Below are 406,586 nucleotides of genomic sequence, written 5' to 3' on the forward strand. Positions count from 1 at the left end.
ACACTCACACTAATGGAAACAGAGATACTGCTCTCGATTCAATTCATGAGGCTGGAATAACTAACCTACCTAACAACACTAGAAAAAGAGAATATAAGAAAGGAGAATTATAGAACAGCCTCACTTAAAAGCATAAATGCAAAAATCTAAGTAAAATATTGGCCACTCTGATATCATTAGCCACATTAAAAAGATTAAAGAAGAAAAATCATATGATCATCTGAAGAGAAGTAGAAAGATCATTTAATAAAATTAAACATCAGTTTATATAAAACATTTAGCCTTGGAAGAAAAGAAACTTTCTCATCCAAGTTGAAGTGTATCTACCAAAAACTACAGTAAACATCTTATTTAATAAAGAAACTTCAGAAGCATTCTTTTTAAACCCAACAAGACAAAGATGCCAACAATCTCCACTTCTATCCCAAAAAGTACTGGAAGTACTAGATAGTAAAGTAGGACAAGAAAAAGTGACAAAACTTTCAGATTTAATCAATGATTTTCATACGTTAACACTTTTAAAATTAAGATCCTTCTATCAAAATATCTTAAATTTGATGAAATACAGTAAAAGAATTAGAAAGGAATGCAAAGCTCTCCGATAGGAGACCCAACAGACAAATTAACAGAATAAATTTTCTTAGACTTCATCAGCAACAAACAGAAAATTTATTTTTAAAAAGATGCCATTTATAATACCAGCAAAAATATAAGATACACAGGAATAAATCTAAGACAATACATGTAAGAGCCTTATGAAGAAAGTTATAGAGCTGTATTAAAAAACATTAAGGAAGACCCAAATAAATGGACAGATGAATAAAGTTCAAGGACTGAAAGATCCAGTATTATAAAGTTGGCAATTTTTTCCCAATTAACCTAAATATTCAATGCAACTCCAACAAGAATCTCAAGAGGATTCTTTGACAAGCTCACTTAAAATTCCCGTGGAAAAACAAAGAACCAAGAATAGCCAGTGTACTTGTGAAAAAGAAGAACAAGGTAGAGAGACTTGTTCTCCTGGATGTCAAGATTGTCAAGATTGTCACAAGTCTCTATTTATGCACTTGTGTGATAATGGGCACAAATAGACAAACAGATCGATGGAGCAGAATAAAGTACCCAGAAATGAATCCCCACCCCACCCCCCTCCCTGTGGAAACTTGACTTATGACAGGGGCCAGGTTTGTGCTGCAAAACACTAAAGGTGCTGGGACAATTGGTCACTCTGTGGGAGGGGGAAGGATAAATTGAATCCTGACCTCATGCCACAGATAAAAATAAATTCCAAGTGGACTTATAACCCATCTTGACAAAATGCTCAAAACCCTAATTACCATTTAATACCTATCATTTTTTTTTTGAGATGGAGTCTCCCTCTGTTGCCAGGCTGGAGTGCAGTGGCACGATCTTGGCTCACTGCAACCTCTGCCTCCTGAGTTCAAGTGATTCTCCTGCCTTAGCCTCTCGAGTAGCTGGGACTACGGGTGCGTGCCAACACACCCAGCTAATTTTTGTATTTTTAGTAGAGATGGGGTTTCGCCATGTTGGCCAGGATATTCTTGATCTCTTGACCTCCTGATCTGCCTGCCTCAGCCTCCCAAACTGCTGGGATTACAGGCGTGGGCCACTGCACCCGGCTTTTTTTTTTTTTTTTTTTTTTCAAGACGGAGTCTTGCTCTGTCATTCAGGCTGGAGGGCAGCAGAGCAATCTCAGCTCACTGTAACCTCTGTCTCCTGGGTTCAAGTGATTATCTTGCTTCAGCCTCCCAAGTAGCTGGGATTACAGGTGTGTGCCACCACACCCAGCTAACTTTTGTATTATTAGTGGAGATGGATTTTCAGCATGTTGTCCAGGCTGGTCTCGAACTCCTGACCTCAAGTGATCCGCTCTCTTTGGCCTCCCAAAGTGCTGGGATTACAGGCTTGAGCCACCGCACCTGGCTAATACCTATCATTTTGGCAAAAACCAAAAAAGCCTGATAAGACCAGGCTTTGGCAAGGATATGGCTGAACAGGACTATGCAGACACTGATCTTGAGAATTGAAACTGGCATAATCTTTCTGGAAAGCATGGAAATCAGGGCTAATTGCCAAAGATTAGACATTCCTCTCTTCTCCCTTGTTTACCAAGGCTCAGTTTATAAATCATGTCTGGTTTAAGCAAGTCATATCCATCCCATTCTCTCTTACCAGATATTTGCTTTCTCATTTCCTTGACACCAAGGCATGACAATGCAATCTCATCCTAACCAATGAGGCATTAAGGGAAATCTGAGTAGAACTTCTGGTTGTTAAGACATGAAAGGCTCCGAGGGAGAGGTGGAGGGAACCTCTCTATTCTTCAGCCACATCCTTATCCTAGGTCAGAAGTGGCCTATCCTTGAAGCATAGGAAGGGTTTTCCCTCCTGAAAAGAAAGAAAACTCATTCCGCCCCCCTCCTTTTTTTTTTTAAATAATTTCAACTTTTATTTTAGATTCAGAGGTACATCTGCAGGTTTGTTACATAGGTATACTGCAAGATGTTGAGGTTTGGGGTACAAATGATCCCATCACCAAGGTACTGAGCGTGGTACTCAAAGGGCAGTTTTCAGCCCTTGTCCCCTCCCTCCATCCAGCCTCTAGTAGTCCCCAGTGTCTGTTGTTCTCATCTTTATGTCCATGTGTACTCATAGCTCCCACTTGTGAGTTAGAACATGTGGTATTTGGTTTTCTGTTCCTGTATGAATTCACTTAGGATATCAGGCTCCTGTTGCATCTATGTTGCTGCATAGGACATGATTTCATTCTTTTTTTGTTTTTGAGACGGAATTTCACTCTTTTTGCCCAGGCTGGAGTGCAATGGTGCAATCTCGGCTCACTGCAACCTCCGCTTCCCGGGTTCAAGCAATTCTCCTGCCTCAGCCTCCCAAGTAGCTGGGATTACAGGCGCCTGCCACTACACCTGGCTAATTTTTGTATTTTTAGTAGAGACAAGGTTTCACCATGTTGGCCAGGATGGTCTCGATCTCTTGACCTTGTGATCCACCCGCCTGGGCCTCCCAAAGTGCTGGGATTACAGGCGTGAGACACCGCGCCTGGCCAATTTCATTCTTTTTATGGCTGCATAGCATTCCATGTGTATATGTGCCACATTTTCTTTATCCAATCCATTGTTGATGGGCACCTAGGCTGATTCTATGCCTTTGCTACTGTGAATAGTGCTGCGATGAACATACGAGTGCATGTGTCTTGGAAACTCCTTTTTCATACATCTTTTCTTTTGTTTGGGACACTGGACTGAGACTGTGATGCCTGGAATTTTGAAAAACATATTGTGATCATGAGGTGGCAAGCAAGAGGACCAAAGTCAACACATTAAAGGTAGCAGAATGGAAGGAGGGAAAGAGGCTGGATCCTTTGTTGACAATGTTAGGTAATTAAATCTTTATTGCCTAAACAACTATTAGCTATTCTGTAACCTGCAGCCAAAAGCCTTCCTGATTAGAGATAACAGTTGTCTAGTAAAGTTAAAAAAAAAGCTTAAGACCCAGAAATTCTACTCATAGGCACAAACCCTAAATAATCCACAAATATTGATAAATGTTTAGTTTTGATATTTTCTTTATTACAAACACTCTTTGTAATCAAGTGAGAAATAGCAAACAGAATAACCCCAATGCATTAGAGACTTCCAGGGTAGCTTCCATTGGTATCAAAATAACTCAGAGAGCCACTTTCCTTTTTGATGCTGGTTACCATCATTTACAAAGTGCACCGATGTGCACAACCCTGGATTCAAGGTTTATATAAGTATCACTCCTAACAATTCTCTATTTCTCACAATCCTTAATTTTCAAAGATAGGTTACAAGATTGTAATATTTTCGCCCTATTCTCAGAAAGGGTGTGTGTTTCAAAACCACAAACCTTTCCCAAGTTCAGATATCAAGGCATATAGGAAACTACAAGGTAACTCAAGTTTTTAAAAAGAAAGGAGATGGGCGAGAGCGCTGGTTGTATAGGCAATCAAAACAGCCTTCCCTCTAAATCTAGGGCCAGAGAAAGATTGGATATAATTAATTTTTTCCTTCTTCAGGAAGGATTTCTCCAGTGTCTTTTTTTTTTTTTTTTTTTTTTTGAGATGGAGTCTTGCTCTGTCACCCAGGCTGGAGTGCAGTGGCGCCATCTCGGCTCACTGCAAGCTCCGCCTCCCGGGTTCACGCCATTCTCCTGCCTCAGCCTCAGGAGTAGCTGGGACTACAGGTGCCTGCCACTGCGCCCGGCTAACTTTTTGTATTTTTAGTAGAGACGGGGTTTCACCGTGTTCTCGATCTCCTAACCTCGTGATCCGCCCGCGTCGGCCTCCCAAAGTGCTGGGATTACAGGCGTGAGCCACCGTGCCCAGCCTTCTCCAGTGTCTTAAAAGTAACATTTCTTACATAGACTTCAAAGTGAAAATTACAAAACCTTTTTGGATCTCTGTGCTAAAGGAATTATGTAGAAAAGTGTTAATGCTGGAAAACAATATTCACTGAAAACTTGGATTTCTTTCCAGAAATTGTTTTATCTTAATTACTTTTGCAGTGGGATCTCACTTAGTGAAGTCTTAATTGACAAAGCTCATGAATTTTCCTTAGGGAAATGACTTGTGGCCAATAAAAAGAAGCAATATGTAATAAGCATCGTGCCCCAGCATTCGGCTCAGGTACTAACTATGAGAACAGTAACTCAAGCAAGCATCACTGTGAGGCTTTATTGAGTCACAGCTAGATGCTTCCAAAGGGGAAGCTAAACATTCTTCAAAACCTATAAAGCCTTGATTAAATATATGGTCTGCATTGTATTTGGAGGCTGAATATTGTAGTATAATATAGCATACCACTGTGGTATAATGCTGTAGTATATAGTATAGTATACTATCTAGTAGTAATAAGGGGTAAAAATGTAATGTGTTCTGAATTAGCATGGATTTTTATCTTTGATTTTGGATCTTTTGCTCTGAATAGCAAAAATCAAGGGTGTTCTATTATGGTTTTAAATGGCTTTTATACCTCCTAAAATGTGATCCCATTATTTTAGGGTTTCACATCTAAAATAGGCCTCTTTCTCTTGCAGTTTACTCAGACACTCCTATCTTTCGAATTTTTTAAATTACACTTGGAATCTGGAAATAATGTCTAGCCCCTTTTAGAATGAATTCCAGTTTAAAATAAATGATTACACTCAAGAGAAAGAAATCTGTTGAGCAATGACAATGAATTTGTTTTGCGCTGCAGTCAGGTGCCCAGTATTTTGACAAATGCTGGTTCATAGAACACAGCTTCCCGTGCATGGAGAGTTCCTGTTTCTGGCCATGCAGAGGGATCTGTGGTGGTGTCACTCACTGAAGAAACACTAAAGGAAGAACAGATTTGGGGGTAAAATTCACAAGCTTCAAAAGTATTGAGGTTGAATAGTCTTTTTTATATCCTTGTAGAGACTCCAGTAGGCAGGTTAGTAACCAGGTTGGAGTAGAGAGATGTCTGGGAGAACTATTTACACTGGAAGTTTCCCATATCCCAGGCAGAATGGATCATACCTTCTCCTGTGCTCCCATATCTTTTTTCATCCAAATGGTATTGGTTGGCCTCTGCCATTGTAAGTTTTCCTTTCTCTGTCTTTTATTCTATGTATTAGTCCAGAATCTATAAGGAACTTAAACAAATCAACAAGTAAAAAACAAATCTCCCATAAAATTCGGCAAAGGGCATAAACAGACACTTCTCAAAAGAAGACATACAAGCAGCCAACAAACATATGAAAAAATGCTCATTGTCACTCATCATCAAAAAATGCAAATCAAAACCACAATGACACAATGAGATACCATCTCACACCAGTCAGAATGGCTTTTATTAATAAGTCAAAAAAAAGAACATATACTAGCAAGGCTGCGGAGAAAAGAGAAGGCTTATTCACTGTTGGTGGGAATGTAAATTAGTTCAGCCACTACAGAAAGCAGCTTGGAGATTTCTTAAAGAACTTAAAACAGAGATACCATTTGACCTAGCAATCCCATTACTGTGTATACCCAAAGGAATATAGATCATTGTACCAAAAAGACACATGAACTCGTATATTCATTGCTGTTCTATTCACAATAAAAAAGGCATGGAATCAACTAGGTGCCCATCAATAGTGGATTGGATAAAGAAAATGCGGTACATATACACCATGAAATACTATGCAGATGGAAAAAAGAATGAAATGATGTCCTTTGCAGGAACGTGGATGGAGCTGGAGGCCATTATCCTAAGCAAATTAACATAGGAACAGAAAACCAAATACTACATGTCCTCACTTGTAACTGGGAGTGAAACATTGAGCACACATGGACATAAACATGGGAACAATAGACACTGTGGACTATTAGAGGCACGAGGGAGGGAGAGGGGCGTGGATTGAAAAACTACTGTTGGGTGCTATGCTCATTACCTGGGTCCAATATCCCCATGTAACAGTCCTACACTGGTACCCCCCATATCTAAAATTAAAGCTGAAATTTTAAAACAAAAAAACAACCAAATTACCACAAATTCAGTAGCTTAAATCAACACTATTTATGTTATAGTTCTGGAGGTCAGAAGTCCACAATGGGGCAACAGTCTGGTTCCTTGTGAAGACTTCAGGGACAATCTGTTTCTCTGTCTTTTCTAGTTTCTAGAGGCCGCCTCTATCCCTTGGTTTATGTCCCCTTATCACGTCGACCTCTGTCTCTGTCATCACATCTCCTTCTCTGACTTGGGCCCTTCTGCCTTTCCTCTGTAAAGACCCTTGTGAATATATTAGGCCCATGCAGATAATTCAGGAAAAATCTCATCATCTCAAATTCCTTGATTTAATTGCATCTGCAAAGTTGCTTTTGCTATGCAAAGAAACATAGTCACAGGTTCTGGGAACTAAGATGTGGACATCCTTTAGGGGCCATTGTTCTGCCTCCCACACCTTATCTACTTGGTTATTTGTAAGTCTAGATAAGCTTCCCTGCTCTGGGGTCCTAACTGACTCAGTTTGCATCCTCCCTCTGTGTTCAACATAGTACATGGTAGGCACTCCGCACATATTATTGGAACTTACTAAAGAGCCCAGGTATGGGGTGAGGCGCTAGACTAGAATGATAGTGTTAGGGGGAAAGGAGGCTAGAGAGGACGTTTGTGGCATCTGAAGGAACCAGCGATAAGACCCTCTCTGTGCCAAGAATCAGTGATGAAAGACTGAGCTGACTGGAGGACTGTGTCCTGTCTCGATGACGGGGATGGGACTAGGAGCAGGCATGAACCAAGGTAGTTGAATGAAATGCTTTAGAAAGTACTTGCCCTCCTGATGTGCCTCATGTGTGCCTCAATGTGTAAAACCCATTTTACAAAAGATTGTAAAATGTTTTAAATAGGAGAATTTTGGTGAAATACTAGGCAACCACTGTATGATCCCACTTGGGAATATCCTATCCTAGGTGAACACATTCAGTAAGGCAACCAAGCAATTCCAAAGCTCTATGTTAGGCCAACAAGAAGGGGGCCAGCAGATTTTTAGATAAATGAGAACTGGCCAATCTGCAGACGCTCTCAGTTGAGAGTTCAAGAAGCAGAGGATCAAAGAAATAAAGTACTCATCCCCTGCCAGTGGTTGGAGCTGCTGGGAAGATAACCTTGCCCAGGCCCGGAGGTCCCAGAACTAGCAGCTCCGCTCAGCCTCTTCCATGGTGTTTAACTCCAACTATCTAGCAATTATTTGACAGGTAACATCCCTTAGAAAGGCTGATTCTAGTGTACTGATTGTATTCCTAGTTAAAAGGACCACACACCTTCAAAGCTTGGACCTGAAAAACACCATCCCTTGTATCAAGATGGTAGGAACCGGAAGGTTATGCCATATTTCAGTTCGACTGTGGCACCCTCGCCATAAGCATCTGCTGTGAGAGCTGATTGTCCACAGTGGGCCTGATAAAGTGACAGTGGAATATCCATAAGAATGGTCCAGGAGGCTGTTCAAGCTAAGGAATCAGAACGTAGGTGCATGGCAGGGCTGGAGATGGTGTTTTCAGAGCCATCAGAACATAGTGAATAAAGAAGGTGGGAACGCTCTAAGGAGGGAGAATCTACAGAGAAAAACAGATGAAGTTAGAGTGAAGAGAGATAATCTAGAAAGATAAAGGAGGCCAAACAAAGAGGTTGAGTGAGATGATAAGGAATATAACGTACAGAAACCAAACAAAAAGGTAGGTTCCGGTGGGAAGGATCAGATGTCACAATTCCCACTGGCGTCTTGCTGAACAGGGCTTTGATCACCCTGTCACCCTAAGATCCAGAGCATTCGCCTCCAGCTCCAAAGCCCTCTGGCCCTACAGCTAGAGTGAAGGGGCTCTTTGTTGCCGTCCCATCTACAGCCCCTCTCTGCCCCCGCACTCCCCATTGCACATAACTGCTGTGACGAGACTCCCTCTTGTATCTAGTTGCATAACTTTGGGTGCTGACTTATCCCAATGCCTGTGTGGTCTCTAGTGAGTCTGAGCGTTCAACTTTCTTTTCTTTCTTTTTTTTCCTTGATACATGATCTCACTCTGTCACCCAGGCTGGAGTGCAGTGGCATGACCACAGCTCACAGCATAGCAGCCTCAAACTCCCAGGCTCAAGTGATTCTTCCACCTCAGCCTCCTCAGTAGCAGGGACTACAGGCATGTGCCAGCATGCCCAGCTAAGTTTTCATTTTTTGTTAGAGACAGGGTCTCACCACCTTGCCCAGGTTGGTCTCAAACTCCTGGGCTCAAGCAATCCACCTGCCTCAGCCTCCCAAAGTGCTGGGATTACAGGCATGAGCCATCACACAGGCCTCCAACTTTCGATTCAGGGTTTCCAGTTTCAGGATTCCAGCAATCTGACTGCCTGGCCCTGAAGCCGACCACTGACCTTGGTATTCTCACTAAAGGCCAGCATTCTGCTCTTCCCATTTGGAAAAGAGCTTTCAGGCAAATGCTTTGAAGTTCCACCTGCATTGTAAAGTAAGACAGGGATCAGCACAGTCAAATGGAGCAGAAATGCCAAAGAGAAAGAATGCGGTTGGAGAAAACACCAAGGGGATGTTTGACTGAGCTGTTTAAAGAGCACAACCTTGAGAGTCTAAAAGGAAGGGAGGGACAGTAAAGGATGAAGGTGAGTAGGAAAGCAAAGGATTGCCACGAGAAGCAGGTGCCATCTTGATGGCTGAGGCGGTTTTCTGACCCAACTCTAGTTGTCTTCATTATTCTCTTACCCCACAGGGAACTAGTCTCTGAATGAGGGCAGTGGAAACTTTCAGAGGAAGGCAACTGGAAACTGCTGGTTTAGGTGACATATGATAGAAGAAAGCATTTCCTTCCAGCAGCTTCTGAAACAAACACGGTTTCAGCCGTGTCGGCTTACTGCTCCTTCAAAGGAAAGCACTAGCTGCCCTACTGAGTTCTAAGCTTTCAGCATCTGTCTTTTCTTGCCCTTGGTAAACAGAGGAAGAAAGAAAAGGAAGCTGAGCATCCAGTTCTGCAAGTAGTGTTCCTATGATGATCTTTCTCAATCTGGTTTGGGCAGTCAACTTGCTTGCTCAACTTCCTCCTCTTGGCCTTTGCATCTCAGTTTGAAACAAAAGCTATTTGGACTGTGCAGTTTTCCCCTCTATATGTGCATTAAAGCGTTTTAGGCAGCATCTAAGATATTTGAATAATATTCTGTGTTTAAGAAGGACCCCATAATCTACCCCATAATAAAACAGGTAAATTAGCATGGATTCTTCACATTGCCAAAGTAATTGCTTATATTAAAATTACCATAGGGTCACTTTAAGACTTACGGAAAACAGGTTTTCCTTTATTATTAGTTGACCCACTCCCTGACCAAACATAGTGTTTATTTTGAGATGATTATAGCCATTCTTTCTTTCTTTCTTTTCTTTTTTTTTTTTTTTTTTTTTTGAGACAGAGTCTCACTCTTTTGCCCAGGCTGGAGTGCAGTGGCAGGATCTCGGCTCACTGCAACTTCCACCTCCCAGGTTCAAGTGATTCTTGTGCCTCAGCCTTCCGAGTAGCTGGGATTACAGGTGTGAGCTATCATACTTGGTTAATTTTTGTATTTTTAGTAGAGATGGTGTTTCACCATGTTGGCCAGGCTGGTCTTGAACTCCTGACCTCAAGTGATCTGCCCGCCTTGGCCTCCCGAATTGTTGGGATTACAGGCATGAGCCACCACACCTGGTCTGATTATAACCATTATTTTCTTCTAATAGTCACATGGGTATTCATTTTTAAATAAAAATTAGATTTATATATTTTTATATATTTTTTCTCTCAGTCTGAATTTGGCATCACATTTGGGTTTGGAGAAAAGATTGAGTCATAAGTTTAAGTTGGCAAGAATTTCATAGAGTGTAAAGAGAAGCTCCTGTCCTAAATTATATAGAGTTCAAATTGTTGGAGTTGCTTTTTCCTGAGGAAAAAAACAAATGATTAAGAGTAAAGACACTTACCCTTAATCATTTCATGAAACTCTTGTAAATGTATTATCGCATGTTCTCTGTTCTTTCATCTGGGTCCTGCACATCTGTTCCTTGGTGATTCCTATCAGTGTCAGAGAGCATGTAGGCAAACTTTGTGTTATTTTCATCCCTTTCAGCAAATGAATCTTGATTATCTGATTTGTGTCAAGTACCATTCAAGAGACTTGCAAGGAGGGGTAAAGAACATGTGCAAAGATTTATCAGACCTTGGAGCCTTCCTAGGAGTAAAAGCTTGGTAGGAGTGATGAACTGCCATGAAACTGCTCTTGCTGTGCGTCAATTCAATTTCCCTTGTGTTTTTAAAGTGCCCTCTGGGAATGGCAGCAGCTAATAGACCATGTGTTTAATGGAAAGAACCAGGGCTTGAGGGTCCAATAACAGCAGGCCTGATTCTCAGCCCCATCAAATATTAGCTGTAATCTTGGGCCAATTAACTCCAGTCCTGTGTCACTGAGAAATGCATCATTAGGTGATTTCATCATTGTGCAAACATCATAAAGTGTACTTACAAAACCTAGATGGTATAGCCTACTACACACTCTTAACACTTTCACTAAAAAGGAGTCCCATTTAAAAGAGAAAGAGACTTCATTTCAGCAAGCAGTTTGCAAAGAAGGAGACACGCCTTTGGTATAAAACAAAGGTGCACTCCACCAGAGCAGAGAGGCTGTCATATATGGGGAACGTTCCCACCCAAGTTCCCACTCCAGTCCACTATGCAAATGAATGATGCAAGCTTGTTCAGTTAAAATTGGTTGATGTTAAAACTGATCACCAGACTAAGTTCATTGGTCAGGTCCAGTTGGCAGAATGGAGCCTTCCAGTGGCAATTGATTCTGGAGGCACAAACGGGAACAGACAGCTTTGAAAGCCCCAAAGTTTATCTACTGTTCAGCTGGCACAAGGTATGTGTGTAACCTTCAGTTAGCAATTGGCTCTCAGCTCCACTCAGAATTTAGACCCAGTTAGCCACTCAGGATCCATCTCAAAGTGTTAGCTTTTTCAGGGTTCACAACACCTGGGATATATGATATTGCTGTGGTATCTATGGTAAAACCCATTGCTCCTAGGCTACAAACCTGTACAGCATGTTACTGTACTGAATACTGTCCACAATTGTGATACAATGGCAAGCAATTAGGTATCTAAACCTATCTAAATATATAAAAGGTACAGAAAAAACATAGTATAATAGATATAAATGGTACACCTGTATAGGGCACTTACCCTGAAGAGCTTGCACAACTGAACGTTTCTCTGGGTGAGTCAGTGAGTGAGTGGTGAGTGAATGAGAAGGTCTAGGACATTACTGTGCACTACTTTAGATTTTATAAACATGGTACATTTAGACTACACTAAATTTATTTTAAAATTTTTCTTTCTTCAATAATAAGTTGAAGTTAATCTTCACTTATGGTAACTTATTTATTTGATAAACTTTAAATTGTTTTAACTTTTGACTTAAAACATGTAGCTTAACACACACTGTACAGCTGTTCAAAAATATTTTCTTTTTTCATATCCTTATCCTATAAGCCTTTATCTACTTAATTTTTTTTTTTTTTTTTTTTTTTTTTACTTTTTAAACTTTTTTGTTAAAAACTAAGACACACACACAGTAGCCTAAGCTTATTCAGGGTCAAGATCATCAATATCGCTGTCTTCCACCTCCACGTTTTGTCCCACTGGAAAGTCTTCAGGGGCAATAACATGCATGGAGCTGTCATCTCCTACGATAACAATGCCTTCTTCTGGAATTCCTCCTGAAGAACCCGTTTAAGGCTGTTCTACAGTCAGTTTGTTAGTTAGTTTGTTTGTTTTGTTTTTTTTGAGACAGAGTCTCACTCTGTCACCCAGGCTGGAGCACAGTGCCACGATCTCGGCTCACTGCAACCTCTGCCTCCTGGGTTCAAACAATTCTTCTGCCTTAGCCTCCCAAGTAGCTGGGATTACAAGAGCCCGCCACCACACCCAGCTAATTTTTTTGTATTTTTAGTAGAGATGGGGTTTCACCATGTTGGCCAGGCTGGTCTCGAACTACTGACCTCAGGTGATTCACCCACCTCAACCTTCCAAAGTGCTGGGATTACAGGCATGAGCCACCGCACCTGGCCTACAGTTAATTTTTTTAATAAGTAGAAGTACATGCCAAAATACAGATAAAAAATATAAACCAGTAACATAGTCATTTATTATCATTATCAAGTATTGTGTATGCTACATAATTTTATGTGCTATAGTTTTAGGCAATGGGCAGTGCAGTACACGTTACTTTACACCAGCGTCACCACAGATCCGTAGGAAATGCACAGTGCTACAGTGTGAAGATGGCTAGGACACCACTAGGCTATAGAAATGTTTCAGCTCCGTTATAATCTTATGGGGCCACCGTCATATACATGGTCTGCCTTTGACCACGTTATGCACATTATGTGGTGCATGAATGTATTCTAAACTCCAGTCTTCTCATCTGTAAAATACAGGTAAAAATGTTTTACCTTATAGAGGTTTTACATGAATTAAACCAGGAAAGTTGAATCCAGTAAGTGCACCTGGGGTCAGACTACTTAGGATTCAAATTCTGGCTCAACCATTTACTCGCTGTGTGACTCTGGGCAAGCTGCTTAATGTCTTCAAGTCTCAGTTTTCTCTCTCTCTATAATATTCATAAAAATCATTCTCTGTTTCTCTGGTGGTTGTGATGAGCAAATGAAATTAGAAAAGATTTCCATAGTGCCGGGAATGTAGTAAATGTTCAGATGCATGTTAGCTGTTGTTATTGAAAGCACCATGCACAATACATGTTATTTCCCGTTCTCTTAACTAGGTTGCAGATTAATAGATAATTGTGCTAAAAGTGCCCAAAGGCAGATTCTTCTCTTTACAAAGAATTCCTTTCTCTTTTCTTTTTCTCCTTTCAAGAATGTTCTGGTACACATTAGCAAAACACCTTGAGGCAGAGAATCCTAGAAAGCCTTTAATACGTGTATTTCCTTCACCACTAAATTCTTGTGCTTTTAGAAAAAGCAGGCTCCTAAAAGGGGTCAGTTTGAGTAGGAGTCTAAGGTTGTAAATAAAGTATAAAAGAAGAGACTTTGTCAGCCCAATTAAACATAGATCATTATTACTATTAATTAATATGTTCATTACAGTGTTTTCTATATATGCTTTTTTTAAAGTATGTATCTAAAGATTGAATTTTATTCAAGGGATCATTGGGTAGGTGTTTCAAATTACAGAAAAATGTCCCTTTGGGTACTAATTAAATGTTTTCCTTTGGAATAATGTTCAGAGTTCAGATGATGATTGCCATACATTTTTTGGTTGGGAGCATGGCCTTGCCCCTGCTCCTGACCCCAGACAGGCCCCCACACCTCCCAGCTTGCCTGGGCTCCTTCTGAGCCCCTGCTCCTGACCCCAGACAGGCCCCTACACCTCCCAGCTTGCCTGGACTCCTTCTGAGCCCCTGCTCCTGACCCCAGACAGGCCCCTACACCTCCCAGCTTGCCTGGGCTCCTTCTGAGCCCCTGTTCCTGACCCCAGACAGGCCCCTACACCTCCCAGCTTGCCTGGGCTCCTTCTGGGTTCATAGGGGATTCCTCAACATTCTCACTTTGTCCAATACAGCCACCACTCATGTGGGAGCTTTTGTGCGCTCAGCAAACACATCTTGCTCCCAGTGCATCGGAGCACTCCAGATCGCTGCGCAATTCTGATGCTCACCGTGTTAAGACAAGACAGACAGGTTTATGATTTTCACTAGAACAACTCTTGCAGAGTTTTACTATTTTTCATATAACAACTCTGCCACTTTTCCTTTTCGTATGGTGACTTTCTCATGCCAGGACACACTAAATGAATACATTTATAAAGGTGGTATTGTATGGTTACCAGGGGTTGCATGTTGGGGTAATCGGGTGTTATTATTTAACAGCTAAAAAGTTTCTGATTGAGATAATGAAAACATTCTGGAAATGGATAGTGGTGATGGTTACACAACACTGGGAATTCACTTAATGCTCATGAACTACACTCTTAAAAATGATCAAAATGGTAAATTTTATGCTATGCATATTTTACCACAATTTTTTAAAGTAACATTTTGACATTATGGTTTCATCAGTTTAAACAGACTTCTAGGCAGGGGGTATCCGACGGCCCGAGTCTTGATCACTTGCCATTTGGAATGGAAGCCCATAATAAAAATGCTGCCTTCCAGAGACTGCAGGGACCTTACCCATGTGACCAGAATGCTGTGCTTCCTCATTAGCCTATTAATTAATTGCATAGAATTTGATGCTTGGACAGTACTTGAAGGTTTGCTATTTTTGGAAGCTCTACACATCTTCCTTTCAGTGTCATCTACCCTTTTCAACAGCATCCGTAAATCCAGTTTCCAGCCCAAGTGTTGATGCATCTCATCATATGTTGTAAATGCCATAAATGGAGGAAGCAAGTGTCTCTCAGGAAAACACTCAGCACCTAGGGAGCTGACTACATGGAGTGGAACACACAGGAACTTTTCCCATTAAAAATAATGGAAACAGCTGCCATTGAGCAATGTTTCACTTAGGAGCAGAGTTTTCAAGAATGACTTACTTGTCAAGTGAAGGGTAGGGGTAAAAGTCACACTTTCCCACTCCTGGTGAGTCAATTCTTGGCCTTTCCATCCCAGTCAATGTGAGATTTTTAACTGGCACTATCCAATCCTGGGATTTGTTGGGACATTTATATTTTAAAAGCAACTAATCCTCACGGAAAAGCATAAACACATTTTAAAGGTTCTGATGTTTGAATAATATTAGTACAATAATCTCCTGAGACTAGAATGGATTATTTGCTATTCTTCAGAGGGGGTGACTGTATAAAAATGAGGAAAGATGACCTTTTATACCTTAGCATGATTGCAGGAAGAATCGTGCCTTTGGAATGGAGATTGTCTTCTCTCCCTCTCACTCTCCAAGCTTCTTTCTTCTCTCTTTCCTCTGTCTTTGAGTATTTACCTCTGCCTCTTTTTCTGTCTTTCTCACATAGGCACAGTGCTATAATAATTGTACTTTGTATTTGTCTAGTATTATCCATTATTTTCCATTATTATCCATTATTATTCCATTTCATCCTTGAAATATCCCTGTAAGAGGATAATTAGGGCAAATATTATTATCATTGCCATTTTATAGATTTTTAGAAATGAGAAGATACATAAGGGTTAAGTGACACATCGCAAGGTATGGGAAGATCCAGCCCTGAAACCCATGCCTTGTGACTTGGGTCTAATACTGCTTCTACAGCTGCAGCCATTTCTGGGGATCATACAGTCCTTGAAGGGAATATAGCACTACCAGACATATGTCACTACCCAGTGACGGACAAGTGGCAGGTGTGGTCCTTAGTAGAGTTCATCATCAAGTTCTTCTGAATATGCTCCCTGGAGCTGTCATCCTGCCTGCTGAGCAGCCTCTGTCCATTCAACCACCCATCCATCCATCCAGAATAAAGAAAATGAAGGAGATGCTCAGTTGGAGGAGGTCAAGAGATACATCTGCCCTCTGGATCCTGGAGACTGCAATGCTAAGCGCTTCTTAAAGTCAAAATTGACAAATGAATTCAGCCACTTTTAGTACAGATAGCTGCAAAAACATCACAACAAAATTATTTTTCTTTTGTTGTTGTTGGTTTTTTTGTTTTGTTTTGTTTTGTTTTGTTTTGTTTTTGAGACAGAGTCTTGCTCTGTCGCCCAGGCTGGAGTGCAGTGGCACAATCTTGGCTCACTGCAACCTCCATCTCCCAGGTTCAAGCAATTCTCCTGCCTCAGCCTCCCAAGTAGCTGGGATTACAGGCATATGCCACCATGCTCGGCTAATTTTTTTTTTTTTTTTTTTTTTTTTTTTTTTGTATTTTTAGTAGAGATGGTGTTTTACCATGTTGGCCAGGCTGGTCTTGAACTCCTGACCTCAGGTGATCCACTTGCCTTGGCCTCCCAAAGTGCTAGGATTACAGGCATGAGCCACCATGCCGGGCCTTAAAATTATTTTTCAAAAGATAAATTCAGTTGTCATACTGAATTTTTATCCAGTTAATTCTAGCTATGCAGATACTGGATTTGGGTAACTTAATTTAAAAATATGTTTCCATTTCCCTTCTCCCTCAAAGGATTGACTTAGTTATGTAAATATGCAAAAGATTAGCAAAAACACCTTAATATTTTGGTTAATTGATATCTGTCATGCTGGATTGCCATAATTTAAGAACTCTTCACCAGTTTCTTAAATCGTCTGTATTTTCCCTTTTTATTATATTTTAAAAAAATCTCTCTCTTAAAAGCCTAAAAAAAACCTTTCAATGTGCACAAAAAAACAGTTTCTAGTTTTTATTCTCCATTGCTATTTGCAATTACTCAGAGAGGAAAAGTATTTTGGAAAAAAACTCACCCAGAATCAGGTGACAACTCACATTCTCTTTCTTAGATGTCTAACAGTAACAAGCAAAAGCCAATTCAAAGATAGATCTTTGGGGCACCCTCTGGTGGCTGAAAAGAGTCATGAAATCAGTGCCCATGTGTATCAAAAGGCCAGTAATCTTTGCGACTTATTTTAAAGGGCCATCACCAACTTTTCCATACAACATTGAAAATGTAGCCAGATCAGGAATGTGGGAAGGACTGAAAAGAATTTGGAACCACAAGAACTGGACTTGAGTCAGAGCTCTCATCTATTAGCTATGTGAACCTGCATTTGGTTGGCAGGTCAGTTTCCACAGAGCTGACGCCGAATCTGGAATTTCTCACTGGAGATAAGAGGCAGTGTCAAAACTAGAGGAGTATATGATTCCATTTATCTGATATGCCCAGAAAAGGTAACTCTATAGAAGGTAGATCAGTGATTGCCTGGGGCTGGGGAGGGCATGGGGATTAACTGTAAATGGGCATGAAGGACTTTATTGCGGTGACAAAAATGTTCTAAAACCAGACTGTACCTGTTGCACAACTGAGTAAATTTTGTAAAACATCACTGCAGTATGGATTTTAAAGGCGTGAATTTTATGGTATGGTATGTAAATTATACCTCAGTAAAGTTATTTTTTTTTTAAGCCAGGAGGGAAAAGCAGAGTGGATAACCCCTAGAGACATCTTGGTACAGAGCCAGGAAACCTGTAGCCAGCAATTGTGTGGGAGGAAAGGAAACTGTGGGGTAAGGTAGGGGTGAGCAGGAAGAATGCCTAGAAGAGGTGCTGACTTTTGGAACTTCATTTTGCACACAGGTGTGCCCTTAGCTCACACCTCAGTGGGTTGCCTGAGGTTAGCATGCTAGAGGCTGAAAGAAACCCCCTCCCAACTCAGCCTCCCATGGCAGGTATTTAGGGGCATTTCTGACGGAGTAAGACTATTAAAGCAGCCAACTAGATGCAATTCCATCAAAATGACCATTTTGAAATGTAAAACCAATGTTTTATTTATTACTTTTCTCAGTAACAGGTAACTCAGTGTGGTTTGAGAACTAGATGAGATTAAGAAGTGCACTGATGAGAGAATGTCTATTTTTTACACTGTTTACTAACAGAAAATGTGAAAGTGAGGATTTATAAAAGTACCAGAAGAAAACTCAGATGAATATCTCTATAAACTAAGGGTAGAGAGAAACTGGTAAGGAGTAACATCTAAACCAGAATCTCTAAAAGAGACAAGAGATGGATTTAATGGATTTTTTTCAAAAAATAATAGATAAAAGAAAAGAAAAAGAAAAAATTAAGACACAAACTATGCATTAGGAAATAATACTGTATCATATATACCAGACAGATTTATTAACCTCAATATAACAGATACTTGCAAACCAGAGAAAAATGTGCAAAGGGTGAGTAGAGATAATTCACAAAGGGAAAAATAAATGAAAAATTACAATCTGTCAAGATATGAAACAGCTTTAACCTAACATCTCATTAATGAATGCTATTAAGAAAACAATGTGGGCCGGGTGCAGTGGCTCACACCTGTAATCCCAGTACTTTGGGAAGGCAAGGTGGGTGAATCACTTGAGGTCAGGAGTTTGACACCAGCCTGGCCAACATGCTGAAACCCCGTCTCTACTAAAAATACAAAAATTAGCCGGGCATGGTGGTGCATGCCTGTAATCTCAGCTACTTGGGAGGCTGAGGCAGGAGAATCGCTTGAACCCAGGAAGTGAAGGTTGCAGTGAGCCAAGATTGCGCCACTGCACTCCAGCCTGGGTGACAGAACGAGGCTCTGTCTCAAAAAAAAAAAAAAAAAAAAAAAAAAAAGATTGATGTGGCTTACCCTCAGTGCTCTGGTAGGCTGGTGCAGCTTTCTGGGAGGTAATTTAGCATTATACCTCAAAATGTAAAAATGCAAACCTTTTGGCTCAGCAATTCCACTTGGGGGAATTATTTTATGGCAATAATTACACATGTGTGAAAAGATACAAACATTAGTATGTTCATGATCAAGTTATTTGTAGAGACAAAAATTAGGAAGGTTCTCAGATGCCCATCAACAGGTATTTGATGAAGTATTGTACAACTCAATAGAATATCTGCAGTAATTAAAAATGAATGGGATGTATATTTTGGGTCATGGGAAAATGTTTACACTATGTTGCTAAGCAAAAAATGTCAGTGTCATAAGAGCATAGATAATATGATCATATTTTTGTTTAAAGCTATATATATGGCGTGTATGTGTGTGCGTGTGTGTGCGTGCATGGAGGGTAGGGTAGATGAAACATACCCAGATCTCCCTTCAAAGAAGGACATTTTGCCCTAGCTGTCCCTTCAAGGACTGCCTCAGCTGCAGAGTCACCTCTCCTGAGCAGGTAGGGTGGGCACATCCTGATGGAGGTAGGAGTATAAGGCCAGGCCACTTCAGCCCAACACAGAACAACTCTGATGCGCCATTTACACTGTACAGTCCTCGTGGGGAAGGCTAAGTCTGTTGTCACGCCTATGATTAGCTGGAGTTCTCGCTCCATCCAATTTTGTTTTATTTCTCTTCTTTCCATAGGTGTTAACCCCAAGGACAATTCTTCAACGAGATGCTATACAGCAAACTCTGTCTCAGAATCTGTTTCCCAGAAAATCCAACCAGCAATTTTTATGCCTATGCAATGAACAATTCTGGGGGAAAAATACCCATCAAGTATTTTGTATTGGATGGCTTTTATTTTATTTTATTTAGGCACCGGTGCAAAATTTCTGGCACTGTCAGGTTCTTTCAAAGTGGGTATTTGTTAGTTTTGTTATCAGATAAAAATATTAAAGCAGTTTTTATTTGGGAAAATAAAAATCCAGTGGTTTGGTTTTAGTCTGGTCAAAATAGCTACCTCAAAGTCTGTATCAAAATGGCAGCATCTGACCCATCTAGCGTGCATCCTTCTTAACGGGAAGGTAAGCTTTGCAAACACCCCTCTTGTTCATACCCTTCCCACTACTCTAGGCATTCAACCTTGTGGAAGTTTTGGTACTTCTTCTACAAGGTTGTTGGAGCGTTGTTGAGGTTGACTGTGAAGTGTAAGATGAAGAGCAATTTTGTGGGGACTGTGAGGAACCACTAAAGTTGGTGTGCAGCACCTGGATGGAAATAGATGGGAGCAGATGCTACATGCTGATAAATCTCAAACTTTGAGTAGTTCTAGGTACTCTCTCCTTTTTCATCATGAATAGGTGGAACACATGTGTTAGGAGGAAAGCCAAATGCTGTTTGCCACCCAGATTCCTTAGCTTAGATCCTTGAATTGTTTAGCAAAAGCCTTATACTGCCTGTACCAGAAGGATCTGTCTTTTACTTCCCCTTTGAGTGTTCTGTAGCTTTTCCAGATTTCAGCTACATCTCGCGGTCGCGTTCTGAGATGTAGGGGAAACTGTAGGGTTAAAAGCCATTCCTACTGAGAACAAATTATTTTTTGGCCAACATAATCTTGGGGAATATTGAATTAGCTGTAATTTGTAGCAGAGACTATGAGTTATTCCCAAAATCCATCCTCCCCTTCTTCATTTAGTAAATACAAAACACAAGCTTTTGGTGGCACATGGCCATCCAGCTAAAGACCACATTTCCCAGCCTCCCTGGCAGCTAGATGTGATTAAATGATATATTCTATGAGCAGAATTGAAGTTCCAGGCTACTTCCTTAAAGGAAGTACCTTTCTCTCTCCCCCTACTCCCTTGCTAGTTGGCATACAGACCCAGCAGATGTGGTGGTGAGTTATTTGTGCAGAACACCCTAAGGGATGAATGGGCAACAAGACAGAAGGAACCTGGATCCCCATCACCGTGGAACCACCATAGCATCCCTTGGCTACTTACACTTGAACCGTTACATAAAAGAGAAACAAACTGCTTTCTTGTTTAGGCCACTAGATTCTGGGAAGGGGGAAGTGCAAAATAATCATTGTTTTATATTATACTCTTACAACTCTATTATAGTGTTTATTATACTCATGTAATTATTTGTTTACTTGTCTGTCTAGCTCTCTAGAATATTTCTTTCTTTCTGAACTACGAGCAGATAGAAGGCATTCCTTAAGTGTTTTTAAAACGTATAAGTCATTGAATGGTGGGAAAATTTGCAAAAAAGGGAAGCTAGGGAACTAAATACAAATTTCAATTTCACAATTTGGTATAGCTAAAGTTTCCCTTGGCCTCTCTAGCCTCGGGGTGGGGAATGACTAGATTCCTATGAACAATACATCAGGACAATGATGAATGCACACGGATTCCCAGCTTTCCCTTCCCATAACCCCAGAGGAAAATTCTGGTGCTTCTTGCTCAGCGTTCTGTGCCACTTCACCCCCATCCTGATCTTAACTCACAGTCATCTTTCAGATCAGGTTCATTGTGGAAGGTCTGTGTCAGAAAAGGCAGGGAAAGGAAACAGGAATGGTGGGTGGAGGTGGATCCTGAGGAAGCTACAGGGCATGAGAGAGTGGGAGCCTGGAGGAAGAGGGACTGGAGATTATAAACCATATTTCCATTTGAATGTCACTCGAGAGATACAGGTAAAGACTCAAATTAATTTGCCCTTTTTTGTTTTCTTTTATTTATTTATTTTTTTGAGACGGAGTCTCTCTCTGTCACCCAGGCTGGAGTGCAGTGGCGTGATCTCGGCTCACTACAATCTCTCTGCCTCCTGCATTCAACCGATTCTCCTGCTTCAGCCTCCTGAACAGTTGGGATGACATGTGTACACCACCACATCTGGCTAATTTTTGTGTTTTTAATAGAGACGGGGGTTTTGCCATATTGGCCAGGCTAGTCTACAAATCCTGACCTCAAGTGATCCTCCCACCTCAGCCTCCCAAAGTGCTGGGATTACAGGTGTGAGCCACTGCACCCAGCCTAATTTGCTTTTGATTTTTGGTCTGTGTTCTCTGAAAGTGACATCATAGAAAAAGATTGGGCAAGGGGACGCTGTCACTTTTTTTCTTTCTACAGCATTAATTGCTAAAGTTTCACTGGATTTTAACCCACCTCTTTGGGAAAGGGTTCAGCCCCTTCCCCAGTTCACAAATTACATGTGCAAGTCCCTGGAGGTTGTTTCTCTGTGGAAAGGAATTCTGACTCTCACTGTGATGCTGGCTGCTCGTGAAGTCACAGAAAGGCCACCCCACGCCTCCATAACCATCACTGGTGTCCTGCGGAGGCTGATGTCTCTGCCCAAAGCATGGTCTTCCCAGGCACCAAAAACCTTCTATCCCAAGTATTGTTTTTTTCTAGAATCTTAACTCTGCCAGAGTCATGCTATGATCCTCACAGAAGTGGAAGAATATTCTTTTTCTCCATCCCTGACCTTGCATTGATTTCACCTGCTGCATTCAACCCCTTTCTCCAGAGAGTGCAGACATGAGTCTATAGCCCAGGGTTGGCAAACCGCCCAGGGGCAGATTGTAAATATTTTAGGCTTTACAGGTCACACGACATCTCTATCTCATATTATTCTTTGTTGTTTTTTCTTCTTCACAAACTTTAAAAAGTACAAAAACTATTACTAACTTGCAGACAGTACAAAAACAGGCCCTGAGCTTGATTTGGCCCTGTGAACCATAGTTTGCAGACCCCTGGTCTCCAGGAATTGCCCAAGGAACTGGTATCTGTGATATAAGTCTTCCTCATATTAATTTTTCTCTCAAATGCATATAAAAAAGTTTAAAATAAAGATTTCCAGCCGGGCGTGGTGTCTCTCATGCCTGTAATTCCAGCACTTTGGGAGGCCGAGGTGGGTGGATCACCTGAGATCAGGTGTTCGAAACCAGCCTGGACAACATGGTGAAACTCCATCTCTACTAAAAATACAAAAATAGTCAGATAAGGTGGGACGCGCCTGTAACTTGAGAGGCTGAGACAGGAGAACTGCTTGAACCCGGGAAGCACAGGTTGTAGTGAGCAGAGATCGCGCCACTGCGCTCCAGCCTGGGCGACAGAGCAAGACTCTGTCTCAAAAAAAATAAAATAAAATAAAATAAAAATAAATAAAAGATTTTTTCTTCTCTTCTAGAACTGAAAAGCCATCATGCAGTGCTGTTCCCCAATTCAAAACACAAGTTCGAATCATCTTAGGCTCAAACTGAGAACTGGCATTAGTCCAGTTAAATTAATCTGCAAGTTGCTCCGAAGTGGGGAAGCGGGGCAGGATGGCTTACATCTTAAATGGACAAGTGTTGGACAGCAGAGTCCATCTCCCTGGAGTTTATCTTTGATAACAGATTTCTTCTGAAGAATAGCCAAGTTTGTGATTTTGTTTTTCAAAACTCTACTTCAGCAACATGTGAAGAAAAGAAGAGGCTATGGAAACACATCTGATTCCAGATATGATCATGGAAGACAGCCACCAGGAAACCCTCTGGGGAAAACAGGTCAAATCAATCATCTGCATCTCCCCAGTCCTCCCCCAAAGGCTGGTGGATGAGGAAGGTAAATATCTACTCTAAGAAATAGACAACTGGACATGCACATTCACAGTAGAGAGAAACCACCAAGGAGCGGAGGGCTGACCATGCTGGACAAGTAGATGAATGCATACATCTAAACAAGGATTGCTCTGGGTCTTCACAGATTAATGAGATCATGCTGGGAATTCCCTTTGCAGGGAACTGGCTAACTGGCATGCAGTTCTATAAATGCACATCTGTCTCATTATCTTTTTTAATATACTTTACTGAAGTATTCATATAGTTCTAATAAGTAAATATTTTTAGCTTGCAAAACTGACTCCTCATCTTTATATAATTAAGTTACAAAAAACTCTGAATCTGAAGATGATAAAAGCCTATGTATTCAGTACTGTTAGTGTCCGTGCCACCTTTTTCAGCTTTTGAAATATTGTTCATTGTTAATTTGTTCTCATTTATAACTAAGTCACATTGTATTTTTTAAAATTAAAAACAAAATAATCTGCAGCAGATATAACCAAGCTTGAGATTATGTTCAGCTCTTCAGTTGCAGACTAAACAATCTGTGGGTGAACACACCTGAGCTGGGGTGTGGGGAAGCCACACAAAACCAACAGTTGCCTTGGACTTCAGGGTCCAAATGCATCTTTAAGAGGGTTGGCAAACTCACTTTTGTTATTTCTCAGTCTGCTGGATTCACAGTATGAAGACATAGCTGACAATTCTGAGCTTTATCAAATTTACAATTTCTGAGCTTTATCAAGCATTATTCATTTGTTTAAATGATCCAGAAATCTACAGCCAGATTACTGAATATTTAATATTTAGGAAGTTGAGTTGATTATAGACAAGACGACTGACTTGCAAAAATGTACTTTGCTCTTGTTATTTGACAAATATAATTGGCTTCTCCTGGCTGGTAAGGAAATGGTCCGTTGTGAATGTGGAAAGCGGTGACATTTGTGTAAGATGGGCTCTCAGGGCAGCAACCAGATGGCTCATTTCTGCTGACAAGTGAGATCCTTGCTAGACTGTGTGTGAAGATATGCACGTGTTACTGGAATTTTTGTTTTACCAGAGAGAATTAGGAAATATTTACCAAATGGATTTTCTGTGTATTTATATTTATTAGCACAGAGTGTATAAGGTCATAAAATCAGTCATTCATTCAGTAAATATTCTGTGTGAGGCCCTGTGCTGTACTGATACCAAAACATTTAAGCATAGTGAATACATCTGCTTAATAAAAAATTATGACTCATCCTAAAGACAGAATATTTAAAATAACTGTCCTATTGTGTGGTCACCTTATGTAGAGGACATAAATCCTATAGTTATCTGCAGCTCCCAGTATTGCAAAGTCTATGCAAAAATGCAAAGTAAAACACACACACACACACACACACACACACACGCTTTATGGGAAAGGAAAAGGAAGCTAGGTCTCCCTCTTTAATTAAAGAATATATTCTCTAACCTTGTAGCTATTTGAAAGCTAATTTAAGCTCTGAAAGCAAAAAAAAAAGGAAGACTCATCTATTAAGTGATCACTGCCATGCCCCAAGGCAACTGTAGATCCCAAATGTAATCATTTAAATGTCAGCATTTTCCTTCCCCTTTTCTGCAGTGATACAGAGAGCTCCATTGTCTATTCTCTCAGGCAGCTCATGCTGGCAGATTCCACCTGCAATCACACAGTGCAATTCTCCTTACTTGGGAATGGGAGTCTCGGGGGAGGACAACTTGGCTCTGCCAGTTAGTTCAGCTCACACAGCTCTAGCCTGCTAGGAGGAGAATGGGCTCAGCTCGGGGCCCAGCACTGAGTGGGAGGAGGTCTCAAGCCTGAGGTCCGGCCCTCATTGGGATCAGAGCCCACTGACCCACACTGCTGACCTTGGCACTGGGCGGAGGCAGGGCTCCCAAACATCACTAGGGGATTTCCCTAGGACAACCAGGCCCCTGTCTCTGTGTGCTGAAAATCCATACTAGAGGGGCTCCTCCGGGATGACATCTACAGATGATCAAAGGAAACTGAGTCCTAAACAAACAGAATTTGTATGGAAGGAAAGAGTTGTCTCCGGGTGTGTGTGTGTGTGTGTGTGTGCGTGTGTGTTGGGTGTGTCATGGGTTGGGGGTGGGGAGTTGTAAGGGGATGGAGAAGGAACGTTGTCATTTCTTGGGAGCTTGAGAAAGATCCCATTAGATTTTTATCTCATAAGTTGCAACAACAAAAACAAAAAAGTTTCTGATGAATTATATAAGAAAAAATAAAGAGATTATGGGCAGATCTGAGAATGATTTAGGAGAATCAACAGCTCTTGTGGCTGATTAGATATGTAAAGCAAGGGAGAAGGAAGGGTTAGGACAGATTTCTGGCAACCATGGGCCCCATGTGCCCTTCTCTCAGATGTGGAGACAGCGTGTACATTGCCTGAATTACCCACTCACCCCTGACTTCTGCTGCTCTCCCACCAAACTCTCAAACAAGGCAGGCCCTGGATTCTTCACTATAACAATCGCTGCATTTTGCCTGCATATAATGAATATATTTTTGAACTAAAAACTTGGGACACACAGATTCCTCTTTGGTCTGACAATGAGACAGGGCTGTGTCTCCAGTGAGGGTGTAAGGTCCTCAAGATGGTTTTGCTTTTAGGACTCTGATGGCGTGCTGCAAGGTGGGACTGGAAAGGCTGGAAGCCCTCTGGTGGTGTGTGTCCTAGCTCCTCTGGTCATTAGAACCATAGCTGACCTCATAAAGGCATATGAGTGAGGAGATTGATCTGGATAAATCTCAGGATTCCATAAACCTCAAGTGTAGCCTCTGAAAGAATTCTATTTTCCAAATCATTTTAATCTCATAACGAAGCCCAAAGAAAGTCAAACATGAACAATGTTTCTTATTTCTTCCCTTTTCATTAAAAAAAAAATCCCTAACCCATTTCTTTATTAAATTGCATGAAGAAGGCCGGGCGCGGTGGCTCACGCCTGTAATCCCAGCACTTTGGGAGGCCGAGGCGGGCGGATCACGAGGTCAGGAGATCGAGACCACGGTGAAACCCCGTCTCTACTAAAAATACAAAAAAAATTAGCCGGGCGCGGTGGCGGGTGCCTGTAGTCCCAGCTACTCGGGAGGCTGAGGCAGGAGAATGGCGTGAACCCGGGAGGCGGAGCTTGCAGTGAGCCGAGATCGCGCCACTGCACTCCAGCCTGGGCGACAGAGCAAGACTCCGTCTCAAAAAAAAAAAAAAATGCATGAAGAAGACATCACTTCAGGGCCTTTCGCAAAGACGGAGCAGGAGGTGCCTTGTCCCATTCACCACTGAAGCGCTGTGATTAGGTACAGGCAGCAGCTTTCAAACTAGCATATAACACAGCAATAATAGGCTTTCCCTATAGTCTCTGGCAAACATAGGAGCTGTTATTTAAGATTTGATGGGGGTTTATCAACTTCTTGATTAAAGAAATAAAAACTTTAAGGCATCTTCTCTAATCGCAGTGCTTTCTTTTGAATTCTGCCTCTGGCTGTGTCTTACTTGGTTGGAAAGCAATTGTCTGTGGTGTTTCAACACACCTGATGCAGACTGCCTTTTCCAAGATATTTGTATACAAAACAACAGTGGAAGATAGGCAGAGGGCAGGTCTGTTTCCTTGCAGGGATAATAAAGATAATGTCCCTCTCCAGGAGAAAGATTGGGCAGGCTTGTTAATAGTCCCCTTGGAAGACTGGGAATATCTTAAGCTCCAGGTTCCTTGGCTGTGACATAATGCACTGCGTGCACAGCAGCCACCTGGGCCCACCTCTGCATCACCCCCATGGGACTTGGGGCTCCCAGGGAACCCATGGGAACACGAAGCTCACGCTGCCAGCTGTGCTGTCATGAGGTCTTTTGTTGCTGACTGGGAGTCTCATGTCTTCTGCTAGCATCAATGGAGCTGCGACTGGCTCACTTGTGAGCTTCCAAGCAGGGCAAAAATCTCAGATCCTTCATAGTTGTTGACATTGTTCTCTCTTATCATCCTTTTGGCTCATTATTTGATTTAAATGTTGAGGAAGATTAGAGAGAAGTTGTGATAAAGATAAAGGCACATCATGTGGCTAATGTGAGATTAATGCTGTTCTCTTCAGGGTCCTGCCAGCTTCCTGGTTATCTTTACTTTTCCCCTGCCCCCCATCTGAGCAAGCATCAAGTCAGTGCATTGCAGACACAAACCTAGTTATCATTAGTGCTAGCTTCTGGCCAGGTGTGTTGGCTCACGCCTGTAATCGCAGCACTTTGGGAGGTTAAGGAGGGAGGACTGCTTCAGCTCAGGAGTTCGAGACCAGCCTGGGCAACATAGTGAGACCCCCATCTCTACAAAAATTTTAAAAAATTATCCAGGCATGGTGGTGTGAATGAATGTATGGTCCTAGCTACTCAGAAGACTGAGTTCGGAGGACCACTTGAGCTCTGGAGGTCGAGGCTAAAGTGAGCTGTGATTGCACCACTGCACCCCAGCCTAGATGACAGAGCCAGACCCTGTCTCAATAATAATAATTGTTCTGCCATGTACTGAGTGCCTGGTATCAGCCATTCCTCATTCCATGATCTCTGTTTCTTCCAATAGTTTTGAAAGCTTAGTATTATTACCAACCTGAAGCTAGGAAGGGCTAAGAAACTTTGCCATATCACAGAGCCTCATGATGCGGCAGGATTCTTACGTGTATTTATCTCGTAGCAAAGCTCATGTTCCTTCCACTGCAACCTCATGCTACCTCAGCTATTAGAAGAGGATTTCAGAGGAAAACAAGGAACATGTTAATGGTGATGTTGGCTGGTTTGCATAGCTTCCTCTCCCCAGTGCCTACACCTACCCCATTTCCTGATTTGCTGCCCTATTTTACTTGACCCCATTACTTCCAATCCACAGCTGTTCCTCAACCCTTTTCCCATTAGCATCTCTTCTTTTTATTATTTTTTAAAAGTTAGCATCTCTTCTTAAATGCAGAGATATTCATAGTATTTTTTCACAGCTGATTAGAAATCTGTGCATGAGGAGATGGGCTAAGAGATACAGGGTTATGCATGATGTAAGAGAATAATGACAGGAAGCACATGATGAACTGGCACTCAGCAGCAGTGAGAGAGTAATCCATGACCTCAGCTTCCAGCCCGTGGGGCTTCATACATGTCCACCGGAAACCTAAGTTAGGAGTGCACTCTCCAAGTCTTCCCCATGGGGGCTCATTTGAGGGATGGCTGCCATCCAGCCTATATTTCCAGGAAATGGGACTTCGATTACTTGTAGTGTTAACTTTAAAGGAAAGAGATTTTGATGATTCTTTAAAGGGAAAGGACATTTGAAGAAATGTTGAATGAAAATATAGAACAATCCACAACTCGGCTGGGCGCGATGGCTCACACCTGTAATCCCAGAACTTTGGGAGGCTGAGGCGAGCAGATCACAAGGCCAGGAGATCAAGACCAGCCTGGCCAACATGCTGAAACCCCATCTCTACTGAAAATACAAAAATTAGCCAGGTGTGGTGACATGTACCTGTAGTGCCAGCTACTCAGGAGGCTGAGGCAGGAGAATCACTTGAACCCGGGAGGCAGAGGTTGCAGTGAGCCAAGATTGCACCACGGCACTCCAGCCTGGTGACAGAACAAGACTCCATCTCAAAAAAAAAAAAAAAAAGAAAAAGAAAAAAAAAAAGAGAGAGAGAAGAAAAATTGACAACTCACTTTCATTTCCAGTCGCGTGGCCCTTGCTGCCACATGTGCACCAGCTATGAAATTCCCTGTGGTCTGTGAGCAGGTGGTGGAACACCTGCTAAATGAGCTACTCACTTACACATATCCAAGCACCTCTATTTTCCCACAATTCACCAAACCCCTCGGCCCTGTTGGTGCCTTGGGTTGTGGAAGATTTGAAAACAAAAGTGTATTTACAAATTCATCCTCACCATTACATGGTATAATACTATATTTTCCCAGCAGAATTTTTATTCATTGCTGCCTTCAAGAGTGTAGGCACATGCTAAAATATATGAGTTCAATAGCTTAATGTTGGTTTCGTCTATCATTAGAGCTGAGTTGGTAAAAATTATATAGTTGAGAAGCCATTTGGAAAGGCAGAGATGCAAGAAGACCAGAGTCAGAGGAAAGGGTAGAGAATGGAAAATATCGGTTCATGAAATGACGGAATTGATCCAAGTCACTGTGGCTAATCAAGAAGGCCCAGTGAAGGGTGAGAAATCTGCAAATCTTCCTTTACTGGTGTATTTCTTCTTATTCAGCTGACCTCATTCTGTTCAGGTCACATCGCCCAGGCCTCTTGAACTGTACAGGAGGGAAATAAAGAGACCAGTGATGAGACCAAGGGAAGGAACTGGGCTTGGCCTTGGAGAGTGCACCCACAGAGGTTCCCAAAAGGAAAGAAGACACAGTTTACAGTTTTCAATCTGTTTACTAGCAGTCTCTGGCATCTTCTACACACAGTCAAACCAACCACAGCTTGCCCTCCCGTCAGCCCAGGCAGCTGCGGACCGCTTTCTGATTGATGTGAATCCTCCTCACTGCACGTCTCCTCATTCTTACTGATTTGGCCAAGCCATACTGCGGTTTTATTGACAGACAAGATTCATTATCCAAAAGCATCAGGTTTGTGTTGGTTTGGTGGCTTGTAGAACAAGGTTTACTTCTTGTTGATGTGATTTTGGTGTTTTTGTTTTTGGTGTGAAAAATGTGACAGGTTTTTTTTTTTTTTTTTTTTTTTGTTTTTTTTTTTGAGACAGAGTCTGGCTGGGTTGCCCAGGCTGGAGTGCAGTGGCACAATCTCGGCTTACTGCAACCTCTGCCTCCTGGATTCAAGCAATTCTCTGCCCATCCTTTTCTTTCCATTCATTTATTGAAAGTTGGATTGAGTGCCAGCCACTGTCTATTGTCTCTAAAAATGTTAAAATTCCCCTACATCATGTCGATCCTATGTTAGTCTACACAGTATGTTTAGCCCCTCTGAGCTCATAAGAAATGAGCTGGTAAAATGAGAGCACGAGCTCCTGGGTATAGAGAGAAAGGAGACTAAAACGTCTGTGAAAATGAAACATTTAATTAAGCTGACTGATTTTAAACTTTTTCAAACATGAAACATATGGCTCTATAAAGCATGGAACAGGAAGCCAAAAAGTGACAAGCTGGTCAAAGTTTGATTTTCTTTCAAATCTACAAACAAGGCATTTAAATGTTAAAATGATTCAGACCCACGACTGGGATGTTCCCTAATTTATTTTTCTCTTTAAATGGTCAGAATACAGGCCAAGTATGGTGGCTCACTCCTGTAATCCCAGAATTTTGGGAGGCTGAGGCAGGCAGATCACTTGAGGCCAGGAGTTCAAGACCAGCCTGACCAACATATGGAAACCCCATCTCTACTAAAAATACAAAATATTAGCTGGGTGTGGTGGCACAAGCCTGTAGTCCCAGCTACGCGGGAGGCTGAAGCAGGAGAATCACTTGAACCTGGGAGGGTGCACTGAGCCAAGATGGCACCACTGCCCTCCAGCCTGGGTGACAGAGTCAGAATGTCTCAAAAAAATAAAATAAAAGGCCAGAATACAGACCTCTTCAGGGCCTCAGGCCATAAGCACTTTCAGAATCCTAAACACAATAAAGCCTCCAGAGCCAGCACTTCACCACCTTGCATGTAGAAGGTACTAAACACACGAGTTGAAATTTATTTAAAAAAAAATGCTGGACATTGTTTTTCCCTGGAATACATGATCACACTTTTTAAGACTCTCTGAATTGCCTATAATTACCGGAAGGCCTCATGTTTCACACTAATAATTCCAGCATTAGTGGGAAGCTCAGAAGACATAAGGAAAGACAGAATTCATTATTAATGAAAGTACTGCCGCCCTCGGAGGAAACATGTGTGTCTAATGCCCAACTGACTTCATCTTTTCGTCAATAAGTCCATGCTCTCTCATCATTGATGGCATCTATTGGTCGGCTCACTGGAGAGGACCACAGCTAATTAACAAACACACTTTGGCCTTAATGAAGCTGCTGTTTCCGGTCTATGATACTACTTCAAGGGTACTACATCAATATAAATTCAGACTTTTCCTGCTTTCTTGATTTTACTCTTATTATAGAACTAAATTCCGATTATTTCTTTTAAAAGATGATTCAATTAAGCTCCCCATATCTAATGAAATGCACACATTCTCACATATTTTATATTTTAACATGAGATGAATTCACTTAAAAGAGTAATTTGTTTTTTGCCTCCTCCTCCTGCTTCTTCTTAACTGGGGGTCTGTGAATGAATTCGTTTTCTAGGCCTGCCATAATAAAGTACTACAGCCTGGGAAGCTTCACCTCCAGAAATTCATTTTCTCACGGGCTGGGACGCTAGAAGTCTGAGATCAAGGTGTTGGCAGGGATCACTCCTTTTGAGGGCTGCGAGGGAAAGAGCTGCTCTAGGCCCCTCGCCTTGGCTTACAATTGCTGTCTTCTTCCTGTGTCTTCGCATTGTGTATTAGTCTGTTCTCACATGCCTAATAAAGACATACCCAAGACTGGGTGATTATAAAGGAAAGAGGTTTAATTGACTCACAGTTTCACATTGCTGGGGAGGCCTCACAATCACGGCAGAGGGCAAGGAGGAGCAAGTTACATCTTACTTGGCAGCAGGGAACAGAGAACTTGTGCAGGGGAGCTCCTCTTTATAAAACCATCACATCTCATAAGACTTATTCACCATCAAGAGAACAGCACAGGAAAGACCGCCCCCATGATTCAATTACCTCCCACTGGGTCCATCCCACATCACATGGGAATTGTGGGAGCTACAGTTCAAGGTGAGATTTGGGTGGGGACACAGCCAAACCATACCACATAGTCTTTCCTCTGTAGGTGTCTGTGCCAAATCTCCTATTCTCATAAAGACACCAGTCATATTAGATCAGGGCCCACCCTAATGACCTCACTTTAATTCCTCTGTAAAGACCCTATCTCCAAATGCAGTCACATTCTGAGGTACTGGGGGTTAGGACTTCAATGTATTAATTTAGGGAAGTGGCGGGGAAGGAGGGAGTTGTTAGACCATTCTTGCATTGCTATAAAGGAATACATGAGGCTGGGTAATTTATAAAGAAAAGAGAGTTAATTGGCTCACAGTTCTGCGGGCTGTTTAGGAAGCATGGCACAGGCATCTGCTTGGCTTCTGGGGAAGCCTCAGGGAGCTTTCATTCATGGCAGAGGTGAAGCAGCATGCCACATGGGGAGAGCAAGGGGAGGGAGGAGCCACACGCTTTTCAACAATCAGATCTCATGATAACTCACCATCGTGGGGACAGCACCAAGCCACAAGGAATCTGCCCCCATGACCCAAACACCTTCCACCAGGCCCCACCTCCAACACTGGGGATTACAATCCAACATGAGATCTGGGTGGGACAAACATCCCAACTATAGCAGGGGGACAAAATTCATTGCATAATGATGAAGAGGAGGTGAGATTTCCAAGGAGAGACAATGGAATGCATCGTTAGGGGCACCTTCTCTGGAGTCAGATCATATGTGTCAGACCCTAACCCGCTTCTCACCTATGTAATCTTGGGCAAGTTTTCTTTTCTGCCCTTCGGTTCCCCTTTCTTTAAAATGGGTTCATAATGATACCTTCTGCAGGGAGCTTTTGTGAAGATCAAATAAATGCTTTTTACACGAAAGCCCTCTGTTTATTACAATAATTTCAAGCTTTTCCCTTAAAATGCTTAAAGGGTGCTTATGCATTCCCCTCATAAGGGAAGTGAATAGTGTGTTGACACGCCATAAAAATGTAAAACGTATCTTTATATGTGTGGTGAGGTGAATTGAGATGTCTATTTTAAAATTGTATTTTATAATCACAATTTTCTTTTTTTCTTTTTTGGTGAGACAGAGATTTACTCTTGTTGCCCAGGCTGGAGTGCAATGGCGTGATCTCGGCTCACCGCATCCTCTGCCTCCCAGTTTCAAGCGATTCTCCTGCCTCAGCCTCCCAAGTAGCTGGGATTACAGGCATGTGTCACCAAGCCCGGCTAATTTTGTATTTTTAGTAGAGACAGGGTTTCACCATGTTGCCCAGGCTGATCTTGAACTCCTGACCTCAGGTAATCCGCCCGCCTCGGCCTCCCAAAGTGTTGGGATTACAGGTGTGAGCCATTGCGCCCGGCCCATAATTTTCTTTTATACTCAAAACTTATAATACCCCTTGTGTTAGGGCATGAAATGGATTGTGGGCCATACGTGGCAGATTTCAGTCGAGACTCTACCCTGCCAGCCTTCTCAGCCAACCCCTACCTCTTCTCCCCCATCTGAACCAGAGGCAGCTTTCAATTGTGGGCCTAGTTCTTTCTGAGCAAACCTGGTCCAAGATCAGGTTCTCCAAATTCAGATGCCTGCCTTTATTTTTACAATGAAAACCTAATTCTGGACCAGCGTTATTCTGTACTGGTATATACTAGTAGCTGAGTATTTCTGGAGAAAATCTGATAATCATGTAGGCAGTTTCCATAAAGATATCACAGCATTTAGCCTCTCCTGAGCCCTCTGCACCACTGAATCTTTCTTCATATCCCTGGTCCACACCACATCCCAGACTCATAGGCAGCTCTTCCCAATCTCGACCTCTGCACACAAGCCCTGTACTCAGAGCCTACTACTCATGACAACTCCCTTATCCTTCACCAGGAACATGGTGGTTCTAGCAGCACAAAACTGCTTAATCCCACACACGCTGTAATGGTTAATACTGAGCGTCAACCTGATTGGATTCAAGGATACAAAGTTTTTATCCTGGGCGTGTCTGTGAGGGTGTTGCCAAAGGAGATTAACATTTGAGTCAGTGGGCTAGGAAAGGCAGACCCATCCTTAATCTGGGTGAGCACAATCTAATCAGCTGCTAGCATGGCTAGAATAAAAAGCAGGCAGAAAAATGTGAAGAGAGAGACTGGTCTAGCTTCCCAGCGTACATCTTTCTCCCGTGCTGGATGCCCCCTGCCCTAGAACACTGGACTCCGTGTTCTTCAGTGTTGGGACTCAGACTGGCTCTCCTTGCTCCTCAGCCTGCAGATGGCCTATTGTGGGACCTTGTGATCATGTGAGTTAATACTTAATAAACTCCCCTTTATTTTTATATATATATATATATATATATATTCCATTAGTTCTGTCCCTCTAAAGAACCCTGACCAATACACACACCATGCTGAATCTCTCCTTCAGGCCTTTGCTCTTGCACAGGGAAATACCTCCTCTTTCTCTGGGCTCCTCTGCTTTTGTCTAATATACTTTTACACTTCTTTCAAGACTCAACTCAAGCATCACGTCCCTCTCTCCAAAGCCTTGCTCATTCAGTGTCTGCTATAGTTTGAATGTTTATGTCTCTCCAAAATTCATGTTGAAACCTAGTACCCAATGTGATAGTATTCAGAGGTGAGACCTTTTGGGAAGTGATTAAGTTACGAAAGCTCTGCCCTCACAAATGGGATTAATGTCCTTATAAAGGAGGCTTCAGAGAGCTGCCTGGCACTTTCTCCCCTTCCACTCTCTGCCACATGAGGACACAGCATTTGTTCCTTTCTCCATATGAAGAGGCAGGAAGAAGGTGCCATTTTGGAAGCAGCAAGCAAGCCCTCTCTAGACACTGAATCTGCTGGAGCCTTGATCTTGGACTTCCCAGGCTCCAGAACTATGAGAAATACATTTCAATTATTTATAAATTACCCAGTCTGTGAATGCTTTGGTATAGCAGCAAGAACAAACTAGAAAACATCTCTGTCTTAGCTAAACAGGTATGTATTCCTCCTTGGTGACCCCATCATACCCTCCACACATCTCTAGCACTTTTTCTAATGGAATTGCTATATCATTGATTCATCTCTCCTAACACACTGAGTTCCCTGGGGGCAGAAGCCTCATGTGTTCATTTCTGAACCTCACTGTCCGGCGTAGTACATGCTAACATAGTAGATGCTTCAAGGGGCTTGTCTTCTCCCCAATTATATAGACTACTGAAGTCATTTGTGTGCCCAGCTCCTGAAGAACAAGGCACCAAAGTCATAATAATTTTTGATTTCATCTCCAACAGGATTCTTGGTGTCAAGGAACAAAACCCATCTGTGTTGATTTGAGTATAAAAGGATTTTGCTAAAAGCAATTTGGTAGCTCATTGAATCGGTAAGAAGATCAGAAAGTTGGACTTGACCAGGAGTGACAGCTCACACCTGTAATCCCAGCACTTTGGGAGGTTGAGGTGGGCGGATCACCTGAGGTCAGGAGTTCACGACCAGCCTGGCCAACATGGCAAAACCTTGTCTCTACTAAAAATACGAAAATTAGCCGGGCACGGTGGCGCGCACCTGTAGTCCCAGCTACTCAGGAGGCTGAGGCGGGAGAATTGCTTGAACCTGGGAAGCGAAGGTTGTAGAGCTAAAATCGCACCACTGCACTCCAGCCTGGATGACAGAGCAAGACTCTATCTCAAAAAAAGAAAGAAAGGAAGAAAATTGCACTTAAAAATAGGTATAAAAAAGGTAAACAAAAGGCAGCCTGGGCCACAGTCAAAATCATACTATCAAACCACGCCACTTGATGTCCAGCATGCACTGCCATCCATGGCATCACCAGCTGTTCCTGGAAACTAGAGTTCATTGGGACACCTACCATAACCCTCCCACTGGGCAGACTATCCACCCTTCCTGGACTCCCTGCTCCCAAGTCCAAATGGGGTGTGGAACCTTAGTTGAAGTGCTGATACTCTCAGTTCAAGGGGAAGCTGGGAAGGTGGGTAGCTGGTGTTTTCAACCTGGCCAGAGAAGGTATAGGACTTCCTCAGTGAAGATGGATCAGATAATGGTGGACAGAAAAATTAAAAATATCAATTATAGATCCCTTAGGTCTAGCATAGGCTGGCAAATAGTAAGTGCTAAGTAAAGGCAGATAAAAAAATAAAGTATGAATAAATATCCTCTGAATGTGTTTCCAGGAGCCCACTTTGCCAAGGGGAATCTTAATCTGGCCCTACAATAACATATTTTAGATGAGGAGACAAAGAGAAAAGAGGATTGGAGAAAAACCCAACATGTATTAAGTGTCTGTGACATGCCAGGTGCTGTGCAGGCACATTAAATATTTTCCTGCAGGCAGGCCATACAATCCTCACTGGGGGATTGGTGGAGCCAAGATGGCCGAATAGGAACAGCTCCAGTCTAGAGCTCCCAGCGTGAGCGAGGCAGAAGACGGGTGATTTCTGCATTTCCAACTGAGGTACCGGGCTCACCTCACTGGGGAGTGTCGGAAAGTGGGTGCAGGACAGTGGGTGCAGCGCACCCAGTGTGAGCCGAGGCAGGGCGAGGCACGGCCTCACCCAGGAAGCGCAAGGGGTCAGGGAATTCCCTTTCCTAGTCAAAGAAAGGGGTGACAGACAGCACCTGGAAAATCCGGTCACTCCCACCCTAATACTGCACTTTTCCAACAGTCTTAGCAAACGGCACACCAGAAGATTATATCCTGCGCCTGGCTCAGAGAGTCCTACACCCACGGAGCCTTGCTCATTGCTAGCACAGCAGTCTGAGATCAAACTGCAAGGCCGCAGCGAGGCTGGGGGAGGGGCACCTGCCATTGCCAAGGCTTGAGTAGGTAAACAAAGCAGCCAGGAAGCTCGAACTGGGTGGAGCCCACCGCAGCTTGAGGAGGCCTGCGTATCTCTGTAGACTCCACCTCTGGGGGCAGCAAATAGCCAAACAAAAGGCAGCAGAATCCTCTGCAGACTTAAATGAATAGAGACACAAAAAACCCTTCAAAAAATCAACGAATCCAGGAGCTGGTTTTTTGAAAAGATCAACAAAATTGATAGACTGCTAGCAAGACTAATAAAAAAGAAAAGAGAGAAGAATCAAATAGATGCAATAAAAAATGATAAAGGGGATGTCACCACCGATCCCACAGAAATACAAACTACCATCAGAGAATACTACAAACACCTCTATGCAAATAAACTAGAAAATCTAGAAGAAATGGATAAATTACTTGATACATACACCCTCCCAAGACCAAACCAGGAAGAAGTTGAATCTCTGAATAGACCAATAACAAGCTCTGAAATTGAGGCAATAATTAATAGCTTACCAACCAAAAAAAGTCCAGGACCAGATGGATTCACAGCCGAATTCTACCAGAGGTACAAAGAGGAGCTGGTACCATTCCTTCTGAAACTATTCCAATCAATAGAAAAAGAGGGAATCCTCCCTAACTCATTTTATGAGGCCAGCATCATCCTGATACCAAAGCCTGGCAGAGACACAACAAAAAAAGAGAATTTTAGACCAATACCCCTGATGAACATCGATGCAAAAATACTCAATAAAATACTGGCAAACCGAATCCAGCAGCACATCAAAAAGCTTATCCACCATGATCAAGTAGGCTTCAACCCTGCGATGCAAGGCTGGCTCAACATATGCAAATCAATAAACGTAATCCAGCATATAAACAGAAACAACGACAAAAACCATGATTATCTCAATAGATGCAGAAAAGGCCTTTGACAAAAATCAACAACGCTTCATGCTAAAAACTCTCAATAAATTAGGTATTGATGGGACGTGTCTTAAAATAATAAGAGCTATCTATGACAAACCCACAGCCAATATCATACTGAATGGGCAAAAATTGGAAGCATTCCCTTTGAAAACTGGCACAAGACAGGGATGCCCTCTCTCACCACTCCTATTCAACATAGTGTTGGAAGTTCTGGCCAGGGCAATTAGGCAGGAGAAGGAAATAAAGGGCATTCAATTAGGAAAAGAGGAAGTCAAATTGTCCCTGTTTGCAGATGACATGATTGTATATCTAGAAAACCCCATCATCTCAGCCCAAAATCTCCTCAAGCTGATAGGCAACTTCAGCAAAGTCTCAGGATACAAAATCAATGTGCAAAAATCACAAGCATTCTTATACACCAATAACAAACAGACAGCCAAATCATGAGTGACCTCCCATTCACAACTGCTTCAAAGACAATAAAATACCTAGGAATCCAACTTACAAGGGACGTGAAGGACCTCTTCAAGGAGAACTACAAACCACTGCTCAGTGAAATAAAAGAGGATACAAACAAATGGAAGAACATTCCATGCTCATGGGTTGGAAGAATCAATATCATGAAAATGGCCATACTGCCCAAGGTAATTTATAGATTCAATGCCATCCCCATCAAGCTACCAATGACTTGCTTCACAGAATTGGAAAAAACTACTTTAAAGTTCAAATGGAACCAAAAAAGAGCCTGCATTGCCAAGTCAATCCTAAGCCAAAAGAAGAAAGGTGGAGGCATCACGCCACCTGACTATGCTACAAGGCTACAGTAACCAAAACAGCATGGCACTGGTACCACAACAGAGATATAGACCAATGGAACAGAACAGAGCCCTCAGAAATAATGCTGCATATCTACAACCATTTGATCTTCGACAAACCTGAGAAAAACAAGCAATGGGGAAAGGATTCCCTATTTAATAAATGGTGCTGGGAAAACTGGCTAGCCATATGTAGAAAGCTGAAACTGGATCCCTTCCTTACACCTTACACAAAAATTAATTCAAGATGGATTAAAGACTTAAATGTTAGACCTAAAACCATAAAAACCCTAGAAGAAAACCTAGGCAATACCATTCAGGACATAGGCATGGGCAAGGACTTCATGTCTAACACACCAAAAGCAATGGCAACAAAAGTCAAAATTGACAAATGGGATCTAATTAAACTAAAGAGCTTCTGCACAGCAAAAGAAACTACCATTAGGGTGAACAGGCAACCTACAGAATGGGAGAAAATTTTTGCAATCTACTCATCTGACAAAGGGCTAATATCCAGAATCTACAAAGAACTCAAACAAATTTACAAGAGAAAAACAAACAACCCCATCAAAAAGTGGGCGAAGGATATGAACAGACACTTCTCAAAAGAAGACATTTATGCAGCCAAAAGACACATGAAAAAATGCTCATCATCACTGGCCATCAGAGAAACACAAATCAAAACCACAATGAGATACCATCTCACACCACTTAGAATGGTGATCATTAAAAAGTCAGGAAACAACAGGTGCTGGAGAGGATGTGGAGAAATAGGAACACTTTTACACTGTTGGTGGGACTGTAAACGAGTTCAACCATTGTGGAAGTCAGTGTGGCGATTCCTCAGGGATCTAGAACTAGAAATACCATTTGACCCAGCAATCCCATTACTGGGTATATACCCAAAGCATTATAAAACATACTGCTATAAAGACACATGCACACATATGTTTATTGCAGCACTATTCACAATAGCAAAGACTTGGAACCAACCCAAATGTCCAACAGTGATAGACTGGATTGAGAAAATGTGGCACATATACACCATGGAATACTATGCAGCCATAAAAAATGATGAGTTCATGTCCTTTGTAGGGACATGGATGAAGCTGGAAACCATCATTCTCAGCAAACTATCACAAGGACAAAAAACCAAACACCGCACGTTCTCACTCATAGGTGGGAATTGAACAATGAGAACACATGGACACAGGAAGGGGAACATCACACACCAGGGCCTGTTGTGGGGTGGGGGGAAGGGGGAGGGATAGCATTAGGAGATATACCTAATGTTAAATGACGAGTTAATGGGTGCAGCACACCAACATGGCACATGTATACATATGTAACTAACCTGCATGTTGTGCACATGTACCCTAAAACTTAAAGTATAATAATAATAATAATAATAATAATAATAATAATAATAAATCCTCACTGGGATGTCATGTTCACAAGGCAGGGACCAACCGTGCCTATCTTATCATTCATCATCTCCCCAGTGCCTAGCACAGTGCCTGGCATACAGTAGGGGCTGGATAAATGCTTGTTGTTGATGCTGCAATCCGACAAAGGAGATATTGTGCTGCTTTGCTGGTGTACAGCAGCTTAGGTTTTGGCGGTCACAAAACTAGTGAGTAGCAGCAGCCAGGCACCCAATCCAGTGCTCTCTCCATCCTCACACCTGTATGGATGCTAAACTGTGCATCGCTCTGTGCAGTCTATCACTTGTGTGGGATTCTGGGATTTTTTTTAAAAAAAGCTTCTGATGAACAATATCCCTTTGAGGACCTGTGGATTTGGAATCTGAGTGCCTGCTCCCCACCTCCCAAAAGAATCACATTATTAAATGTATATTCTTTCAGATTACAGGTTTCTATAAAATGGACCTTGACCTCATGGCTCAGGGGGTTTCAAAGCCCTGTCGCAGCCTTGCTCTCTAGGTATGCATTTTCAAAGTCTTCAGAAGATAGAGCGGTTTTTCCAAAATGATCAAAGGACACGCCTCCTGAGGCGCCCTCCCCTTCTCCTGGCCCACTCCTCAGCTGGCCTCTGCGTCTGCCAGAAGTGCTCAAATGAGGCTGATTTCTGAAGAAATGTTTTCATCATAAGAATTGCAAGCAGGCAAGCCTCCGGCTTTTGCTTGTCAATGCACGCGTTTCCAGCCTTTTTAGTTCCTTTATCAGATACTTCCTGCCCCCTAGTGGTGGGAAGCAGCAAAAAGGACAGGCTGACCTAGATACTGTTTCCAGAGCTGACTATTCAGCCGTTAGAGCAATCATTGTTCGAAGCAAGCAAGAGCAGGAAATAAACAAAAACCCTTTCACGGTGGTGCTCCAGGGTCTAGTTGTTAATTTTTGAGCGAGGAAAAGTTGTTCATGAAAAAATATATAGTATTTGAGCACATTTGATGGAAAATAAAAAGGAATCTTTTGCAGGGCCACACCTCGCCATCCTCCAGGGTTGTCATTCTCAATGTGCTCTACGTGGACGGCTCTGCCCTGCGTCGCCAGGTGCTGCCACCCTGCAATGTCACTGTATTTCTTAGATGCTGAACCAAGCCCAAGGCAAGGACTCCCCTGCTCTGGAATGTGTGAGCAGCTGCTGAGGTCTGCATGTAGAGGAATAATTACCACTTTCTGTGGAACGAATACTCAACTTAGGACCAAATAATAGCAATCTAGGAAATTTAGAAATAGTAAAGATTTTTGGTTTATATGTAATGGATGTTGCTGCTGTTCCAACCTTACAAAGTAAAGCTGTCTGCTTCCCAAATTCCAAAAATTAAAATACTCCTCCACCTCATCCTACCAACCAGTGCCCTTTGGCTCACTCTCATCTCGACACAGGTGCTGTAGCTTAGTACACATCAGGAAAGGGCTGCCCTACACTTTTCTTTCCGGAAGCAAACAGTGAGTGAATGGGAGATGCACCAAGAAACCTTATGACTTCGGCTACCTGGTCATGCCCTGCCTTTGCTCTGACGGTCACATTTCTTTTGGGAGCTGTCCTAAGATGGTTGATGGAACACGGGCTTTGGAACCAAACAGTTCCAGCTCCACTGCAATCCATGTATTAGCTGTGTGACCTAGAAAATTCACTGAGCCCCTCTGATCCTGTTTTCATCCGTAAAGCAGGGCTAATGATACTTTCCTCACAGAATTGCTATGAGAACTAAATAAATATCTCTCTGTATATCTTGTATCTATTATACATACACAGTCATGTGTCACTTAGCGTTGGGGATGCATTTTGAAAAATGCATCATTAGGCAATTTCATCTTTGTGCAAACATCATAGAGTGCACTTACACAAACCTAGATGTATAGCCTACTACACACCTAGGCTTTATGGTGTAGTCTATTGCTCCTAGGCTACATACCTGTACAGCATGTTACTGCACTGAATACTGTAGGCAATTGTAACACAAATAAGTATTTGTGTCTCTAAATATACCTAAACACAGAAAAGGTACAGTAAAAATACCATAAAAAGACAAAAATGGCACACTTGTATAGGGCACTTACCATGAAAGGAGCCTGTAGGATTAAAAGTTGCTCTCAGTGAGTGAGTAGGTGACGGCTGAGTGAATGTCGACTTAGGACATTACCATACACTACCGTGACTTTATAAACACTGTGTACTTAGGCTACACTACATTTGTTTTAAAAATATTTTTCTGGGCCAGATGTAGTGGATCATGCCTGTAATCCCAATACTTTGGAGGATCATTTTAAGCCAGGAATTTGACCAGCCTGGGCAACATAGTTAGATCCCATTCCTACAAATAAATTAAAAATCAGACAGGTGTGGTGCCATGTGCCTTTAGTCTTAGCTACTTGGGAGGGAGGAGGATTGCTTTAGCCCAGGAGTTCGAGGCTACAGTGAGCTATGGTCACACCACTGCACTCCAGCCTGGCAACAGAGCAAGATCCTGTCTCAAAAAAATTATATATATATATATTCATTCAACAATAAATTTTAGCTTATTGTAAATTTTTTCCTTTCTAAACTTTAAAATTTTTTGACTCTTTTATAATAACATTAGCTTAAAACACACATTGTAGACCTGTATAAAATTACTTTTCCTTATATCTTTATTCCAAAAGCTGTTTACTTTTTAACTTTTTAAGCTGTTTTGTTAAAAACAAAGAAACAAAAACACATTAGCCCAGGCCTATACAGGGTCAGGATCATCAAGACATCACTAAGTGACAGGAAATTTTCAGCTCTGTTACAATCTTATGGGAGCACCATGGTAAATGTGCTCCATTGTTGAGAGAAACACTGTTGTACGGCACATAACTATTGTGTGTGTGTGTACACAAAGTGTCTAATATGATGCCTAGCACACAGCAGGTGCTCAGTCCCAGTCACTTCCTCCACCCTCCCACATCTTCACCATCATGGACTCCCCCAGGTCTCTCCAAGCCTGGGAGGACTGCGGTCCTTACACTCCACGAGGCCCAGCAACACCCTAGCAGTCTTCGTATTCTGCTCTTGCTCCGGAGAGGGGCAAGACTACTCAGCTCACCGGATTCTGAGATTTCTCAGGTCCAGCTAATTTTTGTATTTTTAGTAGAGACAGGGTTTTGCCATGTTGACCAGGCTGGTCTTGAACTCCTGACCTCAGGTGATCCGCCCACCTCCACCTCCCAAAGTGCTGGGATTACAGGGGTGAGCCACCACGCCCAGTCCCAAGTTCCTTTCATTGGCTTAAAAAACAAGTTAGAATTGGCTCTGGGTGCAAGGAAGGTAGGATATGGTGACAATAGGCTCCCCCAGTAGGGAGAGAACTTACTGGATTCAGTGCCTGGCAGCTCCGGCCACATCCTCTTCCAGCATCATGTGCCAAAATGCTGCCAGCTACCCCGGAAGATGCTCTATCTACTAACCTCTGCCTTCGAGCTTCCCTCAGGGTTCCCCTCCATCCCACTGAAACAGGGAGCATGGTGGGGGGGTGGGCGGCAGCGGAGGGGACACCTGCTGACCATTACTCTTCCCACTCTGTACCATGGCTTTCTGTTCCACTTTTGGTCCTGGAATTCTAAACCCATCTATACTTGGGGGCAGGGTGATTTTTGAGCATTTTAAAAAACTCTTACTTCATAATTATATAAGCTGACAAGAGTTAATACAATGAAGCACACTACATATATCCATTAAATCTGACAATGAAATCAATTAAGAAGGTATCATTAGGCCAGGTATGGTGGCTTATGCCTGTCATCCTAGCACTTTGGAAGGCCAAGGTGAGAGGATTGCTTGAGGCTAGCAGTTCAAGACTAGCCTGGACAACATACTGAGAGCCTGTCTCTACAATAAACATTTTTTAAACGAGCCAGACATGGTAGCGTGCATCTCTTGCTTCAGTCTCCCAAGTCCTACCTATTTGGGAGGCTGAGGTGGGAGGATCACTTGAGCCCAGGACTTCAAAACTGTAGTAAGCTATGATTGTGACACTGCACTCCAGCCTGGGAGACAGGACAAGACCCTGTCTCTAAAATAAAAAAAGAAAAAATATTTTTAAACATTCACACCTCACAATTGCCCTTTATAGTGAACTGCATCCTATTTTGGCCAGATATTTTCCCTAAGTCACACATGGCTCCCCCTCAAGTCTGACTCTAATGTGAAAACAGCCTCTTGTGTTCAGTCAACATTAGTGGGAAAAGCTGGGAGAAAGAAAGAGATGAGAAATGAGAAATGTAGCTGAATGGTAATTCTTCCCTCAAATATTTTAAATGTCTCATTCAACAAATATTTATCGGACACTTACTATGCCCAGACACACCACTAATCATTGGGGGTACATCAGTGAGCAAAGCAGGCAAAAGCCCCGCCCTCATGCAGCCTGAGAAGACATGCCATGCTAGGCCACATCAGCGCCCAAAGGCAAAAGGAGAAATCAGGAACACTGATCTTGTCTATTATTTAAAAATCCGATAATCTGTCATGAATTTTTGTTTTGATTTTTTAAAATATTGTGCCAAAATATTTATCTGGATTACTGAATGTTTTGTGTCCCCTTAAATTCTGTGCCTGAGGCAAGTGCCCCACTCCTCTTACCCCAGTCTTGGCCTGAGACAGACGGGAGTAGATGCTGAGGTGCACTGCCCACATTTCCAGTTGAAGATTGATGAGCCCACTTTTTCCAGCTGCTGAGAGTGTTGGCAGCTGACAGCTCACAGCTGAAGCCCCCTCCAGAGACTGCCTTCAGCTGCAGACAGTCCCAGCCCAAAGCCATGCCCCCTTCCCCAGGGCAGCCCACAGCTAATGATTGGTCAATATGGAGACAAAAGGTCCCAGAATAAAACAGAGGCCAGGTGACAATGCTTAAGTGTCAGGTGCAAGGTAGAAGCAAATGTTTCAGTAAGCCGCAAGGTCAGAGTGGCAGGTAGGGCAATGGACTCACAGAGATCTATAGAAATGGCTAGAATCCCTAGAGGCAAGACAGAAGGGAAGTCAACAAGGGTATTGCAGAATCTGTGCCAGTGGTCTCGAAATGCAGTTCCCTACCAGCAGCATCAGCACTACCTGAGAAATTGATAGAAATATCAGTTCTCAGGCCCCAGTCCAGAGCTACTGGATTAGAAACTCCAGGGGTAGGGCCAGCAATCTGTGTTTTTTTAACAAGACCCCTAATCAATACAGCCAGAAGAAAGGAGGTGGCTGAAGGCAGCTGTGCCACTAAAAAGTCACAATTCTTCCAGCCTGGCCAACATGGTGAAACACCGTCCCTACCAAAAAAAAAAAAATAATAATAAATTAGCTGGGTACGGTGGTGCGGGCCTGTAGTCTCAGCTACTCCGGAAGCTGAGGCATGAGAATCGCTTGAACCCGGGAGGTGGAGATTGCAGTGAGCCAAGATCATGCCACTGCACTCCAGCCTGGGTGACAGAGTGAGACTCTGTCTCAAAAAAAAAAAAAAAAAAAAAAGTCACAATTTTTTAACCAGCTTCTGTACCTGAACCAGTTTTTGGACTCAGAGCCCACTGACTGGAGGAAAGGCCATGGTTATGTCCCTGGTCCTTGAAAGTATAACTGAAATGGACAATAGGTGGAGTGGGCAGAACACTCACATGCTCACATTGGCTCTTTGGCCTGTGGCAAAAGCTATCACGGTGGGAAAGGATTCTCAAGCTGCCTCCACACATCCCTCTGGGCAAGACTGCAAATTAAAAACTTCCTGGGGCAAATGGCAGAAGTTAGTGCCACCCTTAAAAACCTAAAGGAAGCAGAGTGGTAGTCCCCAGCAAATGTAAGTCATTATGTCTGGCCCCTACACAAATCAGATAGATTCTGGAAGACGTTAGTAGAGTACCCCAAGTTCCACCAACCAGCAGTGCCAATTGCAGGTACTGTGCCAGATGTGGCATGAGCCACAGCCTCCACCACGGCAGCTGATCTGGAAGGAGCAATTGATGTCATCTCTTTCCTCTACTATCCATTCTCAATTTCCCTCATCCTTGGTTAGTACCTAGAACAATAAAATAATAACTTTTATATGAGATGGTAAAGATGCTATGATAAATTGGATAAGAGGAAGAATGTTTTGCAATTTTCAATAGGTTAGGCATCACTGAGAGATGACATTTTCATAAAGTCTTTTTTTTTTTAAAGAGTCTTGCTCTGTTGCCCAGGCTAGAGCTCGATCTCAGCTCACTGCAACCTCCGCCTCCCAGGTTCAAGCGATTCTCTTGCCTCAGCCTCCTGAGTAGTAGGGATTACAAGTGTGCACCACCATGCCTGGCTAATTTTTGTATTTTTGGTAGAGATGGGGTTTCACCATGTTGGTCAGGCTGGTCTTGAACTCCTGACCTCAAGTGATCCACCCGTCTCAGCCTCCCAAAGTGCTGGGATTACAGGCATTAGACACCATGCCCCGCCATTTTCACAAAGTCTTGATGAATATGAGTGTGATTCCCTGATAATTCAGGGGAACAGAGTCTACACAGATGGAACAGCAAGTAAAATGGCCCTGAGGCTGGATCATGTCTGGAATATTACAGCACCAGCAAGGAGGCTGGTGTGCAATGTCAGAGGTAGTAGGTGGCCAGACAAGTAGGGCCTTAGAGATCATTATAAAGACTTTGGCTTTTACCCAGAGTGAGATGGGCTGATAGAAGGTTTGAGGTAAGTAACATGACCTGACTTTACCTATGAACAGGATCACTGACTACTGTGCTGGGAATGGCCTGTAGGGAGGTGGAGTGGCAGAGCAAGAGATAATGGTGGCTTGAACGGGTGTGATACAGTAACTGTGGAAGAAGTGATCGGCTCCTGGATATATTTTTAATAGAGATGCCATGGAATTTTCTAACAGACTGAATGTGAGGTGCAACAGAAAGTAAATTGTCAAAGATGACAAGTTTTTGGCCTAAGCAACTGGAAGGATCAAGTCTCCATTTAATTTACCACGATGGACCAGCCTGGGAAAGGAGCAAGTTCAGGGGAATGAGAGCAGGAGTACAATTTGGAATAGGTTGAGTTGAGATGGCCTTTAGATACTTAAGTAGAAATATTGAATAGAAGTTAGATATAGGAGTCTGGAGTTCAGGAAAGAAACCATCACGTAAGATGGGTGCTGAGGGCCTGAAGATTGAAAGAGAATACCAAGGGCGTGGGTGGGAATAGAAAAGGGCCCTGGGTCACTCAAACATTCAAGATCCGAGAGACGTGGAGAAAACTGGGTAAGGAGTGGAAAAGCTGGGGAGACTAGAAGACATTAGCAAGGAAAATCACAGGCATATAATGTCCTGTAAACCAAGTGACATAGGATTTCGGGGAGGGGGAAGTAATCAACTGTGTAGAATTAAGTAAGATAAGGACTGCAAATCGAGCATTGAAGGTCAGTGATGACCCTAATAGGAGTTTCCATGCAGTGGTAATGGCAAAAACCCACTGGAGTGGGTTCAGGAGAGAAGAATTAGAGACAAGGGGAATAGCCAACTCCTCTAAAGTTTTGCTAAAAGACGGAAGTAGGGTCGAGAGAGGTGTGTTTAAGATGGGACAGATATCAAGATGTTTGTATGCTGGTGGAAGGGGTACACTGATAAAGCAGGAGTGCAGAGAAAATTGCTGGAGCTATGTCCCAGAGGAATGAGGGGCAAAGGGGATGGGATCTAGTAGGCAGGTGGAAGGCTTTCTTTGGCTAGAGCATGGATAACCCATGTCTTGTAATGGGGAGAAGGCAGGACACATGGTGCAGACTGCAGCAGAGGTGATGTGTGGCAGTGGGAAGTGGATGAAGAGCAGGGCAAAGTGAAGTTCCTTGTAGGTAATATTTTCCTCTCACTTTATGAATTAACATAGGTGTCACATCACTGGCTAGTAATGTAACTTTGATCAAGCTATTTAGTGTCTCTAAGATGCAATTACCTAATCTGTAAAATGAGGATAATGTTACCTATGCCATAGATTGTTGTGAGGATTAAATGAGTTAATACTTGAAAAATGCTAGGCGAATAACTAGCACATAGCAAACAACCAAAATAGATAACTTTTACCCTTTATGAATAGATATTATTTTCAATGGAGCAATAAGGAGGGAAGGAGTTAAGAAACATATGTTCCAGAACTTCATCTTCTTTCAAGTAAAAAGACATTTTTAGAAAAATCATTTAAACATTGGAGCTTTTCTCTCATTTGTAAAATAGGGTATCACCTGATCTATAAATAGTACTAGTTGTGTGAATATTAATGTTGTCATATATTAAATATGTCTTGAAAACCTTAAGTACTAATCTTATGATGATTGATATTACTGTTATGTTGTAACTAAAATTTCACTGGGGGCAAATAAGTACTTAAAATCAAAATTTCATTGCTTTTGTAACCTTTATGAAGAAGTAATGATTAGTGGGAAGAAAAACAACTGGACAGTGTCTGGCAGGGACCTTTTCATTCAGGATGGATCACGTTGTACAATTTTCTTTCCACTGTTACTAGTTCTTAGGGGCAAAGTCTACAAACAAGGGAGTCTCTCCAGGGATGTACTGTGCCCCAGGCTACAGCATCATTCCCCCATTCACAGAGTCCCCTCAAAGGCAGCAAGATCCCTCAAAATAGCTTTAATTCTCCTGCTGAAAAAGCAACTTCATTTCCCAGAGTGATTAAATAAGATCATTAGAGGTCAAAATTGCATTACTCCTCAGTTTAAAATTATTCTTGACTATCATTCCTCTACAATTTTAAACAGGATTAAAGCAGGCCTAAGACACTTTCGCATTTTCCTCTCCTCATATTGGATCTAGTCCCTGTTTTATTGGCAATTGTAAAGTTGAAAATCTGGAAAATAATATATGTATCTCTTAACCACAGAGATTATTCCTAAACATATTTCAGAGTAATACTCTTTACATACTCCCATCTACTTTGACTTTCATTTAAGTATTTTTAACAGCTATGCTGTAGTTATGGTGAGCAATATATACACAGGAAAACGGAAGTTTGATAACTAGTGACACAATAAGTAGCTCCCTCTGTGGCCTGTGGCCTAAGCTGCACTTCTCGTATAGCCAAAAGTGGTTTGCAATCCCTGTAAGGTACCTAGCTGCTATCAGGTCAGGAATTTACCTAGCTCCTTGGGAAAGATGACCCAAGTGCCTTAAAGCTCTCTTAATTCAGTAATTATAATAGAATCAATAGAAGTGGTATAATTATAGAACCTTAAACCAAAAGCTCCAGGGAGATAGAGATGCGGTAGACTGGCCAATCACTGCCTCCCACCCCACACTCTCTGAGACTGTCTCCACCCAGAGCTCAAGCAGCTGTGTCTATACCAGGTGGCCACTCTCCTCATCCTCTACTCCCTTTCAAGCCAAGATGAACCCACCAAGAATCTGAACTAAAAAGCTTGAATCAGAAAGATGTAGGTAGGGCATCATCTGGCAAGGTCAGAGAAAGTCACAGCTGGAGCCAGGCCCCAAAGTAGTTCAAAAGCCAGAGGGTAGCTGGAGCAGATAAGCCTTGAGTGAGCACAGAACGTGGGGCTGCTGGGAGGAACAGGAAACTGGAGCACACTCATTGAGAGAGGCAACAACACGGGACCTTGAGGATCCAGGAGAGGCTGAGGGAACAGTTTCAGTCCTGACTTTCCAGTTCTGGGCCCATGTGGCCTGGTGAGACTTTGTTGCCTGTCCTTAATGAGACTCCCTGCTGTATCCCTACAGCAAACTTGCCTTTATTTCAGCTAGCTTCTGAGGGTTTCCTTTTCTGTAACTCAGCAATATGTAATAGATAGGCCTGATCCTCAGCCTTTATGGACAAGACCGCTGAAGACGGCGAAGCCACACTGTTGGCTAGTTCTAGAACCCAATTTGCCTTGTTCTTAGTTTTGTTCTATTACCCAGTCTATGTTGTTTTTTTTTTTAAATTTGAGACGGAGTCTCACTCTGTCATCCAGGCTGGAGAGCGGTGACACAATCTCAGCTCAGTGCAACCTCCACCTACCGGGTTCAAGCGATTTTCCTGCCTCAGCCTCCCAAGTAGCTGGGTCTACAGAAGCGTACCACCTCACCCCACTAATTATTGTATTTTTAGTAGAGGCGGGGTTTCACTATATTGGCCAGGCTGGTGTTGAACTCCTGACCTCAAGTAATCTGCCCACCTCGCACTCTATGTATTATTGAGCACTGAAAAAGTTAGATCTCAAAATAGTAAGCAATATTCCAGCATTGGTTTTGCTTATCATGAAAACTGTAAGTTAAACCAAGTTTGTTCCCACATAAAAACACACCTGATACAAATGCTTGCTTTCTGTCGGTTCACCTCTACCAAGGAATTGCAATTCCAACTAAACATAAAGAAGAGTGGCCTAAAAATAATTTGCATTCACAAGATATAGAAATTACTCATTTCTCGGTAAGTCCTGGCCCAGTATGTATATCCCATTTCCTCCCTTAAACTGTATCTTGCACCGGACTATTCACAGACACAATTTTTTAAAATTTAGTTTAATATCTGTCAAGTTCACTTTTATTACAAATATTACCCTTAGATGCATTTTCAAGCCTTTAAGGAAGAGATGTGGCAGTGGAACAGATACAAGAACTACTGAGTGTGTCATAAGGGGCGGTTGCCACCACTTCCTGTGCATGTCCTCTGAGTGACAGTGAAGAGGATGTGTGTGGGTAATGGCTCCCCGTATACCTGGGGGGCTATGTCACATGCAAGACAGAACACTGACAGGAACACCCCAATTGGAGTGGGTACTAATGTGAGCCAGGGCGCTTTTATCTTTCTTGAATGTTAATAAGGAAAGCAAGCTCAGAGGATGGTTTTGAACACTGAGGAAGAAGCACTGGCTTAGCTTCCTACATTGTGATGTTAATAGGTTTGGAAACTGGTTGTTTGGTAAGTTGCATCTGAAAGGTTCACCAGGTCCCAGGAAGTCTCTAGTGACCTAGAATTCAAGGTTGGATAGTTTCTGAACTCCTAAATATTGTGAACTGGCTAAAGGCAAGCTCTCTGAGTTAACCTAGGATTTTCTCTAGCATTCCACCCGTTAAGCAGAAGGTTTAGCACATGGAGAAGGAACAGAAATCAAGTATGCCTACAGAATGTGTAAGTTTGTTAGAATTAAAATTTGTCAACCAAGAATAAATGTTTAATGTTTTGGTATACCTTCAAAAAAGTTTAAAATTTGCATTAAGCCACAGAGTTAAAGATATCAGAATAATATGTTTGTTTTGCTCATATTTCTATAAGACACCAAAAATTACAATAAAATTCCTATTATACATTTTAGAATACTACATATGCACTGAAGATTAATCTTTTACAGTATCAGAAAATTCCATTATCTCATATAGTTACAATAGAATTTAAATTCTGGTTTAGCCCTCTCACAGATAAAATTAAGTATAGTTTTTATTGTGTTTAGATAATTTTACATTATTAAAATGTTTTCAAGAAGTACACTGGGACTGAAATCAAAATATTTTGGCAACTTGATTCAGAATTAAAGGTTTTTTGTTTGTTTGTTTGTGAGACAGGGTCTTACTCTGTCACCCAGGCTGGAGTGCAGTGGCATGATCTTGGCTCACTGCAACCTCCGCCTCCCAGGTTCAAGTGATTCTCCTGCCTCAGCCTCCCGAGTAGCTGGGATTACAGGCGCCTACCACCACACCCAGCTAATTTTTGTATTTTTAGTAGAGACGGGGTTTCACCATGTTGGCCAGACTGGTCTTGAACTCCTTACCTCAAGTGATCCACCCACCTCAGCTTCCCAAACTGCAGGGATTACAGGTGTGAGCCACCGCACCCGGCCAAAGGTTATTTTTTACACCTCTCTTTATTGAACAGAAATGTGACCTGTGAGACTGTTCATATTCCCCCAAGACAATCCATGTGCTTCCTTGATACACACATTAAAGACCATACAAGAGAAAGTTTTAGTCATCATGAAATCACGTCTATAACAAAAGTAGGACACAGCAGGATAAAACATGACCTCAGGACATCAAAACACTTTCCAGCTCTGAACCTACTAAACTTGACCCAACAGCAGTGGAAGAACTTTTGCCCATTAGTGACTCTCCTGAACAGGTGACCCTGAGGCCTAGAGTTTGGTCTCTAACACTACTGACCTTCAAAGGAAACAGAGTACCTTGGGGATAGCTGACTCCATGACATGGAGCATGAAGAAATCAAAATGGGTATGGAACATCCTGTTGTTTTCGGATAGCATGGATGCTTTTATAGAAGCATCAGAATGATGAAAGGACATTCAGGTCAACATAAAGGGACTCTGACCAAGCTGTGAGACTGAGCATTAAATATAAGCACAATGAGGCAGTTATAACACATAACAGTCTGTGATAGAAGTTTAACATTTTAGTAAGAAGGATGTTTATACAGGTTGAATATCCCTAATCGAAAAATCCCAAATCCAAAACTTTGTGAGTACTGACATGATGCTCAAAGGAAATGCTCACTGGGGCATTCTGGATTTTGGATTTTCAGATTTGGGATGCTCAACCAGTAAGTATAGGTATAGTGCAAATATTCCAAAATCCAAAAAAATCCAAAATCCAAAACATTTCCAGGCCTAACCATTTCAGATAAGGGATATTCAATATGTATTGGGTATTTTATTTCTTCTAATAATTATGTCTGTTTAAAATATTTAGGTATGTAGTTATTTCTATCTGGGTAAGTACCAAAGAATAAACATATGGAAGTGGTAATTTGGCCAAATCTTGACAGAAGGTACTAAAATGGAAAGTGGATTGATTAGCACAAAATAATAGGATGCATGGTGGGCACAAATTATAACCAGGTAGAAGGTGGCATTGGCAGTCATACACAATGACCAAGGAAGAAAGACAATTCAACATGTAATTTAAAATATGAATTACTCAGTGTCCTAAAGAGACAAGGTAACTATGAAAATTAAATCTCTCATTACTAAAAATGAAACCTCTAAAACCAAAAGTCCCAATAAAGAATACAAATATTTTAAATAACATAACAGATCAAAATACCCTAATGACATGCCAATAGGTTAGGTACTGTCAGCCATGCAAAACCTAATACATAATTACTGCAAAAGATACCAAGTTTCAAAGACAAAAATTCATAAGACATGGACTTAAAAATTTACCATTAAAAAAAGTCAGCTCCACACTGTGGCTTAGGTTTGAGTCATCCTCATCTAAATAATCAGACCACGCCCAGATCAAGATTCAGCTGGTCAAAAACCCACTTCCATTCCTTTTCCTTTAGTTCTGGTAAGAACACTGAAACCCAGGAAAGCAATAAAACTGAAAGATTAGGAATATATTAAGAATCATAGTATACTGGTAAATTATTAAACAGGTACAGAAATAATAAATTTTATAATCATTGTTTATATATGTCTTTTATCAGCTGTTTAAGGTGTTTCAAACTTCAGAGAATGGTACTCATTATGGCCAATCATTTCAAGACTCAGCCACACTAAATTTGTACTCACAGTTTAAATTTTTTCAGAAAATTTTATTAGTGAATTTTAGAACGTTTAAATGCTTAAGAAAAATTGGATTTTCTAAATTTGTTTTCAATGCGTGAATTGAATGAAGTGAAAATTAAACAAAATACATATAGTTTTGAGTATTCTATGTCCAAAAGTCCCTCTGACAATTAAACAATCAGTTTACAAATTCACACTTCAGAAGAGAAAGTCCATAATTACTGAATCCTAATAACCCTTATTAGAATCCAAAGGAATAAGTGATTTTAAAAGCACATAGAAAGACAAAGCTTGAGGTTATCTATTCTGACCAAAAACAGTATATAATTTCCTTGGTTTTAAAGACAAGTGAATCACAACTTAGTAGGAATCACATTTCCATATTAACCAGCTGGGTAGATGAGACATGATGTTTGATTGAGACTACCACATAGTCTCTCTTCTTCATTTATTTTATTTTTAGAGACAGGATCTCACTCTGTCACCCAGGCTGGAATACAGTGGTGTGACCACAGCTCACTGTAACCCCGAACTCCTGGGCTTAAGCAATCATCCTGCCTCAGCCTCCCCGAGTAGCTAGGACTACAGGAGTGAGTCACTGTGCCTGGCTCATACTCTCTCTTCTTCTAATCACAGTATTTTACTTGGTTGAAGGTAGGCCCCCAAGAGAAAAAAGAATCTGAAGTACAAAATGTTGGCTCAAGAAAGAAAGGACAACTCAGAAGGTCAGTACTTCAGAAAGGTACTGTTTGACCAGTGGCCAGATCTCTAAGAACATCATGGAATTGTAAGGATACCTCTCAAAGAAAGAAAAGCATTAGTCACATTTAACCTGATCCACACAAATCAATACAAAAATAATACTAGAAAAATAGTCTGATTTTGGCAAATCATCCAAGTGATTATATTCACTGTACTTAGCCCATTCCAGGTGAAAATACAAAAAAAAAAAAAAAAAGTAGAAAAGAGTTCATCTGCCTTGTTAGATTTATGAGTGCTACCTTCTTGACATTTGTTCCTGAGTGAATGAAAGAAGAAATTAATCTAGGGAAGAACCTCTCCCCCTTAAAAACAAAACAAAACAAAAAACAGAAACAGCTTCAGGAACAGGAATACAAGTACTCCATTTGTAAAATTAAGCACAACATAATTAATTCAGCTCAGCTGCTGGTATCACACTGACCTCAACTGATTATACAACTTTTTAAGTCATGAAGATTAACCTGAAATTAGAAAGCCTTAAGGGGGAGCCAGTATTCAGAGTGATCCTCAATATGGCCAATTGTTCTATACATTTATAAATACCATATTGATATCCTGAAGGTCCTCTGTGGAGTTGAAGAAGGTGAGATTTGACCAGAAAGCTTTTCCCAACTATGACTTTTTTCTCATCTCTTCATCCCAGTCACAATCAAATGCTTCATCACCTAGTTCTGGTAAAGTGAAGAGGGATTCTTTGGAAACAATCAGTTTCTCGGTGGACCCACGGAGCTGAAAAGATTTCCTTTTACTGACACGCATTGGAGCTGTGGTTGTAGGAGGGGAGCTTGGGCCTCTCTCACCTCGGTTCTTCCTTTCAGGAGGAGGGGATTTTGATTTGGATTCCGATGGGGGAGTAAAGCAGAAGTTTGCCAATCTGGCTAATGTGCAGGCATGAACCTTGCCGCTTTTATTACTGCCTGAAACCTCTTCCTTTTTGTCTCCCTCACAAGTAAGATGAGCACACCCAGTCTCGTTCCCAAGCTCTAATTCAGGCTGAATAATCCTCTTCTCAGGGGCACACATCACCTTCTCTCTTGGTCCGTGTTTCTCTGGTGGCTGCTGCGACACCTCCTTTGTCTCACCCTGTGGCTGACTGGAGATCTGGTTTCCTGGGGTAGATGTTAACTTTCCTGGACGCTTCACCGGCAAGGCTGCGTCTCTTCTTGTTCTACGCTGGGAAATTTTAGGACTATGAACTGCTATTTTAGTTGCACCAGGTGACACATGGCTGTGATCTTCAAAGGAGTGGATCAGTTTTGACTTCTGCTTGAAAGTAAATTTTGCCAGTTTGGCCACAGGGGAACCTGGAGGCTTAACATTTTCAATTGCAGGCTCTTCCACTTGCGCAAGGGATTTCGGTCTCTTTCTTTTGGGTGAGTCCAGCATTCTGTCTGGGCTATGTACAGGAGTGGACTGAGGATGGGAAGGGACTGTGCACTGTGCAGGCACCCTGGTGCTATTTCTGCACAACTTCTGGGCCCTCTCTTTGCACAGCTTCTGCAGGTTCCTGGGGACATGATGAGTCAGTACTGAGTCTGGTTTATCAGCAGAGACTGCTGCTTCAGAATCTAGTGCTAGCCTTTTTTTCTTGTTACTTTCCACATTGTCTGCCCTCCATGGAACACCTGTCTCTCCTGGTGATGGAAGCAACCCAATGTCCACTTTGCTCCTTTGGCCTGGCTCACTCTTCTCCTTACCCTGAGATGTGCTGTTAGAGATCTTCGAAGCCATATTTTCTCCAGATGTTTTGGGATGAGGAGACACAACAACAGTGTTTTTAGGTTCACTCTGATGAGTTGCCATGAAATCAAACCAATCTAAACTGTCATCTCTGTTATTTTTGTGCTGAGCTGAATGTTTCCTACTTGTTGATCTATTAGGCTCCAGATGCGGTGGGGGATCTAGAACTGGGCTTCCCTCGGGGCTGCCTCCAGGAGAGAAGATATGTGTGCTATAGTTGATTTCCTGCTGTGATGAAGTTCTGAAGTTTGATTCTTCCCCTGGACCATTTCTCAAGGATCCTGGAGTAGTCTCTACCTCCAATACCCGTGGTTGGGATTGGTGCACACTCTGATTCTGTAACCTGTAGCAAAGACAAATAAATAAAACATGTCTTGAAGGGAAGAGAATTTGTGCTAACCTATTCATTTCTTTAGTCTCTGAGATACCATCTTAAAGATTTAAGTCCCACATAATTCCAAGTTAATATCAAATACAACCTCCTAGAGCAGCAGAATGAAATAATCCTTTTTTAAATCAATATACAATTTACATACTCAGATAAACACTAATTTAACCTAAAATTGTAGTAAAATAAAGAAAATGAAATCGGAGATTTGTCTACATTTTTAGATCTCTCCAAAAGTCCAATTCATTCATTTAAGATTGTTTGAAGATCAGTGTAAAATCCTCAGCTTTATCTCTCATGTTAAATGTTCAAATACAAGACAGACCTGTTGCTACCCACACAGTAGCTGATTGCTGACCAAGTAGGTTGTTGGCTAACTTGCTTAGTAGTCAGTTTGCAGATCAAGGAACCAAAGTGAAAGACTGGGGATTATGAGGTCTCACATCTCTTTACCCAGTTGAGGTACTGAGTGCATCTGAGCAGTCACCTTCCTCAGGAGTCAAGAGTCTGTGATACTTCTGTACTGGTGCTCACACTGCCGCCTCCTGTACTCCCATTCATGGCAGACCTCCCCAGGCAACTGTGACAATCTTTCCTGCAAAGCCCAGGCATGTTTAAACATATTTACTGGGCAGCTACTCTTTTATCAATTTGATACAGAATTAAAATCTATTTACTTTCTACGAATGAAAGATCTGTTCAGTGATAATCATTTTAAATGATTTTAAATCATTTTAAATATCTTGGGCATATTAGAAACTGAAATATTGCCAGAAGGACAACTTTCTTGTTTTTTTTTACTTTAAGTTCTGGGATACATTTGCAGAACATGCAGGTTTGTTACATAGGTATACATGTGCCATGGTGGTTTGCTGCACCTATCAACCCATCATTTAGGTTTTAAGCCCCACACGCATTAGGTATTTGTCCTAATGCTCTCCCTCCCCTTGTACCCCACCCCCCAAAAGGCCCCAGTGTGTGACATTCTCCTCCCTGTGTCCATGTGTTCTCATTGTTCAATTCCCACTTATGAGTGAGAACATGTGGTGTTTGGTTTTCTGTTCCTGTGTTAGTTTGCTGAGAATGATGGTTTCCAGCTTCATCCATGTCCCTGCAAAGGATATGAACTCATCCTTTTTTATGTCTGCATAGTACTCCATGGTGTATATGTGCCACATTTTCTTTATCCAGTGTATCATTGATGGGCACTTGGGATGGTTCCCAGTCTTTGCTATTGTAAATAGAGCTGCAATAAACATACGTGTGCATGTGTCTTTACAGTAGAATGATTTATAATCCTTTGGGTGTATACTCAGTAATGGGATTGCTGGTTCAAATGGTATTTCTGGTTCTAGATCCTTGAGGAATCGCCACACTGTCTTCCACAATGGCTGAACTAATTTACACTCCCACCAACAACGTAGAAGCATTCCTATTTCTCCACAGCCTAGCCACCATCTGTTGTTTCCTGACTTTCTAATGATCACCATTCTAACTGGTGTAAGATGGTATCTCATTGTGGTTTTGATTTGCATTTCTTTAATGACCAGTGATGATGAGCTTTTTTTCATGTTTGTTGGCTGCATGAATGTCTTCTTTTGGGAAGTGTCTGTTCATATCCTTCACCCAGTTTTGATGGCTTTTTTTCTTGTATATTTTTTTAAGTTCCTTGTAGATTCTGGATATTAGCCCTTTGTCAGATGGATAGATTGTAAAAATTTTCTCACATTCTATAAGTTGCCTGTTCACTCTGATGATAGTTTATTTGGCTGAGCTGAAGCTCTTTGGTTTGATTAGATCCCATTTGTCAATTTTAGCTTTTGTTGCAATTGCTTTTGGTATTTTAGTCATGAAGTCTTTGCCCATGCCTATGTCCTGAATGGTACTGCCTAGGTTTTCTTCTAGGGTTTTTATGGTTTTAGGTTTAAAATTCAAGTCTTTAATCCAACTTGAGTTAATTTTTGTATAAGGTGTAAGGAGCAGGTCCAGTTTCTGTTTTCTGCATATGGCTAACCAGTTTTCCCAGCATCATTTATTAAATAGGGAATCCTTTCCCCCTTGCTTATTTTTGTGAGGTCTGTGGAAGATCAGATGGTTGTAGATGTGTGGTGTTATTTCTGAGGCCTCTGTTCTGTTTCATTGGTCTATATATCTGTTTTGGTACCAGCACCATGCTGTTTTGGTTACTGTAGCCTGCAGTATAGTTTGAAGTCAGGTAGCGTGATGCCTCCAGCTTTGTTCTTTTTGCTTAGGATTATCATGGCTATACCGGCTCTATTTTGGTTCCATATGAAATTTAAAGTAGTTTTTCCTAGTTCTGTGAAGAAAGTCAACGGTAGCTTGATGGGAATAGCATTGAATCTATAAATTACTTTAAGCAGTACAGCTATTTTCACAATATTGATTCACCCTATCCATGAGCATGGAATGTTTTTCCATTTGTTTGTATCCTCTCTTATTTCCTTGAGCAGTGGTTTGTAGTTCTCCTTGAAGAGGTCTTTCACATCCCATGTAAGTTGTATTCCTAGGTATTTTATTTTCTTTGTAGCAATTGTGAATGGAAGTTCACTGATGATTCAGCTCTCTATTATTGGTGTATAGAAATGCTTGTGATTGGTGCACATTGATTTTGTATCTTGAAACTTTGCTGAAGTTGTTTATCAGCTTAAGGAGTTTTGGGGTGAGATGATGGGGTTTTCTAAATATACAATCATGTCATCTGCAAACAGAGACAATTTAGCTTCCTCTCTTCCTATATGAATATCCTTTATTTCTTTCTCTTGCCTGATTGCTCTGGCCAGAACTTCCAATACTATGTTGACTAGGAGTGGTGAGAGAGGGCATCCTTGTCTTGTGCCAGTTTTCAAGGGGAATGCTTCCAGCTTTTGCCCATTCAGTATGATATTGGCTGTAGGTTTGTCATAAATAGCTCTTATTATTTTGAGATACTTTCCATCAACACCTAGCTTATTGAGAGTTTTTAGCACGAAGGGGTGTTGAATTTTATTGAAGGCATTTTCTGCATCTATTGAGATAATCATGTGGTTTTTGTCACTGGTTCTGTTTATGTGATGGATTACGTTTGTTGATTTGTGTATGTTGAACCAGCCTTGCATCCCAGAGATGAAGCTGACTTGAACATGGTGGATAAGCTTTTTGATGTGCTGCTGTATTCAGTTTGCCAGTATTTTATTGAGGATTTTCACATCAATGTTCATCAGGGATACTGGCCCGAAATTTTCTTTTTTTATTGTCTCTCTGCCAGGTTTTGGAATCAGGATGATGCTGGCCTCATAAAATGACTTAGTGGGGAGTCCCTCTTTTTCTATTGTTTGAAATAGTTTCAGAAGGAATGATACCAGCTCCTCTTTGTACCTCTGGTAGAATTTGGCTGTGAATCTGTCTGGTCCTGGACTTTTTTTGGTTGGTAGGCTATTAATTACTGCCTCACTTTCAGAACTTGTTATTGGTATATTCAGGGATTCAACTTCTTCCTGGTTTAGTCTTGGGAGGGTTTATGTGTCCAGAAATTTATCCATTTCTTCTAGATTTTCTAACTTATCTGCATAGAGTTGTTTACAGTATTCTCTAATGGTAGTTTGTATTTCTGTGGGATCAGTTGTGGTATCCCCTTTATCATTTTTTTATTGTGTCTATTTGATTCTTCTCTCTTTTCTGCTTCATTAGTATGGCTAGCGGTCTATCTATTTTGTTAATCTTTTCAAAAAACCAGCTCCTGGATTCACTGATTTTTTGAAGGGTTTTTCGTGTCTCTATCTCCTTCAGTTCTGCTCTGATCTTAGTTATTTCTTGTCTTCTGCTAGCTTTTGAATTTGTTTGTTCTTGCTTCTCTAGTTCTTTTAATTGTGATGTTAGGGTGTCAATTTTAGTTCTTTCCCTCTTTCTCCTGAGGGCGTTTAGTGCTATAAATTTCCCTCTGAACACTGCTTTAGCTGTGTCCCAGAGATTCTGGTATGTTTTGTCTTTGTTTTCATTGGTTTCAAAGAACTTATTTATTTCTGCCTTAATTTCATTATTTACCCAGTAGTCATTTGGGAGCAGGCTGTTCAGTTTCCATGTAGTTGTGCAGTTTTGAGTGAGTTTCTTAATCCTGAGTTCTAATTTGATTGCACTGTGGTCTGAGAAACTGTTTGTGATGATTTCCAATCTTTTGCATTTCCTGAGGAGTGTTTTACTTCCAATTCTGTGGTCAATTTTAGAATAAGTGCTATGTGGTGCTGAGAAGAATGTATATTCTGTTCATTTGGGGTAGAGAGTTCTGTAGATGTCTATTAGGTCCACTTTGTCTACAGCTGAGTTCAAGTCCTGAATATCCTTGTAAATTTTCTGCCTCATGGATCTATCTAATACTGACAGTGGGGAGTTAAAGTCTCCCACTATTATTGTGTGGGAGTCTAAGTTTCTTTGAAGGTCTCTAAGGACTTCTTTTATGAATCTGGGTGCTCCTGTATTGGGTGCATATATATTTAGGATAGTTAGCTCTTCTTGTTGCATTGATCCCTTTACCATTATGTAGTACCCTTCTTTGTCTTTTTTGATCTTTGTTGGTTTAAAGTCTGTTTCATCAGAGACTAGGATTGCAACCCCTGCTTTTTTTTTGCTTTCCATTTGCTTGGTAAATATTCCTCCATTCCTTTATTTTGAGCCTATGTGTGTATTTGCTCGTGAGATGGGTCTCCTGAATACAGCACACTGATGGGTCTTGACTCTTTATCCAATTTGCCAGTCTGTGTCTTTTAATTGGAGCATTTAGCCCATTTACATTTAAGGTTAATATTGTTATGTATGAAGTTGATCCTGTTATCATGATGCTATCTGGTCAATTTGCACATTAGTTGATGCAGTTTCTTCATAGCATCAACGGTCTTTACAATTTGGTATGTTTTTGTAGTGGCTGGTACCAGTTTTTCCTTTCCATATTTAGTGCTTCCTTCAGGAGCTCTTGTAAGGCAGGCCTGCTGGTTACAAAATATTTCAGCATTTGCATGTCTGTAAAGGATTTTATTTCTCCTTCACTTATGAAGCTTAGTTTGGCTGGATGTGAAATTCTGGGTTGAAAATTCTTTTTAAGAATTTTGAATATTGGCCCCCACTGTCTTCTGGCTTGTAGGGTTTCTGCCGAGAGATCTGCGGTTAGTCTGATGGGCTTCCCTTTGTAGGTAACCTGACCTTTCTCTCTGGCTGCCCTTAACATTTTTTCCTTCATTTCAACCTTGGTGAATCAGATGAGTATATGTCTTGGAGTTGCCCTTCTCGAAGAGTATCTTAGTGGTGTTCTCTGTATTTCCTGAATTTGAATGTTGGCTTGTCTTGCTAAGTTGGGGAAGTTCTCCTGGAAAATATCCAAGTGTGTTTTCCAACTTGGTTCCATTCTCCCCATCATTTTCAGGTATACCAATCAATCTTAGGTATGGTCTTTTCACACAGTCCCATATTTCTTGGAGGTTTTATTCATTCCTTTTCATTCTTTTTTCTTTTCCTAATCTCATCTTCATGCCTTATTTCAGTAAGTTGATCTTCAATCTCTGATATCCTTTCTCACGCTTGATTGATTTGAGTACTGATACTTGTGTATGCTTCATGAAGTTCTCGTGCTGTGTTTTTCAGCTCCATCAGGTAATTTACGCTTCTTTCTAAACTGGTTATTCCAGTTAGCAGTTCCTGTAATCTTTTATCAAGGTTCTTAGCTTCCTTGCATTGGGTTAGAACATGCTCCTTTAGCTTGGAGGAGTTTGTTATTACCCACCTTCTGAAGCCTACTTCTGTCAATTCGTCAATCTCATTCTCTGTCCAGTTTTGTGCCCTTGCTGGAGAGGAGTTGCAATCATTTGAAGAGGCATTCTGGTTTTTGGAATTTTCAGCATTTTTGTGCTGGTTTTTCCTCATCTTCGTGCATTTATCTACCTTTGATCTTTGAGCTGATGACCTTAGGATGGGGTTTTTGTGTGGGGGCCCTTTTTGTTGATGTTGTTGTTTTTGCTTTCTGTTTGCTAGTTTTTCTTCTAATAGGCCCCTCTTCCACAAGTCTGCTGCAGTTTGCTAGAGGTCCACTCCAGACCCTGTTTGCCTGGGGTATCACCAGTGGAGGGTGCAGAACAGCAAAGATTGCTGCCTGCTCCTTCCTCTGGAAGCTTTGTCCCAGAGGGGCACCAGCCTGATGCCAGCAGAGCTCTCCTACATGAAGTGTCTGCTGAACCCTGCTGGGTGGTCTCTCTCAGTCAGGAGGCACAGGGGTCAGGGACCAACCTGAGGAAGCAGTCTGTCCCTTAGCAGAGTGTGCTGCTAGAATCCTCCTAGTTAGGATCAGCTGCTCTCTTCAGAGCTGGCAGGCAGGAAAGTTTTAGTCTGCTGAAGCAACACCCACAGCTTCCCCTTCCCCCAGGTGCTCTGTCCCAGGGAGTTTTATCTGCAAGCCCCTGACTGGGGCTCCTTTCTTTCAGAGATGCCCTGCCCAGTGAAGAGGAATCTAGAGAAGGTATCTGGCCACAGCCAATTCGCCACACTGTGGTGGATTCCACCCAGTCCAAACCTCCTGGCCTCCTTAGCACTGTCAGAGGAAAACCGCCTACTCAAGCCTCAGTAACGGGGGACACTCCTCCCCCTACAAGCTCGATCATCCCAAGTCGACTTCAGAATGGTGTGCTGGCAGCAAGAATTTCAAGCCAGTGGTTCTTGGCTTGCTAGACTCCATGGGAGTGGGACCCACTGAGACCATTCAGCTCCCTGCCATCAGCCCCCTTTCCAGGGGAGTGAATGGTTCTGTCTCGCTGGGGTTCCAGGTGCCACTGGGGTATGAAAAAAAACTCCTGAAGCTAGCTCAGTGTCTGCCCAAATTGCCACCCAGTTTTGTGCTTGAAACCCAGGGCCCTGGTGGTGTAGGCTCATGAGGGAATCTTCTGATCCGTGGATTGCAAAAACCATGGGAAAAGCGTAGTATCCAGGCCAGGTAGCACAGTCCCTCACTGCTTTCCTTGGCTGGGGGAGGGAAGTCCTCCGGGTCCTTGTAAGTCCAGGGTGAGGTGATGCCCCACCCTGCTTCTGCTCACCTTCTGTGGGCTGCACCCACTGCCTAACCAGTAGTCCCAATGCGATGAACTGGGTACCTCAGCTGGAAACGCAGAAATCACCTGCCTTCTGCATTGGTCTTGCTGGGAGCTGCAGACCACAGCTGTTCCTATTTGGCCATCTTGCCAGATCTCATATTTTCATTTCAAATTTCCCTTTGGTCATGAGGGAGGATGACTTCCTAATAAGGATTGTAGTTCCCTAGAAGTAGGTCCTTTAGAAAGCCTTTCCTGACAACCTAGAAATGCCTTTTTCTTATAAAGTACAATATGATCCCTCTTCTACGTGCTTACTTTGAAAAGATATTATACCAGAAAGCAGATGAGTAAGTTATTCTAAAATTCATGTATAATCATAGAAAATATAAGGAAATACCTTATATTTAAATATATTTAAATACATTAAAATGTTAATGGTATATATCTCTGGGAAATAAGACTACATGTGATTTTTTTGTTTTCTAATTAATTCATCACTGCTACTTTTAAAAATACAAAATAAAAACATGCATTACCTTTATAATCAGAAAAAAAGCCCCCAAAATTATTGTAAACATATTGGGTTACATTCATTCACAGTAGGTTTGAAAATATCAATAAGCAAACCCACCTTTTTTTTTTTTTTTTTTTTTTTTTTTTTTTTTTTAGACAGAGTCTCTCTCTGTCACCCAGGCTGGAGTGCAGTGGCACGATCACGGCTCACTGAAACCTCTGCCCCCCGGGGCAAACCCATGTTCATTTTTACTAATTTGAGTTACAACCAAACAAAAAAGCAAATAGCTTTCAAAATTACTACTACCTAGCATACTTTTCAGCATCAAATTGAGGTCAGGGATACTGATAATTGTTAAAGTTCTGCAAAAATCTCCTAAAAGATGAGAATAAGTTAGGGTAGACTAAGCCCTATTATTTTAGTCTTTCTTTTTTTTTCAGATGGAGTTTCACTCAATCTTGGCTCACTGCAACCTCCACCTCTTGGGTTCAGGCAATTCTCCTGCCTCAGCCTCCCGAGTAGCTGGAATTACAGGCGCCCGCCAACACACCCAGCTAATTTTTGTATTTTTAGTAGAGACAGTGTTTCACCATGTTGGCCAGGCTGGTCTTGAACTCCTGACCTCAAGTGATCTGCCCACCTTGGCCTCACAAAGTGCTGGGATTACAGGTGTGAGCCACCGTGCCCCGCCTGCACTCTGTTTTGAGGCACATAGAATGGCCGAGTCAGACTGTCACCAGTATAAAGCATTTTCTGGAAGTAAAGCATGATAAAACTATAAATGGTTTCATTATAATTATCTCCTTAAGGAACAGAGAACTCTTTCCAAAACAGTAAAAACTCATATGCTGGTTGGGTTTTTTCTCACTTGATAAGATTAGCATTAGATTGTGCCTTGGAGGTAATTCACTTTCATTTGCATAGTACCTGGTTTTGTTGCTTTCAGGAGGATCAACACCAGAACATGCCTCTACATTATAAATAAATACCAGTAGAAAAAAACATTTTAAGGTAGAATCCTGTCTTTTAGATTGTCAAATACTCTTTCGTTTTTCCTTTCTTTCCCTCCAGGAGGGTCATTTTAAATTTGGGAAGTCTAATTGCCATCTTTCTAATTCATAACAATGATTCTGGGCCTCACTTTTTCTCCTTTCCCGAATCCAGCATATGTCAGTTTCTGGTAGCTTGGATCAGTCAAAATGAGCAGCCTCTCCAAAAGCAAAGCCAAGCCCAGGAGCGGCTTGAAAAGAATCAGCTACATCAAATCATAAACAACCCAAAGGAATAACTTTGATCTTGGCACCATGTTCTGGATCATAAAATGAGCCAGGAGACCAAAAGAAAGAGGGGCGAATTTTATACAAAGTGCAAGTTTACTGCAGTCTGGCACCTGGCTATTAACAGGATAATGCCCATCCCCGCACTTCCCCAGGAAGGCTGTGCTGAAGTTTCAAAAACTAGAAAGAGAAGGATGCTGTGAGAAGGAAGAATTCTCAAGGATTTTTTTTTAACGTAGTCAACAGTCTCAATGTGGTCCCCAAATTCTTTGCAGCTGTTCCACTTTTTCATGTACTTCATTCACCAGACCCCGGCTTTGAGACCAACACCAGTAAGAGCTGCAGGTCAATTATTAAGCCATTCACACTGATCATGAAGACACCAAAAATGGATAAACTTGCCATTCCTCACTCCTATTTCTCAGGCTTACACGCAAAACCTAGGTTTTTAGAAGTCCACATATTTCGGGAGTATGCGAACATTAATAGTTTGGGCAAAATTTTTTTGGTAGAGTCCACATTCACACTAAGGCATGTGACATGTTTCTTCCCATGTATCCTCCTTGTCTATTATTCACATTTTAATGAGTCATTAGAAAGGTAAGTTTTGAAATGTTGCTTCTGTCATTGCTGAGTTGTTATCTCAGCCAACACAATGTGGAGCAAAGACAAGCTATCCCCACCGAGCCTGCCTGAATGTCTGATACCCAGAAAAGTGAACACTAAAATGCTGGTGGGGGTGGTGTTCGCAGTCACTGAGTTTTGGAGCAGTTGATTATACAGCAGTAGAAAACTGAAACAGTCTCCTATAGATAGTATCTGCCTGTCCTAAGAACTTACTGACCCAACACCTGATAGATAGATTTTTCCACTTAATGCACACTTGCTTTGTTTCACTAAATGCCAAACAAGGATTTTCCATTGTATGCCTTTCTGGGTTTTCATTCCTCACCTTTCAAGTCTTCTAAGCTCTTCACTCAAGAGGCTCTGCAGCTCTAGCTTTTCCAGAATAAGTTCACACTGTCTCTGGTACTGCTCTCCAGGGTTTTCAGGAAAGGAAGTGTGGAGGGCATTCACACCTCCTAGCAGTGCACCTCCCTGAAGGGGTGAGAAAATACCAGGAGAGTCACCAGGCCAGCCTGCATAGCGGTAAGTACACTCTAGGGACCAGCAATCCCCGGGGGCTAAGACCGCCGTTTACACCCCTATACTGGGTATGAAAATCACTTGGGAGGCTTTTTCAACTTTCTATAGTTCACTCCCCCAGTTCTTGGTGGCAATCATTGCTCTAGGAAGCTATACTGTCACTGGTGGGCTATGAACATCTCTCAGGTGTGTTGAGGAAAAAAACGATCGAAGCGCACTACTTTACATCAATAGGCAAAAGCAATGCCACCCATGCAGCAAATATCTCCAGGACACTGTTTCCTCTTCATTTAATCGGTTACCTTTGGATATATTTCCAGGAATTACTAAGTCTAGAATATGAGCATTTTAATAACTTTTGATATGTTAATAAAGTGTCCTTTTTTAAAAAAAAGAAAGTTTGTAATTAGGATAAAAATTAGGTACACAAAATATCCTTACCTGCATTGAGGACTCCATGACTGACACCACCGTAATAGCGTCTTCCAGAGTTACAGTATCACGAAACATCAGGCGAGCATGAGCTAAGAAAACAAAACACATTTGTTTTTTAGGAATATTTGAGGTGAGAAATGTAATTCTCTAACTTCCTCCTCCTCACCATTTGTATTTTATGAATGAGCTATTAATAACAACATAATTTTACTAGAACAAGCACAAAAGTCAACATTCAACTAGCTTTAAGGATGTTTCTATAATGAGCCTAATCCTTCTGTGTAGCCCACACAATCTTGTATATTTATATGAAAAAGTACTCTGGGCTCTAGCAAAAAAACGGGCTATATAAACATACATTTAATATTCAGCAACTTTAGTCCTCATTTTCTAGTCTTTTATAAAACTACACAAAATTAAAACTCATTTTTCATTTCTGGCACTCCTCTTTATGATCTATGAGCTTTTCAAAGCTACCAAACAAGCAATTCTAAATTCTGAGTATTTCTTGCCCTAATATTAGCTATAAATCCTTGAAAAAAGAAAGTCCATTTGTTTTACAGTATTTTTTATTAAGCTTGTATTATTTTATTTTATTATTCAGTTCATGTGAATTCTTTTTTTAGATTTAAACAAAAGCTAAAATGTAAAAGCCAATGTTAGAAGAAAAGAATTAAGATACATGTTAGCTATATGTATATATGTAATGGGGCAGGGCATGGCATTGTCAAGTTGGTTGCTATAATGACAGGGGTGGACTGCAACTGGCAATTAATGAGCAAGAACTAGTGATGCTATATGGGAAACAATTCCAAACAAGAAACTGTCCTACTCAAAATGCTAACAGAGCTACCACTGAGAAACAAAATATCAGAAGTAAGGCTTTCTAAGTGAATGGTATATTAAGTTCTAGGAGGTCCCGAGATGGCACAAAGATTCCTCTTTCTTAATGACACCACATTCCAGTCAATACTCATAATCTGTCCTCAGAGGAGCAGAGATCTTCTGGCTCAGAGCCTTTATTTTTAAGTGACTATGAGCACCTTAGAGTGGGAGTTATTCTCATTCAACTTTGAATCCATGGTGCCAAGCCCCATGCCTTGCACACACGCAGCATTCAATACAAGCATCATTCGCTGAATGAAATAGACCTTCTGCTAATCGTATCAAGCTTTCCAACAGCCGAATGGTGGTCCGGGCAGCGTTCCGGCAATCACTCTGCCTTTGCATCTGGTAGTACCGGAGAAGAACCTGATTGCCCACATCAGACAGTGTGGGCTGCAGATTCCTTATGAGGCAGAAATAGGTTTTCATCTTTTCCATGCTCCAGAGCTTCTCTGATTTGCTTGGGTAACCTGTATGTATCAGGTGTTGGGTCAGTAAGTTCTTAGGACAGGCAAACATCTCATTTTAAGGATTTTTATAAAGTTCTGGTACTCATTTGTTAAAAGATAACCTTCATGTTTTGTGGTTATTGAAATCTAGACTTGTCTGCATAGCATACAATCAGCATCTTATGATCTAAGCTTAATAAAGGTAAGCTTCCTGCCTTTATTAAAAATTATTCAGAATAATTCTGGTCTGCCCAGTAATCAATAATATTCAAATACATCTATTTTTTTTTTTTTGAGATGGAGTCTCACTCTGTCACCCAGGCTGGAGCGCAGTAGCACGATCTCTGTTCACTGCAACCTCTACCTCCTGGGATCAAGCAATTCTCCTGCCTCAGCCTCTGCAGCAGCTGGGATTACAGGTGTGCACCACCACGCCCAGCTGATTTTTGAATTTTAGTAGCGATGGGGTTTCATCATGCTGGCTAGGCTGGTCTTGAACTCCTGACCTCAGGTGATCCACCTGTCTCAGCCTCCCAAAGTGCTGGGATTACAGGCGTGAGCCACCACGCCCGGCCTGAGTAAATCTGATTTAAAGAGAAGCCTACATTTAGAGATTTGTTTCACAATTCATTCTGGTTTTATATGCAAGAGGTGAGCGTTAATTCTGTATCATAAGGTTGTCCCCTTTCATCATAAGGCACATATTTATAACAACTTTAGTCTCATTAGTGGCAGGTAGAGAAAGGCCCTTTTCCTTCAACTCAGTATTCTGAGGCCCCGTAAGTGGCTCCTCTCACTGCTTTCTGTCTAAGCTTTTCTCTATTGCCTGGTACTACATAGCCTATCTTGGGTATTTATTTAATTTTCTTGAAAGGGAATTTCTTTTAGTTACAGCTAATCTCTCTGTTATTTTGAATGCTTTGTTTGTCTTCACGTACCTTTATTTTCTAAGATAAAGGAGGAAATGATACGATCCCAGTCTTCATTCTTGGTATCAAGCAAAACCAGGATCAGGTCAAATCGACTTAAGAGTGGGCTGCCGAGGGCAATGTTCACAGACACGGACTCCTGGGGGTCGTACTGGCCTTTGGGGTTCGTTGCTGCCAGGATGGTGGTCCTTGTGTTCAGCTTGCACACGAGGCTGCCAGGAGAGACAGTACAATTCACTGATTGTGAGGTTCAGATAAAATGCAAGATTACAGCTGTTAATAAAATGGGGCTGCTCTTGCACCTTGAAAATCTACGAACTCCTATGAAAGAAAATGTAGAATGACAGAAGGAGATATCACAAACATCAACTTCCAACAAAGTATACTGAAACTATTCTATCTTAAAGAGAAGTAACCGTTCAATAAACACTTTTTATGCCCCTGCTATGAGGAGACCCCTTTGCTAAGTGCTAAGAAGTATCCAAAATTAAACCAAACTCTTCTTAAGGGGCTTGCAATCTACTAGCTATAATGTAACACAAGGCAGAATATGGTTAAGTTCTAAAAGAATAAAGTTCCCAGGGGAAATAGGGATGATGTATATTCATCTATGTGGATAGAAAAGATGAACACAGAAGCAAACACTGTGAAGCAGCTTTTGAACTGAACCTTTCAAGACCTCTGGACATTTTTAGGTGGAGAAAGACAGGCATTTGCAGAGGGGGTGAGGGTAGAGAGTGAGGATGACTCTGGAGAATAGTGAGTGGTTGAGGCAAAAACTTTCTGTGTATTCACTCATTTTGTTTTGATTTTTTTTCTAAACACGAAAGAAACAAAAAAGAGAGAAAGAGGGAGGGAAAGGAAATCAGAAAATATGATTGATTTGGCATTGAGTTTTTGAGGAGCCATTGTGAAGGGAAGTCTGATGAGGACTGGGTTGGTGAGTGGGTTGGACAGGAAAGGACTGTGGACAGGATGCAGGGTAGGGGCTCTAGTACAATGGTCCAGTAGAGGGACAAGGTAGTCCTAAATGGAGCGTGGCAGGATAGGGATGGATGTGACATAACTTAGATATTGTTTTTAAACTAATTAATGATGGGCTAGTTCTCAAAATAATGTGACATATTCATTGGCAATAACAAATGTAAAAATTTGAATCTGTAAATTTGTATGCTGTGCACTTGATGCCCATTTTTAGTTATAGTGGGATGTCTGCCTCCCAAGTCACAGCCCTATGACATCAGCAACATGTATTACATTTGTTAATCCCTGATCTATTTCTAGCTAGCAGCTACTTCATTCCCTGAGGCTGAAAATGTTTGAGAATCTTTATTTGTGGCAAGTGGCACAAGAAGACACTGATTAAATAAATAAGAGAAAGATAAACAAGGCATTTTTACCAAAAACTAAATTCCCTTTTAAAAAATTAGTGACAAGGAAAAATTCTGGACAGTCCACATCTTATAATTTATGTGTCAAAATGGCTTTTGTAAAGACAGTTGTTTAGAACTTGGAATATAATTTGCCATAGAACAATGTAATAAGCGGTTCCTAAGTAACCCACAAAAGCACATTTAACCCACACTGAAGACGGACTATTTGTATTTCTTATTTAAAAATGTCCACAACACTGGCAATGAAACAAAATACAATTGCATATGACATAATTTTTATAAAATTATTTTTAATGCTAGGTCAAATGAATTGTTCATTCATCCTCTCTCTGACCAACCAATATTTATAGACCATTTCCTTTGTGCAAAAAGCTGTACTGAGAATCCAAAAAGGTACATATCTGATCTCTGCTGCCAATTAGTTTACAACAGAACTGCTGGGGAAAGAAGAGGTGGAGCAGAGTGCCTGCCAGATCGTAAGTGTGCAAGGAGTGCTGGTGTCAGTATCAGCATTAGTATCAGCAGGGAGAAACTTCGGTGGGGACACCTGGAGATCTATAGGGGATATAATTGGAGAGTTTTCCAATGTATGAGAAGAAAAATGAACACAGAAAGAAGGTGGTAAATTATGCCTAAGGTAACTGGGGGAATTAATTTTTCCATTAGAAAAGCTTAAGCTTAAGAATCATGCTGGTGGATCGCCAGAGCTCAGGAGTTTGAAACCAGCCTAGTCAACATGGTGAAACCCCATCCCTACTAAAAATACAAAAAATAGCCGGCACGGTGGTACACACCTGTGGTTCCAGCTGCTTGGGAGGCTGAGTTGGGAGAATCACTTGAGCCTGGGCGGTGGAGGCTGCAGTGAGCCGAGCTTGTGCCATTGCACTCACAAAGCAAGAGACCATCTCAAAAAAAAAAAAAAAAAAAAAGTTGGGGGTGGGGAGAACTAACAAAAATTTGTATGCAAAGAAAAAAGGCTGTCTGAGGTGAAGTCAGCAGAAATAGGAGCAAGGAAAATACGGGAGTGGGCAGAGGAAGAGGAGATTATGAGAGATAAGTCAGGCAGATCCCTGTAGCAAAGAGGGAGGATGAAGACAGTGCCAGGACAGACAGGGTGGTCTCTGGGCATTTGAAAGTGGGGAAGACCATATGTAAACCTGGTGGGTACAGACCTGTGATACAAACATTTTTTAAAAAAACTAAATGGGGCTTTAGAAAACAAACACAAATACATACATACAATCTAATCCTAAGTATACAGTGCGTAGTAGTGGCTCACTAAATACTAAATGAATGAATTCATAGACTGTAAGGTAACTCATTTTTCTATCCCATATGAACTCTACCTTCAACAATATTAATAAAAATAACTACATTTTTAATATCAAGCAAGCACTGCATTAGGTTTACAAAGATCATCCCTAATCACAGCAACCTGAAGGGTAGGTGCTATTATCACAAACTTAGAAATAAGGAAACTAGAAGTTCAGGAATATTAACTTCCCCAAGGTTACACTGAGAGGAGCAGAGCTGAGATTCAAACCTAGATCTGCTGGGCTCCAAAATCAATGCGCTTTTACTTCCAGACTGCCGATTCTGCCTGGGATTTTCGGCATCAACTTATTTGCCTTACTTATTTTTTTTAAAAGACATGGTCTCACTCTGTTCCCCAGGCTGTAGTGCAGTGGAGCAATTACAGCTCACTACAACCTCAAACTCCTGGGCTCAAGTGATCCTTCTGTCTCTGCCTATCAAGTAGCTAGCATTACAGGTGTACATCACCATGCCCAGCTGATTTTCAGAAAATTTTTTGTGGAGATGGAATCTTGCTATGTTGCCCAGGCTGGTCTTGAACTCCTGGCCCCAAGAATCCTCCCGCCTTGGCCTCCCAAAGGGCTGGGATTACAAGTGTGAGCCACCTTGCCCAGCCTATTTTTGTCCTACTAAATGTGGTCTTCCTTGAGAGATTGTGATTTATTGTTATAATCCTCACACTGCCTGGTACATAGTAAATGCTTAATAAATGTACATAATTTAAACGACAAATAAAAATAAATCTTTACTTAGTTCAGTATTTCTGAACTTCAGCATTATTTTACATTTACAGGCTTTGTCATAAAAGGATGCTGATACATATTTCTTTTGTATTAAACTTCAAGAAGTAAAGACATTCCAATTTCTGAAAAAACTACTTTTACATTTATTTAATGCACACATTTAAACGTCCTACAAACACAGTAGTAACTGTTCTACTAATAACTTGTGTAACCTAACATTGTAAAGTTATTTTTACCAGTAAAGACCCTTAAGAAAGTGCCCTTGTTTTTGTGAAGGTCTCCCATTACTCCCTTTACGGGATGATCCTCATCTTTACTTATGGCTTTGATCACCACCTATATGCTGGTACTTCCAAATTTATCTCCAGCCTGTGGCACCAGGTGCTATATGTTCACCTAACCTTGTTTTCTTTCCATCCTGGGAATAGAGCAAGATTGTATTTCCTATTCCCATTACAGTGAAGTAGGGCTATGATACCAAGTCTGGACAATGAAGTAAAGATAGAAGAACATAAACCACTTTTAGGTCTGGCCCCTAAAAGCCTTCCTGTGCAATCTTTTTCTCTCTCTTTACTAGTGGAGTACAGAAGAGGATAAAGCCCTGGAGTCAGAGAGCCACATGAGAGAAGGAGCTTGGGCCCGGAATCATTGTCGGAGCAGAGCACACCACCCTCAATCCACATCAGACTGACACGAACAAGAAAAACTTCCTTCGGCAAAGCATTGCAGGCACGTGGTGAGCACAGGAAAAAACTGACCAATCTTCAAAGAGAAATGAAAAGCAATGAAGACATCTCAGAAATTTGAGGTTTTGAAGTGTTAGGGAAAAAAAATTGCTTCTAGACCCCAGACAGTAAGAAGCAAAATTGAAAAAAGCTTGAACAAAGGCCCAGTAAATTTTCTCAGTTGTATAAAGTCACTTAGATTGAGCATGAAATCTGCTTTAGATGGTGGTAAGGTAGCCACTGTTAAGTAATGAAGCCCACACCCATGTTCTCAGCAGCACTACACACACAACAGCTGAGAGGCGGAGAAAATCCAGGCGTACATAGATAAAGGAATGGATAAGGAAAACGCGGTCTATACACACAATGGAAAATTGTTCAGTCTTAAAAAGAAAGAAAATGCAAACACATACTACAACATGGAAGAACCTTAACTATATCATGCTAAGTGAAATAAGCCAGTTACGAAAGATCAATACTGTATGATTCCACTTACCTGTGAAATACCTAGAGTAGTCAAATCCATAGAAACGGAAAGTAGAATGGTGGTTGCTAGGGGCTGGGAGGAGGAGGAAATGGGAGTTTTTTTAAACAGGTATAGAGTTTCAGTTTGCAAGACGGAAAGAGTCCTGGTGATTGCTTGTACAACGTGACTTATACTTTTTAAAAATTATTATTATACCTTAAGTTCTGGGATATATGTGCAGAATGTGCAGGTTTGTTACATAGGTATACATGTGAAACGGTGGTGTGCTGCACCCATCAACCCATCATCTACATTAGGTATTTCTCCTAATGTTATCCCTCCCCTAGCCCCCCACCCAGTGTGTGATGTTCCCCTCCCCGTGTCCATGTTTTCTCATTGTTCAACTCCCACTTATAAGTGAGAACATGCAGTGTTTGGTTTTCTGTTCCTGTGTTAGTTTGCTGAGAATGACGGTTTCCAGCTTCACTCATGTCCCTGCAAAGGACACGAATTCATCCTTTATGGCTGCATAGTATTCCGTGGTATATATGTGCCACATTTTCTTTATCCAGTCTATCATTGATGGGCATTTGGGTTACTTCCAAGTCTTTGCTATTGTGAACACTGCTGCAATAAACATACGTGTGTATGTGTCTTTATAGTAGAATGATTCATAATCCTTTGGGTGTATACCCAGTAATGGGATTACTGGGTCAAATGGTATGTCGGTTATAGATCCTTGAGGAAATCGCCACACTGTCTTCCACAATGGTTGAACTAATTTACACACCCACCAACAGTGTAAAACAGTTCCTATTTCTCCACATCCTCTCCAGCATCTGTTTCCTGACTGTTTAATGATCACCATTCTAAATGGTGTGACATAGTACCTAATTGTGGTTTTGATTTGCACTTCTCTAATGACTACTGATGATGAGCTTTTTTTCACGTTTGTTGGCCATATAAATGTCTTCATTCCAAAAGTGCCTGTTCATATCCTTCACCCACTTTTTGATGTGGTTTTTTTTTTTCTTATAAATTTGTTTAAGTTCTTTGTAGATTCTGGATATTAGACCTTTGGCAGATGGACAGATTGCAAAAATTTTCTCACATTCTGTAGGTTGCCTGTTCACTCTGATGATAGTTTCTTTTGCTGTGCAGAAGCTCTTTAGTTTAATCAAATCCCATTTGTCAATTCTGGCTTTTGTTGCCATTGCTTTTGGTGTTTTAGTCATGAAGTCTTTGCCCATCCCTATGTCCTGAATGCTATCACCTAGGTTTTCTTCTAGGGTTTTTATGGTTTTAGGTCTTACGTTTAAGCCTTTAATCCATCTTAATTTTTGTATAAGGTGTAAGGAAGGGGTCCAGTATCAGTTTTCTGCATATGGCTAGCCAGTTTTCCCAACACCATTTATTACATGAGGAATAATTTCCCCATTGCTTGTTTTTGTCAGGTTTGTCAAAGATCAGATGGTTGTAGATGTGTGGGATTATTTCTGAGGTCTCTGTTCTGTTCCATTGGTCTATATATCTGTTTTTGGTACCAGTATCATGCTGTTTTGGTTACTGTAGCCTTGTAGTCTAGTTTGAAGTCAGGTAGTGTGATGCCTCCAGCTTTGTTCTTTTTGCTTAGGATTGTCTTGTCTATATGGGCTCTTTTTTGGTTCCATATGAAATTTAAAATAGTTTTTTCTAATTCTGTGAAGAAAGTCAATGGTAGCTTGATGGGGATAGAATTGAATCTATAAATTACTTTGAGCAGTATGGCCATTTTCACAATATTGATTCTTCCTATCCATGAACATGGAATGTTTTTCCATTTGTTTCTGTCCTCTCTTATTTCCTTGAGCAGTGGTTTGTAGTTCTCCTTGAAGAGATGTTTCACATCCCTTGTAAGTTGTATTCCTAGGTATTTTATTCTCTTTGTAGCAATTGTGAATGGGAGTTCACTCATGATTTGGCTCTCTGCTTGTCTATTACTGGTGTATAGCAATGCTTGTGAATTTTTCATATTGATTTTGTATCCTGAGACTTTGCTAAAGTTGCTTATCAGTTTAAGGAGATTTTGGGTGAGACAATGGGGTTTTCCAAATATACAATCATGTCATCTGCAGACAGAAACAATTTGACTTCCTCCCTTCCTATTTGTACCCATTATTTCTTTCTCTAGCCTGATTGTCCTGGCCAGAACTTCCAATACTATGTTGACTAGGAGTGGTGAGAGAGGGCATCCTTGTCTTGTGCCAGTTTTCAAGGGGAATGCTTCCAGCTTTTGCCCATTCAGTATGATATCGGCTGTGGGTTTGTCATAAATAGCTCTTATTATTTTGAGATATGTTCCATCAATACCTAGTTTATTGAGAGTTTTTAGCATGAAAGGGTATTGAATTTTATTGAAGGCCTTTTCTGCATCTATTGGGATAATCAAGTGGTTTTTGTCATTGGTTCTGTTTAAGTGATGGATTACGTTTATTGATTTGCATATGTTGAACCAGCCTTGCATCCCAGGGATGAAGCCAACTTGATCGTGGTGGACAGGCTTTTTGATGTGCTTCTGGATTCAGTTTGCCAGTATTTTATGGAGGATTTTCTCATCGATGTTCATCAGAGATATTGGCCTGAAATTTTCTTTTCTTGTTGTCTCTGCCAGGTTTTGATAGCAGAATGATGCTGGCCTCATAAAATGAGTTGGGGGGAGCCCCTCTTTTTCTATGGTTTGTAATAGTTTCAGAAGGAATAGTACCAGCTCCTCTTTGTACCTCTGGTAGAATCTGGCTGTGAATCCGCCTGGTACTGGGCTTTTTTGGGTTGGTAGGCTATTAATTACTGCCTCAATTTCAAAACTTGTTATTGGTCTATTCAGGTATTCGACTTCTTCCTGGTTTAGTCTTGGGAGGGTGTATGAGTCTAGGTATTTATCCATTTCTTCTAGATTTTCTAGTTTGTTTCTGTAGAAGTATTTATAGTATTCTCTGATAGTAGTATGTATTTCTGTGGGATCAGTGGTGATATCCCCTTTATCATTTTTTATTGTGTCTATGTGATTCTTCTCTCTTTTCTTCTTCATTAGTCTGGCTAGCAGTCTATTTTATTCATCTTTTCAAAAATGAGCTCCTCGATTCACTGATTTTTTGAAGGGTTTTTCGTGTCTCTACCTCCTTCAGTTTTGCTCTGATCTTAGTTATTTCTTGTCTTCTGCTAGCTTTTGAATTTGTTTGCTCTTGCTTCTCTAGTTCTTTTAATTGTGACATAATTGCTTCTCTAGTTCTTTCAATTGTGATGTTGGGGTGCTGAATTTAGATCTTTCCCACTTTCTGATGTGGGCATTTAGTGCTATAAATTTCCCTCTGAACACTGCTTTAGCTGTGTCCCAGAGATTCTGGTACGTTGTGACTTTGTTCTCATTGGTTTCAAAGAACTTATTTATTTCTGCCTTAATTTCGTTATTTACCCAGTAGTCATTCAGGAGCAGTTTCCATGTAGTTGTGCAGTTTTGAATGAGTTTCTTAATCCTGAGTTCTAATTTGATTGCACTGTGGTCTGAGAGACTGTTTGTTATGATTTTCACTCTTTTGCATTTGCTGAGGAGTGTTTTACTTCCAATTAATTATGTAGTCAATTTTAGAATAAGTGCTATGTGGTGCTGAGAAGAATGTATATTCTGTTCATTTGGGCTGGAGAGTTCTGTAGATGTCTATTAGGTCCGCTTGGTCCAGAGCTGAGTTCAAGTCCTGAATATCCTTGTTAATTTTCTGTCTCGTTGATCTGTCTAATATTGACAGTGGGGTGTTCAAGTCTCCCACTATTATTGTGTGGGAGTCTAAGTGTTTCTGTAGGTCTCTAAGAACTTGCTTTATGAATCTGGGTGCTCCTGTATTGGTTGCATATATATTCAGGATAGTTAGGTCTTCTTGTTGCATTGATCCCTTTACCATTATGTAGTACCCTTCTTTGCCTTTTTTTATCTTAGTTGGTTTAAAGTCAGAGACTAGGATTGTAACCCCTGCTTTTTTTTGCTTTCCATTTGCTTGGTAAATATTTCTCCATTCCTTTATTTTGAGCCTATGTGTGTATTTGCACGTGAGATGGGTCTCCTGAATACAGCACACTGATGGATCTTGACTCTTTATCCAATTTGCCAGTCTGTGTCTTTTAATTGGGACATTTAGCCTGTTTACATTTAAGGTTAAAATTGTTATGTGTGAATTTGATCCTGTTATTATGATGCTAGCTGGTTATTTTGCCCATTAGTTGATGCAGTTTCTTCATAGCATCGATGGTCTTTACAATTTCAAATGTTTTTGCAGTGGCTGGTACCAGTTTTTCCTTTCCATATGTAGTGCTTCCTTCAGGAGCTCTTGTAAGGCAGGCCTGGTGGTGACAAAATCCCTCAGCATTTGCTTGTCTATAAAGGATTTTATTTCTCCTTAGGTTATGAAGCTTAGCTTGCCTACATGTTAAATTTTGGGTTGAAAATTCTTTTTTTTTTTTTTTTTTTGAGACGGAGTCTCACCCTGTCACCCAGGTTGTGAGTGCAGTGGCAGCGATCTCGGCTCACTTCAAGCTTCGCCTCCCAGGTTCACGCCATTCTCCTGACTCAGCCTCCTGAGTAGATGGGACTACAGGCACCCGCCACCACGCCTGGCTTTTTTGTATCTTTATTAGAGACTGGGTTTCACCATGTTAGCCAGGATGGTCTTGATCTCCTGACCTTGTGATTCTCCTGCCTCAGCCTCCTGAGTAGCTGGGACTACAGGCACCTGCCACCACGCCCGGCTTTTTTGTATTTTTATTAGAGACTGGGTTTCACCATGTTAGCTAGGATGGTCTTGATCTCCTGACCTCATGATTCTCCTGCCTCAGCCCCCTGAGTAGCTGGGACTACAGGCACCCGCCACCACACCTGGCTTTTTTGTATTTTTATTAGAAACAGGGTTTCACCATGTTAGCCAGGATGGTCTTGATCTCCTGACCTCGTGATCCGCCCGCCGCAGCCTCCCAAAGTGCTGGGATTAGAGGCGTGAGCCACTGTGCCCGGCCGAAAATTCTTTTCTTTAAGAATGTTGAATATCGGCCCCCACTCTCTTCTGGTTTGTAGGGTTTCTGTAGAGAGATCCACTGTTAGTCTGATGGGTTTCCCTTTGTGGGTAACCCGGCCTTTCTCTCTGGCTGCCCTTAACATTTTTCCCTTCATTTCAACCTTGGTGAATCTGACAATTATGTGTTTCAGGGTTGTTCTTCTCGAGGAGTATCTTTGTGGTATTCTCTGTATTTCCTGAATTTGAATGTTGGCCTGTCCTGCTAGGTAGTTTTCCTGGATAATATCCTGAAGTGTGTTTTCCAACTTGGTTCCATTCTCCCTGTCACTTTCAGGTACACCAATCAATCGTAGGTTTGGTCTTTTCATATAGTCCCATATTTCTTGGAGACTTTGTTCGTTCCTTTTCATTCTTTTTTCTCTAATCTCATCTTCACGCTTTATTTCATTAAGTTGATCTTCAATCTCTGATATCCTTTCTTCTGCTTGATCAATTCAGCCATTGATACTTCCGTATGCTTCATGAAGTTCTTATGCTATGTTTTTCAGCTCCGTCAGGTCATTTATGTTCTTCTCTAAACTGGTTATTCTAGTTAGCAATACCTCTAACCTTTTTTCAAGGTTCTTATCTTCCTTGCACTGGGTTAGAACATGCTCCTTTAGCTCAGAGGAGTTTGTTATTTCCCACATTCTGAAGCCTACTTCTGTCAATTTATCAAACTCATTCTCCATCCAGTTTTGTTCCCTTGCTGGTGAGGAATTGTGGAGGAGAATTTGAAGAGGCGTTCTGGTTTTTGGAATGTTCAGCCTTTTTGTGTTGGTTTTTCCTCATCTTTGTGGATTTATCTACCTACAGTCTTTGATGTTGGTGACCTTCGGATGGGGTTTATGTGTGGACGTCCTTTTTGTTGATGTTGATGCTATTCCTTTCTGTTTGTTATCTCTCCTTCTAACAGGCCCCTCTGCTGCAGGTCTGCTGGCGTTTGCTGGAGGTCCACTCCAGACCCTGTTTGCCTGGGTATCACCAGCAGAGACTGCAGAACAGCAAAGATTGCTGCCTGTTCCTTCCTCTGGAAGCTTTGTCCCAGAGGGGCACCCGCCAGATGCCAACCAGAGCTGTCCTGTATGAGGTGTCTGTCGACCCCTGCTTGGAGGTGTCTCCCAGTCAGGAGGCACGGGAGTCAGGGACCCACTTGAGGAGGCCTTCTGTCCTAGCAGAGCTCGAGCGCTGTGCTGGGAGATCTGCTGCACTCTTCAGAGCTGGCAGGCAGGAAAGTTTAAGCCTGCTGAAGCTGTGCCCACAGCTGCCCCTTCCCCCAGGTGCTCTGTCCCAGGAAGATGGGAATTTTATCTATAAGCCCCTGACTGGGGCTGCTGCCTTTCTTTCTGAGATGCCCTGTCCAGAGAGTGACTTAATACTACTGAACTGTAGATGGTAGATTTTTATGTTATTTTTTTTTTTTTCTCCACACACACAAAAGAATAGAAGCTGTTCTGGAGTGAATGTTTGTGTCCCCTCCACTTCATATGCTGAAGCCCTAACACCCAGTGTTATGGTATTGGGAGGTGGGGCCTTTGGGAGGTGATTTGGTTTAATGAAATTATAAGGATGGGACTCTCTGAGTGTCCCTCACATACATGAGCAAAAAATAACCTTTCATTCTGTTAAGTCACTGTTTGCTATAGCAGTTAGCCTACTCTGGCTCATATGTAGCATAATCTCTCCAGCAAGCTCCAGTTCCTTTGGCTACGGCAAAACCTATCCCAACAATGTTTGAGTGGTCTTCTCATCAAAGGAATCAGGCCAGAGAACAGCCCACGCAGCAACAGTGACATATTACTTTGTAGACTGTCTGACATTTCTATATTGACAGGCCTTGATTTTTAAAAATTGTTTAGCATTTTTTTTAAAAAACCCAATAAAACTGCAAAATAAAACTATACTAATGGTATTCTCACAATCCATTATATATATTTGGTAACCTTAAAATGCTAGGTACATATATTCTCTCCTCCCCCCCCCCTTTTTTTTTTTTTGAGACAGGGTCTTGCTCTGTCACCCAGGCTGGAGTACAGTGGTGCAATCACAGCCCACTGCAGCTTCCACCTCCTGGGCTCAAGCAAACCTCCCATCTCAGCCTCCTGTGTAGCTGAGACTACAGGCATGAGCTACCATGCCTGGATAATTGTACTTTCTGTAGAGTCAGTGTTTTGCTATGTTGCCCAGGCTGGTCTTGAACTCCTAGGCTTAAGCAATCCTCCCCATCCCTGCCCCTGCCTTGGCCTCCCAAAACGCTGGGATTACAGGAGTGAGCCACTGCGCTTGGCTCCTCCTCAACTTTTTAACAAGGTTGATAAAGTTGACAAAATACTTTTCACATCTACACTGGTATAATGAACAGTAATGGGATTTACAAGCAAGGGGAATAGGAAAGAGGAAAAGGTAAAAGTATTGACCATATAAATAATCTAGAAAGAACAGTAAACTCTCAAAGTACATGGTTTGAACTTATATTTTTCACATCCTGGTGGCACACTTGGATACCTCCAAGGATCACTTCATCTGTTTCACAGCCCATGCAGCCCCCTAGGGGTCAGGGACCACCCAGTAGGGTTGGCTGGACAGAAGGACTTTCCCTCTTCTCCCTGCCTCTCTCTCCTCTGGCCCCCCCTTAACCAGAGACTAGACTGTGAAGACTACCACCACAGATACAGCTTCATAAGATCCTGGAAAGCAGAGGCAAACAGGGTGCTTGGGTACTGAGCAAGCACCCTGTACAATAGCAGTGGTTCCTAAGCCAGGCAGATCAACAAGACCCAAAGTAGGTTTTGACAATGCAGATTCCCAGGTCCCACTTTACAGATTCTAATTAAGTAGGCTTGCACCAGAAAACTGATGACTAGTCAAGTTAGATCTGTGCCCTGGCCCTTCTAGGGCTGTTAGAATCACAGTATACAATAAACGTTTACTTGCCTGTCTTGTTACACGGTTGTGAATGTCTTGAGAACAAAGGCCTTATCTTTTCGTCTTTAAGGTGCCAGCAGCTAGCAGAAAGCATGACATTGTTTAGTGCTCAAAAAGATACGTCTACTGAGCAAAACAAGAGCTATCTTGCCTTTTTTTTTTTTTTTTTGACACGGAGTCTCGCTCTGTCGCCTAGGCTGGAGGGCAGTGGCGTGATCCCAGCTCACTGCAGCCTCCGCCTCCCGGGTTCAAGCGATTCTCCTGCCTCAGCCTCCAGAGTAGCTGGGACTACAGGCACATGCCACCACGCCCAGGTACTTTTTGTATTTTTAGTAGAGATGGGGTTTCGCCATATTGGCTAGGCTGGTCTCAAACTCCTGACCTTGTGATCCACCCGCCTCTGCCTCACAAAGTGCTGGCATTACAGGCGTGAGACACCGTGCCCGGCCTATCTTGCCATTTTTAATTTTCAGGTTGTACTTCCTATCTAGGCATGTGAGTATAATTCAGTAGACATTACATATATCATAGAAATGTTAAGTTTTCTCCTAAAATGTGTCTTCAACAAATATTGAGGATGTCCTTGATTATTTAAAAATCTAGTGATACCCTGCTTTTGATGAGATGCTATCCTGCTTAAGTTTGAAAAGAACCTTGAAAATAATGAAACATTATCTTTCCCAAATTATGATTTATTTAGCATCCTACAGCCTTAAAGCTCATCATCATATCAAGTTATTCAAATGACTACACACTGTCATGTGGCACTGTGCTGCCATTCACTAGGCACAGGCACTGATTTGCACAGTTTAAAAAAAGCAGATTTTAATACTGACACCCTTTCTGCCCCCAGAGGCAGAGAGTTTCACTCTGTCGCCCAGGCTGGAGTGCAGTGGTCCAATCATAGCTCACTGCAGCCTCAACCTCCTAGGCTCAAGTGATCCTCCAGCCTCAGACTCCTGAGTATCTGGGACCACAGGCATGCATCACCACGCTTTGCTATTTTTAAAATTTTTTGAAGAAAAGGGGTCTCATTATGTTGCCCAGGTTGGTCTTGAACTACGAGCCTCAAGTGATCCTCTGCCTCAGCCTCCCAAAGTGCTGGGATTACAAGTGTGAGCCACCACTCCCGAGCCCCCTTTTTTAAAAAAAACTCACGTTGCATCATTTGCTTCCTGGTTTCATCTTACTTCTATTTCATTAAGCAGCCAGGACAAAATTTAAGTAATTAAATTCCCAAACTTTAAAAATGTTTCCAGATTTAAGTAACATAAAGAACAACAAAATTATTGGTCTTCACAAGCATGTATTGATTCAAGAAGACCTATATTTTGGTTACTGACATAAGTCACATTTAGTAGGCTCTAGGCATCCTAAGTGTTTTACCATTTTTTCTATTTTGACTATAACAAGCTTTTGCAGTGCAGAAATCATATTGGCCTCTCCCAGTTGCTTAAGCATCTGAATAGTAGGGATTATGATATGCCCTTGTAGGTAAGGTATGTGCCACCCACAGGAAAACACTGCATAAAGTTTGACCTCAACTTAAAAGAGCAATTTGTGAAATCACAGTTAAATGAGACACTTAAGTGTGCTTATTTTCAAAAAAAGAACTAACTCTCTGCAGTGCATATAAGTGACACATTAAAAAAAAAAAATCTCTGGCTGGGTGCAGTGGCTCACACCTGTAATCCCAGCACTTTGGGAGGCTGAGACAGGCAGATCATCTGAGGTCGGGAGTTCGAGACCAGCCTCACCAACATGGCGAAACCCTGTCTCTACTAAAAATACAAAATTAGCCGGGTGTGGTGACGCATGCCTGTAATCCCAGCTACTCAGAAGGCTGAGACAGGAGACTTGCTTGAACCCGGGAGGTGGAGGTTGCAGTGAGCCAAGATTGCGCCACTGCACTCAACAAGAGTGAAATTCTGTCTCAAAAAAACAAAACAAAACAAAACATATATATATATATGTGTATATATATATGTATGTATATATATATGTGTATATATATATATATGTATGTATATATATATGTATATATATATATATATATATGAGAAATTTCATGTAGCCTTGGAGACCAGTCAGATATTCTGATCCGGCGGTTTGCATTAAAGGGAAATGATAATTCAAATCAAAACTGCTTCACAAATCAGCCAAACTTTAGTCACTTGAGACAGGAGAAAGAGAAAAAGAGAAAGAAAGCAAAAGCAGACATATTCAAGAGTTTCTGAAAATGATGTGGCAAGGTACCAAATGTCTCAAAGGAAAACCTGAAGTGGTTAGAAAGGCAGGGCCCCAGAATATCTAGATGATGATGACTCAGTGAAGGATTCCTATTGTAGGTGGAGAAGTAGATAAGGTTTTTCTTAATAGATTCAGAGTATTTTATTTTGGTAGAATTCATAATTAAAGTGTTCCCTTTGCACACTTAACCCTCTTATCTGCTATTAATTAACTTCACGGCATGCTATAAGTCTCTAGAGACATTTTCTCAAGAGTTTTGCATTTGGCAGTTAACTGTACACTTTGCATCAGGAAGATTAACTGGCCTCTAATTAGGGGTAATGAACTTAAGATTCTGAAAACTGGTAGCCAAAAAAGTTGGATGAACTACTGTGGAGGCTCATCCAACTTGTTCTTAAATTGTAGAGTGAGACAGAGTGAGTGTTATGAAAAATGAACACATGAGTTAACGTGGAACTTTTAGAGTGTTTTCACTGGTTCCCACCACCAAACAGATGATAGATATACAATTGTAACTAGGGGTACATACAAACAACCCCAAAAAAGCCAACATGTACTATTCTTGTACCTTTCTGTAAGTGATATTATGTCAAAAGCAAAGTTAAAAAATACAAAAAAAAAAAATTAAAAGGACAACTTAAATGGAAGAAAACAGATCACGTAATTGGTGACAGCTATGATCTTGGCAGAAACTGTAAAAACTATTACAGAGCCTGAACTAGAGTCTTCATCTCAATAGGTACAGAAGACTAAGTACTGTCTTTAAACCCTCGCCATCCTTTTTGCCTGTCTCTTTGAAACCCGCTGAACTCAAGACTTTTCTCATGAAGAGTTACCTCCTATACACACTGATTGTCCAGACTGTTCTGTCTGTCTAAACAATTGTTTCCCAGCGCTGACAAACAGACTCTTGTTTTATCACCTGTTCTTTAGTATATTTCTTAAGTGATTCTTTGTCTTCATTACAGTTCTGGACAGGCCAAACACTGGAAAGTACCCCAAGCACATAACCCCACAATTCCTTCTGTGTAAACAGCCATACAGGAACAGCTGCCCACAGCAGTGATTGGCACCTGACCCAAGAGCAGCCAATCAATGAACTAGCCAGGAGTCTAGAGTTGGTCTTGCATAAATCTTTAAATATGGATGACTGTATTTAACTGGGTCTCTCTAGAGGGCATTTGAAACGGAGACAGGAAGGAGAACTCATCTACTAAGAACAGCTGAATAAGCCTAAAAGACCCACAAACACACACAAAAAAATCAGCAACAGAAAGTACCTGAGTCATAATAACGAAGAGAATAGGTTTGAAGATGAATAAACTTCTGATGCTGTGGTGGCGATGAGATAATACAGCTGCTAATATATATACATCTACTTTAAATAAACTCCCTTTCCCCCAAATTATGTTACAGTAGAACAGTAGTTACGGAGAGTTCAGTAATGTGCTCAGCTAGCAAGTTGTGAAGCTGGAACCGCCATATAGCCCAGACTAGCTCTGGACTCTCTGCCCTCAATTATTACAGTAATTCTGTCTATGCCCAGTGTATTTTTGCAGTCACTAAAAAAGCGGGGAGCTCTTTTAAAAAAATTTTTTTGTTGGTTGTTTTTTACTTTATTTTTTCAATTCCACTGGAGAAGAGGGAGAGCTCTTGATGTTTCCTGAACTTTTTCCATATCTAGCACAGGATGTTCAATGTTTTGTAATAAAATATAAAACCATATTTTATGTACATAGTCTACAATAAACCATCCTACAGCTGAATTTGTAGGCCAGCTCATGATCTGCAGCCTGTCATAGGTGGCAAAGGTTAACCCTAAAGGTTATCTATTTACTCACTGGATAACTGAATTTTTTATAGAAATTTTTTCTAGTCTAAACCTGAAGGCCTCTATAACCCTAGAGGCAACCTACCTGATCTTTAGGCAGCGCTAACCATTAATAAGTCTTCCTTGTACTAATTTTAAATATGCTTCCCTGAACCTTCCAGCCATTGATTCTAAAGGATATGAACAAATCTCATTCCATTTCTATATTTGAGCTCTTCAAAATAATTGTAGACAACCACTTCTCCAATTACTTTTCCTATATGTGGTTCAGAAATGAGTAATATACTAAAAATATATAAAATATACAGTAAAAGTCAACATTTAAGAGTTAAATAATATAAGAAAGAATAACTTTAAAAAATGAAATGTTGATTTCTAGGTTCCCATATGATAATGGCAGCTACTTATAGCCATACTTCAACATATCCTCCAAAGACCTTACGGATAAACAAAGCAAGCAAATAAACCCATAAAACAAAACTCATCAAACTAAAAACTAACAAAGAAAGTGGAAGAATACTACAAACTTCAGTTTATATATAAATAGAGAAATAAACACCAGAAACCAGCAAAGCTAACTCTAGAGCCCTTACTGGAGTGGAAAGATCAGTGGAGACTAAGTGAAAGGAGGAGAAAGTAATGGGGGCCTCATGCTGGAGAACACAGATAAAATGCCAGGAGGAGGAGAGAATCCCATGTAGAGTGGGGAAATATTGAGAACAGGTTTCAGACCTTGTGAATCAAAGTCATTGACTACTGGAGAATAGACAGAGGGGCCTGAAAGTTCCGGGGACCAGAGCTGGCAGTCATGGGAAGGATCCCGGAGTAGATAGAGGAGACCGGCAAGGGGCAAGAGTCGCCTGGAGTCTTGGTGATCAGGTGAAGAAGGAGGCAAGCAGTGGATATTAAACATCCTATAGAAACAAATAAGAACCACAAAACAGACAAATCAACCATCCCCTTATGGAAAACACTATTAAGTAAAATGCACTTAACTGAGATTCCTCTGAACTAAAAATTAGTATACCATCCAACCTCACCATCACCTTAATAGAATACCTACTAATAATGATTCAGAAAAACATAAGACATTTTAAAATGAATGGAAATAACATGCAGCTCCATAAAACTACTACAAGAATAAAAATACTTCCGTTGATAAAACCCTCATCTCCCTACCCTGCCCCAAAAAAACCCCACAAAGCAAAGGAAATCTGTAACACAGTGCCCTGACTTGAATATCCTTAAGCAAACATTTGCAAATAGGAAAAACCATTCCAAATCAGAAATTCAAAAATTCACAATATAAAAGCACCAAAAAGCAGAAGATGTATATCCAGAGATGATAAAACTGAAGAAAGAAATGGATGTAAAGGGAGGAAGAGGAAATACTCTCAGAAATGAACATCTAATTAAGGCAGAAACAGAGAATCGAACACTGCATGTTCTCACTTTTAAGTGGGAGCTAAACAACGGGTAGACATGTTCATAAAGATGGAAACAACAAACACTGAGGACTCCAAAACTGGGGAGCAAAGGACATGGACAAGGGTTGAAAAACTACCTCCTGGGGACTGTGTTCACTATTTGGGCGATGGGCCCTACCATTATGTAATATACCCATGTAACAAACATGCTCATGTGCCCCATGAATCTTCAAAAAAAAAAAAAAAAAAGAAATTAACATTTGAATCTAAGGTGTCTAAGAAAGGACCGACAGGACTGAAAATATAATAAAGGGTGCTAAGGAGAGGAATAAAAATAGCCAAGAGAATAAAACAAAATACAGATGAGCTAAGAAGTTTAAGAAAAAAAAATGGTTGCTGCAGAGCCTAGGAAAAATTCTAACAAATAAATAATTACAGCTTCTGAAAAATAAAAACAAAACAAAGAACTGAACTAGAGTGTCAAACAATCATTCAATAAAAATTTCCAGGGATAAAAGAATACATGTCAAAAGCTCACTGATATCTAGAAAAACTGACCAGGAATAATCAACTGAGACATAGTCTAGTAAAAATATTATACTTTAAAGATAAAGGAAAAAACCCTCTGGGACTTCAGGCAAAAAAACTAAATCACCTTTAGAGCAAGTGATATCAGAATGGCATCAGATTTGTCAATAGCAACATAGAAAGCAAGACTTTAGGAAAGAAAGTATAAGCCAAGGTCTTTATATCCAGCCAAGCTATCTTTCATTTTTCAAGTGTCAATGCTATGAAAAATGATTTGAAACATGGAAAAATTCAAGACAATAATCAGGAGCCCCTCCTAAGGCATCTGCTAGAGGATGGGCTTCATTCAACCAAGAGATGATGATGATGCCCTGGCCCTCCCAAAAAGACCAATGGTGAAGCACTTCATTTTAGATAGACCAAAGCAAAAGAAAGCATAAAAGTGGAAGAATAGTAAGTAAATGCTATTTGTTCTGACAAAGTACAAATAATACAACTATTTATTTAAGTGAAGAGAAGAAGGGAGAAAGGGGAAAGTAAAATAGGCTCACTGATTACTACATGGCTAACAGACTGGAGTCATATGATATTATTTAAAGTTCCCAAGTGAGGAGAAATGAGGCTGTAGGCATTATAAAAGGTATTATAAAACGTAAGCCCTAGAATAGGGGTTGTCAAACTACAGTCCAAATGCAGCCCACAATCTGTTACAATAAATAAAAATTTATTGGAACACAGCCACTCCCATCTGTTTACATATTATGGCTTCTCTTGTTTACATCACAGACATATTGATACAGTTATACCGTCTACATCAGCAGAGATGAGTAGTTCCAACAGTTTGGCCCACAAAGTCTAAAATACTTGCTATCCTAATCTCCACAGAAAAAGTTTGCCAACCCCTAACCTATAATAAAAATGCAGCCAGGCGCAGTGGCTCACTCCTGTAATCCTAGCACTTTGGGAGGCTGAGGCAGGCAGATTGCCTGAGCTCAGGAGTTTGAGACCAGACTGTGCAACATGGTGAAACCCCATCTCTACTAAAACACAAAAAAGTAGCCAGGCATGGTAGCGTGTGTCTGTAGTCCCAGCTTCAGGAGGCTGAGACAGGAGAACTGCTTGAACCTGGGAGGAGCAGGTTGCAGTGAGCTGAGATTGTGCCACTGCACTCCAGCCTGGGTGACAGAGCAAGACTTTGTTTCCAAAAAAAAAAGCAAACCTTCCTAAATGCACAGAAAAATAAACACAGTAAGTTTTAAAAAAATAAAACCGTTGACACCAAGCATATTGATTATACCAATAAATGTAAGTGTGCTTACCTAACACATTAAAAGATTTTTCGATTGTTCATAAAGCTAAGCCCAATTCTACGCTGCATACAAAAGAACAGATTGAAATCAAAAGGCTAAACATAAAGAAATGAGCAAAGATATATTAGACAAATATAAATATTATGAAATCCAGAGTTGTGATCCTGATATAGGCAAGGTAAAATTCAGGCCACAAAGCATTTAAGACAAGGAAGTACAAATGTTAAAGGCCACAACAACTACCTTCATAAAGCAGAAATTACAAGAGATGCAAAGAGAAACAAACAAAAACCCAGTAATAAGAGACTTTAACACACCACTCTTGGTCTAAAATGCATCAAACAAACAAAAGGTAAGTAAGGATATAGAAGACCTAAATAACATCATTTATAAGGTACAGTTTGTGTGTGTGTGTGTGTGTGTGTATAATATATATACATTATATTCTCATTATACAGAATATAATTCCTGAAGCATAAAAGGGCCAGTATTAAATTGACCTTATATTAGGCTGCAAAGATAAAAACCTCATGAAGTTCCTTAAAGAAACAACACAAACAACATTCTCTGACCACAATGGGATAAAACTAGAAATTATTCACATCAAAAAGTGGTCCTTCTACTTAGAGACTAAAAACTCTCTAAGCAACTCTTGGGAGAAAGGGGATACAAAACAAAACTGCAGAATTTCTAAAACACGATGATAATAAGAATACTACATATAATCGTCTATGGGATACCACTGAAGCAGTGCCAAGGAGTATATGCAGTTTGCTATCTTTTGGATAAGAAAGAGGGGAGATGCATAAACAGGCACACATACCTATCCCCATGGGTTTTGCTTATTTTTCCAAAAAAAAGAAACATAGGAAGGACAAATCAGAAACCAATGAATATCTATCAGGGATGGAAGAAAACAGAATGGAAAGGGTAGGGATACGAATGTGATTTCTTTTGCATGTCTTTTTATATAGGTTTGACTTTGTTAAAACAAGCTATATTTTGCAAATTTGGAAAATACAATTAAATAAAAAAGGTAAAAACAGCAAATGTTATAAGTGAATGAAAACAGAAGTTTCAAAGACAACTTCTTAACTGTATATCGAATAAATAATATAACTACACAAAGAAAAGCATTCAAACTACTTTTGAACATGCACTTTAACAACATATAACCTCAGTGGTATATCTAAGCACAATAAAGGACTGCAAAGAGAGCTTGAATATTAGTTTTTTGTGATTATTGGTAATGGTGTTGATATAATATTTCTGAAACTATTTTGGAGATGTAAATGCATTCAGAAATACAGAGAATCCTATAAACACCTTTATATACATATGAAATAAAATAATTTTGAAGAGTCATAAGTATCTTCTGACCCAGGCCTAAGTTGACATACATGAACTCTATTTGAGAATATCCCTGTAAGAAGGGTGTTATTTTTGTATCAGAGACGACAGTTATCACCCACAATATTAAAAAAGTAGTAACAGTGGCTGGAATTTATTCTAGGTCTCTCCGACCCCAAAGCTCTTTAACTGAATTATTTTTAACAAAATTATCAACAATTTAATTTTGCTTTGCTTTAAATGAAGGGATATTCACTGTTGTTATTGTTGGTATTTGTTGTCCTGAGTGGCAACGGTGGCAGTTTAAAGTAGTGTTTGATCTATTGGAAGCATCTGCTCCGCCTGGGGGTTCTTGTTTCAGGCCACATTCTCTGTATGGAAAACACAGAACCGAATAATCCAAGACAGAAGAGACTCAAATCCAGGTTGTATGCTCTGTTTTTAAATAAAATTTTAATTCTTTTTAAAGAGATGTCACTTTGTTGCCCAGCCTGGAATGCAGTGGCGTGATCATAGCTCATTGCAGCCTTGACCTCCTGGGTTCAAGGGCCTCCTCAGCCTCTTGAGTAGCTGGGACTACAGGCGCACACCACTGTACTTGGCTGTTTTTTTGTTTTTTGTATCGAGATGGGGGTCTTGCCATCTTGCTCAGTCTGGTCTTGAACTCCTGGGCTCAAGGGATCCTCCTCTCTCAGTCTCTCAAAGTGCTGGGATTACAGGCATGAGCCACTGTACCCAGCCTAAATTATTGAACCATGTGAGAAATGTGAAGTCTGGTTGAAATTTTCAGGCCAGCATGTATTAGAAACATTTCATTTCAAATCAAAAGCAGCTACTAGTAGATGCCAGTGAGCACATGGTGGTCCTGTCATCCCTGGGAATAGGCTACAAATGAACTGTTCAGTAAGATCAGAGGAGACCATAAGAACCCAAGCTCTGTTACTATAAGGTAATTAGAAAATGTCTTCACTAAATTGATCAAGAAAAAAGAAACCTTTTCAAGATGGAGAAATAAAAGGTACAAACCACTGAATAGAGTTATCATAATTACATGGTTATGTAATATTTAGGAACTAAATATCTTTTAAAATGCATGATAATAAAATTGTACAAATGTCTTTATGAACCCAGAAATTAGTTATGTGGGGTGAGGAACAAAATAGAATGCTAGTTTTACAATAATAACTAGAGGAGAACAAAGATCCTGTAATTCCTTTAATGCATTAAATAATTATAGTAATCTTTAAATGAAATCTATGTGTTAAAATGCTCAGAAAAGTAAAAATTCTTACGTAAATGTAAAGAAATTGCAAGGCTAAAATACTGGTTGTGATCCATGTCATAGTTCAAGGAGGTATTAAATTCTAGATAGTGGCTAAGACAAAACAGAAACAAGGAAAGAACCTTATCTTGAAACTATAATAATACACATTTTTGCACAGTAATACCACAATAACAATGCCTACCACAGTGCGGTGGTCTAAAAAAGCAGCTCTTGAGAAATCTACATTAAGTCAAAATACTCAAAGTACTTCTCAGGCAAAACTCCTTTCAATATACAGTTATAGGTTGCTTAACAAGAGGCTATGTTCTGAGCAATGCATCATAAGGCGATCTGTTCTGTTGCAAGCATCATAGAGTGTACTTAGACAAACCTGGAGAGTACAGCCTACTATACACCTAGGCTATATGGTATAGCCTATTGCTCCGAGGCTACAAGCCTACACAGCACGTTACTGTACTGAATACCATAGGCAACTGTAACACAAAGGCATGTATTTGTGCATCTAAACATATCTAAACACAGCAAAAATAAGGTATTCTAATCTTATGAGACCACCATCATATATGTGGTCCATCACTGGCAAAAATGTTATGTGGCGTATAACTATATATTACATGTTTGACAGATGGTTTAAAGGAGAAATAATGAAAACTTGACTATAAATATGAGTAGCAAAATAATTAAAGTTCAAATCTCTCACCTTCTAGCTTTACAGCTTTATGTCTTCTCCTTTCCAACAGACAAAAAAAAAAAATCCAATCTAAAGATTTATCCTTCAAATTATTTCCTTTGGAAGATGTCACTCCAATTAAAAAAGGATTTTACTGATCATAAATGGTATCGCCTCCCCAGGCACTATTATTACTTTACATAACCTTCCAAATGTAGGTATACTGTCCTGACCCCAAGCTTCAGCTGTGAACTTGCCACTCATACACTGTTACCAAGCAGGGAAGAGATGAGTATGGGAAGAGTAAGTGTTTGGAAACTTCAATAGCAACTGGGCAGAGTGAATTCATGTCTGTTGAATCTACAAATAAAATATATGCATTTTTATATTTTTAAAATTAACGGTTATGTGGCATAATTTACATATAGTAAAAGTCATCTTTTAAAAAAATGCCCTTCTATAGTCATTCTCTTCCTCTAACCCCCTAGCAGAAATTTCTGATTTTTCTCCTTACAGTTTAGCCTTTTGTAGCATTTCATATAAATGGAATAACAAACTATATAGCCTTTTGTACCTGTCATCTTTCACTTCACATAAGGGTTTTAAGATTCATCCACGTTGTTGATTCATGTGTGTATCAGCAGTTTGTTCCTTTATATTGCTAGTAGTATTCCATGGTATGGGTCCATCAAGATTTACCTATCCATTTATCAGTCGATAAACTTCTGGGTTGTTTATATAATTTTGGGTGAATATGAACAAAGCTGCTATAAACCATTTGGGTATAGGTCTTTGTAGGTGGGAAAACATATGGATAGTCAAGTGTTCTAGCACAATTAAAAAAAAACTATCCTTTCTCTGTTGAATTATTTGACATCGTTCTTGAATATCAATTGACATTATCTGTGGGTCTATTTCTGGACCTTTATTCTCTTCCATTGAAGAGTCTATCCAATGTCACAATGTTTTGATAATTACAGCTTTATAGCAAATCTTAAAACAACGTAAGTCCTCCAAATTTGTTCTGTTTCAAAGTCACTTTGGCTATTCTGTGCTTTTCTATATAAACTTTAAAACCAGCCTGCCGATTTCTACAAAAAAGCTTGTTGGGATTTTTTTTTTTGTTAATTTCAATAGGTTTTTGGGGAACAGGTGGTGTTTGGGATTTTGATTAGAATTGCACTGGGCTGGGCATGGTGGCTCATGCCTGTAATCAGTGCTCTGAAAGGCCGAGGCAAGTGGAACATTTGAGCCCAAGAATTTGAGACCAGCCTGGGCAACATAGCAAGACCCCACCTCTACAGAAAATAAAATTTAAAAAATAGCCAGGCATAGTGGTGCGTCCCCGTAAGTCCCAGCTACTCAGGGGTGGGTGAATGGCTTGAGCCCAGGAGTTCAAGGCTGCAGTGAGCTATGATCGGGCCTCTGTACTCTAACTTGGGCAACAAAGTGAGACTCTGTCTCAAAAACAAATTTTTTTTTAAATGCAGTGATTCTACAGATCGCTTTGGGGAGAACTTGCATCTTAACAATATTAAGTCTGATAGATGAAACTAGGTATCTATCTCTCCATTTAAGTCCTTTTTAATTTTCTTAATGTTTTGCAGTTTTTAATGTATAAATGTAGAATAGATTTTGCTAAATTTATCCTGAAATACTTCCTATTTGGAGATGCTATTATAAATGTATATTTTATTTCAATTTCCAGTTGTTCACTGCTAGCAAACAGAAATTAATATTTATACATTGACCTTTTAAGATTCACTTATAAGTTCTAGTAGCTTTTCTTAAATTCTTTTTGTTTTTCTATGTAGACAATCATGCCACATAGAATACAAGCAGTTTTGACTTCTTCCTTTCTATTCTGAATGTCTTTTATTTCTTTTTCTTACTAAACTGACCATACTTCTAGTACAATATTGACCAGAAATGAGAAGAGCTGACATCCTTAATTTGCTCCTAATCTTAAGTGGAAAACACTGTCTTTCACCATGAAGTATGAGACGCAGGTGTTTTTTGTTGTTGTTGTTGTTTTTAGACAGAGGTCACTCTGTCGCCCAGGCTGGAGCACAGTGGAGTACGATCTTGGCTTACTGCAACCTCCTCCTCCCAGGTTCAAGCGATTCTCCTGCCTCAGCCTCCCGAGTTGCTGGGATTACAGGCATGTGCCACTATGCCCAACTAATTTTTGTATTTTTAGTAGAGAGGGGGTTTCACCATGTTGGCCAGGCTGGTCTCCAATCCCCGACCTCAGGTGATCCACCTGCCTTGGCCTCCCAGAGTGCTGGGATTACAGGCGTGAGCCATTGTGCCCAGCCTCATGTAGGTTTTCATAGATAGCATTTAAACAGGGAAAGAAACTTCTAGTTTGCTGAGAACTTTTATTATGAATGAGTATTTAATTTCATCAAATACATTTTCTGCATCTATTGGGATATGCTTTTTGTTTTTTAGTCTAATACATTGATTGATTTTCAAATGTTACACCAACCTTTCATTTCTGGGATAAGACCCACTTGGTTATAATGTATAACCCTTTTTATATAGTATTGGATTTAATTTACTGAAATATTTGTATGTCATTGCTTTTTCATTTCACATTTTTAATAATTATTTTTTCTTGTATTTTATAACAATATTTCTCAGTGATGGAGTAAAAAATAAGTCAAAACCAGTCCTTTACCACATAGAGTGGAAAAAGCATTTTTCCAGTGCACAAAGTAGCTGTGGTTATGACAAACTGCCTGGCCTTTTGGTGCAATAACTGAACAGAATCAGCTACAGAATGCTGATTTTGGAACTTACAACATACTTACAGATAGCACAAAAAGCTCATTAAATGGAGATATAATGAGAAAAGAAACCAGCCTCTGAAGACACTTAATAAACTATACTTCTGATTTCCTCAATCAAAGAGTTTAGAAGCAATAATTAAAGTATATTTTCTTATAACACTTCTATTGTGGACTTATCGCTTTGCTGTCATTTTTATCTATCTTTTCTAATAAAACCGTGAATACCTGAAGGACAATGTTCTATTCATCTTTGTACTTCTTAGCATCTAGCACAATGCCTGAAACATAGCAGGTCTTTAATGAGTATATATATTTAGTGAACGAACAAATGAATAGGTCTAATAGTTCTTTCTTGTATCTTTTCTGGTGGGCTATATCCTACTCTCCCCCCCTCCCTCTACCTCACTCCTCCATTAATTTTTTGCTGGAGTATACAAATAGATCTCATAGAATCTCTATATACCAGTGTCTGCCTGGCTCCCAAGTACTCATAACTATTAGAAGACACTGCTGGCAGCCCTACCTGTCTGATCAGTTGGCTTCACATCCATAATAGCAGCATTAAGACGGAAACAGTTCTAGCCCTGTTACTGCTTGAATGACCTGGCAGCCTGTTTGGTGGCCAGCCTTTGTAGCCAGGTAAGTTTCCTATAACCATTTCAGTGCCTGTGTGAGATTTCTGTCTGAACCTGGCTTATTTTTTTCCTCCACTTTATGTGTAGCCAGGGACTCACACAGCTCAATCCTGAGCCTCTTTGAATCACAAAAGGCATTTCATCTTATGCTTACATTATTTACTATTTAGTATTCCATATGCTGTAATCAACCTTCCATGAGGATTTATAAGGAGAATGCTGGAAACTATGATTTCTTTTTTCTTTTTGAACTTTTCAAAATTCCTAACACAGAAATATGCCCAGAGTACACATACAATGTTTACTGAATGAAAAAGAGAATGAGTTGAATCCTGCATTGAAAGCTCTTCAAAAATCCCTTCCACTAGTTTAGTCAACCACATTTATACTTTACTTTTCCTTTTCTCTTTCCCAATAGCTCATTTTTATTTCCTCACACACTTCTGTGGTCTAATAAGGAAAAACTCTAATGTGTGTCTTGAAGGGTGGTAACTGATCATCCCAAAGAGGACCAAACATACCTTATAGCTCAACAAGGTTCACATTTTCCCCTAAGCATATATTAAATAATCTCATTATTCCCATAGATTTTAAAGAAACTCTTACCCAGCCTTAGCAACACTTATGGTTTGTTGCTCCATTGCTTCATGGATACTGGTCCTATCATGCTCTTTGAGGCTATTGAACTCATCAATACAGCAAAGGCCCGCATCTGCAAGAACTAATGCCCCAGCCTCCAAATTCCATTCTCCTGAGTCTTTTACAGCAGTTACCGTCAGACCTGAGGAAACAAGCAAGCCATATCAACTTTTATTTTCAAAAGCATTATCTTGACTGGGCGCAGTGGCTCACACCTGTAATTCCAGCAGTTTAGGAGGCTGAGGTGAGAAGATTTCTTGAACACAGGAGTTCGAGGCCTGCCTGGACAACATGGCAAAACCTTGTCTCTACAAATAATTTAAAAATTTGCTGGGCACAGTGGTGTGTGCACCTGTAATTTCAGCTACTCAGAAGGCTGAGGCGGGAGGATCGCTTGAGCCCAGGAGGTCAAGGCTGTAGTGAGCCATATTAGAGCCACTACACTCCAGCCTGGGTGACAGAGCAAGATCTTGTCTTAAAAAAACAAAAAAGGCATATCTTAACCTATGAAAGGAAAGAAATGCCTACATTTTAAAGAGAAGGGCATAAAGACTTTTATTTGCAGTTAACCAAGAATGGATGGCATCAGGACAATTGCTTCACATATCTAGTCACTGGAAGGCCTCATAAGCTCCTATGTTCTAAAAATGTAAGGTGTGTTCTCCAGTATTTTGTAGCAACCAGAAGTTCTCAAATTTTCTGTCTCTCCTTGTAGGTCCTCTGGTCGAGTGGTCTAAACTTTTGGAAGGGGCAAACAGATCTCCAGAGACCTTATGACAGAGGGTGTGTACTATACGCTGTTTACAGAAAAGGGTCCAGTGATAGAGAATAGTAATTATTACATTCCAATGATGAAAATGAAAAGTTTGCTTCCAGTTACAATATGAGGGAAGGGATTCTCTTCATATGTCTTGTTGATTTTTATTTGTCCTGTATACCAGTCAATAAAGCAGAATGGTCAGAAGAAAAGGCTTTGGAGTCAACAAGACTTGATTTGAATCCTAGAGCTGTCATTCTAGCTGTTGAATTATAGGCAAGTTTCCTAATATATACAAGCCTGACTTTATTAATCTGCAAAAGAGGATAACAATAGAAAGTATCTTAGAGATTCTTGGATATTTAAATAAAATATAACTAAAGCTCATTAAAAGGTATATGAAACATGAGTACGTTAAGAATAACTATTGTTGATAAAAATGGATAAACTTCTGTCCAGACTGACCAAAAAAAAAAAAAAAAAAAAAAAGAGGAGACACAAGTTACAAATATCAGGAATGAAAGAGGGGGCATAACTATAGATCCTATAATGAACTAATAATAAGGAAATACTATGAATAACTCTATGCCATACATTTGATAACTTAACAAAATAGTCAAATTTTTTTGAAATATGCAAAGTTTATCTAAAAAGGAACAGATAACTTCCATAATCCTTTATTTGTTTTGAAAATTAAATATTTAAAAACCTTCCAACACAGAAATCTGCAGGCTGAGATGGCTTCATAGTGAATTCTACCAAATATTTGAGAAATAATGTCAATGCAACACAAATTTTTCAATAATAGAGAAGAGTAAACACTTCCCAACTCATTTAATGAACTCAGAATTATCATACTAATTGTCATAACTGAATTGTCATACTAAACTAGGCAAAGACATATTATAAGAAACCTATAGACTAGTACCTCTAATATGGATGCGAAAATCCTCATAAATGCAAGTGAATCAAATCCAACAATACATAAAAGGATAACAGATTATAGCCAAGTGAGGATTATCCCAGGAATGCAAGGTGAAGTTAACATTCGAAAATTAATCAGTGTAATTCGCCATATCAATAAGCTAAGGAAGAAAGAGCATACAATTGCTTCAATAGATACAGAAAATACATTTCACAAAACTCAACAATCATTTGTGATAAAACTCTCAAAAAATTAGGAACGGAAGAGAACTTCTTCAACTTGATAAAGGGTATTTACAATAATCCTATATTTAACATACTTAGTGATAAAAGACTGAATGTTTCCTCATCTCCTACAAAGATCAGAAAAAAGCAAGATTTTTTTCTTATCACTGTTAATCAAAATCATGCTAGAGGTTCTAGCCACTGAAATAAGGCAAGGAAAAGAAATAATTAACATACAGACTGAAAAATAAATAAATAAAACTGTTTAAATTTGCAGACAATATGATTAGATAGAAAATCCCAAATAATCTACTAAAAACCAACTAGAACTAGTAAACGAGTGTGGCAAGGCTGGAGGACACAAGTCAACATATGGAATATCTGGGTATAAGTCTTATAAAATACATGCAAGAATCTCTATGCAAAACTACAAAACACTGACAGAGGAAATCATGACAACCAAATTGAGAGACGAAATAAACTCTATATTCAAGATGTCAATTCTTAAAAATTGGAAAACTCTATTTTCAAGATGTCAATTCTCCCCAAACTGTTCTGTAGTTAAATGCAATTACAAGCAAAATCCTAGCATGATTTTTTAAAAAATAAATAAAGTGACAAGGTGATTCTATGATTTATATAGAGAAGCAAAGGAGATAGAAGAGCCAAACCAAAAAACAAGCTTGGAGGTCTCACATGACATACTACAAAGCTACAGTAATCAAATCAGTGTGGTACTGGAAAAAGGTTAGGCAGATAGAACACTGGAACAGAACAGAATCCAAAAGTTGTCCCACACATAGAAGGTCAAGTGATTTTTTATAGAAAATAAAAAGGCAATTCAATGGAGAAAAGATAATCTGTTCAACAAATGGTGCTGGAGTAACTGAATATCTTCATGCAAGAAGAAAAAATGAATCTTGATCATACCTCACATGTAATATAAAAATTAATCCAAAATTAATTCAATACCTAAATGTAAAGTGTAAAACTATAAAGAAAGAAAGGAAACACAGGAGAAAATAGCTGTGAATTCTTTTGGTTTCCAGTCTAGCACACAAGGAGCTTACAAGTCACTACTTCAACCTAACAAGTAAAAAGCTAAACAAAAAAATCAGTAACTTCTTAGACCCATCAGAGAAATGAGATCAGAGGACAAATTACTGCCCCAAAACTGAAGATGGTCAGGCAGATACAGAGAACCACAACTTAGCTGAGCAGAAATTCATGAGCATAAACTTTTATGTAAGAAAAACAGGCAAGAAAATTTGAACTATTATTAGCAAATTGCTAATGGCTCACAGTGGAAAAATCAAGAAGGACCCCATCATAGGGAAACCCCTAGATTTTCTGCGAGTTTTACCACTGAGAGCTCTACCAGCAACTCACAGTGAAGATGAGAGTAAAATCTACTCTTGCTTCTGGCAGAGAGAGGGAAAAGGAACCATTTAGAAATACGCCAGAACTTCCTGTTCTTAACAATGCCTGTCCTCAAAAGGAACTATTTTACCAGAGCCTTATCTACCTGGAAGAAGGGCAATATCCACCTCCAACCCCTTCCAGTCATCTGGTACCACCCAAGGGGGTGAATATGCAAAAAACTGAGAAGCACGTGTGAAGTTCACAGCCCAGGGACACAAGCTCACTAAAAGGCTGAGACCTAATCACAGGACTATAGAATCCTTTCCCTTCCCCAACACCTTATCACTGCAATACTAAAGGCATATTAACCACAATTTTCCTTGTTCCTAGTACATCATGTCTACCTTTCAACAAAAAAATTGCAAGGCATACTAAAAGGCAGAAAATACAGTTTGAAGAGATAGAACAAGCATCAAAATCGGATCTAGATATGGCGGGGACATTGAAATAATCAAACTGAATTTAAAACAACTATGATTAATATGCTAAGAGATCTAATGGAAAGAGTAGACAATATGAAAGAACAGATGGATAAAGTTAACAAATAGAAATTCTGAGATACAATAAAAAAGAAATACTAGAGATCAAAAACACTCTAACAAAGATAAAGAATGCCTTTAATGGGTTTATTAGCAGGCTGGACACATCTGAAGAAAGAATCTCTGAACTTGAAAATACGTCAATTAAAACTTCCAAAACAAAAAAGAAGAGAATATCCAAGAACTGTGGGACAACTACAAAAGGTGTAACATACATGTGATGGGAATAAAAGAATAACAATAAAGAGAGAAAGGGACAGAGGCAATAGGTGAAGCAATATTGTGTAACATTTCATTGAAATACTGTCAGACAATAAATTAGAAATCCAGGGTGCTCAGAGAACACCAGCAAAATGAATGCCCAAGAAAACCCTACACTCAAGCACATTCCATTCAAACTTCAGAAAATCAAAGATTAAAAAAAAATCATAAAAGAAGCCAGAGGAAGAAAAACAGCTTACCTATAGAGCAGTGGTCCCCAGCCTTTCTGGCACCAGAGGCTGGTTTCGTGGAGAAAATTTTTCCACAGACCAGAGTGGGGATGGTTTAGGGATGATTCAAGTGCATTATATTTGTTGTGCACTTTATTTCTATTATCACATCATGTCACAGGATCCTTAGGATGTCGCTTTGCCAGCTGGAAACCTCTGTGGTTGGAGGTGCCGCTGCATGAGTTTTACTCACATCTGCTGGGCTTGTTCCACCCATTCAGCCCAGCAGGCTGCGCTTGGCTCACACTACTACCGGCCCAGATCTCATGTCTGCCAATGGCAAGCCAGGCATGGGACGGCCACAGGTGTGTCAGTGAATGAGTGTGGTGTCCAGCCACTGTGCACAGCCAGGCATGCCAGCTGTGGTGGAGCGGGCAGCTCCAGGTACCGGTTCCATGTGAGGCTGCAGCTGGACCAGACGTACCATAAGCAGCTTCTACTGCAGGCACCAGCATCTGAACAAAGGGAACACGATGGTGCCCAAAAACTCGGAGACACCAGGAACTGCAGAGCCCCAAAGAGGGTGTTAAAGCATGTCACAGCCCTGGCTCAGGGAGCCCCAATGTTTGGGCAGCTAAAAGGGCTGCAGCTCTTCACTCCTTCTCGTCACCCACAATGTGGTGAGTGAGGGACGTGTTTCAGCCCTGTTTGTGTTACAGCTCTTTCAGTCCCATCATTCAACAGGTCCTGCATTCTTGTCTCATCTCCAGGAAGCATGAGGTACTTGGACAACTGGAGGGTGAGCAAGGTGGAGAGGAGCTTCATGAGTTACAGAACAGCTCTCAGGAGACCCGAAGTGGGTAGCTGCTTTCCGCAGGCAGGTTGTACTGACAAGTGTCCAGCACTCAGCAGAGAGGAGACCTATAGTGGGTAGCTCCTTTCTGCAGGCAGGTTGACCTGATGAGTGTGTGCATCTGGCTGGGTCTGGGGTTTTTGTGGGCTCAGAAGGGAGGAAGTGCATGCTGACTGGTCCACGGGTGGACCTGGAAAAAGCACCATAAGTTCTCACTTCAGGTTGTGGACTCCATCCAGAACCGGCAGCCTAGCCCTCAGGCTTCAGGCTGTCCCTGGCTTGAAGGTGGGGCTTCACCAGTGACCCACCCCTTCCTGCCTAGGAATGAATCTGCCTGCTTCCTGCCACCATCAACATGCCATCCATGTTGCCCAGGCTGTTCAGGATGAGGGAGGCCTGTAGGCCCATGCTGAGCTACCTTCAGCCCCCCGACATCCTCCCTCCCTGAGCTTGTCAGCACCCACAGTTTCAGAAGGAGCCAAGGCAGTGGGGTGGCACCCCTGGCCAGGTCACAAGAGTGTTCAGGCTTGGCTTCAACTTTGCTCTGAAATTGGAGTGACAGTCAGGAGTGGGGAAAGGCCAGGGAGCAGGAAAAGGTACTTCCAAGCCTTCAGGGGAAGGGGGGCTTCCTGGGCCCCCAAGAGTGCAGGGATGCCTAGGTCCAGAGCCATGGCTGGGTGGCTGTAGCTTCACCTGGGTGTGTGGGGAGCCAACTTGGTAGCAGGCAGGGCTCTCACCTGTTCCTGGCCCCTGCCAGCTCCATGGAGCGTACAGCCCTGGCCACACCTCCCACACTGCAGCTGGCATCCCCTCAGCAGTTGCTCCAAATGGGCTGATGCCACCATCAATTGTAACATATAATGAAATAATTATACAACTCACCCTAATGTAGAATCAGTGGGAGCCCTGACCTTATTTTCCTGCACCTAGACAGTCCCATCTGGGGATGATGGGAGACAGTGACAGATCATCAGGCATTAGATTCTCATAAGGAGTGCACAACCTAGATCCCTCACATGCACAGTTCACCATAGGGTTCATGCTCCTATGAGAGTCTCATGCTGCCACTGATCTGACAGGAGGCAGAGCTCAGGTGGTAATGCGAGCAATGGGGAGCAGCTATAAATAGAGACATAGCTTCGATTACTTGCCTGCCGCTTACCTCCTACTGTGCAGCCCGGTTCCTAACAGGCCATGGTTGGGAACCCTGCTATACAGGACCAAACATAAGAAGTACATCTGACATCTCCTCAGAAACCATGCAAGCAAGAAGACAGTAAAGTGAAATATTTAAAGTGCTAAAAGAGAAAAATCCCAACACAGAATTTTGTACCCTGAAAAATTATCCTTTCAAAGTAAAAGAGAAATAAAGACTTTCTCAAAGATTGAAGAAATTTATTACTAGTAGACCTGCCTTGCAAGGAATGTTAAAAGAAGTTCTTCAGAGAAAAGGAAAATGACATAGGTCAGAAACTCAGATCTATACAGAGAAAAGTAGAGCATTAGACAAAAAAAACCTGAAAGATAAAAACTTTTATTTTCTTATTCTTAATTGATCTAATAGACAACAGTTTGTCTAAAATATTAATAGAAACAACGTATTTAATTGTATATGCATAGGTATATATACATGTTTAATTATGCTTATGTATAAGTGAAATGAATGAGATGAAAGATCTAAGGACAAGGAGAAATTAGGAATATTCTGTCATTACGAGGTACTTACACTACCTGTGAACAGGTATAGTGTTATTTTAAAATGGACTTAGAATAGTTGTAAATGCATATGCAAACTCTAGGGCAACCACTTTAAAAAAAGTTTTTAAAAAGGCATATAATTGATATGCTAAGTGAGGAGAGAAAATGGAATCATAAAAACTGCTCAAAACCATAAAAGGCATAAAAAGCATCAAAGACAAAAATAGGGACAAAGAACAAGGGCAACAAATAAAAATAGTAACAAATATGGCACATGTTATGGTCTGAATGTTTGTCCCCCTGGCCCTAAAGCTCATATTAAATCTTAATCCCCATCATAACAGTATTAAGAGGGTGGGAAATCCAACTATGGTATTTGAGAGGTGGGACCTTTGAAAGGTAATTAGGATTAGATGAGATCATGAGGATGGGGCATTAGTGGCTTTAAAAGAGAAGTAAGAGTTAACACACTCAGGCCCCTTGCCATGTAATGTCTTCTACCACCTCAGAACTCTGCAGAGAGTCCTCATCAGCAAGAAGGCCTTTACCAAATGTGCCACCTCTACATTGTACTTCCTAGCATCCAGCACTCTAAGAAATAAATCCCTTTTTTTTATAAACTACCCAGTCTTAGGTATTTAGTTATAACAACAGAAAACAAACTAACTAAATATTAATCCACCTCTATCAATAATCACCTTAAACATCAATGTTCTAAATATATCAATTAAGACAGAGATTGTCAGAATTGATTTAAAAAAAAAAAAAGACCCAACTATAAGATGTTTACACAAAACCCATATTTCATTTTATTTTTTATTTCAATAGTTTTTGGGGTACAGGTGGTATTTTGGTTATGTGGATGAGTTCTTTAGTGCTGATTTCTGAGATTTTGGTGCCCCCATCATCTGAGCACTACACACTGTACCCAATAAGCAGTCTTTTGTCCCTCACCCCACTCCCACCATTCCCCGAGTCCCCAAAGTCCATTATATCATTCTCATGCTTTTGCGTCCTCACAGCTTAGCTTCTACTTGTAAGTGAGAACAAACAATATTTGAAAACCCATACTTTAAATATAAAGACACGTACAGATTAAAAGTGAAAGGACAGAGAAAGATTTATCACTCCAACAATAATCATTAAAAAGCAGGAGGTAAGAGGTAGTGATGCCAGCAACATGGCAGAACAGGAAGCTCCTGACTCTCCCTCCACCCACAAAAGCACCAAATAAACATCTATTCACGAATCAGTTCCCTCCGAGAGAAAGTCAGGGACCAGCTGAGAGACTCCTACACACTGGGCGACTAAGAAAATTTCCACATCAAATGGGAAGGAAAAGCTGAGGCATAGGACCCTGCCTTAGACACTGCTCCACATTATCTGGAAAGGACTCCCTAATATCAAGCTTCTTCCTGTGGAGAAGAGGATTTGTACTCACATGTAGAACCCTAACTCTAAGGTTTCCCATGGTCTGGTTCTTAATTCACCGGCTCTGAGAACAAAGAGGATTAAACACCCAAGACTCTCTAGACCACAATAAAATTGTGGTGGTTTGCTATGGGCACTCGAGTACTTCTGGGGCTTCATCCCCCAAGAGCAGTGCAGAGAAGGGGCCTAAAATATGCAGCCCCTTCTTTCTGCCTGGAAGGAATCTATAACACACTCTTCTGGTGGCTACATGCCTGCTTGTCTTCTAACGAACTTGCTTCAGGAAGTTAAAGAGGCAGACAAATATAGCTTGGCTGACAGCCTAAGAAGTGGACCGGCACTTCTTGAGTCTTCTCCCCTGGCTCATGCCAGAGGTAACTCCAGGTTTATTAATCTCTCATGGAAGAGAGTCTGACTGTATATTGAGCACCCACAATTTTACAGCTCCCACTCAACGGACTGTGTCCTAAACTTCCTATCTCTGAAACCAGAGGGAACAAAGTATATGTGAGTCTATCTGCACCACAGAAAAAAGTGCCAGTTTTATATGGGCATGTAGGCATTTCAGGGACGTCATACCATAGGGGCAGTGCAGAGAAGGGGCTTTAAAAACAGCTATTTCTCCTCAAATGGGGTTTATGCCACATATCAAGTGCTCCAACTTTTATAGCACCTCCCTAAATATTCCCTCTCTAAACTACTCTTAGCTCTGACAGCAGAAGATAGTAGGCATATGTGAGTCTCCTTAGATCACAGAACAAAGGGGTGGTCTTGAACAAGTGTGCAAACACTTCTAACGGCTACATCCCCTTGGAAAAGTCCCAAAAAGGGGTGAAAACATGTAGCTTCCATCTTCTCTCCAGAAGGGGCTTATAACATACTTCAAGTGGTCATTTGACAAGCTGGCTTCTAATGGACTTGCACTGGGGAGCTAACAGGGCAAACAAATAGCTCTGCAGCAGCCAAAACAGAGCTTGACACTTCATGATCCTTTCCTTTGGCTTACCCCTATGATAAATCTAGGCCTCCCCCATTCTACGTGAAAAAAGTCTGATTACACAGCAAGTGCCATAACTTCTATAACTTCCACCCAAGGTAATGTCTTCTTAACAAACTAGCTCTGGGAGTTGATGGGACTTTGCATTCTTGAGTGGTCCTAGATCCAAGAAAAAAAGAGGTGGACATACAATGGGCCCACATCCAGCAGCTATCTCCCCAGGATCTGAGGGCACAGCCTAAACATGAGTTCAGACATTTGCCATAGATCCTCTACCTGGCTTAGCACAGAAAGAGTGGGAAATAGACACCCACATTCAGCTTCACCATGAAGATGGAAGTAATTGAAACACATAGCCAACACCCCAATCTTTCCAGCTACATCTAAGATAATCTGGCTCCTAACTTCCCTGTCTTGAGGTACTGGCAGAACATGGCACATCTTAAGCTCCACAGTGCAACCCTAAACAGAGACAACAGTCTGGATGAACTCGAATATTTGAGAGGCACCTTAAAATCTTTGGCCAGACAGATTAGTGAGAACTTTCTCCTACATGAGACAAGTCTGACAAGACTGGGAGAGGTAGTTGTCTTATCTAATACACAGAAACCAAAATAGAGAGTCATGGAAAATGAAGAAACAAGGAAATACATTCCAAAGAAAAGAATATGGTAAATCTCTAGAAACTAACTGAAGTGAAGTGGAGATATGTGATGTACCTGAGAGAAAATTCAAAATAATGGTCAAAAAGATGCTCACCAGGGTCAACAGAGCAATGCAAGAAAAAAATGAGAACATCAACAAAGAGAAAGCATAAAATTATCAATTGAAAATCATATATCTGAAGAGTACTATAACTTAACTGAAAAATTCAAGAGAGGGGTTTAAGAGTAGGTAAGATCCAGTAGAAGAATAGATTGGTTAACTTGAGACAGGTTACTGGAAATCATCCAGTCTGAGGAGAAAAAAGAAAAGAAAAAGTGAAGGTAGCTCAAGCAATTTATGGGGCACCATCAGGTAAAACAACTTACGTATTATTGGCATGCCAGAAGGAGAAGAGAAAGGGATAGAAAACACATCCAAAGAAGTAATGGCAGAAAACTTCCCAAGCCTGGGTAAGAAGATAGAAAGCCAGAGACAGGAAGCCCAAACAATACCAAATAAGATGAATCCAAAGAAACCTATGCCAAGACAATCACAATAAAATTATAAAAAGTTAAAACACAGAGTGTTGAAAGCAGTAAAGTAAAAGCAAATCATCACATACAAAAGAACCTTCTCATAAGACTATCAGTGGATTTCTCAAGAGCAACCTTGCAGGTCAGAAGAGAGTGAGATGATACATTCAACATCCTAAAAGGAAAAAAAAAAACCCCATCAACCAATAACTCTATACTCAGCAATTCAGTCTTTTAAAAAAAGGGGGTGATAAAGACTTTCTCAAACAAAAAGTTTAAGCATTTGCCACCATTAGACCTCTTTTACAAAAAAAACGCTAAAGGGAGTTTTTCATGCTGAAGGAAGAAGACACTATTAGTAACATGAAGACATAAGAGAGTATAGTCATGTGCTACATAATGACATCAACAGTGGTCCCATAAAATTATAATGGAGCTGAAAAACTCATATTGCCTAGTGATGGTGATGTCCATTATAACGCTGTAACACAAAGCATTACTTGTGTTTGTGGTGATGCTGGTGTAAACAAATGTACTGCTCCGTTAGTCATATAAAAGTGTACAGTAATGTTCTAAGCCCTTATATTCACTCACTACTCACTCACTGACTAATCCAGCGCAACTTCCAGTCCTGGAAGCTTCATTCACAATAAGTACCCTATGCAATTTTATACGGCAATTTTACTGTATATTTTATATATTTAGATATGTTTAGATACACAATTACTTATCATTGTGTCACAAACTGCCTATAGTATTCCATACAGTAACATGCTGTACAGGTTTGTAGCCTAAGAGCAAAAGAGTATACCATGTAGACTAGGTGTATAGTAGATTATACCATCTAGGGTTGTGTAAATACACTCAATGATGTTCATACAATGACAAAATCACCTAATAATGCATTTCTCAGAATGTATCCCCATTGTAAAGTGATATATGACTGTATATTGTCAAATCCAAAATACTCTAGTAATACAATGGGGTTGGGTAAATTAATTATATTTCTTTTTTCTTTTTCTTTTTCTTTTTTTTTGAGATGAAGTCTCACTCTGGTGCCCAGGCTGGAATGCAATGGTGTGATCTCAGCTCACTGCAACCTCCACCTCCTGGGTTCAAGCAATTCTCCTTCCTCAGCCTCCAGAGTAGTTGGGACTACAGGCACGTGCCACCACGTCTGGCTAATTTTTGTATTTTTAGTAGAGACGGGGTTTCACCATGTTGGCCAGGCTCGTCTTGAACTCCTGACCTTGTGATCCACCCACCTCGGCCTCCCAAAGTGCTGGGATTACAGGTGTGAGCCACTGCACTCAGCCAATTAATTATATTTCTAATAAAAAGGTTAAACTGTTAAAAGAACTAAAGCTACAATAATTTTTAAGGAATGCAAATTATAAAAAGACAAAGTATGACATCAAAAATACAAAATGTGTGAGGAGGAAAAATAAAAGTGTAGACTTTGTGTATGTGATAAAAATTAAGGTGTCATCCATAGGCATGGGCAAGGACTTCATGACTTAAATACCAAAAGCAATGGCAACGAAAGCCAAAATAGACAAATGGGATCTAATTAAACTAAAGAGCTTCTGCGTGGCAAAAGAAACTACCCTCAGAGTGAACAGGCAACCTACAGAATGGGAGAAAATTTTTGCAATCTACCCATCTGACAAAGGGCTAATATCCAGAATCTACAAAGAACTCAAACAAATTTAAAAGAAAAAAAAACCCCATCAAAAAGCGGGCAAAGGATATGAACAGACACTTCTCAAAAGAAGACATCTATGCAGCCAACAGATACATGAAAAAATGCTCATCATCACTGGTCATTAGAGAAATGCAAATGAAAACCACAATGAGATACCATCTCACGCCAGCTAGAATGGCAATCATTAAAAAGTCAGGAAATAACAGATGCTGGAGAGGATGTGGAGAAATAGGAATGCTTTTACACTGTTTGTGGGTGTATAAATTAGTTCAATCATTGTGGAAGACAGTGTGGTGATTCCTCAAGGATCTAGAACTAGGATTATCATTTGACCCAGCAATCCCATTACTGGGTATATACCCAAAGGATTACAAATCATGCTACTATAAAGATACACACACGTATGTTTATGGCAGCATTATTCACAATAGCAAAGACTTGGAACCAACCCAAATGTCCATCAATGATAGACTGGATTAAGAAAATGTGGCACATATACACCATGGAATACTATGCAGCCATAAAAAAGGATGAGTTCACGTCCTTTGCAGGGACATGAAGCTGGAAACCATCATTCTCAGCAAACTATCAGAAGGACAGAAAACCAAACACCACATGTTCTCACTCATAGGTGGGAACTGAACAATGAGAACACTTGGACACAAGGTGGGGAACATCACACACCTGGGCCTATCTGGGGGTGGGGAACTGGGGGAAGGATAGCATTAGGAGAAATACCCAATGTAAATGATGAGTTGATGGGTGCAGCAAACCAACATGGTACATGTATACCTATGAATCAAACCTGCACGTTGTGCACATGTACCCTAGAACTTAAAGTATAATAATAAAAAAAATTAAGGTGTCATCAACTTAAAATGGCCTATTGTAAGTATATTTTCTGTAAGCCTCAGGGTAAACACAGAACAAACGCCTATAACAGATACACAAAAGAGAAAAGATCCAAAGCATACCAATATAGAAAGTCATCAAACCACAAAGAAGGCAAGAGAGGAAAAAGAAACAAAGGATTTACAAAAAAAAAAAAAAAAAAAAGAAGCCAATTTAAAAAATGGCACTAGGAAGTCCTTACTTGTCAGTAATTACTTTCAATGTAAATGATTAAATTATCCAATCAAAAGGTATAGAGTGGCTGAATGGATAAAAAAGACCTAACATAGGATGCCTACAAGAGACTCACTTTAACTTTAGGACTCTCAGACTGAAAGTGAAGGGATGGAGAAAGACATCCCATGCAAATGGAAACAAAAAAAGTCTAGGGTAGCTACATTTATTTCAGACAAAACAGACTTTAAGGAAAAAAACTGCAAAAAGAGACAAAGAACATCATTATATAGTAAGAACGGTATCCATCCATCAAGAGGGTAAAACAACTGTAAATATATATGCACCCAACACCACAGCACCTAACATATAAAGCAAACTTTAAAAAGTCTAAAAGGAGACATAGCCTGCAACACAATAATAGTAAGTTATTTCAACATCCCATTTTCAACACTGGACAGATCATTTAGACAGAAAATCAATATGAAAACACTGGACTTGAACTATACTTTAGACCAAATGGACTTACCAGACATATACAGAACATTCCACTCAACAGCAGTAGAATACACATTCTTCTCAGGAATACACAAAATATTCTCCAAGACGCATCACATGTTAGACCACAAAACAAGTCTTCAATTTGAGACAACTGAATTCATATCAAGTATCTTTTCCAACCACAATGATATGAAACTTGCTTCAATAACAGAAAGGACCATGGAAAATTAACACAGTGGAAATTAAGCAATATGCTTCTGAACAACTATTGGGTCAAAGAAGAAATTAATGGGTTTTTTTTTTTATCTTGAGACAAAATGAAAACACAACATGACAAAACTTATGGAATGCAGCCAAAACAGTTCTAAGAGGGAAGTTTATAACAATACATGTCTACATCAAAAAAGAAGAAATATTGCAAATAATCTAACATCACAACTTAAGGGACTAGAAAAAGAATAATAACCCGAGCTCAATGTTAGCAGAAGGAAGAGAATAACAAATATCAGAGCAGAAATAGAGACTAGAAAAACAATAGAAAAGATAAACAAAACTAAGGGTTGACTTTTAAAAAATAAAATTGACAAACTCTTAGCTACACGAGGAAAAAGAGAGAAGACTCAAAATCAGAAATGAAAAGGACATTATAACTGATAATACAGAAATATGAAGGATTATAAGAGACTACTCTGAACAATTACATGCCAACAAATTTGACCACCTAGAAGAATTAGGCAAATTTCTAGAAATATATAATCTACCAAGACTGAACCAAAAAATTATTGAAAATCTGCATGGATGAATGAGTAAAGAAGTTGAATCAATAATTAAAAGTCTCTCATCAAAGAAAAGCCCAGGACCAGAAGGCTTCATGGCTGAATTTTACCAAACATATAAAGAAGAATTAATACCAATCCTACTCAACTCTTCCAAAAACTAGAGAGAAAGAGAATTCCGAACTCATCTTTTGAGGCCAATATCACACTAATACCAAAGCCAGAAAAAGACACTACAAAAAAAATTTACAGGCCAATATCACTGATTAACAGAGATACAAAAATCTCAACAAAGTAATAACAAAACATATTCAACAATATATTAAAAGAATCACTCACCATATTCAACAATACACTGAAAGAATCATTCACCATAATCAGGTAGTATTTATCCACAGGTTACAAGGTTGGTTCCACATATGCTAATCAGTAAATATGATTCCCCATATTAACAAAATGAAGGACAAAAACCATAAAATCATTTCAATAGATGTACAAAAAACATTTGACAAAAGTAAACATCCTTTCAGGATAAAAATTCTCAACAAGTTAGGGGTAGAAGGATGTTCCTCAACACAATAAAGGCCATCTATCACAAACCCAGGGCCAACATTACATACAATGGTGAAAAGTTGAAGGCTTTTCCTCTAAGATCACAAACAAGATAAGGGTGCCCACTCTCGTCACTCCTGTTCAACATAGTATTACAATAGCATCAAAAATAAAGAAGGCCAGGCACGGTGGCTCACGCCTGTAATCCCAACACACTGGGAGGCCAAGGCGGGCAGATCACGAGGTCAGGAGATAGACACCATTCTGGCTAACATGGTGAAACCCCGTCTCTACAAAAAATTAGCCAGGTGTGGTGTTGGGCCCCTGTAGTCCCAGCTACTCAGGAGGCTGAGGCAGGAGAATGGTTTGAGCCTGGGAGGCAAAGGTTGCAGTCAGCAGAGATCGCACCACCGAATTCCAGCCTGGCGACAGAAGGAGACTCCGTCTCAAAAACAAAACAAACAAACAAACAAAAGACCACATTCTGGACTACAGCATACCTTAACAAATCTTAAAGGATGGAAATCATACAATGTCTGTGTTTGCATCACAAGGAAATTAAACTAGAAAATAATAAAGGCCGGGCGCGGTGGCTCAAGCCTGTAATCCCAGCACTTTGGGAGGCCAAGGCGGGTGGATCACGAGGTCAGGAGACTAAGACCATCCTGGCTAACACGGTGAAACCCTGTATCTACTAAAAGTACAAAAAAAATTAGCCACGCGTGGTGGTGGGCGCCTGTAGTCCCATTTACTCAGGAGGCTGAGGCAGGAGAATGGAGTGAGCCCGGGAGGCGGAGCTTGCAGTGAGCCGAGATTGTGCCACTGCACTCCAGCCTGGGCGATGGAGCAAGACTCCATCTCAAAAAAAAAAAGAAAATAGTAACAAAAAGACAGCTGGAAAATCCCAAAATATCTGAAGACTGAACAAAACAGTTCTAAATAACACATGGTTCAAAGAAGAAATTTCAAGAGAAATTTAAAAACATTTTCAACTAAATGCAAATAAAAACATGACTTGATGGCACACACCTGTAATCTCAGCTACTCAGGAGGCTGAGTCAGCAGGATCACTTGAGGCCAGGAGTTCAAGGCTGTAGTGCACAATGATTGTGCCTGGAGGATAGCAACTATACTCCAGCCTGAACAATACATCAAGATGCAATCTACCTCTACAGAAAAAAAAGTTTTTAAATAATTTTAAAAACCTAAAAAAAAACACACACACAACTTATCAAAAGTTGTAGGATACAGCAAAAGCACTTAGAGCGACATTAGTGCTACTGAATGAATTCACCAGAAAAGAAGGAAGATACAAAAATCAATAATCTAAGTTCTCATCTTAGGGAAAAAAAGGAAGGCCAAATGAAATACAAAGTAAGCAGAAAAAAAAATTTAATCAGAAGAGAAATCAGTGAAATTGAAAACCAGAGGCCAAGTGGAATGATTCACGCCTGTAATCTCAGCATTTTGCAGAGCTGAGGTGAGAGGATCTCTTGAGCTCGGAAGTTAGAGACCAGCCTGAGCAACAAAGTGAGACACCATCTCTACCAAAATTATTTTAAAAATTAGTCAGGTATGGTGGCACACACCTGTAGTGTCAGCTACTCAGGAGGCTGAGGTGAGAGGACCACTTGGGCCTGAGAGGTGCAGACTGCAATGAGCTGTGACTGCACCACTGAACTCCAGCCTAGGTAACACAGTGAGACAGGAAGGGAAGAAGGGAGGGGAGGGGAGAGGAGGGGAGGGGAGGGGAGGGAAAGGGAAAGGGAAGGGGAAAGGGAAAGGGAAGGGGAAAGGGAAGGGGAAAAGAGGAAGAAAAGAAAAGAAGAGAAAAGAGAAGAGAAGAAAGGAAGTCTACACAGAAAGCAATGACAATCAACAAAACCAAAAGCTGGTTTTTAGAAAAGATCAATAAAATTCATCGGCCTCTGGACAGGATAATGAAGACAAAAATAGAAGAGACATAAATTACAAATATTAGAAATGAAAGAACCTCACTACAGATCCCACGAACATTACAGCATAATAAAGAACATATAAACAAACAACTCTGCCCATAAACTTGATAACCTGGATGAAATGGACCAATTCTTAAAAAATGCAATCTGCCAAAACTTCAACCAGGAGAAGCAATCTGAATAGGCTTATATCTACTAATGATGTTGAATCAGTAATTAATAACCTTCCAAAACACAAAACACCAGGACCAGATGGGTTCACTGGTAAATTTTACCAAATATTTAAGGAAGAAATGACATGAATTCTCTACAATCTCTTTCATAATACAGAGGCAGAGGGAATGATTCCTAGCTCATTGTATGAGGCCAACATTACCTTAATACCACACCAGATAAAGACATTACAAGAAAACTGCAGTCCATATCTTTCATGAACATAGATGCCAGTATCTTTAACAAAATATTAGTAAATCTAGTCCACAATGCATAAAAAGAATTGTACACCATGAACAAGTGTGATTTATCCTAGGTATAATCACGTTAAAAAAATCAATTAAGGCTGGGGGTGGTGGCTCATGCCTATAATCCCAGCATTTTGGGAGCAAAGGTGGGCGGATTGCTTGAGCCCAGAAGTTCAAAGACCAGCCTGGGCAACATGGTGAAACCCCATCTCTACAAAAAATACAAAAATTAGATGGGCATGGTGGTGCATGCCTGTAGTCCTAGCTACTCAGGAGGCTGAGGTGGGAGGATCACTTGAACCTGGAAGGCAGAGGTTGCAGCGAGCCAAGACTGAGTCACTGCACTCCAGCCTGCACAACAGAATGAGACCCTGTCTCAAAAAAATAAAATAAAAAATCAATTAATATAATCATCAGGCCGTTGATAAAACGGCCTAACAAAGAAAAATCACAATATCAATAGATGCAGAAAAAGCATCTGACAAAATCCGACAGCCACTCATGATTAAACAACAACACAAAAAACTCTCAGAAAACTAAGAATAGAGGAGCAACTTCCTCAACTTTATAAAGACTCTCTACAAAAAATCTGCAGCTAACATCAAAGGTAATGGTAAGAAACTTGAAGCTTTCCCACCAAAATCAGGAACAAGGTAAAGATGTCCTTTCTCATCACTGCTTTTCAACTTTGTACTCCAAGTCTTAGCTAATACAATAAGATGAGAAAAGGAACAAAAAGTATACCGACTGGGAAGGAAAAAATAAAATGCTCTTTGTTCGCAGATAATATAATCATCTATGTAGGATGTCTGAACAAACTGAGAAAAAAATACTCATGGAACTAATAAGTGATTATAGCAAGGTTGCAGGTTAATATGTAAAAGTCAATTGCTTTCCTATATATCAAGAATGAACAAGGTGATTTGAAATTAAAAATACATTACCTATTACCATTGGCCGGGCACAGTGGCTCACGCCTGTAATCCCAGCACTCTGGGAGGCTGAGGCGGGTGGATCACCTGAGGTCAGGAGTTCGAGACCAGCCTGGCCAACATAGTGAAACCCCGTTTCTATTAAAAATACAAAACCAGCTGGGCATGGTGGCAGGCACCTGTAATCCCAGCTTCTTGGGAGGCTGAGACAGGAGAATCGCTTGAACCCAGGAGGCAGAGGTTGCAGTGAGCCAAGATCGCGCCATTGCACTCCAGCCTGGGTGACAAGAGTGAAACTCCGTTTCAAAAACAAACAAACAAACAAAATTACCATTTACATTAGTCCCCCTCAAAATGAAATGGGTATAAATGAATGAAATACCTACAAGATTTACAAGAGGAAAAGTCTGATGTTATCAAAGAAGAACTACATAAATGAAAAGATATTCCATTTTCATGAATAGGAAGACTTCATATTGTCAAGATGTCAGTTCTTCTTAACTTGTTCTACAGATTCAACCCAAGCTAATCAAACTTCCAGCAAAAGCTGGGCGCAGTGGCTCACATCTGTAATCCTAGCATTTTGGGAAGCCAAAGCAGGCATATTGCTTGAGCAATATGTGTTTCAATAGTAGCCCAGAAACACAGGGAGACCCTGTCTCTACAAAATACCCAAAACTAGCCAGGCATGGTGGCATGTGTCTATGGTCCCAGCTACTCAAGAGACTGAGGTGGGAGCATCACTTGAGCCCAGGAGGTCAAGGCTGCAGTGAGCCATGTTCATACCACTGCACTCCAGCCTGGGCAACAGAGTGAGACCCTGTCTCAAAAAAATAATAATAATAATTAAAATAATAATAATAATAATAATAATGACATCTTTACACATCTTAGAATGACTGTAATCCAAAGAACTGACAACACCAAGTGATGGTGAGGATGTGGAGCAACAGGAATTGTCATTTATTGCTTCTGGGAATGCAAAATGGACAGCCACTTTGGAAGACAATTTGGCAGTTTCTAACAAAAGCAAACAGATCGTTACCATACAACCCAGCAGCTGTGCTCCATGGTGTTTACATAAGGCACTGGAAAGTTATATGCACATAAAAACCTGCTCACAGGTGTTTACAGAAGCTTTATTCATAATTGCCGAAACTTGGGGGCAACCATCTTGTCCTTCAGTAGGTAAATGGATAAACTGTAATACATCAGACAATAAAATATCATTCATTGTTAAACACAAATGAGCTATCAGAGCATGAAAAGACATGGAGTAACCTTAATAGCATATGTTAGTAAGTAAAAGAGGCCAATCTGAAAATACTACATACTGTATGATTCCAACTATATTACATTCTCGAAAAAGTAAAGCTATGGAGATATTTAAAAGATCAGTGGTTGCCAGGGGTTGAAGGGAAAGAGGGATGAGGGATGAACAGGCAGATCACAGAGGATTTGGGGGCAGTAAAACTATTTTGTACAATACCATAATGGTGGATATGTGTCATTATACATTTGCCAAAGCCCATGGAATGTACAACACTGAGTGAATCCTAATGTAAATAATAGAATTTGGGTAGCAATGATGTGTCATTGTTGGTTTATCGGTTGTAATGAATGTACCACTCTGAAACTAGCTGACACTAGAGAAGGTTGTATGCATGGCAGGGAGGGAGAATATAGGAACTATAGTTTCTGTTCAGCTTTGTTGTAAACCTAAAACTACTCTAAAAAACAAATTTTATTAATTAATAAGCAAAAACTGTTGTGACCCTGAGTTGGGCAAAGATTTCTTACATATGACATCAAAGGCACAGTACTCAAAGAAAAATTATAAGTTGATCCTCGCTGAAGTTAAAAATGTTTGTTCTTCTACAATGTTAAGAAAATGTGAAAGATAAGCAACAGATTGGGAGAACGTATTTGCAAATCCTTTATCTGATAAAGGACTTGTACACAGAATATATAAAGAATTTGCAAAACTCAGTAAGAAGTAAACAAAACCTCACTGAAAAACTGAGCAAAAAAGTTTGAACAGTCCTTTCATAAAAGAAAATATACACATGGCAAATAAGCACATGAAAATATGTTCAATATATCCCCTCCCCTTGAATCAGGGCAGAGCTTTGTGACTGCCTTGACCCATACAGTATGGTGAAAACAATGCCATGTCATTTTCAAGGCTAGATTGTTAAAATGCTAGACATTTCTGACTTGTTTTCTTGGAATGCTAGATTTTAGAGCCCAGCCACTATGTTGTAAAGAAGCCTAAGCAACCTACAGAGAGGCCTGTGTGGACAGAAAGTGAGGACCAAGGACCCACAGCCCAGGGTGAGCACCCAACCTACAGTCAGCACCAATGTGCCAAGCATATGAGTAGCTATCTTGAAAGTGGATCCTCCAGCCCCCAGTTGAGCTGCCACAGCTGATGCACATGGAACAGAAAAAACCTGCCCAAATTGCAGATCTGTAAACAAAATAAGCTGCTAAGTTTTGAAGTGGTCTCTTACTCAGTACTACATAACCTAGCCAAGACCACTAAGAGAAAGACAGACAACCTAATGGAAAAATGGAGAATGGACTTAAAATAGGTATTTCATGAAAGAGAAAGTCAATAAACACATGAAAAGGTGCTCAACCTCATAAATAATAAGGAAAATTCAAATTAAAACTACAGTGTAATGCCATTACACACCCACAAGTATGGTTAAGTATTTAAAAATCTGACAGTGCAAGTACTGGCAAGGTTGTGAGGCAAAGTCAACTCTCATGTGCTACTAATGGGAATAATAACGGATACAACTATTTTGGAAAAGAGTTTGGCAATATCTACAAAAGTTTCAGTTATACATACTCATGTACTCAGAAACTTCACTGCTAAGTCTGTTCCATACAGAGATTGTGACCATCTGCACCAGGAGGGAGATAGGTAAAAGAGGGCTCATCATAAAATTCTTCATAATAGTTAAACCTGGAAACAACTGAAAAGGCTATCAACAGAACAGATGAATAAATTGTGGTATATTCAGACCGTGGAATAATGCATAACAATTAAAAAACAAAGTACTAGGCCTGGTGTGGTGGCTCTCACCTGTAATCTCAACACTTTAGGAGGCTGAGATGAGGGATCACTTGAGGCCAGGAGTTCAAGACAAGCCTGGGCAACAGAGTGAGAGTTCATCTCTACAAAAATTTAAAAAATTAGCAAGGCATGGTGGTGCATGACTGTAATCCTAGCCATTTGGGAGACTAAGACAAGAAGACTGCTTGAGCCCAGGAGTTCCAGGCTGCAGTGAGCTATGATAACACTACTGCACTCCAGCCTGGGTGACAGAGCGAGACCCTGCCTCAAAACAGAAAAACAAAAACAAGATAAAGTATTGTACAGCTAAACACAATATGGAGAGAATATTAAAAGATAATACTGATCAAAAAATACATAGTCTACAATTTAATTAATGTAAAGTTAAAAAAAAGCAAAAACAAATTAATGCTAATAGACCTATAAGAAATACTACAGGAGTCTTTCAGGCTGAAATGAAAAAACACTAAGATGGTAATTCAACCCTACATGAAGAAATAAAATGCACCAATAAAGATAACTATATAGGTAAAAAATGAAAGACAGCATAACTGTAACTTTGTAACTTTTTTTCTTTTATCTGATTTAAAAGAAAATTGTATAAGCACAAATTATAAAATGTGTTGAGTGGCTTATAACATATGAAGATATAATTTGTATGACAATAATAGCACAAAGAAAAGGGAATAGAATTACATTGTAACAAATTTTTACACACTATGAAAATTGAATTGGCATTAATCTGAACTAAACTGCTTTAAATTAAAAAGTTGGTAATAACCCCCAAGGCAACTATTAATATCTTTAAATATATAAGAAACAAGAAGGGTATTAAAATAATACATTAGAAAATATATATTTAATATATTTAATGCCAAAGAGGCTGGGCACAGTGGCTTACACCTGTAATCCCAGCACTTTGGGAGGCTGAGGTGGGTGGATTGCTTGAGCTCAGACGTTCAAGACCAGCCTGGGCAACATGACAAAACCCCGTCTCTACTAAAAATACAAAAATTAGCTGGGCAGGTGGCACACACCTGTAGTCCTGGCTACTTGGGTGGTTGAGTTAGGAGAATCATTTAAGCCCAAGAGGTGGAGGCTGCAGTGAGCCAAGATCATACCACTGCATTCCAGCCTGGGCAACAGAGGAAGACCCTGTCTCAAAAACAAAACAAAACAGACAAAAAATACAAAAGAAGGCAGAAATGGAGGAATGTAAGAACAAAGAAGACATAAGACATGTAGAAAACAAAGAGGAGCATAGTATACATGAATCCTGCCTTGTGAGTAATTACATTAAATGGAAACAGATGAACTACTTCATGAAAAGGCAAAGGTTGTTAGAATGGAGGGGGAAAAAAAAAAAAAACCCATGATCCAACTATGTGCTGTCTACAAGAGACACACTTTAGACTTAAAGGCACAAATAGGTTAAAAGTGAAAGGATGGAGAAAGATATTTTGTTCAAACAATAACCAAAACAGAATTGAGGAAGCTATACTAATATCAGTCAAAATATCTGAATATGATCTTAAAAATGCATTAACACAAGAATAGCATTCACAAGTGTAGATATCTGTTAGACAACTTCTAGAGGATCTATGCACAAAATGTGGCCTAGCTACCTGTTTTTGGAAATATAATTTTATTGGAATACAGTCATGCTAATTTGTTTACATACTGTCTATGGCTGCTTTCATATTATAATGGCAGAGGTAAGTAGTTGTGATAGACATTATACTGCCATCAGAATAAAAAATACTAGTATGTGGCCTTTTACAGAAAAAGGATGCCAATTCTTGATCTAGTGTTTTAATGTCCATGTTGGGACATCAAATTAAAAAAAAAAAAAACTAATAGAAAGACTAGGCGGGGTGCAGTGGCTAATGCCTGTAATCCCAGCACTTTGGGAGGCTGAGGTAGGTGGATCACTTGAGGTCAGGAGTTTGAGACCAGCCTGGCCAACATGGTGAAACCCTGTCTCTATTAATAATACAAAAATTAACCAGGCGTGGTGGTGGGTCCCTGTAATCCCAGCCACTTGGGAGGCAAGGCAAGGAGAATCACTTGAACCTGGGAGGTGGAGCCGAGCTCATGCACTGCACTCCAGCCTGGGCGACAGAGTGAGAGTGCACAAAACAAACAAACAAACAACAACAAAAAAAAAACACCAAAGAAAAGAAAAAGAAAGAATAAAAAGGGCAATGAAATAATGAAGGACATGCAAATAATACCATTTAAAGAATGGTTTGTAACATTGGGTCTGTTTAGCCTAATTAAAAAAAAAAATACAGGGAATCGAAATTTTTATATCCTCTGAAAACTCTCCTATGGAAGAGGAATTAGATAAATTTGTAGCAGCTTCAAAAGAAATTAACTGAGACTAACATGTAGAAGTTTACAAGGAACTGTTGGAAACTCGAGGTGTTTGAAGAGGAATGAGCTGCCTTACAAAATAGTGAACTTTTCATCAAAGTAAGTCAAAGTAGAATGTCCACTTGTCAGGATAGTATAAAAAGGTATTTATGCAATGAGTAGGTAACTGCCTAAAGGACTAAAGGTTCTAAAAATCCCTTCTAAATCTGTCTCTTAGCAATACAGAAAGGACTTTCAGCCATTTCCTGAAATCTGTGGCAAAGGTAATTAAAAACTAAGACAGCTAAGTATTTCTTCCCACTTTTGTTAATTCCTTGAATGCAAAAGACAGAAGGAAAACAAAGTTGTCTCTTTGTCTCTGTCTTATGAGAGGCAAGAAGAGGGAAATAAATAGTACTTCTAATGATTAAAAGGTGATTATATTTAAGATGTCTTTCCTTTCAAACTTTGGGTTTTTAGTACTGGAATAGGGAAGTTAGTAGAAGGCAGCCAGGGGACAAAGGGATGAGTACCAATTCATTCTCTCTTCTTGTAGAGGATTCCTGTGTTCAACAATTCAGCAAACATTTATTGTTAATATCAAAGCATAGTAGTCTCTCCTTATCCACAGGGGATACGTTCCAAGACCCCCAGTGCATGCCTGAAAGTGTGGCTAGTACTGAACCCTATACACACTATGTTTTTCCTACACATACAAACCTAAGATAAGGTAATTTATAAATTAGGCACAGAGATTAACAAAAAATAATAATAGAACAATTATAACAATATACTGCAATAAAAGTTATGTGAACGTGGTCTTTCTCAAAATATCTTACTGTAATGAACTCATCTATTTTCAGACAGTGATTGACTATGGGAAATTGAAATCATGCAAAGCAAAACCCCGGATGAACTACTGCATGCACTAAAGTAAGCATAATGCACTGAAGTACTATGTCAGCCAAGGATTACGTATAATTTTATAATAATGTTTAATTTATACACCCTAACTTTCCTGAGCCCCACCTTTTTCAATCCTGACTCCCTCCGCATCTAGATAAGAACGTTTCCTTCCTCCTTGAAACTTTCCATTTCCCAACTAGTACCTCCAGTCAATACATATTTATACACACCCTTCCAAAAAACAGCACTCATCTTCCTGTTGACTTGTAGTTTGTTTGTATCCTATGGTAAAATTCAGTGAGCGAGTCAATGTGCGGAATTTATTGTATAAGTATTACATTTTCTCTATGAGGACATGGAACTAGTGACCAAATAAAGCTTCATTAAAAACACCAAGGGAGGAAAAATGGCACCAGAAATTACTAGCAAACCAGGAATAATGACTGCACTTAGAAAAACTGAACAGTGAAAACAGCGTTAAAAACATCACTTCAGAGGTTTCACTTCTGCAATGGCAGTGTGAGGAGCTCCATGGACATCCTCCTCACTGAAGCAAGTATAACTGGTGAAAATTATTTTTTAAAATCCAACCATTTATACAGACTATGGAAAATCTAAGGGCATACAGTAAATGAAGAAACATTTATTCATTGAAATCTAAAACTTCATAAGAATAGTGAGAGTCTAAGACACTTAAATCATGACCTGCTTCCTGCCTCTCCCCTTCTCTTCTTGCTTAGCTGGATGGAGGCTTCACTACAGGTGAATGTGGTCAAGAAGAGGAGCTCCCTATGAGCTCTTAATCAAGGGATAAGATATCGTACCAGGAGGGGTAGAAAGCATTTCTTATCCCCTCCACGTGTGAGGTACAGAAGCTAAATTCCTGGTGACTGTGGCCAAAAGGTCACGATCTTCCTTCCTCCACCCAATCCCAACGCACAGAGTAGAGGATCTACCCTAGGTGTGACAGGCAAAGAATCCTCGGCACCCCAAATGCCTTCAATCCAGCTGACTCATAAGGTAAAGGTTCCACCTGGAAAGACAAAGCCAATAAGGGCAGAGGCTACCATTTCCGCCCCCTGGCTGGAGCAGTAGCTCAGAGAGTTTGACCAGGGGGAGAGAGAGTCCACAAAAACAGGGAAAGGAAAATCTGAATCTTCCCCCACAAGAAACTGACTTTATTTGGAACACAGTGCAGGGAAATTCAAGCCTAATGGAGATTTTGGTAGCAAGTAATAAAAAGGCTGGTAGCTCTATTACAGCTGTATGCTAAACCATAGGCCAGCTAGTTTACCATAGAGAACCAGGGAAACAGCCAACAAGAGCACTTCTGGGGTCAGAACAAACCTCAAGTACTGGATTCAAAAAGTATCCCTGACCAAATTTAATTGAACCAGAGTGCTGAGCAACTTATCCCCAGGGCATTGCCAAAAAGAACAGAGCAATCAACAACTAGAGCCTACCAGCCGAGTATGATACCAAACAGCACAGATAGCTTAACAGAGATCAAGGAGAGAGTCAAGGAAAGGTTGGTTAAAATTATCATCCTAAGAGTGACTGTACACACACGTAAAGGCTGTTGCCTCTGAGGAGTAACATCAGCGACTTCACACTGTGAGGAGACACAGACTTCAAGAAATGAACCTAGCCAAGTTACTAAACAAGCAAACAACAATAAAAAAAAGGATAAAAAACGAGGCCTGGAGGAGAATTAATATAAAGAACTGGTATAATACATTAAATTAAAATATCCGGTTTTTAACAAAGAAGTATAAGATGTGCAAAAAAACAGGAAAATGTGGCCCACACACAGGGAGAAAAAGCAGACAACAGAAGCTGCCTGTGAGAGGATCCAGATTTCAAATGTAGTGGGCAAAGCCTTCAAAGTAGCCATTTTACATGTGCTCAAAGATGCAAAAAAAAAAAAAAAAAAAGGGATGATGACAATGTCTCAACAAATAGAGAATATCAATAAGAGATAAAAAGGATTTTTAAAAACCAAGTAAGAATTCTGGATTTGAAATGTACAATAACTGAAACAAAAAATTCACTAGATAGCTCAAGAGTAAACCTGAAATTGCAGAAGAAAAAGTCAGCAAACTTTAAGAGAGATCAGTTGAAATTATGCAATCCAAAGAACAGAGGTAAAGGGCAAGATAAAAAATGAGCAGAGTGTCAAAGAAATGTTGTACACCTTTAATCAGAATAATATATATATATTGGGAGTACCAGAAGGAGGGGAACTAAAAGGAGTAGAAAAAAAGTTAGAAAAAAATGACTGAAAACTCTCCAAATTTGATGAAAAACAATGGACTATACATTCAAGAAGCTCAACAAAATCCAAGTAGGATATATGTTTTAAAAAATCCACACCCATAAATCATAGCAGAAATGCTGAAAACTGAAGATAAAGAGAAAATTTTAAATCAATAAGAGAACAACTCTTCATTTAAAAGGGAGCCACAATAAAATTAAGAGCTGACTTCTAATCAGAAACAGTGGAGGCCAGAGGCAGTGGGATTACATATTCAAAGTGCTGAAAGAAAAAAAAAAATCGAACCCGGAGTCTGATATCCAGCAAAACTATCTTTCAAAAATTATGGAAAAATAAAGACATTCCCAGATAAACAAAAACTGGGAGCATCAGTAGCTAGCAGACATGCCTTAAAAGAATTACTAAAGGAGGTTCTTTAAGCCAAAAGCAAATCTCTCTGGGTGATAACTCAAATTGAAAAAAGAATGAGCACTGGCAAAGGTAATTATGTAACTAGAAAAAACAGTTTAGAGACACATATCTTTTCTAAACTGATTTTAAAAGCAATTGTATAAAAAAGTATATAATTGTATTGTTGGGCCTATAACATATAGAAATGCAATATATTTGGCAGTAACAGCAAAAGAATGCAGGTGGAAAGAAAGCTATATTGGATTAAGGAAATGACTCCAGATGGTAACTCAAATCTACAAGAACAAATGAAGAGAGCCAGAAATAGTAATTAAGAAAGTTAATATAACAAACTCTTGCTCTTCCTTCTTTTCTGAGCTTCTTCAAAAGGTATAAAATTACATAAAACAATAATTATACCAATGTATTTTTGTGTTTGTAACATATACAGATGAAATATGTGTAACAATTACAGCATAAAAAGGGGAAAATGGTATAGAATTGACAACATTTCTGTATCTCAGTGAAATAAAATAAGTCTACATCTGAAACACTGATACATTAAGTAAGCCCTATAACAACCACTAAGGAAATCATAACAAAAATAGAGAAAAATCATTAAAGAAATAAAAAATGCTATACTAGAAAATATTCATTTGATACAAAGGAAAGCAGTAAAAAAGGAATTTAAAAAAAAACAAAACAACTTGAGACATATAGAAGACAAAATATAAAATGGCAGATAGGAATGCAACCGTATCAGTAACATTAAATGTGAATGGACTGAATAATCCAATCAAAAGGCATATATTGACAGCATGGATACAAAAAAGAAAAACCAACTATATGCTATCTACAAGAGGTATTTTAGATTCAAAGAAAGAAATGGGTTGAAAGTAAAAGGATGGAAAAACATACGTATGTAAATATCAATGAGAAAGCCGGAGTATTTATACTAATACCAGACAAAAGATTTTTAAATTTAAAAAATTATTAGCAATTAAAATGGGCATTTTAAAAGGATAAAATCATCAACTCATAAGGATAATAAAACTAGGCAGATCAACAAAGAACCCTAAGATTAAAACAATAGCCAGCTGGGCGCAGTGGCTCACACCTGTAATCCCAGCACTTTAGGAGGTCGAGGTGGGTGGATTACAAGGTCAGGAGATCGAGACCATCCTGGCTAACATGGTGAAACCCCATCTCTACTAAAAATACAAAAAATTAGCCAGGCGTGGTGGTGGGCGCCTGTAGTCCCAGCTACTCAGGAGGCTGAGGCAGGAGAACGGGGTGAACCCGGGAGGCGGAGCTTACAGTGAGCTGAGATTGCGCCGCTGCACTCCAGCATGGGAGACAGAGCACTCCAGCCTGGGAGACAGAGTGAGACTCCATCTCAAAAATGAATAAATAAATAAAAATAAAATAAAAAAGAAGATCTCAAATCAGTAATCTAAGCTTCTACGTTAAGACACTGGAAAAAAGAAGAGTAAACTAAACTATTGGCAAGCACAGGAAGGAAATAATAAATATTAAAGCAGAAATTACTGGAATAGAGAATAAAAATAGAGAAAATTAATGAAACTAAAAGTTGACAATCCTTTAGTTAGGGTGACCAAACAAAAAAGAAAGAATCAAATTAGTAAAGTCAGGAATCAAAGATGGGCATTATTATTGACTTTACAGAAGTCAAAAGGATTGTAAGGGAACAGTGTAAACAATTTTACATCAACCAATTAAGTAACTTAGATGAAACTGACAAATCCCTAGAATGATACCAACTACTGAAACTAACTCAAGGAGAAAAAACAACCTGAATAGACTATAAACACAGAGGCAATATTAGTAATAATAGTTTTTAAAACCACCCATAAAGAAAAACAACACAGATAACTTCATTAGTGAATTCCACCGAAAATTTAAAGAATCAAACACCAAATTTTCACAAACTCTTCTATAGAGAGAAAAGAGGGAGAAGCACTTCCTAATTCATTCTATAGGCAGTATTGCCCACAGACCAAAAATCAGACACAGACATCACCAGAATACTAAAGATCAATATCACTTACGAATACAGATGCAAAAATCCTCAACAAAATACTAGCAAACTAAATCTAGCATTATGTAGAAAGGATTATACACCATGACCAAGTGGAATTCACTCCAGGAATGCAAGGTTCATTTAACACCTGAAAAATCAATCAATATGGTATTCTCGTTAGTAGAATAAGGGACCAAAAAAAAAAAACAAAAAACAAAAACATGATCATCTCAATAGAAGCAGGAAAAGCATTTGACAAAATTCAATACCCTTTCATGATAAAAACATTCAACAAACTAAGAACAAAAAGGAATTTCCTCAACCTGACAAGAAGCATCTAAAAAAACCTCACAGCTAGTATCATTTTTAGTGATAAAGGACTGAAAATTTTCCCATTAAGATCAGGAACAAGACAGAGATGTTTGCTGTCACTATATCTATTCAACATTGTACTGCAGGTTATAGACAGAGAAATTGGGCCAAAAAGAAAAAAGAGAGAGAGAGAGAGAAAGAAAAAGAAACAATAGGCATCCAGAAGGAAAAGGGAGAAATAAAACTATCTCTATTTACAGATGACATGATCTTGTATACACAAAATCCTAAGAAATCCACTAGAAATTTATTGGAACTAATAAATGACCTCAGCTAGACTGACAGATACCAAAAAAAAAAATCAATTCTATGTCTACACACTTGGCAAAGAAGAATCTGAATTTAGAAAAATATTTCCATTACAATAGCATCAAAAAGAATAAAATATGTAGGAATAAATTTAATCAAGAATGTACAAAGCTTATACTATGAAAACAACAGGCCAGGTGTAGTGGCTCACGCTGTAATCTCAGCACTTCAAGAGGCTGAAGTGGGAGGGTGGCTTGAGGCCAGGAGTTTGAGACCAGCTTGGGCGACACAGTGAGACCCTAGTCTCTATGAAAAATTTCAAAAAATTAGCCGGATGTGGTGGCACACACACACACACCTGTAGTCCTAGCTACTCTGGAGGCTGACGTTGGGGGATCGCCTGAGCCCAGAAGTTCAAGGCTGCAGTGAGCTATCATTGTGCCACTGTGCTCCAGCCTAAAAAACAGAGCAAGATCCTATCTCAAAAAAAGAAAGAAGGAAAACTACAAAACATTACTCAAAGAAATTAAAGGCGAACTCATGTTTACTGATTGGAAGGCAGCATCATGAAGATGGCAGTACTCCCCAAAGGGATGTATAGATTCAATGCAATCCCTATCACAATCCCAGGTGGCTTCTTTGCAGAATTGATAGAGTGATCCTAAAATTCATATGAAAATTCAAGGGATGCAAAATAGCCAATATTGAAAAAAAAGAACAAGGTTGGAGGACTCACACTTCCTGCTTTCAAAACATACTACACAAACCTAAGGTCATCAAGACAATGTAGCAGTAGTATAAGGACACAGATCAACAGAACAGAATTGATTGTCCAGAAATAGACCCATACATTTAAGGTCAATTCATTCTGAGAAAGGTTCCAAGCCAATTCATTAGGAAAATAGTCTTTTCAACAGATGCTGCTGGGAAACTGGACAAGCACATGCAAAAGTATGAATTTGGACCCCTTCACACCATATACAAAAATTAATTCAAACTTGATCAAAGACCCAAATGTAAGGTGCTAAAAGAATAAAACTCTTAGAAGAAAACTCAGGTGTAAATCCTCATGACGCTGGATTAGGCAATGGTTTTTGAGAAATGACATCAAAAGCACAATCCAACATAACGAAAATAGATTAAATGGGCATCATCAAAATTAAAAGCTTTTACACTGCAAAGGACACCACCAAGAAAATTAAAAGATAATCCAAACAACTAGAGAAACTTCTTGCAAATCATGTGTTTGACAAAAGACCTGTATGTAGAACACATAAGGAACTCTTACAACTCAATGATAAAAAGACAGATGACCCAATTTTCAAAATAGGCAAAGAGCTGGCATGGTGGCATGCTCCTGTAGTTCCATCTACTCAGGAGGTTGAGGTGGGAAGATCACTTGAGCCCAGGAGTTCAAGTCCAGCCAGGGCAACAGAGTGAGACTCCGTCTGTATTTTTTAAAAAAGGGGTGAAGGGAGTGGTTAAGGATCTGAATGGACAGTTCTCCACAGAAGATATACATAGGGCCAATAAGCATATGAAAGATGCTTAACATCTTTAGCCATCAGGGAAATATAGACCAAAACCACAATGAGATACTATGTCACACACCACCATGGCTATAATCAAAAAGACAGAACAGCAAGTGTTGGTGGGAATGTGGAGAAATTAGAATGCTGGTGGGAATGTAAAATGGTACACCTGCTTTAAAAAACAGTCTGGTGGCCGGGCATGGTGGCTCATGCCTGTAATCCCAGCACTTTGGGAGGCAGAGGTGGGCGGATCACAAGGTCAGTAGATCGAGACCATCCTGGCTAACACCGTAAAACCCCGTCTCTACTAAAAATACAAAAAAATTAGCCGGGTGTGGTGGCGGGCGCCTGTAGTCCCAGCTACTCGGGAGGCTAAGGCAGGAGAATGGTGTGAACCTGGGAGGCAGAGCTTGCAGTGAGCCGAGATCACGCCACTGCACTCCAGCCTGGGTGACAGAGTGAGACTCGTCTCAAAACAAACAGACAAACAAACAGAAAACCAGTCTGGTAGCTCCTAAAAAGGAGTTACAATATCTTACCCAGCAATTCCACTCCTAAGCATAAACCTAGAAAAATGAAAACATTTGTCCCATCCCATGCAAAAATTTGTACACATATGTTAATAGCAGCATTTTGTGTAATAGCCAAAAAGTAGAAACCACCTAGATGTCCATCAACTGACAGATAAATAAAACGTGGTATACCTATACAATGGAAAATTATTGGGTAATAAAAAGGAATAAAGCATCAATATATAACACAACATGAAAGAAGCATCAAAAACATTATGCTTCAAAGATGCTGGTCATAAAAGACTACATATTATAAGATTCCGTTTATATGAAATGTCTAGAATAGGCAAAACTATAGAGACAAAAAGTAATTCAGTGCTTGCCTACTGCTTGGGGGATATGCTGGGGAGGGGGATGTGCTAAAGGCTACAAAGCTTCTTTTTGAGATCATGAAAATACTCTAAAATTGATTGTGATGATGGTTGCACACCTCTGAATATTCTAAAAACTATTGACTCAGATGCTTCAAATGAGTGAATTACATGTTATGTGAATTCTATCTCAACAAAGCTGTTACCTGAAAAATATTACTGTGTAATCATACCAGGGGGTACTTAGAGGTGGATTCTTTGCATGCCGGATTCAAAGCCTTATCAGGCACAAATTCTACCAACCAAATTTCTACCAATTAATTACCTATTAGCTCATTTGTGAAGCATTTCCCCTCCCTATCCTTTCTGGTTTTTGACTCTTTCTAAATGACCATGCATATGAGGCCTCCAATCTCACAAAGCCTACATGCCTAGCTTCTGCCAAGCGTCACTCCATCTAATGTCATTTGTCTCTATAGTAACCAACTAGAAAAGCTGCTATGCTTAGTAATGGCTTTGTACGAGCAGTGGTCTAGCCTAGAGATGTTTTAAAGATTTGAGTCCTCTCTACCGATTACTGTTTTTTTTCCTGGTATTAAAAAGTGAACCTCTGATGAATGAGAGCAGTAGAGGGTTAGAGAGAAAAGGATGGAATATATTATAAAACATGAAGGAAGATGGACTGCAAGTAGAGACTTGAGTTCAAGAGGAAACGAGTTTAGAAAGACCTTGATTGATAAGAGGACTAAGAAGACACAGACAAAAAACTAGGTATAAGAAACAGAAAATAATTATTAGGCATTTCCCTTCAAAATGGTCAAAAACAACATAATGATATACACACCAAGAAACTGTCAATAAATGTAATTACAGTGCTTCAGAAAGCTGACTGATGTAACCTATGGCTATGCAAAAGGTGTTTTACAGTATAGTCCAGCTATGGATAAGGGATCAGATATAGCTTATACCTTCAACAAACTTCTAACACAATGATGGGTAGAAAAGAACACAAAACAGTGAAACTTTTATTAATGACGTGGAGCAGAGAAGGGGAGAGGGTACGCTATGTAACAGACATGGAAACCTTATAAAAAGTATAAGGATGCATTCCAGGATGTGTAGCTCCATCCCCCACACCTTCCAAGGGATGCCTTTTTCAACAGGAGGCTTGACATCTGTAGTACCCCGTGGGGAGCCTCCCCCAGCTTTGCCTTGGCTGGGTCTCCTTCTCTCTCCCAGTATACACCTGGACCAACCTCATTAATGGAGCTTTGTTCCTCAAGAGTTCATTAATCAAGTCATTACTGGAGTGTCCGCCAGCCTGTGGGTTCTTCCAGAAAATGATACCAATCTATTTTTTCTACATACAAAGCCCACTTTAAAATTTACTTGACATGGTAGAGAGTACAAAGGTACTAGGACAGCCATCAGAGGAATGGGTTTCTGAGCAGCAGCATCCTCATTTGTTATATGGGATGATATCTTACCCTCCTGCCATTCCTGTTTGTGAGGCTCAAAAACAGGTATTTTAAAGTTTTTTACAAATTGTCAAGAAAACATTTTTTCTTTTGCCTATTTTAACATAACTGGTTACAGGTGCATCTAACACTTTCTATTTCGCATCATACTTATTTGATTAGTTACCTTTCCTACTGAACCATAAGGTCTTTGTATGTCTTATCTTTGACTATTTCTCACAGAGCCTAGCATAAAAATTTCACATAACAAATGCTCTCTGTATGTATGTAATGAATTATTATTGAAATCATTATTGTACAATTTACTCCATTTAGAAATGTCTATGAACTCCATCAAATCTCTAGTCTATATTTATACAGAAAATTTTATTTAAAACTATCATTAAATTTTGACATCCTATTTCTAATAAATAAAAAGGAGCCTCTTAAACTAACTAAAGACCATATTAAAACAAGCCTTACATGAGGAATTTTTTTAAGTTGGTAATAATACAAATGAGAAGACAATTCAACACAGTGATTACCCGAGGTGGAAATCTAGATTTGAACAAAAGCTAGAGGTTAGTACTTCCATTCCTATGATAACTTTTGCAGTAGACACGGGCTGACACTCAATTTAATTCCTAGTTCTAATGTATTTTAATTTGGCACATTTTGATTTAATTCAATTTTAGTATATTTGAATTCGCTCTTTCATCTTGTTTTGTGTATGACCTCAATTTGACTTCAAGTTTCACTTCTCTGTAGAGGAGTCTTGAATCCATGCAAGTAAGCTGCATCTTGTGTCTTCAGAATTCAAGCTATATGCCCAGTGGTATATACTTCCTCTGAAGAATGGCAACAGCACACCACTCCACATACGCCACACCCTTACTGGCATGGCTAAAGGACCACATCATTTCACCCACAGGAAGTGCTTGGGAACTGACCAATATTTGGATTCAGTAAGATTAGATGCTCAAATAAGCTTAATTCTGAGGGGAAAAATATCTTATAGCTATATTAGGTTGTTAGAGCTGCCATAACAAAATATCACTCACTGGGTGGCTTAAACAATAGAAATTTACTTTCTCACAGTTCTGGAAGCTAGAAATCCAAGATCAAGGTGTTGGCAGGTTTGGTTTATTCTAAAGCCTCTTTGCTTGGCTTGCAAATGGCCACCTTTTTGCTGTGTTTCCTCTGTGTGCGTGTGACCCTTGTGCTTCTCTGTAAATCTAAATTTCCCCTTGTGAGGACGCCAGCTAGATTAGATTAGGGCCCACCCCAATCACCTCATTTAACTTAATCTCCAAATACAGTCACATTCTGAGGTACTAGGGATTAGTGCTTCAACATACGAATTTGGGGGAGACATAATTCAGTCTAAAACAACAACTAACTAGTTTCATGTATTTCTGCCCTAAGCACTAGTTTAGGCTTTGTTCTGTTCATCTTAGAGCCGATAAAATCTCTCTCAGCCATCCTTCCCCCAAGTAACCCATAGTGAGAAGTGATTGGGGGATTACATTCCATGCAGCCCTCCAAACATTATGTGGGACCCCCTTGGGTACTTAATAAAGACATTCACAGTGACCCATCTGTTGTACAATTAGATGTTTGGGAGTCACCAAAGTTGTTCAGCAACAAGTCCTACTGATTGCCTCTGAAACCAGAGAGAGGCTTTCACAATTCTTTTTTTCCTACAGCATACCAGTTAAATTAGAAATATGCCAGGACATATCTGAGGAATCCTTTCGGTCTCTCCTGGAGTAAGGTAGTATCAATGGTGAGGAAACTATTGAACAAAGTGCTCAACGACCCTTTAGTATTTCTGACAAGCAATAATACAAGAGTTAAGACAGGAGAAGCCTGGAGCTAATTCTTGCAGCTTCCAGTGAAATGTTGGGGAGTTTTTTCTTCTTAAATACTGTTGCATATGATGTGTTAAACAAAAAATTTTAAAGAAAATAAGCCAAATTAGTGGCATTCAGGTAGATCTTCTCAGTCCTTCATGCTGCACATCCACCAAAAGTGAGTTTTACAACTAGTCTCATTGTAACACTTACGGTCAGACTGCAAAATGCACGTGATTTTAACAAGCATAAAATGTCGTTTTCATGAGACTGACTAGACTCTCCTCTTAAGAGTACCTGTAATAATCAGACAACTGCATACACCAGTCTCACAGGAGTTTTAATCTTCAAATGGTCATTTTATCTTACATATACAGAGTGTCTTACAGCATACAGCAATTTCCACTTTATCTGCTAGTGTTAGGACCAGCACTAATAAGAATGAAGAGTATGTTGTTTATCAGCCACAAAAATCTGTGTCTATCACCATGGTTTGACTCTTAATACTCTAATGTCACAAACAACTGGCTTGAAGAAGTGTTTTTTGGTAGGTCCTATATCTAACTGTTCAATCCACTGACAAAAAAAGGGAACTCTTCCCCACTCTAACCGGTTTTCCTAAATGTACGAGGGGTTGACATTAGCTGTCTCACATTAACTTTCAAAAGACCATCAGATGAAAACGTTTCATCAAAAGCCACCTACTTAAGTATGAACAATGACCAAAGAATGACAAATCAAAATTCTGGGCACTATACTAAGAGAAAACTCTTCCAGAACACATACTTAAGAATTAATTTTCTCTCTGAATTTGGCCAAGTTTGGTGGTTTCATTCACAACATTTAAGGAAAAAAATGATGGTTTATGGCTAGCAGATAATAAAACAAACCTTTATACCACTTACTAAATAGAAACGGTTTAGGCTCACAAATATGTTAAAGCTTTCTCTTTCCCCGCAATGGTAGCCAAGCAGCATAAACGAATCAACATTTCCTCAGTTCAGACCTCAACTGGTTACAGGCAAGCAAGGGCTCCTCAGAATTTGCTTTACTAACGGTTTAGGTCAGAAATTTTTTTGAAGATCAAATGTCTTGCTATGTCTTTGTGTTCTTTTTCCCATCTCTATTACGTTTGTTGCCCTGTTGGTCTCCTAACACTTCCATTTTCTCCTTTTATGTTCCTGCTATGCTCTCCAAATGGCAGTAACCTGAAGTATAACTGATCACACCTCTTGTGATTTTTTTTTATTCTAGGACTTCCCAGATCTGGACTCCGAAGAAGACGCCCAGGTGCAAGCCCAAAGGTTACCTATTTAAATTTTCCAAGCACAGTGTGTAGAAAATCATTCCTCGCCCTTCATTTTGTGTTGCTTAACGGCGCTGTCGTGCCTAAACGTAGATACTGGCCAAGAGCTAGATTTCCAAAATGGCTTTGCTCCTTTCGAGCTGACATCGGTCTATAACATGCAATTTATTTCCCCTGCAGCCAATCTTTCTCTCTACTCCAAATACTACCCGATACGCAGAAAGCTGAACCTAACCCAGTGTAAACACCGACTCTCATCTGCTAAATTCAGCAAGGCCGGCAAAGCTGTTGCACTGATGTAAAAAGAGCGTTAAATCAAAAAACCAAAAAAACAAAAAAAAAAACAAAAAAACGCCAAAACACCCACACGAAGCCAACTGGAGGGGCGGGCGTCGGCCGGATCGCGCCCTCCCGCCGCAGCCACGCCTCCCCGCCGCGGCCACGCCCCCTCCGCCCCTCTCCGCGCCGCCGCCGGCGGCCTCCGCGCGGGCCTCCCAGCCCTTATTCCACTCACTTTGTTCTCCGCCTTTGTCCTAATCCACACCAGCAGGTGGAGCCGCAGTTAAAGTTTCCGAGTCCATTCCGGGAGCGGGAGCCCATCTTGCTGGCTGCCGAGGCCCTCGCTGGAGGAGGAGGGTCAGAACTCGGGTGCAGCCAATCGAGGGCAACGCTGCTACTTATCAGAGCAGAATGGGCTGTAGTTTAGTGAAATAGGAAAGCTGCAAAACACTGTGGAGTGCTCCCGTGTAAATAAAAAGAGGAAAAAAGTTTCTCAAGTCGCCGCTGCACGACGTCTGGCCGGCGCTGGAGCGGGGGTCTGCGCTCTCCCGAGCGGCCGCGCGCTGGACTTTATTGTGCCGCAACCAGCCCCAGTTCCCATTGTTTGTGTTTTTTTCAAAATATGGCAAAGGTTCAGGTGAACAATGTAGTGGTGCTGGATAACCCTTCTCCTTTCTACAACCCGTTCCAGTTCGAGATCACCTTCGAGTGCATCGAGGACCTGTCTGAAGGTGAGTGCGGCGCCCGTGCGCCCGGGCTGTCAGTTGCGGGCTGCAGACGTTGAAAGTTTCCCGGGCCGGGCCTCGCGCTGGGCGGCTGTGTTCGGCGCCTGGCGGCCGCGGGCTGCTCTGCGGAGGGAAACTTGAAGTTGATGGACGACGGCCGCCGAGGCGCGCGCGGCTTTCCGCCGCAGCCCAGGCGCCTGCCGGGCTCAACTTGCGAGGAACTTGTTTGAGCGGAGGAGCGGAGGTAGCCATGTTGTCAGCTTTGTCTGCGGGCGGGCAGCTCGGAGACCCGCACTCGCTCCCGCTGCGCCGCCTGAGGTCGCGCCGGGCTGGCTCCGCGCCGCCAACAGCCTCCGCGACCCTCCGGGCCCGAGCACGGAGGCTGGGAAGGGAGAGGCTGTGCGTGTGGTCGCGCCGGCGAGTTCGGAGCGGAGCCATCTTACCCCGAGTCGAGAATTGGGCCAGCGACCCCGGCGCACGGCGCCTCCTCTTGCCCCGCCGCCCGCCTGCCCCCGGCGAAAGGCAGGCAGGCACTCTCGAGAGCTCACGGTGGAGTCGCCGCACTCTCCGGGCTGGCCATGCCTGGCCGCTTCGGGGAGGAGAGCGAGGCTGTCCTCGCGCTGATTTCTGGCTTCCTCGACCAACCAGCGGGGGAGGCGGGCGCAGGCTCGGCCCCTCCGCGCCGCGGGCTGGGCGCCGGCGCTCCCCGGGGGCCGTGGGTCCTGTTCGGCCGGTCCTCCTCGGCCGGCGCCCGGGATGCGCCGGGATGCTGGCGCGCAGGCTCCCCAACCAACGTGGACTCCTTTCCCCTAATGACGAAAAGCTAATTTCAGGAAGAGAAATAGAGCTGAGGTAGGAAGTTACATTTAACCTAAAAGCAGAAATAAGATACTTAAATAATTTCCAGGACTTAATCTCTGCCTTATAAATAGTCTGAAGGAAGACTTTCTTCAAGACCGTGTTGAAATCTAAAATAACTCCACATCCAAATACAGAACACACCCTAAACATAAAACACAAACGTAGGCTAGGAAATTAAGGTCAACTCCTCATGTCAGTCCAAGAATTCTTGGTATTTTTTCTACATATATTTTAAGGTCTTAAAAATACGTATTTTTAATATCTTTAGTAATAAATATTTAGAAAGCTAAAACGACAATTATCTTTGCTTTAATTATCTTTTACTAAAGTAATTCAGTGCTTCATTTGCCAGTTTTGAAGGGGAAATAGTTTAACTTCATCGATGAGGGACATACTTTGAACTAGAAGTATATGTAAAAAATGCATTGAAGATGATTTAGGTAATCGTGGCATGTAAAACTTTTCATTTTAAAAACTAGTTTTTAATCTCTAAAATGTATATATCATATGTAAGGTTAATTTTAATTATAAAACAATATATATTCATTGTAATAAACTTTTAGAAAGTTGTACAGGCATATATAAAGTTAACAGTTCTCTGTACTCAGTGCCTTGCCCTATCTCCTTTCGGTAATCACAATTATTACTTTAACATGTGCCCCCGTTTTTTTTTTTTTTTTAAACCTATATAGAGCATAAATGCACATACATATATAGGGCAAATTTTGAAAGATGATTCATTTATTAAAATAATTTCAAATAGGCCATTGATAACACTAAGGGGTATTTTTCTTATTACTCTGAAGTCATTTGATTACTCTCCTATGATACTACTATTAATATAAGCATTGCAGCTACCAGGCCCATTTTTCACACCCAACAGTAATTTTTTTTTTATTGCCAACTGCATATAAAAATAGACAAAAGAAAAACCATTGATCGGTCCATTCCAACTTATACCACACTGTTTTTCAGATATACCACCAGAAGTTCTTCAAATTACAGGTATTTCTCAAGTGTTGCCTTCCATTTTAGGAGTCAGCTCTGAACAAAGAAGATAGATGACTCAGGATGTCGTTACAGGGCTTTTACATTGCATAGATGAAACCAGCCATTCATAAAGCCAAAACGTTCCATTTTTAACTGGGATCCATTCAGAACCCAGCTGAATCACATCAGGGATTTACAGTACTGGTGTCAAAAACATACTTATTTCCAATGGTATATTTCACTTCCTAGGCACCATTACTGAGCATTTATTTAGTATTTTAAAAAATATTTTAAGCTGAGTCATACTGAAGCTGCAAAGGAATCTTTCAAAAAGGTGCCATGCCTGTATACTCCACCTAGAGGCTATGTGGATTAAGGAAATTTTTACTTAGCAAAGGCTTCTAATAGGTTCCATACTTTTATATTACAGTTCTTTTAAAAATTCTGTTCTTAAAATTAAACTATAGAATTTTTTTTTTTTTAAATGAGACAGTGTTGCTCTGGCACTCAGGCTGGATGGAGTACAGTGGTGCAAACACAGCTGCTCCCTGCAGCCTCAACCTGGGCTTAAGCAATCCTCCCACCTTAGCCTCCTGAATAGCTGGGACCATAGTCGATGTGCCACCACATTGGGCTAATTTTTTAATTTTTTGTAGAGACGGAGTTTTGCCATGTTGCCCAAGCTGGTCTCGAACCCCTGGGCTCAAGCAGTCCTCCCACCCCTGCCTCCCATAGTGTTGTGATTATAGTGAGCCCACTGCACCCAGCCCAAACTATAGAATATTTTGAAAAGAATTTTCTTAATAAGTTATTTTGCCTCAAGTCTCAAAGCAGAGTTTGGCCACCGTTTTTCATACTTTCATCAGTAGCCCCAAACGTTCACTTTCCTTTAAGAGCTGCCCTGTAGCTTTGCTTCAGAAAAAGCCTTGAGGAATATTTGGTCTTAAGATAATTTGGTTCTTTCTAATATAGGGCTTATATCAAGGGTTAAGACAGCCTGAGACCCTGGCTGGATGTGCTTGATGGTCACCAAGACTGTACAAGTTTTGATTGACCATCCTGCCATTCTTAAATTTATATATATATATATCTTAATTACAGCTACTGTCAATTGAATACTTATAATATACCAGAATTGAGCATGGTGCTTCATACTTTCCAACTTCAGCTTGTTCTAATTCCAAAGCCTACATACTTTCCACTAGACCACAGGTCTTCCCAAGTAGTGTAATTAGCTAAAAATTCTCTTGATGACTTCCCTCATTCACTCACTCTTTCACCACAAATGTAAATACTTTCAGGCTGGGTAAATCATTTAATCATGATTACTGTGATTAAATAAAAGTTAACTTTAAAATAAATGAACAAATTTCTTCACCTGAGAACTTATGTAAAACATCTGACCTTACCCTTCCTCCCTCAAATACAGGGGGCAGAGGAATTAAATGAAAGCTGGGTTAAAAAAAAAAACAACAAAAAAACTGATGCCAATGTATAAAAGGGTATTGAGCATGTAAAACTCAGCAACTGTAGCAAGCATCCCATAAACATAAAAATCAATGTACAAGTGTTCCCTGAGTTGCAGCCTGTTCTTGTTAAGGCTAGATTCTCTCTCCATCTCCTCTGCTCTCACTTCCCCTGCAAATAAATTCCCTTATTCCACTGCTAATTTCAGAGCTAGAAAGAATTTATCTTCCCAGTTAGGTTTTCAGAAGAAGCCCGGGGTTTGTAGTTACAGAGGCATAGCTTGGATTCTGATTCTTTGATGTACAAATTATGAATTTGTGTAGATTACTTAACCTCTCAGAGTCTCAAGTTATTTGCATAATGGGGATAATTTGATCTACATGATGAAGCTGTTGAGGTTTAAACAATAGGTATGAAGTAGAACTAATGCCCAGTATATAGTAGGTATTTTCTAAAATAGGTTTATAAATTATGGCTATGTTCCTATGCCAGTCCACAAATGCGAATTTATACCACTTAGGATCAAGGGCATTATATGTAGTGATACAATTATATATGAAATTAAAATTCATGAAAACCTTTATGTAATAATTTTTTTTTTTTTTTTTTGGAGACAATCTCGTTCCATTGCCCAGGCTGGAGTGCAGTGGCGCGATCTCGGCTCACTGCAACCTCCGCCTCCAGGGTTCAGGCGATTCTTGTGCCTCAGCCTCCCGAGTAGCTGGGACCACAGGCATGTGCCACCCCTAATTTTTGTACTTTTAGTAGAGATGGGGTTTCACCATGTTTGCCAGGCTGGTCTCGAACTCCTGACCTCAAGCCATCCAGCCACCTTAGCCTCCCACAATGCTGGGATTACAGGCGTGAGCCACTGCGCCCAGCCACTCTATGTGATAATTCTTAGTCTTATCCTCACTTGGCTAGTTTAGTACCTTTCACATCACTTTCTTAAAACAGTTTCTTCACTTGGCTTTTGGGTCACCTACCTCATTTGCCACTTGTTTTGTAACTTAATTTGTCCTCTTATCTTTGGAGGGCTCAAATCTCACTCCCTAGAGCAAGCCCATGTATTTTTATGGCTTTACATATCATTGACAGGTTCCAAATTTTTATCCTGCCTATTCAGTATCTCTGCTTAGAAGCAGACATCTCAAATATGTCTAAAATGAACTCCTGATTGCTCCCCTACCCCACATCACCTCCCTGCAAAAGTGGCTCCTGCTGCTTTCATCTTCAGGATTTTATCCAGAATATAACTGTTGCACAGCCCCATGGCCACACGAGGTCCATGCCACCATAATTTCTTGCCTCAATTATTGAAATATTGTTTCTTCCCTTGTCCTCTTACACTCTATATTGAACACAGCAATCAAAGCATTCCTTTTAAAATGAAAGTTGGCTCCTGTTACTGCTCTGCTCAAAACCCTTCGATGGCTTCCCATGCCACGCAGTGTGAAAGCCAGAGTCCTTATGATGGCCTTCAAAACCGCATGATCTGGCTGTTCCCCTCATCCTCAATCATAGGGTTTGGTGCTTTCCTCCTTCCTTTCATTCTGCTCCAGCCCTAGCCTCCTTGCTTTTTCTTGCCAAGTGTGCCCTACCCCTGGGCCTTTGTATTTGCTGTTCCCTCTGGCGAGATACTTATATTGCCTACTTCCTCTCTATCTCCATCAACAGATGATCTCAGGAGATGTCAGATGCAGCACCCTGCATCTGGAAGTGTGCTGGAAGCTGGAAATAGAAATGGTTTAGTTCTAGGACAGAGCCATGACATAATAGGTCCTCAGAAAATGATTGCTGACTTAATAAGAGAAAATAAAAAAGGAGCTTTCAGTTGATTGTAGTTTACAATACAATATAAATAAGCAGTACGTTACTATTTCTATTATCAATTTAGGGAACAAAAATATCTACAGTTACACAAAAATGGCCACACATGGTGGCACTAACTAGATTGTCATGAGTGACCCAGAAACTCACCCTTTGGGAGTGCTTGTGTAACAGTGTGTTGAATGCAAGAGGCAGGCCACACAGTGCAAAATACCCAAAGAAGATGAAGAGGTCTCTCAGAGATGGTTTGTATTACAAAGTTATCTTCTTCCTCAGCTAAACAGGAGACTCCTCCAAAGAGTTCTACTCATCTCTGGGTTCACTTCACAGAACACATTGTAAAACATGCTCAGTAAAATCCGCTATATTGAATTACATATAACGCCTTGAATTGCACCTGAATGTCTTTTCCTCCTGCCTATCTCCACTGTGTATACTCTATTGTATCACGTGGTGTAAAGATCTTGGTTTCCTCTGCCCAATTTAAAGAATGTATGACACAGGGGGGTGCCGTAAGGGAAAAACCCTACCATTGTTCGTTGACAGTTGATGAGCTGAAGCCACTTACTTCTGAGCCATGAGGGAGGTTTTACTAATAATTTTTCTACTTTGGAGCTCTGTGATTATTTGGATCTCTGCAGCGTAGTATAGGGCTGCCCTTCCAAAGTGTGTTGAGAAGGGCCTTAAAAGATGATATACAAAAAAAGGGGGATTCCATAGCCAAATAAATTTGGGAAGTGCTGGATTAATGTTACTGGTGTTCTTTACTGAAGGATATCTCAGAAAACTTACTGTGCCAGCATGCTTTATGAATCCTCAAGACAAGGTTTACAGCATTTCCCAAGTGTTTGGCTATGTTATCTTGTTTGTGAGGCACTGTCCAGGAACTAGTGTTTCACAAAAGAGTATTTTGAGAAACTCTGATCAAAGTGTGAACTCTGGTAGGAACTTTATAAGGAGCATTTCACTGCCTTTCTGGATTGCTATGAGAAGCCAATTTTAAAGCCAGTAAGTGGCTAAGTGGACATTAAAAGGGTCTTTGATGTCATCTGGTAATGTAATTACTGAATATGAAATAATGCTTTGGTTTTTTAACCCTAGACTTGGAATGGAAAATTATCTATGTGGGCTCTGCAGAAAGTGAAGAATACGATCAAGTTTTAGACTCTGTTTTAGTGGGTCCTGTTCCCGCAGGAAGGCATATGTTTGTATTTCAGGTAAGATTAATCTTGGTAAATGTGTATGCCAAATATGTTTCGAAGTAGACTATATTATCTATTATCTTATAACCCTTATCCCTTTCCTTTTGGGTTAAAGAACTGCTTCTGCTGCATTCACTTTAAATCTGTTTCCATCATGTTTTAGGCAGTCTCTGTGTCACAGAGGAACTCTTACTTCCTGGTTTTATATGCTGAGAGATGTTAATGTGACGTTTACTTTAGAGAGATGAACAACCTACAGTAAATTTTATACTGTATCATGGCACACAGGGTGGTGAATTTGGGGCTCTTCCTGTGAATAGCACCTCAGTATCAGACTTCCAAGGTGGCTGTCTAGCAACCCAAAACATGGATTCAAAATATCTAAAACTAACTGGCATTGTTAGTAATATGCATCTTCAGTTTATGGTTTCAGCCACTGGAACTGATGGTGATGTAACAAAAACAACTTTATTTCAGCATAATCAGTAGTTGAGCTAGGTTAACAGATACGTTTAGTGGATAGAGATGTGTGGTCTTGGGTCATTGGAATGACATTCCAGAGTTTACTAAAGCATCTTATAATCTACATTATCTTATAAGAGGACTACTTTTGCAAATTTACTACCCCACTAGGTATTTGTGAAGAGAATTTCTAGTAATAAAAATTTTGTTCTTAGATACCACTGAGAGTATTTGGATCTATACCAAGGCTTCAGACATTGTCTTCTATATTCAAAAGTGTTATTTCTTTTAATCCATGTTAAATTGCTATATGGAACCATTCAGTTATTCCTCAATTATGCATGCTTATTTATAAGGGAGATGTTTGTAATAGACCAAAGAGTAACTAGCCATAGGTTTTTTAAAACTACTATTAATTTCTGTTACAAGTATTTCAACCCAGCAATGTCCCATCAGTTAAGTGGAACTCACTGAAAAGACTTAATCCAGAAAGAAAATCTAACTCTTCCTATGCCTGACCTCTGTTTTCTCACTTCACAGATGGGACCAATTTAAATGAATACCATTGGTCAAATAATCCCATCAGAAACTGGCAAAGAATCACTTAGACACATGCCATCTCTAGAGCTGCTACCTTTCCCTCCCCTGTCCTAAATACAGAATTTAGAATCTTGGTTTCCTAGCCTTAGTACTTTTGATTAAAAAGCAACAAATAATTTACTGTATCTAAAGAAATAGCTAAGAAAAGCTCAAATATACTAATCAAATATATGAATTAAAAGTGCTGTTAATCAAAGTTGTGTGAGTGCATAACCATGTAAAAGACATGGGTAACAGAATGCCCTGTTCTGTAGAAGGAAGCACTGCAGTTATAGATATAGGTCAAATCCCGACACCTCTGTATTAGCCATGTGTGGCTTTACCTCTCTAACCTCCTCCCTTAGTCATTCCAGTCTTCTATAAAATGTGGATAATATTCTATCTCATTAAAATGTTATGGGGAATAAAACAGTATAATCAGTCACTCATAAAGAGTGCCCTATTCCTAAAATTAGAACTACATTTTTATTCTCTTAACTTCTTGAAATTGTTATATAAAAAAGCAGGACTTGCTCTGACCCACAGGCCTAAGGAACCCATACTTTACTGATAATTCATGATACAGTAAAAGAAACCTGGGTTGACAGGTACTGATAATACTTTTTTTTTTTTTTTTTTGGCTACTATAAGAACTTACAAATAAATGCCTTGTTATTGAAACAAACCCTTGAAAATCTTTTGTGTTTGTTATTAAGCATACTCCTAAGCTTTTGGCTGAAAGTGCTGTAGCAAAAAAAATGTATTCAAAAGTATTTCCTGCTGGTGATCTTCACGTAGTTTTACCTTGGTGTCAGTGTACATGTTGCCAAAAAGAACAGAGGAGGTACAATGTATATTCAGCCTAAAGGTTTTACAGAATTCACCATTATCAACAGAAAGAGACTAAATTACAGCTTTTGTTTTGTATTTTAAAACTACTATAGTAATCTCTTGGTCTGCCATGATTTTGCCTCTCTAAATAGTTAAACATGTCTTTCTTCTGAGTGAGTCAAAGGCTAGCAGGAAGATGTCCAGACATCTGCCTAGTATTGCCAGCTAGAGTCAAAACAAAGATCTCTGCTCATTACTTCTGCATCCTAAATTATTTGAAAGGCCTGTAAGCTTCTCTACTTAAATTTGCTCAAACTGAATCTTTTTCAAATTGTAAAATGCTTTTTAAAAGATGTTTTATATTTACAACAGATTTTAAAACAGAAACATGCCTAGAACCAATTTACTGAAGGGAACCAATTTACTGAAGGGAAGGGGAAGAGTTCTCATAGCAGTACTGAACTATTATATATTTCCCATCTCCACCCACTTCAGGTATATTAGAATCCGTTTGGGTACACTGAAAGTAATCTAACCCCTCTGTGCAGGGGTGTGTAGAATCTCTAAGACAAACAGCATATTCTCCAGGACAAGGCTGGCTGTCCCCTATCCTGGTGTCTTGCCAAGAGATCATAAACCCCTTCAGGGCAGGAACTGATTTACAAATGAATTCCAAAATACTAAGTGCTCAGAGCTGAGCCACACGAGATTATAAAGATGAACTGGATGGGACTCCTGCCCTGGATAAAGCATAGCATCTAGAAGAGAAGACTGAAAAATAAACATGTTTAGATCACAGGGCATACGTTCTTAGATAATTTGTGACAAGAAATATCAGCACATAAAAAAGGAATCTATTGATTCTACCTTCTGAGTTAGAAAGGGCGTCACTGAGAATACACTCGATGTAAGCTCCAAAAAAGATTAAAAGATGAATTTTTCAGGATGTGAGCGAAGGACCTTTCAGGCCAAGGGAACAGTATGTTAGAAGCACAGGGGGTGAAGTATTTCTTTTTTAAATTTGTTTTTGTAGAGATGGGGTTTCGCCATGTGGCCCAGGATAATCTCAAATTCCTGGGCTCAAGTGATCCACCCACCTTAGCCTCCCAAAGTGCTAGGATTACAGGCGTGAGCCACCGTGCTCAGAGCGTGAAAAGATTATCACCACGTTTTAAAGAACCTGTGTGATTCATATCTCTAGAACAATGGTGGAGTTAAAGGAGGTATGAATGGAGATATTGGCTGGAGACAAACTGAGAAGGGCCTTGTCAATGAAGTTAAAGAACTGAGATTTTATCCCTTAGAAAAGGGAATACTCTTCTGAGGGTTTTAATAATCTGAGGTTTTAAAACCAAAGAGAAAGAACATATCTGTGTTAATGCTGGTAGCAGTGCAAATGATAGGCTAGAGCTGGGGAGATCAGTTAGAAAATTCTAAGCAATATTCCAGATAGGAGATGACATGAATTCAGCCTCCAGAAATGAAAAAAATGTTGAGACTGACTAGATGTAGGAGATAAGGGAGTGAAGCTGACTGAGGTTTTTAGCCTAGGACACTAGGTAGCGATTTTATGCCTTTTTGTATCATCTACCTGTGTTAGGCATACAGTAAACAACAGTCTTCAATTTTCACAAGCTAAGGCATTGGCTAAAGTGCTCATCTAGGCCCAGGAATATTCCTTGGTGCCCTGGCAACAGGTAAGCTAATTTGCTGGGACTTGATCCATTTACCACCCAGAATGGCTGCCTCAGATGCCTCAGCCATCACTGCCTGTGTTCCCCAGTCTGGCTCCTTCCATCCGGTCGTCTCATTACTACCTGCACCCTACCACGGATGGGGCCCTGCCCTTCGCTCATGCTCTTAGTCTAGTCTAACTCAGTTTACTTTCTGCATTCCTCAAGGTTCACCTTACAATAGCTTGATTTAAAACAAGGTCTTTGACATCTGCCTAAAGCAATCCTTACCTTCACTGGTTTCCACATTATGTGTGGTTTAAAGAGCATACTATATTGTAGAGTCTAGCAAAGTAACTATTCATAATAGAGGATTATTAATATTTTTTGAAAATCTGCTATGTAGCTATTTCCATCTCATTTTCAGTTTTGTTTTGTTTTGTTTGAGACGGAGTCTCACTCTGTCGCCAGGCTGGAGTGCAGTAGTGCGATCTCAGCTCACTGCAACTTCCACCTCCTCGGTTCAAGTGATTCTCCTGCCTCAGCCTCCCAAGTAGCTGGGACTACAGGCACCCGCCACCATGCCCAGCTAATTTTTGTGTTTTTAATAGAGATGGGGTTTCATCATGTTGGCCAGGATGGTCTCAATCTCTTGACCTCATGATCCACCCACCTTGGCCTCCCAAAGTGCTGGGATTACAAGTGTAAGCAACCACACCCAACCTCATTTTCAGTTTTATACTAATTTACTATTAGAATACCTGTGGGGGTGGTTGAGTGGGTATGAGAATATAAGTATCCTGGGTTGAAGAGGGAAACTGGTATAATAAACATTTGTGGCCAACAGTCTATGAGGAGATCATTTAATACTTACTAATTTAGGTCTGAAAATTATGACTGAAAAGGTTAAAATCAATTGCTGACTATAAAGGTTTTATAATGAATAGTGTATAATCCTTTCATGAACCACCATGCAGTGTAGCCAGAATTTCTTCCTTTTACAAGTGTAGTCATGCTTTCAAGTATCAAGGGTCCTTACATATATTGTGGCAAAACATGAACTGTCTTTTCCAGCTTATTATAAGTCAGTCAGAAATGAGCATTTTCCTTCCCAGTATGATTTCCAAGTTTTTCTTGTTGCATCCTCAACTGATGGTTCTAGGTAACTGAAACTCCAGTCTTGCCTGCCACTAACAGCCTTTTGTGTGTGTGTGTTTCTTTTCTTTTTAATTTATTCTAGGCTGATGCACCTAATCCAGGACTCATTCCAGATGCAGATGCAGTAGGCGTAACTGTTGTGCTAATTACTTGTACCTATCGAGGACAAGAATTTATTAGAGTTGGCTATTATGTAAATAATGAATATACTGAGACAGAATTAAGGGAAAATCCACCAGTAAAACCAGACTTTTCTAAGGTAATGTTCTTACTATTCCTTTTTAACTACTTTTACTATGCAATTTTTAAAGCAGTTGCTATTGCAATTTCATAGTATACTATTAAAATGGCTTTGAGATAAAATAAATATGAGGTCCTTATGCCAACTGGGCAAACTAATTATTGTTCCATTACCATGGATGACTTCAAACCCTACCTTCAGATGAGTCATTAGTAATTAATGTAGGCAGACACCTTGAGCATTTCTGGTTTAGAAAAATGAAAGTACCTCTTTTTTTTCTGAGATGGTTTCCTGCTCTGTTGCTCAGGCTGGAGCGCAGTGGCATGATCTCGGCTCACTGCAACCTCTGCCTCCTAGGTTCAAGCGATTCTCCTGTCTCAGCCTCCCAAGTAGCTGGGACTACAGGTGTATACCAACACGCCCAGATAATTTTTGTATTTTTAGTAGAGGTGGAGTTTCACCATGTTGGCCAGGGTAGTCTCCAACTCCTGACCTCAAGTGATCTGCCTACCTTGACCTCCCAAAGTGCTGGGATTACAGGTGTGAGCCACCACGCCCAGAGAAAGTACTTCTTGTAAGACAGGCCTTTGTTTATGGCTTTCTTTATAGCATTTCCCATATTGATTATTCCCATCATGATTCTGTTCATTTCAACCTTTAGGACAAACAAATGCATTTTTGTTGTACTAATTATTCAATGATGATATTTTTGTGTGTAACTCTTCCCAAAATTATGAAAGTTTTATGTTTGTTTTTCCTATGAATACGGTTATCTCAAAACACCTATACGCTTTATCTGCTATTCTTAGAAGTTAAACTAACAGTCTTAAATATTTCTGGTACTGAAAACAGCTTAAATTCTGAGTGAGAAGCTGAAATCTAGGATTCAGCATTCTTAAAGATACTTAGTATTTTCTGATTTTTCACTGGGAACTATAACAGTTTGGTAACTGGTGATTTTGTGAGAGTGCAGAGTAAATGAAGTTGAACCATGCAAGAAAAATTACATGACAATAGAATAGAATGTTCTCATGTTCTTTCTGATAATAAGGCCGGACTATTTTTCACCCTTGTTGTACCTTCCATTGATCCAATTTGTTATCCCTGAAGCACCTTATATAGCACAAAAGAAACAGGACTGTTTCTAAGAATGAGCCATCTTTAAAAGGTGTAGGAAACCATTAATAATAAGTTGTATTTGACAATTTTTCATTTTCCTTTGAAAACATACCAATCTAAACAACATAGTAGCTTGTTAAATAAAGCATCTTCTGAAGCATTCATTTTCAAAAATGAGGAGATTCTTTCTTTTAGAAAACAGAAGTATAGGAGTTAAATAGTTAAAAAGCCAGATGAATCCCCTCAGATTCTCCGTATCTTGTTTCTGTTAATCTAAAATAACTTCTTTGCTACAGCCCTAGTCGTTACATCTTATTAGTTATATTTAAGGTACTTAACTTGAATTATACCTTTGTATATGAACTTAGCCCTTTAGGAGTACTAACATGAACCATTTTATTAAGCTTCTATTTGTATATGGTGATTTAACTTTCTTAGTGTTTACCATTTGTATGTTTCCTTTTTCCTCTAGCTTCAAAGGAATATTTTGGCATCTAATCCCAGGGTCACAAGATTCCACATTAATTGGGAAGATAACACAGAAAAACTGGAAGATGCAGAGAGCAGTAATCCAAATCTACAGTCACTTCTTTCAACAGATGCATTACCTTCAGCATCAAAGGGATGGTCCACATCAGAAAACTCACTAAATGTCATGTTAGAATCCCACATGGACTGCATGTGACCACCTACCATCCCTTTAGTACAAATTAAGCTATTAAAAATACACAGAACTATTTCCCTGAAATTCCGTAAGTACATAGTCAAAACACAATGTGAAGAATTTGTTTAAAAACATCCTGTAGAAAGTTTATAAGAAAACCAGTATTTGAACAAATTGTGGAATATAAATACAACTATTTTTAAGTAATTTTTTTCTCTAATGTGTTATTTTATTTGTTCTGAAACTAATCTGATTAAAGCATATATATTATTTTCTTCTCCTTTATATGTAATGAAAGCACTTATAAAGAAACAGGAATCATTAGACCAGGTTGTAAAGATGTCTTGGCCTCCCAGACAGTCTTTGGACCACTATTTTACTGGCCTTTGAAAGAACAAAGTTTACTTCAACTAAAATGTTTCTTCCTGTGAAGACATATGGTATCATTTTAATTTAAGGGGCAGATTTCCATTCTTTTTTGGCATGTCCTTAAAAAGAGGATTTGAAATCAACTATATGCTACCAAGAACTTTAGGATCCAATTTTCCAAGCCACCGTGAAGCCTCTTATGGCTACTATTATAGTTCATGAGATGTTGGACAGCATTTGGTTTGTTTGGTAAGAGAAGAACAAATATGGCTAATTGTTAATAAGGTCCCCTGGCTATGGTTTTTGTTCTTATAACAGAGTTTAGAATATCAGAGCATTTCTTGAATCATACATCATTATTGTCCAGTGAATTCAAGACCAAATACAATATCGGGAGAAAATACAAACTCCCTGTGTTTAAGAATAGGGGATTACAATGGCTCAAATTGGTTCATTTGATTTCTAAAAATACCATGACCTTTAAAAATTCTTTTAATAGATCATGTTATTGGCAGTATTTATATAAAAACCATGGATTTAGAAAGGTATATTTAGCTTTATTATAATAGATACGTTACTATTTTGGAAATATATATATTTTCACACCTGTAGTACTCTTCCCCATTTCCTCTGACACTCATGCAGAATGAGATCAGGCATATTTGTGGTTGACATACTCTAGATAGCTTTTCCAACAAATCTTTGAAAAGCAATCTTGGAAAGGAATTCATTAACTAAATGGGGTAAAAGGTTTCTTTTTCTTTGAGAGTTAAGTCCTTCCTCAAAAAATTTTCTTATGCTCCATAAAATTGAGGTAGAATATTTTCATTATTCTTGCAGCTAAGCAAGACAGCCATATGATGCAGGTTATGCAGTGCCTTCATATCTAAAACTTTTATACTGCACTTTTTAAAGCTTTTATGTTGAGGAAAGGAAAAGGGCATTTGTCTAAACATGGATTCTGAGTTGTATATATTTCCTATCATTCTAAAAAAGTGAATTTGTGAAGCAAAGTTTTGCCAGATGTTAAACTTTGAATTTAATATACCAGATTATTAAAATATTGTCCATTAACTAGTTCATAGATTTTAAAAGTAAAATACTTCTGACTGTTAAAACTATATAAAGAAAATCTCATTTGTCTAATTGCAATTAAAAGAAAAATGTTAAAATATTAAAATGAAAATAAAAGCATTACTTTCCAACAAAGAGCTCAGTGGTTAATATAATAGGAACAACATATGTGCTTATTAGAAATAAAGCATATACAGCCAAATCACCAAATAAAGCCATTTACTGCTGAGTTTTTATTCTGACTAATTATAACAATCTATTTGTAGTGACATCAAAGGGTTAGGTTTTTGTATCAAGTTGTAAATGGACAACCAATTTTCACTTAAGCTTGGGACATGCGAACCATTACCTTTTGTTATCTTAAATTTTATCACTCTAAGAATTTTTTTAATGACTGAAAATAGATTTAGACTTCAAACATTAGAAACGTAAGAAACTGTAGCACATAAGTTTTTTTTCCACCCGGTCTAGCGTCATTTGCCAATACTGTATCTGAAGAACTATTTTCCACCCTTTTGCTCATAGTAAATAGCTGTGTCCTAAGAATATAAACATGAACCAATGACTTATGCCACTAAGATGGAGGCATTAAGGGTATTATTTGGGCTGAGAAAACATTCCAGAGGTCTGAAGAAGTATGCATGCATTTATTTGCCCATTCATAACCTTATACAACTTTAGGCTCCCATATAACTATACCCTCTAATTTTAGGATTTGGGGTTTCTAGCTTTCCCAAGAATGTCTATGGCAGCAGTTATCAAAACTTTTTACCATAATCCATGGTATAAAAAACTTAGGGCCGGGCGCAGTGGCTCACGCCTGTAATCCCAGCACTTGGGGAGGCTGAGGCGGGTGGATCATTTGAGGTCAGGAGTTCAAGACCAGCCTGGCCAACATGGTGAAACCCTGTCTCTACTAAAAATACAAAAATTAGCCAGGTGCGGTGGTGCACATCTGTAATCCCAGTTACTCAGGAGGCTGAGGCAGGAGAATCACTTGAACCCAGGAAGCAGAGGTTGCAGTGAGCTGAGATTGCATCACTGCACTCCAGCCTGGGCGACAGCACTAGACTCTATCTCAAAAAAAAAAAAAAAAAAAGACTCCATAACAAGTTTATATTTATGTTAAAAAATTTCATGAAAACACATCCTTAGTGCACCTTTACTATGCAGTATTTTGGTTTTTTTTTAATTGTATTTTACTTTGAAAGTGCTGGTTTTGACCCACTGAATTGACTTTTATGACTCTAATGGGTTGCAGTACACAATCTGAAGAAAGGCTAGCGTGGCCCTTTGGGTAGACCAGAAGTAGCAATAACTATTCTATAACCGTAAAATTTATATTCCCTATACTTGTTCTCTCATATTTGGATTATGATCTTTGCATTAAAAAGGAGGAAATGTGCTAATATACTTTTATACTAATTCACTAATCCAGTGAATCAGCAGCAATTCACTTTCAAACTGCCCAAATACTCTGAAATTACCAGTCATCCACTTAGATGGCTTGGACTCATTTCTTGACACTCTACATAATTACTTAGGAAACATTCCACATAATTACTTGGGAAGCATCTTTATTTGTTGTTGGTATCATTTTATACAGAACTCTAGAACACTGGGTCATACGGATTTAAAACGCATGGGAAATATTCTTTATATATTCTTGCCTAGTATCCTGAAGTTTGTCTACCCTTCTCAATTCCAAAAATCCATTCTTGTCAATGGTTAATATACTGTTGAGTTATATTTCAAAACCTGAGACCTCCTTAACAGTTTTCCACTTATACAGGACCATTAATTGGCCATTTTCTGTTGTATGATAAATTTTAAAGTGTTAGTTTCTCATTAGAAATTTGAGCATTCATTAGCCCAATGGAAGTTAATCTGACTCCCTTAACAAGTAGCAAACATTTTTAAAATGTGTGAAGCCAAGGGTCTGTTTTCAGAAGAACAGAAACATTACCCAATCAAAACTGTAAAAATACAAAATAGCATCAAACATATTTTTTAAAATAATTTTTTTCTAAATTCCCTGGGTCACTTTATTTATAATCAAATCTTGACATTCTACCTGCAAAGGCTTTTAAGTGTACTTGCTAAAGAATCATTACAACTTATGAATGAAGCTCCACATTGCAATGATGGAAGTATATTTTCCAAATATTAATAAACATTCCCTACCTAAGAAATTTCAGTAGGAGCTACTGTTGCCTATCAGATTTATGAGCATGAAAATGCCTTAAGCTCTATACCATCTATCTACTTGGTAAAGTGAAATATCCCCCTCTTTAGTTTAACATTCCAGTTGCTGAGTCTTGATAAAATGCCAGATGATACGGACTTTTTCCTGCATAAAAGTATGAAGGTAATCACTAGAGAATGAGAAAATTGAATAGGATTGTTCAAAACTAAGATGCAAAGTGAAGGTGGAGCTTGCAAGATATTTTCTTAGAGCTACCAAAATAACATTGCATATTTCCTTCCATTTTTAGTGGTAACTCAAAAATTAGCTTGAAATTTATCCTATTATAGGTAGTTTTTCATTAGAAAAAACCATTGTGTTAACTTCTGAAGTAATGTTAAATTACTTGAAATTGTCACATACAATACCTGCACTAGTAGATCCAATTCCTGTGGTCAGCACAGATCTTGGTGTAATCTTTGCTGCATATTTGAGGAACTGAGATTTCCCTGTGCCAGGATCCCCAACCAATAAAAGATGAGATTCTCCTAGGAAAAAGCAAATACATGAAGTTTTAAATTTCTATAAAAGGGTCCATTTGGAATGCCAACAAAATATTACATAGTGTTTTTACTGTGTACTTTTACATAGGGTCGTTTGAGAAAGGATTTAACTAGAAAATCTTCAGAAAGTTAACTGTCATAAACAGTCCTTAATTGATTACTCAATGTGACATAGAATCTAAATTCTATTAATAAATTATGTGCTATTTCCAGATGTTCAGGCCTATGTTTAACATTTTAAAAAATATCTGGGGCCAGGTGCGGTGGCTCACACTTGTAATCCCAGCATTTGGGAGGCCAAGGCAGGAGGGTCACTTGAGCCCGGAAATGTGAGACCAGCCTGGGCAAGACTCCATGTCTACAAAAACAAACAAAAAATTTTTGGCTTATAAAGTTTCTGATTTACTCTATTTTTAAATATCAAACTACTATGATTAAATCCTTGCATACAAGTCATATAAGTATTTTATTCTATTTTTATTTAAGCACTTAGAAGTATTAGGGATTTTACAAGTACTTTACAAATATCAAATTATGATTCTAACAGTTAAGTGAAGACCTTTTCATTTATGAAAATTTTAGTAACTTAGTGAAATATGTATCTTAAAATAAGTACTCATTTTGCAAATGTAACATAAATAACGTGCATATCCTATGGTACATATGATTTCACTGACCAAGTTTCTTCAGCAATTCTCAAGTGTTTCCTAAATACATTAATAGGAAACCCCTATTTAAGCTCAACATTTGGCAGAGTGCCTTGCAAAACAGTAGGTGATCAAAACATATAAGGACGCCTTATACTTACTATTCTATACTGTACTATATGGTTTTCGAGTCCCTACTAACAGCCTGATTTATAACAATGCCCTTTTAGTCTTTTGGTTTAATTTTTGGTTATTATGGCCCACGTACAGGGCCGTAATAACCCGTATGCCAGACTCTGGTTAAGTGTGTTAGCTGCAAAAGAGCTTTCTGCCATCTGGACATAATTATACACTTAAGAGTAATCTTTTCTTGAAGGTGTGACCTGCAGCAGCACCCCATGGCAGATGGCACATTTGCTATCTACCAGCAGAAGGAGAATCAGCAGGCAGATGACTGAAAGCAGCAGTCTAAGAGAAACACAGTGACAGCCACAGATGGAGAGACGCTGACTGGAGACATTAAAATACACTATTTCTAATCTTTTTCCTTTTGAAAACAGACCGGGGATCCAACAAAAAACACAGTAATAGAAACAAAGATTTTATTTTGTGGCATCCTTATAGGCTATAGCAAAAGTATATGCCATAGAAAAATGTAACTTCTTTCAGTCTTTCTGGAACTCTAGAAAGTAGCTTCTGATATACAGATGCTAGACTAAGTATAAGATATTCAGACAACTGTCAGTTTTATAAGATTACAATTGGAAAATAAAACCCAACGAGCAGTTTTTATTTGGGAAAGAAAAAGTTCTAGCTTCCATCCATGTGTCAATATTACTCAAAATTTCTAAATAGGTACTAACCTCTGACCCGTGTTCCTGTAGCATCAGTCCTTTGAATCCCACCAGCCAGCACCATGGCCACAGCAAGCTTTACTAGATACATTCCAAACACTTGAGGGCACAAGCTAGCCAATATTACATTCCTTCCTAGGAAAAGCAGAAAGATCAGAAATCAGCAATAATTTTCAAGAAACCCCAACTGAAATTTCCCTTCCTTTCCTATCTGACCATCCTCATTTAAATATACTCTACTATGTGAAGTGATCAGGAGGTCCAATTCCAAATGACCAACAGGATTAAAGGAGGAAATAACTTTGTTTTGGTTCAAAATGTCCTGTTTTTTTGAGACAGGGTCTCACTCTGTCACCTAGGCTGGAGTGCAGTGGCGTGATCATAGCTCATTGCAGCCTCAAACTCCTGGGCTCAAGCAATCCTTCTGCCTCAGCCTCCTGAGTAGTTGGGACAGCAGGTGTGCAGCACCACGCCCAGCTAATGTTTTTTTTCTTTTTTGGAGCAACGTGGTCTCACTATGTTGCCCAGGCTGGTCTCACTCCTGGGCTCAAGCAATCCTTTCATATCAGCCTCCCAAAGTGCTGGGATTACCACCCAGCACTCATGAGTGGTATGAGCCACCGTATGTACTTTCTATGTGACAATTTCAGTAAAATTACTCCACTGCCTAAATAAAAGGAAGGTATTCAATCTCAGAAATAATGAGTCAGATCATACAAGTCAGTAATCTTTAAATACAGAGGTAGCTGGAGCTCATGAAGCTGCTCCAAAGGTATAAGAAATAAGTAAAAAATCCACCCTCCAAGTCAATTCAGCATTTGCTCTGAGCAGTCTGGTAAATTCTGTTTTCTCTGGAACAAAGTTACAGGGGCATCAAGGCATTAAGAAGATCACTGCACACCACAACCCTAGCAGTGTAAGTATGAGATCTCGAATTCTTCTGATCATGTGCTTTAAATAAAAGAACATCACTGTTTGGGGTTCTGTTTTCAGAAATAACGCACCAAATCTGAGAATCTGCCTATCTCTTCCATGAATAAAGCAGGTATTTCATTCAGTCATTGGCCTAACCAACCTATGGAATTCCAACAAGCCATTCCTGAGCCTTTCCACGACTTATGGCCCTATACACAAAGGCTACTTTTTGTAATGAATCAACATTGATTCAGTGGCAACTAATCTATGATGATGTGGCCTGCGATGGCAGAAATGGTGAAGAAAGAAAATCTTTTAGTAAAAAAGGAACCAGAAGATTTAGTAAATCCAGGAAGTTCATTACTTGCTGAAGGAATCCCTCCCTGTTTGGAGTTAGAAAGCCTGGAGAAAAGGTCAGGAATCCAAGCAGATAAGACTTGACAGCAGGTAGGTAAATTGTGACCAGAATCTAGTGATTACATGTGGAAGGAAAGAAGAAACAGCCCCAACAAACAGGTTCAAGAGTAGGCAAATTGATCTGGGAATTACATAAGCCAAAACTTAGAGCCAATTTTACTGAGTAACATGCTGATGGGAAGCATATCCCTGTGGTAAGAGGACAGGCTCTGGTGTCATGTTTGGATTCAAATCCCAGTGCTATTAATTACCAACTGTCTGACCTTAGGCAAGTTTCTTAACCTCTGCCTCCATTTCTTGTCTGCAAAATGGAGATTATAATGGTATCAAGACAGAATTGTTGAGAATCAAGGGAGTTAGTAAGTATACAACACATTAAATAATAACTGGCATATAGTGGGAACTACTTAACTGTAACTGTTAGCTATTTTATTACCTGTATTATTTGTGCATCTTTCTGATCTAAAGATTTCCTCACACTGTGGTCAACACAAAAGACTACAAAGGTAGGACTGGGGTCCCAGAGAGAAGCAAAAAGGAAGGGCCAAATGTGTTGTCTAAGTTGAAAAGCTTGATTCCTTAGATCATGGCAGCAGAAGATCTCATGGCTATATCATGGAAGAAAATGCATTAGCACCAGTACTACCCCCATCCTCACCTCCCTCCCAAATTTCTAGTTCTAGACCATGTCAATAGTGTGGCAAAGGCCTAGTTATCTACTCTTGTGTGGCCCTCAGTTATCTCAATGAAGAGAACTTAGTAGGCCCTTAGTAATCTCAGAATTAAGATAAGTCAGTGACCCCCAAAGAGGGTTCAGATGGCCCAAAACACTCCAACCCTTACATCTGGGTTTCTAACATCTAAGCACCAGGGTCAAGGAATCCCTCAGGTGACAGCAGATCAGAATAAGGCCCCTAGGTTCATCCTAGCCAGTACCCACAGGATCAGGTCTTAAGCAAGTCAACCTCCAAGTGCTGATCAGTGAAGCATTCTCCAGCTTTAGACCAGCAAAATGAAGATGTTCTGTTGGATACAGCTTCCCAACTTCACCTCTCCTCCCTCCAACACACTCACCAACACTCTGAAATGGAGGAATACCAGTACACTGGTGCTGGTCCATAGGAAACTGAGAATCCATTCATACTAACAAGAGAAACACTGCCTTATTTTCTTGCTATCTTCCTACTTATATTTCTCACAAGACTATTATATTTACTTCTGCCTTTTATCCAATAAATGGCTCATGCAACAGTAGCCTAATTAAAACAAGACAGATTCTTTAATTGCCAGCACAAAGCACGTCTGAAGATCTAGTTAGAGTACCATATGATGGCCTTCCCTTCATTGTTAAGAGGTAGAACTGAGCTGTGACACTGTAATAAATAAATAAATAACAGTGGTCCAAGGAAGAGTTACAAATTTTTATAAGGATAGAATCCTAAGAAACCATTTTCAGGCTGTTCAGGCTGGGCACAGTGTAATCTCAGCACTTTGGGAGACGGAAGTGTGAGGATCGCTTGAGCCTAGGAGTTCAAGACCAGCCTGGGAAACATAGCATAGTGAGAACCCTGTCTACTTTAAAAAAAAAAAAAGAAACCATTTTAATTTTAAAAATCATTTAAAAATGTATGATTCTTAAAGTGCCTGCTTCATAAATCTATAATGTAGAGAACTTTTGCTTCTTTCAATACAGATCAGAAAAAAGAAAGATCAGGAACTACTAATGTGCTATACATTTACACACACACACAAAAAAAAAAGAAAAAAGAAAAAATCCCATAAAATAAAACTATCCCTATTTAGGGAAATGGAAGCATTATTATTATTATTATTATTATTATTATTATTATTATTATTATGAGACAGAGTCTCACTCTGTCGCCCAGGCTGGTCTGCAGTGGCGCGATCTTGGCTCATTGCAACCTCTGCCTCCCGGGCTCAAGTGATTCTCCTGTCTCACCCTCACAAGTTGCTGGGACTACAGGTGCACGCCACCACACCTGGCTAATTTTTGTATTTTTAATAGAGACAACGCCACCACACCTGGCTAATTTTTGTATTTTTAATAGAGACAGGGTTTCACCATGTTGGCCAGGCTGGTTTCAAACTCCTGACCTCAAGTGACCCACCCACCTTGGCCTCTCCAAGTGCTGGGATTACAGGCGTGAGCCACCATGCCCAGCTAGAAGCCTTATTTTTTAAAATAATATCTATCTAATTTAGCATGTGATTTAAGAATAAAGTAATCAATATCTCTTAGATTTGAGGGGAGTGTTATTAGAAACGTCTATTACTGGCTTCAGTTTATTTTTCTCAAAAGATGTCTCCATGGAGAAATGAAAACAGGCACTTGAAGATTTAATTGGTGCTTTACACACTTGAGATTTTTTAATAAAATACACTACAAACCCAATGGCTGTGATGTTTTATTCTATGTAATTACACCTGAATGTCACAGTCAAAATTTTTGCTTGTGATGACAAAGCTTATCGTCTGCATCTTCTCTCATCTTTTTCCTAGTTATTCCCTGTTTTAAAATCTTCAGCCAAAATAGTGTAGAGTTAGATCTTTATTATTGAAAATACATCAAAGAAAAACAATGGCTTTAATAGGATGAGGGTTCATAAAAGGATGAGTTTTGCCTTTTTAAAGAACTATATTTTTAATTGATATGATAGGAAACTCTGAAATTGTTTTGGCAGTGTATAAGGTGTTTAAAATAATAGTTAGAAATGAAATATCTCCAGGCAGGTTGCTAAATAGAAGAGTATGGCAGAAAAAGGCTTCAAAGGGAGACTATAGCTAGAGGTAATGACTAATCCTACCCTTTAAACTCAGTCATTGAGTTATGCGGCATATAAGACTGTCAAATCACAGACATCATATTTAACCACTGAATGTAATACCATTAATAATAATCAGTTTTAGCCCTTAAACACAAACCTGCAAAGGGATCGCTCTTATAGTATTCCCAAAAATCTTCGAATTCCTTTTGGACCTCCTCATCCATGATGATCCCTGAGGACTGCTCATTATTTACTTGGATGTAATTTGCTTTCAGGACTATCTCCACTTCACAGCGCACATCTTGCTGAAAGGGCTTCCACCGTTGCATTACAATCCCGTAAATAGTGAGGTCATCACCTAGGAAAAAGCATCAAGTGAGTCCAGCAGTAGCATCCTGCATGCTGAGCACAGACTCAAAATGACAAAGGACCAGAAATTAGAAATAAACCACTCCCTTACTAGAGTTTACAATATGTACACTCATCCAGAAAACAATTCAGGGGCAGAATAGCACCCCAGATTCTTGACTGTTGTCCCCCACAGTCATGTATCTGTAAAGTGAAAAGCTGAAGTCAGTATTTCCTATTTTTCATAACCTGCTACATGATAATCCTACAAAATTATTACTTTTCACTGGGAAAATAGTTTACTGGATGATTCATTCATCACAGTTACATTGGATGAAATGTTCATCCTCTGAGTCTCTAACCATTTAGCTCTCATTTAGAGAAGAGATGTGGGAACTGCAGCCAGAAGGTTAAACTATAATTTGGAGTCAGGAAAAGAGATAACCTTGTGATGACTGGCAGGTAGTTTGGGTTTCTTACATGTTCATTTTTACTTAACTCATTTGCTAATATTTTACTCACTGCCCCCCCACATCTTTTTTAGTGAACCAAAGAAACAATGAACTAAGAAATGAATAAATGCCTGTTATGCTTCAAAGTTCCTTCCCACAAAATATAAAAGCACAAGATACAATCCTGCTTGTTCCTTGCTGATGGTTCTCTCCTACCTGAGGAAACCCTCCCACCATTCCTGGTAGGCAGAAGCAACTTTTATAGATTTTCCTAAGAGGCCCTGGGTAGTTTATAGGCACACTCGCCAAACACTGCCATCTGTACTTGTTACGACATACAATGCAATGCATCAGTTAACAAGTATATACAAATGTTTGGCCTTCCATATTTTGGTACTGGAGAAAGTGGGCCAAAAACAAACATGAAAAAAATCATAATCCTGGTCCCCCCAAATTTTAATCTTGTTGAACACAGGGTGTTGGATGTGCCCCAACCCCAATTCTGGTATTTATATTTTGCATAATAAACACTGTCTCAGAACTAACAGGCAATTCTTCATTTCCAAGCCTTTGTGCCAATTATATGATATGTGCTGATGAAAAATGCCTTTCACTCTCTAAATTTCAATGAGTAATCTGCATAGCTTTTGATTTCCTAAAGGAAAATGCTAAATTCATGGAACTGGTGGTGCCAATCCACAGAATAGAAGGCACATTTCTAGTTTAAGGCAACTTCATACTACATAGTTACAAACACATTAAGTAAGTGCTTTACAAGTTTCCAAGATCTTTCCTAAGCCACTACTTAATGATTTTCAAACCCAATCAGGAATGATGATCATTTACTATATTGTCTGACCCCAAATTTCTAGGTAAAAATGATTGGGGGCAACTTTACATAAGGACATGGAACAATTCTCTATTATGGTCATTTTAATGGATTATGTTTAGGTTGTTTCTAAACTAGTTAAATGAGGAACTTAATGTTTAGATATATGACCCGTAAGTAATAATCTAATGTCAATAAGCAGTGATTATGTGGAAAATACAGAGCACTGAAGCATGGCCAAGAGTACTGACCTCATCAGATTTGGATTTAAATCCCAGCTCCACTGCCCATAGGCTACGTGACCTTGGGCAAATTACCTACCTTTCCTAAGCCTGTTTCTTGAACTACAAAATGTGAATGATTATATTTACATCACAGTACTATAATGAGAATTAGATCGGATAATGTACGTAAATTACTTAATGCAGTATCTAGAAGACGGCAAGTGCTCAGTAAATATTAGCTCTTCTTATACTAAACCTACCTTACATTTGTAAAGTAATTAATACCTTTAAAAGCCCTTCAATATATACGTGTTTTCTTTACTCAAATAATTACTGAATGGCAGATTCATATAATCACCAGAACAATTGTGAGGTATACATGATAGTCCAAGACAACAGATATTCACCTTAAACTTCTGTATTTTTCAAAACTAATGTTATAAGCAATGTTATTTTCAGGAAGCTAAAATTCTTACTTTTCTACAATCCAGTCTCTCTGTGCCCCTATATCATCTGCGGCATCTTTACTACTGTAGCCATTGCCAGTCAGACCCATCTCTCGGATCTCCTGTGGCACTGACATTTACCAGCACACACCCTCCAACTTCATTACTCTGCATGTGCCAAAGTGGGGTTCCTAACTAGATCGTAAATTCCTGAAGGGCAAGGATTATATACTATTTGTCTTTTGATTCCCACAGAGGTTTATAGCTAATGATACATGAAAAAATAGCTGTTGATAGATTGCTTCTATCCATCCTTCATTATTAATGACATTTGAAAGAAAAACAACTTAAGACTTATTTCCAGTACAGAAAGAATTCAGTTTAGATGAACTGCATGAAAAGATCTTATTCTCAATTGATGGATATTTTCATGTTCAGGCTGAGCTTATATAAGAACTGCATTGCTGAGACAGATATTACAGATTTAGGTTAAAATCTAGTCCTATATGAGCAAGGTATTTTGACATATTCTGGGGTTGCTTAGCAGGCAATCCATAATCAAAGCTGTTATCTCATTAGTATACTATTTACACAACTGTACGTTAATATACGTCGGCTATCTGAAACCTAGAAGAGGTCCCTCACCAGAATCCGAAGACACTGGCATCCTGATCTCCAACCTCCAGCCTCCAAAACTGTGAGAAATAAATATTTGTTGTTGAACCCACCTAGTCTATGGTGATTTGTTAGAGCAGCCTGATATAGTTTGGATAATTGTCCCCATTCAAATCTCATGTTGAGATATAATCCCTAGTATTGGAGGAGATGCCTGGTAGGAGGTGTCTGGATCATGCAGGTGGATCCCTCATGAATGGCTTGGGCCACCCTTTTGGTGATAAAGGAGCTCTCACTCTGAGTTTGAATGAGCTCTGTTCATTTAAATGTGTGTGGCACCTCCTCCCTCCCCACTCTTGCTCCTGCTTTTACCATGTCATGTGCCTGCTCCCCCTCTCCCTTCTGCCATGATTGTAAACTTCCTGATGCCTCAGAAGAAGCTGAGCCTATGTCTGCACCATGCTTCCTGTACAGCCTGTGGAACTGTGAGCCAATTAAACCTCTTTTCTTTATAAATTGCCCCGTCCCAGGTATTTCTTTATAGCAACGCAAGAATGGACTAACAGCCCAAAATGACTAAAACATCACCCTTCCACAAATACTTTTAAGTTTGATTTCTTCTTAGTCTCCCCAGTGAGGAGAGGGAACATGATGAGTTGACAGGGACAAAGGAGAACTCAGGACCAGTCTGGTTAGCCTAAAGAGTAAAGCATAAGCTCAGAATGACACTGGAACAATCAGGCTTTCGGAACTCTCAGATTTCCAGAACAGTTCTGAGGCTCAGAAAGTCTTTAAATTGCCTGGAACATTGCAGATTATTATCCAGATCAACTGCCACTGTAGGGCCTAAATCCCTAACAATGTACTGTATATGCTGTGCTTGATTGTCTATGAGAAAAAGAACTCATCACCATCTAAGGCCCATGTTAGACACCTCTAATTATTAGGTATTGAGTCAAAATCTACCTCCTTGTGGCTTACCCCACTGAAACCCAACAGCAACTTCTGTAATTACAATTCTATTTCTATGTGACAGTCTTCTAACTATTGAAAGTTGGCTGTCATGTCCTTCCTCAGGGTTCTCCATGCTAACCATGTATAGTTCTTCATTGAGTATGGGTTTCAAGTACCCTCCCAATTCAGGTATCGGCCAATGAAAACATTGAGGACCCTCAGAAGACAGCAGACTACAATCAGTGACTCCAATCACGGTGTCACCAGCACAGAGCAGAGAGGAATGATGTCCTTTCTTCTAGGCACCAATAAGACACGCAGCAGCATTTAACAGAGTCACATTCTCTAATTCATTTTATAAAAATACCCATTAAATTCACTACATTTTTTAAAGTTCCTGCTGTTAAGCTATAGTGCACTGAAAAGAGCCTTAAATTAGACATCAGTGGTTCTGGATTCATGTTCCAGTTATGCCACTTAACTCTCTAAGTGACCTTAGACAAGTCAGGTTCTTCATTCATAAAACAAGCACCTGGACTAGCTGCTGTTGTATAGATCTAGCCCAGCTCTCTTCCTGCTATCACTTCCCACCTGCCAGTTTCTAATCTCAAGGTGAGCAATTACAGCTCTACATTTCCCTTGCCAGTGATCTTGGGAAAATAAAAAGTGGCTTTTCCTAATCAATACTTTAGGACTACCTACACAAGCTAAAAAAAAATTCCCCTCTTCTTACCAGATTTGCAACTATCCACTAAGTCATCTTCCAGAATAACCTTCATAGATCGTGGAATACTTCCAACAGATAGCCTTTGAACCTAGCAAAGAAAAGAAAACAGATTCTGAGTATGCTTAAATACATGTTAAGTATCCAGAAGTCTAGCAGTACTTGAAATTACTATTTTTATTTCTCTGGTATATCATACGATTTAATTATAATGGGGATTTAAGTAATTTTTCTTGAAAACTATGTCTACTATCAATTTAAGAATTCACTAAATAAAATACACATATGGAAAATATCTCCAAATATGATCTATATAATCTACCTTGCGGGTGGTCAAAGTAAACGTATGCTCCAACTACTAAATTTAATAACAAAGTTAACTTTATCTAGAAAAGAGGGGTATTTCTTTCCTGATCGCTAATCAAAAGACCTGGGACAAATCACCCAGTCCCTATGATTACTCCTTAGTAACAGAACCCTAGTTTTATTCCATGTGGACATGCGCCTAATACAAAGACTGTATTTCCCAGGCTCCCTTGAACATTGAACATAGGTATGGTCATATGATAGAACTCTGACCAATGAGATATCATAAGCAGACAATGCAAGAGACTTCTTAAGTGGAGAATTGGTTAGGTGGTAGGCACTTTTGCCTATTGTTCTCTGACTACAACACACATGTGATGGAGTTGTAGCCAGCATCCTGGCCCACAGCCAATCATCAGAAGAGAAGCCATGTATTAAGAATGGTTGAGGCCGGGTGTGGTGGCTCACATCTGTAATCCCAGCACTTTGGGAGGCCGAGGTGGGTGGATCACCTGAGGTTAGAGGGTTTGAGACCAGTCTGACCAACATCGTGAAACCCTGTCTCTACTAAAAATACAGAATTAGCCAGGCGAGGTGGCACACGCCCGTAATCCCAGCTACTCGGGAGGCTAAGACAGGAGAAATGCTTGAACCCAGGAGGTAGAGGTTACAGTGAGTCAAGATCACACCATTGCACTCCAGCCTGGGCAACAGTGAAACTCCATCTCAAAAAAAAAAAAAAAAAAAAAAAGCAAAGAAAAGAATGGTTGAATAGAAAGACAGGAGTCTGAGTTCTCAACAGTGAACTAGCCTTGAACTGCCTATCTCTTAATTATTTTAGGTAAGAATAAACCTTTGTGTTTAAGCTGCGAGCAAATGAAAATCAGGCTCACTCTTACTTGTTAAAGAGTGTTTACAAATACTTCATTTAGCACAGCAAATAAGAGTGGGTCCAAACTCCATATCTTGTTCACTCCAATGTGATTTTTTTTTTTTTTCAGAGACAGGGTCTCGCTCTGTCAACCAGGCTAGAATGCAGATGCATGATCCATAGCTCACTGCCACCCAGAACTCCTTGGTTCAAGTGATCTTCCTGCCTCAGCTTCCTGAGTAGCTGCGATTATAAGCACAAGCCACCATGCCTGGCCACTCCAATGTTTAACCATTTAAGCATTAATTAATCTTCTATCCCTTAGCTAAGAACATTAATTTTCTTCTATTCTTCAGTTAAGAACAGCTAGGGTGGACTTCTTAAATATTCACTTCTTTAATTTTAATATAATTAAGTCATTTCACTACTTTCTTGTCAATGTTCCACCTAAAAAGGATGATTGCATGGTTTCTAAAGACTATATTCAGATATATGTGGAACAGTTTCGAGCTTGATCTTCCACAAAGTGACAACACAAGTACATTTGTATCCATTCTGTGTTCCCTAATCCTCCCAATGTGCCCATAGCTGAAAAACACTTCTTCAAATTTATTTATCTCGTTTATGTGATTATTTACCTGTTCCTGAATTTTGATTTCCTGGTAATCTCTACACCTGGTTGGAGACGAAGACAAGCCTGAGAGGCAAGTGAATTTAGAGGAATCACAGCTCTCCAAGCTGGGACACGAGGATGGCCGGCAAAAGGTGTAATACTGCTCAAAGTCAGCCTTGATCACAAACACATGCTTGCATTTGTTACACATGTAATCCCGCTCAAACTCCAGAACCTTCACCAGACTTGTTCGAATCACTGTCCCAGTGACAGATAAAAAGTGTCCCACATCCTTGGTTTTAGGTATGTGTTCCCTCACCAGCTCAGGACAGACAGGCAAACCTGATGGAGAAAACAAAAAAACAGCATCAACTTCAATCTTGAGATTTGACTCCAAGGGATATATTCTTCTCCTATTTCCTGAAAGATAAATTTTAATTTCAGGGGGAAAAAAAAGATTGTGTTTTACTAAGAAAAAATCAGATCATCAACTCTATTAAGAAAATATAAAGAATTATTGCAAATAACAGTTATCAGTAGAGTTTTTTTTTAATCCAGATACTGCACAATGAGTAGACCATGTTTTAAAGCAAATAGCTAGAAGTTATAATAACCAGGATTTTAAAAAGGACTTATTCTCACAAGAGGGCTATCTCAGTAGGATCTAAAGTATATAATTTTAACGGCATTTAACAAAAAATATATTGCCACTTGCCACAGATAAAATCAACTGATGATTATTTTAGTAAATCACGCAGCAGACCGATAAAGAGATGGTAGCATGACGACCACAGAGTTCCACAGCGCTAGAAAGTTACTTTTTCAGTCAGACTCAGAATTTATTAATACATAAATATGACAGTGTTTTTGAGCCCTGACTTACCTAGCGGTTTACCCGCAGCATCACCTTATCCTATAAAAGCCTTGTGTTTTTCAACATTAAAAAACAGGCAACAGAAAAGGTGCAAAATGCCAAAGAAAATTCTTACTCAGGCTGGGCACCGTGGCTCACACTTGGGAAGCCAAGGTAGGAGAACCGCTGGGGCCCAGGAGTTCAAGACTAGCCTGGGCAACATAGTGGGACCCCATCCCTATAAAAAATTAAAAAATCAGCTGGGCATGGTGGTGCATGCCTATAGCCCCAGCAACTCGGTAGGGCTGAAGTGGGAGGATCTCTTGAGCCCAGGGGGTCAAGGCTACAGTAACCATGGTCACTCCACTGAACTCCAGTTTGGGGAACAGAGGAAGACCCTGTCCAAAAAAAAAGAAAGACAGGGAGGGAGGAAGGAAGGAGGGAAGGAGAAAGAGAAAAAGAGGGGGAAAAGGGGAGAGGAGGGGAGGAGGAAAATCTTATGTGGAAATTCCCTTTTTCTCATGTTTGGCTACAATGCACCATTGGGGTGGAAAGATGCTGGCTATAAAGGCTAATTCCTAACAGGTTTATTGAAATAGCAACTGTTATGCCGGTTCATGTCTCCTGTCTTGTCCTCAGTATTTAGCGGTTCAAAAACCAGGTAGGTACGCCTACTGAAGGCCCATCCATCAGATTGTCCAGCCCATGAGAAATGCCATAATAGGAATCATTATACCTTAAGTTTCTATGGTCAGCATATTTTCTCCTAGTTGATACATCTATTCTGAAAGCCAATCAGAAGGTAGTTTAGGAAGTATGAGGGGAAAAAGCAAATTAGAGTAACTGAATGTTTAAGGTGCCAGGCTATGTTAACCTACTGTTACAGGTTACAAGTCTACAGATAGACTTGAATTTTCTCTGTTGGTTGGCTGAAATTCTCTCTCCATACACTGTAGAGTGTATAGACAAACAAGGTGGCCATTGCCAACATTTGCCCCTATGACTCTTTTTTCTATGCTTCTAAGACTGACTTGCCCATTTTCTAATGAACATATTCATTATTTACATTAATTCAGATTGCATCACATTTTGCCATTAAGGGAGACACACTTTTCGTTCATATCCTAGAATGTTAAAAAACAAGAAACAGCCCAGAAATCTCTCTCTCTTGTTTACCTGGCCTTAACTGGAATATATATTGTAATACATCTTAACACTGCTTGTAGATTCTCAGTTACATTTATTTTGCTCCCTACATGAATACTTTAAAAAAAATATGAATACTTAAAAAAAAGCAAGATATAATTCACATGCCATAAAATTTACCCTATAAAGTAGACAATTCAGTGGTAATTAGTATATTCACAATATTGTATAACCATCACCACTAATTCCAGAATATTTTCATAATTTCAAAAAGAAACCCTGTACCCAGTAGCAGTCACTCCCCATTCTTCCATAACCCTAGCTGCTGGCAACCATTGATCTACTTTTGGTCTTCATGAATTTACCTATTCTGGAAATTTCACACGTAGATGCTCCGTGACTTACAATGGGGCTACATCTCAATAAACCCATCGTAAATTGAAAATGTTGTAAGTTGAAAGTGCATTTAGTACACCTAACCCACTGAACATCATAGCTTAGCCTACCTAGCCTACCTTGAACATACTCAGAATACTAACATTAGCCTACAGTTGGGCAAAATAATCTAACACAAGGCCTATTTTATAATTAAGTGTTGACTATTTCATGTTATTTATTGAATACTACACTAAAAGTGACAAACAGAATAATTTATGGGTGCTCAAAGTATAATTTCTACTGAATCACTTTCGCATACTCATAAAGTCAAAAAATGTAAGTCAGGGATATCTGAACAAAATCATACAATATGTGGTCTTTTGAATCTGGCTTTATTTACTTAGAATAATGTTTTCAAGATTCATTCCTGTTGTAACATATACAGTACTTCACTCTTTTTATGACTAAATAATATTCCACTGTTTAGATATACCGTATTTTGTTTATTCATTTATTAGTTGATGGACATTTAGGTTGTTTCCACTTTTTGGCTATTATGAATAATGCAACTACAAACATTTGTATGCAAATTCTTGTTTGAACAGTTTTCGATTATCTTGGGCATACAGCTAAGGAGTAGAACTGCTGGGTCACATGGTTATTAAAATAATTTTTTTAAATAATTTTATTTTTATGTTTGCAAACAGTCACTAAGTACTCTCTATTGTACATATACAGAAGGATACTCGAGTGGGAAATATGATAATTAACCCAATTTGCTTCTCGAAATATAAACAGAATGTACCAACAATTACTTCTACGAAGGAAGGTAAAAAGGAGAATAGAAAAAAAATAGGTAAAGAAAATTTGCTTTAACAAAAATTCTTTGGGTTTCTGAAATATTCATTCTCTCTTCCTTGGCCCTAAAGAAATATCACTTTTGCCTCCCATTTCTAGTCCCCTCATCTCAGTTCTGCTTCAGATGCAAATTGATTGTTCAGTTTAAATTATATAGTCAGTATATTAAAACAAGAAAAACTAAGATCAGGAGAACCACATTACAGAAAATGTGGTGTTACTCTGACGTTATGCATGATTGAAGAATGCCCAATGAGATTACAGACTGCCTAGCATAATTTAGAAAAGTCTTTGGATTTTTGGCTGGACGTGGTGGCTCATGCCTGTAATCCCAGCACTTTGGGAGGCCGAGGCAGGTGGATCACCTGAGGTTGGGAGTTTGAGACCAGCCTGACCAACATGGAGAAACCCCATCTCTACTAAAAATACAAATAATTAGCCAGGTGTGGTGGTGCATGCCTGTAATCCCAGCTACTCGGGAGGGTGAGGCAAGAGAATCGCTTGAACCTGGGAGGCGGAGGTTGCAGTGAGCCGAGATCGTGCCACTGTACTCCAGACTGGGCAACAAGAGCAAAACTCTTGTCTCAAAAAAAAAAAAGCAAGAAAAGAAAGAGAAGTCTTTAGATTTTCAATGTGATGAAGTGATGTATCAATGAAGTCTTACATAATATAAACTGTATAGACAGACACTTGTTATTTTTGGCTTAAAAACAAATTCTGGTTTAACAACAAAGCTGTGTAATTTAATTGTAGTTTTATTCCTAGAAAGCTATCTTTAATTTGATAGTGTTTCTTACTGTAAATAGCATCTTAGAATGGAAGAATAAAACACTATATGCCCCATTGCTTCTAGAGTAACCTGAGCAATACATAATGAAGGCCAAATCTCCTTTGCTTTTACCCTTCCATGGCTTGCCACAGATCTAAGAATAAGGTACCAAATCTGGACTGGACTATAGGGCCTTTTGTGACTGGCTTCCTGTTCTATCAAGACTTCTGCGCACTTTTTCACATACAGTGCTCCCTTTGTCTCAGTGCTCTCCTCTTCACTCTGCTCCTCAAAAATGCCCACACTAAGAAGCAATGCAGTGGTTAAGAATACAGACTCAGGCCAGGCATGGTGGCTCATGCTTGTAATCCCAGAACTGGGGAGGCTGAGGTGGGCGGATCACCTGAGGTCAAGAGTTCGAAACCAGGCTGGCCAACATCGTGAAACCCTGTCTCTACTAAAAATACAAAAATTAGCCGGGTGTGGTGGCACACGCCTGTAATCCCAGCTACTCGGGAGGCTGAGGCAGGAGAATCGCTTGAACCTGGGAGGCAGAGGTTGCAGTGAACCGAGATTGCACCTGTGCACTCCGGCTTGGGAAACAGAGTGAGACTCCATCTCAAAAAAACAAAGAATACAGACTCAAGCTAGAATGCTTAGGTTTGAGTCACAACTCTGTCACTTACTAGCTGTGTGACTTTGGCTAAGTTGTAACCTCTCAGATTTCTCATCTATAAAATAACAACAGAACCTATCACACAGGGTAATAAGAAAACTAGAAGAATTCATAGCTTATACCTGTAATCCCAGTACTTTGGGAGGCTGAAGCAGAAGGATCACTTGAGGCTAGGAGTTCAAGACCAGCCTGAGCAACACAGAGACCCCACCTCTACAAAAAAAAAAAAAAATTTAAATAGCTGAGTGTGGTGGCACATGCCTGTAGTCCCAGCTACCCAGGAGGCTGAGGTGGGAGGATCGCTTGAGCCCAGAAGTTAGAGACTGCAGTGAGCTATGATTGTTGTGCAACTGCATTCCAGCCTGGGCAACAGAGTGAGACCCTGTCTCAAAAAAAAAAAAAGAATTCATACATGTAAAGTTTCTGAAAATATTACTCGGCATACAGCAAGCGCTATTTAAACATTAATTCTGGCCGGGCACCATGGCTCATGCCTGCAATCCCAGCACTTTGGGAGGCCAAGGTGGGCAGATCACCTGAGGCCAGGAGTTCAAGACCAGCCTGAGCAACATGGCAAAACTCTGTCTCTACCAAAAATACAAAAATTAGCTGGGCATGGTGGCACATGCCTGTAATCCCAGCTACTTGGGAGGCTGAGGCAGGAGGATTGCTTGAACCCAGGAGGCAGAGGTTGCAGTGAGACAAGATTGCATCACTGGACTCCAGCCTGGACAACAGAGCAAGACTCTGTCTCAAAAACAAAAACAACATACCTTGAGTGAGGCATGCATCACACATAAAAGTTTCCATTAAGCTCCCATACAATAATGCTTAATATATACATACACATGTATCTGTAGGCATGCATACACCATCTGGTAAATATTTGACTATATAGCTGTCTGCCATACAGCCCTGAGTTTTTTAAAGGAGGGAAAAACTATATTCTTTTTGGTTTCCCAAGATCCTAGCAAATGCCTACTGATGTTTTGTTCAGTAGTAACATAATTTGTAACTTACTTTTTCAGAGAATTGAAAAAATAAGCTAAATTCACCTGAAACTGATAGGGTCACTTAGGCAGACAGGATTGTATTACTTAAACTCAGTATGGAAAGGTATCTGAAAATAATGGCAGCCTAAAACTATTTCCTAAATAGCATTTCGACAACATTAACTAAAGTCCCCCTTAATAATCCTTTTGCAAACTTATTAATAGGAAACATTGGCCAGACACGATGGCTCACATCTATAATCCCAACACTTTGGGAGGCCAGAGGAGGAGGATCACTTGAGCTTGGGAGTTTAATACCAGCCCGGGTAACAGAGTGAGACTCCATCTCTAATTTTTAAAAAAGGCTGATGGGGGGGACCCTTTTTCTTGATCCCATCAAGAGATTATCTAGTACCCTGATGCATAATGATTAATACTCTTCATAATTTATCCTAGCAAGTGTAACTGCAGACAATATTTTTCATTTAAATTAAGTATTTGGTCTTTTTGGGAATCTTAACTTGCCTCCAAGAAGTTCTACTATAGTGACTCCAAACCTTTTTGGAATTCAGGAAGCATTCTTATTGATTATAAATCACCACTCTTCTCAAATGTACTATAAGGTAAATATTTATTTATTTATTTATTTATTTTATTTTATTTTATTTTTTGAGACGGAGTCTCGCTCTGTTGCCCAGGCTGGAGTGCAATGGCGCGATCTCGGCTCACTGCAAGCTCCGCCTCCTGGGTTCACACCATTCTCCTGCCTCAGCCTTCTGAGTAGCTGGGACTACAGGCGCCCGCCACCATGCCCGGCTAATTTTTTTTGTATTTTTTGTAGAGACGGGGTTTCACCGTGTTAGCCAGGATGGTCTCGATTTCCTGACCTTGCGATCTGCCCGCCTTGGCCTCCCAAAGTGCTGGGATTACAGGCGTGAGCCACCGCGCCCGGCTGCTAAATATTTATTTTTAAACAAAAGGGTATGTATGTTCTCCAACTTAATCACAGACTGCCCTCAATATTCTGGACCTGCTTTTAATTTTACCAAATCTTTCTTTCATGTAAATAGAATTAATTTGTACCAGCCTTTATTAATTTATACAATAATGGCATAGTTAAATTTTGTTTTAATTAGGGGGTTGACAGGGACTCTAGAAGTGGTTTGCAAGTGAAGAAACTGAGGCTCAGTGAGATAAAATAACTTACTAAGTCTCCCAGGTTAGGCGTGTAGCCTTTAAATCCAATTCTTCTCTTTCGCCACACTATGCCTTCCAAGAAATTACTTCCATGCAATGAACTAAATAAAAATTGTTACACTATAGTGTCACTTTTCCCTAAAATTCTTAAGTCAACTCTATCCATCCTACTAAAAAATCACTTTTAAAACAGAAAGTGAGGGGCAAGGACTCCTAGAGGCAGGAATTCAAGGATACAGCTTTGCCACCCCAAGCTGCTGATTGCTCCACTGCAGTTTCTTAACAATTAAGATGCTTTATCTGTCATGCATTCAACAAAAATGTATCGAGTAACTGGTAGGTAGACTGCACAATGCTAATACTGATCTTTAAAAATAACTAATGTCCTAAAATAGTTCTGAAGATCCCTGGACAAGATCTATCACTTTTCTAATTCTTTGTATTACCAGTTCCTTTATTGTTAGTAACCACAAAAGCTCATAAAGCTGTTTTGAATTACATTTTTAAACACAGACGTGGAAATATATAGACACACAAGTATACTGCTGTCTCCACACATTCTCCCTCCCCTCAGTGGGCAAGACTCATACTTCATGCCCACAGAACACAATTATTATTCTGCTCTAAAAGAAGTGACCATCAACTACACAACAGATATATATTTTAAGTATAAATATCAATTATTTCTTAGTGTTCTAAATCTAGTATATTTTCTCAAAATCTTTCTAGAAGATAGCATGGCAGTAAAATCCTTAAGTGATTTACCTGATATCCTGGCATGAAGATTCTGTTTCATGGAAACAGCCTCAGGCTGAGAAAGGGACTGGAGAATTGTCAAGGCTGACCTTCGCAGTGCACTATCAAAAATTGTAAGCACTTCACTGGGGAACATGTTGAAATATTCCCCGATTTCCATGTTGGTCTCAAACAGAGTCATGGCATTAACCACAACTGGGTAATGAGCATCTTCATCCCTTTCCTTCAAGATTAGAAGAATATCATTCTTATGGTATTCCGAAACATATGACTCAAACACTTGACCAACCAGTGTAACTTGATCGCTATTCATCTTGAATCTAGGTAACTAAAGAAAAAAAAAAGGATCATATTATATATTTGATACTCAAGATGTACACACAATTTAACAAAAACGATTGGTTATAAATCACACTGGCTTTGGGTCATACTATAATCACAAAATAATATCTGAATTCAAATCTTAATGAAATCTGAATTATCTGTTACAGTCACAGTACATGTACTTCAAAAATGAGTGAAGTCAAATGTAAGTCAAAGAACTATGTTGGTACTGATTATCAAAATCCAAAATAGTTCAAAGCATTTCCCATCTTTTCCCCAAATTTCCTTCATATTAACCCTGCATTAATATACAGGCATGCACCTAACAACATTTCCGGACTGCACTTATAATAGTGGTCTCATAAGATTACAATACTGTATCCTTATTGTATCTTTTCTATGCTTAGATACATAGATACCATTGTGTTACAACAACTGCGAACAGTATTCAGTACAATGATATGATGTACAGGTTTATAGCCTAAGAGCAACAGGCTATGCCATATAGCCTAGGTGTGTAGTAGGCTGTATCATCTAGGTTTGTGTAAATATACTCTATGATGTTCACACAAGGACAAAATCACCTAATGACAAATTTCTCAGACTGTATCCCCATCATTAAATGACATATAATGGTATTTATTTTACATAATATATGTAAGAGGCCACATTCCATACACACACATTTGCTCTCAAGTATAAAATCTGAAACATATCTTTTGGCTTAAGTCAGTAACAGTGGAGTTCTTTGCAAGAGTCCTGGTTCTAGCTTTTGTTTATATGAACACAGTGTCATTCTTTCGTGTGCTCTCTCTCTCTTTAGTTATACACACACACTCATGTGTATTCTGCTATGTAACTGAAACACATACCATTAATCAGACTGACAGCCAGTTCTGACATGAATAATTAACAGACTGTCCTTAGAAATTCATACTTGGAAGTGAATTTGTTTCCTTCTTTCTCTTTCTTACCGTAGGAAATCTACTGGGTTCTGCAGAAACAGCTGTCAACAATGCAAAGAAAACAGATAAACATAGGAAGGTGAAAAAACACTGAGTCTTCAAATAATAAAAAAGTATTATTGAAAATAAATACAGCATATACCATTACTTTATCTCATTCCCCTGGCACTCTATTAAAAAGTATGTATCTACAGATAAAAAGCACCTATCCCCATTCTAGTTTCATGTATACAGACGGATAACAAATTACATATGTATAAACCCAATTCAATGTCCATTTCCTAATATCTATCATGTACAAGGCACTATGCTGGCAAATGAAAAGTATAGTAAAAGGTTCTCTATGTCCTCAGAAATCCAAGGGGCAAATAAAACGAAACAGTGCACTACCAGTGGTCAAAAATGCAATATGAATAGGAGTCAAAGGAGAGGGAGGTTAAATTTAAATGAGGTGACGATCTCAGAAGTAGCACTGGACAGTTAGAAACCAGCTGTCCAAATAAGAAACACTTATTTGGGGCCGGGCGCAGTGGCTCACGCCTGTAATCCCAGCACTTTGGGAGGCCGAGGCAGGTGGATCACGAGGTCAGGAGATCGAGACCATCCTGGCTAACACGGTGAAATCCCGTTCTCTACTAAAAAAAAATACAAAAAAAATTAGCTGGGCGTGGTGGCAGGTGCCTGAAGTCCCAGCTACTCAGGAGGCTGAGGCAGGAGAATGGCGTGAACCCGGGAGGCGGAGCTTGCAGTGAGCCGAGACCACGCCACTGCACTCCAGCCCGGGCACAGAGCGAGACTCCGCCTCAAAAAAAAAAAAAAAGAGAGAAACACTTATTTCGTTTGGAAAGAGATTGAGGACTGGAGAAGAGGTGTACTTAAATTTGACTTACTTCATTTGTCCAACATTTATTGTACTGGACTCTACAAATACGAATATTAAAGGAGACTGCTATAAAGTTCACAGTTTATCATCCTAAGTACGTGTTATACACGCTATTTGCTATATTTTGCTTTCTCTGAGAACCTACTATTCCGCAAGGTGTGAAACGTTTAAGAAGTACATATAGCAGTTAGGTCAAGAATCCTGACCACTATAGGAGGCCAGAGTGAGAGTAAGAATGAGTAAATGTATATCCAAAACAATGAGTGGAAATAAATTACGGCCTCCACGGTAATTTGTTTTTGGTTAAGCAATATAAATTCAGCCAAGTGTAAAGCAGAAAAAGCACTTGGGAAGGAATATCTCCACAATGTGGACTTTGCCCAAAAAAAAAAAAAAAAAAATCTGGACTCCCAACAGTGGCTACAAGAGAATCACTATGATTCTATTAAAGCATATTAAGTTTAGAGCCACAAATTTAGCAATTTGAAAAACAGCTCCACACAAGGCAGGAAAAGGGCAGCAGCAGAATTCAACGTTCAAATTAAGGTCAGATTAAATTTTGCCTAGTTAGGCTAGCATTTCTATGGTTATATGGACCATCGTTATTCATTCCCTTTCAACATCTATGCAAAACTGACTAATCAACTGTGTTATCAGCAGTTTGCTAAATCAATAAACGTACCTACTACCCACCCAGATAGACACTGGAGGGACTTTTTGTTTTGAGAAGGGTCATTTCACAACTTTCAAGTTCTCTTTCCTTTTCTTATTGAATATTTGGGGTCAAAATAAAATCATTTGCTTTACTTTGTCCTCTTGACCACAGCGAAGCGTCGAAAAGAAGACAGGAGAGTGCCTAACTGCACTGGCATCCCCCAGCTGTCTCCGGGAATCGCGGCAGCCCCGCCCCGCCCGCCTGCACCTGCCGGGAGCCCCGCCCCCTCCGCGCGGGCTGGCGGGACGCGCGCCCTCGGCCCCGCCCCACTCCCTCCGCCCCTCTCACTGCGGGGGCGCGCCATTTCGCGCCTCCGGGCCGCTCGGCTGCCCCAGGGGCGCCTGGCAAACGTGGAGTCGCTCGGTTTTGGAGGCATGCTTTCCAAACTTTCTAATTCACAGGGTCTTTGCACGCAGCCCCTGCCCCACAACACCTTGGCAGTCTCTGAGACTTCTGGGGCTCTTCTCCCGGGCAGCTCCCGTGCCTGTCCGGTCCCGGAGTTGAATAGTTTTTGAAGTAATGAGACGGGAACGAGACTTGGGACGAACTGGAGAAAAACATAACCGCGAAAGGAGGAGGCGGCTATCACTTACTGGCTGTGTCAGAAGTCGCCGGGAACGCGTTGCTCCCGAGGCCGAAGGGCCCAGAGAGCTCCAGCCAGGCAGCGGGTTCGTCTCCGGCGCAAGAAGGCTGGTGAGGCGGAGTGCGCGCGTGCACGTGGCCGCTCGAGGCGCCACCGGCCGCGGGGACGCGCGGGCTGTGTCGGGCGGCCTAGCGCCTGCGGCTCTGCCGGGCCTGCGCTCTCGACCGACGCCGGGCCGCGCACCGCCTCAACTTCCCTGCCCCGGCGGCTCTTCCGGATGGAGACGAGGCAGCGGGGCGGGGTGGAGCGGAGCGGGCGGATTGGGGCGGAGCCAGGAGGGTCCCGGGCGGGGAGAGGGGCGGGACCCGAGCAGTGACCTCAGGCTAAGTGGCCAGAGCAGGGTTGTGCGGCGGCTCAGATCGGATCTTAGGGTTTGTTTTTTGTCTGTCCAAGGAATTTGCCTAACCCAAGGCCACAGAGGATCTCTTCTGTGTTTTCTGACACAAGTTTTAGAATTTTAGGTTTTATATTGAGGTCTGTGATCCAATTAGAGCTAATTTTTGTCTGTGGTGCAAAGTATGGATCTTAGGTCATTTTTTTGTATGTGAATAGTGTCATTTGTTTAGAGAGCTTTCTTTTTCTCACTGAATAGCTTTTGCACCTATGTTTAAAATCAGTTGTCCCTAAAGCATCAGTTGTGGGTCTATTCTTAGACTTTCTATTCTGTTCCGACAATTTATTATATTTCTCTCTACAAAAATACCACATTGTCTTGATTCCTGTAGATTCGTAAGAGTCTTAAAATCAGATCGTGTTTGGCCTCCAATTTTTTGTTATTTTTCAAAAATGTTCTGGCTCATCTAGTCCCTTGGGTTTTCATATGAATGTTAAAATCAGCTTGTCACTTTAAAAAGTTGGGATTGTGATTGGTTACATTTCGTCTATAGATCCATGTAAGAATAATTTACATGTTAACAATATTTAGTAATGACCCTTAAAGTAAGCCTCTTCATTTATTTAGGTGTTATTTCACTCAGCAAATGTTTTGATCTTTTGTCAGGTCTAGTCTTATATAGTCCATTTTCACAGTGCTAATAAAGACATACCTGGGACTGAGTAATTTATAAAGGAAAGACGTTTAATTGACTTACAGTTCAGCATGGCTGGGGAGACTTCAGGAAACTTAAAATCATGGCAGAAGCGGGAGCAAACCTCCTTCTTCACAGGGCTGCAGGAAGGAGAAGTGAGGAGCAAGGAGGGAAAAGCCCCTTAGAAAACCATCAGATCTTGTGATACCTCACTCACTATCAGAGAACAGCATGGGAATAACCACCCCCATGATTCAGTTACCTCCCACCGGGTCCCTCCCACAACACCTGGGGATTATGGTAACTACAGTTCAAGATGAGGTTTGGGCAGGGACACAGCCAAACCATATCACCCTATGTCAGATTTATCCATAAATCTAAGGATGGGGGAAAAATATACTTCTTGATATTATGTAAATGACATTTTAAATTTTCAGTTGTTCTTTGATAGTGTCTTAGTCTGTGTTGCTAAAAAGGAATGCCTGAGACTGAATAATTTACAAATAAAAGAGGTTTATTTGGCTCACACTTCTGCAGGCTGCTTCTGGTGAGGGCTTCAGGCTGCTTCCACTCAGTGAAGGGGAGGCTGCCTGTGCAGATCACATGGCCAGAAGAGAAGCAAGAGAAAGGGGAGGTAGTGGTCAGGCTCTTTTTAACAATCAGCTCTGGAGGCAACTAACAGAATGAGAACTCATTATGCAATGGCAGCACTAAGTTTTCCTGAAGGATCTGCCCCTGTGACCCAGACACCCCCAACTAGGCCCCACACTTGGGATCAGATTTTAAGATGAGATTTGGAAGGGAGAAATACTCAAACTATGTCAGATAGTGTGTAAAAATATGATTGGGGGTTTTGTTGTTGTTGTTACAGGTTCTTGCTCTGTTGCTCAGGCTGGAGTGCAGTGGTGTGATCATGGCCCACTGCAACCTCTGTCTGCCAGGTTCAAGCAATCCTCCTACCTCAGCCCCCTAAGTAGCTGGGTGATATGGTTTGGCTGTGTGTCCCCACCCAAATCTCACCTTAAATTGTAATCCCCAGGAGTCTGGTGGGAGGTGATTGAATCATGGGGCGAACTTCCCCCTTGCTCTTCTCATGATAGTGAGTTCTCATGAGATCAGGTTTTTTGAAAGTGTCTGGCACTTCCCCCTCACTCATTCTCTCTCTCTGGCAGTTCCCCCTCACTCATTCTCCCTCTCTCTCCCGCTCTGCTATGGTAAGACGTGCTTGCTTCCCCTTTGCCATCTGCCATGAATATAAGTTTCCCGAGGCCTCCTAGTCATGCTTTCTATTAAGCCTGCAGAACTGTGAGTCAATTAAACCTCTTTTTGTCATAAATTGCCCAGTCTCAGGTAGTTTTTTATAGCAGTGTGAAAACAGACTAATACATTGGAATTATAGGTCTGTGCCACCACACCTGGCTAATATTTTGGTATTTTTTTGTAGAGATAGGGTCTCACTATGTTGCCCAGGCTGGTATAATTGAATTTTTAACATTAATCTTGTATTTGCAATTTTGTAAAAACCACTTATGAGTTCTAACAGCTTTTCTTGTGGATTTTGCTAGATTTTCTATATATTCAGGATTTGTTATCTATGAATAAAGACAGTTTTACTTCCTTTCTATTCTGGAGGCCTTTTATTTCTTTTTCTTGTCTTTTTGCACTGACTAGAAGCTTGAGTACGGTGTTGGATAAAAGTGATGAGACCAGACATCCTTTCTTTGCTTCTGATCTTAGAGGGAAAGTTATCAGTCTTTTACTCTTAAATATGGATGTTAGCCCAGGGTTTTTTGTAGATGCCCTTTATTAAGATGTAGGAAGATTTGAGCACTTTTATCAAGAATGAATGTTGGATTTCATTAAGGCTTTTCTACATGTGTGGAAATGATCACTTTGCTTTTTTTTTCTTTTAGTTTCATATTTTATATATAGATTGAATTGTGTCCCTCCAAAAAAGATATATTGAAGTTATAATCCCCAGTCCCTTTAAATGTCACTTGTTTGGAAATAAGGTCTTTATAGAGGTAATTGAGATATTAGGAATTAGGATGGGCAGTAATCCAATATGACTTGTGTCCTTATAAAAAGGATAAATTTTATGGCTGGGCACAGTGGCTCACGCCTGTAATCCCAGCACTTTGGGAGGCCGAGGCGGGCGGATCATGAGGTCAAGAGATTGAGACCATCCCGGCCAACATGGTGGAACACCGTCTCTACTAAAAATACAAAAAAAAATTAGCTGGGTGTGGTGGCATGCGCCTGTAGTCCCAGCTACTTGGGAGGCTGAGGCAGGAAAATTGCTTGAACCCAGGAGGTGGAGGTTGCAGTGAGCCAAGGTCACGCCACTGCACTGTAGCCTGGTGACAGGGCAAGACTCCGTCTCAAAAGAAAAAAGAAAAAGCTTATAAAAAGGAAAATTTGGGCACAGATACACACACAGCAAGAATACCACATGAAGAGACACAGAAAAGATGGCCATCTACAAGCCAAGGAACACCTGAAATTACCAGAAGCTAAGAGAGAGACCTGGACAGATCCCTCCCTAGCACCTTCAGGAGGAGGATTTCCCTGTTGATATTTGGATTTTGTACTTCTGGCCTCCAGAACTGTGAGACAGTAAATTTTGCTTGTTCTGAGCCATTCAGTTGGTGGTACTTTGTTATGGCAGCCCTGGGAAACTAATACATCAATTGATACATGAATGTTAGATCAACTGCGCGTTTCTGAAATAATCTCCATTTGGTAATGATGTATTCATCTTTTTTATATATTGTTGAATTTGCTAACATACATCAATGTTTTTATTATACTTTAAGTTCTGGGATACATGTGCAGAACATGCAGGTTTGTTACATAGGTATACATGTGCCATGGTAGTTTGCTGCACCCATCAACCCGTCATCTACATTAGGTACTTCTTCTAATGCTATCCCTCCCCTAGCTCCACATCCCCTGACAGGCCCCAGTGTGTGATGTTCTCCTCCCTATGACCATGTGTTCTCGTTGTTCAAATCCCACGTATGAGTGAGAACATGCGGTGTTTGGTTTTCTGTTCTTGTGTTAGTTTGCTGAGAATGATGGTTTCCAGCTTCATCCATGTCCCTGCAAAGGACATGAACTCATCCTTTTTACATGATTTTAATTTTGTAACTTCTCCCTTTAATTTATTTTTACAGTTTTTATTGTGAGAATAGTCCATGAGGTTGACAAAAACTCAAGCCATGCTCTCTAATAGATTCCACTCCCCTCCTCAGAAAAGAACTGTCCTCTTTAAACTCAGTCAGTGTTAAGAGGATCATTACTGAATTTACAGATTCATTCTGCATAGATTTGGCTTCCTAAGAAGAGTATTTAAAGGGTGGAGCAAATGGCTAAAAACAAGGCTCTACCAATCATTCCCCCTCCACCCCTTAGGAACACCAAACTTAACAACTGTCTACACAAAGAACACAGTTATAAGAACCAAAAATCAGATGAGCACTCACAGTACCTGGTTTTAACTTCATATCACTAAAAGATCAATGAAGAGGGTAAGAAAGACAGTCTTGAATTGCAGATGCATCCCTCCCCCATACCTGGGCAGTGTCCACATGGTGTGGAGAGAGAATCTGTGCACTTGGGAGAGGGATAGCATAGAGATTATGGGACTTTACGTTGAAGTGAGTGCTTCCCTGTGACAGTGGAAAGCAAAATCAGGCTGCACTCAGCTGAAGCCCACCCGCAGAAGGAGTGTATAAACCAGCACTAGCCAGAGGGGAATCACCCATCCCAGAAGTCAGAACTTGAGTTCTGGCAAACCTCACCACCATGATTAAAGTACTCTGAGGCCCTATATAAACTTGAAAAGCAGTCTTGATCACAAGGACTGCAACTCTTAGCAAGTCCTAGTACAGAGCTGGGCTCAGAGCCATTGGAGTTGTGGGGACACATGACCCACTGAGACAGCAGCCAGGGCAGCTAAGAGAGTGCTTGCACCACTGTTTCCCCAATTGCAGACTGCACATTCTGTGGCTCCAAAAGATACCCCTTCCTTCCACTTGAGGAGAGGAGAGGGAAGAATAAAGAGGAGCCTGTCTTACATCTTGGATACCAGCTCAGCTACAGTAGGATAGGTCACCAGGCAGAGTCATTAGGCCTCTTTTCCAGGCTGTAGCTCCTGGATAACATTTCTAGACCACACAGGACCAAGAGGGAACCCACTGCCTTGAAGGGAAGGACCCAGTCCTGGTAGGACCCATCACCTGCAAACTAAAGAGCCCTTGGGCCCTGAATAACCAGTAGCAATACCCAAGTAGAATGCTGTGGGCCTTGAGTGAGACTCAGACATGCCAGTTTCAGGTGAGATCTACCACTTTCCCAGCTGTGGTGGCTCTGATGAGAGACTCCTTCTGAGAAATGCAGAGGGAAAAGTAAATGGGACTTTGTCTTGTACTTTAGGTACCAGGTTGGCCATAGCAGGGTAGAGCACCAAGTGGGCTTTTAGGGTCCTCAGTTCCAGGATTTGACTCTTGGATGATATTTCCGGACCCGCCCTAAGCCAGAGGCAGGAGAATCACTTGAATCCAGCAGGCAGAGGAGAGCCCACTGCCCTGAAGGGTTAACCTCAGGCCTGTCAGCATTCACTGCAAGCTGACTGAGGAGACCTTTGGCCATAGGTGAACATTGGTGGTAGCCTGGCAGTACTACCTGTGGGAATGTAGTGGTGGTAGCCACAGAGTGAGGCTCCTTTGCCTGTGGAAAGGAGAGGGAAGAGTGAGAGGAACTGCATCTTGTGGTTTGAGTGCCAGCACAGCTCCGGTACAATATCACTCGAGGTAGATTTCTAGGGTTTTTCACTCCAGTCCCTGGCTCAGGGACAGGATCTCTGGACCCACCTGGGGCTTGAGGGAACTTGTCGATACCCTGAAGGGAAGGATGCAAGCCTGGCTGGCTTCACCTACTGCTAATTGTAGAGCCCTAGGACCTTGAGCAAACATAGGCAGTAGCCAGGTAGTGGTTACTGCAGGCCTTGGCCAAGCCCCAGTGCTGTGCTGGCTTCAGGCCTAACCCAGCATAATCCCAGTGGTTGTGGCCACAAGGGTGCTTGTGTCACCCCTTCTCCAGCTCCAAGCAGCTCAGAACAGAGAGAGAGAGAGAGGGAAAGGAGACTCTGTTTGTTTGGGAGATAGTAAGGTAAAAGAATGAGAGTCTGTCTGGTAGTCCAGAGAATTCTTCCGGATCTAATTGAGACCACCAAGTTGGTATTTCTGTGAGTTTGCAAGAACTATAACATTACTGGGCTTGGAGTGTCCCCTAATGCAGATACAGCGTAGATCACAACACCCAAGTCCTTTCAAGTATCTGAAAAGCCTTCACAAGAATGGGTGCAAACAACCCATACTGCAAAGACAACAATAAATACCTAATTCTTTAATGTTCAGACACTGACAAACATCCACAAGGATCAAGCCCATCCTGGAAAACATGACTTCACTAAATGAACTAAATAAAGTACCATGGACCGGCTGGGCGCAGTGGCTCACGCCTGTAATCCCAGCATTTTGGGAGGCCAAGGTGGGCAGATCACAAGGTCAAGAGATCGACACCATCCTGGACAACATGGTGAAACCCCATCTCTATTAAAAATACAAAAATTAGCTGGGCCTGGTGGCGCACACCTGTAGTCCTAGCTACTTGGGAGGCTGAGGCAGGAGAATCGCTTGAACCTGGGAGGTGGAGGTTGCAGTGAGCCAAGATCACACCACTCCACTCCAGCCTGGCAACACAGTGAGACTCCATCTAAATAAAATAAAATAAAATAAGGTACCAGGGACCAATCCTAGAGAAACAGCTATGTAACCTTTCAGAAAGAGAATTCAAAATAGCTATTTTGAGGAAATGCAAAGAAATTAAAGATCACACAGAGAAAGAATTAAGAATTCTGTCAGATAAATTTAATGAAGAGATTGAGATAATTAAAAAGAATCAAGCAGAAAATTCTTGAGTTGAAAAATGCAATTTACATACCAAAGAATGCATCAGAGTCTTTTAATACCAGAAATGATTAAGCAGAAGAATGAATTAGCTTGAATACAGGCTATTTCAAAAGAGACAGTCAGAGGAGACAAAATAAAAAAGAAGAAAAAAGCATAAAAAGAATGTAGCATACCTACAAGATCAAGAAAATAGCCTCAAAAGGACAAATCTAAGTTATTGGCCTTGAAGGGAAGTAGAGAAAGAGAGGGGCAAAAAGTTTATTCAAAGGGATAATAACAGAGAACTTCCCAAATCTAGAGAAAGATATCCATATCCAAGTACAAGAATGTTACAGAAGCAGATTTAATCTAAAGAAGACCACCTCAAGGCATTTAGTAATCATACTCCCAAAAGTCAAGGATAAAGAAATAATCTTAAAAGCAGCAAGAGAAATGAAACAAATAGCATACAATGGAGCTCCAATACATCTGGCAGCAGATGTTTCAGTGGAAAGCTTACAGGCCAGGTGAGAGTGTCATGACATAGTTAAAGAGCTGAAGGACAAAATCTTTTATCCTAGAATACTATATCCTGTGAAAATATCCTTCAAACCTGAAGGAGAAATAAAGACATTCCCAAAGTCTGAGGGATTTCATCAACACCAGACCTGTCCTACAAAAACATGCTAAAGGGAATTCTCCAATCAGAAATAAAAGGATGGGCTAGGCACGGTGGCTCACACCTGTAATCCCAGCACTCTGGGAGGCCAAGGTGAGTGGATCACTTGAGGTCAGGAGTTCGAGACCTGCCTGACCAATGTGGTAAAACCCCAACTCTACTAAAAATACAAAAATTAGCCAGGTGTAGTGGTGCCCGCCTGTAGACCCAGCTACTCGGGAGGCTGAGGCAGGAGAATCACTTGAACCCAGCAGGCAGAGGCTGCAGTGAGCCAAGATCATGCCACTGCACCACTCCAGCTTGGCAAGAGAGAGAGAGTTCGTCTCAAAAAATAAGAAAAATTTTAGAAAAAGAAATAGAAGGATGTTCGCCTGTAGTGCCAGCATTTTGGGAGGCCAAGATGAGTGGATCATTTGAGGTCAGGAGTTCAAGACCAGCCTGGCCAATATGGTGAAACCCTGTCTCTACTAAAAATACAAAAATTAGCTGGGCATGGTGGAACACACCTGTAATCCCAGATACTCAGGAGTCTGAGGCATGAGAATCACTTGAACCTGGGAGGCAGAGGTTGCAGTGAGCCAAGATCATGCCACTGTACTCTAGCCTAGGTGACAGAAAGAGACTCTGTCTCAAAAAAAAAAAACCAAAAAAAAAAAAAAGGATTATAATGAGCAATAAGAAATCATTTGAAGGTACAGAACTGACTGGTAGTAATCAGTACACAGAAGAACACAGATTATAACACTGTGATTCTTGTGTGTAAACTACTCTTAAGTAAAAAGGCTAAAGGATGATCCAATAAAAAATAAGTACAACAACTTTCAAGACATAGAAAGTACAATAAGATATAAATAGAAACAACAAAAAGTTAAAAAGTGGGGAGACAAAGCTAAGGTTTGGAGTTTTTTATTAGTTTATGCAAACAGTGTTAAATTGCTATCAGCTAAATTTAATGTGTTATAGTATTTGCAAGCCTCATAACTTTGAATAAAAAAATTAGTAGATATGTAAATAATAAAAAGCAAGAAATTAAATCATACCACTAGGGAAAATCACCTTCACTGAAAGGAAGACAGGAAGGAAGGTGGAAAGAAAGAGAAGACCACAAAACAACCAGAAAACAAATAACAAAATGGCAGGAGTAAGACCTTACTTACCAATAACAACATTACATGCAAATGGACTAAACTCTCCAATCAAAAGACATAGATTAGTTAAACAGATAAAAAGATAAGCCCAAAGATCTATTGCCTACAATAAACACAATCCACCTATAAAGACACACATAAACTAAAAACAAAGGAATGGAAAAAAGATATTCCAGGCAATGGAAACCAAAAAAGAGCAGGACTAGCTATACTTATATAAGATAAAATAGATTTCAAGACAAAAACTATAAGAAGAGACAAAAAGATCACTATATAATGATAAAGGGTCAATTCAGAAAGGGGATATAACAATTATAAATACATACACATTCTTTTCCTCAGCACACGGATTATTCTCAAGAATAGACCATATGTTAGGTAACAAAGCAAGTCTTAAAACATTTTCAAAAATTGAAATAGTATCAAGCATCTTCTCTGACCACAATGGAATAAAACAAGAAATCAATAACAACAAGAGGAATTTTGGAAACTATACAGACACATAGAAATTAAACACTATGGTGCTGAATGACCAGGGGTTCAATGAAGAAACTAAGAAAACTGGAAAACTTCTTGTAACAAATGACAATGTAACACAACATACCAAAACTTATGGAATGCTGTGAAAGTAGTACTAAGAGGGAAGTTTATAGCTGTAAGTGCCTACATCAAAAAAGAAGAAAAGCTTTAAATAACCTAGCAGTGCATCTTAAGGAACTAGAAAAGCAAGAGCCCTCAAACCCAAAATTAGTAGAAGACAAGAAATAATAAAAATCAGAGCAGAAATAAATAAAATTGAAACAAACAAAACAGTACAAATGATCAACAAAACTAAAAGTTTGTCTTTTGAAAACATAAAATTGACAAACCTTTACCCAGTCCAAGAAAAAACAAGAGAAGAGCCAAATAAACAAAATCAGAGATGAAAAAGGAGACATTACAACTAATACTGCAAAAATTCAGAGGCTTATTTGTGGCTTCTATGAGCAACTTTACACCAACAACTTAGAAGATCTAGAAGAAATGGATAAATTCTTAAACACATACAACCTACCAATATTGAGCCATGAAGAAATCGAAAACCTGAACAGACCAATAATAAGTCACATCACAGGACTCTTTATAGACATTTTCTAGCACCAGTCTGAAGCCTGATAGCCCTGCTGGGTGGCTAGACCTAGAAGGGCAATAACAATCACTGCAATCAGGCTCCAAGGAAGCCCCATCCAGGAAGGCAGAATGCACCACATCAAGGGATCACTGCATGGGACAAAAGAATCCGAACAGCAGTTTTTGAGTTCCAGATTTTTCCACTAAAATAGTCTACCCAAATGAGAAGGAATCAGAGAAACAATTTGGGTAATAGGACAAAACTAAGTTTCATATCACCCCCAAAAGGCCACACTAATTCCCCAGCAATGGATTCAAACGAAGAAGAAATCTCTTAATTGCCACATAATTAATTTAGGTTGATTATTAAGCTACTGAAGGAGACACCAGAGAAAGGTGAAAACCAACTTAATGAAATAAAAACAAAAATACAGGATATGAATGAAAAAATCTCCAGAGAAATAGATATTAGAAAGAAAAAACAATCACAACTTCTGGAAATGAAAGACACTCTTAGAGAAATACAAAGTTCACTGGAAAGTGTCAACAATAGCCTAGAACAAGTAGAAGAAAGGACTTCAGAGCTCAAAGAAAAGACTCTCAAATTAACTCAATTGACAAAGACAAAGGAAAAAAATGAATCTTAAAAAATGAACAAAGCCTCAAGAAATTTGGGATTATGTTAAATGGCCAAACCTAAGAATAATTGGCATTCCTGAGGAAGAAGAGAAATCCAAAAGTTTGGAAAACTTATTTGAGGGAATAATCAAGGAAAACTTTCATGGCCTCACTAAAGATCTAGACACCCAAATACAAGAAGCTCAAAGAACACCTGGGAAATTTATCACTAAAAGATCATCATCACCTAGGCACATAGTCATCAGGTTATCTAAAGTCAAGATAAAGGAAAGAATCTTAAGAGCTGTAAGGCAAAAGCATCAGGTAAACTGTAAAGGAAAACCTATCAGATTAACTGCAGATTTCTTAGTGAAACTCTACGAGACAGAAGGGATTGGGGTCCTATCTTTAGCCTCCTAAAAGAAAATAATTGCCAGCCAAGAATTTTGTATCCAGCAAAACAACTTCATAAATGAAGGACAGATAAAGTCTTTTTCAGGCAAACAAATGCTAAGAGAATTTTCCACTAGTAAGCCAGGACTACAAGAACTGCTAAAAGGAGCTCTAAATCTTGAAACAAAACTCAAAACACACCAAAATAGAATCTCCTTAAAGCATAAATCTCACAGGGCCTATAAAACAATAACACAATAAAAAAAAAAACCCAAGGTATTCAGGCAACAACTAGCATGATGAATAAAACAGTACCCCATACCTCAGTACTAACGTTGAATGTAAATGGTCTAAATGTTCCATTTAAAAATATAGAATGGCAGAATGCTATCTTCAAGAGACTCGCCTAACACATAAAGACTCACATAAACTTAAGGTAAAGGGGTAGAAAAAGATACTCCATGCCGGGCGCAGTGGCTCACACCTATAATCCCAGCACTTTGGGAGGCTGAGGCGGGCAGATCATGAGGTCAGGAGATTGAGACCATCCTGGCTAACACGGTGACACTCCGTCTGTACTAAAAATACAACAAGTTAGCCGGGCATGGTGGTGGGCACCTGTAGTCCTAGCTACTCGGGATGCTGAGGCAGGAGAATGGTGTGAACACGGGAGGCAGAGCTTGCAGTGAGCAGAGATCACACCACTGCACTTCAGCCTAAGTGGTAGTGCGAGATTCCATCTCAAAAAAAAAAAAAAAATTCCATGCAAATGGATGCCAAAAGCAAGCAGGAGTAGCTATTCTTATATCAAAAGCAACAACAGTTAAAAAAGACAAAGAGGGCATTATATAATGATAAAAGGATCAATCCAACAGGAAAATATCACAATCTTAAATATATATGAACCTAACACTGGATCTCCCAAATTTATAAAACAATTATTACTAGACCTAAGAAATGAGATAGGTGGCAACACAATAATAGTGGGGGACTTTAATACTCCACTGATAGCACTAGACAGGTCATCAAGACAGAAAGTCTAATGGATTTAAACTCTACCCTAGAACAAATGGACTTAACAGATATTTACAGAACATTCTACCCAACAACTGCAGAATATACTTCTTTTCATCAGCACATAGAACATTCTCCAAGATAGACCGTATGATAGGCCACAAAAACAAGTCTCAATTAATGTAAGAAAATCAAAATTATATCAAGTGCCCTCTCAAACCACAGTGGAATAAAATTATAAGTTAACTCCAAAAGGAACCCTCAAAACTATACCAATACATGGAAATTAAATATCTGCTCCTGGATGACCCCTGAGCCAACAATGAAATCAAGGTGGAAATTAAAAGTTTTTGAACTCAGTGATAATAGTGACAAAACTTATCAAAACCTCTGGGATACAACAAAAGCAGTGCTAAGAGAAAAGTTCATAGCATTATATACCTACATCAAAAAGTCTGAAAAAGCACAAATAGACAATCTAAGGTCATACCTCAAGGAGCTAGAGAAACGAGAACAAACCAAACCCAAACCAAGCAGAAGGAAAGAAATAACAAAGATCAGAGCAGAATTAAATGAAATTGAAACAAAAAATGACAAAAGATAAATTAAAAAGCTGGTTCTTTGAAAAGATTAAAAAAGGTTAGACCATTAGCGAGATAAACAAGAAGAGAGATCCAAATAAGCTCAATTAGAAACAAAATGGGTGATATTGCACCTGATATCACAGAAATGCAAAAGATCATCCAAGGCTACTATGAACGCCTTTATTTGCACAAACTAGAAAATCTAGAGGTGATGAATAAATCCCTGGATATATACAATCCTCCTAGATTAAATCAGGAAGAAATAGAAACTCTGAACAGACCAATAACAAGTAGTGAGATTGAAACAGTAATACAAAAATTTACTAATGAAAAAAAGTCCAGGACCAGATGGATTCACAGCTGAATTCTATCAGGCATTCAAAGAATTGGTACCAATGTTACTGAAACTTTTCCAAAAGATAAAGAAAGAGGGAATTCTCTGTAAATCATTCTCTCTTTTCTCTTCCCTCTTTTTTTTTTTTTTGGAGATGGGGTCTCACTCTGTTGTCTGGGCTGGAGTGCAGTGGTGCAATCTCAGCTCACTGCAACCTCCACCTCCCAGGCTCAAGTGACCCTCCTGTTTCAGCCTCCCAAGTAGCTGGGACCACAGGTGCGCACCACCATGCCCGGCTAGTTTTTTGTGTTTTTGGTAAAGACAGGGTTTCACTATGTTGCCCAGGTTGGTCTCAAACTCCTAAGCTCAAGCAATCCACCCGCGATGACCTCCCAAATTGCTGGGATTACAGGCATGTGCCATGGCGTCTGGCCCCTTCCTAAATCATTCTAGGAAGCTGGTATCATCCTGATACCAAAACTAGGAAAGGACATAACAAAAAAAGAAAACTACAGCCGGGCACAGTGGCTCACGCCTGTAATCCCAGCACTTTGGGAGGCAGAGGCAGACGGATAACGAGGTCAGGATATCGACACCATCCAGGTAACACGGCGAAACCCCATCTCACTAAAAATACAAAAAAATTAGCCGGGCATGGTGGCGGGCGCCTGTAGTCCCAGCTACTGGGAGGCTGAGGCAGGAGAATGGTGTGAACCCGGGAGGCAGAGCTTGCAGTGAGCCGAGATTGTGCCACTGCACTCCAGCCTGGGCGACAGAGCAAGACTCTGTCTCAAAAAAAAAAAAAAAAAAAGAAAGAAAAAGAAAAGAAGAAAGAAAACTACAGACCAAAATCCCTGATGGACACAGATGCAAAAATCCTCAACAAAATACTAGCTAACCAATTCCAACAGCATATTAAAACGATAATACAGCATAATCAAGTGGGTTTCATACCAGGGATGCAGGGATGTTTTAACATACACAAGTCAATAAATGTGATACATCACATAAACAGAATTAAAAACAAATATCATGTGATTATCTCAACAGATGCAGAAAAAACATTTGATAAAATCCAGCATCCCTTTATGATTAAAACCATCAGCAAAATTGTCATAGAAGGGACATACTAGTAAACCAAATTCAGTGTGATACATTATATCAGCAGAATGGAAGACAAAAACTATATGAACATTTCAATTGATACTGAAAAAGCATTTGATAAAATTCAGCATTCCTTTATAAGAAAAACCCTCAAAAAGTTGGGTATAGAAGGAACATCCACCTCAACATAAAATCCACATACAACAGACCCACAGCTAGTATCATACTGAATTGGGAAAAACTGAAAAAAGCCTTTCCTTTAAGACCTAGAACATGACAAAGATGCCCATTGTCACCACTGTTATCCAACATAGTACTGAAAGCCCTAGCTAGAGCAATCAGACAAGAGAAAGAAATAAAGGGCATCCAAATTGGAAATAAAGAAGGCAAATTATCCTTGTTTGCAGATATGATCTTATATTTGGAAAAACCTAAAGACCCCAACAAAAAACTAGTAAAACTGATAAACAAATTCAGTAAAGTTGCAGGATACAAAATCAAATAAAAAATCAGTAGCATTTCTATGTGCCAAAAGCAAACAATCTGAAAAGGAATCAAGAAATTAAGCCCATTTACAATAGCTACAAGGAAAATTAAATTCCTAGGAATTAACCTAAGCAAATAAGTGAAATATCTCTGTAATGAAAGCCATAAAACATTGGTGAAAGAAATTGAAGAGGACACACACACACACAAAAGGAAAGATATTCCGTTTTCATGGATGGGAAGACTAAATATTGTTAAAATATTCCTACTACCCAAAGCAACCTATGGATTCATTGCAATTCCAATCAAAATACTTATGACATTCTTCACAGAAATAGAAAAAAAAAATCTTAAAATGTGTATGGAGCCAAGCAAAAGACCCAGAATAGCCAAAGTTATCCTGAGCAAAAAGAACATAATTGGAGGAATCACATTGCCTGACTTCAAATCATACTACAGAGCTATAAGTAACCAAAACAGCATGGTACTGGCATAAAAACAGACACATAGACTAATAGACCAGAATAGAGCATGCAGAAACAAACCCATACATCTCCAGTGAACTCATTTTCAACAAAATTGCCAAGAACATACATTGAGGAAAGGACAATCTCTTCAATAAATAATAGTGCTGGAAAAATGATATACATATTCAGAAGAATGAGACTAGACAACTACCTCTCACCATATACAAAAATTAAATCAAAATGGATTAAAGACTTAAATCTAAGACCTTGAAATATAAAACTACTCCAAGAAAACATTGAAGAAACTCTGTAGGACATTGGAGTGGGCAAAGATTTTTTGAGTAATACCCCACAAGCAGAGGCAATCAAAGCAAAATTGGACAAATGGGATTACATCAAAATAAAGACTTCTGCACAGCAAAGTAAACAATCAACTATAAAGTGAAGATCCATCCCACAGAATAGGAAAAAATGTTTGCATACTATTCATCTATCAGAGATTAATAACCAGAATAGATAAGAAGCCCAAAAAAACTCAATGGGGAAAAAAATCTAATAATTCGATTAGAAGATGGGCAAAAGATCTGAATAGACAAATGGCAAACTGGCATATGAAAAGGTGCTGAACGTCACTGATCGTTAGAGAAATGCAAATCAAACAACAAAGATATCATCTCACCCCAGTTAAAATGGCTTTTATCGGCTGGGCGTGGTGGCTCAACGCCTGTAATCCCAACACTTTAGGAGGCCGAGGCAGTGGATCACCTGAGGTCAGGAGTTCAAGACCAGCCTGGCCAACATGGTGAAACCCCATCTCTACTAAGTCTCTACTAAAAATACAAAAAAATTAGCCAGGTGTAGTGGTGCACGCTTGTAGTCCCAGCTACTCGGGAGGCTGAGGCAGGAGAATCACTTGAACCCAGGAGGCAGAAGTTACAGTGAACCAAGATCATGCCATGGCACTCCAGCCTGGATGACAAGAGCAAAACTCTGTCTCAAAAAGAAAAAAAAAAAAAGGCTTTCATCCAAAAGACAGGCAATAATAAGTACTGGTAAGGATATGGTGAAAAGTGAACTCTTGTACACTGTTGGTGGGAATGTAAATGAGTACAACTACTATGGAGAACAGCTTAGAGGTTCCTCAAAATTTAAAATGTGATCCAGCAATCCCACTGCTAGCTATATACCCAAAAGAAAGGGAATCAGAATATGGCAAGGATATCTGCACTCCCATGTTTGTTGCAGCACTATTTACAACAGCCAAGATTTATGAGCAACCTAAGCGTCTATCAACAGACGAATAGATAAAAAAATGGGGTACATATACACAATGGAGTACTCTTCAGCCATAAAAAAGAATGTGTTGCTGTCATTTGCAACAACATGGATGGAACTGGAGGTCATTATATTAAATGAAATAAACCAGGCACAGAAAGACAAACTTTGCAAGTTCTCACATATTTGTGGGAGCTAAAAATCAAAACAATTGAACTTGTGAAAGGAAAATCTTAGGGCCCCCAAATTGCTAAGCTAAAGGGAAAAGTCAAGCTGGGAACTGCTTAGGGCCAACCTGCTTCCCATTCTATTCAAAGTCACCCCCCTGCTCACTGAGATAAATACATATCTGATTGCCTCCTTTAGAGAGGCTCATCAGGAACTCAAAAGAATGCAACCATTTGCTTCTTGTATCTACCTATAATTTGGAAGCCCCCTCCCCACTTTGAGTCTTCCCGCTTTTGCTTTGAGTTGTCCCACCTTTCCAAACTGAAACAATGTTCATCTTGCATATGTTGATTGATGTCTCATGTCAAACTGTGCTCTGACCACCTTGGGCACATGTCGTCAGAACCTCCTGAGGCTGTGTCACAGGTGCACGTCCTTAACCTTGCCAAAATAAACTTTCTAAATTAACTGAGACTGTCTCAGATTTTTGGTGTTCACAAACTCATGGAGATAGAGTTTTCTTGGAGTAGTTTTATAGTTCGAGGTCTTGGATTTAAGTCCTTAATCCATTTTGATTTAATTTTTGTATATGGTGAGAGGTAGGGGTCTCGTCTCACTCTTCTGAATACATATATCATTTTCCCAGCACTATTATTTATTGAAGAGATTGTCCTTTCCCCAATGTATGTTCTTGGCAATTTTGTTGAAAGTGCGTTCACTGGAGATGTATGGGTTTGTTTCTGCATTCTCTATTCTGTTCTGTTCGTCTATGTGTCTGTTTTTACGCCAGTACCATGCTGTTTTGTTTACTTATAGCTCTGTAGCATGATTTGAAGTCAGGTAATGTGATTTCTCCAGTTATGTTCATTTTTCTCTGGATAACTTTGGCTATTCTGGGTCTTTTGTGGTTCCATACACATTTTAAGATTTTTTTCCTATTTCTGTGAAGAATGTCATAGGTATTTTGATTGCATTGAATCCATAGGTTGCTTTGGGTAGTAGGAATATTTTAACAATATTTAGTCTTCTCATCCATGAAAATGGAGTATCTTTCCTTTTTTTGTGTGTGTGTCCTCTTCAATTTCTTTCACCAATATTTTATGGCTTTCATTATGGAGATTTTTCACTTATTTGTTTAAATTAATTCTGGCTGGGCACAAATCCCTGTTAATTCTCAGGAGCCCCAAATGTGTAATTTTATGGAGCCTACACACCTACCCACCCACCCACTCAATACTGGGAACTGGAACTCCTGTTGCATAACTCATTTTATTAAACATCTAAAAGTGAGTAAATTATAAACATTTTAAATTACTAGAACACTTTAAATTTGATTCTGATTGCTAGACTGATCTTTGTGGATGGATATCAGACCTGATGCGTGCCTAGCTGTCATAGTCAATAGAAGGATGAATTTCCTCTATTTGCTGACAACATTCTTTTTTTTTTTACATGAATGTTCATAGCTTTATCCATAAGAATCAAAAATTAGAGACAACCCAAATGTCTATCAACAAGGAAATGGATATACAAATCATGGCATATCTGCAGTGAACCACTACTCAGCAAGAAAGAGGAACCAACTACTGATACATGCAACAATTTGGATGAATCTCAAATGCATTATACTAAGCAAAAGAAACCTTACATAAAAGAGTGCAATCTGAATGGCTCTTTTTGTTCCTTCAACTTTGGGGTACATGTGCAGGATGTGCAGGTTTGTTACATAGGTAAACATGTGCCATGGTGGTTTGCTGCATAGATCATCCCATCACCTACGTATTAAACCCGGCATCTATTAGCTATTCTTCCTGATGCTCTCCCTCATGCCCCCCACCCCCGACAGGCCTCAGTGTGTGTTGTTCCCCAACATGTGTCCATGTGTTCTCATTGTTCAGCTCCCAATTATAAATGAGAACATGCAGTGTTTGGTTTTCTGTTCCTGTGGATAACATTCTTTAGAGCATAAATTGTGGTCCTATTTTTAAATTATTAGTAGAAAAAAGTGGCTTAACATAAATTACAAATGTATTTTCAATAGTAACTGGTACATACTAGTTATTCAATAAAGTTACTAAACGAAAATAACATCAGTGACTTTTTCACAATCTATAATTGGTTTATAAGATTGCCACCCAGCAATTGAATTTCAGTTTTCTGGAAGGACATTTTGCAACTAAATCTTACACCGGCAAGTCATGCAGCTCTACAATGATGCTTTGGGGTGCATAACTAGGCTCTTCTTTGGCCATGGTAGATGATATCAACAGCTGCCTTAAAAATGTTCCAGCCAAAATTAGTTCAGCCCTGATTTATGATGTGGAACTCTGGAAATACAGCAAAGAGGGCTTTTTAGAACTAAAATAGATTCAATTATTATAGAGCAGCTTTCTGAGGAAAACTTTCATTTTGCTTGAAATGAAATGGTCAGAGAAGATGGCAATAACATAGCTTAACTCTGATTTCATAATTTGATGTCGTCTACTATTTCCATATGGTTCTATCACCAGAAATATAAAATAGCAGCATTACAGGTATTATTATTAATAACTTGCCAGATTGCAACCTCTGTTAGCCAAAAGCCCAAGAGAAGTGACATTTAAGGAAGATTGTCCAAGGGGCTTTTCATTTCTTTATTCTCAATTTTATCCTTGGATCACATTAGGCCACTAGACAGCTACTACTTACTAGTCTGGCACATTTTGCCGACTCTTACATTGAGTTATTCTTAAATGCTGTAATTTCCCTTTTTATCAAAGGTTACTTCAAGAAACAGCTTTGTGAAACCGCAGCTTTTGTTGTAAAAATAATTAAGAATATCAATCATGACATCATCTAAATGTCTTCTATTAAAAAGTCCTAAATGAGGAATTCCTTTTAGAATTCAAGGCTAGGAAAGCTTTTTCTCCTGAAAAATCCTTCCGCTTTTCTGATAAGGGTCATCTAACCATACATCTTTCACCCTAGCTCAAAGATGCATGGAGAAAACACTGAAGTTGAAGCCTGGTTATGTTGGCCTTCAATTACACATTTGTATTCTCCTTTCAATTAGTCCTAATTTTCCACAACTATTGGTAGTTTCAATAAAGAATATACACTTTTAGTGTCTTCTGTGTCGTCATTTGTAAACCTTTTTGATTAAAGCAGTGTATGAATTTTTCACATGTATATACATATACATTAAATATAAAATGGTAATAAACTTAAAATTTAAAGGAATTTATCTATCTACAATCACATACACAAGCATGCATGTGGACACATACACATGGCATCAGTTTTTCTGTTAAAGATACATACCTGTTTCATTCAATTAATCTAATAACCTAGTAGGAATCAGGCACTGTAGCCTGGGCATGGTGGCTGCATCTAGTCTGAGTTCCATGAGGACAGGGATACATGTGTTTTGTTCAATTTATCCCAACCACGTTAAGTAATACCTGGCACCCAATAAATATGTTGAATAAACAAATAGCTGTTAAGTAAGTGCTATGGGTGCACCTAGGAAGGAATGTATAATTCAGTGTGAAGGCATGAAAAAAGCCTTCACAGAGCCTCAAAAACTGGGAGATAAGTGTGAATGCCTTGGAGTCAGGCATGGTGGTATGTGCCTGTAATCCCAGCTACTTGGGAGGCTGAGGCAGGAGGATCACATGAGCCCAGGAGTCCCAGACCAGCCTGGGCAACACGGCCAATAACCCATCTCTAAAAAATAATAAATAAATAAAAATAAATGCCTTGGTAATACTGAAGATAGAACCCATAAGTTGGTCTGTACATGACACTCCCCTGGCATCTGAGGTAATCTTAGGTTATTGTTCTCCGTGTATTCCAAGCACCTTCTGTTCAGATACTGCTACTTAAACATATGCTGAGGTACCAAATAGCAGAACATTCATACAGAAAATGGCAGGGAGAAAAAAGCAAACGGAATGAATCTTAAACAGGAAAGATTTCACTTTAACTTGTAAATATAACAATTTATAATATAACTTAAGTATTGTATTTATTCAGAATCCAATGCAGAGTCGCTAATACCCCATTACTTAGCCCTTTTAAATTGTGGTAAAATACATATAACTTTAAATTCCCATTTTAATCATATTTAAAGTATCCAATTCAGTGGCATTAAGTTCATTGATAATGTTGTGCAACACCACTACTATCCATCTCCAGAACTTTAAAAAAATAATTCCAAACGGAAATGCTGTATCCATCAAATCATAACTCCCCTGTCCTCCCAACTCAACCCTCGGTAACACATACTTTTCTTTCTATCTTTATGAATTTGCCTATTCAGGTAAATGGAATCGTACAGCATTTGGCCTTTTGTCTGGCTTATTTTATTTAGCATAACATTTTCAAGGTTCATTCATGTTGTAACATATATCAGGATTTTATTTCTTTTTAAGGCTGAATGACGTTCCAATGTACGTTTATACCATATTCTGCTTTTCCTTTCATCTGCTGACAGCCATTTGGGTTGTTTTCACCTCTAGTCTCTTGTGAATAATGATGCTAGCACCATTAGTGTACAAGTATCTGTTTGAGTCCCTGCTCTTGGGTATATACCTAGAAGTAGAATTGCTGGATCATATGGTTATTCTATTTAGTTTTTTGAAGAACTGCCTGTTTTCTACAGGCAGTTTTTGCCATTTGACATTCCCACAAGGGCTCCAGTTTCTCCATATCCTTAGCAACATTTGTTATTTTCTGCTTTTGTCTTATTTTCTATGAAAGCCCTCCTAATTAATAAATTATAATGAAGAATCTTCTCTAATTGTGATTTTGACTTACATTTTCATCATAACTAGTGATGCTGAGCATCTTTTTGTGAGCTTATTGGCCATTTGTGTTTCTTCTTTGGAGAAATATCTATTCTTTTGCCCAATTTTGAATTTTGTTGAGTTTTAGAAATTCTGTTTTTTTTTTTAAGAGACAGGGTCTCGCTGTCACCCAGGCTGGAGTGCAGTGACATGATCATAGCTCACTGCAGCCTCAGACGCCTGGGCTCAAGTGATTCTCCTGCCTCAGCCTCCCTAGTAGTTGAGACAACCAGTGTGTACCATCACATCCGCCTAATTAAAAAACAAATTTGTAGAGACGGGGTCTTGCTATATTGCCCAGGCTGGTCTCCAACTCCTGTCCTCAAGCGATACTCTGGTCTCAGCCTCCCGAAGTGTTGGGATTACACGTGTGAGCTGCCACACCCAGGCAGGAATTCTTTATGTATCCGGGATATTAATCCCCTGTCAGTTATATGCTTTGCAAATATTTTCTCCCACTTTTAGGGTGTCTTTTCACTCTGTTGATAGTGTCCTTTGATGCACAAAAACTTTAAATTTTCATGAAGTCCAATTATTTTTGCTTGTTGCCTTGCTTTTGGTTTCAGATCTACAAAATCATTACCAAATCCAATGTCATCCAATGTTTACTTCTAAAAGTTGTATAGTTTTAGCTTTTATGTTCAAGTCTTTGTTCCATTTTGAATTTTTCTACATAGTGTTACAAGGCGAGGGTCCAACTTCGTTCTTTTGCGTGTAAATATCATTTTTCCAGCACCATTTGTTGAAAAGACTGCCTTTTCCGAATTGAATGGTCCTTTCACCCTTGTTGAAAGTCATCTGGCCATATGTGAAGGTTTATTTCTGTGCTCCGTAGTCTAGTTCAAACAGGTTTTGACTACTAATAAAAGCAAATCACAATTATACTGTTAAAATTAAATATTGCTACCTTCAGAAAATTGCAGAGATAATATTCCTGGGATTACCAGTGGTGGTTAACATGTAGTAACCTTCAAACCAAAATATGGTTTATGCGATCATGCAGTATCGCAATGATGTCATGTGACAATGTTAGACCATTTGTGATAAAATGAAAGGAAAACGCAGTGGCATATGCCTGTAATCCCAGTACTTTGGGAGGCCAAGGAGTATTGCTTGAGCTCAGGAGTTCGAGACCAACCTCGGCAACATGGCAAAACCTCATCTCTACAAAAATTAGCTGAGTGTAGTGGCATATGCCTCTAGTCTGAGCTACTCAGGGCCCTGAGGTGGGAGGATTATTTGGGCCCAGGAGGTTAAGGCTGCAAGTGAGCTGTGATCATGCCACTGCACTCCAGCCTGGGCGAGAGTGAAACCCTGCCTCAAAAATTAAAAAAAAAAAAAAAAAAGAAAAATTAGGCATTTTATTATTTTCAAAGAATATCTCTGTTTCAAATTATGTTGTTGATCTTGTTAGAAAGATAGAATATGTTCTTTGTTTATGAAAATAAATAAGAGACTGCCTATGGATAATTTTTAGCTGAACCCAAAGCCAGACATTGCTCTCAAATGTTTTCATATACTTTTATCATTAACACAGTTTTGGAATCTGAATACTTAACTAAGAAATCTGATTGTGATATCTTTCCAAATATTTAATTTGTATTGCTTTTTGACAAACTTTTGTATATGGTTCCTGTGGACATGAATAAAGTATTTCCAACTATGTTGTATTTAACATTTTTCCTTTCCCATCCTCTAATCCACATTAACACTCTCTACAACGTAACAAAAGACACAGCAAAACAAACGAATTGTGGTTTAGCTCATCAAGATGCCCTCTTTCTGCTTGAGCTGCGGTACAGAGTACTGTATATACAAAGAAAATATTTTTTACTGTTTACCTCTTAGGACCTATCTCTTCACTCCAGATTTAAAATCATAGTGTTTGGAGAAAAGCCACGAGTTAGAAACTCAATGTTTTATGATGATGAAAAGGTAAATATTTTAAGATACAGTGTTAGTGAAATTTAATACCTATGTATAATTGGTTATGAAGGATTAATAGAATGAGATAAGAACTAAGCATCTTGACCTATATGTAAAAATCAATTTGACATCTAAGGTAATGCAATTAATAGTATCTGCTCACTGTGCTTTTACTTCTAAAATCCTAGCATAAAAGTAATCAATCAGGCTGTTATAATGATATTTACATTATCACTTCTCTGCAAAAACCCTGGGTCCCTTTTACCTCTCTCCTTCTATTATCCAACACTATCCTAATCCTGGTAAGTCCAAATATCCCTTTGTATATACTTGCTGCTAGTAGCTGAAGATGGTCAAAACCCACAGTCATTCTGCTGGGTTTCAATAGAAATATATAGTCTGTGATCTCAATTATGCCTGATAATCCTTTTACAGTTTTCTAATACATTTGCTCTTCTACTTTTCAAGACAACAACTATTTTCTCATCTGTAGCAATTTATACCTTTCCTAAGACCTTTCATAAGCTATCTCATATTATCTTCTAGGAAGGTAGGATGGAAGGTAGTATGTATTATATAGCCCAGGAGACTGAGTCACAGAGGTTAAGACACTTGATGGCACAGCCAGTGCTACCCTCAGAGAAAGGAGTTTCCTATCACTGGGAGTATAAAAGCTCAGTCAGGGATGTTATGAAGAAGATTCAGGTATTCTATGGGCGGTTCATCCCCTTCTCCTCCTGTCCTTTTAATTTCTCTCTCTGTCCTCCAGCATGAAAGCATGATAAAGTCTCCTAAAGACACAAACAAAGCCCATCTTGACCCTTCCCAGTCTATGACTTTACTTTCTCTTTCCTCTTCCCTGTATTACTAAGTTTTTTTCAAAGAGAAGTTTTTACTCACTGTCTCAACTTCCTTGACTTCCATTTCCTTCTTTCCTAGAATCTGGCTTTTGTTGCCACTGTTACCCTGAATCTGCTTTTGCTAAGACCATCTTGTAGTTGTCAAAGCCAATGGACACTTTTCATTTTTTCCCTTTTCTGACACCCATAGCATTTAACATTGTTGGCTGGCTGCTGGGTCTCTCTGAAACTTTCTTCTTCCAGGACACTATGCTTTTTTGGATCTGTAACTCTACTTCTCATTCTCATTCAAGCCCTGTCTGTTTCTGACATGTTGGTTTCTCCCAAAGTTCTATCCTCAACCCCCTTCCTTGTTGTTCTCATCCACACTTGTGGATTTCTCTATCTCATACATGCCATGTTCCAAAACATCTGTAGCCCAGTCTTTCTTTTCCTGAGCTCCAAACCCCTATGTCTCACTCCCTATTAATTACACCAATTTAGAAAACTATCAAACTGGCCTTTAAGACAAATTAAAATCAAATTGACTATTTATTCTTTACCCAGTGACTTTTGGCCATAAAACATAGTATTAATTATAGATACTAACTGTACTAAAGTTCTAGATCTCAACTATCAAAACTGAAAAAAAAAAAACCACCTAAAAGTCAACAGTATTTTATACACTTGAAAGTCCACAATTTACACAAGCACTTTCATTCTAGCTTTGTAAATTTAGAGAACAATTTAGTTAAAATTACACATTGTACTGGAACAAGAGTTTCTATTTCCCTATCCTGATTCTATTATGATTACTGAAGTCAAATAATTTGATATGACATGATTATAATGCAGTAAAACTTGTTGACAAGTCTTACCTGGAATTAAAAAATATTTAAAAATTAAAGCAAACGTAGAAAAAAATAAAAAGCATTGTTTGATTCTAACAAAATTTATTATGCAGTAATTACAAAGGTTAAAGACTCTTCCATCTCAAATAAAAATAACAGTTATAATTACACACATAATATAGTACCTTATAGAATGATTCCAATAAATATCACAGGAAATACAGTGCATTTTCAAGTTGGAGAGACAAATACTTTCTCATTCACAGTGTTTGACATAGGAAAGCCTATTTACATAACAATCTGTATAAAGTCATGCTCTTAGTAACAGTCTATACAGAGCTGTGCCAACACAATTCTTTCAGAATGTGAAGTACCGGGCAAACCACTCCTGGCGCTGGGGATCTGGAGAAGCCACTGGAGAAGCTTCACTCTGAGCAGGACTGAATTCATAAAAAGAGAGACATGTAACCCAGCATTAAGTCATTTTGCAAAATGAAGGCAAAAGCACATAAAACATCAGCATAGATTACCACAACGGGTTCCCCATGTTGTAAGTCGTGTTTTAAAGATTTGCTACCCCCTCTATACTAGAATCGGTTCTCCACTCCATGAGAGCATAAGAGTGCATCAGCAGCTCAAATGAAGTCAGTTAAGGAGGAGCCACATCACAACAATCACAAAGAACAAAAAACAACTGCAAAAATGTCACCTTCTTTGAATAAAAAATTCAGTAAGAATTGTGGGAAACGAGAGAATAAAATAATGGTCCTCTCTTTCAGCACCTTTTCTCTTTTAGCTGATCGTACAGATGTGTCCTTAAATATAACTAAAGTAACTACTAGTATTTTTTACTATATGCATTTTACATTAAATTTTCATTTCATAATTCCCTATGCAAATACTCCAGGAAAGGGAGAACACTAAAAATATAATTTCCCCCGTTATTGATGTTATATAGTTTATACTTTTCTTAATTCTAACTAAAGATTCTTTGGGCTACTTAAGAAAACAAAAGAATCCCTACCGTCTTTGGGGAAAATTACAAGGCACGCAACAATGTGTAATGGAAACTCCAGTAGTCATGTTCCTTGAGCTCATGCACATGCATCTTACTGATACCTGAACATACCCATGCACAAGGGAAAATAAGCAACACAAAATATTTAGCAGGAGACAAATTCAGAGGTGTATCTGACTAATTTTCATTCTTGCTATTTTTTTTGTTAATCATTAACTATGTCACTAATCACTTAGCCTAAAAAAACCTGCCTACTTTGTAAGACTATTACTAGTGACACTGCTAAGATTTAGTAAGAATAAGAAAAAAAACATAAAGCAGCAAAAAATCAGTAATAGTAAGATGAGCATAAAACAACAGTACTTTCTGACTTTATCTAATGGCTAAATTTCTAATGAAATTTGCATTTCATTCAAAATTTGCTAATACATTTAATCAACAACTGCAAGGTAAAAAATTGGAATGGAAATTTTTAAAATTATTTATTTTTTCTAAATTTAGTTTTTGCATAAGTATATTTAAGTTCCCAGAGTTTACGTATGTTTCTATTTTGACAATAAGCATATATATATATATATTTATAAATAATCTTGGTAAACAAGAAAGGGAAAAAAATAAACATATATAAAAAACAAAAACCACTTAGTAAACAAAAAATTATTTTAAAGTTCTACAATAAGGATGGATTGTTAATTTAAAAATTGGTGACAATACTAAAAATAAAGTAATTGTGCATAATATTAAAATTCTAATGATATAAATTACATTAACACCTCTTCAAGTACTTAGAAAATTGACTGATGACCACAAATTAGAAAAAATCTTTTTAACACAGTCAAAAGGAAGTTCTCTAGAGAGGGGATAAATATACTTTGAAGAAAATATTTCATAGTAATTTTTCTTAGGTTGTTCTTAAAGTAGTGATTTCTGCAATGTAAGAAGGTAAATTTCTCAAGTTAAAAAAGAAAAGAAAAAAACATTGGTGAGACGGGTCTCACCTCAAAAATGTCTTGGGCCCTTTAGGTGGCACTGGCTGTGGAAGTGGTTTGCTGCTGTTGAACTCAATATCGTGGACTGGAGAATTAGGAATGGGATCCAGGCGGTTAGGATGTCCATTGCCCACTCCACCAGATTCCAGAGCACTTAGATTGGGAACACTCACAAACCTGTTTGTTGGTGATTTATCATTCTTCTTCTTTTGCTGCATTAAAAATAATACATGTGAGGATAGTCCCTGCATGAGGACAAATGAGAAAATAGGAATGGTAGAAGATAGAAATTTGGCATGGGAAAATTTTGGAAGCTTTATGTTAAATTAAAATGTTAATTAACCAGTGTTACCCAAACTGTGGTCTGGGAATCCTTGGAGGTATTTTTTATCTACATGGAATCCTCAAAGACAGACATGCTACCAGGGCAGAAAGAATGAGGAAGAAACATTTAGGAGTCATTCACGAGGAATGAGAGAGAAGGTAAAAAGAGTGCCAAGGGGTAAAGAATACCCTTTTGGGAAGAAAAGGGAAAAAGGATTAGGGGAGAGAGCAAGTCTTGCAGATAGAAGGTTAAATGGATTTAGGCTAAAATTAGGAGAAGGGGTAAAGTTAAACATAATTTTAAAAGAGAGTCCATGAAATTTAGCCATCTGTCAAAGGGAGGCAGTTCTTGCCTGGAAAAAAAAAAAGGAATGAGAAAATGCTTGGCAATGTAGTTTGAAACAAATTGCACATTTCTACTAAAGACCTAAAGCTGACTTAAGAGAAATAATCTGGTTTTAAATTCACTGTGACATCTATCTTTCTGAAGAGAGAAAGTTATATCTGCATAATTAAGTCTAATTTCCATATTACTTGGCAGTATCATTAATTGGCTCATATTTTTTAAACTTTAAAGGTTACAAAACAATAGTAATCAGCTGATTTTTTAATGTGTCTTTAAAATTAAGAGATAAAAAGACAAATTCCACTGCAGATTATCAAAATCTATCAGCTTGCAATTCACTAACTTTAGTCTCAAAGTATTTTATTCACATCTCTAGAATCAATGATCATCATCTTGCTATGAGAAATAAAAATTAACATGTTACTAGATATTTAGAATATTCTCATATTTTACTAATTAGATGTATACCAATTAAATTTGTAAGCTTTTTAGGGAAATAACTCGAGTTTGGGAAAAAATGCAATTAATATACAAGATGGAACTTTTATTTTTATTTATCTCATTGTCTAAACATTTTCCTCTGTCATATTCTGTGACTTGTAGAGTCTCTGATGAAAATCCTATTTTAGCATAACCAGAAAAAGAAAATAATAATAATACCTTCCTCAGAACTATTTGTGAAAACTAAAGTCACTATTAGGAGTCAAAAGTAGTTTGAAAGTTCTTACAAAGATGTATCTTTTGCATTTTCTTATTCTAGTCACCAGAGGGCATAATTAAACCTACTTAAGGTTTCTATTTTAAGAAATCAAAAGAATACTGGTAAAGTTCTACAGTAATCATTTTGCAGCTAAAAAATTTAATTCCAATAAAATAAATAAATGAAAAGGAGTATTTTTAGTATATCTTTTTTTCCACAAACCTCATAATCTTGCTTTATAATTAAAATCTTATTTCACCCTAAATTATGAATTAAAAAACTAAAACTAATTATAATTATTCATTCACCAATTATTTACTCAGAGCTTTCTATCTGCCAGGCAGTATTTTAGACTCTGAGATACAGCTACATGCCACTACAGTCATTCTATTTTAGAAAACATTCAAGTTTAAAGTTTGGAACACTTTAACTTGTAAAGGAAGGATAGATTCAGTGTTCTTAATAGAGAAGTTTTACGAGCTGTGAAAGGAAAGGAAAATTTCTGGGTAAAGTCCTAATAAAAATTAGGCATGACGTGAAACTTAATAAAATCTGAATTTGAAAAACAGCTTTGGAACTATCACTTTTATTTATTCTACTACTGATTTCTGCCATAAGATTCATAATTCCTATGAAGCCAATATATATATATATGTATATATATAATCATTTATTCTTTATGACTTCCTTTATTCACAGAATAATTTGTGGTGGCTTATAGGGAATGTGATGAAATTTTGCAACTGAACAAATATTTACTGAATACCTACTATACCCAAAACATGATTGGAGCCATGGGAAGCTAGGGTACAAAGATTTATAAGACTTGGCCATGTCTATTTCAAGGCTCTTCTTTTTGTCCCAAGAGAGTAACAAATATCAAAATAAGTCATACTCAATTTTAATTAAGAACGGTCATAAAGCTGGGCAAAGTGGCATACACCTGCAATCCCATCCACTCGGGAGCTGGAAGCAGGAGGATCGCTTGAGCCCAAGAGTTTGAGACCAGCCTGAGCAACGCAGTGAGACCCCATCTCCAAAACAAAAACAAAAAACCAAACCAAACCAAAAAGAACGGTCAGAAGGCTGAGAGAAGTAAAGCCCTTCTCTGACGATTGGTAGGCAACAAAATACATGTCCAACCCAAGGTCCATTAAGATGTTAGGCCTTAAACCAGGAACAGCTGTTGGGTATCCAGGGCTGGAGTCTCTTTCTGGACCATAAGCAGAAGATTGTGAACAATAAGAAAACAACAAGAAATAGTCTTAAGCAGAGTCAGAAGGTTAGTTTTCTTCAGAAATATGAAAAAAAGGTAGAATCAAGTTTTATAATATTGGTAAAATATATTTAAAGGAATATGAGTAGTATTCAGTTTCATTCTTAAAATGAACATATAAATAATTCATAAGTTTTAGTGCTAGATTATTAAATAGAAGAAAACATTTTTTGGGAGCTTTATCTAACTATGCTGCTCCAAATATTTTCACCAAATTTTTAACCAACTTTTAAACCACATTCCTATTCTACAGTGTTTACGGCACATACCTTAGCCAATGGATTAATAACACCAACAGTAGGACTTGAGTTAAACACTTTGTTGAAGTTAGTTTCTCGATTGACTAATTCCAGCTGATAAAACTTATTATCCTCCTATGCAAAAGAATTATAAACATCTTTTAAATATTTTCTATGGAATATTTTAAAAACATAAATGTATAAACGCCATTTCATTTAAAATTTACTATAAAACCTGAATGAAGATTTAGATACTTTGTTTAAAGATTTCTTGACATGATTGCTGCTGTCTTAAGGAATGTTGGGGGATAAGTTTTCAACACCTTTTAAACCCCATACCCGAGCACTTGACCCTTTTCCTTCAAAAGTGGACCTAAATGTTTTATTTGGTCCTAGCTGTTTCACAGGGCTGACTATGCAGTTTGGGCAGGTTTACAACTTACATTCATGGGGCTCTGGGCATGACTGAATTGTTTCCACAGATAAGGATGAAACTATATCATTAATCTTTATTTCCATTTCTTTTTATAGGCATGTGCCACCATACCCAGCTAAGTTTTTTTTGTTTGTTTTTTTTTTTTTTTTGGTGTGTGTAGAGGTAGGGTCTCACTACATCATCCAGGTTGGACTCAAACTCCTAGCCTCAAGCAATCCTCTGGCTTCGGCCTCCCAAAGTGCTGGGATTATAAGCATGAGCCATCATATCCGGCCTCATTATTCTTCAGTACTGTAAATAGATTCGATTGCATCTAATATGAGATATTAATCTATGATAGCAATGGTAATCAAAGAACAGGGAAAAAGTGATTGCCCACATAGAGATAAAACCTTTACCTTTGGCTTCACCAACAAGATGTTCTAATTGAGTAAGCAGAATGTGGGAAGGCCATAAGTAAATACAACAGTGTGTGGGAGAATGCAGGGCTGTGCTCTAGCAGAACTACATTCTAGTGAAATCTAGTAGAATTCTTTATGCCTCTCTTAGTCACCACTGTCATTCAAATCACTAATCTTGACCTATGTGCCTCACAGTCCACGGAATCAGGCTGTTGTGGAAGGAGTATGGAACAACCCTTGCCTACAATCCTGGCTCTTCCCTGGTGAGCTGTGCTGCTTTCGAAAGTTGCTTTACTGTATTTGCTGTGAGGACAAAATACAATTATAACACCTCCTCAGTAAGAACTGGGAATTAATAGCTATTTATATGGAACAGAGTTTCAATACATTTACTATGCTTGCTGATTTCATGTGTGAAATATAATTTTCCATGAGTCTGCTGCTACCAGATGCAGCAATCTATAAGGCCTGTGCTCATGTTCACAATATGTAGAAAATTGGGTGGCTGGTGGATTGAAGCAGCACACACTCATCTCTCCAAAGCCTGCTCCTGGATTCTACCTGTGATCCCCAATCTGCTACCTGTTGCTTTCAGCAGGAACTTCTAGTCTCAGACAACAGGCTGCCTCTCCTAAATGCAAACAGAGATGCATTAAGGAAAAAGGACTTCAGAAATACATGTTGCTCTTATGCTCTTTTTGCATGCTAAAGTCCAAAGTCTTCAGCTGAAGATATGAATGGTTAAAGAGTATATTCATTGTTAAATCCGTATTTTCTTAGCTGATAAACTTCAGAGCCATTAAGAACCCAGTGTTACTGACTTTCCAAGAGAGAACCTCAGTGTTACTGACCGTCCAAGAGAAAGCATGCAACTTTTCTGTGGCTAGATTATGGAACATTTTTTTTCTATAGAGTAAAAATTTTGGATTAGTGTTTGCTAGGACACATTTTAGGAAATCAATATGCTCAACCTGTTAGTGTACAATACAGGCTAATGCATGAATGTGCTGGCTTTTCTTTGCTAGCCAATCCTAATACTACATGTGCAACACACATACATACACACACTTCAATGGTATATTAATTGTATACTGGCAGTGACATATTATTAAACATTCAATATGTATCAAAAAGACTTTCTTTTAAAAAAAATGAAAGACGTACAATTCCCTTACCCTAATGCCAAATTTAAATTTTAAAAATTACTTTATTCATAAACATTTCAATGAACTTTCAATCACAATGCACATGTTCTGTGTTTTCTATTTTCACTTAGCATTACTTAAAAAGATTGTCCCATATTTTCCCAATCAATATCTATTGATTACTAACATGGTTAGACTAAAACCAAAATATCTTACAATTAGTTTCTTTATGATCTGGTCTCTTTCTGTAAGCATGGCTTTTAATTCTGTAATCATCTGTATATCTTCTGGTTTTGATTCTCTCATTAGATATTTTTCTTCCATTTCTTCTAATCTGAAAACAAGAAAGACTTTAGCTCATTGATATCACTCAGATACATTCTTCTGTAATACCTACATTAAAAAAATTAGTCTAGTTGAACACACACAAAAATCTGAAACAAAACTTCTTTTTTCCTTAAAACTTTTAAGCATAATGACATGACTGCTTCAAGAGCAGTAGTTGCATTAAAGGAGTTAAAGGGGTAGATGGTACTATGAAAGGCTTTGCAGGTTACTTCTGAAGAAGTCACTCATTTTAAGTCATTCCAGAGTATTTGGAGAAAAGGTGAGCAGTATCTGGAGATAAGCTCTGCAGAAGAAATTATATGTTGAATGATACTAACCTGACAAATAACAGGTTTGATACTAGAAAGGCAGGCTCACTATTACAAGTGCTTATCACAATACAATACTGTGTGATAACACAAGGCTTGGTAACATATAAAAAGGACAAGAAACAAATACAGATGAAAGCAAAACAAAGGACACACATGTATGACGTCATTTTTTCCTGGTTTATAGAAAAGAAAGTTTAAAAATTCTATATTATCAGCCAATACATACAAACTGAAAAAAAGTTTCATCAGGTAAGAGAAGAATTATGTTCCCTTCTAAGCCTATTCTGTCCTGAATGATATGAGGTGGTAATAGGCCTGAATGCCTTGAACGTTAAAATATAGGCCACTTTTTATAAGCAGGTGACACATCCTGCTGAGTCTAAGAATATAGGATGGGGCAGACTGAAGAGAATACAAATGGAAACTGCTGGCTTAGTTTCAGAAAAAGCACTTTCAATTTTAGAAAATGCAAATACTTAGAACAATTTTAAAAATCTTGTTTTCAGGATATAAAGGATAGAACTTAAAATTTCAATAACATTATTCAATAAAATTATGGTTAATAAAGATTCTTAGAAAAAATTATTCACTCATGAATACTGAGTAACTTGTAGATGATCTATCTTCCAGAAATCAGTTATACATTCCTATTCCCACCCAAAACCCTAGAGAGGTACCTGAATCTCAGTGTATTTGAGTACCATAAAATCCCTCCAAAAACTCAGCCTAAGCTAAAGATTTGGAGATAACATATTAGGCCCTCTATCCAGTCCCCTGGCTAAAGTTCTCAATTAGAGTGTTGGGAGGTATGAAGGTGATGAGGAAGTGAGGAAGTGATTGTCTCAGGATCAGCTAGGACTTCATCAGATCAGTGCGAGGTAAGTTGTACAACAGGGGTGTCCAATCTTTTGGTTTCCCTGGGCCACATTTAAAGAATTGTCTTCGGGCACACAAAATACACTAACACTAATGATAGCTGATGAGCTTAAAAAAAAAACTCAATAAAAAAATCTTATCATGCTTTAAGAAAGTTTACGAATTTGTGTTGGGCCACATTCAAAGCTGTCCTGGGCTGCATATGGCCTGCAGGCCGTGGGTTGAACAACCTTGCTGTACAATGTGTTAAGTTCCACTATCTTTAACTTTTGTTCTTTTGTGACAATAGAGACCAAGTGAAAAATAATGTGATTTGTTAACTCAAATAAAGTGACCTTGCATTTTATCCCAATATGGCAGAGTTAACTCTTAAAGTATTTTATGGGCAAACATTAAGAGTCGAGAAATACTAAACTAGTAAAAGAAATGGCAATTTGGGTTTTATGTTGGAGAAACCACAAGAGGTCACTGGAGCACTTTCTTTTATCATTAAAAGCAAAGTACAAGATTTATGAACTGCTTCCCGCAGCTGAGCAAGAATACTTGGTATAAATGGTAGCTAAACAACTAAATTTAAAGCCTTATTTAAAACTATTATTTCTATTTTTTTGTTAATTGAGAAGTTAAGGTAAAGTGAATCTAAAGCAATCAGTTACAATCTCTGAACCACTTTTTTTTGCATAATAAAGGTCTATCCCTGAATCCAAATTGCAGTGTTTTTATTTAGCTTAAACATCCTTTGCCTACAGAATTATTATCAGTTAATCTTCTCTATAAAATATCTGATATAGTTTGGCTGTGTCTCACCCAAATCTCATCTTGAATTGTAGTCCCCACAATCCCCATGTGTCATGGGAGAAACCTGGTGGGAAGTAATTGAATCATGGGGGCAGTTATCCCCATGCTATTCTCATGACAGTAACTTCTCAAAAGATCTGATGGTTTTATAAGGGAAAATCATTTCCCCCCTTGCTTGGCCCTTCTTCTTCCTGTCACCATGTGAATAAGGATGTGTTTACTTCCCCTTCCGCCATGATTGTAAGTTTCCTGAGGCCTCTCCAGCCATGCTGAACTGTGAGTCAATTAAACCTCTTTCCTTTATAAATTACCCAGTCTCGGGCATGACTTTATTAGCAGCGTGAGAACGGACTAATACAATATTTTTACATCATCAAAAATGTTTAATAAGAAAAACACCTGGATATTAAATAGGAAAATATAATTGATTAAATAGAAAAAACATAATCCATATAAACACAAACAGGAAAGCATTAAAGGAGAGAACAAGTAAGTAATATGATATAGATTTAACTTGCAAATATATTTCATTAATTACTAGTCTTTCAAAATTTTTACAGAAAGAAAACTTGATACTATTCCGATATCCATTTCAAGCCAAGACTAGTCAATATTTTTCTTTTCTTCAGTTGCCGCAGGCAGCTCTCATAACCAGCACTGCTTCTAAAATTTAGTCCAGGTGTGAACAACTGGTGATACAGTTTTGTTTTGTTTTTTAATTATACTTTAAGCTCTGGGATACATGTGCAGAACATGCAGGTTTGTTACACAGGTATACATGGGTTTGCTGCACCCATCAACCCATCATCTACATTAGGTATTTCTCCTCATGCTATCCCTCCCCCTGCCCCCCACCCCGTGACAGGCCCTGGTGTGTGATGTTCCCCTCCCTGGGCCCACATGTTCTCCTTGTTCAACTCCCACTTATGAGTGAGAACATGTGGAGTTTGGTTTTGTTCCTGCATACACAGCTGTTTTTAAGTTGGTTCTTTAATCTTTCTAATCACAAGAAAAAAAAATTGTTTGGGTGTATATATATATAATATATATATATATATTTTTTTTTTTTTGAGATGGAGTTTTGTTCTGTCACCCAGGCTGGAGTGCAATGGCACAATCTCAGTTACCTGCAACCTCCACCTCCCGGGTCCAGGCGATTCTCCTGCCTCAGTCTCCCAAGTAGCTGGGATTACAAGTGTCTGCCACCACACTCGGCTAATTTTTGTATTTTTAGTAGAGACGGGGTTTTACCATGTTGGTCAGGCTGGTCTCAAACTCCTGACCTCAGGTGATCCGCCTGCCTCGGCCTCCCAGAAGTGCTGGGATTACAGGCATGAGCCACTGTGCCCAGCCGGGTCTGTATATCTTAAATTGCCTTCATAACTTATGTTCATTACTCTATTTCACAACACTCAGGCAGGACTTCAGCATAAATGCTAGCTAGAATCTAATAACATTGTTTTATTTTCACAAAATTTACATTCATATAATTATAGCTTAGCTTTTATTTAGAATAAAGGATAAAATTTTTCAGTAGTGATAAATGTTCTACTGTAGTGATATCAAGTTTTCCTATTAAATATTTAAGTTAAAATAAGTCAATTAAAAATATTAAGAAAATAATATACGTAGCCAGAAATGACCCAATTCCCAAGGATGTATATGATCATCCCAAGGATGATTAAAGCCTGGGAAATGCCGCCTTGAGAATACCACACAAGTGTAGCCTTTTACTCAAATTTTACAGATTTCCATTAAAAGTAATAGAAGAGAGAAGAGAAAGGGGGAAAAAAGGAGAAAGGAGAAGTAGAACATATAAAATTACTAATTAGGGCCACTGATGGATTCTCACCAGGCATGCATGCCCTGCTTTCTTTGGCTCTGACAATATACAGGTCAATGTCTGTGATTCATGGACAACAGGCCTAAATTACAAATGCCTAAAAAGCTGTATACAAAGTTTCCAAGTTATAGTCTTGTTAAGAAAAAGAAAAGGATAAAAAAATAAAATCAGTGAATTTTAGAACCAAAAATGGTATACTATTGTTTCATAACCAAACAATAGTATATTATGCACACATATATCCTATAACTTTGATTTTATAAAGATGAAAAAACTCCTATATCATCATTTTCTAAACTCTTAAATAAAGGAAATATAGCAATTGAAGCACTTTAACGCTGAACCTTTCTTTTCCCATAAATTACGCACAGACTCTGATTTGTGACAAGACTACTTCCGTACCTCACAAAGCTTACAACCATACCTGAATGGTAAATTAAAAATCAAATGACAACAAAAACAAAAGTTATTTGGGTATTATAGATGAAAGGACTCAAAACTTAAACAAAAAATTAGTAATTCAGGTGTGGCGGAGTGCTTCTTTTCAATTGGGGATTACTGATCTATTTAAAATCTAAGTATAGAAACTCAACATTTCTCTCAAGAAGAAATCATCTTTTGTGAAATAAACCTAAACAATCAGTAATCTCAGAACCATCTTTTTGCATATTAAAAATCGGCCATGACCTCAAGTTGTAGAGAATGTTTTCATTTAGCTTGAACTTTCTTTACTTACAGAGTAAATCATTCAGATAAAAAAAAATCAAACAGCCCATTTTCTCATTTGTTTCTAAAAGAAACCAGAATCAGGACATTTTTATTAGATATAAAGTTTTTACTACTATATCACTGAAAAATAAAATTTCTATAGAACTCTCTGAAAAATCTAAAACTTTAACTTCCAGCACCAAAGCGGATTTGTAATAATCATCATCCATAAGCAATATAGAACTCATCACCACTTCTACAATACTTACAGACTTAGAGGGTATTTCCCATCCTTTACATGTGTTGCCCCACCCTTCTCTCTCCAGGAAGGGAGTTCAACAGGATTTGGGGCAGGAGCAGAAGCAAGAAGCTGCCTCTGCCCCCAAGCTTCCTCAGTGGCAGGCTGTGGCCTGTCAGGCTGCACCATGTCCCTTCAGCCCCCAGCACCACTGCCTTCCAGGAATCCACAGGACTCTTCTGATTTCAAAGTTTTAAAGCCAGGGTGCAGCTGATTAGGAACTTCAATAGAATCCCCTAGTCCTTGGGAACAGTACAGATACTGTTTCCCACAGCTCCATAAGTTGGAACCAACTCTCCCTGCTCACTACCTGTCTAAATCCAAACCATTCAGCAGATCCAAGCAGGCTGCATTTAAGGATATGAAACAGAAACAACCAATTGTCTAAAACTATGTTTTCCAACATTGTAGCCATTAGTCTGCATATGGCTATTTACATTTAAATTAATTAAAATTAAATGAAATTTATAAATTCAGCTCCTCAGTTATGCTAATCACCGTTCAAGCATTCAAGAGCCATTTTTAGCTAGAAGCTACTAACCTGGACAAAGCAGATACAAAACATTTTCATTATCACAATCTATTGGACAGTGTTGGTCAAATATAAATTTGGTGTGTGTTTGTTTTTAACTAAAGGAGTAAACACCTAAAGCTAGGGGGTAATTACCTGGTGGCAGTAAGTTTCTGGTGAAAAAAGAAACATAATTGGTTAGCATGGACCCAAGTGGAAGCATTAAAATGAAAGGAGAGTCTAGAAAAGCAGGTAGTTTACTTAAAAGCAAATACTAATTCTTTGATTATTAAAAATGATCATAAAATCAAAAACTAAGTTATTTGCTACCTACTGAAGATTCATAATGTGCAAAACCATATGCAACAGAATAAAGGAAAAACAAGGACACAACCTTTACTCTTTGTAAATTAACATTCCTAAGGAGACAGGACACACAGACAGACTGACGTTATTCTTTCTGTGACTATGTTTTTTCGGAGCATGAAGTGGGGGATGCCAAGATTTCAGTCTCTGTCTGAGGAGTACCACTGAGGCCAGGAAAAAGGACAGCCAAGGAATTGAGGTCTATTGTAAATCATTTCTGCAAAAGTATGGGGTTATGAGCTGTTATACAAGGCAGATACCTGAGCTCATACTTGGCCCAAAAGGATTTAAAAATCACCTCTAATAACAGCAAACACCAAACTCAGAGTGACCAGGGAAGTAACACAAGTTTCCTCACCATTTCAAAGGCAACTTCAAAAAGTGGTAAATATGATGGAGAAAGAATCATAAAATTCATTCATGAAACATTCACTGAGTGCTTAACTAATGTAACGATTCTGAATATGCCCATCAGAAAGAGCACCTCATCTCACAGCATACTCAAGTAAATAACAACTGGGGACCTGTTTTCTGCTGTGGCTTAAGTGAATACATGTGTGTGCATGTGTGCGTCTGTATGTGTGTGTTGTGGTGTTGCCTATGTATGTAACAATCTTTACCGAAAGATTGAATTGGTCACATAAATCAAATAAAAGAAGATAATTTTTAGATTTGAGGACAATACTTAAAACGGCAACAACACAGGAGGTTATTCTAGACTGTAGAGGACAACACAGGAAACCAAGAAGGTCCACTAGGCTGATAAAAAGACAGAATAAGAAATAAGGGTTGCTGTTGGATGATGTAGAATAAGGCACATTGGAGCTGTTAAGTTTACATTTGACTTTGACATGAAGGATAATGGGATTAGTCACTAATTGTGACTTTACTGAAGTATGTGGATATATATATATTTGATTGGAAGAGGAGAGACTAAAGGTGAATAAACTACTAGCAGCAGCTTAGAGTAGATTAATTCTGAAATAACTTATGTTGGACCAGGGTTTAGGCCACAGAGATGGACTGAGTACAAACTGCATTAGCTACATCAGTTTACAAGCATCTAGGAAAGGAAGGGTTATTAAATGTTTCCAAAGAACATTAAATAAGAATTAGAAACTTTGGTTTTAACAATACTGTAGTTACTATGTATGAGCGGTAACTTTATTTGTAATGTTTTCCCCTTTATTGATTTTTAAAATCATAAGACAATTAGATGCTTCTTGTAGGAATTTAAACAATATGTAAGTGGAGTATATAAAATAAAAAGAAAGAATTGCTCTTTCTCATCTCCAGTACCTCCTAATCCATTCTCTTGAGGGAACCATTACCATTAAAATTTGGTATTTGTTAAGATATTTTGATATTTTGGTAAAATATACATTATTAGTGTGTATATAGGATCATAGTATTCCTATTGTTCACTATATATTCTTTTTACTTAACATTATATATAGCCATATTTTCAGTTTTCACCATGGCATGATAGTTCATGATCCTAAGGAACATTCTTTAGATTACTGTTCTAGCAGAACTGGTGCAGTCTTAGTTGATAAAACATCATCATTCAACTGCCTCATCCTAATTAAAGAACATATAGCACTGCAATTACCATCTGTAACACAGCACTAAAATTTTCTTTTTAAAGTATCCTTTTTATTAGAGTCAAAATAACAGCTAATCTGAGGTTAAACACAGTGCTCCTAAATTTATTATCCACATATGAATTTTCTTATATAATATGACTTACGACACTTGTAAAGCGGCATTTATTTCCTTGAGTAGCTCGTTAGTCTTATTAAAATCTGCCCGCATGATATTTTTCTCTCTGAGGTGGTCTGCTGTCATGACATCCAACTCTTTTTCAAGTCTCTTGTTTAAATCTTGTTCATGCAACCTGTTTGATTTATTTTTAGTTAAGAAAATGTTATTCTGAAGTCAAGCTTTCAAAACTTTCTATTATTCTACCAGATTTGAAATGGTTTTTGGTATAATATATAGAAAATTTATGTAAACAGCCTAAATTAAGCTACTTACTTTCTGCTATAAGCTTCTGGCTTTGTTAAAGTTGTCTCCTTTAATGCTTTTTCAAATAACATTTTAAAAAGAATTCAGTTAATTATATACAATTTCCAAAGTGAATGAATACATGTTACATCATTCAAGATATAAACATTTCATCTGTGTTCTAGATTATAACATAGTCATCAAATAAAGTAAAAAGAGGTCTTCAATATTTTACTAGAGAGCCAGTCTAGTCACAAAATTAGCATAGATTACTAAATATCAGCACAACAGTTTTTCAGATGACACTGCATATTCCTTCTGTTGTACTTAATGGCATACCTTATCTGTTGGTTAGATTCACTTCGTATTCTGAGAATTTCTTTCCCCTTAAATTCCAGTTCTTTGGTTAGGGCACTTATATTCTCATGAAGGTGCTGAACCTCCTTATCCAATTCAGAGATGTGATGCTCTCTGTGTCTTAATTCCTCTTGTAGATCTGTAATTCTACATATGTGCTCCTTACTCTGTTAAAAAAAAAAAGTCATTTTTAGAAGTTTTCTACATATTTGATTTCTGTGTTTATCTGCGGGAAAGAAAATGACACACTGGAATGTCAAATGTAATCATTCTGACATTGCTTCTTCAAAAGCAAACTGCTGAAATGAGAAAACCTCAAGGCCTGTTCTCTTTCCACACATATAGTGTGTATATGGATATAGCTTCAATAATGTCAGATTACAAAGAACCCAAAAGGTCAAAGGACATCTCTCTCATTTTACAGATGAGGAAACCAATACCCAAAGATGATTTATAATCAGTGGATTAGTTGAGATTAGAACACAGTGCTCTTACATCCTCAGTAAGTTTTACATGATTTTGAAGAATAATTGTGGCACCACTGCCTATAATCTAAAGAGAAAGTGCATCTAAGGAGGCCCTCCTAAAACACACACATCACATGGCTTACAAAGCAGACTTAGTTTAGTGCTGCTCTAGCAGTTATCTGACAGTTAAGCTCCCTTCTGTGATTGTGCCACTCCACTCCAGCCTCAGTGACAAAGCGAGACCCTGTCTCAAATAAATAAATAACTGAATCAAATAAAGCTCTTCAATATAAATAGAATGTGATAACTAGTGAAAATAAGTTATTACAAAATAATTTTCAGGAAATTATGAACATTCAATCTATTCAAATTTAAGAAATCATCAGAGTACAGAATACTCTTACTTACCTGTCTTCTGCTGATGTCTATGCTTCTCTCTAATTCCATTTTAGCAGCTGCCAATTCTTGATGATGATTATGCCGTAACAAATCAATTGCAGCTGCATGTTGATGGTTGAGTTCTGAGCGCAAGGAAGCTGGAATTGCAAGGCAAAAATACATTTGGCACATTTAAAAAATATTATCAATACTTTAGATAAAAATTATAGAAGTAAAAAATTATTTCAAAAATTAGAACACTTGTGTATGTCCATTAAATTAATAGATTATAAACTATGACAAATTTAAATATTACAGACTACAATATACTATCATGAATTTAAAGTTAATGTAGCTTTGATGAGGATATAAAATATTTCAAATGTTTAAGCGGATCAAGGTATTTTTATACATGCTTTCAGTATGCAGGTAAAGTGCTAATGGAGATGAAGTATTTTTAATTCGTCTCTTTCACTATTAGGATAATAAAATTTGGTCAAGCACGGGGGCTCATGCCTATAATCCCAGCACTTTGGGAGGCCGAGGTGGGTGGATCACCTGAGGTCAGGAGTTCGAGACCAGCCTGATCAACATGGTGAAACCCCGTCTCTACTAAAAATACAAAAAATTAGCCAGGCATGGTGGTAGGTTCCTGTAATCTTAGCTACTCAGAAGACTGACACAGGAGAATTGCGTGAACCTGGGAGGCAGAGGTTGCAATGAGCCGAGATCACGCCATTGCACTCCAGCCTGGGCAACAGAGTGAGACTCCATCTCAAAAAAAAAAAAAAGAATGAAATTTTAGAGTTTAATGGTACCATAACAAATATTTAGGAGGCAACTTCTCACCCAAATAAGAATTCTTCAAAAATATCCCTAAAGGAGCCTGGCTGGTCAATGTTCTCATGATATTGAAAAATGTTCAATATCATGAGCCACTAGGAAAATGCAAATTAAAACCAGAATGAGTTATCACACATTCCTATCAGAAAGGATGAAATATAATGACAACATCAAATGTTGGTGAGGATGTGAGCAAAATTTATATGATGCTAGTAGGGATGGAAAATGGTACAATCACTCTAGAAAATGTTTGGCAGTTTGTTACAAAACTACATATGCAGCTGCCATATGACCCAGCAACCGCACTCCTAGGCACTTATCCCAGAGAAATGAAACTTATGTTTATATGAAATTTGTACGTGAATGTTTATAGCAGCTTTATTTGTAACAGCTAAGAACTAAAAGCTCAGGTGATCTTTAACGGGCAAAGGACAACAAACTACGGTGGATCAAAACCACTGAATACTACTTGGCAATAAAAAGAAACAAACTGTTGATACACACAATAACCTAGATGACTTCAGATAATTATGCCGAGTGAAAAAAGGCCAACCTCTACATGTTAAATATTGTTGGGTGTGGTGGTTCACACCTGTAATCCCAGCACTTTGGGAGGCCGAGACCCGTAGATCACTTGAGGCCTGGAGTTTGAGACCAGCTTGGGCAACATGGTGAAACCCTGCCTACAAAAATTACAAAAATTAGCTGGGTGTGGCAGCACACACTTATAGTCCCAGCTACTTAGGAGGCTGAGGCAGGAGGATTGCTTGAACCCGGGAGGTGGAGGTTGCAGTGAGCTGATAGCACACCACTGCATTCTTAACCTGGGCAACAGAGTGAGACCCTATCCCTTCTCCCCAAAAAGGTTAAATATTGTATGATTTCATTTATAAAATTAGAGCATTCTTAACCTGACAAAATCATAGAAATGAACAGGGTAATGGTTGCCAGGTGTTATAGGAGGGGAGGACTGGGAATATAGGTGTGGCAATAAATGAACAACATGAGTCATCTTCATGGTAATGGGAATGTTCTGAATCTTGACAGAATCTTCGTCATTGTACTGGTTGTGATACTGTACCATAGTTCTGCAAGATGTTACCACTGGAGGAACTAGTTAAAGAGATCTCTGTAGTATTTCTTAAAACTGCATGTGAATCTACAATTATTTCAAAATAAAAGTTTTTTTAAAGACCCAAAACTCTTTTTGTCAACAAAGACATATTTTATTTATTTATTTATTTATTTTTTGAGACAGAGTTTTGCTCTTGTTGCCCAGGCTGGAATGCAATGGTGTGATCTTGGCTCACTGCAAACTCGACCTTCCAGATTCAAGCGATTCTCCCGCCTCAGCCTCCCAAGTAGCTAGGATTACAGGCATGCGCCACCACGCCTGGCTAATTCTGTATTTTTAGTAGAGATGCAGTTTCACCATGTTGGTCAGGCTGATCTCAAAATCCCGCCCTCAGGTGATCCACCTGCCTCAGCCTCCCAAAGTACTGGGATTAGAGGTGTGAGCCACCACACCCGGCCAACAAAGACATATTTGAATCATGTTTAGTGGAGCATGTTTCAATGGACTAAACAACAATAGTTCCAACACTGGGACTGTTTTTGCCTGCCCTGACAAAGCTGTGGAATGTGTATTCCCTTTTGGCCACATTTCTATAAAGGCGACCTCTACATTTCACTACAATTCCTGTGCAAAGACAGGGCAGTAGTTCATTTTTTAATTCTCCTTGCTCAGCAATCTCTAGCACATGAAAAGGCTTTTCACAAATCTTTGACAAATGTCTAAATTTAATCTGATTTTCATGCTAGCAGTCATAGTGGGTTTTAAAGGAGGAAGAGGAGAGCTTTAACGACTTGGTCTGGGACTCCCAGCAACATTATCGATGAGAAACAGGGTCAGACGGCTTTCCCTTTGAGGCCCAAAATATTGATAACACTTCAGTCTTCTTTGCTCCAAATTCCTACTTGGAAAGAGTGTGCCACTGAAGTATGACAACATGTTAAAAATATTAGCATAATTTGGAATAAAGCCAAACAGAAGGAAAATGAGATGGTAAGAATAAAAAGTTATTGAATGACATAAAAAACAAAACCCAAAACAAATCTTTAAATACATATCCAGTTTTTCTTCAAAACTCAACCTACCTCCTTATAAAAAGTAATGATGTGAACACCTCATAGGTAGAAATCTCAAAGAAATATATACCTCAACAGAAGAGTCAGACCTAATACTGACTTTTCCCATTAAAACAAAATCTTGAAGTGTAAAAAACCATATGACCATGCAGTCTAAGGACATGTGGCTCCATGTCCTTTCTACTGAGCAGTGATTGATTTCTGGGACACCTCAATGTCCTGAGTCCACTTAGTCCAAAAAGGACAGATTAGAGTACCAGTGGTGTTGCTTGCATAGCTGGAGTACAGAGAGAGCTGAGGGGAATTCACTTTACTGTTTGTGTCCTGCCTATTCATGTGGTAACTTCAAATAAAATATGCAGTACACTTAGATATTCATTTTGACGTTTCAAAATTTTAAAATAAAACTTGGTGATTTTATGTTGAATTTAAAAAATGTTAAAAATGTACATATGAATATGACAAGATTGTAATCTTTTCAAAATACCAAGCATAGCCTTTCCTTCATCTTCTAATTCAAACCGAAGAGTCTGAAGTTCCTGTTCCATTTCTATCCGGAAGCCCTCCATTGACTCTCTGTGTGCATCTTTTAGTGATTGAAGCTCTGCAGAATGCTTCTGTTGTAAATGATTTTCAAGAGCCTAGAACAAGACAAATTCAAATTATTATGCTAGAATATAGGAAGGAAAATGCAAACAAAATAGAAAACAGTTACTAAAACTCAGTTATTATTTAAGAAATACAAAATGTTTTAGGTTCATTTTCAAGAAAACTAGACATAAGATAATCAACATTAGAAAAAATAATTAGGGTCATTTCAGTAGAATAAAGAAATCATCATGAAACCAATTTGATTCAATGTATTTTGTCTATATATTGAACAGGCTGGGCACAGTGGCTCACCCTTGTAATCCCAGCAGTTTGGGAGGACAAGGTGGAAGGATTGCTTGAGCCCCAGAATTCAAGACCAGCCTGGGCAACATAGCGAGACCCTGTTTCTACAAAAAAAAAAAAATTAAAAAATTAGCCAGGCATGGTGGTGTGCGCCTATAGTCCCAGCTATTCAGGAGGCTGAGGTGGAAAAATCACGAGTCTAGGAAGTCGAGACTGCAGTGAGCCATGATTGTGCTGCTGCACCTCAGCCTGGGTGACAGAGTGAGACCCTGTCTCAAAAAATAGAAAAAAAAATTTTTTTAATTTGAAGACTAATTATTATTAGGCAGTTGGGTTACATTTGAACGTATGTCACATAAAACTTACTCTTTGCTCCTTTTCCTTTTCCTCTTCCATAGTTTGAAATGCAAGGACATGTGCTTCTTTTAATGATTTGTGTCTTTGCTGATGTTGCTCCTCTAATTCTTCAAGCTCTTGCGTAAGCCGCTGTCGTTCTTGCGTAAACTGGGCTTGCAGTTGTTGCAAAGAAGTCTGAGACTGGGAAAGCTGTATCTCCAGATTCTGTTTCAGCAAGGAAATCTATGCCCCAGAATGGTACACAATGAAGAATAAATACAAGGCATAGTTCACAAACTACCCAGCAAAGGGGGAAAAGCATTTCAAAGATATTAATGATAGTAAAATAACTGCCTTAATGTTTCCATTTAAAATATTCTAAAATATATCATAAAAATAACCATTTAATATCACCATTTAAAATTCCACTTTCTGTAATTATTCTGAAAATAGTTTAGTTATATTGTTTATAGACTGTCTAAAGAACACTGCAGCCCACATTTAGAATACAATGAATATCTGTCTTAAGTTTCAATAAAAATTCATAATATGAAATAAAAACAGAAGACAACTAACATATTCATTAGGTTATAGTCACTTTGAGGAAAGAGTATGTTAAACCACTTATTTGTAAAGTAGTAAAGTGAAATAGGAGTGTGAGCTCTGAGTTAAAATCCTAGCTCTGTCACTTGTTAGTATCAACACCTCACCAGGCTATGTTACTACATATAGCTCACTTTGAACAGACTCTGGCATGTACTAAGCATTCAACAAATATTAGCTAAGATTATTTGAGAATTAAAAACCTACTGTTTAAAAGATACATCAGTTTATAATTTAGAATCATCATGTAAATTTTTATTTTTCATTTAACTCAAAGTTATTGAAAACCTTTAAGTTTCTAAAATGTCTCAAACGTCCCACAATCTTTTATTCAGCCATTATAATAATGTCAGGTGCTTTTCTTTCACTATGGAAAACTGATTTGTCACTCCTTTTGAAAACAGACATCAGCCTCAGTATGTCTGTATCACTTCTAGATGTCTTAATATACTTAAAATTAAGTATTTTGGGAAGAATAAAAACATAAAACAGGTATATGTATGTATTATATACGTTCATATATGCATTTGATAAAACCATTTAATTGACCTATTTCTATTCTCATACACAGGATATTGTAACTTGAAACTACGTATCTGTATTCTAAAAGAAGTCTAAATCTAAGAGGAACTTAGGAGAACCAGATACAAAGTTGTAAAATGTGTTCCATAAGCAACTTAAAACACTCTATGCTTTTATATACTGGTAAAACAGTTTCTGCGGCCAAAAAAGCCAATGAAAAGAGGAAACTTTAAAGTGAGTTTTTGTAAATGGGAAAATACTCTCTTTTAATTGATGGAAGGCAGACATAAGTTGCCTCACATGCGTCACAAAGAAAGGTACCTGGGAAAGAAAGAGAAAAGGCGGGGAATCACTAGACATGCAAGAGAAGAACGGAGGAAAGAATCATTAATTGGAAAAAGAAAAGGTCGAAAGCAAGCCACCATATCCCTTTAAAAAGCAGCAGGAACAGTCACAGACTGTAGTGAGCTTAGGGTGATGATTAGCCTTCCAGAAGGGTTCTGGACAAAGTTATCAATCAGAGTTAGTTATAAAGGTTAGCATATGGCTTTATGGAAACAGTCAAGCACTGGTGAGAAATCGTATGAACAATCTAGGTGTAATCTGTTTTAATGTATTTCCGAATAAGTGACTCCACCTGTTCAAACTTTATGAATTCTGCTTATTAATTTCTACAAAAACCTAAGGTTTCAGAGGTTATTTTAAAGTTTTGGAGCCAAGGTGGAACTGCAACCCTCTGATACCAAATATCACAACTCCTTATACCTCTAAATGGCAGCAGCACCCACGACTTACAGACTGAAATAAATCCTGCAAATGTGAGAATGTGATATGCGCATAAGAATCTCACAGCCACAGCTAAGGCCATACTTGTGGAATATGATAAATTATACCACATGACTTCTCACCATTTTATGCAATGAAAATCAGGATAAAACGAATATTGAAGACAGCCTAGAAAGAAAAAATAAACCACAAAAGGGTAACAAGAACAAAAATAGACATTTGTGAACACTGATTTGTAACCGGTAGAGCCGTTCTCTTCCCAGCAAGTTGGTTCTTGAAATAGAGAAAGCACCTACCCCCTCTCTTTGGAAGTTCAACCCTAGTCCCAGCCTAAGCATGGGGACCCATGGGACTGCCTTTTTTGTTTCTGAGGATAACTTGTTGAAATGTATACGGGAAAGCTGGAAAGGGTGTGTCACATGCAGAATAACAATATTCTCAAAGCTATTACTTGGCACCTGACCAAGTGGGGATTAAAGTCTACCCAGCATTCTGCTCACCAAGCTGTCTGCCCTGGTACAGATCTGTGTCCATCCAAAAAGAATGGACATGTTTTTCTGCTTTGCACAAAGGTGCCATATAGGCTAGCAGTGGCCCTGGATCCCATCCTCAAATTTAGTGTGTACTTCAATTAGTAGGAAACCAATCAGCTCACAGTGGTGTTTCTTATTTTCTGCAATACCTACTTCAAAATTTGCTGAATCGACAGACCTCTCATACGTTAATTTGACTCACGTTTGACCTATTAACAGATGAAACTTATGAAGAAATGCAATATTTAAAGTGAATGACTGGAAGTACCACAGTGCATAATAGTTACATATTTAAAATCTACAGAGTTTTAAATTTCTCCAGCTAAAATAAAATACACTTAAATATTTTACATTGTAATATACTTTACCTTGAAAGAACTCCAAAATAGTACTTTCCATCTTAGGATATGTGATTAATCTTTGTATCTACACTCAAGAAAATAATATAAACTATGTGCAGAAAGATATGATCATGCAATTTAGTGTTCAAACATACTTAGATATTTTGTATTCTTAACTTTGAAAGCACATCAAAATAATATTAAGGCCATCGAAAATCTTTGAATTCATGCTCAAGACAGTAATGTGAATTATATGCAGAAAGCCTTAATCATGCAATGCAATATCAAAATTTATTTTGTTCTTTTTAAAAACAAGTTAGCAGAATTGCAATAAATAGCTTTTATTCAGCATGAAAAGTACATGGCACTTTAAAAGACAATGAGCAAAGTAATGTAAAGTGAATTAATTTTTATAGCTATAATTTAAACAGCTGAGTTTAATATAATCAATAGAAATACATATTAATGTAAAACTTTAACTCAAAAGATAAAAAACCTCTGCTTTAAAAGGTTTAGGCAATTTTGGTAAGTATTTTTATTACAGAATTATAGAATATCTAGAAAGGCTTGTGTTGAATAAAGAATGAGAACAAGTAGTTGCTTCAAACTATATATTATATTCAAATTATGTAGTGCACGGTATTAGTTTCTATACATTCGTTAAAATTTAAAAAATTCTATTTCTTATTTTGTTTAAATAAACCAAAATATTTTATTTCAGAAAATAATTTAATCTTTAGTTTTTAAATTCTTAGCATAGCAATTTAGATATGAAATATATTCTACTGGTTGATAGGTGCCAGACATTTTAGAGACAATTTTAAAGGTCAAACTGCACTGATAGTAATTGCCACCTCCTGTCTCTACCATTTAAAAAATGATTGTCTTTTTGAAAATAAAGTTTTACAGTCTTTTTGAAAATGGAATATTAAAGTTTTATAAAAATTTCAAAAAGAAAAAATTAAAAATATATGGGCCGGGCACGGTTGCTCATGCCTGTAATCCCTGCATTTTAGGAGGCCGAGACGGGTGGATCACCAGAGGTCAGGCATTTGAGACCGGCCTGGCCAACATGATGAAACCCTGTCTCTACTAAAAATACAAAAAATTAGCCGGGAGTGGTGGCGGGCGCCTGTAATCCCAGCTACTCGGGAGGCTGAGGCAGGAGAATCACTTGAACCCGGGAGGCAGAGGTTGCAGTGAGCCGAGATCGCAGCACTACACTCCAACCTGGGCAATGATAACGAAACTCCATTTAAAAAAAAAATATATATATATATATATATTTATATATATATTTATATTTATATATATTTATATTTATATATATTTGTATATTTATATTTATATATATTTATATATATGGCTCACTGCAGCCTCAACCACCTGGGCTCAAGTGATTCTCCCACCTCAGCCTCCTAAGTAGCTGGGACCGCAGACATGCACCAACTGATTTTATATTATTTCTAGAGATGAGGTATCACTCCACTGCCCAGGCTGGTCTTGAACTCCTGGGCTCAAGCGATCCTCCTGCCTCAGTGTCTAAAAGTGCTGGGATTACAGGCATGAGCCACTGTGCCCAGCCTACTTTTTACAGACCAGTTTCACAAAGACTCTGTACCTCTATAATGGTGTTTGTGGAAGAACTCTCTCAAAACAAAAAGTGAAACATCAAATCTGAGGTACTGGGTATGACAGAATGTCAATATGAGACATGTCATTAATTATCTACATCTTACCTACAACCTTTGGTTTTTGATGCAATATCGGTGTTTTTTCTTCAAAAACCATTGAGCCTTGTTACAAAAGTGAAAGAATACAGAAAGTATACAAATGATGTGTTCTCCAAATAAAGCATGTCTTGAGATAGTAAACGTAATCTGTGATTCTCAAACCTGGCTGTGTATCAGAATCATCTCTGCAGATTTTCATAAAGACAGTTGCCTGTGCCCTGATCCCTTGAGATTCTGATTTAGCAGGTCTGGAATTGGGCCCAGGCTGCCTAAGATATTTTTATTCCTATTTATCAAAGTAAAAAGTGGTTCGTTATGAAAATTTTAAAAATACAGGAACATATAAATAAAAGGAAAAGTCTCCTTCATTCCCTTTCCTCACTTAATCCCTAAGGGTAACTGGTGTTAATATTTTGGTATGCCTTACTGCAGACTGTAATGGCTTAGGTCTCTCTTGATATAATTCACCGTTTTGTTTTCTTTTGCTTTCTTACCTAGATCATGTGTAAATGGCTAGATGATTTTACCAAATGTAGAGATATATCTGATAAAATGCTGGCTATGCCTTATATACAAAAGTTACAAAGGCTCCAGGGCACACCTCAAAAGATCAGTGCTTAATGTCCATAGCAGCTGAAACAGAGACACCTGGGGCAGCTGATGGGGACAGACATCCTGTAAGTATCACATAGAGAAACAAACACCACTTCAAATGTGAAACCATGAGAGTGTCCTGACCTGCAGATGTGGATGAGGTGGTTTTCACACACTCAACTTTATATATCTTCCAAGATGAGTACGCCAAGGGATTTAATGATGTTTAATAATTTTTCCAGTAGAGGGGCCAGCCAGTTTGTGTTTTTGTAGTTTTTTCCTTCCCTTCAAAGTGGCATTTATAAGGTACTCACGATATTCAGATATGACCCATTCCTTTTAATAACCACATAGACTTCCTAGGGCTGGCACTGTCCCTCACTTCTACAACAGCTGTTCTCCCTCCTTCCTTTCTTCCCAGTTGGCTGCCTGGGTTTATTCAGGGATTAAATGGAAATCCCTGGAAGGTAAGCCCCTCTCGTAGCACCTACAGATGAATTATGACTGGGACAAGAAAGTAATCTAATTCTAAAGTATTAACTCCAATCCTTTCAAATATATAAAACATTAAAAACTGCTAGCCTATCAGTCTGAGCAGATCTCAGGAAAAAAACTGCTAACCTAGGCTTAGTAGAGGACAGTAGGAATAACTTATTATTATGCCAATGACTTAACGAAAATGGTCATGTAAAATGTTTAAAGGTGCTCAAATATTTTAATTATATGATTTATTTTTCTTCTTTAATCACTAATGTGCTATTACTGAGGAGGCTAGTTAAGAAAAGTAAATTTGGCCTGGCGCGGTGGCTCATGCCTGTAATCCCAGCACTTTGGGAGGCCGAAGCGGGCGGATCACGAGGTCAGGAGATCGAGACCATCCTGGCTAACACGGTGAAACCCCGTCTCTACTAAATATACAAAAAATTAGCCGGGTGTGGCAGCGGGCGCCTGTAGTCCCAGCTACTTGGGAGGCTGAGGCAGGAGAATGGTGTGAACCCGGGAGGCAGAGCTTGCAGTGAGCCGAGATTGCGCCACTGCACTCCAGCCTGGGCGACAGAGCGAGACTCCGTCTCCGAAAAAAAAAAAAATTTGTGGAATATGTCCCCAATCATCCTCTTATTATTAACTAAAACTAATTAGAAAGTTATCTATGAAGGACAGATGTATCAATAACAGTCACTTGTTTTTGAATGTGCTAAGCACTGAATTCTTGTATGGAAAGCTGGGGTACACACCATGTACAGAGGGAGTGGGCAGGTGCTCATCCTGCAGAGCACGGCACTCTGACAAAGTCATGTTTTGCTGTGGATGATGACAGAGTAAAAAGGTGATCCTCAATGACTATAATGTTATAAAAGAGATTTCATTGTGTTACCAGCCCCTTTTACTTTTTTTGTAGGAGATGAATCAAGGCACTTTCATTCTAGTTATTAATAGGCAATTTCAATAAGGTGGTTTTTGTTTAATGAATAAAAAGTACAACTGTTAAAGAAAATGTGACTGTGCTGTCACAAATATTCTAAAGTATAATTCAATTAATTTTAAAAATAATCATATCCTATTTGGGTTCTTATTTCTATCCCAATTAGCACATATGTCAAAATGTCTATATTGATATAGCTATCATGCCAAAATTTGTACTATGCTCTATGTCACTGCTAAAAAGAATTTCTAAATATAGCCTATTTCAGCAACACTGAGATAAATGTTTGTTGTTTCTTTTAAGAGATGAAAGAAAATGCTGCTAAATGTATTTGCATATTTTAATTATTTTTTACATAGAAAAAAGACTGAATATGAAAACTAGGTAAAATTTTTATTTTCTTGCATAGTAGGAAAAACTTATGGGGTATGAGGAAATAGTTTCATTCCAGGAGTATCAGAATTTCACAGGACATCTCTAGGCTCAAAGCTTTGATTTCTCTAGGGCTGGCATTAGTAAACTACAATCTGTTTTTGTAAATTGTTACTGGAATACAGTCATACCTATTCGTTTACATACTGTCTATAAGTATTTTCACACTACAATGGCATAGAGTTTCTGCCACAGAAACTGTCTGGCCCACAAAGCCAAAAGTATTTACTATCTGGTCCTTTACAGAAAAGTCTGCTGACTTCTGCCTTAGGACATCAAGAAAAATATTCAACAATGTTCAATTCTGTGTCATCTAATTTTAAAGGACAAGTTGAGTATGGGTTTGGTGTGAAAATAAATCTCACTTTTTCTTATGATATACAAAGAAAAATGTTTTTAAATGAGTGTTAAATGGAATATTATTTTGAAGATGAATTTCTGCATACCTGAGTGTACATAAGTAAAGAGTGATCACTTTGTCAATGCTTAGGAAAGGGATTTACTCTATTTTGCTTTTCATCTGTTGATAATTATAACATTACAATGTATAAAATATGTTCTAATTCCCATAAACCTTCATAACAATCCAGTACTTTTAAAAAAGGAAGTCACTAATGCTAGTTTTTCAAAAAATAAACTAGTTTAACAACAAAAAAATTTTACATTTATTTCCATTTTTATGATTCAACTAGTTAATAGTTTTTCAAAAATATTACTATATCTTTCAAAGTAAACATAAAAATAATGAAATTTATGTCTGAGATATAAAATCTCAATTGGCTTTATAATAAATATATGCTTATTAATACATGTGGTAGATGTATGCATACACAAATGAATGACTGAAAGTTAGAAGCTTTTATTACCCATACACAAAATATATCTTATTGAATGCCAAACAGTATTTTTTATATAAGTTGAAGCTTTAAAGCAGTGATGTTGTTTATGCAAAATGAAAAGTGCAACATGCCCTTGTGTACAAATTGTAAGTGCCGCTCACTTACATTGCTGATAGATTTATGCAAAGCTTCACCCAGAGACTGCCGCTATGAAGAAAAGATTACAGGAATAAAGGGAAACATTCAGAAATCAACTAAGTGAAAGAAAGAGGAATAAGAAGGGAGAGTAAAACACAGAACATTAATTATAATGTGCTCAAGAGAAAACAAGTTGAAAACAGTTCTAAGAAACAAACTAAACAAAAAGAAATTAAAGACACACAGTCTAAATTATCTATAATCCCTTAAAACAATGTCTGATATATTTGTGGGCTTGCAGACTTACCTATACAAACTACTAAAGGCTAGGCCATATAAATCAGAGTTCAGTTTAAAAGATGATGGTTACTGAGGGACCAAGAGGGGATATTACTGTTCTAAATTCCTCCCAGAAAGCTACAAGATAACTATTCAAAGCATTATGCCCACTTTGCTGTAGGTTCACGGAGAATTTCTCTTAAGAGAAATGAGTTGCGGTGAAAACCGCCAACACTAACTTGACTGACCATATAATTTGGAAGCCAGAAATAAATATGACATAATCACTAGAAATTAAGGATTTAATAATAATCTGGTTTTATATTAGGGGGAAAGGAAGAAGAGACACCCTTATATCTTTTTAATCCTATTTCCTAGGATATATTTGGCAAAATTATTTACAACATAGGCTCATTTTTCAGAAGTTCATTGAAATTTTATGTTGATACACCATTGGAAAAACCTACATACCCCTCCCTCCTAATATGGGGGAAAATGAAAATGTAATTTCATTTTCAGTCACCTCATATTTTTACCTTCCAAAAATACAAAATGATATTTTAAATTTATATTGCTAATTTAAATGGAAAAATTGCTTTAACATGGTTTTTACTCTGGACATGATTTTTTTTTTTTTTTTTTTTTGAGACGGAGTCTCACTCACTCTGTTACCCAGGCTAGAGTGCAGTGGCACGATCTCGGCTCGGTGCAAGCTCCGCCTCCCGGGTTCAAGTCATTCTCCTGCCTCAGCCTCCCAAGTAGCTGGGACTACAGGCGCCTGCCACTGCGCCCGGCTAATTTTTTGTATTTTTAGTAGAGATGGGGTTTCACCATGTTAGCCAGGATGGTCTTGATCTCCTGACCTCGTGATCTGCCCACCTCAGCCTCCCAAAGTGCTTGGGATTACAGGCGTGAGCCACCGCGCCCAGCCTGGACATGATTTTAAGTGATAAACCATTGGAAAAACCTACATACCCCTCCCTCCCTCCTAATATGGGGGAAATGAAAATATAATTTCATTTTCAATCACCTCATTTTTTACCTTCCAAAAATACAAAATAATATTTTTATTTATATTGCTATATTTTTATATTTATATTGCTAATTTTCAGAAAGAATGCAATTTTCTTTTGTTTCCATTTTTTGCATATTGCAATTATTTCTTCAAGTGACACAATCTAAAGATAGTTTTTATTGGAAAATAATTTTTACTAATAACTTAGACTAAGATATCCAATGATATAACTTATTAAAGTTGCAAATATGAGATAAAAAGATTAATTTTCTATGTTGACTTCATAACTTCTCAATCTCAACTTTCTCATGCTTTTATGTACATCACTAGTTAATTTTACTTTTTACTTTATTCTTTCTCATACTCAATATTCTTTATACAATAATGAGAGACAACTTCTCCAGACTTCACAAAACTTAAGAAAATTGGAAGAACTTTTAGTTGTAGTATTTTTACATTTATTTATTTATTTATTTATTTATTTATTTATTTATTTATTTTTGAGACAGAGTCTTGCTCTGTCACCAGGCTGGAGTGCAGTGGCGCGATCTCAGCTCACTGCAACCAAAGCCTCCTGGGTTCAAGCCATTCTCCTGCCTCAGCCTCCCGAGTAGCTGGGATTACAGGTGCCCACCACCATGCCCAGCTAATTTTTGTATTTTTAGTAGAGACGGGGTTTCACCATGTTGGCCAGGATGGTCTCATCTTCTGACCTCGTGATCCGCTGGCCTCGGCCTCCCACAGTGCTGGGATTACAGGCGTGAGCCACAGCGCCCAGCCAACATCTTTTTATTTCTTAGAACTGATGTCCTAGTACTAGAAGTTAAACTAAAATTTATACCATTTACTTATGAAGTAGATTTTATTTTCACTCTTTAAGGTGTCATCAGACAAAATATGTATGTTATTTAAGATTCCTGAATTATTTGATAAATTAGAATATGCCAAATCAGAGTGACATGCCAAATCATCCCTTCCCTAGGTGTAGATTTGGGGCTTTATATGACAGAAATATATTTGAAATCTAAACTCATATGGTCACTACCTCTGTCCACACCCAGTTGCAGGCCATGAAAATATTGAATCCAATCGGTACAGTGCCCAAGCTGTGACCTCAAGTGAGCTTACATCACAGACCTGGCATGGCAATTGGTAAAGGCATAGTAGTGCTGCTGGGTGGCAATACCACTGTTTGTTAATACATAACTGAAGTAACCTTTTTCATTTAAAAATACTAATTAGGCACATGGTGGCTCACACCTGTAATCCCAGCACTCTGGGAGGCCGAAGCAGGTGGATCACTTGAGGTCAGGATTTCGAGACCAGCCTGGCCAACATGGCGAAACCTCGTCTCTACCAAAAATACAAAAAATACAAAAAAAAAAAAAAATTAGCCAGGAGTCATGGCACACACCTGTAATTCCAGCTACAGCTACTCGGGAGGCTGAGGCAAAAGAATAGTTTGAACCGAGAGGCGAGGGTTGTGGTGAGCTGAGATCACACCACTGCACTCCAGCATGGGTGACAGAGTGAGACTCCAACTCAAAATAAATAAACAAATAAAAAATTAGAGTACTATTATGTTCCAGAAAACATCCTAAGTGCAGGGTGAGATACAGAGTTGAGTAAGATGTATCAACTTATTCAACTATGTATCTCACCCTGTATAAATTTTATACATTTATTTAAAACAAATGTATAAAAATTAAAAAATAAGGAAAAAAGTATTATGATTTTTAAAAAGGCTGGTGTGATAGGGAATGACTGGAGGAGATATTGAGTTGATGGTAAGAAAAGATATTTTATTTTATTTTTTAATTTTTTTTTTTTTTGAGATGAATGAAGTCTTGCTCTGTCGCTCAGGCTGAGTGCAATGGCACGATCTCGGCGCACTGCAACCTCTGCCCCTTGGATTGAAGCAATTTTCCTGCCTCAGCCGCCTGAGTAGCTGGGATTACAGGTGTGTGCCACCATGCCCAGCTAATTTTTTGTTTTAGTAAAGATGGAGTTTCACCATGTTGGCCAGGCTGGTCACGAACTCCTGACCTCAAATGAGATCCACCTACCTCGGCCTCCTAAAGTGCTGGGATTACAGGTGTGAGCCACCGTTCCCGGCCAGAAAAGATATTTTAGAAGTGTAACATTTAAACTGAGGTAAATGCAAATAGGAGATAACTTTGGGGAAAGAGTACCTGGCAAGTGGATCAGCTAGCACAAAGCCCCTGAAGGTGAAAGCAAGCTGGGAGCAAGTGGGTGTGGGAGCGGAGAAAGGGTTAGTGAGGGACAGTTAGCTGAAATGAGACAGGAGATACACAAAGGGGCCAGCTGGCTTAAGGTTTAGTAGGACAGTGAGAGTCGGAATAACGGAATAACAGCCTGGATTCAATGGGGTGCCCCTGAGAGGACTTTTTTTTTTTTTTTTTTTTTTTTTTTTTGAGACAGAGTCTCACTCTGTGGCCCAGGCTGAAGTGCAGTGGTATGATCTCGGCTCTCTGCAAGCTCCGCCTCCCGGGTTCATGTCATTCTCCTGCCTCAGCCTCCCAAGTAGCTGGGACTACAGGCGCTGGCCACCACGCCCGGCTAATTTTTTGTATTTTTTTAGTAGAGACGGGGTTTCACCATGTTAGCCAGGATGGTCTCGATCTCCTGACCTCGTGATCCGCCTGCCTCGGCCTCCCAAAGTGCTGGGATTACAGGTATGAGCCAGCGCACCCAGCCTCCCTGAGAGGATTTTAAGCAAGGGAGTGGCAGGATCTGATTTACATCATGAAAGATCACTTTGAGTGCTGTAAGAAAAGTGAAATTGATGAGGACAGACAGGAGACAGACCTTGGTAACAGTGGCTTGGACTAGTGTTTACTAGGGAAGATGAAAGCAAATAGAGCTAGAATATGTTTTGGAGGTGGAATAAATAGGATTAAAGGATTACATGGGAAGTAAAGGAAAGACATATGGATGGTATTTAAACCACAGACTGGTTGAGATCCCCAAGCGCTGTGGACTAAAAGTGTTCCCTTAGCCTCAGATTCATGTGTTGAAAGCCTAACCTCCAGTGTGAGGATAATAGCAAGTGCAGCCTTTGGTAGGTGATTAGTTGATGAGGGCAGTACCCTTGTGAATGGATTTAATGTCCTTATAAAGAAATCCCAGAGAGCTCCCTTGGTGCTTTTACCACGTGAGGACATAGTAAGAAGATAGCTGTCTATGCACCAAGAAGCAGGCTCTCATCAGACACCAAATCTGCTGGCACCCTGATCTTGGACTTCCCAGAATCCAGAACTGTGAGAAATGAATTTCTGTTGTGGGCAGGCACAGTGGCTCATGTAATCCCAGCATTTTGGAAGGCCGAGGCGGGAGGACTGCTTGAGCTCACAAGTTCAAGACCAGCCTGGGCAATAAAGTAAGACCCTGTTGCTACAAAAAAACAAAAACAAAATTAGCTGGCATAGTGGCATGTACCTGTAGTGCCAGCTACTCAGAAGGCTGAAGTTAGAGAATCACTTGAGCCCAGGGGGTCAAGACCACACTGAGCCATGACTGTACTACTGCACTCCAGCCTGAGAGACACAGCAAGACCCTATCTCAAAAAATCATAAAGTAAATTTTAATTAATGAATTTTGTTTTAAAGCCATCCAATCTATGGTATTCTGTTATTGCAGTCCAAGTGAAGACACCATGTCTGCTTAAATAAATACTGGATAAACTAAACATTTGTATGTAAAAATACTTATTTGGGAAGCATTCTATATGAGTAAGATCCATGTTAACAAAAAGATGGCCTATATAATAGTCAATTTGTTTTAAAGCATCTTAAATTTCTTGTTAATTTTTGAGATTCATGAAAAGAGCCTTAAGAGAGCCTTTTCAACTGAGAAGACTTGGAGACTTCAGCATAGTGAGTTTACTGAATGTATTTCAGGAATTCTATTATTGAAGGATAGATATAATGAGACGTTGAGATAAGTGAGGAAGAAAATTTACAATAACTAAAAAAAGTTGCTGCAGTTAATTAGAAATTTAGCACTTGGTACATAAAAAACAATGTTCTTAGTTATCTAATTGTTCTAAACCTCAGTTTAATCATTTAGAAAATAGGACAAGGTTTTACATGCTTGTAATTTGCAAACATGTTATTATACAAATACTGAAATCCATTGAATTGTAAGCTTTTAGAGGACAGAAGCCTGTCTTATTCACATTCTGCATCCAAACTGGTGCCTGGCACAGGGTAAATGATTAACAAATGTTTATTCAAAAACTTAATGAATGATATGAACTCTTAACATTGATTAGTTTTTGCTACTCTCTAAATTAATTCTCTCCTAATAATAGCAGAAAGAGAAAATTCTAGATTGCTAAAAAGAAAACATATTATTTGTCCGGAAAATATAAATCTGAACACAGAAAGGCTTCTAAGAGGAAAGCAATGTTCATTGAGTGACACCTAGCTTGTCCTACCTTAATCTATTCTCCACACTGCAGCCAGTTTTGAAATCACAGTATTTGAATATTTCACCCTCCTGCTGATCAAAGCCCTTCAACAGTTCACTGCTCTTTGGATAAAGTCCCAAATCCCTAACAAGGCAAAGAAGGCCTGGCGTGATCTGATCCTTCTTACCTCCCCAGCTTCCTAGCTCTCACTCTCCAGAATAAAGGTGTCATCAGGGCTTCCTCAGGGGCTGTGCACACACTGCCCGCTCTGCTCAGAATGCTGTTCTTCTGGCCAGGTCTCAGGTAAAGAATTCCACATTTAGAGACGCCTTCCCCAAGTTACACATGAATGTTTACCACAGTTGCAATTTAACACCCAATTTGCAGTTCAGATTGTAAGCTCCAGGAAGGCAAAGATCACTCTGAGCCAGTTACTATTCTGGCACAAGGCCTAGCATATCAGAGGCACTTCATTTTGACTGAATAAATGGATAAATGCATGAAAGAACATGCAAAAGTAATTTCTTACTACTGATTTCAATACCTCGAGTTAAAATAAATAAATAAATAAATAAATATGGAGGTGATGTGGGCCAAGATTAGAGCCACTTAAAAAGCCAGAGGGTTGGCCGGGTGCGGTGGCTCACACCTGTAATCCCAGCACTTTGGGAGGCTGGGGCAGGTGGATCACAAGGTCAAGAGATTGAGACCACCCTGGCTAACATGGTGAAACCCTGTCTCTACTAAAAATACAAAAAATCAGCTGGGCATGGTTGCGCGCACCTGTAGTCCCAGCTACTTGGGAGGCTGAGGCAGGAGAATTGCTTGAACCCGGGAGGCGGAGGTTGCAGTGAACCGAGATTGCACCACTGCACTCCAGCCTGGGCAACAGAGCGAGACTCCATCTCTAAATAAATAAATAAATAAATAAATAAATAAATAAATAAATAAATAAATAAAAAGCCAGAGGGTTATCATCACACAAAGCCTTTGAAGCCACACTGAATACTGGGAGTGGGAAATAGGAGACACCCAGAAGACTAATTATAATTTATCAGAATCACCATACTATTGTGTAATCAGAGCAACATTGCCATAGGGCTTAATAAAAAGCACTACTAATGCTTTACACGTACAAGATATTACACATGCATATATCCATGAATTTCCATAATTGTTATTGCTCGACTTTCAATTCTACTTTGAATAAGAAATCTGAAGCAATAGAAAGGAATTCTCATTACTGACAAAACCTGTGTCATTTAAAAAATTTCTAACTTCCTTGAAACAATATTGATACTAGTCTTACATTGTAATTCAAGTAAAATACATTAAAGTTTTAAAAAATTCCAATTTCAGGCCAGGCATGGTGGCTCATGTCTGTAATCCCAGCACTTTGGGAGGCTGAGGCAGTGGATCGCTTGAGCCCAGGAGTTCGAGACCAGCCTGGGTAACATGGTGAAAACCTGTATCTACAAAAAATGCAAAAATTAACTGAGTGTGGTGATACCTGCCTGTAGTTTCAGCTACTTGGGAGGCTGAGAAGTGGGAGGATCACTTGAGCCTGAAAAGTTGAGGGTGCAGTGAGCCATGATTGTGCCACTGCACTCCAGCCTAGGCAACAGAGTGAGACCCTGTCTCCAAAAAAGAAAAAAAATGTCCAATTTCAACATTTAAAATACAACACTATAACTTCTCAAAGCAAATTATGTAAACTCTTTTTCTAATGTTAATTTCAAGTATACTAATATCTAGAGGAAAGCAACAAATTAAGATACAGAAGTGGGATTCAAAGCTCTGAAAATTTCCCAAAACAAAAAGTCACAAACTGTTGTTCGATATTTAACTAAAATTCAATGACATGAATTTCATTCATACAAATAAAATGAAGGTAGAAACAAGCTAATGTGTTAGGTTATGCTTAATACTTTTTCTCAGAGACTCGGTCTAACATAACTTCATAATCATATGATCACTGAACCCTTTCAGATTGAAAATATTTTAATTATTTTTAGTATCTCATCACATGAAAGAGAAACAGATTAAGTTGATTTGTTACTATAATGCTGTCTAAATGTTCTTAAGCATTTTTTAAGTGTGTCCTGGGCTGCAGCACCTCTGAAGTCACCGACTGTTCTGCATTTCATCACAGGTGTTACTACAGTACTTCATAGAACAGATTTTGCTCAGTATTCATTAAAGACTGCCCAGTATTCTTAACGCACACTCTCTTTTAAAGCTAGGTACAGATTTCATAGTTCCATCTCTTCATTCTCTTCTCCTAAAGGTGACAATTTAAGAACTGGATGGACTTAAATTCTAATAAGGGAGTTTTGGGTAGGGAAAAGAAAATTAAATATTAATTCATAATAAAATTATTTAGATCAATTCAGAAAACAATTTAGCATCATTTATCTTAGAAGAAAAAATCTTAAGAGGAAGAATACTAACCACATAAGTGTGATAAAAGAGGATATAATGTAGCCAAAGTAATAATGTCATTCAGTTTTTTGATTGAAGAGAAATTAAAAACTTTCATATTTAAAGGAAAATATCACCAATTAACTTTGAATTCAGGACTTGGCGTAGGAAAAATAAGGATGATGGACTTGGATTGGTTTTGGTAGACTTTAATTCCATTCCACATTTTCTAAGAAAGTGAAATTAGGTCATGCCAGCTATTCTCACTTTCCTTTCTAGCTGGCTTTTCTCTTTTCTTCATACACTATTTCTCTTTAGTCTTTTTGTTTCTCTCTCCTATGACTTTCCCTTATCTTACTCCAGCCATCTCTTTCCCCCAGGGCTCTGAATGTACATTCAACATAGGTTCTTGCTTTCCTGACGGCTAGAGAGAGGACTCAGAGCCTTCAGGGTCAGCTTCACTATCTGCTGTCACTGCTTAGGGAACCTGTCAAGGAATCTGACTGAGTTATCTTAGGAAGAGATTTTATTTTTGAGACAGAATCTCACTCCATCACCCAAGCTGGAGTGCAGTGGTGTGATCTCGGCTCACTGCAGCCTCTGTCTCCCGTGTTTAAGCCATTCTCATGCCTCAGCCTCCCAAGCAGCTGGAATTACACGTGTGCATGACCATGCCTGGCTAATTTTTTTTTTTTTTTGTACTTTTTGTAGAGACAGGGTTTCTCTATGTTGGCCGGGCTGGTCTTGAATTCCTGGCCTCAAGTGATCCACCCACCTCGGCCTCCCACATGCTGGGATTACAGGCGTGAGCCACCAGACCCAAACAGGAAGAGATCATTATTCTAGGTATCTTGCTATTCCCTCTACCTCAGAATCTACTTCCATCTATTCTTCCATTGAAAGTTGAAAGGTAGTGGTATGGCTGGGCGTGGTGGCTCACACCTGTAATCCCAGCACTTTGGGAGGCAGAGGTGGACAGATCACTTGAAGTTGGGAGTTCAAGAACAGCCTGGCCAACGTGGCAAAACCCATCTCTACTAAAAATATAAAAATAAGCCAGAGGTTGCAGTGAGCCAAGATCACCTCAAAGCACTCCAGCCTGGGTGACTAAGTGAAACTCCATCTCAAAAAAAAAAAAAAAAAATTAAAAGAGACAGAATACATTTCTTGCTAACATAATGAAAATTCAAAGCTAAGAAAAAGAATAGCAGCCGGGCGCAGTGGCTCACACTTGTAATCCCAGGACTTTGGGAGGCCGAAGCAGGTGGATCACCTGAGGTCAGGAGTTCAAGACCAGCCTGGCCAACATGGTGAAACCTCGTCTCTACTAAAAATACGAAAATTAACCAGGCAGTGACATGCACTTGTAGTCCCAGCTACTTGGGAGGCTGAGGCTGGAGAATCACTTCAACCCAGGAGGTGGAGGTTGCAGTGATACAGTGGGCTGAGATTGCACAACTGCACTTCAGCCTGGGTGACACAGCAAGACTCCATCTCAGGGGAAAAAAAAAACAAAAACAACAGCAGAATGAGTACTGAGCTCTAATGCCAAATTTAGTCAATATTTTCATGATCTAGATAGTCTGCATCAGTGCTCTTTAACTGAAACATGAATGTGAGCCACATGTACAATTTAAAGTTTTTCAGTAACCATATTTAAAAGAGCAAAAAGAAAGGATACTTACTATCATATTGGATAGCATTGGTCTAAAAATCAGAAAGCAGTTTACAACAAACCTTACTGAAACTGGCTTTTCAACTGCTCTTGATAAAGAGCATTTATTTTAATGCTGTTTCTTAGTCTAGTCATTGCCCTTTCCTACTGAGTATGAAAAATTCTAAAATACTCTATGATTGTAAAATCAATACATCTAAGAGAAAACTTACCATCTCATCTCCCCAGTCACCCACACCCCACCCCAAATAAATAGCTCATCTTGACTTCCTTGTCTCAGATGATGATTTCCTTTCTGTCTGGCTCAAACCCAAGTCAACTTTAATATTTTCTTCTCTTCTACCAAAGCAGATGATTGATCCTTTTACAGTTTCTCTTGCACTTGCAGTGAGATAAACTTAATCCAGGTCCTAATTGGGCAGAATTATTTGTATTTCATGTATCTGAAAACGTCTTTGGTCTCTGTGCCTCATTCTGTTCACTCTATTCAACAACTGCCAAGTGCTTACTATGTGCCAGGAACAGTTTTAGGTGCTGGGGATACCCTAGTGAATACCACAAAGGTCCAGGTCTCGTGGAACTTACATGTGAATAGGTGAGAGAATCAATATATACTGTGTAGAAGTAAATGTTCTGAAGGAATACAAAGGAGAACAAAGCATAGGAGGCTAGTGAATGATGATGGTGCTATTTTAGAGAAAGTAAGTAAAGAAAGCTCTTTTTGTGGAGTTAAGATTTGAGTAGATAACTGATTAAGTGAAGGGAAAAGCTGTGCAGATCTCTAGAAAGTGGGTTCCATGTGGAGGGACTGGTAGGTGCAAAGTCCCCAAGATGGGTTCAGCTTGTTGTGTGTGTTCCAAGAACTGCAAGGATCCAGCATGGCTGTAAAAAAGAAAGGGAGAGAGTGACAGGAGATGATGTTGGCAATGCAGCCAGAGACCAGATCATGAGCGTACTAGAGGCTATGGCATGAGTGTGGACTGTATTCTAATTGTGGTAGGTAGTCACCAGGCATCTTGAAACAGGATAGTAATATAATCCAACTTAATATTTTAAGAGCATCACTTTGGCTGGTTAGAAAATAATCTGTAGGTGGTAAAGAGTAGAAACAAGGTAACAGTTGCAGTACAGGAAAGAACTACAAGTGTCCTGGAATCAGATGGTGGTAGAGGTAGTAGGGAGAAGCAGGATCTATTTTGAAGGTAGAGCAGTGGGGACTGCTGATGAACTAGTTGTCTGGTGTACAAGACAGGAGTCCAAGATGGCTGAGCAGTAAACAGTGAACGGACGCTAGTTCTAGAAAGAGCAGTTTGGCTGAGGTTGAGGGGAGCTGGCGGTACATGGTATCCATTCAAGAGTTCAGTTCCAAACACTTTAATTTAGATATTTAAATTGAAATGTCTCTATTTCATTCTTACTTCAATATAAAAGTCATATTAAGCTTCCTAAAATAAAATTTTCAACATGTTATTCTCTTTTCCACAAACCTTTGACAGAATCTCATAGTTTACCAAGTAATCTTTAAACTCCTAAGCTTGGAAGTCAAGGTTTTCCACAATAACCTCTACCCAAACTGCCCCCAACACTGTTTTTCTTATTACTGTATTCCTCGTAATGCCTGGGAAATATACACATATGTTTAATAAAATGTTTACTAAGTGAATAAAAACCTTTATATTTTTGTCACTCCTCTGTGTTCATCCTTTGCCCTATTCATGAGTCCCACTAAAGCTGGCCTCCTCAATGAAACCTTCCCCAAGCACACTGGCTATATTATACTGTTTCTTGACTTTATACTCCTGACCAGTTGTATGCTGGTAAATGTTTAACAGCTCTCTGAAAAGCAATGACCCGATTTGTAGCATTTGCTGATATCTGTGATATAAATGCAACTACCACAGGAGACTGCAAGTCATCAACATGATGTCCCCCAATGTGGTGCTGGTAAGAGAGGTGCACAATTAGCTATGATGAGCTGGTAGGAGCCAGCACCAACACATCATTACTCAGTACAAACTGCTTGGATCATTTTTAAAGTCACCTACTGCACAGTGACTTTTAAGTACCTATATATAAATCTTCCTATTAGATTGTAAATTTGTGAAGTATAAACATTGTGTCAGATACAGGGCTATAATCAGCTAAATGACTTTGTCTCAAAGTTCACATCTACAAAATGGAGAGTCAGACTCAAACTGTAAAATTCCATAGTTCTGTGTCTCAATGGTCTGTGCATCTCCCTTAATTTTTCAGTCCAATGCTTTAAGGCTGAATAAGTAAATCATTATATTGGACCCAAAATAAAATCTGCCTTAAAAAAGATGAAAGAAAGGAACAAGTGATGGCATTTTAAAATCACAAATAGAAAATATGATCACAGAAAACTCTATATAATCACTTTTCCTTGGATAGAGTTGAAGAATAAGAATGTAGTTTTTTCGCTTTAAAGAATTCAAATGTATACACTGATCAACCCAAGAAGCATAATTAGCCTTGGACTAAAGTGTAATCATTGGACAGAAAGAGAGAACACAATGAAATATTAAAAGGAAACTAAAAGATACAAAATTGACTGAATCGTAGCACAGAATGAAAATAATAGCTTTTGGAAAATTCCATGAAGTGAAAAACATCTGATTCAAGTAAAATGAAAATTTTATGCTTTTAATGCTCATTTTTAGATAGGCAGCCCATGATGGCCGGCTTAAATCTAATTTAACTCTCAAGAGATTCATAGGAAAGACAAGTTATTTCACTCCTTTCCTCTAAATAGGATGAAATTCAGGTATGTTAAGGTATAAAAATCTCATGTTTTTCACTCAGAAATAGTTAAAATATGTGAAAACGCACATCCTCTGATACTTTTTCATAGCATATGCCTCTGCCTAAGCCCTAGCCACTCCAATTCTATTCCTGTCTTACTCCTTTAATATCATGAATCCCAAGCCATGTCTGTTTCCCTTATGTGCTGAATGCTGCTGGCCTTGCGGGGCTAAAGGAAATGAGTGAGACCAGTAGGAGTGAAGGCAGTGAAAGGGTCCTAGGGGTAGGGCTGGGGGTGGAGGTTATGGGGAACAGGGCTTAGCAGCAGGGGCAGGCAAGTAGAAGGTGGTAGAGGGGCTTTAGAGCACAGGCTCTAGAAATCCATCCAAAGGAGTCGAGACAACAAGATCCAGAGCCAAGAAGGAAGGTTTTGTCCATAACGACGTTCCATTTAAAAAGAACCACTGGTCCTACTATAATTTTTTGTCATCTAGTATGCCTAGAAAGGATGAAACCTTGATAGCATCATACCCATTTTTACTTTAATGGGGCATCTTTTTGTGCACTTGTTTTCTTAATTTTCTTCAGGCATAGACAATCCTGGAGTGCAACAGCTACTTGCCAGTTTCTCTATGGCAATGCGTGTGCCTAAACAATTCAGAAGTGTGGAAAAAGGAAGATATTATAATCTTGGAAATGGTCTGATGGCATGGAGCATCACAGAATAGTTTTACCTTTGGAACCAATTAATTCCCGGTTATCTTGATATTTATGGTTAATCTGCTTTGAAAATTGATTTAGAAATTCTGTAAAGCTGGCAAAAACTGGAGCTAATATGTAATACATTATTTTATGATATACAGAACCACAAGATGCAAAGCATTAGGTCCTCTCAGGAAAGAACTGCAGAATAGACACCCAAAGAAAAAAAGAAGAAAACAAAATTCAGAGATGTATGGATGGCATCTGACAAACTAATACAAGAGATTAAAGGAATAACAAATAAAACAATTTGATAGAAAATCGGCAGGAGAAGCGGTGGGCCACTTTACAGTGCAAACCCAGCCGAAAACTGTCTATGTTCAATACTTTCTGGTTGAAAAAATATATCTCTATTAAATAATCAAAGTAATTTAATCTTTCTACGGGCAGAATCTTACTACTCGTCTAACAATAGGGGATCAGTAGCACCCTACCCAGTAAAATCTGTCCTTGTGGGTCCCTAAAAGGAATGTAAAATAAGTCTATCATAAGCAATGCTAATGTGGTGTCCAAATTCTAGTAAAAGTTGTTCCCTTGTTCTTTTTTTTGTCTGAGTTTCAAGTGACTGACAAAAGCTCATATATACACAAATGTAAACATACATATGTATTCTCTCTTTTCAGAGTAACATTATAATTATGAGATACTAGACACAAATTGGCAGGCCCCAAGTATTCTTGAAAGACACTGCATGTATGTAGCTATGTAACAAATGATCTTACAAAAAGTCTATCCTATTTATTTTGAAATTCATCATGCTCACAAATAGAAAGATAATGGTAGGTTTCTGGAACTACATTATTGAGCTGCTTCTTGTCTAAGTTCTGCACTTGCTTATCAACTGGTGATTCATGCAGTTAATCCTATTTAATGACTTGCTCTGCGGAAGAATGTTAAGAATTAATAAATTTAAAAGTTGTGTAAATGAGTGAAAATGTGCAAATTCTTTTAATTACAGTTACAAATGTTATGGAAATAAGCAAGCATAACATAAGAACACAGATTTAGGAATACTACCACCTTTTGTTTATGTTATACTCTAAGGGGCTTAAAGCATTTTGAAGGATAGCAGGCAACGCTCCTTTGGTGAGAAAAGTAAGCTGTTCATTTTTGGTAAGTGGTTTTAGGTAATCATGATACATATAATAAATTCTACCCTCTGTTGCCCAAACAGTATCTAAGGACATGAAAAAAGATTTTATGCTTTCAAAACATAGGTAACTTTCCCATTTAAAATCTTAAATATATTCAGGTCAAATATTAAACTAAAAAATCATAATAAATTCTTCTCGGTATTCAGACTGCATATATAACAATGATTTAGCAAAATGTTTTATAAGTTTATAAATACATCTTCCTGGTTTTATGTATTTTTAGAAGTTTTAAGTTTGTCCCATGAAAAATAACAAAATTCAGTGAATTAACAGAGTTTTACAATATTTGCCTAGCCAGAGAATGTCAAGGGAGATGAAACTTCATCATGTACACATTATTAATTACCTGGTTTAAGAGATCTTCTACTTTCTTCTGCCATGAATCTCTTGCTGCATTTTTCTCTCGATCTTTCAACTGCAAAAGTTGAGACATTGCTGACTTCTTATCCTCTTCATGTTGAAGCCTTAACTCTTCACGAAGTTTAGAACACTCTTGTCTAAAATAAAACAACTGCATTTACTTTGTAAAGAGAATTATTCCTTTCACTGACTGTAATAGAGTCTACAGGTTTTTTAAGCGCTTAATTAATCCTCTTCAAAAGTCTATGATGCTGAGGAAAGCAGATTATTTACTTAAGGGCTGTAAAGTAAATTGGTAACTTACCCCAATATCACTCATTTATCAATTTATTAACAGCAGAATAGGTACCAGAACAAATAAGTCTTCTGACTTTAGGTTAGTTTACTGCCTATTTTATATTCAAGGAAATGCAAAAAGTAAATCTGAATTCAAACGGAAAATAAATCCAATTTCTCTGTCTCTAATCACAGGAAATTTTAATTTAAAATACTGCTACTATGTCTTTAACAATAGGATAATGTGAGTCATACAAGAGAAAAACTTTCTTGCATGTCTTTATTGATAAGATTACAGAATAAAAAATGTACCTAAGATTTTCAGTCCACTTAATTTCTAAGTCATGGGCCATTTTGTCCACTTTGAGCTTCTCTTCTTCTTTCATGGCAGCAATTGTTTCTTCATGCTGTTGCCTTTCTTGTTCTAGCTCACCCTGAAGAATAAAAACTTTTCAATGAAGACTAAACTTCAAAAACAAACACTGCTGGTTATTTTAAATAAGTAAAGTGCTTGTATTAAAACTTTTAATTTTAAATTCTTACAGCCCAATACTTGATAATGCTATCTGTGAAAATGACTCAAGATTTTCTGAAAATAAAATATGTAAAACAAATTTTATATTTTACATGTTCTTGTCTAAACTGTATTTTATTAAGGCTTATATCACAAATTATTTAAATAGTTTAAAGTCAGCATTAATCATCTTAATTACACTTTCCATATATTAGGTATCTAACGGTAGACTGATTATCCAATTACCTTTACCTGTACACCCATTACATAGACAGATATGTTATTCAAATTCACTTATATTCAAAAGTATGTTACTTGCTCAAAACTTAAGTATATAGCTGTACCTGACACCATAAAAATAATTATGCAGAATTTAGGCTACTGTTTTTATTATGTAACTGCAAACTAGTGGTCCGTGTGTTCATTGTTATGGCAATATGCTGCAATATATACACAATTCCTGTAGATTAGCATGAATCAAGTGGCTCTGTGGAGCCTGGGGATAGAGGTGACCTGTTTGGACAACAGTGGCAACCATCGGCCCCTGCCAGCAGAGCAGCTGCTCTTGGGACACAAGGCAGAAGAGGAGCAGATGATGGTCTATCTTCCTGTTATCACAATGACCCTTTCTAGATCATCCACTTGCTAATGACATGTGGTGTGGCAGTTTTTGAAGGGTATACCCAGATTAATGAGAAAAAAACAAGCCAATGTTGAAATTGCCATTCTACATTGTTGGCCTGGCTACTAAGCAGTAAGTATTGAGAATTGAAGGCAGCCATCTTAGCCAACTGTTCTTTTCACTAAGTGTTTTGCCTCTAGTAATTCTTTAATTTTCCGCCAAAGGCAACATTAAACGGAGTAGACTGCTTAAAATGTATTTCTTTTCCTCAATGCAAAGTACATCATTAGACATTATTGGGGTAGGTTAAAGGAAAAGAGGTACCAAAAAAACACTTGGTCTTAAGGAGCTTACGCAGAGTTGTGGTAAACCAGGATGCAGCATCTATATTTTGTCAGTTAAAATTCTCCAGCAGAACAGAAAATGAAGAATTGATAGAGTTTTGCTTAAAGTGTTTATTATTTTCTACTACTGGACAGAAGTACGATGTAAATATGAAAAAAGACCTGAAAGAAATGAAACTGAATCAGTAAGCCCAATACTCAGTGCCAGGACAGCCGGGGGAAAGGCAGCCAGGATAAAATACCTTAAAGTCAGGAACTGGGTGCGCACCAAGGCAAGACAGAACTTCCATGATACCATATAAACACAACCTATATTCAATTAACATTCATTAGAAATATTTCAACTGTCTACTTTTAAATATATTTGTATTACCTTAAAATATCATTTTCCTTTTATTTGTTGACAATGGAAAAAACACCTCTTAATATAGTTTGGTCATCGAGTTCAGCTTCACACCACAGAATGCTACCATCGAGATTATAGTCAATATATTTGGCATCACAGAAACTAAATATATCAAGTTGTATATTATACTAGCTCTAAATTCCAATTATTTCTTGTTATATATTAACACTGTCATATCACACAGCCACCGGAGAAAGGTAAACATAAGGAAATGATTCGAGGAAAATGAAGTAATTTATTGTCACATAATTCAAAATGGAAGGTAAATATTCAATGCACACAGAATATATCATAGATAAAATATAAATAGAATTATGTATGCCCCACACACAAGGTAAATTCACTAAAGTGTCCTTGTTTATATGCTTTTGAAATGTCACCAATTCTGAACTAAAAAAGAAAATCTGAAATAATATTAGTAAAAGGCAGTATTTACTGAGTGTTTACTATTTTGCTAAGCACTGTGCTATAAATGGTTCATCTCATTTAATTATTACAACAGTGCTGTGAAGAGTGTTATTACCCCCCACCTCTCCTTCATTGTGCAGATGTGGAAGGTGAGGCTTTGCACAAAGCTACACACTATGTGGTGGATTCAGAATTTACATACAACCAACCTGACTTCAGAGCCTATACTCTAAACCATCTCTCTGAAGGAAAAGATTAAGAACTTCCTGGGTACTATACACCCAGTTTTATGGATTCTTTTTCTCTACTATCTAAGACAATCTAAATCTTTGCTGTGCTTCATAAGAGTGGAAGAAAAAAGGCAGAGTCTTTCTGAAATCTGCAGACACAGAGAAGCACTTAGTTGCTGTATATGAGAGTTCTACCTCTTACTAGTAAAAGAATTGCACGTTCCAATTGTTATCGGTTGAACTGGGTCCCCAAAAAGATATACCGAAGTCCTACCCTCCCAATACCTCAGAATGTGACTTTATTTGGAAATACAGTCAGTACAGATGTATTAAGTTAAGATGATGTCAAACTGGAGTAGAATGAGCCCTTGTTCCAATATGCCTGGTATCCTTTTAAGATGTGAAGATAGGCAGAGATGGAAATTATGTTGCCGAATGCCAAGAATGCCTGGTGCTACCAGAAGCTGGAAAATACAAGGACGGATCTTCCCTTAGAGTTTAGGAAGGAACATAGCTGTGCCAACACCTTGATGTTGGACTTCTAGCCTCCAGAGCTATGAGAGAATAAATTTCTGTTGTTTTAAATTCCCCAGTTTGTAGTACTTTGTTATGGTAGTTCTAAGAACTAATATACTAATTATATACAATGTGCTGTTTAAATAGCTCTAGGTCAAATGGCTAAATTCTATTTTTATTTTGCCGCTGTTTAGATTGCAGTAGAATTATGAAATTACCTCCACATTTAATAGAGCATCCTTGGTCTCCTTTAGGCTGTCTTTAGTCAAGTCAAGCTCATTCTGAAGCCTTTCCTGGGAGTCCTGAAGACTAGCAATAAGTCCTTCTGCAGAGCCAAGACCTTGTTCACTTTTCCTTACCATATCTTGGAGGTGGCCAATCTGTAAGTAAATAGAGTACTTTTAATATATTTCATTGTAATAGAATAGCAAAATAGTCTTACAATTTCTTCCTAAAGTTTTTTATTTAGTTGTAATTTTACTGAATGGATGATTTCCTGATTAATTTGGAAAAAGCACTCAAATAACCATGACAGCTTTCTTCTGCTGTGTTTTGAAAAGACTTTCACATTTAAGATCTTCTTTTTTCATGACAACCATGTAAAGGAATAGATATACCTTTGTTTAACAAAGAGAATTCCTAGTTCCACCATATAATAAAATACCTATAAGAAGCTGAAGCAAGATAAAGATTATATAAAAGAGTAAAACAAAATTTTAGATAAAAATATCTTAAAAACCATCCTTTAAAATTTAATCACATATTTCATTTGAGTCCATATCTCCTGCTATTTGCAAAGGGGATAAATTTAGGTCAATATTGATAAGCTGGTAAATGTATTATAAACTAGAGTAAGTTATGATTCCTGTGTTTCCATACAAAATTTCTCATTAAATCTTTAAGAGTTGAATTTATACACTCGAAATTAGAAGCTAATAGATAATTGCTGATTAAGCATATCCCTACCATAAAGTTATGAATACTAAAATACATACATGAAATATTTCAAATTATTTAGGACAATGCTATAAAGTAAAAACCGCATTCTTATAAAATGGCCAAGCCTATGAAATTTCTACAAAAGTTGAAATTGGTAATTTAAAAATAATACCTATTTTTCCTTGTAAATACAGACATTACAAAAAAAAAATACAAAAATTCTCCTTCAATCCTTCTCTGACCCACAATTCCCTCCCCAAGTGCACGGCCTTCCTGTCCCCTCTCTATGCAGGTATATGCTCTGCAATACTGGTGGTGGTAGTATTTTATCTTGGTGGTGTCTCTAAAGGAATGCTAATCTCATAAGATAATTAGGGGAGCTACACATCTTTTCTGTGCTCTGAAATATTTTCACAGCAAAAGAATTACCTGTTTTTTAAAAGTTTGGTAAAATTCTTCCATTAAATAAATTATAAAGAATAGTATTCTAGGGCTGGGCGCGGTGGCTTATGCCTGTAATCCCAGCACTTTGGGAGGCCGAGGCAGGCTGATCACCTGAGGTCAGGAGTTCAAGACCAGCCTGGCCAACATGGCGAAACCCCGTCTCTACTAAAAATACAAAAAGTAGCCGGGTGTGGTGGCGCGCGACTGTAATCCCAGCTACCTGAGAGGCTGAGGCAGGGGAATTGCTTGCACCTGGGAGGCAGAGGTTGCAGTGAGCGAGATTGTGCCACTGCATTCCAGCCTGGCAACAGAGCAAGACTCTGCCTCAAGAAAAAAAAAAAACAGTATTCTAGTAACAATGTAAAGAATTCAAAGAGAAGGTCTATTAAGGCAATTACAAATCTAGAGATAGAATATTTAAATAGGCAAAAACTTCAAACTTCTGCAAAGTTAAATGTAATAAAATATAAAAAGCAAATAAGTGTTGAACATAACTGATCAGTTTGTTTTCTTAAATACAATAAAAATGGATACATGGGGAAAACACCTATTGTCTCCCAATAACAAAATCTCCTTATGGCATTTGGGGCATCTACTCGCCTTCTCTATCGGTCCATGTGGTCTTAGTAAGCGCTCAACTTAAACTCCAGAATGAAGTGCTTCATTGAAACGTAAACCAATAAGGTCATCTCATTTTGTTTGTATGTGGATTGGTTCAGGGGCAGGCACATGGTTTAAGCTTATCTAGTCACAGTGATCTCAGGACTTTAAAAGGAGCTCCCAGAAAAGGTTTTTTGCCAGCTCCACGTATACCTCAGGGAATATGTGATTGAAGCATGAAGTCAACACAAGAACAAACCCAATTTAAGAGAAAAAGAAAAGCTGGGTTCCATTGTCACAATTTCAGTTCTGAATCTAGTCTTGCCTGATGCTAACATTATCCTTGGACTTTACAGTCACATGAGTCAATAAATTTTTTTTTCTTTAGGCTAGTTTGAGGTAGGATTTCTGTCATTTGCAATAGAAATAAATACTCAGATTCTCCATATTAATGTACAAACTGAGGGAATACAGTAAGTAGAAACCTCCTCCCTGAAATATCCGTCTACCTCTATTTGTTCTTCTCTAATCCACTCTCCTTGCAACACTACAGTGAGTTTTTTATAAATTACAAATATGGACACGAGCATAAGCCCCATCCACTGCACAAGCATCCACATATTTATACTTATCATCTTTCAACTGTTTTTCACTGCCCTTAGGATAACTTTCAAAATCTTTCATGGGGCTTACAAGACCTCCACAACATAGCCCCTGCTGAAATCTCCAACCTCAGCATGGCATCCCTTCTTCTTGGTCTTTATATACTAATTGAGAGAAAGAGTAGGGTTAAGAATTGAGTTCTGAAAGCACACTACCTGAAATGGAATTCTGGCTTTACCTACTTATTATGTGCTGACTTGGGCAAGTTATTTTAACTTTTCTATGCTTTAGTAACTGGTACCTACTGCACAGGGTTGCTGTGAGGATTAAAGGAGAGAACAGTATAAAGAGGCTATATAAAACAAAGTCTGGGACTCAGTAAGCACTAAATAAATATTATTATAGTTGCTATCACACTCCGTTTTTTCTGGTGATATGGTTTGGCTGTGTCCCCACCCAAATCTCATCTTGAATTGTAACTCCCACAATTCCCATATGTTGAGGGAGGAACCCAGTAGGAGGTGACTGAATTATGGGGTGGGTCTTTCCTGCGCTGTTCTTGTGATAGTGAATGAGTCTCATGAGATCTGATGGTTTTTAAAAAATGGGAGTTTCTCTGCACAAGCTCTCTCTTTGCCTGCTGCCATCCATGTAAGATGTGACTTGCTCCTCCTTGTCTTCCACCATGTTCGTGAGGCCTCCCTAGCCATGTGGAACTGTGAGTCCAATTAAACCTCTTTCTTTTGTAAATTAACCAGTCTTAGGTATGTCTTTATCAGCAGCATGAAACAGACTAATACCACTGGTATTCTTACAATTCCTAGAAATTTCTCATGCCTCAGAGCGTTTGCATAAGCTTTCCTAAATTTATTATTTTGACGAGCCCTTGTTAATTACTTACCACCCTTTGTAATATGCCTCAGACTTGTGTTTACTTGTTTTTGTGTCTGTCTGTCCATAGTAGTAGGGACCATGTCTGACTGACTTATCACTGAAACCGCAGTGTGTAACAGTGCTTTGGTACCTAATAGGCATTCCATATTTATTAAATAAATGAATGAGTCACTTACAGAAAAACTTCGTATATACTTACTAGCAATTAAGAATAAAATCTCTTTAACATCTCAGAATGAAAGTATTTAACTCCTAGAAGGACCCTAAATGCCTTCACTTTCTTGACCTTGTATTGTACCAAGGCAGCTGCTAGGCCATGTGTGCCTCTAAGCAGGAAAAAGGCAATACCCCTCAGTGTGGAAGCAGCCCCAGAACATGGAAAGAGAAGCAAACAAAACTTGTGTGAACTGGGAGAAGACTCCCTTTCTTCCAGGCAGCAGACTTCAGAGAAAATTTAAGTTTTTCTATACTTCTTCTACTATAAACAGTGCTGAAATTTTGTCAACAATCCGTAGTTATCTGCTTAGGTTAAATACACAAAAAAATGAAACTGTTGAGTTAAAGGACATGCCTGTCTTTAAGGCTTTCATATGTGCTGATAAATCCCTTTCGAGGAAAATTATACAATTTTGAATCCCCATCAGCAGTTTCTGAGTGCTTATTTCTTTATCGTTATTAACACTGCATGGTCTCAATTTTTTTATCATTGTTAATTTTATGGTGATGGAATGGCATCTCATTGATTTCATTTCCAGTTCTTAAATTATACAAATTATTTTTTCCTGCTTATTTTTAGCTTGTAAAAAGATAATCTGGGTGTCTGTATTTTTCTTATTGTTTTGTAAATACTCTTAAAAGTGTTAAAGACATGAACTCTTCATTGGTCAATTTGTCAGTCTCTTCATCTCTCCCAGTTTTTCCTCTTTTTAAATTTTGCTTATGGTGTGTTTTGATATAAAGAAGTTTTAGCTTTAACTGTACAAATATTCCATGTTTCAATTCACAACTTTGATATCATGTTCAAACAGCCTTCTCTGTCCTCAGGTTTGTCATTTTTGTTTTCATATTTTATTTATATTCATATCCATGATTTTCATATTATATTCCAATCCTTAACCCACCTGGAACTTTGCCGATATGAGATTGAAGAAGAGCTCTAACTTCCCTCTTTTCTCCTCTTTCATTTATATCTAGTCTTAAAAGGGCAATGTCACAGACTGTAATTCAAATTAAGCCTACTGATTCTAGCTACCATCCTCAGTTTCTGTTGAAATTGTAGAAAAAGAGGCAGTATAGAGAATAATAAGCTATTTTTTGGCAAAAGGGTAGAGAACTCTCTCTTGTTCTTTTCCTATGTGGTGATATTCTGTTTTGCTTCTCCCCACAACAGCACCTTAGTTTAATGTTTTTGACAGTAAATTTTACCTGGTGGAACATAATCAGAGTGTCATGAAAAATTCAACACCAATTAAAGTTTTTAAATTATTTTTATTCTAGATATGTTACCTTTACTGAGACTTACCTACCTATACAATGTCACCAGAATAAGTTATTATTATTAAAATCTATAACATAGGCAACAGGTCTAAAGAATTCTTGCCTCTTGATTGGCTGTATTCAACTTGTCTTCCAGTACTTCCTTTAGGTTTTCTAGCTCTTGTTGAAGCTGATTTTTATCCTCTTCCAGGTTTAGTTTATCTTTGTTATGTTGTTCTTCCAAATCCTTAGAAAAAGAAATTTTTTAAAAATTAACAAAATTGCAAGTATTATATACTTTGAAGACTCTAAGAAAAAGACTATTCTGTTTTGTATTTTGAAACTTTGCTCTTCAAATTAGCCTTACCCTTAATTAACAATATCTGAATTAACAGTGACACCCATAGTGGCTTAGATTCTATCATTCTGACTCATTTATAATGTAGTTATACTTTTTTTAAATGGTGAGAACATGTGACTGGACTAGATCAAGCTGAAGTCCAAAAACAGAAAAGTGTGAGATAAAAAATTCTAATTACCTCTTGAATTCAAAATTCTTTTTTTCCCTCAAATTCTTTTATGTTTGCATAAAAAATGAAATCCAGTGACACTTCTACAAATCAGTGGTCTAGCACTGGAACACAGTAGAGAATGAGCAAGTATAAAATGAAGGCAAATTAAAGAGCAAAACTGGTAAAACTGATAATTACTGAAGATCACTTACTATTTGCCAGGCATGCTACTTAACACTTGGGTAACAAAGGCAATAAGATATGGAGCCTGCCCTTAATAAGCTCATGGTATCAAACAATTAAAGAATATTAACTAAATTAGACATGCATAGGGAGTACGGGAGTATATGGAAGGGGAACTAATAACGTCTAGCTTGGCAGGGAAACCTTTAGAGAGAAAGCAATTCCTAAGCATGGTTTGAAGGAAGAAAAGGTGATGGAGCAGGAGGGGAACATCACATTCTAGGCACGGGAAAAAGCATGTGCTAAGGCTTTTTCACACCACAAAGGGACAAAGGAGCACAGTATGTTACAAGCAGTTCAATATTTCTGTAGTGTAAAATGAGAAGAAGAATCAATAGGGTTCTGTGTCAGAGGACCCCAAGACAAACCCAAGTTTGATGATTTACATTCACGGGTATAGTCACACTCATGGCTGTGATTATGGCACAGGACTCAAAGCACACACCACAAAGGAAAAAGACACATGGGGTGAAGTCTGCCAGAAACCAGACACAGGTACAAAGTTTCCAAAAGCCCTCTCACACAGGACACACTTAATACCTCCAGACACCTGTAACAACTTGTGTGAAATGTTGTCCTTATACAAGACAGGCTGAATACCTCCAGCAACCTGTGACAATTTGTGTGAAATGTTGTCTACTAGGAAAGCTCATGAGAGACTTAGTACCCAGGTTTTTTATCGGCAACTGATCATACAGGTACCATCTTCCTGTCACATGTCAAAATTCCAGATTCCCAGAAGGAAAGCAGGTGTTCAGCATAAACCACATTGGCTGTGTGGTTAGGCCACAGCTTAGGCCAGTGAGTCATTCTTATTAGGGAATGGGGGGATCTCCAGAAATCCAAGTTCCCAGATGCCAGCCAAGGGCCAACTTGCCTTTCTAAGGATGGTAGCCTCAAGCCTCCTATGTTAACAGTTTTCTGCATGGGTTCTCTGTATATTCACTCTCAGTTGTGGTGGGTCAACTACAGTTATGGACAGTACAATCCTTTTTGATAACTCAATAATAAGACAATAGAAGTCGTCTTCAGCTAAATGTTCCTTAAGAGAGAATCTGACACTAGAGGAAGACTATTTTGGAAGGAGGCTGGTTTCAGCTCAGGTTCAGACATGAGGTAGACAGGCAAGAGTGGAAGAAAGAGCAAGTGATACACAAGTTACTCTGATAAAAAAAAAAAGAAGGGTAGAAATAATGCTGCAATAGGGTGGTGAATATATTCACCTATAGGAAATTTCATGTCATCTGTCTTACGGCAACCATGTTTTAAAGAAAGACTTTAAGAAATTTAATTAGCTTAAGGCAGGTGCTAGAAAATTAAAATTTAATCAGGTGAAGGGATAATGAGGAGTAAAGTAATGAGGTAAAAATGACGTTGATGAAAGATGCCTCAATTCTAGCACTTATAACTTAATAGAGAGGAATAAAGGCTAAAGGCAGGACATATGCAATTTAAATATTCCAATAAGAAAGAAAGTGGCTACAGTGAAAATGAATGTAGAAATGAAAAGTAATACCAAAAGATAGCTAGGAAACAGAGTACAGAAGAAGCAGTTACCATGAAACACTTTTCTATAAAACTCTGAACACGTGATACAGGCACCCAGAACTGCTAAGCATGCACATGCCTCACTAACTAATGCTGTGCAAACTGGTTCTGGAATAGTGACCTGGCACAGAGAATACTACAGTCAGAGTCTTGAGAAATAACATGTCATTAATTTTTGTCTCTGGCTACATAAACATATAGTAGTAAGTTTAGTAAGAAATAACATTCTAATGGGAAGTTTTATTTGAATTTTAAATTAAGTTTAGGTCTTAAATATTTTTCCCAACTAGTCATGTCACAAAAGGAAAGCACACTGAGGCAGATCTCAATTCATATCCTATCTCTTCTTAATAGCGCTGTGGCTCTCACGAAATCATCGAGGTTTATTAAACCTATTTTACCATCTATATAATAAAAATGACTTTAATCTCCAAGTCGTAAGTATTAAGGTATATATAAAAAAGCTCTTTGTAAACTGTAAAGTACCATTAGTGAAATATATAACAACCATCATTACTAAATGCCTACATGATGGTATTTAGATGTCTGGGATTTGACAGATCTGGAACCTGAGTTCAAGGCCTGACTGAGTCTTACTAGTTGCATGTGCTTGAGCACATCCCCTCTTCAGTAAAATGTGTAGAGAAATCAAACCAAAGTGTCATAAGAATTAGATTTTTTAAAAGATGCAAAACATTACTGTAGTATGTGGTACATAGTAAGAAGTACTAATAACTAATTTTTATCATCATGTGCTAGAACATGGCTTGGTACTCAACACTTTATCTGACTTAATCCTCGAAGGAACATTTTAAGTTGAATCATATCTTTTGTCAGATGAGGAGCCTAAGGCATAGCTTTTGAGGCCCAAAGTAATACAGTTAATAGGCAAAGAGCTCAGTGTAAGGCCAAGGTCTGTCAGATACTTTGCTTTTTCTACTCTGCAATTCTGTCTGTCATATATTACTATTAGCAAGCTGAATACTTAATTGTGGAAGAAACAAACAAAACAAAACATAAATCATTTTCTCAAAGAAGAAAACTATCTACGAGAGAATACATACTTTCAACTAGTTGAGGCTTCCTGAAGAGCACACCTATTAAATTGTCTCATGAAGAGACAGCTCAAGAACAAAAACAGTGTTTCTATTATGGCTTATATGAAGTAGCAATGTCTTAAATAAATTCAATAAGCTATATCTCATTTCAAGAACTACCAGGTATGTTACTCTTTGAACCATGACTTCAAGAATGATTACAAGACAGAAACCATCAAAATGAAGGAAATCAGCTGAGTGCGGTAGCTCACACCTATAATTCCAGCATTTTGGGAGGCTGAGGTGGGAGGATCACTTGAGGTCAGGAGTTCGAGACCAGCCTGGCCAACATGGTGAAACCCTGTCTGTACTAAAAATACAAAAATTAGCCAGGTGTGGTGGCATGCGCCTGTAGTCCCAGCTACTCAGGAGGCTGAGGCAGGAGACTTGTTTGAACCTGGGAGGTGGAGGTTGCAATGAGCCGAGATTGTGCCACTGCACTGCACTCCAGACTGAGAGACAGAGCGAGACTCTGTCTCAAAAAAAAAAAAGAAAAAGAAAAGAAAAGCAGCAGCAGCAGCAAATCATTGCTCTACAATATAGGTCACACTGGACTACTGAGAGGTGACAGTGTGCTGGCAGTCCTCAGAGCCCTCGCTTGCTCTCGGCGCCTCCTCTGCCTGGGTTCCCACTCTGGTGGCACTTGAGGAGCCCTTCGGCCTGCCGCTGCACTGCGGGAGCCCCTTTCTGGACTGGCCAAGGCCAGAGCCGGCTCCCTCAACTTGCAGGGAGGTGTGGAGGGAGAGGCACAAGCAGGAATTGAGGCTGCACGCAGCACTTGCGGGCCAGCTGGAGTTCTGGGTGGGTGTGGGCTTGGCGGGCCCCACACTCAGAGCGGCCGGCCGGCCCTGCGGGCCCCGGGCAGTGAGGGGCTTAGCACCCGGGCCAGCGGCTGCGGAGGGTGTACTGGGTCCCCCAGCAGTGCCAGCCCACCGATGCTGCACTCGATTTTTTGCCGGGCCTTAGCTGCCTTCCCACGGGGCAGGCCTCGGGACTGCAGCCCGCCATGCCTGAGCCTTCCCCCGCCTCCGTGGGTTCCTGTGCAACCCGAGCCTCCCCCGACGAATGCTGCCCCCTGCTCCACGGCGCCCAGTCCCATCGACCGCCCAAGGGCTGAGGAGTGCGAGCACATGGCACGGAACTGGCAGGCAGCTCCACCTGCAGCCCCGGTGCGGGATCCACTAGGTGAAGCCAGCTGGGCTCCTGAGTCTGGTGGGGACCTGGAGAGTCTTTATGTCTAGCTCAGGGATTGTAAATACACCAATCAGCACCCTGTGTTTAGCTCAAGGTTTGTGAGTGCACCAATCGACACTCTGTATCTAGCTGCTCTGGTGGGGCCTTGGAGAACCTTTATGTCTAGCTCAGGGATTGTAAATACACCAATCGACACTCTGTATCTAGCTCAAGGTTTGTAAACACACCAATCAGCACCCTGTGTTTAGCTCAAGGTTTGTGAGTGCACCAATTGACACTCTGTATCTAGCTGCTCTGGTGGGGCCTTGGAGAACCTGTGTGTGAAACTCTGTAACTAACTAATCTGATGGGAATGTGGAGAACCTTTGTATCTAGCTCAGGGATTGTAAATGCACCAATCAGCGCCCTGACAAAACAGGCCACTCAGCTCTACCAATCAGCAGGATGTGGGTGGGGCCAGATAAGAGAATAAAAGCAGGCTGCCCGAGCCAGCATTGACAACCCGCTCGGGTCCCCTTCCACACTGTGGAAGCTTTGTTCTTTCACTCTTTGCAATAAATCTTGCTACTGCTCACTCTTTGGGTCCACGCTGCTTTTATGAGCTGTAACACTCACCACGAAGATCTGCAGCTTCACTCCTGAGCCTAGCAAGACCACGAGCCCACTGGGAGGAACGAACAACTCCAGACGCGCTACCTTAAGAGCTGTAACACTCACCGCGAAGGTCTGCAGCTTCACTCCTGAGCCAGTGAGACCACCAACCCACCAGAAGGAAGAAACTCCGAACACATCTGAACATCAGAAGGGGCAGACTCCAGACGCGCCACCTTAAGAGCTGTAACACTCACCGCGGGGGTCCGTGGGTTTATTCTTGAAGTCAGTGAGACCAAGAACCCACCAATTCCGGACACACTACTACAGAAATATCATCAATTTACAATGCAATGATAAATTAAATTTTTACTCACCATTTGCAGTTTTTTCTTATCCCTAATTGCATTACTGTGGACAGCTTCAATTGCCATATGGTGCTTCCAAGCTAATTCTTCCAAAGTCTTAGAATGGGCCTCGTTTAATTGAGTCACCTCCTCTTCCAATCTACTTTGCAGGTTTTTAAGTTCCCTTTCATAATATTCTTGCTGAGTTCTCTTTGCTTCATTTACTTTCTAAAATTAAAACAAAGATCAATAATCGGCACCTGCTTTTTTCATTACTGTTATTAGGGTAATTTGAATACCCTATAAATATGGAAGCTTGAATAAACTGAGTGCTACGGGATCTAGACTATGAAACATGACAACAAATCATTAGTGTTCTCAGAAAGTGAAAGGGGAGCCTATACAAAATCAAAAATGTTAAAGCAAGAGATAAAATAGACTATTATCATATTAGACCAAATGTGAGTTAATACATCTGCAAGCTTAAGAGTAAAGGGCTGGGCCGGGTGCAGTGGCTCACGCCTGTAATCCCAGCACTTTGGGAGGCCGAGGCGGGTGGATCACGAGGTCAGGAGATCAAGACCATCCTGGCTAACACGGTGAAACCCCGTCTCTACTAAAAATACAAAAAATTAGCTGGGCGCGGTGGCGGGTGCCTGTAGTCCCAGCTACTTGGGAGGCTGAGGCAGGAGAATGGCGTGAAACTGGGAGACAGAGTTTGCAGTGAGCTGAGATTGCACCACTGCACTCCAGCCTGGGCGACAGAGCGAGACTCCATCTCAAAAAAAAAAAAAAGAGTAAAGGGCTTCCTTTTATGTCAAAATAGTACACAAAATGGCTTACCAGTTAACCCACTCAAAGGATATCACTCAATACAATTTTGAATGCCAATTACGTACCTTTTGGGCATTCACAGTTCTAATAATGAAAAAAATACAAAGACTATGGCAATATAGTTTTATAAGTTCTATGAAAAAGGGATGTTGACACAGGTTTGGATTTTTTTGTCTCCACCAGATCTCATGTTGAAATGTGACCTCCAATGTTGGAGATGTGACTAGTGGGAGGTGTCTGGATCATGGGGGTAAATCCCATATGAATAGCTTGGTGCTGTCCTTGCAATAATGAGTGAGCTCTCACTCTATGAGTTTATGTGAGATCTGGTTGTTTAAAGGAGCCTGGCACCTCCTTCCTCTCTCTCGCTCTCTCTCTTGTCCTGTGACATGCTGGCTCCCCTCCTCCTTCCAGCATGATTGTAAGCTTCCTGAGGCCTCACCAGAAACAGATGCCAGTACTACATTTCATGCACGGACCGCAGAACTGCAAGCCAAATATCCGTCTTCTCTTCATAAATTACCCAGTCTCAGGTATTCCCTTACAGCAATGCAAAATGAACTAATGCAGATGTATATCCCGTGTTATGGGAGTATATTAGAAGGATGCCTAACTTGGACGCGGTGAGAAAGTGCATGTGCGTGTGCATGTGTGTGTGTGTTTCAGAGAGAGAGAGACAAAGACAGAGACAGAGAGATATCAGGGAAGGCTTTTCAGAAGAGAAAGCATCTGAGCTGGTGATGACATTCTCTCATTTAATTCTTACAACAACCCCAGAGGAAATTAATGATAAGAAAATGTCAAGCCTAGGTCTGTTGTCAAAAGCCTACATTCATAACTGTTTCTATTGTTGTGCAGCATTGGAAAGATGGCAAGTAGCTAACCAGATGGGAAAGTTTAGGGAGACAGAAAGTCTGTGCAGCTAAGCAGTCTGGATAGAATACAGGATACAAGGTGATAAAGTGGTGAAAGACGGGGCTCAGAAGTAGGCAGGAATAAAATAATGAGATGGGGTCTTTTACACCAAGAACTTTGAATTTTCTTCTGAAGGGACTGAGAAATCACTGAAGTTTTAAGCAAATTATATACTTTTAAAAACAATCATCTTGGAAGCAGGCTGGTGAGCCAACTGAAATCAGAGATTGCTGCTAGGCAGTTGTGACTATAATCCAGGCAAGCAATGACACGTGCCTAAACCTCGGATCTATAAATGGGTATGAGCAGGGGAGGATGGAATAAAAATATATTAAGGAAGTAGAACCAACAGGACTCTGTAACAGATAAAGGGGCTGAGAAAACAGTAATCAAGAATGACTTTCAGCTTTTTGATTTAGCAACTAGATAGACAGTGGTGCTATTGGTTGAAATAAGGAGTAAAAGAAACTTAGTACTTTTGAGAGGAGAAAGTTCTGGGCATGGTAACTTGATGTTTGTGAAAAACATAAATGGAGATATCTAGTGGAAAGGATAAAAGACTTAAATTCAGAGAAAATGTCTGGCCTGGACCTAAAGATTTAGAAGCTATCACTGAATAAGTGACAGTTGATGTTACTGGAATGAATGAGTGCGTAGAATTAGATGAAAATACTGGAAACATCAATGGTAAGGGAACAGATGGAGGAGGGAAGTTCACAAAGAAGACTGTAAGGCCAAGGAGGTACGAGAAAAATGTGAAAGAATGTGAAATACCAAGAGATGAGAGATTGTAAATCAGTGGGTAGTAAGTACCACAGTAAGATATGATCCACCAAGTCCACCAATCAGGATGGCACTGAGGGCTGAGGCAAAAGCAAATTCTGTGGACTGATGGTCAGAGAGGACTGCACCAGGTTAAGGAATGAATGGAAGTAAGTAAAGAGCAAAGAGAATAGATATTTTCAAAATACTTAGACGTTGAGGGAAAGAGAAAGAAAAGTATGTCCAAAACTCCCACTTGGTATTGTGGGCATCTGAAAAACTGGAATACATATTCAGCAATTACTCTATAAATGATGTTTCACTTGTTAAACTAGAAATTCAATTATCTTGGTATACATTTTCAGAGCTTGAAGCTTGTCATATTTTCAGTTCTACAGAAATTTCCTACATGGATATGCAGTAATATATTTCATTAATAGAAAACGAATAATGATTATAAGTATACACTCCACTGAAATAAGAGTTTATTCAATTTCTGGCTTGAAATAGGTTGAAATGTCTTAAAGTTTTTATATTATATAGATTGTTACCCACATATTTTGAACATACATACAGCATAGGATAGTCTAGCTATATACCCATTTCCTCAAAATTAGAACCAAAAATAACTACTAAAGTAGGAAATGTATTGTTACTGGGGAGTAGCAAGAAATACTCCAAATACTTCAAATGTGAAAAAGAGAAAAACGGAACTCTTTCGGGGGGAATGGAGTGTCCATTACTTTTTACCTTCTCCAGTTCTAGAATCTGTTGCTTCTGCTCTTCATCCAGACTTTGGGTTTTGCTTCGCAAAAAAGCTCTTTCCTCTTCAAGTTGAGATAATCTCTCATTGACTCTCGATTTTTCTGATTCTAAATCTTTAATTGTAACTTCCTGGGTCATTTGAGTTGCTTGAAGCATTCCAATATGACCTATCCCCCAAAAAGAAAATCCCTTCAATTTAAAAATCAGTTGTACTATGAGATAAACAGTTTACATTTAATAACACAACTGTACTTTATACTTAAGTAAAATAAATGGTCTACATGTACAAATTTTCCTTTTGTTTCTTCACTACATAAAATGGAAATATTTACATGAAAATACTTCTTAGCGCACTAGAATAATTTAAATTAAAACGTCATTTTCACATGATTAATGTTGCTTCCTGCACCTCGTACCGTTTTACTGGTTTTTTTTGTTTTTGTTTTTGTTTTTTTAAGATTGCAAGCTAAACAGGTTGAAGTAGGCGCAACTCCTCAGTAGGCTTCATAAGAAAGTCTCCTGGGAATAAAAGAAGGACGGAGAGGATGCACTGACTGACACTGTGGCGCCAAAATGAGTGATTCGTTCTTTTCTAATTTATTTTCAAATTCTAACATAAAAAGGAAGAAGTTTGTATGTAGGAAACAAAGATGGCAGATAGCAGTTTGGTTGAAATTGAATTTGTTTCAGGCAAGAGGCCAGATAAAGACCTAAAGTGGAGCTTGTAGTTCCAGCTACTTGGGAGGTTGAGATGGGAGGATTGTTTGAGCCCAGGAGTTCAAGGTTGCAGTGAGCTATGACTGCACCTGTAACAGCCACTGCACTATGTCCTGCAACATAGCGAGACCTCATCTCCAAATAAAAACAACCAACCAACCAACAACTAAGGTGATGTAAGACACAGATAAAGACAGCAAGGTTATGAAAGAATCTCTTAAATGACAGCAAAAAGCAGGGAAGGTGGAGAAAAATGAGGAGAGACAGAGAGATGAAAAGTGAGTGAAGAAAAAGGTCTCATAGAAAGGATAGTTTAAGGCAGAGGTTCTCAAAGTACCCAGGACCAGCATCACCAGCATCACCTGGGAACTCTGGTTAGAAATGTGACCCACCCCAGACCTAAAAGTGAATCAGAAACTCTGAGGGTGGGGCCCAGCATCTGTAGTTTCACAAACCCTTCAGGTCACTCCAATGTGCACTAAAGGCTATTAAAAACAACTATTTTAGAGGAAGGAAAATCTGAGATTCACTGATAAGCCAATCAAAATCAAATGAGATCCTCAAAGAACCAGCTCAAACAGCCTTCCTGGGCACACTAAACACTTAGACAAAATATAACTTCAGAACTGACACAAGTCACCCACTTCCTCCAGTAATGGTTGTGAAAAAGCATACCAGCCACTTGAGAAATAGGCAAGTCAGCTTTAGTATGTAAAAATGAACCTTAGTAACAAGCCCTAAGAAATGAACTGCTGTAATTTACAAACTTCAACTAATTTGAGCACTTTAAAATGTGTATTTTTTCAGTGAGACCTCATCTTTAAAAAAGTTAGCCCGTGGCATACCTAGAGTCCCAGCTACTGGGAAGGCTAAGGCAAGAGGATTACTTAAGCCCAGGAGTTTTAGGCTGCAGTGAGCTATGATCAGGCCACTGCACTCAAGCCTGAGCAACAGAACAAGATCCCATCTCTAAAAACTAAATAAATGCTGGCATGGTGGCTCACACCTGAAATCCCAGCACTTTGGGAGGCCAAGGTGGGAGAACTGCTAGAGCCCAGGAGTTTGAGGTCACCCTAGGCAACATGGCAAGACCCCGTCTTTACAAAAAATTAAAAAATTAGCCAGCCAAGGTGGTGCATGCCTGTGGTCCCAGCTACTCAGGAAGCTGAAGTGGGAGGATCACTTGAGCCCAGGAAGTCCAGGCTACAGTGAGTTGTGTTCATGCCACTGCACTCCAGTCTAGGTGACAGAACAAGACCTTGTCTCAAAAAATAAAATAAAATAAAATGTATATTTTTAAAGGACAACACCTCTTGAAAAGTGTGCTTCATTTTTCGTTCTTTCTTTTTTTTTTTTTTTTTTTTTTTTTGATACAGCCTTGCTCTGTTGCTCAGGCTGAAGTGCACTGGCGCAATCTCGGCTCACTGCAACCTCTGCCACCAGGTTCAAGTAATTCTCATGCCTCAGCCTCCTTAGTAGCTGGAATTACAAGTGTGTACCACCATGCCCAGCTAATTTTTGTTATTTTTAGTAGAGATGTGGTTTCACCTCGTTGGTCAGGCTGGTCTCAAACCTCTGGCCACAAGTGATCTGCCCACTTTGGCCTCCCAAAGTGCTGAGATTATAGGTGTAAGCCACCATGCCCAGCCCGTTTTTCTTTTAGTGACTACTTTATTGGTATTTTACCTGCTATTGGTATTTTTCCTCACAAAGGAAAACTCTCAAGTTTTCTATAAAAATATATTCCTAAAAATAAAAAATATTTGTGTATCTTATAAGTAATTAGTAACATATTGAGTCCTTTAACTTATTTACAGTCTAAATAGTTTTAAAATGTTAGAAGAAAAAATAAATGCTACCTTAAATTAACATTTAAGTGTTGGGGCCGAGCGTGGTGGCTCATGCCTGTAATCCCAGCACTTTGGGAGGCTGAGGCAGGGAGACTGCCTGAGCTCAGGAGTTCGAGACCAGCCTGGGCAACACGGTGAAACTCCATCTCTACTAAAAATACAAAAAAATTAGCCAAGCATGGTGGCGGGCACCTGTAGTCCCAGCTACTCAGGAAGCTGAGGCAGGAGAATTGCTTGAACCCAGGAGGCAGAGGTTGCAATGAGCCGAGATTGAGCCACTGCACTCCCGTCTGGGCGACAGAGCAAGACTCTGTCTCCAAAAAAATAAATAAATAAAGTGTTGATTTTAGCTAAGCATTACATCAAAAACTGTGGTCACACATACTAGCTTTGAGGACAAGATCTGAAGCTTGCTGTTGTAAACGTTCTCTGGCAGCTGCTAGCTCACTTTCCACTTCTTTGTGCTTGCTTAATAGGGCCATTTCTCCCTCCTTGGCATCATCAAGCTGTTTTTGAAGAACCTAAGAAAGATTAAATAGCCATTGTTAAAATGCAGGAATAATACTAAGCTAAATAATTCATTTAAATTATAAGGGTCAGCTTTCTCTTATTCAGAAGTCATACTAAACTATATACCAATTTTTAAATCTGTAAGTATTAGTGATTTATAACTTGATGTTTTCATAAACATGACCCAATCAGGAAAGGCTATTCCACACTTTCTAATCCATTCTAATGTTGCACAGATATTAAAAACATGGCTATGAAATTTTCTAAGCCAACAAAACAAAACTTGTGGACTTCCGGCATTTTTTTCCCCCAGACTTGTGCAATACCCCTATTAAATTCAGGTTTAGAAAGCAAGCAATTTCTTGATCAAATTCTAAATATCAGCTAGCAGGCAAACCATTATTAGTGAAAGGAAAAGAAAAAAATGTATTTAAACTTTAAGCCCAATATTAAAATCCTTTTGTAAATAATTAGCAATATTGTCCGCCCCCCCCCCCAGGAACAGCGTATTACCTCGCTAAGCTCACTCACCCAGGCTGGTTTCTAACACCTGGCCTGAAGCGATCCTCCTGCCTGGGCCCCCCAAAGTGCTGGGATTACAGGTGTGTACCACTGTGCCTAGCCAATAATTAGACAAGGTTTTAAGCTTGTCTTTTTGGGCCCCTAATATCTGAAAGTCTGAAATAACAACTACAGGGTAATACAAATTATCCTGTCATTGATTTTTCTCACAAAGGAAAAGCAGGAAAAGTTAAAAAAAAAAAAAAAAAAAAGTCTAAGTGGTGTGAAGCCACTGATTCTAAGTGGGCCAGACTGCTCTCCAGCCTACAAAACAAATATTTTTAAAAGAAAAAAAATCCATGTGTTGAATATAATATTCTTTACTTACCTGAACATTGTTCTCTGCTATGGCAAGTGCCGTCTGAAGCTTTTGGCATTTGTCAAGAAGACTTCCAGCTTCATCCTGTACCATCTGTAACTCTGTCTTTAATTTTCCTATAGTTTTTCGTAAAATTGCTTCTTGTCCCTGAAATTCTTTTCTAAGATCAGCTTCCTTTTCTTTGCTGGCCTGTAGGCTTTCTGCTGTAAAAAGCTGTGACCTTTTCAAAGTATCAAGCTCACGTTCATAAAAGGACTGAGCTTTATTCAACTTGCCTTCATAATCCTCAATTAGTTTCTTCCGTTCAAGTCTTAGCTCCTCAAGCATTTTGTTTAGGGACTCCACCTCCATTCTGTGTAGTTCCTCTGCCTTTTCCTGGCCTTTATTTACTGAGGCACTGTGATCCTGCTGTGACTTCAATAGCTCTTGTATCTCCCGTCTGTGAGCAGCTTGCAAGTCTTCCAATGCCAATCGTTTGTCTTTTTCAAACTGTACTTGAAGTTGTCCAAAGCTCCGTAATTTTTCTTCAAATTTCCTTCTAATCTCTTCGACTTCTCTAGACATGGTCACTATGCGTTGGACATGCTGGGCTTCTGCACAAAGTTGCATGTCCTCAACTCTGTGCTTATAAGCTTCAAATTCTGTCAAAGCCTGCTGCTTCATTTTTATGTGATCTTCTAATGATGATTCTAAAACTTGAATCTTTCTTCTAAGGTCTAGCTCCTCTGTTACTTTGCTTTTATACTGCAATATTTTTTCTCTTGTTTCAGCAAGAATTTGTTGAATTTCTTCTTCATGAGCATCTTTGAGGGCTTGAATTGCAGATTCATGCTCATCATTTTTAGTGTTTAAAGCATATATTACCTGCATGGTTTTGAATAAGAAGGGAGAAGGATTGTGAATCCATATTATTTTCTAACTTGAAGTCAATTCTTTCATTTGGATTGATATTTTTCTATGCACATAATATTGGCTACAGCTAATGTTAAATATGGAATCTTGATGCAATTGTTTTTTTACTCATAGATTGATTTGCTTAGCAAATTTCTATCTTAGCACAGTCTTAAGATTTGTATTTAAAGACTTTTTAGTTATAATTTTAAAACATTCAAATTTAAGACTATTTTTTACTACAAATGAAACAGCAAAGAGGAAATGGACAAAGGAGGCAATTGGCCTAAGAGAAAGGAGTTCTCATATGTCCCAATCTAGCTTACCGGGGACTGTGAAGGGGTGTTCAGGAGAAAAAGTCTCATAGTAAGACTCTGCCCTATATTGGTGTCCTAGAGATACGAGAGGCTTCACATGAAGAGAAGCCCTAGGCCCTAAGTCTTCCCAAAAGCCTTTTATCTTTGTAATGGCCTGTTTAAATATTTCAAATTTTAAACTTTCCTTTCCCAATTCCCCTATAGTTTGCTTCTAAAGCTGATCCTCTTCTCTCTTCAAGTTTCTAGTGATCTCTTTATAAAATCCAATTTGTACTTTTTCTCTTCATATTTCAAATGCTGTAGTTTTACTCTTTGGCTAATTTTCTCTCTGCCTCCAAGCAACCCAATTCCTTAAGCCAGAGTTTTGAGTACAGGTCTTTATTTTCATTTTAGTTCCTAGGTTTTAATGATTTCACTGAGATGTCCCAACCTTAATTTCAAATGACAACAAATTCCCTGCACAGTAACACTCTCCTTCCTTCCCTCTGTTCCTCGGATGCCATCCATCATGCCACTGTGGTCACACGGTGAAATTTTCATGACTGTTATTTAAGGCTTTGAGATGAGCCCACTTTCTTCCCCCGGAAGCGAAAAGAAGTAAACACTGTACAATCAAAAAATCCAGCAGCTAAAAATCAGTGTCTGGAGATTTGCTCATTTTAATGTGATATTACTCTGGCTTTAGAAATGAATTCCAGCATCAGATACCAGAAACTGCAGTTATGATGGAAAACTGCTGCCATTTTTTGTAGAGAAATTATTCATGCAGCCTGAGGTAACTGTGGCAGACTGGCTGGCTCTCCAAATACCACAGTAACTCCAGATCCCACTCGCTAAAGATAGGCTGTCACTGTCTGGGACAGCAGTTGTGCTTGCAAAAGAAACAAGAAGGCTGCCTCAACACAGGGGCATCACTTTCTCCACATAGGGCTTTGTCTTCCAGATCCAGTGGCCCTGTCCATATACTCGCTTAGTCTGCCATCATACCAAAGGTAAAAAGATTGAGAGATGGCAGGAACCCATCTGTCTTGCCATGCTATCCCTTTTTGCAAAGTCTACAGGAAAAAATGTGAACAGAAGTACTTATTCACATTCTGTTTTTAAAAAACCCTAATTTCAAATTCCAAATTATGTTCCCAATAAGGTAACACAGATCCCAAGCAGGACTCCTTCATTTACACATTTACTCATAAAGGTAGCTTATAAGCCAAGAAAGCTGACTGACTTCCTATTCCCATCCCCTTGGGTCATATCCGCCCACCAAGTCAAATGGCCATAAAAGACTGAAAGGATCTGTGATATAACAAGTGTACCAAAAATATAATTCTAAGCCCCCAACCGATTGAACGGACCCTCCTCTTAGCCAAGTGGACCCCAAAGAAACCTGAAAAAATAGTTTAGGCCATGACTGAAAGGGAGGGGTCAGACATGCCTCATTATGGATTGGACATGCTGGGCTTTTCTGCACTCTATACTTCGGGATTTAGACACAACTGACCGACGTTAACATTAAAACAGAGATCATAAGACTGACAAAACAGACTCTTCATAGCAATAAAATACCAAATTCCAAACAACATCATGTGATACTATACCAAGAGTCAGGTTGGAGTTTGGTATTTTATTGCAAGCCCTGAAGAAAATCAAAGTATTTTACCCTAAAATTTTTTTGTTTGACATTCCATATTCTGAAATGCCCCTGTAAAGCTGCCTCCTGTAAAGTAAATTTGCATTCTGTAGAGAATCTCCTTCCCATACTCGGTCTTCTCCAGAGAGCATGACACCTTTTAAGGTCTGATAAGAGATATTTACCATCTATTCTCTCTGAAGCCTGCTACCTGGAGGCCTCATCTACATGACAAGAACCTTGGCGTCCACAACCCCCTTATCTAACTAAACTCAAGCATTTCTTTATGCTGAATTCAACTCTTTAGTCAGGGCTTACCTCTTTCAACCAATTGCCAATCAGGAAATCTCTGAATCCACCTATGACCTAAAACCTCCCTCACGCCCACCTAGAGATGTCCCACTTTCCAGGCTGAACATTACACATACTGATTTATGTCTTTGCCTGTAACTTCTGTCTCCCTACAATGTATAAACCAAGTTGTAACCAAACCACCTTGCGCATATGTTCTCAAGATTCCCTGAGGCTGTGTCACAGACCATGGTCTTTAAGTTTGGCAAAATAAACCTCTAAATTGACTGAGACCTGTCTCACATACTTTTTGGTTTACATAAGAAATATATATTTGGTCTCTTCCCCCAGTTCCTGACATAGAGCTCCTAAGACTTTTGTAATTTCCTGTGCGATAGGATCATTGGACACAGTGAAATATAGCAGGGACCCCACCTCTCCTTTTAGGGACCTGCAAACCCCCAAACATGGAAATAAAGGAAAACCCCAAAGTTCCTTTAAGAAACATTCCAGGCATCTAGCTAGCCCCGGAGGTAATTCAGTAACTTGTTAAACGAAAAGGTAGCAGAACAATAGCCAAGGAAGTTAAAGCTCCAGAGATGTTTGCTTTTCCTACAGAAACTAAAGATAACATCCTAACATACATCCTTGAGTTGTCTTTTAGAGGCTTGAAACCCCACTGAATGGATCTGCTGGCATACAGACTCCAGATAAGGGGGAAATGAAGACTAAATTTTAGCTATTACCCTTTGTTTTATTAGTAAGTTTCTTCCTGAGGAACTTAGAGAAAGTCATTCCCTCTAGCAAGTCAGCATTTTTCTACTGAACTTAAATGTTTTAAACAAAGCTTCCCTTCCTTAATCAACTGCAAATCCGAAGAGTTCTGAATCTACCTACCATCTGTGAGTGCCCCCCACTTCAAATGTCCTGCCCTTTTAAGCTTAAGCCAATGTGTAACCTCCTTGTATTGATTTATGATTTTGCCTGTAGCTTCTGCTTTCTTGAAATTTACCCCTGCCTTTAAAAATCCTTGCCTGCAAGCCTAAAAATCCTTGCCTGCAAGCCATCAGGGAGGCCAGATTTGAGCATTTAGCTGGCTGGTCCCCCCCTGCTTAGCACTCTGCAATAGGCAACTTTCTGTCACTGCAAAAACCTTGATGTGTGTTTTCACTGTGCCAGTTGAGCAGACTCCAGTTCTGTTCTTTAACAGCAGAGCTCCTAAATCCCTTGGAATCTCTTGCGGGATAGGAGCATCTTTTGTTCTAATGACATGACTCCTAGTGGGCTCTTGGGAAGGCCTCAGGATTGGGGCTGGCTGCCAGAGGAACCCATCATGTGACTATACAGTTGGAACTTCCAGCCCCATACAGGGTCCTCTAGGGAGGAGACAAGGTCGGAGAGTTGAGTTGATCACCAACAACCAATGATTTAATCAACCATGCCTACACAGCGGAGCCTTCATAAAAACACAAAAGTCAAGTTTCCAGATTTCTGAACACGTGGAGGTGCTGGGAGGGTGGCATGCCTGGAAAATGCAAAGAAACTCCACATTCCTTCCCACAGACCCTGCCCTATGCATCTCTTCCCTCTAACTAACTTCTTCTGTACCCTATAAATGGGGGTAAACATGTTTTTCTGAGTTCTGAGAGCCATTCTAGCAAATTAATCCAACCCAAGGGAGGGTAGTGTGAACCCTCTACTTACTTTTTTGCCAGAAGAACTTGCAGTTGGCATCTGAATGAGGGCAGTCTTGTGGGATTGAGCCTTTAACCTGTGGAATCTGATGCTATCTTCAGGCAGATAGTGTCAGAAATGAACTGAATTATAGTATACTCATTTGGTGTCCACTAGAGAACTGGTTGTTGGGAGAGAAAATCCACACACATTTTGGTGACCAGAGGTGAGGTGTTATGTGTTCTATCCAGTGTAAGGGTAGGAAAACCTGTTTTTTCCTATCTCATATAGGGACACTAAGGAAAAACAAGCCAACCAGCCAGAGAGAAGCCCATTTGCTAGAGTGCCTAGAGCAACACTGGTATAGGCCACAGGCTTCAGGCCTTTCCAAGGCTGGTCAGTCCTAGCCACAAGGAAGGAAAAGAGAATTCAACGAGGTAAAATCCAAAGAGAGAACTAAGTCACATCATTAGCATTCTGTGCATTCTGTTCCAGGAAATGATCTGGGAAAGAACCAGTCCCTGGTGGAATTCATATTTTGGGGATGAAATGAGGGAAGGAGGAAATATGTGAGTTTCCCCTTGTCGACAATTTATTGAAATAATCTTCTCTTTTTTCTAATATTAAATTTCCCTCGAAGCTTTGATGAATCAGTTCCAGTCCTGCCTCCTTTAATGAGTCTTCCATGACCACCCAAATCCATAAGAGTCTATCTTTTCTTTATATCTAGAACCTCCATTGCCTTACCTCACTCACTCCTGATTGTCAGTAAATATATAATTAAATTTGGAGGAGTCTTGATAAGGTTGGAAAGATGTATGAGGATATTAGAGACCCTAAAAAGAAGCTGAAGATATAAAAGCACGGTAGCAATCAAAAAGGTGAAATTTAAAAAGAAAAATGTACAAATTAAAGCATTAAGTTAGAATAGGATTTAAGTAAACAAAACATGGCAAATAATTTAAAAAATATTATAGTGAGGAGCTTTTATTTCACTTGACATTCTAATGCAGGAGTTAGCAAACTACAACCTGTAGGCCAAATATGGCTGCTGCTTGTCTTTGTATTAATAAATAAAATATTATTGGAGCACAGTTATGTCCACTTGTTTATGTATTGCCTATAGCTGCTTTCCCACTATGACAGCAAAGTTGAGTAGTTGTGGAAAACACCTTATTACAAACTCCTGTTCTAATCTATACATAGAAAAGCCATCTTATCAGCCAAAATTGGCAGCCACAAATAAAAAATAATAAAAGATCTAAATTTGCAATAGCTTGGTTTACTCCCTATTAAATAGTACAGGGTTCTTTCCACTACCACTCATACACTGAGAAAACCAATTAAGAGATTCTGGAAGCATATTTTATAAAAGAATATATATTCATGCTGACCATATATTGGTATTTCCCAAGGAAAGCCATGTTAAATAAGTTTCTAAAAACTTAAAAAGAAATAACAAAATGAAGCCAAACATAATAACAAATTAATACTGCTTTCATTAGTGATCACTTGAAATACACCACTACTAACTTATTTTTAAGTAAGAATGCTACATATGAATTTTCAAGTTGAGCTTAACTGGATATAGTATCCTCTAATTGTTCATTTTTCTATGTAATTATAAAGGTAACTATTTATTAGTGTCCTTCTCTGAACACTATTTTTCAGATCAAGGTAATATAAAAATTCCCTATGTTCTTTGAACATACAGAAGATATAACAAAGGTTTGACACTAGATAAAATCACTTAATTTCTTCAAGCTTTGAGTTTCTCAAATATTAAATAAAGATCATATTATCTACCTTAGCAGCACCATTGATATAAGATCAACTGATCACTGAAATTTCAAAAATTGATGTTATGTAACTATTTAAAAATATATATGTAAGGCACTAAAACATGGTAAGACTTCCTTATTAGTTGTATTATTTATTTATGGAGAGGGTGAGACTAATTTTAAAAGGAACTTTAGTAAATGATCATAATCACCCATAAAATTGGCTATTTTTTTACAAATAGAAAAAAAAACTCTCTTAAAGTCTCTTTTCATAAAGTACTTTAAAAGACATTAAGAAACATTTGCACTTTTTATGGAACTATGAACATTCATGGGATGGAATAGTATAGGAATCATTTCAGCAATTTCATAGTTCATTTTATGAACTATGTAACATTTCATAGTTCCGTTTTATGCCAATGATGCATAATTTAACTACGTATTTAATGATGAATAAGCAATAGTAATTTTTACTTTTCCTATAAATCTTTTACTTTTAACTATGTATTTCATGATGAATAAGCAATAGTAATTTTTACTTTTCCTATGATAAATCTTTTTTTTCCTATGATAAATCAGATAATCTTTCCCCCAGGTAAAATGTGAACAATTCTAGATCCTAGGTTTAACATGATACTTAGGTAAAATAAGAAGTTTCTGAAATAGTCCTCATTTATGCCTGCTCTGGACCAAATTGCCTACCTCAAAAATTCTTATGTTGAAGCCCTAACGCCCAATATGATGGTATTTGGAGACGGGACCTTTGGGAGGTAATTAGGTTTAGATGAGACCAACAAAGTGGAGCCCTCATTCTGGGACTGGTGCTATTACATGAAGAGACACCAGAGAGACTGCCTCTGCTCTCTCTCTGTAGTGTGACGACACATCAAGAAGGTGACCACCTGCAAGCCAGGAACAGAGCGCTCACTGTGGAACTGAATTGGCTGCTACCTTGATCTTGGACTTCCCAGCTCCCAGACTGTAAGAAATAAATTTTTATTGTTTGAGCCACTCAGTCCAGGTTATTACATTATGGCAGCTCAAGCTGAATAATATCTTGGCAATATGTAAATACGTTCCCATTAAAATCTAACTCATTAGTCATAAGATAAATTCACTGAAAGAGTAATAAAGCACATTTGTAATAACATACATTCACTAAAGTGATATATATTAGCTTAGTAATGTAAAACATTTTAACTGGACCTTAATTGTTGCATATTACACCAACAGGCTTAACATTGCTAAGGTAAGGGAATCACTGAATAAATGATGGTATATTCATACAGTGTAATACCATGAAACCATCAAAAGCACATTTCATTTGGAAGAGTATTTCACAATATAAGAAAAAATGATATAAGGCAAGTATACAACGTTACATACAATAAGATCCCATTTTACAGGAGGAAAAAGTGAGTACAGATATATAGATATAGATATGTAAAGAAATAAACCAGGCCTGGCACGATGGCTCACTCCTGTAATACCAGCACTTCGGGAGGCCTAGGTGGGCGGATTACCTGAGATCAGGAGTTCAAGACCAGCCTGGCCAACATGGCGAAACCCTATCTTTACTAAAAATACAAAAATTAGCTGGGCATGGTGGTACGTGCCTATAATCCCAGACACTTGGGAGGCTGAGGCAGAAGAATTGCTTGAACCTGAGAGGCGGAGGTTGCAGTGAGCCAAGATCATGCTACTGCACTCCAACCTGGGCAACAAAGTAACTCTGTCTCAAAACAAAAAAAAAAAGAAAAGAAATAAACCAAATTTTTACCGATGAGATTTCAGTATTTCTACACATTCTATAATGAATGTATGTTCCTATTATAATCAGAAAATATTAGACCTTTTTAATAAGTTAACAGTGACTGCCAGTCTCAGTCTCATTTTTTTACTATTAAATTCTGGATACTGCTTCTCTATCCCTTCCAGACCAGGGAGGGGGTGGGGGAGGGGGAGAGGGAGAGGGAAGAGGGAGAGGAAGAGGAAGAGGGAGAGGGAGAGGGAGAGGGAAGAGAAGGAGAAGGAGAAGGAAGAGGAGGAAGAGGAGGAGAAGAGCAGGAGAAGAGGGGGGAGAGGGAGGGGGAGGAGGAGGAGGAAGGGAGGAAAAGAGGAAGGGAGGGAGCAGGGAGGTGGAAAGGGAAGGGAAGAAAAAGGGTGGGAAAAGACTCTCCCTCAGAATACATAACCACTACATGAGGCAAAAGGTAGCTTACCAAGTTAATAAAAGAGTAATCTCGGATTCAGTAATTGTTTAAAAATAGATCTGGTACATTTTAAACAAAGAGAATGTTTGTATTATTAAATCTTCAATTCTTCTAGTTGAGCTAATCACCAAAAGGTTACTTGAGCCATAAGACATCAGAGTTAAAGAATATTGAAAACTCTCAAACTTCTCAAAAACAGTGGGTTACTTCCTTCTGCCAGAGGCTATTCTATCGGTTCCAGAGCAGGAACATACACTAAACCTCTGTACCTCAATTTATATTCAATGGTACTCCCAGACCAGCCTTATAAATATAATTTTTTTGCAAATTATCCAATTTATTAAAAAAATTATTAAATATTCCTGATGAGCCCTAAGTAGCTTACTAAGGGAATCTTATGTTTCTATAAAATGGGTCACTGTTTGGAGCCGGGGTATTAGCACCACATCTCAATATGTCATCCTTACTGTATAAGGGCATGTTAATAAAATGTTTTTAAAACTGGCTTGCTTCGGAGGTGATGAAATTGCACAAATCCTTCCATATTTTCTTACCTATTTTACTGGTGATCAATAACAGCACACATTTATGCTACCTAAATTATCTGGATGACAGGATCAATCACTGCAACATAAGAAAAGGCCAGGTGCGGTGGCTCACGCCTGTAATTCCAGCACTTTGGGAGGCCAAGGTGGTCAAATCATGAGGTCAGGAGTTCAAGACCAGCCTGGTCAACATGGTGAAACCCCGTCTCTACTAAAAATACAAAAAATTATCTGGGCGTAGTGGCAGGTGCCTGTATTCCCAGCTACTCAGGAGGCTGAGGCCGGAGAATCGCTTGTACCCAGGAGGTGGAGGTTGCAGTGAGCCAAGATTATGCCGCTGCACTCCAGCCCGGACGACAGAGTGAGACTCCGTCTCAAAAAAAAAAAAAAGAAAGAAAGAAACTAAAGAAGTTACAGAATTAGGCCACTGCGGTGGCTCACACCTGTAATCCCAGGACTTTGGGAGGCCCAGATGGGTGGATCACCTGAGGCTAGGAGTTCAAGTCCAGCCTGGCCAACATGGCAAAACCCCATCTCTACTAAAAGTACAAAAATTAGTCAGACATGGTGGCACGCGTCTGTAATCCCAGCTACCCAGGAGGCTGAGGCAGGAGAATTGCTTGTCCTGGGAGGCAGAGGCTGCAGTGAGCCGAGATCATGCCACTGCACTCCAGCCTGAGTGACAGAGTGAGACTCTGTCTCAAAAAAAAAAAAAAAAAAAAAAAAAAAAAATATATATATATATATATATATAGAGAGAGAGAGAGAGAGAGAGAGAGAGAGAGAGTTAAATCCAAGAAATAGTCCCAAGTACCTCAGGCTAATAAAATGAGGTAGATGAAAGAAAAAATATTAAAATGAGGAGATCATAAACGAACATACATTCTAAAGAAAAAAGCAAGAACCAAAACTCATAGAGTATCGCTTAGTGCAAAGTGAATGTTAGAAAGAAAAATCCCAAACTCTTTCACCACCAAGCATTTGTATATACATATGCATGAATTTTCTTTTTTCTGAATCATTTGAAAATAAGTTGCAGCTATCAGAACCCATCACTAAATATCTTAGTACATTGTTTCATAAGATCAAAGACAGTAGCATTATTATTCCCAGGAAATTTAACTTAATAGAATATTATCTAACACAGAGCCTATATTTAAATTCACCAAATTATGCCAATAGTGAAATCTACAATAGCTTTTCTTTGTCAATGAAGATCCAGTCAAGGATCCCACATTGTATTGAGTCGTCATATTCTTTGTCTGTTTTAATATATAGTTTTTTTTTTTTTTAAAAAAACCTTTGCTTTTTGTTTTTTTATTTCATCATATTAACATTTTTTAGAGAGCCTAGGCTGGATATTTTCTAGAATGCATATATTTTTATAGTCTTTATTTTATAGGTTTTTAATGTCAAGTTTCTCTTTGTGGAAATCTTACATTGTGGCTTCTCAATCCATCCTACCTACCACTGCTTACAGTATCTAATACATTATCAGGGCACATTTCATCAGTGGGCTTTTCCTATACTACCTTTCCCCCAACCCTATGCTAAACTAGTGTTCTTCTTCTGTAATGTCCGACTCAGTATTAAGAGATAAGAAAAAATATTAGAAAATGAATTTTGTTTACAAAAGGTTTAGTCCCTAAGACAAACCAACGTACTCCTGTGTGGCAAGCCCTTTAGGAGGGCTCGCCTGAGTAATAACAGCTGTCTCTGTGGACCACATGTCCTTTCTTTTCCTGAGTGGAGTTTGTGAGCCAAAGGTCAGAATTAGACTGTTCACAACTACGGAAGGATTTTTTTTAAAAGGCTGTGAGAGTGGAAGAAAAAGCAACTGGCCGGTTAGACATTTAAAGAGGATTTTAACAAAACCTTTTAACCCACTGTAAACCAAAAATAAAATTCCAAGTTCCCCAAAGAACTGAATGGACTCCTCCTCTTGGCCAAGAGCATTCCAAAGTTAACCTGATAAACTAGTTCAGGCTATGATAGGAAGAGGGGGTCACACATACCTCATTATACCCTCCTCCCACTGGAATTCAGGGACAGCTGACAAGAATTAACATTAAAACAATGATTTTAAGACTGATGAACCAGACTTTTTGTAGCAATAAGACACCAAATTCCAGCCAGGTTTACAGGACGCACAGCAAGCCCTGAAAGAAACTGAAGTATTTCACTCCAAAATATATTTATTTGACATATTTTGAAATGGCCCTGCAAAACTGTCTCTTGTGGGGAAAATCTACATTGTGTGGAGAATCCCCCTCCCTTTCCAGGTGTTCTCCCTGATCCGGGAGAGAATTAACTAAGAGTCTGGTATCTTTTTAGGTCTGATAAGAGCTCTGAAGCCTGCCACCTGGAGGCTTCATCTGCATGATAAAACCTTCGTCTCCACAACCTTATCTTAACCCAGACACTCCTAGGTCTTTAGGTAACAACGCTTTTAACCAGCTGCCAAAAAAAATTTTTTTTGAATCCACCTATGACCAGAAACCCCCACCCTGTCACCCTCCTTTCAAGTTGTCGCACCTTTCCCAATGGAACAAACGTACATCTTACGTGTACTGATTTATGTTTTATGCCACCCTAAAATGTATAAAACCAAGCTATAGCCCGACCACCTTGGGCATATGTTCTCAGGATCTCCTGGAGCTATGTCAGGGGACATTGGTCACTCATATTTGGCTCAGAATACATCTTTTCAAATATTTTACAGAGTTTGACTCTTTTCGTTGACACCATATTAATATAAAATATTGAGTCACTTATCTATTTCCTATTAATGACTAGAACAGGATCTACTAGAGAGATGCACTGAAGATCTGGAGTTCAACGTGAATAGAATGGGAACAAATGCTACCTACACAGAATAGTTCAGCCCCATAAATGATTCACGTCTTTTTTTCCCCTCGGTCCAGTGTCTTTTTTTTTTTAACTAGAAAGGAAAATCAAAAGACAAAAGCCATTCTTCGTACATTATGTAATCAAATGAATGTCAGCAACAGATGTGTGTCCAAATGAAACATTTACAAGACAGTTCACAAAAGGAGCTCATTTGGATTTTACTTAAGCCAAGGGCACTATAAAACTCTAATTTTAAAAGAACTTTAAAATCCAATTGCATTGGGAAATTGTCTTTAAAGATATATTTCCTCGCTGTATGATTCTATAATTATTGCTGGGAAATCTTTTGGAAAATATTGATAAAGTCTAATAATGTTGGAGGTATCTTTGTGTATGGTAATGTGGAATACATCTGTTTCCCCAGATTTAACTTGAATTCTCAAACAGCAAGCAGAAGTCCTACTATACAGCTATGATTCAGGATCTGTGCAATGGGATCTGTGCTACCATACTTCAACAACAACAAAAATCAAAACAACAAACATTTTGTGAATGCTCAGTACTTTTTTATATGCATTCTGGCAAAGAAAAGTATGAATGTTCTTAATCTTTCTCAAAATAGACCTGCTCAAAATAAAACATATTTTTATTTTGGCATAAAATATAATGGCAGACAATTTTTAGATAATATATATTAAGTGTCAAGCTGTATAGTACAGAATACTGTGACATGGCATAATAAGTTTTCAGTAGAAAGAACTGGATAAAGATTGCAGTAATTAGAAAGGCATAAAAGGGCAAAGTCAGTTGTCAAGAACTACGAGGAAAGCAACTTCAGTTAAGGCACAAAATGTGAATGATTTTTGTGGTTGGTGTGGCCCAATAATCCTGGACACTGAGAGAATGAGTGCCATGGAATGTCAGTTAAAGTTAAAAACTTCCTAGTTATTAATTTGTCCCTGAAATTTAACTGGAAAAAGTGTCTTTATAGTAATTTTAAGATTTAGAATCTCTGTATATTTTTCTGTTTGTATGCCTACAATGGTACTAGGCAATGGTTCTAAGACAGATTTTTTTCTTTCACATTTGAACATTTCTTAAATCAGGGTTCATCTTACAGTCAATTAAATATCATAGTTTGACAGCAGGACAAAAGGATAGCAGTTGTGAGGGGTTTTTTTGTTGTTGTTGTTTGTTTTTAAGTTTTTTAAGAGACAGGGCTTCACTATGTTGCCCAGGCTGGGCCTTGAACTCCTGGGCTCAAGTGATCTATTGCCACAGCCTCCTGAGTAGCTGGGACTACAAGCATGTGCCACTACACCTGGCTTTGATAATAGTTCATTGGTTTATTCTGATAACATGCCTTCACTGTTTGCTATCTAACCAATACAAACACCATCAATATTCTTGAATGAGATGGCAACACCAAAACTGTGTTTTGCCCTTTGGAATAAAAAATGACAACATCCAATAACAAATAAAAAAGAAAAATTAATAATAAAATAACAGTCACATAGGTTAATTGTGGTAGTATAACTTAATTTAGAATACGTAAAAATAATATTTGCTAAGCATTGGCAAAGCCATTTCTTTTTGCGTTTTATACTACAGAAGACACTGATAAGTTTCAACCTTCAAAATTTTACTTTAGAAAATCAACAAGCAAGAAAATGAAGTCAAAAACTACCTTTTTCTCTTCTTGAAAAGCAGTCCAAAGCAAAAAAGAAAATAAGAAAAAGGTAAACTCTTATCTTGGATAAAGTTTTATCTACGAGGCATCTTTACCTGAATCTCAATATGTGAGGACAGAAAGCAAATGAGGAAATACGAAATAATTTGTCAGAATACAAGAAGGTAAAACCTTAGTGTTGAGAGAGAGAAAAATCACTAAGAAGAAATTTGACTTGTCCAGCACAGCCCTAGAAACACAAGAGGAGCAGGTGGGGAGCCGAGATAAGAGGCTGATAACAGGAGGTTGTTTTCTAGTTTGCAAAGGGCAGTTAAACCCCCAGCTGTCACCTGAATCAAGCAGACAGGACAGTAATCTCTCCTACACTAGTAAAAAAAATAAACAAACAAACAAATAGAGAAAATGAGCTAAAGAAACTGTAGGCTTGGGGATGCTGGACACAGAGTGTCAGAGGCAATTGAACCTGAGCAACTTCATCTTAAATAGGAGCTGAGTAAAATGAGGCTGAAACCTACTGGGCTGCATTCTCAGATTGCTAAGGCATTCTAAGTCACAGGATGAGATAGGAGGTCATGACAAAAGACAGGTCACAAAGACCTTGCTGATAAAACAGGTTGCAGTAAAGGAGTCAGCTAAAACCCACCAAAACCAAAATGGCCAGGAGAGTGACCTCTGGCTGTCCTCACTGCAACACTCCCACCAGCGCCATGACAGTTTATAAATGCCATGGCAACGTCAGGAAGTTACCCTATATGGTCTGAAAAGAGGAGGCATAAATAATCCATCCCTTGTTTAGCATATCATCAAGAAATAACCATAAAAATGGGCAACCAGCAGCCCTCAGGGCTGCTCTGTCTATGGAGTAGCCATTATTTTATTTCTTTACTTTCTTAATATACTTGTTTTCGCTTTGCACTACGGACCGGCCCTGAATTCTTTCTTGAGCGAGATCCAGGAACCCTCTCTTGGGGTCTGGATCGGGACCCCTTTCCTGTAACAAGAGGAGGTCAGGGATGAGTACAAAAAGCAGAGGGATTCAGTGAAAAAACTCACAAGCCACAGACTGGGAGAAAATATTTGCAAAAGATAAAGGACTTAACCAAAATGTACAAAGAACACTTACAACTCAACAATAAGAAAATGAGTAATCTGATTTTTAAATGGGCAAAATATCTCAATAAATACCTCACCAAAAAAGATACATACATGGCAAATAAGTATATGAAAATATGCTTAACATCAATAATGATTTGCATATTAAAATAGTAAGATGTCACGACACACATATTAGATCTAGGCCAAAACCCAACACACTGACAACAGCAAATGCTGATGAGAATATGGAGCAGCAAGAACTCTCATTTATTGCTTGTGAGAATATTGTAGACATTTTGGAAGATAGTTGAGCGGTTTCTTATAAAACTAAACACATTCTTATCATACAATCCAGGAATTGGTATTTACTCAAATGAGTTAAAAATATATGTCCATACAAAAACTGGCACACAGATGTTTATAGCAGCTTTATTCAAAAGTGCCAAATCTCAAAAGTAAGGCGTCCTTCAGTAGGTGAATGGATAAACTGATCCAGACGATGGAATATTATTCAGAGATAAAAAGAAATGAACGATCAAGCCATGGGAAAACATGAAGAAATCTTAAATGCATATTGTTAAGTAAAAGAAGCCAAATTGAAAAAGCTACATATTGTATGATCCCAATTACATGACATTCTAGAAAAGGCAGAAGTATGAAGATAGTAAATAGATCAGTAGTTGCCAGGGGTTGAGGAGAGGGAGGAAGGAATAGGCAGTGTTACAGGTATCATAGCTAGGCAAGACTGGGGCTGGACAGGGCTCTGCCCCACCCCCCACTAGAAATGTCAGGTGATGGTTTGGCAATTATCACACTGCCTCTCTAAAAATGATAATTCAGCAGCACCAGGGACAGGCCATTTCTTGATGGTCCACACCTGTTAACATCAAAACGTTAATTGGATGCAGGCCCCAGGGAGATGCAACTTCCTGGACATGCAGATTAAGAGACAAAAATGGCAAAGTATCTTCTGGGTACGCTACACTGGAAAAAGGAAGAAAGCCTCAGATGGGCATGTGTATAACTCCCTAAACACACTACGCGTGCTCTGCACATGCAGGCAGCCCACCCTTAGGGAAAAATCATGGGAAAAAGGTGAGCCTATAAAAGTCCTAGCATCAGGTTAAACGGGGACTCGACCTTCTCTCTTTAATCTTCATATGCCTGCGTGGGTCTCTTCCAAGTGCACCTTGTTCTAAGGCCTTTTAAATAAATTTCCATTCCTGCTCTGGAACTTGCCTCAGTCTGTTTTTCTGCTTTATGCCCCTCAGTTGAATTCTTTCTTCTGAGGAGGCAAAGACTGAAGTTGCTGTGGACCCGTATGGATTTGCCGCCGGTAACTCGGGGTACCTCAGATCTCTTCCACCACTAACATATTTGTTGCCGTGACTTGGATACCTTCCTAGTGGTAAGAGATTTCTATGCCTCACCTTCTTCAGCTGGAGGCATCTGACCCACATGCATGGCTTTTCCTCTCTTTCCTGCTTACTAACAAATTCCCCAGAGTAATTCCTCTTGGCCAGAGTGACTCTGCTCCGCCCAGCTGATTTCTCAGGTCACCTTGCCGGGTGGCTTGCAAGGGTGGCAGGGACTTTAGGGTCTGTACTGAGCATATCTAAGGCATTATATGGCCCTTCTTGACAGGAGCCTTGCACAAATGGTGGGGCTAAAGCCTAAACCATGTAATGTCTCGGGCTTCCTCTGCTTTTTCAACTAAAATCGGCTCTTTTCCGGGACAAATACGAATTGGAACTCTGGCTTTGCTGGCTTTTCATAACTCACCAAGTGCTTTTTGTTCCTGTTATATCCCGGGGCTAAGTTTTCTAATGGCTCTTAAAAGCTGCTTGTCCACCTGCACAGACCTTCAATCTGGCCCTTTTTAAGGACTCCACCCACTTGCTTTTTAAGTTAGCACCACTTTAGGAGGTGGAGAAATTCTTACCCCAAGCCGCAAGTCCTCAGGGGTTACTGATTTATGTTTGAACTTTTGTTCCAGAAGGTGAACAAATGTTGCACTCTTGAATCCAAGGGCTGCTGTTTTTGCAAGCATTTGAGGGGTTTCCATGCGTGTTCCTTCCACTTCCTCCTTTAGCTCCCATTTCTTGAACTACTTCCACACCCTTCTCAACAGGCAACAGGGCCTTCAAAGTCATATTCTAGGGGAGAGAATTCCAGCCCCTGTAGCAGTTAATGGAGAAATAAGCTTCTAAGAAAAGACATGATCATTTTATTACTAAAATACTCCAAGTGAGGGTTACTATAAGGTCGTGGCGACAAGGCCAGCCCAAGGCCGCAGACACAAGAGATCCACGGGACAGAGATGAAGGGTGGTCCCAAGCTAAAATTATGATGAGATGGGACTGAGAGACAAGACTAGCTGGATTTCCCAGGCTGACTAAGAATCCCTAAACCCAGCTGGGAAGGTGAGCGCATCCACCTTTAAACACGGGGCTTGCAACTTAGCTCACACTCGGCCAATCAGGTAGTAAAGAGCGCTCACTAAAATGCTAATTAGACAAAAACAGTAAGTAAAGAAATAGCCAATCATCTATCGCCTGAGAGCACAGCGGGAGGGACAATGATCAGGATATAAACCCAGACATTCCAGCTGGCAACCGCTACCCTCTTTGGGTCCCCTCCCTTTGTATGGGAGCTCTGTTTTCACTCTATTAAATCTTGCAGCTGCACTCTTCTGGTCCGTGTTTGTTACGGCTAGAGCTGAGCTTTCACTCCCAGTTCCCCACTGCTGTTTGTCACCTTCGCAGACCCGCCGCTGACTTCCACCCCTCCGGATCCGGCAGGGTGTCCACTGTGCTCCTGATCCAGTGAGGTGCCCACTGCCACTCTGGATCGGGCTAAAGGCTTGCCATTGGTCCTGCACGGCTAAGTGCCCGGGTTCGTCCTAATCGAGCTGAACACTAGTTGCTGGGTTCCACGGTTCTCTTCCATGACCCACGGCTTCTAATAGAGGTATAACACTCACCGCATGGCCCAAGATTCCATTCCTTGGAATCCGTGAGGCTAAGAACCCCAGGTCAGAGAACACGAGGCTTGCCACCATCTTGGAAGCGGCCCGCCACCATCTTGGGAGCTCTGGGAACAAGGACCCCCTGGTAACAGGACCAAGGGTACCCGTTAAGACTGGTTAAGCCCGGAACCCAGAACTGACGGTACATGGCAAGACCAGTTAAGCCTGGAACCCAGAACTAGGGGAATATGGTAAGACTGGTTAAGCCCAGAACCCAGAACCGGGGGTACATGGTAAGATCGGTAAAGCCTGGAACCCAGGACGATGGGGGATGCCTCATCCAGGATAATGGGAAGAAAGGGGGAATGCCTTCTTTTTCCTTTTTCTTCTCCTCTGTTCTCTCTTCACAAGTGGCAGATGGGTAATCATGTGTCCACACTGCAGGGCATGTTCCTCGGATGCATTCCCCAAAACTGGGAAGTTTAATTTCCCCAAACTTTAAACTACTTGGCTTCAAAATAAACTGGGAGGAAATTACTTCTAAACTTCCATTCTTAGTCTGGAACTTGCCTGGGTCTCTTTTTTTTGCTTTATGCCCCTCAGTTGAATTCTTTCTTTTGAGGAGGCAAAGACTGAAGTTGCCGTGGACCCATATGGATTCACCACCAATAATTTGGGGTAATTCAGATCTCTTCCACTGCTAACAAGAGCACAGAGGATTTTTAGGGCAGTGGAACTATTCTATATAATACCACAATGGTGAACACATGTCATTATACATTTGTCAAAATCCCTAGGATGTACAACATCAAGAACAAATCCTAATGTAAACCATGGACTTTAGGTAATAATGATGGACTTTGGGTGATAATGATGTGTCAATGTAGGTCTAATGATTCTAACATATCACTCTACTACACGATGCTGACAGTCAGGGAGGCCATGTGTGTTGGAGAAAAGGGGATGGGAACTCTGTACTTTCTGCTCAACTTTGCTGTGAAACTAAAAATTGCTCTAAAAGAGTAAAGTCTATTTTTCAAAAATCTGCATCCTGAACAATGTGTCCCGAGTTCTCCCCACACCTGCCCAAATTCTGAATGCCAAGAGTCAGGCAGCAGATTAAAGAATTCTCTGAAGAAAATTAAATATCTATTCACATTGACATTTGGGTGTGTTCAATTTATTAAAAATAAATCTGATGGGGTTCCAGTTTCCACCTAGAATGTAGAAATATAAATGGAGCAATGTTCTACCTAATGACTATGAAATAACCTATAAATTCATCAATTTTCATGAACCTATCAGAAAGCTGAGATCACAATGCAACCAACTGGCTTTCACTCTAAGAAAAGCCTCCAAGGACAGACAGGACACAGGCATTGGCTCACCTGTGGCAGAGCACAGAAGGAAAATGAGAAGGTCACATAAGTGGGTAAGAATTCAGCAAAAATTTACTAAAAATTGCTCAAGGTAAGAACATGGGCAAGTGTGAGAAAATGGAACCCAGGGAAGCCACAGACACAATCAAGTTTGCCTACTCATAGTCTCTTTTCTATGACCTCAGTGGGTAGTCACAAGAAAAACTGTTTACTGGGTAGGAGACAGAGAAAGCTTTGCTCAGAGAAACAGGCCTCCCACTGCAGGGAAAGCACAAAAACTACCCAGATCCTTCTCATCTAAGGAACAAAAGCCATAAGCTACTAGGGTAAGGGCAACAAACCCTCTTTTTCTACCCCTGCCCCACCTCGGCACCTTTAGCCCCAGGGCAAATGTGATAACCTAGTGAGGCTGGGGAAAGAGAAAAAAAGAAAAACTCTTTGGGAGAATGGGCAGGAAGCCATTGGATGTAAATGAAAACAAAATGTATCAAAACTTGTAGGATGCAGCTCAAACAGTGGTCTGCAACCTGTTTTGTAAATAAAGGAACACAGGTATGCCTTTTCATTTATGTATTGTCTATGGCTGCCTTCCCATTATACTGGCATAATTGAGTAGTTATAAACTACACTGAAAAAGAAAGAACTCAAATCAATAACCTAAATTCACACCTCAAAGAACCAGAAAAGGAAGAGTAAATGAAACCCAAAACAGAAGGAAGAAAACAATAAAGATTAGAGTAGGTATAAATGAAACAGAGAATAGAAAACAGTAGAGAGAACCAATGAAACCAAAAGTTGATTTTTTAAAATGATCAACAAAATTGACAAGCCTTAGACTGATTAAGACAAAGGAGAATCACACTTTTACCACTATTAACATTGCACTGGATGTCCTAGCTAGAGCAATTATGCAAGAAAAAGAAATATAAGGCATCCAAATTGGGGAAGTAAAACTATCATTATTTGCAGATGATACAATTTTTTTAATCTACAAAATCTCAAATGATCAACAAAAAACTATTCGAGCTAATAAACGAATTCAGCAAATTTGCAGAAGATTTAGAAGCCTTAGGTCTCTGAGGCACAAGAATCACTTGAGACCAGGAATTCAAGACTAGCCTAGGCAACAAAGCAAGAGTCTGTCTCTACGAAAAATTTAAAAGTTAGCTGGGTGTGGTGGTATGCACTTAGAGTCCTAGTTACTCGGCAGGCTGAGGTGGCCAGATTGCTTTAGCCTAGGAGTTCAAGGGCATAGTAAGCTATGATCTTGTCACTGCATTTCAGCCTGGGTAACAAAGCGAGAACTTGTCTCTCTTTAATTAAAAAAAAAAAAAGATCAACACACATCAATTATAAACTATCAATGAAGCAATGAACACTTTGAAAAAAAAAATTAAGAAAACAATTCCAATTACCTGGGTACTACTGATGCTGTGACTTACATGCCCCAAATAATTTAATGTTAATAGAGACTGAAGTTTGTAAACGTGAAGAAAAGGAAAGCCTTAATGGCCAATACACTGGGAACTGGGTATAACTCTTAGTTTATCTCATCTATGTTGGAGTCCTCTAGAGAGTGACAGCTACTGATATCATTAAGGTATGTGGTGATTAGGAATTAGAGTGCTTTATTTTCTTCCAAAATTTATGGAGTTGGTCTGTACCTGGCTCTGTACATTACACAGGTAAACATGCACCAAATATGTTGAGCAAGGAACACAATTCTAGCGATCTCTTCTAATTTGGAATGCTGTAAATACAACCTACGCTTGCTCTCAAAGCATTTCTTATGGGTTCTCCAACCTTTTGCCCCTTCATCCATTCAAGGATTGCTGATATTCTTAGGCAGAAGGGAAGTGAAGCCAAAAGTGACATTCCTTCCCTCATCTACTCATCTAGTTCACTGCTCTATGGTCATATCAAAGAAGCTGGGAAACCTCTGGTATATTGATAAAAATAAATGAGAAAAGGAAGGCTGTTTTCCTCTACCTGCTAAAACAGTATAACTATCAGTTTCTCAATTTTTTTTTTTTTTTTGCCATTCTATTCATCTACGTATATCAAGGAAAGAGACCCTAATAGGAGCTAGACTCTTCTTTTAAACACTTGTTTTCTAATTGTCCTTCTTAAACCTACCCGATGTGCAGATGACATAACCATCACCTAGGGCTGGCTCAAGGTCACATGCAGGCCTCTGAAAAATGCATTTTGGCATTACAACCTTGGAGAAAAAATCACCCACAAAGCAACCTTGGAGCAGTGACTTAACAGCAGATTTTTCTTCTTGGTGACTGAACTTTGGAATTGAAAGAGGCAGAAGAACAGTGGAGAGGGGATGTAGGGTAGGATACAAAAATGGCGAGACCAGACTGCCTGCCTGCCTCATATACAGATAGAAGATGCAAAATGCACCACAGTGAAATTACTAATAAGAGCAACAAATACTCAAAGCTGCAATAACAAAGATTTCCTATATTTTCATGCTCAATTCAGACAAAATTTCTTCTTAAATACAATAAAGCCAATTAAAAAAAATTTATATTGCAAAAATCTGGATTAGGGAAGTTAATAAATATTTAAGAACTAATTATGCTTCTTTTTCTCTACACCTTTGCCATTACTAGTGATCTCCCTGGAATGTCCTCCTTTTGTCATATCCCTATTGAAAATGATGCTTAGGAAAAGTATATGTACTATATATTCCCTGATTACTAAAGTAATCACTATTCATTGTAGAAAATTTGGATAATATATTAAAAACAAAAGGAATAAGGAAAAACATTCCATCCTTTATCTTATTACAACTGTTATCTTTTTTCCATATCTCACCTTGTAACAGAACCTAATAAGAGGTTGGATATAGGGAATGAAATACAAAGAAAAATTTAAAATCACACCAAGTATTTGGAATTGGTAAGTAAGATAAAAGTTGTGGTCATGATAGAAAATGTATACCTTTTTTTTTTTTTTTGAGACAGAGTCTAGCTTTGTTGCCCAGGCTGGAGTGCAGTGGCATGATCTAGGCTCACTGCAATCTCTGCCTCCTGGGTTCAAGCGATCCTCCTGACTCAGCCTCCCAAGTAGCTGACAAGTACAGACAAGCGCAACCACACCCAGCTAAGGTTTGTATTTTTAGTAGAGACAGGGTTTCACAATGTTGGCCAGGCTGGTCTCAAACTCCTAGCCTCAGGTGATCCACCTGCCTCGGCCTGAAAAGGTATGCTTTAAAAAGTTAACTACACCAAGTTGATCTTCAAACGACCAATTTTGTAGTGATTGTTATACCTACCAAATAAAAAAAAAAACTATGCAAAAATACACCATAATTTTTACTATGCCCATGCAATTTCCTGTCATCAAAAGCATGAATTCTTTGTGCTGTATATCAAGTAAAGTCAATTATGACTAACATTTCTTTAGTATTTGGAAAAGGCCATATGACACCACAGTCTTGCTAATACATACCCCTGAATGGCCAGGAATGCAGAGCAGATCTTAGGAGCAACTACCGCTATAACCATTATATGGTATATCATAGCATCCACAAGATCGTGGAATCTATTTTTAAGAATATCCTGCACCAAGGCAACCAAAGCAAAAATGAACAAATGGGATTACATCAAGGTAAAAAGCTTCTGCACAGCAAAGGATATAATCAACCAAGTGAAGAGACAACCCACAGAGTAGAAAATATTTGCAAACTACCCATCTGACAAGGGATTAATAACCAGAATACATAAAAGCTCAAAAAACGCTACAGGAAAAAAATCTAATAATCTGATAAAAAAATGGGCATAAGATTTAAATAGACATTTCTCAACAGAAGACATACAAATGGCAAACAGGCATATAAAAAAGTGCTCAACATTATTGATTATCAGAGAAATGCAAATCAAAACTACAATGAGATATCATCTCATTCCAGTTAAAATGGCTTATATCTAAAAGACAGGCAGTAACAAATGCTGGCAAGGATATGGAGAAAAGGGAACCCTTGTACACTATGGATGGGAATGTAAATGAGTACAATCACTATGAAGGGCAGTTTGGAGGTTCCTCAAAAAACTAGAAATTAAACTACTATATGATCCAGCAATCCCACTGCTGGGTATGTACCCAAAAGAGAGGAAATCAGTATATCAAAGAGATATCTATACCCTTATGTTTGTTGCAGCACCGGTTATAATAGTTAAGATTTGGAAGTAACCTACGTGTCCATCAACAGATGAATGGATAAAGAAAATGTCGTACACAATTGCAAAGATGAAGGGGACGTTACCACTGATCCCACAGAAATAAAAACAGCCATCAGAAACTACTACGAACACCTCTGTGCACACAAACTAGAAAACCTAGAAGAGATGGACAAATTCCTGGACACATACACTCTCCCAAGACTGAACCAGGAAGAAATTGATTCCCTGAACAGATCAATAATGAGCTCCAAAATTAAATCAGTAATAAATAGCCTAAAAACCAAAAAAAGCCCAGGATCATATGGATTCACGGCCAAATTCTACCAGATATAAAACAAAGAGCTGGTACCATTCCTACTGAAACTATTCCATAAAATTGAGGAGGAAGGACTCCTCCCCAACACATTCTATAAGGCCAGCATTAGTCTGATACCAAAACCTAGCAGAGACACACACAGAAAAAAAGAAAACTTCAGGCCAATATCCTTGATGAACACCAGTGCAAAAATCCTTAACAAAATACTTGCAAACCAAATCCAGCAGCATATCAAAAAGCTAATCCATCATGATCAAGTAGTCTTCATCTCCGGGATGGAAGGTTAGTTCAACATACCCAAGTGAACAAATGTGATTCATCACATAAACAGAACTAAAGACAAAAGCCACATGATTGTCTCAATAGATGCAGAAAGGCTTTTGATAAAATTCAACATCCCTTCATGTGAAAAAAACTCAGTAAACAAGATATTGAAGGAACATACCTCAAAATAATAATAACCATCTATGACAAACCCACAGCCAACATCATACTGAATGGGCAAAAGCTGGAAGCATTTCCCTTGAAAACCAGCACAAGACAAGGATGCCCTCTCTCACCACTCTTATTCAACACAGAATTGGAAGTCTTAGCCAGAGCAATCACACAAGAGAAAGAAATAAAGGGCATCCAAATAGAAAGAGAAGAAGTCAAACTATCCCTGTTTGCAGATGACATGATTCTATATATAGAAAACCCCATAGTCTCGGGCCAAAAGCTCCTTCAGCTGATAAACAACTTCAGCAAAGTTTCAGGATACAAAATCGATGTACAAAAATCACTAGCATTCCTATACACCAACAACAGCCAAGCTAAGAGACAAACCAGGAAGGCAATTCCGTTCACAATTGCCACAAAAAGAATAAAATACCTAAGAATACCTGTACACAAAACATCCCGTTCTCACTTATTTGTAGATCTAAAAATCAATACAATTGAACTCATGGACACAGAGAGTAGAATGATGGTTACCAGAGGCTGGGAAGGGTAATGGGATAATGGGGGATGGTAGTGGGGGACTGGTTGAAAGATCTCCACAACAAGAATTACAAAACACTGCTCAAAGAAATCAGAGATGACACAAACAAATGAGAACACATCCCATGCTCATGGATACAAAGAATCAATATCATTAAAATGGCCATACTGACCAAAGCAATTTACAGATTCAATGCTATTCCAATCCAACTACCAATGATATTCTTCACAGAACTACAAAAAACTATTTTAAAATTCATATGGAACCAAAAAAGAGCCCATATAGCCAAGGCAATCCTAAGCAAAAAGGACAAAGCTGGATCCATCACATTACTTGACTTCAAACTATACTACAGGGCTACAGTAACCAAAACAGCATGATCCTGGTACAAAAACAGACACATACGCCAGGCGCGGTGGCTCACGCCTGTAATCCCAGCCCTTTGGGAGGCCAAGACAGGCGGATCACCTGAGGTCAGGAGTTCGAGACCAGCCTGGCCAACATGGTAAAACCCCATCTCTACTAAAAATACAAAAATTACCCGGGCGTGGTGGCGGGCACCTATAGTCCCAGCTACTTGGGAGGCTGAGGCAGGAGAATCACTTGAACCTGGGAGGCAGAGATTGCAGTGAGCCAAGATGGTGCCATTGCACCCCAGCCTGGGGGATAAGAGCGACACTTTGTCTCAAAAAATAAAATAAAAACAAAACAAAACAAAACAGGCACATAGACCAATGGAACAGAATAGAGAGTCCAGAAACAAGACCACATACCTATGACCATCTAATCTTTGACAAAGCTGACAAAAACAAGCAATGGGGAAAACATTCCCTACTCAATAAATGGTGCTGGGATAACTGGCTAGCCATATGTAGAAGATTGGAATTGGACCCCTTCCTTACACCATATACAAAAATCAACTCAAGATGGATTAAAGTCTTAAATGTAAAACCCAAAACTATAAAAACTCTGGAAGATAACCTAGGCAATACCATTCAGGACACAGGAATGGGCAAAGGTTCCATGACAAGGACACCAAAAACAATCACGACAAAAGCCAAAATTGACAAGTGGGATCTAATTAAGCTAAAGAGCTTCTGCACAGCAAAAGAAACTATCATTAGAGTGAACAAGCAACCTACAGAATGGGAGAAAATTCTTGCAAACTATGCATCTGACAAAGATCTAATATCCAGCATCTATAAGGAACTTAAATGTACAGGACAAAAACAACCCCATTAAAAAGTGGACAAAGGACATGAACAGACACTTTTCCAAAGAAGACATACATGCAGTGAACCAGCATACGAAAGAAAGGTCAATATCACTGATCATGAGAGAAATGCAAGTCAAAACCACAATGAGATACCATCTCACACCAGTCAGAATGGCAATTATTAAAAAGTCAAAAAACAACAAATGCTAGTGAGGTTACAGAGAAAAGGGAACACTTATACATTGCTGGTGGGAGTGTTAATTAGTTCAACCATTGTGGAAAGCAGTGTGGCAATTCCTCAAAGAGCTAAAAACAGAACTACCATTTGACCCAGCAATCCCATTACTGGGTATATACCCAGAGGAATATAAATCATTCCACCATAAAGACACATGCAGACGAATGTTCACTGCGGCACTATTCACAATAGCAAAGACATGGAATCAGCTTAAGTGCCCATTAATGACAGATTGGGTTTTTTTTTTAAAAAAAGGGTACATATACACCACAGAACACTATGCAGCCATAAAAAAAAAATGAGATCATAGGCCGGGCGCGGTGGCTCACGCCTGTAATCCCAGCACTTTGGGAGGCTGAGGCGGGTGGATCATGAGGTCAGGAGATCGAGACCATCCTGGCTAACAAGGTGAAACCCCGTCTCTACTAAAAATACAAAAAATTAGCCGGGCGCGGTGGCGGGCGCTGTAGTCCCAGCTACTCGGGAGGTTGAGGCAGGAGAATGGCGTGAACCCGGGAAGCGGAGCTTGCAGTGAGCCGAGATTGCGCCACTGCAGTCCGCAGTCCGGCCTGGGCGACAGAGCGAGACTCCGTCTCAAAAAAAAAAAAAAAAGAGATCATGTCTTTTGCAAGAATATGGATAGAGCTGGAGGCTATTACTATCCTTGCAAACTAACTCAGGAAAAGAAAACCAAATATCGCAGGTTTTCACTTATAAATGGGAGCTAAATGATGAGAACTCATGAACACAAAGAAGGGAACGCTGGGGCCTACCTGAGAGTGGAGGGTGGGAGGAGGGAAAGGAGCAGAAAAAATAACTGTTGGGTACTAGGCTTAACACCTGGGTGATGAAGTAAGTTGTACAACAAACACCTGTGACATGAGATTACCTACATAACAAACTCACACATGTACACCTGAACCTAAAATAAAAGTTTAAAAAAAGAAAATGTGGTACATGTACACAATGGAATACAATTCAGCCATAAAAAAGAATGAGACTCAGTCATCTACAACAACATGGATGGAACTGGAGATCATTAGGTTAAGTGAAATAAACCAGGCACACAAAGACAAAACACTACGTGTTCTCACTTATTTGTGGGATCTAAAAATCAAAACAATTGAACTCATGGACATAGAGGGTAGAATGATGGTTACTAGAGGCTGGAGAGGGTAGTGGGGTGTTAGGAAGAAGGAGGGATGGTTAATGGGTACCAAAAGAAAAAAATGAATAAGACTTACTATTTGATAGCACAGTAGGATAACTATAGTCAATAACTTAATTGTATATTTTAAAATAAAGACTATAATTGGATTGTTTGTAACTCAAAGGATAAATGCTTGAGAGAATAGATACTCCATTTTCATTGACATGCTTATTTCATATTGCATCAAAACATCTCATATACCCCATAAATATATACGAGTACTATGTACCCACAAAATTTTTTTTTAAAAAGAGAGTATCTTGCCAAAAAAGAAAAAAAAGAATATCCTGCTATTGGTTTGAGAGGTAAAGTAAGAGGTAAAATAAGAGGGCTATAATGTGTTATCTTGTCTGATCGCAGGACTCAAATACAGGTTTTTGAATAAGAACTTGGAAATTAATAAAAGTTAATGAGGTGAGTCAGGTAAGACTGGAAGATTATTTTATGCAACAGAAAATAAGCACTGTAGACTCTGGTTGTATTTGGTGAGAAATCCTCTTTGAAAAGCCAGAGCCTTCAGAGTCAGCAGCCATTGGAGGCCCAGGTTCCCAGACAGCAGTATCTATGTATGAGACTCAGGTCCTGAGCTGGGGTGCAGACTCCCTGAACATCTCCTGAGGTACGACTGCAGTCTCTCACATAGTGATCTCTATTATGTCAGTCCTTGAATGGACCTAATGTTCTGCCAATCACACATTCTCCTGTAATTCCTAAATTAGTTACCTAACTCAAGCATAATTCAAAGACTGAAAATAATTTCAATTAGCTATTTTGGATATAGACACCTACATTCTATTTTTTTCTTCATTTCTTCCTTTCACACCTAAATGTACTGTGAAAGAATGAAAAGATACAAATATGTTACCTAAGAGTTCCTCCATTATGTACTCTTCCCCTCCTCCTACCACAAAGTCATTATTAGATCCTAACAGTTCTACTTCCAAAATACATCATGATGTCTGCACTTACCTCTATTTCCATCACAACCACCCTAATGCAAGCCACCACCATCTGGCATTAGGCCTAGGACCATTGTAGTAGTCTCCTAACTGATCTTTCGGCTTCCCCTCATGCTGTGCCACAATTCATTCCTGAATCAGTAGCCAAAGTGGTCATCTCAAAACATAAATCATAACAGAACCCTTGCTTGCAGCCTGCCGATGGTTTCCCACCACACATGTACAGGAGGAAAAAAGTCAAACTCTTCTCTGTGGCCTTCAGAGTTGTATCTGATCTGATTCCCACTCCTGATTTAAGCTGGCAGCCACTTTCACCAAATGAATCAACAACCAACCACCAGAGGCAGGAGAGGAAGCAGCACTAGCTGAAAGAGGCCAGTATCACACAAGCTGTATAGGTAGAGGCTTTGTGCAAAACACATAAGGAATTTGAATTTCTAAATACACTGAGTTGTCTTAAAGGAAGGTACCCCAATATAATGAATCATCTAACAGTCAAGTTATAACATTGTGCCAAATTCAGTAAACACTCCTTTCTTTGTAGGTAATGTAGAACCAGTGAAGGGATTTAAGTAGAGGAATAACTTGATCTGACTTGCATTTTAGAAATTAAAATTCTGGTTGCACTGTGGAGGATGTATTAGATGAGATTTGATTAAAGAACAGCCAAAGGCATCGAAATACCTCAGGAAAAGAGCCCTGTGCTTCCTAACACAAACCTTGGGCTGGAGAACTGATACCTGACTGAAGAGCTATTTGGGTCATACATACACTCAGCAAGGGAAGCTGGTGGTTGCTTGAAAGTTAGGGGAGAGGTGCCCTCTCTCAGTTGTTGAGTCTGTTAATGAGGTCATGCACCTCTACAAACTTCATTCTATCTTCAATCAAGGTTTATACTTTACAAGTTATAGAGGACTTGTACAGCACCTGCTAACTGAAATTACTCACATACCCCCCAGACAGTGACCTGCTATTTCAGATAAACCTGAGCTGGAATGGGCTATTATAACTCAGGCACCTCTGACTCCTGTGTTTATAGCTCTGTTCTTAGGTCCTATCTTCCCAGCAAAGCAGGCACATCTAAAAACACATCACCCCAAATTTCTCTATGTAACAGCCTAACGCCAATTGTGCTTAACCACTTTTCTGCCCAATGACCAAGGGGATATTACACTTCCATTAATACCTTTTGATCACTATGGCAATATTTTCAATTTAGGGTAGAGGTAGGATGTAGTATAAGAATCACTAAGTGGCCCTTTAAAAAGACTACACATTCATTCCCATTCTCCATCCTATGGCCACCCACACACCCACAAAGGGAGGTAACTGAGTGGAAAAATGATTGACAACCACCTGCTTTACTAAATACAAAGATAAGGGCCAATAAAATTAATTCAGTTATTAGAATATTATGCCAACCTGTTTTTAAGAATTCTGAAACAGAGTAGTATTATCCCAAACAGAATTCTTAGAGAAGCGTCTGTGTTTTAAAATACTTTTCTGTTGTTTCCTATGGTGATAAACATTTTCAAGTCCCAATCTACTTCTCAGCAGGCACTACACATAGTTTAATGAGACGAATATTACGATGTGCTCCCTACTGAGAAAATCTCAGTGCCATAATAAAAGGATATGAAGTTAATGTAATGAAGTTTTAAGAAAAAACCTTAAAGTTCTCAACATTCAAATCCTTTAGAGAAAAAAAAAAATCATATATAATTTAATGACAACCTTCCCAATACATTTATCTTTCTACTATCCCATCTCCACTATTTTTTACAGAAAACGAAAACACTGTATGTAACCCTAAAAGGGAAGCTGAAATAAATGACTGAATTACAATCAAAATGAATCACGCTAGCTTAGCAATTATATACAATAATTCAGAATTGTTTTAGTCTGTTTGGGCTGCTATAACAAAAATACCATAAACTAGGTAGCTTATAAACAACAGAAATTTATCTCTTACAGTTCCAGAGGCTGGAAAGTCCAAGATCATCAGCAGACTGGGTGGCAAGGGCCTGTTCCGTAGTGATGGTGCCTTCTATGTGTTCTCACATGGCAGAAGTGGCAAATAAGCTCCCTTGGACCTCTTTTATAAGGGAAGTAATCCATTCATGAGGGCTCTTTCCTCATGACCTTAGCACCTCCTCAAGGCCTCACCTCTTAATTCTATTACACTGGGGATTAGATTTCAACATATGAAGTTTGGGGGACATAAACATTTAGACAAGAGCAAGAATTTCCTAAAGTGTGACATAAGAAGGGACTTTAGGTAATCAATATTTTTATTTGATATGTATGCATTTATCTTAACCGTCACTAAACCTAAGTGGCCCACCAAATCTGTGAAGTTATATGTTACTGCTTAGGATAAAATTAAAGTAGGCAGAGAAATTCACATAGACTTCTTGCCTTATAGGTCCTATACTCAGGAATATTCACGCTTTGAGTCTTGAGTAACTGAGCCTTGTGACAATTTTTTTTTAATAACAGCTTTGAGATATAATTTATGTAACATAAAATTCACCCCCTTTAAAGTGTACAATTCAGTGGGTTCTAAGCACATTGACAAAGTTGTACAACCATCACCACTACCAAATTCCATAATATTTTCATTGCCCTAAAAGGAAACACCACAGCCATCAGCATTTCTTCCCACTCCCCCTTCTCCTCACAACCCCTCTCAACTACTACTCTACTTTCTGTCTCTATGGATTTGCCTATTCTGGACACTTCAGAGAAATGAAATCATACAATATTTAGCCTTTTGTGTCTGGCCTCTTTCACTTAGCATAATGTTTTCAAGATTAATCTACATTGTAGCATATATCAGTATTTCATTCCTTTTTATGGGCAAATAATATTCTATTGTATGGATATACCATATTTTATTCATTCATCAGTTGATGTAACAGTTGGGTTGTTTCCATTCTTAGCTATTACAAATATGTAATGCTGCTGTGATCGTTTGTATATAAGTTTTTGTGTGGATGTATGTTTTTAATTTCCTTGGATATATACCTAGAATTGCTGGGTCATGTGGTAACTGTTTAACCTTTTGAGAAATTGCCAAACTGTTTACCAAAGTGACTGACTGCACCATTTTATAAACCCACCAACAATGTATAGGGGTTTTAATTTCTCCACATCCGTGGCAACACTTCATTGTCAATTTTTTTATTACAGCCATCCTAGTGTGTGTGAAGTGGTATCGCACTGTGTTTTTTATTTGCATATCCCTAATGACTACTGATGGTGACCTAATTCTTTGAAAGTATGCACAGTAAACATGCTATATATCTCTGGTGTAAAATCTCATATACTGCATTTCTTTGGGTATCACAACATACTTTTTTAGCCCTCTGATACTGTCTGTAATGGGTATGACTTATTATGGGCTTCATCTACCCTTTTCAGCTCCTGTCTTGGCTACCTTCCCAAAGGCATGCCCCTTGCCTAATAAATCTACCCTCTTCTTCCTCCTCCTACAAAATCCACAATCTCCACTTTTCTGGGGCCTGGCCTTTATTATATCTCTGCTCCCCATCTTGATAACAGATATGATAAACACATGCAGAAGAGTTTAGATTTGATGTGGTAAATAACAAAGAGAATATGAGTATTTATACAGGGTATATTTATTAGTACTACCATATCACTAAGCAGGATAAACTGAAATAGAAGAGCCTGAAAGGAAACTTTGCAAAAATAAGGTCTACATTGATTCCTACTTGGGGAAATGGAAAAGGAAAATCTAAAAGATATTTCAAAGAAAGAAGTGTAAATACTTAAAAGAAAAAAGAGGAAATTTTAATTCAAATGTTCTATTCTAAAAGATTTCATTTAAGATAGGGTCAGACAGAAATGCTAGATTGAGACAAGAAACTAGGTTTTTGGTTTATTTGTTATTTGGGATATGGGGGATGTCTGATGAAGAAGAAGATTAATTAGATTTTGGACACGTAGTACTGAGGTCATAGCAGACATCCAGGTAGAGATGACAGTCATAAAAGATGAAATAGACAGAAATTTCCCAAAACAAACCTAGGGTTCTATCGTCCCACAGTAACATTTTATGCTTACTAGAATACATTTCTTGTCTTATCCATGGACATTACTTGGCATTGGGCATCAAATTTACTGGCTACTAAATCATGGTTCTAATGGTTCTAGCACAGTTCATCAACTCACTGAAATCCTCAAGTAGCTCCAAAGACTAATGCTATTCATGTAACCTACTAGGAACTTCCTTTCCAAAGTGATGTAAATTGGGATGTTCACAACATGCCAAGCATTTATACATGATAGAATGAAGCCAAGAGACAAGAGAAGAAAAGCCCAACCATCACAAACATTCTGTAATGGAACCACTAGACCGCTAACCTCCTTAGAACCTCCCTGCCAAGGAACTATATCCCATATAAGCCTGGTCTGGTGGGCACTCACCACTGTGTACTAAAGATGTGACTTTCTTCCTTTCTGACACAACTACTACTCATGTCACCATCTGCCCGTTTCTCAAACAAGCTAACAGGATAGAAATAAGAACTTAATCATATTGAGAAATTTATTCCACAGTATGTTTAAGAATTAACCCATTTATGCCGAAGGTTGCAATTTTTTGAATTTTTGGAATCAGACCTTGAGCAGTAGGATATAAATAATTCACATGCTTAGCATTTCAATAATGGAACAAAAGGCATAAATGAGTTAATTAATGTAGTCTATCTTGAAACCAATAAATGCTGCTGCCCAAATACACACATACACACTATTACTAATGAAGTAAAGATCCAAATCTTGGAAGTAATAATCCAATGGCCTTGAAATTATGGTCCTCTTTCTTACTGTTCCAATAGGTAAAAGACTGGGAAGTGTCTAAGCAGTGACAATATCCAAAGTGCACATGATTATATAGTGTAAATTCTAAATTTCTGCTATGCTTACAATATAAAAGTCTTTCTTACTACCATATATCTAAGAATTCCTTTGTTTGACTACAGGACTGAGGAAAAGCAACCCTGTTAATTTAGAGATTCTACATTTGTGTTTAAAATGGCAAAGAAGGCTGGGCGCAGTGGCTCATGCTTGTAATCCCAACACTTTGGGAGGCCAAGACAAGAGGATTGCCTGAGGTCAGGAGTTCAAGACCAGAATGCTCAGGGTAGTGAGACCCCCAACTGTACAAAAAAATTTTTTTAATTATTCAGGTGTGGTGGTGCACACCTGTAGTTCCAGCTACTCGGGGGAGCTGAAGCAGGAGGATCACTTAGACCCAGGAAGTGGAGGCTGCAGTAAGCCGTGATTGAGCCTGTGCACTCCACCCCAGGTGACAGAGGGCAACCTTGTCTCTAAATATAAATAAATAAATAAATTTAAAATAAGAGAAAATGGCAAAGGAGAGGTCTTTCTTAATGACGCATATCACATTACATTACCAACTCTCTTCTGTGTTTTTTTTTTTTTTTACTCTCTTAAAAGTTTGTGGTGGCTGCTCTGATAGTAGTGGGTTATCAGAACACATTAACATTAGTGTTACTGAAGTTAGTATAAAACTCCCCCGCTCCTAAATGACTGGCTTTAAAAAAAAAAAAAAAAAACTTTGTGGCTAACCACTGAAAGAACTGTAAATATGGGTTAATGTTTTTCCCTATTCCCTGAAAGTGTACATTGTGGCAGACTATATTTCCCAAAGATGGCCACAATATTTCCCATCCCACATGCTCTTCTACAATGTGACCTGCCACTCTCTCATCAAGAAGTAGAGTCCAATTCTCCTTCTCTCTTTTTTTTTTTTTTTTTTTTTTTTTTGAGATAGAGTCTTGCTCTGTCGCCCAGGCTGGAGAGCAGTGGCGTGATCTTGGCTCACTGCAACCTGTACCTCCAGGGTTCAAGCAATTCTCCTGCCTCAGCCTCCCTACTGAGCCTCTTGCCTCAGTAGCTGGGATTACAGGTGTGCGCCACCACATCTAGCTAATTTTTTTGTGTTTTTAGTAGAGATGGGGTTTTGCCATGTGGGCCAGGCTGGTCTCAAACTCCTGACTTCAGGTGATCTGCCCACCTTAGTCTCCCAAAATGATGGGATTACAGGTGTGAGCCACCGTGCCCAGCCCAATTCTCCTTCTCTTAAATCTAGGCTGGCCTCAATGATTCACTTGTAACCAATAAAATGTGGCAAAAATGATAGTGAATGACTTCTGAGTCTAGGTCAGTAGGAGCCTGGCAGCTTCTTTCTCAGTTTCCGGAACACTTAGTCTCCAGGTGCTGCCATGCTATGAAAAGCCTAAGCTACAAGGAGAGACCTACACTGTCCTCCAGGTCCTCTGGTCTAGCATCCCAGCTGAGCCCAGCTTTCGAGTTATCCTGGTCTAGGTATCAGATGAGTAAAAAAGTCAACATGGAAGAGGATTCTCCAATTCCAGCTGTTTCCATCCCAGCAGGTCCAATTATACCCAGCCATTTGAGTCTTCCATTCTGAGGCTCCAAATAAAGCACACAGCTGTCTCTTCTCTGAATTCCTACCTCAATAATTTGTAACCATAATATAATGGTTATTTTATTTTTATTTTATATTTATTATTTTATTTTATATTTTATCTTATTTTGAGACAAGGTCTTGTTCTGCTAACAGGGCCTTGCTCTGTTGCCCAGGCTGGAGTGCACTGGCACAATCTCAGCTCACTGCAACCTCCACCTCCCGGGTTCAAGCAATCCTCCCACCTCAGCCTCCCAATAAGCCACCACACTCAGATAATTTTTTAATTTTTTGTAGAGATGAGGTCTCACACTATATTGTCCAGGCTGGTCTTGAACTCCTGGACTCAAGCAATCCTCCCACCTCGGCCTCCCAAAATGTGGGGATTATAGGTGTGAAACACCACACCTGGCCAGTTGTTGTTTTATACAAATTTTGGGTGGTGTAAAAGCAGTAGATTACCACAGCAGCGACAGGTAACTGGAATGAAGGTTGATAACCTGTCTGTCTCTTCACTTTAATAAACATTCCACATTTTTCTTCCAATGTATTTTACTGAGATTTTATTTCCAATTAATTTTTTTGCCAATAATAAACATCCACTATTAAGTTCTCCATTTATTTTGACAGTTCAACTTTACAAACCATTACACATCTAACAAAACCATTTCCCAGGGCTTGGTTTCCAACTTATTTGTTTTAAAAGCTTCTTTCTTAACATCCTCTCCACTTACTGGAATTATTTCAGTTTTTCACCCTTTCTTCCAATCTATGTCTAAATTAGGTCATGACTAAAGACATAATTACTTGAAGCAAAATGCTGTGCACCCAACTATAAACATCATAAGTAAACATTCTGTCAGGTATAATAATTATTCAGCACTTATTATAAACAAAGTATCATACCAGTACTTCAGATGTTTATAATTATACATGCTTTATTAATGAAAATGGCTATATTGAGTTTTATATATCTACGCTCACAAGTATTATTTTGCCAGAAAAGCACATTTTAATATTTTCAACAAAAAGACTATTGTTTGGTATAATTTTAATATAAACTTCAAACCATTGCATTTTTATAAATAAAGGCTATCTTATAACTTGCCACTCCATTTAATAGGTATAAATTGGTCACTAACAAATCACAGTGTATATGACTCTTTGTAACTACCTGGCAGAAAAAAACTTAATCCTGCTGCCTCTAAGTGTTTAGTCACTTCGAGATTAAAGTTTAGATTTTGGTAGATATTTAGTTAAAACCAGGTACTGTTTTTAGGTACTGTTTGAGGCCAGCCTAGATGACCGTGTCATCTCAGTTACAATTCAAAGCTCCTTCCTGTAATTCTTTCCCTCCTAGTATCATGTCTATTTTCACCCTGCTCAGCCTTACAGGAGTGGCTACAGGGATACTGTTTTCTTGCTGGCATATATGAAAAGGGAACGAGCTGTATATCTGGTCAATAATATCTTTTTGCCAGTTCTAGAAAGTGTAGTGGAAAAACATGGGCAAGGCAGCTAATGGTACTGGCAAGACAGTGGCTAAAGCAACAGCCCACAGTCTAGTACAGATAAAGAATGAAATGAAAACAGACATGATGAACAGGGAGAAAATGAAGAGGCTAAAACACTAAAGAAACTGAAGAATTGGTAGAATTTGAAAAAGGGAGAAGTGAAAGTTTAAGACATTCATTCATTTAATCAACAAGTATTAATACCTTCTAACATGGTTTAGATCTGTGGCCCCACCCAAATCTCTTGTCAGATGGTAATCCCCAGTGTTGGAGGTGGGGCCTGGTGGGAGGTGACTGGATCATGAGGGTGGTTTCTAATGGTTTAGCACCATCCCCCTCTTGGTACTGAATAGTGAGTTAGTTCTCAGGAGCTCCGGTTGTTTAAAACTGTGTAGCACCTCCCCCTTCTCTTTCTTCCTCCTGGCCATGTGAAGCTCCTCACTCTCACTTTGTGTTCCATCGTGAGTAAAAGCTCCCTGAGGCCTCCCCAGAAGCAGAAGCCGATGTGCTTCTTGTACAACCTGCAGAACCATGAACGAATTAAACCTCTTTTCTTTATAAATTACCCAGTCTCAGGCATTTCTTTATAGCAGTGCAAGAATGGACTAATACATCTTCCATGTGGCTGGAAGTTCTGGAGTTTAAGATTCAGAGGAAATGTGTATGAGTAGCTTGATTAAAGATAAAGATGACACAATTTGAAAATGTCAAGAAATGCAAAGCCAGGATGTTAGTGAACCCATGGACTGTGTCTCTTCAATATTAAGAAGCAACAGGGGAAGGTATAGGTAAAAGAGCTAGTTGGCCTAAACCTCAAGGAGGAATAGTTTACAAGTTGCGGTATCGGAAAGCTAGAAGAAAGATTACCATCTTTAGGACCTTTGGTTGATGAACTGTGTGAAAATGAGCTGTGTTCACCTGCAAAGGCCACAGGAAAAGCAATATCCTGAGGAGAGAGCCAGGATTACTTTTCTTTCTTTCTTTTTTTTTAATAGAGACAAGGTCACACTGTGTCATCCAGGCTGAAGTGCAGTGATGCAATCACAGCTCACTGTAGCTTCAAATTCCTGGACTCAAGCAATCCTCCTGCCTCAGCCTCCTAAGTATCTGGGACTACAGGTGTGTGCTACCATGCCTGGCTAATTATTTTTCTTTTTTTTTTTTTTTTTTTTTTTTTTTGTAGAGATGAGCTCTCACTACGTTGCCCAGACTGGTGTTGAACTCCTGGCCTCAAGCAATCCTCTCTCAACCTATGGGCCACCACACCTAAACTACTTTTCAACTAAAGTGAGGAGACTGAGTAATTTATGAAGAAGTGTGGCTGCAGAGAAGTTTGTTCAGCATGAAATAAGAGCTCTACAAAGGACTTATAAAAACGTGATGAGAGAGGATGGGAAGGGCTTGAGGAAGGGAGGGATAGGGAAAGATTTGTTAAAGGATACAAAAGTACCCTGATCTGATCACTAAACACTATATGTATCAAAACATCATACGTACCCCATCAATATCTACAATTATTTGTCAATTGAAACAAAAGAAAAAAATAGGGGCAAGGCATAGTGGCTCACACCTGTAATCTCAACACTTTGGGAGCCTGCATTTGGACCTGGGATCCAGGCAGACAGAGGTATGAGGCAAGATGGACTGAACTGCTTGAGGCTTCCAAGACACACTCTAGTCTTACCATTTTGAACACAGCCAACTAGATTTTACACAGGATTACAAATATGCTTGAGAGGTGATCAGGGTTAGCCTTCTTACTTACAAATGTATAACTTTGAAAAAGTTATTTTAAACATCTCTAAGCCTCAGAGTTTTTTGGTAAAACAAAGAGAAAAATAACTACTTCAAGAAGTACCATGATTAAACAGCATAATGTATGTATAGTGCTTAACACAATAACGCACAATACACTTTTCAGTTTAATTGTTTTTGTTGTTACTGATGTGGCCCTCCAAAGAAATTGTAACCAGGTACACAGGGCATAAGATTGGTTAGTTTTGTCCTGGCATGGTGGCTCACATCTGTAATCTCAGCACGTTGGGAGTCCAAGGCAGGCAGATTGCTTGAGCCCTGGAATAACAGCCTGGGCAACATGGCAAAATCCTGTCTCTATAAAAAATACAAAAATTAGCCGGGTGTGGTGGTGTGAGCCAATAGTCCCAGCTACTCGGGAGGCTGAGGTGGGAGGATCACCTGCGCCTGGAAAGGTTGAGGCTGCAGTGAGCTGTGATCGCACCACTGCATTCCAGCCTGGGTGACAGAGAGAGACCCTATCTCAAAAATAAAAAATAAAAAAAAGATTGGTTAGTTCCACTGATCCCACCTCATGGTAAAAGCAGTTGCACTTGGTAGGAGAAACAAAAGGACTCAGAATGCTCTGAGTTGGTCAGTTTCACTCAGATAAAGCTAAACATTAAGAGGTTTACCAAAGACTGCTTTGTCTCAGGTATTTTCTGTCTTATACATCTGTTAGATTGCAAGCTCCTGAAGCTTGACTTGTGTCCCCAAGAGTACATATAGGAATAAAATAAAACAACATTCTATACCTCAGGGATGGTAATTCTAGAGGGTACATTTAACACAGTATCTCTCCTTCTGTTAAATAACTTCATTGTTAATTTTCTAAAAGACATTTAGATTGAAGAGTCATTCAGATTTAAGATTAAACATCAACAAAAAGGTGAAACCCAAAAAGGTGAAACCCCCCCACCAAAAATCCATATACCTAGTAAATAGGAGAATATTGGTATATTTATTCATGCTATTCATTATTTTTCAGATGATAAAATATGCAAAAATTTTGTATAAATGAATAATCAGTTAGAAAAGACAGTACAATCAAATAACTCACTTAAATACATCACATGTTGCTGTAAAATTTGTGTTGTTTAACATTTGTTAAATATCTGTGTTTTTCTAGTTGCTGTTTAAAAAAACTTAAGCACAATAAGACTTTACATTCTAAGACGATATATTCCATATTATTAGCCACATGACTGCAGAACATACTGCATGTTAAATTCCAATATCCAAATATAGAATGTCTTAGGCAGTTAGTCTTACTGGTTTCTATCTTGATATATGCCTTCCTTAAATGACCTAGAAGAATGTGCATGTTCAGTGTTTTTACTGGTAGTGTATATTCATAACATGTAACTGCGAACATGTTTGCAGTTCAACCCCAGCTCTTCTGGCACGTGGCCTCGAGCAAGTCACTTAACCTCTCTAACATTCAGTTTCATGGTGAAATCTAGTATCAACCTCTTGGGATTATGGCAAGGATGAAATTAAACAGCATAAGAAAATAGCAGGTAATAGTTGCTCCAAAGTGGTATTTACTGTTATTAATTAGACTCAGTATTCCTCCCTCATAATAAAAAAAATGCGTCTTATTTTATAACTGTTCCTATAATTCAGCTTTATCAGTTGACTTGCTTTGTCATACTAATAAACCAGCCTCCGGGTCACTGCCCTCATCAGTGTAGATTTAGCCATGAGACTCATAAAGCTCTCTTCCATCTCAACCCTACTATCTTTGGAGAGTTCAAAAATGCCTGTGGAACCCAAAATATCAGACTTATAGTTCTTTGGGATTCTAAATTCTAATAATTTTCACCCCCCCATAAACAATCTCAAGACTGTACCCCGGATCTTGTTATAACTTATCCACCTCTGAAGTCTTCATATAGCCTCCTCTCAGGCTACCACTCCTTGCCTTTATCCCTCAACTTCTAGGCATTATCTTCATACATACCAATTGTCCTCTCAATCCCTAAGTTTTCTCTTAATCTATTAGCTCCATCCTACCTCACTTCCTTCCTTACACAGTAACTAATGGTAGATTAACTAAATTACTACCTACAAAAGCTCTTTAATTCTCTTAAAATGCAGTTCTTCAGTTCTTCAGCTACACCTACCAGGCAAAACTCAGGCTCTGGATTTGTAACCTGACTGCTTCTCTCCTCATATGCTCAACCATGGTCCTCTCCAAAGGACTGCATAGGACTTTCAGAAAACTGCAAAGCATTCAAACTGAGGCTGGGCATGGTGGCTTATACCTGTAATTCCAGCACTTTGGGAGGCCAAGGCAGAAAGACAGCTTGAAGCCAGAAGTTTGAGATCAGCCTGGCAAACATAGTAAGATCTCATCTCCACACAAACACACACACAAAAATTAGCTGGGCATAGTGGCGCATACCTGTAATACCAGCTGTTCAAGAGGCTGAGGTGGGAAGATCCCTTGAGTCCAGGAGTTTGGAGCTGCAGTAAGCTATTACTATGTCACTGGACTCCAGCCTGGGAGAAAGAGTGAGACTCCATCTCTTAAAAACAACAACAAAAAACTGATACCAAATACCATGTTTCAATTCCTCTTGGGACAACCAGATGTCTTATGGATGCTTTCCTCTGTCTCTGGTCAGCTCTTTCCTTCTCTTTTCCTCAGCAACTATTCCAAATGTTTTCTACTCTGCTTAAGGCCCCAACCAACTACACATGATTTTAATTACCATCTACATGCTAATGACTTTAACAATTTTATTTCTACTATTGATCTCTCCCTTTAGCATAGACACATATCCAAGTGCTTACTAAATGTTTCTACCTAGATGTACATGGCCAACTAAAACTCTCAGAACTCTCCCATCAATTTTGCTTCTCTTGGGGTAACCATCCTCCAAAATAACCCCTAGTGATCTCTATCTCCTAGTATCAGAATCTTTCTGTAGTTATTTCCTACACTGTACCATGGTTGGTCCATGTAACCAATAGAATACAGCAAAGATGATGACATGTCACCATTCTGTGATCATGTTATGAAAAGACTATGGCTTCCATCTTGGTCTCTCTCCCTTCCCACCCCTCAGATCACTTACTATAAGAAGACCCATATGGTAAATAAAGTCTCCTAACAGCCACATGAGTGAACTCAAAAGTAAAATTTCTAGCCCTAGTCAACTCTTTACAGAGACTATCGCCCTGGCCAGCAGCTTGAATGCAACCTCATGAGAAGCCGAGCCAGAACCACTCAGTTAAGTGACTCCTCGATTTCTGAATCTCAAAGTGTCAGATAATAAACACTTGCTGTTTTAAGCTGCCAAATTTGGGGATAATTTTTTACCCAGCAATAGGTAACTAACACGTGTCCTTCCTTTATTCTTATCTCAGTCAACGTTAATAGTTATCTAGTCCATCTAGTCACTCATTCACTCTCTCATTCATTCAGGAAACACCTGAGTACACAGTATATGACAGACCCGTTATCCTCAATCTTCTCCTACAACAAACTGTCACAAAGTGCTGCCAAATTTATCTCCAAAATGTTTCTCAAATCTCCTCCTCAGATCTGAGATTTCTCAAATCTCCTCCTCAGATTTGATATTTCTCAAATCTCCTATCTCTCTACCACTATTGTCCTAATCCATGGCCCTCATAATTTCTCACCAATACTATTACAATAGCTTCCCATTTAATTTCCTTGATTCCCATCTGTCTCTGCCAAGGGTGATCTATTTAAGACACAGAAAAGCAGTAGTACATGAGAGCTAAGGCAGCTAAGAATCAGGAGAAAGTTCTTTTCACGAATAAATGACCCCAGTATCTTTGCAGACAAGTAAGTTAAGCTTGATAGTTTCAGTAAAATAGCAGCTTATCCATCCCATGTGTACAGGGAAGGAAGAGAGGACACACGGTCCACAGCTGTGAACAATTCAGAGAACAACATCATATAGTGCAGCAATACTGAGTGATCAGACAAAATTGGCCTACATGACTTTGTAGAGAGCCATGTTGTGGTAACAATTTAACACCAAGTGTCTTAAAGCAACACAAATGTACTAACCTTAGAATTCCTGAGGTTAGAAGTCTGAAAATAGTTTTACTGGGCCAAAATCTGAAGGCTCTTGGGGAGAACTTGTTTCCCTGCCTTTTCCAGCTTCCAGAGGCCACCTGTGTTCCTTGGCTCCCTCTTTCACTTAGAAGGATCCTTGTGATTACAGTTGCCCATCCAAATAGTCAAGGATAATCTCCCCATCTCAAGATCCCTAACCTAACCACATCTGCTAATGCTAATGTCAGATAACATCTTCACAGGTTCTAGGTATTAGAACGTGAACATCTTTGAGGGTGCCATTGTGCTGCTACAGTCCAGTTCCATAATTTTCTCTAGCAATGCTCCACAATCCAGAAGTAAGAATAGAGAGAGCAAATAGCAACAGTGACTCAGGATTGAAGGTTAAAGATATACATGGTCCTAAATAGAGCAATATTATAGTAATGAGCTTGGCTCCAGATCAAATTGTTATTTATTCCAGGACAGTTATCTTTGCCAACTCCCTCATGATCACAGTAGTACTCTTAACTGGGTTCCTTTTTCTGATAATTACTAGGGGGTTGAAACAAGAAAGTGTGGACAGATATGAATTGAATTGCAGAAGTTTTCTGTATGTTGCATAAGGTTAATTCAGAAACATCCAACCAAATGTGCTATAGCCTCGAACTGTATAAGATTTCAAGTTATCTTTAGGTACATAGACAAAGACTTTTAACAAAACCAACTCCCACAGTGACAATTTATGCTAGAAAAGAAGTAACTGCAAACATGTTTTAGGCAAATGATGACTATGAAAGATTTTATTTAAACTAAAATAAATTATTTTTTAAAGGTTTTGCTCCATGCCCTGGAATCATTTACATATTTTTTTTCCTTTTTCTGATGTAGGGCAATGTGATAGATTCAAGTTTAGATCTTGAAGATTACAATTAACATACAAGGAAAGAATTTATCCCATGCTTATGATTGTAGGGTGGCCTGTAGGTGACTGGCAAGTCACACAAAAGATTAGTATTTCAGCCTCCATTATCCTTTCCACCCCTTTCATCTGAGGGTGTTTACTGAGATAATGAGAGTCAAAGTCACACTCATGTGAGGGTGTTTAGGGTGGTAATAAGAGTCATAGTCACTTAGGCCCCTAACAATAGCTGATAAACAGCAGGAGCTAAGAAAACAGCAGATGCAAAGTTGTGCTTCCATTTTTAGATACAGTTGATCTTCTTTACTCATGGACTCCCTATTTGTAAATTATCTTACTTGCTAAAATTTACATGTAACCCCAAAATCTAACACTCAAGGTGTGCTAAATAACCTTTGTTCAGGCATGAGTTATAGTGATATTTGGCTGTGGCTTCACTGTTAATGGATCAATATATATTTTAAAAGGTGTTTTAAACAGAAACACACATAAAACAAGGTTATACATTGATCAGTTGGTGAAAATGTTGTGACCAGAGGGTGTCAGGAACCTAGCTCTGTATTCTCCCTAGACCATGCAATACAACGACCACGAATAATGAGAACTGACTATATTTTATTTGCTGCTCAACCTTTACTTGACAGCTATGGTCCCCAACAATGTAGACTATATATCCATCAGAAAAGAAAATATAGCTGGGCACAGTGGCTTGCACCTATAATCCCAGCTACTCAGAAAACTGAGGTGGAAGGATCACTTGACCCCAGGAGTGTAAGGTTGCAGCAAGCTATGATGGCACCCCTGCACTCCAGCCTGGGCAACATAGCCAGACTCTATCTCTAAAAAATAAATAAATAAACAAACAAACAAAATAAAGACATATAAAAACCTACTTTATTGTTTTTTTGTGTGTGGGTTTTTTTTTTTTTTTTTTGAGATGGAGTTTCACTGTGCACCCAGGCTGGAGTGCAGTGGCGCAATCTCAGCTCACCACAACCTCCGCCTCCTGGGTTCAAGCAATTCTCCTGCCTCAGCCTCCCGAGTAGCTGGGATTACAGGCATGCACCACCACACTCGGCTAATTTTTGTATTTTTAGTAGAGACAGGGTTTCACCATGTTGGCCAGGCTGGTCTCGAACTCCTGACTTCAAGTGTGATCCACCCACCTCGGCCTCCCAAAGTGCTGGGATTACAGGTGTGAGCCACTGCGCCTGGCCTAAAAACCTACTTTATTGTTAAAGAGTATGTCAGCAGAGGCTTAACCAAGTGGGGAGGGGATAGTGGGTACAAACTGACTTCTCTCTCCTGCATCAATTATCTCCTTTAATCTTTATAATAATTCTATGAAGTACGCTTTGTCATTCTCATTTTACAGATGAGGACAAGACAGCCCTGAGTGGTTAAAATATGTATTAAAAGTCAAACACTAGGAAGTGGTGAAGGTGAACTTCAAATAAGGGAATGCCTAACTTACTGAACCACACCTCTGACCCATATGATGGGCACTGCTGCCTCACTGGGCCGTTTGGCTCTGGGAACAATGTGGCTCTCCGGCTGCCCATGAGAAACCTAAACCTAACACAAACACATTAACTCCGGGGTTTCCAAGACTGAAATTTCCTTTTACCCGCTCTACCCCCCAGCCAAATATATTAGAGATTTGTAACCAGAATATGTCAACTGAGTCATCAAAACCTTATTAGAGAATTTAGAAGGTATCAGTATAGTTTCTTTATCCAAGAAAAGCACGTACATAAGTTCTACCCAAAAAGAACGAAACCAAATAGAAAAATTTGCCCATGATTACACATCTAAAATTTGTCAGAATTAATGTACTGATAAATATGTTGTAATTAAAATATATGATTAATATATTCCAGTTACATTTTCTCAAGTCTGTTGGAAAATATATGTGAAGTATTAGGTTGGCACAAAAGCAACTGAGGTTCTTGCCATTGAAAATAAAGGCCAAAACCACAATTACTTTTGCGCCAACCTAAATATATAGTCTGAAATGGAATAATAAATAGTATTAAATAATTAATAGTACCAAGCACAATGTCTTTCATAAAGTAGGCATTCGACAAGTTTACCAAACACATAGACCTATATATTCTACTTCGGTCATATCTAAGTATATTTTATTACTCTGAGTAGACCATTAAACACACACACACACACACCTTCCTCCCAAAATTCACTAGGCGAAACATCTAAAGGTAGGCAAAGAATACTATTTAGTATTTTGGTCATAAAATGTTTTCTGAAAGAAATGAGAATCTTTAAAACTGTGCTTAAGGAGCTACAGGATGAAAAATGCAAATACCTGTGAACACATAGACACACATTCGCCAGAATAAACAAAATCTGCTCAACCACCAAGGCCAATGTCTAGAATTTGTAAATATCCAAATGCGACACTTCATTTTATAAGTAAAAAAGACATGACAAGTAAAAGGGCAAGTAACAATTTATTCAGAAATTAAATATCAGCATTCATGGATTTGGCCTAATAGGACTAGCATAAGTTTGGTCCAATTTCCTATATATGCACTGATGATCCTAACAATGATCTGGAGTTGATGAAGAACTCCAGTGTGATATATGAATGGTATGATGTAAATGTAAGTATACTATATGAGAAAGTGAAAACTTATTAACCCCTATGGAAACTTCTAGTTAACTAAAATAATTCATTCTCTAATAATTTCGCATAAATAGGAATTTACCCTGTTATTTTACTAAAATTATCAATTTTATTGATAATTTAAATATTAGTAATGCACTTTATAGATGAAATGTTTTACTTTCCAACTTCCTCAAACTTTGGTATAGAGATGGTACATGTAAATAAGGAAATACAGAATTAGCAATTAAAAAAATCAAAGTACTATCTCCTTTACAATTAAATGAGGTAGCACATGGTAGCCAAGTCTAAAATATCCAAATCCCACATATGATTGTTAATCACTAAGTCTTGTTTTTCCATGTACTATAGATCCTTTGATAGTTTCAGCTTCCATTTGCATCTCAAGATAATAGTGTAAGATACAGGATAAAAAATTCATATATTCAACTTCACTACTTTTTATACATTCTCGTTGAAGTTTTGGTAGAAAAGAAAGATGTAATCCTTGGTGAAATAAGGTTACAAATGACAGTTGTTCACTGATGTAATTTAGTTAAAAGTTAAGAATCAGAGATTTTCTAAAATTTTTGCTTGGTCTTAAAGGTTAAGCATACCAAAATACAACTGGCAATCTCCAACTTGCAAATATCATTGTTTCAAAAATTCATTTTTATATATTAATTGATTGGCAGCCAAAGAATATTTTCCAATATTTTGAAGGACCATTAACTCTCTAGGTCAATCTAAAAAGCCCCCTATGGTTTAGACCACACTTGACATATAAAATATAAACCTAATAGTTTGATATGATTCCCCCATATCAAACTACCATTTATAACATTGTTTTTCTTTATTTTTATTTTTTAAAAAGTAGAGATGGGATCTCAATGTTGCTGTTTTTATTTATCTATTTATCTAATCCTGAAATCAGTTAGTGATTGTCTCCCATAGGTGTCTATCTCCAAAAAAGGGACATGGGGCACCAATTCTGACATTTACTTAATGTCCTTTACATTCTGAAGTGGGCTGCAGGATAGAAACTTCCTGTGGTGAATAAAAAGAATGGCGTTACGAACTCCCGTCATTCACATCCTTTCCATTTCATGGCATAATATTCAAATTTATTTGAATGCTTATGAAGATTTTCTTTAAAAAAAAAAACTCACAAGATCAATTGAAAGGGCAAAATAACAGTATTTTATCAATACTCCCCTGGCCCCCATTACCTCCTATTTTCTTCCACAAACTAATTAGCTTTATAGACCCAGGTTATTCTTCATTCCCATCTCACATTTAAGAGATACAAAATTTTCAAAAATATCACAATTTTAAAAGTTAAAGTATAGGGAACTTATTAATTAAAATGAAGAAATTACTCCAGTCACATATTCCTGCTGAATCTTTATCTTTCATAACACTTTTTAAGACTGGTGATTAGAGGCTAGCAAAGGATTTTCATAAACTAAACAGATAGTGAATCAATAAAAACTGGAAAACTTGCAATTTACTGTGTTTAGGAATGGGGTCTAAGCAACAATCTAATCAAGAATGAAAGCAGTCAAAAGAAAGACATTTAAAATAACCACAGTAGTAATTTTCACACCAAGTATGGCAGTCTCTAAGTTAATGTTATTTTAAATACGTTTCAGTTTGGAATGACTAAACCTGTTAATAAAAACATGAAAATATTATGACATTTAGCTGACAGCACACACAATAAACCTCTGTTACAAAGTGACCAAGTCATAGTATACAAAATATACAACCTATAAACCCAGAAAGTTCCACAGTAAGTATACAGAGGAGACACAGGTTGGTTTCACCCTTATCAAAAATTTGATTCAGATGGTAAGTAAAACATGGTTCCAACATGGAAAAACAATAACTCTGTGGTCTCTTATTGAATAAGTAATATTAGAAAGAAGGTAGACACAGGGAAAAGAGGCCTGTTAGTGTGGCCACCCCCACCTAGACCAATCTAGAGAGCTGAATGTGAGTCCAGGTTGAGTAATCTTCAAATGGCACCGAGCCCTCACACCTTCTATACTTATAAAATGAGAGGGTCAGCCTGGTCACAGTCTAAAGTCTAAACCTTTAATCTTTTTTTTTTTTTTTTTTTTTTTGAGATAGAGTCTTGCTCTGTCACTCAGGCTGGAGTGCAGTGGCATGATCTCAACTGCAACCTCCGCCTCCTGGGTTCAAGCAATTCTTGTGCCTCAGCCTCCCAAGTAGCTGGGATTACAAGCACCCACCACCACACCAGCTAATTTTTTGTATTTTTTGTAAAGACGGGATTTCACCATGTTGGCCAGGCTGGTCTCGAACTCATGGCCTCAAGTGATCTGCCTGCCTTGGCCTCCCAAAGTGCTGGGACTGTAGGCATGAGCCAGGGCACCCAACCTAAACCTTTAACCTTTAACTCTAAATCTTTAACTCTAAAGGAAGTCCCTTTATAAGTTTGTGACCAGTTAATTAACAGGATACTATGCTTTTGTGTCCATTAGTAAAATGCAACAAATTAATCCAAACCACTCCACTATGACTAAAAGATTACATCCAAGCCACTGCATAACAGCATGGCAAAGCTACAATGTAACAAAGAAAAAGAGATGCTGCATTTGGCATGTACTAGTGCTAAGGTGAAACACAGCCAATTGCTATGTTTTATGAGGCCACTTACCATTCTTGTTCAAAGACTCAAGTCATAAGCAATATAGAATTATTATGAAAGAGTATCTAGATAATTCAAACAAACCAATTAGTGAAAAATCATTTATTTCATGTACAGAAAATAGTATTATTTGAAAAATTCACTGGTTTTGGTGTTATATAAACACATTCTGGTTTTGGATATAGTAAAAGCAGAGTTAGTATAAAATGACTGATCACAAGGCTTTTTTATATTTGCTAAGAAACTAGTATATTAATTACCTACATTCTGAAGTGTCAAATACTTATAATGTAGACAAAGAACATTATATTTGTATTTTTTACATCAAAAATACATTAAGAAATAAAATAGCTTTTTGAAGCAGTTTAAAGGGCAGTCAATAAACATTTACATATTTAGGAATAATTTAACTCAGCTGAAATGATCTATCATTAACCCAGAAGAGTAGCAGATACAATTCCTAAAAAGTACTGTCTTTCTCTGCTGTATAACAAAATTACTTGCTGTATCATTATGACCACCATCTTCTTCAGTAAATACTTATTAAGCTTTGGTACTATGTGCAAACCATTCATATTAAGGTTACATGTAATAAAAGATACAGTCCCTAGAGCTGAGAACCTTACAGTCAAATTATGAAAACAAAGTATATTTATAAACACAATAAACAGTATTTGCAAGTTTGCATTATTAAGTATCAAGTAAGAGGTACCAACAATCAATGCTAACGCACAGCAAGGAAAGCCCAACAAGGGTAGCTGGTCAGGACAGTTTTAGTAGAAGAGCCATAAGCTGGGTATTAAATAAGAGGACTTGATGCTAAGCACAGAAAACACAAAATAAACTACTTCCTGCTGTTTGGGAACTTACACTGTACCATATATTACTTATGTCTATACTAGTTAAGTGATAAACAGACTCTGTATCAAAAGTGCAATCAACTAAAGAGGGATTTGATAAGCAGCTAACATAACAAGGTATTAAAAGGGAAGTTTCTGCTGAGAACCAGAGACGATAGAAATGACATTCCAAAGCAGCTGCCAGAACATTCTCGAAAATGTCAAGAGGCAGTCTAAAGAAGAGTGCTGAGATGTGTTACTTTCCACCCCCACCACTAGTGAGGTGGTGCTTCAAGAAGATTACAGAGTAGGTTTCAGAGATTTCCCTGGGGAGAGCTGTGGTAACAGGGGCCTGTGTCTTCAAGGGGGAAGGGTGGAAGATGCTTGTCCCACACCTAAAGCCTAGGGAAAAAGGCTTTGAGGGAATGACTTGAAGAACTTGACATGTGCCTCAAGCACTTTGAAGAACATGCTAACCTGGTACCTGATTAATCCCCAGAAAATCTAAATGATGAGAAGCTGCATGAAGAGGCATGTGAGAACAAGAGAGAGGGCTGAACTGGGACCACTAGCAGAGTTTGTGCAAAGAATGAGTGCTCCCTATGTGGCCTCTACGGAAGAGTGAACAACCTGGGGTGGGATCACACAAGTCCATGCAAGAGGGGTATCTAGAGTTTGCACAGACCTCAGCAAAGTGGAGGTGAAGGTACTGCTAGCTCCAAGAGGCTGAGGAAGGAGTAAGCAACCAATCAGCGCATAAGGGAATTCTCACTGTCAAGGAATTGAGGTGAAAATCTAGAGCCACTGAGGTGGGAGGTAGAAGATTCACCAGTGAAAGAATAAGCTTTAAACATCTGCAACGGCTACAAAAGCACTGAAACTAGATCACCAGCTAGCTTCTTCACTAATCAAGTAAAAGTTTGCTGCTCCTCTTTACTCTTTTCACTTCTTCCTTGACCAACTTTGGAAGGGTGAGAAACCAGAACTGGCAAGACAAAGCAGGAAGAGTAGAAAAACCAGGTAAGAAGTAAAAAGGCAATAATACCCCCTTCCCTAGTTACTGGTTTCCCCCTTGCAAGAGACAGAGCAAGAGACCAGTTAAGGGAGAAGCTTCATCTTTATTTCAGGCTTGGTCTGCAGTTTTTACTTGTTGGTACTGGGCATTTTAATTTTAATAATCAAATTGAGACTTTTGTGACTTTGTTACTGAAGGATGATTTGTATTATCTAAAAGCAACCAGAAAAATTAAGTTAACCCATGAAAGAGGATGAACCAGTCTCAAAGAGTAAATTGAAAGAGACAAAAAGGGAAAAAAAGTAATTTGAAAGTGACAAAAAAAAAGCTTTTATAATTACATCCCACAAGGCCTGCTTTTCAACCTGATATCCTGAAAAGTCAACACAGTGGAGAGCACAGAAGTATACAAATGTGGTCTTATAAAACATAATTGAATCCATCCAGCTTCACTGCCTATCTTGAGATAGTTCAGCCATTAACATTTGCAGAAACTTGCCATAATGTAGCTCAAGAATCTAATATTAATTCTTAAAACTTGACACGAGTGACCCAAATATGCTAGACTTCCTTTAAAAGGCAGGGACTGTGTCTTGCTCCCTGCTGTATCTGTAACATTTTCCAAAGTCTCCCTTACATAAAAGGTGCTTAAAGAACTGGTGTTCTCCTTACCATGAGAAGGCAGCTATGTTAGGCTCTTAGGAAATAGGATATGAACAAATATGCATACAGCAAAGACTGCTTTTTAATTAAAAATATATTGAGCTTTGCTATGGGCAAAATTATAATCTTTATTACTTTTCATGCTTATCCTTTCATAGCCAGCCAAACCTTTGAAACATGCACAATGTATTTTCAGAACATTCTACCACAATGCAGAATAAATGTGAAACCTTTAAACTTTGATATTCGAAGGAGAAAAAAAACTACTATATATACATTTTTAAAGAGTTTAGCAGAAAACCCTCAAAATAAGTACACTATCACACAACGCTGTTAAATGCAGAATGGTTTAAAAGGAGAGAAGCATTTTTAAAATATCCATATTTTATTAATACTCATATTGGTATATGTCTTTTCAGTGAGTGACAGCCTGAATGAAGAGCCTACTATGTGCCGCTACAACTCTGTAAAATAGGTACTATCATCCCTATTTTAAAGATGAGGAAACTGAGGCTCAGTGTTTCATGGCTTGCTCAAGGTCACAATAGTAGTAAGTGGTGGAGTGAGAATTTTAACTCAGTGTGTCAGGTTCCCACACTGCTCTTAAGTGTGCTGCTGCTATAATGCTGAAGAGTTGAGTTCTACTGACTTCTTTCCAAAAGAAATAAAATCCAATTTTAATTGTTACATTTACAGTGTACAATTATGAAATATTAGCCATTGTCAAGTTCCAACCATAGTTGGAACACACCTCTGCTAATATGAATAAACTCTTCATGAGTAAAAATTCTATATGGCAGGCAGTAGTAAAGTTCATAACAGTCCCTCTCTCTCTATGTTTATATACACTCATGATGTCATGCTTATGGTATAGTATTTACAATAAGTGTATATGACTATAAAATTTGACAACTTTCAAAATGGTGTATAAAGAAAGCAAGTCTTATATGTTTGTAGAAACAGAAAGATGTTGGCTCCAACAGAGTCCTATTATCAAACTGTTTCATTCTCAGGCCTCATCTTAGTAAATAAAAGCAGGATAATCCCTTGATATTTCAGTATATGTCAATGGTTCTTAATTGGAATGATTCTGTTTCAACTACCCTGCCCGCTCCTGGGAAATTTTGGTAATACCTGGAGGCATGTTTATTGTCATGACTGGGGGTGGGGGGTGAGGGCAGCTACTAGTAGTACCCACTGAGTAGTGCCAGGGATGCTGCCAAACATCCTATAATGCACAGGATATCCCACAATCAACAAGGAATTATCCAGTCCAAAATGTCAATAGCGTGACACTGAGAAACCTAGTATGAAGGATTAAATATCTTAAGTACTTAGCAGAGGGGGTGGAGAGTGTTTAGAGACTGTAACTACAAACACAAAACCAGAGAGTCCACGTAACACTCAGTAAAGATCAGATGAGGCATTCAAGCGGTGTTGAGAGCACTGGCCTGAGAGCACCCTCTTGTCTCATTAGATATGAGGTGGGTAATGTCATGGGAGAAAACACCAGCTTCCGATCAATACACCTACGTTTACCAGTGGTGCTGACTTATTTTTTTCTGATAAAAGAACAGGAAACTGAAAAAGTGTTAAGTAGAAAGAAAAAAAATGTACTGAAGAGCAACAGCATTTGTTAAACAGAACACAGTCCCACTACCAGTTTACTGAGTTTTCCTATTACTTACAGTAGGGCTCTAGAGGGTTACATCTAAAATGAGAACAGTGGATGTTATGGACACATCATAAGAGAAAATCAGAATAAATATTCACGTGCTTCATTCAGGACATCAATATTCGGAAGATCAAACACTACTGCAGGAAGCCTGGCTTTTAGACTCCAAATGTGTAAATGTTCTGATGATACACTACTATCATTCCTTCTTAGATTTTCCTTTCTCTGAATGCAATACTCTGACAAAAAAGGAAACAAAACACCGCACACCTAACAATTTCTGAGACAGTGCTGAGATCAAACAAAAGACAAAAAAGAAAACTTCACAAGACGTTGGTTGAGTTTTACTGTTATGTACCTGTAACTTTTCTTTTGCTCTTCCATTTGTGCTCTCATTTTGTAGTCCTTTTATGTTATCTTTTCTATCCTCAATCACATTTCTTCACTAAAATCTTTTTATTCTCTTTTCAACCTTTTTTCACTCCTATTTCCTCCTTTCCTCTCTTCCGAATCTCATGTCTTACTTCACTCTCTCAAAAGTGCCAACCAGCAATGGGATTATGTGAGAACTTTACAGTTGAGTCAGACTCAGAGGCTATCTAGCAGTAACCCCCACGATGCCCATCTCTCTTCAGCATACCAACTCTCCTAACAAGCTGTTAGGAGACAGCTTAAACACATTAAGGTATATCATCTTTCTTAACTTTCAGACACCACAAATCACTTCTTACCGATAGGTATTGCTAGATTGCTGGTGAGTTCTAAGCAGAGCAATATAACAGATATGAATTGCTCTTGCTTCACAGATACCAATTCCTTCTCATTATCAACATTAAATTAGAAAAAAAGTTCACTAATTTAGGTACAGTCCTAAACTACACGTGGCCGAATGTGAAAGCTAACTGCTCTTTGAAAATTATCCTTCGACAGACAAACATTGAACTAGATGCAGGCACAGTGTGAGATTCATCTAATAAGCCTTGTTTGACATTTTGTCAGGATAAGGAATGACTCATTAAATGCCCCAAATTGGCACTCAAGGTATGTTTTACCCTCCTACATTCCTCTGAAAGTTGATTCTTCCCTTAACTGAGTAACCAGTAAGATACTGTTTAATTCCGAGTCATATTAGGTAAATACGGTACTGTACTTCAAATGGTACTGTAGTGTGATGCCTCGTGGAGCCCTGGCAGATGCATGGAAGCAACAGTAAAGTGATTTAGTATTGTGAAATAAAGGAACTAAATCCTAATTTGTTCTGTGCTGGTTTAGCCCCAAAGGGCAAGGAGGTGCAAGTCCCTTACGCGCACCGTGCCGCTGTGCTGTCTAGCTTAAATTCATGTTGCCAGCGTTCCACCAAAGTTTGCAGGGTTTTGGAGGTGTCTCCGGCTGTTGCTTCGGCGGAGGAGTAGAGTTCCCCTCGCTGCGGGCGCAGGGCGCACTGCCTCCCGGGGAGACAGGTGAGTCCGGCGCGGCCCGCACGGGGTCGCCACCTGCCCCGTCGCTGCCCCCCTTACCTTGGTGAGCTGGGCGATTTTCTTGCTCATTTTCAGGTGCATCTCCTGGCTGTAGTCCATGCTGTGCCCAGCCAGCTGTGCGGTGGCCGGCGAGGGCGCGAATTTGGCCGCCGAGCCGCCGTAATAGTGCTGCTGCCAGCTCATGCCCGGGGTCGCCATCTTCCCAACAGACCCCAGCCGGGGCACCTGTCCCCGCGGGTGGAGGCAGGCCCGTGGAGCAACGACGCCCGGGAGGCAAGAGTCGCGGCGGCCGCTTCCCGACCCGACACCCGGCGCCCCCCAGACTCGGCCGCAGGCGCCGTCCCACCCGCGACCCCCGGGTCACCCCTGGAAGGGACGGGGCGGTCCCGCCGGCCCGAAGCCGCGGGGACAACGGCGCGGGGCAGATGCCCGGGGTTGGGCGGCGGCGGCCGGGGGCCGGGCCAGCTCTTGGAGGCTCCTCGGCCCGCGCCTGGCGGAGGCGTCGAGGACAGCGCAGCTCCGCGGGTCCCGCTCGCAGCCCGCACCGAGGACTCGGCGAGGCTGCGGAGGGAGGAGGAGACGGGGCGGGCTGCGGCGGGGATAGGCGGGGACATGGAGGAGGACGCGGGAGCCGCCGTTACCAGGGCGCGCGCGGGGACGGCGACGTCATTTCCCCGCAGCCAAGCCCCGCCCAGCCCCGCGCAGCCGCCGCCGCCGCCGCCAGTCCCGCAGCCCCGCGGCCAGTGCGGGCGCCTCGCGAGGTCGATCCGGGATCGTGCCGCCAGTGCTTCCCCCGTGTGGCGGGGATCCAGCAGCCCAGCCCTGGCGGCGATCCCCGTGCAGCGAGCGTGAGGCCTGACGTAAAAAAAAAAAGTATCCCCAAGAAGACGGTGCTGTAATCACCTTCGGTTAGCAGAACGGGTGTCGATTTACAGACCCTTTCCACATGCGTCCTCGTGTGTGCAGGGCCCCAAGAAGTGGCTCTTCCCCAAGAAGAGAGGCAAGCCCAATCCAGAGACATGAGTAGTGAAGTAGCGAGGATTCCCTGCCCTGACCTTCCTTCCAATGGCACACAAGTGACCGTGACACTGTCTTAGCCGCCCCCTCCCACCCCGAGTGCCCGGCCACTGCCCCCAGTTCAGTGCTGAGTGTATGTGTGGAGGGAACGCTCCTTTTCAGTCAGCTGGTGGAGCACCGCATAGCTACTTTCCCGCGGTGGAGCCCAAGACAAATAGATATGAAACTACTTGGCTGGAAATAAGTAAGAATAGGATCGGAGTGAAAGTAATGGTAAAAAAAACAGAAGATGGAACAAGACATCAGTGCTTTAAGGATTTGGAGCTGGGCCAAAATGTGTCATAACTTGTGCATTTTCGCCTTCATAAATGTGTTATTCCCTACTGATTTTCTCTTAACATCTCTACCCCTGCAAGTCAAATGATTTTTTAAAAAAGTTTTTGTATCCTGCATTGAAGCATGTGAGTCATTTTAGGGCATGGATAATACTTTAAAAACGTAGAATTGTACCTGTTTTTTTAAAAATCGTATCTCCACGCAGTTTTGCAGAACCAAATTCCCCAACTCCATGTGATTTCTTTTTAGCATGCAAGTAGCCAAAATATAAATCTGAGAATATTAACAAACTAGAGAGCCGAATTTAACAAAGATTGTCTGGATGTGACAACATCTAAACAAGGTGAAGGTTTAATCGGACCCTGAAATACTTTAAGATCTGTTGGAATTCCTGAAAGGAAACTTGAAATTGGCTCTTTTCCCAGATGCTAGGTACTCAGTCCCCCTTAAATAGACCTTCCAGGAAAAATGTTGTCTAGTTCCGAGGTTCTGAATGGAGCATATGGCCAGAAACAAATATCCTACAAATGTTGCTCCTTAAGCACTAATGATCAAATAAAATTAAAGAGAATTAGAAACTAGTGCTATTTCATCAAATTCTAGGCATGGAAGATTCACAGTCATTTTAGAACTCATGTTCTTTACGTTCTAAGCAGAAATGTATGCTCAAAAGACTCTCTGTTTCACTAAATTTGTATAGCCAAGTCTTGCTAGGACAAAGATATTTTTGTTTTTGTCACTATGATAAAGTGGAAAGAGAATAAGACTGGAAATAAGGAAATGAATGTGTAGCATTAGTTGAGTCACCCAACCTGTTCACTCCTCAAGTGCTTCCACTGAAAAGAGATGGTGTTACCAGCTGCTTCCAGCTCGGACTTGGTAATGAGAAGTTAGGACCCTGGTCCACTGGTAATTCACTCTGAACTCCATCACATGAGTTTCCATCATCACTATGTAGCATAGCCCAAAAGGACCCTTTTCTTAAATACTATGCTCAAAAGACATCCACTGTCACTTCATGAATTTAATATTTTTCCCCACGACAATGGGATAAAACAAGACACAATTAAAGTTATATTTAATTATAAATAATGAATAGAAACATAATATACAGGTCGAGTATCCTTTATCCAAAATGCTTGGGACCCAAACTGTTCTGGGTTTCAGACTTTTTAGGATTTTGGAATATTTGCATTATACTTACTGGTTGAGCTTCCCAAATCCAAAAATCTGAAATCCAAAATGTTCCAATGAGCAGTTCCTCTGAGTGTTGTGTTGGCACTCAACATTTCTGGTTTTGGAGCATTTTAGATTTTGAGTTTTCAGATTTGGGATGCTCGGTTGGTAAGACACCCTGTATTAGTCTGTTCTCACATTGCTATAAAAAAAAACCTGAGTCTTCATAAAGAAAAGAGGTTGAATTGGCTCACAGTTCTGAAGGCCGTACAGGAATCATAGAAGCTTCTGCTTCTGGAGAGGCCTCGGGAAACTTACAATCATGGCAGAAGGTGAAGGGGAGGCAGGCAAAATTTACATGGCTGGAGCAGGAGGGGGAAAGAGAGCGGGGAGGTGCTACACGCTTTTAAACAACCAGATCTCATGGTAACTCACTGTCATGAGAACACCACCAAGTGAATGGTGCTAACCCATTCATGAGAACTTTGCCCCTCAGAAAACTTACAACATGGAGGAAGGTGAAGGAGAAGCAAGACACATCCTACATGGTATCAGGTGAGAAAGAGAGAAAGAGAGACAGGAACTACCAAACACTTATAAAACTATCAGATCTTGTGACAGCTCACTCACCATGACAAGAACAGCATGGGGGAAGCCACCCCCATGATCCAATTGAAACAGGAAAAGTTCCCTTGTCCCCTTCGCAGGGCGTGCAATGGGAGTGTGACTCACTTCTTTAGTGCCCCGCTGCTCAAACCTCTAGGGGAGCACAGAGATGGGCAAGCTGTGAGGCTCAGACCCCAAAGCAGTGTCTAGGGGTGAATGTTTATAGCCGAAGCCACAGTGGGCATGTGTTACAGGGTGCTCTTTTAGCTTAGCTGTCTGTAGGTGGCTTGTGTTAGCCAGTTCAATTAGACCCCTGCCTTATCACAAGGACAGAGGGCTTTCTATATCCTGGGGTTCTTGCCTTGGTGTACTGGAAGAATTGGATCACACGTGGGCTTGGAGAATGAGTGCAAGGTTTTATTGAGGGGAAGTAGATCTCAGCAGATGGGGTAGCCAGAAGGGAGATGGTTTTCCCCTGGAGTTGGGCCACTCGACAGCCCAGGCTCTTCTCCAACTGCCCCAGTCAAACTCCTTGTTGTTCTGCCAGTCGACGGCCTGCTGGCATGCTGGTGCCTATCAGTGCATTGCTCTCAACGTCCAGCTGCCTGTGTGACCCTCCACTGATGTGCTCCTCTTGGCATCCAGCCACCTGTGTGTTACTCTGCTGATGTGCTCCTCTCAACATCCAGCTGCCTGTGTGTTCCTCCACTGATGTGCTCCTCTTGACATCCGGCCACCTGTGTCTGCCTGCTAGGGTCCCCAGGTTTTTATAGGCACAGGATGGTGGGGGTGGCAGGCCAGGGTAGTCTTGGGAAATGCAACATTTGGGCAGGAAAACAAAAATGCCTGTGCTCACCTAGGTCCATGGGCATAGGCCTGGGGGTGTAGCCCTAGCCAAGGACCACACCCTTCCCCCGTTCTGTATTATTTGAAGGGACTATGCCCTTCCCTTCCCAGCACTTTCCTTCTGTATCACAGTCACCTCCCAGCAGGTCCCTCCCCTAACACATGGGGATTTCAATTCAATATGAGATTTGAGTGGAGACACAGAGCCAAATCATATCATTCCACCCCTGTTCCCTCCCAAATCTCATATCCTTCTAACATTTCAAAACACAGTCATGCCTTCCCAACAGTCTCCCAAAGTCATAACTCATTCCAGCATTAACCCAAAAGTCCAAGCCCAAAGTCTCATCTGAGACAAGGGAAGTCCCTTCCACCTATGAGCCTATAAAATCAAAAGCAAGTTAGTTACTTCCAAGATACAATGGGGGTTCAGGCATTGGGTAAATGTTCCCATTCCAACTGGGAGAAATTGGCCAAAACAAAGGGGCCACAGGCCCCATGCAAGTGTGAAAACTGACAAGGCACTCATTAAATCTTAGGACTCCAAAATAATCTCTTTTGACTCCATGTCTCACATCCAGGACATGCTGATGCAAGAAGTGGGCTCCCAAGGCCTTGGGCAGCTCTGCTTCTGTGGCTCTGCAGGATGCAGCCCCCATGGCTGCTTTCATGGGCCAGTGTTGAGCGCCTGTGGCTTTTCCAGAACATGGTGCAGGCTGTCAGTAGACCTAATATTATGGGATCTGTAGGATGGTGGCCCTCTTCTCACAGCACCACTAGGCAGTACCCCAGTGGGGACTCTGTGTAGGGGCTTTGACCCCACATTTCCCTTCTGCACTGACCTAGCAGAGGTTCTCCATGAGGACTCAACCCCTGCAGCAAATTTCTGCCTGCACATCCAGATGTTTCTATACATCCTCTGAAATCTAGGCAGAGGTTCTCAAACGTCAATTCTTAACTTCTGTGCACCTGCAGGCCCAACACCATGTGTAAGCCACCAAGGTTTGGGGATTACACCCTCTGAAGCAACAGCCTGAGCTGTACGTTGGTCCCTTTTAGCCACGGCTGGGATAAAAGGCACCAAGTCCCAAGACCGTACAAAGTGGCAAGGCCTTGGGCCCAGCCCACGAAACCATTTTTTCCTCCTAGGCCTCTGGGCCTGTGATGGGAGGGGCCACCAGGAAGATCTCTGAAATGCTCTGTAGATATTTTCCCCATTGTCTTGGCAACTGATATTCCTCTTCTTGTTACTTATGCAAGTTTCTGCAACTGGCCTGAATTTCTCCCCAGAAAGTAAGTTTTTCTTTTCTACCACAGGATCAGGCTGCAAATTTTCTAAACTTTTATGCTCTGCTTCCCTTTTAAATAGAAGTTCCAGTTTCAGATAATCTTTTTGTGAATGCATATGACTGTATGCTTTCAGAAAAAGCCAGGTCACCTCTTGAATGCTTTGCTGCTTGGAAATTTCTTCTGCCAGATACCCTAAATCATCTAAGTTCAAAGTTCCACAGATCTCTAGGGCAGGGGCAAAATGCTGCCAGTTTCTTTGCTAAACCATAGCAAGAGCGACCTTTACTCCAGTTCCCAATAAGTTCCTCATCTTCATCTGAAACCACCTCAGCCTGGACTTCATTGTCTATATCACTATCAGCATTTTGGTCAAATTCATTCAACAAGTCTCTAGGAAGTTCCAAACTTTCCCACATCTTCTTATCTTCCTCTGAGCCCTCCAAACTGTTCCAGTTCTGCCTGTTACCCAGTTCCAAAGTTGCTTCCACATTTTTAGGTATCTTTACAGCAATACCCCACTATCCCAGTACCAATTTTTTGTATTAGTCTGTTTTCACACTGCTATAAAGAATACCTGAGACTGGGTATTTATAAAGGAAAGAGGTTTAATTGACTCACAGTTCCACATTCTGGGGAGACCTCAGGAAACTTACAATCATGGTGGAAGGCAAAGGGGAAGCAAGGCACATCTTACATTGTGGCAGGAGAGAGAGAGAGAGAAAGAGAGAGAGAAAGCAAAGGGGGAGGTCCCACTTTAAACCATCAGATCTCATGAGAACTCACTCGCTATCATGAGAATAGCATGGGAGAAATTGTCCCCATGATTCAATCACCTCCCAGCAGGTCTCTCCCTCAACACATAGGGATTACAATTCAAGATGAGATTTGAGTGGGGACCCAGAGCCAAACCATATCAGGGTTATAGGCACTGGGTAAACATTGTCATTCCAAAAGGGAGACATTGGCCAAAAGAAACCCAGTTTCTTTTGAGTTTGAAACCCAGCAAGGCAGTCATTAAATCTTAAAGCTCCCAAATAATCTCTTTTGACTCCATGTCTTACATCCAGGGCACACTGATGCAAGAGGTGGGCTCCCAAGGCCTTGGGCAGTTCCACCCCTGTGGCCTTCCAGGGTTCAGGCCCCACAGTTGCTCTCATGGGCTGGCATCAAGTGCCTGTGGCATTTCCAGGCACAGGGTGCAAGCTGCCAGTGGCTCTAACATTCTAAGGGCTGGAGGATGGCAGCCCTCTTCTCACAGCTCCACTAGGCAATGTCCCAGTGAGGACTCTGTGTGGGGTTTCCAACCCCGAATTTCTCCTTGGCACTGCCCTAGTAGAGGTTCTCCATGAGGGCTCTGCCTCTGCAGCAGGCTTCTGCTTACACATACAGGTTTTTCCATACACCCTCTGAAATCTAGGCAGTGGCTCCCAAACCTCAACTCTTGCACTCTGCACATCCGCAGGCTTCATACCACCAAGGTTTATGGCTTGCACCCTCTGAAGCAACAGCCCAAGCTGTGTCTGGAGCCCTTTGAGCCAAAACTGGAGACAGAGCAGGGAGCAGGGTCCTGAGGCTGCACAGGGCAGCAGGGTCCTGGGTGTGGCTCATGAAACCATTTTTCCCTCCTGGGGCTCCAGGCCTGTGATGGGAGAGGTTACCTTCAATGGCTTGGAGGCCTTCTGCCCATTGTCTTGGCTATCAGCATTTGCTTTTCTTTTCATTATGCACATTTCTGTGGCCTGCTTGAATTCCTTTGCTGAAAATAGGCTTTTCCTTTCTACCACATGACCAGGCTGCAAATTTTCCAAAGTTTTATGCTCTGTTTCCCTTTTAAATGTAAGTTCCAGTTTCAGATAATTTTTTTTCTCACACATATGAGCATACATTGAGAAGCAGCCAGGGCACATCTTGAACGCTTTGCTGTTTAGAAATTTCTTCTGCGAGATACCCTAAATCATCACTCTCAAGTTCAAAGTTCCACAGATCCCTAGGGCAGGGGCACAATCCAACCAAATTATTTGCTAAGGCATAACAAAAGTGACATTTGCTCCAGTTTCCAATAATTCCTCATCGCCTTCTGAGACCTTCTCAGCCTGGACTTCATTGTCCATATCACTAACAACATTTTGGTCACAAAAATTTAACCAGTTTCTAGGAAGTTCCAAACTTTCCTTCATTTTCCTGTCTTCTTCTGAGCACTTCACACTCTTCCAATCTCTGACAGTTACCTAGTTCCAAAGTCACTTCCACATTTTCAGGTATATTTACAGCAACGCCCCACTCTTTGGTACCAATTTTCTGCATTAGTCTATTCTTACTATGCAGAAATATTTGAGACTGGGTAATTTATAAAGAAAAAAGGTTTAATCGGCTCACAGTTCTGCAGGATGCAGAGGACGCATAGAAGCTTTTGCTTCTAGGGAGGCCTCAGGAAACTTGCAATCATGGAGGAGGGTGAAGGGGAAGCAAACACGTCTTACATGGCCAGAGCAGGAGAAAGAGAGAGTGGGGGGAGGTGCTACACACTTTTAAACAGCCAGATCTCATAATAAGTCACCCATTCATTATCATGAGAACAGCACCAAGGGGATGGTGCTAACCCATTCATGAGAACTTTGCCCTCATGATCCAATCACCTCCTACCAGGCTGCACCTCCAACAGGACATTACAATTCCACATGAGATTTGGTAGAGACACAGATCCAAACCATATCACACCCATAATCCCATCACCCAAACCTCACTTTTAAAAAAATCTAGCAAAGTTAGCATGTGAAAGAGAGAAAATGAGAGAAACTAGTTAGGCAAGAAATCTATACTTAGTGCCTGTTTCTTTCATGAGATTGTTTATGCAGAAATATTTGTTGACTGCCTATTGTGTTCCAGGTACTGAGGCTGCAGTGATGACTAAAAAGTAGTCTCTTCAGGGCAGTAGTCTCTATCCTGAGGAAGTTAAAAGTCTAGTGAAGACAGACAAATGAAGAATTAGATGCTACAAAGTGGGTGAGTGTGAAAGGAACTCCAAAAGAGTCGCTTAACCTAGACTTGGGGTGTCAGAGAAAGCTTCACACATACAAACATAGTGCTTGAATGGACCCTGAAGGCTGAGTTTTTCAGGTAAAATGGGTAGGAAGGTAGATTACAAGCTCTAAGGACGGTAAGGGCAAAGCCATGGAGATTAGATGAGAGCATGACCTATTTAGGGAAAAGCAAGTAGTGTAATATGGCTAGAGCACAGTTTGAGAGGGATGTCAGAATGTGAGGTGGAACAGGTATCAAGATTACTTATGGAAGGGGACTTACATGCCTTGACAAGAGGATTGGGTCTCTGTCCCGAAGACAATCACGAGCCATTGGAGGGCTTTAAGCAGGAACATGAAATAATCGTATTTTCATTTTAGTTACATCATTTTTTGACTGTGGAAAATCGATTATGGGACAACTCTATAAACAAGGAGACTAGTTAGCAGGCTATTGCACTTATTCTGGTGAGAGATGATGAACCACTGACCTAAAATAAGGCAGTGAGAGTAGGAACAAAAAAGGATGGATGTGAAATATCCATAAGGTAAAACAGACAGGACATTGAGGCTGAGGAACAGAGAGCTGTCAAGTTTGCCTGATTTTTTCCAAGGAGGGGAGGCTCCTAGCACACGATACATGGTTATAAAATTAAGTAAAATTTACAAAAATAACATTCTTTGTATTTTTTAGGCCTTCCCAAATTGTGTATGTTTCAGGCCCCAGAAAACCTAGATTAACCCCAGGCAGTAGCAGTTAAGGTTAAGAATTAAAATTAGGATTGAGATGTGAGCTCAACAGTTAATGGACCAAAAGCATAGGCAGCAAAAGAAAAAACAGATAATTTGAACTTCATCAAGATAAAAACTTTTATGCGTCAAAAGATACTAACAAGAGAGTGAAAAGGTAGCCCATGAAATATGAGAAAACATTTGCAGACCATGCTTCTGATAAAGGATTAATATCCAGAGCATATAAAGAATTTCTAAAACTCAACACAAAAAGCAAATAACCCAATTAAAATATGGACAAAGGACTTGAATTGTTATTTTTCTAAAGAAGATATACAGATGGCTAATAAACACATAAAAAGATGGTCAAAACATCACTAATTATAAATGCAAATCAAAGCCACAATGAGATACCACTTCACACCCATTAGAATGGCTGCTATCAAAAAAACAAAACAAACCCAAACAGAAAAATAACAAGTGGTACATGGAGAAATTGGGATCCCTGTGGTTGAAATTGCTGGTTGAAATGTGAAATGGTACAGCCACTGTGGAAAACAGTATGCTGGTTCCTCAGAAAATTGACAGAATTACTGTATGATTCAGAAATTTCACCTCTAAGTATATACCCAAAATAATTGAAAGCAAAGACTTGAAAAGATAATTTGTACACCGATTGTCACAGCAGCATTATTCACAGAAGCCAAAAGATGGAAGCAGCCCAAATGTGTATTGATGGATAAATATGGATATACAGAATGTGGTATATACAACAGAATGTTATTCAATCTTAAAAAGAATGACACATGGTCCATAAATGAAACTTAAAGATATTACATTAAGTGAAATAAGCCAGTTACAAAAGGACAAATACCATATGATGTTTTACTTATATGAAGTAGCTAGAACACTCAAATTCATAGAGACAGAAAGTAGAATGGTGGTTTCCAGGGGCTAGAAGGAGAAGGGAATGGAGAATTATTGTTTAATGGGTATAGGGTTTCAACTGGGGAAGATGAAAAAGGTCCAGAAATGAATGGTGGTGATGGTTGTACAACAGTGTGCATCTACTTAATGCACTAAATATACACTTAAAAATGGTTAAAATGCTAAATTTTATGTTATTTATATTTTGCCACAATTAAGAAAAGATTCATCGATGAAAAGTACTCTTGCTACTTATGGGAAGTGCATTCCAGTGAACAGACAATCAGAGAATGCTGTTCTATCAATCAATAAACATTTATTCACTGCTTTCCTCATGGAGATGAAATAGACATTTCCTATCCAAGGTCATGGTTAGCTAAAGAGGACGTCTAAATATAAGATTTGAAAGAAAGAGGTAGAGGAAATGTTCTTCTTTCTTCTTTTTTCTATTCTTTCTTCCCATTTTGGCCAGAAGAATCATAGAGACCAAGTTAGGCAGTCAATGGAAAATGATACTAAATATCTACAAAAGCACCTGTACTAAAGATCTACAAAAACTTCTTCGGGGTTGGCCAGGTGATCTCAAAGGTACTTTTCAGGTCTTTTATTTGCATCTCAATGTTATGCCTCTTAGGAACATTCAGTATTTGAATGGGACTCAATCTAAGGCCATAGAGCAAGGTATAAGGGACTCAGAATCACTATAGACTGTGTACAAGCAACTGAACTCCAATGGAATCAATAATCATACTAGCTTTTTGTAAGACTTCACACAAATAAGGAAAACATTTTGAGTTAAACATTTTCTAAATGACAACTCTTCTCTTGGTGCAAGTTTCCATGTATAATGAAAAGAGAATCAGAATCTTGGTTGGTATTCTGGGTCTCATGTTGCCACTAAGCCACCTCTTTTCTTCATTTGTAAAATGAGGAGATTGGACTAAATGATCTTGAGTATTTCTTATATCTCTCTCATGTTACATGTTGAATTATTTAATATTTTCTATTATTTATTTATTTTAGACAGGATCTTTCTCTGTCACCCAGGCAGGAACTCTTGGGCTCAAGCAATCTTCCCACCCTCGGCCTCCCAAATAGCTAACACCTATTTTTTTTTTTTAATTATCTCTCTCTCTTTATTTATTTATTTATTTATTTTTTTATTTTTTTGAGACAGAGTCTCACTCTGTCACCGAGGCTGGAGTGCAGTGGCTTGATCTTGGCTCACTGCAACCTCCACCTCCCAGGTTCAAGCGATTCTCCTGTCATAGCCTCCCAAGTAGCTGGGATTACAGGCATCTGCCACCACACCTGGCTATTTTTTTTTGTATTTTCGTAGAGACGGGTTTCAACTGGTCTCAAACTCCTGACGTCAAATGATCTGCCTGACTTGGCCTCCCAAAATGCTGGGAATATATACTTTTTAATTCTTGTAGAGATGGGATCTTGCTACATTGCCCAGGCTGGTCCTGAACTCCTGGTCTCGAGTAATCCTCTTGCCTCAACCTCCCAAAGCACTGGGATTACAGGTGTGAGCCACCATGCCCAGCCATTATTTCATATTTTTAGAACAGAATTTTGTTGTATTTGTATGGATATACCACATATCAATCATGCTCCAACTCTCACTTCCACCTCCTAACACACCCAAAGCATGGTACACAAAATAAGCCTAAATAAGGTGGTTCTTGTTTCTTTAGATAAGTGGTTAATCTAGATGGCTGCATATTGGTAAACATCGTTATAAAAGAGTTTGACTATGATTTGTTGGTTTCTTGCTATGTGCTTCTTTCTCTTTTTTCCTTATTTTTGTTTCTTCCCCATGAATTCAGAAAACTCATCTCTATCATCAACTGATAATGATATTGAAAACCTTCTAAAATGTTTGATACATAATACATGCACAATAAATGTTTATTTCCAATTTTTAGTTAACTTCATTTTCTCAACCAACACTATCATTAGCTTTTTCTCTAACAACACAGCCAACCCTTTCTATGAATATCACAATCAACCAGAAGCCAACTGGTTTATCCATCTACTTGGCTTCCTTTGCAAGCAGGGACTGAATAAGTTTACTTGATAGGTGATCTTGAAAAGCAAGAATATGAGAGAGATAAGGAAAAGCCATTGAAGGACACATTGTTGAGTTGGTTACCACTTTGGTCAATTGGGACTCAATCTCTGAAGAATCTTGTAAAATGAATCTCAGAATTTTCTCTAGCAAAGACGAAAGGCTAACACATTTATCTGCTGTCTCCTTTCACTCACTGATCGAGGATGGCTGCCAGGGGAATTAACATCTCTGTGTGTCTGGTTATTCAATGTGAGCTTAGTGAACTCCTGTGGCTTTGGAGAGAGTGGGAGTCAGGAAGGCAGAGAGATCCAGCAGGTGCTTGAGGGAAAACTGTGGCATGCATAGGAACTGTCCAACACCTTTGCAGCTGAAATCAAAAGAAGTGGCACAAGACATCAAAAGTATCTCCTACAATCTATCCCTTACCTTTCAGATCCATTTTTGCTCTATATGAAATTCATTCTGTCACCAACTCTTTAAGGTCATAGCTAGCTTCTGATTGTTAAAAGGACTCCAGATGAGACTTAGTGTAGCAAGCAAATGTCCCTTGCTGCAACTGCTCAAAGGGCCATAACTGATATTCATCAGGTCCCACTCAGATTTCCACCCATTCCAGATTTTTTTTACCCTTGGTGAGCACTTCAGCTAATCTAAGTTATTTGGTTGGTGGGGAGATCCAAATGTCTTCATCCTTGAGGAATCCAAGCTCTTGGTTGGCTTACCCATGTCAGGCTGAGGCTGCTATAATTTTTCATTCAGTGCTTTTGCCAGGTATGAAAGAGCTAGATGAATCCCAGTTAATCTTTCGAGATCTAGAAATACTCCTTACTGCCTTCATTATTTAGCAATAATCCTAGATGCTTATGATAATCAGGATCAATTACCTTGCCAGTATGAAAAATGCCTTTCTTTGTCTACTAGTCCTTTGGCATAAAGAGCCAAAGTGAGCAGGGGGTAGTCATAGCTACAGGTCCTGTGAGATTCTTGCTGTGTATTAATGCTGTGTACTAATGCTACGTATTGATACAAGTCATTTTTCTCCCTCCTACCACCAGTAAAAATTTATAAAAATAATTCTTTGCATTTTTTAAGAATGTTAGCAGAGCCTAAGGATGTGAACATAGGAAGCACAAATTCTGCAAGTGGGTCGCTGGGTATGACGGTGAGAGAAGCCAATTCAACTTCTCCACCTTGGTTTCTAGACTTATGTATCCTAGCTATTAGATACACGGCATTGGCTCAATGCGTATATCACATCCTATAGGCCAAATCCTAATCATGCAGAGTATTGTCTCCAAACTAGCCGATCTCTAAATTGTTCATTCCAACATTTTATCAGTTCAGCAACTTGTGGATACTGTGGTATATGGTAGGAACAGTGGATCCCATAGTCTTGTGCCCATGTTGTCTTGTTGTGCCTCCTTCACTATGGGTCCTTTAGTGCAAACTGATGTTATACAGGTAACAACGTTAGTAAATGAAGCATTCTGTAAGCTGTCAGATAATAATCCTAGAAGCTACACTATGAGCAAGAAGGACAAACTCATATTCAGAACAGGAAACAATTCCAGTAAGGATGAATCACTGTCCTCTCTGGAGGGAGGATGAGGGATCGGATGCAATCAATTTGCCCCTAAGTTCTTGGCTAGTGTCCTTGAAGGTTGGTACTCTGCTGAATGTGTGTTATTGGTTTTTGTTGCTGACAAGTCAGAACTTTGTAGATACAGTAGCTATGCCAGCTTGGTGAGAATGAGCCAATACAGTTGGGGCCTTGCATGGCCTCCATACCTGCTGACAAAGCTACTATGTTGATGGGTCCATTGCACTAGCATTGGAGTGCCAAGAATAGAGGCTGGCTGACATCTACCCAAGGGGTAGCCTCTTTTCCTCATTGCTAAGAGCCTCTCAGTGATGGATGTTCTCCAGAGAACATTAGTGTGAGGCATGAAGATGTGCATGTTCATTTCTACTCTTATTCGTATATCCACATGACTTTTATTTGCCTGCTTATTTACTTATTTACTTGGGGGACAGGATCTCACTTTGTCACCCAGGCTGGAGTGCAGTGGCATAACCATGGCTTACTGAAGCCTCGACCTTCCAGGCTAAAGCAATCCTCACCCCTCAGCCTTCCAAGTTGCTGGGACTACAGGTACACACCACCACACCTGGCTAATTTCTTATTGTTTCTAGAGACAGGGTCTTGCCATGTTGCCCAGCCTGGTTTTGAACTCTTGGGCTCAAGCAATCCTCCCACCTTGGCTTCACAACATGTTGGGATTACAGGCATGAGCCACTGTGCCCAGCCAATTATTATTTTTAATTGACATATAATTGTACACATTGATGGAGTACAGTATAATATTTCAATATGTATATACAATGTGTAAGGATCAAATCAGGGTAATTACCATATTATCCATCACCTTTATCAATGGGGCCATGATAGCATTTGGGTCCCCTGTTATTAGTGTCACCTCAGATCCTGTATCTAACAGCCCTTGAAAGGTCTGAATAAATAGCCATAGGTCTCTTTGGGGGAAGAATTGGAGAGTTAATATATATATATGTTTATGATGTGATTGCAGGGCCTTTCCTTGAGCAGATCATGCTTCCCCTTCAATTATTGGGTTCTGGGTCTGATAACTCACTCTGGTCTAAAAACTCAACAGAGTATTATACTTTTCTACTGTGGCACTGATCCTAGCCTACTGCTCACCTGTTTTTACTTTTTTTCTGGTTATGAAAGTCAAGTAATATTTTTGTAGGCTGCCTATCCATCTCACTCCTGGGAACATGAAGATCTATTATCACAAATCTCTAGGGGCCTGGCAAAACCCTGGTTACCCCTATAGTCTTGCATATTACATGAATTATGTCCATCTGGCCTTCGATGTTTAAGTGCAGCTACCTGGACTCTCAAATAATTGAATTCTTTTTATTCCCATTGACCCTAGAAGGCTCAATTCTGTGGCAGAATTTTATTCTGTGAACCCCAATTCATAGAGGCCACTGCCACTAACCTTTCATAAAATGCTGGTATGTTCCTTCTTACCTTTGTGGAGGGAGTACAGTAGGAAACAGTCAGGCGATTGGTCTCACATAAAAATCTCATTCTCTTATGCCCACTTCCTTGAGCCTTCTGACCTTTTTTTAAATAGACAACTGTGGCATCTCTACATTGTTATCATGTCCAAGTTTCAAGGCACCGTCTTAGCAGTGTGTTGGGACAAACTCCAGGAGTCCTTGATGGGATGTTACCGTGAGTCACGGGAGAATTACACTCTCCTGTATTCAGCCTTATATCTCACTTACCTATCCTATTCAATTTAACACTTTCAGATTTATTCCCATAGATCTTTTCCTCTTTCCTGTCAGAATTTTTCTGTAATTCTTTCAGCAAGTTATTTCTTCCCATAGAAGAAACAGTACCTTCCCTCTTACGGTATGCTAGAACTTGACACATTTTCAAGCTACAGGCAGTTAGAGGAGTCACTGGAGGGATCCCAAGGAGGACGAGTAACATCTTCCAAGACACTCAACTCAGGAAGGTTTTCATCCTCTTCAGGCAAGGGAAGACTGCTGTCCTCCAGCAAGAGGCAGGAGACTGGTTTCTGTAACCTCCCTGATTCAAGAGCACCCAGGATTTAAGGTCCTCATCCATATCCTCACAGAGGCCTTCATCCCAAGTCTGAGTCCCACTGTTTCCCTATCAAAGCTGTGACTTTAGCATAGATCTTTAGCGTAGAAGACCTGTATATTCAGTCTCCTTTGCCATTCTGCCACCCCTAAGATTGAATTTGGAGCTTGAATTTTAGCACAGACTGCCCTTTCATCTTTTTTTCCTTCCTTCCTTCCTCCCTCCCTCCCTCCCCTCCCCTCCCTCCCTCTCTCCCTTCTTTCCTTTCTTCCTTCCTTCCTTCCTTCTTTCCTTTCTTTTTCTTTCTCTCTCTCTTTTCTTTTCTTTCTGTTTCAGAGATGGGATCTCACTCTGCTGCCCAGGCACAATCATAGCTCACTGCAGCCTTAAACTCCTGAGCTCAAGCGATCCTTCTGCCACAGCCTCTCGAGTAGCTGGGATTACAGGAGCAAGCCACTGTGCCTGGCCCGACTGCCGTTTTGCTACACAGTCCCTTTACTTGCTGTCATGGAAGACTTCTGACTTTCACAGAATGTCTTGACCTGATAGTTGGCTGACCTGAACTCGTCTTTTTCTTTGAGGCAGTCTTCAAAACTCTTATGGCATTTCACAAAAGCCAGTCAATTCCACTACTGTTATAATTACCATTGCCCCCTTTCATCCCAGTATTAGATACTATATAAGTGAAGCTTTCCCTTCCACAACATCCTGTCCACCACGGGTGAGAGTTTGATTGTTATGCCAGAGGTTATCAACACCACAATTACTACCAGCAATGGAGCTTTTGTTTTCATCTGACTGGTGAGTAAACCTGTTCCAGAATACCATCCCGAGGGGATGCTTTCTCCAACTACACCAGATATTACTGTCTTAGTTTGGGTCCACCCAAAAGTAGAGCATGAGGTAAGGAATTGAGTTCAGGTAATTTATTTGCAAAATGACTCCAGAAAGTAGGAATGAAGGAGTAAGCTTACTGAGAGAAGGAAGATGGAAAAGTAAAAAAAAAAAAGGAGGGGATGTTATTGAACTAATTACCGCAGTGGGCAATTGGGCTCAAGCCTTCCGAGGATCCTTTGAGGAACCATGTGGAATACACTTGAGAATGGCCCTGCAAAAGAGGGGAGGCTGAACAATTTATCCCCTGGCACCACTGGCTGGGGTTCTAATGGGGGAATATTTCTCCTTTGGGCTTGCCCTGTACACTTATAAGCTCCTAGCATATAAGCTCCCACTGCTTCCTTGGTAAAGGATGTCAGAGAGATGAAGAGGAACTTGTGGTGGGACTCTGTCAGCATGCATAGGAAAGTGCATTACAGCTGCAGCAAAAAAAATCAAAGGTGGGCTGAGTGGATGTAGAGCATCTACTTTATCACAAAAGCCAGTCCCGTACACCCAGCAAATGGTCTCCTTTAATTAAATATTCCCATCTCTTCCTTGCTAAGAACCCTACTTATAAGCCCTATTCATTCTTACCAGGATAACCTTTGTCTCCTCAAAGGCACTGAGAGAAGAAACAATCCATGTGTGTTTTATAAAACGTGCTGAAGTCAGGAAAGATCCTAGTGAGAGGCATTGGTGAGTTCCTGTTAGGTGTTCTTTTTTTACACTTTTTATTAAGTTCCTGGGGGAAGAACTATAAGCAAGTTGTAGTTATCCAATCCCTTGCTCCTGGCTTGAAAATCCAGTGGCCAGAGACAGAATTTAGCTCTACCTTTCATGGCACTCTTTGGGTGGTCTCTCAGAGAGGATATTATAATATCTAGATGAGAAATAATATAGGCTTTTATTTTCTTTCATTATTTATTTATTTTAGAGGTAGGTACTCTGTTGCCCAGGCTACAGTGCAATGGTGTGATCATAGCTCACTGCAGCCTCGAACACTTGGGCTCAAGTGATCCTCCCACCTCAGCCTCCTGTGTAGCTAGGACTACAAGTGCACACCACCACACCTGGCTAATTATTTTTATTTTTATAGAGACAGGGTCTTGCTATGTTGCCCAGGCTGGACTTGAACTCCTGGCTTCAAGTGATCCTTCTGGCTCAACTTCCCAAAGCACTGAGATTAAAGGTGAGAGCCACCATGCCCAGACAGGTTTTTCTATTTTTTTGTGTGTGTGAACTTCCAGTCCATCTTCCATTGCCTTCCAATGGGCGCAATTAGTTGAAGTAGCAAGATGTTGACTCTTGTGGGTTCCTCTTTCACAGTGGGTTCTTTTCTGACTTTGGACTTTGGCAAGATTCTTCTTTGTATTTGAGCCTATCTCATTCCACCTCTCCTCAAAGCAACTCATGTCATTTGAAAAGAATTCTTTAGGCCATCGATTAAAAAAATCACCCCTTTGAGGTGGTGACATTGGGTACCAGGGGAAAAAGGGTACCTACTGTGTATTCTGATAAGTGGCTTGAAAACAGCCTCCTCCTCAGCTTGCTGTCTTTATTGCCTCATCTCTCATGACACTTGTTTTCTTCACTGCTCCTGGCATGTCTTCAGGTTATTGACTTCTGGGATTTGCAGATTTTGTAACGTGGTACTGCTTTGAAAGGAGTACTTTACACTGCTTTGGAAGAACAGAAAGAAAGAAAAGGGGCCGGGCGCGGTGGCTCACGCCTGTAATCCCAGCACTTTGGGAGGCCGAGGCGGGTGGATCATGAGGTCAGGAGATCGAGACCATCCTGGCTAACAAGGTGAAACCCCGTCTCTACTAAAAATACAAAAAATTAGCCGGGCGCGGTGGCGGGCGCCTGTAGTCCCAGCTACTCGGGAGGCTGAGGCAGGAGAATGGCGTGAACCCGGGAGGCGGAGCTTGCAGTGAGCCGAGATTGCGCCACTGCAGTCCGCAGTCCGGCCTGGGCGACAGAGCGAGACTCCATCTCAAAAAAAAAAAAAAAAAAAAAAAAAGAAAGAAAGAAAAGGTTAATGCTAAGGACTGTTATTAGTATTGGTATTGGTCTAGGCTGAGATTCAGTATGGGAGTGATAGCACTCTGGATAAATGCTTGAACACACTTTTGTCTCTCCTACCTCCTGACACCAATTACTTCCCCACCCCCACTCCTCCCGACTTGCTTCTCTCAGGTCCAGGCCTGTCCTTGACGTCAGAAGGCATGGGCTGGTCTCCAGGAAGCCCGTCCAAGCTCAGAACTTAGAGACAAAGCAAAGCATTCTGCACAGTCCTGCTTGACATTTCCTCTCTTTTCTCATTTGAAGATTTTATTGTGTTACCCTGGTGATGAGAAATGTAGTTAAGAAAGAGGAATTCCCAGAGTAGAAAGTATGGGGGCCAGAAGAGGCAATAAGAGTCCAGATTTAGAAAAATCCTATCAGAAGGAATACTGGGGTCAGAACAACGATGACATTCCCTTCCACCCTTCCCATCTCGCAGTTCATGCAGTTCTCTCTCACCTCTGCCTCATGACTGGTTGTATTCACACTTAAAAAGGAATACTTCCTTTTTCAAAACATGTTTTTTCACTTAAGAAAAAGAGCTCAGCTTTCAGTTCTCCACCTCTTTTCCTCTTCCTCCTTCCTGTCCTACTCTCCAATTTCTTGTGTTCTTTTATAAAAAGAACAATTAAAAGCAAAGACAAACAAAATGTGAACCATCACAAACACATGCTTGTAAAGCAAGTTTTATGCAACAGAATGAATATTCAAAAATGAAAAACAAATGTCTTACTTCAGATTTCACCCAAAAGTGGATTCTGAGACAAGGATTTGGGTACAAGCAGTTTATTTGGGAGGTTGTGATACTATTTTACATATACATTTATATATATATAAGTCTTTTCTACCACGGTCCCTGGCTCATAACTCCCATAGCCCTGGTTACTTGCTAAGTGGCCGAAACAATAATCATATCTTTCGCTCAAGGTTTTGTCCTTTTGTCTTTGGTTCCTGAAGCAGCTTCAGGGTGAAAAAGGTAAAAGGTAGTCTTTTGGTGTAATGTTGCAATACTTTAGGCCTCAGAACTAGACCTTAGGAAACAGAATCTGTCTCTCTCTTTCTCTCTCTCTGACCTGCCTTCCTTTCACCTGCTCCTTTTTCTCCTCGAGGCAGGCCATAGAAACTAAAAATATACTCTAATCTTTCCTCACCTTTCTGTCTTGGAGCTGGCCATAAAGAAATTATCTGACTACATTGTCTGATTGTAGGTCATAATGTTGCTGAACCAAACTGGGGCCCTCTCACCGGATGCAGTAAGGCCGAACAACCACACCGAGGTTTTGCATCAGGAGGAGGGAGGGTGATATGGTTTGGCTGTGTCCACACCCCAGTCTCATCTTGAATTGTAGCTCCCATAATTCCCATGTGTTGTGGGAGGGACCCGGTGAGAGATAATTGAATCATGGGAGTGGTTTCCCCCATACTGTACTCGTGGTAGTGAGTAAGTCTCATGAGATCTGATGGTTTTATAAGGGGAAACCCCTTTTGCTTGGCTCTCATTCTCTCTTGGCTGCCACCAGGTAAGACATGCCTTTCGCCTTCCACCATGATTGTGAGGCCTTCCCAGCCACGTGGAACTGTGAGTCCATTAAACCTCTTTTTCTTTATAAATTAGTCTCGAGTATGTCTTTATCAGTGGTGTGAAACAGACTAATACAGAGGGGATTTATTTGCAGAATGCCAAGTAAAGAAAATCAGGCAGCTCACGCTTAAGACCCAACCTCCCTGTGTCTTACAAGCAAGACTTTTTAAAGGCAGGAGTAAATTTCAGCAAAGCAGAAATTACAGGCAAAATCATAAATGTATGAAGGCTATACGTTGGTTTGGCTTAAAATGGTGAGATATCTTGAAGTAGCGTGTTATGGGTCATAGGTAGATTCAAAATTTTTTTATTTGGAATTGGTTGAGGAAGGGAAGCTTTCTTTAAAATTTTGAGTTCAGCAGACAGAAATGATAGGTCTGGCCCATGGGCATGACTTCCTCCAGGTCCCTCAGGAAGAAATTTAGAACAAAGAACCGTGGTCAGAGTTCAGTCCTCAATTCTTATGTGAGGTCTACGTGCCGGTGGACCCATTTAGTAGGGGTCTGAGTTTCTGAAAAACAACTCAGGTACATGTGTTAAGATGTTATCTTTAGGCTGGGCGTGGCGGCACTTTGGGAGGCCGATGCGGGTGGATCACCTGAAGTCAAGAGTGGGAGACCGGCCTGACCAATATGATGAAACCCCATCTCTACTAAAAATACAAAATTAGTTGGGATGTGGTGGCGCATGCCTATAATCCCAGCTACTTGGGAGGCCGAGGCAGGAGAATCGCTTGAACCTGGGAGGTGGAGGTTGCAGTGAGCCGAGATCATGCCATTGCACTCCAGCCTAGGCAACAAGAGCAAAACTCCGTATCAAGAAAACAAAACAAAATAAAACAAAACAAAAAAGCTTCCCGGAGGGGCGCACACCTGAAGAGGGCATGGAAGCTCCACACCCCTTCCCATACCTCACCCTATGCATCTCTTCATCGTATCCTTCGCAATCTCCTTTGTAACAAGCCAGTGTTTCCCTGAATCCTCATCTTTAGCTTCTGCAGGGAACCAAACTTCTCATGACTGTAACTTTCTTGCCAATTGTTTTAAGCTACTATTACTGTCCTGCTTGTTAAGTTGCTCATTTACTTCTCAGGGCTAGCTAGGTGCCTGGAATTTCCCCTGAAGAAACTAAAGATTTTCCTTTATTTCATGCTTGGGGGAAGAGCTTCCAGTAGACCCCTAAGAGGAGTCCCTGCTCCATCTCAATAAGACCCCCATTTCAAAAGGGGTCCTGCTCCGTATCCTGGAAGAAGGAAAATTGCACCGACAGGCCAAGAAGAATCTGGACAGACAGGCCTTGCTGGGTTTCTCCACCCAATCTATTAGTATGGGATCATACACTTTTTGCCCAATCACATTTCTCACAGTTGCTAACATTCCTATCTATCGAAGTCTCCGTAAAAGGCGCAAGAGGACAGGTTATGGGGAGCTTTCAGATAGCTTAATACATGGAGCTTCCTGGAGGGGGGCGCACCTGAAGAGGGCATGGAAACTCCACACCCCTTCCCATACCTCACCCTATGCATCTCTTCATCGTATCCTTTGCAGTCTCCTTTGTAACAAGCCAGTGTTTCCTTGAATCCTGTGAGCGACTCTAGCAAATTAATGGAACCCAGAACCAGGATTTGGGATCTCCAGTTTATAGCTAGTCAGTCAGAAGCACTGGTGAAAGAACCTGGGCTTGAGATGGGCATCAAAAGGTGAGAAGTCTTGGGGACTGAGCCCTCAACCTGTGGGATCTGATACTATCTCCAGGTAGGTGGTGTCAGAATTATATTGGAGGACACCCAGCTGGTATTCACTGCAGAAGTGATTGCTTGCTGGCTGGTGGGGAGAAATTCCCACACGTCTGGTGTGAGAGTATGGTGGGAGAAACTGAGTTTATTTTTTTTCTACACAGAGGTGATCCCAGGAACTATGGTGAGGGAGAAATGAAATGGTACAGGAAATGGAAGGAGACAGGGAAAAGATCAATGCATTATCTTTGCATTGTACAATGCAATGTACAGGTTACTGCCATGAGTAATTGGGGCTCACTATCACTATGGACACTCTGAGACACATTGTAAAGCACATCTGAAATTGTTCCAAGAGACAAGGAAGCAAGGGTTTTTATCCATCAATGTCTGCCCATTACTGGTTGAAGTTTGCTCCCCAGGAAATTAACTCCCTGAGAGCTCTCAGGCAGAGGGATGCTTAAGGTGAAAAGTCATTGTCTACCTAAATACAGTTGACCTCCAGCGTGGGCCGGAGGGATATGGGCTGGACACTGACATTAGCTAGTCAAACATTTTTGTCTGAATAAAGCCAATAGCTAGTTTAGTTTTTACCTCTCTGTACTGACCCATTGGTTTAGTTTTCTTGAACATTAAAAATACTCTAGGCTGGATGCAGTGGCTCATGCTTGTAATCCCAGCACTTTGGGAGGCCGAGGTGGGCAGATGACTTGAGGTCAGGAGTTCAAGACCAGCCTGGCCAATATGTCGAAACCTCGTCTCTACTAAAAAAATACAAAAATTAGCCAGGTGTGGCAGCGGGCGCCTATAGTCCCAGCTACTTGGGAGGCTGAGGCAGGAGAATCGCTTAAACGCGGAAGGGGGCAGTTGCAGTGAGCTGAGATCACGCCACTGCACTCCAGCCTGGGCAACAGAGCAAGACTGTCTCAGAAAAACCCCAAAAAACAAAACAAAAAAACTTCTCTATATCCTCATGTTTTTATAGGCTCTATGAAAATAGTAATCCCCCATAATGTCTCACATTTCTCACAATGCACTTTCTTTTTTTTTTTTTGTAGATGGAGTTTCACTCTTGTTGCCCAGGCTGGAGTTTAATGGCATGATCTCGGCTCACTGCACCCTCCACCTCCTGGGTTCAAGCAATTCTCCTGCCTCAGCCTCCCGAGTAGCTGGGATTACAGGCATGCACCACCACGCCTGGCTAATTTTTTTTGTATTTTTTTAGTAGAGACGGGGTTTCTCCACGTTGGTCAGAATGGTCTTGAACTCCCAACCTCCGGTGATCCGCCCGCCTCGGCCTCCCAAAGTGCTGGGATTACAGGCGTGAACCACTGCGCCCAGCCACAATGCACTTTCATATCAATTATCTCATTTAATCTCAAAACAGTCCTTGAGATAAATATTATGAGCCTTACTTTACTATAGGATAACAGTGACCAAGATAAGTTAAATATTCCCCTGTAAGGCCATAAATCAAGCAAGTTGCTAATGTTCAAACTTCACTCTTTTGATTCTAATTTTGGTACTTTTCCCACCATACCCACATTTGTCTTCTATAATCGCGCAAATTTCTTGAGTGTGGGCATGGGATGTAACATACTAATAATGCTTAAATTATATGTACAAATCATGTTAACATTCTTCATATGAATCTTTTGTATTCATATCCCTTGCTGGTACAAGTGGGATACATAGTAGGAGACAACCACCATAAAGACACACAAAAAATTAAAGAATAAAGGATAGGCTGGGTGCGGTGACTCACGCCTGTAATCCCAGCACTTTGGGAGGCTGAGGTGGGCACATCACCCGAGGTCAGGAGTTCAAGACCAGCCTGGACAACATGATGAAACCCTGTCTGTACTAAAAATACAAAAATTAGCTGGGCTTGGTGGCGTGTGCCTGTAATCCCAGCTACTCAGGAGGCTGAGGTAGGAGAATCGCTTGAACCTGGGAGGCAGAGGTTGCAGTGAGCCGAGATCATACCACTGCACTCCAGCCTGGGCAACACAGTGAGACTTCATCTCAAAAAAATAAAAATAAAAATAAATAAAGTATATAAATGCATCATAAATAGAGTAATGCTAGGAAGAAACTGAATAATATTCTATCATGGAAAAGGAGTAGTTAGGGCAGGGCACAGGAAACAGCAGATTGTTTTCCATCCCTCATCAGAAGATTGGGAGTATAATTTTCAATGAAAAGAGTGAAGCTGATTATAAATGTAAGATATTGGCCCTTTAGGATTTGCTGTAGGCCAGCAGTTAGTGGAATTCTTAATTCCCCCCAATTATTACTAAAATTGTTATACCCTAAAGACCAATAAGGCATGAGAAGGAGGCCTGTGCTTAAAATAATCTCTACTTAGAATCAGGTGTATTAGGCAATAGGAATCATAGTAAATAAGCTTCAGTATGTATCAGGAAAGCAGAGAGCTATTACCAGCAGAAAATCTTGAGTTTGAAAATATCACTATAGGCTGGGCACAGTGGCTCACACCTGTAATCACAGCACTTTGGAAGGCCGAGGTAGGTAGATCACCTGAGGTCAGGAGTTTGAGACCAGCCTGGCCAATATGGTGAAGCCCCGTCTCTACTAAAAAATACATAATATTAGCTGGGCATGCTGGCATGCACCTGTAGCCCCAGCTACTCAGGAGGCTGAGGCAGGAGAATCGTTTGAATCCAGGAGGAGGAGGTTGCAGTGAGCTGAGATCGAGCCATTGCACTCCAGCCTGATGACAGAGACTCCATCTCAAAAAAAAAAAAAAAAAAAAAAAGAAAAGAAAAAAGAAAAGAAAATATCACTAAAAAAGGGCAGAGAAGAACAATATGAGCTCTAAAGTAGGACAGACCTGCCAGGAAATGCTACAAAGAGCATATAGTAGGCCTTGGTTTTCTATACAATGTCTACTCCCTTCTTATTCTTTCTTAACAGGACCCTAGTTTTGCTCAGATATTCATCTGTTCTTCATGCAATTCTGGAGTAACCTCCAGCTCGGGAGTCAACCCTAATTGGTCTGAATCAATTATGATATTCTTATTCTCCTGCCAGGAATTGGTTTATGATCATGTGGTTCAGGGACCTGGTTCTTGTCCATGACAAGGATAGAGAAGGGCCTGCTTTCTACCTGTGGACACTGCTGTGTCTGTATGTGATGCCTGAAACTACTACATCCATCTTGTTACCAGTCAGAGTATGAAGCCAGGACACTGATGAGTGTAGAGTGGAAAGACGAAATGAAGCTGGATCCAAGATGACATTGATGAGTAGCTACATCAACCCCCCCAAATCTATTTACTGACTACTTCAGGATTTTCTGATACATGAGTTAACAAATTTCTATTATTTAAGCCAATCTGGCTGAGTGATTTTTTTGTAATTTATAGACAAAGACACTTTAGCTGATGCAAGAATTAGGATGGTGGTAGACCTTCCATCCCAGCATGCGTTCTTTGCTCTTTCAATAATAAAAGATGAGCAAGACAAAACTAGAAGATTGTGCATAATTGGATGTCCAATTCATTTGTTGGAAAAAATTCAGGGAAATTCTAAGGAACCACATCTATGTTTTTCTGAGGCAGGAAAACAAAATATTTTTAAAAAGAGAGAGAGGAGGCCAGGCACGGTGGCTCAAGCCTGTAATCCTAGCACTTTGGGAGGCTGTGACAGGCGGATCACGAGGTCAAGAGATTGAGACCATCCTGGGCCAACATGGTGAAACCCCATCTCTACTAAAAATACAAAAATTAGCCAGGCATGGTGGCACGCACCTGTAGTCCCAGCTACTTGGGAGGCTGAGGCAGGAGAATTGCTTGAACCCAGGAGGTGGAGGTTGCAGTGAGCAGAGATCGAGCCACTGTACTCCAGCCTGGTGTCAGAGTGAGACTCCGTGTAGAGAAAAAAAAAAAAAAAAAAAAAGAGGAATGTTCATTCTTTACTCTGGTAATAATGTATTGTGCCATATTTTGGAAAATGATGATATTTTTATTTAATTTATGTAAGTTTATTTTTATTTTTATTTTTGAGATAGGGTCTTGCCCTATTGCCCAGGCTGGAGTGCAGTGGTGTGATCAGGGCTCACTGCAGCCTCAACCTCCCAGGCTCAAACGATCCTCCCAAGTATCTGGGACCACAGGTGCCTGCCACCAAGCCCAGCTAATTTTTGTATTTTTGCCATGTTGGCCAGGCTGGCCTCAAACCCCTGGGCTCAAGCAATCTGCCCACCTCTGCCTCCCAAAGTACTGGAATTACAGGCTTGAGCCACCATGCCTGGCCAACCATAGTTCTAAAAAGATGTTTGAAAATATTCCAAATGCCACCGCAAGAAAAACGAGGAAAGTATTGGCTTTTAGAATGTGGAATCTCTAAAATGAGAACTTAAACCTCTTGAGGGCAAGGATAATGTCTCAGGTTTGCATTCCCAGGGTCCACCATAGTGCCTGATAATAAAAGCTTGTCAGAGAAATAATCTGAGAACCTGGGAAAATGTGTCCAAAGTGGTATCACGCAAATAGTATCACACAGAAGATGTCCCTACAAAGATTCTAAGAATATGATCTTAAGTGTGTAAAGTGTCAAGATGCCACAACTTACCAAGACTTTGATGATTACATTTTTTTAAATGGTGCATGCTTTCAAAATTATAAATTACATTTTATTTACATATAAAATTAAATGGCTCTTCACTCCTTAAGTGTGGACTGCAAATAGAGACTTCTTTCCAAAAAGCCCTATAAAACGCGCGAAAAACTGTAACTTTAGAGTGCAGAAAGCTACTACCCAATACTACCTCAACTAGGTGATCAAGGTCAACGTCAATAGTGATAAGTCATTTTGATAGCATGTGCCCTTGATCTGATGTGATGAAAATAGCAGTTGATTTCTGTGATCTTCACTATCAAAACCCCTAAGTCCAGTCTAATTATGAGAAAAACATAAGGTAAATTTCAGTAGAGGAACATTCTATAAAACACTGGCCAGTACTACTCAAAACTGTTGAGGCCATCAAAGCCAAGGAGAGCCTAAGAGATACGATGACTAAATGTAATATGGTATCCTATATGGGATCCTGGAACAGAAAAAGGATAGTAGGTAAAAATTTAGGAAAATGGGATAAAATGTGGACTTTAGTTAATAATAGTGTGTCATACTAATATAAAATGTTAACAACAGGGGAATCTGGGTGTGGAATATATAGGAACTTTCTGTACTATTGATATGGTTTGGCTCTGTGTCCTCACCCAAATTTCATCTTGAATTGTAATCCCCACGTGTTGGAGGAGGGGCCTGGTTGGAGGTGATTGAAACATGGGGGTGGATTTCCCCTCTGCTGTTCTCGGGATAGTGAGTGAGTTCTCCTGAGATCTGATGGTTTAAAAGTGTGTGGCATTTCCCCCCTCACTCGCTGTCTCTCCTGCTCCACCATGGTAAGACCTGCTTGCTTCCCCTTTGCCTTCCACCATGATTCAGTTTCCTGAGGCTTCCCAGTCATGTTTCCTATTAAGCCTGCAGAACTGTGAGTCAATTAAACCTCTTTTCTTCATAAATTACTCAGTCTCACGTGGTTCTTTACAGCAGTGTGAAAACGGACTAATACAACTACCCTCACAATTTTTCTGTAAATCTAAAATTGTTCTAAAAAAAGTTTATTTAAAGAATATATGGGCTGCAAACAGGTACCTTCAGTTTTGAGCTATGTCTCCCATTTTCCCAATAATTTTCATCTAATACAAAGCTGGTCTTGCCCTTTCAATAATAGAAATACATTTAGAAAACCATACGCATTGCAGAAATTTATTATAATCTGTACTTTGACAGCAAATATCAAGCACATTTATTGCCCAGATGCATAGTTAGTTGGCAAACATTAATTTTAATTAATTAAGTATGTATAACTAACGTGAAGATATCAGTCATGAACAGCTGAATCTCAGTAAATTACCAGCTCCATATTTAAACAAACCACATCACTGTTTAAGGTCACATAATTGTCTCAGATTTTTGGCATGCTTTTTAAAAATTGTCATTCGTGAATTGGATACTGCTAGGAAAAGAAATGCTATTAAAAAAACCAAACTGATGCCGGGCGCAGTGGCTCATGCCTGTAATCCCAGCATTTTGGGAGGCCGAGGCGGGCGGATCACAAGGTCAGGAGATCGAGACCATCCTGGCTAACACGGTGAAATCCCGTCTCTACTAAAAATACAAAAAATTAGCCGGGCGTGGTGGTGCGCGCCTGTAGCCCCAGCTACTCAGGAGGCTGAGACGGGAGAATGGCTTGAACCCAGGAAGGCGGAGCTTGCAGTGAGATGAGATTGTGCCACTGCACTCCAGGGTGGGCGACAGAGCGAGACTCCGTCTCAAAACAAACAAACAAACAAAAAACCAAACTGACATATTTAAAAAGAGAATGTATTAAATGATCATTTGTATGGCTATTACTCAGAGTGGGACCTTTCGTCTTCTCATCTGCTTTCACAGTCTTATGATTTTGAAAAGTAAGCCAACTACTGGCTATGCCATCAGGCTATTAGTTTAACTTTTATAACTAGAGGTCATATGAATTATTCAGAGTAAACTCAGTATAACTACTTAATTGGTTGGCTCTAACTTTAGTTTTGAAACTAATTAACTGGAAGGGCTTCGGTAAATTACTTAATCTTTTTGTGCCTCAGTTTTCTCATCTCTAAAAAGGACTAATTGTAATTATCTTATGTGGCACAAAGATGTTGTAACAAAGTAAAGTAATAAGGCATGAAAACTGTTTGGGAGGTAAGGTTTATTTCACACTACAAAAAGTTCTTTGTAAATACAGATATTCACTGAAAAAAATCTGGTAAGTTACGGTGAATGGGAAAGGTTCTGGAAGAAGACAGAGATTGGTAATTAGGAGTAACTTTTTCCAAAAATGAGAAAAAGCCATAAACATTTGTTGCACTAATTTATCCAAGTTACTCATTTCCTGAAATGTTTTTGTAGGCCATATATTACTTTCACAGCTCTCAAGGGAATATCAAAATTTGGGATAAATCTATTATCCTGAAATTGTAATATGGAATTGTTAGTGAGAAATACCACTTAATGTGTAGTAAACATTAAATGTATAAGCTGCATATGAAAATAGTTTCTACATGATTTCAGTCTGCCAAAGCCAATCATCTGTCTCATGGAAACTTATGTTCATACACCTTTCTTAGGTTGTCATGGGATTCTTAAGTTTTAAAATACTTATGTTTACTAATATTATCAATGTTATTCTGAAAAAAAAGACACTAGAAAAAATTATCTCTAAATATGATGGATTTACTCAGGAATAGAAGTAAAGATTATAATTTGGAGTGCATGGAATGGCAAGCTACCAGTGCATTTATTTGGTGAGGGAAGGGTAAGAGGAGCTTTTATTAGCAAAAAAGAGTCTTACATAAACTGCTTAGAAGCAGAGTTCATTCGGCTGGGCACAGTGGCTCATGCCTGCAATCCCAGCACTTTGGGAGGCCAAGGTGGGCGGATCACCTGAAGTCAGGAGTTCGAGACCAGCCTGGCCAATGTAGTGAAAATAATTTGTCTCTAATAAAAAACCTAAACAAAACAAAATAAATTAGCTGGGCATGGTGGCATGCACCTGTAATTCCAGCTACTCGGGAGGCTGAGGCAGGAGAATTGCTTGAACCTGGGAGGAGGAAGTTGCAGTGAACCGAGATCTCGCCACTGCACTCCAGCCTGGGTGACAGAGTGAGACTTTGTCTCAAAAAAAAAAAAAAAAAAGAAAGAAAAGAACAGAGTTCAGAGTTCATTGGTCCTCAAGTTTCAAAGCCAGAGTTATTGTCAGTTCATTGTTGGAGATGCTGTTGCTGGGCAAGTGTTCCTTGGAGAACTGCTCTTAGTATTCTAAAGAAATTTAAGACATATTTATTAGGTGACAACATTCTTTACAAATATGAACTGAATTGGAATAAAAGGTTAATCAGGTATTGTTCTATGCGTGACTAGGGTTCTCCAGAGAGCAGAATCAGGAATTCTGGTAGTGAGGTTAGAATCTGTGTTTTAATGAGCTCTTCACATAATTCCCAAATTTGAAAGTTTGAGAAGCACTTGTTAGTGTGTGTGTGTGTGTGTGTGTGGTGTGTAGGGTTCTTGTATGGTTGCCATGACATTCATTTTCTTCCTTGTTTGTAGTAAATATGAGTCACTCATCGAGACCTTTTGATGCCTTGATATATGATGGGCAAATTCCCCTTGACACTCTCACCGAATAATTTTTGTTGAATGAGATTGGAGCACCTGTCTGGAGCAGAGTGGAACCATCACCAAGAACTCGAGTCTCTTCTCTCTTCTGAAATGCTGTTAAATAGCCTCTACCCCATCCAGGCTCTATTGAGGTCCTCTGCACTTTAGTTTGCTTCCTCCAAGTCAGCAGCTCTAGAAGGTGGCCAGCACTGGTGGCAATTTTTTTTTTCTTTGCCTCTGCCGAAATTCCATGATGGTGTACTGGGGTTGTCACTCTTAAAAACTTTTTCTTGACTTTTTAAAAGACTGTCTACCTTTTCAAATCATAATCTTCTCTTCAAATTGCAGGGAGTGCCTGCAATCCTCTTCATGGATTGAAAATGACAGTACCCTCTGGAGGTTGGGTTGGTTCCCTCTTTGGAAGGAGTCACCCAGGGATTGATGGATGGAGTTTGATGGAGAGTGAAGAGAGCTGCTGGCTCAGGAGCTGACACTCAGTACAAGCTTGGGTACCTGGGATGCTCCTGGGTTTCCCAACCATTAAAGCTTTGAGTGGAGTTGGGAATGCCTGAGCCAATAATCTCCACGCTCCAGGAAACAGAAGTGACTTCTACTCAACTTCCAAATGTTTTCTTCCTAGCTTTTGAGGGCATCTATGAGTTGACTCAATACTACAAACCTAAATCTACTCCCCACTATTTTCCAAAACAAGTCTTCCTTTCATGCCACAAACAAGCCAAACATCTGCATCCTTTCTTGTCTTTTTTCCTTTCTACTTAGAAAGTTATTTCTTCAATATTCTCTCTTTGTAAATTATCCCTATTCCTATCTCCTCCATGAAACCCTTTCCCAACTATTCTTGGTCTTATTGTTTTCTCAATTTCTGTAGCACTTGTCCTTGAACCATATAATTTAGCCATTAATTACACACTGTGCCACACTATTTGCTCTTATGCTAATGTGTCTTTAGTTTTTTATTCTCCAACTAAATTATAAGTGTCATGAGACATTTCCCATCTCTTACTTTACAAATGTAGAAACCTGTTTAAAGTACACAGAAGAAATTAGAGTCACAGATTTAGACCTGATTTTAGCACTTAAACCTCAGCCTCTCTCACAGTCACTCTCCTGTTTGGTTCCATCCCTTTGGGTGCTCTGATTCTAGAATATTTTCTCCAAGTCTTTCATTTCACTTTTTCTGTGAATCCTTCTCTCTCTCTCTGTCTGTCTCTCTGTCTCTCTCTCAGATGTTGGTAAATGTTCATGTCACTGGATGAATACTTTAGCTATGTATACAGAGCACCAAATGTTCTCACTAAAAAGATATGGATGAGGACAGGATTATCTTGACCTTGTGGCATTTCACAAATGAGTTATTATAACATTGTGGCAAAATCTGACGAATTGAAGCTGTTAATGAACAGAGACTCCCACATTCATGAGGACTTTCATCTTAGAAACTCAGCTCTGCTTTTATTATTTAAAATAGCTCTGCTATTTATTATTTATTATCCTCTTCTCCTACTTCTACTCCTAAATGCCATTCCTTTATTTATGGAAAAGCCTACTAACTCATTACTTTAAATGTTGCGTAATATCTGCCTTAGTATTTTTAGACCTATGTCTGATAAAAATGTAGTTCTGCCCTGCATTTTAGGCACCTTTTCTCAATTAAAAAAGAAGCTAGTATATTTATTGTCTTTATCTTTAAACACACATTTAACTCATCGATGCATCCCAGGGACTATCTATCCATCTCACCTGGGGGTTGGGCGCTGCTTCACCTAACATAAGTCTAAGTATCGTGCTTTAACTCAATAAGGAAATATTTTTCTCGCATAACAGGAAGTGAGAAGTCCTGCTTGAAAGTAAGCAGTCCACCTACAGATGGGTAGCCCAGGGATCCTGGGGCACCTCACCTGGGCCATCATCACCCCAGGCTCCTTTTTCTACTCTGCAGTGCTTAACATGTGCGTTTATTTTCCTGGTGGTCTCATCGTTACAGTATGGCTGTCCCACCTTTAGTTTCCCACCCAGGTTTTTGGTAGGAAGCAACCAAAACAACAATCGAAACACAACAAACACAAGGAAGAACGGGAGGAGCCTGTATCAGGAAAGCAAAACTTTTGATTTCCAGCAGACTTGAGCTTCTATCTCCAGGAAAGAACTGTGGCATACCCTCATCTCGGCTGCAAGAGAGGTGAGGCAATGGAGATTTTTTTTTTAGTTGGGTACACGGTGGCCTAATCAAAATTGGGGTTTTTATTTGTAGGCAAAAAAGTGAAAAGGATATTGGATAGACAACTAGCAGGGTCTATCCCATGGACAAGCCAGAGGCCGTTCCTCATGAATGATGAAGACCTATTTTCAGAGCTTGAAGATGTGGCAAGATTATGAATGTGTGGTTGGCTGAGACATTTCAGGCAAGACTGTGAAAGCTGTGAGCAGAATTTCAAGCACTCAGATACTGATCCACCATTCTTTTATATTTCACAATTAAAGTACTCCTTGTTAGTTAAACCCACACAAATGCTTCCAGCATTTCTTATGTTGAACATAGGCGACCTGGGGAAAAATGTGAATTCCATTCTAAAGAGGCAAAATTTAACGCAGTAAAAAACAGCTATGGTTTTGCCAGACATTGGGTCTAGTTCATGAATATTTGCTGCCACCTGCAGTTTAAACTTGATATTCACTCTGGTCACCACCTGTAACTGAAGTGTGGCCCAGCAAATGAAAAGGAAGGTTGCGATGAGTATCCTCGTCATTGCTGCAGCCTTATGCTTACTTAAAATTGAAGTTTCTATTTGTACATCCCCATTCATAGCAACATTATTTATAAAAGTCAAAGCATGGAAGCAACCCAAGTGTCCCTTGATGGTGAATGGATAAACAAAATATGTTATATACAAACAATATAATATTATTCAGCCTCAAAAAGGAAGTTTTGACACGTTATCACATAGATGAGCCTTGAAGACTTAACTGCAATAAGCCAATTACAAAAAGATAACTAATATATTATTTCACTTATATGAGATTCTCAGAGCACTTAAATTCCCAGAAACAGCAAGTAGAATGGTGATTGACAGGGGCTAGGGAGGAAGAGGGAACGGAGAGTCAGAGTTTAATGGATACAGAGTTTCAGTTGGGGAAGATGAAAAACGGCTGGACGTGGATGGTGGTGATGGTTGCACAAAAATGTGAATGTTCTCAGTGCCCAGAACTGTACATTCAAAAATGGCTAAAATGGCAAAAGATAATTTTTTAAAATGTTGAATTTCCAGGGAAGTGAGGAAGCTGATTCCGTAGACCACAGAAACCCGGCGTATTCCAGTTTATGTTACCATGTAATAATAAGTTGACACTAAGTCTGTTGGGTTTCCCCATTCCTGAAAGAGGTGTCTTGTCTGTTGATGAACAGATTGTCATGTTCTAGTCACAATGCAAATTATTTTGGCGGTGTCGAGAATGCAGCAGTTTAATGTACTACGAAAAATGCATGTAGTAGATTCAGCTGCAGGGAAGGAGGCAAGTTAGGGTAATTTGGGCAACTCATGTTTCTCTATAAAATCCATTTCCTGGCATATAGACTGAATATTTTCATTAAAGAAACAGTTTTCATTAAAGAAACAGAAAAGAGACTGTTTAGTGGCCCTAGAGAAATTGAAAAATTGTTTTCATGGTCTTCTGGTAGTTTTAAAACATAGCAAAGTAACAAGGCCATGTACTGCATATTATTCTATTAAAAACTATGTAATCCCTGATTGTACTTATTCTGGAAAGAAAGCAGGTGGGGACCTCCTATGTCCATGAAATGTGTTATTATTATACATAGAGTGTGGGAATGATCATATTTCTTTTTTCTTTTCTTTCTTTCTTTTTTTTTTTCAGGTGTAGTTTCACTCTTGTTGCCCAGGCTGGAGTGCAATGGCGCAATCTCGGCTCATCACAACCTCCGCCTCCCGGGTTCAAGCAATTCTCCTGCCTCAGCCTCCTCAGTAGCTGGGATTACAGGCACGTTACATGCCCGGCTAATTTTGTATTTTTAGTAGAGACGGGGTTTCTCCATGTTGGTCAAGCTGGTCTCGAACTCCCAACCTCAGGTGATCCGCCTGCCTGGGCCTCCCAAAGTGCTGGGATTACAGGCGAGAGCCACCACGCCTAGCCTTGAATGATCATACTTCAAATTGAACGTGCCATGACTTCCATCCGGGTTAGGTTTAAACCGTTTAGAAAACTCTTGAGATAACATTTTTAGTTTTCTGGCCATTGAAAGTTGAATGGGTTTTAGAGTAGAGCAGTCTCCTTTATCCTTTTCACTTTCAGCTTAATTGATTTCCACCCCCACACTTGCAATTCAGATCGTCAGTGGCTATTACCTGTTATACCCTGAAGAGTGGCCACAGGACAGACATCACTCTACAGAGAAATTGAATTTTATTCTTTTGGAAAATGGACTGCAATCCTGTCTCATAGCTTGAGATAGTCACACTATTTTTTAAAGGAAATGTGTGGAAAAGATAAAAATGAAATTGAGAAAGATAGTTAAAATATGAGGAAAGTTGAAAAAGGATAGATGTGGAATCCAAGGCATCTTTGGAAAACTTCTTTGTGTGGGATAAAGGATGCCTTCTGCGAAGAAAATCAGCAAAATGACCAACTGCCATAAAAGGGCACTTACAGTACATTTTTCCTTGCCTAAATGCTAAGTGGAGCTGCAGAAGGGAGGGGAAGGTTTTACTTCCTGTCTCTCTGGCAGAGGGGAGTGTAGTTGGCTGCCAGTCCCCTTGCTGTTCTCTGGGTCCACACCGCCCCAGTATGGCTGCAGCCACTGACTGAGCATGACAGGGTACTACTGCCAGCCCATTTCTGTGGCATGGCCATTGTGCTCATGGGGCAAGTTTCCTGATCACCATTATCAGATTATTTGACTCAACCCTTTAAAAAAAAATGCTCTCATTATGTTCCTGAAACATTACAACTGTGGCCAGGAAACTCTCTCGCTTGCTCAACCTGCCTCCTAATTTCCCCAGATCTCCCTGGCTCTCAAGGTCCTTCCCCTTCACTGTTTAAATGAGGCCTGGCTGTGTCCTGAGTTACGGGTTGTCATGCAGCTTTCTTAAGTCCCCATTATGACTTGGTGCCTGGATGTGGAGACTTGCTTCCCAGTGATGCTTCTGAAACCAGTTTTCTTCCTTTTTTTTCAACCTCACCACCCCTAATCATGCTTCTTTGAAGCTCATACCATACAACTATAGTTCTCAGTCCCCCCTTATCTGTGGTTTTGCTTTCCAAGGTTTCAGTTACCTGAAGTCAACTGTGGTCTGAAAATAGGTGAGTACAGTACAATAAGATATTGAGAGAGAGAGAGAGAAAGAGAGAGAGAGAGAGACCACATTCACATAACATGTATTATATGCCTGTAATCTCAGCACTTTGGGAGGCCGAGGTGAGTGGATCACTTGAGTTCAGGAGTTCGAGCCAGCCTGGCCAACATGGTGAGACCCCCTGTCTCTACTAAAAATACAAAAATTAGCTGAGCATGGTGGCTCATGACTGTAATCCCAGATACTTGGAAGGCTGAGGCATGAGAACTGCTTGAACCCGGGAGGCAGAGGTTGCGGTGAGCCGAGATCATGCCACTGCACTTCAGCCTGAGTGACAGAGAAACTATGTCTCAAAATAAATAAATAAATAAATCACATTTATTACAGTATATTGTTATAATTTTTCTATTTTATTGTTATTGTTGTTCATCTCTTACGGTGCCTAGTTTATAAATTAAACTTTATCATAGGTATGTATGTATAGGAAAAAGCATAGCATATATAAGGTTCAGCATGATCTGTGGTCTCAGGCAACCACTGGGGGTTTTGGAACTTATCTGCCATGAATAAGGGGTGCCTACACTATCCCATATTGCTATTATCTCTCATTCACAGAACACCTTCCAGGGCAGTGTTTCTCTCCACCTAAAGTTGTCAGATTTGGCAAATAAAAATACAGAATGCCCAGTTAAATTTGATTTTCAGACAAACAGCAAATAGTGTTTTATTTGGCAACCCTCTATTGTCCCTGATTCCTCCCATGAATTTCAGTGCTTCAGTATCCACAGGGATGACCCCACTAACACAGCCTCTGTCACTAGCCTCCTAACCTTCCATGGCTGTATAAAGGAATGGACTTTCCTGCCCTCTGATGTCACCACTTCATAGATTCTTCTCTCTTGTCAATGCTCCTCCAGATATTGCCCCATTTATCTGTTATTTATTTTTTATTTTATCTCATTTATTTATTTTGAGACAGGATCTCACTTTGTCGCCCAGGCTGCAGTGCAGTGGCATGATAACTACTCACTGCAACCGCCACCTCCTGGGCTTAAGTGATCCTCCTGCCTCAGCCTCTAGAGTAGCTGGGACTGCAGGTATATGCCACCATGCCTGGCTAATTGTTGTATTTTATGTAGATATGGGGTTTCACCATGTTGGCCAGGCTGGTCTTGAATGCCTGGGATCAAGCATTGGCCTCCCAAAATGCTAGGATGGCCTTGGCCTCCCAAAATGCTAGGATGACATGAGTGAGCTACTGTGCCTAGCGTTTATTTTGTATATTGAGACAAGGTCTCACTCTGTCTCCCAGGCTGGAGTGCAGTGGCACAATCATAGCTCACTGCAGCCTCAACCTCTTGGACTCAAGCAATCCTCCCACTGCAGCCTTCCGAGTAGCTGGGAGCATTTTTTCAGGTGCTTATTGATCATTTGTATATATTCTTTGGAGAAATATCTATTCAAATCCTTTGCCAATTTTTCAATTTTTAGATAAATATTCACTTAATGTTCCAAATGATTTATAAATTTGTCTTCTTCCAAAATATTTCTGATGGTCTTCATTTTTCCATCAACCATATTTAAACTGGTCACAAAGAAACTGTTTATTCCACAGCTCAAATAAAATTGAATTTTCATATTCCAACAATATTTAAATATAGTTCATTCAATAACCATTTATTAATTATTTTATTTTAGGCACAGAGGAAAGGGAAATAAATAAGATACGGCTCATATGCCTAATAATTCTGTTCTGATCACCCTGCAGAAGTAGGATAGACCCCCATCCGGAACTTGATTCAGATGTCAAGACTGATGATGTGACTGGGCGAGGTGGCTCATGCCCGTAAACCTGGCACTTTGGGAGGCCAAGGCAGGAGGATAGCTTGAGACCAGGAGCTCGAGACCACCATGGGCAAAATAGTGAGATCCTGTCTCTAATTAAAAAATAAAAAATAATTTTAAAAGACTGATGATGCCACACATACATCAAGAAGTTATGAAAGGTTTGTTACTTACATAATGAGGCTTTCTGAGTACAGCAGGTCAAGTTTCCCAAGCTGGTTCAAATGGCTTAAGAGAGCAGGGTATATGGCAGGGTGTGGTGGCTCATGCCTGTAGTCTCAGTACTTTGGGAGGCTGAGGCAGGTGGATCACCTGAGGTCAGGAGTTTGAGACCAGCCTGACCAACATGGTGAAACCCCATCTCTACTAAAAATACAAAAAAAAAAAATAGCCTGGTATGGTGGCACACGCTTGTAGTCCCAGCTACTCGGGAGGCTGAGGCAGGAGAATCACTTGAACCCAGGAGGTGGAGGTTGCAGTGAGCTGAGATGGCGCCACTGCACTCCAGCCTGGGTGACAGAGAAAGACTCCGTCTCAAACACACACACACACACACACACACACACACACACACATACACACACACAACGAGAGAGAGAGAGAGCAGGGACTAGAGACTGTCTTGGGGCTTTATGGTGGTTAGGAGATGGGGCCACAGTGAGGGTTTCCCTGTTGAGGGTTTGAATTTCCTATCAGCTCCAAAGGAGAGAGAGCATGGCTTTTTGTAATGGCTTGCTCAGAGGTGGGGGCAGAAGGGGAAAAGGGACTGGTGGGCTTGAAAACTTCCAGTAGTCCATTATCCTAAGTGATCTAACACAAAGGCAAAAAACCAGATACCGCATGTCCTCATTTATAAGTGGGAGCTAAACACTAAGTACACATGATCATAAAGATGGGAACAATAGCCACTGGGGATCACTAGATGAGGGAGGGAGGGGGGCATGGGCTAAAGGACCCCATGTTGGGTACTATGCCTATGACCTGAACGACAGGATCGTTGGGACCTCAAGCCTCAGTGTCACACAGTTTACCCATATAACAAATCTGCATGTGTACCCTTAATCTACAATAAGTTGAAACCTGTTTTTAAAAAAGAAAACTTTCAGTAGTCAGACATAAAAAATAGACTCAGGCTCTTTATTACAAATCCCAGTCTAGTGGAGGAGAAAAGCAGGTGAATCAATAAAAACATTACAAGGCGATAAATGTCCACAGTGCTGTGCAAGTCCAGAGAAATGAGTGTCCAGCTGCCTGTGGAAGACTTCATAAAACTGGCATTGACTGGATCTCAAAGGGAAGAAGACTCTCTCAAAGCAGAGAAGGATTAAGGAGGACAGGAGGAATTTTCAGGCTTAGGGAACAGTATTTGGAAAATCACAGATATATGAAAGTGCATAGTGTATTCTGAAAACAATCCACAGTCCCTTTGTAAAGAGTAAGGGGCATCTGGAGAGGAAGCAGAGGCCAGAAGAGGACCCTGGGGAGGAAGTGTGTGTATGTGAGATGAGCTCTGTATGGCATTCTAAATGTTTTGACTTTATCCTTTGGAAAACAGGAAAGCCTCCCAGACAGGATAGTATCTGCATTTTAGAAATATTATTCAGGTCTCAGGAGAATTGGTGAGTGACCAAGTAGAACTACCAGGTGCGACCAGCAGGGGACACGATTGCAATCATCGAGTTTGGAGGCTAGGAGGACATTAACCAAGGCTAGGGGATTGGGAGTGGGCATAGATTTGGGAGACAAGTCTGTGGATCATTTTGTGTGTAAGGGTGAGAGAGAGTGAGAAACAAACTCTTGGGATTTTAACTTGGACTACTGGGAATCAGGAATGATCAACAGATTTCTGATTTTGGTGACCATGTACATAGTGGTGCCCTTAACTAGGCTAGGAAACAGGGAAGAGGGAAGAAGAAATAGTGAGATCCATGTAGAGAATGTTCAATTAGCAATGCCCTGGCAGGGCTTCCTGGCTAGTCCTTTTCGTACTTAAAGTTGTCAGTAGGCCATACTGCCACACAATACATTTGAGTACAGCAATGTATAATCGGACCCTAACCCAGGCGGCCTCTTCCACTGTGGTCACCTTGAGAGGCTATATCAGTTCTGTTGCTGCTGTCAGAGGCCCCATTGCTTTGAACATGCCTGCGACTCAGAGGTAAGACCTGCTTCTTACGTACCTTCACGGTTTATGAAGTACTTTATCTTAGGTGAACCTCAAAACAACCCTGTGAAGTATACAGTAGGATTATCATTTTTTACAGATAACAAAACAGACTCAAAGAGGTTGCTTCTCTAGTTCACATGGTTAGAAATGGAGGACTTGAACCCTCCTTTTTAGTGATTAATTTAATTGGTTGAGGATTTGTAGGACCTGAAAGTTTAGCTAGGTGTGTGGAGTCTGCCTTTTAGTGCAAGTTTAGCCAGCCAAGGGTTGAGAGAAACAGGCAGGGGTGGGGGTATCCCAGAAGCAGGACCAGTCAGGGACTCAGTTACAGGAGAGAAGCAGTCAGGGACCAGAGAGCTGGAGGCAGGGTCTAAATTCTGGATCACCCAGAGGGTCAAGAAGAGATGAAGTGACACCAAAGATCACTCAGATTTTAAGGCAGAAACTTTGCTTTCTGGATTGCTGTATATGGCCTTTGGGGCATGGGAAGCTCTGACCTGCAGTTATTAATTAAGCCAGGACCTTTCCATAGATGCAGAAGTTTGGTCTTCCACAATCAAGGATAATTCTTATTTTTTATAATAATGAAAAACTGGAGTGAATGTAAAACAGTACACTGGCTCCACCATTCACTAGCTATAAAATTAATTTAACATTCATTTCTTCCTATGTAAAATGTGAGCATAAAAATCACTGATCTCCTAAAGTTGTTGTCAGTATTAAATAAGACAATATATATAAAGGGCTTAGAATAATACTTAGCTCATATTAAACACTCAATAATAGTTACCTTTATTATTGTGGGAAATGATCTCAACAGAGTTTATAAAGCTATTATGTTTCTCATGAGTTGTTGCGGGAAGTCAGGGACCCCAAACAGAGGGACTGGCTGAAGCCATGGTGGAAGAACATGAATTGTGAAGATTTCATTGACATTTATTAGATCCCCAAATTAATATTTTTATAATTTCTTACGCCTGTCTTTACTGCAATCTCTGAACATAAATTGTGAAGATTTCATGGACACTTATCACTTCCCCAATCAATACCCTTGTGATTTCCTATGCCTATCTTTACTTTAATCTCCTAATCCCATCATTTTCGTAAGCTGAGGAGGATGTATGTCATCTCAGGACCCTGTGATGATTGCGTTAACAGCACAAATTGTTTGTAGAGCATATGTGTCTGAACAATATGAAATCTGGGCACCTTGAAAAAAAAACAAGATAACAGCAGTGTTCAGGGAACAAGAGAGGTAACCTTAAACTGACCGCCAGTGAGCTGGGCAGAACAGAGCCATATTTCTCTTCTTTCAAAAGCAAATGGGAGAAATATCGCTGAATTCTTTTTCTCAGCAAGGAACATCCCTGAGAAAGAGAATGCATCCCTAAGGGTAGGCCTCTGAAACGGCCCCCTTGGGTGCGGCTGTCTTCTATGGTCGAAACTGTAGGGATGAAATAAGCCCCAGTCTCCCATAGCGCCCCCAGGCTTATTAGGATGAGGAAATTCCCGCCTAATAAATTTTGGTCAGACTGGTTGTCTGCTGTCAAACCCTGTCTCCCGATAAGATGTTATCAATGACAATGCGTGCCAAAACTTCATTAGCAATTTTAATTTCGCCCCGGTCCTGTGGTCCTGCGATCTCGCCCTGCCTCCATTTGCCTTGTGATAGTGTATTACCTTGTGAAGCACGTGATCTCTGTGACCCACACCCTATTCGTACGCTCCCTCCTCTTTTGAAAATCACTAATAAAAACTTGCTGGTTTTACAGCTCAGGGGGCATCACAGAAACTACCGACATGTGAAGTCTCCCCCGGACACCCAGCTTTAAAATTTCTCTCTTTTGTACTCTGTCCCTTTATTTCTCAAACCGGCCAGTGCTTAGGGAAAATAGAAAAGAACCCATGTGAAATCGGGGGCAGGTTCCCCTGATAATGAGTTTGTAATAAGATGGCATACTTTAAAAATTGTTAGTATATGAACACAAAATAACCACAACTATAAAATTAAGAAAAAAAGAGACTGGAAAAAACTTCTCCAACATGTCATCAGTTTTTGCCTTTTTAAAAAAAGTAATAGCTATATTGAGGCTAGGTGTCGTGGCTCATGCCTGTAAACCCAGCACTTTGGGAGACAGAGGCAGGAGGATTACTTGAGTCCAGGAGTTCAAGACTGGCCTGAGCAAGATGGTGAGATTCTGTCTCTACAAAATACAAAAAAATAAAAAAATAAAAAATAAAAATTCGTAGGGCATGGTGGTTTATGCCTGTAGTCCCAGGAGGCTGAGTTGAGAGGATTGCTTGAGCCCAGGAGGTCGAGGCTGCAGTGAGCCATGATTGTGCCGCTGCAGCACAGCATGGGTGACACAGCAAGACCCTGCCCCAAATGATAATAATAATAGTCTTATTGAGACATAATTCACGTACCCTAAAATTCACTCTTCTAAAGTATACAGTTCACAGTCAGTTGTTTTTAGCATATTCACAGAATTGTGCAAGCATCACCAGCATCTAATTTTAGAAGGTTGCATCACTGCAAAAAGAAACCCTGCACCCATTTGCTGTTACTCATAATCCGCTTGTTCTTCCCAGCCCCTGGCAACCACTAATCTACTTTCTCTACGGATTTGCCTGTGGTGGACATTTGATAGAAGTGACATCATACAATATATGGTATTCTGTATCTTTCAGGAAACATAATGTTTTCAAGGTTTATCCATGTTTTAGTACGTATCTATATTCATTCCTCTTTATGGCCAGATAATACTCCATTGTATAGACACACTACATATTGTATAGACACTGTCCTTCAGTTGATGGACCTTTGAGTTTTTTCTACTTTGGGGCTATTATGCTGCCATCAGTATTAGTGTTCAAATGTGTGGACAAATGTTTTCGGTTCTCTTGAGTATATACACAGAGGTGGAGTTGCTGTGTCATATGGTAACTCTATGTTTCACATTTTAAGGAACTCCCAACTGTTTTCTAAAGTGGCTGTACTATTTTACAATCCCGCTAACAACGTATGAGGGTTCAAATTTCTCCATATCCTCATCAACACTTACTATGGTCTGTCTTATTAAATACAGCCATCCTAATGGGTGTGAAATAGGATCTAGTGGCAGAGCTGTTTCTATTTGAGTGGAGAAATGTATTACTTTTTTTTTTCACTCAATTTTATGGACTAAAATAAAGTGATGGTTTTTCTCTTTCTTTCTTTCTTTCTTCCTTTCTTTCTTTCTTTCTTTCTTTTTTTTTTTTTTTAGGAGACAGGGTCTTGTTCTGTTGCCCAGGCTGGAGTGCAGTGGCATGCTCATCCTGCCTCAAACTCCTGTGTAGCTAGGACTGTATGCAGGTACCACTGCATCTGAAAAACTTTCTTTTTTTTTTTGTAGAGATGAAGTCTTGATATGATGCCCAGACTGCTGTTGAACTCCTGGCCTCCAGTAATCCTCCCACATTGGCCACTCAAAGTACTGGGATTATAGGTGTGAGCCACCACACCTAGCCCTGTATTATATTTTTAATAGGAAAGTTTTTCATTTGTTTTGAGACAGGGTCTCACTCTGTCACTCAGGCTGGAGTGCAGTGGCAAGATCATGGCTCACTTTAGCCTCAACCTCCTGGGCTCAAGAGATCCTCCCACCTCAGCCTTCCAAGTAGCTGGGCCTACAGGTGCATGTCATCATACCTGGCTAATTTTTGTATTTTTTGTAGAATAAAGATAGGGTTTTGCCATGTTGCCCAGGCTGGTCTCAAACTCTTGAGCTCAAGCAGTCAGCCCACCTGGGCCTCCCAAATTGTTGGGATTATAGGCGTGAGCCACCGTGCCTGGCCTTTTAAAATTCTTTTTTAAGGAAAATTAAATCCATAAGCAGTATGAGAGTTTTAGTTTGAGTGCCATTTCCGTTAATTTTAAATAGTCCCTGAAATTGCATAATCCAGAAATTAACAAAACTTAATGATGTCAGCAAATTTGAAGTGGCATCTTTTCTTATTTATAAATATTTTAGCAGCACTGACATTCTAATGAGGACATCTAAGATATTTGCTGTCAGTTGAGTGATTATTTGGTATTTAAGTGTAAATTAACCCATCAGCTATATCACTTATATCCGGCTTCATGCTAAATAGTTTAGGAGGCTAAGTGGTTTGAGAATAAGGCAAAGTGATTTCTTAAAAAGGCATGAAGATCTGAACTGTCAGTTAAAAAGAACAGTATTGAACGCTGCTTTACCAAGATAAGTGACACAGTGCTTAACATAATTTGGCCCTATTTATTATCCTTTCTATGTAGACTCTTGGTAACTTTTTATTTTATTTATTTACTTGTTTGTTTCTTTACTTATTTATTTTTATAGAGATGCAGTTGTTGGCCAGGGTGGTCTCAAACTCCTGGCCTCAAGCAGTCCTCCCACCTCGGCCTCCCAAAGTGCTGGGATTACAGGCAGGAGCCACCATGACCAGCTTGGAACTTTTTAGTGCAACTCTTTTCTATCAGAGTGAATTAATTAATCCATCTCTTTGGAGTGCTACTGCTCTTTCTCTGTGGGGATATAGATCTTTCTAGAAGCACTACAGAGACAGCCCTCTCCATTCTGGACCTCCAGCCTTAGTGGTCAGGGAGAAGCGGAAAAAGGCCTCTGAAGGGAATGTCTTGCATTAATAGGGTTTCTAGAGGAATTCAGATATTGTTGGTCTAACAAGAGCAAGCTCCTTTTTTATGCCTCTGCTGTGTTAACTTAAAAAAAATACAATTTATCAATTTAGAAGAGTAGAAGAGGAGACTTTATTTTTTACAAAGGGTTGTAGCCAGCAAGGTGGCCTTTCTGACAGTCTGGGAAGCATAGTCTGTGGCCAGAAGCCAGAAACAGATACTTCAGAGGAGGGCAAAAGGAACAGGAATGTATGCCAAGTAGAGAGGTCAAACATACATATTCAATAAGCTGTAAAAGGAGTCATGAATATTTATGAAAGGAGAAACGTGCACATGCACAACTGAGCTTCCTGCTTCTTCTCCATGTTCAAAAAATGGCATTGGGAGGGGCGCGGTGGCTCCTGCCTGTAATCCCAGCACTTTGGAAGGCTGAAGGGGGTGGATTGCTTGAGTTCAGGAGTTCAACACCGACCTGGGCAACATGGCAAAACCCTGGCTCTACAAAAAATACAAAAATTAGCTGGGCATGGTAGCATGCATCTACTCGGGTCCCAGCTACTCGGGAGGCTGAGGTGGGAGGACTGCTTGAACCTGGGAGGTGGAGGTTGCAGTAAGCCGAGATCATGCCACTGTACTCCAGCCTGAGCAACGGAGGAAGACCCTGTCTGAAAAAAAAAAAAAAAAAAAAAAAAAAAAAAAAAAAAAAAAAAGGCAGTGATCTGAGGGTGGAGTTTTCAGTCCTCTAATGTCACAAAGTGAAGCAGAGGACATGAAAACCCTTACTGTGCATTCTCCATGGACTGGCCAGAACCACTCCATGGTCTGTGGTCTCAGGCAAAACAGTAGGGGCAGGCGGGGGGATGGTTCACACCGGTAATCCCAGCACTTTGGGAAGTGGAGGTGGGCAGATCACTTGAGGTCAGAAATTTTGAGACCAGCCTGGCCAACATGGTGAAACCCCATCTCTACTAAAAATATAAAAATTAGCCGGGCCTGGTGGTGTAGGCCTGTAATCCTATCTACTAGGGAGCCTGAGGCAGGAGAATCACTTGAAACTGGGAGGTGGAGGTTGCAGTGAGCCGAGATCATGCCACTGCACTCTACCTTGGGCGACAGAGTGAGACTCCATCTCAAAAATACCAAAAAACAAACAAACAAACAAAAACAAAAACAGTAGGGGCAGTGTTGGGTGGTTGGTTCACGTCAGGGGTAACATGATTTTAAACATGATTTAAATGTTTAAATCAAGCCAATAATGATTATAACTATTCCATTGGCTTTAACTTTTGAAAGTGTTGAGTTCTGTTAGGCCCTTAGGGAAGAAAGCCCAATCATGGTTGGCAAGGAAGGGAGTCTGACCCCGGCTCCCATCAGGGCCGAGAACTCTGTTTTCAACGTTACTCAGGGGTCCCCTTGGCAAAGAGATGATCCATTCAGTCCGTTGGAGGCTTGGAGTTTTATTTTTAGTTTACCATTGTTTATGTTGACAAGTTGATTGCTGTTTATGCTATTTGCAGTATGTATAGGTGTTTGGGTCACAGAATCTTAAGAAATAAATATGGACAGTTATATACTGTAGAGAAATATATTCAGAAACATTTGTTTCCTCTCTACTCTATTTTAAATTTGAAGTTAGCCATTTGCTGATTGTGCCATTACATTACAGTTGTAAAATGCAAGTTTAGATACATCTTCAGACACAAACATTTACAAAGCACACTCCAAGATACAACTTTGCACACTCCCAAAACATAGTGACTATTGCTATTTATGGAACTCTATGTTGCTGGTTATAATATCCACTTTGAAATTTCTCATTTTATTCTTTTTTTAAATTTAAAATATTCTCAGTTATTCATAGTCTTAGCCAATCAGTATTTATGCAGTTAAAGATGACAGCTAAAGAAATATTTTAGTTCAAAGGATTTTTATCTTTTGTTTCATTTGGTTTAATTATCTGGCCTCAAACAACTTAAATTCTGGCAGCATTGCTCTTACTCTAGTTCTTAGCCTTGAAAACTTCTTATATATGTCAACTATGTAAATAGCTTTACAGTATCAACATTCTTCTTGTAAGTTCAACAACTTTTATTGACTGGCAATGTTTTATGTAAATTGTAGAGTTATGTTGAAACTTATAAGGCATCTCTTAAATGTTTAAATCAAGGCAATAATGATTATAACTATCCCATTGGCTTTAACTTTCTGCCAGTAATTGTAATTATAATTTTAAAAATCTACATTTATTTATAAAATTTTACCTGGGGGTGTAAAAGCCTTCTCATACTCTATTAAAAAGACCATTATATGCTGTTAAAATGAGTCATGCTGAAATCATTGCTTACAAAGGGTTCATCTAAATGATAATGGGTATAATAAGGAAGTTACAACCTGGTAGTAGAGGTCTTTTTTTCCATCTGGCAAATCTAATAAAACGTGAAAAGACATTAAGTCATGAACAAACACCCAATTAGAAGATCAAATAAACTATGGCCCTAATTTTTTTTTTTTATATCTTTAAAGTACTTTTGGTAACAATTATTAATCTGTATATTCCAAGTAGATACAACCTCAGAAACTTTATAATACAACATTTGTTTTTAGCTTTCATGAGGTTATGTAGCTGATGAGAGAGATAAACATTTTGCCACAGGAAAATGCATATGTGCTTACTTGATTTTACATAAAAATCCCAGGGATCCACAGTTCCCTAGAACTCCTGTTATTATATTGTATTATGTATTGTAATTAAGCTAATTTTTACTAACGCTTTGAAAGTGCCTTGAAAGGTGTTATTTACAAATCATTCTTTATAAACATTGTTGTAGCTTGATATTCAGGCATTTTAATTCATATCCAGGCAGTTGTATCTATTAATAGTTTTTTAGAATAAGCTTTCAGAAAATTTGTATGTAAGTCTGGTCTATGACTTCAAACAGCTTTATTAATCAATCAACATATGTATGGTTAATAATTACTGTCTGGATCTCTTTCAGCAAGTCCAATAACAAAATATTATTTCCTTCTTTTTTCTTTTTGAGATGGAGTCTTGCTCTGTCACCCAGGCTGGAGTGCAATGGCGTGGCTTGGCTCACTGCAACCTCCGCCTCCCAGGTTTAAGTGATTCTCCTGCCTCAGCCTCCCGAGTAGCTGGGACTATAGGTCGGGACTATGCCTGGCTAATTTTTGTATTTTTAGTAGAGATGAGGTTTCACTGTGTTGTCCAGGCTGGTCTCGAACTCCTGACCTCGTGATCTAGCCGCCTTGGCTTCCCAATGTGCTAGGTGTTATTTCCTTATTTTAAAGCTCATTTCTTTACATTCATTGAAGAGTTGGTTATAAACCTAGACGGACACACCAATTTGCATACCATTGTTGGATAGCATGAGTTTTCTGGCATATACATATCTAAACTTTGCAGCCACAACTGGCAGACTACTTTTACATTCCCAGAAGAGTTGATCTAATTATACAGTGGACCAATAGGTCAACTTTCTGTGAGGAGTTTCCAGAGTCTTGCTCATCGTATGTGCCCAGAGAAGTTGTTGGAAGCAACTAGCAAGCCAGCAAGTGGAGGACTTCCTGGTAGCACTCCAGCCACTCAGAGTTGTAAAATTTCCCTGAATATGATCTGTTGTAGTTTCAGTGTAGAGGGTCTATTCATTTTCTATTACTGCATAACTAATTACCATAAATTTAATGGCTTAAAACAACAGCTTATTAGCTCACAGTTCTACAGGTTAGAAGTCCAGACATGACACAGCTAGGTTCCTTGTTCAGGGTCTCACAGGAATAAAATTAAGGTGTCAGCGAGGGCTGTGATTCTAATCTGAGGCTTGGGGTCATCCAAAGTTATTCAGGTTGTTGGCAGGATCTTGTTCCCTGTGGTTGTAGGACTGTGATTGCCACCTTCTTGCTCACAGAGTTGCTCTCAGCTTCTGTGGGCTGCCCACTGTTCCCTACCATGTGGCACCTTCATCATAAAAAGTCAGCAATGGAGAATCTCCTTTGCATGAAATCTCCCTCATGCTTCGAATTTCTCTTTCCAGGAAGAGCCCAGTCACTTTAAGGACTCATCTGATTAGGTCAGGCCCACCAAAGATGTTCTCCCTGAAACAGGAAATTTTCCCTGACCCCTTTGCAGCAGGTGGGAACTGGACTGTGGGCACTGGAGCTAGCTAGCTGCTTTGGCTGGCTTCACTTGCTTGGATCCACTGCACTCCAGCCCTAGTGGGACGGGGAGTGTAGCTGAGTGGGTGCAAGAGCCAGGGCGAGTGCTTCCGGGCACCGGCAAGAGCAAAACTCTGTGCAGGCCCCATGGCAACATCTAGAGGGGGAGTACCTGTGACTCCTGAAGCCCCAGAAGGAGTGTTAACAGTCAGTGCTCTTTTAGTTTTGCTGTCCACGGACAGCTTATGTGTTTAAAGGCTCAGTGAAGCCTCTGCCTTTTTGTGCGGGCAGAGGGTCAGTGTGTTAGCCTTCTGTACCCCGAGCTCTTGTCTGGCATCCAGGAAAAATCAGGTCTCACAAATGAATTTAAGGATAGTAAATGTGGGGGATTTTATTGCCAATGGAAGTGGCTCTCAGCAGGAAGGGGAGCTGGAAAAGGGATGGAGTGGAAAAATATTCTTCCCCTGAAGTCTGGCTGTCTCTGGCCGGACTCTGAAGTCCCATCATCAAGCCATCCCTCTGAAGTCAAGCTGCTTCTCCCCGATGTCCAGCTGTTTCTTCTCCTCTCAATGTTCAGCTGTTTCCTTTTCTCTGCCAGCTGGGTCAGGGGTTTTTATGAGTGCAGGATGGTGGGTGGGACAGGCCATGGGTGGTTTTGGAAAAAGGCAACATTCAAGTGGGAAAACAGGAATGCATGTTCTCACTTTGGGCTGTGGTTCCAGGCTCGAGGGTGGGGCCCTTGCCGGGAACCCCACCCTTTTATGCCTAGAATTTCTCTGCCTCCTGTCCCTATCACCCTTATCTTAAGGTCAACTGATTTGGGCCTCAAATTTCACCTGCAAATCCCTTCACAGTAGCACCTAGGTTAGTGTTTGATTGAAAAACTGGGAAAAGGTGTGTGCACACTAGTGGTGGTGAGGTATCTTGGAGGACACCTTAGAATTCTACCTACCACAGTGGAAGGGCAGGGCCTAGGATCTGACAGGGGAAAAGAGTAGCTAGGACTGTTTTCTACTCTTTAGAAAAAATATCTAAACACATGCAAATTGTGAGAGGACATATCCTGGGTAACTGTCAATGCTGGTAAACCTCATAGAAAGAGACTTTGCCCAAGACTTGGGAAACATGCCCCTGCCACTATCTAATTATGTGATCCCGGTCAAATGATTTAACTTCTCTGGGTTTGGAGCTGAGAGAACCGAATGGATCAGGAATTCCCTACCAGGTAGGAAAGCAGGAGGGAAGCAGCTACCCTAAAGTCAGCTGGGGAGCTTTTTCAAAGCAAGCATTTCTCCTTCCTTCCCAAGATGTCATAACAGTTGGGAGTGGGGAGAGAAAGGTTGAGAAGGGAGGCATGAGTATGTGCAGTGTGGAATTGTTCTTCAGGTCATTCCATCATTCATGCATTCATTCATTCATTCATTCATTCAACAAACATTCATTGACCGTCTACTTTGTGTCAAACACTGTGTTAAGCACTGATAATGTTAGAGTTGTAAATCAAAAATAAAATTCTAAGCCCCTCAACCAACTAAATGGACCCCCTGCTTGGCCCAGGAGATCCCAAAGAAACCTGAAACACTAGTTCAGGCCATGACTGGAAGGTGGAGGTAGAGTAGCCAGACATGCCTCCTTATAACCTCCTCCCTTTGGAGTTTAGGCACAACTGACTACCATTAACATTAAAACAGAGATCTTAAGACTGACAAACAGACTCTTTGTAGCAGTAAGGTATGCAAACCCAGGTTTGGCTGCTAACCCCTGGAAAACCAGACATGAGAGACAAGAATTGGTGGGAAGAAAAGCAGGCTTCTTTGGAAAGCCCGCAAAACCAAGAAGATGGTGGACTAGTCACAAAGACCATCTTAAATTTTAAAATTTTATCATAGGGTTTTTAAAGGGAAACTTGGTATGGGAGATGTGAGGGACTAGTGCAGGATGAAGGGTCTGTATGTTTGTTCTGATGGTTATCTTGGGTAATTGCCTATCTGGAAGTATGTTTGGCATTATTTTGTCTTGGGCCAGATGGTGGTGGACTAATTGTTTGAGACTCCTTCTAAGCAGGATGATTAAGCAGGGGCTCTGTGCCTGGTTTGTTTCAAGATTATCTTCTGAAATTTCTTAAGCAAGAACATAATTAGATAAACATGAGTTACTGGAGAGGAGTGTCTAGAGAGGGAGGGAATAAAAGGGTGAGTGGGGAGGGAAGGAAGAAAAAGAAAATGTGTGATTAAAAATATTTTTAAAACTGAGGCCCCCAGTTACAATAAAATACCAAATTCTAACCTGACTCTGGTATAGCATCGCATGGCAGATAGCAGGCCTGGAAGGAAATCAAGGTATTTTACCCCCAAATATATTTCTTTGACATATTTTGAAATGGTCCTGCAAAGCTGTCTCCTGTGGATGGGGGAGGGGCCCTGGAATTTGCATTCTGTAGAGAATCCCCTTCCCTTACTAGTTTTTTTTTTTCCGGAGAGCCTGACACCTTTTAAGGTCCAATAAAAAACACTGTCTATTCTCTCTGAAGCCTGCTACCTGGAGGCTTCATTTATAAGAACCTTAGCTTCACAATCTCCCTTAACTCAAGCATTTCTTTGTGCTGACTTTAAACTCTTCAGGCAAAACTCAACTCTTTCAACCAATTGCCAATCAGGAAGTCTTTGAATCTACCTATAACCTGGAAGCCCCTCTCTCCCAGATGTCGCACCTTTCCAGGTCGAACCAATGTGTACCTTACATGTATTGATTTATGTCTTTGCCTGCAACTTCTGTCCCCCTAAAATGTAAGAAAACCAAGCTGTAACCCAACCACTTTGAGCACATGTTCTCAGGACCTCCTGAGGATCTGTGGCTGGGCAGAGACACCTAAATGTGATCTGCAGAGGATTGCATAGAGAAAGCTCTGCCTGTGGCTGACATACTGAGAACTAACCTGGGCGCCTTACAGCAAAACCATCCATGAAGCAGATGTGGTGGGGCTTTCCTGATCTTTTAGGGCCCAGATGCATTTCACTGAGATGCATGTTGCCTTTTTCTGAAAGCGTCTCATAATTAGTCTTTACATGTGTTTCAATCTGGTTTCACACTCGTTAACTGCTTAAATTGTAGAAAGCGCATTTTATTTCAGTCCACTAGGGGGAACCAGAGGGATTAGGCATTGGAGCTAACAAGCCTTTAACATTCTTAATACTGTAATTAGAGAAATTTCTAGGGGTTCTCAAAGTGAGCTGACTTTGAGAGAGCTGAATAGGGGGGTGTTTTTTGGTTTCATTTTTGTGTTTTGTGTGTGTGTGTGGGGGGTTGTTATTGTTGTTTTCTTTTTAACTTATTTGCATAAAAGACTATTTTTTAGAGCAATTTTAGGTTCACAGCAACATTGAACAGAAGGGGAGTTTAGAAATATGTAGATTTCCAGCCCTTGCCCCCAATCCACAAAATCAGAAGCTTTGGGGATGTGGCCCAGAAATCTCTATTGTAAAGGTTGGTGGAATATCTGCCTTTGGCAAAAATCTACTTAATTATATAAACTTTAAGCCCACCAGGGGCAGGGACACACTGCAAGTTCCTAGCATCCACAGCAAGATGTACAAACAGAGGCTCGCAAGGTTTTAAACATTTTTTTTTAAAGATAGAGGTGAAATACTTGGAGATTGTCAATATTTGGAGTATGAGTCATATATTTTTCCATGTCAATATTTGGAATATGAGTCATATATTTTTCCAGTTGAACAACTTCAACTGTTAAGCAGAATCCACATAATTTACTTAGAGCCCAAGGAAAATCTGAAAACCACCATTTGAGGAAGACTTCCGGCTCCAGAAATGAAATTTTAGGGAGCCCCCAAATCAGAAAACAGTATATTGTTTCTGAAATAAGCATTTAATGAAAGACTGACAGATTCCTGTAGATCTTATCCAGACTCAGGGAATAGAAATAAATGCCCTAGATTCAATTGCCATTAGACACAGATGTTTCCATAGTATCAAATACATTCTGGCACACTGGCCAACAGACACAAGTTGGAGTTACAGGGAGAAGAGAGGCCATAGAGATTGTCACAGGGGAGGATTTAATACATTCTATCTTCATAAAAAGCAGTTTAGTATAAAATGAAGATACTCATTGATTTATAGGGGTGTATGTTAGATAGCCCAAGTGATATAAAAAAATTAGCAATCTAGTTTAAGAAACACAGAACTGCCTACCCTGATGGACCCTGCTGCACTTTGGAAATTTACAAAGTAATTTGTTTAAACAAACGTCAAATTGCCAGAAATCATATGATAAGACCCGGTCTTCGTAACAGGTCTCTGAAACTCTAGTTTGAATATCAAATAAAAATTCAGAACAATGATTTGCCTTTCCCAAGGTCCACCTGAAGTGGGTATTTGACATAGTGTCCTGCTCAGAATTGTATTTCTTTTTTTCTTTTTTTTTTTTTTTTTGAGATGGAGTCTCGCTCTGCACCTAGGCTAGAGTGCAGTGGTGTGATCTTGGCTCACTGCAACCTCTGCCTCCCGGGTTCAAACAATTCTCCCTGCCTCATCCTCCTGAAGTAGCTGGGATTACAGGCGCCTGCCACCATGCTTGGTTAATTTTTGTATTTTTAGCAGAGATGGGGTTTCACCATATTGGCCAGGCTGTTGTTAGACTCCTGACCTCAGGTGATCCACCCTTCTCTGCCTCCCAAAGTGTTGGGATTACAGGTGTGAGCCACCATGCCCAGCCAGAATTGTATTTCTTGATGCCAATGAATTTCCTAAATCAAAGGTGGAAGGAAATGGCCCTTTACTTCCTCCATCTGAAGACGTAAAGATTCTCAGCTAGTCAGACTTGAAACATTTATCCTAAAATATTCTTCTGGATTAATTAAATAAAACAATAATTTAAAAATATTGCAAGGCTCAGTAATAAGTTGGAATAAATGTGGAAACAAGATTCCTCTCTTTAAGCTTTTACCTGAGGCATCTGGGCAGACTGGTGGCAATCTTAGACTTCTTCCTTATTCTTTTTTCAAAGGTTTGTTTGCCATGTATGGAGGGCACTCATACTTTTATTTATTTATTTATTTTTTGGAGAGGGTCTTGCTCTATTGCCCAGGCTGGAATGCAGTGGTGTGATCACGGCTCCCCGCAGCTTCAACCTCCTGGGCTCAAGCGATCCCCCTACCACAGCCTCCTGACTAGCTGGGCACACAGGTATGTGCCACTATGCTAGACTAATTTAAAAAATTTTTTTTTTGTAGATACTGGGTTATTGCCCAGGCTAGTCTCAAATTCCTGGACTCAAGCCATCCCCCCACCCAGCCCCCCAAAGTATTGGGATTACAGGCATGAGCCACTGTGCCCAGCCTTATACACTTTTATAACCTAACCTACTATAACATAAAATAAAATCCTGTATTGTGTTTTGTGCTATAGATACATTTTAATACAGGAAGACAGTGGAGTATTGGAAGATGTGGTAAGGAGAGTTATAGGGATAAAGCTATTCTTTAATTTATTCTCAAACTAACATTTGGAAAAGAGGTTATATGAGAGAGAACAGTATAGTTTTTAATACTCAAATCTTCCAAGGAAAGCTTGTAAATGAATAAAATTCCATTTCTAGCTAACTTGGTTATATTTCCTTTCTTGCATAACCATGCCTCATTTTAAGAGTAAAATTTTAAAAACTTTGCTCCCCCATAAAACATTCCTTCATTTGTTTATTTCTGTTTTGAAATAACAAATGCCAAATTCTGTGTAGGTTTTAATGATATTGAGTGTCAGAATATTTATCATTTCTCTCATAATAATCAATTTACACTGTTAGCCATCCTGTAATAACTGCAAAATCAGTTTTAGTCTCTTACCTGCCCCTTTCTGCTAAGAGTTTATCTTCTATCAGCCTATGGTTGCAAATGCAATGTAATTTGCAGTAAGCTGGTTGGCAGCAAATCGTGGTAAATCCTACTAGCTGGCTTGGCTAGAGGACAAGAGCTCTTGTTTGAGGTTCTGATACAACTCAGCCACAAGAGAGCATTAAAATTGTCATCTGGTGCTACAACAGCTGCCTGGATCCCAGTCTCTGTAATTCATGCACTCAAAATCCACATTTTTGAACAGAAAGGTAATTACAATTGTAAAGGCCACTTTTCATTCATTTGCAAATTTTTTTAAAAAACGTACTCATCTATTTTCCCACACATTAGCCACCCCTTACTCTGCCCTGTCTATTCTACCTCTGAGAGACATTTCTAACGGACTTACAGCTCTCTTTTCTTTTGAATGAGGATGTAGCTGTCTAATCTTTTGCAACACAGTGACCCAAGTCATTGCTGCAAATTCTTGGAAGTTGGCACGTGAGGTGAAATCTACTTATTAGCCTGGCTTTGAGCTGCAGCTTTCAGGAATATTAGATTTCAATTAACTTTTCCCTTGATAGCGAGGAGCTTAGAAGGTGGGTTGACTGGGATGCAGATGTTCACATGAGGCCCCATAATTTTAATCAACTCTAAGAGTTGAAATATCAGGGGACAAAGAGTGAAATCAGGCAAAGAGCGAAATCAGATAGGATTTGTTCATAAATACTACTGGTTTGAGGCTTCTCACTGAGTTGAAGAACTGGGCCGTAGTAAATCTTATTTGATTCTGCTTGTTTATACTCAATTGTGGATATTTTGTGGGATCAATGAGGTAAACTCATCAGAGGTCTGAGAATTAGCAAAGTCTTAGGAGGAACCATGTGTTCAGAAGAGAAAGCTTGACAAAGTGTTTGGTGCATAAGTTCTACTAGTTGGTTGTTGCCAACTGCATTCTACAGCTCAGTTCCTATATAGGCTTTTTTGGTGTGAGTTTGATTTATTCTGAATTGTTTTACTAGTTTATTATAAATTATATTAATTGAGGATTGATAAAAGTAATTGTCACAGCTTAAGATCCCTAGGAAGACTCCGAAATGGAGATTAACATGCAGGAGGGTTATTAGGGAGTGTTCTTGTTGTTAGCACCTATGGAAAGGAAAGGAAGGAAGTAGGATTGGGCAGAAGTAAGAGAAGCGGGGCTGCAGTAGAGCCAAGGGAAAGCCTCAGCCTACCCTACAGAGAGCTCTGAAACTAGACTAGCTCTTTGTAGTTGGCCTGACTTGCGGTAAGTTGGGCCTTTGTACCTCATGTTAACCAGTTACCTGAGGTAGGCTGCCCCAAGAAATGGGTGTGATGTGGGCAAAGTGACTTTGTTCAGCTGAAGAAGGCTGACCGTTGAGGGCTGTCTGCCAGCAGCACTCTTAGCTGCTGGGAGAATTACTTCACCTCAGAAGGGGGTCCTCCAAGTCACATCACAGTGTCTCTCAGTGTCTCTTACAAGTACACAGGTGCATACCACCACACCTGGCTAATTATTATTATTACGATTTTTAATTTTTTTTGTAGAGACAAGATCTCATTATGTTGTCCAGGCTTGTCTCAAACTCAAGTTTGATCTTTGGGAGGCCAAAGCAGGGCTCAAGTGATCTTCCTGCTTTGGCCTCCCAAAGTGTTGGGATTACTGGTGTGAACCCTCATGCACAGCGAGTAAGCATTTCTTGAAGAAGACACAAAAGTGCAAAATACACAGGAAAAGATTAATACACTCAGTTACGTTAAGACTAAAAATCAGGTCATCAAAAGACGTAATAATGAGAATAAAAAAGATAAACTAAAAATTGGGAGAAGGTATTTGCCACTCAAACTATTGACAAAAGATTAGTACCTAGAATATAAAACTTTGAAGAATCAATATAGAAAAGACAAACTAATACAAAAATGGGGAAAACACAGGAACTCTTAAAAAAGGGGAATACAAATAGTCTATAATCTTAGGAAAATGTCAACCTCATTGGTTATCAGGGAAATGCAAACTCAAACTAAACTGTGCGGTACCAGTTTTCAGTTATCTTTTTCTCCTAAAGATATTATTGCACATCTAATAGATTGATACAAATTTAAAAGTCTATTGCGGGGGGTGCCAAGATGAGAGGATTGCTTGAGTCCCGAAGTTTGAGACCAGCCTGAGCAATGTAGAGAGACCCTACCTCTCCAAAAAATAAAAGTAAATTAGCTGGGCATGGTGATGTACACATGTAATCCCAGCTACTCAGGAGGCTGAAGCAGGAGGATCACTTGAGCCCAGGAGGTCGAGGCTGTAGTGAGCCATGATCATGCCACTGCACTTTAGCCTAGGTGACAGAATGAGACCTTGTCTCAAAAAAAAAAAAAAAAGAGAAAGAAATAAAAAAAGAAAAAAAAGTGTATCACTTCTTATCATAAAAGGACACAATATACTCACTGAGATCACATGGGAAAAACTCACAGGCAGAAGAGTTAACAGAATGTGAGTCCTCCATCCTCTTGACATCTTTCTGGGGAGAGAGAGGTTCCAGGGGCATTAAATCATGTTGGCTCTCCTCAATCCAAGGGTGTGGAGCAATGGAAACACTATCCCCTGCTTGTGGGAATATAAACTCCTATAACCATGTCCAGAAATTTTTGCAATATTGCATTTTGCATATTGGAGAGTTGAACCTGTGCCTAACTTTTGATCCAGCAATTCCCTCCTAGTACGTTCCTTAAAAATACTTTCGTACATATGCACTAGAAAACATGTTTGCAGAAGCCTTACTCTTAAGAACAAAAAGTAATAAATAATACATAAATGGATAAACTAATTGTGGTATACTTATACAGTGAAATACTACTGAGTAATGCAAAACGAATGAACTACAGGTACATGTATCAACCTAGAAAACAATATTAAACAAAAGACTCAAGTTGCAAAGGAATGTGCACAATATATTTTTTTAGCGAGCCATATATATGACATAAAAATATACAGAAAAGAGAATGGTCAATACCCAATACAGAATGGTAGTTACATCTGTGGGAGAGGGATCAGGAAGTAAATGGAGAGGAACACACAAAAGGCTCTAAAGAATTGGTAATGCTGTGTTTCCCAAAGACCATTAAGAGCTTATTATTATTCTTTAAACTCTACAGATACATTTTAGACAATCTTTTTGTAAAAATGATATGCTTCACAATAAAAAAATTACAGTATTCCTTCAAAAAGACATAATTTAAAATGGAAGGGCTATTTCAGTGAGTGAATGAATGTTCTTAAATATTCATCACAACACATCAAGCATCTCCCCATCTTCCATTCCTCCCTGTCAGAATAGAAAAGTATAAATGGACTGAGCCTGGAAAAGAGAGTTGAGTTTCCACAGTTCACAAATGTTACTACAAAAGTCTTGGTAATTTGTTCTCAGAATTCCCTCAGAGAAGAGCTAAACTAGAATAATAAGCTCAGATCCATACTTCACGCAAAAGAAGATTAGAATTTGGTTGAAATTGATTCACCAGGTGAATTCTACTATTTTTTAGGTCTGTAGCATTTTAGTATTAAAATATTAAAATATATATTATTCTTTTTATTCTCCTAAATGTTCAAATGTTTCAGAATAGAAATCTTATCAACTCTGTTGTTACCCAGATGGCCCTAAATATTAGGGTTTTCCTGCCAAAAAAAAAAGCAGAAAGAATATTTCCAGGCCGGGCGCGGTGGCTCACGCCTGTAATCCCAGCACTTTGGGAGGCCGAGGCGGGTGGATCATGAGGTCAGGAGATCGAGACCATCCTGGCTAACAAGGTGAAACCCCGTCTCTACTAAAAATACAAAAAATTAGCCGGGCGCGGTGGCGGGCGCCTGTAGTCCCAGCTACTCGGGAGGCTGAGGCAGGAGAATGGCGTGAACCCGGGAAGCGGAGCTTGCAGTGAGCCGAGATTGCGCCACTGCAGTCCGCAGTCCGGCCTGGGCGACAGAGCGAGACTCCGTCTCAAAAAAAAAAAAAAAAAAAAAAAGAATATTTCCAGAAGTATACCACATTTTTTTCTAATGTGTATACTAATCACTAAAATTGTAAAAGTAAAATTCTTGCCCAATTATAGATATCTTTCAATATGTGTATGTATTTTAGTTGCATAATGATATCAAGATAATTTATTGGCATTAAAAAAATTGGCAGCGCAGATTTGATAGACCCATGTGTCACTGAGAGTTTTTTGGGTGGAAGCAACCAAATCCAAATCTGACTAGTTCAAACTAGAAAAGATTTTTTGGAAGTTTATGGACTGTTTCATTAAATTGAAGAAGCAACTGACCAACCAGGCTTTGGAAAGGGTAGGAATTAGGGTAGCTCCAGGAATCTAGATAATGGGACTTGTCGGGCAGTATTTGTTCCTAGATACTATCATGAAAATAAACTCGCTTCAGTATTTTTTCAATTCTTGTGTCACTGTGCTTAACTTTCAAATTCCTGCTACTGTCTGGCCTGGTTTGGGCCACATGCCCGTTTCTTGGCAAGAGAAAAGTATGGCATAATTGACAGTTCCACCAAGACGGCTACAGTAAGAGGGTTGACATGGTGCTGGGAGAAGTCTGGGATTGTCCAAAGGAAAACCAAGATGCTGTTACTAAAAAAATGGGGACATTGATGCTGGACTGGCAAAATTGCAGATAGCTACTATAACCTCTTTAGCAGAAATTAATTTTGCTGTAATCTTCTTATCCAGAATAATTGTACAATTTATATTAGTGCTACAAACATCTGGGCACTGTCCCAGTCTGCTCAGCTGCCATCACAAAAAACTATAGACTAGGTGACAGACTGTTTAAAGTAGAAATTTATTTTCTCACAGTTCTGGAGGCTGAAAATCTGGGATCAGGGTGCCAGCCTAGTCTGGTTCTGGTGAGGGCTCTCTTCTTGGCTTGCAGAGAGCTGCCTTCTAACTGTGACCTCACATGGTCTTTCTTCTGTGTGTGTGTGTATGTGTGTGTATGCTTGTGTGTGTGTGCACGCCAGATAGAGAGAGACAGAGAGAGAGAAGAGAGATAAGAGAGAGGAAGAGCTCTTTCTCCATTTTGTTATAAAACCAGTCCTATCAGATTAGGACCCCACCCATATGTCCTCATTCAACCTTAATCATCTCCTAAAAGCCCTATCTGCAAATACAGTCACAATTGGACCTCATTTAATCTTAATTACCTTCTAAAGACCTTATTTCCAAATACAGTCACATTGGGGGTTAGGGATTCAACATAAGAATTTTCAGAGGACACCATTCAGTCCACAGTAGGCACCTACTATGGGACTCAGAATTTGCTAACTCATTTTTGATAATCTTCTCATTCTTATGCACAAATATGATTGCAAAATCCAGTGAGTGAGCACCAGCCATTTCCTGAGTCATCTGTCAGGGGTTTGTCAGGTTCTATGGGGTTTACTGCTGTTGGCAGTCCTGTCTCTCCTCCTCCTGGACCAAGAAACCCTGTCCTCAGAGCCAAGGCCCTGTCTCCGATGTCTACGTGCCAGGCTGGCTTGTTTGAGTCTATTACTATTCTGTAGTTCAGCTCCACAGCAGTCACTGCTCCAGTCTTTGTAGTGTTTCCTCTTCTGTCTTGCAGATACCCCAACAGAAATTCTTAGCAAGGCCGGGTGGAATAGCAGACAGATGTGGAAGTCAGAACAGCTGTGTTCTATCCCTAGCTCCGGCACTTAGACAAGCTATATGAATTTAGGGAAATCACTAACTTTCAGTAAGTTCTTTTATGCCATGAGTGTGCATTGCTGTCTTTCAAGTTTTGTGCTAGGTATTGAGAAGTCAGTGATACATACTATGAAGGAAACATATAGAATGCTATGAGAGCATGAGGATTGGGGGAGTGCAGTTGTTGTAGGATCAAGTGAGATATGTGAGCTACCCAAATTCAAATGACTACTTTGGGATCTGGAGTTCACTGATTTCTTTAATAGAAAGTACTGTTTTTCAATTTCCTTCCTTTGTTAGTTTCCTGCTGCTGCTATAACAAATTACCGCAAACTTGGATTAAAACAGCACCAATGTATTATCTTAAAGTTCTAGGGGTCAGAAGTCCAAAATGTGTCTCACTGGGCTAAAATGAAGACATTCTCAAGGCTGATTATGCAAGCTCTTGGGGAGAATTCATTTCCTTACCTTACCAGCTTCTAGAAGCGACCTGCCTTCCTGGCACATGGCTGCCCTCCATCCTGAAAGCCAGCAATGGCCAGTCAAGTCTTTCTCACATTTCACCACTCTGACACACTCTCTCCTTCCTCGCTCTTTCACTTATTATTATTATTATTATTATTATTATTATTATTATTATTATTATTTTTGAGACGGAGTTTGGTTCTTGCTGCCCAGGCTGGGGTGCAATGGGGCGATCTTGGCTCACCGCAACCTCCGCCTCCTGGGTTCAAGCAATTCTCCTGCCTCAGCCTCCTGAGTAGCTGGGATTTACAGGCATGTGCCACTACGCCTGGCTAATTTTGTATTTTTAGTAGAGACGGGGTTTCTCCATGTTGGTCAGGCTGGTCTTGAACTCCTGCCCTCAGGTGATCTGCCCTCTTCGGCCTCCAAAATGCTGGGATTACAGGCATGAGCCACCGCACCCAGCCCCTTTCATTTATAATGATTCTTGTGGTTATATCAGGCCTACCGGAATAATCTAAAAAACCTCCCCATCTCAAGATCCTTCACTGAATCTCATCTGCAGAGGCCCCTTTGTCATGCACGGTAGCAGATTTCACAGGTTCTGGGGGCCAGGACGTGGACCTCTCTGGGGATGGGGCTTGGTCCTGCCCACTCCTCTCCCCATGTAGCTCAAATCATGAAACAGAAGTGGTTTTATCTGCTTTCCTTTTAGTTTTGTTCTCAGTGGATAACTAAGCAGTAAAGTGACTGAAACACAGGGACAACCAAAGCTAAATCAGCCTCTTTCTCTGGTGCCTGAAGAGTTTCAAAAGAAGCCCAGAGAGCTTGCTCTTTATTAGAAAGTCAAGTGTCAAAACCACAGGCCTCTCTGGAGCGGCTGGGGAGAAGGGCCCAGCAGTTTGTTTCTGGTTATCACACTTAACTCACTGTTCTCAGAATATTCCAGCCAGTATCTGGAAATCTTTAACTGTGAGTGCTCTGTCGAGGAAGATTTCCTACCTACAGGGATACTCGTGGGGAGAAAAATTAGGCACTTTAAAGAAAATCCCTGACATGTTTTACAGCAGAGACAGGAAAAAATTCAAGTGAATAAGAAAAGATATGGAACTTATTTCCTCATGGGAGACAAGATTCTCAGCAATTTCTTAAAGTATTATACGTTCTCATAATGTTGTATATTTAAAGTAAAAAAAAAAAAAAACCACTGGGGATATTTGGTGACCCATTTAAAACTAAATTAATTGGCATTTCATTGTCAGGGTCCAGGCTGTAGTTTTACAAATCTCTCTCTCTGGCACTTTTAGAAAAGCAGCTTTGAAAAAGAAGCAAAGGGTTGTCTTCACGTCCTCTTTTTTTTCCTTCGAGCAAATGACTAGAGTTTCCTGATTCCAGGTAAGAAACTGCCAATTCAATCACAGCAAGTGAAAAATTAACCCTTTCAGATGCACAAGTGTGTGAGATGTGAGTGAATTCTGCAGCTGCTGCCATCATCTGTGCTCACTCCCCAGCTTTGAGCAGTGGCGCCTTGCTGGGGCTGCCCAGGGTGGCTTGGACCTCAGGCCGCTGAGTGAGAGGGCTTAAGGACTGGCAGTGGGGAGTTGCTAAAAATGTGTGGGTCTTCATCTGTAAAACGGATTAGTAAAAAAATATGTGTGGGTGAAAGTGGGCTTAAGAGGGAGCTTGGGTACTAGAATGTTCAAGAAGGCAAGGTCATCCAGGAGGAAAATGGTGCAGTCTGCCCTCATGAGTTGCCTTGGGTGTGGTAGGGAGAGGACATTGAGGATGTAAGGGAGTACCAAGAAAGGGGAGCAGGAGAATGCATTTTCTGGCCACGTGTCTTTATTGTTTGCCATTTCCCATGCTAGTGGGTTGTCTGATCAGATTTGCTTCTTCAGTGAAAATGATTCTCCACTTTCCCTGGCCTCATGAGAGAGCCCCTGGGAGAAGCAGTGAAACTGACTTCAGACAGGATGGGCCTCACCTTTGAAGGACAAATGCACAGGAGCTACCCAATATGCAATATTCACTTTCCCAAACTCACAGGGCGTTTCTTTCTTCCTTTCTCAGCCATTTTCGGAACCATGCTCTCCGCTTTCTTTCAGTCCTTGTAATCAGCATCATCTCATCCGCACCTTTCAACCACTGGCAACACAATGCCTGCAATCTGGTTCCCTCGCCTTCCTTCTCTGCTGTTGCAGTTTGAAGTCTCAAGGGCACCAGCAGAACAGAGGCTGCTTCTGCCAGAAATTGAGTCTCCTTTCCCACACTCCAAGCAGGAAAACCGGTGAAAGGGAGGCGAGGGAGGGTCTCTCTTTCTCTTTCAGAATCCTGGTATGAGAACCCTGCTAGGATTTACACACAGCACTTTATTTTGCATCGTGGTCTACAGCCACTGTCTTTTCTATTAACGCTAGAATTGATTCACTAGGTAATAAATGGAGGAATCCTCCCCAGGCTTTCCAGCAAAATTACTTATGCTATTAGTAGCATTAAGCAGGCGTTGACAACTGGAGATAAGCCACCTGATGTTCTGTCTTCTGGGATATGTGGAAGCCAAGGCTACTTTATATGACCCGGAGTAGGTGATAGGGACAAAGGAGAATGTAACCATTTGCATCTCAAGTCCTTTTCTAAGATTTGGTCATATTAGAAATTGCTCTTTAATTCTTTTACTAGAGAGCCACAGCTCATTAAAACTAACTAGACCCAGAGAGCATAAAATAACAACACTTTAAAACTCAGTCTTTGCCTTAGGGTTTAGCAACCTGCCTAGTCGAATTGCCCTGGTGTTGATCTTACAGCAAAGATGCCTCTGTAAATAAATCACCAGGTGGCCCTGTCCAAGCCTCTGAGAAGTTTGTGTCACTGAGTTTGTCACTTCTTCCTTCTGGCTGGTTGCAGCTCGACAGTCGAGTGCAGCGTTGGCACCAACCGGAGGGGCCTGGATGCAGGGCTGCTGCCTGCTGCATGGCGTGGGCGGGGGGAGGATCCAGGGAATCCTTTGCCTGAACTCCTTTATTTTATTTTATTTTATTTTTTTTGAGACAGAGTCTGGTTCTGTCGCCCAGGCAGTGGCGCGATCTTGGCTCACTGCAGTCTCTGCCTCCCAGGTTCAAGCGATTCTCCTGCCTCAGCCTCCCGAGTAGCTGGGACTACAGGTGTGTGCCACCATGCCCGGCTAGTTTTTGTATTTTTAGTAGAGATGAGGTGTCACCATGTTGGCCAGGCTGGTCTTGAACTTCTGACCTCAAATGATCCACCTACCTTGGCCTCCCAAAGTGCTGGGATTACAGGTGTGAGCCACTGTGCCCGGCCCCTGTGCTCCTTAAAAAAAAAGTACATCTTGGGGCCCCAGAGCTGCATGTTGTGGAAAGAAGCTGTGTGATAAATATTCAGTAGCACCTATTCCAATAGAGGAGCTCAGAGAAATTTGAAGTAAAAATACTTTATTATTTTCTTACATCATCTCCTTAAAGGAATCACACAACAAATCCTGTCTAAGCCCAAATAATCACCCCTTAATTGTATCTCTTCTATAAATGCTGATTTTCATATGTTTGAGAATGGTTATTCCTCTAGAGTGCAGGGCACCTGGGTATGTCAGCCATTTAGCAGCAATATAGTTAAAGCGTTGAGAGTTAATCATTCCCATCCCTGCTCCCAGCAAATCTATTTTGTATGCCCCAGCTTGGAGAATGTTATGCAGGACTCGGGCGAACATCTGAAGACAATATATCAGCTAGGCAGCCCAAGCCTCTCTAGGGTGTGGTATTTATGGATGTGGTGACTACTGAGTCGGCCGGGAAAGGACGTAATGACCTCGAAGCCCTGATGGTGTCACTTCCCAAGATCATCCCAGGCGCACTGTTTCTTCTAGGACAAGGAGGATAACGCAATGCAGCAGAGGGTGTATTCTTCAGAGACCAAAGGCCACAACAATTAGAAAGTTTCTAAAACCAGGCTTGATCTACTGAAGTCCACACTTAACATTCTTCATCCTCCCAGGTATGAAAACGACATTGAACATTTAACAACTCACAGTGAATGCAGACCCAGTTGGAACTAGAGTGGAACTCAAAAAAACAAGTATGGATTTAACATCGCGAGTCAAGCAGCACAGGGAGAAGGACGTTCTTGCATTCAGAAGACAAACAAGCTAAATGTCAGTTTAGCCATGTCCATTACTCCTCTCCAGTACGAAGCCTCAGCATCTACAAAATGCACTTAATTCTCATAGACCTCCTGGAGGAGGAGTGTTGTGGTTGAATTGTGTCTCCCCGAAAGATATGTTGAAGTCCTAACCTCAGCAGCTGTGAATGTGACCTTATTTAGAAATGGGTCTTTGTAGATGTAATCAAGTTAGGATGAAGTTATACTGGATTAGGATAGCCCCAATCCAATTATTGCTGACCGGATAAAATGAGGGAAATTTAGACACACACAGAAAAAGCACGCCAAGTGAGAACACAGACACTCAAAAGGAAGATGGCAAACAATGGCGATATATAGCTATAAGCTGAGGGCACCAGGGGTTTCTGGGAATCACCAGAAACTAGGAGGGAGGTATGGGGCAGATTCTCCCTAAGGGCTCCTAAGAAGGAACCAATCCTGCTGGTACCTTGATTTTCAGCTTTTAGTTTTCAGAACTGTGAAAGAATACGTTTGTGTTGTTTTAAGGTACCCTGTTTTTGGTACTTTGTTGAGGCATCTCTAGGAAGCTAATACCATGATTATTCCTTTAGTAGGAGAAACAAACACAGGTTTCAGAGATGTTAAAGAAATTGCCTAAGATTGCACAGCTGGTAAATGATTAACATAGAGAATTAAAATCCAGGGTTGTGACTTCAAATCCTAGATCCTTCCCCCAACATGAACTTGCTTTATGAGATGCAGAGAAGCCCACATTGTCCTGTTCAGAAAATCCACTAATCTATATCTCTGAAAACAGTTGGCATGGAGGTGAGTAAAACAAAAGATGTGCAGCAATTCCACATCTGGGTATATGCTCAAAAAGAATCAAAATCAGGGTCTTGAAGAGATATTTGTGCACTCGTGTACACAGCATTATTCACAATAGCCAAGAGGTGGAAACAATCGAAGTATCCCACAGCAGATGAATGGATAAACAAAATGTGGCCTCTACATGAATAGAATATTATCCAGCCTTAAGAAGGAGTGACGTTCTGACACATGCTACAGCTTAAATGAACCTTTAGGACATGACGCTAAGTGAAATAAGCCAGTCACAAAAGGACACACACTGTACGATCCCACTTGGATGAGAGGCATCTAGAGTAGGCTAATCCAAGATGAGAATTAGGAATTATTTAATGGGTTTAGAGTTTCAGTTTTGTAAGAAGAAAGAGTACTGGAGATTGGTTTGACAACAATGCCAGTGTAGTTAACAATACTGAACTGTATACTTAAACTTGATTAAGATGGTAAATTTTATATGTGCATTGTACAACATTTAAAAAGAGAGAGAGAGAAAGAGATGTGCATGGGGCTTTTTCTGATAACAGCATTATTAGCTTGGCCTAGATGTGAGAAGGCAGTCTGATAGAACAGGCTGGTTTCCTCATTCAAGGAAATATTGTTTCTCACGCCTGTAATCCCAGCACTTTGGGAGGCCGAGGCGGGTGGATCACGAGGTCAGAAGATCGAGACCATCCTGGCTAACGCAGTGAAACCCTGTCTCTACTAAAAATACAAAAAAAAAAAAATTAGCCGGGTGTGGTGGCGGGCGCCTGTAGTCCCAGCTACTCGAGAGGCTGAGGCAGGAGAATGGCGTGAACCTGGGAGGCGGAGCTTGCAGTGAGCTGAGATAGTGCCACTGCACTCCAGCCTGGGCCACAGAACGAGACTCTGACTCAAAAAAAAAAAAAAAAAAAGAAAATATTTTTTCTGCCTGCCTGGGACTTGCGTCCTATGGAAGCATTCACAGAAAGGGGGCTGCCTAAATTGCTCCAGTGGGGCCTGGAAGCCGACAGCTCTGACAGGTGCTGGCTTTGCCCTTCACGCCGGCACACACTCTGCCACTGTTAGTCCAAACTGCTGTTAGAGTCAGCGTGGCTCAGGTGTTTAGCATCTGCTCCTGAGACTGACAGTGCTAGGTTCTTTTCTCAAAAGACTTGGGGAACAAACTCTTTCTTTGCTAGTAGGTGAGCGATTCTAATTGCATTTCTTCTTTATTTTGCTAGCTTGTGGTGAAGATAAAAGTCATGAGAGTCTTTTCTATGGACTGTCCCTGCCTCCAAAAGCATGCTGCTTAGTAGCAGAGCTCTGGCTAAGAAATGGGAGACAGTGCTGAGCTGCTGCCAGCTCCCGTGACGTGCCCCCTGGCCTAGGGGGTGGTAGATGGGTGGTATATGCCTCTATTTTGTTTGCACCCCTGCTTGTCTTTGTGTCACTGACATACACATTCACAGTCTGATTTACTTAATGTCTGCAACTAATTCTACTGAGAGTTTACAGAGTGCAAAAGGGCATCATAGATCAAGCAACATCATCGCGTTATGTGATAAATGTATTGGTCCTTCTCTGTCTGGCTCTCCAGGTCCACTCTCCACCCTTCTCTGCTGACCTCTAGGCATGGCATGTCCAGTGCTTCCCTTGTGCTGTAGCTGCAGCTGGTTTGTTCTTGAGTGGCACTGGCCAGAGATTGGCAGGCAGGAGGAGAATCCATCCATGGCAGGTATTCTCTCTGCTCCCTCTCTGCTGGTCCCTACCAACATCGAGACCCCTGTGGAGGGTTGGGTGGAGTGGCCTATCATGGCCACCTCTCTCCCCAGGTTGCAGCAACAGCTTCCTCCCATTGTCTGCTAGGCTGTAGGGGTGTAAGAGCTTCCTGTTGTTGCTAGGCCCTGGGAGATAACTATCTTTTATTGGCTTCTTTAGCTCTTACCCACACTTCTGCAAATACACCCTTCTGTCATTAAACCCTTCAATCACTCCTTTGGGTACGATCTGATTCCTGCTGGGACTCTGACTCAGTGAGTGCCAGGAAAAAAATACCACAGAGAACCAAGGGGCTAGGAAACAGCAAATAATATCAAAAATAAAAGTGAAAAGTTGGTTGATACACTTAGGTTCACTGCCTCACTGGCTGGCGTTTTTGACATGAAAGGCCCTTTGGCTTGGTTTCTTATTTTCAGTAGTCTGCAAATCTTTTAAGGCATCCATCCTCTGTATATTTCAACCACATTCCTCTCCACAAATAAGGCGTGAGTGTTTTGAGGACCAACTATTAGGAAGAGTTATGCACCAGTGACCCAATTCAAAAGGATAATAGTAATCATACTGATAACAGTGACAGCTAATATTAATATTTATTGTTTATCATATACCAGGCATTGTGCTAAATCTTTAGGTATCATCTCACTGAATCTTCACATCAGCTCCATTAAGCAAAAACATGATTTTTACAGGGAAGGAAATCAGACTTACAGAGGCTAAATATTTGCACATGATTTTACAGCTAGAAGTTGAACCGAGGCAATCTGACACCAGAGCCAGAGCTCTTAACTAGTATTGCACAGGTATTTCCCCAAATGTGGCACTAGTACCACTAGCGGCATAGGAGACCATCTGGGGACAGTCTATGGGTGAAGAGTTTGATTTGTTTAGTTATGTATTTATAGTTAGGATTACCTTCTATTTATGACAGGTGATATTGACTTTTCATTTTCAATAGTGATATAATTTCCCTTTCAAAATAAATATAATTAAAAATAAATAAATAAATTTAAAGGAAAACATTGAGGAACTATGTAGGCTGAGTATAGATATGGCCAAAATTAATGACTGAAATTTGGGGAACTCTGTACATTCCACACTGGCCCGCAGTGTGCTCCACATGTTCACACAGAACAAGACTGCTAGAAATGAGAAAAATTATATACCATCTGCTCTTCAGTGCCTTTCCCGATTAACTTACGTGTGTGTGTGTGTGTGTGTGTGTGTGTGTGTGTGTGTGTGTGTTTATTTGGAGACAGAGGCTCGCTATGTTACCCAGGCTGGAGTGTGGTGACGTGATCACAGCCCACTGCAGCCTTGAACTCCTGGGCTCAAGCGATCCTCCTGCCTCAGCCTTCCAAGTAGCAAGGACTACCAGTATAAGCCACTATGCCTAGCTTAAATCACCCATATTTTCCCATTTCCAGATACTATTCATAATACAGTCAGTTTTGCTATAACTAGGGTTTCGGTGTCACCAATTGGCTCATATGAATTTGACAAATAAGGAATAATGTCAGCATAGTATGGGGGTTGTTGGTCGACATGTATCTTTTCCCAGATGAGAGATGCTGTAAAAATGGGAGTAGAGTTAAAATCACTAGCAGGAAAGGAATAGTCACCCTCTCCCCTGGTGCACAGATTGGAGCTCTTCCAACTCTCCTTGAATTAAAAAGGAGTGCCTGTACCCAGGGTTTCCTCCCAGAGATGTGCACCCCCAGGCTTGCATTTATAGCTCTTGCCCTTTCCACATGATAGTCACTACATTCCAGAAAAAAACAAATGTAGTTTATTATCAGGATAGAGCCAGGGCCCCAAACCCTAGTTAGAGGCACTAAGACATCCAGCGGGGGCAGTGGCAGGCTCTGTTTTTTTTTTTTTTGTTTTTTTGTCTCCCAGATGCCTACAAAATGTGCCACCCTAACATCAATACCACGAACACAAGCACCACTTCCTCCTCTTTCTCCTGAATCTGAAGTCTCTTCCAAGTTCCTCATCCAGTCATGACTAAGGCAGCAAATAATCAAGTTGCTTCAGCTACATAGTAGTGGCTGGAAGAGGGTTTAGCGTGGGTGCATCCTAGCTGTGGGTCTGATCGATGATACAACCTGGTATTAACCGCTGGGCTTCCAACTGGTCCTGTCCCCTTGAAGACTTGATTCTGACTGGGGATAGGGTGGGGTGGGTGGGGCCTTTTGCCAATTCCAACTCCTCATTGTTTGCTGACATAAGATGAGGGCTCCCAACCCCCACCACCTCTTGCCAGGCTGATCCTTGCTTGAGTCATAGCAGGGATGACTCAGAGATGATAGACTGAATCTAGAAACAGACCAGACCACATGTAAAAATAGATCTTTGACCCACTCTCTGTACCAGAGAAGGAAACCAACCCCCTTATGTACAATAAATAACCCAGGAAGTCAGCCTGCTCGAACTCAGACTTGTAGGAAGCCAGGCTGCTGTCTCTGGTGACAATCCAGGAAGCTGAACAATAACTTCTGTAACAATCAGCCAGAAATGGCCAGGACCTGATTAATAACGGACAGCTTCCCTAACTTTTGTCACCATTTTAAATTTAGGAACAACCAGAGAAAGCCAAATCTGTACCTACCCCTAACCAATCACACAGTGTGCCCTGCTTCCAGTTAGCCCACCTGCAGCTTCCCCAGGCCAACAGCCTCCCATCAGGGCACACCTCAAGACTTCCCTTTTTTTCCACTCTAAAGCTTTCCCAGTGCTTTGCCTGTGATGGGGTCTCTGACAAAATGCAAGTGATGGTGGCCAACTTCATTGCTATAGCAAGCTCAGAATAAATAGCCTTTGCTTTTTCTCATTTGGTTGGTCTTTGTCTATTTCCATGGAACCTATAACCTGCTTACTGTCAACCCACCCACCCTAGTTCCCTGCCTAGCAATGAAACTCCATACCTCAACTTCTCCTATATGGACAAGATTTCTTCCTCTGCTGGGAAGAAGATCGTGGCCAGGAGAGTGTCAGCAGAAGCACTTTCCTGGGAAGGAGCCCAGGCAGGGCTTGGCTGGACTTCTGGTGATCTCCTGAGTGAGGTGCATGGAATGCCTGTCTTCTTCTAAGAGCCAGTGACCAGGGAAGACTGTAACTGGGTTTTAGCTCCAGTTGCTATTTTATTTCCCAGTCCCACCTACCCCACGAGAGTTGGAGCCTAGCCACATTCTTCTCAGTGATGAAAGTGTTGCGTATGAACCCAAGCCCACTAGTATGGCCCTAACCCCCACTGGGTAAATGTCCTCTCTGCCAGCTGCCTGTCCCCACGGCCAAGTCCAACTGTCTGGATTCTCTTTGTCCCGCCCCTGCTCTGCCTGCAGGGAGCCTCTCAGCTCTTTCTTTCTTAACCCCTTCCCCAGCACACTATTGCTGCCAGCATCAGATGTGTGACTAGCCAGCACTGTTCTATAAGCCTCCCAACACCATGAAACTGGAATCATTCAGTCATCCTGCCAGGCTTAGATCCAGCAGAATTTTTGAACAGATTGAGAAGTGGCCACATGATGGCACTATAAATCTAGCAATGCCCTCAGAAAGTTGGCAAACTGCAAAGCTCCAGGGAATCAGGATCTGTATTTTTTTTTTTTTAATGAATGTCAGAAAAGTGAAAACTGGTAATGGTCAATAGCCCCCAGAAAATCTTGATCTTATTTTGCTCAGGATTCTTCCTGATCAATGGCCATTTGTTTTTGACACTTGCCAAACATTAGCTATCCCTCTTCAGCACGCATCCCACCGCCCAATGCTGTCTTCGCTTTGTACTCAACGCATGCACATTTCTGTTCTAAATAGTCTGCCGGTTGCTATGAACACAAAAATAGACACACAAAGATTTAAGAAAGATGGAAATGTCTTACCTAAGCATGAGTGAAATGATTTCTTCTTTTGTTTTGGTCCATCATTATGCTAAATAAACGGAAGCCTTTTCCCTCTTCACACGCAGAGCTGAGCCAATCACAGGCACAAATGAAAATTGCCTATCTCTAGAAACAAATCCCTTGGCCGTCCTGGTTGATTAGTCATTACACATTTACATAGCACAGAAAAGGTTGCCCAGGTAATCATACAAACATTTGATATTTTCCCATGCCTTCTCTTGGCTGATCCAAATTCTTTGGAATTGAGATTTTTTTGTGTACCCTTTTAAAAATGAGCACTGTGAGATTTACTCAGACCTCTGATTTTTTCATGTGAGTGAATCATAGCCTGGTATGCCCTGAGCTTTGCATGAAAGGCAGCACAGCACAGTGGAGAAAATACATCTTCAGGCTCAAGTGGTGATGGGTAGTGGCCGGGGGCAACCTGAATCCTGGCTCAACTCTTTCTTGCTTTCTTGGCCAGCTGCTCTCTACTTCTTTGACTTTCAATATGCTTATCTGTGAACTGGGATAAAGAGTACTGAACTTCTAAGTTTTTTTAGGGGACTAAATGAGATAATGTAATGTATGTAATAGGTGTTCAACCAAGGGTAGCTAGTATTCTTCTGAGTAGAGTGGATGACTCCAGTGTGTAACCTATGGCCAAGCAACTGAAAGGTGGAGAAAGTTCCTCATGCTCTTTTGGAAATCTCATGTGGTGATTAAGAGCATGGTTTTTTGCATCAAACTGTCTGCATCCATACCATAGTTCTACTATCTTTGTAGTAGATGCAATAGAAAAGCGTAAGCAAAGCTTTCTAAGTCTCACCGTCTTGGTTTGTAATGTCAGTAATCATAGCCCCTGCCTCATGATGCTGGTGTGAGCCTGAATGAGACAATGCATGTGTTAGGGGTTGGTTTGTGTCCCAGAAAACGTGTTGAAGTCCAAACACCCAGTACCTGTAGGGTGACCTTATTTAGAAATAGAGTCTTTGCAGATGATCAAGTTAACATGAAGTCATTAGAGTGAGCCCTAGTCGAGTGCAACTAATGTGCTTATAGAAACAGGAAATTTGGACACAGAGGTACCCACACAAGGAGAACACTGTGAAGATGAAGGCACAGATCAGGATGAGGCATCTGTAAGCTAACAAATGCCCAAAATTGCCAACAAACGATAAGATGCTAGGAGAGAGGTATGGAACAGGTTCTCCCCGACAGCCCTCAGAAGGAACCAGCACTACTGACACATTGATCTTGGACTTCTAGCCTCCAGAACCGTGAGACAATACATTTCTGTTGTTTAAGCTCCCAGTTGGTGGTGCTTTGTTATGGCAGCCCTAGCAAACTAATACAGCATGGATGTATGTGACCCAGGGCATGCCTCCTAGTAAGCAGCCAGTAAATGTTCGACACTATTGCTGTTGATGTGGCTAGTGAGATCTCCACTTTATCTTTTTTATTTATGTATTTATTTTTGAGATGGAGTCTTGCTCTGTCACCATGCTGAAGTACAGTGGCATGATCTTGGCTCACTGCAACCTCTGCCTCCCAGGTTCAAGCGATTCTCCTGCCTCAGCCTCCAGAGTAGCTGGGAATATAGGCGCACACCACCATGCCCAGCTAATTTTTGTATTTTTAGTAGAGACGGGGTTTCACCATTTGGCCAGGATGGTCTCAATCTCTTGACCTTGTGATACATCCACCTCAGGCTCCCAAAGTGCTGGGATTACAGGCGTGAGCCACTGCACCCGGCCACCACTTTTTCTAATCAGTAGCTTTGCACAGGAATATTCCCAGCTGGTTTCTCCTACCTGTTACTAGAACCCACTTTTCACTGTGATGCTTAAACATGTGCAGAAAAGAAAAGAATATCCAAAAGCAGATTTCGATCAAGCTGTTGTTTAGATTTTTGGACCATTTAAATACCTTGAGCAGAGATTATTAAATAGAAAGGCCAGTGTATAAAGAATGGTTTTATACAAGGTGAGGGTAGAACCAGACAACACCCGTGATTACATTGCGAGGTGTTTTGGCAGATGTCAGATCCATGGCTAACACAAGACAAACCAGCAGTACCGAGTGTGGGGACGTGGATTCCTGATTTGCTGTTCACGCATCTCTGGGGAGGGGAAGTTCACCTCATGAAAGGCACATGATTCATAGCAGGGCTCCTTGGTGGCTGCTTTTTTTTTTTAACACTTGTTCTGCAGCAGCACAAAGGAAACAGTTTTATTCTTTAATTACTTGATATGAACTGTCTCACTGATGACAACTGTGCAGAAGTCTTGCAGAACCTATCTGGCCTGTAACTTGAGTTTGGATCTTGGCATCCTAACTGTCTGTAAGCCATCAGAATCTCTAAAACCACCTACACAGCAGAGAAGCCTGTACAGCTCCTGACTCATAGAAGGGTTCAATAATAAGTATTCGGTGTTAGAATAAATGAGCTGTGGGCCAGGTGCGGTGGCTCACGCCTGTAATCCCAGCACTTTGGGAGGCTGAGGCGGGTGGATTGCCTGAGCTCAGGAGTTGGAGACCAGCCTGGGCCACGTGGGGAAACCCCATCTCTACTAAAATCCAAAAAAAAAAAAAAAAAAAAAAAAAAAAAAAAGATTAGCTGGGTGTGGTGGCGCATGCCTGTAATCCCAGCTACTGAGGAGGCTGAGGCAGGAGAATTGCTGGAACCCAGAAGGCAAATGTTGCAGTGAGCTGAGATAGTGCCACTGCACTCCAGCTTGTGCAACAAGAGTGAGACTCCATCTCCAAAAAAAAAAAAAAAAAAAAGCTGCAAAAATAAATACATATTTTACTAATACTTGATTCTGGGACATAAAGATCATTAGGACAGCTTTATAGGAAAATATGCTTTTAAAGTTTGAGGTAGGAAGCCTTGGTGGTCTTTTTTTTCTGGAGAAATTAAAATTTCAAGCATTTCCTTCCTCTCATACATGCTGTGTACAAACCATCCCTAGAAATGAACTGTCTGGAGTATTTTATTTCTTAATTAATCCAGTTTTGCTATTTGGTGTAAACAGGATGATGTTCAGGCTGAATGAAAGAACAGGAAAGTTTAGGGGATACAATTCAAGGAGGAGTTTCAACTCCCTCCACATCTGCTGCTCTATTTTGCTTTAAATTAGATTTTAAAATTAATTTAATTTTTCATTTGAAACTGCTGCGCTCTCCACCATCTCTCTTTCTTTTCTTCCAGTAACTGGTCCTCCTCTCTGTGGCCCTGGTACTTCCCAGAGCAAACACTGCATCATCTGACAGTTCTTTTTCCATCATTTTTTTTTTCATTACTTAGCCAGACTGGTAATTTATTAGTAAGAAGAAGATGGTATCAGCTGACAGGACTAGGCTTATGGGCATATGAGAAAGACAAAGATCTCTCTCGCCAATTATAGAAATTCCAAGTTGTGATCCACTTCTTTCTAGCAAGCACCACCCTCTTTTAACATGAAAAGACTCAAAACACAACAGTAGATAATTTGACACGTCACCTTAACTTCTGCATCTGGAAAACTGAGACACAACATGGGATACCTATTTCATGGAGCTATTGTTGGAAATCATATTTTCAAGTATTTATTAATTCTCAGCTTCCCACCAAAGTTTTGATCTTCTGACCACAGACATCATACAAGAAAAGAATATAAGATAAAATAAAGGAATCAGGAACAACGAAATTACTCATAATAGTAGAGAGTCTAAAAAGTCAAAACTAAGGAAAAATATGTTCAGATGTTGGAGAGGGGTGGGCCACATAGTTTTGGTAAATAAGCTTTAAATATGACTCTGAGATCCTTGAAAGTTCAATGTTGTCACAGTGATGTCTGTGGTCAGCAGATCAAAACTTTGGTGGAAAGCTGAGAATTAATAAATACATGAAAATATGATTTTCTGTTTTGTGGTTTTTCATGATCAGAGAGAAGTTTAAGTCTTTTTTTTTCTTTCTTTTTTTGGAGTTGGAGTTTCACTCTTGTTGACCAGGCTGGAGTGCAATGGCGCAATCTCGGTTCACTGCAAACTCCACCTCCCGGGTTCAAGTGATTCTCCTGCCTCAGCCTCCCGAATAGCTGGGATTACAGGCATGCACCACCACGCCCAGCTAATTTTTGTATTTTTAGTAGAGACGGGGTTTCAACATGTTGGTCAGGCTGGTCTTGAACTCCTGACCTCAGGTGATTTACCCACCTCAGTTTCCCAAAGTGCTGGGATTACAGGTGTGAGCCACTGCACCTGGCCAAGAAGTGTAGGTCTTCTAAGAGATGATGTGTGGCACTTGAATGTCCTTAGCCCCACCAGCACTTAGGTACAATGAGGTGACATGTTCATTAAAAACAGTTTCTCCTGACTTTTGTCCCCTGCTTGTTGATCATAGACTCTTCTCATTCCTTTACTGCTCTTCTCCATCTCCTTGCATCTCTCTATTTCTTGCAGCCACAATACAAACAAACAGTGACAATAACAGCAGGCACAAAACAAGAACAATTTCCCACAGACATCAATATGTGCAAACAGACCTGAGCAGGGAATGGTCACCAGTCTCTCGTGAATTACATGAAACCAGACTCAAGATTCTATTTAGGCTCTCTGGGACCCTAACCCTATAAGACTCTCCTGTGCAAAGTGATACACAAGTGTAGGATTTTATCAGTGTGTCACTGAAGACGTTTAAAAGCCATTTAGGAGGTGGAAAGGAAAGGTGGAGACTGAAGACAAACGCTGGCTCTTTCCTCAACTTTCTTTGCCTTGTCTCTAGGCCTTTTTGTCATTGTTGCTGTTAAACCCCGATTTCCTTAGTATTCTTAAGAAATGGTGGTGGCCGATTCTTCTGCTTAGTGGTGGGGTGGGTATGAACAGGGGGAATTCAGATCTTTTTGGTTTTTAATTTAAAGTGGTATCTAAGTTACCTATTTTGAACACAGTTGAAACCCCTTGGGTGGAGGGGATAATGAATTAGGGAATTAATAGAAGTCAAAAGAAAGAAACCAGGAGAAGTCTCCCTGTATTCTAGCTGAGGACTAGGCTGCTGACCAACAGCCCCTGTCAGGCTCTCTTCCTTTTTCGCTTTGGAGATCTTTTTAGGTTACACCCTAATATACCCTTAGCAGAGTATTAGCTCTGATGCTGGGCAGCATCACTTTTTATTAACTTGTCTGTCTCTCCTTCTGGACTGTGACATTACTTGAGGGGAGAGTTTTGTCTTTTATCTCAGTATCACCATTTCCTAGCAGATTCTTGGCTCCAAGAGGGAAGAGAATTTATTTTATTATTTCCTATACCTCTTACTCAGTCTCCAGTAAATATTTATTGCACGGATAAATAAGTTACCTGGCAAATTGTAGGTACTTAATAAATATTTGTTCAATTATTGAATTGTACATGGAAATTAAATCATATTTTCAATCAGTCAGGAAGTTACCTATTTGGAGAAACATCTAATGTATCCTATGTGAAGTGACTTTCTTCTCCACTTAAAATTCCTAGTTTTCTTTTTAGTTTTTCCAGATTATGCAAATAATACATGTTACAGAAAATCAGGAAATCACAGAAGAAAATAATAATGATGCAGAATCCTTTCATGTCAAATTAAAAACTTATATTGCATATATAATTTTAAATCCTGCTTTTTACATAATCATGACTATTTTGTTACATCATTAACTTTTTTGGCTTAACATCCTGTTTAGTGGCTATACAACATTCTGACTTATCAATTTGCCTTAATTTTAGCTATTTCTCTTGTTACTTACACTGTAGTTTGGTTTTAATTTTTCACTATTATAAAAGACATTTAGCAATGAAAAGTTTGAATATAAATTCCTGCTTGCATTTCTGACTATGTGCTTAGAATAGATTTGAAAAACTCTTCTTTTTCTCCTAAGATGTTCAGGGCAGTGTATTTGAGTAAAGACTGGCATTTTCTGCCTTTCATTAGTGACACTGGGTAAAGGTGAACATGGTTACTAGCTGTTAGTTTGCCGATTGTCCTTTCTTGAAAGATAGCGGCCCAATACTTTTGAATACTGTAGCCTTGTGACCAGCTCCTGAACTGTATCTTTAACACAGCCAGGCTTATAATCCAACCCTCTATCTTCCTCACCCTCTGACCCCAAACCTGGGTGCTCTGGACATTCCCATGACAGCCAAAGAAGGATTTTGAAAAAGCTGAGATTGATGGAGCCCATTCAGGCGTGCACTCTTTAGGTGAAAGGGATAAAAGGTAAATGCATTTTTATATAGCTTTCAGTCATCCTGAACACCTATTGCCCTAACTGAACTGACCCCCTGAGTTTATGCCCCTGGTAACCCTCTGAAGAGTACTCTGGGCTCTAATACAAACTCAAGGAGATGCTGATTCTTTTTTTTTTTCTTTTTTGTGACAAAGTCTCGCTCTGTCCCCCAGGCTGAAGTGCAGTGATGTGATCTCGGCTCACTGCAACCTCCGCCTCCTGGGTTCAAGCAATTCTCCTGCCTCAGCCTCTTAAGTAGCTGGGGTTACAGGCATGCGCCACAACACCTGGCTAAGTTTTGTATTTTTAGTGGAGACGGGGTTTCACCATGTTGGCTAGGCTGGTCTCAAACTCTTGACCTCAGGCGATCTGCTTGCCTCAGCCTCCCAAACTGCTGGGATTACAGGTGTGAGCCACCGCACCCAACCAAGGACACGCTGATTCTGTAAAGACAGTGTGGGGCAGCAGATCATCCTTTCTTCTTGCTGCCTAAAATAGCCCATTAGAAGAGGAGATGGGAGACCAGGTGACATGGCTCACCAGCACTTTGGGAGGCTGAGATGGGAGGATCCCTTAGGCTAGGAGTTTGAGGACCTTGTAAAAAAAGAAAAATAAGAGGAGATAGGTATACTTTAGTCCAATATGTTGTATAAGCAATGCCAGAGCATGAGGAACAGCATATCTTTATATTTATTTAGAGACAGTCCATTCTCATCTAAAAACCTAAGTGGCTATTGATTTTAACTGAACCAAGTAGAAATTGCCACAGGGTGAAAAATCCAGAACTGGTTATAGACACCAGCTGTGCACCAGGAAGACATCTGTGTAAATCCTTCCTGCCACTGGGTTATGGTCTTCAGCAGCAAGTGGGATAGAGGCTGAGTGACTTGTATGGTAAGACACAGCTGATGGTACAGGATGGAGCACAAGAAGGTCACATGGCTCAGAAGAGTGTCAAGAGAGTCAGAATACCAAGCACCCGCCTCTCCTCTTAGAAGTTGTGTGGGTTCCGGAGCCTGACGTGGGGTGGGAGGAGGGGGGAGGGATAGCATTAGGAGATATACCTAATGTAAATGATGAGTTAATGGGTGCAGCACACTAACATGGCACATGTATACATATGTAACAAACCTGCGCCTTGTGCACATGTACCCTAGAACTTAAAGAATAATAACAAAAAATAAAAAAAAGAAGTTGTGTGGGTTACAGTTCCCTGAGAGATTGGCAGGTCCAGCAGAAAGAAGTTCTTTGAGGGACAGGGGAGTTGGGGTCATGTATTGGGGAGCTGTGTGCCCCAGGCCTGAGATGAGCGCAGAGGCAAGGACAGTCAACAGAGCGGTGGAGGGAGGGCAGGTAACTGTCACCATACCCACCTTCACAGCCAGTTAGTTCATTCTGTTACTCTGAGATTTTTTGTTTTAGAATAAAATAAACTGTGTCTGGAAATAGATGACAGGCAGGATTAAAGCAGGCATTTATTAATTAATAGCATGAACTTTAAATAAGTGATACACACACTTAGCTGTAGCCCAAACAGTGTGGTTTTTTTTTTTTTTTTAAATCACATGGCCAACAAACCTCGCCAATATATTTTTACAAGGCTGTTAAATACTGCCAACACTCTATGATGTTGAGCCAAATTATTCTGGAATATCGTGGTATATAGCACAACACCATGTTTTTGTGAAAGACTAGAGATACCAGGGGAGCAATCCACAAAGCTCATGAATGTCTCACTGTAAATGGAATGTCTCAGTGTGAGCCAGCCCCTTGGGGCTGAGGGTCTCACCTCCTTACCTTTGATGGCTTGTGGCGGTAGAGTTAGGCTCAGTGGGGCTTCTCATTTGGAGGCAGGGGAGCCAAAACCTGGGTCTGTCTTTTAAAACCCTGAGACTATATCTCATAACTAGAGTTGGGACTTTCACCTCAGTAAGTGCCAGTGATCTTTTCCAAGAGCCAATCTCAGAGCTGGTAGGAGCTCAGCTTGCAGGAGCCTGGAGCATATCTCCTCGACGTCATCAATCTCAAGCAGGCCCAGCATCCAGCTTTCACCAAATGCTCACTGCATCCAGGGCCAGGCTGGTCTGCCGCCTACCTTACTAGGTGCCATCCTGGCCAGCGCTGCTTGCCACCACTCCCAGTGGGACTTCCTTCCTGCCTTACTGCGGCCCCTCTTAATCCAGCCAGATTGCATAATTAGCAAACCGTGCTTCAGTCTGTATTTCAGTGCAAGGAGATGCAGAGGACTGGGAGTTTGGCAAAGATTTGAGTAGTAGACAAACCAGAGTACAGCTGAGAGGCTGTGGAGTGTGCAGACGATCCACATCTGGCTTTCTGCAGAGGTTCTCAAAGAGCTGGCATGATGCATGATCTCCCACGGTGCTAAGGGAGATAGCACATGGGTGCTGGCTGAAGACATTGAAATTTACTGGGGTACAGCAAACACACAAGTCATCAGCATCAGCATATAACACATGTCCTGGAGCAAAGAGTAAGTGTACCGTAACTATTTACTAAAAGAAAAAGGTAATTCCAATCATGGATAACATTGTGAAGGACAGAAAGAAGTATTTTTATACTGGGAAGTGTAGATCACTAGTTCTTTTCCCAGTAGCAACTCCCCTTCCTACCCCAATCTCTACCCTTTGAAGGGAGAGTCCTCTGGATATGTAATGGGGCTACATTTACCTCTTGGATGTATCCCCTGCAGTTTTTCTGCCATTAAGATGAAGCCATGACAACTGAATAGGAAAGAAAGAGGACTTGACCTAAGAAAGGTCTTACTGGATGGGACAAGGAAAGGAGAGTGCTCCTTTCTTTGTGGTTGGGCATGAACTTGAGAGGAGATGTAAGGTGGAGGCAAAGGTCAGCTCGAGCGCCTGGTGGCCGCCTGCAGTGGTTAGGTGAGGTGTTGGTGGCAGGGTAGGGTCTGCCTACTAGCGGTGGGCCCTGGAGCACATCCTTCTGTCCCTCTCCTCCTCCACCCAACCCGGCCTTCTGTCATGAAGTGTTTCCCAGGCTGCTGTGGCTGGAACCTGCAAATGCAAAATAAAAGAACAAAAAACGGATGGTGCCAAAACAGTGTGGTCTGTGCTTGCCATCTGTGAGTTTTCAGAGTGATTTTGCTTCCAGCCTCCCCTCCAGAGGCGGCTGACATTACTTTCATATGCAGAGCTTCCGCTAGCCTGGAAGCCTTCTTTGGCTGCCAGAAATAGAGTATCCAGGTCCAGAAGCCTCCCCAGAGATCTGATCCACTCAGGAAGAACATTCTCTGTGGCTGTGACTCAGTGGGATCTGGGCAGCCTTTGCTTCTGCTGATGCATTGAGTGTGTGCTGTGTGTCTGGGCAGCCTTGTGCATGATGGGAAGCTGAGAAGGCTGTGCAGCAGCTCTTTCATCATCAACATCAGCCCAGCACATGGAACCTTCAATGACCCCATATTTCTCCATGGGTCATTTCTTAATGAAGAATTCTAAGCCTTTCTCCTTTGCTTTCGACATCCTGCTCAGTCTGCCCCCATCCTGCTTATGTAAGTTGTTTTGCACTTGTCCTTAATATCCCTTCCTCTGTCTGGTTGCCCTATTGGCCTCATTATTAAATTTCTCATCTTCCATAGAATCTTCCAGGTCTTCTGGCTCTCCTCCCTTCTGATTACCAGTGGCACTTACTATACAGTTGGCATTCATTGTGCACCTTCTCACAAAGCTCACCCTTGTCTTTTGTCGTCTTTTCTCCCCCCCAGCTCATTTAAAACACATTGAGGTCAGGGTTATGATCTAATTCTTCTCCCCAGGCCCCATTTTGGTAAACACAGACAAGAGTGGAGCTTTCCTTGGAGTTCAGGAATTCCTAGGCAGGAGATCCAGTGATTTTCAGCTATGACCTCCTGTGGAACAGAGAGGGACAAGCCAGCTAGTTCTTAGAAGAGGAAGAGGAATGAGGCAGTTGCTGCCTGACAGGGAGGAAAATTCCTCCTCAATCCTTGGTTATTCTCAACTAATCACAAAGATACCGGAAAGCTATACCTATTATTTGGTGCATGAGCAGGAATAGTAGGCACCGCCTTGAGCCTCCTAATTCGAGCAGAGCTGGGCCAACCAGGAACTCTACAATGGGATGACCAGATTTATGATGTTAATGTTGCAACTCCTTCCTTTACATACAAGCAGAACAGGCTTCAGGATGGCCAAGAGGGGGTCTGTTCCTTCCTGCTGTTCTGTTCCTCAGCTTCACTTCTCCCTCAAGGCATTGTGACCTAAAGTCGGGCCTGGAGAAGAAACCCTAGCCTCAGTTCCTACTGGGAGGAAATCCACACCACTTCACCATGCTGGGCCCATCCTTGGGTGGGGAGGGTCTGTGGGAAGGAGAGAGGCATTTGCCACAAGAAATTGCGCATTTGGCAGTCTGGCTGCCGTAGGCTCCCATCCAAGCATCTCTTCTGCAGTAGGAAGACGACTCTTCTCCCTCTTGGTTTCCTCTCATTGGTCATAAGGGAGAAGTGGGAGAAACCACAGCCAGAATGGCTGCAACTCTCTCCCTCTACCCTAAGGAAGGTGGAAAGGGAAGCCCCCAGGTCCCCTGGAGTGAACATTCTGCTTCAAGGAAGACCTGCTACCTGCCTTCTGTCCCCTCTCTCATATGCCCTCCTTGTTTTTAAGAACCTGCGGTCCATACCCACTTCCCTCCTCCAAGAAGTACATGAGATGCTCTTTATTGTGCCCAGTGGCAACAACCAGGAGGGCCCACAGTGACAGTCACTGGGCGGCAAGATAAGACCCCACCCCACAGTTTAGGGCCCAGGCAAGCATGGGGGTGTTGGGGGAGAGAAGAGACAAGGGAGGGAAGGAGAAGCCCCTTGTGAACAAATGTTCCTCTATCTCAGATTCTCCCCATTGATGTTGAGTCTCTGGAGATTGTACAACCCCTACCCATTGCCAGGGGACTGAGGGAGCCTCGAGCTTGGATGCTGGCTGGAGGTGGGAGTCTAGGGCAGGGAAAACCTTCATATTTGTTGAAAAAAACTTTAAATATCTTATTTAAAAATTTGTGCACTCCACTACTCTGTTGTAGAGCACAGCTCCCATTTCCCAGCCCTAATTTTGGGCTAATTTGTACGAATTATGTCATCTGGGGCAAAAGAGGGAGAAGAAAAACCACGGATGTTTATGGACACTCCACTGTGTGCTATGCCAAGCCCTTCACACCTGTTATCACCTTCTCCCAGCCCCTTGCAGAGATATTTTTCTATACATTGTATCAATGAGGAAGCGAGGGCAAGAGGAGGTGAGTTACTGCTGACAATGATCTTCACATCACCCTCCTGTAACTCTCTCCTATCATTTATGCCCTCGTCCACTCCAGTGCTGCTCACAGTGTCCTCACTGTTCCTTGACCTTCCATGCTTCCTTTCACTGTAAGTCCTTTGCTATAGCCAGTGTCCCTGCTTGCAGCACTCTTCCCCTGGGAATCCCAAATAACTGCTTGGCCAATTCTTCATAGCTTTCATGCCTTTGCTCAAATCTCCTGTTCTCTACAAGGTCCATTCTGACTACTGGATCTTAATACTACAACATGTGCCACATCCACACTCCACATCCCTGAGCCTCCAGTCATCTTACTCTGTTCCACTTTTAAACTTTGCAATAGTTCCTATCATCTCCTAACTCTTATACAATTGACTTACTTATGAAATGTATTGTCTTCTGCTAGAACGTAAGCTGCATAAGAGCAGGGAACTTGGCCTTTCTTGTCCACTGATGTGTTGCCAAGCACTTGGAATGGTGACAGGCATATGGTAGGCATTCAGTCCATAGCTGATGACTCAATTTTTATGAAAGGTCACCCTAGCCTTGATCTAGTAAGAGGCAGAGCTGGACTCAACTCAAAAGCTGGTCATCTTGCCTTCCCACCAAAGAACCCATGGCCTGTCCAGGTAGAGAGCATATTGTTGGTTGCTCAAGAGATGCCCGTTTGTTAGATTTCACCATTAGACTGCTCCTTCCTAGCAGAGATGCCAGACTGGTGTCTGTGAACATAGGACCTTGCCTTGTCTTTCCTGAGTGACAGGTTTTCCCATGGGCCCACCTGCTGCTGGCATCCTGCTGTTTCAATGAGGTGGCACACTCCTGGTCATAGGGCACCAACCTCTATGGTCCTTGGGAGTGTCTCCAAAACAGCACAAGCTGTTGAGTCCATGCTGGATGCTTAAGACACATGCTTGAGATTTCTCCAAGTCAGACACCTGTCAAATCCAGGGTTGGCTCTCAGCCTCTGCTTAAAGGATTTGCTTTCTAGGAAATGATGGAAGGAAACAGCTGGGGCTTGTCAGATGTCAGCTGGAGGTGCCGGGCCAGGACAGAGCCTGAGAGGGTGTGAGGAGAAGCCAGTGGAGCAGGAAATCATGGATTACCAGGGTGGCTGCTTTCTGGGCAGGAATGCAGTTGAGTCTTTCTTAGGGTTGGGCTGCTGCGGTGGTTTTGTTCTGTTTTGTTTTTTGTTTTTGTTTTTTCGACACGGAGTCTCGCTCTGTCACCCATGTTGGAGTGCGGTGGCGTGATCTCGGCTCACTGCAAGCTCCGCCTCCCGGGTTCACCTCATTTTCCTGCCTCAGCCTTGCGAGTAGCTGGGACTACAGGCTCCCACCACCACGCCCGGCTAATTTTTTTTTGTATTTTTGGTAGAGACGGGGTTTCACCATGTTAGCCAGGATGGTCTCGATCTCCTGACCTCATGATCCGCCCTCCTTGGCCTCCCAAAGTGCTGGGATTACAGGCGTGAGCCCCCACGCCCGGCCTCTGTTTTGTTTTTAATTAGGATTTGGGATGGAGGTGTTTACTGTAAAGAAACTCCATACCATGAGGGCACACTTGGACCAACTGGTGGGGTCCACCAGCTTTAGATTACAGATATGTAGCTGTTTATCTCTACCTCAGTTTCCTCAGTATAGATCCTCTTCTGAACTCCCATTCATCTGCTCTTTTTTACCTATTACGCATGTGGTTCTGGTTTCTGTTTTGTTTTTCATGTTTTTGTTCCTGTTATTGGCTGACCTTGTTTATGCTGGCATTAAGGGCAATTTTCATTGTAACCTCAATAGCTTGGTAATAAAAAGTTACATATTGTATGGATGCTGGGAGGAAGGGAACATTCATATTTATTCTCATACTCATTGGCTCACTATTAATGTTTCTACAATAGCCCAGGAATTAATGTTTTAATGAAAACTCCAACTGCTCAGGAATACCATCCTGGCACATATTAACCCAGTCAATGAGCAGCCAGTTAGACTGGTATTTGGTCAACAACAAGCATTTCTTTCTCACAAAGAGAGTAATGGGATTCATTTAGCATTTCCTAGCTTGTGGTATCTATTTCAACATAAATCTCTATATGGAGATCGATTGCATATATAACTATAAAGCAGAGTATTTGGGGGAATAGTATGATGAAGAAAATCAGAACACAAGCACAAATCAGGCCTTGGCTGACGGCATGCAGGAAGCCAATGCGTATTCTTGGGAACAGCACTTAGAAAATGGACTTAATGAAAATAAATCACTTATATATAATTTCCCACCACAAGAAGTTGATATCTGCAAATATCTCAGTACTTGGAAAGAACATGGCATTCCTTTTGTTAATTTTGGATGATTTTCTTAGTTTTGCTCCCAAAGGAGACACATTTTCTCTTTATTAGCTGCTTTGTAATGAAAGATTTCAAAGCATGTCTCAGGATGCGGATTGTCACTTTTTGATCACTTAACAAATAAATGAAACAAATCTTTTAAAGAGCACCCGAGTGGCTTTGAGACAATATTCTCAACTCCCCAGAGTGCAGTGTTTAGCAGTATGCAGTTTGTCCGCGGCCCCTTGACAAGCCCACCTACTCTAGCAGAAATATACTGGGTATCGCACAGAAGCAACTTCCTTTTCCACATGTGCATCTCTTCTTTCGTATTTCTTTCTTTCTTCCTCTTTTTTTTTTTTTTTTTTTGAGATAGAGTTTTGCTCTTGTCGCCCAGGCTGAAGTGCAATGGTGTGATCTCAGCTCACTGCAACCTCTGCCTCCTGGGTTCGAGCAAATCTCCAGCCTCTGCCTCCCAAGTAGCTGGGATTACAGATGCATGCCACCATGTCCAGCAAATTTTTGTATTTTTAGTAGAGATGCAGTTTCATGATATTAGTCAGGCTGGTCTCAAACTCCTGACCTCAGGTGATCCACCCACCTTGGCCTCCCAAAGTGCTGGGATTACAGGCATGAGCCACCGTGCCTGGCCTCTTCTTTGGTATTTCTAATTGAAATTCCTAAATAAATAAAAAACCACGTTTACTGTCTGTTATCCGGGAGCATGGAAGACAAAGTGAGCAATTTTAGCAGAATTCTACAGATCCAAGTAGATCTGTGCAACAAACCTGCATTTGGGGGGCTCCTGGTTAATGGAACCATCTGTATTTAATTGCTTACTGTAGCATCTCTCTGAAACAGTGGTTTCCAATCTTTCTCAGGTCACAGGCTCTCCTCCTCCTCTTTTGAGAATCTGATTAAACTTTTGTATCTTCATTCCTGAAAAATACACATATACGCACACCCCCTGAGACCCCAGTCATGGGCCCCTGGGTCAATAATCACTCATCTGACACCATGCCAAAAATTTGTTGTGTTTATATGTTCTTTGGTGTGCACTCTAGAAATGTACCAGAATTGTGCTGTTTATATTAAAACATGTGCACATACTACCTACATATGTGAATGACATTTTCTCTACTGAATGATTACATGAAATAATGTGTATGAAGATATATCCTAAAAAGTCAAATGTGAGAATGTCAACATTGTTCTTCTTATTTGCACTGGCCATTTAAACATTCAACACTAAAGCTGCTGGGTGACGTTGCAGCTGGTAAGTTATGGAAACTGCTCTTAAATATGATCTTTCCATTCTCATAATCCAAAATGCTTTTTTATTCTTGTTTCATTTGAATGATTTATTTAAAAAAATCACAGCCTTCCTACTCTTCAGGCTTTACAGAACCGATATTTTTTGGGTGCATACTATGTGTAAGGCCCTTTGCATTCTGTGAAAAACAACAAAACAACACTTCTCTGTAGTATTCTGTCAAGCCTGCACATATCTGTAATTCCAAAAAAGGTCTTGCCAAAAGCAGTTGAATTCCGACCTGAATTAGCAATTTTATTAATTACATTTCAAGCAAGCCAATTACTTGTTTGTTTAATGGATTTCTTATTATGAATTGATTATAGACCATTAATGTTCGTTAACACACCAAACTAGATTTCATGTCCCCTGCACCATATACTGGTGCATATACTCTTCTCTCTGAGAGAAGAGTAGGAAGAGAGACAATGTTTATTTTCCGTTTTGAAAAGTAGCATCTTAGCTCAGTAGAATCAAGTTTGAATTCGTGTATTCATGCAAACTCTAGGGGCTTCAATAAAAAAAGACCTCTGGCCAGCCAGTATACACACATTTGTTGAATACCTGAAAGAATGGATGCCGTCTATTGATATGGATTGTACCCAGTAGGAAAAAGGACAAAAGTTATATTCATAGTCATTTATTAGATACTTATTATGAACTATGAGCTAAAGTCAAAGATGAATAGGTGTAAGTACGATATTTTTCTATAAAAGGGAAACCATAACTTACATACTGTTTTCTAGCCAATCAACTTTAGACTTTGAAGTTTTTCCAATTTGTCTCCTGAACATGTGTTTCAAACAATCTTCTAAATTGGATATTTTGGTTGTTTCATCTTTTACCTATTACAAACAACAGAGTAGCAACGACTAGCTGAAAATACATGAGGAACAAATGAGAAAAATGCCCAATCCCATTTCTTAAAAAGTGACAAAAAATGTTTAAATTCTGGACACATAAAGTGTTGAAAAACAGCCCCATTGTACAACAGAATTATAACAGTTGGCAAAACGGACTGGGATATTAATTTTTGACCAATTTTTGGTACTGACTGATTTATATTTGTTCAATTTATAAAGTTAAATTGCTTTTGACAAGTTGTTTTTGTCTAAATTACTAGTAGAGAGAGATAGACTGGCAACAAATAATTGTAATATAATGTAATAAGTACATCCATTAAGGCTTATAGAAGACACTAACAGAACAAAAAGGAAGGAGACAGGGAAAGCTTCAGAGGTGACATTTGAACTGGGCTTGAAAGAGTAGGTATTGCCATCTAAGCTCAGTGAGAAATTCAGAACAAGATGTTCCAAAATGTCCTTTCTCTAAGTAATTCTTTTAAAAAAAATCACAGGGCTCCAGGCTGATGAGTACTGTGCTATTAAACTAATAGAGTCAGTGTCTTAAAAATAATCTAAGTTCTGTCTCTTACATGATCATTTAGCTTTCATCATTTTTATGCTCCACTTGGTAGAATATAAAACGAGGCTGGTATATTTGGGTTGGCAGATGAAGGCTTAGGAAAGTGTTACTGTCAGTTATATGAAAATTTGGAGTTAGGATCAGTTGTGATCCAAAGCAGGGTGGGCAAAGTTTAATCACTGACATTTAAAATGATAATTTTGATGGCCATGCCTTCTACAGGCTTTATTTTAGGCTTATCTGTCTTTCTAGTCTCTGAGAACAAGTCCTTCATGAACTCAGAGATTTTCTTCTCTGAAATCTATTCTTCAGTGGAAACCACTTATTAAATATCATTTTTGAACTTTCATGGGTGTGCCATTTGTAGCTTCTCACCAGCAAGTTCAGTACTGAAATATGAAGGAGCTCATAAAGGCTCAAAAAATACATCCAATATTTTTGCTGTGTAGGGTCAGGGAGGATACAGAGATCACAATCAAGGCTCTAAACCTGTCAATGTCTAGTCGCTGGTTTCTTCATTTCAATGAAGACCGCTCAAGCTAAGCAGAGGCTCCAAATGGTGAATCGTGA

At 39.8% G+C, this 406,586-nt stretch overlaps 3 protein-coding genes, 1 long non-coding RNA gene, 1 other non-coding gene and 1 pseudogene across 28 annotated transcripts, besides 12 other annotated features; 3 read left to right on the forward strand and 3 right to left on the reverse strand.

The window, feature by feature from the left end:
• Positions 1–23,043: 23,043 nt before the first annotated feature.
• On the forward strand, positions 23,044–23,756 carry SELENOKP3 (selenoprotein K pseudogene 3; annotated as a pseudogene). Its single transcript, NR_037662.1, has one exon. The product of NR_037662.1 is annotated as a selenoprotein K pseudogene 3 (transcript).
• Positions 53,791–175,495, reverse strand: MCM9 (minichromosome maintenance 9 homologous recombination repair factor). Of its 21 annotated transcripts, none has more exons than NM_017696.3 (14): positions 175,227–175,495; positions 172,943–173,076; positions 171,756–172,074; positions 164,147–164,463; positions 162,341–162,422; positions 157,897–158,097; positions 153,631–153,756; positions 151,986–152,105; positions 96,707–96,881; positions 69,384–69,586; positions 68,263–68,466; positions 67,118–67,200; positions 66,483–66,628; positions 53,791–56,630 (listed from the first exon to the last, which is right to left on the reverse strand). In NM_017696.3, exons 3-14 carry the CDS (start codon positions 172,057–172,059, stop codon positions 55,160–55,162), a joined length of 3,432 nt encoding a protein of 1,143 aa, NP_060166.2. In that variant the 5' UTR covers positions 172,060–172,074; positions 172,943–173,076; positions 175,227–175,495; the 3' UTR covers positions 53,791–55,159. The 21 variants fall into 21 exon arrangements, 19 of the variants coding, with proteins under 19 accessions (NP_060166.2, NP_001365296.1, NP_001365286.1 ...); NM_001378367.1 differs by lacking the exon at positions 66,483–66,628 and adding an exon at positions 168,924–169,014; NM_001378357.1 differs by having other exon boundaries at positions 175,223–175,495.
• Positions 85,554–85,683: an enhancer, noted in NCBI's record as "active region_25014". NCBI's record gives its function as "activates an Ori minimal core promoter by ATAC-STARR-seq in GM12878 lymphoblastoid cells {active_cell/tissue: GM12878}" and the evidence as "EXISTENCE:reporter gene assay evidence [ECO:0000049][PMID:35858748]".
• Positions 134,223–134,362: a silencer, noted in NCBI's record as "silent region_17504". NCBI's record gives its function as "represses an Ori minimal core promoter by ATAC-STARR-seq in GM12878 lymphoblastoid cells {active_cell/tissue: GM12878}" and the evidence as "EXISTENCE:reporter gene assay evidence [ECO:0000049][PMID:35858748]".
• ASF1A (anti-silencing function 1A histone chaperone) lies at positions 134,488–149,507 on the forward strand. The gene is made up of 4 exons (NM_014034.3): positions 134,488–134,858; positions 141,102–141,217; positions 145,988–146,164; positions 147,738–149,507. The coding sequence occupies exons 1-4, from the start codon at positions 134,750–134,752 to the stop codon at positions 147,948–147,950; spliced, it is 615 nt and encodes a 204-aa protein (NP_054753.1). The 5' UTR covers positions 134,488–134,749; the 3' UTR covers positions 147,951–149,507.
• Positions 134,683–134,772: an enhancer, noted in NCBI's record as "active region_25015". NCBI's record gives its function as "activates an Ori minimal core promoter by ATAC-STARR-seq in GM12878 lymphoblastoid cells {active_cell/tissue: GM12878}" and the evidence as "EXISTENCE:reporter gene assay evidence [ECO:0000049][PMID:35858748]".
• Positions 135,153–135,682: a silencer, noted in NCBI's record as "silent region_17505". NCBI's record gives its function as "represses an Ori minimal core promoter by ATAC-STARR-seq in GM12878 lymphoblastoid cells {active_cell/tissue: GM12878}" and the evidence as "EXISTENCE:reporter gene assay evidence [ECO:0000049][PMID:35858748]".
• Positions 174,744–174,993: a silencer, noted in NCBI's record as "silent region_17506". NCBI's record gives its function as "represses an Ori minimal core promoter by ATAC-STARR-seq in GM12878 lymphoblastoid cells {active_cell/tissue: GM12878}" and the evidence as "EXISTENCE:reporter gene assay evidence [ECO:0000049][PMID:35858748]".
• Positions 175,244–175,673: a silencer, noted in NCBI's record as "silent region_17507". NCBI's record gives its function as "represses an Ori minimal core promoter by ATAC-STARR-seq in GM12878 lymphoblastoid cells {active_cell/tissue: GM12878}" and the evidence as "EXISTENCE:reporter gene assay evidence [ECO:0000049][PMID:35858748]".
• On the forward strand, positions 175,251–271,877 carry LOC124901389 (uncharacterized). The gene is made up of 2 exons (XR_007059729.1): positions 175,251–175,326; positions 271,741–271,877. It is a non-coding gene; the product is annotated as an uncharacterized LOC124901389 (long non-coding RNA).
• Positions 200,099–389,464, reverse strand: FAM184A (family with sequence similarity 184 member A). Of its 3 annotated transcripts, NM_024581.6 has the most exons (18): positions 318,477–319,000; positions 264,295–265,149; positions 263,281–263,416; positions 260,314–260,495; positions 257,083–257,280; positions 251,645–251,767; positions 246,783–246,944; positions 243,837–243,958; positions 243,235–243,385; positions 220,474–220,686; positions 219,701–219,854; positions 216,253–216,380; positions 215,360–215,544; positions 214,764–214,910; positions 207,171–207,288; positions 205,003–205,107; positions 202,097–202,299; positions 200,099–200,520 (listed from the first exon to the last, which is right to left on the reverse strand). In NM_024581.6, exons 1-18 carry the CDS (start codon positions 318,633–318,635, stop codon positions 200,439–200,441), a joined length of 3,423 nt encoding a protein of 1,140 aa, NP_078857.5. In that variant the 5' UTR covers positions 318,636–319,000; the 3' UTR covers positions 200,099–200,438. The 3 variants fall into 3 exon arrangements, with proteins under 3 accessions (NP_078857.5, NP_001093881.1, NP_001275505.1); NM_001100411.3 differs by lacking the exons at positions 214,764–214,910; positions 318,477–319,000 and adding an exon at positions 389,414–389,464; NM_001288576.2 differs by lacking the exons at positions 205,003–205,107; positions 214,764–214,910; positions 318,477–319,000 and adding an exon at positions 389,414–389,464.
• Positions 280,840–281,731: an enhancer, noted in NCBI's record as "H3K27ac-H3K4me1 hESC enhancer chr6:119361669-119362560 (GRCh37/hg19 assembly coordinates)". NCBI's record gives its function as "activates a minimal SCP1, AML or CMV promoter by ChIP-STARR-seq in primed H9 embryonic stem cells {active_cell/tissue: H9 hESC(primed)}" and the evidence as "EXISTENCE:reporter gene assay evidence [ECO:0000049][PMID:30033119]".
• Positions 309,383–309,479, reverse strand: MIR548B (microRNA 548b). The gene has a single exon (NR_030315.1). It is a non-coding gene; the product is annotated as a microRNA 548b (primary transcript).
• Positions 318,874–319,193: a silencer, noted in NCBI's record as "silent region_17508". NCBI's record gives its function as "represses an Ori minimal core promoter by ATAC-STARR-seq in GM12878 lymphoblastoid cells {active_cell/tissue: GM12878}" and the evidence as "EXISTENCE:reporter gene assay evidence [ECO:0000049][PMID:35858748]".
• Positions 323,306–323,506: a silencer, noted in NCBI's record as "peak6067 fragment used in MPRA reporter construct". NCBI's record gives its function as "represses an SCP1 promoter by STARR-seq MPRAs in K562 erythroleukemia cells {active_cell/tissue: K562}" and the evidence as "EXISTENCE:reporter gene assay evidence [ECO:0000049][PMID:32103011]".
• Positions 330,528–331,029: an enhancer, noted in NCBI's record as "NANOG hESC enhancer chr6:119411357-119411858 (GRCh37/hg19 assembly coordinates)". NCBI's record gives its function as "activates a minimal SCP1, AML or CMV promoter by ChIP-STARR-seq in primed H9 embryonic stem cells {active_cell/tissue: H9 hESC(primed)}" and the evidence as "EXISTENCE:reporter gene assay evidence [ECO:0000049][PMID:30033119]".
• Positions 377,540–377,834: a silencer, noted in NCBI's record as "tiled region #12550; HepG2 Repressive non-DNase unmatched - State 10:DNaseD". NCBI's record gives its function as "represses a minimal TATA promoter and a strong SV40 promoter by Sharpr-MPRA in HepG2 cells {active_cell/tissue: HepG2}" and the evidence as "EXISTENCE:reporter gene assay evidence [ECO:0000049][PMID:27701403]".
• Positions 387,781–387,850: an enhancer, noted in NCBI's record as "active region_25016". NCBI's record gives its function as "activates an Ori minimal core promoter by ATAC-STARR-seq in GM12878 lymphoblastoid cells {active_cell/tissue: GM12878}" and the evidence as "EXISTENCE:reporter gene assay evidence [ECO:0000049][PMID:35858748]".
• Positions 389,465–406,586: the final 17,122 nt, after the last annotated feature.

Source organism: Homo sapiens, chromosome 6 (genome assembly GCF_000001405.40).
Source record: "Homo sapiens chromosome 6, GRCh38.p14 Primary Assembly".
NCBI classification, from domain to species: Eukaryota; Metazoa; Chordata; class Mammalia; order Primates; family Hominidae; genus Homo; species Homo sapiens.

Coding starts and splice junctions, on each gene's coding strand:
- MCM9 (NM_001378356.1), bottom strand. CDS start 172,059: ATGAATAGCGATCAAGTTACACTGGTTGGTCAAGTGTTTGAGTCATAT. Junction 162,423..164,146: donor AAATCAAAATTCAGGAACAG/GTAAATAATCAC, acceptor TTTCTTTGCTAG/GTTCAAAGGCTATCTGTTGG. Junction 68,467..69,383: donor CTTTATCTTAGAAAATAAAG/GTACGTGAAGAC, acceptor TGATACATACAG/GTTACCCAAGCAAATCAGAG.
- ASF1A (NM_014034.3), top strand. CDS start 134,750: ATGGCAAAGGTTCAGGTGAACAATGTAGTGGTGCTGGATAACCCTTCT. Junction 134,859..141,101: donor CATCGAGGACCTGTCTGAAG/GTGAGTGCGGCG, acceptor TTTTAACCCTAG/ACTTGGAATGGAAAATTATC. Junction 146,165..147,737: donor TAAAACCAGACTTTTCTAAG/GTAATGTTCTTA, acceptor TTTTTCCTCTAG/CTTCAAAGGAATATTTTGGC.
- FAM184A (NM_024581.6), bottom strand. CDS start 318,635: ATGGCGACCCCGGGCATGAGCTGGCAGCAGCACTATTACGGCGGCTCG. Junction 216,381..219,700: donor TGAAGGAAAGGCTATGCTTG/GTATTTTGAAAA, acceptor TTGCAATTCCAG/CTTCCTTGCGCTCAGAACTC. Junction 200,521..202,096: donor GGGCCCAAGACATTTTTGAG/GTGAGACCCGTC, acceptor TTATGAATTCAG/TCCTGCTCAGAGTGAAGCTT.